The sequence below is a fragment of the Esox lucius genome, chromosome 21 (genome assembly GCF_011004845.1).
Source record: "Esox lucius isolate fEsoLuc1 chromosome 21, fEsoLuc1.pri, whole genome shotgun sequence".
Classification (NCBI taxonomy): domain Eukaryota; kingdom Metazoa; phylum Chordata; class Actinopteri; order Esociformes; family Esocidae; genus Esox; species Esox lucius.
This window is the reverse complement of record NC_047589.1, coordinates 14,938,931-15,497,445: the sequence shown is the minus strand read 5'-3', so window position 1 is coordinate 15,497,445 and position 558,515 is coordinate 14,938,931. Positions and strand designations below refer to the sequence as shown.

General features: G+C 43.6%; 7 protein-coding genes across 19 annotated transcripts; 4 read left to right on the top strand and 3 right to left on the bottom strand.

Annotated features, from left to right (window-relative positions):
• Nucleotides 1-97,309: 97,309 nt before the first annotated feature.
• On the top strand, nt 97,310-100,060 carry fzd8a (frizzled class receptor 8a). Its single transcript, XM_010885635.2, has one exon. It carries the CDS (start codon nt 97,747-97,749, stop codon nt 99,499-99,501), a length of 1,755 nt encoding a protein of 584 aa, XP_010883937.1. The 5' UTR covers nt 97,310-97,746; the 3' UTR covers nt 99,502-100,060.
• A 6,899-nt stretch (nt 100,061-106,959) lies between these two features.
• On the bottom strand, nt 106,960-108,750 carry LOC105019442 (gap junction delta-4 protein). The gene has a single exon (XM_020041771.2). It carries the CDS (start codon nt 108,394-108,396, stop codon nt 107,236-107,238), a length of 1,161 nt encoding a protein of 386 aa, XP_019897330.2. The 5' UTR covers nt 108,397-108,750; the 3' UTR covers nt 106,960-107,235.
• Nucleotides 108,751-115,246: 6,496 nt separating this feature from the next.
• ccny (cyclin Y) lies at nt 115,247-145,486 on the bottom strand. 2 transcript variants are annotated; one of them, XM_010885633.5, is made up of 11 exons: nt 144,811-145,486; nt 127,002-127,076; nt 124,470-124,504; nt 124,178-124,201; nt 123,470-123,567; nt 123,313-123,348; nt 122,726-122,783; nt 122,496-122,615; nt 121,176-121,342; nt 120,295-120,457; nt 115,247-118,835 (listed from the first exon to the last, which is right to left on the bottom strand). In XM_010885633.5, the coding sequence occupies exons 1-11, from the start codon at nt 144,962-144,964 to the stop codon at nt 118,719-118,721; spliced, it is 1,047 nt and encodes a 348-aa protein (XP_010883935.1). In that variant the 5' UTR covers nt 144,965-145,486; the 3' UTR covers nt 115,247-118,718. The 2 variants fall into 2 exon arrangements, with proteins under 2 accessions (XP_010883935.1, XP_010883936.1); XM_010885634.5 differs by lacking the exon at nt 124,178-124,201 and having other exon boundaries at nt 144,811-145,480.
• A 6,274-nt stretch (nt 145,487-151,760) lies between these two features.
• LOC106024841 (cAMP-responsive element modulator) lies at nt 151,761-164,834 on the bottom strand. 2 transcript variants are annotated; one of them, XM_034289370.1, is made up of 7 exons: nt 164,766-164,834; nt 161,753-161,828; nt 161,507-161,601; nt 161,292-161,416; nt 160,799-160,987; nt 156,532-156,688; nt 151,761-154,177 (listed from the first exon to the last, which is right to left on the bottom strand). In XM_034289370.1, the coding sequence occupies exons 1-7, from the start codon at nt 164,825-164,827 to the stop codon at nt 154,033-154,035; spliced, it is 849 nt and encodes a 282-aa protein (XP_034145261.1). In that variant the 5' UTR covers nt 164,828-164,834; the 3' UTR covers nt 151,761-154,032. The 2 variants fall into 2 exon arrangements, with proteins under 2 accessions (XP_034145261.1, XP_010883934.1); XM_010885632.5 differs by lacking the exons at nt 160,799-160,987; nt 161,292-161,416; nt 161,507-161,601; nt 161,753-161,828; nt 164,766-164,834 and adding an exon at nt 158,614-158,802.
• Nucleotides 161,335-186,749, top strand: cul2 (cullin 2). 6 transcript variants are annotated; one of them, XM_034289369.1, is made up of 22 exons: nt 161,335-161,422; nt 164,771-164,906; nt 165,160-165,262; nt 165,457-165,551; nt 173,007-173,112; nt 174,461-174,543; nt 174,820-174,916; nt 175,011-175,121; nt 179,296-179,482; nt 179,780-179,904; nt 180,411-180,518; nt 180,730-180,789; nt 180,998-181,126; nt 181,470-181,556; nt 181,854-182,006; nt 183,037-183,114; nt 183,322-183,388; nt 183,967-184,061; nt 184,179-184,355; nt 184,458-184,559; nt 184,660-184,776; nt 186,015-186,727. In XM_034289369.1, the coding sequence occupies exons 2-22, from the start codon at nt 164,788-164,790 to the stop codon at nt 186,144-186,146; spliced, it is 2,331 nt and encodes a 776-aa protein (XP_034145260.1). In that variant the 5' UTR covers nt 161,335-161,422; nt 164,771-164,787; the 3' UTR covers nt 186,147-186,727. The 6 variants fall into 6 exon arrangements, with proteins under 6 accessions (XP_034145260.1, XP_012995038.1, XP_012995039.1 ...); XM_013139584.3 differs by lacking the exon at nt 161,335-161,422 and adding an exon at nt 161,969-162,040; XM_013139585.4 differs by lacking the exon at nt 161,335-161,422 and adding an exon at nt 163,515-163,630 and having other exon boundaries at nt 186,015-186,749.
• A 1,174-nt stretch (nt 186,750-187,923) lies between these two features.
• On the top strand, nt 187,924-197,454 carry LOC109614868 (trichohyalin). Its single transcript, XM_020041753.2, has 8 exons — nt 187,924-187,975; nt 188,079-188,195; nt 188,320-188,449; nt 196,271-196,401; nt 196,482-196,601; nt 196,682-196,849; nt 196,977-197,127; nt 197,262-197,454. Exons 1-8 carry the CDS (start codon nt 187,964-187,966, stop codon nt 197,333-197,335), a joined length of 903 nt encoding a protein of 300 aa, XP_019897312.2. The 5' UTR covers nt 187,924-187,963; the 3' UTR covers nt 197,336-197,454.
• Nucleotides 197,455-200,944: 3,490 nt separating this feature from the next.
• Nucleotides 200,945-534,805, top strand: LOC105019433 (partitioning defective 3 homolog). Of its 6 annotated transcripts, none has more exons than XM_029116267.2 (24): nt 200,945-201,382; nt 233,961-234,062; nt 302,644-302,833; nt 325,225-325,421; nt 329,467-329,604; nt 347,940-348,055; nt 348,925-349,008; nt 353,636-353,761; nt 357,791-358,269; nt 361,697-361,836; nt 362,727-362,855; nt 378,510-378,698; nt 379,853-380,023; nt 388,724-388,883; nt 400,699-400,873; nt 412,918-413,072; nt 414,703-414,753; nt 420,912-421,139; nt 425,390-425,633; nt 445,381-445,497; nt 454,616-454,912; nt 517,405-517,525; nt 526,496-526,626; nt 532,340-534,805. In XM_029116267.2, exons 1-24 carry the CDS (start codon nt 201,263-201,265, stop codon nt 532,764-532,766), a joined length of 4,287 nt encoding a protein of 1,428 aa, XP_028972100.2. In that variant the 5' UTR covers nt 200,945-201,262; the 3' UTR covers nt 532,767-534,805. The 6 variants fall into 6 exon arrangements, with proteins under 6 accessions (XP_028972100.2, XP_028972103.2, XP_028972102.2 ...); XM_029116270.2 differs by having other exon boundaries at nt 414,706-414,753; nt 420,915-421,139; nt 532,340-532,766; XM_029116269.2 differs by having other exon boundaries at nt 414,706-414,753; nt 532,340-532,766.
• Nucleotides 534,806-558,515: the final 23,710 nt, after the last annotated feature.

The following is a 558,515-nucleotide window of genomic DNA, read 5'->3' as shown; positions in this document are numbered from 1 at the left end:
CCCTGTTAGCCTCCATTTCCACACACTGACTGGCATGAACCAATGTTTTATTTTAAATTTCCACCACACCCTGATAAACTATTCTCCTGAATGACCTGAATGAATTTGGATGATGTTGCTAAACACATACTTAATTGTAACAGAGCATCATTTCTTTAATGTTGTGGGCCCTGAATTATTAACTCTTCAGATTGAAGAAAATAAATAAATAATTGAGACTAAAGAGCGTAGTTTTGGTAAATGTGTTTTGGTTGGTCTGTCTGTCATTGAATTTCACGGTTTGTGTATGAAACTATTGGACCTAGCAGTGCAATGGGTATAGTCATAGTAAATGTGGGTTTGTGGTGAAATTCTGCTCGTCAGTGGCCTAGAGAGGTCCAGCTGTCTAAGTTGTTTCCTCCAGTGCACACTTACTGTTGCATCATGGGCTTGCTCCTGTCACTCCCCAGTGTCTCTGGTAATAATGTAGGAAGGCCCAAGAAAAGAATATATACAATTTTGCCCCCACTGTTAATACCAACCTATACATCTACATCAAATGCTAAAAAAAAAGCTGTCCTTATATTTATGGGGAATTTCCTGGATGTGTTTATACTGTAAATCCCCAATGGAAAATAAGAACTGGTAGAAATACTGCCATTAATAAAAACGTGATAGATGTCACCCAAGTGTCTGGAGACCCTAGTTTTGGTTGTTGATTCACTTGGAAACACATAGTATTTCTTACTGCCTATTTCATTTATACTGAATTACATTTGCCGTGTAGAGAGCATTGAATGAATTGGGATTAATTGCATCCACAGTGCCAGGCAGTAACTAGCTCCACTTGCAACTATGTGAGTGAGCAAGTATTCATCTGCCACCTCTTTCTTTCTCTCGCTCTTTAGACTTTATCCCTTGTCATTGCTACTCCGCTCACTGCTCGAGCCCTGCCTGTAATAACAGCAGTAATTAAATCTCCCCGCTCTCATTAAAAATACAGATGTCTGCCGGTGAGCTAAGCGCAGCGCTGCCAAGCTCCAGCTAAGTGAATGTAAATGTTCATTTCATGGTGAGAAGAGGGGAGCGAGGCGAGAGGCTGCTAGCTACACAGCAGCCAGCTATGCCTCAGCTCGGTCCGCAACGTCGTCCCTTTTCCTTTCCTTGTGCCCTATATATTTAAGCCCTGGTCAAATGTACTGCACAATACACTGTAGGAAATAGGATGGCTTTTGAGACGTGGAGCTTTTCTGCTAGTGCCAGCGCACATGTGCTGCAAAATAACTGCTGCTGCTCCCTGCTAAAATAATTGTCCTTTTGTTTCCTGAGAAAATTACATATGGAAATGGTGCGTTCGTTATATAAGTGGAGGAATATCTGCAGTCAGAAGTTAGCTCAGTAACCGGGGAGAACAGCACAGGGATTTCACCTCTAAAGGAAAAGGTTTACAGGGAAGGATTTAAGAAATCTGACTAACTCATTAATTGGCTTTTACCATTTAAATGCTCTGATATTCCTCCAAGATTAACTTGAGTGAAACTCGTGAAAGGTTAAATGCTAGTTGACATTCTGTACACATTTCCTCTACATTTGGAGAGAATAATGATTCTGCTGATTCATGCTGATTGTTATAAATTACTGCTATACAGTGTCTTCAGGAACTCAATGAAATGTGTGGTAGGTCTACATGTATTAGTGAGAGTGTTAGAATTATTGGGCTTGGTAAGAAAAACTCACACTTGGTCTCTTTTTGGCTAACCGATTCCATGCCTGCTGTTACCTTACGGAAGCTGAAAGGGGTGTCCCAAGTGACACACTGTCCCCTACGTAGCGCAACGTTTTGACAAGGGCCCATAGGACTCTGTTGTGCACTATGTAGGACATAAGGAGCTATTTGGCACACAAGAATAGTGTTGGTTTGGGTTGTAGATGTTGAGTTGCATTATATTGAATAAATCCAAGGTGACTGTTAATGGTCCTCCGCCTCAGACACCTTTCTGCCAGTCCCTGTGGCATGAGGAAATTACTATGACTTTCCTGGAAGACAACGTTTCTGGAACAAAATGAGTCACTAGTTTAGGTGCATATCCAAAACAAGTCCTAAATGTTAAAGGAAAAGGATAGGGACATGTTGTATAAGCCTAAGCATAGCCCAGGGGAAGTAGCAGGGCTGCCAGTTAGGGCCTATATCCCATCTCAGCACCCCCTGATAAAAACGAGATCTTTGCATAGGCCTGTGCACTTTGATCATGCCCTTTGATACGTCTCACTGTAGAGTGTACAGTGGCAACTTCTACATCTTCGCAAAGGCATTGCATTGTCAAACCGACTGCACTGGATTTAAAGTTATCAGTGTGTATCACATCTCATTGAGAGGTCAAATGTAGTCTTAAGTTTGCGCTCCAAATATCCCTGTATTCCTAGTGGACTCCTTTTTAGCAGAATTGTATGGGCCCGGTTCCAAAGTGGTGCACTACGAGACATAGGGTGCAATTTGGTACACAGCCCTACGTTCGGAGGAGATCAATTATTGCTGCCGCAGAGGACAAGCCCATCTGACAGCTCATATGAGATCCGAAAGTCTCTGAGTAAACGATACATTATGCTGCCTCCATCTGCAACTACTGCTAGGAACTATGGGAAAACTCCAAACTATGGGCTGTTATATCAATAGAAACAGTGTCAAAAGATAACAAAACAATAGATATCTATTGGGGGGGGGGGGCAACACGCATTACATCTCTCCCTCAGTGTGGGTGGGTGCTCTTCGTTAGGGATTAGGTGGGTGGGAAGTCAAGATGTCAGGAGCAATCACCTCTTGGCCTGCCCATGAAATTAAAGAGTTAATGCAACTGGGCAAAGTAAAAAGAGAATAACACTGGCCCCTGTGAATCGTATGAGCTGCCTAGCAGCTGAATTATGGATTGGTTTCAGTGTGTTAGCTGAATGATTGACGGGGAGGGCACATCATCAGACCCCACCATACCCCGCCGTACCCCTGCACTGAAAGTTAAATTAGAAACTCAAAATGTACAATATGAACTCCGTTCTCTCCTACTTTCTGTCAATCTGCTGCAGTAAAAAACGCAAGAGGAATCTACTTGTCTGACCATGACGATGTTGTCTACCAAACCCTACTGAATTCTCTTGTGAATTCTAGCACGCATGGGAAAATGTCCCATTGTGTTTCTTGTGTTCATAACTGTCATTCAGTGTTTTCTTTGTCTGTAGCCACATTGAATGGCCCAAGTTTATTCAAATGGGCATCGTGGCGTGGTATAGCATGCTTTTATAGCAACATTTCCATTCTATGGCTGTCAGTTTTTATTTTCTATTACTGATGCACTCCAGAGGTTTTGTATAATTAATGAAGTAGTTGTGAACGATGTGCTCATGAGCAAAAATGGGTCCCCTTTTCTGTTGTATTGCATTATCCAAATGAGTACTACATTATAGGTTCATATCATAAATTAATTTGGTGTGCCTAAGATCCCGGAATAAGCTTACTGATCGTTACATTGATTAGCATAACCTCTATATTTGTTACTGCTTCTAATTGTTACTAAATGTAATAATATGCCAAATACGTCTACTATACCATGGCTATCAGCCAATCAGAATTCAAACCACCTGGTTTGTAAGAGACTGTATACCAGTCTAGCTCTTAGCTGTGGTGTATTAGTAATTTGACACAACCTATAGTGCCTTATTGTTTACATATATTAGTGGTGTCCAATTATTTAAATAATGAATCATGATTAATCACAATCTTCTGTAGTCCTTGAGATGTATTCAATTATATGTTTAAAAAACCAGGTGGTATGTATACTATATTTTATTGTAGACTATGCCAGTGTTTGACTTGATATGTAATAAGTTAAGGAGATCTTTTTCCTAGGACTAATGTCAGGCCATTAGACCAGGGTATCATAAAACTTTCACAAACAAACAAATCACTGCAATAACTGGCAACATTTATATCTAGCCCATGTAAATGTAGATTAGGTACAATAACTTCTTTATGTTTCGCTACTGTATGAAACACATCAGCCACTCCCATGTGAAGAGCTGCTGGATGTGCAGGCATTTGATATTTTATGTTTTTATGTTTAGGCCGAAATGTGGTTAGAAATAGGTTCGAAACCAAATACTTCTCTTTATCGATGATGAATCCAAATTCAAACAAATTCATGAGCTATGTTACTTGGATTTTAGCCAAAGCCATTAGGTAGGCAAGGTGGATAGAGATGTTTGTCAAAAATTATCTATTTAATGTAATCATGTGATTTATGCATAGCATGGAAGTTGTTTATTCCGCTATTAGAATATGTGTTGGTGGAAACATGACTGAAGACTACATTATTGCTCTTTGGGCTAGCAAAACCATTACATATTGATAGCGTACAATGCTTCAAGTAAGGTCTTAGCGAGTTGGCTTCACGTGCACACAATGTCTCCGGACCATATGGAAAAGAGGGTCAGAGGGGAGGCACGCTTGGTCTTCTCATTTACTGGGCTTTTGGAAGGAGATGGGGATTGGTGACACAGTAGCGATATTTCAATTTCTACTGCTTTCAAAATCTGATAATAATGTGCTAATTCAAAACATAAATGCCTACCCTCCTTTGCTAAATTCAAAAAAGTACATGTGAAGAGCTCTGGACTCCTCCAACACATGTCAAGTGCGAACTGTAGATGGTTTCAGGTACTTAAAAAAAAATTGTGAACAGCAACAAAAAACATGAATAGCATTTGGCATTTAAAATCTCACACATTAACGTGTTAACTTTGACAACCTAATATACAGTATATAATGGAAGTACAGTGTATAATATGAATACACGGTATATTCAGATCATTGCTGCTCGTCCCTTTATACCTGGAGTTCACCCACATCAACTCAGTTTAGGCCACACTCCGAATAAGGCTTTTTTTTTTTACCTCACTCATGGAAGAAAAGCAGATCTCTCCCTTTTCTCGGCAAGGGCCAGAAGGCTTGTTCTGATATAGGTAATCTGAACGAAAGTTCAACTATTAAAGACGTTTGCATCTGACTGGAGGTATGAGGAAACTTTGTCCTACATTTCCAGTTGAACCTTTTGGTTTCCAGCACCTTCCCCTTTTAACTTTAAGTGTGAGCAGTACTCCACAATGTTCCTAACCTTGTTACCCCAGGGATTGTTAATGAAGATGCATACCCCATCTTACCTCATGCATACCCCATCTTACCTTAAGCATACCCCATCTTACCTCATGCATACCCCATCTTACCTCATGCATGCCCCATCTTACCTCATGCATGCCCCATCTTACCTCATGCATGCCCCATCTTACCTCATGCATACCCCATCTTACCTTAAGCATACCCCATCTTACCTCATGCATACCCCATCTTACCTCATGCATGCCCCATCTTACCTCATGCATGCCCCATCTTACCTCATGCATGCCCCATCTTACCTCATGCATGCCCCATCTTAATTAGTGAATTTTTTTGAAAAGTTACATTGGACATGCTATGTAGTTTTCCAGGGTCTAACATTTTACGTTCTTGGCTGCAGGGTAAATTCCTGATTTAAATCCAATTCAATATGGATTTGTGGACGTTTTGATTAGAGGCAAAATACCTAAAAACAAACACCTGAAGATGGCTGCAGTACAGGCCTGGCAGAGAGTCAACGGGGAAGGTACTCAGCGTGATGGGGTGGATTAATCGCATTATTAAGGCAATTACTGCTGGCAAAGGATTTGCTGCCCAAACAGTGTATGTATGTGTCTATATATATATATATATATATATATATATATATATATATACACACACAGTAAATGGTTAATTTGGGCATGTAGAATATGAATCTGTCCCAATACTTTTGGTGCCCTGAAATAGTATGAATACTACTTCTAAATGGTGAAACTCATATACACAATTGTCATATAAACGTTGTGTGTACTTTGGATTTCCAAACGTATGACATATAGCCAAAAATGATCTCATCCTGGGATATGTATGTGTATATCCCAGGGTGTTATGCCTTGGGTTGTGGTAAACCCCTATTTTGCGATGCTATGAACAATTGTCCTTTAATTTTCGTTGTAGGCGCATGCAGGCAAGATGTGATGGATGCATCATACGCCGGTGTGCCTCAATGCCCTGGCAGAGGATTGTTTGTATCAATGTTTTATGATGGCCCAATTTGATTAACCAGGTTTATGAGACAGGACAGCCAGCCCCTATCCTTCCCCCATAAAAGTAGCCAAGAGATCTTAAAGACTCGTGTTTTAAAGTAGCCACAAGAGATCTTGAAAGGGGATGTGGTTTCACAATGACTACCTCCAGTTTTAGTAAAAAAAAAAAAATAATAATAAAAGCAGGAGCACGCAATGAGCATTTGATCTCCTTTCATTGAGAGGAAAAAGCGAGTGAAAAAGAGAGGGAGAAAGAGCACTTCCGATTTGGGGCAGAAAAGAAACAGGTGCCAGGTGTTATGAAAGGCAGTCTAGTACAGACGTGATGCTACACAACGACCCCCCTGAACCTTTCCCTTATGAAAGCCATTATTACCATAGGGTAACAAAGACAGGTGAGGAATGAAGAGCTTTGAAGGTCTATGCGTCTGTCTGGTCTGCCATCATAGGGAGTAAGGGTAGTGTGCTTTGGAAATTATCTACTAATTCAAAACAGGACCATATTGAGAGGTAAGAGGTTATTGCTCAAGCTCAGGTTGTTGTTTAGCTGGTGTGTGCTTTAACGGTATTCAGGACAATCCACTTAGATTCCTGGAAGTAATACAAACACAAGCAGCCAACACTAGCATGAAATAGCCAAATACTGCTTGTGATAATAAATTACAGTGGGGAGAAGTATTTGATACACTGCCGATTTTGCAGGTTTTCTGTAATTTTTATAGGTACTGGGATCTCACCTCGTGGGTCATCAATGATCATGAGGAAGGTGAGGGATCAGTCCAGAACTACACGGCAGGACCTGGTCAATGAACTGAAGAGAGCTGGGTCCACAGTCTCAAAGAAAACCATTAGTAACACACTACGCCGTCATGGATTAAAATCCTGCAGCGCACACAAGCTCCCCAGCTCATGCCAGCGCATGTCCAGGCCCATCTGAAGCCAGTGACCATCTGGATGATCCAGAGGAGGAATGGGAGAAGGTCATGTGGTCTGATGAGACAAAAATAGAGCTTTTTGGTCTAAACTCCACTCGCCGTGTTTGGAGGAAGAAGAAGGATGAGTACAACCCCAAGAACACCATCCCAACCGTAAAGCATGGAGGTGGAAACGTAATTTTTTGGGGAGGCTTTTCTGACAAGGGGACAGGACGACTGCACCGTATTGAGGGGAGGATGAATGGGGCCATGTATCGCGAGATCTTGGCCAACAACCTCCTTCCCTCAGTAAGAGCATTGAAGGTGGGTCGTGGCTGGCTCTTCCAGCATGACAATGACCCAAAACACACAGCCAGGGCAACTAAGGAGTGGCTCCGTAAGAAGCATCTCAAGGTCCTGGAGTGGCCTAGCCAGTCTCCAGACCTGAACCCAATAGAAAATCTTTGGAAGGAGCTGAAAGTCCGTATTGCCCAGCGACAGCCCCGAAATCTGAAGGATCTGGAGAAGGTCTGTATGGAAGAGTGGGCCAAAATCCCTGCTGCAGTGTGTGCAAACCTGGTCAAGAACTACAGGAAACGTATAATCTCTGTAATTGAAAACAAAGGTTTCTGTACCAAATATTAAGTTCTGCTTTTCTGATGTATCAAATACCTATGGTCATGCAATAAAATCCTAATTAATTACTTAAAAATCATACAAGATTTTCTGGATTTTTGTTTTAGATTCCGTCACTCACAGTTGAAGAGTACCTATGATAAAAATTACAGACTTACTACATGCTTTGTAAGTGGGAAAACCTGCAAAATCGGCAGTGTATCAAATACTTGTTCTCCCCACTGTATAGCGCTATTTTGGTCAATTCTATGTTATGTTGCTCCTTGAACAAATTCAGCAGCTAATCCTTACAGCATTAAGGCAGTATATCATTGTCTAATGTGCAGATTTTCAACATGTGGTGACAGAGTTGGCGTGTCCTCCTTTTGGTTTGAGTGCAGCCCAACAGAGCCCTGAAAAAGAGAACAAGTGTATAAGTACAGAAAAATAAGAGGCAAACTGGCCATACTTTGGAAAACCACGTAATCCCAGAACACAATTATCCAAACAAAACATTCCCAATCCCGTCCCACCGCAGCTTCAAGATGGTTTCTGCATCATCCAATTCCATTCCGGCAACAACAGTCCAAGTCTCTCCGGGTTATTTTCATATTTCCCAGATTTTCTGGTGGGAAAATAACCAAACACTTAGTGGTTTAATTCAGGATAAACTATTCATCATTGTTACAAATTAGAATCTCCAATGTGCAAATCTACTGCTATAGGCTTGAATCTTCTGATAAATAGTTGATATTAGTTGTATTATTATTTTTTTACTTCCATGAGTGAGTCAATATGACAAATTCTGTGATATTCATAACCTTTTGCAATTGTCACTGATTATGCTCTGATTACAATGACATACCAGAAGTTTTACAGATCAACTTTTTTTACCGAACCACTATCCTAACTCATCACACTTTAAAACTGAAAGTAAATGTACACTTCCATGGCTGAAAGCACATCTTTACAAAGACATTTTGTAATGTTTTTTCCTCTTCAGTTGAGTTGCATCCACCTTCCATCCAAGCCACGTCAGTATACAAAGGAAACAAGAGCGTTCTTGCACTGCCAAGACTTCATCGCCCAGGTGTGGCAACAAAAGGCCTGAGCAGATCCATCCAGTGAACCTTGCGAGAGGTCAGATAAAACTCCAATCTACATTCCGTTCTGACAAGGGCCTTGACACGCTGCCTCACAATGGGGGAATGGTGGTCAATAGTTGAGTCTTTTCAATGAAACACTGTGAATCTGTTATTACTGACATATGGAGTTTTGAGGGTTAGAATGGGTGGTAGTACAGTTTAGAGTTTCAGACTAAATCAGGTTTTGACAAGAAATTGCTACTATGCTTTGAATAGAGTTGCAATGCTGTTAAGACTCCAAACCATGCATGTTGGTGAGCCCTTAAGAGAGGCAGTGATGTTTCAGTAGTGCATTGGTCTTCATACTGTGACAGAAAGACGTGCTGTGGTATCAGCACAAGGCAGACTCTCTTCATTGCCCTTTCCCTCTCTGACCCCTTACTCTCCTCTCGCTCTTCCTCATTCACTCAGTCTTACTTCCCTATCTCTCTCTCCCTCTCCTTTTCCCCACTTCACCCTCACTCGGCTCCCATTCTCTTTAGCAGTCTCCCCACATGCAGAATTGAGGAGTTTGCCCGAAGGTGTTTTTTGGACTCGAGCTCTTTCAGCCTTTTGACAACCATGGCTGTGCAAATTCGGAGCCAAGACCTTGACAGTTTCTGAGCCTCGTCCATTTCTAACTGGAGACTATATTAGGCTGGGCTGCCTGATATTCAGCAGGCCATTGCTGTTAGTGCTATCAGCACCTCACCTCTGCTTAGCCAATCGTTACAAAATCCTGATATTAAGTCTTTGACTGCTCACCAAAGTGTTTCACAAGCTCTGGGTTTTCTCAGGGGCATTAGCACGGTCGGTTGACCGGCAGTGAGAGAGGCAAGCAGGCAACTAAAGGTTTGCTAGTTTGAATACCGGGCCTGACCAGATGAATCTGTCAGGAGGTATGCTGGCAAATAGACCTCCCTGCCTGAACTGTTGCTGTCAGATCCTAGCTGCAAGTCCCATGTGGCTCAGTTGTTAGGACATAGGGCTTCCAGTTTGGATCCAATATGAAAATGTATGGACTCCCTACTATAAGCTGCTCTGGATAAGAGCAGCTGCTAAATTACTTCAATGAAAAAATGTCCTTGTGCTTCAGAGGTACTTTACCCCCTTCAACCACTTATCCCGAGGTGCCCAGTGTGATAGTCACCTGCTCCGACCTCTAAGAACATCATATGTGGGTCTTTTTTTGGAGGGGTCAATGTACAACAGATGTCCTATCACAGTTGGACCTGGCGTACGGTTGATGAATAGAGTGATGCTTTACTTAATATTTTCAAGTAGAGTGCTTAATAACAGAGGCATACAGTTCAGTGCAAATCCGTTACATCACGATTTATTCAAACCAGCAGCCCCCAGGTCACAGATGTGTTCTACCCAATAATTTCCTTCAGGAAATGCAAATAAGGAATTGAGAACGAAGAAACAGCCACGCTTGCCAGTAACCTTTTTACAGCCCAGGGAATCAGTTTGAGACTTAGCCATAGCACTCAACGACCTACAGTATCAATGGCCACTTACCCGCATTCAAAGAAAGATGGAACTGCTCCCTCTCTTACTGTCACCCCTCCCACACGCACGGACACGCGCGCGCACACACACACTCACGCCCCCTTCTCGATCTCTCTTTCCATCTCTTTCAGGTGTCTCTTTCCTGCTCTGTTAGAATAAGTTAAAGGGTGGAAACCATTCCCTCCTCAGTGTCTCACTGTTGCCCAGGACAGAATTGAGATGCACAGGAAAAAGCTAAACGACAAGTCTCAGTCTCTTTATTTCTCCTTTTTTCCTCTATTTTACTCGCTCTCTATTTCTCTCTCACTCTCGACTCTGTGGATAATCTTGACTCCACAGAAAAATCCTTAAGCAGCTGGCCACAAACCATTCGCTTGAGTGCAAAAGCATACAATATCTCACTCCGGCCCAAGGCCGTTTTTCTTCTTCTCCCCCTCTTTTTTTCGCCCGCTCCCTCACTCCTATGTCTTCTGTGTGTTTCAGAGCCAACTGGTCTGAAAAAAGGCAGGATTGGTAGGTAGGGAATGGGAAGGAGTGCCAAAATCAACACTAGTCCCTTTCCTTTGAGAGCGCTGCAGCAAATTGGTCTTCAGAAAGAGACAGCTTGGTTAGGTCTAGCCCATGAAACCAGAGAAGGTTGCGTCCGTTTTTTGTTTAACCTTAACGTACACAAGCCCAAAAGTGAGTGAATGTTATGGGAAGTTGTGTGCTAGCTTAAATTGATTGATTTCCTTTGTAAACAGCTAGCCCAGTGCAAGCTTGTTTTAGACTTGTAAACCTGTGAGGAGGTCATAGTAGTGATTAACCTCAGACTGGTATCCTGCTGAACTTGTATTGGTCCACCTCATCAAAGAACAAGGTGGCATTAAAATGTCAAATGTGGCAAAACATATTTCCAGATTTCATAATGCTTACAAACTCAAACAAGTATGTGTGGTCAATAATCAGTGGGTAGTAGGTCTACCCACTGATTATTGTTTTCTAATAAGCTGGAAAAGTGATGACATCATAAGACCTAAAATGTCAACAAATCAACCACTGCAGACAACACTTAACACTACTTAACCATGTTCTACAACAAGTTGAGTTTCACAGGTGTTCTCAATAATCTTGTCAGGGATTATAGAGAAATGCTGCAAGAGCTAAAGCTACAAGAAGAGGGCAAAAATGTTCTACATTGCTGCCTATATCAATATTTATAATTTTGCATCTGGAGTGATATTTGGGTGTGTGCAGGCTAGTATGATTTGTTTTGAGTTAAGTCAGCTAACCTTTTAATCTACATAAAATAGCTAGCTGTAATTTGTTGATTATTAATTTAAAAAAAATATGTGGGGGACAAACTGCAGATTATCAACCGTTTAAAAAATAACTAAAATTGAACCTACTGTTGTGTGATGGTCATCATATTCTCATTCTGTAGGCAATTACATGGCTGCCAAGTATGGTTTGCAACTAAGTACAGTATTTCATATATTCGGACTGAAATGCAAGTGCACAATCTGCTAGATAGTTTGTCCTATTTTCTTATGGTATACATTAAAAAGTGTTTTGGAATGTGTTGTAATGCTTAACTCACCAGCGTATTCTTTTATGAAATTTATTGACCTTGTTTAAAATACATCTCACCAGACCCTCCATTGTGAGGAACGTGCATCTGCTGTGCCTTTCCAAACACAGCTAAGGAAAGTGTTTAACTAATTAGGATCAGATAGGTTTGTTTTTTTGGCTGTTGTATGTCTAATGTATCTACAGTATAACATAATTATCTTGCTCACTTCAAATAACCTACCACAGGACAGCAGATGACAACTGGCTTGAAGTTCGGATGTTTGAACTGATCTGTTTGATGCTTGGTGGAATAAAAGAGTAACACCTTTCCTGTTTCAACTTCTAGTGAGGCGAAAGGTTTTGAAGTGTAGTCAGATTGTACGTGTCCAGTGTGGTGTGAGGGTCAGGGCAGGGTTTTTGCCTTAAAGATTATAGTGTAGGGCTCTGGGCTTCAATATTCAATAGGGTTTATTGAATAGATAAGGGTCTAAAACAATCCACCCAAAGTACAATATCATTGGTTGGTGACTTGGTGTGTTGATTTGTGTAATGAAGACTAACTAGTTTGAAACACAATATTAGAAAATGTGGACACAAAAATGTTACTAAGTTTTACTCCGTGAGTTGCCAATATCTCAACATCCCCATCACATGGAAGTGCAAGCTGGAGCACAGAGACAGAGATAAGATCATTGAAAAAGTCTGCCCGAGATGTAAATACTAGTTCTGATAAACCATACAAAGACAGGACCTCAACTCATTTTGAGTGGAATGAACCATTTTTCTTCTCACATGGTGTAAAGCATGTCAGATGAAAAGATGACAGAAACTCCAAGCACATCATAGATAAGGTATTGCCAAGGTTACACAGATATTTCAGCATGTTCATGCACATTATCAGATCAGGCAGATATCAACATTGCTGAATGATGAGTTAAGATGTCTACAGCCATACACAGCTCATGATTGTCCAGTTTGGGGAAGATAATTTTCACCATGTTAACTTTCAACCCTCTCTCGGGGACCCCCCATACATCTCACAATTTAGTTTCAGCCCTGAACAAGCTCACCTGATTCAACAGGTAAGGGCTTGTTGTTAAGTTGATTCAGGTGTGCTAGCTCTGGGATACATCTAATAGATGGAATGTCTGGGGGTCCCCAGGAGAGGGTTAATCTATAAAAATACATTACCTTGCCCTCAAGCTAATTAGCTTACACCATTTGCAGCTATAGCCTGTGCATCCGTTGAATGGACCAGGTCCAATCATGTCCAACAACGAAATGAACGACGAAATGAAATGATGACACCTTGCTACTATGCTACCGCTGGCATTTTTCTAGCCAGCTTTCCCAGTCGGCCGGTCGGTCGGTCATTCGGTCAGTCGGTCACTGTCACTCATTCAGTCAGACATTGCTGTTTGTTGGTGCCAAGATGGGATACTGCTGTTCGGTCAAATTCATAATTTTTATAAATAAAATTAAATATATATTTTTATATATATTTATTTTAATTCTCTTCACAGCGACGTCCATTTTCATTCCAAACAGTGTTTTCTCCCCATTGTATTTCAAAATATTACATCATTTTGTCAATGTAATTCTATTTAGTTTTGTAGAAGTGTACCGTAGCTTTCCTGCATAATACTGTAGACGTGCTTCCAATGTCTGATGCTGTCACTGAAGTCTTGATTTTATTTATTTGTCAGTGGCAAATTCAACCCAACCCAGGTGTTCAAAAGAATCCAAGCACAGTGCAAAAGGAGTGTGCAGATCACATGGACGATTCTTCACATCAAACTGAATTTCCTCTAGTTCTACTATGCCACCATTTGATACATAAGGCGCTGTATTTGGGATTTAAACTAACCTACACATGGTTCAGGGGAGGAGCATGGTAATTGCCAGGCACACACATGTATAAAAATATATATTTCATTTATATTAACTACAACAACTTGATGACAGTTCGTTCTCTTCTTTGTGTTCAACCCACTGTCAACAGACAAAGCTCAGGTCATTACTCCCGCCAGCCAGTACATAGTAAGGGGATATCCTGAGTGAAATGGACAAAGAGTTATATGGTTTAATACACCTTTTATTACCGCCCGACACATCCGGACGACACAGTATGACCAGGGGGAACACTGCAATAGTTCCGCCCTGTTACCTGTGTTTTTGTGTGCACGGGCATGCGTGTGTGTTTGCATGGGGAGATCGTTTTTGCAATTGATGAAATGACAGGTTTATGCAGGAAATGTGTTGGCTTAAGGGCTTCTTATTCCCGCCAAATACAGGGAGAGAGAAAGACTGAGAGTTTGAGAGAGAATACGAGAGAGAGAGAAGAGTGTTAGGAAACAGTTCTGTTTCTGGCCTTTATTTCCTGTTGTTTAGTTTTTTTTGTCCATGAATCATGATAAACATTGTTGAGTATATACATAGGAATTACAAAGTAAAATCACGCTTTTGCTGTGTTAGATAAAATGTAGTTTACTGTATTTGGAATTTTCCCATCTGTTGAAGCCGCAGTGCCAATGGCGTAGGTTTGGTTTGAACATTGGAGGGACACTGTCCCATCGATGCCCTGTCGCTAAAAGCATGAGTAGACGCAAGCCTTTGTGCAGACGCTCAAAACTCACTCTTATAATCACTATGAGATCTCACCTACGTCCCTTTTCCTTCACCGCTTGCTTCCTCTGCCCTTAAGACAGCATACTTGAATAATGGGCAAAGGCATAAGGCATGTAAAATGCAAAAGATGTTCATCTACAAACATTAATCAGGACAGATCTGCAATTTATAATAACATTAAATGTTATATTACATTTGTTATTTCCGGTAGCATAATATGGAAACGTCCCAACGTTACGACGTTAATGCTTAGCTTAGGCTAGCAAAACATTAAATAATGAGAATGTATCATGACACAAGCAAATATTTTTTTTTAGAGAGAGTGGGATGTAGGCCGCAAGGGGAGAGATTCCAATTTCCAACAATTTGGAAAATCACTTTAGTCTTGATTCGTAGTAAAAAATGGCAAGTAAAAACAATTCATGACCTGAGTGCTCACTCTCCACTGCTAGAGTGAGCATTCTCCAAAATAAAATATGCGTTACCGGCAATGGGGGAAAAAATGCTGTTTTGCATTTTCAATTAATCGCACCTGTTCTGACCTACGTGGACATTTAACCCACAACCCTGGTGTTGCAAGAACCATGCGTCTACCAAGTGTGCGGCATGGGACAGTAAACGAATGGTGATTTCTTAAACATACAGCCATCATTAAAATGTCAAACACTGTATGGGTAGGAGAAATATCTTTCTTAATGAGTAATCTTTGTGGTCAGAGGTTGTTGCAAACGTGCAAAATAAAACATAATACACTTGGACATGGCCCTTAACTTGCGGTCACCAGTTGTGGGTAGTGGATTTCAGTGTGTATGGAGTCAGATTTACCTTTACTTCCTGGCTGAGTCCGAGTGTGCTCTCTCTCCCCTCCCTCTACCCCTCCCTCTCCCTGGCTTCAAAGAGCAGGTATCCCACTACCCCCTGGGGGGCCTGTGATTGAATGCTCAGAAGGAGGATGGACAGAGTGTCAAAGTCTTATAAAGAATGTAACAGTGGATACATACATTATTCAGATTACGATTTGTATGCTGAGAATAGTATATGTCCACACAAATACAAGCAAAAGTAAAGTTTTTATTTCATGATTCCTTGTCGAGATAGAAAATGAATGGCTTTTAAAGTCATTAACTTTGGGGAGATGTAAATCGGTGGGACAGGAAAGGTAACTCTGATCACGGATCAAGTCTGATGAGTTTACCGCGTTCAGCACGCTAGCGTCAGAATTCCGCCCTTCATTTTAATGGATTTGATTTCCATAGGGATAGGTGTGACTAAAAAACTCTTGGAATCTGAAGTGTAGAAGACGTGCTATTTTTGCCTCAGACTGGGAGGTTTCCTGATGTCAAAGCACGGAGCAATTATCATGGCTGGGACATTCATGAGGATGGGACTTGGATACCAATATATTCATAAACTCCCCTAATTTCTCTCTCCGTCCTTCTCACATCGTCAAGCTGATAACAGGACGAGGACTCGCACCATTCCAAAGGGGCCACACTCGAGCGGAAGGCAAGGACGATTGACCAAAACATACTCATCAACAATGTACCTGGTGGACTGAAACCAGTTAAAGACAAAAAACGTATTGGGATTGTGGTTTTATCTATTAATTAAAAGATGGAAGGAATTAAACATAGAGAGAATGTTTTCCAGCCCCCTGCCGTGACCTAAAACTTGCCAAAGTTCTTTGTGAGGGGAACTGTGTTTTTCATGTCTCAGATGCTTTTTCCCAACACGGCAAGCCAGACTGCATACTTAATGATATTTTTCTGATTTGTTTGTGGAGCTGTAGTTTTACCCTGGTCCGTTGTCCCCGCTCCCCAGTGGACAGAAGGGGTGCAGCTGTGCTAAATTTATTTGTCATCAGGTTTAAAGGCTTTTTGGCAGGCAATGCCGAAGTCCCAAAGCCAGCCGTGCAGGCAGCCTCCTTGAAGTAGGAAAGGCTTTCCCGCTGCTTCGCTCCTCGTCTCCTCCGCCTCTCAGCAGGTCCAGGGATTAAATTTAGGGCTCCTGTCAAAGCCTCTGACAGGCCTTAAAGGGGGAGCAGCATTTTACTGTCTCCCCCTCATTATTCCCTCGTGGATCAGGGATAGGTCTTTTCCATTAACAGCTGTGAAACCCGGGATGCCACTGTGAGATGGCATAATGCACGGCGACTGGCAACACTGAGCTTATATAGATGCCTGCCACCTTAATGTCTCTGGCTGTAGTGGATTCCGTCTCTTTCTTCCTCTGTCATTCACACATTCGAACTCTTAAAACATCTTATCTTATAATTTCTAACAATACGACTTACTGTGTAAAGTGTGGGCAGGAATAACCATCACATTTTGTCAGTGAAGATGTATACCTGTACTCAAGGGCGTAGGGACAGGGGTGACGTGGCCCCCCCTCTTGTCAGAAGCAGATAATTGGTCCCGCCAGAATAATAACACCTTGCAGACATTTTAAAGGTTCCCCCCCTAATATGAACCTCACTGCTACGCCCTTGCTTGTACTTAATAATCATTAGGATAAGATCCAGCTGTAAGATCTTGGCTTTGCAGTCTCGCTTAATAACAAAGATATCTGAATGATTATTTGTAATATTTAGTTTGAGCGCCTATACTTGGCCCGTGAGGATCTAAATGTAAAAATGCAGATGCAGTTTTGACAATATTTTGATAGAAACCAATAAATTATAATTGATCTACATTTGTACAGTTTATTTATGGTATATGGGTTTTTGATAATCACTGTACTGAAAGCTACACAGTCAGGGAGCATTGAAATTCTGAAATGAAGACAATTCTTGCCAATTTTCATTGCGAGTCACTAGAGCAAATCTCTGAGAAACCACTGGACATTTTACATGACATTACATTTCAGTCATTTAACACTCTTATTTATAGTGACTTGCATACCATGTTTAATACATACATTTACTATAGTAATTATAATCCATTCATTGTTTTAGTTTGTTTCAGTGGAGGATTAGGGCTGTCACAATTATGACGTTTTAGTTGACGATTAATTGTCACATAAATAATTGCGATTAATGATTTAATTGTCTATATTGTTAACTTTATGACACTTAGTGTCTTAAGCCTAATAATATTGTAATAATACACAAGCCTTATGAAGAAGTAATTTATTTATAATGATTAATGGAACTGTATTTATGAATAAATATCATTTCTTTGTTCTTTTTAATCTTTGTAAACAAAAATTGCACAGGGCAGATATTACATAAATAATAACGTCTAACTGCTGTTTTTTCAACCGTATTGAACAGCATTATTCTTTTGGCTATATATCGTGTTACACAGTCTGTTAAAATGTGCGCCATCTGGCACTGTCGCATTTCTATTTAGTCACTCGCCTGAAAGCCTCCACAATAGCCAACTGCTGGGATGGAACTGCGGCTGCAGTTCTCTGTCCAAGTTCGGAGAATTGTATGGGATGGTGGATCCATAGATGGTTCTTCAGGTTTGTGGTGTTCCCGCTTTTGACTGCCACCTTTCTGGAGCAAATCTGGCAATTTGCCTTCTCCAAATTATTGGGCTCACCTCTTTCATTTGGCTTAAAACCAAAATGCACCCAGAGCAGTAACATTGTGTTCAGTTTTGGAACTAGGGATAGATCCATGTTTATAATGACTGCGCTCCTGTGAGCGCTTTGTGACATTTCGCATTATATCATTTTCTAATCTAAAGATCGTGCAAAAATCGTTGCCATAAAAGAAATTGCGATCAGGGTAAATAATCATAATCAGACGATTGTAATAATTGGAATTTTGGGGTGATTTGTGGATATGATATAAAGGGCAAATGGATCCTCAGTTTGTGACCACAGAAAGTCAGGACATTAATATAATGTCCCAAAAGAAGGCAATGTATGCAGTATCCACCTCGGGCAATGTCCCTTTCATGTGGGAATTTGATATTTAGACCAGAAGGAACAGTGCCCCCTAATGGCCCTCCAACACAACTTCCAGTGGAATCCGTGCCTTTGTCATCCAGGAACTGCCTACACACCCTGGCCACATGAGTCCGGGCATTGTCCTGCACCAGGAGGAACCCAGGGCCCACTGCACCAGTCTGATGATAGGACTGAGGATTTAATCCCGGTTCCTAACAGTACCGTTGGTTAGGACGTGGAGGTTCTTGGCCGATGGAGTTCATTTTGTAGGGCTCTGGCAGTGCTCCTCCTGTTCCTCCTCGCACAAAGGAGCAGATACTGGTCCTGTTGCTGTGTTGATGCCCTTCTAAAACCCTGCCCATCAATACTGTGATGATTACGTGTTCCCAAAATGTTTTTGAGCAGTGTAATACAATTCACTAGGGGACACATCCTATTTCATCTTAGTCATTACAGTAGAGCTCTTGAACATTTTAATTATTAGTTATTAACTTTCACCTGGCATTCCGCGTTTGAATCAGCCTCTTATTAAATTAAGTGTTTTAGCCCTCCAGGACAGTTAGTTGAGTAACAGTGGATTAAAATAAGCCAATTTGTGACGTAAATCTCCACTTGCCTGCCTCTCACCTTGAATAAAACCTCTTGGTTAGTGAAGGTGAGCTCTGAAGCCCTTCTAATGTAATTGTCCGAGTAGACCTGGTATTGATTTTAGTCCCCTCTGACTTAGTAACCCTCCAATTAGTGACCCTTCAACCCACACACACACACACACACACACACACACAGTGACAAACATCCCCTCCCCAACACGCACCAGACAAACACGCACATAAGGGATCAGCACGAGCTTGAGACAACCACTTGTTTAACACCAGGCGGTCCTGGATGGGAAAACCTTGGGAAACTGTTTGTGGGAGGGTTAATGAATTTAGATCAGTGTTTACCACAAATACTGCCGTGCCATAGACAAACAGCACCGTGCCAGAGACGGCCGTGGCTGCCTTGAAGTGGCGGTCTGGCTGGCCCCCAGGTCACAGTTGGGTCGTCACAGAGACAATGCGGCTGATTAGGATGGCAAACACCAACAGCGACCGCCGACTGGCTTTCGGATTCAAAGACAGGGCCTGAATTCATTAAGAATCTGAGATAGCGCTGATCCAGAATCAGGTCATGTCAACCCTGTAATCCTATTGATTATGATCTTAAAGGGCACACTGATACTGGATCTGCACTGCTACTTGAAGGTCAGCCATTTGCATGGGCCCTGCACTAGTTGCACGCAAAGCCACTCCTCACCGTGAAGAAGTAATTGGGCGATGATAGAATGGGGTCTTGGTGCTTGGATATGCATCTCTAACTCCGATAAATAATGAGAAAGATGTGGAATATTTTTGTTTTGGATATTTAAAAAGAAAGAAATGGGATGTGTTTGTTCTTTTTCTGACACGCACGCACGGGCACACACATTAAGAAAAAACTGTGAAATTGTTCACAGATCTAAGAATCTGATGATGAATACCATGAGCGAAGTCATGTCACTGTTATTTGAAACACATTGCAGTTCCAGTTCTTCTGGGAGTAAAACACTATCAGTGTCGCCTTGTATTACAGTATACAGCTGGGAGCAGATGTGGTTATTCAGTGCAGTATCCGGAGAGTATAGGATTCGGACAGAGAGAGGATTTAAAATGTATCATTTTATGATGAGGACAAAGGCCAAACATCACAATAGCATTCCTTTAGCATTTCTGGGACATAAGCGGATGGCACTTCTCTTTTCACTGTGATGGAAAAATGCCCCAGTGCCTTCTCGTCCACACCTCAGATGGTAAACAACACTTTCATTTAAAAAATAAAATAAAATCCCCAGTTACTCTCACTTAAAAGAGAGGGAGCGAGGATGTCTGCACTTCACACAGTCTGTAATTCATAATGACACCCCTGGAAAAGTAGGTCTTCATTTAATTTGCAATGCTAACTTTTCCCCGGTTGGCGCTAACTCAGCTCAACAGTCTGAGATGGAGGGGGCTAATTGCTGAGATGTGGCCCCTAGCAACATGAGTGCTTATAATTGGTGTGGAGGACACGCTCGAAGTGTGTGTGCTTCCGTGTTTGTGTGTGTTTGGTAGGTAGTGGATGCGCTCGGTGGGTGTGCTGGAAACAATTTGCATATAACTACCCACTGTTCCTGTGTTAGGCTGGAACTGCATTTACTGGAACCTACTCTGTAATGGAGTCTATGGTGTTTCTTTATTCCTCGCGATTTCTCTATGCCTGTCCGTCCGTATGTTTGTCCATCTGTCTATATCATTCTCTCTCTTCACTCTTTACTCAGTCTGTTAATATCGACAGAGTCAGGAAAATGCCTCTGTCAGCATATGGGCCTCTCCGGGACATATCAAAGTCGTCAACGCTCTCTTACACTTAACCAAATGTTGTGAGTAAACAGAATACAAAGGTGTGTGCATAAAATCATTCCATTGGCCTTCGATATCCGACAGGCTTTTAACAGAAAGTTTTCCAGGGTAGGCCCTGGATCTTTAAAAGCCTAAGGTATATTTTTAAACTGGGAAATATCTAGAACATTTAACCTCAACAGTGACCAAATTGACCACTATTGACTTGTTGAAAAGCTTAGAGAGCAGCAAGAAAAGCCTTCTGATTGGGTGGGGGTGGGGGGTGGGGGGGGTGCGGCATCAAAACTGAGCGGCCTCCTTAATTGGCTTTTAAATGGGGGGATAGGCTTTATACGTACCACTACCATTGGTCCTTCCCTAACTGCTCATGGGACGGTGAGGGAGACAATACAGCCTGGCTGCAGCAGCCTCCACCCTCAGTGACGGCCCGAACAATGGACCTGTTGTGAACCCCAATGGTGGAGAGTATGGTCCTGGCCCCTGGGAGAGGGCACTGGCAGCTGTGGTGAGATCTAGGGGAGGAGTGGGTCTGGGTGAGAGGAGGGGGGGTGGGGGGGTTAGAGGAGGGAAGAAGGAGTGCCAGTGCTGTGGGAACTAGCTCCTCTCTTCACAGTCGGCCTGCTGACTTCAGAAAGGCCACTGAACACTCCTGCCATTTGCAATTCAGATCATGTCCAAGGGAAAGAGGAATCAATGGTCCTGTATCAATCTGCTGACTGCTAATGCCATCTGCATTTTGATTCCTGACCCCCACTCTGCCGTCCCCCACACAACCACCATTGTTCCCCAGGGGCCACCATTGTCCCTCAGGGGCCACCCATCTCTCTGTTCCCTTGGACTGCCGGAGATCCCACATTAGGCAAGGAAAATCTACAACTTCACTTCCCTTTGAGGGGAGAAGCAGTAACTGTCATTTATAAATGTGTTTAGCAGGTCTGAGGCCTGTCAAATAAAGGAAAACAAAAGAGTGGACGGGATACCAGTCAGTGTTTGGACAACAAGACTTTTAACCCTTGTGGTCATTGTGGTAATATCCCAATTTGTGTCACGAATGTGGTTAGAATGACACGCTAAATCAGAACATAGTTGACAGTGTCACAGTGACTAATACAGAGACAAATAACAGAGACAAAGTAGAAAAACTTCAGGACGTGTAGAAAAAACAAACAAGAGAAAGTCACATTACATGGACGAAGTAAAAAAGTGAAACATTTTTATGAATGATAAATAGAACAAATTTTAAATCAAAGTCTTAACAAAAACACTAATTAGAGCTACCTAATAGGACAACCCATTAGATATTTTTCTATTTATCTATCTCATAAATTTGTGCGATGCATGATTTACTTTTCACTTCTCAGATGTTAATTTGTTATTTGAACTAATTAAAACTATATGTCTATCCAAGCCATTTGTCTAACTTAAGCGTTTAAATTTTTTAGGCCTTAATCAAATATTCTGTAAATATCACTGCAAAAGCACTTAAAAATAACTTGACTAATCTATAAATGTAATATTTTTTATTGTTATTGACAAACTTAATTTGTATGTTTGGTCCTTGTAGCTGTATTGAAATAGTTTGGGCTGCTGTGTGTATTTGCAGGAAGTTATTTGAAACTACTAGATACATATAGCTGATTTAGACAGATTAACCTTGGGGGTGAGTGAGCCTGCGTCTCAAATGGCACCCTACTCCAGATTTAATGCACTACCACAATATACACTCACCTAAAGGATTATTAGGAACACCTGTTCAATTTCTCATTAATGCAATTATCTAATCAACCAATCACATTGCAGTTGGTCCAATGCATTTAGGGGTGTGGTCCTGGTCAAGACAATCTCCTGAACTCCAAACTGAATGTCAGAATGGGAAAGAAAGGTGATTTAAGCAATTTTGAGCGTGGCATGGTTGTTGGTGCCAGACAGGCCGGTCTAAGTATTTCACAATCTGCTCAGTTACTGGGATTTTCACGCACAACCATTTCTAGGGTTTACAAAGAATGGTGTGAAAAGGGAAAAACATCCAGTATGCGGCAGTCCTGTGGGCGAAAATGCCTTGTTGATGCTAGAGGTCAGAGGAGAATGGGCCGACTGATTCAAGCTGATAGAAGAGCAAGTTTGACTGAAATAACCACTTGTTACAACCGAGGTATGCCGCAAAGCATTTGTGAAGCCACAACATGCACAACCTTGAGGCGGATGGGCTACAACAGCAGAAGACCCCACCGGGTACCACTCATCTCCACTACAAATAGGAAAAAGAGGCTACAATTTGGACGAGCTCACCAAAATTGGACAGTTGAAGACTGGAAGAATGTTGCCTGGTCTGATGAGTCTCGATTTCTGTTGAGACATTCAGATGGTAGAGTCAGAATTTGGCGAAAACAGAATGAGAACATGGTTCCATCATGCCTTGTTACCACTGTGCAGGCTGGTGGTGGTGGTGTAATGGTGTGGGGGATGTTTTCTTGGCACACTTTAGGCCCCTTAGTGCCAATTGGGCATTGTTTAAATTCCACGGCCTACCTGAGCATTGTTTCTGACCATGTCCATCCCATTATGACCACCATGTACCCATCCTCTGATGGTTACTTCCAGCAGGATAATGCACCATGTCACAAAAATCGAATCATTTCAAATTGGTTTCTTGAACATGACAATGAGTTCACTGTACAGAAATGGCCCCCACAGTCACCAGATCTCAACCCAATAGAGCATCTTTGGGATGTGGTGGAACGGGAGCTTCGTGCCCTGGATGTGCATCCCACAAATCTCCATCAACTGCAAGTCGTATCCTATCAATATGGGCCAACATTTCTAAAGAATGCTTTCAGCACCTTGTTGAATCAATGCCACGTAGAATTAAGGCAGTTCTGAAGGCGAAAGGGGGTCAAACACAGTATTTGTATGGTGTTCCTAATAATCCTTTAGGTGAGTGTATATGAGGTGTAATTTGTGACACAGTGTGATACACTGCAGGGTAGTTCTGGAGTCAGAAGTGTTGCAGGCAATCTTCCCATCTCCTCCTCTCTGGTTATTCTGTCAGATGGACATGGAGGGTCACCCCTGATGTCTAGGGAAAACTGAAGATGAAAAACCCTCTGGGTCCATTATCCCAGTGAAACCCATTTTGCAGTTGCTTGGTGGTCGTTAAACTAAATAATTTCAATATTGATAGTGTATTCAGTTGTTAATTTCTTTTTTCTCTTTCACATGTAGTGGCGTAGCTAAATATTGGTGCTGCACATGACTTTTTCTGCAGAAAAGAAAGGAAAGAATACTAATGAAGTAGGCAAGAATAAACTATTTTTTTGACATTGGTGTATTCTGACTTGAAACAGTTTTTGTGTTTGATAGGCAAAACTACACTTTATTTCATTATGACCCTAGAATGAACTGTTTCTTGCACTGCAATTTGCAGTCTGTGACTTTTCAGATTGAAATGGTAGCTTTGGTGTAGCTTAACTTCTTTCAGCGTAAATTAATTGGTAGACTTGTGATCTCTGAGCTTTCAAAACACTGATACAATGACCTGGCTTTTTTGTTTCACAGTTTTATTTTAATAATACATTATGATAGCACCGGCATTGCACATGTTTTATTTTGTCATGTTTTCGTTGTTTGTTTTTGATTTAACTGCTGGATTTTCATGATGATATGTCATTGACTAAGGCAAGAAGCGCTGATAGCAGAGGCTTCAACACAGATGCACACATAGATATTCTCTTCAGATTCTTGAAATCCAAGAAAGGGAAGTGGGCTGCGAGTGTATGTGTGTGTGTGTGTGTGTGTTATGGTGTGTCTCTGCTCTGCAGCGCCACTACAACTACAATGTAAATCCCCCTCCTCATCATCACTCCGGTTACCTCCAGTGAATTATATAATTTAGGGGTTCTTACCCTCTCAGTCATTCTGTTTTCTGTGTGTTTTGTTCAGCCATGAACTCTGTGTATATTTATCAGACGGTCCAGGGCCCAGCTTTTTAATCATTCATGAACCACCTTGGAAGGGGCCGCAAAGTCAGCTTTATTCTGGATCTCATCTTGACCAAAACTGAAAAACATTTTGCGTCATCTAACGTAACTGTATTTAAAATGACTGCCGGAACAAAATAAGTAATGACACAGTCAATAACGATCAGTTGTTTCATGGATTTTATTTGTTTTTCTTTGCTTTCCATAAAATAAAATACATCTGCATGATTGACATGACCTGCAGAGGACCCTGTGCTATATTTTTTTTCTTTGGTTCATGTTTTTTCCACCAATTATTAATCTATTCAGTGAATAACAGCTTAACCAGAATAACGCCATGGGTTCTGGCTTGATAACCCATCAAATTAACATGACCCATTACTTCAGCTGCCATTCTGCAATCGCCTGTGGCCCATTCAATGGTACACTTCCCAAAACCCCCATTATGATTATTAAGTAAAAACAAATTACAGGAAAGGCTAAATAAATTGAAATGTTCCTTGTATAGCAGAGCAGATAAAGGTCTGCTGCATTATAGAGTGGTGAAATTGTTGCTGTATCTGGAGTTGAAAAGTTCAAATTAAAACTGCTGACATATTTACTATTGAGGCCAAAGCCGTTCAGATTTTAGGAGAGGGAGAGAGAAAAAAAAATTAACAACTTGATTAGCAGGAAATCATGTTTTCTTTCTACGGACTAATGTGTTTGACCCCAATGCATGGATCTGGTCTGTGATGTGGGAGTTTGAGTCCAGCCCAAAACCAACACATAAGTAGGCTACGTCTCTAAGATGAGAGGACATTTTTGATTCTAGAGTAGGCCTATGAATAGCTTAGATGGGGAAATCAGTGTTAGGAGTTTCTGTACTAACGAGCGGGAACTCTGAGTCAAGCTCTGGCCTATTAATTACTTCATAAAGTAGAACTAGTGTTAGCTCAATGATTGGAAGTCTACAGGTACAGAAGCAATGTAACAAATACAGCCTGACACTCATTGCGCTAATGCTAGTTAGCGTTGTATTGCAAAACTACAGCAAATTTCATTTATGAACTTGTGGTATCTGTAAGTGAGCAGAACAAATGCTTGAATGACAGTTTCTGGAAATGTCCCTTTGAAGTCAAGCTCTCACAAATGTTCGTGCACAACTGCACTCAGAAGTGCTGTAGCAGAGTTTGGAATTATTTTCGATTCTGCTCTGCCATCCTCCGGGAGTTAAAACAAGGGGAAGACGGGTGTATTTCCAGAGAGAGTTAACATCTGTGTTTAGTAATGGCAAGCCTGGCATTATCTAACATGATATGGAGAGCTATGCTGAGGTCTATTACTGCTATTACACTTCTGAAATGGTTGAAAGTGCCTCGAAGGCAAACAAATGGATCTGGCAGCCTCGACTCAGTGAATATTTACTCAAACATTAAAGTGATTGGCTAGGCAAAGAGATTCCAAGACCAGGAAAATAACAAAAAGTAATGCAAAAGTAAACAAATTAATATATTAATATTTTGCAGAATCAGGTTGTACATAACTCCAAAATGTCCCCACTATGCCGAGCAGAGAAAGTGATTGAGAAAAGAAGAGATGGATAGTAGACTGTGAAGGTCAGCAGCATTTGTGTGTTTTGATTTTGGTGTTTGCAGGGAAGGGCCTCTTTTTTTACGATGCCACAGCAAGAATGTGCCTTATTGTTAGTATGTGCAGCCCCTTTAGTAAAGGATAGCTGTGTTGAGGTAGGTGTTAATGACAATGCTATTTTCACTTCCCACACTGTCTTTTCTTTCATGGTTTAAAGTTCTACTCCCCTCTGCCAAAGATAACAGACTGTAATGGACATTCTTCTGCCTGAGCAATTATGTGAAACGTAATTCAACTGGCCTCAGTGTTTTGTTTGAGATGGTTTTTGGCAGAGCGCTCAAATGCTGGACTGAGCAAAGTGCAAAAGTTCAGTCCGGTTGTCAGTGTGTTTCACGAGATCTAAATTTTCATAATATATCTCACTCAAAATGACAGGAACATTTCAACTAGAAAGACAATGTTATGACAGTTTAAACTCAGACAAAATACAAAGCAGTTCAGAAAGCCACTATATTGTGCAGTTGCAATGTTTTTCCTTGGCTTGTTGACAGCTCCAATGTGCCGTATTTTTCAGTCCTTGAGACAACCAGAAAATAAAGTTTTATAGCAGAGGTCTATTCCACAGTATATGATTTAGAATATTACATTTATTTACATTCCCAAGACTTCCCCACAGATTCTCTCCTGTGATTAATAATATGTCCTGTACAGCACAATAAGTTAAGATACTGATTCCTCTTCCAGTGTTTTGCCTTCTAAAACATACCACAGGCTCTGAGCAAACTTTTTATACCTTAAAGCCCAAACAGTGCATTCCCTGCTTATGTAGCTCTGCAGCTGCAGAATGTGCTAACTGTGCATCTTTCTCCCTTCCTAACACACTAAACTGTCATTCCCGCCAGTTAATCGCATCAGTTTCTGTTGTTGTTGTCGTGGTGAAGGTTGTTTTCCCGGCTTCTGAGCATGCCCAGAGGAGTGGTTTCTTGAGCAGCAGGGGAAGAAGAGGGGTCTTCTTGTTTTTGCCGGGGTTGGTTCAGGCAGCTCATTAGCCAACTTTCTACTTGTCTGCTTTCCAAAAGGCATCCTATTCCTCATTCAGTGCACATTTTCTTTAACAAAAAACCAGACCAAAAGTAGTGCACTGTCTCAGGTAATAAGGTGCCATTTGGGACTTGGCCATTGTCTCGTCCGCAAACAGCCTGGTTTGCATATTGAAGCAAATGAAAAGTGAAGGTGCTATAAGGAACGGGGGAAAATACAGCCCTAAAACCTGTGATTGGCATTTCTACCTCCTCATTTAGGGAAGAAAAATCAAAGTCTGTCTGTCTGTCCCCAAAAATAACACACCGTTCCTGCTTATAATAATGCTAAGGGCTTGGAGTTCTTTATAATTGATTCACATTCTCCGAACCAATTCTGTCAGCCTTGTTGCAACAGTAGTTTGTCATCATGACAACATGAAACCAATAAATTATCAACTATCTTACTTCTACATTTTAAGTCCGGGTGAGCTGTATGGTGTTACATTTCCATGATTGTCTTACGAATGTTGCCAGTAGAAAGTATTGTAAAAGTTACTGTATGCTATAGTTGTTATGCTCTTTTACAGAACTGAAGTTAGGACTTGGAGTTTATACATAGTATATATTTCCATTTAGCGGACACTTTCATCCAAAGGAACTTAGAGACGTGTGCATACATTATCCGTAACGGAGGCCCCAGCGGGAATTGAACCCATGACCCTTCCTCTGCCAACTGATCCACACAAGCCACAAAGTCAGTGTTTCTGCATGGGAAAGGGACCCAGACGTTGTGCTGAGCTCCACTGATATTAGCATGTGCAGTTTCATAAAGGTCGGAAGCAGTAAGGCTAGAGCAATTCATGTGAGGCAAAAGAGCAGAGCAGTATGTCTGGTGTGCAGAAAGGAAATGATGAGATCTCCTAGGCCATGGCTGGCTGCTGCCTGTCGTCTGTTGGGAGGAGAACAACGTAAAAGGGATGGAATTCCAGATTCGGGCCTGGAAAAAATAACTCCATATAACGACCGGCGTATTGACCTTATGGAACCTGGGAGGACCCCATCCAAAGAAAACAATGTCACTTTCAGACCATTTTGTCCCATTTTGGCAGAGCTTTCAAAAATGTCTAATCCAAATGTGTTCCTGTGTTAGAGAGGGAGGGTTATTTTGATATCTAGTGTTAACAAGAGATATGTATGTACACATTTTTTTGGTCTTTACTCCCCATGCGTTTTTAAACTAATTTGCCCGGACTTCTGTGTTGTGTGTGCATGTGTGCGTGCATGCATTTATTGTGACAAGGTTGTACCATGTCACTTTGGAATCAGACCTTTCAACTCACTTCAGAATCCACCATTTTTACAGGGGAATTAAATGTCTATGGAGGACTAAACTGTCAAACCGTGACTAAACTCTGGCAGTGATCTTAATGGTTTTAGGATTATGGTTACTGTTAGGATTAGCTATTAATTCTGATTAGTTAAAGGGGTGAATCCCCACAAAACCACACTCCTATGATAAACACTACCTTTCCAAAGTTTGGGGTCACTTAGAAATGTCCTTGTTTTCAAAAGAAAGGCATTTTTTGTCCATTTTAACTACATGAAATCGATACAGTGCAGAAGTACAGTGTACACACTTAATGTTGTGAATGACTGTTGTAGTTGGAAACAGCAGATTTTCAATGGAATATCTACTGTACAGAGGCCCGTTATCAGCAACCATCAGTCTTGTGTTCCAATGGCATTTTGTTTTTGCTAATCCAAGGTTGTCATTTTAAAAGGCTATGTGATCATTAGAAAACCCTTTTGCAATTATCTTAGCACATCTGAAAACTGTTGTGCTGATTAAAGAAGCAATAAAACTCTAGACTAGTTGAGTATCTGAAGCATCAGCAATTGTGGGTTAAATTACCAGCTCAAAATGGCCAAAAACCAATAACTTTCTTGTGAAATTCATCTGGCTATTCTTCTTCTTAGAAATGAAGGCTATTCCATGAGAGAAATTGCCAAGAAACTGGATATCTCGTAGAACGTTGTGTACTAACCCCTTCACATAATGGTGCAAACAAACCAGAATAAAAAGAAGATTGGGAGGCCCCAGAGCACAACTGAGCAGGAGGAGAAATAAATTTGAGTGTCTAGTTTGAGAAACGGACGCCTCACAGGTCCTCAACTGACAGCTTCATTTAATAGTAGCTGCAAAACCCCAGTCTCGACATCAACAGTGAAGAGGCGACTCCAAGATACTGGACTTCTAGGCAGAGTTGCAAAGAAAAAGCCATGTCTCAGACTGGCCAGTAAAAAGATACATATTACATGGGCAAAAGGACAAAGACAGTGAACAGAGGAAGATTGGAAAAAGGTGTTATGGACAGACAAATCTAGGTTTGAGGTGTTTGGATCACAAAGAACATTCATGAGACACAGACCAAATGAAATTATGCTGGAGGAGTGTTATATGGAATTACCATCACAGGAGTGTTTGACACCATCTGTTACAATGTAATGGTCTAGGGGTGCTTTGGTGGTGGTGTAGTGGGAGATTTGTGCAGGGTAAAAGGGATCTTGAAGAAGGAAGGCTATCATTTTGCTCCGTCATCCCAGACCCTGTGGATGGTGCTTGTTTGGAGCCTATTTCTTCCTACAATAGGACAATGCCCCAAAGCACAGCTCCCAACTATGCAAGAACTTTGAGCTGGTATTCTGTCTATATCCGGTGACTGTGCTGGTGTGGCCAGCACATTCACCGGATCTCAACGCTACTAAGCTGTTGAATCCAATTGAGAACCTCTGGGACGTTATGTATCAGTGCATCCAACGCCGCCCTGTAGCGCCACAGACTGTCCACAAGCTCACTGATGCCCTGATTCAGGTCTGGGAGGAGATCCCCCAGGACACCATCTGCCATCTCATCAGGAGCATGCCCAGATGTTGTCAGGACTGCATACAGGCACGTGGGGGCCTTACACACTACTGAGTCATATTATGAGTTGCCGTGATGAAATTCACGCAAGTTGGAACAGCCTGTTATTTCAATTGTTTACTTAAATTTTCTGTGTCAGTTTGAATCCAGCCCTCAATCGGGTTGGAAATTTTGGTTTCCATTCACTGTTGTTACGTTATTTTGTTCTCTACAAATTACACAATGTTCAGTAAAGATTTTGATCTTTAATATAATTTCCTTCATCGAGACCTTGTGTGATTTAAGTAAAATTTCACTGCTGGGACAAAAAAATGCCAGTAGTTGCAGAAACACTCACCCGTTCAGCCATAACATTATGACCCCCTGCCTAATATTGTGTAGGTCCCCCTTTGGCCGCCAAAACAGCCCTGACCGGTCGAGGCATGGACTCCACTAGAACTCTGAAGGTGTGCTGTGATGTCACCCAAAGTCTCATTGACTCCGCCGACTTGCCTCCTTCCCATAGTGCATCCTGGTGCCATGTGTTCTCCAGGTAAGCTATACCCATGCACCCGGCTATCCACGTGATGTAAAGGGAAACCAGGCCACTTTTTTTCCATTGCCCTGTGGTCCAGTTCTGATGCTCACATGCCCATTGTCGGCTCCTTTGGCAATGGTCACAGGTATGCATGGGCACCCAGACTGTGATGACTATCAGCACCAGCATTAACTTTTTCTGCAATTTGAGCTACAGTAGCTTGTCTGTTGGATTGGACCACATGGCCCAAGTGCATCAGTGAGCCTTGGCCCTGTCGCCGGTTCATCGCTTTAACTTCCTTGGAACACTTTTGATAGGTACTGACCACTGCAGACCGGGAACCCCCCACAAGGGCAGCAGTTTTGGCGACGCACTGACCCCGTCGTCTAGCCAACACAATTTGGCCCTTGTCAAAGTCGCTCAGATCCTTCCTGCTTCTTAAACATCAGCTTTGAGGACAGAAGTTCACTTGCTGCCTAATATATCCCAACCACTGACAGGTGCCATGATAACGAGATTATCAGTGTTATTCACTTCACTTGTCAGTGGTCATAGTGTTACGGCTGATCTGTGTACATTGTCAGTATATATGGGATTATATTACAGTATTGTTGAATATACTGATTGTCTAGAAGTGAGTTCTAGAATGCACATTATTTCATGATATACTAGACAGTCCGATGTCTTTGTGACAGATAAAAGGGACAACTAACTGTCATAAAAGGCCACAGTTTCATAATTAGTGTTTTTTCCAGGAGGGTTACCCCTTTGACACTTTAGGTTAGGAAAAGGCTAGATAAAGGCTGAAGACAATATTTATGGAAGGTGGCAACATTTATAGTGTTTCCTTCACTGCCCATCTACCATCCCCTTTCACAAGATTTTAGAAATGCCATCCAATCTAACTCAAACTAAGGTTCACCGTTGCCCTGTGGGCAGTTTTTTAAATTCTTTCCCCATTTGGAAAATGTTGAAGTCAATCTGTTGTGATAGCTCAGACTATTGTATTGGTCGTTTGCATGACTTACCCTCAAGCTCTCCCTCTGGCAATAGGTGACATGCTGGCTCTGATGGAGACACCAGAAGTGTGTGAGCGGCATGAAATCTAGGATCCATTTGTGAACATGCAATGTGAACCTCATGGATGCCGGAGATGCTTCCCAAATTGCCTTTGTATTGTAATACTTTCATCTAGGGCACATAGTGAATAAGTTGCCAGCTTATTGTAATATTGCTCTGCGTGTGCTTGCTAAATGACTCAAATTTTAAAAGAACTGTAAATTTGGGCGCAGTGCATGATATTACAGTCATGAATTCAGTTGTCTAGCCTGTGGGTAAGCTAACTGGCTGTAGTCTGTGGTTCTGACGTCTTAACCAATGGGGAATTGGTTATGAGATCAATAGTGTTGTAGGCTACTTTGTGTTCAATGCAAAGTTTGCTATGGATCTGAACCAAAAGGTTTGAAAGGCAGTGTTATTCACTTTTGCTCATTGACTGAGAGCTAATAACCTTGATATCGAGAATATCTTTTAAATGGATTTTCACTAAGCAAGTTTGGCCATTACAGCTCCTTGTCCAAAATCTCATTTTATTGATGCCGTCAAATGAGGAAATGCACAGCGTCAAGGAGGCAAAACATTCCAGTGTTTTCACAACCTTAATAAAGCCAAATGGGAATCTGAAATGGGTTGCTGCACCCAACCTACACCAAGAAACATCTTGTAATCTCTGTTTGGGACATGTAAACAATCGTTATGGTGGTGGGAACTCTGTTCAGCCTTTCAGAGAGTTTATAGATAAAGGACATGTTCCCAGTGTCTTCATGTACACACGAGGCTGTGCTGTCGGCTGAAAGCTTTCAATACACTGTTTGTGAGCTTGTGTATAGAGTTGCACAAACCAATTAATAAACACACACGCACGCGCTCACACACACACACACTCACACACTCACACACACACAAACACACTGCTAGCTTGTAAAACTGTGGATGCATGCATGGGAGGCATGAGTTTCTTAATTAGCGGGATGTTCTGAAAGGACCCGCGTCCCAGTTTGGCAGGTTGGCAGCACCTGATTAGTGAAGGAATGGGAGCGCTGCAAATCTCTGAAAAAGAAGCAGCCCAAACTCAAAAGTTTCCTAAAATAAAGACAGAAAAGGCACAAGTGCTCCTCTGCCTCTCTCTCTTGTGCCTCCCGGGGCCCATGTATTGGGCTTGTTGTATTGTTCACTCTGCATCTCACTCACTTCACCTGACAAATTGCGTTCACTGGAAGGAATGTAAACACTGAGGGGAGTACAATATGCTAGCCTGACAACAAGCCCTTTGAACAAGGAATGCTAAAAAGATCATTAGACGAACACATTGTTTTCATATTAACTCACAAGAAAAAGGATGCAAATAACTTGCATGATGAAGTGAAGTATGTGTGTATTTTGAACAGAGACATTCAGTCCTGGACATTTTTGTCTTATTATATTTCTTTCCAGTCTTCCTTTCCTCCTTCTCAAGTGTGTATTTTCCCGAACGTTCATTAGGGCCTTGCCTCATCACACTGACTCCCAGCTATCTTGGGAGAGTCTGATAGTTTTGGCTAGAAAGGAAGCTACTTTAGCACGTTCACTGTGCCCAGGTGTTGAAGTGCAACCATGTCTTGATTAGGTAAATTATCCAGGTGACATCCTAATGGTTATCACCAATTATACATGTTTTTGGTGCCCTGTCCCAAATAGAGCTGTCCCCAGAGATGTCCTTGGTTAACCCTAAAAAATAAAAATAAATATTCAAATTTTTGCTGGTATTTTAATATTAAAATTGTAAAATTTAATCTAATCAGAATTGCCTGTAATATGTAATACCAAATTTGCTTGTTTCAGTTTGATTGGTGACCTCGTAACCCCTGCGTAAACAACCACTTCCAGATAGTGTTGCATAGCTGTTAGACAAACAACATCGGCTTCCAAACGTGGGTGAATCTGAAATGACTAAATGTAGATTTTGGAACAAGAGAAATGTGTTTTTTATTTTAGAGATCTGGTCACCAGGTCACTATGATGAAAAACTAAGTAATTTATTGTGTTGGAGACTACAGTTTGGTCTGGAAATATTTGGATATTTGGCTCTGTTTGCCACCACAATGAATTTGAAATGAAACAACCGAGATGCAACCAAAGTGCAGACTTTCAGCTTTAATTCAAGGGGTTGAACTAAAATATTGTATGAAACATTTAGGAATTGCAACCATTTTCATACACAGTCCCCTTACCTCAGGGCTCAAATGTAATTGGACAAATTACACAATCATAAATAAAATGTTCATTTGCAGGCAATGACTACGCATGCACCAAATGCTGGATCAAACGCATGGACCAAACGCAGGTCTCCTTTGTGATGCTTTGCCAGGCCTTTACTGCAGCTGTCTTCAGTTGTTGTTTGTTCGTGGGTCTTTCTGCCTTCATTTTTGCCTTTAGCTAGTGAAATGCCTGCTCGATTGGGTTATTGACTCAGCCATTGCAGAATATTCCACTTCTTTGCCTGAAAAAGTTCCTGGGTGACTTTCGCAGTATGTTTTGGCTCATTATCCATCTTTAAAGTGAAGCGCCGTCCAATCATCTTCACTGAATTTGGCTGAATCTGAGCGGACGATATATCCCTACACACTTCAGAATTCATCCGGCTGCTTCTGTCTTCCGTCACATCATCAATAAACACTAGTGATCCAGTGCCATTGGAAGCCATGCATGCCCATGCCATCACACTGCCTCCACCGTGTTTTACAGATGATGTGGTGGCTCATGAGTCGTTCCAAGCCTTCTCCATACTTTTTTCTTCTCATCATTCTAGTACAGGTTGATCTTCATTTCATCTGTCCAAAGAATGCTTTTCCAGAACTGGGCTGGCTATTTTAGATGACTTGGACCTCCAAGTCTAATCTGGCCTTTCTTATTCTTGTGGCTTATGAATGGCTTGCACCTTGTAGTGAACCCTCTCTATTTGCTCTCAAAGTCTTTTCTTTATGGTAGACTTGGATAATGATAAGCCTACCTCCTGGAGAGTATTCTTCACTTGCGTGGATGTTGTGAAGAGGTTTTTCTTCAGTGTGGAAAGGATCCTACGATCATCTAACACTTTTGTCTTCTGTGGACGTCCAGGCCATTTTGTGTTGCAGAACTCTTTTGTGTGTTCTATTTTTCTCTGAATGTACCAAACTGTTGATTTGGCCACTCCTAAGGTTCCTGCTATCTCCCAGATCAATTTTTTTTGCAGCCTAAGGATGGCTGTTTAACTTGGATTGAGAACTCCTTTGACCGCATATTGTGGGTTCACAGTTCCAAATGTGAATGCCATGCCTGGAATCTACTCATGACCTTTTAACTGCTTAATTGATGAAGATATAACAAAGGAATAGCCCTCACCTGTCCATGAAACAGCTTGTGAGTGAATTGTCCAATTAGTTTTGGTCCCTTGAAAAGGGGGGGCTACATATTAAAGAGCTGTAATTCTTAAACACTTCCTCCAATTTGGATGTGAATACCCTCAAATTAAAGCTGAGAGGCTGCACTTTAAGCCTATATTCATTATTTAACTGTAACTTTAATATATTTTGGTTAACAACCAAAATAGCAAAACTTGTGTCAGTGTCCAATTATTTCCGGACCTAACTGTATCTTTTTTTTAAATAAGTCACTCTTGGAAGGAATCAAAATTTTAATGACCGCCTGTAGCATAATGATACAGCTGCCTCGCACAAAGCTCTGGTCACTGAAACCTTCTGCATCAACACTTCTAGGGAGCGCTCTCTTTCTAACATTCCCTCCAATCTGTGAGCTAATGGAACAAATACATTTGTCATATTTAATGATTAAATTCCTAAGCATGAATAAGAATTGTGTAGAAAAACAATTCAAGTGTAGAATTTATGCATTCAGAAGTGATTGAATGAATGTGTCACACATATGAGCACAGTTGCTGGAATCGGTTATATATTGCTTTCGATTCAGAGCGTGGTAAGAAAACCTATGCAGTACTATAAACATTGAAATGTGTAGTTTCTAGTTGGCTGGCGTGTTTCTCCCATCCCCTAGGCAGCATGGCTATGTCCCAAGCTTTCCACCTTAATTGGGGAAATCACTGATCATGGTAACCAAATGACCTAAAAAAATAAAACACCATAAGAATACTTTGTTGGGAAATCTAGCTAATGATTTGCAAAAATATAGAACCTATTTTTTTTTTTATGTCAACAGGGAGCCAACAGACATGCCAGTATGAAAATAAACAGTAAGTCCTGTACCAGTCAGAAATGTATTCTACCTTTAGCCCTGCCTACTTGTGTGGAGACAAACGTTTTATGGCTTATTTTTTGTTAAAATATGTCACCCTCATTTTTATTTTCAGGAATTCTGTTCAAACTGATTTTCTCACAGTCGTACAAAGAAAAAAGATATGCCAAGCGTGGTGAATGGCACACAAATATGCATAATTGGTTTGACATTTACAATACATATATAGTTTAAACAGGGGCTTGGGGGTGAGTACAGAAATAATAGGCTACAGAATGTAATACAATAATAAATAATTCCAAAATGGTGTTTTAATTTGTTTGGCTATATTAACTACATTAACAGGAAAGTATGTACTCTCCTTAAAAAATACATCAGGAGCAGCCATGACATCCTGAAGGGTTGAAGATCCAGAGACCCATTGGCCTTGACCTCTCCCATATGAAACACAAACCTACAGTCCTTACTGGCATTTCACCCATCCCAGGGAAGTAACATTAGCTACTTCGAATGTCCCTATGCCATCCAGATGGTGACTAATATACAGCAACAGGTTTTTGTCTCTCCTAGTGAAGTAAGTATAACCTTCTTTTCAATACCAGGCTGATGTTGCTACCTTGACAGATTACTAGCTAATTAGCTAGCTTAGTCGTTGAAAGTCTTGGTTTAGAGTAGGAGTGTGACACTTTGACATCAGTTGCACCTCTTCTAGCCACAACTGAGTGAAGATCATAGCATACCTCTTCTATGGTAGCTAAGTGGTTACAGCATCTGACCAGTCACTTGAAGGTTGGCTGATCAAATCCCAGAGCTTGACATTCCTCCTTAGGCTGTGTTGCTTGCCTGGTGAAATATATTTTTTGGGGAAGTGTTTTCCCACACACATGCTTCTGAGAACATTTCAGATGCCCTGTCAATGAAAGGTAAACTCCTGGTAGGTATACTTTTAATGTGAGAGAAACAGAACAGGGAACGTTATCTGAATGAGCAGAGATAGCCACCCACCGCTACCGTCACTTGGACCTCCATGCAGCAACATACTGCCCCCCAGACCGATGATGACCCAGCGTCCTGGGGAGTGACAGGTTACCAGGACCCCCCCTGATGTGGCCTGGAGCTCGGCTAATGGACATCTGTCATGGTCCCAAGACAGCTAGAGGCCAGGGAACATCCAGTCGCCCCAGATGAAATATGTATGAAACAAGGAGGGTACAGCTCATAGATGAGTGTTGCTAATCAATGGTTCAATCCACTGGCACACATGCAAATACACGCACACTCACACACCTACTCTCATACTTGGATTATATACAGTATATATTTAGTTAGTTAGTTTGAAGCGTTCTTATTCTTCCTCCAGTGGCATTTTCTGAAAATCAGGCATATTTTAAGAAATTATATGGAAAAGGTGTGATGGTCCCAGTGCCTTGAGCTAGTGTCTTTTTCCACAAAGCCTTATTCTGTATCGCTATCGCTATTAAACTGAATGCTAGCTGTCTGTATTTTATTTTATACCCTTGTCTGAAAAGTCTTTTTTAAGATTGCCGTGATAGGTACAGAAAATATCACTCAAATGAACTCTATAATACGCTAAACAACTATAATCCTATACTCAAACAAAGGTTTAGTGCCTAAATGAGGAAAAGGGTCTGAAGCAGCTTTCCACTAGGATAATTGACCTGAACGGGAGTTCACATGTGGAGCCGAGAGCCGAGGCAGACGACTAATGTAAACCAAATCCTGTACCTGGGGAAATTGCCTTATTCAGGGCTAATCCTGTGGCCTGGAGGCTGCTGCTGATTTAATGGGGATCTGTGGGGCCAGCCATTGTCCACACCACTCTAAGGCAATGCAACATGTGAGCCCCATGAAGCCACTAGACACCAGGGCTGTGTCCAACCTTACCTGAATATTTATCTGTGGAACGGTGGACAGAAGATGGGGTGAAGGGGAAGATAAACTGCAGAGGACCTGGATGGATGATGTCATTTCGGGACAGGGTTCTTCAGTAATCTCATATCAGTGATCTCAGATATGAGATTACTGAAGATATTCAAATTATGATTATTTTTGGTGGTGAGAGTCAATGCTAATATATTGTATGCTGCAGCTGAATGCTATTGTTTATGTCTTTATCAGTGTTGGAACAAGAGTGTGAAATCCAGATATCCAACCTTGCGTTGCCTAGAGTCCATCGCTTGTAGGCTTGCCTGGAGGATTTTGCATCATTTCTTGAAGTCTTGAACATGGCACCTATGAGGAAAGCGCCTGTATCTGTTGCATTTGGGTCCCAAAATCTAAATGTGCTAAAATTTTAAGTCTTGGTTTGGAAACATCCACTGAGCCTCTCCAGGAAAAGGATTGCCTAACTCTGACCTATGAAGTGTTAGTAACTGTCAACACAGGCTCTCTTTACATATCTCTCCTCCTAACCTGATGCATTACAATTCTTTGAATATATTCTACCTGAGGGGTTTTGTCAACCTTCCTTCCTGCCTGATTGTTACCGGCTCAGGGGGATGTGTGTGTGTTTGAGAACAGAGTATTTACACATATGTTTACACCCGCTACCATGGGAACAGGGTATGGCGCCATGGGCCATTGAGGTTGCAGGAAGCAGGCGAAGTGAAGACCTTTAAAGGAACCGTCTGACAGAATGATTATCTGCTTCATCCATTTTGAACACAGTGACCTTGCTCATTCTCTGCTAGTAGGAATCCATATTCCTGTTGATGTCTCGCGGGGCACAGGGAGGCCTTCAATTCCAGGAGAATTTGTTTCTTAATGCATTTCCCTATTGATAATATAATTAATGTTTGGTTATTGTTTGGATTGTGTTTGTCCTTGATGGCTAAGATGGGTTTTTTTTGTTTGTTTTTTATCAAACCCCCAGGAAAAACAGGAAAATTTTGTTAAAATAATACATTTAGATTAGATGTAATTTTAACCAGTGTATCGATACTTGATAAAGGCTGTAAGTCCAGGCCTAACTATGTAATGATGTAGTGAACCAATAACATTGCAGCCAATCATTTATGTAACTGCTTGCACATGAAGAAAACCCTAAAGATGCTTTAGGCATCCAGTAAGGTCATTTTGAAACTCTCTGTGGTGATTAAACAGCCAGTAATCATATGAACGTAAATTAGCATTTCCTTGGCTCCTTTGTTCTGCGATAACACCACAGGTCCGACATGTACGTCGATCCAGCCAAAGCTTTAGAAGGAATGTAAAGGACACTGTCATATTAACCTTTTACATGTGGCAGGGAGAAAGCATTTCCTAAACCTATCTCTTTGGAGGGAGGTTAGGTGTCCCAACAGGCTGACTGAAAAAGAGTTTGACTACGCAAATAAATGGACTTGCCCCTTCTTTACTCTCCCTCCATTTCAAGACATTATTACACCAGTTCTGTCCTCATTTTCTCTAATTCCCAATGAGGGAGAGATTAGATGTATTTGGCAGTATTACATTTCCCATACATGAGTGTATGTGTGCTGATTTTAGTAGCACACCATTGGATATAGTTCATCACCGGGTGAAGTATAACCACTAGAGGGGGGTGCCTTTCTAAATGATCATCCAGTGATTTAAATGTTTTGCATGACTATTCTAACAGGCTGCCTGTTAATCACTAGTTGCAGCACCAAGGTGAGTGGGTGCTTGCTGTGTCCTATGTCCTAGCTTTGTCATTACCACTCATCAGCATCAGAGCTCCGTCCCCCTTTGATGATGTCAGTCAACCGGCGAGTGCAGACAGTTCTGCCGCTAAGCTGAGTTCAGAGGTTAATTGTCAGTATTTTGGTTTGTTACTCCACGTGTAGCGCCTATCAACTTTGATTCCCATCCCAGTTTGACTGATGTGAAGTGGGCGTCTCAGTCTGTATTTCAGTCTCATTAATAGTCATAATCGAGGTGGGGGCAGCAGTCAGAGCCCAGCAACATGATTGAAGCACATGTGTCTTCAATCCAGAGCTGGGTTCAAATACAATTTGGAATCAATGATTTTTGTTTACATTTTTCACAATCAAGCACAGAGAGAGGATTTTACTGGATTTCTAATAGCATTTGAACCCACCTCAGGTTTCAGCCCGTAACCCATGGATCAGTGGAACTAGCGGCACAACACCCAGACAGAGCAAGACAGGCTGATGAAAATGCGTTCTCTGCTTCATTTAAGGTAGAGCTGTCATGTTCCACACAGACAGCCATGTGTAATTACTCCTGTCTGCCGGGCCAGAGTAAGCCTGTCAGCTACTGGCACTGCTGCCGGGGGTGAGAAGGGAGTGGGGGGTTAAGGGACTGGGAGTGAATTAGAGGGGTGGGGGGAAAAGAGAGAGAGAGAGGTTGGGCTTGGTCAGGATGTTTCACTGGAGGACTGTTGAAAAGGAAATGGTTAACCAATGTATTTTTCTTGCTGCTCCCATCTCTTTCTCTCTCACTTTCTCCCTGACTGTAAGTCTCACTCTATCCCCAGTCTTACCCTCTCTCCATTGCTGAAGGATAGAAAAACAGAGAAAGAAAAGAAGAGTAAATGCAGGTCCTGCTTTTCTGATAGCCGGGGCCTCTAAACATAGAGTGTTTGGTTCGACGGCAGCTGGCTCGATTTGGGAACTTCAGAGTATTTCGTTCCCCCTATATGGCAATTAGGATGTCAACTCAAACCCTGTAAGGCAAACAGCAGAGACACCAAGCCTTGCTTCTACTGCTATTTCTGTTTCCAGCCGTGACTGGTTGCTAGCTGCATGTCTCTTCAAGCCATTTCCTTTCACAGCTAGAACCAGCTCTATGTGGATTACCACACCAACACTGCTGAGTCCTTTTCTCTCACAACACAGTGGTATGGAAATGACCACAACCTCTAACAATGTTGTTGCCCTGACCCCTAGCCTGAGAGGACATCAATCTCCCGATTCCGTGACCCTCGACCACACCAGCTTGCTCCTTACTGTCAGTCACAGAACAGAGCGCTACCTCCCACTGACCTCAGGAGTTTACCCAGACACCACGATAACACCAACAACAAAGACCATGCCATCACGATGCGCTAACACATTTAGACACACAAAATGCAGCACTTAAAACAATGCTTACAGCAGTGCCAACATTATTTGACTACCTAACACAGTCAGATATTAGGATAACACCAGGCTTAACACCAATGTCTAACTTATTAGCTTGCTAAGTAACCGATTGGTTGAGGATCCAACCACAGAGATCACCACATACACTCACCAAAAGGATTATTAGGAACACCTTTTCAATTTCTCATTAATGCAATTATCTAATCAACCAATCACATGGCAGTTGCTTCAATGCGTTTAGGGGTGTGGTCCTGGTCAAGTCAATCTCCTGAACTCCAAACTGAATGTCAGAATGGGAAAGAAAGGTGATTTAAGTAATTTTGAGCGTAGCATGGTTGTTGGTGCCAGACAGGCCGGTCTGAGTATTTCACAATCTGCTCAGTTACTGGGATTTTCACGCACAACCATTTCTAGGGTTAACAAAGAATGGTGTGAAAAGGGAAAAACATCCAGTTTGCGGCAGTCCTGTGGGCGAAAATGCCTTGTTGATGCTAGAGGGCAGAGGAGAATGGGCCGACTGATTCAAGCTGATAGAAGAGCAACTTTGACTGAAATAACCACTCGTTACAACCGAGGTATGCAGCAAAGCATTTGTGAAGCCACAACACGCACAACCTTGAGGCGGGTGGGCTACAACAGCAGAAGACCCCACCGGGTACCACTCATCTCCACTACAAATAGGAAAAAGAGGCTACAATTTGCACAAGCTCACCAAAATTGGACAGTTGAAGACTGGAAGAATGTTGCCTGGTCTGATGAGTCTCGATTTCTGTTGAGACATTCAGATGTAGAGTCAGAATTTGGTGTAAACAGAATGAGAACATGGATTGTTACCATTATGCAGGCTGGTGGTGGTGGTGTAATGGTGTGGGGGATGTTTTCTTGGCACACTTTAGGCCCCTTAGTGCCAATTGGGCATCGTTTAAATGCCACGGCCTACCTGAGCATTGTTTCTGACCATGTCTATCCCTTTATGACCACCATGTTCCCATCCTCTGATGGCTACTTCCAGCAGGATTATGCACCATGTCACAAAGCTCGAATCATTTCAAATTGGTTTCTTGAACATGCCAATGAGTTCACTGTACTGAAATGGCCCCCACAGTCACCAGATCTCAACCCAATAGAGCATCTTTGGGATGTGGTGGAACGGGAGCTTCGTGCCCTGGATGTGCATCACACAAATCTCCATCAACTGCAATATGCTATCCTATCAATATGGGCCAACATTTCTAAAGAATGCTTTCAGCTCCTTGTTGAATCAATGCCATATTGATTCTTTTGGGAAGAAACTGAGAGAGGAGCCGAACACTGATGGGTGGCCAGTCCTCTTCTGGAAGTGCGGTAAAGATTAAAAAAGTATGTGACGCAAGTTCAGATGACCAGAGTCGTGGTGGGCTGTGTCTAGAGTCATGGTGGGAAGAATCCAGATCAGCTGCACAGGCAGCAACTAGATTGGCTGGATTACCAGGAGGTCTTGACAGGGACAGCTAGGAGTTGGTAGACTAGGTAGCCTCAAAACATCCTCCCAGTGGAGAGGGGAACCTACCAGGCAAAGACAGCTAGGATGGTTTGTAAATCCAGTGCCTTGCCTTTCACCGTCACAGCCCTGGGCCAGGCGGTTCGAATGTTATCATTGGATTGAATGGGCGTTATCAGTGGTTATCAGCCTCATAGATATGGGTCAGAAGGGGCCTGCTAGCCTACTGGTAGGCTCAGAAGGCTGTTATCATCCATTCGCATGGTTAATTTAGTATTTAGATAATTTAGTATTGACGAAATCATCACAGTTTAAAGGCTCTCATTTTAATGGTCTTACCTGTAGACTTACCCTAACCTTAACCCATTTTAATGGTCTTACCTGTAGACTTACCCTAACCTTAACCCATTTTAATGGTCTTACCTGTAGCAGCGACCTGAATTCGTCTGGGATTGGATCTGGAGTCTTCTCGTGTATTTATCCATGACTAACCATGCGAATGGATGATAACAGCCTTCTGAGCCTATCAGCAGGCGTAGCAGGCCCCTTCTGACCCATATCTATGAGGTTGATAACCACTGATAACGCCCATTCAATCCAATGATAACATTCGAACCGGGTGCCTGGGCCAGACTACACTTAATCATAGGCCCAACTGAAGAGAGGAGTCTTCTGTAAACACTTACATTTTGAGACTGAGTCTGTGTCTCACATCAATCGTCAATTTATTCCAAAATAATGGAGTTTTTTGATTGGAACCCTGACTCCACCTGTTTTGTTTAGAAATTCTAGGAGCAATAAGGAGGCCTCCATCTTGTGACAGTAGCGTATATATGGCTGGACAAATTCAGAGATATAAGTAGGAGCAGTACTACATATTGTTTAATTCGTTAACAGTAAGTCAGCCCTAGCCTTAACAGGCAGCCAGTGTAAAGAGGCTGAAACTGGAGTAATGTGATCTAATGTTTTCTTTCTAGATTAGATTCTAGAAGCTGTGGATAGCACTACTTGAATGTATTTATAAAAAATGTTTAATCAAAAGGGAGATCAGGGTTGAAGGTAGCACAGAGGTCACTCACAGTTTGTGGGTGACAACCACTGAAGTTCACAATTGGCATTTGAAAAAGTGCTGACTAGTTTAGACCACTCAGGTTATAAAGTCACAGCATTTCAAAATGGCTGGCGACACAGCCATGAAAATATCACGTATTGCTCCTATAAGAAGGTAGTTTATAAATTTTCCTGTCATCCTTGATTATTTTGGTTTGATGCCTGTAAAACAAGAATAACAGGTAACACCACGGCTTTGTTAAATGTAAACACTCAAACAGGTTTTGTGCCCGACTGTGTAATTTCAGGAAGGATGACTGAAAAGCAGTTTGAGATCAATACTTTATTTTCAAAAAGTATATCAAATATTTATAATTATGATCCATGGAAATGGTTTTCATGTCTCTTATGTTCTTTTAATCAAGAATATTCCAATCATCCATACTCATCCTGTGTAGTCGCTGTATTCGAACCTGCACATGCAGTCAGTTCCTTCACAGTTTGTTAGGCCTTTCCTCCTGATCTCTCATTAGTTTTCTTTCTCTCCACAGGTGAAGGGATATGAAAACCCTTTTACTTCAGAACAATGTTCTGGACACATCGCAGTCACAGTTGATCCGTGGATGATAACAGGAGGGAGGACCCGAGTACATAAGGTAGCTCACAATTTTTTATGGATTTCTAAGTCCCATTTCAAGAGGGGGAAAGAGTCATATGAAAATGTTCCCTGTCAATCGAGCAATTATTATTTAGAGCAAATGATTGGTAAATGTGTTTAATAAATCACATGCATGAGCATTCAAGACATGCATGCTGCAAACATTTCATTTTAAACCTCATTTGGATATCGCACTTTAGATTTGTAGGCAAAGCAAAATGTATTACATCCAATCCAAAAGAGCAAACTTGAGAAGACAAATATAAAAGCGCCAACAACACATTATAACACAGTAGTTAGCTAAGTTACTTGGGGAAGATCCCACCTTCAGTAGACATGCTGGCTGGATAAGCTCAGATCAGACCTCACCACACCTTTTAGATCCTGGGTCTTGAAAGCATAACCACATTAATGCAGCGCTGAACTGACTGCGTTTCTTTTGTCTTTTTAACTAGCATGCACCATAAAATATAATTGCGTTCATCTCATTGAACAAAATGTAATGACAAAACAGCAGTAAAATTACTACCTTCATGAATCTGTGACTTGCTTCAATACAACTGTTTGTAATTGGGTAAATATAATTTGATGTTGTGTCAAATATTCAGTTACACTTTAAAACGTATAAATGGCCGACATTACAGAAAAGTAGCCCTGCTGTTCAGCCCAGCTGTCAAAGGAGGGTTTTGATGGAGGTAGGGCAAGTGAGAAACATGACTTACTACATGGTCACTACCTTCCGAGGTTATCTGAAGGGCTGGCTATCTTTACTTCATTTCATCTGCGGCACATGCCGTACTCAGTGTTCTTCTTGTACGCACACACAAACACGAACCAGTGCCTAACAAAGACTCCCACTTTCCCCCCGAATAATAACTCCATAATCTGGGCCAGATAATGCGACACAAGCAATATTTCCCGTTACTATACATGCGCACACAACACGAACACACAAAGTACATTAGTGTCTTTTCCCTTTCGATTGGACACTTCGGCACAACACATTGTAGGGTATATTCTGTCAGCATGTCCACAACTTCCTATTAAATCACGCCTTTACAGGCTAAAGAGACCTTGAGTCTGACTAGAAGCCCTGCCTTTCAGGGGATATAATTACATCTTGGCCCTCCACACGCTGATCCTCCACCCTGCATTGCACCAAACAGAATGTTTCATGCTCTTGTAAAGGACAAACTTTAAACCTTGAAACACTTTTTGACCACCTAGTTTTTATAGTCAGTCTTACTTTCCAGTTAGGGTTTACTCACCCTGTGTTTGAAAACAATTATAGGAACATTTTCCTTTCTTTAAAAATATGTGATATTTGTTGTCAGACTAGTGCCAACAGGTTACGAAGTCTTAAGTTTTGTTCGCCCATGTCCGTTCTCATGTTGCTTCACTCACTCGCACAAATTGAGGTCTGTCTGTCTGTCTATGACCAATGACAGCTTCCATATGACCACTGACAACTTCCCTCTACAAACACAAAGTTACCAATGTGATTTATTTTATTAAGCCCCAACACGCTGACACACACCAAGATTAAATTGTTACACATAAACTGATTATACAAAAATATGCAGTAATTTCTGCATTTAAATAGCCCAATGCTTAATGCTTCAATCATATACATACAAGTATTGTACAATGAGTCTAGTTATATTTAGCATATTGCAGGCTAATATTAGTTTTGGTAACATTGTGTGTAGCCTAGCAACATATGCTCAATTTCATGGCAAATCTGTGATTTATTATTTGGTAAACATGACAGCTGATGAAGACAAATCCCAGTATGATCCTGTGTGCAAACGAACAATTATCCCTTTTCCCTTTCCCTTGTTCGGCCTGTATCTCTTGGATACCTTTTTCTCTGCATGGTGTCTTTGGGAACTGATGTTACATATTTTTCCAGTGTGTCAGCAACGCATTATTAAATCACTGTATGTCTCAAATTCATCATTATTAGGAGGCCTAGAGCTGTAAGTCATTATTGGCAGTTATTGGCAAAAAAAAAAAGCTGATTGCTAAAAAAACCTGTTGGGGAAAAAAATTATCTAAATTGCACTGCTTATGTGAACACAGTCTTAGAGTCTGAGCAGACAGTGTGTACTAATGGTGTGGTTGGTGGAGGTAGTCTGCATCCGCTGGGTACTCTGTGAAGCGCAGTGCATAGATGATTGGGTGAGCAGGCGTTGACGAGCTCAGTTGGGGGATATTATCCTCCTCTTTGCAGCTGCCTCCTGATGTGACGACAAGTTTTACAGCACAGCTGGAGATATCCAGGGACCCCAGACATGAGAAGCAGCATGTGCTCGTCATTGTGTCAATGCTTTCTCACTCGTTGTCTGTCCCTCCCATTCCATCTCGGTCTCGCTCACCCAACCGCCTAGAGAAAAACATTTTCATTGTAAATATTTGACTTGTTACAGTGCCTTTGGAAATTAGTCAGGCTGCTTGACTTTCTCCACATTTTGGGGCGCTATAGACTTCACTTACAATTGATTCAATTCATTTTAATACACACAATACCCCAGAATGAATGTGTTTAGGAATTGGTGACAAATTATAAAAAATAAATAAATAAATGAAATTATTAATATACATACGCATTCAGACCCTTTGCCATGACGATTCTAATTGAGCAAAATATTCAGGATGCGTCCTGTCTTGATTGTTCTTGATGTCTCTAGAAGTTGTTTTTAGTCCTGCTGGGAGATATTTATTGGACCTGATCACAAACTTTTCTACATGAATCCCATAATTTAGAGTGCATGTAAGACCAAAAAACCTGGCCTTGACGTCCAACAAACTCTATAGAACTCAAATATAATTGTGTCTAGGGAAGGTTATAAAAAAAATTTAAATCATTGAAAGTTCCTAAGAGCACAGTGGGCTCCAAAATTCTTAACAAAGTCACATTCAGTCTTCTCCTTATTTATTGGATTTGTGGAACATTGCAGAAGAGAACCTCCCCAGACATTTTCTCATCAAGACCATGAATGTGGAAACCCCTTTCAGGTGTTTCTTGTAACCTTTCTACGTTAGATAAGATTACACCAGACAAATATGGACAGTCATCGCATATCACATATGTGGACAGTCTTCACATAATTATGTCTGTGGAGGACAGCAGCAGCTATGTGACCAATGAATGGAGTGAATTCCACAAAAAAAAACTCAGGATCTTTTGTTTGGCAAAGCAAAGCTCAGGAAAAAGCAGGATCTGGTGCCATTCTGTGGTATTAATAACAAGAATCAGTCATCGTTACTCAATTTATAGTTGAGTGATTGCGGCAATTTGTTTGACATGCTTTATTAAATGGATTTGACGAGGCACATAGATTCTAATCCTCCTGAGCACATACTGATGTTGTCAGTTACGGGTTGTTTTTTCTTTTTTTCTCCTACTGTATGAGACGGAGCTTCACGCCTAGCCACGGTAACTCCCTTTAATTAGGGGTCACTCAGTGGGCTTTATAAAACACATACACACCAGCACTCTAAGTACCAAGAACAGAAGTCACTTATTCCACAGAATAATAACCCCCAAGTCTGAGCCAGACACTACAGAATCCACCCCGGAAACACTCAACGGCCCTTGGGGATCCTTAAGGAGGGCTTGTAAAAATCATGACGGATTTACATCCCCAGTGCATGAGTTTCTGCTGTCAGTGCTGTGGCGGCAGAGAGGCCCAGGCATTGAGAGGAAATGCAGTGGAGTGGGGCGGGGGGGGGGGGGTGGCTAGAGGGAGTGCGAGAGGAGAGAGGGAGGATGACAGAGGGAGGAAGAAGGTGAAAGGGCAGGGTAAGGCGCTTCCAATCAGCGCTATGTAAACAGCCCCCATCCTGGAGTGGACTGGTTGCAGGAGGAGTTCTCCACGGGCCACTGGGGCTGTCAGCAAAGCAGATAACTAATGGGGGGAATGTGCCTTTTTTTCTTAAAGAGAGGGGAAGGGGAGGGAGGGAGAGAGGGAGGGAGGGGTGTTAGGAAGGGGGAAGGAGGGGAGATTCAACTAGTGGGAGCAAGGCTCGCCAATTAACATCTACTTGATGCTGTGTTCATACAGCCGTGCCTCCTCAACTGAACTCTTCCCAGCTCAAGCTGTTGTTCTCTGGTTGTATCTCTATAGGCTGCAGCCCAGTGCTACTACAGCACACAGCTTGGCCCTTAGGTTGCCTTTCACTTAGCAGTTAAATGGGAAATATAGATGAATAGTTTGTAAATTATTGTTTCATATAATTTAACATTTGTACATCTGCACAACCAAACAAATGAATATTATTTTGAGGAGTAGTTTAGTTCAAATCATGAGGGTGATGCTTTATATAATCACACAATCTGCTGTTCTTTTGAAAGTCATACATTTCTTTCTATGCTAATAACTCTTGTGAACTACCATTAACTCAATGAATAATACCAATTACCTATGTAACTACAATGTTCATTTAATTCTTTATATCTATATTGTTTTGAAAGTTAACCACACAGAAATGTACTTTTAACTGCACTTTAATTGTTCACTTTTTTTTTTTGCATTGTATTTGATGTGTAGTATACTACAGTTATTGCTTTGTGAGTGGTTTGGTAATTAGGGCAAAGGACTGTAAATTGTTACACATTTGTTTACTGTTATGCTATTACACACTGTACATGAAATGTATTCTCATAAAATAACAGAAGCGTTTGTAAATTACTATAGTCCATTAAAAATGGCAGAAATAGATGCAGGTTTTTGTTCCAGCTCAGTGCGCTTGTCGACATCACTTTGCCTTGATGCAGCTTTGACTACACAAGATAATTACACCAAAAGAAGAGTCCTATTGTTTGGAATATACTGTGAATGACCAATTGTCATACTGTCATTCATTTTTTCCTTCCATCTAATCTCATCTCCCAGTTAGACTTAATCTGAGAAGGAGCCTTAATTTGCATATAATGGTGAATGGAAGATTGACATCAATTTAAGAGTTAAGCTGAAAAGTCTTGGATTAGTGGTGAGCAGCTAGCCTCACACAGCTCCCCCTGTGTCCCCCTGCGTGAAGCCTTGTCTGTGGGACTATGGAGGGTGGAACTCTACCCTCAGCCTTTTCAGGCGCTGGTTGCTTCCCAAATTGCAGCCATTCCTCTAGTGCATTACTTTTGACTGGGCCCATAGGGGTTTGGTCAAATGTAGTGTATAATAGGGAATAGGGGTCCATTTGCGAGCCACCCTGGCTTCAACCCCTCAATCAGCTAAGGGACCTATGATCCCTGATTCTGGCCCTCCCTCTCCCCACCCTTGGCTTGAGCCATTGAGTACCAGTGGGGTGGAAACAAATTCAATATACACAGCGTGGTGTAGAGCCCTGCATTAAGTTCCCACAAAGGAACCAAATCACCATTGCAATTATGACTTCTAAACGAACTGTTCAGTCAAAGTCCATGTTTGTTTAGGTAAATAGTTAGATTAATTAGATCTTGGCCGTAAGATGTGTCTGAACAGGCTTGGTTAGTGTTCAGACTCGAGACCACCTTCCAGGGGTACCCCCTGTGTACAGTCCTCACGTCAGGGCATGAAGAGAGCAATTTAAATCATACCACAGACTGCCTCTTTCTTGACAGTGTTTGTTAGGTTGAAAGGTCTGCAATTACTCATAGACTAGCTCTAGACGGTCTCTGCTGCGTCTGAAAGGATGTAAGGCCTGCCATAACTCATAGCCTAGCGCAACTCCCTTCACCATGGGTGAACACTGTCAAAAATCACCAGCAGCATCAGAACTTATGAACCAGCTCTTCTTCAATTTCTGACCAGCCATTACCAGTGCAATATTGTAGAATACACAACAGCAGTTTCTGTATCAGTAAAAACCTACAACGGCTCCTTTATGACAATTTTATTTCTCAAAAAACGTTCTGTATATAGTACATAATGTTTCTCAAACCCTGGTCCCTAAACCACCGTCAGTCCATGGGGGAATGCCTGCCTGTCCACGACAGCACCTCATGAAAAGTCCTATTGATTGCCCTGACACTTTCTTTATGGAGCTGGAGTTACGCTCGTACCTACCACAATGTCCAGCGTTGTGATGCATTTCATTAGCTACAAACCATAGATCGAAATCCTTCAGATTTCAATTTTGTTTAACTACTACAAAAATCCCAGCCACTTTGTACCAATATCTTTTTGTTACTTGCTAGATTGTGTTTTAGGCAGGGTGTATGTATAATCGCTGTGACAACTGGGAGTACCTTCCAGAAGAACTACCTACTTTGCCGCATTCCACCAATCATGCCGTCATAGTAAAATGGCCAGATGGAAGCCACTCGACTGCTTACATGGAGTTTGTCAAAAGGTACCTAAAGGATAAGATTCTCTGGTCTGATGACACCAGGATGGAACTCTTTGGCCTGAATGCAAGTGTCCCTTCTGGAGGAAACCAGGCACCTGGCTAATACCATCCGTACGGTGAAACGCGGTGGTGGCAGCGTAATGCTGTGAGAAGTACAGACAGATCCTTGATGAAAACCTGCTTCAGAGAGCTCAGGATCTCACTGCGGTGAGGTCACGGCAATGACCCTGAGCACACGCACAAGTGGCATTGGTCTGAATGTCCCTGAGTGGCCCAGCCAAAGCCCAGACTTGAACCCAAAAGAACACCTCTGCAGAGAACTGACAATGGCAGTACAGCCATGTTCCCCATCCAATCTGACACAGCTTGAAAGGATGTTCTGGAGAATGGAGCAAATATAATTTTGCCAAGCTTTTAGCCTCATATCCACAAAGATTCAATGGTGTAATGGCTGCTTCTAAAAAAGGCTATTTTTTTAGCTGAGTAATGGGGTCTAAATACCTGTTTTTGCTTGGGGTATTGTGTGTAGATTGATGAGGAAAAAAGTTAGTTTAATTTATTATAGAATACAGCTGTAGCGTCTTAACAGCATTGCGTGTGTGTGTGTATGTATATAGTGTATGTGTGTACATATATACATGTGTATATGTGTGTGTGTCTATATATACAAATATATATATGTGTGTGTGTATGTATGTATGTATGTATGTATAATATGTGTATATTTATGTACAGTACTGGTGTGACGAAGAGCATGCAGATGGTTACTTTGCTTGTGAAAACCCAGAGTTTCTTCAGCTGTCTGTTTGGATGGTCCCAGGCAATCCAACGCGTGAAGAAGCTGGATGTGGAGGCCCTGGACTGGCTCAGTTATATGGGGCCTGAGCTTGTGATGCCGGTTGGACGTACTGCCAAAATAACTGCCAAATTCTTTAAAGCGCCATTGGAGACGACTAATGGAAGGGAGATGAACATTTAATTCTCTGGCAGAAACATTGCTGGACATTCCTGCAGTCAGCATGCCAGTTTCACGCTCCCTCACAGCTGGAGACTTTGTTACACATTGGTTTGTGTAACAAAACCGCACTATTTAGACTGGTCTTTTATTGTCCCCAGCACAAGATGCACCAGTGTACTGATCTGCATATTGACATGCCACACCTGTCAGGTATATAATTTTGACTTCCACACGGGTTGCAACCCCAACTGTCAATACCCCTGCTCTCTTCCTGTTTAGTTTAGGAAACAATTACATTTGTACATACCTGGGAGAGCAGTAGGCTATCTGCTTCAGTCCAATGATGTTTGGACGTACTGATGTCATTGCCTTCAGATAGTCCACTGTGACACACTGACATACATCATTGCTAATATGCTGTCCAACCAGTTGGAATGAGCATGCTACCGCTTTGCTACAGTAGATTGTTTACAGGCATCCTTATTAAAAACTTAAGGTCAGAAATGACCTCATTCTGAACTCAAAGATAAAATTGGTTCCTGAGATATTTTTATTTGACGATTGCTTCCAAGATATCCTAAACATAACTGAAGCATATGTGGACAGGTGCGCTGTGGGCTAAAGTGTGTGAGTTGTTCATTAAGTCACGGCAAGGTAATTTAATTACAATATAATCAAGCAAAGGAATGTTCTAAATAGCCCTGGTCAAAGGTAGTGTCCTACCAAGGAAATACTGTGAGGTTAGGATGCAGACATAGACTGTACGGCAACGAAAGGAGAGAGCCAACACAGTTTAGGGAGTCTTGCAGTCCCCCCCCCATGAACCCATTCATTTTCATAGTATCGCAGCACATCCTGACGCTCAGCACAGTTACACGTTATGCTGTTGTTTCCTGATCTTGTCTTGCTTTGTCAGGTATTGCCCCAGTCTCTCCTTGCCCCAGTTAACCCTGCTGGAATCTAATGAGACATCCCAGGGTCTCATTAGACACAACTTCCTGACTTCCCGGCATCCATTACACAACTTCCAGATTTTCTGAGGATGTCCCAACAAAGAGTTTTGGTTTCAGTGGAAAGCGAGATGTGGGTTACTTCCAAATGGTACAAAATGCTCTAGTTTTTACCATGCCCAGTCATTGAGCCCATTTTAGAGAAGGTACATGGGGCAGAAGTATAGGTATACTGTAGTATACAGTATATGTATTTTTTACATTACTGGGCTAATCAGCAAGCATGATTTGAACCCCAGTCTCAAAACAATGCATCTAAATTTAAGGCAACAACTTTACCACTCTGCCATTCAGGGGCCTCCTCATGTTTTTATTTTAAATTATATTCTTATTCAGTGTCTTCTGTCAGTTTGAAAGAAAAGGGTCTTTGCTAAAGAATTTGGGAAAAAAAACAGCCAATCATAATTGTTCTTTGTTGGTCACTGTGTAGAGAAACCTAGCTGTCAATCTCAGCTATTGGATATTAAGTGTCTAGGAGCTGGACAGCAGCTAACAGCAGGAAACATTTTGTTTTCACAGTGTAATCCACCAATCCCATTTAAGGAAAAGGCAGGTCGTTCAAAAGTGGGCAGCAGTTTTCACAGCCTTTGCAAGCTTTTTTTGGTTAATTGGCAGCACCAACAGCAGCAGATGTTAATAAAGTGGATGGTGTTGTCGCTAGTTAGTTAGCTTCACCCTTTTCAGGATTATCTTTAAGCATAAAATATCTATAAATAACTAATAAAACTATCACCTGGTGAATGGAGATGTCTTTTCATTGCATCTTGCTTGCTGTTGTTAGTTGATCTTTGGAAAATAATTGGTTGGTTCTACAATAGGAAGTTACCAAATAGTAGTGATTTGTCCAATGCTTGTTTTTTTGCATTTTTATGATTGATTCTATCAGCTGTGTTGTTTTGCAAAGATCGCTCTCCTACATTGAGTGTGATGACAGTAGGTTACTATGCTATGGAAACGGTGTTGTCGGGAGCTGGGAGAAATAAGTGATTTTTTTTTCTACTTCTTTGATACAACATGTGGATGAGGTACAGCATTTCACACTGCTGGCCTAAGTCCAACAGCCACTGTGGCCTAGCACTATATACACAAGGAATAAGATGCCATTTGAGCACAGATTTTATATGTCTGCAGGCTTATTTCTCCCCACATATCAACTGTCTGGGGGTCTCAACTCAACTGACAGATGTGTCAACACAAAAAAGAAAACCAACAAGGCAAGACGTCTCGATTTGATTTGCTCTGTACGTAGAGGGATACAATCTGATGCCAAACCCATTATTAGGGTAGAGATCCAGAATCTGACTCTACAACTTCACGGTAAGTGCCTCAGATCCTTGTAAAAGCACAATGTAGCTAACGTTCGTTAACAAGAGAAGGGTGTCAGAATCCAGATCTAGGACCCATCTTTTCTCCAATCCTTGTCAACATGGTACATCATGTCTCTCTGTATGCCAATTAAACCAGGGAATTGACATGTAGATGGTTTCATTGTTTCATTCCACTACCCAGGTCTGTATTGGGTGCTGAGCATGTGACGACTGAAGTGGCATTTGTTGTGGTTTGTTGTATTATTCAAGTGATGTTCATCAATATTTTGCGTTTTACACAAATATCAGACGTGACAACGATGTTTGTTTGTCAGGAAATAGATGTCTCTTTATGAAAGATGTCAAACAACCACAATCATATCCCATTTACATTGACTGATTGGTCTGCGGTGATGTTCATTGTTGCCTTTGTTTTGCAAGCAATACACTTTGTGTTTTAAAAATACAGCAATATTAAATGTGTAATATATTAAATATTAAATGTTCTTTGTCTAATCATGTCTGGTCCCGTTGGGGTCAAAGACGATGGGCTAGAATCTCTAGAATACCCTTTTTATATAACTGATTAATTTGTTGTAAAATATTAAATAAGACATATTCCATTGATCTTTTTTGTATGACTACCTAAATCAGAAATTCTTCTTGAAATTAATAGCATAAGTGAAATGTTATAACTTTTGAAAATATGTTATGGAATGGATTACCATTCAGTTAAACAATATATTATTGGTTTGTATAGTTTTATGGGTCAGTATAAACACTGTCTAAAATGTTGTCATTGAGGCTAACACCATCAATACATTTACACAATTTTGATTAAAAACATGGTTGAATGTGAATTGTAAAAAAATATTATTCAGGATGCCAAGTAATAAACTCTTGAGTTCAAAAACTTTGCAGAAGTTTAATTTACAAATAAATTGGTAAATATAACGATTGTAATAGAATTTTGTTCAGGCTTATAAATAGTGTACTTAGTTAAGTTGGAGCAAGCAGAAAATGTCAAGGCATAGGTTTAAGCAGAGTCCCAAAATCCAGCTGCGGTCAGTATTTTTCTTTTCCTCATTAATGACTACAGTAACCTGGACGCCTATTTTAGGCACATACAACTGCATCTGATGGGTGAGGAAGATACACTTCTCAATAATGCATTGGTGGTTGTACTGTACTGTACCCTAGGGCTTCTCTGACTTTCCTCTACTACAATTCTACTGTACAGGAAGCAATGCTAGGCAGCACTACTCCCACATATGAAAGGCCTAGTGCACTGGAGGCTGAACCACGGCAGCTAATCACCTGAGTGTCGTTATGGGGATAGAAAGATGGATAGGAGGAATGGGGAAGAGGGGGAAGGAAGGCGAGAGAGTGAGAGACCGTGTCAGAGAGTGATTGTGTGGGGTGGGGGTTCAGTGAACCTTGTTCAGGATTTAGTGACGTCGCTCCGTGTTCCCCTGAAGACATGGAGTGGTTGAGGGAGGAAACATATCTGTGCTGCTGTGGGGGACCACTAAAGCTCATGATCCCTTTCCTCCATCCCTCTCTCTCCCCTCCTGTCTTCTGGAGAAACAAAGAATGGAAGGGCCAGAGGGAGAGGAGCGGTGATTAAAAAGCTGGACAGCCCCATGTCTCTTCTTCGGTCGTTCGGTTTCTTCTCTTCCCCCCGGTGTCTGTCTCCTCCTCAGCACAGAGCAGTGGCTCCCTGAGATGACTCCTTAATGTCTCTAGCACATTGCCTCATATCTCCCCGCTGCGCAACTAAAGGACACCGACCAGATGGCAAATTAGCAGCAATTGTTCAAAAACAATGCGGTCCGTTGATGACAAGCGCACAGGGAGGGAAAGGGAGAGTTGGGGAGGCAGGCCACACTAGGCCACTGTTTGGACAGCGTCTTTTTCCATTCAGCCGTGCAGGATTTCTTCCACCACTGTCTCATCCTGAGGAAGACTTTCTGGGAATAATTATTTCTGATTGCAGGGGTCAAGCCGTTTAACGCATCAGCTTGGTTCAATCTTTAATGCAGAGCTGCTTCTGCCCTCTTCTTGTTGTGGCGAGTGAGTAAATGTTCTCTCTTACTCTCTCTCACACACACACACACACACACACACACACACACACGTATTCACAGAAATCGCGCGAACTCACATGTCTGGTGGGGATATACAGTGTATGAACAAGACGTGTCTGGTGGGGATATACAGTGTATGAACAAGACGTGTCTGGTGGGGATATACAGTGTATGAATAAGACGTGTCTGGTGGGGATATACAGTGTATGAACAGGACGTGTCTGGTGGGGGATATACCGTGTATGAACAAGACGTGTCTGGTGGCCCTTTAACTGGGCAGAAGAGGATCATAGGAATGAATGGAACTGTACTGAACACATGGTTTGCATATATTTAAAATGGCTGTGACGGTAAATTAATAATTGTGTAACTAACCATTACAGATGAATAGTGTCATCAGTTTAAAAAAACACTCAAAATTGTAGAAATGGTGTTAACAAAAACGTAAGTAATCTTTAACTACCAGCAGGAGTCTCTTTGCAAGCATTTGTTTTACTAACCTTTTGTGACTATTAAAATGTCTGCATCCCAAGATTCCAACGCCATCAATTTTGCTGTGGCACAACAGTGTTAGTCTTGATCACCAGTGATGACAGGACAGCCTACGAGGAGGAGGTCGCTGACCCGGCAGTGTGGTGCCACAACAACAATCTCTCTCTGTGTCAGCAAGACAAAGGAGCTGATTGTGAACTACAGGAAACGGAGGGACAAGCACATCCCCATCCACATCAACAGTGGAGTTCATTGCTGAATATGGCAACGATCCCGCCATTCAAGACTAGCTTTAGTCTACGAATTAAGAAATATTAGGTTGTAGAGTACTGTCACTTTCTTATAGACTCTGCATTAATGTGGCCTCTCTCCAGAGTATACAATGGGAATAGCAGAAACAAATAGTTTCAGCTCTGGACAACCTTAGTTACTAACTATGCATTAACTTTCTACCTACAACGTTTGGTTTGGAATTTGTTTTTGTAACCTATACTGACTGTGGTACGATGATAAACAAAAAAATCATTGGGGAGATTCTGACTGGATGAGCGTGAGTATGCCAACAATACCAAATGGTTTGTGCTTCATTTCGAATAACATCTTTCCGCAATACCCTTTATATTATAATTGTTTTTATGGTGAAAGTCTTAAAATGGCATATTTTCTAACAGTGATCTACATTATACAATAGACTTTACAAGTCTGGCCTAAAGTATGAATTGAAGAGAGACAGCCATGCGATAGTAGAGGAAGTTGACAACAATTAAAATCAAATATATGAAACTTCAAAATCCAATCTAACTCAAATCCAATGGTATACGCTCAACTCTCAGTGCAAGGTTTGGTTATGAACCCTTTTACAAAAGTCTGTAAAAAATTGCAAAGAATAATGGACAACACAAATAAATACAAAAGAAAACCAGTATCATGGAATATGGAAAGAATTAATAATGGGAAACAATCAAAGACAGTAGCTGGGCTTTAAACAGGAGGTTCTGAGTCAAGGAGCAGGTGTGTGAGGTGCTGAGGTTTCATGTACAGTAGATATAGGGTGGAGTACGGTGAATAAACGAACAGTCGCATCAGTGTCTGGGGGGGACGAAAGGTATATCCTGACCCTGCTTTACGCATCGTTCATGGAGTTCATCCTGTCCACCACCAGATTAGGGTGGTCGCTGGCCTCCAGCCTTCCATTCAGGTCACATAACTCACATGCAAGGAAGTGTGGAGGCAAGAGCATTGCTAACCCCTCCGACCCCATCACCCACTGTTCCAAAATGTCTCCAATCCTGACAACAAATATCCTGCCACCTGAACACTTTCTATTCCCATGCTGTGTCCTTCGGCAACCCATAGAGATTAATAATAAGACTACGCTCACCACATCAAGGCACATACAAACTGAATACAGTAACTGCAGTATACTGCATTGAAAACCTTCCTAAATGTAGATATACTATACTGGAACTAGAAATGTGCTATAAATCTTTGTACACTGCTGTATATACCGTGTCACAAATGCCCCCCCATACCAAGGATCAGCATCTCGCCAAAGCGCCTGAATACTGGTAGCTTCCAGAGTCTTCCAGCCCCAATCCTACTCACCTGCCTACTATTGGGACCTATTCTGGGGAGTTATCTGAGTGCTCCCAGGAAGCAGCTTGGGGTCGAGGCTGCCAGAGGAGGAGGAAGACTGTGCATACTTCAAAAGGGCGGATGCCCTTCCAATATATCCCCAAGACCCACAATGAAAATATTACATCAGGCGAATGCCAACCTAAACATAATGTCCGGAGATCTGCAGACCTACATTAATGCATCTCCGGTTATTGTAATAATTCAACGGTAAGAAGAACACTGAATTGAAATGGCATCCATGGGAGGATTGCTAGGAGGAGCCTCCGCTGTCAAAAAAATAACCAAACTGCCTGGCTTAGCTTTGCCAGAGTCCATCTGGACAACCCTGAATCTTCCTAACCGTCAAGCATGTTGGTGGGAATGTCTAGATCTGGGGCTGCTTTTCCTCCTCTAGATTTGGTTGTCTGCCCATCGTCAAGGGAAACATGAATTCTGAGGTATAGCAGGGCATTCTTGAACAGAACATCAGGCCATCAGTCAAGGAGCTAAAGCTGGCCTGAAAAGATAGCATTCAACCAAGGAATTTCTTGGGAGAAAAAATATTTATTTTTTGGATTGGCCAAGGACCTGAAGCGAGCAGTACATGCCAGACAACCCTCAAATCTCACTCAAGACAGTTGTGTTCTGTAAGCAGGGCTGGGCAATAATCCCTCAAAAAATATGTCAGAGACTGATAAACCGAATACTGATTAGTATTAATTTAGTGCTGCTAATCGAGGTGCCACAAGCTATTGAATGAAGGGGTTCATTTATTTTTACACACAAAATCTGAGTTTATGTTAAATGAACCACTTTTGGTAAATGTATTAATTATATAGCACTACAGTATACATACCTACAGATATAAGTTAGCACAAATTGTAAATTAAGAGGAAATACTTTTGAGATAGACACACCTAAAATATTTCTACCCCTCACATCTGAGCTCAAGCATGCTGATATAATTGGTAAATGACCAATTATTGTGAAACTGTTTAAAAATAGCACAGGTTAAAAGCTAATGCCAGCACTTTCAAAATAATAGACAATAGAACCTGATCCCAGAGAAAAGATATAAAGCCCACAATGTCTAAAAGCCGTTTGACATTCAGACGTTTCCATGGGATTGATAGGGTTAATAGACTTCCCAGATGTGCTCTATCTTAGTTTGTATTTGGTTAAATGCATGTCATTCATGAAATCCACACATGAATAAAAGGAAGCAGGCAGAGCCAAAACAATCTAATGAATAAGACAACACGGGTTGATGGTGACAGATGTGAGTAGTTCTTTATTTCCACAACTCCCATTTTTTTCCCCTTTCTTCCTCACTTTCTTTCTTTCTCACTGGCATCATTTAATTCATGGGTTTCCTATGTAAAAAAAATATAGATATCCTTTGCTAGGTGCCACACACAGTATTCCTGTATGACATGCTGTAGAATATCTAAATTACCTCTGTCCTTACATACCGTTCTGAAACTACCAAAGTGTCATTTTAATGTCTCAAATGTGTGTGATATTTTTACCATCTTTAATATGGAATGTTTTCAGGAATTCTACACCTCTGTGGCGACTAACATTAGCAGGCTCTTCTTTCAGCTGTCAAGAAATATGGCAAAAAATGTGCCAGGTTAGACATATTGGGAAAAGTTTGCTGACAGTTGTATTTTTCCACTTAGAGCTCTGCCAAACCTGGCAACAGTGACACTTCCTTAAAACCCACATTCACAGTGTCCACCGTGGCAGAGTTTCTCATGTCTAACACACACAACACTTTACTAGCTCTCGTATCTGTCTGAGTGTATACATTTGGGAAGAGGAAGTTCATATATTTTCCAAAATAAACCAAATAAGGTTTGTCAACAACTCACTTGTGGTAATGATAACCCTTCAAGTCGAGAGGCGCTTTTCTACTATCTGGGCCTACACGTTAAAGCTGCTAGAGCTCACTGACTCATCTCGTGAAGGGTAATTATGCAAAACCCAGAAAGACGAGCTGTGAACCAGAAGGTGATGTGCAAACGCATCAGTCAAAGGTGTCTTCAGGACAGTTCAATTGCAGAGTAAGATTCCTTTGGTGATCCAGACATTAGGCACAGAGCTGAACCTAATTAAGCCAGTAAGACAGGCCATCCCACTCCCACACAGTGACCTATCTGACTCTAGTAAGTCTGAACCTTCACTCCCCTTACCTGTAATGTATGTCTCTCTTTTTTAAACATGCACACACACGCAAACATTTTCTCACTTAGTCCCTCTACACAATCTCCCCTACAGCGATGACAGGATTATGTCTGACATGTTTAAGGAAGTGGCTTTGGCAGCTACAGACAGAGCAGGTAGGCAATAAAACATATGTACGCAAACACGAACGGGCGCACACACTCACACACCTTCCCAGGCATCACTCACTAACCTTGTACCAGGCAGGTTTGGACTATGCATCTGTCTGTCAAGTCTGAGGTGAAATTAATCTCTGTGTAAAGTGAGGAGAGTCGAGGACGAGAGAGAGGGGAAGAGCGTTTTGGTATTAACCCTGTTATCGTTACAGCTGTCAGATAGGATGACAGAAGGGGGTTGTGCTGTTGGTAAACTGATTGCTGCTGTTTGATTTGGGTGTAGAATTAGCCATGCTTAGTTAAGGAAGAGTCATGACTGGACAGGTGCAGAAGCGGGACAGGAAGCTGCGCTTATGCTGCCTAGTGAGTGTGTGAGTGTGTGAGTGTGTGAGTGTGTGCAGCTCTGCAGTCTTTATATGTGTGTGTGTGTGCACTGTGAGATCTTCACTTGTCTGGTGTTCTAGCAATGACCCTTCCTGCCAAAAACATGACAAACGATTGTGCCATAGGGGAAATGAAACCTAACATACTATACACCCCTTGCTGTTCAGTTTAGCGCTGTTCAGAGCCACCTCATTCAATTTCACGACAATAAAGTATCTGATTTCCCCAAAATGACATAATTGCTGGTAAGTTTTCCAAATTGCAATGTTTTTTGTTGCAAAATGCATGTCAGGATAGACGAGGCAGAATTCTCAAATGTCTCTGGGGAAAAACACGCAGACAAGAACGATTACCACAGAGGCTAAAGAAGACGCATATACGGCTAGAGGAAGGGCGAGAGCAACCCTTCCATTGCAGAGAGATAATTGCAGACAAGCGGGCCCAAAAGAGGGGCGTTTCCTTCTCTCCTCTGTACATCCGACATCCTGTGTCTTCTGAAGGGGTTTTTTATCCCAGAGACACAGGGCAGATGTAGCAGAGGGATACGCTGAGAGCTTCATGGTATACCTGCTGCATTTCACTCTACCACAACTTGTCGCTACACGTTAGTCACTGCTAGCCCTGGAGGTCTGCTTTTATACAGCTGTGGCGTTGATTTAGGCAGCCCCCTACCACCGGCCCCATGCACCTTCTGAGGTTTTATAAGTCATGGAACTATACATCAAAGTAGACAGCACAACATATTTCCTTCAAAGTTCAGATGTCTTTTCAAATGTTTGCTGAGTCACAAACAGGTGTTTGGATTTATAAACTCTTGTATTATTAGAAACGGTATTGCTGTTAATGAAATAGTAGTCCAGCTCATTTTAGCTGTCAGTTATTTATTTGTGAATAAGCATTAGTATTCTAGGACACATAATAGAAAATGATATTCCAAACATTCACTGTCCTTTTCGGAGACATGTTTTCTGACATGCAATGCCTGTAGCAGAACATTGTGAACATCCCTTTGTGGATTTCACCATGTTACTTTTTAAAAAGGTTCCCAGCAAGCTCCTGGTTTAGTGCGGGATGATCTTTTTTCTTTTCTTGTATATTGACCGATTCATTCATCTTAGCTACACAAAGATGAACATATGTATTTTTCATAAACCAGTCCAATCAGATCACCATTCACAGGAGTAGAGTGCCATTTAGATTGCATCCATCCTCTACTGTTTGTCTGGCCTGATGTGAACCAGGCCGATGTTGATATCCTTTCTCTCTTTTAGCTGTTGTCCTTTCCATGTCCAGAGGATGAGATCATTTGGATCCAAATGTAACGTTGACAGACTTTGTTTAGTACGAATAGTACTAACCACTTATACTACAAATAGGTACACGGGTGTTATTTCTTACAGTGGTTATTCAAGTTCAGCTAGCATGATCTAATTGCATAGTTTGGAGCATTTTTGTAATAGAGGAACTGTATTTGCTGTTATTCTTGTCGTTGAATTATTTATTTTAATAGATTATGTTTCTGGGTAAATACCAAAGGCAACAGCAGGCTAAAATAAGGCCTGGTTTGTTATGACTGTGTGAGACCCAAACCTTGGTCTTTCTTGCTCTCGCTGTTCTGTGGTTTTGTGGAGCAATCCAGTTATGTTTAAATTTCAACTCCAAACACACTACCTCATCATCGGTCTGTTGCCATTAAACTTAGTTTAAAATGTTAAATGTTTTTCATTTTCTTGTAAAAACAAAAATATTTAAAGAAATGTTATGTTCAAAACTTAATTCATGTAATTTATGTATGGTACAGATCTGTTGAATTAAACACCTGTTCTTGTTATTTTAACTGGGGAAACAGCCGCGCACCGGAAGTAGATTGTAAATACTTCAATAACATTATTCAAAGGATTGTTCATATTCCTTGTATATCATTTCATCTGGATACTTCCTGGTTTGAACAGTGATATGTAAATCATGTGTGACGAAACTAAACTGGAACAACCATCTCAGTAAGAGGTGTAAACTGTGGATTAGTTGAAAATAAGTTACACTATTTGTTTAAAACCAGAAAGGGAACCAGGCAGGCCTAGTTCAGCTGGCCTGCAATTAAAAGTCATGATTGTTATTGCGTTTAATGGATTCGAACCCAGGTCACCCACAAGAGAGACTGTGTCTTTAACCACTATGCCCAGTTCTACACATTTGCCCTCTGTCGGTATAGCATCTCGACCTCAGATAATTTTGTTATGCTTTAACATAACACCACATATTAAGTTTACCTCCACCACAAATAGCATCTATGAACTGTATGGCTTTTGCCACTATGGCTTATTAGCCAGTAATAGGCTTACTAGTATCTACTAACTTACTAATTGGAATATTCATAAGAATTGAGCAGTTGCTTGCAAGACTGGAGATGCATTTTAAAATACCAAAGCAATTTCATTTCATGGCACAAAAACTTTCGTTTTTCTTTCAGTCGAGAATGACATAGATACAATAATTGTCAGTATAGGTGACGATAACTGACGTTTTCGTCAAGTGAAAAGGAGAGAATCATGGAAACCCCTACCCCTACTGCCCAAGGGGTTTTGATCTAACATATATTACCACAAAAAACATGCACCAGAAATAGTCACAGTATAACCATTAACAGTTTTTGTTCAAGCTTACTATGACATAGCTACTGATGGTTGTAGCCCGCAAAGTTTTTGTCTGTCCTGACCCAAAAAGCATGCACAGATGCGTACTTTGAAAATCCACCATAAATAGTCACAATATTAACGTAAACAGTTTTATTTTAGGCTAACTATAACGCAGATACTGAAGGTTGTCTATCCTGAACAAATCCTAATGCATAATGTGATTTGACTGTAACGAGATTCAAACACAGGACCTGTTGTTTGGAGGCCCGCGTCTCCCACCACTATGTTGTTTAACAAGGGGTAGTCAGTCACTCACTCAGTAAGAGACATTCGCTCTTCTTGGCCGTCTCCACTTACGCGGTCCGGCAAAAACTGTTCAAGTCAGACAGTCAATCACAAGAATGTATCGTACTTGTAGAAAAAGTTTCCAAAAGGTTCTAGGCAGCTTAGTATGATTTTCTGCCAATAACCATTTTGACATGAAGAAATCTATTCTGGAGTAATGAGTTATTTTTAAGGCAAAACATTTAACATCCTATGAACATTCTTTGGGAGAAATAATGCTTTAATGACTCTTTTGAAGGCAATAAGGCAAACCATAATAATTCATACACCCATAATATTTTCCAGCATGCCCTATTGCAGGGTGCTCAGAATGTTTTTGAATATCTGTGTTTTTTGCATGAATATTAATTGGTTTGTTAATGGCATGCTTCACAAAGATGTGTAACAGATATTTCTCACAGCCTGTTGCTTCAATGAAGTGGTGTGTGGATTTATTCAGTAAACTGCTGTCATGCTGTAACCAAGCACTCGCTTTAACGTCATTCCACATGAAGCTGGTGAGAAGAAGACCGTTAATGATATAGGCTGCAATAGAGTAAAAGGAATCTCTTGTGAGATTAATGGCGATTGGCAGGTCACTGACATAACCGTCTTGGCAGAGGTAGGCATGGGTGTCAAGCATTGGTTCGTATCAGACCGGCAAGGCATTTCTCTGCAAGGTCATTATCCCCTTTATAATATATTACTATCAGTAACATTTTTAAATTGTTAATGTTCAGGTTATTATTTCGAAATATTTGTCTGCAAATTTGGTAATTTTACGTTTGAAAGGATTGGCTTGTTTTCGTAATGACACGTTAATGCATATACAACTGATAAAAACACACAGCTTTTCTCTATTGTACAATTTCACTACAATTACTAGACCTAACATACCTAATTTAAATGTATGTTGCCTCATGCCTCATAATTTTATTTGTAGGCCAATTCCTACAAATAGAATGTTCCACATTTCCATTAAACCTTTACAACAGACTTTATGGACACACACACACACACACACACAGACACACACACACAAACAAACAAACATACGCACATTCAGACTATCCCTGGAATCATCACAATGTCTGAATTCCTCTGGTCACTTATTACATCATTACCAGTAACACATAAGAATGCATTGATAGGTGCCTCTGAGTCATGTCACAGTACAAGTAGGGAAATTAAATTAGGAATCTGTCTTACCATTTATTTATTTTTTATTGAATAGCATGTACAGTCGAGAGACGTGTTAATTGATGGAATCCCACCAAAGGGCCTGTCCTTCTGTTTCTGTGATGTAGTTTCCCTTCCACCACTACTGACAGGTTAATCTATTCAATAATGGAGCAATGCCTTCCTCCAACCTTTTAGCAAGGACTGTAGCTCTTTCTGGTCCAACAGTAACATCATATCCGTACCTTACATCATAACAGTATTCAGGCTAAATCCTGAGGTTTGAAATCTGTATTCTTTCCAAGTTCCAGAAGTAGCATCTGTCAATAAAGAATAAATGAACAGCTTGATTATACAGCTGGCTGGGCTGGAGCCAGGTCTCCAAAGAAAAGACAGAGTGAGAGACTGGTAGATAGAGAGTGTGAGAGAAAGAGTGAGAGAGAGGAAGAGAGAAAGTGAGAGAGGAAAGTATGCTTTGGTTAGTGGAAACCTGCTTCCCTGCCTCATCCAGGCTAGATAGTACCTACTGCAGCTGCTGACAAAATAGAAAAAACTAAGATTGAATACCAAAGGGTATTCTACTAGCTTCACACGGCCCTGTCCACCAACAAATATGAACACACACCTACTATATTGTCAGTGAAGTACAAATTATTTTATTTCAAATCTTAGTATGGTTCTATGGTTTTCATGGAATGAAGCATATTGATTATTACAGAATTTTGCCAGTTGCTAGAGAATGAACTGTCTCTGATTATCCAATTCAGGTCAAACCTTTTTCATGTGGATTCTACCAAAGATAGTCTGTGTCATGTTTGGTTAGACCTAGAGGATTCGTACAGCAGACCTTGGAGCTTAACCGCAAGGTGAAATCGAACAAAAAACGCTATAAAAAAGCCTCCCTGTGTTTTTTTTTTTCCTCATTTTAACTGCTGTGTCTGTAACAGCCTTGGTTGTTAAACAGTAAACTATGGACGTGCTTTATGATTAAACCAAGTGACCAAAGAAGCATTAATGCACCTCAAAGGAGGAGTCAGATTTGATGAGTTCACATACCAGAGAAGACCTGTAAAAATTTTGATAAATATATAAATATACTCAAACTGCTTCAGAGAGGATGTGACAGGTCTGATTTTTTTATGCTGGTACTGCTCTTCTTTTTTTTTCTTCTTTTTGTCCCAGGGGTTGAAGCTCGTTGTGAAGGCAGCCCAACTGGTGTTCACCTCAGAGATGGAGGGAGACACACATACACACATCTCTTCACCTGCTGTAGAAAGCTCCACAACCTCATGACCTTGTCCAATATCCCTCAGAGCAAAAATAAACCTGACCATAAAACACACCCTGCATACGGCAGCAGTTCACTACTCTGACTGAGGCTGCAACAAAACTTTTCCTCCAGCAATCCTCCTGGTCCGACCAATGCTTTTTCTCTCGCTCTCTCTCTCTCTTTTTTTTTTCTTTCTTTTTCACATGCTTTTACAGTGAGGTACGCTGAAAGCTCTCTTTGTTGCCACGGTCTACGGCATCTGAATGGTCCCAAACAAACCCCAAGTGCACTGAGCACCCAAGACCCCAAGTCTGAATAGAATTCTTCCCCTGACTTCTCCCTCTAAAGCCGACAATGAGAAACCACTCCTTTTTAGTCAGCTCACACTAATGGATAAGACAATATTTGCAGGAATGAGGGGGATTGAATTTGCATTCAGGCAGTCTCCATTTCTTTTCACTGGAACTTGGGCCTAGCTCAGTTCAACTGGGCCGCCAGACTCTTAAAATAAGCATTCTACCGATTTCTCTTTGATTTTTTTCCCTCTTTTTCTTCTTTGAAACAACATTTGCTGCCCTGTGCTGGGTTTCTCTAATTTAAAACGGAAAAACAAGAGTGAGGGGTGGAGAAGGGAGGAAAGAAAAGAAGGAAAAGAACAGGTGTATGATGGAAAACAATAGGCTCCAGAATTGATACTGCTGTGAAAAGGACAATTCACTTTTGTTGAATTCTTCCCTAAATATCATCTCTGTCAGTTTGTTTTCTATAACCAGTAATTGCACTGCTGAGAAGCTTTTCTTAGTGTAAAAAAACACATCTTTGTATAAGTTCCAGGAACCTAACTGCATTAAATAGATCTATGAATGTGTTGATTTAACATTCCTACAGATTAGGCAATACGCTTTTCCTAAACTAATATTCAAAAAGCTATTATTACATGGTCCAAATTACCTCCGGCTACGCAAATAATTATTTGGCTATTCACTGATTAAATTAAGTAATTAGTTAACTCGGTTTTAAAATGAACCATGTTTTAGATTACAAAGAGAAATACGACTGGCAAAACAGAATTAATGCTGACTGACAGCGGAAGAGTAGAGGGGTTCTCATGAAAGATGTCATCCCTCTGTAACACCAGCCAGTGGGGTTTATTTTTTATTTCCTAGGGGCTTTTTGAAGTCTTTCTTTAAACAGGTTCCTCACTACACAACTAATTATCACAGCAAAGTTTCGATTGATGCTGAAAATAAAAACAAATTAAATCAAAACGCTCCTGGTGGATTGTTGCCATATAAATGATTATATCAATTGTCCAGGACGTCATGCCCACCATGGCCATCGCGTCTATTTCCTCAATGCTGTAATTATGACTTTTTGTTTTTGACAGTCAATGCATTGCTTTAACAAAGAAACTGTGTGGTAGATTAGGGTATTCAAATGAGTAGGCCTGGAAGGCAGCCATTTGCCATCCATCTACTGGAAAGACAGAGGGATCGTTTGCATACTTAAAGATAATAATGAATCTATATTTGTGGGCGGTTTTTGAGCGTGCCAGGAAAACATGATTATATGGCTGTGTACTGTATCTATCTGCTAGACTTGTGAATGTCTCAGTCTGGTCTGAAGTCTGTCTTTGCCGGTCTGCCTGTCTGTTAAGGTATCTACCATCCTCATCCTCAGAAGTGAAACTGGTCTTTCTTAAGGTATTTTGTATCGACGACTCTTTGCACGCATTATGTCAGTATGTACTGAAAGACTGAAGGCTTGTGGGTCTTCATATATTACTGAACGAGCTGTCCAAACAACTTCTAGCTTTGAGAAACCAAGCAGGCAGAAACAAAAGGAGCAGTACTGAGCCGCTTAGGAGTTTGACCTGTAGCTGAAAGTTTGCCTTTTGGAAAACCAGACCCGGGATCTGGTAACTAGAAGTCTGCTGGGTTCATATCGATACAAAAAAAAAATGCCATTGGGCCACTGAGAAAGACCCTTAACCTCACAATATACTCCTCATCCATGGGCGTGACACCGTTGTCCTCTCAACTGTTAGTCTGTACAAAGTGTGTGTGCGCGTGTGTGCGCGTGTGTGTGTGTGTGTGTGTGTGTGTGTGTGTGTGTGTGCGAGGTTTGAGAGATAAGAATACACATTTCTGCTGCTCACTATAACTATGGAAAATGAAGTTGTATTGCAGAATTTATTATGTTTGTCAAATAGGTTGGGATTTCATGAGGTTCTCTGTTGCTCCTGATCTTTTCTTTTATTTACCTTCTGGTTGCACAGTTGACTGACTCCCAAGAGGCACAACCAAAAGGTAAACAGAAGTGGTTTCATAGTCAAATTAGCTTGTGCAAGGTGTTCTTTTTTAGTTTTTCCTGTTTGGCAAAGGAGCATACTTGTGAAATTATCACTCGGTTAAAGAGTCCCCCCCCCCAACTGTCTGTCTGTCAGCAAAGGTAGAGACAGACAGTAAAGATAGGAGGATCGAGGGAGTGTCCCAAAGAGAGATGCATCCCTCCGAGTGCATTATCTCATAAAGGCTGCCAGAGTCATATACTTCTAATTATTCCACCCAAATTGCTGTGATTGAAGTTACTGAATTGCACTGGCTCAGAATTAAATACTGCTCCAGAAGTTCCTTTTTTGGGGGTGAAAGCAGAGCGGTGATGTGCCTGATTTCCCAGTGGCCGCCCTCCCACTTTCTCCCCCCGCCTTCCCTGTATTGTTGCAAATGATTTGACATAATGCTTTGCAGGGTCAGCAGGGAGAAGAGTGTGTGTCTGCAGTCTCCCTGAATATCTGATCAGGGAAGACAGGATGCAACCCGCAATATTCAGCTGGAGTTCAGGAAAGGAACCGAGAGACTAAGACGGCAGTACAGAGAGACTGAAGAAATGGTGCAGAGGCAGTGAGTGGGGGTCAAAAGTGGAAGAGGAGAGAGAGATAGTGAGAGAGATAGGAGTGGTTAATGAGTGTTGCTGCTGGGTGGTGTTTCTGCAGAGTGAGGCCACTGATTGAGGGGGACCAGCTCCACCATATAGCCTCCAGTCATATTGACTCCAGCCAGGCTAGGCTGCTGGGACCGCAGGCTGAAATGACTGCAGGCTGCTGGGCCGCGGCTAAAATGACTGCAGGCTATGTGTTGGCCGCCTTGCCTGCCTCCCTGCTTGCCTTGGTCTCTATGTCTGCCTCCCTCCCTTCCTGCGTGCCCCTCCATCTGTCTGCGTACCTGCCTGCTTCGTGTAGAGTTGGGAGAAACCCCTGTGAATGTGCTTAGTTTTTCCACAGGGCAAATAACCAATCTCCCATCTACCGAATTAACGAGATGATTTCCAGGAGATACTGGCTTTGACAGCTTGTCTGTCTGTCCACACTCCGCTACAGCCTGCACTGTATGTCAGGCTGGATGTATTCTAATGACATCCGCAAGTACATCCCATGCCACCAGGCTGGTAAATAAATAGAATTATAAAGACTTAGTAAAATGTCAAACTGCCATGTGTCGCAGTGTCCAGAAATCCTTCAGAACTCTCCACAGCTCATTGATATCCAACACAATATGTAACCCTAATGAAACATGCTTTAACATACTTAAACAATTTAGTTTTTGCTTAGAGGAGTCATGACTTGCAATTCTAATTGAACATACACATCCTCCGAACAGACTCCCTTCTCACATTCTTTCCTTCCTGTTGTCATTATCTCAGGAGGCTTGGCCTCAGTGAAATACACCTGCCCACACCTCTGCTTAAGACAGGCATGATGACACCCACTCCATCATAAAACCAAACAATACTTTTTTTGCCCATAATCTGTTCATCTGTTTTGGTAACCAGTACACACATTCAGTATAACTCATTCTCAAGTCAAAGGTGTTTAACAACGCTTTTCTTTTTAAAGCTGTAATGCAAGTGTGTGTGTTTGTGTGTGTTTGTGTGTGTGTGTGTGTGTGTGTGTGTGTGTGTGTGTGTGCACACATTTTGTCCTTAAAACAACCTCCAAATCATCAGTCATACACACACTACCCGTTTTCGCAGCTTGCGAAGCAACATGGGGGAACGTAAACTGGGCTGTTTAGAATAGTTAATGGCGCGTCAGCCAATTTAAAGGCCTTCATGTTTCCTTATATCATGTTCCAAACGCAGAGACCGTCCAATCAGATATGGACTCCCCACTTGATCCCAAAGAGGAAACATCAGGGGAGTGAAATGCTATACAGTATTTCCCCGGGTACTTGGCGCCTTGCTGATAGGAAGCTAGTGATGACTTTAATCTTTCCTGCTGGATGTGGATTGGTGTAACCGCCCAGATCCTCCAGACTGTAGCCTCAGCCTTGTCATTAGTAGCCACAGATTGGATCATCAAGGTGGGGGAGATGTCAGCAGTGCCGGCCTTCATCTTCAAGAAAGGACCTATTTACATTACGAGAATTTCATTGAAATTGACTTGACTTTTCTCAAGATTTGCATTGGCAATAAAAAACCGATTTAGAAAATGTGCAAAATATCTAAATTGTCACATCTATAAGGGAATGTGCAACTCTTGTGGCAGTGATGCCCCCAACAATCACTGCAGTGTGAATGCATTGCATCATTCAATGTGTATTGTAGTCAAATGAGTAGTGACATATGAAATGTAGGTTCAGAAGAAACCGACAGACATTCACTGGAGGCGTTAATGACATTACTGACAGGGATTAACAACGTAGGTGAGCTAGCTAAGTCTACGTCTTCTGGTAGAGTGACTGTTATCAGAAATGAGTTTGTTTTCTCTGATTCATCTCGTTTTGCTCAGCCGTGCACAGTTTGCAACAGATGGCAAACAGCAGCTGCTGCCTGAAAACGCATGTTAGCTAGGTTTTTACTAACTCAGCAACAGAAGCTATAGCTAGCTAGCTTTTGGCGGAACATATTCAACTCTGAGTGGTGCACTGGCTATCAGCGTCCCTTTTCCCCTTCATGTTAAGTTTGACTGGCTGGTTCAGCTATGTTAGCTAACCTGAGAGAAGACAAGCTAGCTAATTCTGGACAAATCATTCTGTTTTTTTGGTCAAAGTTCTAAATTACTGCCAATTTGTGCAAAACACAGCTAGATGTAAAATGGTTCACAAAACATTCTTCATCAGAGAAAGCTTTCTGTGATTGTTTTTTGATCATAACAAATGAGTGGGAGACATTAATTCTGATTTCTTTGGAGATTTTGTTGAGGTCATGGTCCTGCATGTGAATTGTGTTGTGCCTGTCACCCAGCTGTATCGGCTCAATACGTTCCTGGAACTAATGTGAATAGAAAAGTGTATATACATGTTATTTAAATGTCATTAAAATTCAAACATCATCCCAATATTGTGAATAGGTTCAAATTCTATGGCACTGCTATAAAACCCAGTTAAACACCACACACAATGCTTGTAATGTAGAACTCAAAAGTTCTGGTTCTGGCTAATTATCTAGTCCAAACCGGTTGGATAGGGATGGCAGAAATAGTTATAGAGCACATAATTAAATCCGTCAGTGTGAATCTGTACGTGTGTCTGTCATTCATCGTAGTTCCATGCCAGAAGTAGAACCCCATGGCTACATTCGATACAGTTGCACTGCAATGAGCCGGACATAGCCTGGTCCTAGTCACCTACTGAAGAACCCCACAGACGGCACAGACCAAGGGAATAACAGGTCGGCACATCCTATCAACACGTAACCACACCAGTCCCGTACACAGGAGGTCTGATCAGTCTTCGTCAGTGCTAAGAGTGTGTCCCCAGTGACCCACAGGCAGAGCCCACGGACCACCTCGTCAGGGTCTATTGTGTATTTGACTGAGGGGTGATCAGGGTGGTCTGAGCCCTGAGACAATAGGCCATTCCTGGGGACATTGTGCTGGGATTCGGGTGGCTTTGTGGGAAGCTGGGAGTACAACTGGTTGAATTAGCCCCTGCCGTCAGTTCCCCTCTCCTCATGAGGAGAACTGACGGCTGTGGTGCTTCTCTGGTCAGATGAACACCGCTGAATAGATCAGCATTGTTGCCATGCATAATATAACATTCTGATTATTGTGTTATTGTTAAGGATTTCAGCCTTCCCTGAACTGGGTCCCTTTCTCTGTCTCTTTCACTTTCTATATCATATATATACTGTATGTGTGTATAAATACACTGCTCAAAAAAATGAAGGGAACACGTAAATCACACATCGGGTCTTGATGAACGAAAAATATAAAAAATCAAAATCTTTACTGTACATTCATTGAGAACAAAATGACGTAAAAACGATCCATCGGAACCAAAATGACCAAACGATTGAGGGCTGGATTCAAATTCGCAACGGAAATCTAATTAAACAATTGAAATCACAGGCTGTTCCAACTTGCATGAATTTCATCACGGCAACTCATATTGTGACTCAGTTGTGTGTATGGACCCCACATGCCTGTATTTACCCCGACAGCGTCTGGGAATTGTGCTGATGAGACGGCGGATTATGTCCTGGGGAATCTCTTCCCAGACCTGGCGGCTTCGGATGCACCGATACATACATGGAGGTCTGTGCGACCCTCCGAGGATATGCCTCCCCAGACCATCACTGACCCACCGCCAAATTGGTCATGCTGGATGATTGCACCAGGCAGCATAACGTTCACAAAGGCGTCTCCATACTCTTTCACGTCTGTCACGTGCTCAGTGTGAACCTGCTCTCATCTGTGAAGAGAACGGGGCGCCAATGGCAGATCTGCCAATTCTAGTGTTCTCTGGCAAATGCCAATTGAGCTGCACAGGGCTGGGCTGTGAGCACAGGTCCCACTAGAGGATGTTGGGCCCTCATGCCACCCTCATGGAATCTGTTTCTGACAGTTTGGCCCGCTGGAGGTCATTTCGTAGGGCTCTGGCAGTGCTCCTCCTGTTCCTCCTCACACAAAGGAGCAGATACTGGTCCTACTGCTGGGTTGATGCCCTTCTACGGCCCTGTCCGGCTCTCCTTGTGTAACAGCCCGTTTCCTGGTATCTCCTCCATGCTCTTGAGAGTGTACGGGGAGACACAGCAAACCTTCTTGCGACGGCACGTATGGATGTGCCATCCTGGAGGTGCTGGACTGCCTGTGCAACCTTGAATGGGCTGCAGGTACCGCCTCAAGCTAACAGTAGTGAAACGGACACTAAAAAAACGCAAAACTAGAGAAGAATCAATCAGGAAGGATAAGGAGAGAGCAATTGTCTGTGGCCACCACCTTCAAAACTATTCCCTTTTTTTAGGGTTGTCTTGCTGTTGCCTCTCCAGTGCACCTGTTGTCACTTTAATTTGCACCAAAACAGGTGACATTGATTCACAATCACTTATGCTTCCTAACTGGACAGATTGATATCCCTGAAGTTTAATTGACTTGGTGTTATACTGTGATGATTGTGTGTTCCCACATTTTTTTGAGCAGTTTATATGTACACTGACATTCAAAAGTTTGGCGTCACTTAGAAATGTCCTTGTTTTCGAAATGTATCAAAATCTAATTCATCAGAAATACAGTTTACACATTGTTAATGTTGTAAATGACTATTGTAGCTGGAAACTGCTAATTTTCTGTGGAATATCTACATACAGTAGGCATACAATAAAATACAAATTAATTATTTAAAAGTCATACTCTGGAATTTTTTTGATTCCGTCTCTCACAGTTGAAGTGCACCTATGATACAAATTACAGACCTCTACATGCTTTGTAAGTAGGAAAACGTGCAAAATCGGCAGTGTATCAAATACTTGTTCTCCCCACTGTGCCCCCATAATCAGAAACGATCACTCCTATGTTTCAATGGCACGTTGTGTTTGCTAATCCAAGTTTATAATTTTAAAAGGCTAACTGATCATTAGAAATCCCTTTTGCGATAATAATAGCACCGATGAAAACTGTTGTGCTGGTTAAAGATGCTGTGAAACTGTCCTTCTTTAGAAAGTTCATTATCTGGAGCATCAGTTTTGGTGGGTGTGTGTTTGTATGTGTGTATGTGTATATATATGTATGTACGTATGTAACCACTAATACAATTACACAGTTATGTTTTACACATAAAACTAACTACTAATACCATGACACACTCCTAATTAAATACAATACCCCCTCCCTAAATATCAACACACACCCCCCAATACAAAAACGTAACCACTAATACCATGACACACTCCTAATTAAATACAATACCCCCTACCTAAATATGAACGCACCCCCTGAATATGAAAACATAACCACTAGTACGATGACACTCCCAATTCAATACAATACCTCTTCCCCAATAGGAACGCACTCTCCCCTAATACAAAACTACGACATTAACAGATGATGTAAACTGTAGTTACAAGACTTTCGTTGCTGATTGGATGCACAATCTGTCATTCAGGGTGAACGGCAAATGACAGTCTAGCAGCAAGTTGTTTAGCTACAGTTTCAAAGTGGCAAAGGGAACTGACATAAAGACGCACAAACATATATTGCCCTTACTCATTTAACTGAACATACGTAATTTGTGGGAGGTGTGTCACTGTTTTAGTGGTTATGTTTTGCGGTCTATGGGGCCATGTTTGTATTGGCGATGTGTTATCATATTAATCATTATGTTTTTGTATTGGAGATGTGTAATCATATTAGTGGTTGTGTTTTGCACTTCTGGGCTACTGCAGTGTGTGTGTGGGTGTGTGTGTGTGTGTGCCTTTCTCTCCCCTCTTTGTCTCCCTCTACCTGGACAGAGGAAAGATGGGGTGTGAATCAGGGTCAGCACAGGTTACCTCTGATGACAGGTTTATCAGCCTCCAATTGCACCTAATTGCATTTGGTAGTGAAAACCTTAAATGTTGTACCTTAAATTAGGTTGCCTAATAGATTACCATCAGACAATTGTGTGTACGAATAATGAATAAAATAGTGTTGGCTTGCTGCTGTTTTGCACTCTGAGGAAACCTCTGCAGAAATCCCAATTAAGCTGAAATTCTGGCATCAGAGTAAACAGAAGACTTGCGAAAACAAAAACACAAACACCCACGCCCCCCCCCCACACACACACACACACACACACACACCCATACACACACACAACCACACACACACCCACACAACAGGCGACAAGGCGCAGCTAAAAGTAAAGGAACGGTCTGTTTGCTGAGATTGAATATTTAACAGAGTGTGTCGTTAAAAAGTAACATAATGTTCCAACATTGACAGCAGCATTAATTTTTAACCAGCCAAGTAGGAATTCCTTCAACTGAGCTCTCTTGAATTGCTGGTTTTGCATACCGAATTAGGACACAACATGAAAGCATGCAGGCAATTTAAAAATGGATCACAAAGTCCAAACGGACATGCTGATGTCTTGTCTGATGTCTTTTTGAGGCGACAACACCATTTATCAATAGTTCATTGTTGTGTTTTGGAGCCATTGTTGTCGTTATTTGTCACTAAATCATATAACCCAGCTGGCTGCACTGACTGAGAAAGAACAAATACCCAAATCTCAATGATGACATCTATGTTCCCTTAACATAACCTTTGAGATCATACACATAATTTCTGCACAATGGAGCCGATTTTCTGATTTAACAACCTCCAAAAATGGGTCTCATTAGTTGTTTTTTTATTTGTGAAAATTGTAAATAGTTTGGGGGATTTATTTGCTTAAGCTCTATCAAAATACATCCCAACCGCGAATGGGAAATAGCAAATACAAGATTTTCTGCAGAGAAATTGTTCCCGGTTGATGTGGTTTGAGGGGCCTAATAGCTTGAAGGCTATCAACGTGGGATGCAGGGCTTTGCCAACTACATTGTCTTGATGCCCCATGGCTGGAGATGTTGGCCTTTGGCACATCCTGTTAATGGCGTTCCAAGATTGAGATTACATTGCCATATACTGTACCCCATGTACCAGCAGAAAAAAGTCCTCTGTGGCTAAATTCAACTATAGTTAATCTGTTGTTCTGGGTTGTGTGTGATTCACATATTATTGAAGAGAATCAAGCAGTGGCATGCAAGTCGAAGAATCCTTTTAGTTATCTTTAATCGCTTGAGGGAACTGTTGGTATTGCCAGCCATACATACAATGCATATAGACAGAGAAACCACTTCAGTCTACAGTACAGTACAAACATACTACTTCTCCCATTACTGCAAATCCACCTAGGGTTTATTTTCCTCAGACTAGGCTGCACAATAGCACTTCCCAAATAATGTACCCAAATAATTTACAACAAAACACATGCAGTGACCTCAGTGTAGGAGAGCCTGACAGAGACCATCAGAGTTGTGAATGCTACACTATAGTGTGAACTTTTATTATCAACCTGAAACACGAGGCATTGAAAGTATTTTCTGATTCTTTAATACAAAATATGAGGAAGATGTTCTTGCTGTTGTAAGCAGCAACTCACCCTCCGTGTCCTTTTACATATGATAATGATTGTTTGACAAACAAATGATTAACAGGAGTGTTAACGAAGTGTCTTGTTTGACTCAGTAGACACCTCCTGTGGTTTTGCTAATGGTGGCTACAGTGTGAGCAGATTGCCTGACACATTTACAATCTATAAAGTTAATGTCCCAATTCCACTGAGTACACAACACCACACGCAGGCAATGGTACTGCCTTTTCCATTGTACACCTGTTTATAACATTATTTCCAGAATGACCTGGTAACTTGGTCGTGGTAAGCTGACCATATATCCTAAAACCTACAGAAGCTTAGTGCTACGTTAAATCTCGTACCAATGCAGTTAAAAAGAAAAGAAAAAGGGTTTTGAACCACCCAGTTTGTAATACAAAACAACCACCCACTTTCCAAACAACCAAAGCATAACAAGGAAAAGCCAAGCCACAGGTTCTCCAGATCTTGTGATGAGATGGATCTTTTTCAGAAGCTGTTAGAACCTGTTGAATGCACTGAATCAGGTCCAGGATATAACACATCAGGATGTGACTGCTTAATGATCCATAGACTCTTGGTTTCTACCAGGTTATGGAAACCTGGCTCTGTTCAACCACTGGAACTGTGAACAGGAAGCAAGCAGGAGAGACATATTTACTCAATGCATGAATACCAGCCCTATGCCTTTTGAATGGCCTGGATTTAGACGTGAACAACAACAAACTAGAAACACGGTGGCCTTTGACCTAGTGTTTACGTCCTCACTTAAGTTCAACTGACCTCACTTCCATAGGCAAACCCGCCCCCAGCCGCCGGAATTATCTAACCAAATAATTATTTCCCATTGTGTACAATTTGGTTTCCGGAGACAGATGGGGTGTGGTAGTTTCCCTCTTAGTGGTGTCTCTTCCTGCTATATACACCTATTGACAGATAGGAAAGAAATTAAGGGGCATGTCTTTCAGGTGCATGTAGTTGAAGCCTATGCAAAAATGTAAAACATTATATAATCTGGCGCTGTGATTTAATTTGACCCTTTTCTTCAACAATGTGCCTTATGGAAGGCAATTATGTCAATCCGTCAGGCTTTATTTAGGTTATATAGATTTAAACTTTTTTCTACATGGACAATTTACCCATAAAACTAGGTCATCCATTTAAAAACATTATCTCTATTTTTTTTTTTATTCAGGTGTGACTTCTTACCCCTTTTTTTTCAGTTCTCAGAGCACTAAATTCTATTCTGTCTCAGTCTCAGATTTCACCATCAAACTCTGGATAAATATACAGCAGCCTTATTCCACAGCATTAGGTTACTCCTAGCTAAACATAACAAATAATGTACACAGTAGTGGTTAATTGTGTAAATAATGTCAAGTCAATAAAGATGCTAATTTAGCATTAGCTTAAACAAAACAAGATAACTAGGAAAGAAAATTCAGAATTATATTTACTTAGGCTTAAAAAACAGCTTGTCACCCTCCTGATGTCCTCAAATTAAAAAGACCCCAAAAATGATTTTAGGCTACATGCCAACATTTTTTCTCTCACTGTTTAAATGTACTTTTTGCCATTTGTCACTGTAATTGGCACCTGCAGTGAAAGTGTGTATTTAGTATAATTCCCCTCAATAATACCCAGATGTTGACATGTTGTCATTTATTTATTGTGATTTGAGTGACAGAGGATAAAGAGAGAAACTGAAATAAGCAGAGTTTGGGTATGAAATTATAATGTGTAATATAATGAGGACTAAACAGATGAACATGATGAGAATAAATAAGGATACCACACACATATATGCTTGGTAATGGAGCACCTAAGTCTTAGTTATCTATGTGCATATTATTTAGCCTACATCTGCATAATCCACAACATAATCCAACGACAGTTCAGCTTTTCCCCTAACAAAGAAGCAGATAACGAGCTGTAGACAAAACATCACTCCTTATGGATCTTAAAACTAACCGATTAATCAGATGGAACCGAACAACCAAGGCCTCTATCTTGTTATTATGCGATAAATAGGATTTTCAAAATTAGGAGTTAGGAATTTCTGTCCCATTTCTACTTTTTTCTCATTTTGAAGACTACAACAATAAGACATATTATGATTCTGTCCTAAATGGCACCCCATTCCCTATACAGAACACTACTTTTAATCAGAGCCCTGTAGACCCTGTAGTGCACAACAAAGCATACATAGGGAATATGGTGCCATTCGGGACGCATGCAATCTGTCTCTGGTTCTCAGTGCACCGCAGGGGGAAAGTTTCCAGTGTCTTCCATATAAAGACAGGCTAATTACATGTCAATAATTCAATGGCAAATTTTAATGACCATGCAGGAGACTTGAGTTCATTTTCCTCTCCGCTGAACGAAGGCAGGAACAGGGCCCAGCTGACGATGTCATTAGCATGGATAAAGGGATGAAGGATAAAGATGCATGGAGGAACGGAGGAGAAGATAATGTTTGGCTATACTTTCTTTTTTTTTTTTTTCACCTTTCTGGGGTGGCAAAAGGTCTCGCAGACGGCTGAGTCGACAGGTTTGAGTGTGTGTGTGTGTGTGTGTGTGTGTGTGTGTGTGTGTGTGTGTGTGTGTGTGTGTGGGCCAGGGGGAAAATGGACGGTGGGGGAGGGGGGCGCGCTGCAGATGTTGTCTTCTGAGCAGTTGAACAGGAGAATGGAAACACTGAAATAAGCTATGCCAGTCATGTTCATTCAGGATGCGAACAAAGGACCGTTTTTTTTCTATCAATTTAGCCTACAGATCTAAAAAGGTAGGAACAAGGTTAAGTTGTTCTTCAAAATGCCTGTATTCCTTGGAGGTAATATAATATTTGTGTGTGTGGCAAAAGCCAAAGAATTCATGCCACCCTGAATCACAGCAAAACCTAAATGTTTGGTTTGGGTGGGGGGGGACACTCTCCTGGAGCTGTCCTATGAACGACCACTGAAAGATTCTCGGTAGGTTTTTCAGACAATGGCAACACTTCCTTTCGGCTGTAATGATGGCTGAGCCCCAGCCTTTGTCCCCTGATTATCCGGCCTATTCAGGGCTGAGCCTGCTAATTGTATAGCCTGTATAGCCAGCCTGCATTACACCGCATTACTGTAAGAATTAATGAGACACAATTACTGCTGCACCCAGGAAATCTCCTTCCTCTTCCTCTATCCGGCCTGGTCAGAAGTGGTGATGCCCCCTTGCACTGAATGTGAGCTTGCTTGTTCTCTCTCTCTCATTTTCCCTTTCTCTCTATTTCTCTATTGTTTTCTTTCTGTCTCTATATCTCTGAGAGTAGAATTAAGATTAATTCTGCCCACTGTTTTATTGTTGTAAACATAAATGTATTTATTTGATGCTGAGTCTCATAATTAGGCTTAGGAACATAGAACACTATGTTAGATAGAAAAATGAGCCCTATAATTGATTGTGTTCGGAAGTTGTTGAGAGGAAGATGTATGGGCGGCAGTGGTTAGTGTTCCCTCAGTATTAACAGGCAAAGTTGGTGACAGGTTTGAAGGACCTGTTAGATGAAGATGTCATGCTCTTCAAGAGCCATGTGGTTCCCGTGTGGGAAATACACATTCTTGCTCAGAGCAGAGAGGTGACTGGGATTGAACAACCGGGGCTGTAGGAAGAAGAATCAGCAAGCACTCGAGTCGTACGTACTACCGCTCTCCCTAATTCAGCATAAGCCTCCCCAGTGCAGAAATGATTAAATGGTATAGATTTCCCTCTTCATCTTTTTCTCTCTGGCGTGTAACTTGAAGAGGTTAGAGGGAATCCTATTGACATTTGCCTCGTCCTACACAGGGAATTGGCTGGATCCGGGCCTGTAACATGGGTAGACTTCTCAATCTCTGGTCTATTATGCATTTGTAGAAGTTGTGAATTTTCTCAAGCTAAGCCGCCGTAAGAAGGATTAGCGTCCCTGTATGGCATATTTTCAAGACTGGCCGTAATGCCCGGAATGTCTATGGGATTTAGCGTGTGTTTACTCTCCTGTCAATATGTTTTCCGCAAACAGACACACACACACACACACACACACACAAACACGAACAGACTTATGTGCACATACACGCATTCCGTTGCTAATGTGATACCTTTGCAAAGGCAATATAGTACATTAGCCACTACTCCGCTCAGTCTAATTCTTATCTCCATGGGAGCCCAGCCTGTCTCCAGGATCCTTCACCTGAAAGGCTTTTGTTTCCCATTGACCCTCTCTAGAGCAGGTCGCTGCCCCAAGCCATTCCACCCCAGATTTACACTCATCAGGTTTCAAGGGGAGAGGTAGGTGTGGGGGAGGGGAGAGAGGCAGAGACTGAGAAGGAGAAAGACATGGGTCAGAAGCTTAGGTGACTCCATCATGTTCTGTCAATCAAACATCAGTCACCGTGACAGTGGAAGAAGGCCCGCGTTACGATTTCTGTCCTTCAGGAGAACACGAGTTGTGACGCCATTTTTTACAGATTGGTTTTACTACAATAACACTGCACATAGAAAATAACCTGATTAAATATAAATCAAATTGGCAGTTTGTTCATTGTCTTTGAATGGTATTCATCTCCATGGCCTGTCTGCAAGAAACTTGAAACATTGCATTAACTTGAACAAGTTATTTATAGGCATGAACAAGCAAACTTGCAACATTTGCTGTATTTCAAAATGTTAAATGGCAAGTACATGAAGGTGAGCCAAACGTGTACTTGGAAGTTCTTGACCACAATGTAAGAATAGGACCATATGTTTTCCTGTGTTTGTATCCATTCTTTGCTTTTTTTTTTACTACCAAGGAAGATTGTTGTTGGTTGGTCACTTTTCGTCATTCATCATTTAAACCACACAAGTAGTCAGTATAAGCTAAACATTATTTTATTATTGACATTAGAGGCCATTTCATTTACCAAAGAGGCTAGCTAGTATATCAACAAACAAAGTGCCTTAAGCTAGCTGTCTGTCATTAATGACAACAGCTGCACCCGGCTATGCTGATGTTGCAGTTTCCTGTCCACACAAGTATAAGTACGTTCCAAACGTAATGCACTTTAAGCACTCAGCATTCCCCCTTGCTATACAGGTTCTCAGGTGTTCTTGGGAGTTGCCCCTTGAAAGAAACACTGCCATTTTATCAACTATGCAGGCCGTCTACGTTCTTCCACATTAGTAGTGAGCTTTCCATTGACACAGGTTTACTGGACAAAAGCGATGTAGCAAATAAATTATTGGTGACATTTATAATGGTAACTGAATAATTGCTGAATAGTAAGGTAACGCGAATGTAATGTTATCACTTACACGCTTCACATTTAATTCTAAATGCTAGGCTAATACTTGCAAAATCCATTAGACTAACCAACTATTTAAAATAGATGTGAAATTGCAAGGTCATGATTTTCTTTGATGATTTAGATTGTAATTTGAAGTTTTAATATTAAATGGGCTTGTTTCAGATCTTTAGGTCTATATAATTCTATATATGTTAGCTTAGCCAGGAATGTGGCAATAAGTAAGGATATTAATGGACATTAGGAAAATTCAGATATTGCAAATACTACTAAATATGGTAAAATTACAAATATGTGCTCAAAACCATGAATATCATTTCCCAGCATTCTTTATTGTATTTTGTATTTTCTGATTGATTGCAATACCATGTTTTGTTTGTTGTCCAATAACATGGATTTTACACTTTTCTGCTAGTGTTTTAAAATTGTTCTGAAATGGCTTTTCCAGTACATACAGTGAGGGAAAAAATTATTTGATCCCCTGCTGATTTCGTATGTTTGCCCACTGACAAAGAAATTATCAATCTATAATTTTAATGGTAGATTTATTTGAACAGTGAGAGACAGAATAACAAAAAAACTAACAAAAAAAAACTGATTTTTAAATGGATTTGCATTTTAATGAGTGAAAGACCAAAGAGCTGTCCAAGGATGTCAGGGACAAGATTGTAGACCTACACAAGGCTGGAATGGGCTACAAGACCATCGCCAAGCAGCTTGGTGAGAAGTTGACAACAGTTGGTGCGATTATTCACAAATGGAAGAAACACAAAAGAACTGTCAATCTCCCTTGGTCTGGGGCCAAGATCTCACCTCGTGGAGTTACAATGATCATGAGAACGGTGAGGAATCAGCCCAGAACTTCACGGGAGGATCTTGTCAATGATCTCAAGGCAGCTGGGACCATAGTCACCAAGAAAACATTTGGTAACACACTACGCCGTGAAGGACTGAAATCCTGCAGCGTCCACAAGGTCCCCCTGCTCAAGAAAGCACATGTACAGGCCTGTCTGAAGTTTGCCAATGAAATTCTGAATGATTCAGAGGAGAACTGGGTAAAAGTGTTCGGATGAGACCAAAATCGAGCTGTTTGGCATCAACTCAACTCGCCATGTTTGGAGGAGAAGGAATGCTGCCTATGACTCCAAAAACACCATCCCCATCATCAAACATGGAGGTGGAAACATTAAGCATTGGGGGTATTTTTCTGCTAAGTGGACAGGACAACTTCATCGCGTCAAAGGGACGATGGACAGGGCCATGTACCGTCAAATCTTGGGTGAGAACCTCCTTCCCTCAGCCAGGACATTGAAAATGGGTTGTGGATGAGTATTCCAGCATGACAATGACCCAAAACACAGAGCCAAGGCAAGAAAGGAGTGGCTCAAGAAGAAGCACATTAAGGTCCTGTAGTGGCCTAGCCAGTCTCCAGACCATAATCCCATAGAACATTTGTGGAGGGAGCTGAAGGTTCCAGTTGCCAAACGTCAGCCTCGAAACCTTAATGACTTGGAGAAGATCTGCAAAGAGGAGTGGGATAAAATCCCTCCTGAGATGTGTGAAAACCTGGTGGCCAACTACAAGAAACATCTGACCTCTGTGTTTGCCAACAAGGGTTTTGCCACCAAGTACTAAGTCATGTTTTGCAGAGGGGTCGAATACTTATTTCACTTATTAAAATGCAAATTAATTGATAAAAATTTTTACATGCGTTTTTCTGGATTTTGTTGTTATTCTGTCTCTCACTGTTCAAATAAACCTACCATTAAAATTATAGACTGATAATTTCTTTTGTCAGTGGGCATGATATAAAATCGGCAGGGGATCAAATACTTTTTTCCCTCACTGTATGTTTTGGTAGTCTTCGTAAGTGTTCCTCTGGGCAGATTAGGATTGTGAGTTTGCTCAACGAAATAGCCGAGATGTTGATTCATCGAGCAGCCGTCAATACATCACAGTTACCTTATTTACATTGAATCCACCACCTTTTGTTTGCAGTGAAGGTTGTGAGCATGGCAGACAGATCTTTGATGTACCAGTGCCATGCCATCATTTCTATGATCTGATCATTTTAACAACAATCATTTTAACGCATCCAACCGTACATTTGAGAAAAAAAAATAGAATACTGCATACAAAAATCCTCAGCATTTCGGGCATTGAACAGTTCTAGCTGTGTAGATCGGCCTCAAAGTAACAGTATAATTTAATAATCTCTTTCTGTACTGTTCAGGAACGGCTGTGGTCAACGGAGGCTGGGAGATGAAATCCATTAGGTTACCAGTGGACACCATGTGAGATAATGATGGATGGCTAGAAATGTTGTCGTCTGGTTCTGTCCATTTGGGTGGGGTGGAATAGGATGGTTGGGAGGACTGTGAAGAAAAGGAAGACAAGCTAAGCAGGTGGTGGGGTTTTATGGAGAGAAGAAAAGAGAAAGTTGTAGAAAAATAAATAAAAAAATGTATATATAATTCCAAAATGTTAAATATTGAAATAAATAATTGCACATTTTGACAGGAACAACGTGTAATTACTGCAAAATGATGTTTTAAATGCATGAACATGCTGTAAATTGCTGTAAAAACAAATAGTGAATTGAAGGTAAATTTCACCACTAGTGATATGGACAATGGAGAATTGACAGACTAAAACTCAAAGGGCAAATTTAGTACACAATAGTATGAAAAATGTAATGTGCAGGGCATGAATTGGCACCGTACCGGAGACACACCTTCTACACTCCTTTTCTTCTGAACAATTAAACTTTAATGAGAAGACACATACTCATACACATACTCTGGTGCAAACCAATAGCCACCCTGGGAAAACCAATGCAATTCAAAAACAAACTCAAATTCACTATTTTATATTATCAACATTCTTGGTATGCCAAGGCAAATACTGGCATGCATGCCACATCTCATCTCATCTTCATCCGCTTATCCGGTATCGGGGTTGCGGGGGTAGCAGCTCCAGCAGGGGACCCCAAACTTCCCTTTCCCGAGCCACATTTGCCAGCTCTGACTGGGGGATCCCGAGGCGTTCCCAGGCCAGTGTCGAAATATAATCTCTCCACCTAGTCCTGGGCCAACCCCGAGGTCTCCTCTCAGCTGGACGTGCCTGGAACACCTCCCTAGGGAGACGTCCTGGGGGCATCCTTACCAGATGCCCGAACCACCTTTCGATGCAAAGGAGCAGCGGCTCTCACCCTATCCCTAAGGGGGAAGCCAGCCACCCTTCTGAGAAAACCCATTTCAGCCGCTTGTACTCGCAATCTTGTTCTTTCGGTCATGACCCAGCCTTCATGACCATAGGTGAGGGTAGGAAGGAAAATTGACCGATATATATCGAGAGCTTTGCCTTCCGGCTCAGCTCTCTTTTCGTCACAACAGTGCGGTAAAGCGAATGCAATACCGCTCCCGCTGCTCTGATTCTCCAGCCAATCTCCCGCTCCATTGTCCCCTCGCTCACGAACAAGACCCCGAGATACTTGAACTCCTCTACTTGGGGTAACGCCTCATTCCCTACCCGGAGGAGGCACTCCATCGGTTTCCTGCTGAGAACCATGGCCTCAGATTTAGAGGTGCTTATCCTCATCCCAGGTAAATACCTGATCTGGAATAATATATTTTGTTCTAAGGACTTGGTTGGGTAACAGTATTGGTCTTTATTTTGAACTTTCTATGGTACAATGGTCCTCTGACCAAATCTATCATGTCTGGAGAGAGCTATCTTAATGGTGTCGCTGACAGATAAAGGCCACTGTGACTTTAAATAGTCCATATGTAGTATTTATACAGCCAGATAACATCTTCAACTATAAGTTAAATCTTTATTGTGTCTTACCTTATCTAGCTGATGCAATCAATCTCAGTAAAACAAATTGAAAATCTAAGAAGCTTAGCTCTGTCATCCATTAACCTAATATTAGCAACACAATGTGCCAGGCACCAAAAACAGAAACACTTAGTAATGTCATTGGTCCAATTATCATTGAGCTGAAATCACAGTGTGCTAATGGGAAAGTGTCATGGAGAAAGTAGATTTTATCATTATATATGTTGATCAAGAGCTGTAAAACAATAAGGGCTAACCTTTCCAAATTTTGTAATCCTATTTCTGCTGATTCTACAAATGAAATATGGTAAATATTAGATATTTAAAAATACTGTGGGCTCTCAAACGTATTAACCCCTATGGAATTTTCCACTTGTCATTGTGTTATAACATGGAATAAAAAAATATTTTATTAAGAGTTTTTGCCACGGATCAACACAAAGTCCATAAGTCCATACTTTGCTGCATCCATACCCTCTATATTTATAAGCTTTCCAGGCCCTGTTGCAGATAAGCATCCCCATAGCATGATGCTGCCACCACCATGTTTCTCAGGATGGTATCACGCTAGCACCAAACATGGCACTTCAATGAAAAGCTCTATTTTGGTGTCATAAGATCATATAATCTTTTTCCACTTGGTCCAGTCTCTCACGTCTTCTGGCAAACTGTGGCTGAGATTTGAGTTGTTTACTTATTGCTTCTCAGATTAAGGCCAATTTTGGAAGCATCCAGGCTGTTGTTGCAGTATACACAATGTCAGCCAGGGAAACTTTTAATTCCTTTATCTTACAATTACACATAGTAATGTTGGCTTATTTACATCAATTTAAACAGACTTGGCAAAAACACAAAAGTTGTTGGCAAACCCTTTTTGATTACCCTAGTATAATAAATGTACAGTCATTCTACATTTAAAAGGGATCAGTTTGAATCTGTCAAATGGGATTCAAACTAGTAGCAAACCTACAAGGCTTATTTAACTGTGAGCATTTAGAAGTACTGTAATGCCAGTAGAGTACAGTACAGTAGTGCCTTTTATTAGCACATGTATAATAATGTTATAGGTCTGAACCCTGAGCGTTGTCTACTAGAGTTGAAAGTTGGGTTTTAAGCCTTGACCAGATGAGTAAAACATTACATTTTTGAAAATCTATAGTCAAAAAGGATCAACATTGCTTAAGCAGAGGAAGGGCTTGGGAAACAAAGAAATATTCAGTTGCAGGTCAGTGGCACAGCCCTGGTCAAATCATGATATCAGTTATTATCAGGTCAGAGCTCTAATATGTTGCCTTAGTTTCCGACAATGAATCCTGAATCCTTTTTTCAGAGTTCCAAGTCTCAAATGCATTGGTCATAGGGCTGATATTTGTTTGTTCTCTGTCACCTTGAATGCATCATCAACTCCATAAGGTTGTTCACCTACCAGTTACAGTAATTAATCTCAGCTGTGTCTTTTATCAAAGGGCTGAACTGTAAATGTAACTGGATGGAAGAAGTTCAAATGTAGCATTGTACCATGGTCCAAGGTTATGGCACCTTTAACATTTAAGAATGGCATCACGCTCATTAACAACACAAACACTCCCTCTCCTTGGGAAAATACACCAGAAAACACACATTGACACAAACACAAACTTTCGGCGTCACTGCCTGTGTTCTGCTCACATTGAGAAGTTGGACACCCTTAATTAAGTCTGTGAAGGACCTAAGTGAAGAAGTTAGATTGTGCCACCAAAATGGATTCTGACACCCAATAGTCATGTGGGCTTCATGTCAAATGGCACCCTATTCCATTTTTAGTGCACTACTTTTGACCGAGGCCCAGCCGGAGACACATTTTAAAGGAGCATTTCACCCTGGCGAGGTGTAAACTACTCAGATCCTAAAAGATCAGTGCTTGGAGTACATTTGTCTACAGGTACTCCACTAGGCAAAAGGAGAAACAGTATGAAATTGTTTGTCAAATGGAAATTATCAGTGAAAAAAGTAATTCCTGCTGATAAATCTGTGTTAAAGTAATTGTTAGATAAACATGTCCATAAAAACCAGAACGTGCTGTAGCTTCAAATGGGTGCGTTGGGTGCTGGCACCAGGCAAACAAAACACGAAAGAACACTATCATTTTGTAATCAGTATGGGGCACATGGGCATGATGTTTAACAGTGTTTTAACAATAACTATTGTTTTAAAATGTCTAGTTTGGTCTTTTAAATACTATTACTAGTGTATTATCTGTTCTCTGTTTTGGAGGCGGTATCTAAGTTCACAATAAATGCTGTCTTATGAACATATGAATAGAGATAAAGTTGAATCTACCGCTAACTTCAAACTCACTTCTAGTTCTAGATTGCTGAGACTGTGTATTTCTACCACACCAATGTGTCATCGCTAACATTAGTAATTAATATATTAAGTTAGAGAGCTGTGGTGAAAATTCCCCTTCATATTGCAATTGTCACATTGTCTAATCTTTAGTAAAGTGTTATTTCTCCAGAGAGAATAAACTGGTCTGTTGTGCATGAACTTTTAGCTGAGTTATTATCTATCCCTGTGTCCCTGGCCTTAGTTTACCCTCCCAAATTCTAGAAAACTTGGGAGGGTAAACTCCCAAGAAGACACACTTTATTGACAAATTCCAATAGAGAGAACTCCCCTACGTGATGTTAATCCCACGCTTGATGTGCACTTTCTGTGCCTTAAATGTGTAACTGTCTACAGTAAATGTATAACATTGTATGTAGGAAAGTAAAAGACGGGTGACATTTTTGTGGTGGAGGTTGAATATGGATACAGCCAAATGGCGTTTTGGCAGGAGAACCCTGAGGGAGGTCAAGGTTTATCTATGTTTACTTCTGCTGTTCAAAGCTTGAAAACAACTACGTGAAGCTATCAACATGCACATACCCACACACGCACAGACAATATTAAAGTCTTTACAGTGCATCATCATCATCAATAGCCATCAATGGCACATTCTGAGAAAATAAAGAACACACCGGTCTAGCTCTTCAACACAAAAAGGCCTGGATGTCCACGGAAGACAACAGTGGTGGATGATCTTAGGATCCTTTCAATGGTAAATTAAATGTGAAGAACACGCTCCATAGGGTAGGCATATCATTATCCAAGTCTACCATAAAGAGAAGACTTCATGAGAGAGTTCACCACAAGGTGCACACCATTCATAAGCCTCAAGAATAGAAAGGCCAGATTTGCCCAAAAACTTCTAAAAAAGCCAGCCCAGTTCTGCAACAGCATTCATTGGAAAGCTGAAACTAAGATCAACCTGTTTCAGAATGATGGGAAGAAGTATAAATATGGCTTGGAACGACCCGAAGAATACCACATCATCTGTAAAACACGGTGGAGGCAGTGTGATGGCATGGGCATGAATTACTTCCAATGTCACTGGGTCACTAGTGTTTATTGATGATGTGACAGAATACAGAAGCAGCCGGATTAATACTGCTCAGATTCAGCCAAATTCAGTGTTGATTGGACGGTGCTTCACTTTACAGATGGACAATGACCCAAAACATTCTGTGAAAACAACCCAGGGGTTTTCTAAGGCAAAGAAGTGGAATATTCTGAAATGGCCAAGTCAGTCACCTGATTTCAACTTGATCGGGCATGCATAGATTAGATTCAACTTTATTGTCATTGAAGTACAAGTACAGTACAACAAAATGCATTGAGCATCTAACCATTAGTGCAAATAATATAGGGCAGAAAAAGTACAAGTATTTACAAGTATTAAGTATATGTACAGTTGTGTGTGTGTGTGTGTGTGTGTGTGTGTGTAAGTTTGTATACCCTGGCAGAAATTGTGAAATTTTGGCATTGATTTTGAAATTATGACTGATCTTATATTTAAGGATAGTGATCATATGAAGCCATTTATTATCACATAGTTGTTTGGCTCCTTTTTAAATCATAATGATAACAGAATTAACCCAAATGGCCCTGAATGTTTGGTCTTGTTACAGACACACAAGGTGACACACAGAGGTGAAAATGGCAATTAAAGGTGTATTTTCCACACCTGTGGCTTTTTAAATTGCAATTAGTGTCTGTGTATAAATAGTCAATGAGTTTGTTAGCTCTTACATGGATGCTCTGACCAGGGTAGATACTGAGCCATGGGTAGCAGAAAAGAACTGCGTAACATGGTAATGGAACTTTATATATAAGTCTTGCATATGCCAGTCAGTACTGTTCAATCACTTATTAAGAAGTGGAACATTCAGGGATCTCTTTATACCAAGCCAAGGTCAGGTAGACCAAGAAAGATTTCCGCCAAAATTGCCAGAAGAATTGTTTGGGATTCAAAGAAAAACCCACAGGTAACCTCAAGCTGCTCTGGAAAAAGATGATGTGGTTGTTTCAAGGAGCACAATATTATGATACTTGAACAAAAATGAGCTACATGGTCAAGTTGCCAGAAAGAAGCCTTTACTGTGCCAATGCCACAAAAATGCCTGGTTACAATATGCCCAACAAGACCTTGACACGCCTCTGTGAGCTCTAAAGGCACGGGGAATCTTGTGAACATTGATGGCAAGATGCAGCATGTTATCAGAAAAAACAGACAGACAATTTGCATTCTTCTGCATGAAAGCTGCACATGGGATGCTTTTGGACTGTACATCACAAAAATGAACCTAAGCACAAGGCCAGGTTGAACCTCCAGTGGTTACAGCAGAAAAAGGTGACGGTTCTGGAATGGCCATCACAGTCTCCTGACCTTAATATCATCGAGCCACTCTGGGGAGATCTCAAACGTGCGGTTCATGCAAGACGACCAAAGACTCTGCATGACCTGGAGGCATTTTGCCAAGACGAATGGGTGGCTATACCACCTGCAAGAATTCAGGGCCTCATAAACAACTATTACAAAAGACTGCACGCTATCATTTTAATGTATATTTTTTCTTTGTTGCCATGTTTTTGTTTTATGATTGTGCCATTCATTCTTTTGCCTGCTCATTCGTGTTTTACAAGTACATACAGTATATTATCAATTCTCCAAGGGAATGCAAACTTTTGAGCACAACTGTATATTACAAATGGCATTCTAGATGTGCAATCGAGGCAAATTGAAGGAGTAAGGTAGCATGTGCAACCAAGATGCAGTGATAGCAGCATTGAGGTCCCTGAGGTAGACATGTGTATGTTACAACTGTAAAAATGCAAGTACGATGGCAATTCTAAATGTGCAAAGATGCTAATTGAATGTGAAAGGTGCATGTGCCACTGAAATAAAGGGATAACTGCATTGAGGTTCCCGAGCTAGACACTTACCTGTAACAACTGAAAACTTCCATTATCATACTTTGCAAGGCAGTGTCAGAGTAGTACAAAGGGAGTAGTGCAACAAGGTCCCGGAGAGGCAAGGGGGTGTGGTTAGTAGGGGGTCACAGAGTTCATAGAGATCTCTAGTTCAGCAGGGTTACAGTAGATGGATAGAAACTGTTCCTGAGCCTGCTGGTCCGGGAACGAAGAGACCTGTACCACCTGCCTGATGGAGGGCAAACAGTTCTTGAGCATAGATGTGAAGGGTCCCTGATGATCCCACGCACCCTGCAGACACTGCTTGCACTGGAGGCCTACAATGGCAGGAAGCTGGACACCAGTGATGTGCTGGGCGGTTTTCACCACCCGTTCCAGGGCCTTCCGGTCGGCTACTGAGCAACCAATAAACCACACTGTGGCGCAGTTAGTCAGAATGCTCTCGATTATGCAGCGGGAAAAGTTCAGACAAAACTTAAGGCAGAAAGACCCACAAACAAACAAACAACTGAATATTGCTGCAGTAAAGGCCTGGCAAAGCATCACAAAGGAAGAAACCCAGCATTTGGTGACTTCAAGCAGTCGTTGCCTGAAAAGGATTCTCGACAAAGTATTAAAAATTAACGTTTTATTGTATTAAAAATGTACATTGATTTTTGTTCAACCCCTTGAATTAAAGTTGAAAGTGTGCATTTCAATTGCATTATCTTGCATTTCAATTCCATTCTGGTGGCGTACAGAGCCCAAATTATGAAAATTCTGTCCAAATATTTCCGGACCTAACTGTACATCATATTTGGACCGTCCATGCTCCATAATAAAATGGTAAACATATCCAAGCAATGTACAGACTTGTGGTATTAACAAGTCCATGATTAATTATTCAGTATGTTATCAACATCCCTGCCACGCTGAGTAGATGGATAAACCCCTTAAAAATGTGGGGCAGGTACCCATCCAAAGGTATATTACGTGTGTGTGTTTGTGCATGTTTGTATGAGAAACAGAGTGCAATATTTCAGGTCATACATGACCCTGTGACCATTTTCACTGTCTTCCTTTCTGTCTTCCTCTATATCTCTCTACCTCTCTCCTCTCTCTCTTTGCCTCTCTGTGTCTCTCTCTCAGAGTATTGCTCCCCCTGTCCCAAAACCAGCCATCTACCCATGAGTCTTTTCTTTACTACAGATGTTCTGCAGGAAAACTTCAAACACCGATCTCTGCTCGTCTGCAATTCCCCCCACTTCAATCTGTCAGGCACATGAACTGAATGTGAAGGCTAAATTGATAAATAAGCCCATGTTTACCCATACCGGTTTTCTATATTAATAAACATGTCTTAATCCTTGTGCTAATTAGCATTATAGGTGCCTTGGGTGGTTCACTTGCGGTGTCTGTCTGCCAGTGGTCTGTGTGGCGTGTGTGTGGCGTGTGTCTGGCGTGTGTGTGTACGAGGGGTTTGACGGCAGGAAGAGGGCAGCTCAGTCTGCTGAGAGCTGCAGCGTCTACAAGGTCGTTTGTGCTGTACATCTGCTCCCTCTCTCTCTCTCGCCCATTAGCTTGTTGAATTTTAGTTTCTCTCTTTCTGCCTCGACGTTGTCTCTCTCTCTAGTCTTCTTCCGTCTGGCGGTCATTCTTGCCCTCGCCATCTGTTCAGCTGTCGACACAGTGATAGAGAGAAAGAAAGACAGAGCGGTATACAGTAGCTCAGTCCATTAGCAAACAGTTGGGAGAGGAAACGGTGGGAGACAGGACATGATGGGATCCTCACATTTTTAAAAGTGTAGAGAGTGGGAGAGAGAAAGAGAGCATGGAATTTAGCACCTGTCAATCAACTGAGTCACACAGGTGAGTCAGCAGTGACCTTTGAACCTTTGAGAGACACTCAGCTAAAAAGCCTGTTAGAGATGTTGTATATCTACGGAGCACCCTGCAGGGACACCTGGGTCAGGACAACACCATGACCTCTGTCTCCCAGGTGACTGTATGATGTAGTGTAAAGAGAGACATACTTATAAGATATTCTATGTAATTACAACGTTCAACAGCCCACTCCTGACTCAACGACCTGGATGAACCACATCACACAGCCAGCAAGGTAACCCTGGTAACCTGGACAGCCAGACGAGGTTAGGGGTTGGTCATATATATATATAGATGCAGGATGTCTAATGATTACCGATGGTGTACATACATTTGGTATTAAAGAATTAAATAATGGGATGCCATTCTCTAGCTTTGTATTCCCTCCACGTGTTCTTTAACAGACATCTGCTTCTTTTTCCACCTGCTACACACTTTATGTTTCGGGTAAATCAAACGTCTTTGCTCAAATTACAGCCCAGGTAAAAAAAGGAATTGACTGTGCGGGCATGTTTCCTGGAGGGAGGGGGCTGGTTGGGTTTAATTATTTTCTGGACCAATAGAACCAGATGCATTCTGTTTTACAAGAGGGGCTTATGCACAAAAGCATCCAAATCCTTATAATTTTTTTCTACAAATTGGTCTTTTGACCAATCACATCAGATATATTTCTGAGTTGATCTGATTGGTCAAAAGACCAATTAGTGGGGGAAAAAACTATTAGAATTGGTCTGCCTGTCTGAAGGCAGTCAAACAGCAGCTCCTGCCACCCAGACACAGATGGCTGAATACATGTGGAAACGCCATATTCGCATAAATGGCGCACAGAACATCTCTTCTGTTAGGAATAATTGGTTTACTTTCCTGACGTTTTTTACAGTACGTGGTTGTAAATAATGAACTCTGTTGACAGTGTTTAATGGCCTGTGGTGTGAATGAATACAGTGGCTGCTGACAGAGGATTTCCTGGCCAGTCCCTTCCCAGCAGTAGTCTGATTGGAGGGGTTGGCTCTGTTTGTTAAGGTAATAGACTGAAGGTGAGGTAATTCACAGGGTACACACGCCAACACCTAAGGGTTCAGTGGGGGGAGGGGGAACCCAGCACAGCTCTGTACACTAGCTACCAGCCCCCAAGCCCTCAGCCTCAACACTAATCCCAACCCTAACCCCGTTCCCAAACCTAACACCAGCTCTATCACAAGCCCCCAGCTTTTTCCTTGACTCCCTTCCCACTCACCCCATGACCCACCTGAAACTGATTAGCAGGCCAACCCCTGAGCAAACAGACCCATTTGGGGAGTCTCCTAGCGTGGCTGAGACTTGGGGACAGTGAGGCCTCGAGCCACCTCCTCCATCTCTATAGAAAGGAGAAGCTGTGCAAACACGGCTAATTAAGACTCAACAAGCACTGCTGGTTTAGTGCTAGTGTGCTACATGCCTTGTTTGGGTTCTTAGAATTGTGTTTTCTAGATTGGGCAGAATTCTTTCTGAATGAGTGCTTAAATCTTTAGGATATTTGAATAGAGACACCCATTTATTGGTTGAAAGAATTAAATATTTTTGGGGGTGACACCAAATCTCCTGTGAACAGTCTCCATGACCTAGACATGAATGTGTTCCTGTGTTTAGGGAGGTACCCTATATCTCAAGGGTTACGTTCCCCTGGAACTATTGTAAAAACCATGATTACCTTCTATGCCAACATACCTAGTTGCCATTACGTCAGTCAAGAAGGTTATATATTTAGAAAAAGAAATCGATGTGTATGGTAATAATCCAAGAGTTTTGTAGGATATCGCCTATCCAAATAAGGCAATTCATGTAGACCCTCCCCCCTCAACATCCCCACTCAAGCCAAATCAGTTGTTTTTAAAAGAATAATACAAGACGAAAACCTGTATGGAGAGTGCCACGTGTGGCCATTCAAAATGTAGATTGATATATAACGTTCTTGGCCGACGTAATGGCAACTAGATATGTTGGCATAGAACGTAATTGCGGTTTTTACAATAGTACCCAAGGAACGTAATTCTTGAGATATACGGTAGGTTTAGGGTGACACTAAACGCAATCTAAGGTTAATTTCCACATGTGGACACAGAGTTACATTGGGTCACAATGGGTCTCCACCTCAGTTACAAATCTGAACTGACTGAGCTGAATTTCCGAATGGCCAATCATTCATTACCTGTGAGTGAAACGGTCGAAGCACAGGGAGCAATGCTCACTCTTTCACCTGGATATCACACTGGCCATCATTCTCTCATGGCTAGACGACCACATGCTCCTCCCTCCTTGCCTGCCACCCTCCTAATTAGGTGTTTATTTTATCTCAATAGTGGTTATTTGGGTGCTTGTAAAAGAATAATATATATGTCTCCTAAAAACACACACACCCATCTCGTTGATGTCCTGACTGACCCTAAAGGTAAACATTCAGTTAGTTCTTATCAAATATAGGGCATGAAATCAAATTACACTGTACAACTTACAAGTCTCACCACTCAAGCAGGCACACTCGTGAATTAAAGTGTGTTATTTTATTAGATTAGTGTTTCTGCCAAAACTGAAAGCTCCCTCACATGACAAAGGCCTGGCTCAAACCCAACCTTAACTCCACCAGTTTTCTCCTTAAATTCATTATTCTTAGACATGATAGTGGAAGGCTGAAATGTTTTGTTTCTAAAACAATTCACTTGGCATCACTGCCTAACATAAGCAGTGATCCGAACCACAAACTTTATACTGATCGCTACTTAAAATCAACGGTAAAAAGCATGTCCAATGTCAGTTAACCTGGCTTTAATATACCATAGTATATCAAAACATGTAGAGCTGTATGTAGGCTACTCAAACATGTTGTCAGTGCTTGTGTGTATGGGTATCAAAATGTATTGCAGATCCCGTTGGACAAGTGCTATGCTCTGCCAGCTCTCTAAACACAAATGAATGCATAAGGAAAGCACGTGTCACTCAGGAACCTAACCACAACACCCGAGAAGATCTCCAAAGTGAATTGAAAATAATTAAGTTCTGAACAGATGCAGTAATCTTATTTCTACCCTTTCAATATTGGAATGCTTGAGCTGTGCGTAACCTAACTCCGGATTTAGTCGGCAGATATGTATTAGGTCCCAAATGGAAGCCTATTTCCGGTAGTGTACTATTTTTGACCGAGGCATTGTTAAACGTAGTGCACTATCAGTAGTAATAGGGCGCCATTTGGAACGGAGCTATAGGCCAGAGGTTAGGGTCCAGTTGGTGTACAGAGACAGACCCTATCTCCCTGTTAATCAAAATGCGTTAAGCGGTAATATACACTCTCTAACAGTATGTGATGCTAATAGTAATCTGCTCGCTATGTGCTAGTTTCATAAACTTTCATAAACTGTCAGCATTCAATCATTCTGCATTAAAAGCAGTCATGAAGCATATAAGCTGTGTAACACAACATTGATTTATTCATTGTTTCTTATTTCGGCAGACTGTAAAATGCTTCATTTATGTTCTGTAAACACAGCCATTTATAGCATATCAGCGTATAATTATCATTAAAACAAAGTATGGTCGTTTCTACTGCAGCAGACGAAGGAAGTTATCCAATGTTTATATGAGCAAACTGCACTATCACTAATAGATAAGTAGACTGGATTTTAATAGAAGCAGGGGGTAGGTTGTACTCTGCCAGTGTTTTACAAACTGTGGTGCTTAGTTTACGCAATTACCGCCCTGCGTGAACCCCATGCAAGCGCTAAACGAAACATCAGCACCTCAATTAAAAAATAAATACCCCTTTCTCACAGACAGACAACCCCCTGGGCAGCCCTATCATGCACAAATTAACCTTCCATAGAACGAGCTCCTATTCCATTAACGGTGATTGCGGTGTTTTTAAGATTTCTAACACGGTCTCTTTTTTTTGGTTTTTCTGGATGTATCTTTCAGACTAAAAAATTACAAATGTAGGCATAGCCTATAAAATCACGTAAAAAGTGATTTGTATAATCCAGTGTAGCTATTGTGGGTTATTATCCTGCTGGAATTCTGGAGTTTTTATTATAAGTCTAAATCTGGTTGGCTTTTAAAGTTATAAAATGGCATTTATAGTTGTTAAACAAAAACGTAGACAACTGAAAAACAAACCAAAGCTATTAAACAAAACATTATTGACGTATCCAAAGTCCCGCCCCTGTTGCTTTTTGATTAGTCGATGGAGCATAGGGGAAGGACTTGACAGTCTCCAGTATAAATTCTGAACGCGGCGTCCGTGGCACCACGATTTGTATGGGAATTAGGACGCACAGTGCCCACAACGAATGTAGCCACCGTGTTTCGGGAGACAGCAGCCACGATTTTGAGACGTCTTCATTCATTTTTTTAAACGGAGCATGAGAACATACTGAGGGTCACGACGCTGTTTGAGGATACAGAACAACCATAGCACCCATTTACTAGGGAATCAAGCCGGGTGTTCTGAATCTATCGCCTCTTCTCAGTCCTCAGCCATCTTGACTGCCCCAGCTCGCCTGAAGGCTACTTCCCCCCCGCTCCTCCTCCAAAGGAAGTATACAGTTTGCAAATTGCTTGCAACTACGTGCCAAAAGAGTGAGCGAGATGGGTTCACTGTACGCGATCTAATTGGACTGAACTGGCTCTGGCAAGAGAAAGAAACAAGCAGAGGACTATAGTACCGCTGTTGTATCAACAGAGAACAGGTACACCATAAAGGATGGAGTACTACCTGTTGGGGATATACCTGCTTCTTGCACTTGCTATTTTACCAAGATCCAGTTGCACCACGGCTAAGGAGATCACCTGCCAGGAGATAGCCGTGCCTCTGTGCAAGGGGATCGGCTACAATTACACTTACATGCCCAACCAGTTCAACCACGACACCCAGGACGAGGCGGGCTTGGAGGTACACCAGTTCTGGCCTCTGGTTGAAATCCAATGTTCGCCGGACCTCAAGTTCTTTCTCTGCAGCATGTACACTCCTATATGCCTAGATGACTATAAGAAACCACTACCGCCGTGCAGGAGTGTCTGCGAGAGAGCGAAGGCAGGCTGCGCGCCTCTTATGAGACAGTATGGTTTTCCCTGGCCAGACAGAATGAAGTGTGACTTGCTACCAGTTCAAGGCAATCCGGACATGTTATGTATGGACTACAATAGGACGGACTCCACCACAGTTTCACCAATCCTTTCTAAACCCACCAATTATCCGGGTAAGGCGTTTAACCCTAATAAAAACAACAATGGACATAACCGACCAAGTGTACCGGGTAAATTTAAACCCCCGGTATCTCCCTGTGAGCCGCAGTGCAAATGCCTTTCCCCCATGGTCCCAGTAAACACTGACCGGCATCCTCTCTACAACCGGGTAAAGACCGGCCAGCTCCTGAACTGCGCCATGCCGTGCCATAACCCCTATTTTACGCAAGACGAGAGAACGTTTACTGCGTTCTGGATAGGACTGTGGTCGGTGTTATGTTTCGTATCTACATTCGCAACTGTTGCCACTTTTCTAATTGACATGGAGAGGTTCAAGTACCCAGAGAGACCAATAATTTTCCTCTCCGCTTGTTACATGTTTGTTTCCATCGGGTATATTGTTCGGCTAATCGCTGGACATGACAAGGTTGCCTGCAACCGGGAGTATGACGTGGAACACATACACTACGAGACCACCGGCCCCGCACTATGTACTGTTGTTTTTCTATTGATTTATTTTTTTGGCATGGCCAGTTCTATCTGGTGGGTAATTCTCTCCATGACATGGTTCCTGGCTGCAGGGATGAAATGGGGAAACGAGGCCATAGCTGGTTATTCCCAGTATTTCCACCTGGCTGCTTGGCTTATCCCCAGTATGAAATCTATTGCGGTTTTGGCCCTCAGCTCTGTGGACGGCGACTCAGTGGCTGGGATATGCTACGTTGGCAATCAAAACTTGGACAATCTGAGAGGGTTTGTGTTGACCCCCCTGGTCATCTATTTATTTATCGGCACTATGTTCCTCCTGGCCGGATTTGTGTCCTTGTTCAGGATACGCAGCGTCATCAAACAGGGTGGCACCAAAACGGACAAGTTGGAGAAGTTGATGATAAGGATAGGGATATTTACAGTGTTGTACACCGTCCCGGCCACGATTATAGTGGCGTGTTACTTCTACGAGCAGCACAACAGACAGAGTTGGGAGATAACGCACAACTGCTCCTGTCTATTGGAGCATGAACTGTACAAGCCGGACTACGCTGTCTTCATGTTGAAGTACTTTATGTGCCTTCTGGTAGGCATCACGTCCGGTGTGTGGATATGGTCGGGGAAGACCCTGGACTCATGGAGGACATTCTGCACACGCTGCTGTTGGGGTAGCAAAGGCACGAGTGGCTCAATGTATAGTGACGTGAGCACAGGACTAACCTGGAGATCGGGTACTGCCAGCTCTGTATCTTGTCCTAAACAAATGCCCCTGTCACAGGTTTGAAATGTAACCCATGGACTCCTAATTGTTCTTGAGAATTTCTATCTCTATTTTTATCCAAATTAGCGTTTTAACGCTAAGTGTTCAAGGCCTTTGTGGAGGGAAATGATGGAGAACTGGTTAAAACAATGAACTTGGCATTAACACGAGTTAATTCCTTCCCATTCATATGTATAGAATCTACTGCAGACGCTTCTGTGCTAATGAGTATTAGGTGTTGTTCTTTCTTTTCAAGCAAACATATTTCGTTCCTAACCCAAAATCTCGAAGAACTGTGGTTTGATAACTTTTGCATAGTGTCAGTCAGATATAATTATAATATAAATCACAACAATCTCAAAAATTGTTTAAATTAAGCCTTACTAGTGCCCAAATATGATAGGCTACGGGTCGATTTTTTTAATTGCAAAAAATGTATTTATATAATGGTTATGTATAAACTTGTAAATTCTGTATAAAAGATGATGTATAAGCTATTGTAAATGTGTATAAAGTGTAGATGTCTCTTTGTGAAAAAGCAAATATGACTTTTATTTTGACAATAAAAAATATTTTTGATTTATGTAAAAACATCTGCGTTGCTTTCTAAGGCTTTTTGAATCTGCCATACATAACTCGCTACTGGTACTCCGTACTTTGTGGTTACTTGCGGTCAGTCGTCATGTAAGACCACTGCAATAGAGGCTTTTGTGAATCTGAGCAGCAAAGGGAACCGTTTTAACCATCGGACTCGTAATTAGAGGCAGGGGTTGAGTTGGAGCATCCCCTCTATAATGGTTCAACCTCTTCACATGCTTGCCTAGGCCCGCTTCTTAATTTACTAAAAGAGGGCCAAGTTGAATAGAGTTTAAATGTAGGGAACGGGTTCTTTTCATCTGTCGGGGACTTTGATCTTTCTTTTTAATGGCAGAGAATAAAGGTGGCATGTAGTTAGAAGTGTCCGTCAGATGCGCTAAGGGTCCCCTAATGTCCAATTTGCGCAACCGTTCTGCTTTGATGGACGTTGTTATTGAATTAAAGGAAGGTTGGGGCGCCTCTCGATTTTTTTTTACAGCAGAACCTGTCTGTAGCCAAACTTTTGTAATTTTATAAAGTTTTTATCGAAACATCTCTTGTCACACTATAGGCTACTGTGAGACCTCATGGCTTTGACAGGAATTGTATTGAATGAATGCGCCCCAAATGTGTTTGGTTCACATCATGTAATTTATTGGGACACACAGGTCGAGACCAGTTTATTTTTAGGTGAACATGTAACTTTGTGTCAAAGCAAACTAATGCATTGGCATAAGATGATGCAATGTAACCCACTGAATGTTTCATTTTGAAAGCGACTATCAACTGTTCGCTCTCTGATATTTCAGTATTTTTTTCATGCTATTTAAATGTTTTTAGGCCAGTTCAGTGTTCCTTGCAATAAACAGAACGCTAGTCCTACCTCTCTTGTACTGGGTAGATAGGCTACTTAATTTGATTGAGTTAAGGCTGGATTGAATATAGTCGACAAACCAACGCGTTGATTATTAATATTAGCCTAATTGTGTGTACTTTTCATAGATATTATTGTAATCCGTATTTTTATCTTTATCTGAGTATTTTTTTAAAGTATTATCTTCTGTCCATATCAACTGTGCGATGTACATTTAGCCTAACGCGTGAGATAAACATCCACAAGCAGTAGCGTATAATCTGGATGTCGTTGATCAGACATGATTTTATACTCCCCCCTAGTGGTTAAAACAACACTGTGCATGTAGCACTTCTGTGTATCAAGGTGGTTCGGGGCTGGCCCTGGCTGGGTTGATTGCCACGCGATGTAATTATTAGAGAGGTGTCTGTTTCTTAACCGAGTCGTGACCCAAATCCGAGGACTTTATCTAATAAAGTAAAACCTGATCCCTGGGGCTCCTTTGGAGTGTCATTACAATTGACATCAGTAGGCCCACGTATGGTTTTGGTTGCTAAAAGACAATGTAACACCACTGTGGCTGCGCATGTCCTCTAAGCATCTGTAAGAGATTTACCTTTTTGGAATGATCAACCTCAATATCAAATGCGATCACAACGAGGTCGGGAACATCTGAAGATATAAATCCTTCAGCGGTGTTCAGTGGTGCGGGAAACAACCTCTCATTGCAATGCAGCGATTGACTTGTCTGATTTTCTAATCAGCGGCTGCTATGAAGCGAAGAGCTTGTTGCCTTTCCACTCTCCGTGCAGTGTTAAGAGATGCATTCTGACATGGCTATTTCATCAAATATTAATCACAAAGTTTGATGAGGGTGATAGCCAGGTCATGCTTATTAACACCATTGATCGTTCACACACAACCGTTTCATCTTTGAATGCGAGACCATGCCGTGCAGAAGGCCCATACACCGGTACAGGCCAGGACACAGCAACTGCGATTCCGACCTCAAATCATTGGCTGGTTAGAAATCAAAATTGATCTCTTGCCAATACTCTCCCCAAATGTCACCAACCCCAATCAAGAAGTACTAGAGCGTGAAAATCTCAAGAGTAAATGTAATTAGGTATTGGATAGTCCCAGCAATGTGATCTGTAATTATGCAACACTTTAGCTGAATACTCAATACTTGATTGGATTGAGTAAAGGCTAGATTGAGTAAATTGAGTTGACCCTCTCAGCTGTATGTATGGACTGCGAATGCTATACTCCACAGGCTCAGTAGTTCATGAATATGTCGGTAGAACAAAGCACATTGTGACTTAATGGGTCATCAGCAGCATTAAAAAGGCAATATTTGCCTCCTAGGTAACTAGGAAACCCCACAACCTCCACCAAATTTCTTGAAAGTTATCGTTTTAACAATGCTTTGAAGCGATATACAGGTTATGTAAACATTTATTTTGTTTGCAATTTTTTGAATAGAACAAGCATGATAGTTGAACTATATTATTAGGCTTTTATGTGTAATATTTAAGCAAAAGGGCACAAGGGGTTGTGGTAAATGGCAATATAGTTCTTATGCACAACTGAATGCAGAGTGCCTGGGTATTGTCAATAAGCATTCAGGGCTTGATCCACCGGCTTTATCATTTGAAATGGTAAATAAACATTTATTTATTTTTGCAAGTCCAAAAATGTATGTAGCAAATGTAGATTTCACCTTTAAGGCTATGTGACCTACTCAAGATTAATGTGAGGGTTCATGGCCCTTAGACTGGTTTTATGCTCATATTCCCAATGGGCCATTTAAAAACACAGATGTTGAGAAATACAGAGCTCTGCAAACTCTGTGTTCTGTCAGATGTAAGACTTGCACCACACGGGATGTACTATGTCAGATTGACACCAATGAGCCTGCAGAGGGAGAATGGTCTGTACAACGTCCTGCTTCTCAAGAGTTCCCATGCTAGCCCCCCATACAGCTTGGAGGAACACAACATTCCCCTCCATGGGTCCCCTGACTGAAACACACACACACACACAAAAGAAAAAGTTATCCTTTTATCTATCAGACAAAGCTCTAAACCAGACGTTGTACAACAAAAGACGGTTCACAGTCTGACCACTAGGGGGTAGAATGTTCTACGGGAGGATCACCAGTAGCAGGTCTTCTGTTGTATTCATTAGCAGCCTAGGCGGGTTCCAATGGGCTAATTCATTAGTACCCACCATATCAAAAAGTTTTGCTACAAAAAAAAAAGCTTTGCTGTGAAACGGAGGGGTTCTTATTCTTCTTGTTTGCTTCCAATACATTCCGAGTGAATACAACCTTGTTAGTTGACATTTTGATATGCCACTTACATCTTAAATAATAATAAATGATATATTTATATTTGAAGTGGAATTCCTAACTGTGAATCGAAAGTAGGGCTGTGTTGTTTTTTTCTTAAAATATTCTGAATCTGAACCTGAAAGCTGATGCTCTAAAAAGTCTTTGATCTTCAATCAGGGCAATAGGGCATATTTCATTGACTTTCATTCACTGTGACTGAACTCGCAGTATTCATAGAGTGAAACGTGTGTTGTCCTATTAGGCTGCAGCAGCCAAAAAAGAAATACAAGGTAGGAATTTCTTTATTTAGATTAAATAACTGGATATATACAGCTCTGGAAAAAATGATGAGACCACTGCACTTTTTTCTTTCCTTTCCAAAAAAGTCGAAAAGGAAGGTTTTGAGTGAGGAAGTGTTAAAATTAAGAGACCACTGCAAATTCAACGCTTCTGTTACTCACTCAAAACGTTTTTGGAAAGGAAAGGAAAAGGCGCAGTGGTCTCTTCATTTTTTCCGGAGCTGTAAATTCATATAACTGCACTTGGTCATAGAGACTGTTGACGCAGATTTGTAGTTAACAGTTTCAAACTCATTTTCATGCATCATTTATTCAGATGTTCCTATATCAGAAGCATACAGATTACCTTCATACATGTTGAAAATGAATAATTACAAAGCATTTAGATAAACATTGCTAATATGTCATCATAAAGAATTTATGAATCTGCTCTGACTCAGTGATTTATTGCACTGGGCACTGTGTGTTATCCACAAAACATCCATAAATCAAACAAATTCTGTGTACAATGTGTTCTGTAAAAAAGCAATGTTTTTTTATAAAGGGGAAAACATTACTCTTTATCAGAATGACCACATGCAGAATCTTTTTTACCTCATTATTGCATATTTTAAATCTACTTTTAGTGTAAACACAACAAAACACAGAATTAGCTAGGGCAAATATAGTTCTTAAACAAACCATGTCTAACAGATAAAACTAGAATAGAAATAACGAGGCTATAGAATAAAGTAGTCATAACACAGCAATGTGTGGTCATTTCTATTGAACTGATATCACTGGCAGTACTTCCGTCACAGTGTCTTAATGGCATTGACGCGTTTCCCCACACCAATAACACAGAGGTTTTATGTATTTTTACTTGTTAATACAGAATTGTTGATATTCCACAGAAGTCAGTTATCTGCAGCAACCCCCTAAAATGAAAATAAATTGAGCCAAAAGCCCTATGGCAGTAATAGTATGTCAGTAACTCACATTATAATGTCGTCAGTGACTCCAGGGGTTGGTAGCTTTTTTGATGTTACCTTCAAAGGGACCATAAGAGGAAACATAATGGCAAATCAAGATCAAGAGAGCTATCCCCTTACACAGAATGCCTCCCCATGGCCACAACCCATCCCACCTAAATCTAAGCGTATCATTTAGTATTACTGGACTATTTTCCCCCTAAGGATTGCGGTTGTACACAGTGAAGTCCTTTGTCATTCACGTGTTCAATTCATGTTTAAATCACTAACGTGTTTATTAAGCTGTGATTGACAGCGCCACAGTAATGACGACTGATTGAACAATGAAATACACCTTTAAAACACAGTGCTCTCATCGACACGCGTCTCACCAAAACCCAAGGCGTGAAACTAATGTACAGATTCATCCGTAAAAAAGTATTCACAGTGTAAGAAAGATTTTGAATGCTTCTTGCATTTTCCTTCTCATTTTATTATTCAGGCTGTTTTCCCCACTTCCCCAATTTCATCATATCCAGTTGTATCTATCCACCCATCCAACTGTAACAACTCCCAACTGATTCAAGAGAGTTGAAGATGGCGGCAAACTTTCCTCACAGCCATCAGCGCCAAGCCCTTCGGTCTTATCCCCCCAGAAGGCCCTTCCAACCAGGAAGTCCCATGGGTCAACAGCTGTGGGTGCACAGTCACCGGACAACGTTAGTTATCTTTGCGGGGATAGAGCCACTCGAGTGAGTCGCTAGAGTGCGATGCTGTGCGAAAGCCATTTCCGTCCTCCCCGAGCAATGCAGACATTTGCGTGCCAATCCTCAGCCAGATCGAACCTGGACTGTGGTGGGCAGCTGTGCACCACCTCTGATCTGAAACTGACAGTCAGTGTACTGTACCCAGCACACTCTGACAACAATCTATCTGACCGTTGCGGCAAAACAAATGGCCCAGCGAGCGCATGTGGGTGCTACTGAATCATGCTCCACATCCTAGCTGACATCCCACACAGCACCCTGTTCTCTATTTTATGCACTTCTTTTAACCTTGTCCGCAGGCTGCGGCAAACTGCACGTAAAAGCCGGGTACATCCAGGATTCACAGATGGCCTTAGGTTTGGTCATTTTAATCGTCATTGGCGAATCATGTGACCGTGCTTGGATGGCTTAGGGGTAGGGTGTTTTGAGAGATGACTGGTTGTTAGACACTTAATGAGCCAACTAATGTCTATGTGTTTCTCACAGAAGGGTTAAAGAAGGCTAGGTTTGATGCTTTGGTGGGGTTGGCTTCAGGGTCTGGTCAAATGTAGTGGACTATGTAGGGAACGGTGTGCCATTTGGGACGTAGTCCTTAGTAGTGTCCAGTTGCACCCTGCGTCACGTCGCTCTATTTGCAGATACTGTCTGAAGCTCCTACTCCAAAGCCCACTGAGGCCTTGACAAGTGACAAGCCATCTAGCTAAATACAGATCCTGACCATGGCAGTAATTGCTTAGGGTTCCCATGCCGTCCTGAGGGCCAAATGCCTGTCCTTCATATCTGAGGGAAGTATGTACAATTATTACACAAAATCAAATCCTTTGAGCATTTGTTCCCCTCTGCCTGGTATCTGTGAGGTAGGGCTAGGTTGTTTTAATTCTTCTCATGATTTTATTGATTCCATAATCCCAGGAAAGCTCAATCAAACATGGATAATGTTTTTGAAATGTTGTCAAACATTTGATCCGAGGTTTGGTATATTCTCCCCTATTGTACTCCAAGGCTCAAAGGCGTGAAACCTTACAGGGTTACTATCTAAGTCAACCTGACCACCTGACTTCATGTCCATTAAGGCATCAAAACACAACATTGTCTTCTGGAGAGCATTCACACATCCACCTTAACCTCCCTGACCCTAGAACAATGTCCGACCCATCCCTTCAGTGATTTTTGACTTTTGGCCTATGACTAGGGGCAGGGCCAGGACGGGTCAAGGCATGTCTTTGTTTACTGGCAGTGAGAGGAGAGATTACACAAACAGAGAGAACAGGTGTGCTGAACAATTATAGCTTTTTACTGAAGGTGGGGCTTCACTGAAGGACACTTGGCTATAGTTCCAGTTGCTGAAGCAGCTTGCCCCTGGCAGAAAGACAGTATGCCTGACTAAGTTATCTTCCATCTACATCATTCCTAAAGTGACACCACATCCACTTCATACAATAGGTGCTGATGATCCTGTGTAAAAGGGCCAAAACCAACCCTGTACAGACTTCAGTTGAACATTAATGTAGAAGCAATCACAGTTATAAAATCTGTTTTGGGCCCGGGTTGTGGTCTGTTTACGGTGTACAAATATTGTATTAATACTTTTTATCTTCAGCCCCCCCCGCCCCCCCCCCCGCACCCGACACAATATGCTCCGGCGGCTAAATGTAGTAGCCTGCCCTATGATGTCTAATAACCATTTGGCTAAACACTCGGCATGTTGTCTAATACGTGAGTGACAGAATCACATGTCATTTAACTATCCTGGTGTGAAACTGCTGCCTCAGAATAAGAATGAACTTGGAAGTGTTACAGCACTGTGTAGTATTTCACTCCTGTTACAGTTGCTTCTGTGTTAGGCACACAAGAATAACTCTCCACAGCCGTCCACGACACCACCTCAGAGACAGGTGGGCTTGATCCGGAACTTTCCATCTGGAAATACAGAAATGTGTCCCCGGAGAGCTCCAGCCCTGTGGTCAACCCGGTCCCGTCATACCCACTCAGACCTCTTATCTTGGCTCTCCTCGGTGTTGGACTGCTGGTCTGAGGCTGTCATCTCCACCACGGTGTATTGGCCCACTTTTCTGGTGCACACTGATGCTCGTGAAGCGGCGGCCGCATCGAGGGAGCACAGGACCCGTCGGGGGGGTGGCGGGGGCGGCTTGAGGCGGTTGCGTTTGTTAACCAGTATGGACCTGGGTGTCCCCGGGGGCTCCGGAGGGCACAGAGCCACCTCGCTACCTTCCCCGTCTTGTCCCTCCTCCAGCGGCGCGTGATAGAGGTTTCCGTCATTAACGTTGAAGCCCGGAGGCCCCGGGGAGAAACTAGAGTCACAGCAAGGGGTCAAAGGGCTCCGTCCGTCCCCCGGGCGGCCCACAACATTGGGCTTACTAACGTCTCTCTTGCGGAAGGATCCAGGTTCCGCCCCCAGGACCCGGGGGAGTAGAGGGAGGTTGGCCTCCATGCATGTGCTCCCCCCGCTGGGCGACAGACAGTACTGCTCCTCTTTGTACGCCTTGTCCTCCAGCAGGTTTTCTTTGGTCTTCTTTCTCGCCGCGCTCTTGATGGCGCAAATGAGGTCTGCCACGTTGAGTAGTGACGACACGGCACCCGCCCCAAACATGAAGTTCAGCATGACGGTCTTCTCCGTGGGTCTCGAGATGTAGCAGTCTACCTGGGTTGTGCAGGGTGACTGCTGACACAGGAACCTCCTGGGGATGTAGAACCCAAACAGGTAGTAGTGGGCCGCGGCAAACCCGGCCTCCAGCAGGATCCTGAGCAACAGGTGCAGAACGTACGATCCCGTAAAACGCTGAGTATCGCCGAGCTCCGGCTCGAGAGAGGTCGCGGTCAGGGTCGTCTTCCTGAACGACTCACGGTAGAGCAGTCCAGCCCCGACTGAGTTGTGAGTAGTATCGATAGCGAGGTGCGTCGTCACCTCGTGGACGACATAGGCAACGAAGACGGAGAACGGGAGGCAGAGGAGGACGAGCTGAACCAGATAGAACCGGAACAGAGAGACGGGAGCGAAGATGTCGTAGCAGACGTTGGCACAGCCAGGCTGGATTGTGTTGCAGACAAAACGCTCCTGCTCGTCCTGGTACAGAGGGTACCCAGCAAACAGCAGCACCAAGACCCTCAGTGAGATCATGACGATCAGCCAGATCTTCCCTGGAAGACAGTAAAAGGGAAGTAAAGGATGTAGGACATATTCACATGGAGTAACGCCGTTTGAATTGTAATCAGTATTACAAATGTTTTATAATTGTTTTGAAAAATTTCAGCATGGGTTTGAGTCCAACCTACTGTTTTAGCTAATGCTCTCCTCTGTCTTGCATGAAAAAAAATATTTTCAAAAAACAGAAGTCAAATGTTTTGGTTATCCTGAAACTGTAATTATAAAACCCAATTACTCCTGATTACACAGTATAGTCTTCATTCTGCTCCATGTTTTTTTATTTATTAGGAAGTAAAATTGACATGGAACAAATTACAGTATATGCGTCTTCAATAATAATAATAATAATAATACATGGGATTTATATAGCGCTTTTCAATGACCCAAAGACGCTTTACAAAAACAAGCAAAACAAAGAACACTGAGAAATAAAATATACAACAACAAAGGGGCTATGGGAAGGCTTGTTTAAACAGAAATGGCTTAAGGCGTAGTCGGAAGGTGTTAAGAGAGTCAGAGTCAAGGATGGATTGTGGCAGTGAGTTCCAGAGCCGGGGAGCAACCCTGGAAAATGCCCTATCACCAAAGCTCCGTAGCTTGGATCTGGGGATGATGAGGTGGCCTGCTGTACAAGAGCGGAGTGAGCGTGAAGGTTGATAGTGTTGAAGAAGGTCCGAGAGGTAGGGGGGAGCAAGTTTGTGGAGGGCTTTGTAAGTCAGGAGGAGTATTTTGTATTCAATGCGCTGTTTGACAGGGAGCCAGTGAAGCTCACAGAGGATGGGGGTGATGTGCTGCCAGGACTTTGAATGAGTAAGAAGCCTCGCAGCAGAGTTTTGAACCATTTGGAGCTTATGGAGGTATGAGGAGTTGATGCCGGACAAGAGGGAGTTACAATAGTCAAGACGGGAGGAGATGAATGCATGAATCAGAGTTTCAGCTGCAGGTGGGGGGAGGGAGGATTTGAGTTTTGCAATGTTACGAAGATGAAAGAAAGATGATTTGACAGTATGTTTAATGTGTTGCTCGAAACAGAGGGTGGAGTCAAGGATGACCCCAAGGTTGCGAGCACAGGGGGAAGGAGAAACTACAGTGTTGTCAATGGTGAGAGAGAATGTGCCAGTTTTACTAAGGGTGGATTCTTCAAGTCAAAGGTCATCAAGGTACTCACCTACTAGTGTTATGTTGTGGTTTAAAGAGATGAAGACCACCTCCGAGACACTTTGTCTCCCCATGTTAGTGGAGGATGATGACAATGAAGCCTATGTCTTCTCTTTTCATTTATCAGAACACACACCTGCCTCCAAGTCACAGAAACACTTGTTCCACAGAACCAAGTCACCTCCAGGTGATCAGGAAAAAGGAACTAGAGGGATGCCCGTTCAGATCTGACCGTAATCTCTCCAAGTAGGATAACAGTATCCCTCATTTGGAATCAAAAGCAGCCAGCCAATTACATTTTATGAAACGAGAGTCTTGGCGAAAAGTCTTGGCCAGACAATAAAATCTCTTTCCTTTAAGAATTTCTCTTCTAAAATCTCCTAGTAGAAATCTGAATGTCCTTGGAGGGCCATGAGCCAATATCCTTGAGTCTCAGGAGTCAGAGGCCTCCAGAGTATGAGTCCACCCTGCCAACAACCCTGCTGAACACCACTATGCCTGACTGCCTTTAGGCCCTGCCCTGTCTGCACGGTCCACCCTGTCCCAGCAACAACTGTTCTCAGACAACAGAAGTGAAGACGGTAGATGTGTTGAGAGTTAGCCCCATTGTAAGGGCTATTCTTACCCACCAGTAACAGGGCCACGTCCACCGCCCGGGCATTGCTGAGATATTTTGGTGCCTGGCTGGTTGTCCTTCCAGGAGAATACAAAGCCAGAGGATTACTCATTAAATTGCTGTATTAAGTTCTTAAGCAAGTCCCATATCCCTACCAAGGATATAGGAGAGGGCCGGCCAAAATACATCCCTCAGGAAGTTTTAGTGGGGGGAGATGTATGCATATTAATAAAATGTTTTCATTTTTTACATAAAACAATGCTCCAGGCTATTGAATGATCTAAAATTTGTCTTAAAATGTTTTTGTTTAACACAAACCGACGGTTTAATATTTTTACAAAAAATGTATAATAATTTTTACGAACAAAATGTACCGCCCCTCATACTGTACATATGTGGGGCCATTGTGACTGATTTTTCTTGTTGTCATGTTGTCAGGACACAATGTCGAATGAAGACTGTTGAATCATGATCAAACTGTGCCTGGGAAGAGATTTGTACTGTACTGTACTGTAATGTTTTAGTGCTTGTACTTATAACATTAGAAACACTTTGATATTACAATTTCTGCTATCCTTACAACCAAAACATGGTCTATAAATCAATTTCATTCTCATTTTTAGGACACATATGTAATAAAATATGTATTTGTAGGATATGCCACAGACCAGCTGGCATTCCTCTACAGACCAGCATCAGTTTGCAAACCTGGGGTTAAAAAAAAGAGTATTTAAATATAATTTGATATTAGAAACTGACAATTTCAAACCGTAAATTCTGATTTGCTAAAAGCTGTCTCAGACTTTCGGTTCCAATTTTTTAGGTTTTGGGATTATTACAGCAATAAGTCACCTCTTTGGTTTATGAAATATGGCTAATACACCACGGCTAAGGGCTATATCTGAGTACTCCATATTGCGGTGTGGCCTGAAACCAGCCCTTTGCTGTGGTATATTGGGCCACACATGACATCCTATGGGTCCTTATTGCTTAATTACCTAATAAACAAGAGAACAGATTAAAATGATCTAACAGTTGCCAGGGTGACTTTGTCCCACATTCGTATTCACTGAAAGGTGACCTTGGTGTTACAAAGCCTTGTATCTCCTCAGAAAAGGACATCTTTACAGGACACATGGACTGCCAACTGGGCTTGCCCCCGTAAGGACCGGAGATTAACAATGAGTTAGTATTGGCAGATGCCAGGCAGTAAGCAGATATAAAGACCTCCCGTCATTAACATGCAATTGTGTGAAAATGTTTCAGTGTGGAGGCTGCTTTGTAGGGCCTGAGTTATGGTGTGCGGTGAGTACCTAGGGGGATTTAGACTGAACGTGAGAGGCCCTTGCACAAGTGTTGTGCGTACGTAGGGGTGTTCATGAAACCTGGGAATGGACTTCATCGGGAATGCTTAAATGACTCCACTCAATTTACACGTTAAGGTTTAGGCTGTACAATGTCAGCGCTGAATTCACCCTAAAGGCAGAAGGATTGGGTCAACTTTGTAGTGGGCATTGCCAAGAACGAACTGTATTGTTTGGTTCTTTTTTCGAGCTTACTGTCGTGCAGTAAATGTGTTACTGGGTTTAGGGTTGACTAATGAATCCCTCGTGCCAATACACAACATGCATTGGGTGGCACAGTATTCGTGGATTGTTGTGCATCGAGATCCCCGTTTGGTGACTCGGTTGTGTGTGTGTGTGTGTGTGTGTGTGTGTGTGTGTGTGTGTGTGTGTGTGTGTGTGTGTGTGTGTGTGTGTGTGTGTGTGTGTGTGTGCGCGCGCGCGCGCACGTGAGCATGTGAATCTTCTGCCTGCTCATAGGAGATGTGACCCTCTGTTTATCATTAGCCTACAGCACTCCCTCAGTAAATGTCACGGCAGAGAATCAATTCACTATCACAGCACTTAACACTCAGTATGTGAAATGTAAGTCTGGGGTCATTTGGGGGATAACACATGGTCCTTAGTGACAATGTGTCTGTGTGAGTGTAAACACTGGGTTTCCCTGGTGTTTAAGCCTTTTCCATGTTTGTTCATGACTGAACCAAAAACAACCATCAGAAAAAACATCCCAACAGAATTGTTACATACCTTTATTGTGGGCAGTAATCATGTGTAGAAAAGTAGGGCTTCAACATCCATCTTTTGAAATTGGCACTGCAGAAAATCCATGTATGAATGTTGTGAGTGACGATCTTTGAATGGCATATACAGTGGGGCAAAAAAGTATTTATTCAGCCACCAATTGTGCAAGTTCTCCCACTTAAAAAGATGAGAGAGGCCTGTAATTTTCATCATAGGTACACTTCAACTATGAGACAAAATGAGAAAAAGAAAATCCAGAAAATCATATTGTAGGATGTTTTATGAATTTATTGGTAAATTCCTCTGTTAAGTAAGTATTTGGTCACCTACAAACAAGCAAGATTTCTGGCTCTCACAGACCTGTAACTTCTTTAAGAGGCTCCTCTGTCCTCCACTCATAACCTGTATTAATGGCACATGTTTGAACTTGTTATCAGTATAAAAGACACCTGTCCACAAACTCAAACAGTCACACTCCAAACTCCACTATGGCCAAGACCAAAGAGCTATCAAAGGACACCAGAAACTGTAGACCTGCACCAGGCTGGGAAGACTGAATCTGCAATAGGTAAGCAGCTGGGTGTGAAGAAATCAACTGTGGGAGCAATTATAAGAAAATGGAAGACATACAATCTCCCTCGATCCGGGGCTCCATGCAAGATCTCACCCCGTGGGGTCAAAATGATATCAAGATCTCAAAAATCCCAGAACCACACAGGGGGACCTAGTGAATGACCTGCAGAGAGCTGGGACCAAAGTAACAAAGGCTACCATCAGTAACACACTACGCCGCAAGGGACTCAAATCCTGCAGTGCCAGATGTGTCCCCCTGCTTAAGCCAGTACATGTCCAGGCCCGTCTGAGGTTTGCTAGAGAGGATTTGGATGGTCCAGAAGAGGATTGGGAGAATGTCAGATGAAACCAAAACAGAACTTTTTGGTAAAAACTCAACTCGTCATGTTTGGAGGAGAAAGAATGCGGAGTTGCATCCAAAGAACACCATACCTACTGTGAAGCATGGGGGTGGAAACATCATGCTTTGGGGCTGTTTTTCTGTAAAGGGACCAGGACGACTGATCCGTGTAAAAGACAGAATGAATGGGGCCATGTATCGTAAGATTTTGAGTGAAAACCTCCTTCCATCAGCAAGGGCATTGAAGATGAAACGTGGCTGGGTCTTTCAGCATGACAATGATCCCAAACACACCGCCCGGGCAACAAAGGAGTGGGCTTCGTAAGAAGCATTTCAAGGTCCTGGGGTCGCCTAGCCAATCACCAGATCTCAACCCCATAGAAAATCTTTGGAGGGAGTTGAAAGTCCGTGTTGCCCAGCTACAGCCCCAAAACATCACTGCTCTAGAGGAGATCTGCATGGAGGAATGAACCAAAATACCAGCAACAGTGTGTGAAAACCTTGTGAAGTCTTACAGAAAACGCTTGACCTCTGTCATTGCCAACAAAGGGTATATAACAAAGTATTGAGATTAACTTTTGTTATTGACCAAATACTTATTACCAATAAATTCATTAAAAATCCTACAATGTGATTTCCTGGATTTTTCTTTCTCATTTTGTCTCTCATAGTTGAAGTGTACCTATGATGAAAAGTACAGTCCTCTCATCTTTTTAAGTGGGAGAACTTGCACAATTGGTGGCCGACTAAATACTTTTTTGCCCCACTGTAAATATCATGATATATTCCGTAGCAGCTAGCTAATTTAATTTAACATTCATATTTTGCTTACAAGTAGTAGACAACACTGACCCTGGCCCGGTCCTTAATACCCCGTCCTTTATAGTAGACAACACTGACCCCGGCCCGGTCCTTTATAGTAGACAACATTAACATTGAGACTGTACCCCAGTGAGGGGGAGGACCCCAAACTAGGCCCCAGGCAGTTTTTTTGTCAGAGTGGATGGTCAGTGAGCTGGAACATGTTTATAATTTTGCAAATGCGAAATTAACACAACTAAGGTCCAAAATACATTGCATTTGGAAATAGTTTTATAGCTTGATTACTATGAGACACAATCCTTTTTTCATTCATTTATTTTTGTCATATTTGACCTTCCCAACTATATTCATTTGAACCCAAAACATGTTTTTTTTTTGTTTTTTTGGGGGGGCACTTGCCTAGTGCAGACCCCTGCCATACCATGTACCTGAAAGGACACCAATTGAATACGAAACCAGTTTTCTCACCAACTTCTACAGGTGTACCATTAAAAGCATGCTCTCAGGCTGCATTTCTGCCATGTACAGCAGCTGCTCCGCTGCACACAGCAAGTCCCTCCAGAGGGTGGTAAAGTCTGTGGAGCGCATCATCGGCTGCAATCTGCCCTCCGTGCAAGGCATCTACCATACACAATACCAAGGGACATCAAAGATCACAGCCACCCAGGCTATGGCCTATTCACACTGCTGCCGTCTGGTAGACGCTACTGGAGCATCGGAACACGCACTTATAGACTCAAAAACAGTTTATTCCCTCAGACCATAAGGCTCCTCAATCATAACACTGATCCATGATCACACACGAACATTCCAAATACTCTGATGCCCATTGAGGTACTTTAATGGACTTTAGAATATTAAAACTTGATGCTAGTTTACATTTCTTTTTCAATGTATAGTACTGCCATACTTACAATAATGGATACTACTACCAATATCTACAGTACTCTTTTTAAACTGCTGCTATGTAGTGTTATGTATATGATTGCATTATCCTCTTGATATATTTAAAGCTGTGTGCAAATTTTCTTCTTAATTCTTCTCTAACGACGTAGTTTGTCGGGTACAAAGTCATACGAATTTCATTGTACAGGATGACGCTGTGTTGTTCGGTGCATGACAAACCTTGAAACTTCAGCAAACATAAGGGCTGGTTAACGTTGTCATTGATAGAAAGGCTATAAGAATTCTACATTTTCACCACTAAGTAAAGTGAATCCACCGTAGTTGTTTGTTATTGCAAGGTTTAAAAGTTTATTTCTTGTGCAGGTTTTTAAACATTGCTTCTGAATTGGAAGTATTAGTGAAAATAAAATAAAATCCTAGAACATTTAAAATATATAAAATGTAATCCAAGAGAACCAGAGACAGACAGAGACTGCATGCGTCTTAATTATCATCCAGTTCCTAAGGGTTCTTGGTACTGTGATCACTTTACTAAATAGAACGTAGGCTACAATCCACTACCGTAAGAGGGTAGTACCCAAAAAGATAAAGATCATCTGCGTTTGGCAAACTGAGAACAGAACCACTGAGGAAAATGAACAACAACAGAATCATGGAAATAAACAAAATGTAAAAAAAAAAAAGTTCACAATTACAGCAGTTTCTCACATTAGCACAGGAAATCATCAAGAGACTTGAAAGTTGAATTTGTAAATCCTAAAATTGGCAGAGAAGAGAGAGAACATGATAGAAGTAGTAAAAACTCTATGTAGAGGTAGAGTTTAGTGCCCAAGGCCTTAACACCAGTCCCTAGCCTATTATACCACAGGCCCGGCCCATAGGGCATTAGTTCACTTTAGGTTTTTACAAATCAATACCAGACTGTATGCGCACACATACAATAAATACGATATACAATCTAAGAACGCCTCCACTGTTTCATCACAACAACCCCTGGTTCTCCCTCTACTCATTCCCTCGCCTTCTAGTCTTTATATGTGCCCTCACACACAAATTCCATTTGGGTCCCTCTTTCATTGTGACCCCATTCCGATGATCAAATTATTTTCAGGGTTCCTAAATCATTTTGACAGTTTTGTTTCAAAGTCTCTACTAATCTTAACAGTTCTGTTTCATAGTTCTTATACCATTCAGAGCATGCGCAACAGGGGGACTATTTCATTACAGCAACATATTCAAAGGATCATCTTTCAATATTTGATACTTTGGTACAACTCCATCCCTTTTTACATATGAATGTAATACATTCACCCATGGTTGGTCCTGATGAAAGTTTGGAACCACAGAGTTACCTAATATGACCATAAACCATCTCATGAAATTGCTTCTTAAGAAACTGAAATCTTTTGAATAGAATGCTTAAATGGGGAAAACACAGTTTCCATAAACTAAATGTTAAACTAATTTCAAAACTAAGGAATGTTTCACACACCTGATTTGGCAACAGGGAAATCATAAAACCATGTAGAATTTCAACCATAATTAATGTAACAGAAAAAAGAAGGTATTAATGGTCTCATTTTGATAGGGTGGCAACAACACAGTCCCCTACATTATTTTAGTTTATGTGACCTATGCGAATTTGATGGTACATGATAGGAAAACCCCAGACAAATATTGCTTTTCTACTGTAGATTTTTACTATTCCAGTTAATGAATTTGGTAGAGGCAAAGGAACTTGACCAAAACAATTGAAATGTCATGGAAACGCATGGGGGAAAGATCCCATTGATAGGTTCAAATCCTGTTTACCGCCAGCAAAAAAAGACTACATTCAGGCTCTTATTTATATGCATTTTACACACTATGTTGAGGTAAAACTCCTTGTATGAATGTCAATCCTATTATGTGCATGTCATCTCACCATTCAACTGTATTACAGCAAAAAGAACCGACTTTCACCACTAATCTCTGTATGCTAACAGCTCATACAAACAGGAGGTAGCATATAGCAGTTGCTTTCTCTAAATCTGAAAAGAACAAATTCTTAATGTTATAAAGCAAAACCAACTCAATATATCCAAATTGGACCATCACAGACTTGACGAATATACATTAGGTGAGTTTAACTGGGCGGCAATGACAGCATCTTTCTATCCCCCAAGGCCTGCATTTCATTGATCACTTTACTCCAACTTTCAACTTCCATATATTCCATAGTTCTAAACTCTCATATCTGATATAACAATGACGATCTCCATTCATCCTTCTACTGATTATGTATTTATACATATTTCAACATAATTCTCTCTCTGTACAACATCTAAAATACATTACAAAATCCATACTTTTTCTAAATATGCGTATTTTCTAAGATTTTAATGCTTTTGTGAACAGTGTTTGTATAAACACACTTTATACACAGTTGTATTTGTTTTTTAGAAATACATATCCAATATATTGAAGAAACTTGCAAAGTGGCTTTTATTACAAACTATGTTTGTGCTGTTTCTTTACAAGTTGGAAGAGCTGTAATTCAAAGATAAAATGAACCTTCAAGAAACAAAACATTAAAAAAGGAAATGTTTGTAATATTAAGCTAGTGTGTTACAGGCACCACAGTTTAGAACAGTGATTCCAGAAAAATGGTTCAAACTTAAATTTTTTCTTACACTTCCAGCTGTTCTTGATATATGCTTTTCTACTCTCTATTCAAGTGCTTGTCATTGACAGTCATTCCTCCATGTTGTTCCAGGCCTTACATGCAGTGCGGTGACACATGGACATGGAGTGTGCATGCACATCTCAGAACGTTCACTGGAATGTCTGACCTGCATTCCAAATGGCAACCTATTGGAAGTGTGTCATTGAGGATGCAGACTGTAACACATTGCCTTGAAGAATAGAGACACTCACGTGGGAAAGTCTAAGATACTTAGCACTCAAGAGCAAATTGCTATAGCTAGAGTTGAAATGAAATGATTGACATCCTTGGAGATCATTATTCACCCTCAACTGTATTACAAGTCTTCAAATATCTGTGTCCTTCCTTCTTTACTGTATAACCTCTCCCTTCACTATTCCTTTTTTTTCAAATATCTGTGTCCTTCTTTCTTTACTGTATAACCTCTCCCTACACTATTCCTTTAAGTCCCTATGTAAATGTGGGTAAAAAAATTAAATAAAAGTTGTAACTCTTTTCAGGGTGAAAATAACCATTGAGGTTTGTTACTTGGCAGTTTGATTTCTTTGCAAATCAAACAGTGACATCAACACCAACTTTTATCCACCTCAAAAGGACATTTTAGACATTTTTAAATGTCAGGAATGTGTACAAATTGACCTGTGGAATTCACTGGTGCTTCAAGAGGAATTTTTCCAAGAAAAGAAAATCAAAGGAATGTACAAAGTATACATAAAAGACAGGCTATCGGAATGCCGTTATGTGTCAAATCAGGTTATTCTTCTAGGACCTTCTCCTGTCTTGTCACCAACCTTCAGCCAGTGTAAACGTCTTCCCCACCTAGCCATGGATATGTTTGCAGTTCAACTTCCTACAAGCAGGGGGGGCAATCTTGTATGTACAGTACAAAGATCGACCATCAGAGCAACGATGAAACTAACTATCCAGGTAAGTTCCAGATGGTCCATTCTGCGTGACAAACACGCAGACGCGACAGGACGAGCACCGGAGTGTCCGCTGAAGTTCTGACGCCCTAACGCGTGCCCCCACGGGGACGTCACCTGTCCATCGCGGAAGAGGCTGTCCTACCCTTGGCGTTCTCCGCCGTTGCTAGGATATGATGGCCGGATTCCATCGCACCACTGTCAGATTGTCTGCACTCACAGAACGCTTCTTGGCCGCTTTCCTCAACTCCTTATAGCTGTCATCACATAACCGGGAGATGGCCTGAGGAAGGAAATGCACAGAACATGAAAACAAATGATGTTCGCCTTATAATAAGTATCTTTAAAAAAGCTACATAAACCACACTGGAGGCCATATAACAGGGATGTTTCGTTGTTACTCAAAAACAGGACAAGATCAGGTAATTCTAAATGAACACTACACAACTTTCAAAATCCTTACATCACTGAGCATCTATTTCTTTGTCTTGCCAACATGGCGGTATGTTACGCTACACTATAGGATGTGGCGCAGATGGGGGCCACATGATAAAAGGTTCTTTGCTTAGATGGTTGTGAGGATTCTCTGTACCAGGCAGTGGTCTCGCGAAAACAATGACTTCATTATACGGTTCACATTGCTTTAATGAGCTTGGCTCAAAGCAGCCGCTGCAACAAACTTAAGTCGGATATTCACATTTGCCAGAGAGAGTTGAAATATCTAGACGACGCATTTTGAATTTAATAACGTTGCTTGTGAACTTGAGAGGTGGAGCGATTTCACACTACTTGTCATCGGTCGCGCCAAAGTCGTCACCATCTGTACACATTCTGGGCGATGCGCTACAGTCATTTCCCAGCTTTTTCCTTAGAGAGGTTTAATTGGGTGCAGTGTTTGCGCTGTTTAAAAATCAGACACGTTTGAAAACTTCAGGGTGTCTGGGATGTCACACAAACACCCAATCAGTACAGCAGCCCAGAGATTGTGACTCTGACACGTTCACATAAAATCAGCATCGGCGACAAACGCGCCGCCACAGGACTCTTTCTGCCGTCTCAGAAAGTGCTAAATCGGGAGCTTAAAGCATGTAGTGTACACCCAGCTTAAGTCCTCTTCATCTTCGGCGGTGTCTCTTTAACAAGTTCGATCAATAGTGAAGGCAAGGCTAAACTGTTCCAGTTCAGAGATCAAAGTATCAGCATCGGTGTCAGAACTCCACAGAGAGGGAACAGAGAATGCCACAAAACAACGCCTCAGCCAGCATCATTACCACTAGGGCTCGATTCAGGCCGTAATTGCCCAGCAGAGAGGCAGGGGGATGGTGGGAATGAGGATGGAAGGGGGGGGGGGGGGTTTCTGGTGCTGCTGCCGGGATAATTGCGTGGCAGTGAATGCGGTCTCATGTTCACCATCTCATACAAACACACAAGCAACAACACCCCTGCTTTTAGATGCACACTGTTCCCACAGCCCACTAATTATCAGGCTACTTCTTCCCATTGTGTCGGCGAATCCTCAAGCCAGAGTTAATAGCTTGATGAAAGAGGAAGGAGAAATGCCCTTGAAGGGTCACTGTGGGATGTCGTGCAGGCTAAACGGATATAGGAAGAATCCCTGCACAGTGTTCTCCTACAAATAACAATTAGCTGCTGGCAACGGTAGTGTGAACCGGTATCAAACGAGGAATCATCTCCACCACAGCTGACCAGAATGCACCAGCGACGGTATTGGATGTCCTCACCTCCAGTTTCTGAGCCTTGTCTCTGCTCAGGGGCTCCAGAGGGAAGCTGAGGTTGTTCGCCTCAGCCATGGAACGCAGGTCAAAGTAGTACTTGGCGTAAACACTGGACGGAACGTTGATGTTGAACTGCAGCAGTTCCAGAAACTGACGCTCCAGCTCATTCCTTCATACAAAGAGATAGACGAAAAAAGACAGAAATGATTACCGTCAACAGTCTTTTGTCATATTTTGAAGAACTAAACAACAAAGAGAGGAAACTATAATTTGTATGTGCTAAGATTTTAGAAATGAGATGAACCAGGCAAATGATATGAACCAGGTATTAGGTCAATTAACTGTGGTTTTAGCTTTACTTTTATCCATTTCATCGATCCGTTTCCCCAGGCACACTGTTTCTCAGCAGTCTTTCCCCTGGTCAGTCAGGCAAACCCCCCCATCTTTGAATCACAAGGTTAAAGAGCTTTGCTATGCCAACCATAAGGATTTTCTTTCCGCCTACACATATTCTAATTCGTGCAGCAACAGTCAAGCTAAATTTAGCCAGCCATGAAGCTGTGGGTACTACCCAATAAAACCCCTCCTCTCTTGCTCCTAGTTTCCACAGAGAAAGATGGAGAGAATTTTTTGTGGTCCAGGGTTTCGGGGGAGTGGGGAATGTAGTCCAAAGTTAGATCAGTAGGGTTGGTCGTCGGAACACGTTTGAGGTGTCATATAGCACCTTTTATTAACGTCAATACGTGATTGATCCTGGGCAGGGATGTACATGCCTCATTGGCCTATGGCCTTGGTTCATTATCTAAGAGGCAATAGTTGAAAATAATAGTCATTAGTCAAGTGGGAACAGAGGCTATGTGCAAATGCTGATTGATTGCTGATCTCACATGTCCTCCACGGTGATGTCCTTGAGGATCTGGCAGTAGTCTACGTTCCACACAGCCTGGTCGTCCCACACCTTGGAGGCCAACAGGATGGCTCCCAGGACGATGCGCTTCCAGTTCACCGGGCAGATGTCTATCTCTGCATACGTTAACAGCCTCTCCAGATAGACCTGCACAAAAAACACATGTTATAAAGGAACATCAAATTAATGGACATGTGACACTATTAATGCAGACTTTTTCACTTTGGATTAAACCAAAGATCAAAACGAAAATGTTCACAACCAAGACATCTTCAATGAGATTGAGATGTTTCATATTAGAAGAAATGCTCTACGTAAAAAGGGTGTTGACTGAGGGCCCAGATAACATTAAAGCCCAGTGAGAAACCAGACCCAGAAAAAGACATTTCTGACCAATGCACACTAAACACTATGTACAATGTATGATACAAGACATACTGAGGCCTTATGTATGTTCTTCCTGGCCTTTGCATTGCAACTTAAAAATGGCTGATGTTAAATACATTTCTAAATGCTAATCCGCCCTGGTGTGTAGAAAAACCTGCATCTTTAGTTCAATACAACAAAAAAAGAACTCTGTGAATAATTCAAATAAACTAAGGTCAAAACAACAAACCATATGAAAGCCTTATTAAATGCATTACCCTGGACTTTCTCATAAAATATACATTGTTATCCATTAAGTCTCCATTATGTATGTGAATCACAGAATGCATTGAGCCTCCAGGCAACATTTGCTGTACTGCATTATTCTGTCCTCTCTTCATCATAATGATCATCATTTAGTTGCTTCCTACTGGAAGTGTTTGGTGTGCAGGTGGGTGATGGATATAGAGGCGTATACCAGTGTGTCCTGGTTGCTAAAACAACACTTCAGTTTTTTTTCCTATCCAACAATCTCCAAGGACTGTGCTCTGTTTTTCTCTCCACAGATTAATTTCTCGCCTACAGCCTTAGATTCAAAATACATGTTTCACAGATTGTCTGGGTATGAGTTCTGACCTAGGATTCATTCCTCATTATGGGTGATGCTGAAAGGACAGGGAGGGCCTGATCCCAGATTAGCACTCATCTGAAACACAGGACCACCTCTGTACTGACACCAGCTGAAATAGTGGATGAATGAAGCAAGCTGAGTGTCAGAATACACAAACTGTTTCTATATAGAATTGGCCGAAACCATCAGATCTCTTGCCAGTAAAATTACTTTACTAACCATCAGTCCCATCTGTGTGTGTGTGTGTGTGTGTGTGTGTTTGTGTTTTGGGTGGCAGCCTGTGATGATGACGATGTCACTCACCAGTGTGACGATAGCACACTCTGCAGTCAGCTGGGCTGCGCTGAACAGTGTCCTGACAAAACGATAAATCTGTTTTTGCTCTGGGTCGTGTTTTTCGTAATCGGCAGGAATCTCTGATTTCTGTTGAAAACAGGCGAGGAGACTCATTATTCAGTAATACAACAAAGGGAACACGGACACACACATCACACAGACATAATAAAGAAATCACAGCGCCAAAACATTCCTACCGAAAGTGGATGAAGCTTTTCATCAAAAATGTCCAGTAACATTCTGCTATCGATGTCTCTGGAATGGAAGAGAAATAACAAAGGCAGCTTGCTGAAACACAGAGACTAACCAGTCAGCAGTTTCCAGAATGAAGGCTTCTTCACTGTGCCTTTGACTGTGTTGAACAGGAAAGGGGGACGAGGCGGTACTCAACGGGGGAGAAGAACCTCGGTGACCGCTCGACTCCCTTAGAGTGACACATTGATCCGCCCGGCCACGGAACATGGCATGAATCCCAAATGATGCCCTATTCTAGGTGTAATGAGCTACTTCTCACTAGGACTCTAAGGCCCTTCTCAAAGCAGTGCTGTTTAAAGACATTTCGGAGAGGTGCCAGAAAGACTACAGGGTTCCGTCAGTGTGGTTAAGGGCTGACTTGTGTGGAACCCCCTTCTCTTATTATTGATGCCAGAGCGTGATGATCCTCAGTGACTTTAATGGAACAAGTTTGGTTGTTTGACATATACTGTATGAAATGGACAAGCACTGCATTACAGCCATTCCTCCTTCTTAGCACTGTTCTGTATTAGGCGAAGGCAATTCTTACCGGTTCTTTATGTGATAGTATATGGCCAGGGCTACACTGTGGAGACAAAACATTACAATTTAAATCCACTCCTTTTAGTCCCAACAAAGCCATTCATCATTGGCTACATACAGACATGCAGACAAACACCGCTGAGTCTGACTGATTGAGGGATTACCACTTGATGGTGTACTTGAGGTTGGGTTGACTGACTGTGCTGTCGTCCAGGAAGATGGTAGAACAGGAGCTGTACTTTCGTCTGACCGGAGCCACGTGCTGTGGGAACACGCATGTTACAGTCACATCAGCAGTCCGAATGGACACGCACAGGCATGCACGCACACACACACAGGCAAGCAAAATAAAATTGAGCACACATGCGCAGACAGACAGATCAAACGCAAGTGGAACGGCGTTCATTAAAAACTTTCATTAAAAGACTAACAGAGTAGCTACTAACATGGCATTTCAGTTAGAGGCACTTTGGGGACACATGAGGCCATTGACCCCTTTTACTAGTACATGTCGTCAACCGAGTGCAGGTTATCGAACTCAGCATGCATAGCACAGGTGACACAGACAGAAACATACACGTCGCTTCGGCACTGAGCTGGGAAACATACACGTCGCTTCGGGCATTGAGCTGGGAAACATACACGTCGCTTCGGGCATTGAGCTGGGAAACATACACGTCGCTTCGGGCACTGAGCTGGGAAACATACACGTCGCTTCGGGCACTGAGCTGGGAAACATACACGTCGTTTCGGGCACTGAGCTGGGAAACATACACGTCGTTTCGGGCACTGAGCTGGGAATGCAAGCACATCCAGGCTATGTGGAAATCTACATTTAGACAGTCAAATGCCAAGAATGCATAGTACTTTACCTTGTTCTCCGAAATATGTGATAACTTGCAAAATAATAAAGTTGGTTAAAATCTTCTTCGACAAAAGAACAAGTATATATGCCCTAATAAATCAATCTGCAGTTGAACAATTGACAGAGGCATGGTAGAGAAGAGCTTCAGCCTCTGGGTTTATTGCTGCTGTACGAAAGCATATAATATTTCCAGGCAAATGCCAGAAAACAACATTATCACCATTATCATCTGTGGAAATAAAACCAACAAACTGTCTCATATGTTATATTCAAAATGGCATTCTGGGGCTGATACTCACATGATTGATGTAGAGGCTCTTCCGTTTATCTCGCACTGCAAATCAAGAGAAAGGTGAAATCAGTCAGTGACGTCACCGTTAACAGATCACCCATTCCTGTCCGTCATGGATAAGGCATGCACGATATCGCTGCGGAGTGTTGGGCGAGTAACCAAAATGCTACCGTGCCAACAAGGTGAAAAAGTCTGCCTCAAGTGATTTCTCTGGGTTAATGTCAATAGTGTCTGTGAATTATGAAACCGTTCTCCATGCGTGTGAAATAGGACATACATAAGCTACCTGGCCAATAATGATGTTAAGAAGGTAGAGCAGAGCTTTATGAATTTAACCCCCACACCCTGATAGAGTCCTAAACAGGATGCAGTACGGCACCCTGACTGACAGGGGGCAGTCTTTCCCAAGGTGGTCCAGCACCATGTACAGACCTGGGGAGTGTAGTATGATGAAAGGAACATAAAGGAAGAGTTATATTGGCTGCGTTTATAACGACAAATCAACTTTGATCATAAAAGGTCTTGTGATCTGTAGGAAAATATCATGATTAGATAAATGTAATTTAGCATTTTTCAGTAGGAGCTTTGTGGGAACTTCATCACGCTGCTTAAAGGTTTATTCCTGCTAATAATCTCTCCTACAACTCTGTCATTTTTATTGGACTTATGCTAATGTTCTACGTGAATATATCTGAGGTAATCAAAATTATTTTAATTCCTAAAAGGCTTTATATTAATCATGTTTGGCACTCATAAATGCGTGAAAACAGAGATAATTACTGAAGTAATTCTTTTCTGTTTTTCCCTAGACCAGGAGTAGGCAACTCCATTCAGCCGCAGGGTGATTTTTGTCAGATGGTCACACAGGGTGGAACATCATTACGGAAAAAAATATGTAACACACTGCAAATTGACCACAGCGAAGCATAGAAAATGTACCTCATATTCTGCTGAATTCCAGATGATTTACATTTTTCATGTACATTTCTTTTGTATGTACACAGTATATACACATACTAATAATATATAGAATCAGGCGAACATTGTAGAACGTACTACAGCTTCCCCATTGACACCATGTCATAACGTGCTTCTATGAGACGCTCAGCCCTTACAGCAAGTCTTATCTTTGTGCCGTCTGACGTGAAACTGTAGCTACACTTGTCTCTTTCCTTTCATCCATCTCCTTCTATTCCTGTGGGGCATTCAGACTGTGAAGATACTGTCCAGGAGTATGGTAATGACTTCACGAAACATGCTGCTTTGATGTCAACAGATTGGGCCTTGGTTCCCTCCCAGGATGGCAGCCGCTGAAATTGGCAGACAGGGCTGGAGGGTGGCAGGTAGCCTGGCAGTTAGAAACCGTGTGTGTGCGCGTGTTGGAGAGAGACATAGAAGCATAGAAGAGTGCTACTGAAGGAAGCCGGGACAGAAACAGAGGCACAGTGCCAACACAGTATCTGACACCTCGAGGCACGCTCAACACACAGACACACACAGACACACACAGACACACACAGACACACACAGACACACACAGACACACACAGACACACACAGACACACTGAGGAACCATGGCTGCACACATTCTAAAATAATCCACGGTAGCAAGTGTTTACGTCATAGCGCTTAACACATTTTGACAGTTTCAAATAGTCATCTAGGTGGAATGGAGATCTCCGCTTTCGCTTCTTAAAGGCACAGATATGAGCATCTCACCCTTAAAACACCAGTTCCAGCAGTATGAACAAATATCATGCAGCGGCAAGCTCACGTGTAACCGAGCACAGCAGAGGAAATCACATAGTGAATATCTGCAGTGAAGGCATACTGCGATCTTCTGTCAGAAGTGCACGTGTCAAGACAACTGTACAGGCCGACAACACCAATCACATCTGAATAGGAATCCACGTACCTTTATTAGCGGGGACACAAAATGAAAGCTGTCTATGTTTATTCAACTGGCAACGTAAAAGGGACAAGAACACAGTTGTTTCCACTGTCTCATTGCTGCTTCCTAGATGACATCACATGGTTTTTGATTGGAACCCAGCCTCAGTGAGGTAAATTCCCTAATGTTACATTGGGACTATGGGGTCTGGTCAAAATGAATCCCTGTGGGTGGAATAGGGAGTCGTTACAGTATACTGTTGTGTAACAACAACAAAAAAAAACTGCCTCACCAACTTAGAATCAAGTAGAGAGTGTTTCGCTACAGCATCAAATGCCGGGTTGACTACACACCACTTGAACACCGCTGAACGTTGATGCTGCATGGCCTGAGACAATGGAAACCTCCTTTGATGAACCTGTTATCGCTGTAGAGTGACCGTTGTGTCCAGCCGTGGTGGCAGTTTGAATAATATCTGGATAGTGTTACCTCAGGCGATTTCTTCTCACACTGTAGTGTTTTTATGAAAAGGCTCCATGACAAAGGTGCGGAGGTAGTGACAAAGGTGCGGAGGTAGTGACAAAGGTGCGGCGGTAGTGAGACGGGGATGAGGGGGGGGGAGAGAGAGAGAAAGAAACAGCTCTCACCATCGGTCTGAGATTTGCTGAAGAATATAGTGCTGGCCCTAGGATGGTCTGAAGGGTTGTACTCCAGGTTCGGATCTGAGGAAGAAGGAAACAGTCATCAGTTGTGGGGTTTAGTGTTGGGAGCACTGTGCTTCACGATTCTATCGTATCGATCCAGTCAGCAAACAAACCCACAACGAGGTAGCAATCGGATATGAACAGAACACAATAAATGCTGATGAGAAATAGGCAAAGTGGACAGACAGAAATGTACATTTACTTCACTTAACAGACAGACAAGGGAGACCCATTAACAGAAGTGGGCTCCTGTCTGTCTAGAGATACATGTTCAGTAGGATGTGTAACAGATAGGACCCTATTACAGATGTAGTGTACTGAACACAATGGGCTCATAGTAACAGGAGGGTGCCAAGTGAGAGGGAAGCAACCCAAACCTTCCAACTGAAAGGTCAATGAGATGTGCACTTACACATATCAGCCACCAGGTGGCCTAAGGCTGAGGGAGCTGTGCTTGGGCTGTAGGAAGATTGAAACCGCAATTAAAATGTCTCATTTGATCAATGGCCTGTCTATGTGACACTTTCACACACACCGGGTCTTAACGTGATAACACATACATCAGGACAAATCGCAGAATATTTTAGACGTAACCATGGCAGGCAAAACCGTTGATAATATTTATTTCCCGGCCCACCGTCATCCTGTCCTAACTAGGAACCAAAAAAGGCATGGAGAGAAACGTGTCAAGTGATATGTCTTCAGAACATTCTTGGATCATTTCATCACTGTTGCGGTGAACCCTGTGGCATTCTGAGCCTCTGAACTGAAACGATATGCATTTCCACTGATTTCCATCCACACAATGTTGCCTTCTGTAATCCCGACCCATCCCCACTCTGGCTGCAGTCTCTGGTAGACCTGACAATACTCCCAGGAACCCCCCTCCCCCATTTCACTAGGCACCCTTTTGGTTCCCTGTCTAGTCCCACTATGGTGATCGCCCAGATCTCCACCCTGACACCCAGCCCCTCGGTCTCCCGGTCCCGCCCCTCGGTCTCCCGGTCCCGCCCCTCGGTCTCCCGGTCCCGCCCCTCGGTCTCCCGGTCCCGCCCCTCGGTCTCCCGGTCCCGCCCCTCGGTCTCCCGGTCCCGCCCCTCGGTCTCCCGGTCCCGCCCCTCGGTCTCCCGGTCCCGCCCCTCAGTCTCACGGTCCCGCCCCTCGGTCTCCCGGTCCCGCCCCTCGGTCTCCCGGTCCCGCCCCTCGGTCTCCCGGTCCAGCCAGCAGCTGTCTTTGTCGGTCTTGACATCTCACTGTTCAGCCCCTTTCCCTGGCCGGGTATCTGGCTTGACATCCCAACAGACCCCCCACGCCCGCCCGACTCAGTCACCCAGCAGACCCCCGTGACAGCCTGACATCTCCGACCGACCCCCATGAGTGCAGCTCCGTTCCAGCCCCGGGTCCTGACCCTGTCAGCAGCCCCAGGCATCCAGGCATGACGTCATCCCGGCAGGAAAGGCCAGAAAGGGGCTCCACCCAGCTGGCCAGCTGCAGCCCAGCAGAGAGATGAGATCCACTGCCCAAAAAACAGCTCACTCAACATGAGCAGGGTGTGTGTGGGTGCGTGTGTGTGTGTGGGGTGGGTAAGTGTGGAGGACTTGGTTTGTGCACCAGCTCACAGACCAAAAGCCTTAGAAATGTGAGTCGCCCCCAAAAAAACCAAATCTGCTGCTTCCTTTCCATGGCAACTTAACTAAAGCCTTATCAGAACACAGATGAATCAGGTCCTACTCCAATCCTAACAGTGACTCGTAGCTCGTTACCATATATGAGTTAATTCCATGTGTACTGATGACACACGCTAGTAAGGAGGCCCGGGCTAGCCTGGGAAAACAACCAATCCGTTAGTGGTCATGTAAGCAATGCAGCTGCTATTGTGCTCCGGGTCTTAAGAACTGGAGTGGGTCATGAGAGGCACTTCAAAAGACTGTGGGTACGGCACGGCCATAAATAAAAGACGCCAGAGTTTATCGTCGTCTGGGAAAGAACTACAAGACATGAGAGCCAGACCAAAACTAGGTTTATTAGTCCATGTACTTTGGAAAGTGTTTCTCAACACCCACCCCCCCCCCCAAACCCCCCGCAGGTTTTAGATTTCTCCCTGCTCTGTCACGCCTAATTTCAAATGATCAGCTCATTATCAAGTCCTTCATGAGCTACATCAGGTATGTTAGGGCAGGGAGAGATCTAAAACATGCAGGGCAGGGGGGCGTCCAGGAGCAGGGTTGAGAAACACTGACTTAGGGTTTTCTGAAGTCTGTCTTTCAGAAAGAGTTTCACATCAGACACAATATGGTGGTCTTTGTTTTAGGGCAGTTTTATGGGTGCGGCCCTGTCGTAGCCTATATGACGGTCCAGGCCTCTCTCCCATCTCTGCCCATCGACGTAAGTGGCCTCAGCTTCCAGTTCAGGAAACTGGGCAGGAAGTCACACAGGGCCTGGCCACACAAAACTAACCAGCTCCATTGTAGTGGGTTGTGTATTACCGGTCTTGTTCTAGTGAAATGAAGTCAGTCAATTACACTAGATTGTACACACACACACACACACACACACACACACACACACACACACACACACACACACACACACACACACACACACACACACACACACACACACACACACACACACACACACACACACAGTACCAAAGTAGGTCAGTCCTGCTCCTGTGCAGCTTAACTTTCATCCACGGTAACAGTCACCAAAAAAATAAAATCACAAATACAATCTCCGCAGCGTCACAAAAATCCAAGTGGGGGTTTTCAGGGAAAATGGAAAGAGCAAGCCTGTGAAACACCTGCCACTTTTGAACACTAACAATTTACACGCCATCTTTACTCCTCTACATTTAACTGGATTGGTTGAACAGTGCAGAAGACAACCTCCGGACTGTTTTTCCCTCCTTCTTGTCAAGGCCGTGAACACCCCTGTCAGGTGTCTGACAAGTTAGGTACTTTTAAATGAATCGTACTTGAACAAATTGGACATGCAGCTTTGGACATGCAGCTCTTTTCTGAGATGGAGAAAACATCTCAAATGCCAGTCGTTACACTCCCGCAGTTAACCCAGTGCGCCTGGCCATACTCCTCACCTGAGACCTGCCATACCAATGTGGCCCAGCAGAAGCCTTACATGGACAGCGGACACAGCTCATCTGAAATCCTCCTTGGGGCAGCGTGAGGTGGGCAGGCTGCTCTTCTTCTGGCCCAGTGGAACGGCAGAAAGGTCCTCCAGAGGAGGCAGGGGGAGGAAAGGAAAACAGAATAGGCCACATTTAAGTGCCGAGGGACCTAAACGCCCGGATACAATCCCAAGGTTGACTGATTCTCAAGTCCACTTTTCAAACCGATCCTTTCAAGCATGGTTTCATCACAGCTGCAGGACACTAGCCATCTGGTTTTCTAGACTTGAGCATTACAGGAGACCAGGGTCCCAAACGGCACCTGTCCTGGTCAGAACAAGGGCACTATGAAGGGAATAGGGTGCTTTTCGAGAGGCCACCTGGTTTAGGACAGTTCATTTACAGCACCCCCCCTGGTAAAAACCCATCCCTCTCCCTTGACTTAGTTCATTGAGGTGAAATAGCCACTTTAAAGGAGATTAGCGTTGTGAACCAACCAACTTATCATGCCTGCGGCAGCTTTCGCCTTGGACTGGTGGTCAGGTCAGGGAAAGAAACATCTATTTCTCCTGAGCCCGGTCCATGGTGGCACTTTCAGGAAATGACAGTGGGGGATTCGTTCATGCCGCTAAGCCTTCTTCCCACATTAACGGCAGGAGAACCGAGACCGCCGTCTGCTGTGAACGTTCCACAAGACCGGAGGGCTATGGTCCGGCACTCTCCTGAACCATGCCACTCTGTTTATGGGGTTACGGTAGCCATGAATGGTGATGGGGACCAGTGGAGGGAGGTCATTCAGCAGCTAATGGTGGTGGAGGTGGCTGATATAACCCAGGGTCCTCAACAGTACTCCAGTAAGCCTGGGGTGGGCCTGGTTGAGTCATCAACAGTTTCACCACTATCCCATAGACTCTAATAAGCCAGCCGGAGCCTGTGGCTATCTCCCACCGAGCCTGGCTACATCAAAGCATTGGGTATCACCGGGCTGAAATCCCTCATAGGAAACAGAGTAGCACGCACACACACGCACGCGCACAGTCCACAATGTAAGAACAGATTAAAAGACATCGAAGTGATTTGCTCTAAAAGATGAAGAAAGCTTACCGCAGTTTCCCGAACCGACTAAACTCTCTGGGAGTTATCTCCTCTACTAACGCCAGAGAGTGCGTGGACCCCTCTGATGGCGATTAAAATATTCTCTTTTCTCTGTCTTGGTCTCAGTTTGACACACGTCTGTTAATCACCATAACAATGGCCTCTCATTGGTCCTCTCAGGCGACCCCTTTTTACGAGCCTCGACAGCTTTTAAAAGGAGCATCTGTTCAGCTGACGACGTACTTTGCACGGTTTATAAAGCGGTTGAATCGCTAATGGCTCCTGACCCACCTGGTATGCTATAGGCCAGGGGGCTCTATGATGCTGACCAGGTCCAAAGTAGTGCAACGTGGTAAGAGCGCCACGGTCGCAGGTTCAATCCCCATGAAGGGCCATGATGGAAACAATGGAAATGTTTCACAGCACCGTCAGCCTTTCAGCTCATCTGTGAAATAACAGTTGTGGAAAATATTAGCTGAGGATCAGAGGAAATCAGTGGAAAACCAAATCCAGTAGCTTTACGTGGCCAGGCTCCCAGGTGGGGAATTATGCACTGCCATGTTCCACACAGAACAATAGTGTTCAGGCACGGAGTACTCTTGAGGTGTTTGGCACTGAGCACTGGAGGGGAGCGAGAGACGGAGGAACACCTGAGGTCACAAACTATGCTACGCATGCACGCGCACACACTTTTCCTCTATTATTCATGATGCTGTCCTAGAAGGATCGGTCCTGCTCCTCACAGGTCTGTTGACACTGATCAGACAGTCACTCCCTTCATCGAGAAACAACACCCGGTAGGAAATTGTCTACAGACAAATGAGGCCAAGTCGGTTTCATTCATGATTCACTCGGTTTTATCTTCTCTTTCAAGTGGCTTTATTCTGCTACACTGAAAGACTGATTACAGTGTTTTAATGTAGCTTTTAACATTTACTTTGTGTAATTTGAACTTGATGCAACTTGATTTTGAACTTAGAACTTGATGAAAGTCAACAAGACATATTTTGATTCTGATTAGAAATCTAAGATTCAGAACAATGAACAGCCAGGTAAGAAAGCACTGTTTATCAGACCAACAAGGTCATTACTTAATGTTCTGACAAAGAGAGGCTAAGTGTCTCAGCTGGCCGTTCAGTGAAGAGGAAATATCCCTGAAATAAAAGGAACTCAATAGTTACTGAATAGGAGAGGACATGACTAACTGATCTCGCACCCACCGCCTCCTGAGGAAAAGCAGATGGAGGCACTGCTAAAATAAGCTCACCATTTCCCTCTCTAGCCATTCTTATTATTGCCCTGATCACATCCACCAGACAGGGCTAGGGCCTACTTTCCCACCAAGACAGAGGAGAGGTGATGGGCCTCCCTCCCATGGCTTGGCTGTGGAGCAATATAATGGCTTACGGTGCTATTTATGCTGTCAGTGCTAAATGATGACAGACAGGCTAGTGTCAGCAGCAAGAACAGCCAAGCACAGTGCCTCGCCACAGCCTTCAATTACTCCAACATACTGCAAGCCATAACCAGTCAGACTCATTTCTATTATTCTACTCTTCTATTATTAAAAACATTTAATACAAAACTATAGCTGCCAAGTAAACGTATTATATATATCAATCTTATTTATACATCATTCCTTGGTAACTTTTCTGAGCCAACTGAATTAGATGCCAATGTTGCTGGCATCAAATTCAAAGTGGCCATATACTTTTCCAGAAACAATAACATTTCTCATTTTCAACATTAGATGGGTTGTCTTTTTCGGAAACAGGGTCGTACAAAAATAACATTTCTAAATTCAAAATGAAACTGCGTTCTTTATTCATGTTATTATGGTTTACTCAGAGATAATTAGCTGCCCCTCTTGTTCATTATAAGGTGTTAAAGTGTTTCCGAAACTTGAACATTAACTATACTGTGGGGATCTTGTTTTCAGACGTATACTTCAGACTTTTATAATGCGGTACCTGGCAATTTATACATCAGGAGGAGGCTGCTGCCGACCTTAGCTGGAAGAGCACACCCCACCCACCCTGAGCTGAAGGTCAGTACACAGCAGGACTCAGCCCACAATGAAGCATTAATCCCAAAAACAAACAGCCTGGCCACCAAACCCTGGTCAGTGTTTACATGTGTTCACCCAGCCCTGAACGCCTGCCCTGAACACCAGCTCTGAGGTTGGTTATTATGGCTGGTAGTGTTGACTGTGGTCATGGGAATCAATACACACACCAGGCACAGTGGCAAAGCCTTTCATGCTATCTGGAAAGATAGACAGGCCAGACCGGTTGACAGTCTTACAGACTGGAATGCTGACTGACCAAAGGGCTGGCTTGCTGACTGGACTGGCTGACTGGACTGGCTTAACCTTTGAAAGTATGTGCACGCCAGGAGATGGTCATCCTCGTATGAGAAAAAGGTTAAACAAAGAAATCCAATGTGGAATCTGAGATGTGGAGTTTCAATAAAAACATTTGACCTCTAACAATGTAATTAGACGGTCCTAACAGCGATCTATGGGGCGACACATTCAGCCACAGCTGATATTTCCTGTCCAGAGGGCTGGTCACTTCCTAATGACTAGCAGAGGCAACTGATAAGGTGACAGTTCTGAATGAGGCACCCATTAATATTTATATGGAAAGATGGTAACTAAGTGAACACACTACCTAGTAGTGGCCCAAACACTAAAAGTCACCCTTCCACTTACGCATCAGAACCACATCCACTCTGAAGTAAAAAGACATGGTTCTGTCAACCCATCTACCCTGGATATTTACACAGTCTTCCAGCTCTAGAGCAGCATCCCCCCCAAACCCTAAACACTCGCCCTGTTAAATTCTAAATTACATCTAAATCAAAGTTCCCTTTGTGTGTGGTTTCAACATGAAGGGAAACCTATTGTGTTAAAAATACCAGGCAGCCTGGCTCAGCAAGAGACAGAGTGAGGTCACCTCAGACAGATTCATCCGAGGCCTATGAGGAGAAATCAGACACTCTCTTCCTCAAAAAGAAAGTCATTCAGTGAGATAAAACCAAACCTATTTATGAAAATCTACAATGAAAGTCCAAGCACATTCAAATCCTGGGCCCAAATGTCCCTGGATGTGTGTAATATTTCTCAACCCTCCCTGTGGCATAGGTCTTGTCATGCATACCGATTGGGTTAGTTAGCGTTGTGCTGCCTGGCATTTTAGCACCGGGGATGAATCGTTTAGAGGAGACGGATGGCTGCAATTAGCCGAGAGTTGAAGCAGCGCAGAAGCCCGGAGGTCACAGTGGGTATCACGCTCTGTCAGGCTCCAACCAGCCCCAGTTCCATCCGCAGTGCTCCCAAGCAATGGAAGATGAGTAGCTTGAGGCCTAGGCATCGTTTGGAGTCCGGAAACGACATGGACTCAAGTTAATGGTTCCTCTTTTGAGCAGGGACAGGAAGAACACCAGCTCTCAAAAACCCACAGGCACACAGAGTTGAGTATGTTAAACTGTCCGCGACAAATCCCTTTTGGTAGGACGTCCTCCTTATTTCATCTAATGTCTTGAGATAAGTCATCACTTTCGTATTGGTATACATTCCAAGCTGACACTACGCATAAATGATCAGCCATCTTCCAGGTGAAAGTTGTTCTACAGAGTCACACGGATCAGTGTCATCAGTAGCTTCCAAAGCCACAAACCACAAAGAAACAGCCACAAAGTCGACATCCATGAATTCAAGGTTAGTTGTGAGGGGAGCGGAGTGGTTAGGTTACATTTAAACACACTTTGTGCCACAGGCAGGGTTTATGAGTTTGTGGCCAGTATTATTTTGGGACCGGCTGAGCTGTGAGTGGGTGAAGGGGGGTCCTGAAGATCCTTAGGAGGACTGGGATTCCAGGATAGGCAGAGGAGAGTGTGGGGGGGGGGGGGGTCAACACTATGCTTCCCACAGACACTCCCCTCCTGCTACCCTCCCTGTAACTAAGCAACAGAGGCTGAAGAGGACTTCTACTGAGCCATCCTACAGTCTACAAAAGCTGTCCTCAAAAAGAAAGACATATAGAAAGAGAAAGACAGAGCGAAAGAGAATCATTTCGATGTAAAGGAACCCAAAATCATTCAAAGAGGTGTTTTTTGCAGCACGTGCTGACCGCCACAGTCCAAGTTGAAGCCGTGCCACTATCTAACGAGTGTCCAGGAAACCTGAAGGGTGATGGAAATTGCCCAGCGTCACCCGGGATCAGTAGAGTTTTCTCTGCACTTTGATAAATCCCCTGACGAAGGAACTTCGTCAAACACTCAGTTACAAAACAATATGCTAAAAAATCTAAGACAACCAAAAACATTACGTACAATGGATTAAGCAAGAGGTCAAAAAGTTACACTGAATGAGGTGGTACGGATGGATTAGGTGCCTAACTGATCACCATATGAATTCATGTTTATGAATACAACTGAAACAAGGGGCTTGGTAGCTCACCATGAGGTGACAGATGGATAAGGTGCTTAGAAGGTGCAGTAACCCGATAGCAGTTCAGACATTTTGAGTCTGAACAAATAAGGGGTGATGAAAGTGTAAAGCTCAAGAATCTTTTGCAAGATTCATTTTAGTCACTGGCAGACAAGAACTGAAAAGAATGATGGCTGAAGAAAGGTGCTGACTGTAGGGATGAGAGAGATCTACCAGATCACAGGGACTTGATGGTTTTGAGAAGCAGTGTGGCAAAAAAGTAGAATGGATTGATGTGTATGCGCAGGCGATGTGAACTAAATTACAGAACGAAGGAGAAAAAAGGGGATTCAAATTGATATGGACAAGAAAGGTACCCAAAAACTATAATGTTAACGACGAAGTTCACCCATTTTTACATGGGATCTTAATTTCACCCTTTCCATGCTCTTAATTGATCCACCAAACTATGTTGGTTAACTTCTTTTTTTTTTCTCGAAACAAAGACAATAAACTGAATAATGTCTCGACACTATTCGGTGAAACCATGTTTAAAAAATGCTATTTACCACAATAACTAATTCTGGATATATGGGTATATAGATTCGGAATCAATTCAGTATAGAGACGTTAACCAGAATGTGAATTGATTTTGAATGTTTTGAAGCATTTTACAACATTCTTAGATTTTTTTAGATTGCAGTAAAGACCATGGAATTCACCAGACAGAGAGAAAGAGAGAGAGACAGAGAGATAGAAAGAGAGAAACAAAGACCTATTGAGACGCTATTTTTCAACATGACCATTCATCAAGGCCTTACTGGGCAGCCTGGGTGTGTCTCACCATGGGTGTTGTTGCATGAGTAAAGCCTCTCAACAATGTAGACAACAACAATTATCCCAGGAGTTCCATACGCAAAACGCTACATTCAATTTGCAGCCAAATAGACAATTTGAAGCTCTACTCTATTACATAGTTCAATAGAGAAGGGTCTAATCTGTCTAAGTGACGTAAGACCTTTACAAGGCTGTGACGTAAGACCTTTACAAGGCTGTGACGTAAGACCTTTACGAGGCTGTGACGTAAGACCTTTACAAGGCTGTGACGTAAGACCTTTACAAGGCTGTGACGTAAGAACTTTACAAGGCTGTGACGTAAGACCTTTACAAGGCTGTGACGTAAGAACTTTACAAGGCTGTGACGTAAGAACTTTACAAGGCTGTGACGTAAGAACTTTACAAGGCTGTGACGTAAGAACTTTACAAGGCTGTGACGTAAGAACTTTACAAGGCTGTGACATAAGAACTTTACAAGGCTGTGACATAAGAACTTTACAAGGCTGTGACATAAGAACTTTACGGTGACGGTCCGCGGGGCGTACGTGACCGCAGTTAAAGACTTCACTGTTGCCGTTGCTCCACAGGCATGGCCCGGGGGACATGCTCGCACCGGTATCTGCGAGGTCATCAAGGGTCTGCCAGGTGCCGACGTGTACGAGAGCTGGCCAGGCTCCAGAGGGACAACAGGCCGGGGAGAATGGGAGGCCAGGAAACCGATGCTCCGGCCCAGAGCCCAGCAGCCAAGCACCTGTCGAGGATACAGCACTGAAGGGGCAAACCCAGCAGACATGGTCCATGTCAAAATTAGCACACAATGGGTGTAAGAGGCCACTTGAGGCGGACACAAGGCTAGCCAGTGGGGTGTTGAAATTAACCCTCATTGGCTTGGTAACTGGTGGCTTAGACACAACAAGCTATTCACTAGAGGACCTTTCTCTCTCAGGAATCCATGCAGGCAGGGACCTGTGCCAAGTAACCAAAAACCATGACAGACAGGCAGTAGAAGCCTTTCTGGATGTCTTTCCACATCTACTGAGTGAACTGAGTGTTGATTCCCATCATGCAGGGTTGGTTGGTTGTTCTGGCTCATCCACTACAGATCTGGCAAACTTGGCTGTAGGGAGGAGTCACCACGAGAGATAACTATCTACATACCTGGTGTTATAGCTGCAGTTGAAATAGGATTGACTGACTGACTAACTGACAAACAGCATGGTGAATTAACACTGCATTTGTCGAGTCAAGCCCTACACCTCACAAGTTAACATCTCTTTCAGTGCCTCCAGTCCACTCACTCATCATTAATCAATCGGAAACTGAAGAAATAGCCTAGCCTAGCGTTCCGTTGTTTTCTTTAAAAATGTTAGGTTTTGAGGTGTCCCTTATGGAAAACAAAGACACTTTTCATCACGTGGCATTACGATCTAACCTGGCCTCTTCATAGGCAGCTGTGGGTCTGATGTCATCATGGGAATTGCCTTTTTCCCAGCAGGTTTCATCTGCTTCAACATACAGACCGTTCATTCACTGAGAATATAGATTTTTTTTTTGGGTTCTTCACATTCTGCTACAAGGAATTTACAGCAGTCAGCTAAGTAATTAAATCTTCAGAGTGGCTTTGTACAGGGCTAATTAGAGTCATGGTTCCTCTGTACCCCGTTCAGTTGGAATATTGAATAGGCCTTTTAAATACCGGGGATAATGACTCCTACTGAGTAACTAAAAATGAGACAAGGCTACAGAGCAATCAGGGCTACAAAAGAACAATGAAATCCAATGTGAAAAAGTACCTACGGTAGTTACTATTTTCCCATTAGAATGATTTGGTGGCTGACAAGTTCTCTCTCACCCATCCTGAGTAAAGACAATGTATGACGGCCAGAAAGAGCGAGACAGCCACAGAGGGAGGAGACCTGGCCGGTGTCCAGACGGGGCCGTTCACACCCCAATCTATTCGCGGCCCCTTGAAAAGGCTGCCGGGAGATATTCACGCACGACTCCAAAACATAGCCAGCTCCAACTCCTACACCTCCAAACAATGGCTGAAGAGGAGCTCTGACAAAGCGTTTGATGCTGCCGACTGCTAATGGATGCATTCATCCCCTTCAATCCGGCATTACGTCAGCTACCCTGAAAAAACATAAAAAAGACACTAAGACCACAGAAAGAGTACAGGGCTGTACAGGTCCTGAGGGTGGGACATCTGTCTGGATAGAAACAGCTTATTAGTCTGTATGTAGGCTATCTTTATACTAATCACTCACTATATGTAGCAGGGGTTTTGCTGACCTGCCAAATGACAGGTTGAGCCCCGCCATCATAGTTCAGTCCAAGAGAAACATAAACCAATAATACCATATCACTTCCCATGACCTACAGAAGACCTCCAGAGTGTGGTAACCCCTGACCTGCAGTATTCTAAAGAGGCTGGATGCACAATACAATTAAGCAATTAACATCCCATCATGCTCTGTGGCATGTATAGAAAACACTGAGCAGGCCGATTTGACCACGATTTTGGATGGTGATGGTAAGAGGACAAGATTACTTTGAAATTGGTTTCATTATCATGTCTCTTCCAGGAGGACAATAACCCCCCATCCACAGGGCACAAACGGTCTCTGAATGGTTTTATCAGTATGAAAACTATGCGAATCATTTGCTATGACTTTGGCCTATGGGAGATTTTGGACCAACATGGTAGACAGCATTCTCCAACACCATCATCAAAAAAAGAGGGAATATCTTTTGAAGGAGTGCGTTCCATCCCACCAGTAGAGTTCCAAAGACTTGTAGAACCCAATTTCCCAAAAAGGTGGGAGGCGATGTAAAATGCAAATAAAAACAGAACGCAATGACGTGCAAATTGTTTAGCCCTAAATTTAAATGAAAATAGTACAAAGCCAACATATCCAATGATGAAACTGAGAAATTGTATTGTTTTTGGAAAAATACATGCCCATTTTGAATTTGATGCCAGCAACACGTTTCAAATACGTTGGGACCGGGACATGTTTACCACTGTGTGGCATCACCTCTTCTTTTAACAATACTCTGTAAGTGTTTGGGAACGGAGGAGACCAATTGCTGTGGTTTTGAAAGTGAAATGTATTTCCAGTTTCAACATCTGATATGTTGTATTCATAATATTTTCTATTGAATATACGTTTTAAATTATTTGCACATTATGGAATTCTGTTTTTCTTGACATTTTACGCTGCATCCCGACTTTTTTGGAAGCGGGGTTGTAGAATCTATGTCAAGACACATTGGAGCTGTTCTGGTGGCCCAGTACCTTACTGAAACACTTTACGTTGGCTTTCCCTTCAATTTGCCACCTGTGTGTGTGTGTCATACACCTATTTCACCCTACTGACAACAAACAAAATGAATGAGAATTGAGTCATGTGACATGTTAATGAGCCCTAGCATACAATCACCAAATATCCAAACTACATGCATTTGAATTACTTTCAAACAGAGATTTGAATTCTAGAGATGCCTAAAAATATATACAACATTGATTCACACTAAACTGCAACACCACTCTTAAATGGGACATGCTTGTTTTTTCTTTATGACCACATGAACGCTTCATGCTATGGGGGCCTACATATGCCTTAGAAGAGGAGCTGATTCCCAACCAACAACACATGGGGACCTAGTCCATTTTCAGGAAGAACAACAGGGGAACCCTTTAACTTAGGGCACACTGAACCCAGACTTCAAACACGTCAGTAAAAGTCTGAGAATGATCAAAACTTCCTCACCCTTCCCAGAATCCTTAGCCCTCTTTGAACCCTTGAGTTTTTACTGATATACCCATCCTGTGCAAAGTTTTCTAACATGACCCTGCACCTACACTGACCATGTGCAGTAAAGATTTAACAGGAATTTAAGGTTAGAGCTTGTTTCTCCGGCCCGCGACACTGCAGACTTGAACCGAACAGGCAGGGCTGGGCGACATCAACAGAAAAGTGGATCCAATTACCTCTAACAATATATATCGCAATAACTTTGTGTTCAAAATGCTGAGTGCAATTGTGCCATATTCCAACGCAGTTTAGACATCCTGCTAACTATTGGGTGCACTTATCGCGGTACTGATTTTTGTTGTTATCGCCCAGCCCTACTAACAGCTCATTTAGGATTGAGTAATAACGCTTCTTTCCTGTCCTGAAAAAGGATGAATAGTGTCTACCCACGGACTGTGGAACATTAACCATTAAACTGGTGGAAAAGCAGTACACACCAAGAGGAGGACACTGACAATTTGCTATACCCTCTTCGGGATCCCCAGGGCCACTCAGAACGCTTAAACTAACATTCAAACTCCGGGCCACAAATGTCTAGCGGCTGAACTATGAGGAAGTTTAATTTCCGTTTTTGACCCACATTTAAACAACCCATATAAACTGTGCAGTATTATATGACAACATTTATTCAGACATTTTCTTTCAACAATGTCTCAACAGTTGGTGGCAGTATCCAGGGTCCAGACATTGGAGGTCAGGAGATATTTGAGGTATGTGAAGTCTATTGCAAGGCAACCTTACCCTGAGGTTTTATTCATAGAGAGAAGGAAAAAGTTAGTGTTTCATAAATGTTCTCAAAACGGACAGGGACATTCCTGTCAAAACTTTGAACGGAAGCTGGTTCCACCATTAAGGTGCTAACATTGAGAATAACTTTGATTGGACAGAGCAGAAAAACCAGTGGTGACAGAACAAATACCTTGGGTATTGATGAAGGGTTTGAGCATTGCCTGAAAGTAGAGATGGGTAGTTTCCTTTGTTACACCATAGGTGAGCTACATAGACTTGTCTAGAAGCTTGTAGAAGAGCTGAAGTTCACCAAGAAATAGATAACTTTGGAAAAGTACATGCCTAAAATACAGGCTGAGCAATTTCTCCCATAAGTGTTTCAAGATTAAAATTCCTATCCCTCAAAAAGCATATATATTGTACTGATGCACAACTAAGCAGGATAAACTTTTGAACTTGGCCTTTTGAGATAGTATATTATTAAGCCTGCTAATTTAGTCAGCTACACCTCCATGACCAGTCATCGCTACAATGGCACTATTAACTGCTAAAGAAATAACCATTTTAAAAGACACTTGAGTAAGCAGTATTGCGCCATCATCACCAGAACCAATAGGTGTACAGGATACTGCAGAGTCGCCATCTTTTCCACGAGATGCACAGTGTTCTCTTCATAGAAAATGTCAAATCCACATCCGCCGACTAAACACGCCTCATTGTACAGCAACGTGAATACAGAAGCGCACAATGTCGACTGCTTCGCAATTGACAGGAGATTAACTGATTGTAGCGCAGGCATCAGAGATCCCACCCTGGAGTCCCCCACTGAGTGGAGCTACATGAGATTGTTACGGGCAACGGGATTCGCATTAGTGCTTCAGAAATCAACTTGTCTTGAAATGGAATCTTTTCCGTATTGTTCCTCTGTGAAACTGGAAATGGTACAGGACTAAATCCTCCTGAGAGATTAATTTTACACTATATTGTTTCTGCTGCGCTAACACAGAATTCAAAACACATTTTCCCATCAAAATCATTTCTTTCCATTCACCATTTCCCAAGAGATACTTTTTAGGTAACAGCAGTCACTCCGCCTAAGTCTTTTTCTTTTAAAACCAAACTGAGCAAACCCTGCTCTGACCGTAAATGACACCCACAACAGCAACATTGAAATAGTGAGGCCCTTACGCTGTGCTCATTTTGTAGGTTAAGGAGGATAGGATGCCCTAACTGCCATACCCTGACACCCAGAGGGAGAGTTGGAGTCAGAAAGCCATACACTGCAATGCAATTAATTCCATCGGGCCTAAAGACAACCAACAACAGAGATTCACCTAATGCAACATATCATTAGTAGTTCAATTAGAGTTTCCAGCCTGGTCAGTGAGGTTACCTGACATGCATTATTATTCAATTGGCACATAGGAATTACTAGAGATTGAAGTGCGCCACAAACCAATTGAATTGGTGATTAACAGACTGCCTGAGAACATTAACACACTAGATGACATCCTTACCTTACACATTTTTTACCACATGCCTTACAAAGTCTGCTTCAATAATCTAAGATCAGAGGAGATAAAAATAGTAAATTATTCATTCAGTTTGAAAAGGCAGTTTTGTGTCTTTCTTCCTTACTCCTAGGCACCGATCCAAAAGGTTATTATTTTTTATTTATTTTTATTTGCCTAAGCCCTTAAGGGGACTAGTAAACAACTCTATTCACTTTAGGTGTTAAAATCAGCCATGGCTGCAAGTGTAAAATCTAATCAACATGACGGCATTTTTCTAAATGTGAACAAACTAGCGATGATACAAGCCAAATATAGATATATGTATGACAATCACTGTACAGGGTGCACATTTTATTTCAGTCATTGCAGACTGCTGACAGTGAAAAGTGGTCAAACCACACACCCCTCAGGATGTGCCAATAAAACATAGGTGCCATATCAATCTATTTTATATACTTTGGAGTAAATTACAAAGTATAAAGAAATATCTTGGTTAATGCAACACATACCTTTAGTCTGAAGCCCTTTCAATCAACATATAAACGCAAAAATTGCATGACCCCATTCCCCAGCCCATTCCTTGTTAACTGTGCATCCATACAAGACCCCCTAAGCAAAGTTAATGTCTCCTGATGACAGGATAGTACACACACACATACCCGCATACATTCTGAGAAAGGTTCATTTAGCTAATGTAATGTGTCACCTGACCTAGGAATGTCATTGGTAGACACTCGGAGGGCTAAATGGCTGGCCCCAATGAGTACAGTAAACACTGGTCCAAAACAAACAGTCCATGTTCTACAGCGTCCACAAACATTGCAGAGCAGAAGCTACCAGCCACTCATGCCCTGGAGCCAAATCTGGCCCAACAACATCTTTAGATTTTTTACACTCACTCAGCATATGGTTAGAGTTCTCTGCTACATAACATCATATTGTTTTCATATATGTACATCTGGGTGAAAATTAGGTAGGGCATTGTTGTCATTTCACTAAAAGGATATGGGAGAAAGTCACTACATGATCCAGAGACTGGACGGGGTAGATAGAAGACGAAATCAGCAGATGATACAAAAGATAAATCCTATTTGAGTTGTAACTGTGTCTGCCTGCTTCGCGCATGGGCTCTCCTGGAGGACTAGGGTGAGAAAGAACAGTCTGCGGCTTTTCTGAGCCTACATAGGGTGGGGAATCCCACTCAGATATGGAGGTAGAAATCTGGAACGACCCCAAAATAAGATAGATCCGTAGGGCAATGGTGGTTGTATCTGGAATATCCTGCCAAGCTAAACTCACCATGTCACTGCCTTACTTTGTCTCACATCTTCCTTTTATTTCATCCATGTCGTTTTAGAAGAACACACTGCATTAGTAGAGGGAGGCTGTCGGAGTGGTTGCATTACAAAACTGAACAGCTGTAGAGCACACTCGCTGCATTAAACTCCCACCAGATTAGGGACGTGTTCTGGCCAGCTAGCAAATAAATACATCCTGGTGCTGGATAAACAGAGGGGGTTTGATTATCTTGCACTGCTTGCCCTGATTAGGGGAGTTTGTATGGGTAAAAGGTGATTACATTCACTTTGGAACCATGCTGCCTCCGGGGCACGAGCCAGGTGCCCTACTCAGGCAGACAGATTAGTTGGCACAAAACAAGTGCCGTGGGTTTAGTACATGAAGTAATTACCAGGATTCCGTGTTTTCACATACAAAAGTGATTGCTTCTGATAAAAACAAAAGTCGGAACTCTATTGAAAATGTAAACATTCCAAGCATAAGAAATGTTCCTGAAAGATACATCATGCTGCCTTTCATTTCTTGAGAGGAAAACAACTGGTGCCCTGACAAAAAGAACCCACAGTGGTGATCATGGACAACAGACGTATTTTAACTGCCACAAAACACCCATTGTATGGAGGGGCACTTTGGAGTGGCACACTACCTAGTCCCAGCCAACACACATGCAGATCAATCCAGAACCATATGTAGCCTGCTCTGGGAATCGGTTACCATTTCTGATTTATGCATAGACCTCCTCATGGGTATTCCCAGGTTTTTCTTTCCTTTGAAGCGTACGGGTATCAGGAAAATAACTGCATTACAAAAACATCGTTTCGGTAACACAGTATGTGCATTGCCAAACGGTCAGCACCAAAACATCAAATTAGTGTGCGAAAAGAAACTCATGATGTCCTACCGTCGATGTTCTCTCTGTCGCTTATGTGTTGTAGGTTGCAGCCTGTATCTTCTCTACTCAACTCCTGTTCGGCGCGGTAGGGTTCTAACCTCGAATGGGCATTTCTTCTGATCTTGGGGCTCGACGATACGCAGCAGGAGGTCGTATTCCCCATCGTTAGTTCTCAGTAGTACTGAAAAAACACAAATACAGGCGATTCCGTCGTCGTCGTCTTCCTAGTCAATCACGAAACGGACGGATGAGAGTGATGGGGCGTAAACGCGGACACTTGGTCAGAGCGCGAGTAGAAAAAAACTGAAAAAATACAGGTTCAGTTACACAACCATGTCCGGTCCTAAATTGTCCCTAATGTAACATAAAACGCAGATGAATCAGATGGTAAATAATGCCTCTAAATTATAGCACAAATGGTGCTTCGCCAAATCCCCCGTCGGACGCAGAAATCCGCTATGCCCACGCTATCTTTAGATTTAGGATAGCCTACTGCTGTTTACTGTTGAGCTTACAATTCGACTAAAACCTGCAGCTTCGTTTTAATAACTGTACAACTAAAATAAAACCCTGCTACCGTGAAAAATAAAGCGATACATGTTTGCAACCGACGCATCCGCTTATCAGTGTGTCAACACTGTAGCCATTTGATGGAAAAGGTTCCGGTTCAAGTGGGTGGTTACTAACCATGCTTGCTGTGAGTAACGAAGTAGCCTACCAAATACCAGCATGGGCAGGCCTACTCTGAAACGGTATTAAAGTATCTAAGAGAAAAATGAAAAGTTCTGGAATTGTAATTTACATATACAAAGTAATATATATAAAAAAATATGTAATAGTAAAATACAACCACATATTTAGGCCTACTATGAGATATGTTTTCCATGCCCATTATCTAAAAACAAAAGCATTGCACGTGCACATAATTTAGAGTAGTTCGCATAAAACTTCTTTTTTTTTTTTTACCATATTGCAAAATGGGAATTTCCCATCAACTGACTGAAAACAGGACACCCCTTAGGTTCCGCATCTGAGATTATCAATTATTTCAAAAACGGAATGGATTCCGGTAGTATAATCCATTATTATGAGCCACTTAAGGCTCCGTTTGAGATTTCACATGGTCAATGTCCTTAGATGCCTTTTTGTTGAGCCAACAGTGTTCATGACAATGTAGACATTGTACGTGCAGTATTCGAGTTAATCAGCGAGGGCTATATGTAGGCATATCAATTGTCTATTGTAGTGCTTTAGTGCATCCTACTGGTGCAGACATGTCATTACATTAAAACGTGCTCAGGAAAAGAAGAGGAAACCGAGACGTTTGCCATGTTTTCCGTGCATAGCAGAGTAGGCATGGAAGGATTGTTTTACATGCTCTGGGACAGTGGTAATGCTACAAGCATCTAAAGCAAATCTGCAAATCTGCAAGTACAAGTGGCAGAGGAGTTGTAAGAGATATGATACATATTGCACAGTCTAGGAGAATGTATATGGGTAAAGGCTTGTAGGGCCCAAAATCTCATTTTAGCATTGACATCAATCAAATCAATCAAATGTATTTATAAAGCCCTTTTTACAACAGCAGTTGTTACAAAGTGCTTTACAGAGACACCTGGCCTTAAACCCCAAGGAGCAAACAACAGTAGTGTTGAATTTCAGTGGCTAGGAAAAACTCCCTAAGAAGGTTGAATATTAGGAAGAAACCTAGAGAGGACCCAGGCTCAGAGGGGTGACCAGTCCTCTTCTGGCTGTGCCGGGTGAGATACTAAGAGTCCAATTGGAATAATAAATACATTTCTCTGGGCTAAATCCAGAGTCTATTTGATTTTAGACTAGGTCAGAAGTATGACATCCATTGAGGACTGGCCATTTCTAAGCAGTTTCCCTTTACAGTGCCTGTGAGCGCACTGGCAGTGACATTGGGGCCATTAACAAGTAACTCTGAATAAGATTGTCTTCTAAATAACTTCAATATCAATTGTTACGCATGCAGGTACCGTGTATGTGCATTTGTGTTTTTCCCCCTCCTGCCGTTTCCCCAGGTGTCCTTAATGTTCCTGCTTGTGCTCGTTGCTGTTTCCCACCTGGCAGTCATGAGTGCATCGCCTGACTGCTGTGGTGGATCAATCAGTGGACACCCCTACTAATTGCACCACCCGTTCCTTTTTCCATTACCCAATCGCATCACACATCCCTGGTTTATAAACCCAGTCAGTTGGTTCTCCCAGAGAGACTTTTTTGCTTTACTCCACATGGACATAGACATTCTTGAGATACATACCCTTTTTGATAGACCGACACATCCTTCTTTCATACATCACTTAGTTTAGCACATACAGGTGCTGGTCATAAAATTTGAATATAATCAAAAAGTTGATTTATTTCAGTAATTCCATTCAAAAAGTGAAACTTGTATAATGTATACATTCATTCCACACAGACTGATATATTTCAAGTTTTTATTTCTTTTAATTTTGATGATTATAACTGACAACTAATGAAAAACCCAAATTCTGTATCTCAGAAAATTTGAATATTATGAAAAGGTTCAATATTAAAGACACCTGGTGCCACACTCTAATCAGCTAATTAACCCAAAACACCTGCAAAGGCCTTTAAATGGTCTCTCAGTCTAGTTCTGTAGGCAACACAATCATGGGGAAGACTGCTGACTTGACAGCTATCTAAAAGATGACCATTGACACCTTGCACAAGGAGGGCAAGACACAAAAGGTAATTGCTAAAGAGGCTGGCTGTTCACAGAGCTCTGTGTCCAAGCACATTAATAGAGAGGCGAAGGGAAGGAAAAGATGTGATAAGAAAAAGTGTACAAGCAATAGGAATAAACGCACCCTGGAGAGGATTGTGAAACAAAACCCATTCAAAAATGTGGGGGAGATTCACAAAGAGTGGACTGCAGCTGGAGTCAGTGCTTCAAGAACCACCACGCACAAACGTATGCAAGACATGGGTTTCAGCTGTCAAATTCCTTGTTTCAAGCCACTCTTGAACAAGACACAGCATCAGAAGCATCTCACCTGGGCTAAAGACATAAAGGACTGGACTGCTGCTGAGTTATGTTCTCTGATGAAAGTAAATTCTGCATTTCCTTTGGATATCAAGGTCCCACAGTCTGGAGGAAGAGAGGAGAGGCACAGAATCCACTTTGCTTGAAGTCCAGTGTAAAGTTTCCACAGTCAGTGATGGTTTGGGGTGCCATGTCATCTGCTGGTGTTGGTCCACTGTGTTTTCTGAGGTCCAAGGTCAACGCAGCCATCGACCAGGAAGTTTTAGAGCACTTCATGCTTCCTGCTGCTGATCAACTTTATGGAGATGCAGATTTCAGTTTCCAACAGGACTTGGTACCTGCACACAGTGCCAAAGCTACCAGTACCTGGTTTAAGGACCATGGTATCCCTGTTCTTAATTGGCCAGCAAACTCGCCTGACCTTAACCCTATAGAAAATCTATGGGGTATTGTGAAGAGGAAGATGCGATACGCCAGACCCAACAATGCAGAAGAGCTGAAGGCCACTATCAGAGCAACCTGGGCTCTCATAACACCTGAGCAGTGCCACAGACTGATCGACTCCATGCCACACCGCATTGCTGCAGTAATTCAAAAGGAGCCCCAACTAAGTATTAAGTGCTGTACATGCTCATACTTTTCATGTTTATACTTTTCAGTTGGCCAACATTTCTAAAAATAATTTTTTTGTATTGGTCTTAAGTAATATTCTAATTTTCTGAGATACTGAATTTGGGATTTTCAGTAGTTGTCAGTTATAATCATCACAATTAAAAGAAATAAACATTTGAAATATATCAGTCTGTGTGCAATGAATGACTATAATATACAAGTTTCACTTTTTGAATGGAATTACTGAAATAAATAAACGTTTTGATGATATTCTAATTTTATGACCAGCACTTGTACGTCTCACTTTGTCCTGTTTCATGTATGTTTTGCTGTGGTGTTTTGTTAGGTGTTGTATAGTCAGTTGTTTGCTGTTTACTCCTTGTTCAACCTGTGTTTTGTTTGTCCCTGTGTTTAGCAATTCGCCCTTGGGCATACACAACCCATAGGAAAACTTTGTCTAAAAACACTAGTTAGAACTGAGCGGACCACCCACTATTTTTGTATTGGTTAGTAGTTAGCTAAGTGATTCTTGAGGCAGGCAAGTTCAGTTTAGGGGTGTTTGACCATAGTTATTTCATTTCTTGGGTCCAGCTCAGCCCTTTTTCTGTAACCCCTTTACTGTGTGTTTATAATAAATGTTTTATGTTTGACAGTAACTTTGGTTGTCTGTGTCGTTTGTTCTCACTGTGCCTTTACATTACACTAATTTGCATAAGTTTTATGTTACGGGTCTCTGTACCATCCACCCTAGACATGTCCCACTGCTGACCATAAAATAAAATGGTGTAAGCAAAAAAAATTCTAAAACAGACTTTTAGCTGTTGGAGTTTTCGATCATTCTCTGTGAACTGTCCATGCTCTCACAGTGGCCATAATGGGAATGACACAATGATGAAAGGTCAAAGTCTGTTTATAATAAATCAAAACATTCAATCTTGTGATGAATGAGACAGTGCAGTGACTATGTGAACTGACTGACCACTAGGGAGAGCAAGCCTAACATGGAAAATTCCACATGAGCGAGGGACTAGTCTCAAATTATCCTCTAGTCCTGCAATGGGAAACTACAACCGTCCGTTCTTTCTGACTAAACTAATGACATTTTAAACATATAAATATAGGGTTGAAAAAATGAATCTAGCGTTAGGGTTGAAACAGGATATGGACATGAATCTAAGATTACGAGTTGAAACAGATTATGGACATTAAACTAGGGTTAGATTTGAAACAGGATATGGACATGAATGTAGGGTTAGGGCTGAAACAGGATATGGACATGAATGTAGGGTTAGGGCTGAAACAGGATATGGACATGAATCTAGGATTAGGGCTGAAACAGGTTTCAGATTGGTGTTTTTTTAAGGCTCAACTGGGATGTAAACATGAAGCTTGAGGATTGCATGAATGTGTTATAAAATTGATAAACACTTTTCTATGTTAAATGGCAAATTTTTAGATTTGTGAAAATGTATTAACGTCCAGCACTCAAATCTAACACAATGATCTTTTAGAAAAATTCTCTTTCCCCACTGTCTCTATCAATCCCTGCTCTATCTAGCCTTTTCAAGGCCCTAAGCACTGTTTGACTCCCAACTCAGGCAATTATTTTTAGTGACCTCCCACTTGACAACAGCGAATAACATGTAAGTTCTACTACACATGCAGCACAGAAAATATTTGGCGGTTTGTACAATTCTTCAAAACCTATTTTCTGACCATTTCGTGCATGATTCACTGTCTCTATAAAGCATACACAGGTTTACAAATAGAAGGTACAGGTGGTCAGAACCTCAAAAATATTAGGAGCTCTGAATAGTGTACAGGATTACCAAAATAAATACTACATCATACCTGTCCTAACCTTGTAGCAGAGAGAACAAATTGAAAAACGTAGCTTTCTCCTATTGCAAAACTATAATTTGGGCATTTAATATAATGTCTGGGTGAATAACTTTGTAGGCGCACTGGCGCCTACAAATTATTGCAAATCTGCAGTCTAACAGAAATGTTATTGTGTTGAGAGGTTTGTAGGCGTAAGCCTACATTGGGTAATTGACAGGAGCAAGTCTGACTACTTCATTGCCGGGTCACTGCAGCCTTGAGGACAGTACAATCAGTCAGTCCCATTTAAAAATACAGCACATCATGTTCTACAAAGAAAACCCAGCCAAGGATGACAATCCACAGAACAAGGTGATAAAACATCCTACTCTTCCAACAAATTGGAGTCCTAAGTTACACAAAACAGACATTGGATAAGATGTAAATAATCTGATTAAAGGTAATATGACTGTCAGGCATATATAAAACTCTTCTGTTACAGTGGATATAAAAAGTCTACAAACCGCTGTTAAAATGCCAGGTTTTTGTGATGTAAAAGAATGAGACAAAGATAAATCATGTCAGAACTTTTCACACTTTTAATGTGACCTATAATGTGAACAATTCAATTAAAAAACAAACTGAAATCTTCGAGGGGGAAAAATAAAAACCTTACAATAACCTGGTTGCATAAGTGTGCACACCCTCTTATAACTGGGGATGTGGCTGTGTTCAGAATTAACCAATCACATTCAAACTCATGTTAAATAGAAGTAATTACACACCTGCCATCATTTAAAGTGACTCAGATTAATCACAAATAAAGTTAAACTGTTCTAGTAGCACTTTCCTGACATTTTCTTAGTTGTATCTCAGAGCAAAAGCCATGGTCTGCAGAGTTTCCAAAGCATCAGAGGGATTTCATTGTTGAGGCAATGGTGGTTTCAGCATCATGCTTTGGGGCTGTTTTTCTTCAGCTGGAACCGGGGCCTTAGTCAGGGTGGAGGGAATTATGAACAGTTCCAAAAAAGCTGAAGATGAAGTTCACCTTTTAGCATGCCAACGACCCAAAGCACACATCCAAATCTACAAAAGAATGGCTTCACCAGAAGATTAATATTTTGGAATGGCCCAGCCAAAGCCCAGACCTGAATCCAATTAAACATCTGTGGGGTGATCTGAAGAGGGCTGTGCACCGGAGATGTCCTTGCAATCTGACAAATTTGGAGCGCTTTTGCAAAGAAAAATGGGAAAATATTGCCACGTCAAGATGTGCCATGCTAATAGACACCTACCCAAATAGATTAAGTGCTGTAATAAAATAAAAAGGTGCTTCAACAAAGTATTAGTTTATGGGTGTGCACACTTATGCAACCAGGTTATTGTGAGTTTTTTATTTTTCCCCCTTGAAGATTTCTGTTTGTTTTTCAATTGAATTGTTCACGTTATAGATCACATAAAAGGTTGAAAAAGTTCTGACCTGATTTATCTTTGTCTCATTCTTTTACATCACAATAACCTGGCATTTTAACAGGGGTGTGTAGACTTTTTATATCCACTGTAGTTATCCAACAGCCTCTTAATTGATGCTGCAAGTAAATGGCAGCTGATTATTATTATTATTATTTTACATAACAGGTACAATTTTTAGGTAATGTACCAAATAATGTAAAGAATGAACATTGTAATTAATGTTTATAAATAAACCCTACATGCCATTGGCCAAAACATTCAGTCCTGCCTAAAGAGGACAGAGGCTACCTTGCGACATGCGGAAACACTTGATTGTAACATCATTTTTGGCACCCAAATGTCTGACTTTGTGGGAAAAGGGCTCTTTCTCTTAGGCTAACATGTTTTCATAACACTTTTTGAGTAAATAATTTAACAGCGAGGCAAGAGCACCCACTTGGCAGAGCACCTTAGGGGAGCCATCACCTTAAGCCTGCAGGGAGGATAGTGAAGAGTGAATAGAGCTCCCACTCCCTCCCTAAATTTCATCCTAGATGCATTTCACCTCACCCTCTTTTCAGAGGAAGCCCACAGGAAGACAGGTACTCTTCACTTTACACTTGTTAAGGAAACTGGTCAAAGAAAAACGGAAGGGGGGAGTCCGCAGGCATCCTTTGCGGGAAACATGGACATCAACCTGTGTTTAGAGAGTAACTGGCCACAGTCAATGAAAGTTAGCACATGTACTGCAGATTGGCTAACTTTCGTGAGGATTAGTACAGCTTGGTGCTTGCCATGACAGGGTGGTGTGTTTGATGACCAAAAAAATGTATGGACTAATGTATGCACTACTTACTGCAAGTCAGTCTGGACAGCAGTGACTGCTAAATTAAATTAGGTCATAAATGCAAATCCGAATTAAAAGACTGTTTTTTCAGATTGGAAAGGCTATGTTCTGTCTTTCAACAAGGTCATTAAACCTAATTGCTCCTAGGTTGGTGCTAAAAATTACAGTGTTTTAAGTCATACAAGGTAAAATAAAAGTAAAAAATAATGTTTGACGGGTCTATTCATTTAAAAAAAATAAACACCCAATTGCACATTATTGTAAGAGTTGGTAGTAACCCTCTGACATATTTTCAGTGTAGATCACAAACATTTATTCAAACAAAACCAAAAGTAAAATATAGACTATTCATACAGGAAAATGCTTTTCAATGCTCGGTAAAACATTTCATTTCAGAATCAAATTGATTTCCAAGCATTATATGTTTTTCTTTCCACACATACTTGAAACAAATAGTGCAGATTAGAGAAATCAAAAGGGTTATTTTGGATGAATAGATTTTTTAAACTTTTACAAATATTACAAACAAATTATGAAGAAAGGCTAATATGGCCTTAAAAGGTTTGTGCTTTCTGAAATATTTTTTATCCACCACACAGATACAAATATATTTACATTTACCAAATGCAACAAAACTCTTAAAAAATATGACATTCAGAAATGTAACACAAAACAGCAATGTGCATGTACAGATTAAGCTACGTACAATACATCTTTTGTATTATCCCTCATGTATATACACAATTAATATGCTGGTTGGTGTCTTCAGAAAGAGCCCTATACATTGCTGTGTGTGCAAACTTGGGCCCACATCTTATTCAGGAGAAACCTCTGGGAGACGTTTTTTAGATGCATCTTTAACTTAAATAGTAATTTTAATAAAATGTAAAGATTAATGCATTACAACCATAGGCATTATGTTCTGACATAGGTCCTTTTTCAACTGAAAATAAGCATTTCAGACAGGCATCACATTCATGGGTCTACAGGCTGTATATGACCAGTATTCTGTACTCGTCCTACTGATTTGTGTTCATTCCATTAACTTCCTTATAGTAGTTGAGCTCATCCAAGAGCCTCTTGTTTTGGGCCTCCAGCGTGGTGAGTTGAGCCTCCAGACAGCGAATATAGTCTCTCTTCCTTCGCCGGCACTCTTTTGCTGCCTCCCTGCAAGAAGCACAAGCAACAGGGGTACCTCATACTACTCAGTCTACTCGCTCCACAACTTGCATGTGGATAGGTTAAATGGTAGGCCTACTGTATATGACGACAGTCACAAACATGGACATGATTGTCTTTTAAACACGTGGAATGGAAAGGACAATGTTTCTTTGTATGCTTTCGGTGTGCAATAGCACATGCGGGACATCGAGTGAAATCGGCTTCTCTGAGAGACAGGGAACTGTAAACCGCACAACCTCAAGCCTCTAGCAGTCAATCTGTTAAGTCCCACATGACTGACCCATGGTCATTCAGGTTTGCGGCAATAGATGTCTTTAAGAGCTTTTAGTTCCTCAATGAGAGTCCTGTTTTGATTCTCAAGCACAGCCACCCGATTCTCAAGACATTTGACATATTCCTTCTTCTTCCGTCGACATTCGCGGGCAGCCTCCCTGGAACAACACAGTCTCGGTTTAAAGACTGACAGCAACAGACACAGAGTCCATTACAACACCACACCCTTTAAGTAATATTCAAATCAAAAAGAAAGAAAGAAACAGACACACCATCCGCACGTCAATAACAACACAACATCCATTGAGTATCACGAAAATTGAGACAATGACAAATTTATCCATGTCAAAAGCATCATGCAAAAGATTCATCAATGCAATAAAGACATTAAACATGAATTCAGTGCAAAAAACTATATAGAACCTACAATGGTTATTTAGCTGTCTCCAAAGGAGAACAATTTCAGAAACCTTTTTTGGTTCCAAATAGACATGAAACACAAAGCCATTCTTCAATGGAAGTCTGATAATGTACGTTTTCAGTAGTTACAGGTACGCGGAAGCTGCTATCCCTGCATTTAAGTTGCACATGCACCTTGCACATTCAATTTGCCTTCATTGCACGTTTAAAGTTGCCATTGTACTTGTATTTTTCAGTTGTTACATTAACACCGATCAGCCATAACATTATGACCAACTGCCTAATATTGTGTAGGTGCCCCTTTTGCCACCAAAACAGCCCTGACCTGTCAAGGTATGGACTCCACTAGACCTCTGAAGGTGTGCTGTTGTATCTGGCACCAAGGCATTAGCAGCAGATCCTTTAAGTCTTGTAATATGCGAGGTGAGGCCTCCATGGATCGGACCAGTTTGTCCAGCACATCCCACAGATGCTCAATTGGATTGAGATCTGGGGAATTTGGAGGCCAAGTCAACACCTTGAACTCATTGTCCTCAAACCATTCCTTAACCATTTTTACTCTGTGGCAGGGCGCATTATCCTGCTGAAAGAGGCCAAGAGGCACATGGTCTGCAACAATGCTTAGGTAGGTGGTACGTGTCAAAGTAACATCCACATGAATGGCAGGACCCAAGGTTTCCCAGCAGAACATTTCCCAAAGCATCACACTGCCTCCGCCAGCTTGCTTTTTTCCCATAGTGCATCCTGGTGCCATGTGTTCTCCACGTAAGCGACAAACGTGATTCATCAGACCAGGCCACCTTCTTCCATTGCTCCATGGTCCAGTCCTTACGCTCATGTGCCCATTGTAGGTGCTTTCAGCAGTTGACAGGGGTCAGCATGGGCACCCTGACTGGTCTGTGGCCACGCAGCCCCATACGCAACAAACCGGGATGCACTGTGTGTTCTGACACCTTTCTGTCAGTACCAGCATTAACTCTTTCAGCAATCTTAGCTACAGTAGCTCGTCTGTTGGACCACAAGGGCCAGCCTTCGCTCCCCACGTGTATAAATGAGCCTTGGCCACCCATGACCCTGTCGCCAGTTCACCGGTTTCCCCTTCCTTGGACCACCTTTTGATAGGTACTAACCACTGCAAACCAGGAACACAGTTTGGAGTTGCTCTGACCCAGTCATCTAAACATTACATTTTGGCCCTTGTCAAAGTCGCTCAGGTCCTTACGCTTGCCCATTTTTCCTGCTTCTAACACATCAACTTTGAGGACAGAATGTTCACTTGCTGCCTAATATATAACAGCCACTGACAGGTGCCATGATAACGAGATTATCAGTGTTATTCACTTCAACTGTCAGTGGTCATAATGTTATGGCTGATTGGTGTAAGTCTACCTTGGGGACCTCATTCCTGCTATCTCTGCATCCCAGTTGCACATGCTACTTTCAATTTGCCTCGACTGCACATCTTGAATTAGCAATTCGTATCCGCACAACTACTTATCACACTTGTAACATACACTATACTTAATACTTGTACACTTTTCTGCCCTCCTCTAGTTGCCTTAAATGCACATTTAGTATTGCCATTTGTACTGCATTTGCCGTCATTGCACATCTATACATTCCACTTGTAATATACATATACTTATGTATATTACAAGTAGAATGTATACTTTATTTCAAGTGCAAATAGAAGAGGAGCATTTCTGCCCTCTTCTATTTGCACTTCTGGATAGATGCCAACAGCATTTCATTGTATTGCACTTGTTCAATGACATTAAAGTTGAATCTAATCTAATCTACCCTCCATGCTCATAGCCTATTTCAAAGTGTTGCTATTAAAATGGCTTTATTTAGAGCATCAAGAAAATTAAGTGTCTGGAGTTTGCTACACAACACTGGAACTTGGATTAGAGAGCTCTCTGGCCACTTATGAAGGAATGGATTAAGATGATTTTATACAGCCCTTTTGGTCATCTACCAAGTCCTTTCTCCTCGCCTCGTCTCATTTTTATTATTATTACTTGGTTTTGTAAGATTACTCAGTATCAAGAAAATCACTTCACAAATGTAAGACCTTATACAATTAGTATACCTGTTCTTCATGAGGCGGAGCTCTCTCTTGCGTGTGGCCTCCTCAGCCATTTGCTGGGGGCTGTGCATGGACCCTGGAGACTCAACCATCACTACACCCTGAGGCAGGCTGGAGGTGGGTGTGCAGATCTGGTAGCCGGACATTTCACCAGTGGCAGCTGGGAGAAACACAGACAGTAATGTAGGCAGTGAGTCAGCCTGATTTGGAACTCACGGTAGGCCACTACAATACACTGGCTGCTAAATTGCTGAATAGAAGGCCTCCACAACTTAAAATACGTTTTGAAAAGGCGGCCAAGAATAACTACAGTAAAGTAATCCCAAATATAACTACAGTAAGTACAAACTCTATAAGGTAATAATAACAAACAATTAATTTAAATAGGGGACACTACTTAATTTAAGACACTACTGCAAACATCAAGGAGTTGAGCTGATGGGAATCATCTGCCTTCCTCCTTGCTTCAGGTACAATAGAGCAGCTACACAAAACAGAAGGCCCAATACCTCACTTGACTTACCTGGACCACCTGTTGAGACATTTTGTCAAGTAAATCAGGGGAAAAGGGGACTAGAATGCTATTTTAAATATTCAGAAACTCATAGTAGTCTAAGAGCCATTACACATAAAAAAGACAATGCGACATACACTGCCATTCCAAAAATGGTAGCACCCAAAGTATGGATACCTACGTGGGAAAAGAGTAGTCAAGCTGATCACTACAACACTGAAAGTGAAGTTATCTGACAAGTGGCTGCAAAGCCCAATGGGCGATGCAAACTGGTTTCGTCACTGCAAACTAAAAAAATACCAACATGATCTGGGGAGCCCAACTATGCATTAATATGTACTAATATTGGCAAAACTGTAGTAATTGGAGGATAGCTGTTATCCAGGATCAAATATGTTCTTTTCAAGCTATGAAAGTACAGTACATCATAATGAAAGACTAAAGAAATGCAAATAACATATACAGTGGATTGTATGCTAAAGAGACCGATACCAGGCTGTGTATAACCAAAAAATAGTTTGGAGCCAACAAGGCACAAACCAGCCCTGCTCAGATGTGTGGAATAGCAGGGTGACCACTGGTAATCATTGCTGACCTAATTGACAACATGCAAAATGATATATATATACATAAAAATATTCTGCAGGTGGTCCTCGACTAGGTGTCCGCGATATTTGGGAATACTTGACATTAAAAAGAATGAAAATCTCTAATGCAATTCATTCAGTCACTAAAAGATGAGTATTCACGGGAGGATTAAGAAATAAGGTCCTCATGTCATCCAAGTACTTCTGTGTATAACTCAATCCAAACTCAGAAAAGGTTCCTCTGTAGTAGAAAGTCTGATAAAGCACTGACAGAGAAATAGATTTTGTTTCTCCTATCTAGGCTACAGTAGCATACTTATTTTTACATTTACTTTCTCAGTAGTACGGCTCCCAGCATATCATCTAATATGGTGATTAATTTGCTTTCGCAAAAGGAACTGACTGTAATCACAGCACGACTGAGACTGACGTCAATGTCCATCTTATTCGCTGATTAGCATTTACATTTCCCTGCTGGGGTCCTGTTCCAGGAAAACTAGTGACGTCAGCCAGTGTGTGTTTGTGTCTCTGTGTGTGCTTTGAGTGGGTAGAGCATTGAAGCATTTCACAGAGGGAGAGTGAGGGGGGAGGGCGAGACGGACAGGCAGAGCAGAGCGAAAGGAAACAGAAAATGTTTCAATACTATTCAGCTTGTTGCATTAAGCCTTTCGCAAGAAGACTGATCTTTCTCGTGATATTTTCCATTTTGACTATATGGATTATCAATACATGACATGTAATTATAATTTCTTAAAATCTATTACCAATAAAACAACATATGATATCTGGAAGGCTCATCTCTTAGGACATTTTCAATACCTTTATGACATAGTAAGTGTTCTCTTCGTGTTATTGTATTACACTCATAAAGAGGTCAAAACAAACTGAAAATAATTTCAATATTAATGTCTCTGTAGAAAGCTGAAATTATATCATGCAGTAAAAATATTTCCATTTTCAATTAAATTATTAAAGTGAACATACCAGACTCTGTCTCATCCCCAGTAACAGCCATGTCTGTTCTTCAGGAGATCCAGAAGAAACCTTCTCTCTCAGCTCTCTAACTCAAATGTTTCACCAGCTATGTGTGCAATCACAATTAAGAGCACTGACATCACTATGACATAATTGGCCTCCTGATGTCAATGATGACATGCATTGCTCTGTGAGCCCTCCCCCTACACTGGTATGTACCTGTTTCTTGTGTGTATTTTTTCTACAAAAGGTTTGAGTTTCTTCTCAAATCTTCAAATATATTTTATTTAAGATTATTGTCCTGATTGCTTTTTATAATATTACTCTCAGGCTTTGTGTCACTTTGTGACAACTGCTGATATAAAAAGGGCTTAAAAAATAAATGTGATTGTTTGTTGGGAAATGTATCCCAAAGAAAAGGCAAATATGCCATGCATATTATTCAAGTAAACATAAAAAATTCCAAGAGACATTATACTTGTGGTACTAGAGCTCCTTCTTTTGGCAGCAGCTACTTATATTTGATTTTGGGATGCATAGGAGGTAGGCTTGCTTTGATGTTTATCTCTCCAGAAGCTGAAGGGAGTTGCTGTTATGAGACAGGGTAGTTGATACAACTGGATATGAAGATAGGAGCAAAAGGGGAGCAAAATGGGGTAAAAAGGAATAGCAGCATGTATTTAGAGGACTTCCACTCTTTAGCAAATTGACAGACTGTTTAAGTCTGAACAAACTAAAAAAAAAAACACCAACGTGTTCTGCAAAGAGAGAACAATTATAGAGTTCTAATATTTGCATAATCCTTCCGGTTGGATAGCGGTCGATGTTAACCAGAATCAAATCTGTTCTTCTGAAGCTCATTAACGATGATTAATTCTGTTCTTCTTAAGCTCATTAATGAAAGTACGTTCATATTTAAAGACTGAAGAAAGGCACATAACAGAACAAGAAGTAGGATGTAAGCTAAAGGGACTGATCCCCAAGTCCGGTTGTCAGATCCCCAACCAAAACATACGTTGGGCTTACATTACACTACATTTTTTTAGGTTTACAAGTGCAATTGTTTAGGAACTATACCTAGGGCTTGTTTGCATAATAATTTCAATTGTGTTTGAATCTACACCGGAATGTTCTAGACATACAACGTATTGTAGCCGTCAAACGCAGGAAAATCGAGCGATATGCGTGTGCACGGCAAAGAAACTTGATACAGTTCCCGAAAGAATCGTCTTACACTTGCCACTCCAGGGGGGCTCTATCGAAATAGCAGCACACTACCTCGGAAGGTGGCGTCTCCAGTAAACAATACCTTTACAAACAAAATAATCTAGCCACTTGAGTGTTGTCCTATACGTCTCGGAAAATGTAGCGTAATGTTAATAACCGCCATGTTTCTGTGCAGTGCACAACCATATCGTTCGACGGATGGCCACAATCCTACTTGGAAGGTTTTGAACATGCCGGTGTAGTTTCAAACGCTATGGAAATTATTTAGGCAAGTCTAGCTAGTGTTTTATTTTCTCTATCGTAATGATAAGTATTAGGGTTAATATTAAGGTTATTAGGGTTCATTGGCTGGCCTCTCTGGAGTTCAGCCCACTCCGAAGCCAGACCTACATATTTCAATCTTGGGACCGAGGGTGCAAGACCTGGCCACGGTCTTGGGACAGCAGGTCCTCGCAAACACAGCAGTTGCCATGGAGACCCGTTCAACAAAGGAAGGACATCTGGAAACCAAGGTTTCTTGGGCTAGCCATGAGCCCCAATAACCAATGACAGACCCTCCACATGCATGGTGTCCAGTGTAGGCTGGACAAGATCCACTGGGGCAGGATCAGTGGCCACTGCTCCACCAATGTGTCCCCACCTAGAATGGCACTCCTATCAAGAGGACATTTTCTTTTTATGTTTAAAGATTCTGTGTAAAGCTGGACTACTTCTGCATGTGGATAAACTGTGTTTTCTGTACTAGAGGGCCAAGAACAGATGGAACAGCTCCAACAAATTCAATCTGAAACCCAGAGTATGAACATGAAAAACTTGTATGGTAGGGTTTGCTGCCACCTGCTGGCAACAAGCCAATCGCCCACATTGTTGTATTTATTTCAACTTTATTTAATCAGTTAAGCAAAATGTCAAATTAAATTTCAATTTAAAATGACAACCTGGCCAAAGGCATAACACATTACATTACCTTGTACCAACACATTATTGCCTTGCATAAAGAATTGCTGACTGACATCCCCTGTCTCCTGGGAGTACTGGACGATGGCTGCAGCCGACTGGGGCTTCACAGAGTTGGACAAGGGAAGGGGCTGCAGGCCCTGTAGACCCCCAGGAAATGCACTGCTTATCTGGATGGCACCATCCTGAGTGAAGGCAACTAAGGAAAGCACAGTCAGTAAATACCACACAGTGCCTGTCTCCATTAAATTACCAAAACTACTATAGATTTTCACAAACACTAATATACATTAGGATGTTCAAAGAAGCATTTATTTATCTACTAGTCCAATGTAACTCAGTTTTTAGAACATTAATTTACAACGCCTAGTTTGTGAGTTCAATTCCCACTTAGAGTAATGCAAAATAATATGAAAATGTATGGACTTAAGTTGCTCTGAAGTGTCTGTTAAATTACTTAAATGTACATTTAATTTTGGAAGACATCTCTTCCAGAAACTTACTGAACTGGCCGTGGTTTGTCTGATATACAGAGGCTGGCCTAATGGGCGCTGGGGTGACATTGCAAGGTGCAACCTCTTCTTGTATTTCTTCAACTTTAGTAACGACGGTATCTGGAGACACTTCTCTGAAGGTAATACAATTTGCAAAAGTAACTGTGAAATATACATAATTGCTGATAATCTACACTTTAATACAACGTTGTTAAATAGGCTACCTGCATGTCTGTCTCCTGGAAAGGCGCTCTCTCCTTTTGTGTATGTTAGAAACATCTTCGTTTTTGGCCTCTAAGTTTGCTCTCCTTCTTGCTACCTAATAAAAAAAATAATCCATTAAGTAAAAGAAGAATCAGACAGTAATACAGATGTGCACTGCACCTATGTAGCTGATAACAGCATCACAGAAATCTACTACACAACATGCCAACTATATTGAGAGATATCTATTTTTACAATTAAATTACCTGTGCCAGAGCTGATAATACACCACTGCTAGCCTGCTCCTGCACCTGAGAGTCAATACTTGCCATGATTGTTGTCCTATAGAGAATAAAACTGCCGACAAATGAATTGGTTGATTGGTTGTCATTTTACTCCATTACTGTTAGAACTAACACCGGACACTGAATAAAGGCGTCAAAAGAGTAATGCTAACTACTGATTGTGACAGGTGGTAGCAAGGTTTGCGAGGTTGCGTATTGCTACTGACTACTCATAACGATGCAGTGCTGTACTTTTGTCCGTTGGCATGGGTAAGCAAAGTGGTGGCAGTAACGTTTACTAAAGTACTACTTTAGTATCTACTAAACCACTACATTTTACATATCATAGCAGCTAGCTCGGTAATAAGCAATATCTACATAAGTTAGCCAATTTAGGTACTGTGGGTAGCTACCTGTACTATGTTTTATAAACTTACAAGTGTGTGCTCTACAGTTATTTTGTGCCGTGTAGATAGCTAGCTAGCTTTGTATAAATATTTCGTTTGTTCCATGGTTGACTCATCACTGATTACCACGCGACTGGGTTGTTAGCTAGCATGCATAACGTAACACTGCAACTAAGATGCTGTTGAAAACTGTCAGACTTTTCTCTTCCAAATTCCCACATAGACAAGAACTCCAAACATTATTTGGCTAGTTAGCTCAAAATACTTACTACTATATTGCTAGTTGTCGATGACAGTTAAGTTCTATGGTAAGGTTAACGTATTTATTTAAAAATCACAATCCGATCATACGCGCGCGACACCAAAATCATCCAGTTGTTTTTGATTGGACGGGAACAGAGAGCTAACTTCAAACTCCCGCCAACAATTACCCAACCAGGTCTAATTTTTTTTAATCAAAGCCCACAGGGAACAATGAAAAATGTTTCCGATTTATTTGATCTGGAACGTTCATCTTTTACGTGTTTTACTTTGTTACCACTTGCCCTTAGCTACAACATCAATCAAAACGTAAATTACTAAAACGTGAGAATTATGCGTAACGCCTGGAACGGAATCCAGCGTTTGGAATTTGTGCACGCGCAATCTCCCGAGCCTCGCACATCAGCTGTGCAAGAAAAGCGTGTAATACTGTCAAATTGTAAATTTGTATGAACGTTCTAAATCTTTTTTTTCCCTTTTTGTTATTTTCAACATTTTAGGTTTGTCTTCTTTATGTAGACCCATATGTGACTGCACCAAGAACAATAACATTTGACAAGTATCCAAATTGAATTGCCTGTGTTGTGGGAACTACATTGCCATTTCGTTTTTGTGACAAAAAATAAAATCAAAGTAAATGTGAACTTAATGACTTACATTGATTTAATACAAATTGTGTAACACCCAATATTCAATCCACTTGAAAGACACACCGGCTACTTATATAGATTGGTTTGTAGTCCTTCATAATAATAATGCATTTTCATAGATAACTACTTCACTTTAGAAATTGTTTATTCTACATTTTATGCACAATCCATAAATGACTTTCTTTTTGCGATACCAGCTAAACAGGCATCCGTAGTTCTTAGCGATACCATAACAAAATAGGTTTGTTTTTAATTTAGTCTGGTTTAAATTAGTGTTTGAATGCACGTTATCTCTATATTATACTTTTATTGGGATATTCATATTTAATTTTGCACGGGGCACATTTATTTGTTCTGCTATTATTATTTTAGACCCTGACAATCCCTACATTCATAACTACTCCAATATGTATACCCTACAGCTGATACAATGGTATATCCCCATAAGGTAGTCGTAATGGTAGACCTGTAAGCTGAGAGATCAAGCCTGACAGCGGAGAAACTTGACTTTTTAATAACACGTAGATATATATTGACCAGAGGTATGTATATTTTTGAAATCTCAATTAAACATTGTAAAGGTGCTATTGCAAACAATGATACAGAGCTATAGCTTGTGGCCAATGTAATGTATGAAAGTAGCAGCTGGCTAGCTAGCTAAATCAGTAACGTTAGCACAGTAACGTTAGCGCTAGCACAGCTAGTGTAACCGAAATCGGTCGTAAGCTAAAGTGTTTGTGTTCTAACAGATTGTATTTCAAACCTACGAGTTAGTTTGCTATACTGCTAGTTAGTGAATGTCAGTAAACAGTTTGTGACTTCGTTAATAAGCGAAACATGTATTAAGCATGTTTTTATCTCTGAAATTACACTAGGCTAGCTAGCTATCTGGCTTGTTGAATGACGAATTAAATGCATAGCTGCTAGGTAGCTAGCCAGGCCTTCTCTAAAAATATTGCGAGATATCTAACGTGAGCATTACACACACCTTAATACCTATGACAGTTCAATTAACGTCACAAAAGACTCAATATTGTTGGCAAATCTTCTACCTAGCTAGGCACATTTGTATAGAATGACTGATATTCTGGCGATTGTGATGTTTACACACTGTCAATTACCATAGCTTGCTAGCGACATACCGTGAACTTGGTGGGACAGTTCATTTTATTGAAATTAATAGGACATTTCATTGATTGTTTTGATGTTGAGCTGTCATTGTATGCATGACTAAATATCAAATGTAATTTGATAGCTACGTTTGGTTTGTCACTAATTGAGCAGGAGATACAGAAATGTGTCAGTCATTCATCCCTTTCACATTTGTACATGAAATATTTTCTCATATGGCTTCACTTAAGGTTTATTCTGTGAACCCATTAATGTCTAGTAATAAATAATAACCTTGTTATTACAATATTGAACAGCCTTATAATTAGATATATCGTTATTATTCTAAAGGGAGATCAGTCAGTTTAATTAGTATTGTTACAATTATTTTGTCTATATGTCTATTGACCCAGTAGAGGAAAGACCTTTCTGATTATATTGTAGGATTTATTTCACTTGGCTGTGTGTATAAAGTTATTTGATATTCATGTTTAATTTGCTAACATCATTTTAATATTTTAGTACTTTTTAATCCCACCAATAACCCTGTTAGTTTTCACTATTTACCTTAGCCTGAAGAAGCCATACGATGTCCTTGAAGCCGCGGGTGGTGGACTTTGATGAAACATGGAACAAACTACTGACGACAATCAAAGCTGTGGTGATGCTTGATTATGTAGAGAGGGCCACATGGAATGACAGATTCTCGTATCCTTTCAATTTCACTGCTACTGGAAAAATGAGTTTGTGACCATTGCTAATTTACCAAGGAGGTTTGCATTTTATCTGGCTTTAATAAATTGGCTAAAATGGCACTGAACTTTAGTTCAGTCAAGCCACTAATACCACAGTCAAGCCAGTAATGTCCAACTTCAGGAAATGACATTCAGAAGAAAATGTCAGCGTGGTTTTGACTCTGTGTTACGGATGAATGTGTGTGACTCCTTTACTTCACATCCAGTGACATCTATGCCTTGTGTGTTGCATACCCGGAGCCTCTGGGTGAAAGGTTATACACAGAGACCAAGGTGTTCCTGGAGAACCATGTCAGACAGTTATACAAGGTAAATATAGTTCATAACTTTGGGCAACTGTTGGATATTTTATCAACTATATGTTTGTTAATAATGCCTTTAACCCGATTCAGACTAATTTCCCATTGCTCAAAATTTGACAACCTCAAAACGATTTTTTGTTGTTTTCTTACATTGCGGTGCCATGGTAACAGCCTGATATTTCTTCACTACTATAATTTCAGAAAGTTCTTGAGTCAGAAGAGAAGGTTTTAGTGATGTACCACAGATATTGGGAGGAATACAGCAAGGGAGCAGACTACATGGATTGCTTGTACAGGTAATATCCAGCAGCTTATTGCTGAGCATTTTTATGGTTCCTGGGTAATGGAAGAACTCATATGTCACACTTGACTAAATCAGAAATACTATGTCATTCACTTTAAATAGCATTTTCCTAAGAGGGAGCTTTTACCAATGGTGACTTGACACAACACAAACACCACTGAACACAAAAACATTTACAGTGTAATAGATAAGGTAATGAACTGGCACAGACTTTTCGTTTGAAAACCAATATCCTATAGAGATGTGTTTGATCTATTTTTACATCTGTTCTCTGGCAGGCAATGTGTTTTCTGTGTGGTATCAGATAGTGCTGCAGTAAGTGGCCTTGCTCAAGCCTTAGCTGGTGCCATCCAATGTAGAGATACCATGTTTATGTTGGGGCTGGCAATTATCACTCAGGTCTGATTAGGCTGCAGTTGAATTGACTATCTTTTTGTGTCCATACAACAGCATCTCCCCTGAGGTGCTGCAATGATACATGATTGACCAACATTAAAGAGGAAGGGGAAAAAACATTTGATGCTACATTCTTTGGTGCTCTTACAATCTGCATTGTTCTCTTGTAATGTGTTAATAGTCTACGTACCACGTGTGTGTGTGTCTGTGTGTGTGTGTCTATATATATATATATCATGTTATCATGTTGGATTACTGCCCTGCGGCCCAGTGTCCGAAGGGAGGGGATCATGCTCTGCTTCAGTATGTCACAGTAAATATTGGCATTCCCTCAATGCCGGCAGTACTCTTGCAGCCCCAGACCATGACACTCCCACCACCATGCTTGACTGTAGGCAAGACACACTTGTCTTTGTACTCCTCACCTGGTTGCCACCACACACGCTTGACACCATCTGAACCAAATAAGTTTATCTTGGTCTCATCAGACCACAGGACATGGTTCCAGTAATCCATGTGCTTAGTCTGCTGGTCTTCAGCAAACTGCGGGCTTTCTTGTGCATTATCTTTAGAAGAGGCTTCCTTCTGGGACGACAGCCATGCAGACCAATTTGATGCAGTGTGCGGCGTATGGTCTGAGCACTGACAGGCTGGCCCCCACGCCTTCAACCTCTGCAGCACTCATACGTCTATTTCCCAAAGACAACCAACCTCTGGATATGACACTGAGCATGTGCACTCAACTTCTTTGGTCGACCATGGCGAGGCCTGTTCTGAGTGGAACATGTCCTGTTAATCCGCTGTATGGTCTGCAGCTCAGTTTCAGGGTCTTGGCAATCTTCTTATGGAGTATGCCTTCTTTATGTAGAGCAACAATTATTTTTTCAGATCCTGAGAGAGTTCTTTGCCATGAGGCTCCATGTAGAACTTCCAGTGACCAGTATGGGGGAGCGTGAGAGTGATAACACCAAACTTAACACACCTGAGACCGTGTAACACTAACGAGTCACATGTCACCGGGGAGGGAAAATGGCTAATTGGGCCCAATTTGGACATTTTCACTTAGGGGTGTACTCACTTTTATTGCCAGCGGTTTAGACATTAATGGCTGTGTGTTGAGTTATTTTGAGGGGCCAGCAAATTTACACTTATACAAGCTGTACACTCACTACTTTACATTATAGCAAAGTGTAATTTCTTCAATGTTGTCACATGAAAAGATATGATCAAATATTTATATATGGACACACACACACACACACATACAGTATCTCACAAAAGTGTATGTGTGTGTGTGCTCGTCATGTATCACCATTAGGGAATAGTCTGTTTACTGTGTTTTGCCTTTCTAGTCTACTCTCACTGCTCTGGACGTTTGCACTGCCAGACTTTTCTACAAAAAATTCTAAATACAATAAAATGTTGTGATGTTGACACCATCCATTATGGATGTCACCCGTCATATTATTTACCCAATCCTACAACAATCTGTTCCAGACTACAATTTAGCACGTTGTCATTGCATAATGTTTTGTAGTTGAACATGGTTTTAGATCTTATCTCGTCATTGTCCTTCCTGCTGTAAAAACTGCTAAAGAATGTAAATAAAGCCAAGCGATAATTCGAACGAAAACCTGTCATCTCCATGACTGCTGCAGGATCTCTCTGTTTCTGACTGCTGCAGGATCTCTCTGACTGTTTCTGACTGCTGCAGGATCTCTCTGTTTCTGACTGCTGCAGGATCTCTCTGACTGTTTCTGACTGCTGCAGGATCTCTCTGTTTCTGACTGCTGCAGGATCTCTCTGACTGTTTCTGACTGCTGCAGGATCTCTCTGACTGTTTCTTACTGCTGCAGGATCTCTCTGACTGTTTCTGACTGCTGCAGGATCTCTCTGACTGTTTCTGACTGCTGCAGGATCTCTCTGACTGTTTCTGACTGCTGCAGGATCTCTCTGTTTCTGACTGCTGCAGGATCTCTCTGACTGTTTCTGACTGCTGCAGGATCTCTCTGTTTCTGACTGCTGCAGGATCTCTCTGTTTCTGACTGCTGCAGGATCTCTCTGACTGTTTCTGACTGCTGCAGGATCTCTCTGACTGTTTCTGACTGCTGCAGGATCTCTCTGTTTCTGACTGCTGCAGGATCTCTCTGACTGTTTCTTACTGCTGCAGGATCTCTCTGACTGTTTCTGACTGCTGCAGGATCTCTCTGACTGTTTCTGACTGCTGCAGGATCTCTCTGACTGTTTCTGACTGCTGCAGGATCTCTCTGACTGTTTCTGACTGCTGCAGGATCTCTCTGACTGTTTCTTACTGCTGCAGGATCTCTCTGACTGTTTCTTACTGCTGCAGGATCTCTCTGACTGTTTCTTACTGCTGCAGGATCTCTCTGACTGTTTCTTACTGCTGCAGGATCTCTCCGACTGTTTCTGACTGCTGCAGGATCTCTCTGACTGTTTCTGACTGCTGCAGGATCTCTCTGTTTCTGACTGCTGCAGGATCTCTCTGACTGTTTCTGACTGCTGCAGGATCTCTCTGTTTCTGACTGCTGCAGGATCTCTCTGACTGTTTCTTACTGCTGCAGGATCTCTCCGACTGTTTCTGACTGCTGCAGGATCTCTCTGACTGTTTCTGACTGCTGCAGGATCTTTCTGTTTCTGACTGCTGCAGGATCTCTCTGACTGTTTCTTACTGATGCAGGATCTCTCTGACTGTTTCTGACTGCTGCAGGATCTCTCTGACTGTTTCTGACTGCTGCAGGATCTCTCTGACTGTTTCTGACTTCTGCAGGATCTCTCTGACTGTTTCTGACTGCTGCAGGATCTCTCTGACTGTTTCTGACTGCTGCAGGATCTCTCTGACTGTTTCTGACTGCTGCAGGATCTCTCTGACTGTTTCTGACTGCTGCAGGATCTCTCTGACTGTTTCTGACTGCTGCAGGATCTCTCTGACTGTTTCTGACTGCTGCAGGATCTCTCTGTTTCTGACTGCTGCAGGATCTCTCTGTTTCTGACTGCTGCAGGATCTCTCTGTTTCTGACTGCTGCAGGATCTCTCTGTTTCTGACTGCTGCAGGATCTCTCTGTTTCTGACTGCTGCAGGATCTCTCTGACTGTTTCTGACTGCTGCAGGATCTCTCTGTTTCTGACTGCTGCAGGATCTCTCTGACTGTTTCTTACTGCTGCAGGATCTCTCTGACTGTTTCTGACTGCTGCAGGATCTCTCTGTTTCTGACTGCTGCAGGATCTCTCTGTTTCTGACTGCTGCAGGATCTCTCTGACTGTTTCTTACTGCTGCAGGATCTCTCTGACTGTTTCTTACTGCTGCAGGATCTCTCCGACTGTTTCTGACTGCTGCAGGATCTCTCTGACTGTTTCTGACTGCTGCAGGATCTCTCTGGCTGTTTCTTACTGCTGCAGGATCTCTCCGACTGTTTCTTACTGCTGCAGGATCTCTCTGACTGTTTCTTACTGCTGCAGGATCTCTCTGACTGTTTCTGACTGCTGCAGGATCTCTCTGACTGTTTCTGACTGCTGCAGGATCTCTCTGTTTCTGACTGCTGCAGGATCTCTCTGACTGTTTCTGACTGCTGCAGGATCTCTCTGACTGTTTCTGACTGCTGCAGGATCTCTCTGACTGTTTCTGACTGCTGCAGGATCTCTCTGACTGTTTCTGACTGCTGCAGGATCTCTCTGTTTCTGACTGCTGCAGGATCTCTCTGACTGTTTCTTACTGCTGCAGGATCTCTCTGACTGTTTCTGACTGCTGCAGGATCTCTCCGACTGTTTCTGACTGCTGCAGGATCTCTCTGACTGTTTCTGACTGCTGCAGGATCTCTCTGGCTGTTTCTGACTGCTGCAGGATCTCTCCGACTGTTTCTTACTGCTGCAGGATCTCTCTGACTGTTTCTTACTGCTGCAGGATCTCTCTGACTGTTTCTGACTGCTGCAGGATCTCTCTGACTGTTTCTGACTGCTGCAGGATCTCTCTGACTGTTTCTGACTGCTGCAGGATCTCTCTGACTGTTTCTGACTGCTGCAGGATCTCTCTGACTGTTTCTGACTGCTGCAGGATCTCTCTGTTTCTGACTGCTGCAGGATCTCTCTGACTGTTTCTGACTGCTGCAGGATCTCTCTGTTTCTGACTGCTGCAGGATCTCTCTGACTGTTTCTTACTGCTGCAGGATCTCTCTGACTGTTTCTGACTGCTGCAGGATCTCTCTGACTGTTTCTGACTGCTGCAGGATCTCTCTGACTGTTTCTGACTGCTGCAGGATCTCTCTGACTGTTTCTTACTGCTGCAGGATCTCTCTGACTGTTTCTTACTGCTGCAGGATCTCTCCGACTGTTTCTGACTGCTGCAGGATCTCTCTGACTGTTTCTGACTGCTGCAGGATCTCTCTGTTTCTGACTGCTGCAGGATCTCTCTGACTGTTTCTGACTGCTGCAGGATCTCTCTGACTGTTTCTGACTGCTGCAGGATCTCTCTGACTGTTTCTGACTGCTGCAGGATCTCTCTGACTGTTTCTTACTGCTGCAGGATCTCTCCGACTGTTTCTGACTGCTGCAGGATCTCTCTGACTGTTTCTGACTGCTGCAGGATCTTTCTGTTTCTGACTGCTGCAGGATCTCTCTGACTGTTTCTTACTGATGCAGGATCTCTCTGACTGTTTCTGACTGCTGCAGGATCTCTCTGACTGTTTCTGACTGCTGCAGGATCTCTCTGACTGTTTCTGACTGCTGCAGGATCTCTCTGACTGTTTCTGACTGCTGCAGGATCTCTCTGACTGTTTCTGACTGCTGCAGGATCTCTCTGACTGTTTCTGACTGCTGCAGGATCTCTCTGTTTCTGACTGCTGCAGGATCTCTCTGTTTCTGACTGCTGCAGGATCTCTCTGTTTCTGACTGCTGCAGGATCTCTCTGTTTCTGACTGCTGCAGGATCTCTCTGACTGTTTCTGACTGCTGCAGGATCTCTCTGTTTCTGACTGCTGCAGGATCTCTCTGACTGTTTCTTACTGCTGCAGGATCTCTCTGACTGTTTCTGACTGCTGCAGGATCTCTCTGTTTCTGACTGCTGCAGGATCTCTCTGACTGTTTCTTACTGCTGCAGGATCTCTCTGACTGTTTCTTACTGCTGCAGGATCTCTCCGACTGTTTCTGACTGCTGCAGGATCTCTCTGACTGTTTCTGACTGCTGCAGGATCTCTCTGACTGTTTCTGACTGCTGCAGGATCTCTCTGACTGTTTCTGACTGCTGCAGGATCTCTCTGACTGTTTCTGACTGCTGCAGGATCTCTCTGTTTCTGACTGCTGCAGGATCTCTCTGACTGTTTCTGACTGCTGCAGGATCTCTCTGACTGTTTCTGACTGCTGCAGGATCTCTCTGACTGTTTCTGACTGCTGCAGGATCTCTCTGTTTCTGACTGCTGCAGGATCTCTCTGACTGTTTCTTACTGCTGCAGGATCTCTCTGACTGTTTCTTACTGCTGCAGGATCTCTCCGACTGTTTCTGACTGCTGCAGGATCTCTCTGACTGTTTCTGACTGCTGCAGGATCTCTCTGGCTGTTTCTTACTGCTGCAGGATCTCTCCGACTGTTTCTTACTGCTGCAGGATCTCTCTGACTGTTTCTGACTGCTGCAGGATCTCTCTGACTGTTTCTGACTGCTGCAGGATCTCTCTGACTGTTTCTGACTGCTGCAGGATCTCTCTGACTGTTTCTGACTGCTGCAGGATCTCTCTGACTGTTTCTGACTGCTGCAGGATCTCTCTGACTGTTTCTGACTGCTGCAGGATCTCTCTGACTGTTTCTGACTGCTGCAGGATCTCTCTGTTTCTGACTGCTGCAGGATCTCTCTGACTGTTTCTGACTGCTGCAGGATCTCTCTGACTGTTTCTGACTGCTGCAGGATCTCTCTGTTTCTGACTGCTGCAGGATCTCTCTGACTGTTTCTTACTGCTGCAGGATCTCTCTGACTGTTTCTGACTGCTGCAGGATCTCTCTGACTGTTTCTGACTGCTGCAGGATCTCTCTGACTGTTTCTGACTGCTGCAGGATCTCTCTGACTGTTTCTTACTGCTGCAGGATCTCTCTGACTGTTTCTTACTGCTGCAGGATCTCTCTGACTGTTTCTTACTGCTGCAGGATCTCTCTGACTGTTTCTTACTGCTGCAGGATCTCTCCGACTGTTTCTGACTGCTGCAGGATCTCTCTGACTGTTTCTGACTGCTGCAGGATCTCTCTGTTTCTGACTGCTGCAGGATCTCTCTGACTGTTTCTGACTGCTGCAGGATCTCTCTGACTGTTTCTGACTGCTGCAGGATCTCTCTGACTGTTTCTTACTGCTGCAGGATCTCTCCGACTGTTTCTGACTGCTGCAGGATCTCTCCGACTGTTTCTGACTGCTGCAGGATCTCTCTGACTGTTTCTGACTGCTGCAGGATCTCTCTGACTGTTTCTGACTGCTGCAGGATCTCTCTGACTGTTTCTGACTGCTGCAGGATCTCTCTGACTGTTTCTGACTGCTGCAGGATCTCTCAGACTGTTTCTGACTGCTGCAGGATCTCTCTGACTGTTTCTGACTGCTGCAGGATCTCTCTGACTGTTTCTGACTGCTGCAGGATCTCTCTGACTGTTTCTTACTGCCGCAGGATCTCTCTCTGTGGGCTGATTAACCCAGTGGTGCTGGCCTTTCATTCACTAGTGAATCTGTAGTGAGTTTGGCCTTTTACTCAGCAGTGAATTGGTAGTGAGTTGTGAGGTATCAACAGCTAGGGAAGCATCCCAAGAATTTTGTACTGTATTAGTCTGATTTAGAGTAGAAGGTCTAAAAGAAACTGTCAAACTAGATCTCCGACAAACTGGTCTTCACAATAATAAAAAATTAACCATAATTTGGTTTTTGACACTGCTCAACCAATCCAGGAAATGCTGTGTTGCCTTGTTACTTACGAAAATATAAGTATCCTCCTTTTCCATTTGCCTAGAGAATTGTTATCAAGTGTTATTTTCATAGTATTTTGTAATGTTAGTTCTGTACTCCCTCTAATGTAGGTACCTCAACACACAATTCATCAAGAAGAACAAACTGACAGAAGCGGACTTGCAGTATGGCTATGGAGGGGCTGACATGAATGAACCACTTATGGAAATAGGAGAGGTAAGGTCTCATTCATTGTCATTACTTACAGTCCCTAGTTATCCAGCACAAATGTCTAAATATACGCTCATTGGCCTGTTTATAAGGGACACCCAGGACCTAAACTGATCCGTTATCCACCTAATGCTGGAAAATCTTGGTTTTTTGCCTCATAGAATGTTTATTTCACTAGCTTAGTTCAGCGGTGATCAAATTGCAGGACTTATTGGTTGACTCTATTTTTGTAACAAAACAATGATCATTATCAGTGTATGCCAGCTGTGGTTTATATAACATCTATAGAAAAAGATCACAAAAAACCTAGCTATTTTCAGTAATCAGCTGTGTTGGTGCGCACTGACTCCGCTCTGACTTATTAGTCTGATTAATATGAGATGTGGAAAAATGTCTTAGAATTTGACCTGTAATTTAACAATATAATGCCTCTTTACTAAAATATTTAAATTATAAAGGAACAAATTATAGCCTTTCATTGTTGGCCTATATCATGTAGCCTATTGCCCCGGTATTGGACAAGGATAGGCTAAATAATAAGTGTGGTTACATACTGGGAACTTTCCACCGGCATATCAGCAAACTCACAGAGTAGGCCTACTTTATCTATTTAGCTGTAGAGAAATATATGCTGCCAGGATATATGTCTCTATAGGCACATGCTTCTCTTTGTAATTGAAAATGATTAAAAAAATATATAGTTTATAGACGTGCATACAGTGAGTGAATGTTTCGGCTATGTTATTTTTTTAGGACGTTTAACACAGTAACTTCATTTTGCCAATATTACCTATTACTTAAATACTGATACCTATTGATGGAGCTGGCTGGGTGCTGCACGATTTTGAGGCTCCTTTCTGTTTCTACTGTTGGTACTGAAGGCGTCTTTCGGATCTGAACTGGCATGGGTCTGTTTTTCTTTTTGTCTTCTGTACTTTTCGGAAACCAATCTGTTTTTCTTCGGATCCATTCAGAATGGGTCTAACTTTTTATTTTTTATTTTATGCAAATCAGGTCAAGTGGGAAAGACGATGGTTTATTTCAGAACAGATCCAACTTTTTGGACCCATGAAGACCTGTTGTTGGTACTCCCAGTTATTGAATGCACTTCTTCACAGGACAACATTGGGTTTTCTTATATTTGTTCAATAAGTTAAGTGCTACATCGTGATTTTGTTAATTCACTGTGGTTGTCTTTATTTAATATTTTGGCCTCGACGAAGACGTGATAACATAAAATATCCAAAATGTTAAAATCAGAAGATCAGCAACGGGGTGAGATACCTTTTCATTACACTGTATATGCCTGCTGACCTGACCTACTCATACAGCTGTTTGGTCTTTGTCATTACAGTTAGCCCTAGACATGTGGAGGAAGCTTATGATCGAGCCCCTGCAGGCTGTCCTCATCCGGATGCTGCTCAACGAAATCAAAAAGTTGGTTCATGATTTATGTGTCAAGTTGGATTCAGCAGGACTGTCATGATAGATGTTCTTGAAAGCCTAAAATAGTTACCCATTTTTCTGTAATTTCTGTGAAGGTATCCGAAGAAGCGTTTCTTCTGTTTTCACATGCAGTATTTATTGTGTTTGCAGGTTAATCCAGTCCAGGTTTTTACTGTTAGGTTAAAATGGCCTTTTAAACCATAACACTCCTTTTCCTTTCACGTTTAGATGCTTGTAAATGCTTAGTATTGAATCTTCCTCTTCTAGTGACCGGTGTGGTGAGGATCCAAATCAGAAAGTAATCCATGGGGTTATCAACTCCTTTGTTCATGTTGAACAGTACAAGAAAAAGTGTCCTCTAAAGGTAGGAACACAAAATGTGTTTTTATAATCCTCTGTCTGTGCCTGGCTGAATATTTGCACAAAACTTACTGTGTGGGTCTTTACCTGTGTTTCAGTTTTATCAGGACATCTTCGAAGGGCCATTTCTGATAAAAACCGGAGAGTATTACAAACAAGAAGCCTCTAATTTTCTGCAAGAGTCCAACTGCTCACAGTATATGGAAAAGGTAAATATTTCTGTGGCTCCTGCACCTTGTTTCAACGCTCTTAACTTTGTTTCATTTGTATTTCTTCTGTCTCCTCTGTGATGTAGCTGCGTAATGGGTCATTGCAATTCCCCAGAGGTGGACTTTGTTGGATGGCTTATTGTTTTACATTTGTCTTGAATTTGACATTTTGGGCTAGGCATAGCTTAGGGTGTTCTTTTATCACTGATCATCAAACAAATATCTAAAGGCAGAATTGTGGTTGGAGCGAATTACAATTACCCAGCTGAAATTACAAGGCTTACTAAATATGTTAGGTAGGCTAATAACTGACTTGTAGAGTTTTTATTTAGGCTAAGACAATACAGTGGGGAGAACAAGTATTTGATACACTGCCGATTTTTCAAGTTTTCCCACTTACAAAGCATGTAGAAGTCTGTCATTTTTATCATAGTTACTCTTCAACTGAGTGACGGAATCTAAAACAAAAATCCAGATAATCACATTGTAAGATTTTTAAGTAATTAATTAGAATTTTTTTGCATGACATAAGTATTTGATACATCAGAAAAGGAGAACTTAATATTTGGTACAGAAACCTTTGTTTGCAATTACAGAGATCATACGTTTCCTGTAGTTCTTGACCAGGTTTGCACACACTGCAGCAGGGATTTTGGCCCACTCCTCCATACAGACCTTCTCCAGATCCTTCAGGTTTTGGGGCTATCCCTGTGCAATACGGACTTTCAGCTCCCTCCAAAGATTTTCTATTGGGTTCAGGTCTGGAGACTGGCTAGGCCACTCCAGGACCTTGAGATGCTTCTTACGGAGCCACTCCTTAGTTGCCCTGGCTGTGTGTTTTGGGTCATTGTCATCCTGGAAGACCCAGCCATGACCCATCTTCAATGCTCTTACTGAGGGAAGGAGGTTGTTGGCCAAGATCTTGTGATACATGGCCCGCAGTCGTCCTGTCCCCTTTGCAGAAAAGCATCCCCAAAGAATGATGTTTCCACCTTCATGCTTCAAGGTTGGGATGGTGTTCTTGGGGTTGTACTCATCCTTCTTCTTCCTCCAAACACGGTGAGTGGAGTATAGACCAAAAAGCTCTATTTTTGTCTCATCAGACCACATGACCTTCTCCCATTCCTCCTCTGGATCATCCAGATGGTCATTGGCAAATTTCAGACGGGCCTGGACATGCGCTGGCTTGAGCAGGGGGACCTTGCGTGCGCTGCAGGATTTTGATCCATGACGGCGTAGTGTGTTACTAATGGTTTTCTTTGAGACTTTGGTCCCAGCTCTCTTTAGGTCATTGACCAGGTCTTGCCGTGTAGTTCTGGGGTGATCCCTCCTCTTCCTCATGATCATTGATGCCCAACGAGGTGAGATCTTGCATGGAGCCCCAGACCAAGGGAGATTAACTGTCATCTTGAACTTCTTCCATTTTCTAATAATTGCGCCAACAGTTGTTGCCTTCTCACCAAGCTACTTGCCTATTGTCCTGTAGTCCATCCCAGCCATGTGCAGGTCTACAATTTTATCCCTGATGTCCTTACACAGCTCTCTGGCATTGGCCATTGTGGAGATGTTGGAGTCTGTTTGATTGAGTGTGTGGACAGGTGTCTTTTATACAGGTAACGAGTTCTAACAGGTGCAGTTAATACAGGTAATGAGTGGAGAACAGGAGGGCTTCTTAAAGAATAATTTACAGGTCTGTGAGAGCCGGAATTCTTACTGGTTGGTAGGTAATCAAATACTTATGTCATGCAATAAAATGCACATTAATTATTTAAAAATAATACAATGTGATTTTCTGGATTTTTTATTCCGTCTCTCACAGTTCAAGTGTACCTATGATAAAAATTACAGACGTCTACATGCTTTGTAAGTAGGAAACACTGCTGATTTTGCAGGTTATCAAGTACTTCTTCTCCCCACTGTACATAGACTTTATTCTACAGGGCTTGTCAAAAAATAACCAAGGAGAACAGTTTTTAAGCCTCATTGTTTCAAATATTATTTGTAACAGTTTGTTAACCAGTGTGTGTAACAGTCAGTTATAATGCGTTATTCCCACAAATTGACCCCTCAATCTGCACCATGCAGTTCGTCTTACGGTTACAGGTTCTGACCAGTAGCCAGAAGGTTGCTGGATCAAGTCCCTGAGCAGGCAAGGTGAAAAATCAGTACTTCTGTCCCTGAGCAAGGCAGGTAACCCATATGCTCCCAGGTTGTTGATGCAAATTAGAAAGTGATCTGTCAAATTATCTGGTGAAATGTCTACTGCTCAATAAATTGAAGGGAACAATTAAATCACATCAGGTCTAGATGAATGAAATATATTAAAGATCAACATTTTTACTGTACATTGTGTAATTCATTGAGAACAAAATGATGTAACAACAGTCAATGGAAACCAAAATCACCAACCGATTGAGGGCTGGATTCAAACTCATCCCAGTCCCTAACAGCAGTCAGGGTACCGTTGGTTAGCATGTGGAGGTCTATGCGACCCTCCGAGGATATGCCTCCCCAGACCAACACTGACCCACCACCAAACCAATCATGCTGGATGATGTTGCAGGCAGCATAACGTTCACCACGGCGTCTCCAGGCTCTTTCATGTCTGTCACGTGCTCAGTGTGAACCTGCTCTCATCTGTGAAGAGAACGGGGCACCAATGGCAGACCTGCCAATTCTGGTGTTTTCTGACGAATGCAAATCAAGCTGCACAGTGCTGGGCTGTGAGCACAGGCCCCACTAGAGAACGTCGGGCCCTCTTGCCACCCTCATGGAGTCTGTTTCTGACAGTTTGGTCAGAATCATGCACACCAGTAGTTCGCTGGAGGTCATTTTGTAGGGCTCTGGCAGGGCTCCTCCTGATCCTCCTTGCACAAAGGAGCAGATACTGGTCCTGCTGCTGTGTTGATGCCCTTCTACAGCCCTGTCCAGATCTCCTCGTGTAACAGCCCATCTCCTGGTATCTCCTCCATGCTCTTGAGACTGTTCTGGGAGTCTCAAAACCATTCCCTTATAGGGGGTTGTCTTGCTGTTGCCGCCAGTGCACCTGTTGTCACTTTCATTTACATCAAGACAGGTGACATTGATTCACAATCGCTTATGCTTCTGGACAGATTGAGATCCCTGAAGTTTAATTGACTTGGTGTTATCCTGTGATGATTACGTGTTCCCCAACCTTTTTTGAGCAGTGTATTATGTTGTTTCTGGGTCTGAATGGAAGCTGTCCTCCCTGGTTCTGCCCCAGACAATGTCAATGTTGTGAGAGGATTTGTCGATGTAAAGAGAATAATCTTTGCATTATTGCATGATTATTGTGCAGAGAGAGTTCAGACAGTTGCCCACATTAGGGGGTTACCTCACATATAAGGTAGGGGAAAGGCTGAAACTGAGCACAGTTGGTACTGTGGGTAATGTGTATTGGCTATATAGGGGAAAGGCTGAAACTGAGTACAGTTGGTACTGTGGGTAATGTGTATTGGCTATATAGGGGAAAGGCTGAAACTGAGTACAGTTGGTACTGTGGGTAATGTGTATTGGCTATATAGGGGAAAGGCTGAAACTGAGTACAGTTGGTACTGTGGGTAATGTGTATTGGCTATATAGGGGAAAGGCTGAAACTGAGTACAGTTGGTACTGTGGGTAATGTGTATTGGCTATATAGGGGAAAGGCTGAAACTGAGTACAGTTGGTACTGTGGGTAATGTGTATTGGCTATATAGGGGAAAGGCTGAAACTGAGCACAGTTGGTACTGTGGGTAATGTGTATTGGCTATATAGGGGAAAGGCTGAAACTGAGTACAGTTGGTACTGTGGGTAATGTGTATTGGCTATATAGGGGAAAGGCTGAAACTGAGTACAGTTGGTACTGTGGGTAATGTGTATTGGCTATATAGGGGAAAGGCTGAAACTGAGTACAGTTGGTACTGTGGGTAATGTGTATTGGCTATATAGGGGAAAGGCTGAAACTGAGTACAGTTGGTACTGTGGGTAATGTGTATTGGCTATATAGGGGAAAGGCTGAAACTGAGTACAGTTGGCACTGTGGGTAATGTGTATTGGCTATATAGAAGCTATAAAGCCACCAGTCAGCCACTCATAACAAAAAAGCACATTAATAAATACATTTATTTACACAATGTGTTTCTTTCCTGCTCTCTTCCTTGGCTCTATCTAGGTTTTAGGACGATTGAAAGATGAGGAGGTGCGATGTCGGAAATACCTTCACCCCAGTTCCTACGCTAAAGTCATCCACGAATGCCAGCAGAGGATGGTGGCAGACCACCTGCAGTTTCTCCACGGAGAGTGTCAGAATATCATCCGCCAGGAGAAGAGAGACGGTCAGTCTGGTTACAGGAGTGACGGTCAGTTTGTTTGTTACTAATAGAGACAGGGGCTGGCTTAGATGGTCAGTCTGTAACTAGATGGTCAGTCTGTCATTATGTGGTCTGTTTGTCATTAGGTGGCCAGTCTGTACTCTTCTTTGGTTCATTTTGTCAGTCTGTACCGAGGTTAAGCCATACGATATAGCTGTCCGATTTGAAACAGAACAGAGAAGCTCCATATGTGATTGACTAGTGATCTCCCTGGCTCCATCTCTCTCTCTTCCCTGTTCTTCATTTCTTTCTCCTCTGTTCCTCACCTCCCACCCCCCTCCACAGACATGGCTAACATGTACACCCTGCTGAGAGCCGTGTCCAGTGGCTTACCTCACATGATCCAGGAACTTCAGATCCATATCCACGACGAAGGCCTGCGAGCCACCAGTAACCTCTCTCAGGAAAACGTATGTCCCATCTCCACTTCCATATGTTGTTATAATCACTACCATCAACATGATGTAAGAACAAACACCCAGTTGTCTTTCAGGAAAACATCTGTAACACATGGCCTGTTATTAACACACTGCTAAACCTCAATTTTAACTTTTATAGCAGGCATTATAAAATCATCTATCACAACAAAAACTATATGCATTATCCCTGCATTGCTATGATGTTGTGCTGTTACATTGTGGATGTGATACAACTAAGCATTAAGGCACAAGGGGTTTTGATATATGGCTGATATATGGCTAATATACCACAGCTAAGAGCTGTTTCCAGGCACAGCACATTGGCAGTATACCACAAATTCCCAAGATACCTTCTTTCCACTGTAAACCAGTTACCAGCTCATTTAGAACAGTATAAGCCAATCAGTTTTCAAGATTCAAACCATGTTGTTTATTAACTTATAGGTGTGGTACATGGTCAATATATCAGTTATCCTGCTATTTGGTTCCCTCTACAGATGCCAACCTTGTTTGTAGAGTCCGTGTTGGAGGTTCACAGTAAATTCGTTCAGCTCATTAACACAGTCCTAAACGGGGATCAACACTTCATGAGCGCGCTTGATAAGGTACATTGGTTTTGTCTCACTGGCATTGGGGATCAGAATGTGGGCGCAACTAGAGACATGTCCAACCTCTAGGTGGCATCATTGAGTGCTGTTTGTGTTCTGTATATGATGTGACAACATTCATTTTAAGTATGTTTCATGAATTGGTGTCTTAGCTTTGGTTATATTGAAACTGATGACGAAAAATGTCGTTTTGCGTGGTCCCACTCAGGCGTTGACTTCAGTGGTTAACTACAGGGAGCCCAAATCCATTTGCAAAGCACCTGAACTGGTGAGTTTGAGACTCATTTATAACATCCGAGGGATAGTGTTGTGTTGGTGTGCACCTCCCCATCTTCTCTATTTCCAACACTGTTCTATCTCTGTCTTAAAAAAAGACCTTTACAAATGAAGAATGCAATGTGTGGGAGTATCAAATAAAACCATAGTAATAAACCAAGGTAACGTCTGATCCGTTTTTTATGCCCTAACTCATGTAGCTCGCCAAGTATTGTGACAATCTCTTGAAGAAATCTGCAAAGGGAATGACAGAGAACGAGGTGGAAGATAAGTTGACAAGCTTCATCACAGTTTTCAAGTACATAGACGACAAGGATGTTTTTCAAAAGGTATTGGTTCTATCACCCGCTACTAATTCTAAAGGCTATTTCTGAACGTACTGTGAGCTCACGCCACAGCTAGCTTGAAATGTCGCCGATGGGACGATCCAGTTTGTACCTTTGGTATAGTTCAAACATTTGGAATGTTATCAAGGAGGGCGGTGACGTGTGACAAGAAGCCAAGGACCCAGGTTTCTGCCCAGTGTGGGGCCGGGGGTCCCATTAGCAGATGAAGCTTGACTCTTAGCAACGGCGTGTTTGGCGTCTGTGACCCTGGTATATCTACTGCTTATTGGTGTCTTGTGTTTTCTTACCCCTGTGTTGCCCCCACCTGGCTCTCTCTTTCATACAGTTTTATGCAAGAATGTTAGCAAAGAGGTTAATACACGGGCTGTCCTTGTCCATGGACTCCGAAGAAGCCATGATCAACAAACTAAAGGTGAAAAAAGACTTTGTGCAACTCCATTCAATGCTGTAATTTTCCCCCATGCTGGAGTGGTCTGTCTCCTGTTTCTGAGGCAGCTTGAAAACAGACAATGACTCACTGAGCATCCCTCTCTAAAACACTACTTTTCTCATATTATTCCGTCTAATTTTAAGAAACAGCCTGTATTGCATGTGATTTAACCGACAGTACAGGATGTTTGGTGGTTTATGATGGACATATCTTTGGCCCTCTCTCTTTCACTCTCCCTCCCCGTGGGTCGACCTCTGAACTCTGTCTCCCCCCCTGCAGCAAGCATGCGGCTACGAGTTCACGAGCAAGCTTCACAGAATGTACACAGACATGAGTGTCAGCGCGGACCTGAACAACAAATTCAACAACTTTATTAAGACCCAGGAATCTCCGGTCGACCTAGGAATCAGCTTCCAGATCTACGTATTACAGGTGAGACAAGTGTAAATTAGACATTTACCTGTGGTACACAGAGGAGATGCTCACACATCATATAAACAGACCACATGGAAAACACAGCAGGAAAAAAACCTGGTGATAGTCAGACATAAAATACTACTCAGGCCCACGCCAATAGAAGCTAAGGTAGTTTGTTAGCAAAGTTAGTTAGATGTTAGTGTCACATCTATTGGATATTAGAAGGGTTAAAGGTCTGTTCACATTTATGTCAACTGTGCTGAGGACTGAGGTGGTAGGTCTTCAAATCTGTAATTACATTTCACAAGCTTGTACTTTTAGGTTTAAGCTTGCAAGCTTGCGCAATGAAATGTGAACACATTCTACGTGGGTGCAATTGGGTAATATTTCTATGAATTCAACTTGAATTGCAAGGATGTTTTATTTTCAGGATTCCAATGTAGAGTTGTCACAGCTAGGAATGTTCTGTGGAGGCTAAGATGAACATTGGGGTGCTAGTCTCTATGCTCTTGGACTCTTGGACAGGTTTACTACCTGACAGGGTTTTATATTTCCGGTGTTGTAAGTAAGAATGTATTCTGCAAGCAGGAAAGGGCTGGACCTTCTTCTGTTGAACAATGAGTTATCAAATTCATTTTTGCTTTATAGAATTGCAGTTTTGTCAATAGATTCAATAGAAAGGGAATTCACACTTCATTGTACAAGCTTGTGAAATGTAGCATGCAAGCAGACTAAAAAATTTACAAGCTTGCGAAATGTTATTACGCTTTTGAAGTTTAGATATGCGCCCACGGCCTTGTACAACTACGCGAGTTGCATTATAAATGTGCAGACTTGACTTGTTTAATATCTCAAAACACATCAAAGAAGTATTTCATGTGGTAATTTTTTATTAAACAAAAGCTGTGACAGCGTGGTAATCTAATGGTTTTATAAGTAGTTTCTGAAGGTTATGCCACTTGACGCAATATCATTGTGAGAAGCTCAGGGCGGTGGTGGTGTGTTATTTATTCATTTTTTTTAAGAGTGTGCATGTTTGTTGCAGGCAGGAGCCTGGCCTCTCACACACGTCCCGTCGTCCACCTTTGCCATCCCACAGGAGCTAGAGAAGAGTGTTCAGATGGTGAGTAGTTCTTTGATGTGGTTGTTTGAAGAGGGCGTACCCATCGCCATTAGACAATAAATGTGGTTAGCCCGAGGTTACACACAGCAGCTGTTCAACAAAACTACAGCTATTAATCTTACCTTTCCAATATTTATAATGTAATAACGATTAAACATGTCAAACAGTAATTAGACAGGTCTAACATGAGGATGCTCTTCTCTCCAGTTTGAATTATTCTATAATCAACACTTCAGCGGTAGGAAGTTGACCTGGCTGCACTATCTTTGCACAGGTAAGTGCGCGCACACACACACACACACACACACACACACACACGATGTGCAGCAGAAGAACATGTTTTTAGTCACCCACTACCTTGTTTTTTTTTTACTGAAACTGCTACTACATGGTTAAAATGATATCTTTAGCACAACAGTAACTGGTTAGAAATGTTCCATAGTCTTTTCCCATAGAATGGGTTCTCTTTGCACTGCAGGGTGTTTAATCCCTAATCAAAGGTTGTGATTCTAGGCAACACTAGCACTGAGCTGCAGTTTTCACTACTATTACTACTACCACTACTACTATGTCATCTGAAATCACACTGTATTAAGACTGTATCATTACTCCCTCCAACCTGAAACCAGGAAACGTGTGCATGTGTGCGCGTGTGCGTGCGTGGATGTGTGTGTGTGTGTGTGTGTGTATTTGGCCAGAGAACAATACATTAGGATTACCTACTCTCTGATTTCCCAAGTGCATGTTTCCTATGTAGAAAGAACCCTGTGAAGATGGGTGACGTGCCTTGGTAATATCCAGGATTTCTGGGGAGGATGACCATGATGTTATGTTGATCTGTCTTTTTCTCAGGCGAGGTGAAGATGAACTATCTCTCCAAGCCCTATGTTGCCATGGTGACCACCTACCAGATGGCCGTGCTCCTGGCGTTCAACAACAGCGAGACGGTGTGTTTCGTGGGGATTTTGTGAAAACCTCGGAACTGTGCCAATAACTGTACTTTAAACACTCATTTAGCTCCAGAACTGCCCTAGAACTCAGCTAGTCTTGTAACGTCATAACAGGTGGGTTACAAGGAGCTCCAGGACTCCACCCAGATGAACGAGAAGGAGCTTCAGAAGACCATCAAGTCCCTGTTGGATGTCAAGATGCTCAACCACGACTCCCAAAAGGTCAGGGGTCAGGGTTCAACAGCCACTGAGTCATCCACAGACCCGGAGTCAGCCGTGTCTTCTTTAGTGGTTAGGAGGATTTCAAAGTAGCTAATATTGGCATTTTAATTATTGTCAAATGTCATGGTGGGAAACTTTCCATCAAACAATTAACTTTTTTCTTGTCTTCAGGAGGAAATCGAGACAGAGTCTACATTTTCGCTAAATATGAATTTCGCTAGTAAAAGAACGAAGTTCAAGATCACTACATCCATGCAGAAAGACACACCACAGGTACAATACTGTACCACCATGAGAGCTGTCTCTCTCTGTGTGATGACAGGGTCAAGATGTTTGCCTGGTTACAACCGCGCATCTGTGTGCTTTTCTGTAGGAGATGGAGCAGACGAGGAGTGCAGTAGACGAGGATCGCAAAATGTATTTACAAGCTGCTATAGTGAGAATCATGAAGGCACGCAAAGTGCTCCGACACAATGCCCTCATACAGGAGGTAAGTTTAACTGGTGTTAGTGGTGCATTGTTGGACACCTTTGTCAAACTACGTACAAGTTATTGTTTGACCACTAGGATAGAACCTACGGGTCTGCTTGACCACTAGGATAGAACCTATGGGTCTGCTTGACCACTAGGACAGGACCTACAGGTCTGCTTGACCACTAGCACAGCGCTTACAGATTTATTGTCCTGCTGGGACAGCATATAAATGTATTTTACTACAACACCTCCAGATCTGGGACCAGGCGTGGACGGTACAGGTTTAGACATGGTGGGAATGAAGAAATGTAAATGTCTACCTGAGGGCACAGCTCTGTCTTTCACCTGCCAGAGGAAGTACACAATTTGGCCCGTTACACAAGTCTCGTATTCTTTTATGATGTTTGGGTTTGTTGTGTCAGGGAGGTGAATTCCTTCCTTGATAATTAATACACCACTGAGTCACAAAACTAAGGTTGCAAAATCCTGTGAACTTTCCTGGATGGAGGATACCATAATAGATTTTGTTTAAACTCGGATGTTTAAACAAAACTGATGCTTTCATTGTCCAATATGTTGGCTAGATGAAATGTGCATGATAGAAGCCTACAGGTACCCATAGGCAGCTGTTGTGATAGATGTTTCTTGACAAGTTGGACATATAGCCTGATTTCACAGTTGTTATATTGCCAGTGTTTATTGTTGTGCAGTGGGCATAAAAGCCTGCTAGCGGCACTTTCAATAAAGTGAAACAAAGAATGAATGATGTCTCACAGACAGCTATTTAGAACACACGTGATAAAGCTGAACCTGTTAAATTACTAAACCTACTAAAAAAGGTGAATTGCATTATTCTAGCAAATTTTAAAGGTCACCCAACCATATATCTTAATAATTTAGTGGATTACCTTCTCAAGTAAAGGTTTGAGAACTAACTGGTCTTTTTGATTGAATTCTAATTTAGGGAGCTAATTGAAGGAACATTGCATTTAGTGTTGTACAATATTAGCTGGATAGCTTGTCGTATTATGAGGTGGTTGGCTCTGTCTAAAATGGTAGTCAGGGAAAAGTGTTAGTATGTTTGACCAGATGTCTGAAATGCAAAAAGTACTTAGTGAGGTCGCTGCGATAGAATGATTCGGTCGCTCCCTCGAAGTTCAACTCTGAATGTATGTTGTGCCAGGCTCTTTGGCGCTGTGTGCAACAGAGTAACAGAGCTTGTAATTGTCTCTCTCTGTCCATTTCTCCCCACAGGTCATCAACCAGTCCAAAGCCAGATTTAACCCCAGTATCAGCATGATCAAGAAGTGCATCGAGGTGCTCATTGACAAGCAGTACATTGAGCGGAGCCAGAGCTCTGCAGATGAGTACAGCTATGTGGCATAGTGGAGCAGGAGTGTTAGAGAATAAGGCCTCTACCCCAACCGACCGCAGGTTAAGCAAAGAATGATGGAGACCATTCTTCATATATTTTGGGGATGTCGCTGTCTGGCGTGTTCCCATATGGAGGGAGGAGTGAAACAGGACTGTGTGCCTCCATAAATGAAATAAATGAGTCACCCCAGACAGCCACTGAGTCACAACCCCTTCTGGCCCCAATCTCCCCCCAACCCACCTCTTCTGATTTTATGCTGTTTACAACATCACCAGTGCCACGCACTCGTTGCGTCAATGGAAAATGCCTATAGCTATCGGAGCGCAAAGCTGATAATACATTTTTAGTCGACTTAACCGGAAACAAAAATAAGAATGGGAAAAGAGTGAGCTGTGACATGAAAATGTTGGAGAATAGATGAGGAAAACCATGCTTTCTCACGTTTGCAGTTGTTGTGTGTTTTTTTCTTTTTTTAAATGTATCGAAGTTAGAAACAACTATTGTAATAAAACAGGTGTTCTGATAATTGTATCTACTTTCAAATGTAAAAAAAAACAAATTGAAGTGACAAACATGACCCTGCTGCTTGTCCAATAAATAAATAAAAACACAGAGTTTTTTTTGAAATATTTCAAAGGATTATTATGTGTCAGTGTGATGAAGTGTGTGCATTGATTGTCTATGAATCACAATTACCAAAGCCTACCTGCAGGGGGAGTGCAAGGACTCATGACTTGTGGAGTCAAACACAAAACCTTGTTTACAATTCTGCAATCTATTATTACCATCATGTAGATTTCTATTTTTTGTTCAAGCATGAGACCAAAACGGTCTATACAAGTTAGTCAAAACTACCAATTTGGAGGAAGTCATTATGAATATAAAGCTTCTAAAATGTAATTCCATGCAGAAGTGAAAATGTTTTATAACCTTACAATCTGATTAACAATGGATGTACAGTACATATAACCGTTTGAATGCATGTAACATATTTTAAAGTTCTTGACAGAATTGCCCATCTAAACTGGACATGCTGGTCTAGTCGCTAGTGTAGTGTAATCTTGTTTTATAGAAGCACTGTATTTACCTCTTATGCAACCTGTATAAAACCACACTAAGCAACAAAGTCTGTTATTGTTATTATTATCATCGTTACTACGGTGTGGCTGACAACCACTCAGTTGACAGTTCAACGCACATGCACGTATGCACAACTAGCTCATACGGGTGTGAGGTATCAAAATCAATGACACAAATGTATGGCTGATGTTATTATGAATCAAATTACATTTCAGACTGACAGAAATAGGAAACATTTCAAATGCTACCCAACTCTGAATGCACACACAGAGGACTGGCCCGAAGAATTTCTGTGACACTGTCTGTCCTGTTTATACATGTCGGTTACTGAGTGCTGTGTGGACAGTAAGGACATTGCTTAACTCACCTGTGAGTTATGTTGGTGTGCTCAAGTGTGGTTGTCATTTTTCCCTTTTTAGGTGGACTGAATTCTCTTCTTATTCTTTTCTCATGGTGACAGTTATTAAGGAATACATTTCAATTGCCAACTATCCACTACTGCAATTAAGTAGTATATTTCACATACTAAATTGTGTTCATGGTTCAGAAAGATTACAGTCATAACAAATAGAAAGCTTTACTGGACCAATCTAGAAGTAATAAACTCATACCCAAGTCCTGAGTAAACATAAACCCCAAATAAAGAGACCAGTGAAAGTCGAAGCGGACCCATCAATATTTTAGACCAGTGTAATCAAACCAGATGAACATGCAGCACACGTGGGTGCTATGGCTTTAGACTGAGGACATGAACACACCTGTGAGTACCTACAATATAACGCAAGTGTTTTGAGACTTGATATAAAGTTTGGGTTAATGATCCATCTCTTTCATTCTGTTGTGTTTCATGATTATGTTGGAAGTTAACTGAGCGGGAGATCCGAAACAGTATTCAGGAGCTTCGTCTCAAAATTATGTCACAAGGAGACCACAGAGACGAGGATGTCCGTTGGTTGGAAGAACTAACCCGGAATCTGAAGGTCAGAATAAGTCTCTGTGTTCAAAAGAACAATATATCACAAACCTAACTAACCAATCTGAAACAACTAATAAAAAATGCCTTGATATCAGCTGTAACTATTTTCAGTTGTGTTGATTTGGCAGGGACTTCATTCCACAAAAACAGCAAAATCCCTTGATAACAGTGTGCAGAATCCCGACCGCAGAAAGACCGTAGAGAGGAGGAAAGACCTGCTGGACCAGCTAAGAAAGGAGTTAGATGAACACATCAAAGGTAATGTGTATGCAATAAGCACACTAGGAGTCTGTAGGGAGCTGTATTTCTAAATACTTTACGACAAGCTCTTGTTTTGTATGATCACCAAACTACACAACATGAAGACTTGACACAACAAGTCACTGTGATTGCATATTGATTGGCGTTACCAAATCCCTTTTGCCCTCACTAGCGTTTGATGTCTATGCGATGTGAACCACTGCAATATTCTACGTCACGACTCATCTGGGTCAAGGGCTGCAATGACCAATACCAGTTTGCGTTTTTGAATACTAATTTAATAAAAGTAAGGAATTAAGAGTGGTATATACATAGGTGTGGTGCGTAAAGTACATACGCGTGCGGGTATATAAAGGAGGGCAATGGCCTTGTTTTCTCATTCTGTCCAACTCATTTGTGGCGTCTGAAAATCTGAGAGTGGAAAGAAATAGTAAAGTAATTTCTTCAAATGCTTTGTAAACAAGGGATGTAAACAAACAGTGAAATCCTTATTTTTCTACTTTTTCCAACTTTGCAAAGTAAGAAACGAGACTAAAGTATGCGAAATATGAAACTTATTGTATCACAAAGAATAAGTATACAAATAATTAATAATTATCACTAATGAAATATACACTCACCTAAAGGATTATTAGGAACACCTGTTCAATTACTCATTAATGCAATTATCTAATCAACCAATCACATGGCAGTTGCTTCAATGCATTTAGGGGTGTGGTCCTGGTCAAGACAATATCCTGAACTCCAAACTGAATGTCAGAATGGGAAAGAAAGGTGATTTAAGCAATTTTGAGCGTGGCATGGTTGTTGGTGCCAAACGGGCCGGTCTGAGTATTTTATAATCTGCTCAGTTACTGGGATTTTCACGCACAACCATTTCTAGGGTTTACAAAGAATGGTGTGAAAAGGGAAAAACCAAGGTATGCAGCAAAGCATTTGTGAAGCCACAACACGCACAACCTTGAGGCGGATGGGCTACAACAGCAGAAGACCCCACCGGGTACCACTCATCTCCACTACAAATAGGAAAAAGAGGCTACAATTTGCATGAGCTCACCAAAATGGGACAGTTGAAGACTGGAAGAATGTTGCGTGGTCTGATGAGTCTCGATTTCTGTTGAGACATTCAGATGGTAGAGTCAGAATTTGGCGTAAACAGAATGAGAACATGGATCCATCATGCCTTGTTACCACTGTGCAGGCTGGTGGTGGTGGTGTAATGGTGTGGGGGATGTTTTCTTGGCACACTTTAGGCTCACTTAGTGCCAATTGGGCATCGTTTAAATGCCACGGCCTACCTGAGCATTGTTTCTGACCATGTCCATCCCTTTATGACCACCATGTACCCATCCTCTGATGGCTACTTCCAGCAGGATAATGCACTATGTTACAAAGCTCGAATCATTTCAAATTGGTTTCTTGAACATGACAATAAGTTCACTGTACTGAAATGGCCCCCTCAGTCACCAGATCTCAACCCAATAGAGCATCTTTGGGATGTGGTGGAACAGGAGCTTCGTGCCCTGGATGTGCATCCCACAAATCTCCATCAACTGCAAGATGCTTTCCTATCAATATGGGCCAACATTTCTAAAGAATGCTTTCAGCACCTTGTTGAATCAATGCCACGTAGAATTAAGGCAGTTCTGAAGGCGAAAGGGGGTCAAACACAGTATTAGTATGGTGTTCCTAATAATCCTTTAGGTGAGTGTATATATATATATATATATATATATATATATATATATATATATATATATGTATATATATACCAGTACTGAGTCCATGTGTAGGGGAACAAGGTAGTAGTTGAAGTAGAAATAATACATGGAAATATAATGTATGTACGGAATGTATGTATTAAATAAATGGACTTTATTCCTCACACAATTCACATTTTAATTGTGTTAAAATCTATCTCCATGTAAGGTTGTGCTCAAACATTTGCATAACCTTGGAGAATTGTTAAGAAAGAAAACATGAGTGAGCAGGCAAAACGTATTTTATTTCTTATGGAATTCATATTCAGCACTAGGTTATAACAGAATGGCAAGACAAAACATGTCAACAAAGAAAAAAATGAACTGACCCCTGTTCAAATGTCTTCATTCCCTTAGTTCTTAATACTGTGTATTGCCCCCTTTAGCATCAATGACAGCATGCAGTCTTTTGTAATCCAGTCGGGAGAACAAGTATTTGATACACTGCCGATTTAGCAGGTTTTCCCACTTACAAAGCATGTAGAAGTCTGTAATTTTTTATCATAGTTACTCTTCAACTGTGAGTGACTGAATCTAAAACAAAAATCCAGAAAATCACATTGTATGATTTTTAAGTAATTAATTTTCATTTCATTGCATGACATAAGTATTTAATAAATCAGAAAAGCAGTACTTTTTGTTTGGTACAGAAACCTTTGTTTGCAATTACAGAGATCATACGTTTCCTGTAGTTCTACATGCTCTACCTACGTTTCCTACTTACAAAGCCTCTACATGCTTTGTATGTAGGAAAACCTGCAAAATCGGCAGTGTATCAAATACTTGTTCTCCCCTCTGTAGTTGTCTATGAGGCCCCGAATTCTTGCAGGTGGTATAGCCGTCCATTCGACTTCACGAAATGCCTCCAGGTTGTGCAAAGTCTTTGGTCGTCTTGGATGAACTGCACGTTTGAGATCTCTCCAGGGTGGCTCAATGATATTAAGGTCAGGAGACTTTTTCTACTGTAACCACTGGAGTGTCAATTTGGCCTTGTGCTTAGGGTCATTGCCATGCTGGAAAGTCCAAGAGCGTCCCATGCGCAGCTTTCATGCAGAAGAATGCAAATTGTCTGCCAGTATTTTCTGCTAACATGCCACATTCATTTTTCCATCAGTTTTCACAAGATTCCCAGTGCCTTTAGAGTTAACACCCCCCCAAACATCAGTGAGCCACCACCATGCTTCACAGTGGGGATGGTATTCTGTTCATTATAGGCCTTGTTGACCCCTCTCCAAAAATAGCGCATATGGTTGTGACCATAAAGTTATATTTTGGTTTCGTCAGTTAACCCACACAATCTCTCTGACACCACTGACCTGATTTTGTGAAAGATGTGTCATGCCATAAAGTATTGACAAAATGACATATATTGGTCCAAGGGGCTTTATTGACAATGAGGCGTGTCAAGATGTTGTTGGGCATACTGTAACCAGGCTTTTTTGTGGCATTGGCACAGTAAAGGCTTCTTTCTGGCAACTCGGCCATGCAGCTCATTTCTGTTCAAGTATCGTCATATTGTGCTCCTTGAAACAACCACGCTATATTTTTCCAGAGCCTGTTTTTCTCCTGAGGTTACCTGTGGGTTTTTCTTTCTCTGGCAGTTTTGGCTGAAATCCTTCTTGGTCTTCTTGATCTTGGCTTGGTATCAAGAGATCCCCGAATTTTCCACTTCTTAATAAGTGATTGAACAGTACTGACTGTCATTTGCAAGGCTTTGAATATCTTTGAATATCCTTTTCCATCTTTATAAAGTTCCATTACCTTGTTACGTAGGTCTTTTGACAGTTCTTTTCTGCTCCCCATGGCTCAGTATCTTGCCTGCTCAGTGCATCCACGTGAGAGTTAACAAACTCATTGACTATTTATACACAGACACTAATTGCAATTTCAAAAGCCAGAGGTGTAGGAAATTCACCTTTGCCATGTTACCTGTCTGTAACAAGGCCAACTATTCAAGGGTGTGTAAACTTTTGATCAGGGCCATTTGGGTGATTTCTGTTATCATTATGATTTAAAAAGGAGCCAGACAACTATGTGATAATAAATTAGTTCATTTGATCACTATCCTTAAATAAAATAGTTTTTTGCATGATCATATTGTCAGAATCAATGCAATAATTTCATAATATCTGCCAGTGTATGCAAACCTATGAGCACAGCTGTATTATTTTTGTGCAAGGTTTATAGGTAGGGGTAAGGTTACCAGGCTACAGGATAAACATTATCAGTCATGTGTGAGGGTATGTGAGCATGTGACATCGGTTGGTATTTATGTGTTATTTGAAAATGAGTGTTTGTGTGTGGGCAAAGTCTGTACTAAAGTATAAGAGCATTATAAAGACATAAACATTGAGTATTCATTTTGCAGTCATGCTTTAAAACTTTATGCCTTGGTGATAGAAGCTGTACAGGACACTGGTAACATCTGCTTTGTCTGCCATGTGGTAGTGCACAGAACTGTCTGTGACTTCTGTTTTTATAGTATTAACGTCATTACTTTTAGGTGGTTAATGCATGACCTAGGCTGGGTCCTCATGATGACCTTAGTGAATAGTTTCTCTGTTCTTATGTTAGTGAAAATGTTCTTAGGTCTAATGTTAATGAATAGTGTCTCAGTTCTTATTTTAATGAATAGTTTCCCAGGTCTAATGTTAATGAATAGTGTCTCAGGTCTAATGTTAGTGAATAGTTTCTCTGTTCTAATGTTAATGAATAGTTTCTTAGGTGTAATGTTAATGAATAGTCTATCTGTTCTAAAGTTAATGAATAGTGTTTCAGGACTAATGTTAATGAATAGTGTCTCAGGTTTAATGTTAATGAATAGTCTCAGGTCTTATGTTAGTGAATAGTGTCTCAGATCTGATGTTAATGAATAGTGTTTCAGGTCTGATGTTAATGAATAGTGTTTCAGGACTAGTGCTAATGAATAGTGTCTCAGATCTAATGTTAATGAATAGTGTATCAGGTCTAATGTTAATGAATAGTGTCTCAGGTCTAATGTTAGTGAATAGTGTCTCAGGTCTAATGTTATTGAATAGTGTTTCAGGTCTAGTGTTAGCAAATAGTGTCTCATGTCTGATGTTACATTGGCTGTTGCCATAGATACGCTACTGTGGCTGTCGGAATAGATACAGCTACCTGTACTGCATAATAATAATACATTTAATGTGGCTTTTCATTAATCCCAAAGTAGATAAATAACAAGTAATATGAAAAACAAATGAATGAAATAAATACAATCTATATATGGATTTACATAGACAATAGGTTTCTTCTATTCATAGGTGTGCATCTCAGTTACTCCTCCTGCATACATAAGGAAAACTTGTGTTTAGGTTTTTTAAATGACCTTTGTCTATATGTACAATCTCTGTACCTTGACTTTTTACCACATTTTCATGAATCACTATCATTTGCTTCAAATTCCTTTTTTCTGTTTCCTTTCATTTCCATTTGGTTGTTTTCCTTTTCATTCATGTGCTTCTCCATCATGGTTTTCTCTAACTCGTCCTGTTTGAGCTCCTCAAGATCCATCTTGATCTTTTTAATTTCCTCCGTTTGTGTTTTGGTCAATTTCCCTCTTTTTCTGTATTTCCTTGTCATCCACATCCAGATTAAATTGGTTCAGCACCTCACTGAATATGACTCTTATTTTCTTCAATTCCTTGTTCATTTCCATCTTAATTTTCTCCATCTTGATCTTTGCAATGTCCTCCATGTGTATTTGCTCAATTTCCAAGTTTTGCTCTCTTCCCTCCTTCATATCCTCTAGTTCTTCACCTCATTGAAAAGCACTGTCACTGTAACCAATTCCTTGTTCATTTCCATTCAATTTTTTCCCTTTTCTTTCATGTGCTTCTGCTCAATCTCCATCTTGGTTTTTAAAATCCATTTTAAATCTTTCCATTTCCTTCAGGTGTCTTTGCTCCTTTTTCCACAGATCCTGTTTTCTGTTCTCCTCCATCTCATTCTCTTTGACAGTTCCTGCCCTGTTCATCTTCTTCCTCATCCCCTCCATATCTTATTTTTAACCTTTCCACTAACTCCCTCTTCTTCTCCGACATATTGCTCTCCTTTTCAAAGTCTTTCGGTGTCATTTCCAGCACGGATCCATTATTCTTCAGCTTTATCCTTTGCCTTTGCAGATTCTCTTGCATTTTCTGCCGCTCCTCCGCCCTCTTCTTCTCCACCTCTTGAATCCTGCTTCCTCACTCTCTGGCTCTCCTTTTCCACACTTTCTCTCAAGCTCAAGTTTGCCTGTTTGCCTTTTACTTCTTTCTGCAACTTTTCCTTTTGTTTTTGGAACTTGTACAAAAGATTGAATTGCATTACCCTGGTGTCTTCAACAGACACAGCCAGGTATATTCTCTCTACCTCCTTCTCTAGCTCTGCCCATCAACTATGTTGATCCATTTTGAGATGATGTCTGGAAAGGATTAATGGGTGTAATAGATGTTCTGGTTTGGGTGGTACACATGATGACAGTGTGTTAGAAGCGTTAGAAGCAGGTAACCACCCCCACCACCACCAATAAAGACAAATTGGTCCCCCCCAATATCAAACTCACTCCTATGTCCTTGAAAATAGGATAAATAGAATGGAAATACCGAGACTTCTGGCAATATTATTGGGTGAATTATATAACATTTCTATAAAAAAATAAAACTTGAATTGCTATTGGAATGTTTAATTATGGGATGCTAATGTTCGGTGGTGTTCAGTAATTGAGGGACAAGCATTCTGACATAACGAATATGGTGTGACCTGCTATAGTGATATTTCGTTTCTGTGGTAATTGATTGCTACATCCAAATAATTTGATTTGTATTTCTATTAAGAACATTGTTATTGTAGAATAGTTACCATGCCAATTAATAAACATTCCAAAAGAGCCTACCTACACAAATATGGCCAAATAAAGATACACTAACGCCAGAGGCACCTCATGTGAATGTCTAGGTATTCTTAGATTTTCCATCTCAGATAGTCAGGTCTAAACATTCAAGAAACTATTTCATACTCAAAAATAAAGTTACTGGTAGCTATAACATGAGTTTATCAAAGAAATAACTTAAAATGTCAAGACAAATACAACTACCACAACCGCATGCAGCTGCATGAAAATGAGCAATTTGAGCGGCAGTACCAAGAAGCCCTCACACAACACCAGACTGTACCCATTAATTCAGGCTTTTCTTTTTGTGTGGTATTAAGGACAGTCACAGAATGTAATTAATTACACGTTATGTTGTGTGTAGCACATCTTTTTTCTTTAATTTAATTGCAGTTATACATAGAATATCGCAAAGAATAAGGAAATAAGAGTGGTACCGCCAAATGCTACAGTATGCTAAGAGTGGTAACGTCAAACCCTCCACCGCCAAATGCTACAGTATGTTAAATGTGTCATGAAAAATAGTAGGCTACTAGGCCAGTGGTTCCCAACTCTGGTCCCCGAGTACCCCCAACAGCACACATTTCTGTTGAAGCCCTGGACAAGCACATCCAATTCAACTCAATGAGAGCCTGATAATTAGTTGACAAGTTGAATCAGCTGTGCTTGGCTGGGACTACTTTGAATATGTGTACTGTTGGGGGTACTTGAGGGCCGTAGTTGGGAACCACTGTACTTGGCCAATGGAGATAATTAGCTTCTCTCAGAGGCGTCACCGGACCCAAAGTCTCTGGGCTCAAGCCCCTGATGTTACTTCGTTAACCCAGAATTATTTGCAAGCTGACATTAACGGCGCTGGGGAAGTGTTACAGTGCATGAAGTGAAAATGGAGCAGATGACCCCTCTCGCTGCCAGCATTTCTTGTCCAGGACTGTATGACATATCAGCGGAGCACCCAGGGGATATTTTAAGTTTACACTATAGGCATACAGTCAAATAAACTACACTAAACCAGCATTGGTCAGAATATGTATCTAATTCTTCTTATATAATTGATTGATTTTGATCAGTTACTATATTAGTGTTAGGGCTACAGATCAAACAGAATAAAATGTGGCAATTAGGGGCCTAACTGCCACTGTGTGTTTCTTTCCTTTTTCACAGGGGGTAGAATAAGTTTGGAGAGGATGCAGGAGAAGGTGGATACAATCCTGAAGCTTAAAGAGGTCCTGAAAGAGGAGAAACAGGGGGACAGACAGAAGGAGAGCAGTGAGACATCTGATAACACAGAACAGGTACCAGGAACACATACCGTGCTGTGGGTTTGAGCTGAACAAAGTGCACTGACCCTAAGGTATCTTCCTCTTTTAATTAGAACTGGTGCGAGGCAGAGTACAGCATAGCTCAGGAGCGCAGAATGAAGATCAAGGAGGATCATAGGAGAGTCATAAAGGAGGAGGTGGAGAAGATGGAGAGAGAACTGGGCCAGGAGCAGGTGACTGAATGAAACACCAGAGAATGATTTAATCAACATATTCCGAAATGACCTGCCCATGTAACTCTCCCCGTGGTCAGGCTGAGGGCCCCCAGAGGGAGCTGCAGGTCCTGCTCAGAGAGAGACAGATCCTTGCTCTACAGATGGAAGCATTGCGCACAGAGGCCCTGGAGGCCGAGAGAGACCTGGAGACCCAGTACCTCGGACATCAGCATGAGATGCAGTCTCTTAGGGAGGAGAGCCTTCAGGTGTGGCCATATTTGTTGCTAGTTTCAGCACCCATTTCATTACATCAAACGTGCCTATACTCCCTTATATCAACACTTTTAATCCCCTTGGTAATAGCCTGTCTCCCCACCCTCCATTCCATAACAGGTGTTCAGGGTGTTCCGCCAGGTGAGTGAGGAGCAGAGGAGGACTTCAGAAGACAGGTACAGGACTCTACTTCTAGAGGCCATACACGACGCAGTCCACATGTCTGATCAGAACCAACAGTTAAAGGCAGAAAACAAACACCTCCGCAAAGGTGAGTTAGTCACCTGGAAAACACAATGGTTACAAATCTTTTGTTTCGTTAGAGACGTCCTTGATACTATATTGTAAAGCACACTTGAAATACTTGTCATATAAAACATTGTTTTTCTTTTTTTCCACCTGTAGCACTAGCTGAGATAAAGGACAACCTGTGCATACACAGTGACCTCAATGGACAGGGGGTATCCCAACAACTGTAAGAGAAAATTAATATAATTGATTTATCTCATTAATGTACAGGGTGGCATAATACTGAGGGCAGACCTGATGACATAAGCAATGAAACAGAAATATTTCACTTTATTTCAGAATTTATTGAACAAAAATGTTCTGTAGCATATTGTATTTTTAATGTTCGGTAAAAGAATGAAAATAACCAAACTTACTGTCATAGCAGGACTCTTACGATGTGTTGTTGTTTAATCAAGAAACCCAACAATTTAATGAGTCAATCCACTATACATTGAATAAAAGACATAATTAAATGTGGTTGAATTCAATTGAGCTAGAATACAAGCTAAGTGATTGGCAGCTGCATTTTGGGTAACAGATAAACTAATGTGACGAAGGGATCCATGCCTCACCTTAAATGCAGCTTCTGTTGCATAACCATTGATAACCATTGATAATTTTAAATGTCAAACCTAATAATTCAAAATAAATGTAACATTTGTAACATTAAATGAAAAATATTTAAAAGGAATCACAAATATTAAAACCTTAATATCAATCTACACTGAACAAAATTATAAACGCAACACTTTTGTTTTTGCCCCCATTTATCATGAGCTGAACTCAAAGATCTAAGACTTTTTCTATGTACACAAAAGGCCTATTTCTCTCAAATATTAGTAGGCACTTCTCCTTTGTCGAGATAATCCATCTACCTCACAGGTGTGACATATCAAGATGCTGATTAGACAGCATGATTATTGCACTGGTGTGCCTTAGGCTGGCCACAACAAAAGGCCACTTTAAAATGTGCAGTTTCACTGTATTGGGGGGGTTCGGGGGGGTCCGAAAATCAGTCAGTATCTGGTCTGACCATCTTTTGCCTCACGCAGTGCAACACATCTCCTTCACATAGAGATGATCAGGTTGTTGATTGTGGCCTGTGGATTGTTTGTCCACTCCTCTTCAATGGCTGTGCCAAGTTGCTGGATATTGGCATGACCTGGAACACGCTGTCGTATACGCCGATCCAGAGCATCCCAAACATGCTCAATGGGTGACACGTCCGGTGAGTATGCTGGCCATGCAAGAACGGGGATGTTTTCAGCTTTCAGGAATTGTGTACAGATCCTTGCAACATGGGGGTGTGCATTATCATGTTGCAACCTGAGGTGATGGTCGTGAATGAATGGCACAACAATGGGACTCAGGATCTCGTCACTGTATCTCTGTGCATTCAAAATACCATCAATAAAATGCACCTGTGTTCATTGTCCATAACACACACCTGCCCATACCATAACGCCACCGCCACCATGGGCCACTCGATCCACAACGTTGACATCAGCAAACCGCCCACCCACACGATGCCATACATGCTGCCATCTGCCCTGTACAGTGAAAACTGGGATTCATGCATAAAGAGAACACCTCTCCAAAGTGCCAGACGCCATCGAATGTGAGCATTTGCCCACTCAAGTCGGTTACGACGACGTACTGCAGTCAGGTTGAGACCCCAATGAGGATGACGAGCATGCAGATGGGCTTCCCTGAGATGGTTTCTGACAGTTTGAGCAGCAATTCTTTGGTTATGCAAACAGATTGTTGCAGCAGCTGTCCGGGTGGCTGGTCTCAGATGATCTTGGAGGTGAAGATGCTGGATGTGGAGGTCCTGGGCTGGGGTGGTTACACGTGATCTGTGGTTGTGAGGTCGGTTGGATGTACTGCCAAATCCTCTGAAACGCCTTTGGAGACGGCTTATGGTAGAGAAATGAACATTCAATTCACGGGCAACAACTCTGGTGGACATTCCTGCAGTCAGCATGCCAACTGCACGCTCCCTCAAAACTTGTGACATCTGTGAACTTCCAGTGACCAGTATGAGGGAGTGTGAGAGTGATAACACCAAATTTAAAACACCTGCTCCCCATTCACACCTGAGACCTTGTAATACTAACGAGTCACATGACACCGGGGAGGGAAAATGGCTAATTGGGCCCAATTGGACAATTTCACTTAGGGGTGTACTCACTTAGCGGTTTAGACATTAATGGCTGTGTTTTGAGTTATTTTGAGGGGACAGCAAATTTACACTGTTATGCAAGCTGTACACTCACTACTTTACATTGTAGCAAAGTGTCATTTCTTCACTGTTGTCACATAAAAAGATATAATCAAATATTAGCAAAAATGTGAGGGGTGTACTCACTTTTGTGAGATACTGTAAATACATGATCTGGTAAAAAGTGCTGCCAGAGATCAACTTGGGTGGTGAATTGAGAGTTAGCAGAGTTCCACTGTCCCAAACTCGTAGGCTGCTAGGCCAATCATAGTACAGGTAGGCTGCTAGGCCAATCATAGTACAGGTAGGCTGCTAGGCCAATCATAGAGGTGGGTATGACAAAGAGGCGGGTCAGCTGCAGACTCAGGAGGGGAGGGGGTTGACCAGCTTAGAACTGGAGATGACAAACAGCCTGGGGATCCCACTGCCACAGTGGCCCATTAGCTGTCCCACCACAATGACCGGTACCACCACTGAGTTACCCTCCAGGAAAACCTGCTCTTCCCAAATGGTGAAGATCTAAGTGCACAAATACTGCTGCATGTGGGTACAGTAGATTTACATCAATAAACGGTGTTGATAGATGGTCCATGGACAGAGCACATCTGGATAGATGGTCAAGGGACAGAGCACATCTGGTTAAATGGTACAGGGTCAGAGCACATCTGGAAAGATGGTCCAGGGACAGAGCACATCTGTATAAATGGTCCTGGGACAGAGCACATCTGGATAGATGGTCCAGGGACAGAGCACATCTGGATAGATGGTCCAGGGACAGAGCGCATCTGGATAGATGGTCCAGGGACAGAGCACATCCGGATAAATGGTCCAGGACTGCTCTGTTTCTCTCTCATATATATGTACTATTTTGGCTCCATTGAAATTGCATTTTAACAGAGCACCTGGCTAGACTACTGCATATTTAATATATTGTTTAAGGTTGAGAGCGGCCTCAACTGGTGCAATCTGGGAAAACGTGCATAAAACTAAACGAGGTACAGTAGATATAAAAGTCTACACACCCCTGTTAAAATTCCAGATTCTTGCGATGTAAAAGAATAAGACAAAGATAAATCATGTCAGAACTTTTTCCACCTTTAACGTGACCTATGACGTGAGCAATTCAATTTAAAAAACAAACTGGAATCTTTGAGGGGGAAACATTTAAAATAAAATAAGAAAATCATGGATTATTTAATTAACCTGAGATAAATACGAATATATAAGTGACTAATGTCACTATGGGATTATTATGATGAATGGAGGGTTAACCTGAAGGCTTTTGTAGTCAAATAAATCTCAAACGTTTCAATTTATAGGCTTTTTTCAATAGCCTGATTATTCCCCCAACAGGGTATTAATTAGAGTGTAACAACAGAAAAAGCATAAAAAATAACATATTGTACTAGAACAAAATAAAAGAAATGCATGCAGCTTAAAAGAAAAACTATTCCTACCGTGTGTCAGAAATAAACTTCCCAGTCATGACAGCTCCTGCCGCTGGCTGTGCTAGTCCTACTACTATGTTCTAATGGAATTCGTTAAAAAAGACTTGGGAAGTTTCGGTTCAGGGTGAGTCACCACGTACTCGTGGTCACCAGCGCGGGGAGTGAGACGCCACCTTCCCTACGCTATGTTTTGTGTGCAGTGCTCGCTCAGATGCAGGCGGGCAACCCGTCGGAGGAATAGGATCGTAAATAGAAACACTTCAGAGAACAGGTGGTCTAATAAACGTTAACGTTTAGACGGTACGAGGAGACGATGAAGATCATTGCTGTTTGCTTGTTTGGAATAAAATCATTTTGACTCCAAAGAAAATTAATGATTCGAGCACCTGGAAAGTAGCGTAGCGAGGAAAAGGCTACAAGTCAACGGAGGCACATCGGGAACTAATATGAAAGTGACAGTGTGTTTTGGAAGGACCAGAGTGGTCGTTCCTTGTGGCAATGGAAATATTAAAGTTCACAGTCTTATCGAACAAGCCGCCATGAGATATAAAAAAGCTATTGCGAAGGTAAGAAATGTTTCATGCATTTTTGCAGAGGTTGTTTTTGCACTTCTAGGATAATATTGTAGCAACCCGTGTACAGATTGCTCACAATGGCGATTTTCTTGGACGAAAATGACTTATGTTTATATATATAAACAAGTCATATAAACATATATATTCTGTGTTGACTAATTTTTGTTTGATTGACATGGTGTGACGCTAAAAAGAACTTGCTTGAGCCACGAAGGTGGAGTAGACTAGCTTATGCCACATCAAATCTTTTTAGCCCAAACTTGTTGCAGCTGTGACAACAGCGCTATAACAATATTTGGTGCGAGTGATACGCATGTTTATTAAACCTCGATCGCAATATAAATTTCTCATGCCTGTACTGAGGATTTCAAAAAGCATCGGTGGTGTGCTTTTCAGTCATTCGTTTACAGCGGACCTGGACATGAGGCACATTGAGAAATTGTGCTTTGGACGGTAGGCTATCAGAAGTTGATAAACGCCTAAATACCCGTGTCAGTATTCGCGCCACAAAGCAAAGTTATCGACGCTCTAGAATCTTTTCCTGGATTGCAGAGATGGAAGCCAACCTACGACTGGCCCTACAACTCCACTGGATTCCTCTGCAACGGTTCTAATCAACGCATTTTGGAATATGTTTTTACATAACCTAGGCTACTGTTGACTTTCATGTTTGACAATTTGTCACAGACCTATACATAATAGCCCAGGCCTATGATGTATTACCATATCCTTGAATTATCGCTAATCACTAATCACATTTAGTTTTCCATATCATTTACACATCTTTGGAACCTTGACTCTCTTATGGTCTTACAGACACATAGGTTATATGGACTTGAGTACAATAGTTTATAAACTTTGAATCTTAGTTCACATTTCACCGATTGACCAAACTGATCATTTTGACCTTTTTTCAGCGCACAACTATGGCTGCAGTCCATTCTGTTAGTATTGTTGTAAGAAAGGGATGATCATTCTCTTTTTGCAAATGTGTTATATCCTAAGCAATTTGTTAGCAATCCTGGTAAAGGGTTTGTTGTGTTAAATGCAGGTGTCGCAGGCTGCCAGTCATGTTTTGAATAGTACTGTTGCTCTGGCCCGCTGGTTCTGCTACTGTCCCTTGAACAATGTCTGACAAAATTTCTACTGGAGTCACTGGAACCTTGGTTTCATGGTGCTGCCAAGATATTTTGTGAAAATGTTCCGTTCTACATTCCAGAGAGAAAGAGAGCTTGGTGGATGGAAGATTCGTGTTTAGGATGGAAGAATGGTTGGGAGGGCAAGAGGGAGCTGAGCAAATATTTAGTCTTCTTTAGATTGGAGGATGTTATATTATGTTCGATTTCATTATGGAAATTCTTCTCAGAGGGGGACAGAAAGACAATCTCCGATATGGTCATCCAGCCAGGCTTCCAACCTAAGATGTTACCTGTAATTTAACCAGTGTGTGCCCACTATTCACTTGGAGCAAGCCCATGTCTTTTAAATAACTGCCCTTCATGCGAATACAAAATTTCACATTGTGACACCATTCTACATCCCTTCTGTTCAGCTAGCTGTGCAGTATGAAGTCAAGCCATTACTTCCGTGTTAGAAATACGAAGCCCCGCCCTCTCCTACGGACGTAACACAAACCGCAACACCGTCCCTGGGTCGGGCATGGTTGCTTGTTTTCCATGCTTCAGTAGAATGGAGGCCACTGCTCCATTGATCCAGTAGGGGTAGGTTTCCCACTGCTCTATCCACACGAGACTAAAGCCGCCAGGTCTGCCAACGAAACGGTCCTTATCTTTGGCCCCATGCTTATTGAAACCGAAGGGGAACACATCACCCCGCTCGATCTGTTTTCTGCCACTGACTGGAATTTACAGAAATGATGCAAAAACAGTGAATCTGCCTGTCGTCGAATTTCAGTGATGGTGGCAACGCTGCACGGGGAATATGGTCTGTTCATCATGAACCGTGTAACTCAAATCAAGCATGTTGTTTTCACATGAACTTTTGATTGCTTGTATGCCTCTGCTGAAACCTCTTTTTATGTGAATGCCAAGGTATCGGCTGTTTCTTTAAATTCTCCTGTGAGAACTCCTTTGTAAAGTTGTCATTTTAGTCACTCCTGATTATGTTTTCAAAGACCATAACAAGCTGGTCTGTCTGAAATGTGAAGCCCCTGCTGCTGATGGTCTTACTGCATCCCCACACGGCACCCTGTCTCCTGTACAGTATGCTAAATGAGAGCACTAAATAGGAAACAAATAAAATGCCCTTTGGTGAACACTGACTGATTGCTTTTGGCAGGCAGACGCTGTCTCCTCTCCTGAACCAGAGCCTGATTGCGTCCATCAGAAGTGAATCTAATTAAATCGAGTCGCAGAGTCTCTCACTGTCTGTCACAGACACAGAGGGTTGAGGGGAGCCATGTTGGATTCAGGACAGACCCCTTTGGCTTCCCTATTTTCAGTGTTTCCTCTAGGCTGTGTGAATCACAGACTCAAGGCCTCTTTACCTCAGCCAGACATGTTATAAAGCATTGGATTTTAATTGATTCACAATGTGGCTTTCAGGGAGCGCTTGGTGTCATTTGTGCAGGTGGGAAGATGTCCTTTTACTGTTGTAGTGGTTAGTCTACTTGAAATTACTAAGTTATGAAATACTTAATTCCTTTCTGGGGCAATACATTAGATGTTGTTCTGTAAAAGAATGTGCTAATTATGTTTTAATGTTTAGAAAACGCTTTGGACAAAACAAAAATAACTCTGTTGGTCTATTTTAGATGTCTGTCAAAAACTGTTGATGATCACCAACCTGTTAGACTAATTTAAAATGTTGCCATAATCCATGCCCTTTCCATGAAATTACATAATAAACATTCTTATGAAATTTTCAGGAGTCAGGGCAAGTTAGGACAAGAATAGCTGATGACGTGAGAATTTTTAGGGAAAAACACTGATGCTACGTAATAACCCAGGTTTCGGTGCTGTCGTGTGAAGTTGAAGATTGAACATGTGAGGAGAATTTGGATGGTCCTAAAATAATGGAGGTTTAACTGATGATTCATCACTCTGTGATAATTTTTTTTTAAATAGCTTTACAAGCTCTGTGTGTCAAGTGTTTGACCCCAATTTCAATCCATAATTTACGGTATCATTTTATGGCTACTACTAAAAAATTGGCATTTCGAAACTAAAGCATGGTGTTACCCCAATATTACCACTCTTCCCCAACCTTCCCAAAGGTAGTCAGTGACCCCTGACCTCTATATCCCTGGCATTCTGGCTCCTGGAGGTACACTTGGACTTCCATGAGTTAAAGTACCAAAAAGGCAAGGGGAAGTGTTCCATTCTATTTCAGAAATTCTATTTTAACTGAATGACTCCTGAGGGAAACTGGAATATCAGTTCACTTACTGAATTTAAATTGGATTGACCCCAAGCCTGTACTGTATTGAACTTTCCATTGTTGTTCACTTGCGATTTCGCTGAAACCACCATACATAGGCCTCCCTAGAGTGGTGATGTTTCCTGTCTGATAGAAAGTCTCCCTGAGGACATTTATTATGCAGTGGTGGAAAAGTCATGTACACGCCCCAGTGCCGCACAGAAGGGACGTTGTCCATCAGCTGTTAGACCACACCTGGTCTCTACAAGTTCATCAGTATATTCCATCACTGTTATGTAAGACCATTTGACCCCTTCTTTCAACTTTGCCTCTTTCTGCTCAGAGAGGTTGACCTTCTCCATCTTCAGAGGGCGCGGCATTCCATGTCTTGGCCTCAGGTCAACGATCAGATATACATTCCTGGTGTTTTTTTTTTTTCTCTTGAATATCTAGTGCCAAATTGCAAATGACTAAACGTACCTTATACTACTTTATGGCAGCGAAATACGCTGTGGCACATTTGAAATCAACTGTAGTTGTCTGAAACCCTCCAGTTTCCCTCCACTACAGTAAAAAGGTGGTACTTTACTACTGTGTATTTAAACCAGTGTTTTCTAAATTAAATCTGATCTCATTACAGTCCTAAGGACGTGTTTTCCCAGCCAATGTCTGTAACATATTTTGGGAAAGTTGTTCATCTTTGGGTGTATGTGGGTCAGTGTAGGGGATTAGAGTCATGCAGGAATTATATTGGAAGGCAGCAGACGTTATCTGGCCCTGTGTCTCTACCAGACCGGCTCCATGGCCCCAGTCACACTAGGGTCCAGAACCTTCTTTGGCTGATACACAAGACACACATTTAGACTGGCATGTTGTATGTTCCATTACAAAGCGTAGGCTTTCAGATCATGCTGTGTTTGAACATTGCTGAAGGGTGACTTTGTTGTTTCTCTGTTCATTTACATTACCTCATTAATCATTGATTTCAGTAACCTGCTAAGTCGCTTTGATGGTGTGTGTGTGTGTGTGTGTGTGTGTGTGTGTGTGTGTGTGTGTGTGTGTGGATGCTAATACATCCTAATGCTCTGAACTGTACAATTTACCTGTTTCTCTAAATACAAACATATAACCTGCCCTTTGAAAAGCCTGAACAGGGCCTGTTCTTATCTTATTGTTATCTGGTTTGTCACATAAGCAAACACTGGTTGCATTTAACGTTTGGTATTGATTTATTTTTTGTCGTTTCTTTTTATTTTCCGACCCTGGACCCAGAATGAAAAATGTATGTATTGAGCATTCAGAAAGGTGGCCTTGACAGAGAATGACAACCAATCTATCTTCCCTCAAGGTTTGAGCTTGTCTTCAATGAGTTATATTAAGCATACAGTGGCTCCAGGGAAGCCTTTAGAGAGGAATGACACAGTAGGGGTTTGGTCCATCCCAACTGAGGCCTTGTATGGAGGCATTCTGATCTTGTTGTGTCAGTTGATGGGGGGGGGGCACAAGTAATACTTACCTTAAGCTGTTCATGAACGCTGCATACCCAAATGCAACACGCAGTCATGAACACACACACACACACAGTGAAAGGAAAACCTATGCTAAACAGCCCAGCTAATGTTTACAGTTACAGTGGGAAAATGGCGTACATTATAAGGTAATGTTCTTACCGACTGAGCCTTTAATTTTCCAGTGAAACGCTGTTTGTTAGAGCGGGATGGTTGATTGATATGACAACTGTTAGACATGCCGACATTCCCGGGTTTACCCCCTGTGCCGTTGCCCAGGTGACGCGCTCTTGAGATCTGGAAGGCAGGAGCTCCCTAATCCTTATGGCTATCAAGAGCTCTCACACACAAACACACACACACACACACACACACACACACACACACACACACCGGCATCCTTTCTCTCTCTTTCTTATCTGTTCCACTGGCATTTCTGAGCGTTTTCCTGTGTGGTCACAGGTGAGTCACAGAGTGCGTTTGTTTGGAAAGGGACGTGCAGTACTACTGGTTTCATGTAACGCCGAAGCTAAGCACACATCCAAAATGACAGCGCGGTCGGACTGAATCACTGTGGGAAATGGCAAGGCTCTCGGACCACATTTACGCCTCGCGTTGAAGGTCCAGACCGTATGCACATTTTCATGATCAGAAACACGCCTGGTCCGATTGCGTAGTGATCTAAAGTGGGTTTGACCAAACACTTTCAAGGGTGGGTAAGAAGGCTGGCATGGGCGCTAACGGGCAGGCAGTGTCATCACAGCTACACAGTCGTTTTGAGAGCTCTGTTGTAATTCAGGCAAGCAGAAACAGAGAAGGAAAATGGTAGAGGTTTCAGAGAACAATGAATTTTTCAAGTGATTGTTTGTCCCGTGTTGTGCTGTCTATAGCATGAATCCAAGACACTCTTAGGGTTCTTCACTCATAGTTTGACCTTTTAGACAATTACCAGTATTATGTTTATTTGTGCCGCTAAGATGGAAAAGCACTTGTAACGTTCCTCACATGTTCTGATAGCTCTGTTGTTTTGACAGCCCTTACTGTATTCTTTGCATGGAATAAGTCTTAACTTGGAAGGCTTCTATTCTGCCCTTAAATATACACACATTCCTTTTCCATTGAATAATGGCAAGGTCTGAAGCTCTCTTTAGCTATTCATGGGCAGCACACTGCACATCCATCTGTTCAGGTGTCTCTATAAGGGAGAGTTATTCATAATTGCTTCCTGAGAACTTGATCGTGTTGAGGATATATACACTTTACTGATCTCCAAGGGGAGATATCACGTTTCAGATCAATCTATTGTTACAGCTAAAAGAAAACATTCCTGCTGCTATTTTAATCTCTCAGTTAGGTGCACTGCAAAAGGGACGGTTAGTTCACTTGTTTTTGATTCCAGCTCAAATTCACTGTATCTAGTCAATCACTCTGTTTTGTTTAGGATTTCTTTCACCTGTAGGAGTCTATTTGTTGGACTTGTTTTTCTGATCTTTAGCTTCCCTAAGATGGTGATTTGTCTACAGCTGGAAACACCGTGAACAAGTTGTAGCCAAGGCCAACTATGTGGTCGGTGGTGTTTCAACATGTTACAGCCAGGCCCCTGTGTCGTGGGCGTGCTGTTTTGTCAACAGCTTATTTTTGCCCTCAGGAGAAGTTTGAAAGCTTTCAAAAGGGTGTTCGACTGTGTGAACTTTGATTGTCAAGTACAGCGTGGAAAAGATTTGCTTTGAGGGTCTCAGACGCTTGTTGTCCCAAGGTCATCCGTCATTGTGGACAGCAGGTTTATGTACAGTAATCACAGACATTCGGCCCTCAGGATCATCAGCATGAATGTCAGTTATCGCGAGATCACTATCTGGTCTCCACTATCTGATTTTCTGTACAATCATAACAGTATTAGAATTTCATCTGACCTACACTGTCTTCAGAGAGAATACTGAGTCACAGGCAATCTTGTGTCTGCTTTTAAAAAAACGTTTTATCTGAAGATTCATGTTGCTTGAAACAATGTCATATTTTCAATATGGAGGCTGTATTTTGTCACCTTTATTAGGAACGGACAGCAGACGTTATGCGGTCAACCTTGCTGTTGCGGTTTCCTAGTTATAACAGCAGCATACTTGCCACACCTAGATCATAGGTTATTCACCCAGAGCCACTGGGAAGCATAGGAATAGTATAGGGATAAAGGTTGATGGCGGGTGAGACTTCCTGACTGTACTTCCTTTATATGACTGTGGGAATGTCCCTCTGTTGGTTTCATTCAACTCCCTGTCATCGAATCACTGAAACTCTGATGGTAGTTCCATAGGAGGATTAGTGTAGACAAACCGCGCTGTGTAAATCATGCAAAATATGCCCCAAGGTTTTATCAAACAAGACTTCAGACCTTTAGAGCTGGCATCACTGTCTCATAGTTTTTACTTATTTTCCTCTTTTTTTTTTTTTTTTCTGTTCCTATAGTGCGCTACTTTTGGGCTGCCATTTGGTACGCAGACGTCCTCTGTCATTATTATCATACAGCAGATGGAATTCTTCCTGGACTGAGCACAAAGGAGACATGACAGGAGCGCTCTGCTACTACTGCAGTCGAAGTAACCTCAGGAATTGTAGAAACACTAGGATCCAAATGGGATGTTTTCAGACATTAGTCCTAGCTGGCATTCATGATCTTGCATTAGAAGACACATCTCCTATCACTTGGGCAGTGTTACATGCTAATGATCAACAGAATCCACTTTATTCCATGAGGCACTGTGTGTGTACATAATTCATCACAGCATCAACGTGAATAGAATTCATTAGAGCTCAAACAGAAATGTTCCATATTTCTGTCAAAAAACTCCTTTGCATGACATCTTAGACATTTAGCCCACAATGTTATTTATAGCATGGTTTCCTTTGTACCTGTAAGCAGTGAGAATCAAACTCACAAGCCCAGTGTTGTCAGCGCCATATTCTACCAGCTGAGGCACACATGTGACCTGCTAGGTCCAAATAAAGGGAGTTTATCTCCAACCAATCAGAGCCAATAATACTTTTTTGAAAATGCGCTCAACCCAAGGATTCCTGGGACCAATTGGATGGAACCCATCGATTCTTGAGACCAATAAGATGGTTTGGTTGTTTTTGCGAACGGGGGAGTTGTCAGGGAGTTTTTCTGATTCTAACGTCTGTGGGTGTGGTGCAGTGTTTGGCTGCAATAGGCAGTTTGTGAAGTTTGGAAGAACTACTTGGCATGGGGATGCTTTTTTTTCTTGTTCTCCTTCATGTCGCATGTTAGAACACAGTTGACTTATATTGCCATCACTGCACAAGGAGCAAGCTAGCTATTTAAGAATCTTCTCTGGATTACTGTTTTGCTTTATGTTGGCAATGCTTTCACAAGAAGGTATTTTGTGTTACAACAGCCCCTCATTCTGAAATAGATTACTCGGATCCAGATGAGTAATGGGCTAACAGCTTGAAGTGGCCTCTGTTCATCAGCCCTAATTGTTTTTGTGAATAATTCTTCCCCTGGTCTGGACTCCATCATGTTAAATCATTGTTATTCTGTCAAGCAGAAAGCACAGTGCTTTCCTTTGCCAAATATTTGAATAGTAATTATTCCCTTGATGTATGTCATGCTAGCCCTTTGATTTCAAGTGTTTCTGTGCATATCATTGGTTTACGTTGTTATTATGTAAAAGCTACATTGACTCCAGAAGCAGAAGTTGAGGCAGAGAAAGAAGTTGGCACAAGATGATACAGTTCATACTCTATTGTTCCTTTATAGTAGCTATCTGACCATCCATAGCTAATGTGTTTCTTTCTAATGAACTTGAGCTAGTGGGACAGACTGAGGGATACTTACTGGGCTCTGTTGAGTCCCAAATTGCACCTGATTCCTGACATCGTGTACTGCTTTAAACCAGAGCTTCAGTCAGAAGAAGTGCACCATCTAGGGAAGAGAGGAGATTTACTCCTGAATGAGTCTACACTACAGTGTTGGAGTGGATTTGTCTGTGTGTTTTACAGCTTAAACTACAGTACAAGTGAAGTTTGGGCAGCTTTGGGCCTCAGTTATTAAAGGCTTAATGAAATGGGGCTTCCCTCGATGGGTATTAACACGGCATGTTTTTTGGGGGGCTGGGTTTAAACCTCTTTTTAAGGACTTATTGGGAGAAAGGTTTATAAACCCATACCTGCTAATGACCGGTCTTACAACACATTATAGCTAGATCTTAATGTATTATTACCGTAGCTTCAGGCTGTGTTAATGTGTCAAAATGATTCAGGGCCCAGAATGATCTGGCATTAGTTGATGTGATGGATGTGGCGTACAGTTGTCGCCTGTTACTTTGGAAAAGGACAAATGTCTCCATTTGCTTACTCAGGGTCACAGGTCCAGGGTCACAGGTCCAGACTGGCAGTAATGGTCAGGTAGAAATGATCTAGATCAGGAGTGTCCAACTTTAGTTCCAACACTAATCTAATCACCTCTTTCTGATTTGACTAATTAGCTCATTATCAGGAGCTTGATTAGCCTCATCAGGTGCCATGTTGCTGTGCTGTAGGTTTGGAGATAACGTTGACATACCCAGGAGTTTCCTAGGAGGAGTTCTGGCCTCAGCTGATCTAGAGGACCACTGCAATGCATTGGGAAACCTTGTGAATCAGAGGAACTGAGTCACTGTACTGGAGACCATCAAAGATCTGACGTTTCGTGATGCCTTAAGGGAGACAGGCAGTGTTGTTGGTAAATATTTCTCACTGAAGAATGCAAACATTTAATCTATTTTGGAAACAGTTTCCTAATCATTTTTTTCCTTTATGTAATCAAATAGAAGTAATCTATTTAATAGGGATGTTAAGGTATGCAAAATCCACGGTTTTGTGCGTACTGAAAATGTTAAGTCACGGTTCGGTACCGATTTCTGTACCGTGGAAAAAGACATGCCAAACATAACAACATTTCTTTTAATTTATTACAAAGTTGTAAACTTTGCTTATTTCTGTAGTTAAAGCTACACTAGGTAGGATTTTCTTTCAGTAAAAAAAACAATTACAGCATTTTGCAATTACTCCCCAGTCAGAAAGCGGTTCCGCACCAATGTCTGTTAGAGAATGACGTTCCGAATAATAATAAGAAAAAAAAGCTCTAACTCAGAGTTCTATGTTATTGTTAGCCTTGAACGGTTGTGGTTAAAACTAGACTATATGCATTCGGATCACAACGCGTACCGAACCAAAGTCCTGTCCCGAACGGTACGTTATGGATACGTGTACCGTTACAAACCTACTATTTAGAGACTTTGGTACCAATGGTACATCTCCATTTCAGGCTGTCCCAAACAACGGCTTCCTGCTTTGTCTCCTCTTGCCTTGGCATAGTTCATATTCCCTGAAGTGAGAATCCAATTATATGCTTACTGGTCTCCCAAATGTCTAACTCCCTGCAAAATCCAGTGTGGGATTGATGGCCGTTCGAGAGCCTGGAGTCAGGCTTATTGCTGGGTGGAGTTCCCTGGGTGTGCCATTTTGTAGGGTTGGAGGGGTTATCCAAATCACATAATGGAGCGGGCAGGGTGGGACTTAGACATCCCTTCTTCTACCTACCATGTCTGTTTATTCCCTTGGTATAGTACTGAGACCTAGTGAGAATGCGTTTCGTAGTGACCGCAGAGTGATTTGACTTTCTTTGTGCTTAACGATTCGTTGTTGATGCCACCACCTTGTTCTGCTCTGTTGGTTGAACAACAGCTTCGCAGCCATGTGACGAATATGTACTAGAGTTACGTCTGAGCTGTTCTTCTCATGGATTCCTCTCAATGACTGAATAAATCATGGCGCCAAACACTTTCAATCTCTGTCATGGCCGAACATGTTAGGTTGGAACCGTTTACTGACTGACTGGTTAATAGATTATGTTGTGGGCCTAGGACATTTATCAGGTAAATGATTTCCAGACTGCTGTTTTAAAACATCTTCTACATACTGATTGTAACACATGATTTATTTGCTTCTGTATGTTAAATTGGGTCAAGTAGTGAAGTTTATACAGAAAACAGGCTGCAGAGAGACTGACTGCTACTCATCTGAAATCAAGCCAGGCCTGTTTCTTTCTTTTTTTTTTAGGAGCGATGCAGATTTGAAGCAACATGTTTGGTGCTTTCCGACATTACAGAGCCTTAATCGCAGGGTTTGAGAAGATTTGTCCTGACTTACGTCTGGGAAGCGTCAAATGAGCCTGTCCAGGGAGAATGTTTTGTTAATGGACTGTATCCCTCTCCCTGAATACACTGATCCCCCATTAGACCAATGAGTGTTTCTTGTCCCAATATCATAGCTTTTCAGTGGTTGCAAAGGGAAGTTAGCAAGCTGACCCCACTGGCTTACCCTAGATTTAAAACACAAGGGGACCCAACTCATTAGGTGAGAAACCATTTTCTGGTCCTGGTATTTGTCCTCTAACTACACACCTTACTCACAAACAAACATCTTCTTTCTTCAGTTTCTTGTCTCTGTGGCTAAACAAATTGTGTTAATTTCAAGAAAAAATATAGTTTTATCTGGAACCTTCAATGTAATGCTATATTTTAAATGTGCAGTACAATTTAAACCCATTCTATAATAGTAGCTATACAATACCCCTTGTGTATGCTTTCTTGTTTATCCATTACAGGGCGAAGTTCACAATAACCCCAGCTTCAAAATATAGTTAACATGTATTTATCTCTTGCTCTCGGCACACTGTTATTTCCCAGGAGCATGGAAAGTATGGCATTGAAAGCCTGCAGAAACCCTGGTACAATTTTGCTGTAAGGATATGTCCTAACCCTCATAAATAACATTCCCATGTTCTCTGAGCATCTGTGAAATTCAAATTTTTGTCTCGTCAATTACTGGTGTTCATTTTTTTCCTATGCGTTGACACTTTGGCAGACTGTCAAAAGGTGGTGTCTCTTGTCCTGGTAACATTGCGTTTCAGCCCAGTGCCGGGGGAAGGTTGACTTCTTTCGGACACTTCAAAGGTGTGTGTGTGTGTGTGTGTGTGTGTGTGTGCGACTCCCTGAGAGCTCACTGAGAGCAGATGTGAGGGGTACAGCTCAGTGAAAAACATGGTTATTTACTAACATATCTTACCGTGTGTAACTGCAGAAATGGTATGATTACATTTTTCACAATTTTGGTGTGTGTTTGTGTGCGTGCCTGTGCACACATGCGTGTATTTCCAGTCCACACATGACCTGTGTTGAATTTGTAGTCCATGTAAACATGTCCCGTAACCTGGGTGTTCTGCAGGGAGCAGAGATGCGTTATGAAGTGTTTAGAATGGGAGCACATTTAGTTATTCTACAATCATTTGACTACTGAAGTACTTGTTCAGCCAGTTTTGTGTTGTAACCTTCCAAATGCATGTGAATAAATCCCAGATAGTTCTCAAACTTTGTCTTTAGAAGAACTGCCTCGGTCACTATGAGGTGTTAATTCTCGGTGTAGGCCTGACCCGGAAAGACACTATTAAACAGTCTGGATCTCCCAGTCTATGTCGTGCTGTTCCTTCCCCAACAAGCACTGGTGAAACATACAGCGCGGTCCTTAACTATATGGACAATTAGCTTCACAGCTGTCTCTTGTTACGCAGGTGTCCAAATACTTTAAATTGGGGGACTATATACAAAATGTGCTCTTATTTCAAAATGGTTCATCCGATTTGGATGAAAAACACTTAAAGCCCACCTTAACCCACCTTACAGGCATTGTCATTATATAATTTAAAATCCAAACTGCTGGAGTACAGAGCCAAAACTTGCCAAACTTGTGTCACTGTCCAAACACATGAATTACACTGTATGCTAGGCTACATCATGCCAAGGAAGACATCAAACCATTTACCTTTAGAAAAATTCAGGTCTTGCAATTGACAGGTATAAGTCAACATTCAGCACACAGGATTTTCCTTGGCAATGGTACAAACTATACAATCCCCCAGGGTGTGGTTTGCTGGCCTCGAACTCTGACCTGGCCCTTCTTCCGGCTAACAGCCTGGTCTTAACACCCAGACGTAGACAATTGTCAAAGCCCTACCCTGTGGCTGCCAGGACGAGATCCATAAGGTTGGAGGAGCACGGTTAGCGGAGCCAACCCGAGTCAGGCCCACACACACGGGCTGGAGAGGCTTTGGAAGGAACCCAGGGACACAGCTGTGAGTTTGTAGCCTGTGTGGGCGCTTCTTCATTTGGCCATATTGACAGGATGGCATGGTGCCCTGACCCCATGGTTGTGGTGCTAAATGGAGGCTAGTCATATACTTCCAAAATCACTGTAGTTGTCAGGCCTAGTTCTGGGCCATTTTAAATGAGCCAAAATGGTTTGAATGGGCTACTGGTCGTAGAACCCTCCTTACGCGCCTTTTGAGGCTGCGTGTCGTTGATGACTGCAGTTTGCACTGGATACAGATACTGGATTAATGAACAATATCCTGTTCCTCCTCACACCTTATTGCACCTACTGCACTAATGTAGTGTGAGGTTTATTAGCATACGCCCAATTAAGGCATTTGATTGGTTTGTTTTCTTGGGAGGCGTCACTGATTCAGGTTCCCACCCCTATTTAGGTATGTTTCTCCCATCATATTTGGGGAAGCAGTGTTTAAACAAGGCTAAATGGAGACTAACAATGTGGTCATGGGTGGGGGGTGGGTGGGTGGGGGGGGGGTTGCTCTCCCTTTTCCACTCATCTTTCTCCCCTTTATGTTTCCCTCACCTCCTTCTCATTAATTCACTCCTTCCCCACTCCCTGGTCCTGGATGGGAGTGCTTCTGTAAGCTCCGATCTTCAGCCCAGTCTCCTTTAGATGCAGCCAAAAATCACAAGAGAATCGAGAAGAATAGGTGAGACTTTCAGCCCAGTCTTTTCTCTCCCGCTGCCTCCCACAGTCATTACACACTGGTGGTCCTGAAGGGAGATTGATGATGGGTGTCTTCCATCACACACTGACTTTAATGGGGCCAGCGGCCACCATAGAGGGGCCAGTGGCTGGACGGCACCAGGACAGATACTAGTTGATGGTTTTTTTTGTCTGGGCCTGACTGGCGTTGCCTAGGCTGGCATTAGATTGTGGTGAATTTGGTTTTGTCGGAAACTGACTTTCTAAATGGCACCCTATTCCCTACTTGTGTTCGTCCTCTGACCATGGTGTTCTACGACCCTTGTAAAAGATAGCTGACAACATAGGCAAAGGGGTGCCATTTGGACAGCCTACTCTGTGATTCTGCAATTGCCAAGTTTCCCAGGGGTAAAGACGTGGTTGTATGTGCTAATTGGACTAGTATTTCACTAGTGTTCTCACTTCCATCACTGACAGGCATGCTCCTTATAAAATGATACAAGTGAGGAACAGACCCAACACCTGATTCTTTTCTGACATATCTGATGCTAGTCGTTATAGAAATGTCATGGGCAAAGGCAAGAAAAAACACTTAGATTTCTGACTGCTATGTTACACAGTACACTGCCAGATTGTTATGGGAATCTTGGAAAAGTTCCACCTCCTCGATGCTACAACACATATTTTTGGAATGTGGGGCTATTACTGATGAAAAGGATATTGTTGATGGCTTTATATTGCCATTGTTTTGCAGCATACTGTCTCTTTAAGAATATGTCCATGCCTACCCCAGGTTATAGTGGAATAGATCTTTTAAAATGCAGTTTGTTGGGAAACTTAAGATTAAAGTTTTTGTATAAAATAAAATGCTAGCCACTGTTGAGTTGGTGCAATAAATCATGGTGATGTGCTATATGTGCATTTTTCATTGTCAGTTTTGAAACCTCTGGATTCAGCCTACCGTGTAGCCTTGTGTCTTATTACTGTTGCAAACTTTCACACACATCATTGTCTTCTGTACAGTTTGGTTGGCATGGACTCCATGACTTCCAGAAGGGCCAGACGTTGGTTGATATTTGTATATAAGGTTGTCCTGCCAGAGAATTAAGTGAAACAACAGCAGTTTTCAGATGTGCTCACAGCTCTTTATTCAGAGTTTTGTAAAACTTTGCCCCCATTCATGGAATGTTTTGCCGAGTGACCTTCATTGAAAAACGCTAGTGCACCCTAGTTCAATTGTCTGATGAACTACAGTTGTACAGTCATTTGGGGTTTGCTCTTATGTGTTTCATTGTCTGTGCAGTTTATATTTGTTTATTGCTGTAAAACAGGGTTAACAATGAGAGACCCAGGCCTCAGTTTTATTCCCCTGTAGGAATAAAGGTTAAATAAATATCAAATATTTTCTTGTCCCTGACTGATGAGAAAAAATTGGGGTGAGAGAGAAAGGAAGAATTTGATGGCTGGGACCATGGTCAGTGAGGCATGTGTGTTTCAACGTTCAACCTTATGGAAGGATCAGTGACTTTGTATGTTAGTTTTAGGTAATGTTATGTTTTGTGATTGTGTTTGCATGCGTGCATGTGTGTGCGTGCGCGCGTGTGTGCATGGGTTAAAGATTTCAGCATGGTCTGTTGTTTTGATTACATGGATCCCCACCTCATTGGTGTGTGCATGTATCATGACAACATTGTGTGGGTAATTGGGTCGATTCATGTCTTTTCCCCTGGTGTCTGTCTGTGTACCCCACATTCTTTCCTAGAGGCAACCCCTCCAGTACCGGAGTTCTGAGGCAACTCCTTTCCATATATTGTAATGGTGTTCATAGCCACACATTAGAGCCATGTCAACCTGGTAGCTACTAAGGTGAGACGGGTGCACTCACAGACGGCACGCATTTACAAGCCTAGTGCCCCTAAGAGCGTGGTTTAACGCTGATGATAGTGTTACCGTGTGCGGGGGGCCGCCGGGGACGCTTGACTGGTAGGAGGCTGCCCACTGGACCCCTACACGGAGCAGTCCTTTGCTGATTTACTCCTAAAATGCAGGCCCGCGTGTCACAGCAGCCGTAACTATCGGTGGAGTAGTTCTGGTATTTGGGAGGCGCAGGCTGACAACGTGTGGCCTTCTGGCTGTAAGCCTGTCTGAAACCAAGGCGAAAGGCGACTTATGAGCTGCTGCTTTGTATCGGTGGTCATGGACTGTCTGGCGCTGCGGAGTCCAGGTGCTTCCCTCACCCAGAAGTGTCTAGATATCCATGACCTTTACATTGTTTGGATTGTGATGCGATTTATGTATTTAAACAAAGTATTTGAAGTGTGTGTGTTTCTGAAGATAATGTTTTCTACTGTTACAGCTGAAAATGGGCCTGCAAATTCAGAAGTCAGTGCACAGTCTCCTGATAGGATTGAACCTTGTGCAGTCTCTGGCTTGTTCTTTTACTGCCCCCCCCCCCCCCCGACTATATTTTAAACTCTCCCTCTTTCTCCCCTGGCTTTGTACACACAGCTACGTACATTATTTGTGCCTTTGCATAAACATGTAAGAGGAGCTGTTGAAACAGCTCTTAAGTTCTTGGCCTATGTCCAAAGGTATTGTTTGTTTGAATGCCAATCTTTTGTTTGCATTCATGTATGCATTTCTGTGGGCATTGACATTGTATAGCCCAGTAGAAGAGAGACTAAATCTGTTTAGTTTTTTCTCCTGATGTCGTTCAGGCCTGTGTTTTGTGTGTATTGGACTGTCTGATATGCTTTTATTAAATTCAGTAATTATTTACCCAAAGCACTCCCATTGTACTTAGCAGGTGTGATTTATATAAAACTCATTTCAAATTGAAATCAGTCATGTCAGAAAATTAAAGAGCTTAACAGAAGTGGGACTTCTGGAACAATTGTGTGTTAGGTCTACTGGTCCTGTTTCTTGTATGGTTCTTCCATTAAAGAACCCTGCCAGGTTCTGGTTGGAAACCAGAACATATTGTAAGGCCCTATAAAATCTGCGTTGTGGAAAGCGTAGTCAGTCACAGAATCCAGACATGGAAACAAAATTCAATATGCGAAAATAGGGTTATTTGTATCTCTCTGAAGAAAGTTAACTTTCTAAAGAAAGTTATTCTGATTTATTTGTATCAATACAGTGGGTATTAACCGGGTGTTATGAGATTACTGCTTAACAACATTACTCGTCTTGAGTGCGCAGTTGAATTAAAGGGTGAATACACTTTGATATAGACATCTTACATTGGTTGATGTGGTTAAGTATTGTCGTGGACCTAAAACAACTGTTGTTTTCATATAAAAAAATCGTGATTTTTAAAGCAACGACCTGCAAACACGTAATAATAATGCTGATCTGGGGCAAACATGAAGCAGATTGTATAGGGTCCTACTCATTGCACCTGAGTGACATGATGCAAATTCCACGCAGTTCATAGCTTCCAAAGTTTATTGTTTGGTCCTGAATAGTTGGCCTTGCTATGGGACCGGCCTTTTTACCGTGGCTTTCTATTTCCAGCCTATCCACATAGGAGAGGTATATGGACGGACAGCCGAACAGACAGACAAACAGGAAGACAGGCTTTTCTGGTGGGGTAATAAGCAGGTTCTGTAATAAGATGGTGCTGGCAGTTAGACTATGCCTTCCATCACATTTGCTCAACAGTCACTTCACTGTGATTCATTCTTTTCTCTCTGCGTTTTTTGGGCATGATGACAAGTCATGTTGCCAAGCACCTGTCACAGACCTTTCAAGTGCATAGAAGCCCTGTGGCAGTTCACGTTTTATCCCAACGCCGGAGCTCCCCAATAGAGGTGGACTACCGTAGAGCCAGGGGAAACATTGCTCCGCAGAATTCAAGATGGCTCTGCTTAGCACACTTGCACAACATTCCACTCTCCTCGGTCTCTCTCTGTCTCTGTCTCTCTTCCACAGTTTCTTTCACCTCACTGTCTACTAATATTCACTATCTTCTGCTTGTTTCCCCTTTGAAGTATACTTCCATAAGAGATACACGTCGTGTACAGGAGGAGTTATCCAGTACTTCCTGTACTGAGCAACCCCCCCCCCCCCCCCCCCAGCTCTTAGCTTTATGAGTCTTTAGGGGGAGCACCGGACTAAAATAATGCTAAATATACCCATGATCTCTGTTATTGTTACTGCATCCAAGTAGACTATGCCTGTTTCTGTTCCCCGTGCCGCTACAACATGTCGCTCCAGCCCACTCAAATTAAAACACATTTTAACAGCCATGCATGAATTCCTGCATTATGTGTCCGAAATATCACTCTATGTCCCGTGTTTGGTACTTATTAGCTGGTGCTGGATTGCTGCAACTGCGTACAATTTTGGGAGAATCAATGATCAGGAAGATGCGTCCTCCGAGACATGCCCCTCCCATCCCAAACTGCTTCTTTCAGTCTGCCCTATGATGGGCCCTGGTCGACAGTTCATTATGTGTACATGGTGTCTGTTTATATTGTGCACCAGTAACCATTATGTTGTGGTACCGATCAATATTCATTCACTGTTACCTTGTACTGCACAATGAGCCATGCGATGAATAGGCTTAAGTTGTCAGCGTGTACTTCATTTTGAGCTTTGAGTTGTGGGAGAACTGCTGAGGTTACAACACATACCTCCGTGTGCAGTTCAAGGAGCAGGATGTAGGGAAGTTCTCATGTTACAAGGAGCTTGGTCAGGCTTTTTTTTTTTTCGGGTAATAAAAACAACAGGTTCAACTGGATTAAGGTAGGTCCTATGTCTGAATGAATACAGAGGCACATGCCAGCATGCACGCGCACGCACACTCACACAGACACCACTAAAGACTCATCACCATGTTTATTCCATGAAGGTAAATCTGTTGAAGTATGATGTCATGGCTTGCGCTCCCTCCCCTCTACTTCAGTATCCTGCTGAGTGGTCAGCTCTTAACAGTGGGCCTTTATTTCACCCATAATCATAATGGGAAATAGGATAGGCTAAGCACAAGGTAACATAAGGTATTAAGTGGTTTTTTCCCCCAGTCCTACCGTGCCAAATGTTGAGTTTTTCTCAACAGGTACAGCATATCATATAAGCACAGGGCTTAGTCTGCAGTGGCCAAGGCATAAACACACCTTACAATAAACTTGGTAACAGTCCCAGTTAAGGAAATAGAAACAGATGCTTTGAACATCTGGGCTTTTCTTTTTCACACTCATCATCCTGTTTTAGAATGAGTCTAAACTGTTATATTCCACTTTTGTGTTAGGATTCTGTTATTTTACTGTTACTGCTCTACTCACTTTCTCTCTTCTCTTTCTCTCTTTGAACTTTTTGAGATATCTTAACATGGTGCTGAGAGGATGCTGGTCTGCTGATGTACAATATCTATAGACTCTCATCATTTGCCATGTTTACTCGTTTACATTTTGAGTATTTATATATATGTTATAAATGTACATTCCAGCTCTTGACACGATGCAGGATTTTTAAAGTACTGCAACGTAACAGGAGAAGTATGATGTCTCTGCTATAGAAACTGGGCCCCTTTTTGTGAGATTGCCTGTGTTGTTATGTGGTCGATTTATTATCAAAATACCTGTAGGACGGTGTCTGATAGCATCAATGCTGGTTAGACTGATACTGTATATTGGCGCCAACATTGGTAAGGTATGCTGCCAAAATGTTCAAGGGTTCTCCCTAATATCTTTTGACAGTTAAGATTAGGCATTCTTTCTGACTGGTTAGGTTTGGGGCAAAGTTCTGGGATAAGAAATAAGAAGAATTTCAACGATTCTCAGAGTAGAGGGGGCGGCATGATCGCAGGACGCTCCGACAGTTCATTGCTGTGTTGTCTGTATTTTTTTAGGTTGTGAGTATTACCCAGCCAACAACCCTGATCGAGCTTGCTAGCACCCAACCTACCACAAGGAGTCGCTACAGGGTGATGAGCCAAAATGACCCTGTCCATCCATCTGACCAACCCCCAAAGTATTGAGACAATTTGCATCGCCCTGTTTGACTCCCAGACACTGTTGGGGTTCTACTAGTCTAGTTGAGTCTGAGAGTCAGGCAGTGGGGACTGGGGTCCTACTGGTCTAGTTGAGTCTGAGAGTCAGGCAGTGGGGACTGGGGTCCTACTGGTCTAGTTGAGTCTGAGAGTCAGGCAGCGGGTACAGGGGTTCTACTAGTCTAGTTGCAAAATTATTCTGTGGTTCATGCTTCTAAGTCAAGCCTACAGGATGGTAGCACTCACCATTTAAGTGTGACATTTGGACTGAAAATTACAGCTTTGTTTCTAGTTCTATGGTTTCAATGGCCATAGGATTGCAAGTTGTTGAAATGTTTTGTTGGCCGAGTATGTATTTCTTTAGGTAGTGTATTAAACACTTAGTTTATGATTTTTGATTTGTTTAATTGACTTTCCTAGTAAAGCTGTCAAGACAAATCCTGCAGTTTTTGGAGAAATTAATACATTTTGCAATTGTCCTGGCATGTCACTTAACCTTTTTTTCTCAGGGGACTTGTAACCACAGCTAAATCCAGATTTTGACAGATGTAAAAGCTCAGACTTACTTTGCTGTGTCAATAAATGATGTAACTGAATGGATAAGGATTGTGTCTGTCTGTTTCTGTGTGTGTTACTGTGTTTGTCTCTGTTGGTCTGTGTGTTTCTTTGTGTTTCTTTGTGTGTCTCTGTATTTCTTGGTGTGTGTGTGTGTCTGTGTTAGTCTCAATTTCATCATCTGCCCAATTCCACCTAATTTCAGTATGATGAATCTCATGCATTATTATTGAAGTTTTTAGAACAAATGCATGCTGCAAGTCTGTTACTTTGTTTCACTTTTCTTTTAGCTTTTAATTCAAACAATCTGTTGTATGCTCTCATTCACGTTCATTTGTGGTGTCTCAGCCCTGGATGTGGGCGGTTCTTAGATAGTTAATGATTCAGTCGGAGTCACGCTGATGTTGCTTTTGGCTCGTTAAGAGTTACCATATGGCTTAATATGCTTATGAAATAATAAACCAGTGTGTTTAGAATTGTGCTGACTCGCGTCTGGAAGAAGTTGGGATTTGTATCTGGCCATGAATGTGTCTCAACTTGTCTTGAGGGGTTAGCATGTAACAACCTCTAATAAGCATGCTAGTAAATTGGCATCTGATTTGCTGTGTAGTACTGCTACACTGTATAATATATAAAATTACATACTGAACTACTTTGACTTTTCAGTTGTTGTCCTCAGTAGAGTCATTATCTTGTTTGTAAGGTTTAGGAGTATCTGTTCCCTTGATTTTAATATGGAAAGTGGCTGTTGACGAGGCTCATCAAATAGTACTACTAATTAGGTAACGCAACACAAAGATGTTATACTTCCCTGTAACTGTAATAAGAAGTATAGATGTGCTAGTATTATTGACATATTACAACCAAATTTCCAAAAAAGTTGGGAACACTGCAAATAAAAATAGAATGCAATGATGTGCAAATCATTTATCCCTGTATTTAATTGAAAATAGTACAAAGACAACATATCAAATGTTGAAACTGAGATGTTATTCTTTTTGGAAATATATTAAACCATTTTGAATTTGATGCCAGCAACACATTTCAAAAAAGTTGGGCCTTCATAGATGTGCAAGTGACCCATCCCATGTGCACTAATGCACCCCTGTACCATTGCATATGCTGGCTTTTGAACTGTACGCTGATAAAAAGCTGGATGGTCCCTCTCCTTTTCAGCCCGGAAGATGCGGCGTCCATGATTCCCAAAAATAATTGTCAGACCACAGGACAGTTTTCCACTTTGCTGTAGTCCATCTTAAATGAGCTTTTTAATGTAGTGCCACCTTAGGTCCTGAAGATATTGGTTTTTGGCCTTGTCTCTTGTGTACAGAGATTTCTCCGGATTCTTTGAATCTTTTAATGATTGTATGTACCATAGATGGTGAGATCCCCAAACTTTACCAAACTTTGTAATTTTATTTTGAGAAACGTTCTTAAATTGTTGCGCTATTTGCCTGCACACTCTTTCACAGAGTGGTGAACCCCTCCCCATCTTTACTTCCAAAAGATTAATCCTGTTTGGGTTTCTCTTTTTATACCCAATCAAGTAACTGACCTGTTGCCAATTAACCTAATTAGTTGTGAGATGTTCCACCTGTTGTTTTTTTTTTTTGCATTACACAACTTTTCTAGTATTTTGTTGCCCCTGTCCCAGCTTTTTTGAAACCTGTTGCTGGTGTCACATTCAAAGTGGGCATATATGTTTCAAGAAACAATCACATTTCTCAGTTTCAACATTTGATATGTGTTCTTTGTACTATTTTCTGTTGAATATAAGTTTTAACTGATTTGCACATCATTGCATTCTGTTTATCTTTACATTTTACACAGCATCCCAATGTTTTTGGAAAAGGGGTTGTATAAACTGTTTACAATATTGCTTAGTATCAAAATAATCCTGGCTGCCTGCCCATTATATTAATACAATACTTTGCTGTCCTACTTGTTTCTTCTTCTCTGCAATAAGAAATTAACAATGTGGGGATTAGTGAAAGTTATTGTGGTCAACTGACTCATTTTCCATATGATCTCCAAATGTCTGTCTTTCTTTCTCTCTCTCTCTGTCTCTCTCTCTGTCTCTCTCTCTGTCTCTCTCTCTGTCTCTCTCTCTGTCTCTGTCTCGCTCACTCGCTCACTCGCTCACTCGCTCTCTCTCGATCACTCGCTCTCTGTATCTCATACACGCGCACACACACACACACACACACACACACTCGCTGGCTTTCTTTATTTCTCGCTATTCCAAGCCCAAGGTTGAGAGGACTGGCGCCTCAGTTTAGGGGGTTGGAATACCTCAGACGATTTTCAGGCTAAAGTATTCAACTGGTAGCTAATGCATTTTGTTACATCCATGTCTACTTGTCATTGCTAAATCATACAATCCTGCCTTCATCCTGTGGGTTCTGAGTAGTTTGTCTTGCTACTCTACGTAGGAGTTGTGTGTCAAGTGTAGGAAGCTCCCTGCTGCTTTCCCTTCCCTGATAATAACCAAGGATTTAAAATGAGGTGATTCTGGCTCACTTCCGACTCGGTTATACGCCACTAAAAAAGCTAACGCTCTGAGCCAATGCAAATAAACAGGACGTCGCTATGTGAACCTAGCCTCAAGATTCTAGTTGTAGTTAGGATATTTTCTGCGGCTGTAAGCTGTCTAGGCCGGCTATGTAACGTAGTAGCCTCAGGATGCTTGCCTTGGCTTGGCTGCTTTGGCCACAGGCTATTCATGACCATTCGCTATGTCAACATAGCCTCAGGGAGCTATCTCAGTACACTGTGATATCTTTGGGTCACTGAATAAATGTAAACATCTAACCATGAGTGACGGTTTGGTGTAGATGGTGTTCCCACACATAGAATCATGGGTATGAGTACTCGTGCACTCAGATTGATGACAACTTCCTCAGATATAGCATGTACACACACACAATTGTTCTTCTAAAATTCTGGGCACCTAAAAAACTCCACTGCGTAACCCTATTCCTTAATTCCTAAATCTAACCACTGTACTAACACTAACTCCAAATGTAAGTTTTACCCTAAACCTGAAATAGCCTTTTTCCTTATGGGGACCTTCTGGCCACCACATGTACAGTAAAATGTAAATAGTAAATCTATAGAAGATCCAGGATCACACCCACATACACTGGGTCCCAGGAGACTGTGTAAGCTGCCCTTGGCTGGCCTGGCCTGGCCTGCTTGTTTAAGAAGTGGTTTATGGTCTATCACAGCTGGACCCTCTTCTCATCACATTCCTTCACACTGGGTACATAGCTAGTACTCCATTCACACCCGACCCACATTTACGAATGCACATGTAAACACACACACACAGTGTGTAGTCACACAGTGGATGTCTTTCTATAAGTAGAGCTTTGTGCTTTCTTACACGCTTACTGCAACTGCATGTAAATCCCTGGCAGAGCTTATCTGCACCCTACAGGAAGTGACTTTAATTATGTATCGTTATGGATCTGTAAGATGGAATGCTGATGTGTTGTTAATGTGCTACTGAGCCCTTCATCCCAGCATCCTCTTCCCATCCGGGGTCGCGGTATGATTCCTGCCTCTGTGTGGTAAAGCCTGAGACCAGATGGTTAGCTTGGTATGCGTCTGTCTGTTCTGCATCGTGGGGATGTGCCGAGTTGTATTTGTGAAGACACACAACTTGGAATTACTGGATGTACTAATCCCCTACATACAAAGTGGGGATCCAAGTATGTAACTATGGGAAGAAATGTGTATGTGTTTGTTTGACTGTGTGTGTGTGTGTGTTCCGTTCTACATCTCTAAGCATACGTGTGTGGCTGTAGCAGGGGGATTTTTACTATGGCTCTATCTTCTCTGAGTAGCAACGACTTGAGTAAATCTGCAGTACTGTGTCTTGGCACTGTGCTAACAGGCCTTTGGTTTGGAGAGGCTTCATGTAAATTGCCTGTAGGATTTGGAGTGGCACGTCATGCGCTGGGCCGTATTAACACAGGAGTCGTTTCCCAAATGGCACCCTATTCCTTATGGGTCCAGGTCAAATGTAGCGTGCAGTGAGGGAGGTATGAGGCCATTTGGACCCATGTGATGGTGATCCTCACTGATCATGTCAGACTAGAGCCCCGGCTGGCCCATAACACAGGGCTGGAGAGATTTAGAGGAAACCTCAGAGTTATGGCTGACCTCACTGACTCTTAAGCACCCCCCCCCCTTTCCAAACCCCTCAGTTTTTCTCAATCACTCCCTCTCCCCTTGGGTCGTTCACTCCCTCCTCCCTTTCTACCTCTCCCTCCTCATCTTTCTTGGGTTCAGCAAGGTTAATTTCAATTTCTTCTCCAAAAATCCTCTTAACTCTCCCAGACACGATGCATTTGGCCCCCTATTTTCTCTCCAATGTCATAGCAGATTTGGTTCAACATGTTGTTACTGTGATCAGATAAAGGCATTTATAATGGAAGGACAGTGGACTGTGTATAGCACACTCCACACCGGGGAATAAAGCTTCATAGGATAAGATCTATCACTAACACTGTTTGTTGTCCGGTTCCCTTCAGGAGGTATTCAGAACATGCATTCTTAACTATACAGTAATGTCAAGGATTCTGCATAAGGTCAGAGGTCGGGAGAGATATAGTCACCTTCAAAATAAATTTAGCCAACAATGCTGAAACAACTTTATAGGGCTGCTTTGCTTCCAGTATTTGGCTGCTTTAGTCCCAGGGGCCCTTGTTAAGGTCAGTGGCATCTTAAACTCAAAAGTTTTTATGCAAAAAACCTGGATCCTCAGACACATGGCTGAAACTTCTCAATTTCTCAAGGACCTGGAAATATTTTGTATGGAAGACTGATCAAAGATTCATTCCAGCGTGTTGTTCAGTCTTGATAGAAAATCCCTGCTACTGTTATCCTGGCATTGAGAGGATGCACAAGGAATTATAGGCTGCTAGTTCACTGTGTTTGTGTGTGGGTGTGTACTGTACAGTACCACTCAATAGTTTGGACACACCTACTCATTCAAGGGTACTTCATTTTAATACTGTCCGCATTGTAGAATAATAGTTCAAAGCTATGAAATAACACATGGAGTCAAAAAGGGTTAAACAGATCTAAATCCATTTCATATTGTAGATACTTCACAGTAGTTTACCTTAACCTTGATGGCAGCTTTGCACTCACATTGCATTCGAACCACTACAATGACAAGAAACCTGTCGATCTTGTCTCTCATACACCTCTGTTTCCCGTGTGTTTGTGTGTGTGTGTGTGTGTGTGTGCGTTAAGCAATCATGACATCATTTTGTGAATCAGTTCTTTGTGTCTCATGCAGGCAGCACTCCACTGGTCCCAGCCCTCAAGGCTCACTGTGCTGAACATTATGTGGAAATGAAGCTGCACTCCTTATTCTCCTGCCAAATGTATGACCACATTAGAGACGGACCCAAAAAAATATTGTTGCCATATCTGTTAGGTGTAATACCAAAATGCGCAATCACAGCCTGCTGCTGTGAGAAAAGCCCAGACAGACAGTGAGAGGGAGAGAGACAGACAGACAGACAGAGGGAGAGAGACAGACGGACAGACAGAGGGAGAGAGACAGACGGACAGACAGAGGGAGAGAGACAGACGGACAGACAGAGGGAGAGAGACAGACGGACAGACAGAGGGAGAGAGACAGACGGACAGACAGAGGGAGAGAGACAGACAGAGGTGGGAGGGGTGGGGAGAGAGCGGGAGAGAGAGGCAGAGGGAAAGAACGCAGCCCCCTCACTCAGTTGAGGATGTGACCAGCCTATGCATCACACTATATTGAGACAGAGTGACCCAGAGACCACAGAGGTGGAAGAATACTCCTGTGTTACACGTGCACTGAGCGATCTGACTGAGTGGAAACAACTGGCGAGAACCTTCACTGCACAGCCTGGAATACTGATCATAGTAAAGCTCCTAACTTTACCATGCTAATATAAATAAAAAAGTTGACCATTCCCAATTGATTTTTCTATGCATGGCTTGTGGTGTCTTGATTTTACCATGTGTAAGTTCCAATGCCTTTTCCAGGACGTATCGAGGAAGCATTGAGGTGATGGATTATTTTGTTGTGTACACTTGCAGAAATTGATAGCTTGAGATGGTATCTTCAAAGGTAGTGTGCGCCACCTGTCCAATCAAGTGTGCAAGTGTGAAAACAATTGTTGGACCTGTATCGAGTTATTGTGCAGTCCGCACAGATATCGCTTCATTTTGTCTTGATTGGCGGTGCTATCCTCTATTTTCACGCGATTGACACCCACAATCCTGCTTGAAACACCTCGAACATGCTAGCGGTTCATTCAAATGTGATGGAAATGATTATGCAAGTTTTCATAGTGTTTTATTCTCTCTCTCGTAATGTAAGCCCTAAAACCACCCTTTAACATCCATTTATATAGCAGCTTTATTAGACCGTGTGTATAGACTGTAACTAGCACATCCATAGACTGTAATCCTTATCATTTCCCAGTCTGAATGAAAAACGTGTCTGTGCAAGCTTATGGATACACAATGAATGAATGTTTTGATCTTTTTGTACATAAAGGCATCAACACCTTGTTTTGTCCCTGCTTCTTCCCATGCCAATTCCCATGGCAATGCTGTTAGCTGACAGAGCAGCCATTGTCTGTCTGACGTTCCAGGTGTTTGAAGACCCTGAACATGTTAATCAATTACCTCTGACTGCTCTGTGCTGCATGGTTTGGTGTGGCTTGGGAAGTCCCACTTGAGTGTCCCACTTCAATGAAGTCCTCTGCTTTTACTGAAACAGGATTACGGTTAGATGACCAGTACCTTTGTAAAATGTACATAAACATTTTTGGTTTCTAAATGTCTATATTCTAATTATATTTTATAAGTTATTTTATGACTTTCCCTGAGGAGAGGTTTAAAAACCAGTGATCTAGACTCATTTTACTCCTAAAACAAGGAACCTGTCGATCTTGTCTCTCGGACACCTCTGTTTCCCCTCTATCTCCTGTCTGCGGTTAAGCAATCGTGACATCATTTTGTGAATCAGTTCTTTGTGTCTCAGGCAGGAAGCACACCATTGCCCCCCCCTTATAGGCTGTATGCAGAAGACTTTGTGTGGTCCCGCAATGCAAACAGCCCCTATGAGTACACAGAAACTGATAATGAGGTGAAATGACTGGGCCGTTGTCTGCTGAGATGTTGTTAGAGCGTGCTGATCTGCGTGAGCCTCCTTATGGACAGATGAAGATAATCTTGCCCTGTGGTGACGCGGGTGGCCAGTGGTGACGATGGCGGTTGTGATGGCAGAAGAATGGGCTGTCTGACTGACACAGTGGGTCACAGTCAACACATGGAATCAGAGGTTTCAGGTTTTTCTTCTCTTGAGGAGACCGTCTTTCTCTTGACATACTTTGTCACGGGAGTCATTGTTCAGCCTAATTACTAGATTGAATATGGGGGTGGATGGCTTTGTAAAGGTTTTTCATGGCCCAGGAAAGGTAAAGCTCTCTGTCATCTTAGTTAACTGCTTACACCTCAGAGGTTTACTGGCAGGGTAACAATGACGGTATTGAAAAACATTGAGGAGTTCCTCATTGGTATGTTTCAACTTGAGAACAGAGACTGTGATTAGTTGTCTAGACTGGGGGTCAAATACAGAAACCGGCTGGACATTGGCCCGTTTCTCCTCTGAAGAATCATATTAACTTTGAAGAATGGGAGCCCATTCATTGTGTTGAATTCTTCCTTATTGTATATCCTTTAACACACCCTCGGTCTCATCCCTTTATTGTGCACAACTTAAGGGAACGTTACTTAAGTAATAGTGTGCCATTCAGGACACGCGGACAAGGATAGATTAACCTTGGGGTTTTGGGGTGCTATCCTGTAGTTGTATTGTGGAGTCCTTGTTAGTAAGTGCTGGTGGGCTTTTAAGATGATCCATCGTCATCACTGTCACGCTGATGGTATGCTTATTGTGGTTCACTATTCCTAGCCCTTAGCGCCAATGCACATGTACTGCTGCAGCATTTGGTTTTGAATCCAGCGTGCTGCTCTCTCATCAATAAAGTATGAAAATGCCTTTGAAATATGTAAGAATATACAGCTCCGGAAATAATTAAGAGACCACTGCACCTTTTTCTTTGCTTTCCAAAAAAGTGGAAAAGGAAGGTTTTGAGTGAGGAACACAAAGGTTAAAATTAAGAGGCCACTGCGAATTTAACACTTCTGCTCCTCACTCAAAACTTTCCTTTTTCGCCTTTTTTGAAAGGAAAGAAAAAGGTGCAGTGGTCTCTCAATTCTTCCCGGAGCTGTAGATAGACCATTTGAAAGTCAAGCATGTCCAACTAGGGTTCTTTCACTGGTACTTGTGAAGAAGTACCCATAAAATCAAACACATTTTAGTTCATGTCAGCCTTTCCACAGTGCTTCTGCTCTGTTGTTTTGTATTAAAGGGATGGTTTGTCTCTTGTTTGAGTGTTCAGTCAGTGTTTATACTTTTGTACATCTGACTCAGCGTGTGTGCTTGATCTCTGCTCAGCTGATGTGTCCAGCTGTTAATGCCTGGAGAGCAGGTCAGATTGGGCCATTACGGAGGAGAAGGGGGGTGTTGGAAGAGCTGGACAGAGCCGAGAGTTCCATCTCCATCTGTGTCTCGGACTCATACAGTATCTGTATCTCCTAGCGGCACAGGGAAAGAGTGATACACCACATAAGGAATGGGGTTCCACTTGGGAGGTTGCCCTAATCCCAGAGGGTTATTGAGGGAGCATGATAATGAATAGGTAGATAATTGACTGTCTGGTCTGACGGTGTCCCTGTCTCTGTCTCAGTTGATACCCCTTTCTGACCTGTAACCCTCCTGAGCAAGATGGAGGGCCTAGTCTGCTTTCCTGTAATCTGGCTGGGCTGGACAATTCTTCAGGGTCATGGAGTTCTACGGGGTCATGGGGCTATACGGGGTCATGGGGCTATACGGGGTCATGGGGCTATACAGGGTCATGGGGCTATACGGGGTCATGGGGCTATACGGGGTCATGGGGCTATACGGGGTCATGGGGCTATACGGGGTCACGGGGCTATACAGGGTCACGGGGCGATACGGGTTCACGGGGCTATACAGGGTCATGGAGTTCTACTGGGTCATGGGGCTATACAGGGTCATGGAGTTCTACTGGGTCATGGGGCTATACAGGGTCATGGAGCTATACAGGGTCATGGAGCTATACAGGGTCATGGGGCTATACAGGGTCATGGGGCTATACAGGGTCATGGGGCTATACAGGGTCATGGAGCTATACAGGGTCATGGAGCTATACAGGGTCATGGAGCTATACAGGGTCATGGGGCTATACAGGGTCATGGAGTTCTACTGGATCATGGGGCGATACAGGGTCTACTGGACTGTGGTCAAAAGTATTGCAACGCATTGGAGACTGTGCCATTCAGGGCTCAAGCTAAGCTTTTGATCCATTTTGGGGTTTATTGATCTCAAATCCCTGTAACTTGGCTGCATGTCTGATTTCACTGAGGGAGATGATGTGTAAGTTGTTCATGTCTCAATTTGGAACTAGACCATGTCAGACATTTTGTCTGATATTTGCTGTTTCTTATAGTGGGTTTGTGGGCTGAAACAACTTTCAGATTATATACAGTACTAAATTCTTTCCATCCGTGATTTCTTCTGCTGGATTTTGGTGTAATTGTACCACTTTTCGTCATTAGGACTTGTACCGCTCTATGAAAATCAACATTAACTTAATATACAGTGGGGAGAACAAGTATTTGATACACAGCCGATTTTGCAGGTTTTACCACTTACAAAGCATGTAGAAGTCTGTAGTTTGTCATAGGTACTCTTCAACTGTGAGTGACGGAATCTAAAACAAAAATCCAGAAAATCACATTGTATGATTTTTAAGTAATTAATTAGCATTTTATTGCATGACATAATAATTTGATACATCAGAAAAGTAGAACTTAATATTTGCCACAGAAACCTTTGTTTGCAATTACAGAGATCATACATTTCCTGTAGTTCTTGACCAGGTTTGCACACACTGCAGCAGGGATTTTGTTTCGGGTAGTTGTCATGCTGGAAGACCCAGCCACGACCCATTTTCAATGCTCTTACTGAGGGAAGGAGGTTGTTGGCCAAGATCTCGCGATACATGGCCCATCCATCCTCCCCTCAATACGGTGCAGTCGTCCTGTCCCCTTTGCAGAAAAGCCTCCCCAAAGAATGATGCTTCCACCTCCATGCTTCACGGTTGGGATGGTGTTCTTGGGGTCATCCTTCCTCTTCCTCCAAACATGGCGAGTGGAGTTTAGACCAAAAAGCTCTATTTTTGTCTCATCAGACCACATGACCTTCTCCCATTCCTCCTCTGGATAATCCAGATGGTCATTGGCCTGGACATGCCCTGGCTTGAGCAGGGGGACCTTGCGTGCGCTGCAGGATTTTAATCCATGACGGCGTAGTGTGTTACTAATGGTTTTCTTTGAGACTGTGGTCTCAGCTCTCTTCAGGTCATTGACCAGGTCATGCCGTGTAGTTCTGGGCTTATCCCTCACCTTTCTCATGATCATTGATGCCCCACAGGTGAGATCTTGCATGGAGCCCCAGACCGAGGGAGATTGACCGTCATCATGAACTTCTTCCATTTTCTAATAATTGCGCCAACAGTTGTTGCCTTCTCACCATGCCTGTTATCCTGTAGCCCATCCCAGCCTTGAGCAGGTCTACAATTTTATCCCTGATGTCCTTACACAGCTCTCTGGTCTTGTGGATATGTTGGAGTCTGTTTGATTGAGGGTGTGGACAGGTGTCTTTTATACAGGTAACAAGTTCTAACAGGTGCAGTTAATACAGGTAATGAGTGGAGAACAGGAGGGCTTCTTAAAGAAAAACTAACAGGTCTGTGAGAGCCGGAATTCTTACTGGTTGGTAGGTGATCAAATACTTATGTCATGCAATCAAATGCTAATTAATTATTAAAAAATCATACAATGTGATTGTACTCACAGTTGAAGTGTACCTATGATAGAAAATTACAGGCCTCTACATGCTTTGTAAGTGGGAAAACCTGCAAAATCAGCAGTGTATCAAATACTTGTTCTCCCCACTGTAAATACACATTTTATCATGTATAATCTTTTGTCTAACAACTGCCATCTTTTTTTCTGGTGGTGTCAGCCCTACAGTGGGCATTCTTGTCTAATGTCCTTGTAATTACCACAAAGGGAAGGAAAATTCCAAACTATTACTCCCCTTAAAGCTTTCTGCCTAGTTGAGTTACCACTCAGTTACACTTTCACAAATATGGGCATGAAGGCATCTAATCATGGACTCTGTTCTGTATTGTGGAGGGGAGAACTTCTGGGAAGGCCAGCTCCTGTGTGTGTGTTTGTGAGAGAGACAGAGTGAGGCATATATAGTACTTGACCTTCACTTTATCCCAAAGCTTGAAAACCCACACTCCTCATCAGATTAATGTTCAATCCAAAACATCACCAGGAGAGGAAGTTAACTTACACACATGGTGTTTGGATGTGATGGTTGTGTTAGCATGTGAAAAAAAAGCATCTCCACATGAAATCAACTGATTTGGCCATTCACATACCCCTATCACTTCCATAGATTTCAACAAAATAAAGATCAATAAACAGTGTCCCATGGACTTCCTTAAGAGTCAAGAACGTCTAGCAACTATTTGTGAAATTGTCCTTCGATGTTTAGACAGAGTATTGTGGTTAAACTCCCTTGGAGTCAACACACTGTGTCTTTATTTAAACACAATAAGCAAGTTATCATCTACAGAATGGGTGGATGCAGATGTAGCTTCTCAAACGTACACATTCGTAGGATTGTTAACTGATTTGTTATATGAATGGACATGATCATCATCATGCTTCTTGCTAGTAGAAGATACATGGTATTATTTATACCTACCCCAAAAAAATAAATAAGATACATCAAAGCTTTAGTCTCAAGCTACTTTTGATTTAGATTTGTTACAATAGTTAATTTGAGGCATATTTCTGTTTTTCCAAATGTTTTGCAACTTTAAAGATTTGTATGCCAGAATGAATACACCCAAACTCTCTTCCTGTAAAAACTGTCACAGTCCACTCCAGACAGGAGGTGGACTGGATGATGACCAAACCAAATCACCATCCATTCCAATTCTCACATTCCTCCTCCGACCCTCCATTTTCCCTCTGTTGTGCTCCACACTCTGGCCTGAGGTAAAATACCTGTGTTTTCTGTGTTTAGGACCCTGGCTACTGGCTTCGGGTTCAGAGGCTGGAGCATGGGGACGGGGGTATACTGGACCTGGACGACAGGCTGTGTGACGTGGCGGATGACAAAGACCGGGTGAGTCTGAATTTGTTGTTTGCTGGATGTGCTCTCCACACCTTCAGGAAGCTATTTTAGTGAAAAAAAAACTATTGAGGTGTGCACAGCTTTTCGTTTACCTTTAGCACGTCTGTCATTATTTAAGACATTTGTAAGGATATTTTCACAGGGAATTGTCAGAAAAAGAGAGGTACACAGGCAGGGAGGAGAACACGGCAGGAACAAGGATGAGAGCTTGCTGGGATTGAATTCAGGTGTTGGGTGGGTCTTTAGATGGGGAGTGTTGCAACTACATCACTGCTCTGATGCCCACACAGCCCAAACCCATGACGGATTTTTACCACGCTGAAATGCATTTCAAACCATGTGCAATACACACAGTGAAATCACGTGTGTAGGCGATATGCAGATTCCTTCCATGACCATCCGATGTTTAGTACAGATTCCAGGGGCAGTAGTATACACATTTGGCAGTAAATGAACTAACGTTTGATCAGCACTGGTGGCCGGGGATGGTCGTGTTTGTAAATGCGTTTACCCGAGTGTTTGCGAGTTGAATCACGACCGTCTTAACCCTGACCAGACTGGAGCATTATCAAACCTTAAATGCTGTTTTCAATACAGCGCTTCCCTTCAGATACATAGGAATTTTGGCGTCTATGTCACCAAAGTAAATTACCAACACTTCTCAGAAAAAAAGTGAACTAGAACTAAACTCCAGAAAGTGTATATTTGCCATTATAAAAATGTACTCCACCATTTTCCTGGTAATGAATGTACAACCCTGTAACTGAAGAAATACAGAGTTGGTTACAGTTCTTATTCTGTCCTTAAGAAGGGCAGAACAGATATTCTGGCAAATAATATGGTTGACTAACTCAAATGTACTGACAAAGGATATGAAAAATGATAAGAAAGGTATTATGTTTCTTAATTATATTGTGAAGGCCAACAGTTGATTACATTTCCGTCACATAAGCAGTTAATTGAGTTGTATGGAGATGTTTGCTCAATCCATAACTATAGTTAAATTATTCAAGCTTTTGTGCATATATGCAGGTGGTAATTGCTAAGAAGAGAAAGGAAAGACTCACAGTTAGGTCCGGAAATAATTGGACACTGACACAAGTTATTTGTCTGTTTACCAAAATATATTCAGGTTACAGTTAAATAATGAATATGGGCTTAAAGTGCAGTCTCTCAGCTTTAATTTGAGCGTTTCACATCCTAATTGGAGGAAGGGTTTAGGAATTACAGCTCTAAAATATGTAGCCCCCTCTTTTTCAGGGGACCATAAGTTATTGGACAATTGACTCAGAAGGTATTTCATGAACAGGTGTGGGCTCTTCTTTCGTTGTTTTGTCATCAGTTAAGCAGGTAAAAGGTCTGGAGTTGATTCCAGGTGTGGCATTTGCATACATTTTGGAAGCTGTTGCTGTAAACCCACAACATGCTGTCAAAGGAGCTCTCAATGCAAGTGAAACAGGCTGCAAAATAGAAAAAAAAATCCATCAGAGAGATGGCAGGAACATTAGGAGTGGCCTAATCCTGCCAAGTGAAGAACACTCTCCAGAAGGTAGGCATATCATTATCCAAATCTACCATAATGAGAAGACTTCACGAGAGCAAATAAAGAGCGTTCACCACAAGGTGCAAACCATTCATAAGTCTCAATAATCGAAAGGCCAGATTAGACATTGCCAAAAAACATCTAAAAAAGCCAGTCCAGTTCTGGTACAGCATTCTTTGGAGAGATGAAACTAAGATCAACCTGTACCAAAATGATGGGAAGAAAAAGTGTGGAGAAGACTTGGAACGGCTCATGATCCAAAGCATACCACATCATCTGTAAAACTCGGTGGAGGCAGTGTGATGGCATGGGCATGCATGGCTTCCAATGGCACTGGGTCACTAGTGTTCACTTATGATGTGACGCAAGACAGAAGCAGATGGATGAATTCCCAAGTGTATAGGATATATTGTCTGCTCAGATTAAGACAAAGATTAAGCCAAAGTTGATTGGATGGCACTTCACTTTACAGATGCACAATGACCCAAAACAATGCAAAAGCAATCCAGGAGATTATTAACGCAAATAAGAGGAATATTCTGCAATGGCCGAGTCAGTCACCTGATCTCAACCTCATTGAGCTCACTGAAGACAGCTGCAGTAAAGGCCTGGCAAAGCATCACAAAGGAGGAAACCCAGCGTTTGGTAATGTCCATGCGTTCCCAAATTCAAGCAGTCCTTGCCTGCAAAGTACAAAAATTTTTAATTTGTCCAATTACATTTGAGGGGACTGTGTATGAAAATGGTTGCAATTCCTAAACGTTTCATATGATATTTTTGTTCAACTCTTTGAATTAAACCTGATAGTCTGCACTTCAATTGTATCTCAGTTGTTTCATTTCAAATATATTGTGTTGGCGTACAGAGACAAAATAAGGAAAATTGTGTCAATGTCCAAATATTCCCGGATCTAACTGTAGCTTGTTTTCCATCAATTTAAAATCACAAACAGCTGAAAAGGACTAGTACAAACGTTTACCATGTACCATTCCATACATCTGCCCTCATCTCTCCTATCAACACAGCTTTGTATTCCAGTCCTGGGTATCGTGCCTTGCTATTCCCATAACCTGCTCATAAATCTCCTCTGCACATGGCCAGGAAATGGCACTAGAAACAATGAGTCGCTATCTCCTTTAGCCTAAATTACATTGCATACTAACTTTTATATGACTGTAACTACAGAACACCTAGGTTGAGTTGCCCCTTTTAAATTTTTCTATTTACAAATGGATTATTCATTCATATATTTTTTTTAAATATTATACATTTCTAACTGCATTGAGAAATTTGACTGACACATACAGTCCAAAAATATATATATACATATATCCTTCACATTGAAACTGGAGTAGAACCCCTATAAATTCTTCAGATTAAGCCATTTGCAACTCCTTTGAATTGTTCCTCAAAGAACCATTTAATAAAAAATCTGACCCTTTCCAAAATCTAGCCAAAATGTTATTCTTTGAGGAGTAGTTAATTATTATTTTTTTATAGCCTTTTTGTTATAAATATTTTTAATTAACCAAACACATTGCGTGAATAACCCATACATGATCCTCAAATAAACTTTTCTTTAAGAGTGCATTTCTACAAAGCCTAACATCTGGTGACAGAAGTGGTTGTACATTTATCTACAGTGCTGTATTCCTTTGCCAAGATGCCAGTACTGCCTGAGCTGCAACTTGCAGCCCATTCCCATGGTATACTACTTCTCACCAGAATCATGAGCCATAGCGTCATTTGGGAAACCAACTCGGTTGTAGAGCCAGTTAATCTAGTCTTACACAGCTCACTGCTGGTTTGGCTACTTGACCGGGTGCCAGCTTTTTCCCGCTTTTAATCACACACTTATTTGTGACTTCAGACAAACCAGTTTGGTAGGTTGAAAAAAACACTGCTGCCTGTTTACGCTAGGAGGATGCTGTGTGAAGAAACACACCTTTCATGTTACTTTCTACGAGTGTACTGGCGTACTGCTTATAAATGTTTTTACTCGTAAAACCACCCTTAACACAATCCACATTATCGAAAAACCCCATCTGTGAGCATGTAAGATGGTTATGTCATATTACATATTAAGTTATGTTGCACATTGACCCTACTCTTCAATGCCAGTGGTTCCCATTAACCAGCACGTGCCAACTGCTTCAATATGGTTCAATATTATATATATATAAAAGCTATTTCTCACCCATCAAAGTAAAATGTACTTTATTTTACCGTTGTTAGTGCCCTGTTGAGTGTTATATGAAGCTTCAGTTAGCTAGCAGTGGCTGTATCCCTTAGCTATAGCACTGCCCACTCAACTTAGTGAGAGACTGGGGAATCTTGGTATTTGTAGGAATTGACTGAAACAGACAGTTGAGGACGTCAGGACAATCAAAGCTCGATATCTTGACTGACGCATTGTTTTTGTGATTTGTGGCTACTATCCATTTTTTAGTCAAAACAACCAAACTTCTGTGTAAAAATATCGATGGGTGAAGTTGAAATTGGGCTTTAACTGGGTAGTTTCATCTTGATTTTCCACGGTCAGTGCTACCAACCGCAGCCTCTCCAGTTCTCACAGGAAGTGTGAGTTTAGTGGTAGCAGGAAACAAACGCCAGTGGCGCGTGGCAGTGAATGGCTGGTAGCCCCTCCAACATAGTGTTGGTGTGTACTTGCGTGCGTGCGTGCGTGCGTGCGTGCGTGCGTGCGTGCGTGTGCATGCATTTGTGTGCAGAGATTCAAGTGAATTATAGATGCGCCGCCTGGAACATGGGTCTGTTGAGAATGCCGTGGCCCATAATGCATCAACACCGCTGCTTAACGGGAGGCAAGGAGAGAGTCAAACAACCATGACAAGGATGAGAACAGGACATACCCTGTCAAAGCTAGCCTTTATATATAGCCTTTCTGTATACTGGTGGTTGATTTGCAGCGTGTAATCCAGTCAGGTAGTCTTGAGTGGGCTGGGTTAGGGCTGTAATGAGAGAAGTTAATGACAGGCGAACTTTGTTGACTCAGTGTAACAGTTTGTAGACAGACCATTTCTGTGTTTATATACACTCTGTGCAGCCCACGGTGTGGATGTTCATAGCCGGCAGCATGGCCCCCAGCACCCCACCGCTGCAGGACCGGTCCTAGTCTGTCCCTGGGTGGGTGACCAGATGCTGCTGGAGGTGGTGCTGGGGAGTCCAGCAGGGATCGCTATTCACTCTGGTCTAAAGATCAAATCCCAGTTGTCCCACAGGATTCTGCTTTTAAAAAGGGAAATGGGGACTGAGGCCGCGGCAAGGGGAAATCTCCTTGTATAAATGTTCCTTCTCCTCACTTATGTCTTCAGTCCAAGGACGTTTACGGTGGTGCATCTCAAAATAATAAATCGTTTGCGTGTTTTCCTCATCTGTTTTCCTCATCGTTTGCGTGTTTTCCTCCACAAAAGCTGAATCAAAGGGGCTGTGTGCCAACTTCTAAGTTCTTGCAGTAGGACTCTTACATATCTTTGATGAACGGTTGCATCCACATTGGCCTACTAATGAACTGGCACCCCCTCCACCAGTTATCTGGGCCGCAGGAGAAGGACAGACTTTTGCACGAATGGGAAATAGTCATCGATCTTCTCTCTTTTTATCCACACGGTCCATTCCTACACTGACCACAGCACTCCTCTCTCTTTGTCTGTGTTTCCTCTCTCTTTGTCTCTCTCTCTCTCTGGGTAGGGAATGGGTTGATGACCTCATTTGTTCCACGTTGATGCTGTGTCTTCTTGTCTCTACTCTCCACTGTCTAATAGAAGCAGTATGCCAGCCCGAAGACCGAGGCCCTGTCAGGCTGACACACCTGCACAGACGTTCTTTAGCGTGTGTCCCAAACCCCTCAACTGAGCGCTACTCATGACCCAGACCACAAAAAGCTCCAGGAGATTTAGGAGAGTCATCACATTGATTGAAGAACACTTCCAGTGATTAAAACAGGAGTGATGCGTGGCATTGGCTTAGTGTTATGTGAGGCCGTGGTCGGTAGTAGTTTTACAGTACATTAAGGGAAAATAATGGGGTTTGATCTTCATAAGCCTTGTAGTTAAATTGCGTTGCTAATACTGGTGTAATCTGACCTGCCTCAGATGTGTGCAGGTCCTTTCTCTCTCTCTCTCTCACTCTGTCTATTTCATATTTTTAGGCTGCAGTAGTATGGCATCAGGAATGTAGGAACTGCCTGTGTGTGTGTGTGTGTGTGTGTGTGTGTGTTTGATTCCTTAGGACTCAATCTTGTGCTCTTTGTACTCTGTCAAGTCTATTTCCCAAATGCACTTTGTAGCAGACAGGCTGTGCCATATTATGAGACAAATCCTTTCAACAGGAATTTCTCTAACCTTGAGTTAAACAACCAAGAACTTTTTGGACTTTGTCACCATGGGAACCAGGGAGAAACACTGAGCACTGTGAATGCAGATATTTTCAGTGTGCCTGTCTGTCCTAAACAGCACCCTATTCCCTTTTTAAAAATATCTATGGTGATGTTGACCCACAGGGCTCTGGTCAAAGGGAGTGGCCTTTGTAGGGAATTGGGTGCCGTTTGGGATGGAGGACACAGTGAATAGGCAGTGGCACAAAGCTGTCATTTGCAAGGCCGTTGCTGCATGTGGAATCAGAGTGGAATGACAGAGGAGTGCAGGAGTGTTTCACTGTGGAGTCCACACCCTGCCAATACATTTGAATAGGAGGAGGGTAATACTGTGTCCAGAATCTCAGCCGTGATTGACAGGCTGTTAGAAATGCACATGCTGGAACACGCCCATCTGGCTGTGGATCAGTCCCATTTGCTACCCGACCAGACCAGATAGACAGTCCATTCACTGTGTTTAGTTTATGGACATGGTTCAGTTTGGTTGATTACAGTAAGTAATGTGCACAAAGCTCTGCCAGTGTTAGCCAGCTGCCTTTCACTCACACAACCCCCCCCCCCACACTTATTGCTTATCTTTACTTTTTTTTACCAGCGTCTTACTCGGGGTAGTCAGATTGCACAATAACAAGTTTTGAAGATCTCACTTCAGAGTGCAGGAGGTGAGCGAGATTTCATTTTTCAACGCCATTGCCTGAAGAAGCTCTCATGGTAAGCGGAGGTGCTTCTCTGCTCTGTCTCAAGCACCAGTAAATCTCCAGTACAATGCCGAGATGATTGCTAGACCAAGTAGCCTCATTGCTGCTGATTGCAACTGGCGCCTTTTATAGATTGCTTTTGACCAGGGTCTGTTGAACTCCAGTATATAGTAGGGAATAGTTCCATTTGGGAGTATTTCAGTATGTCTTTGTAGCAGGTTGTCAGTGAGTATACATACAGAAAGGAGCCATTTCTACTGTCTGAGTGTAATCTTCACAAAAAACACAGATGTGGAGGAAATACTGGAGCATAAAGTGTGTCTGGAGTTGGGTTTAGAGGATGTGTGGATCAGGTCTGTTGCTGACATCATCCATCTGCTGGTCTTCCACTCTGAACCACGTAGCTACTGACGATGGCTGTTGGTAGAACATTCCAGGCCAGGCTGTTGTCCTTCACTACTGTGATGCAAATGCAGAAATAACATAGATTTTATTTTGGGTTTGTATTATTCTTTATTTATTTAGAATAAATATTACAAGCTGATTTCCCCCCTGTTAGAAGTGGTGTGCCTCTGCCCTCTGGTGGTCGTATGTGTAGGTGCTGCTAAAAGTGTTTCTAGCATCTGTTGTTTTTACTGTCAGCGTGTGCGAGAATTGCTTAACAGTTGCTAATGTCCCCTTAATGCTGTGAAAGAAAAACAGAACAGAGTGTTTTAAGCCCATTTTGGTGTTGGAATTTACAGGCTTAGTAGTCATTAAATAGAATTCCTCTAAGTCTTATTTTATTCCATTTTGACCGACTGGACATTTTACTTGTCAGTTTGCTTACTTAATGTAATAATGGAATTCAGTGGAATCACTTTGTTTACAGGCCACTTGTGTGTCCAGCTGGCGGTCCCCGTCGGTAGCCCACAGGTTGATGTTTGGTGTGCGTCTGTGTTTGCGTGTGGGTGTCCTGTGTGTGTGTGTGTTGGTGTACATAGTTGATATTACATTTCTGTTCAATATTTGAAAAATAAATTGTGATGAAAATATTCAAAACGTTTTCACAGCGCTGTTGACGGCTGAAAAGGAGATCTGTAGATGAGAGCGGGGCTGGCCTGCTGCTACTAAATGTTCATGATTCGTCGATTGTCTGAGTTTTTGGCTGTCATGAGGGGTCACTGTATATCGACTTCATGCTGCAGGTGGAGGCGTCTGCAATCATAAGGCTGTTGGCCAGAGAATGTGCTCTAAGGGGAGGCATGGCAAAAAAATACATCAAGGTGTGTGTGTGTGTGTGTGTGTGTGGCATTTCGGGGCATCCCTGGTGTTAGGTGGTCCTCTGAGGCCGTCACACGGTGTTACCAAAGTCAAGCAGGAGACCCGGGGGCTGTGGAGTTTACAGCAGCAGCTGCTTTATCATCAGCATCATCTGGAACATTGAGTTGTGTCACTGCAGGTGTTAGTGCGGGAAGTGTGCAAGCTGACACACACACACACACACACACACAGAGTGTAGACCGTTCTGTGTGTTCACGGGGCCTCGGTGGGGTTTGAAATAACTGTTGATGGAGTGAAAGGTAACCAGCATTGTTCTGTCTTCCTTTCTGTCTTTCTGCCGGTTTCTGTCTTAAAAGAGGGTGACTGACACACACGCTTCCATGCGGACACACACACACACACACACACAGGCCACAGACCTTCAGGAGGACAGGGTCTCTGGAACTATTTTCAGAATGTAATTACTGCAGATTGTGCTGGGTGAGATGTTCTGTGTGATGGTGTGTTATACAATATGTCTGGTGCATATTTGGCTGATGATTGTGGGATCCCGTGAAAACCCAGATAGCCACGCCGGTTTGCTTGCTTGTGGGTTTGCCAGGAGGGTTTCCAGTGTTTCTTCAATATAGTCTTCGATGTGACACGGTTGTAAGAAGAAAGGTTTGGCTGTTAAATAACTGGAAGGTTTTTGCAGTTAAGAAATTACTGACATTTTTATTTTAGTAATAATAAAAATCATAGTTTGTTTTATTGTTTTTTTTTCCCATGTACTAATTGGGAAAATTGGTCAAAATTATGTCAATAAAATATACTGTATAATTTGAAAAAACGTTTTTGTCAGATTATGAATTACCTGCGTGTCTCTGTCTTATTGTTGGAGGAAAAGTATCTCGTTATAAATGAGTTATTATCGCCTAATCATCATTAATCAAAAACTGAAATTGCATGAGTAATGGTATAAAGCTCATAGAAACCCATCAGTGTCCAATTTTCTAGTTTATGCTGCATTTTTTTAGGTTATTAACTTTAGTGGGTAGATTTTTATCCATGGAACCAACACATAGTGATTTGATGATACAACACTGTAGACATTCTCACAGGAAACCCCTGATTGATCAGAACCTTGCGAGGTTTTGAAAAGCCAGATTAAATAAGCAGAAGAGGAGACGGTTGGAAACACATTGGTCTATTAATATTGGCACGTATTGCTAGTCTGCTAGCAGACGGTCAACCAACCACGTTCAGGTTGCCATGCTCCGTCACTCCGTTGCTAAACTCCTCCCATGAAACAACGTTGAGCACGTACGTGTGGTTTCCCATCTTTCCAACATTAACTGACCAGTTCCTTCGCTTACTGCCCCATGATCTCATTGCCAACCAGTCCTCCCGTCCACGTTGCTTCCCTACATTGAAAGTGAAACGTCTTTTTTGAGACTGCAGAGCTTGCGTCTTGTCTGGCCCTGTACTGAAGTAGCATTTGCTGACCACTAGGTGGCACTCAAGTCCATATTTGTCCCGAATGCGGCATCCAATACACCTGTTAGCTCGTGTTCGTTAATGATGATGATCTGTGCATCCCTGGATCCCAGCAGGCTGAATGCCTTGGACAAGGCACCTCACCAGAGGATGTCTCCATGGTAACAGTGAAACGGTGCCAAGGCAGCACCTGCGTTGGGCAAAGATCAAACTGGGAGGTAAATGAGGTGATTTTTAAGTAAGGTTCCCAGCATCTGCCCAATACAGTACGGTTGTAGACTGGATTGTACTACTCTACACTACACTGCGCAGGACTGGCACACTAAATGACAGGCAGGGACGGACCTAGCGGGCAGGGGAAAGCACAGACACACAGCGCTGATGGGCACCCTGTGAATATGTGTGTGTGTAAGCAATTTCCCTCTTTGGCAAAGGTTAAAAGCTGCCCTATTGTCTCCAGGTGTCTCGTCTCTCTCTTCTCCCTCTAATCTCTCTCCCTCTCTCCCTCTCGTACATTCGTCACATCCATTTTGTCTCTCCAGTCCTTGGATCTTAGTGTTGACTTTCCTTCAGCGCCAATCCCTAACACAGCTAGACCTGTTCCCATTCAGTGGCTGTGTCAGCCTGTCAACCAGGAGATGGAGATGAGAGGAGGCATAAATGGCACTCTGTTCCCTGCTTTCTTTAGTGCATGGGCCTAGGTAAAAGTAGTACAATTTATAGGGAATAGGGTGCCTTTGGGACAGTCCCAGGGAGATCTGTCCTCTCGGGGGGGTAGGGAGGTCTAGGAGAAGTTAACTTCATTTGTCATCTAATCAATGACTCACTGACTTCAATCACTAATGAGACTGAAGCTCCAGAAAGAGTCAATACATGACCTCACATAAATCCCCCATCCCTCATTTCGTCTTTCCTCTCTGTGGGAGAATGTTTGTGTGTGTCTGTGTACCACAGCACTCTGAAGCTAGTCTGACATAATAACTTTCCCCTTTGGCCAACTCCTCTGAATGTTTCTCCCATCCAGATCTGATCTTATTGTGTGTCTGTTTTCTGTGGGTAGTGGCTGAAGCATGGTGGGGGCTGTCTGAAGCATGGTGGGGGCTGTCTGAAGCATGGTGGGGGCTGTCTGAAGCATGGTGGGGGCTGTCTGAAGCATGGTGGGGGCTGTCTGAAGCATGGTGGGGGCTGTCTGAAGCATGGTGGGGGCTGTCTGAAGCATTGTGGGGGCTGTCTGAAGCATTGTGGGGGCTGTCTGAAGCATTGTGGGGGCTGTCTGAAATATGGTGGGGGCTGCCTGGCGCATGGTGTGGGGGCTGCCTGACGCATGGTGTGGGGGCTGCCTGACGCATGGTGTGGGGGCTGCCTGACGCATGGTGTGGGGGCTGCCTGACGCATGGTGTGGGGGCTGCCTGGCGCATGGTGTGGGGGCTGATTTCAAGTCCCAGCTGATTTCAACGATGGCGTTAACCCTTGCTCCATCACGGAACCGAAGAGGGATTGGAGACTAGGAAGAGGGGGATGGAGTAGGATTGGAGAGAGAGAGAGGAGGATATAGAGACTCAGGTAGGGAGAGAGAGAGGAAAAGGAAGAGGAGGGGTAGACATCACTCTTCTCAGCTATCAGCCAAATGCACCTGTTTGTCCTGGGAGGAAATCCACTGGGGTTGACACTCATCCTGAGCCTGAGACAGTAATGAATGGAAGCCTGAGGAAGAAGGACCGGGAGCCCTGGGTGTCTGCGGGAGAGTGTGTGTGCATGTGTGTGGATTCATTTGTATGTGTGTGTGTGTTTCTCTGTGTGTGTGTTTCTCTGTGTGTGCGTGTTTCTCTGTGTGTGTGTGTGTTTCTCTGTGTGTGTGTGTGTTTCTCTGTGTGTGTGTGTGTTTCTCTGTGTGTGTGTGTTTCTCTGTGTGTGTGTGTTTCTCTGTGTGTGTGTGTTTCTCTGTGTGTGTGTTTCTCTGTGTGTGTGTGTGTGTTTCTCTGTGTGTGTGTGTGTGTTTCTCTGTGTGTGTGTGTGTGTGTTTCTCTGTGTGTGTGTGTGTGTGTGTGTGTGTTTCTCTGTGTGTGTGTGTGTGTGTGTTTCTCTGTGTGTGTGTGTGTGTGTGTGTGTTTCTCTGTGTGTGTGTGTGTGTGTGTGTGTTTCTCTGTGTGTGTGTGTGTGTGTTTCTCTGTGTGTGTGTGTGTGTGTGTGTGTGTTTCTCTGTGTGTGTGTGTGTGTGTTTCTCTGTGTGTGTGTGTTTCTCTGTGTGTGTGTGTGTATGTTTCTCTGTGTGTGTGTGTGTGTATGTTTCTCTGTGTGTGTGTGTGTGTATGTTTCTCTGTGTGTGTGTGTATGTTTCTCTGTGTGTGTGTGTGTGTATGTTTCTCTGTGTGTGTGTGTATGTTTCTCTGTGTGTGTGTGTGTGTTTCTCTGTGTGTGTGTGTGTGTGTTTCTCTGTGTGTGTGTGTGTGTGTGTGTTTCTCTGTGTGTGTGTGTGTGTGTGTGTTTCTCTGTGTGTGCGTGTGTGTGTGTTTCTCTGTGTGTGCGTGTGTGTGTGTTTCTCTGTGGGTGTATCAGAGATTTGGTAGGTGTCTTGCGTGGGGAAACACCCTTCGCTTTGTCTGGCTTGTGCTATCAGCAGCTCCAGAGAGCCGGGGGAGGACTACCCCAGGGCTCAGCCCAAATTGGCACCCTATTCCCTTTATAGTGCCCTACTTCTGATGACAGCACACAGACGAAAGGGGGCCATTTGGGACATCACCTCTGCAGCTCAGGAATGAGAAGAGACCAGAGCCACCGTTTGACAAAGCACTGTTAACTGAGATGACAGGACCAGCATCACCATGAGACAGAACACAGTTCTTTGTCCGTCTTAAAAGCAGTATCTCTAATTTGGTTCCATCTTGTGGGCGGTAGATGAATTACAGCAACAATCCATTTACAGCCAACTCTGCTCTTGTGCAAATTTTACTTTCACGTTTGGTTCACGAGCTTATGAAAGCTGTAAAAACAGTTTCCCTTGTTCACAGAAGTGAAGCTCATCCAAATTAAATTTCCTTTGCAGGAGTCACTGAAACAACCTATTTGGTTGATAAACCTACAGATAAAGTCGCTAACTAGACCACATTGTCTTGGCATTGTCCTTGTTTCAGAACTACTCTGTGGAGGGGCCGTATGAGATCCCTTCATCTTTTAGGGTGTGCTGCAGAAACAGGCTGATACCCCAGCAGAGGGGTGCGGGGGGAGTCTGGTTGTTTCTGAACATCGTTTGGAATTCAGGTCAAGCCACCAGGCTTCTCTGCTTTACTCAGTTGATTTGGTCACATAGGTGTTTTGGATTTTGCCTAACATGACAGTTTGCTTTGACTTTGCCATTTCACCAAATTATTCCTGACAACATGTCTGCCTGCCTCGCTGTGCTCAGTGTCTCTTCCAATAGTGCTTACAACCAGACCTAGAATTCGGTGCCACCAAAACACACACACACACACACACGCGCAAAACACGTCCGTGTACACGCCATCCGACCACACCAGTCCTCTGTTTGTCAGACCGGGATGTTTGTCTCTGTTGACAGCTGTCATGGCTAGTCTGGCTCCAGTGTCTAAACACTTTGCCAAACGGCCTACTGGCTGCCACCGTGGACTCATTGGGATGGCCCTGCATAGCTTAAAGGCTGATTTAGGTCAGGCACAGTGCATGGGGACCTAAACAGAGGTGACAGACTGAGGCCCCCTGCTGAGATATGGCTCCCCTTCACCCCCCTTTGCCCCGGGAGTTCCAGGACCCGCTAAGATAACAAAGGCCCTGTCTCCCACTGTGGGCATATGGGACAGATATGGGAGTCAGTTTAGACCCCAGGCCCGATGTCTTACTCACACAGACGAATGCAGAGGCTGGATTGTCTTCCGGCCCTGAATCACTTTTAATTAATCTTTTAAAATGTTTTTATTTCACTCGCTCTCTGATTGTATGGATGTCGTGCGTACTATTTTGATTGTATTTGCTTCAGTCAGAGATGAACTAAGCTTCCAAATGAGCGTAGTCATCTCACGTTATGATCTGATATGACCTCTCCTTTGGTGGGCAACGTAGGATTTTGTAATAGACGTTATTTGGTCAAATGTGGGATATTCACACTTCTCATCCTTCTGCTGCTATCTTTGCATTCCGGTTGTACATGCTACTTCACGCCTTCAGTTTGCCTCGATCTGGAATGCCTTTTAGGCTTGCCATTGGTACCCGCCCAACTGTTTATCCCACTTGTAAAATACTATACTTAATACTTGTAAATGTAGTATTGCCATTTATACCGCGTTTGCCTTCATTGCACGTCTGTACATTCCACTTGTAGCATACATATACTTAATACTTGTACATTTTCTTCCCTTCTATATGCACTTGTGGTTAGATGCTAAATGCATTTTGTTGTACTGTACTTGTACTTGTTCAGTGACAAAGTTTAATCTAATATTAAAAGGGAAAGTTGGGCTTTCGGGAGATTTTTGCAACCAGGAATGTAGAAACCCCAATGTTACTATTCTACTCTGCACCTAACCTTGTTTCATTTGTAGCCTACACATGTAGAAAGCAAATCGGGAATGAACAATTTTTGCATGCTAAATAGCCCTACTGTGCTAGCCGTAGGTCTCGAGTGGCCATGCGCTGTGAAACACTCTGCCTCTTCCCACTTCAATGGTTTTCTGAAACCTTCTTCGGGTAATTACTCCCTCCCTCTGCGTCAAAGTCACTCCAAGGTCGGCGCTTCAAATTACCTCAGAGATTGACCGAGGAGCAGAGCCTTATTAATGTGTTAGATCTGATATGACGCGGGACTGTCCACGCTGCGTGTGCCGGGCGATGTCCGGGGTGGCTCTCCGGGAGGCTTTCTGATGCGGAGGACACAAGCCAGACAGTTAGCTAGCAATGGACGTCCGTTGCCATGGCACCAGTCACAACAAGGTGGTACAAGAGTATAAGCCACGCCGGGCGGGATGCCTGTGGGAGTGGGTCAGTGCCAAGGTGGAGTTGACTCTGTCTCACACACACACACACACACACACACACTCACGCTGGCACTGGCCTTGTTTGTCTAGTCTTTACAGACTGAGGATCGCAGTCAGTTAGACATTGTCTTCTGCGAGGCTTCGTTCCAAATCACCCAACCCCCTCCACCTCCTGTCCCCCCTTTGCATGTTCTCATTTGACAAAAAGGGAGTGAAAATGACTAGAGGGTGTAGGGGCTAATTAGAACCACCCCCCCCGTGCCGCCGTTCGGCACTTTGACGGAATCTGCTTAGGATGGATGATGCGTCCGTGCCATTTCCATGGATTTTCAATTCAGTATGTGATTTCTAAGACTAGTGTGGGAAATATCTCCTAAACTAAACTGTCATTCAAATGCGCTGAGGTTTACGGTTTTCTATTTGAATCGTGTGTTTGTTTTATTGTCATCACCCTGCATTTGGATGGCTAGGGTTAAGATCCAGCATACTGTAACCCTGCTACATACACATGCATACAGTGTACATGGCATTGGTTCTATTTGGAGTCTGGCTTTGACTGACCTCTAATCCGAGACGTGCTACCAGAACTTAATCACGCTGCTGACTAGGAGAAACTCATTTTCCCATGCGATTGAACTGTAGCGCTTACTCCGAACTTTGTCTCTGTTTGACCTAGTTTGTTAGTGGCTTGTCCAGGTTGAGGGGCTCTGTTTGTTTCCAACAGTCAGGCGCGATCGTCCGTACTGAGTGAGTAATCAGAGGAAATGCAGGTCAGGGGGGCCGATTTAACACCGTCTAACCTGAGCGTGCAGACAGCACTTTGCACCGGAGGGTTTCTGCACACGGGGACGACCATCGCCTGCCTCCTCCCTTCTAAATCTCACACGCGGACAGGCATTCCGTGACTGTTCTACGTGAAAGCCGATTGGATAGTCGCGGAGCCTGCAGTCATTCCGCGCTCACTTTCTCGTTAAAGGAGACCTCTGTTCTCCCCTCTCTTTCCTTGACCTTTCTCTCCACATGTCACGCTCCCCTTCTCTCCCTAGTCTCCGCCCCTCCCCTCCCCTCCCCACTCCCTGTTGGATGTATAATACATGTCTGCTTCAGACTAACTGGTTTATATATATATAAATATATACAGAATATCAAGGTTTAAATATAGGCACTGAGCAAATGAAGCTCCGCTTATGCTCTGTGCGTGTGTGTGTGTGTGTTTGGTGTTATTAAGATATTCCTGGGACTTCCTGCTTGAATGCTTCTTGCCTCTTTAATAACAGATGTGGCGTCCACAGCCTAGGGCCTCTGACGTGCAGTGTGTGTGTGTGTGTGTGTGAAAGGCAGCGGTCTGCATGGTAATCCCATGTGATAGTCATCAGGACCCTCTCTGCAGAGCAGATTAAAACACAATCATTAGATGTAAAGAGCACAATCCATCAAAAAACCAGCACGCGCTCCGTGTGAAGTCTCTGCTCCGGGAGGATGTTGCCCTGCTTTTTGTATCCTGCATCTCTTATGGGGACCACGTGGTGCTGTATAGGACCCACTCCACCCGGCTCTAGAATGCATTCCAGTTCTATGCTCTTACTATTGCGTGTGAAGAGGCCCAGACAAACACTGTGCCTTTCTAATGGAACTTGGTTGTAATGCTATGTCTGCCAATGAGCTCCAGCATGACCCGTCTGCTGTCAACTCCCCAAGGAGACTCCGGCCATGACAGAACCGCTAGGGCCTGTTAGGGACTCTGAAGGGAATACACGTGTGTGTGTGTGTGTCTCAGTCGATCCTCTCATCGAAGGACCCAGCCATGAGAAAGACCTTCGTCCACCCCAGCTATAAAGGAAATCTCTACAGATAATGATGCATAATCAATCCACTGTTTCTGTCTTTGTTCTTCTCGTGACTCATTCCATATTCACTTGGAGTTCTGACCTTCTGGAGACATGGAGACACCACAATTCCGATAAACCTGCCAAGTCTTCTGCATGTTGATCCCGTCCTATACACACACACATGCGCGTATAAACACACGCACGAGCAAGCATCAGTGTCGAATATGTAAATGTCATTTCGCTATTCTGGGACAAACGGTAGATGAAATTTCCTCTGAACAAAATGGCTGGTGGCCCAGTTATGATGTTGAGTTGCAGTTCTGATCCGTCACGCCGTCCCCAACACCAAATGTCATGTGATCATTTTCACGTCAGGCCGCGACAGGGCCGTTAATAATTCATGGTAAAACCAACATCCTGCTAACAGGGTTCCGTTTGTTATTCACGCCACGCCTCCTGAAATTGGAGCGGCGTCTTCCGTGCATCATGTGCGTGGCGCCATATCCAGCGCCGAGTCTAAACACGGAACCTGTTGTTCTTTTCCGTGCACAGTATTTTCTATCTTTCATTTGGGAGGATCACTGCCCCACTCCCCCCCCCCCCCCGATCCAAAGTCAGACGTTGTGAGGGGCTGTCAAGCTTACACCCCTTGAAATCAAGACAGTGATCGGCGATGGGTGGGTGGGTGGCAGGGGTGCGGGTGCTGCCTGGCTGCTAGGCTGTGTACGAGGTGGGGGGGGCCTGTATTTTTAACCAGTGATGTTTTTCGTCAGTCGATGTTGTTTGTGTAGTCTTGGTGCCAAGGATGTGTGTGTGTGTGTGCGTGTGTGTGTGTGTGCGCCCCATCTACCTTTAGGAGAGAGTGAGAGGAGCTGACTTTGGGAGCGAGGAGTTTTTTTGATCTGTCAGAGGTGTGTTATCCAACCCCTGACTCACACCCATGTAGACACTTCTATGGGTTCAAATATGGGCTGCTTTTATTGGTCCTGTTCCACACAGACGTGCAGTGCAGGTGTGTTGATGTCAAACTGGGTGTTTGTTCTTTAGAGGATCCTAACTGTGGGATCACAGTCAGACAGGTTGACATGTCAGGTCAGTGATTCAGACCAGCAACCTTTCAGTTACCGGTCAAATGCTCCACTCTACCTGCCACACACACACACACACACACCTTAATGTGCTGCTGAGCACGGACCGACAGGATCACTAAATGACACTAATAGGCTGTTGTAGTCAGTCTGATGTTTTTATTCTTTATTCTTGATAACTACTTCTGAAACCAGAGAAACATGAGAGGGAGGGAGAGGGAGAGAGAGAGAGAAGGAATCGAGATTATCCACATAATACTACAATGCTGCTTGTGCTGTTGTCAAGGAGTGTTACTTGGAATCTTAGTTTGTACCATTATTTTTATATTTTTATATTTGGATCCTCATTAGTTCCTGTCAAAGCAGCAGCTGTTGTTCCTGAGGTCTTCCCAGAATACAATACCACGACATATTACTAAACACCACAAATGTGGAATAAAACGCAGTGCGTTCATGTTTATTACTTCAACACGCACACCATCCTGTCCACGGGTCATGATGTCGATCTTGAGGTGTGTGTGTGTGTCTGAGCTGTACGCCATTTGACAATGTCTACACTTTCTGCCGTTTCTCATTGTCATTCAGCGCTTTCGGTGCTTTAGCCTGTCCCCTGGTAACCTCTTAACGTCTCCCATGTTGGTGTGGGTGTGAGGCTGAGGAGACACAGTCCTTGGTCCTCGGTGAGCCTTACCATGGTGTGCTGAGGGGCGTTCCTTGGGGACAGCCAGGCAGGTGTTAGCTGTCTAAGCCCAGTGGTCTCATTAACGAGCCTGTTGGTACAGGTTTGGCACCTCCTTCGCTGTGTGTGTGTGTGTGTTTTCTCTACGTCCGCTAGATGCAGGTCACTCCAGCATAATCAGCGCCTCTTATTAGATGGAGCGACTCACCATTTCAAGCCTCTATTAATTCAATCAGGTTTTTCACTGTGTGGCCAAGCCTTTGCATTATAATTAAAACAGCCACTACCCAATACACTGGGTACATTTACATCCCCTATGGAAGAACAGTACTTTATAATCCCGTATGGAAAAACCTCACATAAAAATCCTATATGGAAAGATCTCACATTAAAATCCTATATGGAAAGACCTCACATCCATATAGCTGGATAATATTTTATATATATCTGCTGTATTCTTTAGGGAGGGCGTATCATTCTCTGTCTAATCCCCTTCTCCAACCCTCTGTGTGTCGTCATTGTGTTTTTCGCTGTTCAGAGCCTAATTACCCCTCTAGTTAAATAGTGGAAATAAACACATCGGATGTGTGGGATGTTGTTCAGTTGCTGTGACTCTGTGCGTCCTTATGGGGGGAAATGTCTGAATGAGCTTATTGTTGGAATGATACAGGGTTCATGTGGGGAGACTTGACAGTGCAGTGATCCCAGGGTTACAGTAGTGGACACATGATCCCACAGCCCAGCTCCATATAATACTGCCTCAGAGAGAAAGGGAGCCTTTTAAGGACGGCTTTTTGAGGCAGCCCATTTGCACTCACTGTCCAATTGTTTTGTTCATTGATCTTTTATGTGCCCCCTCACACACACACACACACACACTCTCTCTCTCCCCCCTTTTTACTATCTCTCTCTCTGTCTTGTGTACCCCTATTTATGTGTGCCCCATGTGTCTTGAGGGGAGATGAAAACCCTTTCTGCCCTCCATCCTTTCTTCCCTCCATCCTTTGTGTCCTTCATCTTTTTTCCTGCCATCTTTGTTCCATCCGCACTTTAAGAGCAGAGAGTCTCCCTTTGCCTCCAGTCAGAGAAGCAGAGTCCTCCCACTGTGTTGAGAAGGGCCAGCTGTTTCCATCGCCAGCTGCTTCAGAATGGCACAGCATCTTAGAGGCAGTAAAATAGTAGCACACTTTAGACAGCCATCATTTCTGCTCCCTGGGAGCCTGTAAGCCCCTGAACAAGTATTAACCCTCTGGCTTCTCCCTGGGGTCTGTTGGTTTTTTTAGCATGATGTTGGTGTTTTCTGCTGAACCAGGGACTCAGAAAAAGTTTGACACCTTTTGCAGTTCTACGGTTCCGCTGTCGTGGGCGTGTCCTGTAAATGCACCCAAATGCAGGAACCCAATTGGGCCAACTCTCTACATGGGACTTTATACGGGGGATGATGTGGCTGGCAAAACAACTGGTCCCTTCTCCTTTCTCCCCTCCCTTTCACTTTATAGTGGACCAGCTGGGCCCTGGTTCTCGCTGTGCCACGGGGCCTCCGAACCCTGGAGGCTGACTTGGCTGGGCAGAGCCCCATTAGTGAGGCTCAGACCCTGGCTATTAACCGCCTCTGGATGGACAGGGACGGGGCCTTGACATAGACACGCCTAACATCCTCTTGTGACGTCCTTGACCTCCTCACCAACTTTCCCTACGGTCTGAGAAGTGTGTGTGTGTGTGTGTGTGTGTGTGTGAATGTCTCTCTCTATCATTCTTGTGATTTGTTTTTCTTTTGGCCCCTTTAAAAAGTTTGCTATTACCATTAGACTAACTAACCATTCTGCTCAGCCATTCAAGCATATATGTTTGTTCAGACCATAATTTGTTCATTTCATGTATGTTTCATAGTGTGTCTGCCTATGGCGCTCGCTCACACACTTCATTTTTCTCTTGCCGGTTTACGCCTCTGTCACAACAGCACACTTTATTCAGATCAAACCCAACCCACCTGGGCCACTGTGTTTTGCACAGTTTTAATGTTCAATAATTTGTTTTGCGTTCAGGTTTCAAATGGTGAAAGAGAGATACAAAAGAGAGAGGTGCAGAGTGGAGGGTAGTGGGTGGATAGAGAGAGACGGAGAGCGATATAAACCCAGTCACGTTTGATATCTGTGTCTGTCTCCCTCTCTCTTTGGCACCGAGGCTTGATTTGAATATCAAAGCTTTCTCCCCTCTGAGCAGGTGACGCTGCCCGTGGCGCCCTACACTCTCTGACAGGTGGTCTCCACTGGCGTGTGTTTGTTTGCATGTTGAGAGAACGCTGTATGTGTTTGGGTGCGGGTGCGTGCGTGCGTGCGCGCCTGCGCATGTGTTAGTGTTTGTGTGTCTGTCGTGGCTCCTGTCTCTCAGATAGGACGCCCTCTCCCCTCACGGTCTTATTTAACACTTGTAAAGTTCCATACATTAACCCCCTGGAGTGGCGCTGCATGGAGGTTGTGTTAGCTCCTGGCGCCGAGTGGAAAACCAAGCGTGGCTGGTTATATTTCTATTTACCACTGATGGGCTCAGCCAGGCAGAATGCAGCTAGGATGTATTGAAGTATGCAGAATAAGTGCTTCTCTTCCTGTCTATTTTGTGGCCTGTGTATTTCTGTCTACCCGTGTGTGTGTGTGTGTGTGTGTGTGTGTGTGTGTGTGTGTGTGTGTGTGTGTGTGTGTGTGTGTGTGTGTGCTTGCCAGTACCTTGAACAGCAGGGAGGTGTAGACCGAGCCATCAGCAGAAATAACTGGTTTGACCTCTTGTGACCTCTATGATGAGAATGAAGGCTGTGCAGCAGCGGAGTTGGACCGAAGCCATGCTGAGTCAATTTTACCGCTCCGCTGTGTGTGTGTGTGTGTTTGCGTGTTTGTGTACACGTGTGCGGTTGATTGCGAGCGTGCGCCCGTGTTGTTTCTAACCTGTTTACAGACAAAGGGCCGTAATGGAGCTCTTGGGGAAATACTTGTTGTTCTTCAGGCCGTCACATTTCTCTCCTCTGAATGCTGTCATTATATACGGATAATTGCACGGGTCGTCTTGTGACAAAAACACACGTTCAGTCACACGCACACAAAACCGTCCGAATCCCAGGGGATGAGTGTCTTAGGTGGTTTTCTCTTGTCTGATAACACCTGTTGTGGAGGGTGTGTGATCCATGGGGGATGGTAGTGTTGCCCACTGGGATGTTTAACCGTTAGCGTGTGTGTGTGTGTGTGTGTGTGTGTGTGTGTGTGTGTGCTCGCACGCGCCGTTTGAGTACCTTCCAGTGGAAATCAACAGTGCCGAGATGTGAAATGTTATTTGTTAATCGTGAAATTGTCTGCCGTATTGTCTGAAAATAAACTCCACTGTTCTCTTAAATCAGTGGCGGCGTGGTGCTCCTGTAGCGGTGCTCCTGTAGCGGTGCTCCTGTAGCGGTGCTCCTGTAGCGGTGCTCCTGTAGCGGTGATCCTGTAGCGGTGCTCCTGTAGCGGTGCTCCTGTAGCGATGCTCCTGTAGCGGTGATCCTGTAGAGCTACAGCAGGGGGCACTGTGGTGTCACTGTTCATGGTGGGGTGCTGGCAGAGTGGCAGGGAAGAAAGTGACGTTAAACCAAACACACTGATTAAACCCACGGCCGGCCTCCACTGGCTGACATTGTCTCAGACACACACACACACACACAGACATATAGATATACATACATGGTTGTACTATATGAGCTCTGTCAGCTAGTTATTGATGATGGGATGATAGTAGGCTGTATGTATCTACTGTATAGTGTCAGTGATACGGGACCCCAAGACAGCGACAAGAGCCCTCCCTCCTCACAGTAGGGGCTGGAGCCATGAGGACCGCTTAGAACTACTGCCAGTCTGTCTTCACCTCAACTACGTTTCCCAGAGGCAGTGAGGGAGGGGAGGCATAGGGAAGGGAAGGAGGGAAAGACAGGAGGAGAGAGAGAGTCCCATGTGTTACTCCTCCTATGTGGGTTGTCATCACCATCTGTTAATATCTCCAAATGGAAGGCTTTGTCTTTCTTCTTCTGACTGTATGCTTCACTTTGTGTGTGTGTGTGTTTGTATATGTTTAGGGTGTGTGTATTTTACTCAGGGTCTGTGTTAGTTTGTGTATTTTTCTCAGGGCATGTTAGTTTGTGTATTTTTCTCAGGGCGTGTTAGTGTGTGTACTTTACTTGGGGTGTGTACATGTGTATACCTTACTCAGGGTGTGTGTTAGTGTTTGTACTTTACTCAGGGTGTGTGTTAGTGTGTATACTTTACTCAGGGTATTTTTGTTAGTGTGTGCACTTTACTCAAGTTGTGTGTGTGTGTGTGCTTTGCATTAGCCCAAAGAGCTCCCTGCTCCTAAACACCTCACACCACATAATAATCCAGCACTCTTCACTGTGACCGATTTGGACTTTCTTCTGTGTGTGTTGGGTACAGGATGTTACTGGGCTGTTATTGCTTTTCCAGAGTTATGTCTCGTGGAATCTTTTCACCACCCTTGAGCAGTTTCAGCCTAACTGATCAGCCCTGCAGACCACTTGTGCACAAGGCACTCCTGGCTTTATGAAGTCTCTGAAGAGGACACGGATGAAACAAATCACTTTTATCAGACAGAGAAACGTGCTGCAGATGTTTAAGACGTTAGCCCGACTCCTTCCCGCTCATCCAGAGTACTTTTTCCTATCTGTAAGAACGTTTCCACTTTCAGTGCACCTAACACGTGTCTTACTTTCACTTTGGGATGATCTCAGCCTTGTCTTCTCGGCGATTGCACTTCTGAATCATCATCCGTCGGTGGCGTGCGGCTCAGCATCAAAATCGTTCTGGCCTATCGGTGGTTAAGTTGAGGGTTTACCAGTCTTTAACGCCTCTCCCCATCTCCAGCTGCCAGCTGAGTTTAAACCCGCATTGTGTTTGGTGCTTGACGTTTAAGCCGAGACGTTCCGTGCGGCGCGTGAGATGGTAATGGACGAGGGATTCGACGCGATTGCCGAACGGAAGAACGGGAAGAAGTGAGCGCGGATGGAGGAGAGGGAGGATTGCGTGGAGTTTGGTCAATCTAAAAGTCTACTAAGCGCCAGCTCAAGTGCCTGGATCACATGTCAAATGTGAGCGGAGCGTTCAAGCTGCCACGGCTGAGGCATGGCGTTTTTCTAAAGAGATTTTCCATAACCTACACAGACACAGTGGATTGAACTTCCAGAATGTCAGTCACAGGGGCACATCAAGGCAGCATTAAAACCCCTTGACTTCTCTGAAATTAAGATGCAGTTCTCTGTCAGTAACACTTTTTGAAAGTTTCAGTCTTTATGTTATTTCATGCTAAACCAGTAATGGTGATCTAGTTAACTTCAAAGCAAATCTTCAAATTGACGTGGTTATGAAATCTGAAAAAAGATACATTTAACAAAACACGCCAGTCAGGTATTTATATTTGCTCTTCGTTTTTTCCGACTTAATGTAAAATATGTTTGTAATCCCAAGTGAAAAGTGTGACATAGAGTCATGCTGAACCTGTAATGGTTATCCCATACAGTTAAAGCAGATGAGAGCATTCTCTCTTTCTTTTACAGATCTCTTTTTTTATCCTTCTCTGTCTCGCGCTCTCTCACACTTTCTCCTCTCTTTCTGCTCGCCTTTGTTCTGTCTTCCTCCCTCTCTGTTAACCACCCATAAATGCCTGTAGCCCTTGATATTATGTGGGTCAGCTGATGACGCAACCTCTCTAATGTAATGTTGACCCCTGACCTTTAAGATGGTATTATCCAAGTCCCTCTGTCTCCAACATAATGCTGACCCCCTGACCTTTTCAATAGTGGTAAGCGAACTCCCTCTGACACTATTCCAGCTGCTCCCTTAGTGCCAATACTGTAACCTCGGGTCTTTAGAACCACCATACGTCACATGATCTCAGTGCCGTAGCAGAGTGTGAAGGTGCGTGTGCGTGCATGCGCGTGTGTGTGTGTGTGCATTCTTATGGTCTTCGGTGACTCTGCTGGTGTGCCATCAAAGTGTCTCTCTGTCTATTATTTATTGCGGGTCCACTGCGTTGATACCAGCCGGCTGGCTGTAGTAGCTGCTGACAAGTGAGGATATTTACTGATCTGCCTGCCAGCTTTGCTTTACGGCGCTGATTTCATCTCCCAGGTGGTGGCGTCTGACCGTCCTCAGTGTCCTGTCCTGAAGTGGAATGAAAGGATTGGCTTTTAAAAGGGTTCCCTCTCGTGTAACGGTGATGGCCGAATCTAAGTTGACAGAGGAGAAAGCGGAGGTTTTCCACCTGGAGTGGTTGATTTGACGGCCTTCCAAATGGCAGCCTATTCCCTGGGTTCGTGTTGGCCAGGGCCCGTGGTGAAGGCTTGTGCACTGTTTGGGGTGCAGCCTGGCTCCGGAATGGCGGGTTTATTGGATGCTGCTTTAGTGAGAGTATTATTTTACAGACCGTTGCTCATAGTGGAGCAGTCATAAAGGAAAATAGGACATCTCTTTATGATCTGCCCCTAAGTGCTTCTACTGAGCGCCAATATTCTTGCAGGCGTCAGAAATGTAGGTGTGCGTGTGTGCGTGTGCGTGTGTGTGTGGATGTGCGCGTGTGTGTGCATATTTGCGCGCGTGCATGATCCGAACAGTGGTAATAATATCGGCTCTTTTCTCTCTCTGTGCTGATAACGTCCTGGATCCATTCTTGTCTCCGCAGGTGGTGGGAAATGTCACTTTCTGTTTTCTGTCTCTCTCTCTGTCCTCTCAGTCCGTCTGTGGTCTTCCCCGTCACCCGCGTCGGTAGTTTGTTGTATTGGGTGTGACAGTGCTTGGAGTCCAGTCGGTAGGCTAATGGTCTGGGTGTTGGCAGCGGTTCTGAATGGTGGGATACTTTACACCTAATGTCTCTGCCCACACAATGATAAGGAACTCATTACACATCTAATGTGCATAAATGGACTCAGTCCCCTAAATCCTGCAGTGTTATCTGGATGAGTAACTTCCTGTGTGTGTATGCGTGCGTGTACGTGTGTGTACGTGTGTGTATGCGTGCGTGTACGTGTGTGTATGCGTGCGTGCACGTGTGTGAATGCGTGCGTGCACGTGTGTGAATGCGTGCGTGCGTGTACGCGTGCGTGCGTGTACGCGTGCGTGCGTGTACGCGTGTGAATGTGTGCGTGCGTGCGTGTGTGAGATTGCGTGCGCCTGCGTTTCATAGGTTCCACAGCCAGGCTGCAGCGAGAACACCGATAGAGAGCTGTGATACCCTCTATCAGATCAAACTACGGTGGAAGAGGGACAGACAGAGACAGACGATCCGTGCTGCTGTGGCCCTCCCTCCCCCTCCCCACGTTAAACCAATGAACAGTAATTACCAGGCCACCCCAGGCAGAGGGAGCCCCACTTGCGCGTGGTTTACCATTTCCCTCTGTACCCAGAGCACACAGAGCAATCTAATAGGAGTCACTTTGGGACCCGGGAGGGAATGTGTTCTTCCTACTTCGTAGGGCTGTCTGTCATTTAACCCAGGGTGGATATTAGATGTGGGTTATTTGGCTTGGGTGCAGTTAGTCCTACAGGGAGGGTGTGGCGGGGGTCAGACCTCCTCATTCTCCTCCTCCTCAGACTGTCTCCCTCTTGTGTCCAGACAGAGCCGTTTCCTCTCAGCACCTCAGGCACTTGGTTTTATAGGTCACAGACACAGGGACCCACTGAGAGAATAAGATGTGTGACATCTGCTGAGGTCCTTTGTCCTTGTTCTCCAGTCATGTACCCAGGACCGAAATAGCTTCCTTTGTATTCAGGTTTTTGTTCAGTTGAGAAGATGCCATTATGTTTGAGATGTAACAGTCCTTTTATAAATGCTTGTGTGCTTGGGTAAATATTTAAATGATCTATCATGTGTGGCTACGAGACAATCCATTGTGTACAGCTTGAACATTATCTAAACAAAGACATGCCATCCATCATGCTTTGCCAAGCTTCTAACCTGTAATCAGTGGATATGCTGATGCCTCAAGTTTATATGAATACCAATGAGTCCTCCACCTCCCCTTTATACACGCGCACGAACACACACACGCACGCACACACGCACACACGGCAGCTCATTATGAGACGAAGGTGAGACCCCCCAGACGCCGTCTCAAACGCCTTTCATTAGCGTAGCTGTGCTGAAAGGTACGCACGTGACTGTGTTTTGGCTGCGTGCATCTGTGTGTGTTTGTTGGTTTTTAATGAAGCCAGGCATGTCTCCTGATCTGTGCTGGCAGCCCTCCGTACATGCCCTGTGCCTCCTGTACCCTCCACAGGACCCATGACCTCATCATTACGAGACGGCCCGGAGGGGCACCACTCACTGAATAATTGAACAGCTTTTATTTTGGAGTTGATTTTGGTGAATGAAAGTCCCACTTGCACTTTCTCCCTCTCTTAATTCTTGTTTCTCTCGCACACGCGCACGGACACACTCTCTCCTTTCTCCTAGTGTTGACGCCTCCTGTGAATGTTGTCTTTAATAATAGATGTGTAGGCCGAAGGGATTGGGCTCCAGCTCCCCTTAACAGAGAGAGTGAAATGGGGGGCAGACATGGCATCAAATGATACCTGATCCTACTGTATGTGCAACAAAAGTTTGTGTGTGTGTGTGTGTGTGCACGTGCGTGCTCGTGTGTGTGCGCATGTGAGTGTCTGTCTGTCTGTCTGTGTCCCAGTCCACTGGGCAAGGTTTCAGACAACACCATGAGCTGTGATGCCCAGCTCCTCTTACCTCTCTATCTCACGGACACACACACGCGCACAGAGCTTTCCTTTCACTTGTCTGAAGATGAGTGTGACAGCCCTTAACACACTCCATGACTGCCACACTCGCCACGCCGTATTGCAAATGCCCACTCCTGTCGGCCCAGCGTGCGCCATCTAGTAGTCTGTGTGTGTGTGTGTGTCTGTGTGTGTGTGTGTGTGTGTTTGGCTGAGTGTCTCAGTGCAGGTTTAAGTGTGTCTATGTCACCGGTTGACTTGTGCCTGTGGCTGTAGGGAAAGCGGCGACCTGTGAAATCCACATGAAGTACACGCACTCCAACGAATCCATAATTCAACCGGACAGGCAGCTCTGGCACAGTGGTGAACATCTGTCTGGAGCTATCACAAGATTCACCGCCAGACAGCCAATCATGGCCCTCACTGGATCCACAGGCAGGCCAGGCAGCCAATCGTTGCAGTCCCTCACAGGATGTCTTAGGATGGACTGTTTATCATCATCTTCAGCGTTTGCTGTTTAACCCGCCCACCCCTTTCCCCTCCCCCACATCCCTTCTGGGTGAAGGCAGGGACCTGGTGGACATTGAAACGTAGTCAGATGGTCCCTCTTCTCTAATTGGCCGATCTTTTTAATATCTCTGGGTTTGATGGTGGAGGAGGGGAGGCAGGCGGAGGAAGACAGGATCATGTTACCTTCCTTCAGTTTTTATCAGTCCCTGCTGCTCCTCATAATGATATCTTTCTGGACTGGGAGAAGGAAGATGTAGGAGAGGAGGCTGAGAACAAGAGAGGAGCTTAGAGGGCGGAGGAGACAGTGAGGAGAAGACGTCTCCACTGATTCCAACTACGATGCAGTCATCCATGAGAGGGAAGGACCAGAGCAGATGAGAGAACCTGGGGATGGGGCCTCCCGACCTTCCCTAGTCCCAGGGTGCACTATGCTATGTTTCCTCTTTCCTTCCTGTGGGCAGATTGGCCAGAGTCTGGCTAGTATGGGGTCGCATTGATTCAGCACTGAGGAGGGTTGAGTGAGTGGCAGGGCTCTGGAGTGATCAACTGGTGAGGCTTTATCAATATTAGTCGTCTTGTTCTGACCATGGCCCCTCGTTCGTTTAATAGGTATAACGTACAAATTACAGGCTAGATGATGGACACTGGACTGGTTATTACAGGTCAGATGATGGACACTGGACTGGTTATTACAGGTTAGATGATGAGCGCTGGACTGGTTATTACTGGTTAGATGATGGACACTGGACTGGTTATTACAGGTCAGATGATGAGCGCTGGACTGGTTATTACAGGTCAGGTGATGGACACTGAACTGGTAGTTACTGGTCATATGATGTATGCTGGACTGGTAATTACTTATCATGTGATGGACACTGGACTGGTAATTACTTTTCATATGATGGACACTGGGCTGGTTATTACAGGTCAGATGATGAGCGCTGGACTGGTTATTACAGGTCAGATGATGAGCGCTGGACTGGTTATTACAGGTCAGATGATTGACACTGGACTGGTTATTACAGGTCAGGTGATGCACACTGGACTGGTTATTACAGGTCAGGTGATGCACACTGGACTGGTTATTACAGGTCAGGTGATGGACACTGGGCTGGTTATTGCAGGTCATAAGATGGTCTCTGGACTGGTAATTACAGGTTAGATGATAGACACTGGGCTGGTTATTACAGGTCATAAGATGGTCTCTGGACTGGTAATTACAGGTTAGATGATAGACACTGGGCTGGTTATTACGTGTTAGATTAATTATTTTACAATTATTTTCAATAACAACATTTCACCTAAAATTAAAAAGGTATCGGTTCTGATTTAGGGTGTGTTTTGCGAACTCAGCTTAGTGTAGGACCAAAAAAAATAATCTGTAACCTGAGAAAGAGCAGGAGAGAGAGAGAAGAGGAAAGGCATTATATACTGAATTGAATTACTGGATAGATGTGGATTGAGTCTAAACCCATAGTGCGTTGCACAGCATTAACAACCCATCCATATACTTCATCACCACACACCTCATGCCTTATATTCTGTACATGTATCTGTTGTGCATTGGCCTTATGCAACAACCACCAAGGTTCCTTATGGATGTTATGAATCTGTTCACAAAGCAATTAGTAGAATGGAAGGTTTGTTGTCGTACCTGTGGAATATCGTAATTGAGCACGGCTTTCTTTCAATCAAGCATTCAGGTTTCGATCCATCCCAAGGGCTGAATCCAGGCACTCACATTACATTGTGCCTAGGAACAGCCCTTAACAATGGTATATTGGTTTATATATTGGTTATGTACAACACAGCCCCTCACTTATTGCTTATCTACATCTATATAATACATTTACCATCTAGCTTGTATTGGGTGCCCCTAGAATGAATTGAACCCACAAACCTTAGCGTTGACAGCACCATGCTTCTACCGACTGAACCATATAACACATTGCAGGTCCTTTCTATCTCTCGGTCCCTTGCTCCCTCGCTCTCTGTCTCATTGACTTTGCTGGGCCTGGCTGGGTTGATGGATAGAGAGCGACTCAGTGATCTTCCCACCCTCCACCAATGCTGGCTGGCTGAGGGAGTCCATTGATCCTGGCCTGTAGATAGACTCCCCTGCTATCTCTTATGTGACAATGGTTCTTTTCAACACTCTTAATCGCCAAGCCTGGACTAATTGAATTCATTAAGCGGCTCTCCTCAGTTGGTCTCTGTTGCCTCAGCTATTTAGAGCTCCAATAGAGAGCCAAATATCACATTAGTGTATATGACATTATACAGTTCTGTGTTTGTGCTTGTGTGTGTGTGTGTGTGTGTGTGTAATGACATTATATAATATAATAGTGGATATGGGTGTGTCTGTCTTTAAGGGTTGACCAACCATATTGCTTATCCTCCCAGAATCATTGTGTGTGTGTGTGTGTGTGTGTGTGTGTGTGTGTGTGTGTATGATTTACAGTGGGAAGTATTCTGTGCTAATAGGACCAGAGGAAAAGGCTCCGATATTATCACTGTCAGACTTTGCTTTATTAGTGGATGATGACAATTAAATGAACAGCCTACATAAGCTTTAGTGTTTGCATGCATTCATCAGTCTTCAGACAGCCTATAGGAAAGAACACCCTTGAGTACATATCTTTAGTTCCAATGAAAATACAATCATATATCAACTTGGTTATTTCTCCCCACAGCCCACTTCAGAAAATATAAAGGCCCGGGACACCGGATACAGTGAGATTTTCAGTTCTGGCAATTGACTTGTTATTATCATAGTGACTAATAACTGTTTTTAACATGTCATATAATATGCTTTTCTTGCGGTCTCATTATTTAGACTGCCGAGTTAATTAATTATAACAGCGATGTAAAATGAAAGAAAAACAGTGGTATAATTGGTTTATTACTCTTGTTTTCAGACCCTCTTTGTTGGGCACTCACATCTAATATTGGTTGATATATACATATGTACATGTAGTTTATGTTGTAGAGCATATTGATCATGCCTGATGTTGGTAGAAAGTACAGTGTATACACCGATCAGCCATAACATTATGGCCACCTGCCTATTATTGTGTAGGTCATCCTTTGGCTGCCAAAACAGCCCTGAACAGCCCTGACCCGTCGAGGCCCCCCTTGATGGACCCCCTTAGGTCTCTGAAGGTGTGCTGTGGTATCTGGCACCAAGAGTTCAGCAGCAGGTCCTTTAAGTCCTGCAAGGTGCGAGGTGGGGCCTCCGTGGATCGGACTTGTTTGTCCAGAACATCCCACGTATGTTGAATTGGATTGAGATCTGGGGAATTTGGAGGTAAACACCTTGAACGCATTGTTGGGTTCCTCAAACCATTCCTGAACCATTTTTGGTTTGTGGCAGGGCGCATTATCCCACTGAAAGAAGCCAATGCCATCAGGGAATACCGTTGCCATGAAAGGGTGCACATGGTCTGCAACAATGCTTAGGCAGGTGGTACGTGTCAAAGTAACATCCACATGAATGGCAGGACCCAAGGTTTCCCAGCAGAACATTGCCCAAATCATCACAATGCCTCGGCCGGCTTGCCTCCTTCCCGTAGTGTATCCTGGTGCCATGTGTTCTCCAGGTAAGCGATGCACACACATCCACGTGATGTAAAAGGAAACATGATTCACCACCTTCTTCCATTGCTCCGTGGTCCAGTTCTGATGTTCATATGCCCATTGTAGGCACTTTCGGCAGTGGACTGGGGTCAGCATGGGCACCCTGACCGGTCTGCTGCTACACAGCCCCATACGCAACAAACTGATACACTGTGTGTTCTGACACCTTTCTGTCAGTACCATCATTCACTTTTTCTGCAATTTGAGCTACAGTAGCTCGTCTGTTGGATTGGACCACACAGGCCAGCCATCGATGAGTCTTGGCTGCCCATGAACTCATGTGGGGGAGCACCCCACAAGAGCTGTAGTTTTGGAGATGCTCTGACCCAGTCGTCTAGCCATCTCAGTTTGGCCCTTGTCCAAGTCGCTCAGATTCTTACGCTTGCCCATTTTTCCTGCTTTTAACACATCTACTTTGAGGAATGCAATGTTCACTTTCTGCCTAATATATAACAACCACTGACAGGTGCCATTATAACGAGATTATCATTGTTATTCACTTCACCTGTGAGTGGTCATAATGTTATGGCTGATCTGTGTATATATACTGTACTTTCTACCAACATCAGTCATATGTTGGTACCAGTCATATACATACTGAAATTATTATATCATTATGCTCTATAACATATTATTGTATAAACAAGCTCTTCAATAACATGGCATATGTATGTCAATCAATCAATCAAATGTATTTATAAAGCCCTTTTTGCAACAGCAGTTGTCACAGTGATTTACAGAGACACACGGCCTTAAAGCCCAAGGAGCAAACAACAGTAGTGTTGAATTTCAGTTTGTATATGTATATGCAAACTTTTGAGTCAAAAGTATGCCTTGTAGATTAGATTCAACTTTATTGTCATTGATCAGTATGAGTACAGGAGCATCTAACCAGATGTGCAAATTGTGGAGGGCAGAAAATTATTTCGAAGTTTTCAGTGTGTTTATATTACAGTTGGAATGTGCAGATGTGCATTGAAGGCAAATGCAGGACAAGTGGCAATACTAATTGTGCAATTAAGGCAAATAGTGGGCAGATCATTTGCAAGTATTAAGTGTAGTGTTACAAGTGGGATGGATAGTTGTGTGGGTATAAATGGCAATTCTAAATGGCATTCTGAATGAGCAATCGAGGAAAACTGAAGGATGCATCCAGATGCAATGTTATTGAAGAGTTTGATAATGCAATAACATGTTATAGAGCATAATGAAATCATTACAGTAGAAGGTGTGCACTCATTCAGCACCCACAGATCCCCAATTGAAATGAGACTCCCATGATGCTGTTCTGCTGGGGACCTCACCAGGCAGCGCTTGGCCTGGATGTCATGTGGGGGTGTAGTCCAACCAGCCTGTGAAATAACCCGAGCATAGTTGATGGATGTTTTGCTAGAGACCAAATTACTGTTCAGTAAAAACAGAACCCTTCAACTGGGCCTCCAGTAGCCTCTCCCATACCCCTGTATTAGAGACAGGCTGCTGACAGGCGGTGTGTGTGTCTGTGTGATTCCAGTGTTTATTAGAGAGGATGATCGCAAACCTGTGTGGGTGCGCGCGCTCGTGCGCATTATAGAGAGGCGGCTATTGACACATTCTTGTATGGTGTATTCCCTTTCAGTCCTTTCAGCAAGACACTTTTTCAGAGTGGGACGGCAGGAAGTGATTTAAGAGGTCAAAGGTTCTAGGGTCATGGTAATAGCATTAAAGCACAGGGTGGGGTGTGTGTGTGTGTGTGTGTGTGTGTGTGTGTGTGTGTGAGAGAGAGAGAGAGAGAGAGGTAAAGGGACACATCTCATCTTTCTAGGGTCCTGAACCCTTGTGTGTCTGTGTGTGTCTGTGTGTGTGTGTCTGTGTGTGTGTGTCTGTGTGTGTGTGTGTCTGTGTGTGTGTGTGTCTGTGTGTGTGTGTCTGTGTGTCACGTCCGCCATGTCCTATGCGCCACTGAATGGCCACAGAGGAACCAAACCCTTGTATCACTTAGGAGGAAGAGAAGGAGGAAGAGAGTAAGGGAGAGTGGGAGGTGTGGTGGACATACCAGCCCCTTGTCAGACTCAATTAGCAGTAAATATGGGAAGTGGGGTATTTGAGACATAGCCCACCTCTTAGCTTGTCTGTAGAGAATATGAGGAGGAAGCTACATGCACACTAATCATGTTTATACAGGTTAGTCTAGCTCCTGTAACTGAATCACTGTGTCCCAATAATCTCCTTCCTCCTGACATTTGCAGTAGTTCACCACTGTGTTTGCTATGTTAAAACATTGGATCGTTGAATATGTGCTGTTGTACTGTATTTACTTTGTCAGCTGGTATTTTGGTTAGTGAAACCATATCTTTTAGCCTGGAATGTTAATGATTGTCTGCTAAAAACACTTAAAAGCTGGCGCTAGAAATCTTAGGCTGATCAGGTTTTTTTTAAAGTGAGGCCTGGATTCTATTTGGAAGCATGTAATAGACAATTTGAAAACAATTTCTAACTGTGCCGACATTACAGAATTCACTGTGAATGGGGGAACTCTCTGAACATTGGCTTCAATAAGCTTCAATGGTTATAACTGCATTAAGATCTACTAAAAAAATGTGTAGATGTCATTCAACCTTTTTGTCTTTTACTCAATTTATTTATTGAATTGGTGTGTGAGGTGTGTGCTGTGGGAAAGAACAAAGACCGCTTTGCTTGTTCCTCAGAAAGAGTGTGTCTGTGTGTGTGCGTGTCTGTGTGCGTGTCTGTGTGCGTGTGTGTGTGCGTGTGTGTGTGCGTGTGTGTGTGCGTGTCTGTGTGCGTGTCTGTGTGCGTGTCTGTGTGCGTGTCTGTGTGCGTGTCTGTGGGTGTGTGTGCGTGTCTGTGTGTGTGTGTCTGTGTGTGCGTGTCTGTGTGTGTGTGTCTGTGTGTGCGTGTCTGTGTGTGCGTGCGCGTGTCTGTGTGTGTGTGTGTCTGTGCGTGCGCGTGTCTGTGTGTGTGTGTGTCTGTGTGTGTGCGTGCGTGTCTGTGTGCGCGCGTGTCTGTGTGCGCGCGCGTCTGTGTGCGCGCGCGTCTGTGCGTGCGCGTGCGTGCATGTTTGTGCATGATCACCCTGCAACTGAGTCACTGAGGCATACAGTGGAAGGATGTCTCTGAAAAGCAGAGGAGCAGTTAGTGTGGGCCACCTGCTCCTCTGCTTTTCAGAGACCTCCTTCCACCTCCTCCTGCCTCCTCATCAAGCCAGCTTATTAGCTCTCAGGTCGCCCTAACAATGGAGCATTCGACTGCCCATCCATGGGTCTTCCGGTGGCGGCGGACAATTTCCGATCGGCCCCTGGGAATGTGTTCGGCCTGGCGCTCTTTAATCCAGTCTGGCCCCATTTGGCTGCCTGTCATTTTCTTTCTCTCATTCACTCTTTCACCGTATATTTTTCTCTTCCCTCCAGTCCCTCCTTCTCTCACCGTCTCATTCTCTCCGTATCGCTCCCTCTCTTCCCCGTCTGTCTACCTCGGGATGGCTATAATGATGCGTTAAATACCTGTGTCAGCACTTTGCATTTGGCTGCTGTTATCTCTTAATGGGCCGTTTGGCTTGGTGCTTTCAAGTGTTCTATGTTCTGTTGAAGCAGCACAGGGTATTGTGATAAGAGACTCTTGTATCAGGTGCTCTGTGCCACACCATACCAGAGGTGCAACGCTAATATAATCTCCATAGCAACTGTTTTCCTCAGCCCTCCGTGTATTTACCGTAGTCTATGGAACTATGTTACCTATTGTGATTGTCCCGTCTCTTGATCTGTCTCTTTTCGTCTGAGGGCTTGTCTCACTTTCCCCCAAAATGGGTTTAGTTTAGATTGAACATGTTGTTGCTCTGTCACATCACCATAGGGTTTGAATGGCAGTGATTGGAGCTGTGTAATAGCCTTCTGAATAGCAACGTTTTCACAATATTGGTCAGATCCAGACCTGGTTTGATCCAAACCTTGTTGCTTTAGTTAGCCTAGCTTTGTGCTGGTTAATTTGCCCAATTGTGAACTATTTTTAAAGCAGTCAAGACAGTTAATTTCAAATCCAGGGATGCTACTGTACTATGTACTCTTAGCAGCAAGCTATATAACAACTATCTACTCACAATATTTGGTTTTAAATGACTGTCATGCATGTGGTGTCATAGAGGAGTAGTTGAGAACTAGATAACAGCTAGCTATCTTTGCATTTTAGCTTGTTGTTGTTAGCTGTTGTACTTAACTCCCAATTGTGTAGCCTATCCTGCCGATACCATAGTTATCCTTGAGGAAACAAACTTTTCCCAGGCTTGTGGTGCCAGACAGAAAAATATAGGTTTCTTAATACTGGTACTAGGTACAATAGCTAGTTTGCTACTTATGGTGAGCTTATTTGGAGAAATATGGCAGATTTCTTAGGGCCATATCAGCCTGTGCATTCTTCCTTCACTTGAAAGTGATGCCCATGTTTGAGTTGTCTCCGGGGCTTTATCCCAATTCCTTTGAGACTGGCAATGCAAAAAGACTGCACAAAAATAAACAAGAGAAAATCATTGTGACGACGTCGACTCGACATTATACAAATGGCCCCTTTAAGTAGTAGCTTACCTGTTGGCTTTTGATTATTGTAGCATATTCTTCTCAGTTCACTTTTAATTTCATCAGTTCGTTACCATCTTCCATTGACCACATGTCATCGGACTTGCTTCGCCACGTGGGGACTCTGTATCTAGATGAACGTCATGGAGCTGTGAAGACAGCGCCAAGCTAAAACACGGCAAAAGCACGAGGCGCAACATTATCTAACATCCTCTCTATCGCTACTGCTACAGTGGCGCCTGCGTCTGGACTTTTGTAAACGTTTATGGCGGTTATTTTATTATCCATAACCATTGGTTACACTCTCTTGTAAAGTAATTGGGCCATCATTTATCATCACCCCCCGGCCCCCTCCGTCAATCTTCTGACAGCGGATAAATAGACCCTGCCCCACAGAGCGTCTAATCTTGATGAGCTCCAGAGAATAAATTTGACCAGTATGAACCTCCCCCTCTGTAACAAATGATCCCGCCTCCCGAGGAGGCCATCTAAATCCCCATCAGGGCTCTTATTGTCTTAATGTCAGGTATAGAGGGTGATTTGCCGGGTAAATTGAGTTTCGAGCGGCATTTGTCAACGTCCATTGTGATCTCTGCCTCGGACTGTCTGGGTAATTGGCGCAGAAATTATGCAGACGGTTTACCTTTTGAAAGGCCTCGTACACTGGATTGATTACCACTAAACCAAGTATTGTGGAGCGGTTGGGACAGGGGGATGAGAGGTGGGGTAGGGGTTGGGATGAGAGGTGGGGTAGGGTAGGGTAGGGTAGGGGTTGGGATGAGAGGTGGGGTAGGGTAGGGTAGGGTAGGGGTTGGGATTAGAGGTGGGGTAGGGTAGGGTAGGGGTTGGGATGAGGGGTGGGGTAGGGTAGGGTAGGGGTTGGGATTAGAGGTGGGGTAGGGTAGGGTAGGGGTTGGGATGAGAGGTGGGGTAGGGTAGGGTAAGGGTTGGGATGAGAGGTGGGGTAGGGTAGGGTAGGGGTTGGGATGAGAGGTGGGGTAGAGTAGGGTAGGGGTTGGGATGAGAGGTGGGGTAGGGTAGGGTAGGGGTTGGGATGAGAGGTGGGGTAGGGTAGGGTAGGGGTTGGGATGAGAGGTGGGGTAGGGGTTGGGATTCAGAATGGGGGGAGAGGTGGGAGAGACCCCGCGCTCTGACAGTTATATACGTTTGTGTCTTTCAGTGTTCATATCAGCACTCCTTTTCCTTTCAGTGTGTGTGTGTGTGTGGGTGTGTGTGTGTCTGTGTTTGTTTGTCTGTGAAACCACAAATTTAATTAAGATGTTGCCAAGATGGTCCTCATTCCCCCTGCCTCCAAATCAAACTTTCGTTGGCCTAGGGGGCATTGATTTGAAACAACACATAACACACACACACACACGCACTCACGCACTCACGCAGAGAACCTGTGATCAATACCATCAGTACAAAGGCCTGCTTTATAAAACAGTTCCTGTGCCTGAGGAAGCCAGATGTCTCTGTACAGAGTGAGCAGTCTGGCTGAATTACCTTCTCTCAGTCCTACTACAACTACCCAGAGGTCCGCATCCTAAACATGCACCCTATTCCCTACCTCAAGCCCTGGTATTGACCAGAGCCCCGCCGGCTTTAACAGGACCTAGGGTGCCGTTTTGTTTCCGCAGACGCACCACTAACCCGTGATAAATCCCTCCACCCCCCGCAGCTACTCGTTGTTCACCTTGTTATGGACGCCATGTCTTTACCCAATCTCCATCTGTCTCATGGGGGAAGTCGCCGGGAAAATAGGGACTGCGTAAAACTAACCGGAGGAAGGAGTTGACCTACAGGCCCTGTCAGACATCACTCCCCACCACACACCAGGCTGTCCCGACCCTGGGGCAGCCAAGCGTCTAGTCGGCCAGGTATCGATCAGTCCTCCTGAGCTGGTTCTCATTCACCTCAGTGATTTACTCATGAGCGGGCCGACCCGTCACTCTGGGTTTGTCCCTGTGGAAACACATATGCTGGGATGTGCCTTGTCTCTGGTAACTATAGCTCCCCTCCCCAACAAGGCAGAATGCCCTCCCTTCCTCAGTGGTTCGTAACCCCCGTCCCCCGCCGTATTGGTTTGTGCCTGCTGGTCTCTAATTGCGGCCTCCCTCTCTGACCCTATAATGGGGGCCAATGAATTTTGCTGGTTGGGAGCCTCTGCTCGGCCCCCTATGTCTCTATTTGGGGCTCAGCGGGAACTGAGCTGAAACACTTGAATTCTCCATATCTAGCTGGCCACACCAGCCACCAGCAATAGGGACTAATACACACTCATTGTGTGGGGGGAGGAACACAATGCATCTAACCCAATTACACCTGAACTCGTCTAGTGGGATCTGCATTTCCTAATGTGACTCATCTAGTGTTGCCTCTCTGTGCCTATGAGGCTATGCCTAGAAATCTACACCGCAGCCATTTCCTCGGTTGGTTGGGCAATATAACGGCACTTTTAAGCTCATCTAAACATGGTGTTAATTTTTCTTTTATCTCTTTTTCATTGTTGTAATAAGCCTTGAGGGGAGAAACAGAGAACAAATATTTTAAAATGAGCTCTGCTCTTCTGTGGAGGTTTTAGCACCTTGACTGCTGGAGACAACCCAGTTATCCCGGCAGAGCAGGTGTATGTGCTTGTTTGTGTGTGGACTGCAGACCGCAGGAGTGATGAAGTGATCTGGCGCTTTAGATGTTTTGAGTTTTGTGGAAAAAAGTGAATGCCTGTGTTTGAACAAGGTTATTTACTTTTTCTGCCTGTATTTGATGTCTGCACACAATTGTTAATTATCTTGAATGACAGAGTGAAAGCGCTTACTACATGTGCTCAGTGTCCCCTGTAGTGAAGGAGTTCCATTGACATTTCCATTATACTCCATTGTGGTAATTCAGCGCTGTGAAGGATGGAGCTGTCACATGCTAGTTCTGAGATTGGCACCTTAATCCTCCTGCAAAACAATGAAAGCATTAAAATGGCCTCCAGGGACGAACCAGGCACAAAGCGGACCAGAGTGTCACTCGCTATTGGCACATTGTTTCAAGCTTCCACGCACGTAGCGGAGTAGGGGCACCGATGGGCTTCGTATTCTGCATATTATGACCCAAGAGGGCAAATAAAATAACTCTCTGTTTACTGTCTTTTTAAGCTTCTTATTAATGCCCTCACCATGTTAGCTCTAAAATGATTCCCCCATTCTAAGTATAGTCAAAGATGAAGCCGGGTCTCGCTCTCTTTCGCTCCTTTTCGTTTTTCATCTGAGGGGGTTGGGTAAACTTAGCGCGGGCACAGTGAAATGAAAACCCATCTTCTGTTGCTGGTATTATCTTTTGTGCCGCTCTCACTCACATGCAAATGCCTGAGCCCTCAAGACAAATTCAAGCCCCATTACGGAATTAGCATAATTTCCAATTCTACATGTAAATTTGTTTTTGTTTTAAAATGTGTTTACCCGGAATTATAAATCCACAGGAATATAGCAATTACAGAGTATGAAAGAAGCGGCATCTCATTGCAGGATGTAAGGATTCTCTGGTACATCTTGGGCTCCTGGGCAGGGCGTAGTTCTAGTTCTTCACTCACTACGATGTCGGAGTCTTTCTCCGTGCATGTTCTCTTGAATTTTGCTTGGTTAACAAAGCCGTATGCTCACTTCAATCCACTTATTGAGAAGCGTATCAGCTGTGTTCCCTGTTTGAGTTATTTTTAAGTATATTTGTGTTTTATGTACTAGATAAATGGCCTACTAAAGTGAAAGGCCTACTAAAGCCCCTACCTCTCTCTCAGTTTCTCTTGCTTTACTTTCGCTCACCTGGTTGGCTACAGGAGCATTTCCTGCATTTGTATCTCATTCATATGCTCTGTTCTGTCTCCCCTTCTCACATACCCATCTCCCCTCTCGTCTCCTCTCCTTCAGCCCTCTGCTGTTTTAACCCCCCCCCTTCTGACACACGAGACGATGAACCAGGGTTGCCTGGAAACACACATTTGTTCCCTTCTGGATGGGTTGAAGAAGGGGTAGGGAAGAAGAGTGGACGGAATGAGATGGGAAGCACAGTCATTTTAGGGGTGCTGGATTATTGAGCCCCTTGTCTCCGTTCTGAACAGATGAATAGAGATTGAGGAAAGGGGGGCTGTTTCGTTATTCATGTCTTCAATTGATCAGCAGCACTCTGCAGTTCGCTGATCCATCTTTCCTTCTTCACTCTCCCCTCTCATCCCTCTGTCTTTCCTTCTTCACTCTCCCCACTCATCCCTCTGTCTTTCCTTCTTCACTCTCCCCTCTTATCCCTCTGTCTTTCCTTCTTCACTCTCCCCTCTCATCCCTCCGTCTTTCCTTCTTCACTCTCCTCTCTCATCCTTCTGTCTTTCCTTCTTCACTCTCCCCTCTCATCCCTCTGTCTTTCCTTCTTCACTCTCCCATCTCATCCCTCTGTCTTTCCTTCTTCACTCTCCCCTCTCATCCCTCTGTCTTTCCTTCTTCACTCTCCCCTCTCATCCCTTTGTCTTTCCTTCTTCACTCTCCCCTCTCATCCCTCTGTCTTTCCTTCTTCACTCTCCCCTCTCATCCCTCTGTCTTTCCTTCTTCACTCTCCCCTCTCATCCCTCTGTCTTTCCTTCTTCACTCTCCCCTCTCATCCCTCTGTCTTTCCTTCTGTACTCTCCCCTCTCACCCCTCTGTCTTTCCTTCTGTACTCTCCCCTCTCATCAGTCTCTATCTGTGCCCCTCCATCTCCTTCAAACACAGCCATTAGAATATTTCAAGTGCTTTTGATCTATTTATTTGCTGTGATTTCAATTATTTATCCATGTATCAAGCATTTTCATAGCAGCACTAACCTGAATGCAGAGAGAGGAGCAAGGCCTGGTTTGCCTCTGTGAAGGGGGGTACCCGACATCTCTCTCTGCTGTTAAACCTCCTCTTCTGCTAATCACAAACCCTTCTTAATCGCTCTCCCTTCCTCTCTATTTCTTTCCCTCTCTCTCTCCCTCTCTCTGGTCCTGGCTCACGGCCTCACTGCAGATGTTGGTATCGTCTCCTTCGCCCCCTTCACTCATTACAGCATGTGCCAGTCTCTGTTACCAAGACAACGATTACATGCTCTCTCCCTGCCTGTGTTTCTCTCAATAGAGTATGTTGACGCTACCTAGTATGGCGGTGTTGTTTTGCTACTATTTTTAAGGCCTATTCAACCCAGCAGTGTGTACAATTAAATGTTATTTGAAGACAGTCGTAAATATAACAGCTATTGTAGATGTATGCATTTTGTGGATGAAAGCTAGGTGAATGTTAACGGGTGTGTCTGTCTCTGTTCTGTCCCTTTCTCTGGTACTGATGCTGCCCCGTCTCCCTCCCTGGTCTGATCATGCAGGTAAGTCATGACTCTTTCATCAGCGGTTCTCTGGGCCATGCAAAGGGCCTAGCGGTGCCACAGCCGGCACTCCTTTCTTAATCACACACACACACCTACACGGCGAGGTCAGACACCAAACAATATACCCCAATGCGTTATCCGCTTACTTCAAACAGGAAGATAAACGCTTGATCGTAAAGCCCTTCCTTCAGCCAAACGCTGTTGTTGTTTTTAGCTGGCGCGCTCGTCTATGCTCGGTGCCAATATGATTCCATTCATTTCGCCTGGTCGTGTCTGTCTGCATTATGGTGGGACGCTGAGTCCCTCTCCACACCCCCACGCTTGAGTCGTCAGTCTGAGTGTGGACTGCGAGACCGACAGCTCTGATGAATGAGCATGTCAAGCCCCAGCCCCTCAGCCCAACATGAAATTCACCATTTTAATTTGATTCCATGAGAAGATGTCCCGTGGGGAAGAGTGGCCGGTTGGTGGAATTTCTCACGGCCCATTCCATATTTGAAACAATCTGCTTAAACGGCTTAAGGGATGACTGGATTTATGTTTTCAATGGCACCTCATTGACTTTTCAGTGTGTTATTTCTGACCAGGTGCTGTGTTCAAAAGTAGTGCGGGAGAGGATATATTGCCATTTGATATGCACACTCATTACATAACTAAGGGTGTGGTGTTTACGGAGCTCAACAGAAATTCATACTTATTCATCAAGCTTTTACATTGACATTTTCTCATTACAGCCAAACGTTATTACGCACAACTAAATTAATAACGTTAGCTCATTTGCATGACAAATGAGCATGGCATTTGGAGCCAATTTATCATGCAAAATGTCCGTCCTGCAAGCATCAGTGGAATTTGGTTTATGGACTTAATGGTATTTGATTAGCTTGTTAGTTAGCTATCGGTGTTTGCTTAACAGGACATATTCCAAGTTGTTCCCCAGCCGATGTTGTCTGCTAGCGTGTCTGTCAGTGTTTACAGTATTACCAACTGGACCTCACACAGGCTGTTCACTGTGGCTCACAAGACAGGACCGAGCGTGTTAGCATTGAGCTAGCGACACTCTCACAGCCCTAAGAGCTTAAAACATTTCTTTCACACTCTAATGCTCATGAACAATATATGTCAATACTGTTGCCAGGCTGTATATCTCTTTTCTGGCTTCTAAAACAGTTTCTCTAAAAATATAACAGTTACGACTCTCAGCTTGGATTCTAGTCCCCACACAAACTAGTTGAGGAACAGTATACTTGGAATTTGGCACAGTTTTCATACACTGTAGAGAAGATTTTTCTTTGTACCTTCTTTATCAAAAACCAACTGGTGTGTGTCTCCAATTCCACGTTGCCTCTATGTCATCCCCTTTGTTAAACCTTCCCGCCCCCACACACCTTGTCACTAGTTTCCTCCGATCTATCGTTCTGTTCTTTTGATTCCTTCCGTCTGATAAGAGGCAGTGTGTAGTTTCGGGTTGCTCACTCTGTTTGCTAGGCCTTTCCATTATTGGCAACCCAACCTCCCCGTTGGGGAGCATTTCTGGCTTTCATCTTTCTCTCTCTCTTGCACGCTACGCTACGCCGTCTCCCTTCTCTCCATCTTGTTCCACTCATTAACGCTGTCTTCCCCATCAGTCTGTTTTACTGGGATGTTTTTAGAGTGCTTTAGTAGGGGCAGTGAGAGGGGGAGAAACTCTTTTTCTTTACTCCTCTCCTCTTCCAAACGAGCATACAGTGGGTCCCTTCAAGACCATTTTGTGTGTGTGTGTGTTTGTGTGAGTGTTGGCATTTCCTGTTAACGGTACAGCTATTGAAGTGTGTTTAATAGGCCAGTCCTTCCTGCTGTTTGTGTCGTATGGGGAGCGCTTTCCTCTGAACTGCACCGCTGGCTGATGGGCAAACTACAGAGAGCGCCACAGTAGAAAGACCTAACACATACAGCAAGAGTCTGTTCAGACATACTTTTCACCCATATTTTCTGTGCATGACATTAGATTTGAGAAAACAGCTTCTGTAAACCCCCCCTACTCTATTTTGAGAAGCTTTTGTTTGCCACCAATTCATTTTGCAAAGCGTCCTGCTTGCGTGAGCCCGCTTCTCTGCTGAGGTGATCAAAAGAGGCAGAACCAATCGACCGATTGGGATGAGTTGGTACAGCTGGGGAGATGAGAGCGAGCTTTATTAAACCTTTTTCCTCTGTCACATATTCCTTCAGAGACTGCTGTAATACCAGTTGCACTTAGTGTGCAAATATTTGAGTCTTTGTCTATCTGCCTCCTAATCCTCAATTGCGCAGATCAATATGAGTTATATTACTAGTCAACAAACCCGGCACGAAAACATGTGAACTTTGACATTTCCAGGGATTTCTCCTCAGGGGTAGAAGGAAATTAAAGGCTTTTAATATCTGGGAAATATTCTCTGGATTGAAGTATATGGGTTGACAGAGGGTCGATTCCTCAGAATTTATTAAAGCCATCACCATTTTAATCTCCCTGACTGGCAAAGAGTTATTCTATCACATTTCAACCTTCTCCTGATGCACAGAACCACATTTTTCAGATCACTCTACAGTTGACAAGGACCGAAAACTGAAACGAATTACGTTGATACCCGCCCTGAAATGACACCTCGTAATTGAGGATAGAAAATCCCAAAATCTGTTGTTGGATGTGAAGCTTGTCTGGCTTGTGTTGCATCAGCACTAATTAGTGAGTGAAGCCATGCTGCATTAGTTCTGTCCCAAATACACTCTGATATAGTGCACTACATTTAACCAAGGCCCATAGCGCTCTGGTCAAATTAGTGCACTATATAGGAAATAGGGTGCTATTTGGGACAGTGTCCTAATGAGCTAATTTCCATTTTTGTCTGGTCTGCATGGTGGGATCAACCAGCCACTTCTAATGGCCACATAAATTCTAATTTATAGGTCATAATCCGTCATCTATTTATCCAGGCCCCAATCAGGCCACAATTAAATCCCGGTCCCATGCCTCTCTGGGGATTCACAACTCTGGCCACTGCCTCTTTCAGGGCGCCATTAAATCACAATTTGGGGGCCTGCCACTCTGGGACCCCCATTAGCAACACTACTGACCTTTTGACCAGTGAGATCCAGGGGTCTGTAGGGCCCATTAGAACCATAGAATGGTTCCAGATGCTTGTTGTCACGGACCCTGTCTGTGTGTGTGTGTCTGTCCGCCCGACTGCTGACTGACTGACCGACGGCTGGATGGACAAATGTGGGCCGGAGAGGAGGGGGGTATCTTGAATTAACCATCTCGGTCCCTCAGGGGAGTGTCCCTGCCTCTCCCAACCAAGTCTGCCTGGGAGCAATCCACCTCGTCGCTCTGAGGCGGTTGCATTTTTCATGGTCCCGCCACCCACACACTTTCAGTCCAACCGTAAAAACAACTAAGCTGTTTGTGTAGCTCATACTAGACATGAGAGAGCAGCGCTGTCACTGATTGATGTCCTCCTCTTCCGCTTCTTTGACTTCTGGACTTCTGGACTTGGTCCAGTAAGAACGTAAGGGGTCCAGAGTCAGGTCAGAGAGGGTTCATTCGTCCCTGAAAGTCAACTGAAGTAGCTTACACACCAGTATTATGTTTTTAGAGCGTCTTTAACAGTGCTCACAGCAGAATCTAACACTTCTTTTTAAAGCATCGTAGCGTGGATGCCCTGCGGAAAGCATCCCACATTTATCTGGCTAACGTCACTCTGTGTTTTCTAATGAGTCAAAGTGCGTGGAGCTATTTCTTTTATTTGGCAGAAATTCGTAAACATTTTAATTACTGTAAACTATAATTACACTGAGTTGCGACTGATGAAGCCATTGTGTGTAGGCGTGAAGACATTTTGAGTGTTAGACTGACCTTAATTTCCGGTAGCTTTGGCTTGGTTTGTTATTTATTCAAGCAGAAAAATTTAACTTGACACAGTTTCAGGCTTTTTCCTGTTAGTCGCTTCTTAATGGATTTCTGTACACTTAACATGGGATAACTTCACCCCTACTCTCTTTCACAGTAATAATTGAAGGTCACATTTTGGAACTCTAGTAGTACCTACGTATATAGGATAAACAAGTGGTGTTCAACCCCTGGTTGTACAGCCTCAGAGTGGCCACAGAGAGCTTTGAGGGGTCAGTACTCAACACTTGGTGTTGTAAGTGAGGTCAGTGTTGCCTCAAGTCCCTGTTAATGGGAGATGAAGGGAATGTACAGATGTCAGAGCTGACCATATACATTTTTACTTAAGAATTTTTTTTCTATGGAGGTGACAAACCCACAGTGACTTGACCTCGCTGTGACATTTTGTATGTTAGCCCCCCATTGGTAAATTCCCATAGTGTTATCTGTTCCTTTTCCAGAACGTCAACCTAAATGCTTTCTGGTCGGCTGCTTCTCTCTGGAGGGTTACTTTACTCTCAGCAGTGTGTCATCATGACCACCGCTTACTCTTTCACTCCCCCACTCCCCCCCTCCCCCCTCTGCACTCTCTCTGGCTCTCATTGTCAATGTCCCTGTCTCTCTTATACACTGCAATGAGACAGCATCTAAAAGGCAGAGAAGAGTGCACCCTTCAACATCCTTCATCCTCCATCTCTGTCAAATGGTCATTGACCTTTCGTTTACTTTAGAAGCCTCATAGTCTTATAGAGCCACAGAAAAGTGAACGTGGGCAGCCGTTTGATCCAGCAGCCGTCATTCTGTGGTCACTCCCCTTCAAGTATTCCACTGCTGCCAGTGGCTTTACGGTAAAACATGAGTACCACTGCATTGCCAAGGTTCCTCTCTTCAAACATCTGTGTTGGACGGATACTAAGCCCAATACATCTTTCCAATGGGACGGACGCTTTCCAACTACAATATGCTGCTACTCGAAGTTCAGACAGGCAAGCCAGAAACCAAGGCATAGCGGATCAGTGAGAGTGTGGGTGTCTCTTGATTCAGTGTGTTGTTGGGAAATGTGTCCATGTAATGTTTTCATGGCTAGGTCAGTATCTCAAGCCAAGGCCTGGTAACATGACTCAGTATTGTTTAACTCAATCTCTTTTGGGATGCTGATGGAGTAAATGTTCTCTCTGTGTGATGCCTTTCCAGCTGACACAGTACACAACAAACACTGCTCTTGAAAGCTAAAACAAGGCCACTGGTCTCTGCCTGTGTTTGATATTCTCCTGTTATATCCTCTTGGATACAACCAGTTTGCCGTGTAGTATCTGAGGAAATCAGCATATTAAGACGAGCAAATAAATCACATTTGCAAGGTCAACCAGTAGATGATTCGGTTTTGAATCAAACACGGTAAGAAAATGACCCACAGTTTTAATACTTTACTTGTAGCTACTAACATTTTCATGAAAGTAGCGGATACTGTCATGGCCTCGCCAGCTTGCAAACATTTCACATACATTTCTTGGATGCCTAATTTCTGGGATGCTGGGTTCAATACTGCTGGTAAGATATATAAATAATGCACGCTAAGTAATGAGCTCCCCGGATGGCTCACCAGTCATTTAGGCCCTGCATTAATCAATCAATTACTTCATCAATACTGCTCATCATAACAGGACATAGTTAAGCACTATGTTTGGACCTCATCATGTGAAGGATGTGAATAATTCAGACATGGGTTGGTTTGTCTTGGTCTCTGCTTACCACGACCATCCAAACAGTCAGTCCATTGTAAAGACCATCGTATCAGTGGGTTATAGTCTTACTCATGGCATTGCTTACTGTTTACAGGCCCCCCCGCCCCCTGGTCTGGTAGTACGGGCTGTTAGTATACAGAGCTGGTCTGGCTGTTATCCCGTTGGACCTTTGTCTGGGAATTTCGTTCAACTGTACTGTATGGTAGAACGCTTCCTGTTGACTAGCCTTTGTTGCACATGTGCGACGAATTCGAGAACCTGCTCTTCAAAAGCTTCGTTGTGAGAGGAATCGTGCTGTTCCGGAAACAATCCGAAAGTTCCCCCTGCAACGATATTTTAGATCTGCGTCGGCGGTTTGCTGCTTAACAGTGGCGGTTGGCTTTATAGTTTTCTTAATGAGTGCCGTGGCGCACGCCAAACGCCTCCGCGCTGTATGTGGCAACTGTGGGAACCGCCGACCGACCAGGGACCCGGGCCAAACCGCTGGCGCCGGCCTCACAGGCCGACCATCTAGGCGGGGCGATGGCGAATCCGAGCGAAGCTTTAGTCACTGCCTCCGCTTTACCGTTCCCCATGGGACCCTTAAACACCAAAACACAAGCTAACGACCGAACAGGATGGACATAAAGCGAACATCCACAACTAAGCCCTTGTTAAAAAATCGGGACGCCAGTTACCAAGGTTTTTCCGTCATCGATCAAACTAACAGAGAGATTTGCCGCTATATCCTCCCTAATAAGTGAAAAAGTCCTCTAAAGAGGACCTCAGGGTTCGATGACAATCCCTTGCAGACCATTTTTAGCTCGTATATATTTGCCTCCAATGCTCCTACCCTTCTTGATTCCCATTGATTGGGTTTGATTAGCCGTGGGACATGGTGACTGGGCCCTCAAAACTCTTCCTGCCGACGTTTCCTCCCTTTAATTGCAAACACACATTGTGAATCAGACTTGAATGGCTGCTTAGGTGTTAATTGGTTCGAGAGACTGCTAATAGGAGAGAAACGGGAGAAAGCGGCATTAGTTCGGCGCATGTGGCCCATAAATTGGGTGTGTCCCGGTGTGCCTTGTCAAGGCTTGTTTAGGGTGGGTCTGGGTAATGTTGTCCATTAGGTGGGTGCATGGACATGCAAACCAACACAAGTGTTTAGGAGTGTTCTGTCAAAACGCTGTCCATTACTTGTTCTTAATGGTGCCTCCTCTCAATCCTCTGTAGAGGGGAACTTCCCCCCACCAACACCAAATGAGTCCAGGTCTTACTTAACCCTAGTGTTAAGGAAATGGTTTGGATAGTTACACAGACTGCTGCACACGATTGATTTAGAACATGTTCATGAATAAAACATGAATTCATGGAGAAATTGCACCTACTCCTCTTGCTGTTGTCATTTAAATGGTTTTTGAACTTTTGTTGCACCGTTATTTAGACAGTGGTTGATTTATATACAAAAACAATGGGTCTAATGAATTTTGGAGTGCTTAGTGGTGAGAGTGTAAGGTGTGTGGATGGTATTTCCCTAAATAGCACCATGATGGGGGATATGGGGTTCAAACCACTGTTCCAGAGAGGGGAATGTAAAGATGTGTTAGGGGAGAGGCATGGCTTCTAGTCTGGTTGTTTTCTGTCCTGAGGGGGAGGTCATGGCTTCTGGTCTGGATGTTCTCTTTCCAGGGGGGAGTGGCAAGACTTCTGGTCTTTGTGTTCTCTGTCCAGGGGTGGGAGGCAGAGCTTCTGGTCTGTATGTTCTCTGTCCAAGGGGCGAGAGGCAAAGCTTCTGGTCTGCATGTTCTCTTTCAAGAGGGGGAGGTTTGGGTTTAATTAGGATCCCCGTTGGCTGTGGCAAAAGCAGCAGCTACTCTTACTGGGTTTCCTGGGCTTTCTGGTTTGGCTCCGTGTCAGTGGAGGTGACAGCTGGTAGGTTGTCTTGAGACACTCGCTGACACACTCACCCCCTCACCAGGTTGGGTACATGTCACATGGACGTGCAGAGTTAAAACGGGGGCTGTTAGCTCAGTATCTAGACCAGAGGTGGGCACAGTGACATCACTTTCAAAGTCATTTTAATCAAGTTATACCGCATGATACAAAGACCTGATCCTCTTCATACTCCTCTTCTTCTTAGTACTCACCCTCCTCCTCCCCCCGTTCGCTTTCTCCTTTCTCCTCTTCCTTGACCTCCTCCCTCAACAGGGTTTTTACTGCAGTTCGGCGTCATTACCGACTTCAGAGGGCACGTGTTCAGTTTCAGTGTCTTATCGCGAACGGATCCCGGGCTCCGCTGTGCTGGGAAGATGGCGGAAAGCGTCGGGTGTGACGCTGTGAGTGGTTTGCCGATGACCACCGTGTGAACCGGGGGCCGGACGGGGGGGGTGGGGTGATGTATGGGCAGGCTGCGGACAACAAACCACGACTGCATTTCATCGTCTGCAATTTGAATGCACAGAAATATCACGAGGGGTTTGTGAGGCCCATTGCCGTGTCATTTTGCCGTGTCATTTTGCCGTGTCTGCGCCATCACACCATCATGTTTCAGCATGATTCTGCACGGCCCCATGTCTGTACACAATTCCTGGAAGCTGAGAATGTCCCAGTCCTTCCGTGGCCTGCGTACACACCAGACATATAATCCATTGAACATGTTTGTCTTGCTCTGGGTCAATGTTTTTCCTGCCAATATCCAGCAACGTCCCACTGAAGACGAGTGGGAACACATTTCAAGGGCCACAAACAACAGCCTGATCATCTCTATGGGAAGGAGATCTCACGTTGCACGAGGTAAATAGTGGACTGATTTTCTGGCATTTTTGTATTGAAATCCACATGGGATATAATGAATTAATTGCCATTCACAGATTTATTTTTATTTTTAGGAATTTAAACTGGTGCATGTTACCTTTATTTGTCTTTAGCTTGTATTTCCAACATCCATGTTATATTTTGCCCTGCGTTCCAAATCACACACTAATGCCTATAGTGCACTCTTTGATCGAAGCCTAATGAGTCCCGGTTCAAAAGTAGTGTACTACATAGTGAGTCAGGTGCCATTGCGGAGCGTGTCTGGATGGACAATGTGATATTTCTGAATTAAAACTGTCATACCTGTCCACAGGAAAAAATGGGCTCGTGTTTAACTATGTAGAAAACCTCAGATGATGTTTCCTGAGAATGCAGGCTTACATCCTACACGCCTTTTAACGGAGATTAGGTCTCTCAGGAGCCTGTGTTGCGCGCGCACACACACACACACACACATACACACACACACTACAACCACACCACCCAGAACCCCAGTACGCCGCCCTGCCTGCCAAGGCCTTTTTAAAACGCAGATCAGCTGTCCACCTGCTGGGAGGAGCTGCCATTTTGGCTCTCGTGGCGCGCTCCAGTTTCCAGCGAGAGCCATTGAGAACTGGAGTGGGGGTTGCAGCTGTGTAGGATGAGGGATACCCACGCCTTAGTCCCCCGCTGGTCTTGGCAGGGCCTAGCGTCAATCGGGTTAGCTCTGTTTGGAAAACATAGAGGAAGGCCTCTCCGGTATGGACAGTTCGCGTGGGAGATGACTCTCCTCTCTCTACCTCCCCATTCAGCTAATTTCAGCTGGGCTTTATTGGCATGGGAAGTATTTGTTTACATTGCCAAAGTGGAAAATATAAATATTTATCTCTATCTTCATCTCTCTGATTCCCTCCATCAATCTCTCTTTCACTCTCTCTGTCATCTTTCTACTTTCTTTCTCACATCTCTCCTCTCTCCCGCCCCCTCTCTTTCTCACTCATCTACCACTTTTTGACATTTATACCACTGTCTGTCTCTCACTCCAACTCCCTCTTTCTGTTTCTCCCTCACTTCCTCTTTCATTGTCTCTCTTTCTCTCTTGTTTCACACACCCCTGGTTGCTAACCCATGCCAGCTTAATAGCATGGGAAATGAACTGTAAGGCTTCAATGGAGAACCTCATTAAGCCTTGATATTCATACATTGAACTCTGCCATGTCGTGCTACAAAGTTGAGATTAACATTCAGATGGAGTTTCCGGAGGTTGGTCCCCCGAGAACAGGGCAGAGCCGTGAAGTAGGCCGCCCAAAGACAGCTACGGCAAGAGAGACAGTCTGCAGGTGTCCTGTGAGTAAGAGGCAAGGACGGAGACGACGAAAGAAAGTGTGAGCAATCCATTTCCTGTCCTCCTCACAGCGTGGACGTAGGTACAGCGCCACACTCTGTTGAGGTGTTCTCCATCAGTGTCCTCCATCTGCTTTTTATTTATCATGCTTATGGAGTGTCTGGTGGATTTGAGCATTTTCTAAGAAGGGGAATATCCTGTTCTGTCTTTTTTTCAATTTGAGTCTGGAAAGGATGTTTTATATTTATTTATTATTTTTCAAGTTGAGTTCCTCTGCATCGCCAAAGTCAAGGAATCTCACCTTGAGGTTTTAACTTTATAACTGGCCTGTAATTCACCATTTAGTATGATGTGTTATAGTAATTAATTTACGTTTGACTTACTGTGTTGACTGAGAAACTGAGGCAGTGCAAACGCGTTACCACATCACCGTTCTAGAATCCAGGTATGAACACGTGCACTTGCCCACGACACATCCCACACGCACCTTTCCTCAGGAAGAGAGAGAACAGGTTTTTGTGAGCAGCTCCACTGCGGGCGACTGAGGTTGAACCTTGCCCTGGAGACGCCAGTAAACTCTCTCTGTGGTCGGCTCAGGCCCAAGCCTGTCATCGCAACTGCCAATTAGTGCTGATTAGGAGGCGTAGTGGAGCTGCACGCTGCCAAGCCCTCCCAGCCCTCCCCGAACCTGTTCCGCCGTGGGCTAGGCACTCGTCTGTCTGCCTCTCAGCCTGTCTGCCTCTCAGCCTGTCTGCCTCTCAGCCTGTCTGCCTCTCAGCCTGTCTGCCTCTCAGCCTGTCTGCCTCTCAGCCTGTCTGCCTCTCAGCCTGTCTGCCTCTCAGCCTGTCTGCCTCTCAGCCTGTCCTTTCCGCTTCTTGCACCTTGCTCCCTGAAGCAACATGGGGGGATGGATGTTGTCCAAGGTGTCTCTTTGGCCCTGTCTAAATCTGTCTTGGCATCTGAGGGAAGGCGTTCAGTTTCTTTATTCTTTCTCCTAAATGTTGCTACATTACATTGAAAGATAAGGCAGTCTCTTGTTGACGCACTTTGTTTTTCTCTCATGCAGCTGATGTAAGAGAGGGCTTGCATGCCTGTTTTCTTTTCCGAGGTTTGTGTTGTGTTTGGCTGAGGTCAGCGTGGGCACAGCAATGGCAGGCACCCAGAATAGAGTCTCCCTGAGAACCTGGGCCCCTTCCCCACTCCTGAAACATTAATTACCCATATCCTCAAGCAATTAGTCCCATAGCCTACGTATACATATCTGACAGCTGCGGTGTTTCACTTTTAAAGAAAAACAACGCGCTAATATTCCTCCTTTTTTATTTTATTTTTTACCAGGACTTAGTCGTGGGAACCCTGCTGCCTCTAATTGGTTGTGTCACATGAGCACCCTCAAACACTATGACCTCTTACCAAGGTTGTAAGGTCACGCTAAGGTCACACTAACATGCCGGAGCCTTAAAAGTTGGTCACTACCGTTAATGTTTCGCTGTTTTGGAAGCGTACGATCTGAGCTCAAAGGCTTTAATTTTTTATGACTCTGATGGTCAATAGGGACTTAATCTTGATTAGATATGTACAGTATCTCTTTCCGAAGGTTAAATGTTCCCTCTGATAGACTTCCATCCTATTCTTTCTCACTTTTAAACATCACAAATACAGAGCCAGGAGAAAGCAAGCAGTCACCAGCCACCCCAGGCCCCATATTTTCGAAGCAGGAGCTCAGTAAGTCGATACAACAGTAAATCAATAATGAATAATTGAAGTTAGGGGAGTGCAGTCAGAATCCCAGTCCCTACGGACCCTCCGGACAGAACTACGCTAATGTGTCCTTCTTCACTCCCTCTGAACCCTTTACAAATATGTATTTACACATTTTCCAACCTTATGTGACTGGATTGGCTGAACACATGCCCTGCTGAATTTTACCAGTGTTTCACGTATTAGTCTAAGGAACAAAAAGGTGACGGAGCGAGTGGAGCGGGTGAGGGTGGAGCGGGTGAGGGTGGAGCGGGTGAGGGTGGAGCGGGTGAGAGAGGAGCGGGTGAGAGAGGAGCGGGTGAGGGTGGAGCGGGTGAGGGTGGAGTGGGTGAGGGAGAGGGAGGGGGAAAGAGACAGAGCATTAGAGGTGTAGACACAGGTTGAGAGGGGTTGAGGGAGAGACATTGAGAGGGATTTTGTGTAGGAGATTCACTAGAGGGCACAAGCTGCATGTCTAAGACTTATTTTGCAGTGTGCTAGGAAAATGAGCAGTGCATGAACAGAACACCAGATTCAGTCCCAGACTGCCTCAAACTGAGTGGAAACGGCAAAAAATAAATAAAGCTATGCGATCTGGGCCTTCTTGGTCTTTTGTTTTTTCGATTTCAGACGAATCCTAACTTCTAAGATGTGGGCACCAAACTATGCAGTGACGTGCCTTTCTGTTGCGGAAGGCTAGACTAGAACATGTTATGTGGTTTTGAGCTATGTCACCGTAAAAAGACACAAAGGCCGGCCAACAGACGCGTACTTCAGTCCGCAAGGCTTGACGGTTGTTCAACTTGGACTTGTGATGAGTGTGTGTGTACGATTGTGTGTGTCTGAAACTCCCCATGTTTTTTTCAGCCTCTGGCAGTAGCACTGCCATACTTTTATGTCACTGGCTGCTAGATTAGAAAGCAGCCGTGGGTCTCGAGGGTTGCCGTCACACAGGGGTTCTCCTTCCCTACTCACGGAAAGTTTGGGTAAATGTGTGTCTAGAAACCCATGGTCCCTTGCACCCGTGGCGTTTGTTGGGCCTCCTGAGCTGCTGAAGTGTTTCTGTTTGACTACTAGCGTGTCAGGATAGCGGAGCAACAAAAAAAACGACGGAAGCAACAAACGGCTAAACAGCATGTTACTAAGTCGCTACCTCACCTGTTCCTCTTCGTCCTCCTAGCAAGGTGCTGTTTTGCTGTGTTGTCAGGTTTAAAGCTACTTTTCCGCGCAAAGCTGCTCGTGTGTCTTCATGCTGTTTCACGCCCCAACAACGCTGTAGGCAAAGTTCCCATGAACACATCCCTTGGCTCCCCTCAAACCGCCGCTAAAAATAATCGGTTTCCCAACCCAGAAAAATTACAGTAAATCAGACTTCTGAAAACCTTCACATGCTGTGTAGTTGTTATTGCTGATGATTTGTGTGTGTCAGTCCTGAGAACTACCTGTGTTCATTTTTCTTTGCTACGTTTTGGTACATTTTGTTGGAAAGCCCGTCAGAGCTCTAATGACCATCATGTACACTTTAGCCCCATGGTTTCGCTCTGCTTCGTCACAAAGCAATGCTTAATCGGGCCTTTTCTTGTTTTCCATAACTTCTTGGGACAAGGGAGAGTTGTTATTTTGGTGCAGAATAGGCATATTCTTTTGACAAAATAAGAATATCTATGTTTGATAGATAACAATCTAAAGTTGTTGTGAACTTTATATTGGTCTGGAGCTGCACCAGCAGACAAAGCATGATTTAAAGAGGTGAGTGTAACAGTGTAGTGGATAATTCAACCATTGTGATATAAGATGATGTCCATAATATCTGCAGTATGTGGAATGATTGTTTTATAACCTTTCCACTCCAGAAATATGTTGGGTACAGGTCTTCCTCCCTCTCTTGCATCAGGTTCACTGAGACAATCTGAGACAAACATGCAGTGGCAGACGGTGCAAGTGAAAACCCCTCTGCCATTTCCTAGTTGTGAAAACCAACACTGGATAGTGTATGGAATCATTGTGGCATATACATTGCTTTTATGTTTTATCCAAAGCTAAATGCTAGTTTGAAAGTTCTATTGCTTTAATTCAGCATTTTTTTACAAAGTGGGAGCAAATCGGGGATAACGCCTTCCATAGCTAGCAGTCAGTAGAGGGGAGGCATGACTGTTAGCATGTTGATGCTGGTCTGACCAGCTAGCTAGCGCTAACTAGATGTCCAGCTAGGAGGATACATTTAGAAGTCATGCTAACATTAGATGGAGCCTGGCCTCAGCCTAAGCATTTGACCACATTTTTGTAAGATACCAATAGTCTTAAAAACATGTAGATTACAGAAAACTTGTTTTTTACAGAGCAGTAAAATCGGGAGCTCAGCATACTTAACTTTTTCTTGTTTTTGTTATGGTTTTTGTTTTATGATATCGAGTTTAGTTTAACTTATATTCTATTGACATAACTGATGGCCGTATTTGAAATGAAATGTATGAATTTGATCCTTTATCCATCCGTCCCTCCCTCCTGTCTGTATCCTACATTCCTCCCTGTATCTCATATCCCCCGATCCTTCCCTCCCTCCTCCAGCCTCAATCTCTCTCCCCTTCGGTGAGGACAACTCACGCCTGCAGATGGCAGATAATGACAGCAGTGTCCCCTGTGGCTCTCTGTGTCTCAGTCCACCCTGCCAGACCAGGGCTGAGTGTGTGTGTGCGCGTGTGTGCGCGTGTGTGCGCGTGTGTGCGCGTGTGTGCGCGTGTGTGCGCGTGCGTGCGCGTGCGTGTGCGTGCGTGTGCGTGCCCGTGTGAGCGTGTGCGTACACGCATGTGTGTACGTTTGTGTGTGTGTGTGTGTGTGTGTGTGTGTGTGAACTTGCATAGCCTGCCAGAGCTGTGTGTTTACTGCTGTTGCCTCCTTTCCCACTTCTCTGAGTGGACTGGCATTGACTTTTATTCCCCACTGAACGCTGAGGCAGAGTGGACCGTAGCCCAGACTAGTAGCTATACAGCTGAAGGTATGGACTCGGAGTGTGGGTAAATAGACATGCCTTTGGGTGTCAGTCTTTGTGTGTGTGTGTGTGTGTGTGTAGGATGTGTGTGTATGTATGTTTTAGGACCACAGGTGATGTTAAAGAGGCCTCTCGGAACCCCCACTGTACCGTCTCACAGTCCAAAACTTAAAAAGGGAGTAATGGCCAACCAGGCATTTCACAAAGTCCTGCCCTGCAACCACTGTGCTGTTTCACCTGTGTTTGTCAGAGCTGGAGCACTGCTGTTCTCCCCAACACATCTGTTCTTTATGGACATTAGACTTTTAAATATTATGTCGAGAACCCCAGTTCCCTGAAGGAAGGTACCACCCAAAACGGGGACACACCTTTGCCCCACCCCAAACGGACTGATGGAAATATACTTATGGCTAGTAGTCCATTACTCTGATCCATCAGCCATGTCTTCAGGGCAAGTTATAGGCTGCACCCTGCTGGCTGGGCTGTGTGGATTGAAAATGGCAGCTTAGCCCTATTTCGACCTACAGCATGTCTGTGTTCCAATTTTCATATCGCAAGCTACATGGCATGTCTGCTGTGTTGGCGGGGACCTAACAGAAGAAACCTAGCCCTCTGTAGGCTGATATGTGGCCGGCTTTATCCCTTCTGCGACCCGTTGGGAACACAAGCTTAGGATGCTCTGGGCAGGGTAACCAGACTGCCCTGATGGATGTAAAAGGTGCCAGCCTTCTGAAAGGTGCCATCGTCCTGGAAACAGCCCCTGTCAGACTGTTTTGCCCCCCCCCCCCCCCGACGCTCCAACACTGCTTTTACAGTGGATGAACCACGGCCATGTCAAGGGCAAACAACTCTATCTCTCTCTCTCAATCACTCCATCTCTCTCAATCACTTCATCTCTCTCACTCACTCTCCAATCAATAGCACAGTCGCCCGGGAGACCCGGTATTGTTTGAAGTGTTTCCTTTTCTTTCCTCTTCTCAGTAGCTGAGACAGAGAGGTCCCTGGACCCAGCCTTTATGACCTTCCTCTGGCTCTACGCACAGCCAATGAAATGCCCAATGAGCCTGTGACCAGTACACTCTTCTGGTGTGATATGGGTATTTTGAATGTGCACGTTGTGAAGGCAGGAAGGATTAATAATGTCAGGCAATGGAGGATTGTGCGTGCGTGCGTGCGTGCACGTGCATGCACGCAAACTAACTGCAGATAGACGCGTTCGCCGCCGTTTGCATGCGAAGCAGGTCTGTGAAAAATGCATGATTAAATTGGTGTATGTGTGGGATGGGGAAACAGGCAGGTTGTTGGGCAGAGGAGTGTATGAGTTTAGCAGGTACCGACAGGCTAATTCAATTGATTTGTTTCTCTAAAGGCTGTTCTGATGGGAATGACACCTCAAGGTGATTTCTGAACTATATTTAGACGAGAAGAGAAATGGAGAGCACCCGATGGAGATCAATAGAGAATATCATAAACTATAGGTTAGATATCAGAAACAATAGATTAGCTGGCACTTGCACTCACTATGAGTGCTTTCTATTCAAACGCTTGCATGGCTGGGATACAATTTTAGAACCACGTTTGCTGTGGGAGGAGTCAATAACATGAGCAATGCAGTAAGGCAGGTAGGGTAGCCAGGTCCTATTATTCTAAGTAGAGGGATTTATACTGAACATTTACATTTGACTTCTACACAACCGGCTCTACAGGGAGTAGAAAGCCCTTTTGGGGAATAGAGCTTATGGGGATTGGAGAGTACTAAGAGCAATGGAAAGCCCTTTGGGGAATAGAGAGTACTATGAGCAATATGAAGCCCCATGGGAAACAGGGAGCCATATGGCGCATAGAGAGTACTATGAGGAATAGAAAGCCCTGTGGGGAACAAAAGTCACATGGGTAATGGAGAGTACTAAGAGGAATCGAAAGCCCTGTGGAGAACATAAAGCCATATAGGGAATAGAGAGTACTAAGAGGAATAGAATGGCCTGTGTGGAATATAAAGCCATATAGGGAATAGAGAGTACTAAGAGGAATAGAATGCCCTGTGTGGAACATAAAGCCATATAGGGAACAGAGAGTACTAAGAGGAATTGAAATCCCTGTGGAGAACAAAGCCATAAAGGGAATAGAGAGTACTATGAGGAATAAAAAGCACCCCCAGTTTTCAATGTTGTTGAAATGTCCAGTGGCCTGAGTGGCCATTTAGTTTCCTGAACTGTTGAGGCGGTAGGGCAGGTAAGTCCTATATCTCAGAATGCACTGCCAATCTGTACAAACCATTGTATATGAATGCATACAACCTTTGGTTAAAGGTTTTGGTTAATTGCTTTTTATTCAACATCCTCTTTTTCTCACATTCTCTCTTTTTCCCCAGACTCCTATTCTTTGTCTTTCTCTCTCCCTCTTTCTCAATTCCTATACCTTTCCCCCTTTCTGCTTTTCTCTCTTTTCACTGTTCTTCAATGCAGCAAAGGTTTAGCTTAACATCGCCTGAAAGTCTTATTTATTTCACAGCTGAATGGGATTGAAATCATACCGATGACCAGCGGTTTAATGCATTTAATATAGAAGGCAAAGGGGCTTTTTAGAATTTCCATTTTGTCAGCAGTGTGTAGGTATGTAGCCTAGCTAACGTTACACACGGCAGATCCTAATACGTGTGAATTAATTTCCCTCAGGAGAGCAGTACACACACACACACACACACACACACACACACACACACTTCCAGAGAGCAGTGCTACTCAGGAGAAACATCAAAGGGAAGGACCATAACTTGGCCAAGTGGATTTGAAAAGGATGAGCCTCTAATCTGGTTCAACCTTGCTTGCTCCGTATATTTTCTCACTCAAAGCCTCATTTGCTCCCCCACCCCCTTTTCCCCCTTCCAGCAGTGAAACTACCTGCTTGGATGCGGCTTTCTCCGAGAACTTCAGACAGGATGATGATCAGAAAAGAATGATGACTTAATGTTTTTGGAAGAAAAGGACCTAAGCACTCTAAACTGGAGTGTGCTTGTTTGAGTTTTTTTTTTAACACCACTTATTTTGATCACCAATCCTGATTGCTCATGCAGTGTTACATATTGGGGGAACCAATTGTATTTATTGTCCTTGGTTAAACCGAACCCAACACCCTCTGTTTATGTTATCAGCCTTGGCACAGGTCCTCGCTCTCTCAGCTGGACCTAGTGGACTCCCTGGTCCAAAGAGTCCAGAGGTCTGTGTTTAAATCTGGTGCACAACTGGATGTGGATAATTAGCAAAACGCAATTGAAGCATCCATTTGGCTCTGAACACAGTTTATATTGGAATTTAGAGCGCCTGTATCAGCAGCCGGAGTGCAGCCAGCCTTCCTATTCTATTGTCTGCATATTTGATGATGTTAATGAGGAAAAAGAGGGGAAAAAACCCCATCACTAAGCACTTTGTTCTCTTCCGCTTTCTGCCCCCGAGTTAACTTACGTAGGCAGGCAGGAGAATGACCACGCCGGCCGGCACCGGCACCCTGGAAATAATAGATGGAAGAAGTAATGAAATATTCACAGCGTGGTATGTGATGACCGAGGGCACGCTGACAGGCGGAAGCCTCCAATGAGTGGAAGGCAGCTACTGTCACAGGGCTTCAGGAAGGGCCAAGGGAATGGGGTTCCACTCGTTTTGGGCGACTTTGCACTGCAGGAGGGAAGCGTCTCGTTGGGTTCATGCATCCCATTATACCTATGAGGAGAAACATGATGGGCTCATTCGCTTGTTCACTGGCCTAGCACGACTTTTTGATGGATGGATGGGTGGACACATTGATAAAGGAATGGATGGTGTGAGGCCAAGGACTATTGCCTTAAAAATCTGTTTTGCTGGACACTGGCTTTGACATTTTCTTGCATTTAGCTCTGAAAGTAATTTAAAAATAAAATGTATACGGGGAGTACCATGTTGAGTGTTACAGAGAGATAAACAGCGGAAGACATAGAGTAAGACAGACTGTGAGAAAGGAGACAGACTGAGTGAGAAACAGAGAGACAGAGAAAGACTGCATTAAAACCGAATGGGGGAGTGAGAGAAGAGACTCTTGTTTTCACTTTTACTGAAAGTCCACTTCAATGCTATTTGTCTCTAAACAGACAGAATACTGAGGAGAAAGTAAATGACAATGTACAAACTCAGTCTGCAGAGTCTGGCCATCTGCAAGAAAAGGTTTTGAGAATCCTTCACGTTGAAACTGCGGGGGAACCCCTATACATTCTTCAAGGAAACGTGTTAATAGAACGGCTTAAGTGTTCCTCAAAGAAACATTTGAAATACCTTCCCCTTCAGATATCATCCATAAAAGGTTATTTAAACCTTTGAAGAACCATTAAAAGGGTTCTTTGAATTTCGTTTCTGTTTGAAGTATTTTCTATTAAATACATACGATACAGGAGTTGTTGCCAAAAATAGTGACAGGGAGAGGCGGAAAGACAGAGGGAGCGAAAAAGACAGACTGGAAGACACAGGGGGAGAGACCAATGAGACAGGGAGACACATGCAGCGAGACAAATAGAGGCAGAGTAAGAGAAACACTCTTTAAGGGACAAAGTGAGCAAAGAGTGTTGCATGCCCTCGGTATGTTCATACCATGCAGACCAGTGCCACTGTTGACTCAGGTCCCATCTTCCAGTTAAACAAGGCTGAAACATTGGAGGCCCACGCCATTCTCTCCTCCCACACACTTCCCAGGATGAAACATTCATGAAACCTCTGTGTGGCCACTGCACTCATCCTGGGACAGACACGGTGCCTTTTAAGATCCTCTGATGCTCTCTTCGGGTAGACCACGTGTCTGTAAACTCTCCACTCACACGCTTTGTCGGCATTAACGGACAGTTCCCACTATTGCCAAAGCAACCATACCTGTATTTCGTCAGCAGTAAAAAGAAAGTACAAAGAAATCCCTAAGACAATTACTATTTCCTAGTGAAACTGTCGTTGCTAATAATTTGGATGTTTAAATGGGGATTGTTGGGAAGAAGTAGGTAGAGGGGAGGGAGGGAGGGACTGACTGACACAGAGAGAGACTTGGAGACTGAGTGTTTTAAGAATTCTTTCTACTCAATAGAAGCCTGACCTCTACTAACCTGTCGCATTGTGCTGTGGTCGAGCCACTGGCGTCAGGTTATTACCCATGAGCGGCACGTAAAATGTTCTCTGAAGACACCGCACTCCGATTGGTCCAGAAATTCCCACAGCAGCCCTATGGATTTCTTTGGGCCATCAAATCGATTGCCTGTGGTAACCCAGCAGGTGGAATACTCAACCCTGATTTGTTGTAGACCCTTGAATATGGATGAAATGCCTTGTGTTCATTTCCAGTGTGTTTAAATTCAATTGTAATCCGCCCTCTTGGCCTCGGTCAGAAATACAGGCGTTTGGATGGAAAAAGAAGTGTATCCAAATGCAATTCTGCCTAAAAACAAGACGCTTGACTGAGGGATTTAATTATCCAAAAACATTCCCTACTCCAGGACCTTTTGACTAGTGGCTAACCAGAAAAGAAAGAAGAAAAGGAGCAGAAGTTCATTGACGGGGCATGTTGATAGGTTTCCATGTTGATCAATGCAGTTTTCCTGAGGCAGTAGGTTGTCATTTGGGACGTAGTCCACTTGGATGGGGCTAGAGGTACAGAGTTCCTCCCAGGTGTTGGAGACGTGGTTAATCTGTCAAAGCTTACAAGCAGGGCAGTTTGTTAACTGTTTAGTGCACCACTTTTGAGCGGTTCTCTCTGGAAGCCCTCAAAGTCGGGCAGTAACAGGACACCGTGGGCTATTTGCTGGACACAATGCAATAGCCACTTCAAAACAGACAAGAAGAAACCTTGTGTTACGACGGATACAGCTTCGTTCAGTTACTGGATCCTGTTCTCTTAGCTGCTGCCAGAAACTAAACAGGGACCTGTGTAGCTCAGTCGGTAGAGCGTGCCATGGGTTTGATCCCCATGGGAGGGAGTGAAAATGTATAAAATATGTATGCACTCACTACTGTAAGTCACTGTGGATAAGAGTCTGCTGAATTACTTAAATGTAAATTTAGTTACCAGATCCTGTTGTCCTAGTTAGTGCCTGACACGCAACAGTTGGATATTGGATAAAGTCTTTAAATAAACTGTTTGATGTTTTCTCTCAACTTTTGCCCTCTTTGGTTCGATTGTTCTTTCAAAGAGAATATAAATACAAAACTGAATCAATGTTTGAAGTGTCAGGTCTTTATTCCCAAGAAGATTGTAATTTCCTATCTGAAAAAGTTTTTGAAAAGAATCCTTTCTTGGAAGAGATTATTGTGTTGAAAAAGTAATCAAATGTTAGTGGAACAAGCCAGCCAAATAACAGTATTCACCCGAATTATAAAATGATTTATTCATTTTAATGCAAGTACAGTATACAGTAATTTTTATCATAGGTACTACTGACGGAATCTAAAAAAAAATCCAGAAAATCACACTGTATGGTTTTTAAGTAATTAATTTGCATTTTATTGCATGACATAAGTATTTGATACATCAGAAAAGCAGAACTTAATATTTGTTACAGAAACCTTTGTTTGCAATTACAGAGATCATACATTTTCTGTAGTTCTTGAACAGGTTTGCACACACTGCAGCAGGGATTTTGGCCCACTCCTCCATACAGACCTTCTCCAGACCCTTCAGATTTCGGGGCTGTCGATCGGCAATACAGACTTTCAGCTCCCTCCAAAGATTTTCTATTGGGTTCAGGTCTGGAGACTGGCTAGGCCACTCCAGGACCTTGAGATGCTTCTTACGGAGCCACTCCTTAGTTGCCCTGGCTGTGTGTTTTGGGTCGTTGTCATGCTGGAAGAGCCAGCCACGACCCATCTTCAATGCTCTTACTGAGGGAAGGAGGTTGTTGGCCAAGATCTCGCGATACATGGCCCCATCCATCCTCCCCTCAATACGGTGCAGTCGTCCTGTCTCCTTTGCAGAAAAGCATCCCCAAAGAATGATGTTTCCACCTCCATGCTTCACGGCTGGGATGGTGTTCTTGGGGTTGTACTCATCCTTCTTCTTCCTCCAAACACGGCGAGTGGAGTTTAGACCAAAAAGCTCTATTTTTGTCTCATCAGACCACATGACCTTCTCCCATTCCTCCTCTGGATCATCCAGATGGTCATTGGCAAACTTCAGATGGGCCTGGACATGCGCTGGCTTGAGCAGGGGGACCTTGCGTGCGCTGCAGGATTTTGATCCATGACGGCGTAGTGTGTTACTAATGGTTTTCTTTGAGACTCTTCAGGTCATTGACCAGGTCATTGACCAGGATCGTCCCAGATCAGTTCTGGGCTGATCCCTCACCTTCATGATCATTGATGCCCAACGAGGTGAGATCTTGCATGGAGCCCCAGACCAAGGGAGATTGACCATCATCTTGAACTTCTTCCATTTTCTAATAATTGCACCAACAGTTGTTGCCTTCTCACCAAGCTGCTTGCCTCTTGTCTTGTAGCCCATCCCAGCCTTGTGCAGGTCTACAATTTTATCCCTGATGTCCTTACACAGCTCTCTGGTCTTGGCCATTGTGGATAGGTTGGAGTCTGTTTTATTGAGTGTGTGGACAGGTGTCTTTTATACAGGTAACGAGTTCAAACAGGTGCAGTTAAAACAGGTAATGAGTGGAGAATGGAATGGCTTCTTAAAGAAAAACTAACAGGTCTGTAATGATGTCATGCTATAAAATGCAAATTAATTATTTAAAAATCATAGAATGTGATTTTCTTAATTTTTGTTTTAGATTCCGTCTTTCACAGTTGAAGTGTACCTATGATAAAAATGACAGACCTCTACATGCTTTACATGCTAGGAAACCCTGCAAAGTCAGCAGTGTATCAAATACTTGTTCTCCCCACTGTATGTATGTATGTATGTATGTATGTATGTATGTATGTATGTATGTGTGTGTGTGTGTGTGTGTGTGTGTGTGTGTGTGTGTGTGTGTGTGTGTGTGTGTGTGTGTGTGTGTGTGTGTGTGTGTGTGTGTGTGTGTGTGTGTGTGTGTGTGTGTGTGTGTGTGTGTGTGTGTGTGTGTGTGTGTGTGTGTGTGTGTGTGTGTGTATATGTATGTATGTATGTGTGTGTATGTATGTATGTATGTGTGTGTGTGTGTGTGTCTGTATGTGTATATATATATAATAGAAAACATAATAAAAATGTATGGAAACAGGATGTAACATTTTATTATTGTTTGCTCCGCATGGCGGAATGTTTTTGGACAACATACTGTTTAGCCGGGTACAGATAAGCTAGGATGATTTTGACCGGGTGGTATAAACTTGATGCTCCTTTTCAAGATGTTTGGAGGTGTTATTCTGGTGACATCATGATTGATGCTTGGATATGCACGCTGTATTTGAAAGCACAGGTTTCTAGACCACATCTCGGATATTTTACTTTTAAACTCAACATGCTTTGTAAGAAAACTTGCGATGGATTTATCAAACTTTAGATTTTTGTTTGGAAGAGGTCCGCCTGAAGCATACCAAGTCATCACTCCAAACACTTGGCAAAATGCCAATTTTCCAGAATATTTGCTTGAAAATCTGTTTCTAATTAGCATCTAGAAATGATTGTCTCCTATAGGCCTAAATGCTGAACCTATTTAGTTACTGTCTTCTCCTGATTAAATACGATGCTGTCCATTCCTCTTCTGGCAACCAGAGGCATTAGGAGAAGGTGGTTCCCATATCCATAAACACCACAGATATGGATTTAAATGATGTGTTTAATGTGTGTATGTGGGTGTGTGGGTGTGTGACTTGAGAGGTTTGTCTCTACAGAGTTGTTTTGGCCCAGAGCAGTGTAGAAAACAGGCTTTAGACGGAACAGGGATTCACTTCAATTAAATACCAACTGGATCAATTTGTCCCTAAAATCTAATGGGGACAGCCGGAAAGTTTGACTGCCCGTTTGCCAAGGCAATTAGATATTTCTCTGGCTACGAGTGTGTCTAATTCACTGCCTCAAGTCTAGGCTGAGGGTAGGTGAACTAAATGTGAGGGAGAGAGTGAGAGGAAGAAAAAAAAAAGTTTATGATTGCACAATTTTGCCATGCCACAATCATATATCATTAGTCACCCTTCAATTGACATTTGGTTTTGGTAAGGTAAAAAAAAAGAAAAGAGTTATCTTGCCTGTGAGCAATGGGTATTTCTTTTCGGTTTTACTAAATCTTTAAAGCAGGCCAAAACCCTGATAGTCCTCTTTTAGTTCTGCTGTGGAATTGGAGGTGGAGGCTACATTTAACTCTCCTTTATCCTGTTTGCTGTCCTTCCCATTGTGGTGACAATTAAAGGAGAATTACCACACGGATGGAACTGATATTAGTCCAGTAGTCTAGTTCCTGTTGGGGCATTTATGCACTGGTATTGTGTGTGTGTGTGTGTGTGTCGGGCCTTTTTATTGTTGTCATTACACACCTGTAGTGGCGACAGGGCCATTGTTTCATTCTGTCAGTCAGTATCCAGACACAGAGAATACGTCTGGCTGGTTTCTGCAGGTGCCCGTCTATATGCCCAGACTCTGGCTACATCACAGGGATGTTTGGAGTGTCGCATTGCTGGGTGCTTAACAGGAGGAAAGTGTAGCCAGTTTTCAAACCATCTCTCTGCTCAAATACAGCTACCCCCCCACCCTTCCTGAGATCAAAGGGGAAGAACATGAAAGTCACCCTCTCTCCCATTCTCAATCTCTCCTCTCGCTCTCTCTGCCTTGTCTATTTCTCTTTCCCGTTCTCTCTCCATCTCTTTTACTATCTCCCCCTACGTTTTATCTCTCCCTGTACTCTCTGTGCCTCCTCTGAGCGTCTGAGGCCCTGTTGAGATAGCAGGTGAGGGGCAGATGTAGAGTGGGGGAGAGGGTGAGGTTGTTGGTGAGACAGACTCTGGGGCTTACAGCTCCATTGATGTGGCTCTCTGCAGAAAACGTAGGCATTAATTATTTCAAAGGAGACGGAAGCTCAATTTCCCTGGTCTCTTTCATAACACCCGGGTGAGGCTGCACACGCGGCTCTGCGCCTAAGAAGCTTTCTGACCTCACTTTCAGTCAAGACACTTCCCTGCTCTAGGAACGGTCATGGAGCGGGGACACCTTTTCACACTTAGCGAACCTCTGGCACCCCTGAATGCTTTTATGATGCTTTATTAAACTTTCTGAACTTGTTTTGAAGGCCAGGGAGTTGCATTGTGAAATCTGCCCAGCTCCAAAGGGCTTGATCGTATTGTCAGATGGGGAGACGGATTTTGTCGGTCGCACTCTGAGACATGGGTGGTTGACAAGAAAGACATTGCTCTGTCCTCTCCCCAGCTAGTTTCTTATACTGATACTAGGAGACAGAGAGGGAGAGAGAGATAGAAGATTGATGCATTCATAGACCGGGCATACTGATTGCGATTTCTCAGCTTTTTCTCGCACGTTGGCGTCCCTACAGCACTTTTGAGATTCTCGAAAATACTTTTTAGACACACCGAGCTCCAATATGTGATTTAATGCGCCTGATAACAGCATTTGGACATCTTTTGTCATTCTTTTAGTTTACTTCTTTCCTACTTCCTTCCTCCTTTCTTTCTTTCCTTCCATCCTTCCGTCCTCTCCTTTCCCACGGCTCCCGTGGATTTGGGGTGAAATGTATCTAAATTGACTGGAGCGCATACATTTTTAATGATTGACAAACGCTGGTCCATTTGATTATGAGCGTGGTGGTGTTTACTTGTGGGGGTGGGGTGGGGGGGGTGGGGGGGGGTTGCTGGCGTGTGCCGTGCCGTGAGCCGGAGACTGGGAGAGGGCTCTGGAGTGGGAGGAGAGGAGGCAGTGTCCCGCTAAGTGTGCCTCATTAGCGGATGGGGGGGAGGCTATTTAAAAATGAATCACGTTTAGCGGAGGAAGGCCCCACAACATGCGCTCTCCGCTCCCTCCAAATGCCTCGGAATGGCCAGCTGGCAGGCTGTTTTCAAGACTACTGCTAATTGCTCGGGCCCAGATACAGCATAGAGGTGGTTTGATTACTTTGTCATTTGATTCTTTCCACTCCAGCGGATTGGGTTTGTAAGTCTCCAACTGGTCCTAAGAAAGGAAAGTATGTTAGGCTATATGGAAGAGAGGGCCTTATAAGGCCTGTCCCCTTTTGCTCCTTCTGTAAGTGGTTTTGAATCGTATCAATCCCACTGCATAGCGTTTGTAAGATCAAGGCGGAATAACCCAGCTAGCTCTTCAAATGGCTAAGAAAAGAAAATCGCTCGGGAGCGTGTACTTACCGATACTCTGTTGTTAGCTTGTTTAATATGTGCATTTTGAACACAAAAAGCAAACTGTGTGCTGCCTTAATGTTGCATCCTGAAGCATGGCAATAAACGGAATGTCACATGAATTCCACTTCAACGTGTCTGATTTTAATATAAAGAGGATTTTCATTTTGTAACATGGTGCCCCCCCTCTGTGTGTGTGTGTGTGTGTGTGTGTGTGTGTGTGTACAGCAAATGTATGAATGTACAATAAGCCTGCATAACTCTTTGGGTGTAATTTCTGCATCTGAGAGGAAAAGCAATTCCAGTGAACTGAGCGACGCCTCAATAACATTAGTGTGAACCCAGTTGTGAAGGGGTTCTGTGGTGGTCGGCGTGTCTGGCAACACTGAGGCTTTGGGAATGTACGGAATCTGCTTTAATTCCACATAGAGAACAGGAAAACAATACACACACACACACATACAAGAATACTGTATCTCACACTCTGGAACTAATCAATTTCAATGAGGTGCAGAACTTGTTTGTATGTAGATTATCTTGCAAGCAGGTTTTGAAAATAAGTGCATGCAAAAATGCCATAGCTGTTTGTAAATGGAGCATGGGCATACCCTAGCATTTACAAAGGCTGTTGTGATTTGACTGCCTCTCAAGCTTACTTTGTTAAAGCTTTTCACATGCTTGCACTATAGAAAATACATATTTCTTGGCTAAAGCGAGGAGAGATTGTTCATTGGTCTAGTGTAGATGCCATTGTTTTATGGCAGAAGGATTGACATGAGCTCTTAGCTACAGCCCTCAGAGTCTATGCTAAGTATAATAGGTGGGAGTGGGGTGGCTAATCTTCTTGTAACAGTTGTTTGATTAGCTGTAGTTCTGGAAGAACAGCAGCTTCACACATCCCGTAGAAAACACTGTTGGCAGGGGAACCTTTTCTCTGTCCTCCCTTTTCTTTCTCTCATTTCAAATCTCCTTCTGCCCTCTTCCCTCTTTTTATTTGTGTCCTGTCCTCATTCTCTACTCCTCTTTATTTTCTCCTGTCCCTCGCTCCTCTTTTCATCGCTCCTCTCACTTCTGTCTCTCCCTCTTCGGTTCTCTCTAGCTCCAACAGACCAGCGCTGACTGGCAGGAAGTCAGGCATCTCTGACCATGCCAGCTTTCCTTTCTTATCCCTAAAGCCAAATCTGTGTGTGTTGTGTGTGTGTGTGACATGTGTGGGTGTGTGATGTTTGTGTGTGTGTGTGTGTACTTCTCTGACTGTGTGACAGAGACAGGAGAAACAAGGGACAAACAGAGAGCAATGAGTGATAATCTATTCCCTCTCAGCATAAGCCATGTTTGTGAGTGGCGAGCCTTGTTGTAGCGGGCGTGCTGTGTTGGCATGGTCACCGTGGCGATGGTCTCTGTGTGAAGATCCAGTAATTATGGGATGTAGATGAGAAGCTCTTGATGCTCTGCCGGTCTGCCCAGGAACCAGGGAAACATGGCAACACAGAACCTTTACGGAGATTGGACAGCCGCTAACTCAATGGCGACCAGTCACCTGGCAGTACTGCAGGTGGAAGTGTGTGTGTGTGTGTGTGTGTGTGTGTGTGTGGTAAGAGAACATGGATGGATTATGTTATGAATACTGTTTATTGGGATACTATGGAAACCAGGGGTATGTCTTTGCATTGGATTGACTGACTGACAGATGAGACTCTCAACCAAGGAGAAATCTGACCTTCCTCTGATTGGTGCATTTTACCTGGCACACTTGACTAAAACCAAAGCCATAGCATTGGTATTAGTCGATAGCATTAAATTCCGCACATATTTACATGCTCGTTTGGATAGCTGTTTGGCTGGAGCTTTGCATTGGTTCCTCTCTCCCCCTCTTCCTGTTAAAACGTCTCTTCAGCTCTCTTTTCCTGTGTTTAACTGGTCCGCGTCTCCCCCTCTTCCTGTTAAAACGTCTCTTCAGCTCTCTTTTCCTGTGGTTAACTGGTCCACGTCTCTCCCCAGCTGGTGGCGGTGTTTGAGGAGCAGGATCCTCACCACGGTGGTGACGGCACCAGTGCCAGCTCTACGGGCACCCAGAGCCCCGACCCCTTCGCTGTCCCCATCATAGAACTCAACAGTGGCAACGTGTCCGCCTTCCAGCCTTACCAGGCGCCCGGCGAAATAGAAGTCACTCCCACCGCCCTGCGAACCAGTAAGTGGCGCACTTTTAAAGTGCCTAAGTGCCCCTGACTTAAGTCACAGTATGTCACTGCGCAGGTAAGTGCTCTGGTGAATCACAGATATTAAGGGAAAACGCAGCTGGATAAAAGTAGTCCAACTACTACAGAGGTGAAGACTGTCAGGTTAACAACGCGTATGTACGTCGCTCTCCAACTCTTAAAAGTGTCACTCCAAAAGCTGCCGTAAACCCTTCAGGAAATCGATGTATAACTCCATTCATAAAGATGTCAAGTGTCTTTTGACCTGTTTGTAAATGTTTCACCCCCCCCCAGTTTGTTGAGACTGCGTTAGTTGTGTCCAGGGAGTGACCTTGGTGAGCAACACAGGCAGGCGGTAGCATGCAGGGGAATGGGTCTGCAGCTTTGACACTGACAGCTCAACCAGGGAGTCCACACACACACACACACCTGCTTTGGCCTTTAGAGGACACCCAGTCCCTCAACATTATCAATGGACCAATGAACAGTATGCTGTACTTGAGTTTGATGTAGGAATTCATCTTAGTCACTGCGTCTTATTTATTACACCTACGAAGATTTATGGAAATTGCAACAGAGACTAGTGCAGTGAACATATGAAAAGATATCTTGGGAAATACATGCTCTGTCTGCTTCCATCCTTTCATCCATCCATCAATCCATCCACCCTCATTCTTTTATTCAAAGACAAACGGACCTCAAGCAGACTTAGACCCCGTCCATAACTCTGAGACCGGTGTCCCCGTTTACAGGGCCGTTCTTTAGAACCGGCGGTGTGATCTGGTGGTTGCTTCCACTGTGCTGTCTCCCTGGGATGTATAGTACTAAAGTCTGCTTCTTCCTCCCGGCCCTGCCTGTCACTCACATTTTAATGAGATTGCCTCACCAACTCCAAATCAAGGCTCCAAGACTAAATTACAGTTTGCCTTCGATTGCGAAGTTGTTTCCCGGCTAAGGCTGCCCCCTTCCTCCTCTGTCCTGGGTTCTATTGGGAACTCTAGGTGATCTACAGCACACTACAATTAGACTCTACGGATTGTTTGTCATTTGTGTTTCTGTTTGCGTGTGCGCATACTCTTCCCACAGCATGGAAAATACTCCTTGGTATCAGACTGATGAAGCTAGGCCAGAACTGGACTGGCCTCAGGCTAGATGGGAAACGGGCTTATCTGGAGGGTGCTGACCTCTGTCTCCCACTCCTGTATAAGTTGCGGCCAGATTTGAGAAATCCTCCCTCTTCCTTTTTAGACGACGTATCAGGATGTAGCAAAAAAGTATGATCTAGCACTCTGATACCCTGGGTGCCACAAAACGTTTGGTATTTGAAACCCTGAGCTAACTGTCGTGGAATATTTTGCAGTTGTTACTGACTTCTGCGTTGACATGACTATCTTGTCAGCAACGTGGCGTCTGCTGTGAGACAGGCAGTCTCACCATCGGCCGGCACAAATTCCCAAAACCTTAGTCTGTGAAAGGTTGGTGTGAAATGATAATAACACAGTGTTTTCTTACCTGCCCAACCGAAAGGTAGCCGGTTCAATTCCCGGGCACAGCAGGCTGAAAAATGTGTTTGTGCCTTTGAGGAAGACGCTCAACTCCAAGTCGATCTGCATTAGAGGATCAGCTTAATGACCAAACAGTTTTTTAAGTGTAGTCACGTGTCGGCTGCTGGCTTGGATATTTGTCAGTGTGGGTCAGGTACACCAGCATGCAGTGCGTGGCCTCCAGTTTGCAGGGTTGTCCAGAGGTTCAGTGCGGCAGCTGGCCAGATCCTGCTCTGGTTGGCCTGTTGGGGCAGCATGGCTATATGGTGCAGAAGGTGCTTTGCATGTGTGTATTGATAACATTGAAATGTGCAAATTCTTTACGATAGAATGGTTTGCAGATGGAAGTGATTTTTTTGTGTGGGTATAGTTGGGCTTGTGTGTGATGGGCTGTACAGACAGAAGGATTGACAAATGCAAATATATCCCCTAAGAGGTGCGAAGCCACAAATTACCGGTGGCGATAACACCCATCAGACATCAGATGAGCGGTGTTGGGCAGGCAGACTCACACAGCTGTGCTATGAAGCATGGAGTTATGGATATCTAAAATAATCATCAGAATCATATTGATTGTTTTTTCCCTCTTTGCTCTCCCACCTCGGCAGCTTATTTTAGATTCCCAAGCCGAAGCAAGCCGCGGAGGTCAGACTGTTAATAATTGGCTTGGAGATGAGATGTAAATTGCAATAATGAATGTAATTTGGCTGGTAATTATATGGATGGAGGTCTATTTCACTTGCTTAGGATGAAAGTACAATCTTGCTGTGGAAAAAATTAAAATATAGCAAAATGTCATAAAATCTAGCTTGGAATCTTAATGACATTTCTTATTTTTTACTTCAGAGTTACATTGGTCTTGTTCTTACTTGCATCCACTTCGAGTACCATAAACCGTATTTATACAATTTAATTAAAAGTGATACTGAGGCAAATGCTTTGCAGCTATGGTATATTATTAAGAAATATATATCAAATCAACATTAACCTAAAGATAATCCATGATGTGGGGTAAGGCGTTGCTTATTGATAGGCTAATGCTGTTTATTGCATGATAAATATAGCTAACATAATGTGTGATGTCTGGATTTACACGTCGTCTGCACAGTGTGAGTAATAGGGAAAAAAATGAGTCAAGTTCACTGTAGTAAAACATTGTTATTTCACATTGAGTTGTCGTCGTTCGCTGATGAGTGTGTAACGTCTTTGATAGGTGATTATGTCGCTAGCTATTTATTCATCACGCTGCTAGCACAGAGACTAGCCATCTAGCATGTACAGGGAGGATGTCATTGGAAGAGTGGATGAGTGAGCATTTTGTGCTCCCTGTGACGTTTGTGAATGTTTTGTAACCATCTAAAGTTGCATTGTTGCTCCTGTCTGTAAAAACACAATTCAGTCATAAACATGAATATTGAGTCCTTTATTGCCACAGGCTGGTTGGTCTACCGCAACACTAAATAGCTATGGTGCAGCACTCTGTGGAGAATCTGTCGGGGACGATACTGACACATTCTTCTTAACTGCAGTGTCTTTTTTTCTGGTCCAAATGCATGACTGCATTCCCACTCTATATTGCCACAGATTTCCCCTTACTCGCCATTATCCCCAAAAGTTATACATAAAGTAGAGACTGCGTTAGTTGTCCCGGACAAGCCAAAGGATCTCACAGAGGCGGTGCTACTGGCCAGCACTGTCTAGGTTTTGGGGTTAGTAGTTCAATTCTGCGACTTCTTCTGGTGATAGTATCTTCAATATTGGTTGACTCTGAAGTAACATCTCAACTTCTGTAATCTACTTCTTGGTCCAGTGGTGATACAAATGATGGCCATATAAACAAACCCACGATCTACCAGGTGGTGCTTTACTTGCAGCTGTATGCTCAACTAACACAAACCATCGTTTAAAAGGAAGCTATGTTGAAGTACAACACCATGGTCAACAATAACACGCTCAGCAGACTGAAAAGATCATGATTGCCCCCCTGCTTTCTTCTCTCTCCTGATGGGTGGAAGATTGAACCCTCTGAGCCAACTTCTTTTTGGCCACCCGTTGGGCAATCAGCTGTGGGGAGGTTTCATGGTTTCAGTCTGGTTGGTTGGCGGATGACAGGTGTGCTCTATCTCTGAATCTCATTGGCCAGGTGAAATCAATGCATTGAGATATAGGCTGCTTGACCTGCCCCCACCGAATCACTGTTGTAAAACTGACATGGGATGTCTCGAGCCATTAGTAGATTGCCTTCCTGACCACTTTCCTGTCTTCCTTTCTGCCTGCACTTCTTTCTTTCTTCCTTCCTGACTTGTCGTGCCTGCCTTCCTGTCTGACGTCCTTCCTGCTTTCCATCCTATCTGACTTCCTTTCTTCCTGACTTTGTAATTGTCTAGAATTCAGATATGAGGATATTATGTGCCTCACAAATGACATCCTTGCACTACTGTTTGTGCACTGCTTCTCTCTAGGTATCGGGGCTCAGTTGTTTTATACGGGAGTATTCATCAGTCTCTGTGTTCGTTGATACAGTTGAAAAAAATATTGAATTCAAAAAGTAATACACTAAGAAAGTGTTTCAAAGATTTTCAATTATTGACTCTAACTTTTTGAGTTTATTTCTTTGGTTCCTCCCTCAGTACTCTGGCTGCTTGATGTCCAGAAGCAGTGATTGGCCATTATAGATAACTCACAGCATTTGGTTTTGAACTGCAAGCAGGTAGGCCTGATAAAGGCCCCTCTCTGATGCCCATCTCTCCTGCCCACTGTTCTCTCTCCTTCTCTCTCTATCGCTAGCTTATCTTTGGTCTTCTCTCCATCTCTTTCTATCTTGGTCTCATCAACTGTCCTCTCCAGCTCTCTCATCCACTGTCCTCTCTCCATCTGTCTCTCTCATCCACTGTCCTCTCTCCATCTGTCTCTCTCATCCACTGTCCTCTCTCCATCTTTCTCTCTCATCCACTGTCCTCTCTCCATCTGTCTCTCTCATCTGTTTTCTTCCCTTTATCTCTGTTATCCGCAGTCCACTCTTCTCCATCTACCCTCTCTCCATCTACCCTCTCTCCATCTACCCTCTCTCCATCTATTCTCTCTCCATTTATTCTCTCTCCATCTATTCTCTCTCCATCTATTCTCTCTCCATCTATTCTCTCTCCATCTATTCTCTCTCCATCTATTCTCTCTCCATCTATTCTCTCTCCATCTATTTTCTCTCCATCTATTTTCTCTATATCTATTCTCCCTCCATCTATTCTCTCTCCATCTATTCTCTCTACATCTATCTTTTCTTCATCTGTCCTCTCTACATCTGTCTTTGTCACTTGCCTTTCTCTCCTTTGTTCTGGTCCAAAGGTTCTCCTTTTCAATCTCAGCTTTTGTGACAGGTTTCATGACACAATTTGCTAACATTGGTTTCAGAGAGATCAGACTGAATATCTCTGACAGTAGTTTGTATCTGATTACTCTGGTGTATGTGTGTCTGTGTGTGTGTGTGTCCATCTATCTTACTTGAATTAACAGTCATTCCAAACTCCTGGGACCAAAGTGTGTATCCTCTCCCAGAAATTGCTTATAAAATATATTTCATTAATAGTACTTCAAAGCAATTTATTTTGCATTTTGTTTTGCAGCTAGTAGCACATAGAATTACATTTCAATTCAGTTTCTGCCTTATTTTAAATTAGAGGTCTGATGCATAGGTGATGTTAGCCAACAACCAGAATTGTCTCCACCAATGGATTTCCACGGCTTACATTATTTAAACAGTAAGGCAAGAGTGGGTGTAGTACATGGACAATATATCACAGCTAAGAGCTCTTCTTAGGCCTGGATACCGCACTTTGCCGTGGTATGTTGGCAATATACCACAAACCTCTGAGATGCTTCACTGCTATTATAAACCAGTTACCAGCACAACTAAAATTGAAAAAGTTACGTGATGTCATACCCATGCTATTTCCTTGCAGTGCCTTTGTATATTGTCCAGACCCATTCACTTTCTTAATTCATAATTGATTAAATAATTTGTTTGACATCAATCTACATGCTATACCCTATAACGAGAAAGCAAAAACAGGTTTTTGCGAATCTTTGGAAATGAAAAACGGAAATATGTCAGCCACAAAAGCGTTCAGACCCTGCCAATACTTTCCAATTTGATCTTTGAATTATCCGGTTCCTTTCCATTGTCCGTAAGACATTTGCTCAACTTGATTGGAGTCCACCTGTTGCAAATTCCATTGAATGCACCTGATTTAGAGAAGCACACGGTTGTCCCACACATCATACTGCATGGCAGAGCAAAAACCAATCCGCAAAGTCAAAGGAACTTGCCATATTTCTCCGGATAAAATTGGGTTAAGGCATAGATCTGCCAAGAGGTTATAAAAAGATTGCTCAAGTGCTGAAAATTCCCAGGAGCACAGTGGGCTCCACTTTTGCTGAATGGAGGAAGTTTGGAACCACCAAGACCTCCTAGAGCTGAAAGGACCTTTGACAGGGTTGTGATTAAGAACCCAGGGCCACTCTAACAGATCATCATAAAGTAACTGGCTATTTTGCTTGCTGGGCCTCAGTCCCTCAGATGATGGGTGATGACCCCTTAGGTGGCCTTGCCCCAAAAATCATGAAATTCCGTCCCTGCTGTGAATGTTATGGAGTGGCCCAGCTAAAGCCTGTACTTGAACCCGACTGAACATCTGTGGAAAGACCTGAAGATCGCAGTTCACCAAAGCTCCACATCCAATCTGACAGAGCTTGATAGAATCTACAGGGAAGAATGGTAGAAACTCCCCAAATCCAGATGTGGGAAGCTGCTGGAGTCAAACCCAAGAAGACTTGAAGCTGTGATTCCTTCCAAAGCGCTTCTAAAAAGTACAGAATAAAGGGTCTTGAAACATACAGTTGTGCTCAAACGTTTGCATACCCTTGGAGAATTGGTGAGATATTTACCGTTTGTAAAGAAAACATGAGTGAGCAGACAAAATACATGCCTTTTATTTCTTATGGGATTCACATTCAACTGTAGGTCATAACAGAATGGCACAATCATAAAACAACACATGGCAACAAAGAATAAAATGAACTGTCCCCTGTTCAAATCTCTGCATACCCTTAGTTCTTAATACTGTGTATTGTCCCATTAGCATAAATGACAGCATGTAGTCTTTTGTAATAGTTGTCTATGAGGCCCCACATTCTTGCTGGTGGTATAGCTGACCATGTGTCTTGGCAAACTGCCTCCAGGTCATGCAAAGTATTTGGTCTTCTTTTGATCTCCACAGAGTGGCTCAATGATTTTAAGGTCAGGAGACTGTCATGGCCGCTCCAGAACCTTCACCTTTTTCTGCTGTAACCACTGGAGAGTCAACTTGGCATTGTGTTTAGGGTCATTGTTGTGCTGGAAAGTCCAAGAGCATCCAGAAGTGTGCCAGAAGCTGTGAGGCATGTCAGGGTGTTATCAGGCATATTGTAAGCAGGCTTTTTTTGGCATTGGCACTGTAAAGGCTTCTTTCTGGCAACTCGACCATGCAGCTCATTTCTGTTCAAGTATCATCATATTGTTCTCCTTGAAACAACCACACTGTCTTTTTCCAGAGCAGCCTGTATTTCTCCTGAGGTTACCTGTGGGGTTTTCTTCTGGCAGTTTTTGGCTGAAATCTTTCTTGGTCTGACCTTTGCTTGGTATCAAGAGGTACCCAAATTGTCCACTTCTTAATAAGTGATTGAACAGTACTGACTGGCATTTGCAAGGCTTTGTATATCCTTTTTCATATTTCAAAACTTCCATTACCTTGTTACGCAGGTCTTTTGACAGTTCTTTTCTGCTCCCTATGGCTCAGTATCTGTGCATCCACCTGAGAGCTAACAAACACATTGACTATTTATACACATACACTAATTGCTATTTAAAAAGCCACAGGTGTGGGAAATTCACCTTTAATTGCCATTTTCACCTGTGTGTGTCACCTTGTGTGTCTGTAACAAGGCCAAACATTCAAGGGTATGTAAACTTTTGATCAGGGCCATTTGGGTGATATGTTATCATTGTGATTAAAAAAGGAGCCAAACAATGGGGATATAACGTGATAATAAATGGCTTCATATGATCACAATCCTTAAGCATGATCAATCATATTTTCAAAATCAATGCCAAAATTTCAGAATTTCTGCCAGGGTATGCAGACTTATGAGTACAATTGTACAGTTATACTGATAAGTTGGCATACCCTGACCGAAATTGTGAAATGTTGGCAATTCCAACCCTGAATGCTGTGGTATATCCGACTGTAAAACACAGATATTACAGCATAGAAACCTTTCTCTTTTTTGACTGCGTTGGTAACTGCATTATAAAGGTAAAAAGGCATCTAATGGATTTACGATATATTGACCAAATTTAGCACACTTAATGCTTAAACAGAGGTGTAACTAGCCAAGATGGATCTGAGGCAGAGAGCAAATTGGCTTCACAAAGCACACACTAGAGATGAGTGGAATATAAGATGCAGTATTCTAGAAATGACACTCATCTTACATGACACTGTCAACTAACCCTATTCTCTCTCCCAGCCCACTCACCTCCAACCTGCCAACACTTGAACACAAAAGGCCACTATCTCAATCGTTCTCTCTCTCCCCCCCCTCTTTTCTCTCTACTGTTTCAATTCTCCCTCTCTTCTTCTGCTCTTCCTTTTTCCTTTCTCCACCTAATTTCTCCCTCGGCTCTTTCTACTCTCTTTCCCTCTTTTTGTTGCTCTCACTGCACTCTCTTTGACTTTGAAGTGTCTTTGTCTGCCTGGGTGAGAGTGGAGTTGTTAGTTGTGTCAACTCTTAATCACCCAGCGGGCTACATTAAAACCTCCCATGGAAAATGAGTGAGGAGAGGAGGGATAGTTGGCCTTTCAACACACCACTGCTATCACAGTAGAGGGGGCGTCGGGAGTCTTTGTAATGCAGGGCTATTAGTCATAAAACTATAAAACTGCCAACAATTTAATCTAGAGCTTATTATAGCTAATTATTGTAACCGTTGATACTGTTAAATGGTTAAGAAACTGATTTTGTAATGAACTATGAAGCGTTCTTCCAGACTGGTAAGTCCCCAATCAGCGTGTGTGTATGCGTGTGTGTGTGTGTGTGTGTTGCTGGGATGTCGTTCCTCAGCTCTCCCATGGCTTTGAGAAAGAGGCTGATCTTAGCTGTTTCTTCCCACGCTCCAATAACCTACACCAACACTCAGCTCCAATAGAAGTGTACAGTGATCTGTGGCCTTGTGTAGACATCTTTATTTCTTCCCGGTCAGACGGGGATGGACAGTGCTCTGCTGTTTGTTAGTGTCAGTGCTAATGATAACCAGGAGCTGTACAGACTCTAACGGGATAACTCTTCACACAAACACTACTCCCATACCCCAGTAAGTGTATTCTGGGATGTTCCTTTAACCCCGGTGGACCATAGGAAGTTTGCCCTGGTCTGTTATGGTTGAGATTTCTTGGTTTTGTTTAACAATGTGTTAGTGTTTAACAAGCTGTGGTTTGGTAACATCCCAGCGCTCAGTTGATAGTACACGAAGCCTTAACCACTTAGGAGAATCATATGCCTGCCTGCTCCTCCCGATTTTGACCTCTGAGGACACTTGATTTATACTTGTATAAGTCTGTGTTGCTTAAAGATAAAATTCGACGGGTAGTTAAGATTGGTTAATGGTTTAATGGTTAAGATCATTTCAATACAGAGCTCAAGATAAGGACTCGTAAACACTGATTGACATCGCTGATAAAGTACTGATGGTTTAATAGCTAAGAAAATAATCCAGAACAAATCCTGTGATCTCACAAGGTAAACAACTCTGACATCGCAGTGCCTCTTCTGAGTACGGGCTATTTGACAAGTTTTTATTTGGGTCGATTGTTGTCCATAGTGAATGCAAGCCAATTCCTTTGGGTTGTATTTCTGTTTTTACTACAAAGAATTCCAATGTCATCATACCACACCAGGCCTACTGACAGAAGCAAATGCATTCAACATTCACTGAATTTAAAATTACACTGATAAATAAAGGCCTAGTATGTTTGGCCCCCCTTCATGCATTTGGCTTCACCCCAAATAACATCCTATGCACTATGTAGTGCACTACTTTTGACCTGTTGGTTTCAGTTAAGACAGTGCACTTAATCGAGACTGTGGTGCTATTTGGGAAGCGCTCTATCATAAAAGATGTTATGCTATCATTAGCAATGTCACCAGGACCTCTGTACGAGTAGGGTTGATGTTTTTCAACCCCCTTCATTCAAGGAATGACTACAAAGCACGCAGGCTTTTTCATGTTCTAGTGCTTTGTGAAGGCAAACGAAGAGCCGATAAAATCTAAATCTAAAATCCCTGTGGTTTATCACACCTAAATTCTCACACACGCGCGCGCAAATGCACCCGCACAAACTTAGATAGTCGCTGAGATCACAGAACCCCTAACACAATATATTACACTGTTGATTTCTGTCACTTGTAACCTTTAACTTCTTTTAAAGTTTGCTCTTTATTCATGTTCATCTCCATCGGTCTGGCAGATCATTTAAACTAGGGATTACAGTTCGCAGACCTTTCATTAGAACCACAATGAACAGTGATTAGATTGTTCCAACCTCCATCTTATTTCCCATCTGGTAGTGTTGTAATGGGCCCTGTAGGAAATTAGCCTCCTGCTCTGGGCCCAGTGTCTCAGAACACACACACACTGACACGCACGCGCAAACAGGCACGCACGCACAGTCCTTTCTGCTTGTTTGCCTCTCATCCTAAGACAATATAGTGGGCTGAAAACCCTATTAAAATGACTTATTAGCCCTTAAGTTCTCTCTGACATGAATCGAAATGGGTCTCATTTGCATATTATGTGGTGTGTGCTTCATCTTCAGACAGGGGATCTCTCTCTCTCTCTCTCTCTCTCTCTCTCTCTCTCTCTCTCTGTGTGAACGATTGGCTGCGGCAGTGCAGTAAAGTGCACTAATTTGTCAGAGGTGAGATGTGCTCAGGTGATGGGCCACTCAGCCCCAATGAAGCACCATCCACTTGGCACGCACGGGCCTCCTCCCCTCCATCTCCCCTAGTGTCAGGGTGACCTCTGTGGGGTTCATTTACATCCAGGGCGAGGATGGGTCCCTGCTTGCTCGAGGGCATTGGGATTTCTCAGTAGGCTTAGAGACGGGATTTAGGAGCTTTGTGTCTCGTGACTCTCTCTCCACCCTCAATCTCCCCTTAGCACCCCTCCATTTGTCTCCCTCATTGAGTTCCAGGAACATTGATGTGCCTGTGAGAGAAAAAAAAAAGGATAATACTAAATAAATAGAATGAACGACCGAAAGAAAGGTTGATGGAGATATTGTGATGGTATAGATTAGGATTATTTGAGAGTACATATGAACAGTGTATATATATAAATAATATACAGGTGCTGGTCATAAAATTTGAATGTCATCAAGTTGATTTATTTCTGTAATTCCATTCAAAAAGTGAAACTTGTATATAACAAACCCGATTCCAAAAAAGTTGGGACACCGTACAATTGTGAATAAAAACAGAATGCAATGATGTGGACGTTTCAAATTTCAATATTTTATTCAGAATACAACATAGATGACATATCAAATGTTTAAACTGAGAAAATATATCACTTTAAGGGAAAAATGAGTTGATTTTAAATTTCATGGCATCAACACATCTCAAAAGAGTTGGGACAAGGCCATGTTTACCACTGTGTGGCATCCCCTCTTCTTTTCATAACAGACTGCAAACGTCTGGGGACTGAGGAGACAATTTGCTCAAGTTTATGAATAGGAATGTTCTTGTCTAATACAGGCTTTTAGTTGCTCAACTGTCGTAGGTCTTCTTTGTCACACCTTCCTCTTTATGTTTTCTATGGGTGAAAGATCTGGACTGTAGGCTGGCCATCTCAGTACCCTGATCCTTCTTCTATGCATCCATGACATTGTAATTGATGCAGTATGTGGTCTGGCATTGTCATGTTGGAAAATGCAAAGTCTTCCCTGAAAGAGACAACGTCTGGATGGGAGCTTATGTTGTTCTAGAACTTGGATATAAATGTCAGCATTGATGGTGCCTTTCCAGATGTGTAGGCTGCCCATGCCAAACGCACTCATGCAACCCCATACCATCAGAGATGCAGGCTTCTGAACTGAGCGCTGATAACAACTTGGGTTGTCCTTGTCCTCTTTAGTCCGGATGACATGGCGTCCCAGTTTTCCAAAGTGAACTTCAAATTTTGATTTATCTGACCACAGAACACTTTGCCACACTCCTTGGCCCAGAGAAAACGCCTGCGCTTCTGGATCCTGTTTAGATACGGCTTCTTTTTTGACCTATAGAGTTTTAGCCGGCAACGGCGAATGGCACAGTGGATTGTGTTCAACGACAATGTTTTCTGGAAGTATTCCTGAGCCCATGTTGGGATTTCCATTACAGTATAATTCCTGTATGTGATGCAGTGCCGTCTGAGGGCCCGAAGATCACGGGTATCCAGTATGGTTTTCCAGCCTTGACCCTTACGCACAGAGATTGTTCCAGATTCTCTGAATCTTTGGATGATATTATGCACTGTAGATGATAACTTCAAACTCTTTGCAATTTTTCTCTGAGTAACTCCTTTCTGATATTGCGCCACAATTTTTCGCCGCAGCGTTGGGGGAATTGGTGATCCTCTGCCCATCTTGACTTCTGAGAGACACTGCCACTCCGAGAGGCTCTTTTTAACCCAATCATGTTGCCATTTGACATAAGTTGCAAATTGGTCCTCCAGCTGTTCCTTATCTGTACATTTAACTTTTCCGGCCTCTTATTGCTACCTGTCCCAACTTTTTTGGAATGAAATCCAAAATGAGCCAATATTTGGCATGACATTAAAAAATGTCTCACTTTCGACATTCAATATGTTATCTATATTATATTGTGAATTAAATATAAGTTTATGAGATTTTTAAATTATTCCATTCCTTTTTTACTCACAATTTGTACAGTGTCCCAACTTTTTTGGAATCGGGTTTGTATATTCATTCATTACACACATACTGATATATTTCAAATGTTTATTTCTTTTGTGATGATTATAACTGACAACTAATGAAAATCCCAAATTCAGTATCTCAGAAAATATTACTTAAGACCAATCCAAAAAAAATATTTTTTGAAATGTTGGCCAACTGAAAAGTATGAACATGAAAAGTATGAGAATGTGCAGCACTCAATACTTAGTTGGGGCTCCTTTTGCCTGAATTACTGCAGCAAAGTGACGTGGCATGGAGTCGATCAGTCTGTGGTACTGCTCAGGTGTTATGAGAGCCCAGGTTGCTCTGATAGTGGCCTTCAGCTCTTCTGCATTGTTGGGTCTGGCGTATCGCATCTTCCTCTTCACAATACCCCATAGATTTTCTATAGGGTTAAGGTCAGGCAAGTTTGCTGGCCAATTAAGAACAGGGATGCCATGGTCCTTAAACAAGGTACTGGTAGCTTTGGCACTGTGTGCAGGTGCCAAGTCCTGTTGGAAAATGAAATCTGCATCTCCATAAATTGGTCAGCAGCAGGAAGCATGATGTGCTCTAAAACTTCCTGTTAGTCGGCTGCGTTGACCTTGGACCTCAGAAAACACAGTGGACCAACACTAGCAGATGACATGGCACCTCAAACCATCACTGACTGTGGAAACTTTACACTGGACTTCAACGTGGGTTCTGTGCCTCTCCTCTCTTCCTGTGACCTTGATTTCCAAAGGAAACTCAAAATGTACTTTCATCAGAGAACATAATTCAGCAGCAGTCCAGTCCTTTTTGTCTTTAGCCCAGGCGAGACGCTTCTGACGCTATGTCTTGTTCAAGAGTGGCTTGACACAAGGAATGCGACAGCTGAAACCCCTGTCTTGCATATGTCTGTGCGTGGTGGTTCTTGAAGCACTGACTCCAGCTGCAGTCCACTCTTTGTGAATCTCCCCCACATTTTTGAATGGATTTTATTTCACAATCCTCTCCAGTGTGCAGTTATCCCTATTGCTTGTACACTTTTCTACCACATCTTTTCCTTCCCTTTGCCTCTCTATTAATGTGCTTGGACCCAGAGATCTGTGAACAGCCAGCCTCTTTAGCTATGACCTTTTGTGTCTTGCCCTCCTTGTGCAAGGTGTCAATGGTCATCTTTTGGACAGCTGTCAAGTCAGCAGTTTTCCCCATGATTGTGTTGCCTACAGAACTAGACTGAGAGACCATTTAAAGGCCTTTGCAGGTGTTTTGGGTTAATTAGCTGATTGGAGTGTTGCACCAGGTGTCTTCAATATTGAACCTTTTCACAATATTCTAATTTTCTGAGATTCTGAATTTGGGGTTTTCATTAGCTTTTTGAATGGAATTTCTGATATAAATTTTTGCACAAATTTGGCACTCTCTAAGTTAGTGAGGTGAATTAGTATCTTGGCTTAGGTTTGGTAAACACTTGCTTCCGGGCTCTGGTCTGGACTGACTGGCCCATCCGCTCTGTAGGAAAGCCGGTTATTTTCCACTCCATACACAGATCTGCAGAGATATAATCAGCCCCATAGAGCTGGAAACTGGACTAACACACCGGTTGTATAGTTGCTTTCTTTGGCCAGGAATCACGCGTTTCATGTTGAGAAAACAGTTGTAGATAATCTGTGAATGTTATGATTCTATTCCAGGCCAGTCACTAAGCCTGCAGACATGAGTTCTGCAACCAATCTAGACATTAAAGGCTAATTTGTTTGACGATGTGCAGGGCTGTAACGAACAGAGCTCCCCGTGTTAGTCGTGTATACGAATGTTTTGAAAAACCACACATCATTCCTTTGACATTGAAGTTATTTCTGGAATGCATTGGTATAGAAACTCATACAGAATCTGCAGTGCTTCGGAGAATGTGTGTTTATGAATAATGTTGTCACATTTGTTCACATTCAGATGATTGGATTTCCTGCAGACATCAACTGAGTTAATGGAGTCCTATCACATTCAGTTCTTTAATAATGCTGGAAAGCCGAGGATTAGCAAGCACAGCTAACACTCTACTGACACTGAATGACTCACATCACAGACCCTGTCATATCCTGTTCCTGGGTCAGTTTGTTTTCAGAAATGATCAAACACAATAGGAGTTGTCTCTAACAGATCTGGAACCAGTCTATCTTTACATGGCCTTTTGTTGATGTATTGATGCAAATCAGATAGTTCCGCTTATGTTACTGGATCTAGGCATTCATGTCCAGATGGGACAGCTACAGAATTTTTAAGGAGCATATTTAGCCGCACAAAAGCCTTGAAGTGCCAAATGAAAAAGACACAGCATTTTCTTATAGCACGCCATGACGGATCGAGGTGATGTCTCTATCCAAAACATAATGTCCAGAGATCATAATAACAGCTGGTTCTGTTGCAAACCATAGCATATCCCCTACAGCTGACCCATGCTGCGCCCTAGTTTTAATCCTCTCCTGTTTTCTATTAAAGCATTGAAGTCTTATCTTCTTCAATTTTCAGTTTTCCATCACCCCAACTTCCTCTAACCTCTATTTCATCATCATATTGTGTGCACGAGAGAGTGAGAGACAAAGGCAGACGAAGACCAAGAAGGACTGAGACGGAGAGGGACAGATTGAGAGATTAAGAACAAGAGTGTATTTCCACAGCCGGGGCTAGCTGGGGCCAGATACTGTAGTTCCATACAGATAGCTTCAGTCAGACGTGAAGCAGACAGTTCAATAGCTAATTTAGGCCTTGGAATAAGACCCCGTCATCTTAGTCAACCAACGATTGCATTCCAAGCAACACCCTATTCCCTGTATAATGCACAACTTTTGAGCCTAATCGTGGACTACATAGGGTGCCATTTGGGATGTAAACCCTGTCATCTCAGCACAGGGAGCCCTCTTATCTGCTCAAGATTACAGGCAAAACATTATTTTCTTTCCCCTCTCTGTAAATATGTTTAGTCAAAAAGAGAGACATTTGCCTTGAATTTTCTGTTCTGTTCTGGTACCGGAAAGGAGAGACTTGAAATAGAGATTACAAAGTCCTTCTTGGTCATGTGTGTGATGTGATATTTGTGGGCCGTCTGGCTTTATTAGCCACAGCATTGAGATTATAACAAATGGATCCGGAATGCGCCTTCATTGGTGCGTTGAAATGACTGCGTTATGAGTCATGACACTGCTGCATGATCAACCTTAGACTTCATGTCAGCTTGAAGTGGATGTTCTAATGCCCACCAACCTGCTTGAACTGGATGTGCTAATGCCAACCAACCTGCTTGAACTGGATGTTCTAATGCCCACCAACCTGCTTGAACTGGATGTGCTAATGCCAACCAACCTGCTTGAACTGGATTTTAATGCCAACCAACCAGCTTGAACTGGATACGCTAATGCCAACCAACCTGCTTGAACTGGATGTGCTAACCTCCTTGAGCTGGGACTGAGACATGTTCTGTTGGGTTGTGACGTTGCTGAACTCTGACCTTCTAGTTCATGTATCAGAGATTTAAATGTATATATAATTTTGAATGACACTGTGCCGTGTAGCACACTGATGGAGATTTATTACTGTTATTTCCATAGGCTTGTTGCTTCAGACCAGAACTAATGGAGAAACGGCTTTATGGTATATTTACTTTGAAGGTGCTTTGCCAATTTCAGCCCTGCAGATCTGTTTGTTTTGTTGATTAGCAGCTCTCTGAGGAGCAAGGAGGGAGATTCTTGTTTACAAAAAGTCTGGCTAGGTGTGTTCTGGTCTGGTTTTGACATGGAGGGTGGATGCTATGGGGTGTTTCTGTCACGTGTCAGACCTACACTCACGTTTCTCTCCTGGGTCGTCCTTCCAGTGTGCCAAATGTTGACCCAGATGAGTCATGTTTCATTTGGGATGGGGGATCCATGTTCCTTTCTTGCAGTTTTCTACCCGGGCCTTGGGTGCTTACTGAGGACTAAAACAACAGAAGCGGGGGAGAGAGTACAGCTTCATAGTTTGTTTGCTTGTTTTTGTCTGGTTGTCTAGGTTTATGTCTGCTCCCTCTCTTAATGAATGCTCTGTCTCAGTCAGTTGAGGAAAGCCATCTGTTTGTTGGATGGGATTTGTTTTTAGTGCTACAGCTTTGTGATCTAAAGTGAATTAAGCTCTTTCCCTTTTCTTACCTAAACATTGTCTAGAAACAGTGACTACCTTTGAAAGGTTAATGAAGAATTCTAATAAATGCAAATGAAGATGCATTCAACGTTTTAAATTATGTTTGAGCAAACTGGCAGCCACAAACAGCACCACTTATTTGGAGATAAGCAAGACTCCAGACGTTGCTCTCACAGTCTCACAGTATCTGCATGAGGAAGGGTTGCCCTCATGATGGAACGCCGTAGTCGTCACTGGTCAATGCCAGATGCAAAGTTGTGCATTGCTTTTCAAAGAGCCGAACTTGACTCTTCTTTTTACACTTAAAAACAAATAGAAAGTGTGCAACAATTATACTGGAAATAAACATTTTCAAATAAATGGTACCTATCTGTTTAATGAGCCCTGAGAAAAAGGAATCTGTATCAGTCCTGAGGTGACCCTCAGTCCCAAAGCCACGGCTGTTCTACAAACTTGTTCTCACACAGGGCCTAATAATGTTGTCATATTGAAGCCAGCCTCAGAAAAATGGGTATATACATATTTTTGCCCAAGTGTCCCAGGTTGGACTATAAGAAAAGCTAGCAACTTGTTGTTTTTGTTGAATAGTTTAAAACAACGTTTTTGTGAAATAGTATGTTCCCTTCTGGGTTTCATCCTTTCCTGTTAAATTATGAACTTCTGCATACCCGAGACACTATTTGAGTGCAATTAACTACCAGATAAAACCAAAAAGTTAGTGTTTCCTCTTCCAGAACTTCAACAGGAATGTTCCTTCTTCTTCGTCCGCCCGTTCCCTCCTCCAATCTGACCTGAAGGGCCAAAGGCATCTGGTTATCCATGGTCAACATTTTGTACAAATCTGTCGTCATGGAACTACAGACTAAACATTTATCCCCCTTTTAGACCTCTATCTATATATCTGTCATAAGAGGCAGCAGTTCTATTTTCAAACCTCCATCTTCACTCTGTGTGTCTCTCTAGTCTGACTTGGTTCCCACCGCTTTGGGGATGCTCCCTAAACCGCCACTTATTCCCTAGATGGTGCTCTACGTTGGAGTCCAGGTCAACAGTATTGTACTACTCAGGGAGTATGGTGCGATCGGGGTAAGCAACTTGGAGGTCCATCTCAGTCCCATGTGACCCCCCGTGGTAGATGTAAATTCAGGTCGTGCCGATATATTCTGCGGAGGGTCCCCTCTTCTAACACTGAGCGCATCAATATGGGTTATGTGGCAGAGAAGACTGTGGCATTAAAAACAGCATGCTGTCTGCCTGACATCTTTTATTCATTCCTTCAAATAATTCAAGCTCAAATCTCTCTTTGGGGAAAAAAAAAGAAAAAGCAGAAGAAAAACCCAGAGGGGGTTTTGAGAAACACACGGGCACTCAGTGCTTTTCAGAATCTCTGTCACACCGCTTTTCATCTTCATTAGTATTCCAATGATGATTATGAGCATCTAGAAAGAGAGAGACCGAGAGAAGGCAAGTTGCCAAAGTAAAATGGCTCCTCTCACCTGACTGTCAGCCATCCTACCATCTCGTCCTTTTCAGTGTCCTCTCCATAACTTTGTCAGTATTCTGCGTTAGACCCAACCTGTCTCCATTACCCTGCATTGGCAGCCAGTCAGGGCCACTCTGTCTCTGGCCGCATGTTGGGTGGCAGGACACCAAGGACATGCTGTTCTCTACCTCCCTGCCATTTAAATGATTGGAAACTAGAGAGCAATACATTAAAGTGGCCCAGCTACACAAGTCCTAGTTGATTGTGCCATGCTGTGTTATAGGAGCAGGTTGAGGGAGCTATCAGACACAAGGTTAATAGAGAGATGATGTCCTCTACTCACAGTAATGGTGACTGGGCAATTTAATAGACAATAAAATGGAAACATCTAGATAAACCTGATGCTCTTATTTGTGTTACAGCTCCTGCACACCATTAGGAGTTAATTGATTTAGATTTTACTGTGCCTTCGGGCACATGAGCTACAGGGAGAAGATTAGTCAAGTAAATATTATCATTCATATTTACAGACACACAGATAGATGGGGGATATTCCCCTGGAGAATTGACCAGTCCATATGCTAATACCTGCTTGTTAACAGAGTCCTGTCCGCCATGTACCCTGCCCCTCATTTTTTCACTAAAGGGCCCAATTACACCTTTGTCTTGTTAAGGGCCCCGTCTGAATCACTGAATCTGTACCTATGTGTAAGTTCTAATAAATCTGCATGTGCGTTTGTGCAATCCCTGGTCCATTGTGAAGCTAAGATCGATGGTTGTTTAAAATGGGACCATCCCACTTCCTGGTCTACATTACTAATCCAATCAGTCAGTGTTTTACTGACGTATGGTATCATATTATTGGGGCTGGAGAGGAGAGATCTGAGAATATGCCCTTTACACACACAGAAAGAGATATCCCCTTGGGATGGCATCCTGAATATTGGCCACAATCCACCATTAGTACCTACATAGAGAACATTGAAATTAATGTGTGTGTGTGGAGCAATTTGTTTGTGAGTCTGAAAAAAAAAAAAGGTTCCATAAAAGTATTACTTTAAGGGTTAGGTATGTCCAATCTGTCTTCTAATCGGTTTGCCAGCTCTGACTTGTCCTGGATGGTTTCCTCACAAACCCATGTCATCATATCTCAGGCTTCAGAGTGTCACAGGTTATGGTGTGTTTGAGAGACGTATTTCTAAGCAGCCAAGTCAAATTCTTGTTTCAGTGTTTGTCTTAAGGTCTGCTTCTTAAAATGAAGATATTTGGCTGTTGGTTTTTCTTTTCAACTGTACTGTCGATACCTTTTAAACCCATTACTTAAATATACAGAATATATATATTTTTTTATTTCACTACAAAGTTTTGAGCTGAGCTCTTCTCTCTTTTTTGTAATAAAGCTGCTCCTCCCCAGAGCTTCTGTCAGTTGCTGTTTGGAAGCCATGACGAGTTGACGTTAAGATGGATGTGGGAGAGTTTGTGGGAGAGTTTGTGGGAGAGTTTATGGGAGAGTTTGTGGGAGAGTTTGTGGGAGAGTTTGTGGGAGAGTTTGTGGGAGAGTTTGTGGGAGAGTTTGTGAATTCTCTGGAGGGTGGCGAAGGTCCTTTGTTAATAATGACCATATAACAAAACCCTGGTATGTCTACAGATATGTATCTGGGACCAAAAGAGCTTGACATGAACACATTAAAAGTGTAGTATCCAAACGATTAGTGCTTTCAAATGGTTCTGATGGTGAACATTCGAACAAAGGGAGAGGGAGTGTCGGTTTACAAGCCACCCATCCAGGTCTTTCTCTGTAGGTACACACAGCCTATTCTGTTATTTTATTTATTATTTCTACATCTTCATGTGGGCCTGGTTGTGATGATAGTTAAGGGTCTATTTATATTTTTACCCCTGTCCTGTGTTCACTCATTGGTCCCCTGTTTTCCCTACCCTTAACATCTGGTCAATATTTGAACGTGTCACACTCTCCCATCCCTCCCCCCTCTCCCCCATCCTCTCTGGGATGAATTCCAGGTCTTGCTCCATCTTGGTCTGCTCCTGGATACAAGGATTATATATTCCTTTTTTATTCGTACAGTACAGAATCGTTCAGAAGCGAATGATAGGCCCAGCCCTAACAATCGGCTCTGATTACCATTATAGTCTAGATGAAGGCTTTCTGGGTGTAGAACAATATTCCTCACTACATCCAAGAACTATTATGGATGTGCTTGTATAATAAATATGTCATAACTCACTAAAATGACTCTGGGACGCAGCAATTTGTAACATGATTTATTGAGGCCAGTGCAATTGCATGCAGATGCCATCCCAACCATCCTCTCTTTCTCACTCTCTCTTTCCCTGTTTCTCTCTCTCTCTGTGTGTTTCCTTCCTCATCCCCCTTCGTTCTTTTCCTGTGTCATGTCGAGCTTCGTCAAGCCCTGGTGGTAATAATCATCTAATATAATCCTGGACGGACATTCAACGGGGGGGGGGGGGTGGGGGTTATACAATTACAATCCTTTAGAGTAGTAGGCTGGTCATTAGAACCCTGAACTCGACGTGAACTGACCACAGGCAGGGAGGGAAGTGTATTAAAATCATTCTTGAATTCCTTGGGCCCTAATTTAAGAATAACACTGCTGAAGCCCATCTGCCTCTACTGCCTCCAGTTGTAATGACACACGCACAGACTTTGACTCCTACTCCTGCCTGTTGGCTTTGAATAGCACGTCTCCACAGTCACAGTGTCTCTCCCTTTGCTCCCACGGAAAACAGGTCTCTGCGTCTTTAAACGCCAGGGCCTCCGTGCCATCGAGCATGAGGCACCAGACGCTACGCTCACTGTCAACGCGGACAGTCTGCTGTGGAGATGTGAAAACGCACACGTACACCGACGCACACTGGGATGCTTGTGCACGTGCAGGGAAACAAGTAGCAGGCGTGTATACACGTAGCACGCGCAGGGAAACTCGTAGCACGCACAGGGTTAACACACGTGTGCGGCGAGTGCAGCTATCAGATGGTAGGCAGAACCTGGGCATATGCTGCCTGAGTATCTGTTGAAAGACGACAGGTGGTTGCCGCGGTATTTGCATAATTATGGATGTTGCGAGCAGGACTCGTATCAAGCCGTAAACAAATCCATATGGCCTCTGGAGGTCCAAAGCACTTCACCTCACAACTACTTACAACTAACAGCCCAGGACGCCCGGTGCGGTTCGCCGTACCTGGCGATACGCCCTCTTCATGGCCGCTAATTGAGTGGTGCTTCCATTGCAGTTGGCAACGTTGGCTGCGTCTACACCTGCAGAATAATCTGATCCTTTTCCTTATGGGTGCTTTGACCTATCAGATCAGATTATAAAAAAAACGAAAAAATATATATTAAAAATTGCACAATTGTGGAGGAAATATTCAATTCTGGTAGCCTGTGTCAACAGCCACTGTGTCCCCTTCATTCAGACTACTCTGGCTGCTTGTTTGGGCACTTGTTGTGTCTGCTTGATAGGCCCAGTGCAGTGGGGTCAGAGGTTACACAGAGTCATGGGCCATTATCACTGTGGAGATCATGTACTTTTCCCTCTCCCGTCCCCTGGTCTTTATAAATGAAAGAGTAGAGTGCTTCGGAGCGACCTCTCCCCCAGCACACAGTTTCAGATGGCTGGCCTCGGATCAGTCTACAGTTGTCCACATGCCCTGTATTTCAATTCCGTTACAGCTCAGGAACAGACGGGGAACGCTGCAGTGCCATCTGTGAACTCACTATCCGCAGCCAGAGTTAAGTGTGAAGTTTCGTTGGGGCTCCTAGGACCCAGATCTGGCGCTTGACGGAAATACTCAGTCATTTCCCTAGTCGATTACTGTTCCAGAATAGCCTTCCCTACAGGTAGTGCGTGGGATGTTGTTGGCTGGTATTCTGATGGAACAGGAGCCTGACACATTCAGTGCATATGTCCCTATTCTGTAGACACATGCAGTCAAGGAGTAAGTCAATATTTATTACGAAGTAATGACGGCAAGGTTTTTTTTTTTAGGTCTACTGTACAATAATGTGTTACCGGTATGCTAACCTCTCTCTCTGTATCTCTGCCTCCCTTTCTCTCTTTTTTTCTCCCTCCCTTCATACTTCTCTCTCTGTCACTCTGCCATTTCCCACTCCGCTCTACTCCCTCTCTATCCAGACATGCCTCTACATGTCCGGCGCAGTAGTGACCCCTCTCTGGCAGGCCTTCCCCTGGCTGACCCCCAGGCAGCTCCAGATGAACCTTCCCGTAAGAACCCCACCCGCTGGTCCACCACAGCCGGTTTCCGCCAGCACAACCACCAACACAGCCACAGCAACAACCACAACACTGGGACCAACAGCCTGGAACGCAAGGTACGGTAACCTGAAAATGACCCCTTAATCCTGACCTCGACACAGCCAAAACGCTGGGACCTCGACACAGCCAAAACACTGGGACCTCGACACAGCCAAAAGGCTGGGACCTTGACTTGTACGTTAAAGCAAAATGTCCCCACCTCCTGTCCCCTGGATGGTGTCTGTTGGGGACGTAACATTTTTCTTGTCATTTTGGTACAGTTTACCTTCACTGAACAGGATCCTGGTAGTCCCACACTCCACAACATGTCATTGAACCTCAAGGATTGAATTCCTGACCCACACCTTTTAGTAAGCAAACCTCCATTCTTTATTGGAGACAATGAAGTACACGGATTTGGGCACTTTCATTTGGTCCGGATTCAGTTTCAAAGGGTCATCTGAGGTAAACCAGTTGTGAATGTAAAATGCTTAGTTTCCGGTTCCTCCTCCTTACTGCTTCAAATAGAAAAGCTAGGTCTATTAACTTTATCAAAATGGCCGCCGACAAGCCTTCAGTGCTTTGGAAATAACCGATATTCCAAATATAGATTGAGAGAAGTAGGAAGGGAGAAATGAGTGCTCAGAATGTGACATGGCAACCCTCGACGAGATTAGTGCGTCTCGGAGCGTTGTTTTATAATCCTATTTAAAAGCACTTTAGTTGTCACCACTGGCATAATCTCACTGCATGCCCAGAGTCACTTCGGAAGAAAAACAGAGCCAGAAGAAATAAAGCCATATTGTACCTTTCATTTGGTGGCAGAATGGAGTCTTTTTGATTGAATGTCGTAGGTATGAAGAGAGAAAGAGTCAGTGGCATTGTTGGTACTGAGAGATGAATGTTACAGATGAGGAAATTGGACAATATTGCATGGCTTTCTTTTGGGAATTCATGTTCAGGTTTTCAGATGAACAAATTGTAATTCCTTTCTCTTTGTCAGTCGTCTATATGTTTTATTACATATGTCTTGCACGTGTACTTCCTGACTAAATGCCTCTGTCTATTTTCATCTGCTGCTGTAACTAACAGATGTTAAATGTCTTTAGGTTACTCAGGCAGGATAATTTTGAATCTTGGCAGAACAAAAATTCTTATAGAAAATTCATCATTTCTGAGGTACGTGTGCTTAAGCCAATCAGTCAGGATTGGGTGTGGTATATGGCCAGTATACAAGAGGATATTGTATATGGACAATATACAAGGGTGTCTACTTTATCAGCAATATTCAAAATGGTAAGGGCAGTCCGTATTGCTGGTTTAAGTATTAAGGTTTCGAACACCTGGTTTATAAATGAATATACACCACATTTTTTGTCAAAGGCCATTTGCTTACTTTATTTGCATTCCATCTGCATCAGCTTTATCTCAAAACATCCATATATAGCCAATGGGCCCCTGATTTGTCTTGCTGTCATAAAATCTGCATGTTCCTCAGTGACTTCAATAACTTTGCAATGCATCTGTGGGCTCTCTCTTTAGACTAGCTAAGTGTCATTTTTAGAGTTGAGCAGGACCCAAGCATGCATATGACGTGCAAAGAAAAGGCTATTAATGAGGGAACGGAGGCAATAAAAAAAAAAGAAAACTACAAGGAACGGTCAGGCAGGCCAAACCACGGACTGGTGGCGGGGATGGTCATAAACAAAGCATACAACACAATGACAGAAAAGGCTAACGGAAGCGGGCAAACTATATAGGGAGCTAACGAGAACTAAACGACAAACAGGTGAAAACGATCAGGAAAAAAGGGACAGGGCCCGTTCAGAAACAAAAGAAAAAAAACAGGCTACATACATAAACAGAAGGACAAAACGAAAAGGAACCAAACACAAATCTACCACTAAGCCTTTGTACTTAGTAGACCTTAGCTCTTCTAAACAGGTTTAGAAGAACAAGCAGTAAATATGTGTCAGATGGTTTACAGCCTCTCTAGGTTGTTGTTCTCCACATCTTTTTTTTTGTAAGTCATAAACATTTAAGAGTGGACTTTTGTGCTGCTGTGCCGTCTGAGTGTGAGGCTGTGTTTGGCGACTGTGATGGTCACTGAGAGCAGGAGTCTCAATGGGAATCTCACTGGAGCTTTACGACCCTGTCTAGAGCCTTTCCTCCTTTCCTCCCTCTCCGGTCTCCTTTCCTCCCTCTCCGGTCTCCTTTCCTCCCTCTCCGGTCTCCTTTTCTTCCTCAGCTGTTGGACCTTTGGTCACGCCACATTCTGCTCTTGTATCCCATTCAAGGGAAGTGCAGGCTCTCTTTCCCTCGGGTGTTGCTGGGCAGAACCCTTGTAAAGCATCAGTGCATGTTGCCCTGATAGACATGCTGAGGGAACAGCTGTGGCTTGGCCGGCCCGGACAGTCTGTATAGCCACTAGCCACCAGTAGTAACACACCAGGCAAACAGCAGCCTCGGTCTGTAGGTTTTCTAGGCCAAACCTAGCCTGTGGCTCGCCTGACTGTCTGGACATTAACCGGCTGCTTCTCTCTCTCTCTCTCTTTGTCTCTCTATCTATTATACTTTATTTTCTCTGTTTATTTCTGAATCTCTGTATCTTGAACACTTTGTCTCTCTCCCTGTCTACTGTATGTCCTCTTCCCTCCTAGTTTTCCTTATTTTTTTCCTTTGTTTGCTCTATAAACTCTGTGGGTGTGAGGAAGATGACTTTACCTTCGAAGGAAATGTTTTTGAGAGGTTCTTCATTCTCTGTCTGCCTCCCAAATGGCGCCCTACCCTCCCTAAATAGTAGTTGCCATTCAAATGTAGTGCAAATGCCTTTCAAATGTAGGGAATAGTTGCCATTTATTACTCACTGTCTGTGTAATCGCGGAGCTCAGCTGTGGTCTGTGACAGAACCCTGCCATGTGGCCGGGCTATTAGCTACAAGGAATTAGCATCTGTGTATAGTGAGATAGCCACACACTGATACAGTTAATTCCTAAGGTCTAACATAGGCTAGACAACCTGCCAATCATATTATGACGCCTTAACGGGATTTCATCCATACGTCAAGTTGGCATTAAATTGTTCTGTGAAATGTTAGCCAATAATATGTGAACAGCTTACTCGTTAAACATCTCCTTCAAAAATCATGGCGATAAAAATGGACTTGGTCCCCTCTCTGCTGCTGTAACTGCCTCCACTCTTCTGGCTTTCCATTAGACATTGGAACATTGTTGCAGGGATTTGCTTTGTGAGGTTGGGAACGGTTGATGGGTGATTAGGCCTGGCTCGCTGTTGGTGTCCCAATTCATCCTAGAGGTTTTTGATGGCATTGAGGGTCAAGGCAGGCCAGTCAAGTTCTTCCAAAATAGTCTTGGCAAACCATTTCTATGAGCTCACTCTGTGCACTGGGGCACTGTCATGCTGAAACAGGAAAGGGCATAAAGTTTGTAGCACCGACTTGCCTATAATGTATGCTGTAGCATTGAGATTTCCCTTCACTGGAACTCAGGGCCCTATCCTGAGCCATGGAAAACCGCTCCAGACCATTTTTCTTCCTCCACCAAACTTTCCAGTTGACAATATGCATTTGGGCAGGTAGCGTTCTCCTGGCATCCGCCAAACACATATTCGTCTGTCGGACTGCCAGATGGGGAGCTGTGATTCATCTCTCCAGAGTCCAATGGCGATGTGCTTTTCACCACTCTAGTGATCTTAGGCTAGTGTGCGGCAGCTCGGCCATGGGAACTCATTCTGTAAAGCTCCCGACAAACTGTTTGTGCTGACATTGCTTCCAGCGGCAGTTTGGAACGCGGTAGCGAGGACAGACGAGTTTTATGCACTAAGCAATTCTGCACTCGGTGGTCCTGTTCTTTGAGCTTGCGTGGCCCACCACTTTACGGCTGAGCTGTTGTTGCTCCTAGACAGTAGTTTTGGTGATGCGTGGTCTACTTTGGATGTGTAATAGAGTTTTCTGTTTGTTTGCGTGTAGCTAAACGCTAGCACATTACTTTAAAGTGACTTGGTGTGTTAAATTGTGTCTCACTCATGTCTCAAGGCTCTGCTGGTTAAGTGCACTATTGTGTACGTGGTAGGAAGCATTTCATGACTCGTCCTTGTCTTTAGGGTAAAGCAGTGGACCCATATCGGAGTCTTCCTCGTGATACAGCAGCCTGGGCTACCCAGTTCCAGAGAGAGGCGGCCCGCTCCTCCCTCAGTGCCAACCACCCCATGGTAGACCGCTGGCTGGACAGACAGGAACAGGTACGACCTGTTTTTAAAGGGTTCTCCTATGGGGGTGGCTGAAGAACTCTTTTAGGTTGTAGACAGTACATTTCTTTCTAAGAGTACCCTAAACCATCTACTTGTTTCATCTGCCAGCCAACTCAGTGTTAAACCTGTACCTCAGCCCAGGCATTTATTTTTTTGTCCGGGTGCAGACGTTAAGTTTCAATTGAGCTTTCTTTCACGAACGGCAGTATTCCTTTTCTACAGTACATGTGTCTGTTGCTTCTCTTGTTGACTGGCTGGATTCCTTCAAGGCTTACAGGAAAAGGAAAAGAGCCCCTTAAAAAGTAGAAGTTATGTACGGTGACAGACTCTGTGACGCTCATAAACGACCTTGGATGTGTGGGCTAAATAAGGGTCGCTCTTCACTCAATGTTAAGGGACTTCTTCAAATCTCCATATCTGTCTTTCACACCTCCCTGCTGCCAGTATCTCCCTCCCTGACTCTGTCTGTCAATACAGCCTGCTGGCTAGGACCATGTGGAATGGGTTCAAATGGTCTAACTTCACACACTGTGTAGATGGCAAGAGTGGGATAGACAGGTGAGAAGGGAGTGTAGCAGAGACAGACAGGTGGAGAGACCAGGATAGAGACCAGAAGATAAGTGGGGACAGGGAGAGGAATGTTCAGGAAGAGAGAAGAGTGGGAAAGAGACCAAAAGGGAGGGAAAAGTAGAGAGAGAGAGACAGAGAGGGATGAAACAGGCAATTCAATTATTAATTTTCACCATCGATTTTTCCGAACAACTTTATTTTGTCTGTCTAACTGGTATTCCCCGTTGAGGTGGCGGGATGCTATTTTAGGTGGTCTCCGTCAGGCAAGCCAGTCTCTCCTGCTCCGCTCCCAGATTAAGTGGGTGTGTCTCAAAAAGAAAACCTACTCCTTAAACACTCCACTATGTTTGGCAGTGGCCCCGTACAGCTCTGGTTTAGTGAAGTGCACTTTGTAGTCAGGCAAGGAGTGCCATTTGGGACACCAGCTCAGATAGAGTAGCCTAGCCTGCCTTCCCGGGTCCAATCCCTCCCTGTGTCGTGCATCATCATTAAGGAAAGCCATCTTGCATGGAGAAGCCAATCAGCTCACTCGGTAGGTGCTGTTTTTCTGGAGCTCTCTGAGCGTATCCGGCGGAGCAGTCCGTCAGGCAGGGCCCCAGCCCCCGCCAGCCCAGGCACAGCTGACAGAGTCATCCATTTGAAGTCCACACCACCATTACAGCTGGAGTGTGACCCGCGGCTGGGCTGTCACAGGCAAGGACCTCCTGCGGCACTCCAATTTTCAGGCCCTCTGACTCCCAATTCCGGCGGGCCTGTTCTCATCACCTGCGCTAAGCCCAGTCCAGCTCTCCTGAACCTCCATCAGCGTGGGGATGTTGGCCTGGGCTGATGGGTGAAACCACATTACAATATAGACCCCCTGTTCTTTTCCCCCTCTTTAAACCTCCTCTTCTCCTTCTCCACTCCTTCGTGCCGCCGGCAGGGTGATTTGGAATGATGCTTTACTACGTTAGACCACAAGGTAGCCTAGCTTTTGAGTGCATTTGGCCAGTTAGCAAAAGGGGCCAAGTTGTCAAATCTGTCTTTTAGCCCTGGAGCATGGCATTTAGCCCACTGTTGCTCCAGGGTGGCAGTCCTCTGGATGCGATCCGCTGGCCGTGACTCCCTGTCCTTGAAACGCTTTCAGGGTCATTCATGGGGAGTGGGATATGAGAAAAAAAACGTTTCCAATTCACTCATGCGTGTAGTGCGTTTTACACATGGTATATCGGACACATTTTGGACCTCGCCTAATTAATATTGTTAATATTTTCCTCCTTCCACCACACTCCGTACTAGTCCCTCCAAGCACCCACACAACTAGTCAGGCAGGCACGCCGTCAGGCTCACTCGAGTCCATTTCAACCCTACCATTGGGCTCCGCTCCCTGGTTTATCTAGAGGCCGTAGCAGCTCGGGAGTTGTGGAGCTTTCTAAGCGTAGAGCAGGTCGACTGCTGTAAAATGTAGGGCCTTGTTTCAACAGTTTGCGACTATTGATTCATGCATTATGTTTTAATGCATATTCGCATCGCAACTTCAATGTTTTTTTATAAGGCCTGAGAAAACAACTCACTTAAGGCCATAACTCTCGCATCACTTAAAGGATTTGCGTGTTTTAATGAAACCATACAGTGAGCTTACATTGAGTTAACACTGTAGCATAGACACTATAGCAGACAGTGTCAATGTCAGGATGTTTGTCTGTAGTATTTAGTGCATCTTTCTGTCTTTCATCAGGTCTTGTTTCTCAGGTATGTGGGGGCTGGTATCACTGTACACACACTGTCAATGGCCTGAGCTAAAAATACACTTTGCAGGTTAATGAAACCATCACACTTCCATGATCGACAAAGCTGAGTGGAAATAATGAACCCCCACACACACGTTTGGAATGAAAGACAAGTGCTCTTGGAAATGATATGAAAGCGGTGCATTTCTACTTGTTTGTTATGACGTACTATATATGTGAATGGAACTGATTCTCTCTTCAAGATAATCAACTGTTTTTTTTTTTTAAACCATATTCAATGACAGTAGATCAGTGATTATGCTGTTACAAAAAAATATATATATATATAATTTAATTGCTGTATTTTAAGGCATCCTTTAGTCACATCCTGACATTTTCCTCCCTGGCTGAGTCCTGAATTGCACCATACTTCTTCAAAGTTCCCTACTCTTGACGATGGATTATTTAGGGAACAGGGTGCCAGTATGTACTCCACCTCAGTCTGTTGAAAGTGTTTGATGTCCTGAACTGTTGGGTGCCAGTAGGTACTCCACCTGAGTCTGTTGAAAGTGTTTGGTGTCCTGAACTGTTGGGTGCCAGTAGGTACTCCACCTCAGTCTGTTGAAAGTGTTTGGTGTCCTGAACTGTTGGGTGCCAGTAGGTACTCCACCTCAGTCTGTTGAAAGTGTTTGATGTCCTGAACTGTTGGGTGCCAGTAGGTACTCCACCTCAGTCTGTTGAAAGTGTTTGATGTCCTGAACTGTTGGGTGCCAGTAGGTACTCCACCTCAGTCTGTTGAAAGTGTTTGGTGTCCTGAACTGTTGGGTGCCAGTAGGTACTCCACCTCAGTCTGTTGAAAGTGTTTGATGTCCTGAACTGTTGGGTGCCAGTAGGTACTCCACCTCAGTCTGTTGAAAGTGTTTGATGTCCTGAACTGTTGGGTGCCAGTAGGTACTCCACCTCAGTCTGTTGAAAGTGTTCGGTGTCCTGAACTGTTAGGTGCCTTCAAAGTGCCACTTTGTAATGCATTTTTAATCAGGCAATCCTTTCCCCACTTATAATGAATTAGAGATGCTGTTCCCCAGTTCCGTTTTGTCTGACACGAAACACAAATGCGTTGTGTGCCTTGCTCTCCCTTTAACGTGATGAAGAAGCAACAGATTGTCCCTTTGAAATTGTGAAGAGGTCATTTTGAACTAATGGAGTCCTGTTCAGAAACATTGTACTTTAGTAATGCTATAGCTCACGTTGTGATTTGTTTGTGTCTGTCTGTGAACTGTACATTTTCCCACATATGTTTTTGCCTGTACAGTAAAGCAGTGCCAAATTCCTCCATGAGTGCCCCTGGGAAGCACATTATACAGAGCTTATTGTAAATAGCATCTCTTTATCAAGCCATAAACGCCAAGGCCTTATGAGTTATTCTTTAAATAAACAGTGGTCGTTAACGCTGGCCTATTATCCTGCTGATGAATGCTAATGGATATACTGCTCATGTTGAGTGGATAGAGACAGGAAGACTGGGAGGGGGAGAGAGGAACCGGGAGGGGATGGAGACAGAGAGAGAGAGAGAGAGAGAGAGAGAGAGAGAAAGAAAGAGAGACAAAGACCTTGGCTGAGTGCTTCTTCCGCACAGTAGCTAAAGCTATGGATTAAATGGGCCAGATCAGAGCAGCTCAACGTACACAGTGGCTCAGATGATCTGACAGCCTTCATCAGCTCTACACAGGGTGGGACTAACGCACACTGTCAGCCTTTAGTGCAATCGCATCTTCTTTTGGCCCTCTCCAAAGTCGTAGGAGGTTGGCCTTAAATGTTTGTGTAGACAATCTGGCTCCTGTTTATCTGGTAGGAGTATGGAAGACAGTAACAGTGTCCAGCCTCAGGAGGAGGTGAACAGGAGGACAGAAAGCCGCTTTGATCAGAGAAGGAGAATGTTCCTGTGCTTTGTTCTTGAATGGAGCGGCACCACCTTGTCTGACTGTTTAACTCATCCTAAATAAAACAAAATGCTTCCCAGCCCCGCTGCCTTTCAGCCTACATTTAGCTGTTAACAGGACTTATCTTCCTGGCATCTTCAAAGCAGAACAGGAACAGAGGAGAGAAAAGTGTCTCAGATCATGGTTGTTTCATTCATATCCGCGGTAGATCAAAAATGCTTAATTGAATGAAATTCATCTATATTTTAGTCCAGGTATTTGAAGTCAGTATTGTTTTGACTCTATTAATGGTTCATACTGGCTCTTGCTCTGTGCTTTCACTTTTACAAAGTGGAAACACACCCAGAACCGAATATTTGAATATGGCCCTTTAATGTTCATGGCCATATAATCAATTTCATTTTAATGGAGAATGTTACAGGAACAGCATTTGGTGAATTATTAAATTCTTTCCCCCTCAAACCCACACAACCTGAGAACATTCTGGCATGCTGTAGGCACAGTTAACTCCGCCAGGTGGAAGCAACCAGAGCAGATAAAATACATCACACAGGAAAGGAAGTACAGCCGAATGGCCCATTTTCCTGGATACCATGGAAACAGGTGAATCACGTAGTCCTCCTTCTCCTTGGTCTGCACTCATCTTCATCTCCCTTTTCCCTTCCTTTGTCCATACCCGGCCCACTCCTTAGCGTACCAAAAGGTTTCTCTGTTTAGCTGAGTGGAACCTTTTTGTGGACCCACAGATGTAAGTGTTGCATAATGAATAGTAATTACTGTTTGTGTGTGTGTGAGTGTGCGCGTGCACACGCGTGCTTGTGCATGTGTGTGTGCGTGCGACGGCCAGCAGGTCAATGGGTAGTGCAGTGTACGGATATTGGGAGTGAATAGGGAGTATGGGTCCACATTCCAAACCCTCAAAATCAATCACCGGTTGATATCCAGTGTTTACAAAGCAGGCCTTGCACTTGTCTGACAGTCCTCTCTTAATTTACCGTGGCGCAGGGTTCTCTGATGTGTTCTGCCTCACAACTGCCTTTAGCCATGCTTTTTTGACCGAATACCTCACCCTCTCATGTGTTATTGTGCATATAAATCAACCCCTTGTGCCTTATTGATTAAGTATAGCATAGTTGAAGGATGGGGTAGATGGGGCTGCGGGCATGTCTGTCTGTCTGAGAATTCAATTGAAATCATTATATTAGCTTTGAAGATATTGGTTTACATTGTAATAATAAGAATGCTAAAATTATTGCATTTTAAAATATTGTAGAGTGTTGAAATTATATGCAAATAGTTTAAGGATTAATGACAAGGTAAAATGAATAAAAAAATACATTTGGTTGGTTACAGTATGCAGTCTGTGCTCCTCTGGTTGCCAGGTTCTCATGGAAATTCTCAGAAATCCTGCTCCTGTTGCTTGCACATTTCACCTAACAGATTGAGAATTCATCATTGTTTGATTTGCTTGTAAATTCTTTGTCACTTACATTTGGCAGGAGGTTGGAAAGTGCAGCTCTGTTTCCACTATTTCTGGTCAGTATACATGAAACCTGTCATATTTTGAGTGCCTGGTCTACCTATGCCAGCCTGTTTTAATAGTGAGATCATGCACACTGAGTCTGGAAATAAAAATGTTTTCTTACTTTTGGGTCCTGTCACAGTGCGTACTGTCTGTTACAGGCCAGGCAGGATTCTATTTGCGTTTGGTTGATTCTTTCCAGTTTGTCAAAGAGATCCCTTTTTTTTTCTCATGATTTGGTCGGGTCTGGCTGTTTCGCTTCCCATGGCTCTGTGGCCGCTGGCTCAGGAGGCTCTTCTCGAGGTTCATCCCTCTGTAGATGAAGGCTTCGTTATGGATTTTGGTAATTAGTTGGCATATTTCACATTCTGCTCTGCATACACTGTTTGGGGTTTTGTGTTGAATTCTGTGTGCAGTTCAACTTTTGTGAATTATCGGTTTAGTAAGTGGACCACAGAGGACAATGGTTTATATCACTGATTGGAGAGTATTTCAATACATTGTCCTTCTGAGACTTACTGATCAGGCCCAATTATGATCTTCTGTAAACAAAGTAGACTTTTGATTTCTCCAGTCCGGTCGAATAAGACCAGGCGCCGTGGACTTGTCTACTGCCTCTGCCAATTCATTGATAGAAATGTTGAAAAGAGTTTCTCTCTGTCCCTCCTTCCCACTGTCTGTCTCTCTCCCTACCTCTCCATTGGTCAGTTTAAACCCAGCTACGGACCTGACCAGTAGGGGCTGCTGTGTGTTCAGAGTTGGGCTCAGTCTAAACATAGTGTTAACCTCTCTTCTCCGTATTCTTTTCAGTCTTTCGCCCTCTTTTTCAGTCTCTCTCTTGCTCTTTTTGGTCTGTCTGTCTCTCCCTACATGTACTGTACAGGTTCATGTGTTACAGGCCTGGCCATGTTCTACAGGAGCTTATCTTGCCTAGACTTTTCCAGAGATAAACTATGCTAGCCTACTAGGTTAGCGCAGCTCACACTCTCCTATAGATAACCTGGTGGGCTAACTTAGTATAGCTCACCCACTATACCTAGACCCAGATGGGACGATACTAGCGTGTGCTATAAGTCAGAGCACATGTTGATCAAGCAGGCGTGGTTTGTTTTCTTCTCCTCGCCCAACAGGCGTAGTTGCGGAGACAGTTATTGAAATGAGAGATTTTGTGGTATTGACCCTGACTGTATGTAGGTAGGTTGGTACGCACTCAAGGTACTGTCGTTCAGAGCTGCTCAAGGGGAAGGGAATGTGCCTGGGTGACGTGTCGTTCTCTATGCGAGCCTTGGGGTCCCCCTCTCACCTCTTTTACCACCATTCCCTTCCGCCCCAGGCCTTGTGTTTCACCTCCTTAACATACCTTTGGCTCCCTCCATCTTGTCGTTCTTTTTCTCTGCTTCCTCTTTCCCATAGGCCACTGCCCCTTTCGTCCCTTTATCTCTCTGTCATCTGTCCGCCCTCCGCCCCAGCAGCTGTCACAGGAGGACTAGCTATCTATCTGTGTTCAAAGAGCCCCAGTGTGTCCCTCCTCTCCTCTCATGTGAAGACCATGCAGCGAGTTGGAACTGTTCTAGCCCATTAACCTGCCGTCACAGTGGAGGACTGGCACCCCCTGCCTCGCGCTGACTCACTCCTGAGAGGGACGGGGAGAGGGAGGCAGGGAGGGAGGGAAGGAGAGGTGGAGGGAGGGAGGGAGAAGGAGAGCGAGAGACGGGGAGGGAGAGGGAGGGAGGGATAGGGAGGGGAAGGGAGACAGAGGAAGAGAGAGGTTAGGGGGAGGGAGTGAGGAGGAGGGAGTGAGGGGGAGGGAGGGAGGGAGCGGGAGAGAGAATTGGGATGAGGAAAGCAGACATTTGATGTGATACACTGGGTTATTTTAACTGCAAACAGGAAGTATTTCGGACCATGTGGTCTGACCACACAAAGTCCAGGCCTCTCTAATAAAGGTTTGGAGTTATTCATGTTCAAATAAATACTCCCGAACCGCTTCATGAGGCCGCACAAACTGCCCACCGGGATAAGCCCATGAGCCTAAAGCATTAGGTTCCAATGACCTTGGGTTGAACTGGTTGTCAGGGACACCCAGGAAAGGGTCAAACAATTGCTTTGTGGCTTTGGCCAGGGGTTCCGCTGCAGCTTCCCCCCTGAGATGACGGATATGTCCCACACCTCCGTGTTCATCCTTTAATGCTGCTCACCTTTTGGGTCATTGTGTGGTGGTGACCAACAGGTCAAATGTGACATGAGACATATGCAGTTGACACTGTGACGGAGGCCCTAAATGTCCCTCTATTTCCTATGTAGCGCTCTATTTTGACCACCGTCTAATATGCTGAAATCATATGTTCAGTTTAATACAGAGATGAATAATCGTCTCGCAACTATTTCCTTGTGTTTTTACATGCAGAAAGATAATTTTGTCCTGACACTGTGGTTCTGATCATCAAATTATACAATTCTTTAACCAGGAGACTGCACTCCTTTTCTGTAAATAATGTATTTTCTGCCCTAAAATGATTCAGAATTGGTCTCTTTTCTGGTGCTCATTGAGGAAAGTTCAGTATGAATTTGACAACTAAATAGGCATGAGAACCCAGACAATCAGTGCATACTGTTGTCTTCTGTCTAAAAGGGCCTTTGGCAGGGACTGTATAATAAAAGCATACCCAATTGTCAGTCTGTAAATGGGAACAGTACTGGAAGAAGGACAATTAAAGTCCCATGCTCTCAGATCTCCCCTCACACATTTTCCTTCTTTGGCCTTTCCCTCCACCTTGAAAGAGTTTCTGTGTGGCCTGTTCTCTGTCCTCCCCCCCTCATTCCCTCTATCTCTCCAGTCCCTCTCTCTCTGTCTCTGTCCCTAACTCAAAGGGAACTCTGCTGAAAGTTGAGGAAGCGCTCTTTTTCTTATCTCATTTTGCACAGGAGAAAAAGTTCAAATATGTTACTCATTTCTGGCTACTCATTTCTAAGTTCTAAAACTGGACTTGTTTACAGCAGATAGCCTGATAGTCTGTTCTGTGGATGGGAGGGAGGGAGGGAGGGAGGGTGTGTGGGTGGGCCAAGGGTTAGGGAGACAGTGAGTGAGGAAGGGAGACCTGCGGGTTCAGAAAGCGGTACACCTTACATTTTTGTTACAGAAGTCATTAACAATCAATTGGCTGTTTTGCTCTCAAAGCCCTGCCCTCCCTTTCTGTATCCCTTTCACACGTGAAAGTACACGCACACGCGGACACACACACACACACACACACACACACACACCTGTCCAGCATCTTTGTCGGTTGTTCTCTCCTCCTTCATCGTCCCATCCCTCTCTCCACGCATGATTACCTCAGATTTTCCTCCCTCCCCCATTCCTCCCTTCTGAATGATTACACAGCAGCTGTCTCTGTCCATCTTTCTCTCACACCTCTGGTGGAGTGCGGAGGGGAGGCATTTTTTGCGTGGCACATTAAGGCTGACGACATCAAGCGGCGCTATGCAGAGTTTGTGTCTTGACAGGTCATTGTGTTTGTTTCCCTCTTCTTCTTCTCTCTCTCTCTCTCCTCCCGTGTGTCAGCCGGTCCCAGCGCGTTTGCGCGTCGCCTTATTTACGGGACGTTTCTTTTCCGCATGGCCGATTGTGAACATGTTAATTCCTGATTAGAATTAGTGAGTGCATTTTGCGATCTGCTCCGTGGAGTGCAAAATCACTTTCTCAATGAGAATAATTGAACACGGGCCGGGGTGCCAGCTCATTAGCTACAATTCATAGGGAACAGGAGCACCTTAGCACTACAGCATAATGACCTATGGGAGTTAAAGGCCCCGATGTGGCTCATACCGGCAAGAGTTGGACCAAGCAACAGCATCTCGCAAAATCTAGGAAAGCACTGTTAAACACTAAAAAGAATGTATTCAATGTTGTGTACAATCACAGAAGCAATTGACAACGGGAGGCTTTTCTAGTTTTGATATGATATCGGCACAGAGGAGGGCAGTGGGATGTTCAGAGGGAGCTAGGGGTCTCGTTCCTTTGTTTCAGTGTGAAGGTAAGGATTGTATAGTGTGAACATTCCCACTCTTACTTTTATACTTCACTGCTGAAAATGTTCCGAGCGGTCTGCTATTCACAGTGTGAAGCAGTTGAAGATATTGAGGGGTGAGCATCCAATATCTGCTCCCAATACGAAGGTTTTTAACAAATGTAGCCCGACTTTGTCCGGGGCAGCTAATCTCAACAGCCTCTGAGAATTAGCTACGCTCCAGAAGGCTTTGCAATACATCAAATATTTCACATTTCGGGCGGAGGCGTTACTTTGGGGAGCCACTCTGGCGTTAGGCCGTTTCTCTGCCTCTCCAAGCCGAATGATCAACACCTGGGGCTGTTAGGTAGTCAAATCAGCGGAAACTCAACGATTGACTGAACGCAGAGATGGGGCCCCAACTGAGTGCATCCCAAATAGAGCCATGTTCCTTAGTGCAGACATAGAGTCTGACAACCAAGTACTGAATGTAAGAGCTAATAAGAGGCACATTCTGCCACACCTATTACACTAACCAGTTAAACATCATTCACATCCTGCAAGGGGGCTGCAGTGAGGCGGAAGATGGACTTTCTGTGATTGACAGGATCCGATATCCCTAAGAGCTGAATAATTCAAGACTATTTATTTGATTTGCCTTTCCTCTCTCTCTCGCCTTCCTTTCTCTCTGCTCAATTTTTTGCTTCTCCACTCCCTGTGATCCAGTGAGGCCACTTTGGCACGGCGAGGTCCATTGTCACAATGAGCTTTTCTCACTGTTTTATTGGTTCCTGTAAGAGGCCCAATGCTTTTAAGTTGCTATAGGAATGTTATTTGCCCATGGGCGACACTAAACATCTCAGACCCTGTTAGGTGTGTGTTTCAATGCGGTGTGTGTGTATGTGTGTGTTTGTGTTTGTGTGTGTGTGTGTGTGTAAAGGCTGTCGGTAATGGTCCTCTCTCCATTTCCACCAGAAATTGGCGATGTGATGGCCGAATGGCCAGATTTGCTCTCTTTCTGTCTGGTTATCTGTGGCTGGCCCGTAGCATGCAGGAGGTTTATTAAAGCGTCTATAGACACCGGACACTCTTTCCATAAAAACCTATTGAATCATTACAGGGTAGTCACCATTAATGGAGGATGTTCTTAGACCGAGGGAATGGTTTGAATGATTTTAGATTTCTTTGGTCACTCTGACTACAAAAGGTTTATTAAAATACAGCATTCAGGAAGATTGTGTCCATGTGATGCTTTTCTCTTTTGTCTTTTCTTGCCCTTACATGTGTCTGGTCTTCTGTGTCTTTCACCTTGTCACCTGTACATGCTTACAAGTGTATTGTTGTCTTCCACTGGTCTGTCAAATAAATCTAAAGATTTCTCAAAGTAAGTAAAATGTTTAGCACTTTTCTATTTATTGAACACATTGTCCTTGTTCTTTTGTTCTATATTGATGTCTTTTTCTTTTTCTTGATGCTCTAAAATAGCATCAGATATTGTCAATGTTTAGGAAAATGTACATTTCTTTAGCCTATTCCTGCTTTAAATGTATTTATACATTTTTTGCAGATACATCAGATTTAGATATTTTGAACCACTCTTGTCTCCTCCTCATCTTCCAGAAACTCTCCAGTTCCCCCGGTCCTGGTAGCAGTTTAGTCAGACAGCAGGTCCCCTGAGGTCTTCTTTCATTACTGGCTGAGGTGGAGTCCCTGGCTGCTCGTTGTCCCTCGTCCCCATCAGCCCACTTCATTTACCCATCAACAGAGAGAATGGATGCGAACAAATAAATCCCTACTCACAGAATCCCAGACTCCAATTAAAAATAAATGAACAAAGTGCTGCTCCCACTTCCATAGCCAAGCGCCCCTGCTAGCCGTCTTTAAAATGAGGCTCTCGGACAAGACGGCAAACAATAGTTAATCTGAGGGAAGGACTGGCTGCCCAGTAATGACTAGCTCTGGTGTGTACCGAGGACTCAGCTGCTGTTCAATAATTCATAGGACCACGTCAATCATCCTCCTTCAGACTCAGCTCATTCAGGTGGCCATGATGAGACAGGAAACGACCAATAGCATGCTAATCATAGCTGTCTGGCCATAGGAACATAGTCGTGGGAGCAGAGCTTACATCTCATCATGGACACGGTGCTGTTCTAGAGTGGTAATTCTAACAGTATGATTGTCGAAAGATATTTCGCTCCCTTATGATACTGTTTCTGGTGGCTTTACTTAGTTCCAGTTCAGATGTTTGAAACTTGACCGTCCTCTATCTTGTTTATTCCACTTCATTGAAATGCAGACGGACATTTGATTGTCGCCGTCTGTCTGACAGTGTTTAACGGGAGACACGCTCGCTGACCTTCACAGACACTCTGAGAGATGGATTAGGTGTTCAGAGCAGAAAAGACCAGGCTGTCCTCCCTCTTAATCAGCTCAAAATGATGATTAATTCTGCTAAAAGTACCGCCAAGCTCGGTTAACGTGAAATGGGACACATTGTTTAGAGGATTTAGCGCTTAGTTCAAACCGTAGAACGGTGTTCATGTTAAAGGTGCCATAGTGCCAGCGGGTTTAATGCTACAAGTACCACATAGCTCAGTTAAAGCCCAGTTCAACACCAGCCTTGACACTCATCCTTCCTGCTTCCCAGTTTATAGTGAAGCTAAGGATTATGAGGAGAGACCCCAACACACCTCGCCTTGCAAGATGGCCACGGACGGTACAGTCCGAGCGGCACTCTATTCCCTGTGTAGAGCACAGCTGTTGACCCTTCGAGGACAGGCTGCTGTTCGTAATAGTCTCAGATGCGTGAGGACAGTGTTTCTTTTCAAGTTGGCCCCTTCACCATGAGGCCGTGCGCTCCAGCTTTAAGTGGAGTATATGTTGCGGATCTGGTTGACCTGCTCATAACCCAGTCAGACGACTAAAGCACATGTCACCCGTCCCTCAGAGCTAATTGTCCGATCTCCAAATTAGACTCTGAAACATCTGTGATATTTCCTCCGTCACCCGTCCTTAACCCCCTCTCCCTCTAAGCCATCAGGTCATTTGAATGGGCCATCTTAACTACCCTATTAACACAGCCTATGAATCAACCTGGCCTGACAGACATCAGACAGTTATTTACATTTATGTTGGGTTAAAGGAATTTTAAAAGGACAGAAACCAGAGATAATGTCATTATGTGGACACTGAGACCACCCTGATAATGTAATTCACATTGTGACTTGCTTTTTCTCTGTGACAGTAATGGTGGGCGAATAAGAAAGCATAAAGCAAATAGTCTACGACCATCCCATAGAATTATCATCAACGTAATATGATCATTTCAGTATGTGATAATAATCCACGCTTGTTTCAGACCACTGATTATTCAGTGATTTGATGAACTACTAAGAAGGGATTTCAAGAGCGAACTCACTAGCAATTTCCATTCATGTCGAGACGTTTTTTATTCGAGGGACAGAAAATGCAGCCATTGCCTTTAAGAAGGCTTCTTATTTGAGCTACCGCATTGAGACCTCTTTAGAGGGGCCAGCAACAGTGTATACATCCATAATGATGAAATGGGATTCTTCCTTCACGTTGAAGTGAGAGCTGAGGTGTACATCCAAGAGAATAGTAGGGGCGCCAGGGAGGAAGCGGAATTTATGCTCCCCAAAACTCTACTGTACAGCCTCTATATCCTATCTAGCACACCATCTTGTGAGGCAATTATTAGATTCCAGTTTCGAACAGAGAGCTTCATACACGCGCACACTGGCTAGAAATGAAAGGAGTGACCCTGTGTCGGCCGGCTGTCCGAGGGGGAGAATCCCTGATTGTCTGATGAAGGCATGTGTCCTACTCTTTTATTCTGCTGAAACATAGCCCATAGGCTCAGTACTGGGGCCGTGTTCAAAGGATAGGACTGACCGACTCTCTATTCTCAAGAATTGGATCATGATGTACTATTCCTTTTGATACTGTACAAAAATATCCAAGATTTACAATCAGACTAAGGATAACAGGACTAATTCTTTTGATCAACGGTGTCTAAGACAAGTGCTCGAGTAAAGAAGAGTTTAACTTTATTGGATGACATTGTTTCACTGTCCACTGTCAGTTTTCTGTGGTGTCTTATGGGAGAAAGAAAAGTGTTCTGCCCATGACTAAGAAAGTTAACCCTAATTACTATTATCAAGGAGAGTGCGATATGCACAAACAACATCTCCAATTCACGATATGGGTATAAAATGTATTGTATTGTGCGTGTGTGAATTAGGACAAATATAAGCACCCGACCAATGGTTATTATAATGACAGATATACGTCACATTTGTCCCTGCTTCTATTTCTAGTCAAAGCTTGAAGTTGTTTTCAAGCCTTTTATATCAGTAAATACACAAAACCTTTATATCTCCCCGTTTGCGCTTGGTTTTAAGTTGCGTGGCTAATGGCTTATAAAAGGTTGGGGCACCTTATCGCGTGGATTTACTTGAAGCTAATTAAACCGCTAACGGGTTTTCCGAATGCTATTAAGCAAATGAAACGGTGGCCGACCTGGGTTGCGTTCGTCCGCGTCATCGGAGGAGCGCAGTCTCGTGTGTCGTAGTCCAGACTGGCATTTAGAGAACTGGACCAGTGGGGCTGGTTACCTTTTCCCTCCCTCTGAAAGTGGATTGAATCAGAGTTGGGATACATCGTCTGCCAAGCAGGACCTCAAACGAGTCTAGGAGGATCTATCAATGACACAGCCTCCCCTCTGCCTGCGCTGCTGTATCGTTAAATTGCACTTTAATTCAATTAGGGCCGGCTAATTATGAGGACTTAAATCAATCACAGAATCAATAACAAAATCTACAGCGGACAGAGACAGAAGTGTCCGTCCCTCTCTCGTCAATAACGGTCAAGTTAGGATGGAATACCCTCTGATCAGATCCTGAGCTTTAAAAGGGTATGAATTATTGAAAGTCAAGTTATCACGATTTTCTTTAGTCCAGGGAGGGCACTCCTACATGGTCTGTATGGAGTTATACAGTACAGTAGTCTGGTATTTAAAATAGGACTGGGTGAAATCCAGTTGTAACACCATTTCAGTAAGTGGTTTGATGTGAAAGTTCTAATCTGGAAATCCTTTTGGAATGAATAGCTTGTCCTTTCTAAATCTTTTTCAGCAATCCTTGAAAGCATATTCAGTTATTAAAATGGAATTTTAAAGATTTACATTTCTGTCCTGACTTAAAGGCTTTATGACGCTATTCTACTTTATCTGTGTCCTGGGGGTGGCTGGAGAAGCCGTGTCCACTCCATCATGTTGAGATGACTCCATCCATGAGGCCATTTTGTGGCGTGGTCTCATCGGTCTCTGTCTCGAGGTCTGGACTATAACCACATTAACTCAGTCCTGTAATGAGGATGTAATTATTGGTCTTGACCTTTGTGAATGAGATGAAAACCTCCCCCTTCCCTGTCTCTTAAAGTCAGGATTTTCCCATCTTAATATGGATTTTTTTTGTAGCACGTTGAAGCGTTTGTTGCATTTGGGCGTTTTTTTTTTTTTTTTATTGGGTGTTTCTTTTTTATTTCTCACAGTGTTCTTGGGAATATTTTTAGACATGGGATATGAAATCTTGTGTAAATATTTCAACAATCATTGTGCATAATAGCGGCACTAAATTGCTTGCTTCCTTATATTTTCCCGGGCGCCTTTAACGTTGGCTTGTTACATGATATTTATGTAGGATGTTCTTTGGTTTCCATTGTGCCATACATACCCCTTCAATGTGACATTGTTAAAAAAAAAATGTTGTTGAAACGATTAACCTGTCACACGTGCACTCCCTAACTCTTTCACTCAACCACACATACACACACACACATGCGCACACACACACCTGATTAGTTATGATGGAAGGTGACAAGTACTGCAGGCTCACCCTCGCACTCTCCTGTGAGGAGACAATGTGTGTGTGTGTCAAAGACTATGGACTAGCCCCTCCCCTTGTACTCCTCATTGCCCCGTCTGCTCTCTCTCCTCTCTGTCTGTCAAAGAAAACAGCGCTCTGCACTTTACAGTCCCGCCCTCCCTCCCTGTCTGCCTGCCAAGCTTTCATATCTGCTTGAATAATCTAATGCACTGGCTGTCTAAATGCCAGGCTCCTAACCCTGTGCTTCCTATCATTGTTGGCGAGGGGCGGTTGGCCGTGGCCCAGCCCCACGCGCTCACAGTCACCGCCGTGTTGAGAGATGTGCTCTCTGGCTAGCACGTCTGACTGCACTCATGACAGAATCCGGATCGAGAGCGAGGGGCAGCGAGAGGTTGTATGAAACTCGTCCCCCTGCTCACCTTCCGGGAACCTGGTAACGCCGCAAGGTCGTGTCCCCACTGGCCAGGGAGGAAGGGATCATCAGACCACAATGAGAGAGAGAGAGAGAGAATGGGAGAGGTTAGCTAGCGGCTCACAAGACAGAGATGGCAACGAGACGGAGATGGACAGTCGAGCAGTGCTGGCAGCAAGCGTCAGGCTCTCTTTCTGCCCTTGGTGACAAGAGGAGTGACACACTGATTCTCATTCAGTTCAGTCAGTCATCCACTCTGTCAGTCAGTCCAGTCAGTCAGTCTCCCTCCACCTCGTTCACTCTCTGTTCTTTCATTTTCTGTCTCCCCTACTCCTTCTGCCTTTCTGTTTTTTGCTGATATTATATGCACCTACTATTTTCTGGATAAGAATGTCTAGACACGTGAAAAACGAAAATCCAAAGAAAAGTTCAATATAGACTCATCTCCTCACCTTTGTTCATGATTAAGCTATAAACACTGATTTCTCCTCACCTTGTGCACTTCTCCTCCTCCACCTCTCAGCTCAGTCTCAGACAGATACGTCTTCAATATTTCCACTGAATAGAGATTCTGGGGAGCAGAGACGCATTCATGTCATGCAGGATGTCACTCAGTAGACAACAAGACTGGAGATTGTTATCGGAGTTAATCAGTGTCAGTGTCAGCAATGATAATAACCACCTGGTCCTCTGCTTCAACCCAGCCATATAAAACGGATCGTGAAAGGCAACAAGCGAAGAGCGCGTCACCATTCACCTTTTTCCTGAATACACTATGTAAATGATCTTTTTTTTTTTTTTGTGTATTTTTGGAATGTTTTTTGCCTTTTTCTCGGCTCTCAATGTATTCCAGTCTTGGAAATCTGATTGTATTTACTTCCCATTATCATATAATTCCCTTCTTTTGCGTTCATCCCCCAAATTCATTTATCCTCCGGTCTTCTTTGTTCGCCATTCAGCGGGTTGCCAGGTGTCTTTGGGTTGCCAGGTCTATTGTAGCACAGCTTTAAAGTAGGCTAGTATTCACCCTGGTTTCACAATACAAAGCATTTGAATAGAAACCATGAGGCACCTGAGACCTGCCATGACATATATCATTAAAACCAGCATAGCTGAGGCCTCACGTTGGGGACAAAGGTTATTGACTCATTTTCATAGAAGCACCTAATAGAAGAAACAGCTGCAGCCTGGCAGCAGTACTGGTAGGCATTCTGATTAAATTTCCGTGACCCTGTGTCAGTCTCTGTTCACCTTCCCAGATATAAAATAAGAATAAGAGCCTCCAGAGAGGCCCCTCCCATGTTGCTGGGGCTCAGTGTGAAAAGGCTGAATGCGTTTCCGTAAAGAGAGAGCGAGAAAAGGAGACGAGTGTAGATGTTCTTGACATTTCAGCGAGCTGAGGTGTGGGGTGAGGCAGTCATTAATATCAACGGCTAACAAACTCTTTCAGATCCTTCTTCTGTTCAGCCTTAGCCTAAAGTCTAGACACCCTAACCTAACCTCCCAGAATTGGCTAATTTGAGCCCAAGCCCTTAGTGTTGTGACGAATTTCCCGTCTGGCATGTCTATTGCCCGTGTAAATGAGCTGTGAATAAATGTGATTCACCACTGTTTGTGCTGCTGTATCCTGAAGGCGTGCGTAACCTCTCTCTTTCTTTGATGAGGCATAAGAACGCCCTGTTTCTCACATGGGATAGTGAGGCCCGAGCCATGTCATATTGGGTATCTGTAAACAGAGAGACAGACGAACAGCTAGAATGGCTAAGTACCCCTGAAGAGGGAGGGGGGTAAATGACATGAAGAGGGAGAGAGTGAAGAAACATCCTTTCCCTTCATGGGATTACTGTAAGAACTTGGCAAGCCCTCACCTCCCACCCCCAAAACCTGATTTATTGAGTATGAGTTATCGATTACGGCCACTTCAGGGTTGCTTGGCTTTGCTCTGTCTCATATTGTGGTGGTTGGGTGGGACATGTTTTTCCCAACACTAAAACAGAGACCATTACTCCTTCTCAGGGAATTGGATTAAAAAGAAGGGAGGAAACAGCTGAGACTCGGCAATGGGCAGTAGGACAACGTTAGACATTAGGACAGTAGGACCACTTAGGAAACCATAGGACAGAAAGTGAGTTTAGGCAAGTAGGATAGCTTAAGACACCAACAGATTTGTGCATTCCAACTGTCAATGAGTTTTCTCTCTTTCTCTCCTGTTCAGCTTTTTTCTTACCTTTTGTCTCTGTTGTTATCTCTCTTTTAGGAAGAGGAGGAGGAGGATGAGGCGGAGCGAGTGAAGGAAGAAGAGAGGAATGGCCGTATCGAGCCAGTGGGGAGAGCAGACTCCTGTGTTGAACACTCCCCTGTGCTATATCTGGAGTAAGCTGCCTGAACACCCCCAACCTCCCCCAATGGACTCAAGAACCTCCTGTTAAATACCAACCCATAAAGTTCACTCAGTACTCAATAACATTGATGGGTCAGATATTTTATAGCCTCCTCAAAGTGTACTTGATTATGACAGTGTCAGTTCACTATAGCCTTATTTTAATGAGCATTATGATGTCAGTATTATAGCCACCCTCATCTTCATCGTCGCGATCAACGACAACACAATATTTACCGCTTTATTATTTGTCAATTATTTATTTTACTTAGCCTTGCAGCTTTATTTGCAGGCCTGAAGCATCCCTCCACATTTCCAATTCATCTGGGCTAGTTTACTGCAGAACCCACCAGGACCTGATCTTAATCACTTAATTGGAGTCTCCATTTGGGTCTCTAATCGACCTCTGGGTCCTTAGCCTGACTCAATAATGGATGGCTTCATGAGAGAAGGTTCCTCGCTGCTCCAAAGACAATCTTTACTGAGAATGTGTCCCAAATGGCAACCTATTTCTTTCTATATATATATATAAATACAATATATATAAAATTATTTTGAGGAGGGCCTGTAGGCTTCCGGTCAAACATAGTGCACTATCAAGGGAACAGGTTGCCGTTTGGGATGGAGGAAGTAACATACCACCGTAACACATGCCTAGCTTCTTGAGAGAAGCTCTATTCCCAGATCTGTCATGTTATCCTGTGGTTTTGTATTCAGTGCCTGTTCTGCTTTATGCTTTGTCATTGTGGAATTATTTCCTTTTCGGGGGTGGGGGGGGGTCCTTTTTTTATTTATTTCATGCATGCGTTCCCCCCTCCCTCGGTCCCTCTCACCCCCTGCCTCATCCATCATTGTCCCACAGTGACATGCTCAAGCCGGTAGAGGTGTCCAATGTCGGCGGGCCTCTGGGGATCCACGTTGTGCCTTTCAGTGCCTTGGACAGAAGGTAAAACCGAGTGCTGATCCAGGATCCGGTCCCACCTGTCTGTATTCATAATTTTAACAATTTACTGGATCAAAGATAAGCAGTTTACTTTGAGGTGCTTTATAAATGTGAGCCTAGGACTGCGGTTAGCCACTCACCTTTGTTTGCGCCTCGATTCCCTATCCCTACGCTGTGTTAAAACAGTACAGATCTTCTACTAGGCTAGTTCTCTGTCACAGTTAAACAGTACAGATATTCTGCTAGGCTAGCTCTCTGTCACAGTTAAACAGTACAGATCTTCTGCTAGGCTAGCTCTCTGTCACAGTTAAACAGTACAGATCTTCTACTAGACTAGCTCTCTGTCACAGTTAAACAGTACAGATCTTCTGCTAGACTAGCTCTCTCTCACGGTTAAACAGTACAGATGTTCTGCTAGGCTAGCTCTATGTCCTAGTTAAAACAGTACAGATCTTCTACTAGACTAGCTCTCTGTCACAGTTAAACAGTACAGATCTTCTGCTAGACTAGCTCTCTCTTACGGTTAAACAGTACAGATGTTCTGCTAGGCTAGCTCTCTGTCACAGTTAAACAGTACAGATCTTCTGCTAGGCTAGCTCTTTGTCCCAGTTAAAACAGTACAGATCTTCTACTAGACTAGCTCTCTTTCCCACTTAAAACAGTACAGATCTTCTACTAGACTAGCTCTCTGTCCCAGTTAAAACAGTACAGATCTTCTACTAGACTAGCTCTCTGTCAAAGTTATAACAATACAGATCTTCTACTAGACTAGCTCTCTGTGCCAGTTAAAACAGTACAAGTCTTTTGCTAGGCTAGCTCTTTGTCCCAGTTAAAACAGTACATATTCTGGTAGGTTAGCTCCATGTGCTAAAGTGAAAACAGTCAGTCCTACTCGGCCGGCTCCCGTTGATTTTGTCCTCTGCATCTTTTTATTTATTTAGTTTGATCTCTGAAATATCTCTCCGTCCTTTCACTCGATCTATATCTCTCCGTCTTTGTCAGCTGTCATTGTGATTGGTTTCTTGGCCTCTTTTTTCTGTCTTCTCTGTCTTCTGTTTTTTTCGAAAACAATTGTCCCGAACCAAAGTGAGTGGAATTTTACAGCTCCAAGGAGCCAGTGAAAAAGAAAGGGTTGAAAGTAATTTGTTCCTGTCTGGAGGCAGTGTAGTCTATGTTCTAGATGTTCTTTTTATTCTGAGTTCTATGTTCTGAGTCTAATGCACAGGACACCATGGATTTCAGAAATGCTCTGGTTTGAACGTGACTTCTTGGGGAGAAGGACAATGTTCCACCATATCTACTCCGGCTGTGATTCCACCTGGCTAACAATGGTGATGACAAGAGCATGATGCTGAATACATCAGAGTTGCATAGTTATTCACAACAAGCAGGAACCAGCCAATTTAATCAGTCTAAAAGCTCATTTACAACACGGGTCCCTCCTATACCAGTGGTTTGGCACAGTGCAAATCTCCAAGGTCAAGGGAACTGGCGTGATATATCCAAAAATGGCACCCATATGGTGCCCTTTTTTAACAGGGCCTGTATGGCTGTGCTCTAAAGTAGTGCATTATCTTGAGAGTAGGGTGTTATTTGGGAATCCATCATACAGTGGTAGCAACACTAAGAGAAGAGGTTCAAACACTGATGACATGAAATGGGATACCGTGTGTGACAGTTTCATTGAAGGTTACTGTCATTCCTTTGAGATACCCGACTTATGACATGATTCTGTTGCTATTCCTGAGACTAGGAGGATTCTGGTGAAGTACAGTTTGAATTGGTTTGACCTTTTTCGAAATACCAAAAGCATTAGCTGCTGCTGATAACAGAAAGACTTAAGGATTACTACAGCCCCAAAACGGAACAAACCCAAAAAAATAATATTTTTGAACTTCAATGATTTTGATATTAGATAAAGCGTCCTGATAAACCATCTCGCTTGAACCCTCCCTAGCCACACACACACAAAGACGTTACCAGAACATGATCAGAGAAGGCCATTTTTTGACGTGTCACTCCGCATGGTTCCATCTGTCCACTGTCTTCATCAGATCACCCATCTGATCCTTCAGTTAACCTCCAAAACTAGATAATGCAACAGACCAAGATGCTGGCTAATCATCAGACTTTAATGGCCGCATCAGCTCTTTCTCCAGGACGTCAGTCATTAGCCTCAGAGGGCTGTCCCATTACCGTCTGGGTCAGGCGTCCGGTCCCGGCAGGAAAACGTGGCGCGCCTGCTGCTGCCAAGGGGGGCGGATCTAACGCGTCAAGCGGCGGCTTCCTGCGGCTGCAGGTGAGAGAGGGATTGGGGAAGGAGAGACTAAAGGACCGAGAGGTGGGACACACTCATTCCCCCGTGGATGTGTCTCTGCCACCGTTTCAGTGAGTTCTCCTCCCGTGAACCACTGTGAACTGTAAACAGGGCACAGACATAATTTCGCTACGCAAATGGATCCTGATTGGGTTATTTATTCAATTAAAACCAGGGGATGGAAACAGGTGGTCTCTGTCACTCAGCGCTCCGTCTTTTCTGCTCAACTGCTTAATGGAGGATTTCACTTCTTGTTTTAGTTGGTTCCTCAGCCTGGAATGAGTCTATAAGCCAAGAGGTTGTGTATTGTGCTAAAATGATATTATTGCGCGTTAGACCAGAGGTAATGGACAGCTATTTATTAAAATGATTTAGGGTTAGAATGTGGAAGACAATGTGCCAATGCATTAATCACTGAGGCTGAGGCACAATTATTTATTGCGATGAAAATCTTAAGAATAAAAATGTTATTACTAATTATTAGACACTGCACCGTATACAGATTGGTCATAACTAACAGCTCCATCTGGGTTCAATATAAGCTGCTGAAGGCCAAAGCAATACAAACCTTAGATCATAGGCTATAGCCTGAATCTCAAACTCCACCCTATCCCCTACACAGTGTACTGCTTTTGACCAACGCCCCGCTGGAACAGGGAGCCATTGATGATGCACCCACTGTCTGGCTTCTCTAATCTCCGTAAACCCTGTTGAGTCTGTCAATATTATGAAGATAAAGCACAGCGCTACGCCATCGCCTTGCCTCCGCGCAGCCTAGCTGGTATATAATTACGTTTTGCTCCTCTCCCCACCGTCCCATCCAGCCAGCTGACGAAGCTTCAGTCGGCTCGGTCGTGTGGTGGACCCGGGCCTTTTGTACCACTTAATTCCAACTTAGTAATGTGTCATTTACCCCCATTGTGGAGGGAGATGAGTTTGTGGTGGCGATTGAGCATGTCCATGTTATGCAGTCAATTAAACTAATGATCTGAGGCGTCTAGTGCCCTTTTAAACCATTCCCATATTTCCTCAGCAGCGCCGACGCGTCCTGTTTGGCTAAAACGCTAAATAGCTACTTGTGTTGGGCCGAGGCGAGTCTCGCTTGGAGGAAATTACCTGGTTGTTGTTTTCATTCAGCGTATAATAAAATGCTGAGGAAGTAGGCCGCCTGTCACTAGCTACTGTCCTTTTGCGCTGAGTTAACCAACGTCACTCTACGGGTGTTATCAGAAATCCCTTTCAAAATGTCAATAACTAATGAATCCCACCTAATATACCAGTCTCTTTTTCATTCCCTGAAGAAGTTTCTCCCTCACGCGGGTCTCAGGAGCCTTAAAGTCTTACAAACTTTGTATCAGATGTGTCAAGGACAACAACAGGCTCTGTCAGTACACCCGTAGCTGCTCTGGGTGCTTTGAAACAGGAGTTCTAGTTTGGCTGTCTCTGCGTCTGTCAGATCTCTCTGCATGTCTGAGGCAGAGCGGTGATCCTGAGGGCGAGAGAGAGCTAAAACCCCAAGCTGCTTTCTAATGTATTTATTTACTGCAGCTGGTTTTGAAGGTAAAGGTTGCGGAGCTTGGAAGGGATTGCTGAGAAAGCTGTGCGCGTGTGTGTGCGTGCGCGTGCGTGCGTGCTTGCGCATATGTGTGTACTTATAACAATGCTGCCTGCTCACTTTTTAAACCCTGGCTAAGGTAGAGAAGTCGACAGATATACAGACAGCAGGCTGATCACTAGTCTGTAGACACGGATTACCACTCAGATGTCCTTCACAGGGGAGTGCAGGGGACACGGCTCAATAGTACCCAGCACAGCACTTCTAGGAAAGGAGGAAGTGGCATACATGAACTTGTCTTGTCAAGTTTAAGAAGTTTGTTGTGGTGTCAGTCATCCAGCTTATGTAGGCTATTGATTTGGAGAGAGGTTTTTGATGGAGATACCTGACACAGTTATTAGGGTAGTGTTTCTATAGTAACTTGCTGGTTCTGGGCATATCTTTGCGGATCATCTTTCTACTTTTCTATTGATTCTCTTTCTGTCTGCTTTCTGTCTACCTGGTGTTTTTCACGAAGGGACTGTCTTCCTAATGAATTTCACGGTCTCACTTAAAGGGATGCAGAGGACAGTTAGTTGGCTGTTTTAGTAATTATGATGTTTGTTGTGTGAACAGTGTAATGTCTGTTTTGAGTGTGTGTGTGTTTGGGGTGTGTGTGTGTGTGTGTGTTGATCCATTATGTGTGTGTGTTTGGGGGGGGGGGGTTGATCCATTGTGTGTGTGTGTGTGTGTGTGTAACATGTGGCCTGCTGTTCTAGGACCCTAGGGTTATTAGTGAAACGCCTGGAGAGCGGCGGCAAAGCTGAGCAGGAGGGTTTGTTCCAGGAGAACGACTGTATCGTCCGGATTAACAACAGTGATCTGAGGAACATCCGGTTTGAACAGTAAGCTCCTCGCAACTCGGCTCCGTCTTGCCCCCAGACATTCCGTCTTTTGTCGGTCTTCAGTAACCTGCCTTTCCTAAACATCTGTTGAAGTAGTGCTGCACTCGGCCTGTGTCCGTTTGTTGCGCCCTCTTTCCCGGTGTGCCGCGTAATGCAGTGGGAATGGTCACATGACCATCCATCTGAAACCTCCTTCCGTCTTTCGCAAGTCCCTGCTTGCAAAAACGGAAAACAAAAATGACAACTGATTGAAACTTGCACAGCAGTGGTCCCTTTCCCCAGGGCAAGGTCACATTTAGACAAGATGTGATCACTTGAGAAGTGTATTTTTGGAGTAGCTGCTGATTTGAATCGACCGACGTGGCTGTTGGTCCCTTGCGAAAACGCATTGACAGTCAGTGTGATACAGTAGAATGACTACTTGAAAGATCTGAGCCTCTGTGTTTCTCCATAAAGTCACCCCGATGACCCATAGTCCTTGATAAGTGCTTCTCTCCCTTTAAGCCAAATGAGCCAACATACCTTAATATACCTCAGCACTGGAGCCTCGCCTTCCCTTGTTCTATTGATTTATTTCTTCTCTTCATTTCCTAAAGTGGAATGAAGCTATAAGGCCATCACAACTGGCTCTTTTTCCCATTTAACCAAAGCCGCTCAGAGTAGGAGTTAGGAGTGTGGGTTTAAAAGTGTGCTCGCTCACAAACACACACACACGCACATGTGCGTGCACACACACACACACACACACATACCTATGGAGTCATATCGGGGCTGTCTGTGCCTGGGATGAGGAATAGATTGCATTTTGTTCAGGCCCTGGTACAGAGCCAGCATGTGAAGAGAGGAAGGTTGCCCTGTTCTTATCCATCCCATTAGTAAGAGCTCATTTCTGCCTTGCTCGAGCAAATGGCTGGGTTCTGGTACCGGTGGGAGAGACCTCAGGGATAAGATGAAGCTTGGGTGACATGTGAGATGATAGGTCCTGTGGGGCGAAATAAAAGGAATACAGCTGTATAGGTTGTAGAAGAGTATCAACATACTGGTCATCTAACAAAACTTTGCCTGCATCTTACGGGCCTAGCTTAGTGTGCACATGTTCTGTAGGATAGGATATTTCATAAAGAATAGTCACATTTTCTAAATCCATGGTCGGTGCTATTTCTAACCAATCTGGTTTGGTCATTATCACTCAGTGATTTTACCTTAAAAGTAGCCGCATTATGTTCATCTCCTGTAGCAGGCCTCTGAAGTCTTGGGGAATGGTAAATAATGTGCAAGGCCTGTCATTAGTAAACATTCCTTACAATGTCCCAGGCCTCTCCACTGTAAAATAGGCTTACGCGTGCTTTTGCAAACCAAATCGACAAGGGAGCAATGTTTTGTATCGCTCCACATAGACGGCTCCCAGCTCTCAGCGGAATCCACAAGCATAGTCGCACTGCAAGACGACATGATCTGAAAGGAAATGAGTGGTGGAAGAAATACGTCTCTCTCTCTGTGTGTATGTATATATATATATATATATATATATATATATATATATATATATATATATATATATATATATAATATAACTTTGTCTTTCTCCTTGATTGTTCACTGCACCGTACAGAGATAATTCGAAGTGATATTCTAATCTCATTGGATTGTTTTGCATGGATAAATATTTAGAAGTGGTTAATCAAACTAAATGTAATGTTGCATTGATGGGGTAATTTATTATTCAATCAGAACTGAATCTCGTGCCTCTCCTCACCGTTTGATTAGTGGAGTGTCACTGTTGCTCTCATCACCCAGCATAGTGGCCTTGCCGTTTTCCATGATTTGGTAAGAAATTAACATAAGAATAACGTACCAAATCCCAAAGAAGTCTCTTGGCACGCTCCGCGCGAAGGTGAAACGGCCCCAAATGAAGTGATGTTGATAATGGCGGAAGAGGCTTAGTGATTGTCAATAACTCATTTGGATGGGTTCAATGCAGTAGCGTGGGCGTGACAATGGAGAGGCAGGGAACACGAAGTGGAATTGTTGTTTATCACATCATCCTCCGCTCCACTTTTGCTCACATACACACCTGTGTAAACTAAAACACACACACACACACGCAAACACCAACCCCGCCGCAAGCCCTCATCCTCTTTAGCTGTGGGACCGATAGGTCGCTCGGGGCGAGGCTATCTATATGCTAAGTGGCGTCTGAGCTCAGGACAAAACAATGCCGCCTCAGAAAGACAAATAAAAAAAAAAAGTATTATTAGTTTCTAAACTAATAAAAGAGTTGTCCATTCTGTATAATGCACAGTGCCTTTGGATGTGTGGTGGGTAGTCTGTTTTATGTGTTCATTGCAAGTCTCCCATCATCTTCAATGTTGTTTTATAATTTTACTGTCTAGTGAACACTGATCTCATCCATCACTCCATACCACGCACGCGTACACATCTAACGTGGCTATATAAAGGCACAGAGTCTTTTCCCTTAATAGTCTGATGTTTACTAAGCCTAACACCAAAACCAGATACTAAACCTTAATCCTAACTCCTACTCCTTAATCTAACCCTTTATGCCTAACCCAAACTCTCGCCCAGATTGTAAAGTTTTCCAAAACACTTCATCCAAAAAGTAGGTAATGGAACAGTGAAGATTGTATGTGCGTTTTATGTGTGTTTCTGTGCTCCAAAAGTTTGGATTTGAAATCAAACAACTATTATGAGGGTAGATTCTCAGCTTTTATTTGAAGGGCTTTTGTGTACACATTGTTTTTATCATTTCAAAATGGCAACGCTTTTAATTCATTGTTCCCTTATTTCAGGAGTAGGCACTCATTCCATGCGATAGCTGCCTGACATCTGACACTCACTGACCCCACCAGAAGCTAGACATCTCGGTGATGTGGTGTACTGTGTTCTTTAATTTAAGTCTAATCTTGAGCAAATGAAGGGCAAGTTGAACATAATTCAGATCAGGTAGTTTTCCTAGCCAGCTGTAAGGCTCCCTAGCTGCAGTACATTGGGTGTTGTTTTTATGGCAAAGCACCGCCCGGTGAGTTTGGAGCCATTTGCTTGTACAGTACTTCAATGGAAAATGTTTCTGTAAACTTTTGAATATGTTCCTGCTCTTCCAGTCAGTGGTTCTGTCGTCATTAAAGTGACGAAGTTTCAGAGGTAGCTGTGCATACACCAGCCACAACAGATGAGGAGACCAGTACACTGAGAATCTCTTTCGTGTCCTCGCTGTCTTCTTTCCATCACTCTGGTAACATACTGTAACACCAAGCCTGGAGCCAAATGAGACATTGTCAGCACTGTTATGCCAGCACAAATGATGCGACTAAACACACCTGACTAGTAGAAACACCTGTCAAGTGACTTGACAGGTGTCCCAATGCCTTTGGTAGAAATATGTATAAAAAATATTGTCATTTCCAAGTAAAGAAAACAATATCTACACAAATACCCTTTAATAATAGCTATGACTGTATAATTTCATTTTTATTTTTTTAAATATAGCCCCAAAAGTGGAATAATTTATCTACCGTCCCTTTAAGGAGGCCACCAAATATAGTAAAAAAAACACATTTGACTGTGTGAATGTCATCGTTGTTCAGCACCAATGCTATCTGTTTCTCCACTCGGGGCTATGCTATCACTGAGACGGCAGATATCTAGCTAATGTAATTAGCCTGGTCTCCATGTAGCTTCAGTACTGTTAGTGCCTAAATATCCACAGTGCCCTTTGATCTTGCCTTTTTACCCCTCAGTAGCCTGTATCCATAACAGGAAGCTACCATAACACAATCATATATAACCTCATCAAGGTATTGCGAAAAGAATGATTTGTGTTGCTGACTTTTCGTCCACATGGCCCCTCTGTATAGGTGCACTAATATCATTTCATGACCTCATATGTTATCAAGTTATGATGTGATGCTGTTTGTTGGTGACTCCTGTCTGCCACAAGGACCAGAACATGTTCAGGTTGTATCGATGTTATGCAGTGTTTGTTAACTCCTGTCCTCCTCTCTGCTCCAGGGCCCAGGACATGTTCAGACAAGCCATGCGTTCTCCTTTCATTCTGTTCCACGTCGTCCCAGCCTCTATGAAGAGCCAGTATGAGCAGCTATCCCAGGGGGAGCTCAGCCCTTCGTCTTCCACAGGGGGGAGGGGGAGCAGGGGGAGCTTCAGCCCCAGCCATGCCTCAGACCTCCAGGGCCAGCAGCCCTCGGCCAGGGGTAGCCTGGCGGCGCAGGGGGCGACTGGCCAGAGGACCTCCTCTCGGTCAGGAACGAACCCTATTCCCGTACCCGACGTCAGCCGCCTGAACCACGTTCCGCCACAGCTGGTACCTGACCACCGCCACTCCGCGTCGCTACCCCATGGCGGGGGTCCGACGGCAGGCAACCACCTGTCCTCGGCCACGTCTCCATCCCTGCAGAGGAGAGTCAGCGCCAACACTACCGCAGGCTTTCTCAAGAAGACCGGCCGGAGACTGAACATCGTGCTGCAGAAAGGTAGCCGAAGCACAACGCCAGCTCGTTCATGTGACACTGTAGTCTATTCATAGGCGTACGTTTTTAGATTCTTCTGTTTATCAAGTTCCATTGATTCGCTTCAATAAGAGATGACATCTCTCAAGCCTTATCCTGCCTGCAGTGAAGATGAGTGTTGTGTAACTAATGCTGTTAGAGACTTCAAAGAGTTTATGTTTCATTGTGAAGGACTGTCTATCCGGCGCTCCCACTATCTTACATTCAGGCCCAAATCTCATTTGTTCTGCATCACAGCAGCCTCCTAGCTGCACACAACACACTTTGGGCAGAAGAACACACAATATCACCAGACCACACACTTGCTCACGCACGTGCACACACACACACACACACACACTTTAAGATCTGTTTCTCCCTTTTCCGTTATGTCTTTGAGCTCTGAGTGTGACTGTCTTCAAAAGGTGGAAATCTGAACGAGGTGGGCTGAATGCTGCTTAGGGACAAACTGCAAACATGGCTTTCCCTCTGTGTTTCTGCTCTCTCTCCATCTTCCGTTTCTCCATATATCTGTCTTTGTTTCAGTGTGTTGTTCTTCCTTGGTGCCGTAATCACACTTTCTGTAGTGTGTTAAAAGGGTAAAATAAGCCCTAGTCGGTGCATGCGTTCCTTCGTTTCTTTTAGCTTTCACAGTTGGAGACGTGAGCCGTAAAGACACCAATTAACTCAGCAACTAAATCCAGGCAGGGTTGCACACACAGTGAGTGAGATATTCACAGGCCTCTGCAGAAGACACACACGCAGGCACCAAAACTCACACACACGTACTTTGTTTCGCTCCTCCGCTTTTAATTGAAAAGGCTACCGCTGGAAAGGCTGAAAGGAAGTCTGTTAACTCCACCAGCAACCTTTTATACATTACATACGTTGTGTTTTATTTTGTGTGTATGTGGGTTTGTGTGTGCGTTTGTCATTTATCCCGCAAAATGCGCACACACGTTTTGAGAATCCCCATCTTGCTTAACCTAACCCTGATAACATAACCTTAAACCCAACCACTGACTCTTTTCCTCAATATGAACATTTACCCTGACGCTCGTGTTTGCCTTTTCCCGTCTTGGGACTGGCGGGTTAGTAAAACACACGTTCCCATGCGGGACTGTCTTATGAAACAGATGTTGACTTCTGAAAGTTGGCACGGGGCACAGAAAGAGCTTCAAGGGGTTGGTAACGCATGGCGAGGGCAGCGGGTGGCATGAGCTAAAAGCAACACGCTCTCTGGGAGCCGCCGTCTCATATCGCTGCAATATGTTCACACAAACCCCCAGTGTAAACAGCCAGTCTGAAGGCTCTCCTACGTGGCCATGCTGAGCATTTAATGCCTTGCTTATTATTGCGAGGGTTACATGATGAATTCGACCTGCAGTTGCACCCTCTACGCACATAAATATGCATGCTCGCCCCAACACACACACTCACACACACATCTCAACATTCAGGCCTTGCCAGATCCCCATTGGTTCATGTCCAGGGAAAGCTGAGTGCCAGAAGTTTGCTTTATTTGCACTAGGCAGACGGGTTTATGTTTAAACTCAACACCAAAACCATAATTCTTAAAGTATGCCATTTTATGTGTCAATTTATTTCTTTGACTATTTTACTGGATTTAATGCCTATTTCAGTTTGTACGATTACATGAGCTTTTGAGCTCGTGAGATTCGTGCGGAGACAAAAAACAACCATCAAAGGAAGTATGCCCTTGACGGTTTCTATGTCCGCTCTGTGTAACCATGTCCAGTTGTTTTTGGATTTGTGAGAGTGATGGAAAAAAAGAGAGTGGGAAGAGAGGGAGAGTGGGAGAGGACGATAGAAAGAAAGAGATGAATGATGGAGAGAGACCTTTCTGGCAAAAGTATGAGCCTGGAGTTAATGTGTGTTCCTGGCTGTGAAATTAGCAGAAGTGCTTTAATATAATAATACTGCTGAAAGACAGACAGACTGACGGATCAAGCCCATTAGGACTCTAATGTGATGCTCTCCTCTACTTCTCCTCGTGTTTGCTACTTCATTTTTTCATGGATCCAGAAATCCAACTTAATCCAAAAAGGGATACAATTGCTTTTATCCCCCATCTATAAACCAAAAATAAAGACGCCAGCATGTTCGTTAATTACTGCCAGGGCTATTAGAGAGATGCATTCTGCTAATTGCCTGATTGGAGGCCCTGAACGATTAAATCTTAGAATGTAGAGGAGTTTGATTTGGCTAATTAGACCATTTTTATTTTTATTTTTTTGGTTTGCAGAAAATAAGTGACTAGGATGTTGTTCACAGAACGGATTGATTCAGTCTATCGTTCTGACTAGCAGTGTATGTCCAGGTGATAAGGCGCCATTTTGCAACAACATGTGACCTGGGGTTTAAGCTGAGTTTCACAGGCAGCTGTGCCAAAGAGGCCCGGTGTCTCCAGACACAGGCTACTAATGCAGACAGGAGCGTTCTTCAACTGGGAAGGGCCTATTCCTTTTTAGACTTGGGCGAAGGCATGACCACTTGGCAAAGCGGTTGTTATTCCGCTGTGCTGTTAGGGAATGCATAATCCCAATGTAGCCGACGACTCAACCCTGTTGACACCTTTCTGTCAGCAACGTTTCCTTATTACCATGTCCACCCCTCTTTTGTCTTAGATCGCCTGGTCCATTCCAACAGCTTGCTTCCTGAATCGAGAATAGACCCAAAGTTGCTGTTGAGTGGGGTTTTTTTTCCCACCGTCCTAGTGCTTTCTCAGGCAGATACAATATACGCACGCACACGCGCGCGCACACACACACACAGTCGTTAAAAAAGACAGTGCAAAACAGGTCATGATGAGTGATCAGACAGTGAATGACAGGCCAGCAAAATGAACAACCTCGTCAACCAGAATACTAATCACTCTACTGTCAGGAAGGCTGCTGCTCACTATGTGCCCGCCAAGGGTTGAGCAGACATGTTCCTGGGTTGCCTGTCTACCTGTGAGACGCTTGTCTCTCTGGCTGAAGGCAGCTGTTGTTGTTAATGCTCCGCTGTCTAAAAAAACACGCAATGTTTCTCCTTTCCTGCTTTGGATGGCAGCGGCTTATACCAGTGGACCAGCCTGGGACCCCCTCAACACATCATTTGACTTAACGCAGAGTCAGTACAGACTGAAACGACATTATGAATTGGGTGCTGCTTTTTCTCGTCGACCAGTTTTATATTGCAGTATTTCCGGTTGCGTTTCTCTGTCCATTCAAACGTGTGTGCAGCGCATGTCGGTAACATTTTCCTTAATGGTTCTGGTGTTTTGACATTCCTGACCACACCCTACGGCTTAATTCAAAGTTGTCCTGTCATTGCTTCGAGATGCATTAGACAAAGGGAGCATTCCTGTGGTCCTGCTTGTAACTGGCGTTCTGTTGTCCCCCTTCAGGTCCAGAAGGTCTTGGCTTCAGCATCACGTCACGTGATGTCCCCATTGGAGGCTCCGCCCCTATCCATGTCAAGAACATCCTGCCTCGGGGTGCCGCTATCCAAGATGGCCGTCTGAAGGCTGGGGACCGGCTGCAGGAGGTGAGACTCGGCATTAAGGCAGCTCTTTCTTCTCACTCTTCCAACTAGCAATTTCCTTTATCCTTGTCCTGCTACCACCCTTGCTTTCTCCTCCTCTTTACGTTATTTTGTCTTGTGTGACATTCAAGAAACAAAGACCATCTTATGTCATGTGGAATTTAACACTAACATGGTTTCATGTTCACTGTCATTTATGAACGTTGTATCTAGTCCATTGCCATTGCCCATTATGCTTTTAAGACACAATGGCTGATTGAATTGGTTTTACTAACAATGTGATCATCACAGAGTATCTATAGGGCCGTTCACCTTGGGCACTGAGTGGCAAACAAAAGGGGACTGAAAGTAATAATCTTGTCAACAGGCCAATCATAATGACATGAAAATCATACTCTATGTAATTGGAAAATGTCCCCTCTTGAAAACACCCCACATTTCTGGTTGTCAGGCAGTCACCGGTTCTCTGTGCAAACACAGAAGGATGGTGTCGAATGAAATTAGTAATTGTTTCACATGTGTAATTACAAGACAAGAACAAGGCTGTAGCGAGTATTACAAAAGGAGGTAGCATGCTTTTATAAGTCTGCTGTCTGCCTAACCTTTGAACGGTTGCTGTGCTATTCTCGCAAACACCTGTACATTTCTAGAAATGCTACTCTTTTTTTCGTTAGGTGTAGCCACTTTTTAATGGCAGGGCTACATAAGTCAAGGGCAAAGCAGCTAGCGAGCTACCGCTAAGAGTCAGCGGTCAAGGGCGGCGTGGTGGTGAGAAGCAGGTGTTATCTCTCCTTCGGGGTGCCCTCGCGCCCCGTCAACCGCTTTGAATCCTTTTTGTACCTATCACGTGTGAGTTTAAAAAAATTTGTTTGTGTGTGCATTTCCACCCCCAGGTCAACGGAAACGATCTGAACGGGAAGACTCAGGAGGAGGTGGTTGGCCTCCTCAGGGCCACACCCATGGGAGGGACCGTCACCCTGCTGGTCCTACGGCAAGAGGACTCTCATCTTCCCAGAGAAGTGGCAAGTCGTTACAGTGTGTCAATCAAATGCCTGGCTGTATTGTCTGTCCGCCCCCATCACAGATCAACGCCCCTCCCTGCCCTGTCCGACAGTCCCTCATTGCTCATGGCTGACTCTGTCTGTAAAGGAGACAGCTTTGTCTGTCTGTCTGTGTGGGAAGTGTTATCCTACTCGCTGCTGACCGTCCGCTGATATTGGGGCCACTAACCACAGCAGACGGGCCCCGTCGTAATTGGCACCCTATTCCCTCCGCTGCGTGGCCTAGGGGCCGTGGTCAGGCCTAGTGCGATGTGGTGAGACGCGGGGGTCATTAGGGACCGTGGTCAGGCCTAGTGCGGTGTGGTGAGACGCGGGGGTCATTTGGGACCGTGGTCAGGCCTAGTGCGGTCTGGTGAGACGCGGGGGTCATTGGGGACCGTGGTCAGGCCTAGTGCGGTCTGGTGAGACGCGGGGGTCATTGGGGACCGTGGTCAGGCCTAGTGCGGTCTGGTGAGACGCGGGGGTCATTGGGGACCGTGGTCAGGCCTAGTGCGGTCTGGTGAGACGCGGGGGTCATTGGGGACCGTGGTCAGGCCTAGTGCGGTGTGGTGAGACGCGGGGGTCATTGGGGACCGTGGTCAGGCCTAGTGCGGTGTGGTGAGACGCGGGGGTCATTAGGGACTGTGGTCAGGCCTAGTGCGGTGTGGTGAGACGCGGGGGTCATTAGGGACCCTGGTCAGGCCTAGTGCGGTCTGGTGAGACGCGGGGGTCATTAGGGACCGTGGTCAGGCCTAGTGCGGTGTGGTGAGACGCGGGGGTCATTAGGGACCGTGGTCAGGCCTAGTGCGGTGTGGTGAGACGCGGGGGTCATTAGGGACCCTGGTCAGGCCTAGTGCGGTGTGGTGAGACGCGGGGGTCATTAGGGACCGTGGTCAGGCCTAGTGCGGTGTGGTGAGATGCGGGGGTCATTAGGGACCGTGGTCAGGCCTAGTGCGGTGTGGTGAGACGCGGGGGTCATTGGGGACCGTGGTCAGGCCTAGTGCGGTGTGGTGAGACGCGGGGGTCATTAGGGACCGTGGTCAGGCCTAGTGCGGTCTGGTGAGACGCGGGGGTCATTAGGGACCGTGGTCAGGCCTAGTGCGGTGTGGTGAGACGCGGGGGTCATTGGGGACCGTGGTCAGGCCTAGTGCGGTGTGGTGAGACGCGGGGGTCATTGGGGACCGTGGTCAGGCCTAGTGCGGTGTGGTGAGACGCGGGGGTCATTAGGGACCGTGGTCAGGCCTAGTGCGGTCTGGTGAGACGCGGGGGTCATTAGGGACCGTAGATATTGACGGGGCTGCACTGACCGTCTCTCCATCAACAGAGGCCTTCTCCGATGCGGGGCCGTTCTGCTGTGGGGACACTTCACACAGACACACGCCAGAGAGCGTGCACACACATGCGCACACATACCGGTGTGTGAGCAGTTGTGGGGTGACTTTCCCTGTCTGGCAACAGATGGTGAGGATAGTGATTATAATGTCCTGCCCTCCTCTAGCCGGCATTCAGCAGGTTTGACAGGCCCCCTGTCATCTACGTGGCCAGGCAAACAAGCCCTAAATCTCTATCCACAAGCTAGGTTAGCAGGACAGCCGGGCTTCTCAGACAGAGGGGGTTTAACCTCGTAGGACTCAGTCTGTCGGTGTCAACCGTGGCGTTGCTGTACCCCCGTCTCGCCGAGACATCCTGGGACCTGGACGGACCTCTCATGGTCACCCCAAAACGGTGGACATCAATTTTCATGACTGGAAGAGAAATCTTTTCAGTTATAGGAAAAAATGTCAGTCCACAGATCAGGGGACTAGGCTGTCTGGTAAAGCTGCAGGAAGAATGGAATCTCTATAACATACAGTACAGTAGGCTAACTGTGCTACAGATGTTTCTGTTTAATTGAAAAACCTATCGACGAGTGAAAACTTATTCTCCAGTGATTAATTGAGCCCCACAAGCAGTTGAATAAAGATTCAGCATTAGTCTATAATGCAATATGACCATTTTATTTATAATCAATAGTTATTATATGACAAAGTCTTGGGTGTATCTTTTATAATTACAATTTCTAAAAGGATCCTAGATGCTGCCTACAGCTTCTTTCACCTCAGTCGATAGGAGCCCTGATATTCTACAACTCGTTGCGTAAACTAGGATAAAAAATTCTAGCTTGTTTAGTTTCAAGTAAAAAAAAAGCAGTTCCCTCACGCCCCATCTTCCATCTCGGAACTGAGTTGAGCTGTTCACTCATTACAGCTGCTTTAATGTGCAGTCACCCAAAACATACAGACTTCCTGCCCTCTTCAAGGAGTACGCATGGTCTAAAATGTGCCTTTTGGAGTTGTTTTAGTAGCTCATTTAAAATGACTGGTTTTGGCCTTTCCTTGTACATAATCCTTATTGATATATGTAAAATAAAAAATTGTAATATGTAATTATAAAATATCGCTGTAAAAACACACCATGCACAACAGCAAATACACACGTTCATCCAAGAAAAGCACACCACCCTGACAACAACATTAGCAGGACGTTCACAAGGCACTCCCTTTGGACTGGGAATAAAAAGAGAATGTGTTGATCTGCCAAAGGGCCAGCCGTGTTGGACAAACATAATGCGTGATAATTAACATGTAACAGCTCGCTGCTGTTGACATACCTGACATGGTTCTTTCAGAACGGTCGGAGGAAAACTGACCAGTTGCATTCCCAACAACATTTTTGTCACTAGAAAATTGCTCACATGTGTGGTGTGCTATTTGAAAGGTTTTCCCACCAGATGTATTTTTCAGTACTTGCACGAAGTCAACAGCTCTGTGCACATCTGTGCACTTTGGATTTAAAGAAATGATAGTCCATCAACATTTTAAGCCGAATAAAGAAGCAATTATATAGTAAAACCTGCTAAATGATCAATGTAAACAAGGAAGGATATGAAAACACATAAAAGGAAAAACCGTAACCATCTTCAGAACACTCCTGCATCAAACCCCAAGTTCCCATTAGTGTGTGTGTTGACGGAACAATGCTAGCTAGCACACAAACGCTGTGCCTGTCACATTAGCATTCAGGAACTCTGCCACACACACAAACCAACACCCACAAATAGAAACACACAAACAAACACACAAAGACTGGAGCTTTAATGGATCTTAATAATCCACACACAATTCAGTGAGGGCAAAGCTCCACCATTGGCAGCTTCTGTGAATGTGTCCTCGTCTGTCTCCATAACCGCATCTTCCAGGCCCTCCTTCAAACAACAAAGTGTTAAATCATGGCCCTAAAAAAAAACTATGCAGTATTTAGGAAAGACAAATCTCACTGTGAGTGACGCAGCACATTACTGCTGGCATGCTGCTGTCAGAGAAGGATAGAGATATATGACATTTCCGACACTGACAGGAAACAGTCATATAAATCATCATGGAGAGGATTCGTGGTTGTCTTGTTGACATTTGCTTCGCGGTGTTTAATGTCAGTGGTAAAGCCAGCGTCTCTTTTACTGGTATATTGTGGAAAGGCCCTGTGTTTTTCAAGGGAATTAATTCACGGTGCCTTGTGTTTTCCTAAAACCACTTTAATTGCCAAATGTCAGGTTTTATGACATGTTTCCAATAAAAGTATGTTTTCCTACAACAGAACAGAAAAGGTTAACGGCAATAGTTCAGGGTTTATCATTATTTTCCCTTTGTCTGTCCATTTAATTACATTTGCCTCAGCTGCGCCCCCCCCCCCTTCCGTGTTGTGGGGAAAACAGAATACATTTCTAAAGACCAGTGAGCAAATGACAGAGGGACTGGTTTCGACAGATGGACTGACTTATTGATAAGGCTGTCATTGCTAACCTTTACCCAGTGCTGTCCAAACCACTGGGCAGAGGAGGAACATTTGCCCTGAAGCACCGCCCCGTCCCTCGCTGAACTGAGCAGAAGACCACGAATACGAAGAGTGGGTGACTATGAACTGAGGGTTTATTGAACTGTGAAGAAATGGGGCCTCTTGACGAATAAGTGCTACGCTGACTGCTAGGCCCTTGGTGGCTTTTATAATCCAGGAACTGATGCTCATGGGGAGTGGAGGAGTGGTGGGCGGATCGGTGTGTTGTGGTTAGAAGGAAGATGATGATGACAGATAATGTGAGTTCTGTGGGGACTGCCCCCTGGTGGGTGGAGGGTAAAATGCAGACTTGCTCCTCAGGAGGCCTTATCAGTAGCCTGGCAGGGTGGCACACTGGCCTGGGGCTATGTGTCAAATGGCTCCCTATTATTTATGTAGCGGACCACCTTTGTGAGGCATTTTCATGAATTTAATACCTAATGGTTAGCATTGAGGTGTTAAGTTAAAGGAAGGCAGAGGGAGACAGATATTGAGAGACGCAGGTTGAAAAGAGAGAGAAAGAAAGGGAGAAAGAGAGAAAATATGTAGTAGAGAGTACGAGTGAAACAGTAGAAAAGGCTATCACACAATATGATAAGTATCTCCGACATGAAGACATTGAAAACCAATAGTAATGGTAATAATATCAGCAGGGGGAATCCTCGTAGAGCCAGCCTGTATTTGATGAAAACCCTTTTTGAACTCAACCACATAGTGCTACAATACTAGTTTAGCCAGCCCCCTGTCAACATGCGATTACTTTAGATCCAAATATATATAACATTACATCAGTAAAGGCTCAAATATGATCTCCTCCACACGGCCGGCCTGCAGAGCGGAGACCGATCAGGAGCTAGCCAGCTAACCTAGTTCAGTCTTGCATGCTGGAGACCGTACGGTCATGATGTGTGTGGTCAAGACTGTCAAATATGACCGCCATAAACCTATGTCGGTATCTAAGGCTGTCTAGGCAGGAAGGGTTAAGCACACACACTGAAACGCACTTGTACACCAATACACACACACATCAAGTCCCCGGTCTTCTCATCTGCTTCTGAATAATTCATTTCTGCAGACACAATTACCCGGTACACTAATACAGGGAGCGGCAGGAGCCACGGTACGTGGCGTCGTGAGAACAACAGAACAGCAAACACACACACACACACACACTTCCCAACATGCAAACACAGAGGCTGACGACGGGCCCCCCCCACCCTCCCAACCACGGCTCCTACGCGCCATAGGCTAGTGTATTTATCGATGCGTTTATCTACCCAGAGTGCACCGCCGCTGCGTTTGCTTACAGCCGAGAGCGACATGTCGTCGCCGTGGCGCCGCGAGCCAAGATTGCATTTCACCTTCCTCTCGTGTGATAAATAAGTCAATGTCACGCGTCAGTAGCCACGCCGGCCGACCACACCGGGGAGAGAAATGAGTCGCTGCGCTACCTACTGCTGAGCAGACCGGGCCGACAAACGGAGATAGCGCCCTGATGATGCCACCGTCCTCAGTCCCACTGTGTCCCAGTGGTAGCCCACTTCGTTGTCATGGCGAAACTTGTGTGTGTGTGTGTGTGTGTTTGCATTCCCCTTTGTGTTCTCACGTAACGTTCATTCATTTGAATCGCCCTTAAAAATGAAGATCTCCTTGGACCCCTAAATGTTGATCTGTTTTATTTCCGTTCCCTCTTAAACGGACACGGACGCGAAGGGATTCGGTGAGAGACCCATGCGTAGGAGTACAATCTGTTATACTATTCTGTGGCCAAGGCACTCCTTGTTTTACCTGTGGCATATTTTCTATGACCTGGGGGCAATTAGCGCCAACTGCCTTGCTCAGGGACAGAACAACAGATTATTCTTCTCTCCGGCAAAGGGATTTGATCTTTTAGGTGCTGGTCATGTGCTTTATGGTGACCTGCCACCTTGTACTCTCATTAGTGTGGCAGTATAGACATTGTGCCTTGATCGTCACAATAGGCTATGATAGGCTCGATTACAGCCTTGTTCTTTTAGAGCCTCATCATAAACCATGTTTTAGATTAATAGGATCAACCAAACACACAGCCCATTGACCCCAAGTGCATTCTTCCACAGTTTGGCCCTATAGAACTATAGAGTCCGCTTCCCAAATGGGCCCCTGTTCCCTACATAGTGCACTCATTTTGGCCAGATGTGTTTAAAAGTAGTGTGCATTATTGGGAATAAGGTGCCGTTTGGACCGCACGGCAAGTGTTATACGAAGAACAAGTGTTAAATGAAAATTATGTTTTTATGATTCTCTATGGCGACAGTTCTGTTCTGTACTTCTGGATCATCATAGTGTAATTAAGCAGTACATTAAAACCCGCCTGTATGATCATATCACTGTTGTCACTGATCCATTAGGAGCCGTATCTGTCAAGCATTGAGAATCTATAATTGCACGATTAATTACATTACAGAATGATGTGACAGTGGGATTGATGGTTTGCTCAGTGAAAAAGAGTGAAAGCCAGAGAGAATGGGTGAGAGAGAACACAGGGACAGAACAACAGAGAGAGAGAGAAAGGGAAACAGAGACAATGACATGGACAGACGGTATCACATGCTATTTTATTGGACTAATAAGTCCCCTTTAACCCAAACCCGCATCTGCAGTTTAGATTAGCTGCTCCATATCAAAGTGGCCCCCACAATGTTTTCCACCACTGAACTCCTATACTATTAAACTCTAATTGCCGCAATCAGAATCGGCCCATTTGAGATTGTTCTGAACGAGTAAAATATTGTATTTTGATAGTGAGTCCCTTTAAATGCATATTGAAATAACAGACTGCTGGATTGGTTCCCTGAAATGGCTCTGTAAGCAAAACAAACATGCCATTGTTTTCACTTCGCCAAACCATGCAGTGAACCTTTATTTCACATTCCAGTTAGAATGGGCCCAATTATCCTCAGCAGATGAAATCTGTCTCTTTTTGTATCACCCCGCCCTCTGCATGAAGACCTCTTCTGTTGTGGTTCCAGTGTTCTGTGTTAAGAGTATAGTGCAGAAGAAATAGAGACGTCCATACGCAGCCAAAGCACATGGATTTGGTTTCCAGAAGACTCCTTTTCCTGAGTGGATCCACAGCAAAATAATTTGGTCCAATACAAAGGAAGTGATCAAATGTTACAAGATACCGTGTATATCTGCTTGTTTATAGGTCACGGTATGTGTGATTCTGGGCTCCCAGCACTGACCCACCAGCTAATTCACTACAGTCTTAATTCACTACATTCCTTTCACCACCAGGTTACTCACTATAATCCCTTCACCACCAGGTTACTCACTATAATCCCTTCACCACCGGATAATTCCCTTCACACCTAGCTACGCTGTATCTGGTTCCTCCCACAAAAGGAGTAGCATTAGCCCCAACCCTGAGTCACCTTCAAAACAACCGTATACAAAAGCCCTTGAGACCCATCTTCCCAAGCCGCTCTGCACTCATCAACATGCTCAATACACCAACTGTTTGCCAGAACATACTTGCCTGGAGTAGAGTGTATTCTTCACCCAAGAACCATGTTTCAGCTTGCAAACACCTAACCCACCACTGATAGCCGCTGGAGCAAAGTGACAGAACCCTGTTCGACATTCCCGCTAAACTGTGACTGCATTAATTTACTGCTGTTCTATTCGGGAGTGCCCCAGTGTGTTTGTTTGGATTGTTTGAAACAGTAGCGCCTGTTTAGCATTCAGCCGGGCCACAGAAGTGTCATCTTCGGTGTTAATATAATTAGATGTCTCGTAGAGTTATGCTTTCGCCTTACTGCGGCAATGAGGTAATGTGCTGCAACTCCTGCTAACAATGTGCCAAAACTTTGTTGTTGACTTTATTTCCTACAAAGACTTGAGAAAATATGCTTCTTTGAATGAGCATACAGAAATCAACCAACCAATTGTGTTGCTAAATGATGAGTATTTTTTTTTAATCTCTGAATGGTAGATAGCACTTAAGGTGTTGTCTCTGAGGATCGCGCTCCTGTTTCTTTTGCAGAAAATAAATTAGCACTTTCACTGAGTTTCTTACTGATTCAACTCATTGTAAAACAAAAAAAAGACCAGTTGTACAAGTATAATTTCTCAGATGAAGCTAAGAGACTAAAGTTAATATGCTGGATGTAATCAACCCCAGGCCTAACTTATGATTTTTTTTGCAAAAACTGTAAAGTTCAGGTTACTTACAAACACAGAACAAATTTAAAAGCACTTTCAAAGAAGTGATGTCAAATTACATATACCACATGGTGTGACTGACAAACCTCAATTTTATTTAAGTGCAGTCATTATTCTGTGGTTATTCTGTTGTTGGTTGTGTTGACACGGTACTCTCTCATCATGCTAGGGAAAATAGCTGCTAAATGTGCAGTGGCTAATGGGATTCTTCTAAATAAATGAATACATTGTTATCATAGGCATCAGGAATACTTGATGGAGGAGCACAGAAAGGATTTCAATTTCTCTCTCTATATATCTCTTGCTTTCTCCCTCTCTCTCTCCATCTGTTTCTCTCCCTTCCTCTGGATGTATTTTGCCCTTACCTCAGGGTATATTTATATACAGTGCCTTTGCACACTCTTTGCATTCTCTCAACCGGATTTATGGGGAAGCCACCTGGAATGCATTTCAATTAACAGGTGTGCCATGTTGATTTGTGGAATTTCTAATTTATTTTCCGTTTGAGCCAATAAGTTGAGTTGTGCCACTGTAGAGTTGGTAGACAGAAGACCATCATTATGAGAAACGACAGTCGATCTATACTTTAACATGCGAAAGTCAGTAAATACCAGACAGTTCAAGAACTTTGAGGGTTACTTCAAGTGAAGTAAACCACCGGAAATGAAAACACATTTAATTTGCACTTGGTAAGTTAGACATACCAAACTAAAAATTTGCCAATAAATAGTAACCAAAATAAATGAGTCCAAGTAACACATCTCAATATCAACTGTTCAGAGGAGACTGCTTGAAACCGGCATTCATGGTGTAACTGCTGTTAAGAAATTACTACTGAAGGACCCCAATTACACGAGACGCACGAGAAATGGGAATTAGAAGTGCAAATGTGTGATTTTTGGTTCCGATTGCTCTGTCTTTGTGAGACTCATAGTGGAAACGGATGATCTCTGCATGTGTGGTTCCCACGATGACACTGGACCAGCATGTCTACCACAGCATACCACAGTCATACACCATCCCATCTGGACCAGCATGTCTACCACAGCATACCGCAGTCATACACCATCCCATCTGGACCTGCATGTCTACCACAGCATACCGCAGTCATACACCATCCCATCTGGATCAGCATGTCTACCACAGCATACCACAGTCATACACCATCCCATCTGGATCAGCATGTCTACCACAGCATACCACAGTCATACACCATCCCATCTGGACCTGCATGTCTACCACAGCATACCGCAGTGATACACCATCCCATCTGGACCAGTATGTCTACCACAGCATACCACAGTCATACACCATCCCATCTGTACCAGTATGTCTACCACAGCATACTGCAGTCATACACCATCCCATCTGGACCAGTATGTCTACCACAGCATACCGCAGTCATACACCATCCCATCTGGACCAGTATGTCTACCACAGCATACCACAGTCATACACCATCCCATCTGGACCAGTATGTCTACCACAGCATACCGCAGTGATACACCATCCCATCTGGACCAGCATGTCAACCACAGAAAACCGCAGTGATACACCATCCCATCTGGACCAGCATGTCTACCACAGCATACCGCAGTGATACACCATCCCATCTGGACCAGCATGTCTACCACAGCATACTGCAGTCATACACCATCCCATCTGGACCAGTATGTCTACCACAGCATACTGCAGTCATACACCATCCCATCTGGACCAGTATGTCTACCACAGCATACTGCAGTCATACACCATCCCATCTGGACCAGTATGTCTACCACAGCATACTGCAGTCATACACCATCCCATCTGGACCTGCATGTCAACCACATGCCTTTTTTCAAGATGGAAAGTGATGGAGTGATCAGCTGCGTCAGATGATTGGACTACCACATTCACCCAACCCAATTGAAATGGTTTGGTATAAGTTGGACCATGAGAGTAAAGAAATACCCTTGAAAGAGTTGGAATGTCCAATCTCTTGACAGTTACTGTAAATACAATCAAATGAAAGCAAAAATGTGTCACAAGCAGTCTGTTAGAGCTCCATGGATTTACACTGTGGTTTTGCTTGAACTGTAAGCTTTACTCTCTTGCTGGGACCAGTGTGTTCTACCTTAGTGGCCCACAAACGTTGTGTTTGAACCCACGTCTTTTCTTCACCTTTCTTCCACTTGATTGTTGTTGTCATGAGAAGCTTTTGTCTTTATTTGCTGGGGTTTGTAATGGTAGCTTTTTCATGTTTGTTTTTGCAACCTTGGTGCCAATAAATGTTCAATGCCCAAACAAACACAATTTAGTACAAAGTGTAGCAGAAGACACACTTAATGACACTCAAACTGTTTCGAAGCTCACCACCTGTTTTCATTTAGTCGTTTTCAACAGCTGTTCTACAGCCTGTGAAAGTGAGGTTTTGTCATCATATGCGTGAGGCCCATTGTTTAGCTACGACCACAGAAAACCTCAACAGATTACCCGTGCGGTACTGTAGCAGTGTGATTACACATTTTGACCATGCTGTGCATCCCAATTACAATTTCATGTGATGTTAATTTCCTTATTATTGCTATGTTGGCTCACCGCAACATCTCTGCAGAAGGTGCGGGAGAGTCGAAGATTGACGCACATGCGGCTCTGGCCACGGTTTCTTTTATAGTAAGACTGGCTGGTTGAAAATGTTGTTCAAAGGGCCATTACGAAATCAGAGGGCACGTTCAGCCTCACAAAATTAGTATCCAAACAAGTACCCGGTCTGACAGTGACGCACACTAGTCAAACATAAGTGTTTTTCAGACCGTCATTACATGGGAAGTGGCACCCTATTTGGTTCACTGGTTTTGACCGGGACCATGTGGAACATGGCCAGAAGTAGTGCGCTACATAGGGCTTTGGGAACCATTTTGGATGCGAGCTGCTGTGCGCCTTCTGTGTTTGTAACCCGTCGGAGAGATTTTTAATGTAGGGCTTAGTTACAGTAAGACGTACCACAGCTAGCGTGTGGCACAGAAACATGTTTCCATTGTTTGTCGCACACCCTTTCTTTGTGGGTAAATAACATCAGCCATCCCACTCAGTTGAAATAAAGGGCAACGCTCAGGGAATGACGGCAGCAAGCAGAAGCTCTATAGTAACGGTCGTCTGCAGTGTGAACCGATGCCGCCGTGCCGTTTTGTGCGAAACTACGCAGGCACACACACACACACACACACACACACACAATGTGCACACAAATGCACAACGGCGCGGACGCTCGCTTTCAACACCTCGTCATTTGTCGTGTGAAACTATTTAGACAGACACATTGACTGAGTTTCCTCGGACTACGTCAGCCTCCTGATCCCCTTTCATTAAGGCTGGATTACACAAAGCCTCCTGGAATAATAGGCCCATAGGTCCAACACTTCTAAACCCGGCCAAGATATTAAGCGTGGGAATTGCTTTTTATATTATCATTTTTTTTTTTACTGTTATTATTATAAATCATAATACATATTCATGCATGCACACTCTTTCCCTGTTGGGGTCCTAAGCTGCTCATTCTAGGTGACTAAGTCAATTCATCTGGTCCTAGTGTGCATCTGTCTCTGTCTGTCTCTCTCTGGACCTCCCCCAGTGTGAACTTCTGTTTTGCGTGGAGTCTAGCACAGCCGTCACACTTGAAGTGTGTCCCGTTTAACACCCTGTTCCCAGCGCAGTACCCTACTTTGACTTGAGCGAGTAGGGATGCAATTCTGTAGTTCTCTTTGTGTTTTAGGTTTTTATTTCACCCGAATAATCCTAATCCGCATGAAGTCAAACGTGTTTAATAGTCACCTATTATCAGCGGGCAGACGTCAGGGAGACAAAGAAACAGATCAAAAGGAATTTCATGTTACCATACTACTTATCATGCATGGACCCTCTTTGCAATTACATCCTTGACTGATTTCTTTTTGGGCTTTTAAATTCATTTCCAGTGACCTTTATGTCGCCAAATTCAGGAGTGTGGGGGAGAAAAAGTTTCCAGTGCTGCTAATTGTTTCAAGCGCTGATGTGCAGAGAAGTCTTTGAGGTGTGTGAGAGGAGACGGCGATGGCGTTTCTCTCTGCGGTTCTCCCCCGTCTCCCTCCGTTTTGGTACTATGTGTGGCGACTCCACACACGTGCACACTTGGAAAAAGTGTTGATGAACGCAAACATGCGCGTGTGCACACGCAAACAGACGCGCACACACCCTCCCACAATCAACCAGTATGCAGGTAACATGCGGTGGCAGAAGAAAGACCAAACTCCTACTTTGTATGTAGGGGGCTTTGGTATGGTAGACTGCTTCCGCCTTTGTCTCTCTTCAGACAATGTAATTCACCCTCTCCTCTAGGACAATGGGTCTTAATGAATGCATGCCACCCAAGCAGACTGTTAATTAACAAAGGACCCACTGGATGGGATTGACTGGGGTTCGGTGAGTCCTTCGGAAAAGGTATCGGTGTCAGCCAGGAAAGTCCCGGCTCCTGCTTGACGGAATGGCTGAATGTGGGACTAGGCAGCTGCTTGGGGACCCAGCCTAGCAACTGGTGGAGCTGGAGGAGAGAGGAGTACTGAATACATTGTATTAACTGGTGGAGCTGGAGGAGAGAGGAGTACTGAATTCATTGTATTAACTGGTGGAGCTGGAGAAGAGAGGAGTACTGTGAATACATTGTATTAACTGGTGGAGCTGGAGGAGAGAGGAGTACTGAATACATTGTATTAACTGGTGGAGCTGGAGGAGAGAGGAGTACTGAATACATTGTATTAACTGGTGGAGCTGGAGGAGAGAGGAGTACTGAATACATTGTATTAACTGGTGGAGCTGGAAGAGGGAGGAGTACTGAATACATTGTATTAACTGGTGGAGCTGGAAGAGGGAGGAGTACTGAATACATTGTATTAACTGGTGGAGCTGGAGGAGAGAGGAGTACTGAATACATTGTATTAACTGTAAGATACCTGAGGTGTCTGTTTGTTCACCTGTACGTCCAGTTAAAATCATTGTGGAATAATGATTCTATAGCGTATCTTTCAACTGAGCCGTGTTCCCTTCGTCATAATCAGAGAAAGGAAGCAATCTTCACAGAAATTATGATTCCAGTAATTGTATTCCAGTATCCGAGCACAGCTAGGGGGGACCTTGGACTGGTTTTAGAGCTTTCACTTCCCTCATATCAGCTGTGTCGTGTCACTTAGGGAACTCCGTTGGCCTCTAGCACTTGTCTTTATCTTATGGAAATGGATCCGTGCCCTTCCTCTCGATCACGGACAGCCACGGCTTCCTCCTGCAGGAATACGGGGCAGGACAACGCCGGGAGGGCTGTTGCCTTGTCATTTTGTCGTGGACACGAGACGCGGTGCACCGGCCAGTAATGGCCGACTTAATTTGTGGCATCTAGTGTACCGTAGCCCTCAACAGCCGAGCCAAAAGCCTCTCCACAGACATCATTCCTATTAAGATGTATTTGTATCTTTTATGGTAGAAGTCCTAGTGTCTTTCTGACTCATGTTGCCGATTCATGTCGTTGTCAGTGTTTTGGAAGCGTTTTTGGAAGTGTTTTTTATTCATTTTTGGTTGCCGTGGTCACATTTGCAGGCCACATTGCAAGGACACGATCGTAACAGTTTTTAAAGACCATCCAAGAGTTCAACTGATACCTGACACCTTCCTGATGAGTTACGAAACATTCCAAAAGGCTAATAGCTATGTTGTGCTGGTTCGCATCCAACTGAAGCCTTATGGCTACGTTTCTGTCGGATGCTAAATGCTTACTATCCTGTAGCATTGTGTCATATCGCCAGCACAAACTAGTGAGTGACAAAGAACTCTCATAATCTGATGATTTGACTATTTGACACATGTAAAGATGCCGCACCCTCCTTGGGTGATACTAAGCATCATCAAAACAAGAAGGCTTGTTTTGAGGATGGTCCTTGGTGGCGCCTCCCACTCGCTAGGCTGCGGGATTTGAACGCTGATCCCCTGGCGTGCCTCCTTATCAGACCTGTGTAATGAGAGGGCTATGTGTTGACGCCACCGTTAGAAGGATCCATGGGTTTACCGAAGGCCCAGTCATCCAGTCTGACTGCAGGCCAAGGGTTTGGAGACTGGGCTATTGTGAAGGCCACAGGGACTGCTGGGGATGTCATGGGAATAGGGGCTCACACACACACACACACACAGGGGAAGGCTGATGAATAGGGGCTCCTGCCGAGGTAGGTGTTGAAAAAAAGGCTCCTGCACCTGAATGCACCGCTGCATCATAATGACTCCTCAGTCTCTGAAAACATGCTCTGTTCTCACTCAGCAGCTGGATTCCACAGACACCTGGCAGTCCTGTGGAGGTGTGTGTGTGTGTGTGTGTGTCTGTGTGTGTGTGTCTGTGTGTGTGTCTGTGTGTTTGTCTGTGTGTGTGTCTGTGTGGGGTGTGTGTGTGTGTTTGCAGAGCCAGACTTTCATCAGTGGTGTTATTGAGGTCTTAGAGCGGGGGTCCCAGGGTTGATTGCTCCTGCTGTTTGAATTAGCTCTCTTAATACTGCACTCAGGGCTATATCTAAAACACACACACACACACGTCCTCCATGACCGTGTATTTACACACAGCACTGAATCGTACGCTTCGTTGTGCATTCAGGAACACACCACACGTACCATCATTGTGCCTTGTAGATAAAGAACCGCTAGTCTTTTCGTTTCTTTTCATCCTTCCCAAACTGTCTTATTACTATTGTCTTAATATTAAGTTATTATAAAGCAAAAAAGTATTTCATTTATCAGGGATACCACAAGCAGTAAGGAACAATAGGAGTGTCTGCACAGTCTTCTGAGCAGAGTAATGATTTGGATGCATGACAGGTTATGATAGGCTGTTCAGTTTCTACATTCGGGACACGTTCTACCCCCTGTCCGTCACAATGAACCAGCATCTGTCATGCACACAGAAATACCATGACTGTCTTTTTTGATGTCGCTGTTTTCTCCCCCACCTCTACTCCCCCTAACTAAGCTGCCTGAAGGAATGGGAAGAGTAAAATTGCATTTTAAATGACCTACGTCAGGAAGCCCTGGGGATTTGTAAGCCCATCCATTGAAATCCTCTGCATCGGGAGAATGTATGGAATACTGACACGTTTCATTGAGCGTATTCCTTTCTCAGGGGTTTTAAATAGGTTTCACAGAGAAGGGTGGACTCTTTTCTTTCCCTCTTTCTGTTCATGTACAAATTAACTTGAACAAATCATCCAATAGAACACTTAAATGTCCCGGGTCAAACATGTGACAAGAAATGCATTATGGAGATGAGAATTTGGTTCTTTGAGCATTAAATTGCTACCAGGAGTTTTCCAAGTTGTTTTGGTCCTATGTCTGGCACAGGGAGAGCGTCTGACTGTGACAGAGAATTAGCGGTGCTCTGCTAGACATCAAGGCAAAGTGACAATGACAGCCACACTAAGATGACACACTCATCTTTATCCCTCTGCTTTTTTCCCCCTTCATTCCCATTTCGTCTCCCATTCTCGCTCCACTTCCTCCCTTAACTCCCCCCTACAGAAGTCCGAAGAAGATGACCTGGTGTTGACTCCGGACGGCACCAGGGAGTTCCTGACCTTTGAAATCCCCCTGAGTGACTCTGGGTCAGCTGGCTTGGGGGTCAGTGTGAAGGGCAACCGCTCCAAGGAGAACCACGCCGACCTTGGCATCTTTGTCAAATCCATCATCAATGGAGGGGCTGCCTGCAAGGTGAGGAACCAACTGATCGCTGTCCACCAGCTGGTCTGTTCTGCTCTGTTACATGTTCTGTTGCGTCCCCTGACGATTTGCAATGTGTATGTATGTGGCTTATGGTGCAGAGAAGGTTCATATGGAGCAGCGAGTGAACAAAGGTGATTGTAGGCCTGTTTTCTGTATTGTACCACAGCATAGTAGCCAGTGTCCCACATTGACTGTAAGCAGGGTGGATCCTGGTCGCTCATCGGTTGTGGTGAAAGGTAGCCAGTAGGGGGCCCTCTTTCCTCTGGTCTAAAGATCCAACCCTAATGACTCATTAATTTCGCAAATGCGTTCTCGTCTGATTGAGGGAAACGTTATACACTTTTCCAGGACTCTATTTGAAATATGAAATTCTAATATTTTATTCAAAAGATTGCTGTCATTCGAATTTCCTCTGATGAGTTCAAATTACCACTTTGAATGTGCATGTTGTATGCAGTGTTAATGTCCATCAGTATGTTGGACGTACAGTTCCGGGCTGACATGGTGTCTGCGTTGTACTGAACATAACAAGGCAGTTTTTGTTCATTGTGTGGAGAAAATGCACCGAGGACTCCTTTAATTGTGCACCCAAATTTAGATCTGTTTCTGTAAATTGCTTTGTAATAGCCTAACCCTGTATTACGGTGTTTCATAACTTAGCTGGAATGTTATAATGTTTCCAATAGTACAACCTTTTAAATTACTCCCACCTGATTCACTTTCTAGTTATAATGGGCCATTTTTGAATTGTTGTTACGACAGCGAAGGGATTTATTCGGATAAAAACAGCTAGAAGTGTGTTTGCTCTGATTTCTTAAAACCTAAATAAGCTGCTTTAAAAGACATAGTGGCGTAAATGTAAAAAGCACATAGAACCAACTGTGAAATGTGAACTACTGCCCATAGTGTAATGAATCCCTCATCATCTCCAAACACTTTGCCATTTCTTTTTAACACAGTATCTCCATATCTCTGGGCATACGATTTTCCTTGTTTTTCCTCTAGAAGAAAAATTGCAACCTTAAACACACATTCCGACTAGTGGACGATGTTTAAATGATACTGTATGTTATAGTAATTATATTTCATGGGGTCAGATACTGTTCATGTATATTAACCCTTCTTTCCGTGTGGGTCATCAGGACGGCCGACTGAGGGTTAACGATCAGCTGATTGCTGTCAACGGCGAGTCGTTGCTAGAGACGCCCAACCAAGACGCCATGGAAACACTGCGGCTGTCCATGTCGACGGAAGGCAATAAGCGGGGGATGATCCAACTGATTGTCGCCAGGAGTGTTGCCAAGAGCAACGAGGTGATGAAGAGGAAACTGCGAAAAGTTGTACTAGCGTAATACCTGTGTGTGTGTGTGTGTGAGTGAGAGAATTAATGGTTAACTGTTGAATCGCTAATATATGTATCAAAGAATGGTTGTTTAAAACAACTTGTTTAGTTGGTTGGCCTTAGCTGAGCTCAATAGCTTGATAGGTGTTTTCTGAGCAGAACTGTGGATCTCTTCTCTGTCTTTTCTACTGGACACTGAGTATGACCGAGGGTTGTTCCACATTAGAGTGTGCGAGATAACAAGAGAGGGAGGGACTACTTGTCAGCTTTAAATGATAAATGGGGGCTTAATGATTAGGACTTTTACCATGCCACCAGCCTCTGTCCATCGGCCTCCTGTACTGGGTCTTTGAGATAGAGGGACACCTTCTGGAGCTTTACTGCCATGCAAATCTTCCCTGCAAAGATCCCATTTTGATAGTAACTCTTCTCGGCTTTCTGCATATGTCTGACTTGACAATGTGCTGCTCCGTGATACGTTGAGAGCCACTTGAATGGTGGATGATTGGCAGACACAGTCCACCGCAATAAGCAGATAGGGAGGTTGGACTGTAAGAAAGCGAATTAAAGAGAGGAGTTGTTATCAGGCTATTACAGAGGTGGCAGGATCGAAAGTAATGGAGCTTGCGGAAGTTCACTAGCCCAGATAGGGTTCTGATAGGTGCTGCTGGCTTTTCTTACGATTCGAGAAAAGATCAAGTCCCATCAAATCCACTCAGGCTCCATTCATGTTAATCTTTTAACCAGTTGGGCTGCTCTCATAACGTTTTATAAACCTGGGGTTGTCTTTTAAATACCTCTAAAACTTTATTGGCTTTGAAGTGGCAAAGCAAATATCCTTTTGGTATCTCCCCATGGATCGATGGGGAGTGGATAATTATGGAGATGACTTGGTTTCATTCAGTGGAGCACTCGTGTCTGAAGTGGAGGCTGTGCTTGCATGTGTTTTGTGTGTGTGAGTGCCGTTCCCCTTCAGTCGCTCCTCCTACATCACCGTTGATCCTTTTTGGTGTGATGATGATTGGTGTCTCTCCTATGGCCCTTGGGTAGACCTCCTGCTGGGTCGCTCTCTCTAGTCACCCCCACCCACCCCACCCCGCCCAGACACACACACACACACACACACAATACTAACCCTCACAGCCAACCCTTTCTCACCCCCCCCCCCCCCCCCCCTCCGTGTCCCTGGGCAAGGGCACCTGTCCCTTCAAGGCCTTCCAAGATCCCTCGTATCAGCCCAGCCAGTCTCTCCATAAGCCCCTTACACTGAGTAGCCTGGAGGGTTCACACTACTCAGACAGAGACAGATAGGGAGAAACACACTTTTGGTCTGTTTTAGACTCCATTTTGGCTCAGAGAGATCTATTACAAAAAACAATATATATTGTGTGTATGTGTGTGTGTATATATATATATATATATATATATACATATATAGTTTATTTTTTTCCTTGGTGATTTCTATCCCACCAGCCATTCAGTCAGCCAGCCAGTCAGTCAGTCATGATATTGAGTGGCAGTTTACTATTGTCAAAGAGCAAAGTAGATGTGAGTACTGAATGCATCCAAGGACATGGAGCCTTCTCTGTCTGAGGGGAGGGAGGCCACGGCAATATGCTACTAATGCTTTAAAAAGAGGTTACTGGCTTAATAGTAATAATGACAACAATAGTAATAATATGCATATTAACATGATTGAGAGGTTTGATGTTGATAGTGAACATTCACAGTCTAAACTAAAATATCGGCATTCTCCCTGAAAAAAACCTAGTGGTCTTTCTAGACAAGCTGTGGGGCTTTCGCAAGCTCCACTGATAATAATTGATTGGACTTTTATTGTGATGGACACCTAAAGCTCTTTACATATTAAGTGGGAAGCTCACCTCATCCACCACCATGTGAAGTACCCACTTGGGTGAGGCACTGTGACCAGTGTGGGCCACTCACCGCACATCAGCTTTGAGGCGGGTAGAGGTGAGGAGTGATATGTGCCAATTAGGGGGATGATTAGCTGGCCATGTCCTGTAGAATGAGCCCATCCTACTTCCTGGATTTGCTTGTTATGGAGGTTATAATGGGCTTATAAGGGTGTGAATCTAGCCACTGGTTACAAAGAAAGCTTTCATGGTTAATCCTTACACAGTTGTGTTTTCTGTTCCTTACTAATTTGACACCCACTGTTCTGTTGCATTCATGAGTCGTTTTTTAAGCCTCCAGCTTTCTGGATGGAGCCTTGGATGAGTTGTGGCCGAGAGAGAGGCTCTTTGCTCTCTGCTATGTTCAAGGCCTACCCCCTCGTTCCCACAACCCAAAACCCGTCTGAGAGACAACTAATGGACAAAAGAAGCATACGGATGAGAGGAATTGTCCTGACAGGCATTTCATCTCATTATTATGGGAGAGGGCGAGTGACTGTATGCAGAGTGCTTCTTTTTTTGTCCTTATGACCACAGTGTTCATCTTTCTCTGAGAAGGAAGAATATTTTCAGAGTAGCCTACTTAACAAAGTGACAAGAGGCCATGGGTTAAGACTAACTCTTAATGAGAGACTTTTCAGCCTGTCTGGCTTTTGATCTTCTAATCAAGGTTTTAGATATACCATTCTATAAGAATATGTTGAAGGCATATGTTTTAACATACTGTATGGATAGTTGTATTCAACCATCATCAGAGTAGAAATATTGTAGTCCTTCCTGGCTTTGGCTTACATAGCATTACCATGTGGACAGTTTGCGATCATTATTCTAAAGTAGAACTTCGTCTTGTCATTAAATGATTCTGACTGATAAGTAGGGCATGCAAATGTTTGAGGAAGTGTATTTCTGACCCACATAGTAAATGAATGTGATTGGTCATTGGGAATTTATGTTCAAAGCATTAGAATGTAATCAATGCTTTCGAGACTTTGGCTGAATCCCAAATGCCAGCTTTTTCTGCATTTAGTGCACTACTTTTTTACCAGGATCATGTTTCCCTTGGTCCAAAGAAGTGTCCTACATAAGAAATGGGGTGGCGTTTGGGACACATGTTGTAATTTCTCAGACTCATCTGCCTTCTATTAATATCATTGCCACGTGTTAATTTCAATTCAATTCTTGGAAAGTCATTTAAATGCTATTCATTTTTATCACCACAGTTCTCGGCCTATTTGTGTTCCACTTTAATTATTTCCGGCACGTCACCAAATCAAAACACATTAATTGAACACTTTGTGACCTTTGTTAAAAGCTACAAATGGAAGTTAACATTCAAAAGTTCAGAAGTTGTGAGTAGTTTATTTCACATGAACTCACACATTCTGTTTTGTTTTTATTTTCATGATTTAATCATCAGTTTACACACCAGGACACACTGCCGCAATGTTGTATTAGCGTGCGCATGTGTGTGTTTGAGTTTATTTGATCAAAAGCAGTTGCTTAGCAAAGAACCCTGCGCGTGGCTCTGTTAGTGTACGTTAATGAATGCATTTAGGCACACAGCATTCTGTCCAATTATCCTTCCCCACCTCCTCCTCCTGAAGCAGCGGCCGTTTCAGCTGATAACGGCTGACGTCTTTGTTGTTGTTGTTGTTATTGTTGTTGTTTAGTGCATGGGATGAAGAGGCTTGTGGGAGTCACATTCCACAGTCTGCAGCACTGTATCAGCCTGTTGACTGTAGGACGGCACAACCACGCTCCTGTCTCCTCTGTGTGTGCGCATATATATATAAAATGCACATTGCTATGTGCAGTGAGGAATGTTCTCACCCCATCTCCATCTGATACACCAAATGGGTGTGGGTGGAGCAACTTCTGCCTAAGGGTGGAATTAACTTACAACAAAAGTTTTGACGAAGGCCATTTGGCCGATAAGTAAGGTTTAATAACAGTGATCGTAGTAAGCGACAGCAGGTCTCTCGTTTCTTCAAAGTCATCTTGCGGTTACCTAGCCCCTTCAATCAGTCTTTAGGTCTGTGTGAGTGCCTTTTCAATTGTGAACCTACAACACCCTATCTTTTATTTCTTTATTCTAAGTCAGCATTCTTTTGCTGTGGTCTCGTTTGAAATCAGCCTGGAACTCCAGCAGCCACCAGGGCACTTTTAATAGTTTTAGTCTACCATCATATTAGGTTATGAAGACCTCATCTGTTCTGCTCTGTGCTACATTTTGCTTAGCATTCATATTGTATGTAGCATAGGCTGGCTTATAGTATGGAATGTGCTGTTAATGTAAATTCATGAATATAACAGCCTTAGGACGCTACTGTGATCCCTGACGCACCTTCTGGTTTCACTAACCCCTTTCCATTTGTTTCATTTCATTTATTGAAACAAAGATATTTCTATTCCCACCTTCCACCTTCTTAAGTTTCTGTGTGTCTCAGCAGAGTGCGATGTCCCCGGAGGCAGAACAGAAGCGTTTTATGTAAAACATTTCCTTAACTTGACCACATGAAAGCCTTTTGGAAACACTAGTCTTTCTCTCAATTATGTAAATATCATACGGCAGAATAAAGTGCTACACTGGCCTATTCTCTTGAAACACCTGACTGATGCATTGTGGGTAATTGGTAAGCTATAGTCCGACCTCTGGCTCTGTAAGCTGGCTCAAGTTGAGTAAGCACAAAACAAGAGAAATAACACATTTTGAAATGGAAGTACAGGCTTTCTTCAGTTGTTCAGTTCTGTTGTTGTCAATACCATATGTTTCTACAACATATACACAAAGCATTGGTAACTTACTGTCTGCACGCCATGCCTTTAACAGTGCTGGGGTTAGTAAGACAAGATGAGGACACAAATTAGTAGGAGTTCACAGCCTTCCTCCCTTCGCAGGCTCCGAGGGGAACTTCACTTACTGGACAAGAGCAACAAGGTCCGCTGGGAAGTGCTGTGCTATGGTCTGGTAATGGAAGATTCAGATACCATCTGCATTATAGATGAACTACAGTTTTGTAGTCGTGGGTCCCAAATGGCTTGATAATGCACTTTATATTGCACTACGTCTGACCTGGGCCAACAGGGTTCAAAGAAAAAGTAGTGCCCCTTCGAAGTGAGTATGGCGTCATTTGGGAAGGTAGTCCCAATCCATCAAGGTGGGATGGGTAGAGAGGTCCGGAGAGGAATCAAACAACGGACCTAGCTGCTCCCCTCATATCCTGTTGCTGCACGTTAAAGATGGTGGTTAGAAGACCGAATACCCTGTTGCTGTGGATTATGAAGACCGAACTAAACACACATTACTTTACATTGAAGAAATAACCTAATGGAGTAGAAAAACGCCCTTACATAACAGTACAACTGTCCCTTTATGCATAGCAATGATGGATGTCTGAATGGGATTCAGCTCGACAACATTGATGGGAGTTGACAGTGGGAAGGAAGTGCCTTGGCTAACAAAAGAACCAGGGCCCTGCAGACGAGGGGAGAGTAACCCTGATCAATAGGGCCTTGAGAGAGCTATCAATCAGCCTGGCCCTGTAAATTATGCTTTTATTAGTATTGAGTTGACCGACCGTCTGTCTGCTGTGGACAGGGATGGCGACACAGTCTTGCGACATGCATTTAGATGTGTTCCCCACAGAAGTGGAGGGAGGGAGGGAGGGAAAGGGAGAGGAGAGAGCGAGAGAAAGAGATTTGTGTCTGACCTTTCCCGGAACGCTGTAATGTGTGTTATGGGGAGACATTGAGGTCCCATTAGATCATGCGTGTGGTGTCATGATGACGGCTTGGCATGATGTCATAGCAGATCCGAATGATTCATGGTGGAGGTTTAGAAGGGGAGAGAGGGGAAGTATTGCATGATGGGAGGTTGAGTTGTATTATCAGCTGGGTGAACATGGTGAAGTGGATTGTGGAATCAGAGAAGCACAACTCTCCACTCCACTACAGGCCAGGGTCAGTCAGCCGCAGCTGGTTTCAGCAGACTAACTCATTTAGGACCAGCTAAGAAACTACATTTGTCCAATTTAGATGATAACATATTGAATCAGGCGGTTTAGTGGCGTGCTTGAGTGCTACAGGGGATTTCAGGGGTAACGTCTTATGTCAGCTCTGTTCAGTCCAGTTCTGTTCTTTACATTCAGGCACACAAAAACACACTCACACAAACACAGACCTGTATGTGTTTGAGTGTGATGACGTGTGCACAGCATTTCGTTCCACTAGGACACAATGTATTTTCCTTCCACTAGTTATCACAGCATGCCGCCCAGCTATAGTTTCACCAGTCTAAATGGCCTGGCACCGGGCTAATGCATACTGAACGGAGAGAATGGCTATCTACCAGGAAGGTGTTGATCCGTGCACCTTGTAACGCCGCCGATGGGGTTTGAAACCAGTAGACACAGAGACGGAAAGAAAAATGGAGAGAAAGCGGTAGAGATGGAGAGAGGAGACTGAGAACGCCTGGGGAGGAGAGTGTGTGTGTGTGTGTGTGTGTGTGGGGGGGGGGGGGGGTACTGAAGTGTCCAGTGGACAGGTCTGACAGGGTGGTCAGGTTAGTCGCTCCCACTGTGGACAGCATCGGGCAGCTTAAGGAATGTAATTACTGACCGCATTATGGGAAACGTTGGCTGGATTACAACAACACACAGCGCCCAAGACGAGTGTTATGCCCGGAAAGCAAACACACTGCCGGGTCATCAAGAGAAACTTTTTGAGTGTGTCTGGTGTGTGTGTTTGTTAGTCATCTAGTGAGAATTTGAGGAACTCCTGACGAGGCTCTCCTTGGGTGAATCAGTGGGCCTTCTTCGCTTGGCGGGATAATCCAGTCTGAAGATGTCTAGATTAAGAGATTAGGAGATGATGATAGCCTCTTGTAATAGCACTGAAAAGTAGTCGCTTATTCACCCAGACTCAAACTCATATGCAAACACTTATGCAAGGATACACTGTATGCATACATGCTCGCGCCGACACCTTTCAAAACGTGAATACTTACGCTCGCACACAAACACACACACACACACTAAGACAACATGTGGCTCCAGTTGGCATTTCAGTGTAAGTAAATAGCTGTTGTTAGGGAATTGCATCACATGACCGTTTTATTAGATTTTGATAATGTCACTTTTTATGTCTTTATGTTAGATGGTTCTTCACATTGAACATCTCCAAGTGACACCAAGTATAGGTGGTGATTTCAGTTGATTTGGGGATTATGAAATGGTATACCAGATACTTATGAAGTTTTATCAGTTGACATTCTTTACCTCCTCTCTGAGATCGGTCCATAATTACTCTGACTGTCAGACAGTGACAATGTTTTTATAAGCCTTCCAATCCACACTCTCACAAGATGATAAAGAAAATAACTGAGAAAAACCAATAAAATGTACCCTCTGTTTTACAACTGAAACCCTACTGAGTGCGCTCCATCCTGGCCCGGGCTTTATTAGAACTCGGAGTGCGGACGTGGTTCTAATTGTAATTGTGTCCACCTCGTCCTTTGTGTGCCACCGCCAATCCTTTCCGTTTCGCTCTGCTCTTATCAAACCTGGACTAGATCAGGTCCTCTGCTCCCAACTTCATTAAACCTCTCATTTGTATTAAACAGACAGGCCATGATAAGTCATTGTAGACCCACAGCAGATGGCCGACACCATGGCACCGGTCTGGTCCTTCAGACAGCATGGGCCGTTCCTTCTCCATGCTCCAAACCCGTTTGCCTCACTGTTTGTTTTCCTAAAGAATCTCCCCCTCACCTCTTCTTCTCTCCTGTCCTCCTCTTCTTTCTGTGTTATTACTCTAGCTTTGGTTACTGTTGCTATTGGCTGGTGGCCAGGTAGGTCTGAGTTGCTCAAGGTCTGGGGTCAAGCTCTGTCTTTCACTCTCCTGCTTTACCCTTGTCTCTCTTCTTTCTCTGACTGAATCGTCTTTAACACATGATGTAGGGGTAACTACTCCTCTGTGTGGTTGTGTGTGTGTGTGTGTGTGTGTGTGTGTGTGTGTGTGTGTGAGAGAGAGAGAGAGAGAAATACAGAGTGTGAATGAGAGAGTGGGTGTGTGAAAAATTGCCTCCACGGCACCAGCTCTCTCAGCTCCCTTCTGAAGACTGTTACAGGTGACTGCCAAACGATGCTGTATTTTCTTCCATCTTCTCAATCTGTCGGTGGGAAATGTTCTGTTCTTCTCTGGATCCCGTGATGCTCTTTCATCAGAGAACACCACCGCCATAAACTATCCAGTATTCCACTGTTGTCTTGTTCTGAATTACACCCCGGTCCCTACATAGTGAACTACTTTTGGCCAGAGCTCTGCTGGTTGTTGGATCCTGGTCTAAGGTACAGGAGTGTACTCCGTAAGGAACAAGGAACCTCTGGGGACACTGGATGTTCACTGAGACCGAATGGTTGTACTGCTCATGGACTCGAGTGGGTCTCATTAGTCTGAAGCTCTGTAAAGCCCTTTCTTCCAGATCACTCAGGCAGAGTGTTGTGTTAAAAGTGACATGTTCATTGAGTGGCTGGTTCGTCCAATAATCATTGCTGTGATACATTGACCGCTGATGACTGCTGGCCATTTACCAATGCTTGTTGTACAGTATGAGGCTGTTTTTACAGCTGTGGGAAATCCATGCTACTTTAAATTGTTGTTGTTGGATTAACGTAGTCAGGGGACAGTATTTCTCTTTTGACTTTTGAGTCATGCAACGGAATGCCCACCTGACACTCACCGTCCTCTGTCCCCAGGAGGCCCCCGGGAGCCCCCCGGTACAGAAGCAGCCACTGACCGGCCCCCTGGATAACCACGAGCGCCGCGTCTCCCAGTCCACGTACCAGGCCACGGATGGTCTGGACAGTCCGCCTCCGATGCCGCCGCACAACTCCATGATGGGACCTCGCATGATGGGTGAGTCGGCTCGGGTTTCACCGTTCGCCCCCCTACTCCCCCCTCAGGCGTCCCCCCCCCCCGCTGGATCTATAATCAGCCCGTCCATGTCAACTCATCCCTCCTTCCCTCTCTCCCTGCGTGGTTTCAGTCAGTTTAATTCTCATTCCATTCCAAGTCCAGATTAGCTCCCTATCCGCCGGTTGGAATTGATATCAGCATTTCAAACCTTAAGCCATGACGTCCTGTCATCCCTCTATCGACCTCTCTGCCATGGAGCCATATTAAGATGCTTCCAACCCTCATTTTACCTGACACCCCCCCCCCCCGCCCCCACCCACCAATCCCCAGCAAAATCCTTATCTCTTTCTCGCTCTACTTTCTCCTGCCCTATACAGTAGTCTCTCTCCCTCCCTATCTCACTGAAATCAAATATATTTTGTCACATGCCTCGTAAACAACCGTGAAAAGCTTGACAGAAATGTACAATAAAGAAATTGCAGTGACAGAAAAGCAGTAACACACACTAAGGAGTATGAATCATCAACAAACAATAGTGATTGACAGTATTTTGGCTATAAACCGGTTCTGAGGCGAAGCATGGGTATGAGGTAGTTGACACTGGTGTAACTATCGGGATGCAGTGGTTGTGGCTACACCAGGGCCCTCGTTGGGTGGGGGGCCCATGTTGGGTTGCGTGCCCGCGGTGGGTGGGGGGCCCCCACCCTGGCATATGTTAGCATAGGGAACAGACCTGTCATATGATAGCGTAGAGAACAGCCAATGGTTGGGTGGCTAAAATCTTTCACTGTAATATGGGCCTTTCTTTGACACCGCCTGGTGTTGAGGTCTGGGATGGCAGGGAGCTCCGCCACACAACCAGGTACCCATCTGCCATAAGTCAGTGTGGCGGATGTGTTGGAACTCAGGAAGTCTAGAGGCGTTCATTCCCAGGGTCCTGATCTTAGGGATGAGCTTGGAGGGCCATAATGGCGGGTCATGTTTTCTCTTAGACCCCGTTACAAACCCCATCCCTCCACTCAGAGTCTCTCCGTGTTTTCTACCATAGCGCGGCTGTCCTCCCACATCCCCGTGTTTTCCCGTCGTAGCGCGGCTGTGCCAAAGATCCCACGTCTCGCTGGAGATCACACAAGCTGTCAGAGTCATCTGATGGCTAATTAAACCTCCAGATCAATAGGCTCTGCTCCTCTCTCCTCCTCGCCTCTTCCGTCTCCCACTCCAACCTCTTTCTCTCTCTCTCTCAATCGCTTTCCGCGCCGCTCACGCTGGCGTTGCGGTTGCCACAGATGGCTTATTATCAGGCAGACACTGACACAGCCTTTCTGACTGCCACTGTGATCACAAACACTTTCTGGAAGTAGAATTCAAAAAGTCCCCCGTGCCTAACACATCAAGGGAGGCTTTGCACCAAAAAAAAAGTTTGTGGAAGTTAAAGAGGGAGTGATTTGGGGACAGTTTCATTGGAATGCACGATCGACAAACCTTCAGATCTAATGCTCGTCGGTGCCAGGTATTCAGTTTTTTTCCATTTTGTTTGTTTGAAGAGAGTCGTTCTACTGTAGTGTCCATTTATCGACCTGCGTGTTAGTAAATTGTGTCCGCGGTCACTGTAGACAAACCTATTCGGGAAGAAAAGGGTTTAATGATGCAAGTGATTGTAAAATCATGAAAGCAGCTTTTATTCTGACGGGAATGCGTCCCAAATTGCAGCTGATATTGGAACACCTCTATGTCCAGACCTGTTTGGGTCCTGATCAAAGGTAGTGTACTACAAAGGGCATTGTCTTGTTGCTAAATGTACCTGCTTGGTGTTTACTTGTTTGCTTGGATTGAAACTGAGATCGATAATCAACCAAGTCTGATAGTCTGTATTGACAACCATGGTCATGTCCATTTGAAACCGGTTGGACTGGACAAATTAGCTTGGCATTGTGTACTTTTCCCCACTTGTGTGTCCTGATGAACAAGAGATTCCTGACTCCTAGTGTTGAGGACATGTTAGACATGGCTTCATTCAAATATAAATGTATTTATGAATGCATGTCTACAGTATGAAGATCAAATACAAACATTCATCCTTTACCAGAGTGAAATAGAGGGACACTCTCTTCCATCATTTTCTTTACCGCTTAGAGGGATATAAAGTCAACTGGAAGTGGTCCAGAAATGGAAACAACCATGCCTATTAAACAAATCAAATGATTAGTGACAAACCTTTCCCATTCCAGGCCCTAAAGTACCTCAGAGGAGAGCCCTATAACTGAATCAGCTCTCTAAGTTACTGTGTACTTAAGCTACGGCTGTTCTACTGTTTCTCTGTGTGTATCAATTATTCTCGATGCTACCATAGAAAGACAGGACCAGACTGAGGTAAATGAAATAAAACTGTTCTTCAGGGGAATTAAGAACTGACTTTGATTGTAATTTACTACTGACGGTGGCAAATCGATAGGGCGAAGTAGAGCGAACAGTTCATGTATTTCTGCCAGCCTTCACGTCCAGTTGGTTTTCCCGTGTTTGAACTGTGTAACTGATCCAAACTTAAGTTTACTGAGAATTTTTGGAGTAAAATGAATGAATCAGACACAGGACTCCTCCAGGTACCGGTTTCTAATAAGTATATCTTTGGACTTCGAAGGTGAAATAAACACCACTGTTGGCGTCATACTGAATGAAGTGAGTCACCATAGCAACGGCGGTGCCGTACTAGTGAGATCTGCAGGTGTGATGTTGGGGGGATGGGGGGGGGGGTCATTAATCTGACTGGCTGGGATAGTGCCATCACATTGATTGGGCAAGGAGAGGCGCGGAGCAATGAGGCTCCTGTCCATGCATCGATCCCCCACAGTGTTAGAATGCTGTCAGTCGGAACGGAGCGTGTCAGTTAAGGGCTGGGGAGATGGAGGGATAGAGCCTATGGATTGGCGGCAGTAATTCCAGGGTTGTCTGCTTCACTAACTCATTGGTGCGGTGACATTGTCAGCTGCCTTTACACATCCACACATGCCATGTCCCAAATGTACACTAGACATATATAGTGCCCTGCTCGTCACCAGAGCTGTTCGAACGACGTGTACCATATAAGGAATGGTCTGCCGTTTGGGACGCCACTCTAACTGTAGCAGGGGCCATGAGACTGGGTGAAATAGCAGGTAGAATTTGACCTGTAACTTTTGGCTGTCTTTAAAAAAAAAATACTGCATATATAAATCCCCACCTTCATTGCCCTTGAGGTGTAGAGGAATCTTCTTGTCAGACTCTTCCGACCAATATTTGCGGAAGGTCTGTGGGAACAGTTTCAAACTGGTCTTTTTTAGCAATTAAGAAAGTCTTGAGAAAATCCTGCTGTGATGAGAATTGATTTAATTGGCTTAGGCTTCTGGCCAATCATCACATGCCTGGTGAAGCACCAATCCTCTTTGTTGTAGTGTTGTTGTGGGACAACTGAGCCCACAGTGCTGCTGAGCTGTCTTAATACAGCACTGACTTGGGAGATAACAGGTCTGTCCTTACTTTATTGAAACTTGTTTGTTGTGATTAAATAAAAGTGTTGTAGGAAGCTATTAGCTGGTTAGCTTTTTATGTTTTAAAGTTGGCTGGCTCAGGCTAGAGTGGATGCAATCAAAGTGTTTTTATGACATCAAACTTCAGAAATCCTGCTCCATTTGGAACGATATGTCTCAGTAGTTTGATTCAGTAAAAGATTAGATTAGGTTCAACTTTATTGTCATTGAACATGTACAATACTATGAAATGCAGTATGAAATATAAGACTCCAAAAATGTTACGCACTTCACTCTGTTAGAATGTTTCGGTCACTCCCTAAAACCTGAATAGATGTGCTAGGCTCATATGCGCTGTGCCTAGAAGTATGGGGGTGAGGTTTGATGGAGAGAAACACGAGTCAAAAAAAGTGAAAGAAACAGAATTCAAGGCTACAAGAGTCGCTTGCCTCTCCCGTGACATTAGAACCAAGAAGCGGCCTGATTGAATCTGATGTCGTTAGCGTCCTCTCTGGCTGTGTGTTCCATTTCCCTAATTGAAAAGTCCAGCTAGGAGCAGGAAGTCACACTGTGGTGAAAATGGAGGCCCTGCGGACCGGTGCTGGTCGTGCTGTTTGGCTGAGTGCACGACTGAAATGTCCGTCACCGAAGGAATAAGGAATCGAAAGAGGGAGGGAACTGGTGTGTCTATCTGTGTGCGTGAGCATATCTATATAGTGTGTGTGTGTGTGTGTGTATGTGCATGTACTTGCATAAGTGTCATCAGCATCCTCCCATGTTCATCAAGGCTGTAACAGACACTACAAACCATTTAATAAGTGACACCCAAAAAACAAATGCTCACTATCACAAATTGACAATTCTCCAAGTCTCTGCTGTGGCGGTTTGTCTACTCAAGCCACAACACTCTAACACAACACAAAGACATGCGCACACACACACACATATATACATGAACAAACATCCACATATACAGGAACACACATCTTTCTAAAACAACACACAGACATGCGCGCACTCACACACATATATACAGGAACAAACATCCAGGGCATCTTTCCATGGCCCGACCCTGTTGGACTCTTACTGTGCTGGGGCTTTAAATAGCTCTACCAGTGTCATCCCCTTCACACTCTCTGAGAACATTCATCAAGCCAGGAAATGGCAGGATATGATGACCTTCTGTTAATCCGGCGTAGAGACATTCCGGGTCGTGCTAATAATATAGTTACGTAGCGTACTTGAGAAACAAAAAGGTGACTGTTTCAATCAGTGTATGGATGCAGTGTTTGTACTGCACATGATTTAATTTCACACTGATTTTATCTCAAGAAAGTAAGTGTGTAAATCACAAATTTCACTCCGCAGCACAAGCTGCGTATTCATACACTCACTTAGTTCAAACAGTAAGCAATAATTGATTTCCTACAAGGAAGTGCTAATTGTTTACTGCTTTATTACCAAGAAACTCTCTCTGCTACATTGTTTTGTGCGTGTGTCTTCCCATATTTATTGGTCTTGTTATACAGGTGATGTTGTTATGTACTACAAAGGTACGGGCTCTACCAGCGAGCAGACAGATGTTTGATGGACAATAACGGGAGTGCTACCATCGTCCAAGATGATTCAGAATCAGTCACCAGTAACCAGTTACAAGAGTAGGTCTCCACAGACCTGTAGTCACAAGTAGTACACTTAAGGGTATGGAATGTCATTTTGGACAGGAACCTAGACAGATGGGGTCCCTGACCCAGGCAGATGACCCACCTTGGAAACTAAGTCACTGGTCCATTTGTTCAGCTCCACTTGATGTGGTGAGTGTACTGTGGGAGTGTGACATGAAGGAGTTGCGACACGCCTACACGTTTTGAGTCTTTATGGAACACGGACGCTCACAAAGCACTTATGCTCATGTTTTTTTTTATGATCTGGACTAATTTACAGCGTTTAGTAATAAACTTTTGTTCATTTCTTTTGTGACCAACCGTGAGAGTATATTTGATTGATGTAGAAGTTTCACCTTTCTCTGTTCACTGTGTTTCTTGTTAGCACTCTGCCTGTGCGCGGAGGGTGTTAACTAGCTCCCTTCGGCCTGTTTGGCTGTGTGAAGGTCTCGGTGTATTCAAATGACACTTAGTTAGTGTGGCATTTAAAGGATATGCTTAGCTGGCTGGATTTTGAGGAAGAATTGACTGCCCTAACCACTTTAAATAGCCTGACCTCTCCTTTACAGAAACCTTTTGGTTTAGCCTACATGATTATATAATGCTTCCAAGGATTATAGATTTAATTGGCGCGTAGACCCTTTGTTAGTGTTCTGTTAAACATGAACCTTAACTGCATGCGTGCTAGAAATGTTTACGTTTGTAATTAAGCAGTATTTCAGTCTATACCATATACGTCCAGCTTGGGCAGAAATTGAGCAAAAACAGAGTGGCAGGGATCGTACGACAACATCACCAACGTCCATCGAATCACAACAAATAATCTATTCAGTTGACCAAGTGGGACTGAGTGGAAAACCCCAGAAAACAGGACAAGATGAGGTCTCGTTTTCAGGAGTGTGTACTTAAGGTGATTACCTGCTCCAGTCTGTATATCGGCGTGTATTGGCCCTGATATTGTTAGCTGTATAGATCTGTTAATGGCCCGGCCAGATCAATAGAGCCTGTTTGCCAGATAGACTTTCTCGCTCTGAAACCAGAGGACAGGAGAGATACTCATGTGACCTCTCACCTCAGAATCAATGATTTGGGGCAGGAAGGGAGGTCTCTGCCTGTTCATTGCTGTCTGACGGACGACTCTGTGCTCCCTCTTAGCTGTTAGAGCTCATCTTTTTCAGTCTCAACCCACTTGTCTCTCAGTAGGCCCTGATTCTGGAGGTAGCCTCATAACTTGTCTCTGGGTTTAATACTTTGAGGTGTACTTACAGGCCGGCTGTTTCTAGGGAAGACTAAGAACCCGGTCCCCCGACTCTCTTCTCTATTCCCTTGGCTGAAGTACCGCCCCCCCCTCCACATCGCATCCAGGAACTTACATTGCCTCGCTCAATTTGCCCAACAACTTCCATGGCAACTGGTTTTCAATGTATTGCATCCGGGGACTTGAGGTTCAAAGCCGCGTCCTGCTGTGCTTCCGAATCCCGGTTGCGTCGTTCGTCGTTATTTGTCCGAGTTCCGCAGAGAGGGGGTTCGTGGCTGAGTACAGTAATAGGCGGCGTGGGGTCCAGATCCACTGGGTCCACAAATGTGCCAGCACTCAACCGGCTTCCCCCCATTTACTGTAGCACGGCTGTGTTTGTTATTGTGGGGGCCGTTCAGGCTGGCCGCCGGACTACCGAGCTCGCTGATCTCCCCCATGAGGCTAGATTGCAATGGTGGATGTGGAGGGGTCGGCCTAATCCTGATGTTGCCGCAGGCGACTAGATGCTGTGCGTTATCGTATGGGGGTGGTGGAATTCTCCAGTGGTTCGTTACCGTATGCAGGGAGGGGAGTCGTGTAGTTGTTTGTTACTGTATGCAGGGAGGGGAGTCGTGTAGTTGTTTGTTACTGTATGCAGGGAGGGGAGTCGTCAGTTGTTTGTTACTGTATGCAGGGAGGGGAGTCGTGTAGTTGTTTGTTACTGTATGCAGGGAGGGGAGTCGTGTAGTTGTTTGTTACTGTATGCAGGGAGGGGAGTCGTGTAATTGTTTGTTACTGTATGCAGGGAGGGGAGTCGTGTAGTTGTTTGTTACTGTATGCAGGGAGGGGAGTCGTATAATTGTTTGTTACTGTATGCAGGGAGGGGAGTCGTGTAGTTGTTTGTTACTGTATGCAGGGAGGGGAGTCGTATAATTGTTTGTTACTGTATGCAGGGAGGGGAGTCAAATCATTGTTTATTGCTGTATGGAGGGAGGGGAGTCGTGTAGTTGTTTGTTGCTGTATGCAGGGAGGGGAGTCATATAATTGTTTGTTACTGTATGCAGGGAGGGGAGTCGTATCATTGTTTGTTACTGTATGCAGGGAGAGGAGTCGTATTGTTGTTTGTTACTGTATGCAGGGAGGGGAGTTGTGTAGTTGTTTGTTGCTGTATGCAGGGAGGGGAGTCGTATCATTGTTTGTTACTGTATGCAGGGAGGGGAGTCGTACAGTTGTTTGTTACTGTTTGCAGGGAGGAGAGTTGTGTAGTTGTTTGTTGCTGTATGCAGGGAGGGGAGTCGTATCGTTGTTTGTTACTGTATGTAGGGAGGGGAGTTGTGTAGTTGTTTGTTGCTGTATGCAGGGAGGGGAGTCGTACAGTTGTTTGTTACTGTTTGCAGGGAGGGGAGGCAGTGGGTTAGAATGATTACTGCTGTTTGATAAAAGCTACAGTAATGTAGTTGACGCATCACACCTCGCTGCCAGCAAACGGATGGAAACTACTGGTTGTGTGTGTGCATGTTCTGGGATTCCAAAAATGTGTTACTTTCCTATACAAACAAACCCTTGTTACTAATATTAAAACCACAGTATGGAAAACATTAAATGTAATGGAGGCACTATTTTGCCTTTATTTTATACCCCAGTGACCTTGATTACATTTCTCCAGGATATGAGCATGATCAGCTGGACTGGCTAATTTTTAGGCACTATGCTTTGCGATATTACTGACTACTTTCCTCTTCCTGAACTCCCTAAACAAAAACATGCTGTGTTTGGTTAGCTAGTTGAGGTTCTTTGTTCTGTGAGTCTTGTGAACATTGTTTTGGCTCAAATACAAAGTTGGAGCCTGGAGTTTCTTGGCCAGAACTGTAAAGTCAATATTTTATGCATTTGTGTATCATTAAATACCATATAATTGTGGCGAGGAACACTGCCAATTAATAAAATGGATAATGATAATAACATTATATAAACAATTTCTTATCGTAGTAGGTTAACTGGCAAATATAAAACTGGAAATTAAATGTTGTTTTTTTTCTTCTCCAAATAAAATGTCATTTGGCATCGAAGGATACTTTGGAGTTTAGGGATTTTAGATAATTCTACCTATACGGAGTGAAATAAACTCATGCATGTTTTTCCATGTCTCTGTGTGAAGTTTTAAAAGCTGGGAAATAAAATGTCTAAATACCCCAAAGCTGGCTGGGTGGTTTTTCATTCAGAGCATATTTAACACATTTTATACATCTGCTAATGCCGCTGATTGTCACAACGAACAAGATTCCACACACTTCCCAATTTCCCCCCACATAAGTGCTTGGAAAACTACAGAGAATGTTCCGTTTTCCGTTTCATTGCTACATGTTTTCAAAGGCGCCCTTAACGTAACAGCCTCTACACATAATGTAGATATGTCACAGCGTGGAAAGAATGAGATACTGGATCCACTTAAAATCATCAGTTAAATTCATTCACATTGTGCCTTGGGTGTTTTGATTGTCTAAGCCAGAAATACCACAGATGCATGGGATCTTCCAGACACATTTATGGAATGACAACACCTTCTCTACTCAGGAGCACTTATCCTCTGTTGCTATATCCACTGCGAGGTGGATGCTTTTTCTTTTTCTCATTGCGAACGTAGTCACTGTCATTTTCCACAACCACGGCCCTTGTCGCTGCAACAGCCGTTAAAGGGAGTGTCATTTGTATTTTTCGTCTAATGCTAATTATCCGGACGGTGGCAAGCACAAAAATGCTGTCGCTGCGTTTCCCTGTTAATCATGCTCACCTTTCAGTCGGTGTTTAACGGGGGGAAGCGTAACGCCATTAAATACTCTCCGCTCAAAATACTCTCTTGTCAGCGCTCATGTCCAGAGACGCATCCAATTAGAACTGTTTCGATGTGCACTTCGCTGCCCGGACAAGTATTGTCTGAAAGGTAACAGTAGCCACATGAGTGAGTGGAGGTCTGTCTGTTCCTATTCCTTCTGCATTTGGACTCTCATGTCCGCGCGTGTTTGTGGTTACATGTGTGGGACTTAGTGTGTGTGTGTGTCTCTGACTGTTTGTGTGTGAGTTTGTTGGACGAAATGGCCTAAAAATCATATTACGTCATATTTAAAATGCCCACTTCTTACTAAATGATTGACTGTGAACGGGCCGTCCACTTCCACCTGGTCATCCCTCTTCTTTTCTCCACTCATCATACAGAACATATGTGTGGCGCGTTTGTTTACTGTGAATCAGAAAGAAAACGTGCTAGCTTTGGAAGACATGTGCTAGCTTTTGAAGACATGTGCTAGCTTTGGAATGCATGGATCGGCTGGAGCTTCCCTGTAGAGGTCTAAAGGACCACTTCTCTAGCCAAGCCGTACTGTGACACATTTATACTGACATACAGTTTTTACTGTCCATACCAACTACACCTAGCTGTAGTGTTTTTGTTTGTGAGTGTATGTGTGGTGTGTGTAAGAGACAGAGTAATTTGATCAAGGCCTTCGCAGTACACCCTCCATCCACTCCAGACATGTGTCTGTTCTGGTTATAAATAGTGGATTTTTGAAGAGGTGATGCAAGACAGTGGTAACTAAGTAGAGCCCAATGCTCGTTCCGCTGTGACTGTGCGTCCATGGGAGAACTGTGGCGGTGCATTGTTGGGCAGGTGTAACATGAGGAGCGGTGTTGTGATGGTGTAACACGAGGAGGCGTGGCATGAGGAGCACAGAGGGAAGAGTTTAGGGGGAAAAAAATAGCTGCACCTGTTTTGTGTCGTTTTTTCATTTGGATGCTCAGTGAAGCAGGTTCTGTGTGTCACCACTGATCTATAGGACTGTGAACCCGATCATACACCATACCATTATAAGCAACACATTTAGAAAGATTCATTCCCTGAAGCGCTTTGCATCCTTACACAATTGACGCGAACACACACACGCACACAGACACACACACACTCTTCTGTCCGTGCATCGAAAGGGCTGTTGAGTGTAGTTCTAATCACTTTGGCATTCATTCCAGGGCTGACGTGATTAGCTCTTGTTAAGTCTAACTAACTTCCCGTATCTGAGGGCCAGGCACTGACTCCGAGGACCGTGAATTACCCAGAGGATTCAATTATACCTGTCCACCTGGTACAGTGAGCTGTGGTTCCTGGTAGCGGGTGGGTGCCCTCCTTAACAGGGGACACGGATATACGGTGCGTCTGGGTTATATTAAAAACAGCTAAACTTGTTAAAACTAGTTCCACTTTTCAGTGTAGTATTAGCGCTGGGATTAAAAGAGGCTTGAGAAATGAGGCAACTGAGAAGCAATCCCCCATGTACACATCAGTAGGATAGGTATTATACATTAATCTGGCATATTCTTCAGAACTCACTTCTAGCCAAATGAGATTCAGTCAACATAATTTAAACCGTCATTGGAAGTTGTAATTCATTTTTATGAAATCCATTTGTCATTTGTTGAGGCACGATGGAGTAAAACACATTTCAGGTTATTGTTGGGTATGGGCCAGGGTAAATATTTTATTTTTCTCCCCCGCCTGTAATTACCTGCAATTGCTCTTAAGCTGCTACGTTTGCAATATGACTTGGTGATAATGGATACAAATGTACTGTCAGCAGAATACATAGCAGATAGTCCTGTGCTTTGTTTTCTCCCCCCCCCCCCAAATGCTTTATTATAATGGTGAGCGTTTCAGTTCTACCCTTCCATGTGTGCGTGTTTGTAATGGTGGCGTCTGACTGAAATATAATCTGTTTACTAGTGAAGTGATTTAGGCCACGGCCTCACGATAAAATGAAAATGCTTTGTAGGGAAAAGGGGTTCCATGTCGTACCTGCGCTGTATTGTTGAATTGGGATGGCTCTTCCTCAGTGAACGAATGACCTCCCGCTTTGTGACTGGGAATCGCTTACCCAGACTCTGAGATGAAATGATAAGTAGCCCCCTCGCCTCTGCTTTCTCTCCCCTTTCCCATCTCCCCTCTCTCCTCTTTCCTCTCTTGTGGCATTGAAAGTCTCAGCCTTGGAGAATGCAGATGTGTGTGTGTGTGTGTGTGTGTGTTGGTGTGTGTGTGTGTGTTGGTGTGTGTGTGTGTGTGTGCGCACTGTCCCCTGACTCTCTCTGTCCTTGGACTGGAGCAGGGGACTGGGGGATAATGGCACCCTGGAGGAATATGGTTTCAGCCAACAGCCAGTGGCTCCTCCTGAGAGCTGGACTACTGAGAAGCAGAGAGCTAACCCAGGATGTTCAAAATGTCTGCTTGTCCGGCACTGCCCTATAACCATTCCCTAACGTGAACCCAAACCTCCTGTTCCCTGTCGGCGCGGCATCAGATTTTTTTTTTCTCTCCGAGCCGAACGCGTGGCTAATGTGTTCCCTCCTCTCCCCTCCCTGGTCACGCGCAGGTAAATACCAGCTATCGCCCACTGTCAACATGCCCCAGGATGACACGGTGATGATCGAAGACGATAGGCCGCCCGTGCTCCCCACCCACCTGTCGGACCAGTCGTCGTCCAGCTCCCACGACGACGCGGAGAACCCGGGGACCTGGACCCAGGACGTGCCGAAAGAGAACGAATGGTGAGAGAGAGACGTGTCACACTCCTTCAGGGACGTCCTTCCGGTTGTGTCCTGGAGCCCCCACAGGCGGGTTGAATTATTGATACTGTGGTGCTCTGTGAAGACGCCCTTTATGATTTGACTGTGTGGTCGTTATGGACCATGTAATATGTGGGAAGCCGGGGCGTGAGAAAATCATTTCTGTCCCCGTTCTTTTAGCGTACTGTGTGAGCGCGCATGGCCGCGTGCCAGTGTTGGGCCCGTGCGCGCACGTGTGAGTGTGTGCGTGCGCACGTGCATGCTTCGGCCTGTGTATGTGTTTAATAATGGATTTGACCTAGGAGGGATTTGGAAGATGGTTCCGTTAAAAAGCTCTCTGGGGTCCCTGCCGGTCCTGCTCCCTCCCTGGGGTGTTTCACACTACCCCCTCATTTGGCCTTGTAGAAAATACAGAGCCAGGAGCTCAGCAGTCCGCTGACCGAGCCGCTCTCCTCTGGGAGAGCCCTCTCACTGTATGTCAGGTAAAAGTGCCCATACATCAGGCCATAACAAGTGGGTCTACACTGTTCCCTGGCAGGGCAGGACTTCAGTCTGTATGTTCTATTCAATTTCCGTCTGTAGGTGTTCCCAGCCCGCTGTAGACACCTTAGGCATTGGCATGGCGTCTCCGTAGAAACCAGCCTCTAAAAGCCAACGTTTTCCTTTCGATCGATCTGGTCCCGTACACCGGGAGAGGAAGTCCGGGCACATTGAACCTCCTCCCGGACTTGCCGTTGCTAAGGTTTGGTTTCGGTTCGACCCACTTCGACTCACGTCCGTCCTGTCACAGGGAAGTTAGGCCTGGTGTCTTCCCCTCCGTGTGGCCGGGTTGCAGCAGGAGCTAGTTAGTGTCCCATAATACTCAGGGATTCCATTCAGATGGATATGGAAGCGTGGTCCATCTCTCTCCCACTTTTATTTGGATCCCCCTGGAGACATTTCCCTCAGCCATCTCTCCGTCTTGCCCTCCCACTCTGATTCGTTATGAATGAGTAGCTTTAGTTTACAAGTTGGTTGTTCGTGTGCTGTCAAAAGTTTGTCTCGGTGGATTATCGCCATAACACGTCGTTACGACACTGAAGCTTTCTCGCACGCTCTCGCTTTCTCTCTTAACTCTCTCTCACACACACACACACAAGGACCATATGTGTGCAGTGCGGCGCTGCCTTGGTTTATTCTGAATTATTCATTTCGGAAGCCCAGTACTCACACCACACACGTTCTCACACGCTTTCTCCGCATTACTACAGCTGCTCAAATAAACACACGCACTCTCTCTCTCTCTCTGTCTCTCTCACACGCGCACACGTGCACACACACACACACACTCACACTCTGACTGGTTGGCTGTCTGAACACACTAACTGACACACACTCCATGTCGTGGGAAGAGCCAAGTTGAGTCTGTTGAATGTGAGTCAGCCAAGACTCCAGAGTGTTTGGGAATGTTCCTTTTTAACGCACGCCACCACCAGCCAGACATTCAGTATTCAATGAATACGCATTGTTTGGAGCTGTAAAAGTCTCACCTAAGTATTCAACATGTCCCCCCTTTGCCCCTGAGGAGGTCAGAACGCACCACACCGACACCCCGTCACATCCCTTGTATATGTTCAACGGCCACAGCAGGAAAAACGTGTGAACGTTATTTTGTTTTTCCTTCTCCTTTTGTCTTGCTCCGACAGGTTCTTGTTACGGGACGTGTTCAGTACCGCGTGTTAGTGTGCTTCTATCCTAGTTGGCCAAATGAAAAAAATATTTTCTGCATGCGAAGAAACATCCATTTCACACCAGACACTAATACCGTGTCCAAGTTGTCCAAAAGTCTGGTTTTGTGTGTTTGTGTTTGTTTTGCAGCAACAGATGACGAATCCCTCATGAACAGATTCCCACGGACAGACTAAATGTCAAGAATATGTCGTGGCCCATGGAGAGTTTTGTCATTTCAAACAGCAGTAATTCCTGTTTGTTTGTTTTTTTTGTAGGCGATTATTTAGAGAGCGCAAGATTATTTGGAGGCTGTGGTTATTGAGGGCGATTTTAACAGATGCTGAATAGTTTTCACTAGTCTCCATCAGCAACATGCTCTGAATCAAACATTCATAACAACAACATATCTTCTTGACCGTGACCAGCATGTATACACAAGGACGTTGTTTGCCAGAGTTTTCTTTTGCAACGGAGACTTTCTTGCGTTGCTCAACGGTAATGGGAACTATTTACATTTCATGTGAAAAACCTAACTTTCACGAGGCAGTTTAACTTCTGAGTTACTATGACTACTTTTCAACTGAAAACAGGAAATGCCAATTGTACCACCCAGAAAAACACGGGGGAAAATGGAGTAGAAGAAGATCTGGGACCGACAGTCTCCACCCCTCTTCTTATCTCCCTCCTCCTCGATCACAATATCAAAAGCCAAACAGGGCGCTAGACGTGTAATGATTTAAAACAACACATTCTGTAACGCTCGCTGACTCTCTCAAAGTGATTTACAGTGCAGAGTATGGAGCTAGTATCAACATCAATCTACTATGATACTATCGTACAGCCTTGCTAATGTGAATGGACCGTGTGCTTTCGGGAAGGTACAGGATCGGAGGCCGGCATGAACTGTAAATTATAGGGGACGTGTTTTAGCCGACACGAGTTCGAGGTGATGCATACGTTTGGTATCCCTTCTAATCTCCTACACATAAACTGTGATAAGCTGTGTCGGGGAGCAGTTTTGGGGCCGTCCCCAATCCCTCTTAATGTGCTTATATAGTGGCTGTTGAAATGAACCATGTGTGCTTGGCCTGTTATTCCATGCGTTTCGTTCTCTTAGCAGATATCAATGGAGATTGATGCCTGCTATTTTCTTTCAAGATTAGCCACTTTGCCACTCTGTTTCTGGAACCAAAGTGGTGTGTTTTAGGCCACCTGCAGAGGCTTAGGTTGAACCCCAAAAGGAGCAGGCTTTCCTGTGTGGTGTCCTACTTGTGACTGAAGCACTATGGCCCCTGCTTGGAAGTAGGACACTTTGGTGAGAGTAGGGCGCTGTTTGGGACGGATCCTCCAGGTGTTGGGAGTGTAGGTGTGTGCATGTTTGTCAGGGACGGCACTGTGCTGCCATTTTACTCATTTCCATTCACTACCGTGCCGCCTTGGCTCAACTGTGGCGAGCGACCTTCTTACCCACCGGCACAAATACCATGAAAAGGCCAACTGAAACGCTCCCAGAGTTCGCACTGAAAAGGCAAAATGAAACCCTCACAGTGTGTAAAGCGACGGCTGTAGAGAGAACGCGTATCGCACCTTCCTCAGGGTTCAGCTTGAGAACTTCTGACCTTTTCGGAAGCCGACATTTATGGATGTCTTTTTTTCAGGGCGGCCTGAATCGTGGGATGAAAACGTTTCCATTGAGGAAAGAGATTCAAATGGCAACACCGCCCTGACTCAGAAGACGTGTGCTTTTGCTGTTTCAATAATGGCCCACAGTTATGAAATGACTGAGTGGGGAAATCTCCACGGCCAGAGAACTCTTGGTGGAAAGCCGTTAATGTGATCACTTCAGTCCTAATAAGGAGAGAGGAACCGACTGCACATGAAGCAGCTGTCCTGATTCCACCTTGACTTCCTAACGACACTTAATACCTTCAACTTAATTATAAAAAGGTATACATCTCCTTTGATTGTCACTGCTGTCCAACATCAATATTTCTCTTTCATCATAGAAATTACCTCGTCTTTTGGCGTCTATTTCTTCTAGCTATTAGAAGTGTTCTCTCTGTCGCACCACATCTTAGCACGAGCCAGGAACCCCCCTTTTGTGCGAGGGAACAAAGTTGGTCGCAGCGTCAGCGAAAACAGGAACTGAAAATTGCTTGCATACAAAGTGCCGAAACAAGAGTGTGTTCCTTTGAAGCCGCGTCTCTGTTCTGAGTCAAGGCTTTGGGTCTCTCTGTTTCTGTCTAGGTCTCTCACTGTCTCTCTCTCCCGCGACGTTGCCCTCCTTTTTTCTATGGAACGACCTTCTTCAGCTGGAAAGAAAGTGTCCATAATTGCACTGTATTTAACCAGAGTTTGAGTGGGGTGTAATAGAGCTGAGCTCGCAGGACGGAGAGTACGGAGTCCATTGTGAGCTGTCCGGTAACTACTTTGTGTGTGTGTGTGTGTGTTGTCAATGGGCTCAGGTCCGGTTGCATTACGGGCTCGGAGCCACGGACAGCTGAACAGGGATCGGGTTGTGGTCTGGCCTGTGTTACACAACAGTGGAGGGAGACTATCAGTTACTACTCAGCCTGAAGAGCCGAGGCTCCCGGTGAGATCACTACGGTGGAGACCACCTGACTCCAGCGTCTTTCACCGTAACTTGCCTGTTACTGGCGGTACTGGCAAGCGGTATTCCCCACAGGTAGCACCTGATGTAAACCCTGTCCACTGCCAAATTTGAACAAGTAACAACCACAAAGAGGGTTCTCCCCAAACCGTCGCTCCCCTGACGTCCGAATCAATACCAGCGTGTTCGGGATCATACGTATCCTTCCACAGAGGAAGCTCCCCGTGGCAGGCCTTGATGTCTGTGTGGTGAGAAACCGCGGACCGAGGGAAGATTATAGAGTGGTGTGCGGGCTGGATGTAGATCTGAATGGCTTCTCTCTACGTGACCGTGTGCCGGGCTCGCCGCTTTGATGTGGCGCGAGGCCCACAGTCCTTGAAGGGCTAATCACTCGTCTCTTTGAACAGCCAGAAGACGGAGACAGAGAGAGACTGAGAAGGGGCAGTACCCACCGAGACAGGTGAACGGAGACACGGGGGGTGGGGTGGGGGGGGGGTGAAGGAGGGAGACGAGGGAGTTACGATCTTGCGGGGGACCGTATTTGGCGAGCGAGGCTGAGAGGGACATGAATCAATTTATTTCTGCGTGTTTGCTTTGGTAACACTCCACTTTACATGTCAATAAAGACCGTCAAATTGAATGAATAGAAAATGACCAGGCAAGAGAATGTGAGAGTGGGAGCTGGAAGATGGAGAGAGAGACACTCTGTCATCGTACAATCAGTTCCTCTGTTTCACCACTAGGAGCGCTCTGAGCAGCTGGGTTGGGGTTTGGCCTGTCTCCATGCAGTGGTGGATTTAATTGACAGGGTGCAGGAGAACAGTCAGCTCTGATTAACTCCTGGCTCTGTACTCAGCTGAGAGAGAGAAAGAGGAATAGAGAGGCTAGACTTTTTTTTACCTTTGCCCGTCTCTGTGAGATGTCACAGGTGGAGACATAATTCCTGGGACAGCTCTGACAGTCTGTCAAGTGGCAGAGCAGGAGATGGACTAGGAGACGCTTACTGACAAACACACGCAAGCACACAATTCCGTCCACGTATTTGTAGGTACACATAGCCCATATTAACATACAAAGTGAAAATCCACGGACTGGATAGAAAGCTGAACCACAGAATACAGGAACAACCTCTGTTACACAAACAGCCCTTGAATCAAAGCCTAGAATACCCTCTAGTTGAAATGGTTTGGCAGGGGACGTCTAACCCCCGTGAACGGTACATGATTCGCCCTCTAAATGCAACCACAGTGAAACGTCTCTGTGTCACGGTCACTTAATGACTTCTGAAATGCAGCTTTTGCATGTTTTTTATTAGACTGGTTAATATTGGAATCAAACTAGACCTCACCTGTCTGTTGACCATGTAATTCATTGTCGATGTCGGTACTTGTGAAATGCTTGATTGCTGCAAGGCGACAGTGATTAACACAATATCATTAGCTACCTTCTCTTCTTCGTCTCAAACCAAAACCTGGCTGTTGGGAACAGATATCTAATTCTTACCTTAATATGTATCCATTGCTGAATTGCAAACCCTCAGTGATGCTGTGCAAGACATTCTAAGTGTCCCTGTATTGCTCATTGCTTTCACATATGAGCATTTACCTTTTTCATGTCTCCGGTAAAATGTTGTCTCCCCTCTGGACACTGATCCAATACTGTTCAAGTAAGGGTTAGGGAATACATTAGGGAATTTGACTGGGAATCCATTTCTGTTCTGGAAAAGTCCCCACAAGTATAGTAAAGCAAGTGTATTTGTGCGTGAGTGTGTGTGTGTGCCTTAATTACAGTGTAACTCTTCTTTTAATGCTAATATCCCCCCTCTGAATGTGAATATTAATCAGGAGTGAGTGGTGTGATGTACATAGTGTCATACATGATGTAGTTTACAACTCTTCCAGTTGTGGCTCGTTCTTAATTACTGCCTTATCTCTTACACGAATGCTAATAGTCCCCTCTTGGTTGAGTAATATTAACCCGTTAGTTCCCGTTTTTCCCTGACATACAACTATTCATTTGTTATTTATTAGCAACCCTGATGTAATATATATTACATCAAATGTTTTGTTTATTTAGAAAAGCATCTTCTATTCTCCACACAACTGTCAACCGAAATGTACCCATATTCCATATTCCAACCCATATAACTTGCAATATCTGTATATCTTAGCCTACCTACCCATGCTCCTAAACTCTTTTACCCACGTACCCCTGCCCCAGCCAATTCTTCTTCCATCTCAGCCCACTTTCCTCAGATCTGTTCTCCCCAGGTCACAGTAACCTATATCCAGCAACATATGTTCAGCCAATCACTGCACAACCCCATCCCTGTCATTTTTTGTCTTTTAATATTAATCATGTGACCTCTGACCTGTATGTTCAACTAAGTGATTGATTGATTAATTGATATTCATCTGAGAAACTCATATTATACTGTAGTGGAATGAAGCATCTACCCCAGTCCTGTTCACATTTCCCTACGCACACACACATTGCCACGAAGGAGACACCGACCGTTACCTGTCTGATCCTTCTGTATCCTACAACCCATAATTAGTCATAAAAAACGGGAAAGTTAAACCATGGTCATACTCATATAAATACCCCAGTATCCAAAATGCATTCAAGCCAGGTCTACACAGTGCTAATATCCATAGAGACCAGTCGGCATCCCATAATGCTAATAAACAGATCCACTGCTGCATGTTAGTCCTGACTGTCATAAACATGACTGCACTTCCGAATCCCTTTTAACAATGTTCATAAAAACCTGGTCCACACCTGCACTATAATGTGAGTGTTTGTGTGTGTGTGTGTGTGTGTGTTCCTAGTGAATCTCTGTGCCATGCATAGACACACAAGCCCACACACTTCAACCCCCCACTGTTTCCACCATTAACCACAGTGGTTATGTAGCTCAATTAAAGCGCACAAACACAAAACAAAGAGGGAGACGTTGGGAGAGGAACAGAACGAGAGAGCAAATCGTCAGACAAACAGACAAAGACGTCATAATTGCTCCACTCTGCACCTCCCTGGTTTCATTATAAGTAGAAGAGATTGCTGCAAATCACAGGTTCTCCAGCTAGCTGATCGTCTGTGATTGTTGTTGCTGAAATATTGTGTGCCGCCGGAGAGAACAAACACACAGGTCGGGAAGGGGGGGGGGGGGGGGTTGAATAGGAGCCAGAGGAGCCCCTCGAGTTACAACAGAAGTCGTCTGACTGTTTTATGTCTGGACCACGCTGAGCAACATTATATGGCTCGTAGCCGGGCCACATCTCACAGTACCCATATAGGACGATAAAATGGAAGCACCGTTCAAACAATTACAAATTGTCCGGAAAAATTTTTAAATACTCCACACACTGTTTTCGACTTATCTTACAAACAAAACATACAAAGTAGTGGCGATACAAATGGCTGACTTAAAGATTCTCTGCCCATGTTTTATACATTTTTTCTACTTTTGGAAAACCCAGGTGACAATCTAATGAGCATGAGGTCCAGGTTCCATCCAGTGGAGAAGTGGCGTTCAGTAGTTGTCTGGTCGGCTGTGCGGGGGCCGGTGTCGTGCAGTGTGTGAAGAGCCGTCGGCGCGCCGGCAGTGTTTTAAAGCAACTAGGGGCTGCCTGACGCGGTGACTTCATGCAGTGAACTGTAATGTTCGGCCCCTGAAGTAGTGAGGGGATCAGCAAGCTTTAGGCTGTCAACATCACACACACACACACACACACACGTCACACAGGGCATCAGTTGTCACCTCTCCCCACGTTTGATACACACACAGCATCCAGATGTCCAAACTCGGGCTCTGCATCGCCTGGCACAGGAGATACATGTCTTTGCAGTCTACCAGTGAAAATGACAGTTTTCAGATGAGGAAGAACCAAGAGACACAGACAGATAGAACAAAAAGAGAGAGACACAACAAAGAGAGAGACAGACAAGACAGACAGACCAGAGAGAGACAGGCAGACGCACCAGAGACAGACAGATAGACAGGAGGAAAGCGGGAGAGAGAATATAAAGGAGAGCCACAGGGGTAAATGGTGATGGCTTTAACAAGCAGCCGACGTGTAGTTTGACACATTAAACTTCATGTGAAAGGCAAAAGGACGAGATGTAAAATGCAAGTTAAGGACTTAGGTTTGCCTCTAAGCAATCCTCTGTGCTAGTTAATTTTGAATGAGGAGACTTTGAACAGCAAGGCAAGCCAGCTGCTCAGAGTGGGAGAAATAGCTTTTAAATGATGCTTCTTTAGAACAGGAGAGTGTGCTGTATTATCCAAATGAAATGGGCAGAATGCTAGAACTAGGACGCTGGCACATCCCAAATGACACCATATTCCCTATACAATGCACTTATACAATTAACAAAAAGATAGCATTTTTTGACTGCATAAAAATAACTACTACGGCAATATAGAGAATTGGATGCCATTTGGGACACGCAGAGTTTAAAAAGAATAGAAATAAACCCAAACGAGCATATCACACCTAGTTACAGAATTTCACTAGTCTATTTTAGTCAGATAATAATAATAATTAGTACATTTAATAAAAATGTTCATGTGCACCTCTTTATTTGTTCATCCCATAACCTATTGTAGTGACACAGTGGTGTATTCAGTTTTTTTCATTAGAACATGCCAAATCGGGTATGGTCCAGATCTCCATGTTCTCATCATAGTATTACATGTAATTGGATTATTGGGTGGGATTTAGTGGTTGTCTCACCTAGCTATTTTCAAATGAATGCGCTTAACTGTAAGTCGCTCCGGATAAGAGCGTCCGCTAAGTGTCTCAAATGTGATAGGTGCAAAAATGGATTATATGCCCCTGCGAAGTTCATTGATTGAGTGTGCCAGTATCTCATGCCGCACATAGAAACGCCTGGAGCAGCAGAGACCAAGAAAAGTCCTATCACTCGTCACTGCCGTTAACATGGGACGTTCGCGGAGGGTTCGCATGCGCCGCTGCCGGACGACGGGAGACTGAACAGCCGTCGTCTTTAGTTAGATACAGCACGGGCTAGAAGCGTCACGGTGCTTTCCGTCCCGTCAGAAAAAGAACACACGGCGGTTGGTTTTACGGCCCGCCATCGTCTTCACGTCGGCCAGTGGTTGCGGCCGGCTGCTCCGCTGCTCCCTCCCTCCTCCAGGCCCACGTTGGTGGGGGCGCCCACGCAGTGTCAGTAGGGTTGCTGGTTCTGTCTTGCTGTGGCGTCACCGGCTCGCGATGCGTCCTGTACCTTGCGGCGGACGTCTTCCCGGGGCTGCGGGAGCGTACCTCCCCCTACCGTTGCCCGGGCGTTCCCTCTGGGTGTGTTTAATCAGCCCGGGCAACGCACAGCTCCGGTCGCGCTGGAGTGGACGAAATCCAAATTCATCGTGAAAACGTATCCTTCCTTCTCCCAGAGCCGCCGCTGGAGCAGTTGACATTCGGGGAGGGTTTTTCTCTGGTAATGAGAGGAGACGGGAGAAAAGTGAAAGCTGGTAAATTAATAATACATTGTCCCACATTTCCTCATCTTCTCCACTTCCTCCTCTGTATCCTCTTCCTCCTCCCCCCTCTCCTCAGTGATTGGGGGGTGGGGGGGTCCCTGTTGGGCGCCGGGCGTCGCTGTCAATTGCTCCACTGTTGAGGGAACGCTGTAATAATGTCCGTGTTGTGTTGCGTCCAAATTCTTTGAAGAATCGCCCAAGGTTTGATACTTAATATCTGATGTGCACACTGAGTCTTCTGAATAGAGACAACAAGAAACGTGTCTTTTGACGTGAAGGTCTTTTGCTTATGATTCTGGTGTGGGAAATGGAACGTCACGTTCTCACAAAGCTAATGGAAGAGCGACGTACCTAATGTAGCCGAAGTGCTAAGCTCATAAACAAATCTACATTTGTTTATCCACAAATACAACAGACGAAAGCCACCGGGAGTCACTATACAGTGGAAATAATTTCATAAAGTCCTCGGGAGGGGACAGAGAGGCACAGTGGGGAGGAGGGAGAAGAGGCAGGCGTGAGAGAAAAGGGTGGAAGCCAGTACCACTGATAAAATAGGAAAAGATGTTTGACCCATTGCCAAGGGAGAAGGGCAAACCCTGGAGCACAAACATTGTAAACATCCATGGTTATATCTTTATTTCCCTGTTTCATTCCTTCTTCAACTGTTACAACAATGTGCATACTCAATAATCTAACATTTGAAGCCTAGGTTTTTTTATTTTATTTGCTGTGCATAATGTTGCCCACGCAAAATTATGTTTCCTATGTTTCCTATGCCAATAAAGCCCTTTAAATGAATTGACTTAGAGGGAGAGAGGGGGAGAAAAAGGAAAACAGGAAGCGTGGGGGGGTAGGGGGGAAGAGAGAAAGGGGGAGGCAAAGCCGACAGTACTGTGGTGTGGTAACAGTGGGCCTAGCAGCAGGGAGTTTTTTATTTACAGAGGAGCGAGGATAAGGTGAACCATCGTGCTGTATCAGTGAGACCTCTGTAGACTGGGGTCATAGGTCAACCATCCACTGGCTGGTCATTGCAAATCCATCTCCACAATAACGAGCTGCAATGAAACAATGTGATTAATGTCAGTCTTTGTTTACAGGTTTTTGTGTGCGTGCATGCGTGCGACAATGAGGGAGGATTGGGAGAGAGAGAGAGCGTATTTCGCTCCCTCATTTGTCTAAGCATCCTTGTTCGTGTCTTTCCTTCCTCTATCTCTGCTCATATTGGAAATGTTTCTCATCTTAATTGCAGCGATCTCCTTGGCATGCAAATGGTGCTCTCCTCTCACCCGGCCTGCCCCCCACTCTGCTGCTCTCCTCTTTTCAATTAAGATCCAGACAGAGATACGGCTGCTCAAAGGGAACATGCCACGGAGGGCCGGGCCCACCAGTGCCCCAGACAGGGGGATATTGAGCGGTTGTAACCCCAGCCAAGCCCCACCACACTGGGCATCACACCCATGCCATCTCCCCTTGTGAACTCAGTGGAGGTGGAAGTGTCCTTGATGAGAGCGGTCACTACATTGCAGTGCCTGCTGTGGTCTGTTGGTGTTTGTGTGTGTGTGTGTGTGTGTGTGTGTGTGTGGACGTAGGTGTGCATTAGTGCGTGGGTGTGTGTGCCGGAGTGGAATTTGGGGCACTGGCACCGTAAAGCTCTTTATATGCGTCTCAGATCCTCCACTAGCATGGTTAAAGAGGACAATGTAGAAGGCAGAAGAAAGTGAGTGCCTCAGTGTTGTCATTCATTCAGAGGTTTCATCATCCGTTTTATGCTTTTGTCCGTTCTTCTCAGAGTTTTACGTATCTATTACACACACGAGCTCTCATGGTGGTCTGGACTTTTTATCTCGGTCGGAACACTATCTAGGAAACTACGTCCCTAGACAAGATTGCGGTTTCGCTGGTTAGCCAGGTATTATTCAGTGACACTAGTGTTGCCCTTCTGCAGCTAACAGGCGCTGGAGGAGAGCGGCACGGTGCACCATGCACGCGCACATGCGCTGAATTTAGTTTTTCAGTGGGCGTGTCTACAAAGCAAGGCTTTTTCAATAACCTAATATTTGTTTGCATTATTTGAATCAGATGTAGTAGTTTTTTTTCTATATTTATTTACTGAATGCTTTTGAATTGCTAACTGGATGATAGCAAAAACACATTTCAACAACTTCTACCCCTCCCTCCCTCACCCCCCCCCTTCCCCAGCTCTCTCAGTCCAGACACTGAGGATCCAGAAGACTCGTTCCAGAGGGAGGGGTTTGGACGGCAGAGCATGTCGGAGAAACGCACCAAACAGTATGGTGACAGTGCCAATCAGCTGGAGATTATCAAGACGCGCAAGTCAAAGAGCATGGACCTGGGTAACTACAGTCACTACGCCTCGGGTCAACCCTTTAACCAAGGGTGTCACAGGAAACCACTGACAACTCTCCATCCCTTTTCCCTGTTATCTATTTTAATATCGGCCCTCCCTTGGGAATAAAACTCTTCCAGCTGAGCTTAACATGGGTCCCCATGCACTATTGTCTCAAGGGTGAAACATTATCCTCTACACTAACCCCTTTTTAGTCTTCTCCATTGGATAGTAACGTCTCGGAACAAGGTCAGCAGTGGCAGGCTGGGGTTGCAGTGTTTTTCTGACAAGAAACATGGCGGGTAACGCTTTGAACCACTCCCGAGTGGACCACCCGGCTCTGTACCTCGGATCACTGACTAATCGTGACAGATAAGAGACATTTCTATCAACGCCAATGTCGAGGGACAAGATATCCAGAGACACGACCTGACTGCTATCGCGCTGTCCTCCAGAGACTGGCCCAGACATTTCACTCAAACTTTGAAAAGGTCTCAAAGTTCGCCACAAATTCAGAATGCCACTAAGATGTCCCAGTGTTTTTCTGTCAGACACGATAAACTGAAAGATGATAGGCTTGACGCTAGACCTGATTGGCCATTAAGTCCATTAGGTTTCGAATATCAATGAGAGGAAGGAGGAAGAGACAGTTAAGGTCTAGGGAGAAGTCCATCTCGGGGAATAGGAAGCTCCCATATCTTCGTAGCTAGAGATCTCATCAATGCAAAAGCACACTTTATCATTGCAGCTCATCAAAAACCTTCTTAATTGTGCTCTAAAGTGCAGGCAGGAAATTATGTTTGTGTTATTTATTTATTTTCCGAGGAGAGTTTGATGAGCGAGGAGAAAGTGTTATCACTTATAAACATGACGATGCTGTTGAATAGGCAGTTTTCGGAGCGTTAAGATTAGACTTGACAGTGACAGATTATTGGGAACTCAGAAACCCACCAATCACATCGTGGGAAAATCAGATGAGGCTCAGGGATGTGACCGGGCGTAACCGCATGTCGTAACGGAGTGGGTCGCAACCTCGCCATCAGGATTTCACGTCTTCAACCCGTCAAGTCACTCTCATATTCACTGCCGATAAGCATAAACAAAACCATTTCTCTGTTGTGACGGTTCTCTTTTTTTCTGTATTTTTCTTTCAAAAACGTTAAATATGCTAAACAATAAACTGCCCAGACACCATATGGATTGATTCCATGTAGATGTTGGGCAAGATTTTGAACAAAACGTTTCTCTGTAAGGGCCTAATATGCTAATGCATTACTCTGTACCTATTCTGACTGTCAATCAGCCAGTGATTCACAGCATCGTATGCTGTTTGAATGTCTTTCCACTTCCGATTATTTCTCTAAAAGCTCTTAAATTGCCTGTCATTCTCTTCTTTCCTCATGACATTGATAATATGTATGTTGGCTGACTAGGATATTGGGCAATGGCCACATAACACAAAGACTAATGTAAACCCTTTTCACACTGGTTGCTGGATCCACTTCAAATCTGCTCCGTGCGGATCAGGTTGCCACGGTAGTGTAAAAAAGGGCTCTAGAGATGCTTGGGGATGCTGTTTTGATGTGGAATGCGGGAACTAACTCACCAATCCCACTTCTTTATGCCTCTTTAAACAGTAGCAGACGAGGTTAACCCCCAGCTCACCACCAGCACAGAGAACACAGAAGGTAAGCACTAACCAACCAATCAGAGCTTATTGTGGATCACCACTGTCACTAAACTAGACAATCACACGTTGACATAAGGTGTTGAGACGGGATTTGGAACAGGGGCGCATTCTCATTGACCCGTTTGGGAATTTCATCAACTTTTTTCTCTTCGCTTCTTGTCTGATTAATCTGCGGCCAGAAAAATTAAGCCACTTCTATGCAGCCATTTGAGATAATCGCAATGAGTTCAGAGGATTTTTCATTTTTTGGGAGGGCAAATTAAAAATAAAATAAAAGCGTGGCCTGGTGTTGAATGGAGGTTTGGCAGCGGTTGGCTGAAACCCCGCCACCCTGCTCGTTCTGTGGTGGATATGACGGCAGAGAATATTCATTATGCTGAAAGGGGTGGGGTGGGGTGGAGGGGGACGGGAGGACAGAGGCATTGTGGTTCAATCTGAAATAGAGATGTCCACTGCCAGTTGGCCCCTTTGGTTGAACGCAATTAATCCATCAGTGTCGAGCCGGGGTGTTCTCAGCTCACATTGCACTGGCTGTATTACAATGCATGTGTTCACCAGGTGCAGAATGTGTTGAGAGCTGAACAATGCCAACAGTACTGTTACTAAACAGCAGCCAGAGTCTCCTTCTGCAGCTCTGTGGGCCTCCTTTCGCGCGGCACTCACAGATCCAGCGGAAGAGCAGGGCTGGATCTGTGACTCGGCATATTCATATTTCACGCGACGTGTTGCTTCCCACGTCTGGGTAGATGGAATGCATTCTGGTTTGGTGCTCGTGGCTCCGTCACCCACAGCACCACCGATGTCAGGGGAACCTAGCCGAGTGATGACAGTTGAGATGTACCGTCGCTGGGATGATAGTGGGTAAGCCTGTAGTTACCTAATGACAAATGTTAAACAGTGCGGTTGGAGGACATAAAACGCCCTTTGCTCCTCCTAATGAATCTGCCGCGTGTCCTGAATAACACCCTATCCCCTATATAGCGTGCCGCCACTTTTACGAGTGCAGAATATACAATGAGTCGGGTGCCATTCGGACCGCAGTATGGGCGTTGGCAGAAACAAGGAGCAGGGTCAACCCGGGCCCGACACGTCCCCAGGGGTGCCTGGACTTGGCCTCGCCACCTCGTCCTGGGGCTATTTTTAGCTTAATTACCCTTTTAACGCGACACTTTAAACCTTCCACGCACCGAATACATTAAATGTAATGGAGCCCAGTCCCCTAGTCGCCCCCCCCCCCCTTTTTCCTCACACGAGTCTTTACATGAAAGAAACAGGCGGCTGTGAACGATGCCGGTCAGACGCTCGCTTAAGCTCATTGGCTGTGAACGAAGCCACACCTCTATTCCCTGCGTTAGGCCTTAGTGCACTCAATAGGGCACCGGTTTGAACGCACACCTTGTGATTATACCGCGGGCCTGCTACGGCTACTAGCGTAATAACTGCTAGTGATTTATTCATGGAGTTTGCTATACCTCCCATCACAGTTTAATGATAATCGCTCTTTGCCAATTAAGCGTCCTCCTGCTTGCCATTGGTTTCATCTTGTTATTGTAAGAGTATTGGCCATTCATCTTGGGCGTTAATATTTGCAGGTGCGTTGTATATTTATTTATTTTTATGCGTGTGTCGGTCGCATCTCCTTGCCTCCCCCTGGCTTCTTCTCCAAACGTGCGTTGAGTTTCAAACCTGCGTCTGTTTGCGCTGGGGAGTGCGTGTGATATCTTCCCCTTCGATGAAAGGGGTGGGGGGCAGACGAGCGCGGGACGTCGAGGCACGGATTGGCTGTGTGATAGGAATCATATAATGGACCTGGCATATTGAGAGCTGTCAGTCAGCACCTCCCCGGAGAGGCTGGGAGGCATATTCTCTTGAAAACAAAGGCAAAAGAACGCGCCAATCAGAGGGCCTCTGTGGCGCTCCCCGATGGCAGCACCACACACGGCTGTAGACCGGGGACAATGGCGGGCGTGCGTGACTCAGAACACGGAACGGTCTGCATTTTGCGGGGTGATCACTGCCTGACCCTGTGAACGGCGGAGGAGAAAGACGTCAGAAAAGGGAGGAAGAGGGAGCGAGAGCAGCAGATGCCGTTCGTGTTTTTCCTCAAACTGTTGTATCCTTTGGTGGGTTTATCCCCCCGCAATCCTATTGTGTCAGACGTGCACCTGCCTGCCTTTAGCGTGTTTCCTCTTCTGTTTGTCAGGATTTATGTGAAAAGCCTCCAAAGCCTCACATTTACATGGCATTTGTAGTATGTTGATTAAGGCATATGGAGAGCGATACCAGGTCCCTACCCGGGACCGCCATTTCATTTCATGTTATCGTCATTTGAATTGTGTCCACGTGTCCCCCTATGTCCTTCGTCTGACGGGATTGGTGCTTATTTTGAAATGAATCTCCACTTGAACCCAGGTGGTGAGATGAGACGGACAGATATCCTTCATTCTCATATAAAAGGAACGCCGCCGCCGGAGTCGTGTTTTCCGAGCGGCAGCCCAGTTAAATGGTTGTCCTGTTCCCAGTTATGCGTCACAAAGGTGTCTGTTAACCCGGTGACATTTGAAGCACACTGGGAACCTTGGTTTTACTGTGTCCCTCAGATGGGCGGGGCTAGCGTGGATCCACTTACTGGCCGTTGCATCACGGGTGGGCTATTCCTTTTAGCATTAGTCTGAGTGTTTTGTAAGCCCTCTGGAGAACCTGGGAGTCCTGATTAAAAGCAGTGCACTACATAGTGCATGAAGGACCATTTGGGACACAGACCGTGTATCTGTGGGATTTGTGGTCCTCTGTGGGCCTTCTGGGAACAAGAGTCTTTGTTTGCTGGGACCGGGTTAAGATGGAGAGCTGAGCACAGGCCTCAGCTTACCGCCTAGGAAATTCAAAACCACCAGCCCACAGATAGCGGCTGACCCTAGTACAGCCAGGTGGGAGAGTGTTAACCCCTGTCACAAATTGACCTACAGATCAGAGCAGCGTTGAGAGACAGGAAACTCACATCTCTGTCAGACTGAGGTCAGAGGTTAGTGCCATGGATAGCCAGGCTACCTGGGGCTCTGCGTGAAATGTCATCGCACGGTCTCAAAGTCTATAATACGTCCCAAATGGCATCTAGTTCTTTACATATGGTAGACACTTTTATTTGGTTGAAACTGAACGGTAAAAGTGGAAAGCTGTGCACTAAATCGAGAATACTTTTCTGTTAGAGACACCGCCGTGGAGAGAGCCATCACTGACCGACACGTTTTCTGTTTCGCACAGTCGTTCTTCTTGGGTAAGATGCCGATTGCGATGCCACTTTGATTTGGAAGTGCCTGGCACGGTTCCCTGCTAATCACAGACATAGACGCTGCAGGTTTGCTTGGCTGAAGGATCAAGGAGAGATTAGTAGACTGCTGCTTTTAGCCAGTTCGAAGACTGGCATCAGAAGCTGCTGCGGTTTGTGAAATGATGATAACAGAAGCAGGCAACATGTATGGATTACTGTACCGAGTTGGCATGTGGTCTTCTAAATCAACTGGCCTCTCCCACTTAAATCGCCGGTAATTACTCAACAACCAGCCACTCTAGTTCTCTAACTTACTAACCCACACGCCTTTCAGACAGGGTATTCATTCTGTTCATTCAACAAGAGGGAGAAGGTAATAGATTTGTAATTGTTTTCTTTTGGCAATGGGGGTTTATTTTCTTAGCCTTAATCTGTGTTTGGCTTCGTGTCTGTCCGTCCACAGATGTGCCGTGTGAGCTCAGCAGCAATAGGCCACGCTCCATTTAAGGCCCTCTAAACAAGTCAGGGGCGTTATTGATGACTGAGGGGGAACTGGGGGGGGTGGGACCACATGCTACCTACACATGTCTATGTAGTCAGTAGAGAGGGACAGTGTGAAGACAGGGAGTTAGAGTTTTATAAAACCCTTTATACTTATTTTTTATAAATGTACATATAACAGCAAACTCGGAAATCAGAAGAATCTTAGAGGGAGAGCGAGAAAGACTGAGGCAGAGAGAACTAGAAACTAAAGAGAAAGATGGAGAGAGTGGCAGGCAGTGAGGGAAGGCGGGAGGGAGGCCGGCCTAGTGTTTCGACGAAGTGTAGTTGCACGGAAGATTGCAACACATGCTACGTGCCTGGTGGACCGGAATGTTCTGAAAAGTCAATGCCAGTGGGCCCATACATAGTCCTTGGAGAGTCTTCGGCTTCCAGTGAACAGTGGTCAGAACCCATGCCGGAGTAATTCAATCACCAGTTTATCAACTATCTAATAACACCACCCGTGTTCAAAGGTTCTGCTTAACACGGCTGGTTAGTAGCAGATCTAAAAATCCATCCCGTTTTGTGGAGGGCGGTACAATGAAGAATACGTGAATAGACGGGGACAGAAAATCAAAATGCCGTCTTGTTTAGCGTGGCTGTCTGCTGAGGGCACTGCTCTTGGGAACTGACTGATGCTGTCTGACAAAATGAAATACCAATACCCTTCGTCTCGATCCACTTCCAAAACCTAAACAAACGCACAGCAGCCATTGGAAAAATAATCACAGCTGTCCAAAGCCTCACTCCAGAGGTAAAGGCAAGAGGTTGCTGTCCGACACTTATCTATCTACGTCTCAGGCATAATAAGATTGTATCTGTCGGTAAAGCCTAGTGCTAATGTCAGCGTACGTTTGAGTATAATCCTTACTGACAAGAATAGCAAACAAAAGATGCTTTAAATAGGGTGTTATACCTGCAATACCGTTTTGGAGTTCCTTTCATCGTGCTGTCCCATCTTTTGGTTGCTTCAGTGGTTGTCTGTGCAATGTGCAGGCACACTGCATTGACCTAGCCGGATGGGTTTTCATTGCTTCGATGATAGGATCTGAACGCTTTTTTTGCCATGGGCTGTGACGTCATACTCTGCTCGTGTTCATCAGCATGTTGTCGTGTGTGTGTGTGTTAACATACATGTTTATCTCCAGATCTAACCTGGTTGAGGTACCTGGTGTTGGCAACTGAATCTTTGAGTTTCTAAAGGCCCACCTGGCTTTAGCTTACAACATTCTCTGCGCAGATGCAGTGTGGTTTAAGGTATGGCGCGGTGTGTGGGACCCTGCCCTCGTATTCTTTCATTATCTCCCATCTCCCCATCTGCGCACCTTTAATCTCCTCTTTGATGTGAGGCTGTTTGTGTCCCCATAAAAGCATCGCCGCGTAGCACTTTAAACATTCTTAAAAAGAAATGGCCGGATTAGGCGCATGAGAGGCCATTCCGCGGGGGGTTTCAGATCAGTGACAACAAGAAGGGACACGGCAGTAGGAAATGAATGGGTAGAGCGCTGCGTGTTTAGTCTACAAGACGTTTGTATTTTCCTTGGTGTCTCCGACAGCAGGTGGTGGAAGACAGATTTATTTGAGTTTTGTATCATTCCTTTTGGTGTAAATGGCACTTTTGGGAATAAACTGTTCATATAAACCCCTGGAAGCTGTGTTTGAAAGGGTAGTCATAGCACACACACTTCAAACAGTCTGAAAAATTGTGTCACGGCTGAAATGAGACCATATCTTTGTCTTTCTCCTGAAAAGATAAATAGATATGAACATAATGTTTCAAACACTCCATTAGATATCCAATGGCATTGCTTATTTTCCTAATTAATTCCCGAAGACCATTGCCCATCACTCGTCGCTTGTAGCGAATTACACGCCAAGTGGAGTATTTTGCTAGAATTTTCGTTCTCTTTTAAGTAACTCGGGAAAATGTATATGATTTAAAGCATTAAGAGACCGGCAATGATCAATGTATTGGCCACATTTTCAGGGAACGAAGATGACACATTGAGGCTGTCACCGTACACCACTCTATCCCCTACACCGTCTTTGACCAGGACACGCAGGATGTGTGGGTTGTGTAGGATGTGTGGGTTGTGTAGGTTGTGTAGGTTGTGTAGGATGTGTGGGTTGTGTGGGATGTGTGGGTTGTGTAGGATGTGTGGGTTGTGTAGGATGTGTGGGTTGTGTAGGATGTGTGGGTTGTGTAGGATGTGTAGGATGTGTAGGATGTGTGGGTTGTGTGGGATGTGTAGGATTTGTGGGTTGTGTGGGATGTGTAGGATGTGTGGGTTGTGTAGGATGTGACCTAACTCAACACTTCTCTCGTCTGCATTTGGTCTTCTCAGTAGGACCCTCTCTGGGTCTCAAAAAATCCAGCTCCCTTGAAAGCCTCCAAACTGCTGTTGCAGAGGTAACACTCAGCGGAGAAATGAACCTCCACCGGCCACGCCCAAGAATCATCCGGGGGCGGGGCTGCAACGAGAGCTTCAGGGCAGCCATCGACAAATCATACAACAACCCGGGAGGGATTGTTACTACTCACCATGAAGATAACCTGAATGAAATGGAGACATGTGAGTGTTAGGCGTTCATACTATAAGACTTGGGACTTCTACAAACATACACAATGTATATTTCAATATAGACCGGTGTTATATTATTTAAAACCCATTTTAGTTTTTTATTGATGTTTTTCTTAAAGTAGAACTATAAAGTAAACATGTATTTTGATAGGATCAATCATGATTTACCCTTCAGGTTATTCTGGATTTCCATTATACATCACTTAGAGGCATGTGGAAGAAATATGCATCCAACCCTAATCTGCATCACTTTTCTAATTATATTCATATGGTTGCGTGGATGGGAACTATCAAAGACTGCTTCTCTATGTCTTCCCTGAGGGCTCACAGACATTTTAAGTGCATTACTGTTTATTGAAGCTAGTAGCAAACAAAGCCAGCAACGCTTTTTCGTTGAAATGGTAAAGAGGTCAAAACACCTCAACCAAAACAATGCAAATGCCATGGAAACATAATGAAAATATGCTGTGAGGGATAGATCCTGGACCTCCTGTTTGTCCCCGGCAGGCATTCATTTATGCGATTGTTTGTAATGTGTTTTTTAGACTACTGGTTTAAAAATCAGAGTAGGATATTGGTGTGGATGTCAACACCAATGTTTGTTAATGTTATCTCTCCAATCACTGCGTTAAAGCTAAAGGTGACTGACGACTACCAGAATATCTGCTAGCAGCCCATTCTGAACGCTTATGCATCGTTGATCTAGGCAAACTATTCAAAATAGCGTGGAAGTGAACTTCAGCATTTTCCAATTAATTACTGATTATAATTGTTTATTAGTATTCACCCCGTGTCATTACATGAGCCTTAATATGTTCAGGAGTCAATTTTAGCTTGACAAATGTACGTGTTATTGCACATGTACGTACTACGTAAGAAATATTAAGGATTACTATTCCTCTTTAAACAATATATTCAGCAACTTTAAAATCCCTCAGTCATGAAATTCATTTCAAGCATAGATTAATCCACAAAGACTTGGGAAACCCTTTCACAGTTGTTGGTAGATGTTACGTTGACAAATCAGATATTGAGAATCTTTGACCATGGTCAAGTTAATTATTTATGTCATGAACTAACCAAGACACATCAAGACATTCATAAAAATTTTGTGCAACTACTTAACAAGTGACCGGCTTGTGTATTCATTATGACTGGGAATTAATGTTACCAGCACTAAATATAGATATTAACACAATCGTAATAGATTCCAACAAACTATTCCATGAAAACATAATATCTGCTTTAATGTGAATCAGTTCTAACTGAACATCCCAACCACTGGCATGTTTTCTAGCATTCCACGTTCCGTTGTCTTCTTACACTTCCAAGTAGAATCTCAAGTTGTCTTAACTTTTTATTGTTGAACCTAGAGAAAACTACATTGTACTGAAAATAATAGGAATATATATAGAATTTTGAATATTCCACAGAATACATCCTGCAGACCCCTTACTGAAAACATTGCTGTATGAAGGCGTAATACGAAGTTCCCCAAGTACTGGCAAAGAAGCCTCCATGTACCTGTCGCTTGTCACCGCATTTCACACCTTTTTAATTAGAATTCAATCTCCACAGAAGGTGCTTACCAAGAAGGTGTTTCCAGTAAATGTTCCTGAGTGGCCAACTTAAATCTGTGTAAATTCTTGAGAATCGCTGGCCAGCCATGATCTTCAGCACCTTGACAAATCATGAAGTGTTTTGGAAAGAGTAATGGAAAACACACACAATCCAGATGTGCAAAGCTTTTCGATTCTTATCCAAGACTCCGAGATGTATCCACTGCCAAAGGTGTTTCTAACATCACAATTAAATAAACCTCAACACTTTGCACTGCAACCGAAAAATAAATGTATAAAAAAACACTGGATTATATATTATGTAAATACTTATTTATAGTCTAACAGGATGAATATTTATATAATCCACTGTATTATTTTTAACCTTCTCATTTGTGCCAAAACACATCGGTCGAATTCAAGTTAGCAGCGCACGTACACCACTGGTTTTGTGAATTGTTTACAGATTATTTACAGACTCTGTCTTGACTAGAATGGATACCCTAAAAAAGGCCCTTTCCTAAGTATTACATTTGGCTGAACATGTCAGTTGCAGCGGTTTCATGACACAAAGACAGACGTTGAAGATGAAGGCAGGGACGTGTTACATTACAGGACAGGTAGAGACCTGCCACACCACCATAATAATCACCAGATATATTTTTCATTCATTCTCCATTAAAGGATTCTATTAAACCTGCCGGGCAAATTTGAAAGAGGAAGGGAATTATTTGCCTGAATCGCTTTGTTCTCATAAGCTCTGTCTGCAAACCACTAAATGCTGTCTTATCTTGCCTAAGAAGAAAAATGGGAAAAGCTGCATGATTTCCTCTTTCCTGTCCTCTGCTACCAAGCTGTATTGCGTTCTTTTCCCCATGATATTCAAATAACAATATTTCAATTTAGATAAAAGTGGCCAGACATCCAGTGTTCATCGCAGGGGTTAATAGTCAAAAAGTTGATAGATAAGCTGCTCGTTTTTTTTTTTCTTCTAAACCAATACTTTATTTACATAAAAGGAGAAAGGTAGCATCACCCAGGGAAAATGTGTCCTCACAAGATATCCTACCAAGCTGGAATATTCTCTTGTACGCTACCAGGTGTTTTAGGTTTTTAACCCAGCATTACAAGTTTGTAATCTCCTTCTATTATTTCATAATCTGTTGAAATGATCCTAGCAATTTTACCTTTCAGTCAGGACTCATTTCAACACACACACTGACACCAATGAATAGCACATTTCACTACTGAAATTGATGGATTTAATGGTACACTTTGATATCAATGTCAAAACATTTGCTGTGTGCCGGCGACTGCTAACATTTTAATTGCCCCCTATTCAATTCTGTTCTGTGGATATGTGCAATCTGAGCTTGGCATGCAGATACACTTTTATAGAGGTCTTTTTCTTTGAATCACCATTGATTTTTCTTGTTGCCGTTTTACCTCAACTCATAGCTGTCAGCCATTGTGCGGCTAATGAATGAAGATGGTGAAAGTGTTTACTCGTGTGTAAACCTTCGTCCATGTTTATTTCTCTCTGTCCTTTGGCAACAGAACGTTTTAGTAGGCTGCTTGATCATAACAATCCAAGCACTTGCCAAATATTCACACACACACACACACAAACACAGTGTACCATTCCTCAGAAGGGCCAGTGGGATTACAATCTTTAATGTGTTATCAGGGACAGCTTCGTTAAGAGCCTCTGAAATTAGCACTGTTGCTAATCTCAGCCATTTTAATTGCCAAGATCCAGTTCAGTTTTGAGATATGCCGCCTCTGCACTTAACAAGATGATAAGCAGGCTGCAAAATAAGTGATAGCAGTGGTATCTGTCCAGACCCTGTTAGTCTTATCATATCCCAAACTGGAGAAAGGAAAGGGTATAAAAAAAGCATAATTGAATAGAGTTTAAGATAGTAGATTCAGCTTGCTATTCTTGTCATACACAGACTCACGGTGAGATTTCAATTTTAGTCATTTCCTTTAAGATGGACTCAGAATGGAACTGCTGATTACTCAATGGAGCGGGGAGCAAACAAATCCGGCCTCTTTTGAAATGTGAACCCATTCTGTTGTCCAAAAATGGCACCCTATTCCCTAAAATGTACACTACTTAAGACTTTAGAGTAGTGTATTACATACCATTTAGGACATCAACCAGGATGGCTCCCGCTCGCGCCGCTGAACAGTCAGTCTCATCTCATCTGTTGTAGCTCCACCCTCTACTCCTCAGTTCCAGTCTAAGTCACTTTGTCTTTTCCCATCCGAGCCAGCTGCTCAGGCAGTAATGTGGGAGACATTAATAAGGCCTAATCTTAGGGATCTCTACCTGCCATCTCGTTTCGACACAAACAGCACTGTATGCATATGCAACCGATAGGAGAAGAGCTATTTGCAATTAACATCCCCAGGCCTTCTCTGAGATTATTTAAATGTACAATTAGTAACGGATTAATTAAGGACATGCGGCAGTGTGGTGTAATCAACTCGATTTGACTGAAGAGTGTTCCTTTCAATATCAATATGGAGGTTTTTGGTTAATGGATATTTGACAACGTTGTGGTATTCTGTATTATCTGTTGAATATGCTGCATGTGTCACTTGATATATTTGGCTCAGGCTAATATATATTTTTTTGGCTTCTTCATCCCTCTCCTCCCTCTTACCATCTCTCAGTGGAGGAGGACACAGAGGTGAGTTTGCGATCTGGTCGCGACTCTATATCCTCCGCCACCGACCTGAACCTGCCTCCTGGCAACGGCTTAAGCATGGAGAAGCAAGTGAACGGCAACGCCGCTAAGGATGAAAAAAAGAGGGAGAAGAGTGTGAGGGACAAGAAAAAGCCTGAGAGAGATAAAGAGAAGGAGAAAAACAAAGCCAAGAAAGGGTTGCTGCTGAAGGGCCTGGGAGATATGTTCAGGTGAGGACTAATTCAACTCTACTAGCCTTCTTCCTCCAGAGCCAATCAGAACACTTCTTCTTTTTAATATATTCAGGGAGCATGACTGGAGCACTCCGGAACATTCTGGAATCAGAACATAATGGGGGTGACCCTCACCTTAAAACCCTGCTGAGGTGACTGGCCAGGCAGCCAGGCTTCTGGCACATTTCAAGACGATAATTTTTTAATAAGGAGAGAATGTTTTATTCATCAGGTGCAGTATCATACCCACCTTAACACATTCTCCATTTGTTAGACCAGTGGAGAATGTGCCATACCCAGCCTGAGTACTAATGGGAATCTGTGATTGGGTCTTATTAGAACACAGCATAAAAAGCTTGAGAAGATTATGAAGTTGATTTAATTAGAATGACTTTGCATGTATTTCGGATGCCCATGGGTGTTGCGTTGTGAGTCATCTGTTACCGTGCCGTCCCGGTTTGGGGCCCACAGCCTGGCTGACTGACAGAGCTCGTTGTGCCCATTGATGGTTTTCTTGTCACCAATAAACTTCCCTTCAGAAGTGCGGGAGGTGGAGGTGGATGGCTTTAAGAGGCTTCTTGCACCGAACCCAGTGGCTTTGGAAATCATTGCTTCAGTGTACAAGTGCTAACGTGGAATCGTTATTAAAAAAAGATCAGTTAGATCCTAGATCTGAGATGGTTGACAGGTCCAACCAGGTGAAGCGTATGCTAATGAATAATACTGAATAAGCAGTGTTATTCAACCCTTGATGGAATTGCGGTACTGATGGTAACGCGTGGAAACGTTGAAAATCTGGAAATTGAGGCCAGTTATCGTTTTGTTGTTGCCGCTATTATCTGTCTGGTGGAACAGAAAGCATGTGAAGGTGAGGGTGCACTCCAAGCCCCCGGGGGTCTCAGGCACCAGGGCACCCGGGCGTGAATAGTGGGGGGGGGGGGGGGGGGGGGTACAGCTAGAGCCACCGCCATGAGGCTAATCAAACAGCGTCCACAAAACAATGTTAAATGTGACGCTCATTTGAATCCGACACGAACGAGCGCGCGGAGTGCGAGCGATGCGCACACACACACGCACACACATGCGTCTGTTATCGTACAATAAGTTGTTTTCCCGTGGATTATCTTAATAGGATTAGCCAGCATATCGCGGCAACACAGCTCCATAAGCTTCATAATTAACAATAAAAGACGACAAGAGTTAAGGTCATGATTCAGAAAACTCGAAAGGTCGCTTATCTGTCATCGCTCGTGCTTTGGTGCTTTCTTTACGTCCTGCGGGGGGGGGTGGAATAGTAAATACAAATACTTGTACGATCACGCGCGCGCACAAACCCACACACACACACACAAACACACAGGTACAAACACACGCAGATACACAGGTGGACATGGACGTCTGCCTTTACAAGTTTTTCTTGAAGGTGAGTTTGATTATTAAAGGAGGTTTTAAGTGTTGAGTCAGTGCCATGTCACTCGCTACTCAATCAGCAGGGTTGTTCCTCTTCAGTTTCTCCAGTGGTCCTAAAGAGGTGTCCACTGTCTCCATTGGTCCTAAAGAGGTGTCCACTGTCTCCATTGGTCCTAAAGAGGTGTCCACGGTCTCCAGTGGTCCTAAAGAGGTGTCCACGGTCTCCAGTGGTCCTAAAGAGGTGTCCACGGTCTCCAGTGGTCCTAAAGAGGTGTCCACGGTCTCCAGTGGTCCTAAAGAGGTGTCCACGGTCTCCAGTGGTCCTAAAGAGGTGTCCACGGTCTCCAGTGGTCCTAAAGAGGTGTCCTCTGTTTCCAGGGCTTGGACCTTGCAGTGCCCTTCCCGGGCACGACATTTTTTTTCATTATCTGAGTGCCACTGCCACTTAGGAGTTGGCAGGCAGCAGCCCTTCCTGACATCTTCCCCCGCACCCTGTGTTTAACTCCATAACCCTGTCTTATATATGCAGACACAGCTCACCAAAACCTCTACTTCACCCTCTCACTCACTATCTCTATGGCCGAATCCCAAACCACATCCTATTACCGTTGGCCAGAGCTGTATGGGCTCTAGGCTAAATTAGAGCTCTATATAAGTCATAAGGTGTGGTTTGGGAACCCTCTTTTGGCTGGCTGACTCCCTCCTTGCCCTCACTTAAAAGCATACATGACAAATAGAGAAAGTTAGTGTTCTCTAGTGAGTTAAGGTGAAACAGTGTTCTCTAGAAAGTTAAGGTGAAACCGTGTTCTGCGGTAGGTTAAGTTACAAAAGTATTCTGTTGTGAGTTAAAATGTGAGTGTTTTATGTAGTTAAGTTTAGACAGAGGGTTCTGTAGCAATTTATAGGGGTAGTGTGTTCTGTAGCCATATGTTCTCGTTCACGTAAGCTACGCACACACATCCATGTGATGTTAAAGGAAATGTGATTCATCAGACCAGGCCACCTTTTTTTATTGCTCCGTTGTCCAATTCTGATGCTCACGTGCCCATTGTATGCGCTTTCAGTGGACAGGGGTGAGCATGGGTTTTGGAGATGCTCTCACCCAGTCATCTAGCCATCACAATTTGGCCCTTGTCAATGTCGCTCAGATCCTTGCGCTTGCCCATTTTTCCTGCTCCTAACACGTCAACTTTGAGGACAGAATGTTTACTTGCTGCCTAATATAACCCACCCACTGACAGGTGCCATGTTAGTGCCACGAGATAATCAGTTCTTATTCACTTCACCTGTCAGTGTTCATAATGTTATGGCTGATTGGTGTGTATGTCGAGAGAGAGAGATAAATATGCAGATATGTGATTTAAATTTGTTCAGGCAAAGATGTGTAAAGAGATATAGATGGAAATACAAAGAAATGGTGTATGATAGATTTGTGTGTATATGAAACACCTATGAAACACCTCACTCACTGAAGCGTTCCATATACAAAGAAACTGACAGCAAAACACAGAGAGATTCAGAGAGAGAGAATGTCCACTGAGTGCACAAACCCACTGAGCAATATTCTTTTTTGCATACAAAACAGCTTAATCACCATCAGCCAGTGGCACGACCATGAACTTCCCCATTGTTATCACACATGTAACCTGATTGGCTTTAGCCTTTATCTCCCTTCATGTTCATTTGCATGAAACAGGCCTTCAGCACATCGTAAAATAAGTCTCCCCAACACACGCAGACATAACACGTTGACACACACACAAGAAGACACACATTTTGCGCACACACACACACAGGTCTATCTGCTTTCCTTAAGGAGTTTGCAATACACTGCAATTTGAGCTCATCTGCATGCAAGGCTCAAGACGTGCAGCCTGATGAACATGCCGTGCACACACTTAATTGACATGCTGATTGGTAGTGCATTAAAGCCAGGGGACGGGGACAGCGAGAGGAAGAGAGAGAGTGAGTGAGGGAGAACTCCGGGGATAGAAAGAAGGAGGGCAGAGAGAGAACGCTGACTGCTTAAGCCTAAAGCCAAGAACTCTCATAACATAACCACTTTGAATGTGCAATGACCCTCTATGGTACGTATGTGATGGGCTAATTTACAGATGATCCTCCCCGACGGCTGGAAATCCCCTGACAAAGAGACTGGGCTGTTTCCTTGTCATTGTAGCTCTACCAGGACTTCATCGTCCGGCAGTCATACGTCCGCACCATGATTACTGGCAGAACCGTGGCGTGTCTCGTGTCCTTCCAGTAAGAGTTAGGGTGAAACCGCGCCCTGTCCCCTGCCTAGTGCCCTCCTTTGGATCAGAGCCCTGGAACACTGTTCCGGGGGATAGGGTTTCGTTTGGAACGTGTTGCTTGGTGTTATTATCGGGTTTTGTTGCCACGCCCACTGGTTCACCCGGGGCTATGGTAACATGGTATTGCACCATATCGCCACGCCGCCGGGCCACAGCATCCAGCGTCTAGGCCCATAGATCTAGTCCTGTCTGAGGTGAATGGCTCAACAGCTCCATTTCCAACTTTAATGAGGTGTTGTTTATCTTCCCTGTGACTGGCTGACCGAGTGCCCATCTTCCAACTCATCTCTCTCTTCTGTGTGTGTGTGTGTGTGTGTGTGTGTGTGTGCCTAGCACTGTATTGTACGGTACTGTGGGCGCTAAGCTTGGGTATTGCTTTGTGGACTGGGGGGTGGTCTATACCCAAAGGGTTTAGTGGCAGAAGTAGTAGGGTGTGTGTGTGTGTGTGTGTGTCTGTGTGTGCACAGTAGTTGCTTCTTTAATGGGCGCAGAGGCAATGCATCCTGGGTTGTGGTAAAATGAGCAGGCGGGCGATGGGCGGGTGTCGTATGCGGAGCGGAGAGAGACTGTAAAAGAGACTGACTGACAGAGAGAGAGAGAGAGACACACACACACATGAATGGAGAGTGTGCACTGGAGTGAACTGGGGCATCACAAAATGGAGGGAGGAGAAGGAGACCAAGTAGGAGGGAGAGACAGATTAACACGCATGGTCACGACACCACTGGAGGGAGGGAAGGAAAGAGGGAGGGAGGGAGGGAGGGAGGGATGGAGGGAGGGATGGAGTGCCTAGGCACACACACACATGCACACATAAAGGCTGGAAAGTGACACGCCTGCTGTGTCACTTCACAACGACGCCGGTACAATACAATATACTTTACAGTACATTTTAAAGGACGGCGGCAGACGGGTGCATAAACATCATAAGAGCATATATTGCATGCAGTGCAGGAAATAAGGAACATTATTTTACATGTCATGGATTTACAGTACATGTCCACCTATTCAAATGCTCTGCCTCCTACCGTCCAACGGTAATGACCCTGTGTCTGTCCAGTGGCCCTCTTTTCAGCAGCCTGGTGCCTATTGGAATTGCCTTGTCCCCATTCCAGCTGAACACTGGGGTCTTACATCGGTTTCTGGAGGGCAGAAGCTCAAATCATTGGGCTTTCCATGGTGTTTTATGATGTCCTTCTCCTTTGCCAGTCTGTCGTAGAGGCTCTGAATCCCCCTGCATTCCAAGCCACAGAGCTTGGAGCCCAGTTTCACGGACTCCTGGAGGATTCTCTCTAGGCTTCTGTCAGCCCACCGTTCCAGGCCAGGAAACTGAAAGTCAGTACTATCACTACATGTGTAGTTGTAGTACCTGGGTGTTAACATTCCGTTTTTCGCTGTGAGTGTGTGCGCACGTGTGCTTGTCTGCGCAGCCAGATACTCAAGGCTCAGAGGGCGGAGGATGAATGTGTGTGTGTGTGTGTGTTTTCCATCACTCTCTGGGGAGGAGGGTGGATGGTGGATTTGTGTGGGTCCCATGCCAGGGAGGGGTGATATTACATATTCCTGGCATTATGTGTATACATTCTATAAGATATCTCAGCTTTACACACACACACACATAAACATCGCAATTAGGCATCCCTGTAAGCAGGCAGTGACATCTGTGGAGTCTCATCTCGGATAAATAATGATGCGCTAAGTGTCCTCTGGCTCACATATTATAATGTCCCATAAAAGAAAGCCCAAGGTATTAAACCCAGAACAGTTCACTTAGGATTAAGTTTTACAACCCACCCCTCTTCTGTATCGAGTGTTACCCATTTGGAAGAATGTTATGTTGGAGAAAAACATTTGAACCTTTAACTAAGCACCAACATCACTAAAAGCTGTTGAGTGCAACATATGGATGTGATCTGATTACAACACACGATTTGATATGATTTAAATTCTGTTTTTGGATATTTTAGATTTAAAAATCTTTAATGGTTGTTGAGGATGGATATATAATGATCATATTTTCTACCGCAGGTAAGCATTTGTCTTGGTAATCCCAAAAGACTGCAGATGTCCTACCTGGCCAGGGTCATCAATTGGAGTAATGCGAATTCACATCTTTTTTCACCCTGTCAAAAACATATTTGAGAATAGCTCCCCTTTCACTTCCATTTTCCTGGAAGCCGATTGATCGTTGAGCTTTAAAGGGGGTCATTTTGGGGTGAAGTCGGTCCTTGAAAACCTTGAAAATAGACTAAATATGTCCATTGTGTGTGACATCCTATTATCCCCCTGCCAATCACAGAGCAGAGGCCCAGCAGGCGGGCGGGACAAAGAACATGATTCACCACCACAGCAGATTACCAACCACTGTCACAATGACAAAAAAAAATTCAACATTATGGGAGGTGTGTGTGTACTTGCTTGTGTGTATGGTCTTTTTTGTCATGAGAAGGGTCTTATGGTCGATAGCCGGACATGCTTTTAGACACTATCCAGGATTGGATTAAGGAGAAAGGGGGTACAGTTTTGTGACTCAAGCCATTAAGAGAGCTAGAAACCTGAGGGACATGTCCAGCTCCTCTGTCATAAGACCACTCAATGTAAATGTGATCTGGCACAACTGAATTTCCATCAGACCGCCACTCCATGATTGGGTTTGAAATGATCACACAGGGGGTCTGTGTTGTTGCCCTTCAGGCCTAGAGGAGTGTGTGTGTGTGTGTGTGTGTGTAAAGGTGGAGTATAAGGAGAGATCATGGACCCTAATTGAATCAGAAATCTTGTTGAAATGAAATGGGATCCACCAGTATCTCTGGCACAGCACTGTCTCAAGGAAAGAGGCTTTCTACACGGATGCATTCATGAAGGTTCTTATTAGGGTCTTATTGAATGTACCAGCGTCCTTTATTAGAGCAGTTCCTGGGAACCCAAGATGTCCGATGGGGCTCCATCAACAGCAATGGTTGTTGGTTTGATTCCTGCTGGGGTCAAACATAGGCCTTTTCCCCAAATCAACACATGATCTGCTGTGAAGAAAATAAGAAAATACTAGGAATGGGTGTTTAAAATAATTGTAATATTCAAATATACAGTACTTTCACCCAACCTAATCAATTCATTAGGAAGCCATTTGGCAGTAAAATACATTGTCTTTTTAGTGTGAATCTTTAAGTTTTGCAAGCATGTGTTCAATGTAACATTCTGTGTTAAAATAGGGCTATATGTATTTAATATCATTATCCACTGAGATTTTCAATATTCTAATATCTGTGTCGATCCATTGAAAATACCCCAGCCAACTCGTTACTTGACAACATTCCCACATTGACTTGCATGTTCTGCTAACCTTTTTTTCCACTCATTTGCTTATTTGATTTAAATTTGAATCATTATTTGTGTACTCAACACGATTGCTTTGATCAATCAGAGATAAATACTATTGTGTACTATATATATTCTCAAAGGTAGATAGATAAATACTAAGTAATGAGAACTCAATTATCTGTAAAGATCTAAAGTCATCATGATTCTACTGTTTTATTAAGTAGAACAAATGTACAAATATTTCCACAACCAGAACACAAGTTACAAATGCAGTATGCTGTAAAACACAGAGATAATTCAGAATACCATTGTTTTCTTCTTTTTCCTCCCACGTATGGTAAGTAAATGTCTTACACTACTGTATGTAGGACTGGTGCTTTTTAATAGTCAGACCAACCATGCTAAGCATGTTGTGAGAAAATGAATTGACCTTTTCCAGCAAGTGACTTCTCCATTGAAGTGAAGTGTGTGTTTGTGTGCAAACTCAAGCCCCGTTTGTTGATGTGCACATGCTCATTCAACACACGCCTCACTACCTGAAGGCTTGAAAGGAAGGCAGAATGTTAGAGGAGGTGGGATATTTACATGAGGTAATGGGCTCTATAAAAAAAATAAAAAATCAATAGGAAAACTGTGTTTAATATTTTACTTCAGTTATTACGTGGTTAGTTACATAGCAATGTGGGCAAGTCGTTTGATGACTAGTCATTGAACAACAGTTTTTAAATAGCAGTGTACTTGCTTTGGCAGGTAAAAGGTAAATAAAAACATATCTTTGACCTTAGAGACACCTCAACAGAAGCCTAAAATAAAACCCATTATCTGTCATACTCTCTTTAATTCCATGTTAAAGCCAACCCAGTTGGCTTCTGTTACTGTTCCCTCACCTTGTGTTCTCATTGTTAGATTAAATCTCTCTCTCTCTGATCAGTTTATCCTTTCCGTGAGTATGTTTTTTTTTTGCCATATATACGCATGATTTGTTCCGATTCATATAGGAGTATGGCATGAGGAATACTTACTGGGTTGTTTTTCTCTTGGTAAGGTGACTTGATGTCTGAAGGGTTAAAGAGTAAATGACTGGACACAGTTGCTAATCCCTCCCATCTGAAGAACCTCCACTAACACTGTACTTGCGCTACACTGCCTCTGACATTACCTCTAACACCACCACTACTTATCATCTGGCTAATACTTTACAGTGATGCATTGTGGTGGGAACATTAGGCTGTGGGGATGCTTCTCAGCAGCTGGGTCTGGCAGATTGGTTGGGTTTGAAAGAAGGATGAATGGAACAAATTACAGAGGTCCTTGAAGAAAAACCTGATCAGAGTGGGATGAAGATTAATTTTTCAGCATGACAACAACTTAAAGCAAACAGCCAAGACATCGTTGGAGTGGCTTCGGGACAAGTCTGTGAATGTCCTTGAGTGGCCCAGGCAAAGAACTGGCCCAGCTGAAGATCAGTTCATAGACACACCCCATTAAATGTGACAGAGCTCGAGGGATCAAGGAGGATTGAAAGGAACTGCCCAAATCCAGATGTGCAAAGCTACCAAGAATACTTTGAGCAAGTATTCAGAAAAGGTTCTGAATACTTATGTATAACATTACAAAATGGAGTCTATTCAACTTCCAGCAATGCTTTACCTCCAGTACTACACTAATCTACCACTAGAATAATGCTAACACTACAATTACTACTACCACTAGATTAATGTTAACACTACCACCATTACTACATAGAGATTAATGCTAACACTGCCACTATTTCTAACACTAGATTAATGCTAAAACTGCTAACACTGTATTAATGTTACCACTACTTCCAAAAGAATAATGTTAACACTACCACAATTATTACCAATAGATTAATACTAACTCTGCCACCATTGGAGAAATGCTAACACTACTACCACTAGGTTAATGCTATTACTACCGTACTACCACTAGATTAATATTAACACTACCACCATTACTACCACTAGATTAATGTTAATACTACCAGCATTACTATCACTAGATTAATGTTAACACTACCCGCATTACTACCACTAGATTAATGTTAACACTACCACCATTACTACCAACAGATTAATGTAAACACTACCACCATTACTTACACTACATTAATTTAAACTCTACAGTACTCCCATTGCTTCCACTAGAGTAATGCTAACACTGCCACCAGTACTACCAATAGATCCATGCTAACACTTGTACCATTGGATTAATACTAACAATACTTTGACTAGATTAATATTAGAACTATCACCATTATAACCGCCGGATTAGTGCTAACGTGTGCCTATTTTGCCTTATCTCTCTATTTCCTGCTGTTGATGGATTCAGCTTTGCATTGACAGAAACACCTCTCTTGTCTCCCTTAGCAATCTGGGAGGTTGTGTGTCACAGATCAGTGGTTCAGGTGTCTTTTCCCTGATGGCTTGCATGGTTTGATGTTGGCGTCAGTCTTGCTATCTAATGTTGGGGGCTGTAAATAGTATAGGCCTGACTCAGCCACACCCTAGCAACTGTACATGGTGTCTGATTTCGCTGCACGTTAACCCCCCACCCAGGTGTGTGCATCCACCTGTGTGTTGCGTGTGTATTCTACGTCCCATATTGGCCACAGTTGCCCGATCGCATTACAAAGGATAAGGAACAGGGCTACACGATTGTCTTTAATGGTGCACATAAATCACAACGTTGGAGGGGTGGCAGTGTGAGTGTGCGAGCTGTGTGTTTATAGTGTGTTCATATACACTACACACCAGTCAGCTTCTCTGACTCTTCTGATTAAACCCACTTAACTGTCCAAACTGACTGCATTATATGTGATCTGAATGTGCTGAGAGAACAGTTGTTCATGAGAGGGTGGTGAAGGAATATGGTTTTGAAGGACAGGCAATCCCAAACATTCACACTCTCACAACTGGGGCCAGAATCGTATTCATGGTTGTCAAATATATTAGCGGTTAAGGCCATTCATTTTCTCCAACAGGTAGATTTTCTTTGTGACTGTCCTTTAAGGCTCAGTCTTCAGTAATAAATGACAAGAGGACCAGGTGAAGGGAGTGATGGACTGAGGGAGCTGGAGACATGGAAAGAGATGACAGAAGGGACATGTGCGCGTGGATTTGCAGTTATTGTTCACCCTTTTGGCAGGTGTATCTGGTTATTAGTGACAGCATAATGAGTGTGAACCTGTAATACTACATACATAAGAGGCCGTTCTGAACATCAGGTGGACTGTTACTCTGGGAACCTGAGCTGTGCCTTCATACAGAACCTCTGCCTGCCTTCTTCCCTTGCTTTCCTGCCCACCTGCTAGCCCAAATGCCTTTTTCTGCCTCCCTGCCCCATGCCTCCCTGCCCCCTGCCTCCCTGCCCCCTTCCCTCCATGCCTCCCTGCCCCTTCCCTCCATGCCTCCCTGCCCCTTCCCTCCATGCCTCCCTGCCCCTTCCCTCCATGCCTCCCTGCCCCCTTCCCTCCATGCCTCCCTGCCCCTTCCCTCCATGCCTCCCTGCCCCCTTCCCTCCATGCCTCCCTGCCCCTTCCCTCCATGCCTCCCAGCCCCCTTCCCTCCATGCCTCCCTGCCCCCTTCCCTCCATGCCTCCCTGCCCCCTTCCCTCCATGCCTCCCTGCCCCCTTCCCTCCATGCCTCCCTGCCCCCTTCCTTCCACGCCTCCCTGCCTGCTCCCTACTTCCTCCCTGTCTTGCCCCCTGCCTGCCTGTCTTACTCCCTGCCTGCCTACATGTGACTGCCTGCCTGCAGGGGAGAGAACGGCAAGGTCTGTTTACCTCACAATCACATTTTAATGATGACACCCAAACCCCAGGAAGCCTGGATGGATATGGGAGGTAGAAACACGGCTGGAAACTCAACTGGAAGTAGTCTCAAATAAAACAATAGATAAATGGTGAGCAGGCCATCCCATCTCTGTTCAAATGCTTCAGCGGAAGATTCTTTGACATTTTGGTTCTCTCCAGACTGTGCATTCAAATGAGTGGTTATCTATTGTTGGATTGGATGTTTTCATTGCTACGCCGCCCCTCTGGGGAATGCAGCATGATGCTGAGTACGACGTATGCATTTCAAATTGCACCATATTCCCTGTAGTGGCCAACTTTTGACCAGGCCTGTAGGGCCTTCCTGGGAGGCTGAGTCTGGTAATCTGTTGGAGCCAGGGGCCCGTAGCCCCACCACCCAGCCACAGCCCCAGGGCCCCTTCACGGCTGATCACTCTCCTCAATCAGCAACCCTACTCTGGGCTCCACACTTTCATTTATTTGTTTTAAACTCTCCACACTGATCTCCAGAGTGGGACTGAGACTCAAGTAGCTACGGGTTCTGTTTGTGTCTCTATGGTAACCGGGAGAATGGAGAGGGGGGGGGCCGTGATGTTGTTGCCATAATGTTCTCTGGTGAGGGAGGCAGGGGGGTAGGGGTGTCTGACACAGGGCCACCAGGGTTGTGTGTCCCCGGGCTAAAGCCAGGCCAGGCATGGCCTTGTTTGCTGTACCATCCTTTGGGTAATGTCGACAGGCAGACAGACAGACGAGCTGAGCGAAAGACAGACTGGGAGGGAATTCAGAGTCATTCACAGAGACACAGTCGTCTCGGCAGAATGACGTCCTGGAGAGTGCATCTACAGGCCTCATCAGCATTCCAGTCATTTCCATAGAATATTCTGTTTATGGTAAACAGGGGAGATGGTGACAGGAGCAGAGAAACCCCCCCCACCACCACCACCCCACTTTTCCTCAGTTTCTCATCCACCATTTGAATGTTATCATCTCAAATGGCCCTCATTTGATATTCCTTTTAAATTGCATGTTTTTCTGCTGGAGGTATACAGTAGGAGACCCGGTGGCGTGCTCGTATCTAGGGCCAGTGACGGCCCCGTAATGGGCCGGCTTTTATGCTCAACTGTGAGATGAAATGGACGTGGAGACTTGTGATGGGAAACACTCTCCTGCCCATGGAAATCCCCCACAGAGTCGAGAGCGAAACAGTCAAGGCCTAATGTCATGAATAAATGCATGTCATGGAGCCGTGTTGTACCGGGGACGTGTTTCCTGTCGTCCCTCTGCATAAACCATATCATCTTTCTCTTCGTGTCTTTCTGTCTATATTTCACCTCGATATTGGCCTCATTGCTGAAAGGATATGTTTGTGCTCGCGAGCATGCAGGTCCTCTTGCATCTTCTTGTGGAAGCCGTGTGATCTTCCAGGTGGTTTAGAGGGTTCTTAAAGGTGAGGCGAGACTTGGAAACAGCTGACTGACATTAGCTGTGGGGTGGTAATGAGATCCACGGGGAGAGGGTGAATCGGCGGGCGGCACCAGGGGAACACGAGGGGAGCGTCCCGATTGACATCCTAGGCAGTGAAAATCACGTCTCGCCTAGTCCCTGGTCGCCAAAAGAGGTTGCATCACAACACAGGCCCTGCTAATGACAACGAGGTCCCCATTAACGGGTGTTAACAATCAACAGGTCACAGTGAATGGTTGCAAAAAAACTCCCGGTTAGCATTTACCAAGATGCTTGCTCTCTCGCCACGCTTCTGTCTGTCTTTGTCTCTTCATCCCCAACTCTGTCTCTCTCACCGTCTCCAAGCTTCTCTCTGTCTCCAGTTCTGTCTCTCTGTTTCTGTCTCATTAGGATTTATAAGGCAGACATCTCTCTTGTTGATGTTTCTACCTAGCAGCACAACGTGTGCTATGCAGCCAGAACCAATGTGAGTTTGAGCGAGGAGGAGTACACATCCAAAAGTGGCCCAAATAACACACTATTCCCTTTATAGTGAACTACTCTTGACCAGAGCCTGTGTATAGGGTGCAATTTGGAAGGTACAGCCTTTCTCCTCCTAACAAGATGTTATTAAATGTACATGCTGCTGTCTGGGATTGGCCCGAGGTATCCACTGCTATCACAGACTGACTGGCTGAATGACTGGCTGGCTGACTGGCTGAATGACTGACCGGTTTTCATTAAACACAGAAGGAGGAACAGGGAATCAGTTGGATGCAGACAATTCTTTTTGATACCTACAATGAGAATGGTAAATGTTTTCTTCTGATTCGCATCCAAGAAAACAAATGGTAATGTTAAGACTAATTAGTAGATCTTTACTACGAATGGGTGGCGAGGGGGAGGGAGAGAGAGAAAGGGAGGAATAGAGGGACATGTTATTTATTTCCTCCCCGGCTGTGACAGACTGTACAGGAGAGCAAATACGAGAGCCTCAACACTGTCCTGTGGAGATGGTGGTTAACGTTCAGATCGGCCGAGGAGAAACCATGGTGATTCTTCAAATGATCCTACTTCTCACAAGTTACTCAAATTGATAATGTTCTGTTTTTTTAAACCATTCTTCCTGCCCTGCTCCATTCACTGTGTCAAGCCAGCCCATAATTATCCTCAGCATAGCAACAGTGGGTCTTAAATGAGGTCACAAAAGGGGACTAGACAATCATCTAACATTACTTTTTTTCAATGGGGATGACGAAAATATGCCTTAGCTGCCATTTCTACCCATTGTGTACACGTATTATCTTCCCTTCAATCTTCCTGCCATTTAAAAGATTGCAAATCCTAATTACATTAATTAACGCTTGGCATAATTTAGTTATTATCTATTCATTTTTGAGAAACTCTTCAGGTTTACTTAGACTGGCCAGAAAAACTTGGAGAATGCCACTGTTCCCTGCACAGTCTCCAGTATTAAGTATTCATTTCACAGACACCTGTGGCAGCAATATGTTATGAGGCTTTTATCTAATGTAGAGGATATATGGTGCATGGAGTTGTAAACTCAACAGCATATAATTCATGCGGATGCATGGTATTACGTTAATACCTATAGAATCATACATGTAACATAATGTCTTGTGTACAGAGAAAATATTGTTCAAGTCTCATGTATGGAGAGGCAATGAAAACTGTTTCATTCCATGGAAATGGTGCAATTATGATTTCTTTGTTTGACGATTGTCTTTTATGACAAGCGTCGCCAGGCACTACAGACATGGCATCATCATAGTTGCTGTCGCAGTACTGAATATTATATCAATCTGCATTCAAAATTACCTCTTTTGCCACAAAATCTCAGTCACACTTTTCTCGATTCACAGATGTTCTGTCTGCATCTCCTGTGTGTGTGTGTGTGTGTGTGTGTGTGTGTGGTTTTGTGAGTGTGTGTTTATGTTTATGAGTGTGATTGACAGTTTCTGAGTGAGTAGGTCACAGGTAGTCTGTTCTAAACTATTCCTCTCCATACTGCACCTTGCCAGGCTTTTGTTTGAGGGCCGGTAGGTGTTTATACATTCATTAGTCATACCTGTCATTGGATAGCGACCAGGAGATGGACCATTACACAATGTGGTCTCTGGAGGAGGAGAATGAGGAACGCTGCTTCGTAATGATGGGAATGGCATATTAACATGGCGTCTACCCAAACAGGAGTGGAGGTGCGGCAGCCATTACAGAGCAAGGTGTCAACCGCTCCTCATCAATGCCACATTCGTCTGAAATTGAAACTCTGCCCCTATGTTGTACCTTAAGTTCTTTTGTCAAATATAGAATGCAATGTTGGACACTATAGTCAAGGGTATAGGTTTGGTTTGAACATTTTTTATTTATTTTACCAGTCCTATTGATATACGGTCTCTAAAAGCATGAGCAGATGTGTGCTTACATACAGACGCTCACATACTGTACACAAGCTATTATGTTGTATAGGGCAGACATTTCCAAAAGACATTTAGGCTTACTCAGAGTGCAGTTACAGTAAGTGTTTTGCTTTTGAGATCTGTAGTGAACAAAAACATGATTTTCCCAACTTATCATGAGCTTGCTTACTGGCTACATTGACTGGCTGTTAAACTCTGTGTAACACTTTTAGAGTTATAATCGCTAGCTAAACCATTATTAGACTTCATCTGTAACTCTGTTCTTCCATCTCGTCCTTTGTCTGTACTTCTGCTTTGAGCAACTTCTGCGTCATTTGCCTAACAAATAATAGAAGGACACATGCTGTTCTCCAGATATACTGTGTGACTGCTAAATCTGTCAATCATTTCCACATTTTCTATGAGTCATCATCAGCTGTGTGTTGACTAGCTAGCTAACAATTTAAAGCCAGGCATGTGATGATGCTGAAATATGTTCAGACGCAATTATTGGTTTCACCCTCAATCTGAGCCCAATCCTAATGCGTCGTCCTTGGGTTTACAGCCTAAGATGGAGCGAGTGGACGTGGCCAAAAAGCCACCCTGCTCACTAGATAGTGTGCCACGTTGTGACAAGGGTGCTGTTTGGAACAGGGCCATGGTCATCTTCCTCTACTGTCATTGTTGCCACCCAGCAGTGCTCAGTGAATGGACTGTTATCAGAGGGCCTCATCAGTCCTCCAGCACCTGTCAGCACCACAGCTCCAAGTGCCAACCTTCTTCTGGCTCTGTGCCATGGTGCCGAACCTGTCTGTGGCTCTGTGCTTTCCACTTAAAGGACGCTGATCAGGGTCAGCTAGTTTCTATCTGCCTAATTGCCTGTTTATTAATGGAAATTTTATTTTTTTAAGACTAGCTGAAGAGGGACTTGTGCTTCTGAGGATCGTTAACATCAGTATGATCTTGTCTACAAATGAGGAAAGCAGCAGGGATTTCTAATTTCTTACTGAAACATATTGACTTCAAAAAAACATTGTGTGCCCTAGCAACAAACGGCGAGTCTGTCAACTCCTGTTTGTTTTGCTAATCCTGTGTTTCGCTCTGTTCCCGCTGGCTAACATCACGGCTGTTCCATCCATGGACTGAGCCACGCCGTATTTGTCCATTAACCAGTAACCATGCTGATAGCCTTCTAATAGCTCTGGTAATATGGCAGTTCCCTCCGCCCCTGCTTTGATGTCTGTGTGCTCATGGCCTCTCTCTCTCTCTCTCTCTCTCTCTCTGTCTCTCTCTCTCTGTCCACAGGCTATGGGAAATAGCCTTTCATATTGGGTATTTCTTGTTCTCATTGCTCCTAGGTTTGATATGAGTTTAATCCTGAATATGATTCACTCTATCTTACACTGTGACAAATCCTTTACTTTATTGATATTGATTTGCCCCCAAAAACTTGAAAAAGTTGAACTCCTCTCTGGTCTAATTTCTTAATGTTACTTGGAAAAGATTTTGGTTTTATCAGCCTTTTTTCCTCCAGTCTCCTGGTTCATCTATAGTATAAAAAAATGTTTTACAAAAAAGGAAAATATAAACTGTAGAGAACGAAGAAAGTTAAATATTTGTCAGGGTGAGCGATAATGAAAGCTGTCATAGTGTGCAGACCAGGAGGCTCTCACCTGCTCCATTGACAGATATCGGTATTCCCTATGTAGAGTTTCATGGCTTCACTTGAGCCTTTTATTGATAAATTAATCAGGTAATGCAGGCCATCTCTGGGACTAAACACATCAGTAGGAGCCCTTGGCTTTAAGGCAACATCAGGTACAAACCATGTGTCCCATGAACTAAGGTTTACATACCAAATGGCACCCTATGTCCTATTTAATGTCCTGTTTTTTTACCAGGGCCTATTTAAAGTAGTGGACTGTATAGGGAATAGGGTGGCATTTGGGGTGAGCTACACTCCATTCGAAAGATTGCAGTCCCAGCAGTGAGGGTTGCAACAAGCCAAGGGAAGCCATTCCATTTGCAGAGTGGGCCTGTTTTAAATGTAAAGCAGAATAATAAAGAACTGAAGGGAAATGGGTTTCCCATTTCATGAATATATTTAATTTAGCAGCCCTAAGTCAACTGAAGTAATTCTTTCATTTTCCGGAGAAAGTTTTTAAACTGTCAAACTCACTGTGTGGGCCAGATGAATGAAAGTCAAAATAAACTAAACGAACGGACTCTAATTATGTTCAACGTGACACGGACCAAGAGATCTGCATGCAAAACTTTCTACCTAATACAATTTCAGCAGGAATCCTTTCAGTCAGAAAATGGAACGGGATCTTTATCTGCAATCAATGTGTATTTTCATAATCAATCTATGTGTGTACAATGCGAGAATTGAGTCATCATGTTGAAAGGCAAAGTGAATGGAAATCCAATCCTTTTGTGTAATTACATATATTGAATTCTCTCATACATTGAGTCACAAGTAGATCCATACACATTCTGTTATTGCCTTGTCTTATTTTGCGCATCAATAATTCTCTATTGTTGAACATGCCTGTGGACTTGCATGCTCACGTATGTGGACTTGCATGCTCACGTACTCATGCACACATACACACTGTGTGTGCGGACACACTCATACCCACAGGCAGGCCACAGTCTATATAACCAATGATATAACCTGCTTAACGTGTGTGTGTATATATATATATATATATATATAAATATATATATAATATATATATATAATATATAATATATATATATATATATATAATATATATATATAATATATATAATATATAATGTGTGTGTGTGTGTATATATATATATATATATATATATATATATATATATATATATATTATTAATAGTATTAATGCTATTAGTAATATTAGGTTTCAAACTGACCACCGCCCGGTCTCATAATTCCGCCCCACTGGCAGCATTATAAGAAAATGACATCAGTCAGACCAAAACCGTAAGGCAACTCAAAGATGACATCTTGCAAATGTGTTACATACTATTGGAGAATTTCGCTAATTATTTATCACATTTATCAATCACATGTATTCGCAGTTGTCACAAAGTGCTTATACAGATACCTAGCCTGACACCCCTAAGAGCAAGCAACAACAACAAATGGATGCACATGTCAGCATCTTCACTGAGCACCTGTCCTTTTTCAACGTCTATCCTCAACGTCTATCCTCAACGTCTATCCTCAACGTCTAACCTCTACGTCTAACCTCTACGTCTAACCTCTACGTCTAACCTCTACGTCTAACCTCTACGTCTAACCTCTACGTCTAACCTCTACGTCTAACCTCAAAATATATCCTCAACTATCAACAACAACTATCAACAACATTTATTCTCAAAATCTGTCCTTAACACCTGTTCTCGACATTTGACCTTATCATCTATCCTTATGAAATATCATATCGGTTTCCTGCTCCCCTCTGACCTTTATCATGTTCTCCCACCTCAGTGGAGGGCAGGACACTGTAGGCAGGCAGATGGACTGATGGGTAGATAAGGCAGGTGTATCCTATGTGTCTCTACAGAGGTAGCAGGAGAATGTAGCATCATCACCTGTGGATGTTCTCACCCCTCTATTAAACCTGAGGATTTCCTGTCTTCTCCATGTCATCTGCATCATTAAAAACGACTGTATTTTCCGTTACTGTACTATACTACACCCAGATGTAAGTGTGTGTGTGTGATCCAGACCTAACAATACAAGTGACAACCAGAAGTCCCCACAAGGCGGTGGGTGGATGCATGTGCCCCAGGCTAGATCACAAGCTGTCACACTCAGTAAACCATTCAGGAGAAACTACATGTATGTTTAATAGGGCATTAGCAATTCTATCTATATATACACTCACCTAAAGGATTATTAGGAACACCATACTAATACTGTGTTTGACCTCCTTTCGCCTTCAGAACTGCCTAAGTTCTACGTGGCATTGATTCAACAAGGTGCTGAAAGCATTCTTTAGAAATGTTGGCCCATATTGATAGGATAGCATCTTGCAGTTGATGGAGATTTGTGGGATGCACATCCAGGGCACAAAGATCCCGTTCCACCACATCCCAAAGATGCTCTATTGGGTTGAGATCTGGTGACTGTGGGGGCCATTTCAGTACAGTGAACTCATTGTCATGTTCAAGAAACCAATTTGAAATGATTCGAGCTTTGTAACATAGTGCATTATCCTGCTGGAAGTAGCCATCAGAGGATGGGTACATGGTGGTCATAATTTTGGTCAACTGTCCAATTTTGGTGATCTCGTGCAAATTGTAGCCTCTTTTTCCTATTTGTAGTGGAGATGAGTGGTACCCAGTGGGGTCTTCTGCTGTTGTAGCCCACCCGCCTCAAGGTTGTGCGTGTTGTGGCTTCACAAATGCTTTGCTGCATACCTCGGTTGTAACGAGTGGTTATTTCAGTCAAAGTTGCTCTTCTATCAGCTTGAATCAGTCGGCCCATTCTCCTCTGACCTCTAGCATCTACAAGGCATTTTCGCCCACAGGACTGCCGCATACTGGATGTTTTTCCCTTTTCACACCATTCTTTGTAAACCCTAGAAATGGTTGTGCGTGAAAATCCCAGTAACTGAGCAGATTGTGAAATACTCAGACCGGCCCGTCTGGCACCAACAACCATGCCACGCTCAAAATTGCTTAAATCACCTTTCTTTCCCATTCTGACATTCAGTTTGGAATTCAGGAGATTGTCTTGACCAGGACCACACCCCTAAATGCATTGAAGCAACTGCCATGTGATTGGTTGATTAGATAATTGCATTAATGAGAAATTAAACAGGTGTTCCTAATAATCCTTTAGGTGAGTGTATATAAATGTACTTTTAACTTTCCTTAACAATTTTTTATTAAAGTATCCTTCATTCACAATATTTGATCCAATCCTATCCGAGATGGAGGAGCATGAGACAAGCCACGGCCTAAACTTAAACTAAGCATAGACCTCAGTTCATTACATACCCCTTTATTGTGTCACCAGGTTTGGGAAGCAACGCAACGGTGAAAAGATGGAGCGAAAAGGCTCAAGTAAATCAAAGATGGAAGACACACAGGTGTCGGAGGAGGAGATGCTACGGATGAAACTGGAGCAGGAAAGGTGAGCGTGTGTGTGTGTGTGTGTGTGCGTGCAAATGCTAGGCTTGGTAAAAGCCTTGCAATTTACTATGAGAGCAGAACCCACAGGACTGTTGTATGCTGCTGGGGAAAATTAGCAAACTGGCCAATTAACTAAATGGGGAGTTGAGAGAGGACATTTCTGGGAAAGCATTCAGATGTCAATTTGTAAATGTCCAGGCCTTTTTATAACAGTACATTAAATTGATTATTTATAGATTATTTTTTTTTTTTTGTGTGCCAATGAATGGATCTGACCTGTTAACGGATCTAGTACGCTCCTTCTGCTTTGAATTATTTCAACTGTCAAATCTATGATGTAGGTTCAATGTAGGTAATTTCTCTTTTAGTATTGGCAGGAAAAGGTTGTTCATCGTTCAGGAATTTGGCATCCAGTTCAGTTTCCTCATCCTGCCCCTCAGTTTATGTTTTAGGGGATGTTTAGGCCTGTGTCTACAAATGACACCCTGCAGAGTGCACTACTATGAGCCAGAGCCCAAAAGGACCTAGTCCAAAGGCTGTCATAGAGGGACTAGGGTGTCATTTGTAAAACAGTATGTATGTATGCTACGCCTAATTCCTTCCTTTTAGACAAAATCTTTTTTTTTTTTTTTTTTTACTTGACTAAAGGAGACTATATCGGTGGCCGTTAATGAAACATCGGGCTGGCTGCATCCATTGTGCTCTGCAACCCAAATTAACTCAGTTATCAAACTACAGTTGGCAATGAGGCCTTATTAACAAAGAAACAATGGGGATGATATTGCTCCCAGTGGAAACAGACGCAGAGAGAGAAAAGAAACAGGAAGTGGAGGGTAGTCAAGACACACACACACACAAACACAGTCCCTCCCTCCCTCACACACAGACACACACACTCACAGTGAAGACCACAATGGTGTTCCTTTTCAATTGAACATCTGCAGCCTGCAGTCTTCAAAGAGGCCATCTAGTTCCGTCTCAGACTGCGACAGGCAGGGTATGTCTTGTCTTCTTCTCCGAAAGCCTCTGTGGTCCTCCTGGCTGCTGGCCCAACACATTGCCAGCACACCCCAGATCCTATCCAGATCTTTCCAGAGCCTCCGTCTCCCTCCGAGCCTCACCCAAACGCCATGCAAAGCCAGTAGGAGACAACAGTGAGACAGACACTCGCCGGACCTAAGCCACATTACATTCCCTCACCCGGCCCGCTCCTCCACACTGTTTTCGCCCCGGGGCTTTTCTTGCAGAACTTTCTGCCTCTCCGTCTTGTCGGCCCGCTCTCTGTCGTGCGTGTCTAAGCCCTGTTGTGGCAGAGCAGCGGTGCGCTGGAGCGTCGTACAACGGGCCCCCCCCCCCCCCCCCTCCCCAATCTACCATCACTCATCCAGGCTGGAATTCTGAGCCGACTCTCAGATAATGGAAATGGAATCTGGGAATCCTCTGGGAAATCGTGATAATACAGTAACCCTCCGTCACGGGACGGTAGCGGCACCACACATGACAGTTCACAGGGGTGGGGGGAGCGGGCCGAAATCTATTACCGCTGTGTCTCAGGTTGTGTGACGCCTCTCGGAGGGGCACATTTGATAGGGGTGTTCTTAGATTGGGTTCATCTCAAGGCACCGAGTGATTACAGGTTGTTTCCATTGCTATATATATATATATATATATATATATATATATATATATATATATATATATATATATATACAGTAGATACAGGTTATTTTAGGCGCTTTGTGTTAAAGTTTAAGGGGGAAGATGGTGACTGGGTTTCTAAAAAAGACCATAGATAGAAGCCCCAGCAGGAGACACGTCAGAGATGTCCAGATGTCAGTCTGCCAAACACACAGTCCAGCCCGGCCGACACAACATTAATCATTAATTCAAGCGGACACTTTGACTGGAGCTTTTAGGGATTGGAAAAAGACGCTGAACATTTTAGGCAGGATTAATGTGATGTGGTGTAACTTTCTGTACAGCCTTAAACCCTGGACTGGCCTGGCAAACATCCCGACACAAGTCATCGGGCGTGTGGCAGATCTAGGAATCTGACCTTGTTGATAAATGTTTCATTTATTAGACCAATTTAATGGTGCTTAAACCTCCAGTTAGTGGACTTGTGTGGTCCAGTGGTCAAATCCTCTGCCTCCAGGGCTATAGCAGCGTGGCTTTGAATACGCCACACTGCTCCTTTGTCTGTTTCCGCTGTCCTGTCTGCCTCCGCTGTCATGTCTGCCTCTACGCTGTCCTGTCTGCCTCTACGCTGTCCTGTCTGCCTCTACGCTGTCCTGTCTGCCTCTACGCTGTCCTGTCTGCCTCTACGCTGTCCTGTCTGCCTCTACGCTGTCCTGTCTGCCTCTCCGCTGTCCTGTCTGCCTCTCCGCTGCCCTGTCTGCCTCTCCGCTGTCCCTATCTCAGAAAAAGAAAATCCCCCACTTGTGATTCTGTGATTTTTACATACACATTGTATTTTTTTAGTTAGCGGGAACTCATTTGCAGTGCAACTCACAGTAGCCAGTTTATTTTTTTTGTCTGATGTTTTTCGTACTGGTTCCCTGGCAATTGAACCGGCAACGCTGAGATTTGGCATTAGCCATGCTGATAGAAACAGAGGAGGGCCGATGCGTAAGAAGGAATATCCGTGGCCCAGAAACCACCATCAGCGGTGCGGTGATGAACCATTCTGAAGCTGATGGAGAGTTGTCATCAGCACCGTTTGTTTTGACAGAATCTCGCAAATTGTCGGCAGCTGCTTGTGCCTGTTCAGCAAACCCTCACATTCCTCATCAAGAGCTATGTTACGGCCTAGCTGGAGAGGCCCTCCGTAGACGAGCCATAACACACACGCGCGTGCTCGGAGACACACACACACACACACACACACACACACACCGCCTTCAGCGCAACAACCATTACACCTCTTGTTTACGCCGGCGGACAACCGCTGGCTACTCTACCTGATTGCACCGCACAGAGAGGGGACTCTTTGATTGGTATCGTGCCGTGTGGATGGGATGGGAGTAGTGCAGATGTCGGCGTCTTTCAGCGGACCCCTGTCAGTTACTCATCTCTATAATGAGTCGTTATTTGGGACGCGAGGGGGCTTCCCAGATGACTTCCCGAGGGCCGGTTCTCTTGAACACATTGACTCATCGGCTCTCCGAGCCCCCGGGAGCCAGTGGCCCCGCCGCCAGTCAGTCAGAGACACAGGGGGACTCCGGGAGCTACTGAATACATTGTTCCTTTTCATATCTCCTGGCGCGCTGAGATTGGGACTGTCCCATTGTCTCCTGGTCTGTCTGAACCCAGATCTAAACCCACCGCAGAGCCAACCCACGGACGACCGCTCCGGTTAAACCGTTGGAAAACTGCAATCCAAACCCTGCTCTCCCTCCCTCTCTTTATCTCTCTCTTGCTCTTGCTTTGTGACTCTGGCAGGAGATTATGATGTCCACTGTCTTATGTGCTTGGCTCTGCTGAGCTCCTAATCAGTGGCTCACACTCCTCCATCCCTCCATCTTGCTCTCTGTTCCTGGCCCCCTATACCAAACTCCCTGTATTGCATATTTGGCTGTTTCCTGCAGATGCCATCCAAATTGACCAGCTGTACTTTTTCTGTAGCTGGTCTGTCAGCAGGCGACCGTCATCGAAGAGTGGTGGGTTGGATGTTTTGCTCTGAGGAACTATGAGCTGTGAAAGTGTCTAGCCGTCAGTTTATCTGTTTCAGAATGCAGACGGGCAGGAGTTGGGCGAATCAGTGGCTCATTTAAATTATGGCTGAAGTCGGAGGTATGTCAGTTGTGAAACTTTGCTCTGTTAGAGTGACACAAGATATTAAACGTAATGTCTTATTAATTACAGTGTCTGCAATTACACAGCAGGTACTTCATAAGTTGTTTCTGCACTAAGTTAATGTGTGTTAGTCATTATCTCCGCGGATCTCTTCCACCTTCCTTTGTCACTGTAATTGTGTTACCAAATAATTAGCTACCGTTCAAACAGTAGCTACGTTCAAACAGCATTGTTATTTGAGCCATTTGTAACGGTTCGTGTCTGTCTTGTGTAGTCATTAGCATATTGGGTTCTACTGATTGCAAGCTTGATTATACTTGCAATTATTTTATACTCAATCAAGTTAAAAATAAATACTCTGCATTCAAGCTAGGTAAATTACATTTTTACAGAATTTAAGTGTTGTGAGGCAAGTGCTATAAATACTTGTGCCTTAATGACAGAACATTGCTTTTAACACGATGGGTTAATTATACTTTGACAGTCATATTGAGGAGACTGCTTTGGCTTTGTCTCTCCAGAATTAAAGGTAGACTGATAAATTGTGGAGCCAAGAGCAACACTGCAGGTATTGAGATGATGAGATGCAAGAGTTTTCTCTGATCCAGTTAGCCACAAGTGTTCTCTTCTCACTTAGTTTGGTTGCCAAGGGAACCAACCAGCAGAGGAATTGAACATTGTGCTTTAGTTTTTAGGGAAGTTGACCCACTGTGACATTTTCTTTACACATATACGTAATTTTTCTGAGTCGACCTTTAAAGGGTGTTGTTTGATCAACACTGATTTATTTAGCGCATAGAAGAAGGACCTCAGGCAAGAGCTGTCTTGTCGCTATTCAACTCCAACTCCCTCTTAACTTTGTCTTTGAATATAAAACAAACCAGCTGGATTCTTCTCAACTTAATGCGGCGACACACTCTTCTGAAGTTGTTTACCGGTGCGATAAAGCTTGTTTCATTTAGCACATTATGTACGTGTGCTTAGAGCTCTCTGCTCAGAGCAACAAAGAAAACCAATTGAGGAGGCCTGCAAGAACAAGGAAAGAAACCTTCTGGCACACACGTGTAGATTTTGTTTAAGAGACGGTCAGTCACAACCTGAAGGATGACCTCTTGACTCTCCATAATCTTGGGCTGAATGGAATTTCTGGTCCGCTGGCATTGTTTAAAAGCAAGACATCCTAAGTCGGGAAAACATCCTTTCGAGCAAGTTTGTTTTGGCTTTTGTCTCCCTTCGTGCCCTGTAAAAAAAAAAAAAAAGGAGGGAGGGAAAGGAGACGAAAAGAAGAGAGAGAAAATAATTATTTGAGTCTGGTAAAGGAAGTATTTTTTTTTTGCAGGGAAAAGAAGGGGGAGACATGAGGGTGGAGAAAAGGGGGAGACGAAAGTGGTGGGAAAGAAGACTGAGTTAACAGAGACAGGTGAGAGGGAGCAGACAGACACAAGGAGACATTGAAGACAGAGGAGAAATGAACGATGGGGGAGAGTGAAGAAACAGGAGAGGGAGCGAGGAGAGAGGAACAGACAGGTCCTAGTTAATTAAGGGTGGTACATTAATGAAGTGGTTGGTGTGGGTAGTGCTCTCCTTCATATTAACACCATGCTGGCTCGTTAATTGTGTAATGGAGTTAGGGCTGGGTAATGGTGCGGTGGGGGGGGTGGGAGGTTTGCCTACCACGGAAGGCCGAGCAAGCAAATGGATCTGGACCGCCGCATGGCACAGACGATGGGTTAGGGGGGGGTGCGCTATGGAAATGTGTGTGGCACATTATAGCGGATGGGCTGAATATGAGATAATTGTCTGGGTGGCACGGCGGCACTGAAGCCCTCATGTTACACTGGCTGTGTAGGCAAACTGGGCACTGTTGGTTGGCTAACAGCTAGAGGTGCTTCACTAAGCCATCTGATCTGATACTGACGCTCCCTTTTTCTGTCTTCTCTCTGTCTCGGTTTCAGTTCAATTTCAGTTTAAAGGGCTTTTTTGGCATGGGAGACCTTGGTTTACATTTTCTGTGGAATTAGGACAGGAACGATAAATAACAAACAGAAAAATATAACAGAAAATCTCAAAGTGAGCATTGCACATGCATTTCGAAAGGTTTCTTATAATTACTTAGGAGCCTGTTCTGTAGGTTCATCTCTCTGTAGACGAGGGCTTTGTTATGGAAGGTTTGAGAAATGCTTTTAAGTGGGTGTGAGATGGGGTGGGGGGGGATAATTAGTGAGTAAGTACTAATTCAGCTCTATGCATTAGAGCCTTTTTAGAACACTTCAGCTGTCATGAAAACAATGATTGACAATGTTGTTAACCTGGTAACTAGCACGGCGCTCTCCGTCAAACAGGTGCTGTTGATGGTGGACGTTTGCCAGTGTGAGAGGTTTTTAGTCACTTCCCCACATTCTTTTTTTAATTCATTTTTAATGGCGCTGGAAGGACTTACAGAACCAGACTTGCACGTTATCGTTCATTCCACTCTGTACACACTGAGTGACACATCACGCTTAGGTCCTCTGCAGCCGTGGGGTGAATCAGTCTGAAAAAGTCTTCCACGTTACAACTGACATTATCACCCGTTTATACTTCAACCGTTGTTTTTTCTAATTTTTTTTTTCTCCACAAATCTGCCGTCAGGTCTCGTTTATCTGAATAAAACAATTGTTGTGTAAAAAACGCTCCTATTTGGGGTTTTCTGAGAAACCTCGTCTCATTTAGATGTTTATCCTGACCATTAATTACTGGTTGGTAAGTGGACCCCAGACTTCTCAACCATAGAAGATGGGTTCTAAATGGGAGTAGTTTAAGACCTATTTTGAATGTGTTATTGAGTTTATGTTCTTCTTGATAGCGTGGAAGGCCCTTCTTGCCTTTTTTCTCAGGCCATTCACAGCCTAATTGAAGTTACCTGTGGTGTTGATGTTTAGACCAAAGCGAGGGTCATTATTTGTTGTAGGGCAATGGCATCTAAGGAAGATTTTATGTCTGTATCCCTGGCATCCGGAACATTTTGGAATATCCTTATTTTGGTCTTACAGAGACTCAGTTTTAGGGGCCAGCTGTAATTGGAATTGTGCAGAAGAACCTCCCTGGCTTGAGACAGGAGCACCAGATTATCTATAGGAGACGTTTATCTTTCTATCTCACTGTCTCTCTTTGCCTCTTCCATTTGTCATATTACCCCCTTATAATCAGGCTTCAGGGCCTTTGGCTGTAAACACTAACCATTTCCAGCCACAAACTAAGGCCCAAATGGCGCTCTATTCCCTACACAATGTACTGCCCTAAATTGGTACCCTACGTTATAGTGAACCACGTAGGGAATAAGATGCCTTTTGGGATATGGACTGGATCAGATGTGACGATCTCTCCGTCCACTAGAGTATGCCTAATAGGCCTGATTGGATGTTGAAAGGCTCATATTAGTGGGGTTTTTTTAGGATCCAGATCCTCGATCTGTTGTTTGTCTGAGCCTTGAATTCTGGCATGGCCATGTCTAGCCGTTCCGCCATTAGCCCATTTGACCACCGATATTTTGTCTGTGTAGAAATGTGATTAGTTTGTGAAACGCCAGAGGCTTCGAATTCCCAGTGGGTTTCGGTAAAACCTGTCGTAACATCATTGTCTGGCCTTACTGGCAGCAATGTGACATCAGTTTGGGCAGGTGCCGAGACGACACTGGCGGGAACTAATCTATATAACTCTGTTTGACACTGCTGGGTTTTGTCAGAGGCTGGGGCCCAAATGAAACCCTACACTGCATGTAGTGCACTACCTCACACCAGGGACCATAGGGTGCCAACCGAGACTAATGGATTCAAATCATGATGTTGTTCTTGTTCTGACAAATACATGACTGAGGTTATAAATGTGGATGGGACTCATCGAGTGAGCACAAAACCATGCAAATCCCATCCTTCAGAGAAAATGATCCATGGTTAGAAATGAGCAAATATTATTGTGTTTTGGTATTGGGTTAGTGGGGCATAGATGAATGTTGATTGTGTAGAACGTGATTATACTGATATTAGAATGTGGTGTATACAGACCCATCAAAACTCACAAGGTGGGGTTCCCGCCTTGCTAACATGCCAAGGCTGTCAATCATCTGTGGGGGGGGGTGGGGGGGGGTGGGGGGGGGGCACCGTCGCTGGGGTTCAAAGGTGAGCTATGACCTGAGGTAATGGGGGATGTGGGGAATATCCTTCTGAATGGGAGGTGAGGTGACCTCTGTACGGGGCCACCTGGAATCGTGCTGGGATAAATTATGGTTGGTGGTTGTGTATGCATGTGAGGATAGGGTGACGTGTGTGTTTAAATATTGCCGCGTGCGCTTGTGTGTGTGTGTGTGTGCTTGACACTATGTTGTACGTGTTTGTATTATGCTTCTGGCGGGGCATCGCATCTGGTTCCACTAACCTAGCTGGTGACTGCTGCAATGCTTCAATGTGGGGTCACCTGGCAGGGGTCACCCCTCTGTCCTCACCAGTTCTCCCCAGTTACACCACTACGGCCGCTTCCCATCCTCTTCCCCCTCCTCTCTCCCACTGGTGTGCGCCTGGGCCCGGTTATCCGCGGAAAGAGACCCAAGCATTCATGGCAGCCAAGCCCCACCTTATGAGTCTGAAGAGACCCTGAAAGGCCCTGTTGTGTGGAAGGGAAGGAGGTCCCAGGGTGCTGGGGGTCAGGGGAAGAGGAGTTGGAGGCGAGATCAGAACGCCTCTGTTTTCTCTCTGATTCGGATGACCCCCGGAGTGTTCCAGACCCTCTCCTCAGGAAGAATCCCTGCTGGGGGGGCCACTCCCCTTCTGCATACCAAACGCTTCCCGGTACCCGACGTATAACCATATGGCTGAGGTCCAAAGTAGCTCGCTGTCAAGGGAGTAGGCTGCCATTTGGAATGCACCCAGTACTCCACCAATCTGAATAACTGGTGTCCGTCCTTCATTATACTTATCTTCCATTTTCTCGTCGAAGACCAACAGGCTGAAGATATTAGCAATGGCCCAGTGAGATGGATGAAGGGCTCTCTTCCAGTGAAACTGAAAAGGCTAAGCTGTGTATGACCCTCTATCCCTGCCGGGTCTGTTCTTAACAGGGCACAGGACTAGGTTTAAACAGTATGCACCCCCTAAGAGCCAGAGCGTGAAGCTTCCTGACCTCTGTCCCTAGTCACTACCTTCCGCTAGAATGCCCCATTTTCAAAAATCAAAAAAAAAAAAACAAATCAGGAAGTGCTTACAATGGCTTGTGTTTATTCCCTAAACAGAGTGACATATTGAGTTATAGCACAGCTGACCTTTTCCCTCCCCACTCCCGAATGTCTCCAGGATCCAGGCAAAGACGAGGGAGTTCAGAGAACGCCAAGCTTCGGTGGCGAAGGAGAGGGAGTATGCCGAGATCCAGGACATCAACCCCGACTTCAACCGCACCCTGAGCTCCGCTGAGGAAGACGAACACCCTTATGCAGGCATCGGCTCTCTGGACGGGTCATCCATCGACAGTAGTCAGGGGACCCAGCAACGTGCCCAGTCCCCCAGGGACAGCGGTCCAGGCCAACCCGACCTGGAGGCCCTCTACGCCCAAGTCAACAAACCCCGCAACGGACGCGCTCCCGCAGATGACAGGTAGGGGGCAGCACCACCGACCACCAACGATACGAACATCAGCGTCAACAGGCATTTTCAAATAAACCCCTCCCCTACATCACCACCAACGCAGAATTCCACCTTGCTTTATGAACACCATGACCAAAAATCCACTACAACAAAATGATCCACAAACTCTTCCAACACAAACCTCAAACTCTACCATTTAAACCTACATGATAAAAGACGATATGTGTTGTTCTTTCTTCCTTTCTTTTTTTTTACCCCTTCCATTATTTATTGTATGTCTCACCAGTCACACCATTATAAAATAATCAGTTTTAATACTGCAAGATACACTCTCCAGGTATGTTGCAGATTGTACAGCATGGGCAAATCCATCAATAATTGTTTTTAGGGTGTGAAAATGAAATTTTAGAACAGCTTTCTTCTTTTTATATCGTGTTTATCATGTCTAATCCACACACCTTGTCTTGGAAGCAAGCCACATTAACACACACACACACACACCAAATGAATGCTTGTAAAGCTCCCTTTGGTACAGAGGTACAATTTGTTTCATGAAGATGGGTGTCAACAGGAATATCATGCGATTAAAATACATCTTGATATTATCACAGTATTTTGCAATGCTGATTAAAGTGGTTGAGGGATCAGTTTTCTTTAGAACTATGCTGAAGATATTGCAATGCCTTCTTGGGCTTTTGTAATGACTTGTTTTGACTCTTGAGTTTCATCTGTAGGACATCGGTTATATTCCCAATGCAGCCCTATTCCCTCTGCAGTGCTTTGGTTTTGGCCGGGGACCATAGAACTCTGGTGAAAAGTAGTGCACTATGCAGGAACTATGGAGCCTTTTGGGACACCTCCATTGTATTGCTGACACTTGGCAGTGATTTGTTAAAAACAACCAATGCCGGGATGTTTCTGTTTGGCAGAAATACAGTTTTAGTTCCTCACTGTTTCAGTTCTCATGAGCTTAGGATGGAAACCGATTTATTTTCCCAAGCAAAAAAAGAAAGGAAAATATTTGTCACAAACAGAAGTTTCATAAATACCTAATGCCAAGGGACCCACAGTTTAAAGAATCATTCCCTATAACCTGCTATCAAGTCAAGAGTCGTATAACTTTACAAGACACATTAGGGAATAGTTTCTCAGTGCTTGACTGACACACACACGCATGCACGCTCGCCCATGCAAACACACGCACACACTCGCACAGATGCTTTTAACTTCCCGTGGTTGTTGTTAACAGGTTCTAAATATGCCTGCTGATGATTGACAGCTGTCATGGTGACAGCTTATGACCTTTCAGTGGCATCAATCGAAGTCTGTGCATGGACGTTGTCCCAGTAGGATTGTGTGTGCGCATGTGTGAGCATGTGGGCGAGTGTGCATGCGTGTGTGTCAGTCTAGCACCGAGACACTATTGCCTGATGCCATGTTATTACAGTCCAGTAGATATGACAACATTATCCAGTCCTCCAACGGCCTGCTAAATCCGTGTGCCAATACTTCCTGGGCTTAGGAAAGGCTATCAGTCCATATGTCTGATGTGAAGGTCAGGGTGGCTAGCATATGTTTTCTAAGGATAGCTACATCTTAGAGTGGCTAGTGAAATGAAGCTAGTTTTGTGGCTTATAGATAAGACTCACGGTTGGCTTGCAAATTAATTTCATCTTTTTTGGCTGTAATTACTGAAGGCAAAATTAGGGAAGTTGTATGCTGAAAGGCATTTGTTTTGACACTAAAATACTGCCAATGAGAATCTTGTCATATTTTTTGATTTATTATTAACAGTCTGCTGGAATAACTGCTGGTAAGTTTGTGGTGAAAGCCCAATAAATTCTCAACAGTGACAGTGTGACTAGTAAAAGCAACACTTTCCCAGGTGATGCTTGGTGCTCTTTCACGGCACCAAGCTTACCACTGTAGTGTATGTCCAAGCCTGATCTCATCGTGCTACTGGTAGCTTGGGTGCACGCAAAGCTATATGAGGTCCCCAGATGGGTGAGCTTGTCCTCAGATGCGTTGAAAAGTGACTTTCTGGTTGGTAGAGGAGTGAGGGGGAAAAAAATCCCTATGGCTTAGCGTATGATGAAGTCCTGCAGCAATCTCAAACTGTCCCGAATCCATTAGCGGCATTTGCAATGAGATAGAACTGGATATAATGAATTTAGGGTAGGGAGAAAATGAGGGTATGATAGAGAGGGCATTGAAATATAATTTTAGAAAGAATACTAAAACCTACTTTCAACTGTTTCAACTTATTGCAATTTCTCAGGAAGGGAAGACAGTTTTTGAAATTCTTGCCACATGAGGGAACTAATTGCGAGCAGATGCACGATTAACTCTCTCTCTCCCTCTTACAGTATATAGTATACGACTCTGAAAATGATTTTCTCTAGTTCACCAGCTAAATGGCTGCGTGTTATTACTCAGAGCCAAATCTTGACTTTGCGGCTTGGAAGGTGTGTGTGTGTTGTGTGTGAGAGCTCCATGTTTCACGGGAACACTGTTTCTTCCCTCCTTGTACAAATTGGTGTGATGTCTCTTGGAATCGAGTATGAATACATTAGCCCTGGTGTTAGCTATATACTGTAGATCTTTCTAGAGTTGAGACTTTGTTTCAAAGTTGGCCTCTTGTTTCAGAGGGTTATGCTAAATACCCTCCAAAAAACCACCTTCATATAGGCTTAGTTCAGTATAATGAGATTAGAGCTGAAACATAAGCACTTTACAGTATGAAGACCGGTGTCTGAGCTGGAATAGCTACCAGTATTATAGCTGTATCTGCTATGGGTGTTTTGTTAGGATTTGATATACAGTATGCACCCCATGTTAAATGTGAGTTTTTGTTTTTGCACCTCTGGCTGCTTTGCATATCTTCTGAATGCCAGCCTCAGTGGAATGTCTGTAATATTTGTCTGGGCGCCTGCGAGATTACATAATATGCATTCATTTTTTACTTAGCTCAAAGGCTCAGTATTTATAAGACTATGGTAAAGCAGCTTGAAATCCATTCAAATTCAAGACTGACATCATTTTCTTTGGCAAACAAACGTAAACATTAATTTCCATTTCCAAATTAAAGTTAATGGAACTTTGGTAAGCTCAGATAAAAAGACGGAACACCGATGAATGTTAAATTGGATTTGACTGTTGATCAAATGCAAGTTGAATTATTGTTTTAAATACATTTTCAGGTGAAATTTCCATACAGGTAAAAAAAAATATCCCTCTACTGAAGTTTTTGTTTGACATGCAGAATTCAACCAAAACAAACATGTTTTGTAGAAATACCAGGGAGGACACATTTCTGGTTTGATGGACATCAAGAAGTGAAAGAAGGATTGCCCAGGAAGAGAATGTGCTATTGTGCTGTCAGTGACTTTGAGTGAATGAAAGACAAGGGCAACTAGGTATTTAACCTGGGGTTGAATACAATTACAAACTGGTGGCCTCTCATGGTGACAATGTTTAGCGACAATGGGTAATATTTAGCAGCTTTAATGTTGAGGGAAGGAACAATAAAAAATTTATGATTCAAAATAAAATAAAGATGTTATCACAGGATGTGCTGATACACTTGCGCACACACATCAACACACATACTGTACACATTTTTTTTTTCTTTTTTTCAGGTACCGTTAGTGATCAAGGAGACAAGTGACCAATATTTGGGGGCAATATACCTTAACATTTACTGTTTACAAACAATTTGGAAGGTTTTAAAAATAAATAACGTTATCATATACTTTTCTCTCCAAGTCTCCATCTCCAATAACACCTTAGTACTCCCAGTTCAAAACCAGATTGGCATAAGTGCAGCAGGGATGAACAAACAACAGCAGCCAAGGCTGGTCACACTATGTAAGATGGAGCAATTGCAGAAATACTCAGACAAACATAAGGTTGTTTGGAATTACAGGTTATCAAGTTAATACAAGTTTTATCAGAACAGATAGTTACTCAGGTTATGTTACTCCAGTTCTATGAGTGGAGCAGAGCCCCATAGGGGAGCTGGATGAAGTGACGTGCAAGAATGAATTTTGTCAAATTTTTTTGCATGCAAGTTGGCAAACAGATTATAGCAAGTCAAGAAGCAAAATGTCAGGATTGTCATCTTCGGGGCTTGGGCACTGAGGGCTTTTGGGCGGGTCTTATGCATACACTCAAGGCCTAGAGATACATGCACAAAGGATGTAGAAGTCTGTAAATTTTATCATAGGTACTCTTCAACTGTGAGTGACGGAATCTAAAACAAAAATCCAGAAAATCACATTGCATGATTTTTAAGTAATTAATTAGCATTTTATTGCATGACATAAGTATTTGATACATCAGAAAAGCAGAAATTAATATTTGGTACAGAAACCTTTTTTGCAAATACAGAGATCATATGTTTCCTCTAGTTCTTGACTAGGCTTGCACACACTGCAGCAGGGATTTTGGCCCACTCCTCCATACAAACCTTCTCCAGATGCTTTCAGGTTCCGGGCCTGTTGCTGGGCAATACGCACTTTGAGCTCCCTCCAAAGATTTTCTATTGGGTTCAGGCTAGACCACTCCAGGATCTTGAGATGCTTCTTAGGGAGCCAATCCTTATTTGCCCTGGCTGTGTGCTTCGGGTCGTTGTAACGACCCATCTTCAATGCTCTTACTGAGGGAAGGAGGTTGTTGGCCAAGATCTCGCGATACACGGCCCCATCCATCCTCCCCTCAATATTGTGCAGTCGTCCTGTCCCCTTTGCAGAAAAGCATCCCCAAAGAATGATGTTTCCACCTCCATGCTTCACGGTTGGGATGGTGTTCTTGGGGTTGTACTCATCCTTCTTCTTCCTCAAAACACGGCGAGTGGAGTTTAGACCAAAAAACTCTATTTTAGTCTCATCAGACCACATGACCTTCTCCCATTCCCCCTCTGGATCATCCAAATGGTCATTGGCAAACTTCAGACAGGCCTGGACATGCACTGGCTTGAGCAGGTGGACCTTGCATGTGCTGCAGGATTTTAATCCATGACGGCGTAGTGTGTTACTAATGGTTTTCTTTGAGTCTGTGGTCCCAGCTCTCTTCAGGTCATTGACCAGGTCCTGCTGTGTAGTTCTGGGCTGATCCCTCACCTTCCTCATGATCATTGATGCCCCACGCGGAGAGATCTTGCCCTAGACCGAGGAAGATTGACCGTCATCTTGAACTTCTTCCATTTTCTAATAATTGCGCCAACAGTTGTTGCCTTCTCACCAAGCTGCTTGCCTATTGTCCTGTAGTCCATCCCAGCCATGTGCAGGTCTACAATTTGATCCCTGATGTCCTTACACAACTCTCTGGTCTTGGCCATTGTGGAGAGGTTGGAGTCTGTTTGATTGAGTGTGTGGACAGGTGTTTTTTATACAGGTAACAAGTTCAAACAGGTGCAGTTAATACAGGTAATGAGTGGAGAAGAGGAGGGCTTCTCAAAGAAAAACTAACAGGTCTGTGAGAGCCGGAATTCTTACTGGTTGGTAGGTGATCGAATACTTATGTCATGCAATAAAATGCTAATTCATTATTTAAAAATCATACAATGTTATTTTCAGGATTTTTGTTGAAGTGTACCTATGATAAAAATGACAGTCCTCTACATTTGTAAGTAGGAAAACCTGCAATATCGGCAGTGTATCAAATACTTGTTCTCCCCACTGTATGTGCACACACAGAAACACTTCTTTTTTTTTTTTCAGCGGCTTGCTTCAGCCTCTTTGACCAAACCACAATGGATAAACAAGATTTAAAATCATGGATGACTTAATAAAATGGATGCCTTTATAACAACGTGAGTGCCAACACTCAAGGCACGCATTTTAGGTGCAAACATATTTGTTGGTAGTATTGGAAAGTCACCCTCTAAGCCTGGATATATTCACATTAAGTTTTCTCCCTATTTACCCATATTCAGTCTATTCATCTTATTATCACTATAGGTCAGCAATCTTCGAAAACAAACAAATCCCTTTAAGATTTTCTTTTTGGCATCAGTTGAAGTCCAGATTAGTTAATAACGGTGTTAACGTTCATATGCCAATTTTTCGAGACTTGACTGAATCTGTATGTGCGTGTATGAGGATTAGGCTTGGATTTGGACAATGTCCGTTTACTAACATGTAAGGAGTTGCAGAGCTGTCCAATGGCACGGGCAAAGACACATTCACAGCAGTTCAAACGTTGTTTACATAAGACAACACCTGTAAAACATCTAAAAATCATTATTATTTCATTTCGTGATGAATTTCTTTCCTTTTTCACTGTAGATATGGTCTTGATTTAAGTAAATCATGTCTTTGTAAAAGCTAGATGATACTCTTTCTGAACTGTTCGTGTTTTTCCACAATGATTCCTGGTTATTTATAAGAAAGTGAGCTCTTTCAAAGGGTATACTGCTAGATTTATACATTATTCTTATTTTCCCCTCTAAAAGTTCTGGTGTTTCTGAAGATATGAAACATGACCTCTTTTAAGACAGACAGCTGACAAGTCAGGCCTGGCTCAATCCACCCAGCCATCACCCCAGGGATTTTAGGTAGTTGGAGTCGGCTTTTGCCTTTGGAGCGACAACCTGACAGGTGCCAGGCTCGATGGGATTTGGGAGGAGAGGTGAGGCGCGTGAAACAACGCGTCACCTTTAGACGCGCCGATTTGATTGACTGCTGCTCCCATTACAGCTACAGTCTCTAAGGCCTTAAAGCCAGGGTGAGAGTCGAGGAGAGGGGAAGACAGACAGGCAGACAGGGCAAGTGTGAAGTAAGATGGGGGGCAAGGCTTTTGTGGGAGAAATCTCTTGAAAAATTCTATGGCTCCAGAGAGACCTGCAAAGCAGAAAGTGAGAGAGAGAGGGAGAGATCGTGCATCTGCTGAAGAAGAAAGAAGATACCCATATTGTATTTTACCAATCTCCGTTTCTATGCTCTTGTCATAGTGCTGTACATTTCATTATAAGGCAATTTTAAAAAACAATATGTAAGATTAATAAAAGGTCAAAGGCAACACCTTGTAAGTTATTTCTGGGTGATTCTGGAGATGGAGAGTTGGGATTTTGTGTTGGGCAAAAGGGAAGCGAGGCTGCTAAATCCCCTGTAAGAGACACTCCTCACACCTCAGACACAGCTCTTTCACAGCTGTCCAGCAGTGTTAATGTCAGGCCCCCTGCCGAGCCGAGCTACAGGTTGGCTGCTAATGCAGGTCCCACACCAGGGATCATCTTTCTCTTCCTCACCCTCCTCTTCATCCGTCCACATGGACTCCTTCTTCATCGTCTTCCTTAATGTCAGGCCCCCTGGTGTGCGGACCTCACGCCAAGGCTTATCCTCAGGGACGCCCATGCTCCTTCGTCATCGTTGTCCTCGCTAATGTCAGCCCCGCCCATACCCCGCTCTGCAGAGCTACAGTCTTGACACAAGAGCTTCCTATTCCTCCTGATCTAGTCATTTTCCCTCATTATCCCGGTCATCGTTATCCTCATTGTTAGTGTCAAGTTGCCCATCATTGTCCTACCAAAGTCCTCCTCACGTCAGAGGCTGTTTTGATGTCTGCGAAATGTGTCGATAGCGTTGCGTTTACTGGTTGCTTTTCCTTTGTGTCTTTCTCAGTCACACACAGCCACACTCCCGAGCCCCTAGAGCAACAACACCCTCCGTCACAACTTCAGCATTTTCAAATAAAAACAATGATAGGTTTCAACCACCCAGGAAAAACAGCATCCAATGAATCAGCTCAGCGTCTTGAGAAAACACTCAATTTCCAACGGTCTCCTGTCCAGACCAGTGTGGAACATCTTTCCCTGCGCAATAACGCAGGCTATCATCTAACTCGTGTCTAGACAAACAGTCCTTCACCCAGATGGATCGGCAACCGGGGCTTAAAACTAAGGTGTCTGTCTTCTGCCCAGAGGGGTTGGAATGCCAGGTGGGGTGTCAGACATTTTGAAGCATAAAGTGCTAACTGGCGGCACCTACAGACATGGTAGAGTGCACAAATGTGGACTTAACATCACAACGACAAATGTGCAGAAGGCAGGTCCTGTTGTAATATGGATATTTTGGTCGCATAAAACTCCCTACCTTTTTATTCATCAGCAACGGTCTCGTCAGTCACCAGATGTTTTGACATTATGTTACCCGTTCTTTCCTTGGCACCCTATGCTCCTCAAATAGAGAATACATGTTATCATGCACTTTCATATGCATTATACAGAGCTAGCAAGCAAACATCAAAAAACTGTTGGCTATAGATCACATAATATATTTACATGCTAGCTAGTTAGCTAATCCAGCATCCAACAGGCCAACCAAGTGTATTCTCTCTCAAACTTGGGAGTACATTTGTGTCAGTGAAAGTGTATTGTATATTGACGATAATGCAATTGTATTGCTTCAATGCCTTTATAGTGTTACGTATATGCATGCATAATTGTCATTCTACAATCATTAAATAATTTACTTGAGATAATCAAGTCCTTGTAATGTACGTTGATTGTTTTGTTTTTGTGTACGCTTGTCTTAATTAGATCCAAATCAACAATCAATCTCATTTGCATTTTTATAGTTTATGTAGCATTTAATATGCACTCAAAGCTGTTTTCCTATCGCACTGAAGATAGCATCTTGAGTGCTTTTTTTCTTTATTAAAGAAGCTTTTCTCTTAATAATTCATATGTGAATAAATGAACGTGTGGAGATCATTGCGTCTGTTTAAAGGACATGCCTAAGTGTTTAATAACCTCCATCCCTCTACGGGATTAAACATTTTTGTGTGTGGTGTTGTGTGTGTGACAGCTAATAGATATGTTCTGTTATTGGACGGATGCTCTTCCATGTTAATTGCTCATTGCAGCAGCAACATATTGCTTCTTGGTGGGTACATAACTCCTGGTTGTCTGTTCTAACCCGTCTTGTTACCCCAAGGTCCTCTGTGATGGTGTTTACTTCCCTCTTTTTCAGTCCCACATGCCAGCCCGTTTCCTGTATAGCAACAGCGTCTGTCCAAGTCTCATAGGGCTCTTGTCAAAAGTAGTACCCTATATAGGGAATAGTGCGCCTTTCGGGGAGCATCTCGCTCTGCCTCGCTACGTTTGCTGAACTGTCCATACAAGACGTACGGTAGAGGGCTTCATTGCATCATCTACTCATACTTTTTTATTTTTTACCCACCTTTTCAGAGGCGCCTATTTCCCAAGCGTTTCGTTTTGCCCCCGTCATCTGGTAATGGTTGTCGTTACTCCTCGCGGGTGTCCCTGAAAGGCCAGAGAACCCGGTGTCACTGCATTCCTCTCCTCCGGGAAGGCATTTGATCTCCTTCGTAGTACGGGGCGTTGAGCCAAACGGGCTGGGAGACCGAGGTGGTGCTCCGGTTGCAACCTGTGAGTCAGGCTGACCGGCGGAGAGTGGTGTTGTGAATGGATGAATGGATTCGGTTGTGCTGTTAGGCGTGAGACGTTATGGCCGTAACGCTGAAAGGTGTTTATTTAATTTTTTCCCCCAGGTACACACAGCCGTACGTGGCTTGCATACACACGCCATGTCCTCCTTTCATGCTCCCCCTGTCTGCGCTCCAGCGATAGCGCCATGGCCACTAATGCAGCGAATGTACATCGGCCTTATCGGCCGGCTTATGCCCAGATAGCGACTTGTATCTCCGAGGCAGAGCAAGTGAATTATCGCGTGTGTTTGCATTCATTTCTTCCCCCTGCTTCGGAGAGCAGAGGCCCCTCTGGGATGAGGACGACGGGACTGAACGCCGAAAGGCGTTGTATCCTTCCGTTTGTGCCATTACGCTCATTTAAGAAAGCAAACAGCCTGAAAGGAACAAGACTTCCACTTTCTGCGGCTTCGACACAGCTCACGCGTCGAAAATGGAGCACTACTCCCTTTAGAGTGCACTGCTTTTGGGATGTCCTCCGTCTGTGCCCTGGTTGAAAGTGTCGTTTGGGATACGACAAGTGGTTTTGAATGTGTAACGGATCGAGCTGATTATAATGCATAGGAGGGTAGCGGGCCTTCTGTTTGTTATCAACATGGTCCTTAAGACGCCTCACGTCTCTGAGATAGGATGAATGCCTCAGAAATAGGATGTGTTTTCAGCAGTAACATGAAAGGAGTGCTCTCATCTGTCCACTGGATGATGTAGGGGAGATAAATGTGTGCCGAGGCCAGTCGGTTCTCATCATGTGCAGTAAATAGAACGTTTGTAAATATAAAACCCATGTAGCACTGCTAAAGAATTTAGAACAGGACCTCACCTGATATTGATGTATTTAGAACATGACCTCACCTGATATTGATGTATTTAGAACATGACCTCATGCCATTTTGGTGGATTTAGAACATGACTCAGTATTTTTCATTGGTGGTGTGGGGATTATAAGAATGAGATAAACAATAGAACTATATGAACGTGATAGGACATTGTTTGTTGTCTGGTCATCCTAATGGATGTGCTATAAAATCCATGTGTAAACACTCTTCAAATAAAGGGTTACGAATATTTATTGTTTATTCCCGATTTCAAAATCAGAACATTGTTTCTGTTCGATCTTTTTCCAGTCTGCAGACATTACTGTGGAGTGCATCTTTGCATTCTCTTTTCAGTTATTTAAGCTTTGATTATTTCAAACACTAGCAATGTTAACGGAGCCCCTTTATTTAAAATATGCATCCTAGCCCTGATACTTGCCCTGCCAACACTGTGAGGTATGCCAGAGGTTTTAGGCTTTTATACTAACTAAAATCAGCATGGGATTTAATTTGTCTTTTGGAAAAAGAGCTACTTCATAAATACTGCAAGGCAAGTTGGATTGATTTGTGTCCAAGGTCATTAATTCACGGGTTCCGACACATTACACAAACTGAATATACAAACTACCTAGAGAGGCATTCTTGGTTCCCCTTCTTCAGTTTTTTTTTTATTGATTACTTTGACTCTGTGGATTCTGGGGTCACCGTGGTTCGGGGGGAACCCCTAATAGGACTGCTAGCTATCTTCTGCATTATGTCCTCAACTATTATAATGTCATGGACGCATCAAGCGATGGCTAACACGATTTCATAAATATGCCTCCCATCGCTATCATAGAATCCCCATTTTAACTGCTATACTGACTTACAGCGGCCAAAAATAGACCAGGTGATGAATGCGTTTGAAAAGCAGGTGATCGAGGAGGAGAGGAAATTAAGAGAAAATGAGAAGAATAGGAGACTGGGGGAGCACATCACAGCATACAATAGATGACTCCCTCATTCTGGTTCTCATTCTCTCACATACATTATTCCCTCTCCTTTTAATAGTTTTCTCTTTGTCTCTCCTGTTTAGTTGTTCTTCCCATTCCCACATCTCTGTGGAAATCCTGTCCTCCTGATATGAATGTAATATGTTATAGCCCATACTATCTACAGTATTCCCTATTACTTGTTCTAACGTGTCAGTAGAGACTGTCTTTTTAGGTCCTGCTGGACCAGCTCACGTTTACTAGTGGATCTATTCTGGGTATGGAAGACATTGTTGATTTAGGATCTAATTGGCAGCACCAATAACCAGGCCTGTCTTTGAACTTTAATGTTGCTGCATATGATCTTCAAGATTCTACCATTGTTGGCCGGTGGTTGTAAAATTGGCGACGTCAATCCAAAATGGGTCCACAAAAAATGGCCAAAACCATCATTTTCTAATTTGGAATTTCATGGCCTACTGCAGTATGATATTTATTCTACTTTTATATCATGTACATGTAAACGACATGTTCCACTTCCAGCCTTACATTGGAAGGAAAATAAATAGATTTTCTAATTCACAAAAGTCCTGGACTGCATCTTTAACTTGTCCTTTAACCCTCTTCATTAATGCATCCTACAGTAGGCCGGTGGGATCCTCAGGTCCATGTTCAGAAAACCGTGTGTGTGCATATGTGTCTTTGGCTGCGTAAGCCAGATAAGGTTTAGTTTGTTCTAATCCAAACCCAGTCACTGTATGTACAGGAACATGATTAAATGTCCTTTACCCACATCACTAGTCCAAGAACCTTTGCATGTAATGCTCGTCGTCCAATAGAATGGCATGAGTTCCTCTGTTATAAAAGCAGTATCAGTATTCCTTTGTCAGCCCTACTATTGTTGTTCCATTTCCCCGCGTTGAACGTTCTCCTACCTAGCAGCAAATCGGATCTCTTGGAGAGACGCTGTGATTACGGAGAGCTGAACGTGAATATGCTCAAATCCACAAAGACTGACACGTCTGTCTTAAGCCTCGTTAGCTAAATTGGTGAAGTCTGCATGTGATGTGTTTCCGTGTGTTCATTGTTTATGACTGTATGTATGTGTGTGCTGTTGCTTGCGTTTAGGTGCAGGTGTGTGTTACAGCTCATGACAGCACGCTACGCTGGGGACGTATGGTCCTCATTTCCTGTGTGCGTGACCTCTCCTTTCCTGGCAGGTACAGTAAGGCCTGGTGACAGGTCCCGTGACGCCTGGAGTGTGGAAGACAGGCCCCGTTCACCTCAGGGGCCTGGAGGGAGCATTAACAGCCGCTCCATGGAGCCTCAGTGGAGGCAGCAGAACTGGATTAACAGGCAACTGGAGGCTGTACTTGGGGAACTGGCCATCTCACTAGAGAGATCTAATAGAGCTAATAAAACCAGCAGCTTGCCTTAATGCCTTCAGATAGGTTTGTAAAAACCATGTGAAGTTAGGGCTCAGCGGAGGAATAATCAATCAAAAGTTATTTGTAAAGGCTTTTATACATCAGCAGCTGTCACCAAGTGCTCTTACGGATACCCGGATTAAAACCCAGAAGTGTAAGCAATAATATGTGGCTTGGAAGAAAACACTAGAAAGGAAGATAAATGGAGAGGCTCCATGCTGCTGGTCCATTCTTGCCTGTCTGGCTGTCCAGGGTGGAGTCTATTAAAGTGCAATGCCAAATCTTTCAACGAAGCTATTCAAACAGTCAGATGACCACCTGGTCCAAGGAAGGGAGGAGTGGGTTAATGATAGCCCCACCTTCCCTCACTGACTGTCTGGATGGTACAGGGATGTCGTAAGTGGTCTTCCTGCTCTGCTGCTGACGTCTGGGCTGTGTTACAAATCTAGTCCCTTATGTTGTTCACTACTTTTTACCAGAACTCATTCTACATAGGGAATAGGGTGCCATTGCAGACACAGGCATCTAGTTCCTGGTGTTGGAGGTTGCTGGCCTGCTTTCTTCATGTTTTTCAAGAGGACTCCCCAATTGCATTCTTGGTTGGTGACATTTTGTTTATGCCAGTATAAAATGAAGGGGCAGTTAGTAACAGTGGCTTAAGATAATCTGTCTTATTGATTTGGTTGGACTGATTGACCCAAACCTCATGCAGATCTACGGTCTTTTCAATACTTTCTGCTCGCTTGTAATTTAGCAGACGCTCTTATCCAGACCTACGTCCTGAAGCAATTAGGGTTAAATGTCTTGCTAAAGTAATGAACGACAGGTCTTTCAGGTCCCTGGCTCTGAGAGTCCATCCAGCAACCTTTCAGTTACTAGTCAGATGCTGTGACTGCCAGTATGTTGACATTTCTTGTGGTTTAACTAATGGCCTTTATCCAGAGCAACTTACACACTTTATGATTTTGTACACTTTAGTAACACTAACACTTAACTATTAGTGTGTGTGTGTGTGTGTGTGGGGGGGGGGGGGGGGGGGGGGGAGACAGACTAGGGCCGACCCAGTTTAGGTTTAGAAGGAAGCAATCATTTGGATGCAGGGTACCCTTCTTTCTTTCCATCCACCCCTCTTTTCATTTTGAGTGTCCTCTCGCTCTCTCTCTGTCACTCCCTCTAATGCCTCCCTCCCTCTCTCTGTCACTCACTCAGTTCCTCTTTCCCTCTCGCTCTCACTCATTGGTGTTTGACATGCAATTGTGAGGACATATGTGTGGGTGGCTCTCTGCCCCTCTCCTGTACGTCAGTTTAACTGCTGTGCGTCCAGGTGAGGGAAGCGGCGGTTAATGGGCTGTAAGTGTCCCAGAGAGAGAGACACCTCGGAGCCACTCCTCCCCGTTGCCCTGATTAAACACAACGAACCACACTGACCTGCTCGTTATGGCGCTCGTTAAAGACATCAAACATGGCCGCGTGGTTCTTCTTACTGGGTTAATGGTCATGTTTTAATGTTAGTCAGGGTATCAATTAAAACCCACATCGCTTGTATGACCTGTTCTAGGAAATGTGTGTGTAGTTCAGTCTTTTACGGTAACACCGTAATGTTACCGTAATGTTTTTTCGTTTTTTTTTTTTCTCCTTCCCTGTACAAATTGGTGTGATGTGTCTTGAATAAGAGTGTCCATTCATCAGCTCTGGTGTATGCCTGTGTTTTTACTGTGTTAGCGAAAGGGAATATGAAGTGATAAAAACTGTATTTTGGAAAGGTTTTACATAAGTGACATTACTGCTGTTGAAAGACTTTGCGAAGCCCGCATACTGCAGGCACAAAGCAGTAAATTAACAATGCAAGACAATTGGATTGGAGGGCAAGCTATGTGGCGGCGGGCTGAGCTGAATAGAGTGCTAAGATTTGGGGTGTGGGACTTTTTGCTGCCAAATCAATGTTTCCAGCGAAGATCATTTGGCACCGCAGCCATTTGATTCTTAGCAGAGAAAGGCTGTGTTTTGTAGATTGGCCTTGATTGTAACATTGAGGATGAAGCAGACTTTAAAGCATGAGACCTGCTGAGGGGAGACCTGCTGAGGGGAGACCTGCTGAGGGGAGACCAGCTGAGAAAACCTTTCATATAATCGAATGGCGTTGTTAAAACATGTAGAATTAGGTTGAAAAAGATGGAGCTTCTTCTCTGGAAGTCGAAAGAGGTAAAGCCCCAGATTTAGAACTGGAATGAGATGGTGCGTGGTGGCAGTAATGAGTTCTTTCTCCCACTTAAGCCTTCAGGTCTGAATGAAACGCCCTCGCTCTCATAAAAAAAATATATATGTTTTTGCTTTTGTTACCAAGTACCATGGAATATACCTTGGTTGGAATTCTATGTGATTCAACTGTGTGGTTGGTAGTACTATTCATCTTCTAAGTGACTGGCCTGATGATGAGTGGGACACTCCCTCGCAAAGTCTGCAGGTGCCTTCCACCCGTTCAAAGGCTCCGGTGAAGGTGAACTGGGCCGAAAAGTAAGAATCATTGGGTAAAACCGTGAACAATGAATGCATGGGATGATGTGATCCTCATGCGTTTTTTTTCTTCAGCGGTGTCTTCAGTATAGATGTGTTCTGGCCAGAGTTTTTTTCTTCAACAAAACATTCATGGTTTAGTCAGGGCTTGAAAGTGACTAAGGCTCCAGCTCTGTAACAGGGAATTTCACCAGGCAGCGTGCACAAGGTCTCCTGATTCATGAGCTCATTGTGTGTGTGTGTGTGTGTGTGTGTGTGTGTGTGTGTGTGTGTGTGTGTGTGTGTGTGTGTGTGTGTGTGTGTGTGTGTGTGTGTGTGTGTGTGTGTGTGTGTGTGAAACAAGGAAAACCATGCTAAGTGAATTTGTTGGTCCTCACTTTCTGACTTGCGGTTCAGGTTAGGGTTCATATTAAGTTTAGAGTTAGGGTGCAGTTAGGCATCAAGTTTAGGTTTACGTTAGGTTAGGGTTAAGGTTAGTGGGTGGGTAAGTGAAGACTTGCTAAATTGCAAGTCTTCACTTGGTTGCAAAACCTGTGTGTGCACGCATCGGTGTGTGTATATGTTTGGAAACGATGGATTTACAAAGAATACGTCCTTTCTTAATGTAGGAACAAGCACTAATCTATTTTTCTTTCAATTCAACGGGTTTCTGTGGGTATGGGAAACATTTAGATTGCCAAAGCTAGTGAAATAAACATTAAACTCAAGTGAAATAAACAATCAGAAATTGATGGTAAACAGACCATTTTAGTGCTCGCTGCCTTCTCAGTTTTCTGTTCTCCCAAACCACTACCAAAGATCCTGAACCAACTGAGCGTTTTCAATAAAGCACTGATTCAAGTAGAGTGAAAGAAAGAAAGAAAGGATGAAAGAAAGAAATGTTCTAGGGTTGAATAGCTGCATATTGTAGATGGTAGCTGCTGTATTCTCTGTTTTAATGGCCTTGTGGCTATTTTGGGGTCTTTTCGGGGGCCTGTTGTCTAGGCCCCATGGAGGCAGTGAATAAGTACTCCAGCACGCAGCGGGGGTTCATCTCTTTCTACTACTGCCCATGAAGGGGGGGGGGGGGTGGGGTGGGGGGGGGTGGAAAGCTCTCTGCCACACGCACACACTCCTGCCTCCCTCCTCCCTCCGCCACAAAACCCTGTTAAATGAAAAGCTCCAAAGCTGATTAGTCAAACTTGTGATTTCCAATTTCAAACTCCAGACACAAATCCCTGCACTTAATATTCATGGTTGGAGTAGTTCAGGGCCAGCTTCTGCCTCTGTTTATGTCTCGGCCTCCTCCTGCACCCCGTTGCTGCCCGTCTCAGTGTTGCTACTCTTGCCTCAGTCTTCCTCTGTCTCCTTCCGCCTCTGCCTTCGAGCTGGCTGGCGATGAACAGGGGATTGAGGTGTAGTTGGGGGTAAACTCGCCTTAACTCTGTTAACGCACCTTTGTGTTAGTGAAATAGTGTTCACGCCCTTTTCTTTATCGCTTGACTCATTTTATAGCATTCCCAGCATTGATCAACAGAACTCTGAGCTCCCTGTGAACTAGTTGAGTCGTGATTTATGTACCCCATGGTTGTTGGCCTCCGCTGCCCCGCGGGTTAGGCATGGTTAGCAGCTCATTCATTCACCGCTCTATACAAACCACCCACGACACAGGCCAAGGCATAAAACTACCTCAGCATAGACCGTTGCTGGTCTGACTGTAGACGCGTCTGTTAGCAGGATATCGGGAGGAAGGATATCGGGCAATAATATAAGGTCCCTAGACTCTTACCCTGTAAACAGACACCCCCAACAACAACAGAAAACAGAACCTGTTAGAATCTGGACAAAAGGCCTAAATGGTTGCTGATATTTCAGTCAGGTGACTAGCTTTTTAGCTCTGCCTACTGATGACTAAGCTGACTACCTGAAATGACAACCTCAGAAGGTGTATGTTTTTATCCTGAATGACATTAAGATAGCTATAATCTTAACAACAATATATTTCTACAGAGAACAGCATGGCAGACTGGAATGCCTGCAGGCAAAAGTCACAGATAAAGGAAGCAAGCAGAGAGAGAGGGGGTTTGTATGGTAGTACAGTGTGGGGTCCCCTGAGAGAATTTCTAATCTTTTCAAACATGTTAATAACTGGATTCTGTTAAAGAAGGTACAAAATAATTTTTTTAAGTAAACTACGCCCCCCCACCACCCACTGTTAGAAAGCACTTTCATGCTTCAGCATTGTTGGGATTAAATTGAATTTAAAGACAAATGTATATAATGTACAGTATATAATAATCTATTTTTGAACTATGACTACTAAGACACACCCTAGTTCCTGGCGTCAAGCAGTACAGTCCTTAAAGATATATATGTTGTTTACTGTCCCGGTCAAGGACAGTGGGATTCAATTTAACAACCTTTCGGTTACTGGCTACTGCTAGCCAGTAACTGCTAGAGTATCTTCTAAAAATGTGTATACGTTTTAGTTTATAGCAGTGGTTGTTAGTCTTATCTCAATCAACCACCGCAGTATTTTTCGTCTTAGCTTGATCGCCGGCGCCATTACTCAATCCCCTACTGGATTTTATAGTTTACCCATTAGTTTGTACTTTTTGACCACTCCTGGCGACGGAGCGTAAAGTCCTCTGTAATCAGCTTATTCAGAGAGGATAAGGATGAGGACATAACATAAATATAAGAGAGAAAAGGTGATGTTTACAGCATAGTGAAGTTCATGTCTTGCCCCTCATCATGCTCTGTTTAATATTTCTGCATTCCTTCGTGTTACAGTCTTTTATTCGATTTTTGCCTCTCGTCAGGTTCTCCTATGGTGTAAGCCAGCGGCATGCAGAGTAGCACTGGGCCTTTGAAAAGCTATGTTTTGCAAGACATGAGAGAATCCAGACACAAACACCGAAATTGTTCATAGAACTCCAACAGTTTGAGCAACAAAATGGTTACATATAACAAAACTACAAAAACTAGCCAACTGTTTCAAACTACAAAAACCAATGTTTACTGTTTCAAAGTAAAAATGAATAGAGACGGAGACTGAGGAGGACAGAGAGGGAGAAGGAAAGAAATGTACCGGGGGCCATCATGAAATGGGGAGGGGGATGCACAGTCCCAACAAGCCCAGGGAAGTGTCCTCCTCCGTGGTGGAGACGGCAGAAGTCCTCACCTTTACCTCCCGATGAGGAGCAGCTGTAAAAGCCAAACCCATCAGTCATCTCCCTCTCCAGGCTGAGGAGGAAAGGGAGCTCTGATCTCCAACGTGCTCCGTAACTCACCCCCTCCCCCATAACTCTCCGCTCTCCCCACAAGGGGTTTTGAACATAACCATTGAGAAGTGAAGGCTGGATGAGTTCCCCCTGGACCGTAACTCTCCATACATCTACAAGTTGATCTCCCCAGTATGTTTTTGCCATGGAGGGCACATTTGGGCCATGTTATCACAGTATTCCCCTGGGAGAGGTAAAGGGAAACCGCAGACGATGAAGCCTGTACGGGTCATCATTCTACGCCAGACTACACCTGTATGACTCATAATTCAGTGCCAGCAGACTTTGTTTAGGGTGAGCCATAACTCATGAAATGTATGTACTGACGCTGTCACCACAGCCTTCCCACCGCTGGCTTTGAGTGTTGTGGCCTTTTTAAGGCCACCATACATGTTGAAAAATCTTCAGGAATTTGGGGAAATGCATTCAGTATAAGCATAAACACGTTTCCTTCCTTCCATTACTCATCAATATAATAAAACAATAAATGATATTAGATATTGCTGTTTCTTTACTAGGTGCTGACTAGCTGTTTATTTAATACGTGACATTTTCTGAATGACAGTCAAGTGGTAGCATATTTAATACCACACACAATTTGAACCTGAGCCAAGGAGTAGGAATTAATGTTATGAGGATTATAGATTATTAACATGCTGTTTGTTGTAAATCAAGATTTCGGAATTGCCTAATTGTGCGCTTACGCTTTAGCTAATTTCTTTCAGTGGTTGCACAACTTAACCACCTGGACTAAAGAGACAGTGTAAATAACAGACAGGTAAATGCATCCATTCACTGTTCATAGCAGGTATCCAGCTAGCCTGATGATCCTGTCAGGGGGTCAAGGGCAGAACCGCCCCGCCCTAAAGCCCGGATTACATCGGGGCATTGACAACGGCAGCATCCCCTGATATCCACTGATAAGCAGCGTCCTCTTTTTGACCGACGGGCGCCAAACATTTAGCTCGTCCATGCCCAGCGCAGGGTCCAGAATAGTAGACGGTGTCCGAATGAAATGTGCAACGTGGAATGATGTTAGGCTACTCACGTTTTTTAAACTGCCCAAAGTATTAGTCCCTAAGCCTGTCAGAAATGTACTAAAGCCAACTCGACTGCATCTTTTACTGACTGTGGGGTACCTTTTGGATTGCAGTTTATCCCCGCAACAATGTGTTCTATTTTTGTGTTCTGGCAGAACCTGTCCTGGTCAGGTTATACCTGTGTGTGTGGAATGAAACATCCAAGTAAGTTTTGTGCTGAAGGTCCGTCACACTCTTAAAGGTCTTACGGGTTCTTATCCAATAATTTACCCCTTGGCTCTTATGTATGTCTGTGAGGATTGGAAAGGTATAAGCAATACCACCAAATATCCACCAAACTTATTTGAGGGTAAGACTTCTTAACATGTTACCTGCGCCTGTTTGTCAATCAGCCTCTAAAATTGTTCATGTCTGAAACTCACTTCCGTCCTTGTCTTCTCAAAACTCCTCAGACACCCCGTCCCTCTCACCTTTTTATCAAAAGGGTTTTGAGAAATAGACGAGGCTAGAGAACATAACAAATCAAGGTAATGCAAATGAGACTGTCACCTTGTTTTCCTCAGCCTCTCAAATCCCCCTCAAAGCACCCTGATGTAGAGGCCTGAAGAGATCTCCACTTGGGTTATAGTACACCTTCAAAAAGGCAAGGAGTGGTGGAAACAAGGGCAGAGAAGGCAAGCTTTCGACCTCTAGTTTTCAAAAGCAGCTCATTCAAAATAATGAAATCCGGAGTACACATGCATACACAAACGCTCAGGCGTGCACACGCTCAGGCGTGCACACGCTCAGGCGTGCACACGCTCCAAAAGGTTTTGAGTTACCACGTCTGGCAAACACTTTCCGAGCTTCAGAACATTTCAGACGTTTGAACCTCATTTCTAATTGGCTTTTCACTCAATTGCTGGCAATTACCATTCTAGTCCTTCTTCCGCATTTTAGTTACCTTACGTCGTCTTTTGTCCTCCGTGCATTTAGAGCAGGTGGGGGTTAGAACCCCGAGAAGCTGTCAGTCATGCCTCAGAATCCCAGGTCAATTTACCATGCTGCCAAATGTGTCACATCACCTCCTCCCCTGTGTCAGGGGTGCTCATTAGAGGTCAAAGGGTAAACCAAGGAAGTGAAGGAGCTTTCCTTGTCATTAATGGAGTCCCCCGTGACCTCCTCCCCTCCACCCACCACCCCGAGGAGCCCTGTAGAGGTCCCCCCCCCCCCCCAACCTCCCACCTGAGTTAACACCCCCCCCCCCCCCCCCCCCCCCCCCCCCATCCTGACATGCCCCCTCACTCCCTCAGGCTACCTCGCTACTCCAAAATAATTCCTTCGTATTCTTTCACTCGCTCTCTCTCTTTCTCTCCCGCTCTGTCCTTCTGCCTCTCACCTCCCCCTCTGTTCCCTGACAGTTAGAAGCTGTGAAAGGAAAAGTGCTTCATAGGAAGGTTTAGAAAGTTAGTTTTTTTTTCCAACAGTGTGCACTGTGGCCTCTCCTTCCCTCCTGTCTAAAGTGGGCTGACAGTGAGAAGTAGCCAGTCATTCATTTGTAATGGACGTCCACACAACGGTGGGGCAGTGACCCACTAGGCCCCCTTAGTAGTGGGGGGGGGCGGGATTTGGGAGTGTTGCTGTTCAGTATGGTCAGATGTCTTGGAATTGGTGGACCGATTCAAACTTCTGACGTTATACAAACGCTTCTTTAAATAAGGTGACATCTTACATTTGTGCCCTTTAGATGCAGGAGTAAACATTTTGTCCTATAGTGATTTATTACATTTTGGTGTCTCTTCCAGCGTCGGCAGTTATTGTTCTTGATTTGTCATTTATCTTGATTTGTTTTCTTTTGGCTAATGGTTATTTGTTGGATTACCTTTTTGTAAAACTCATTTCTCACTTTAATCCAACCTCAGAATGACCTCTGGAGGAAGTTTCTTTAATAAAGTCTAGGAATAAATCATCAATTTACAGACAAGGACTTCAGAGCTGCCTTCACTCTACAGCCCCCCCAGAAAAATCACTTTGAAACATTGTGATTGTTTTTTTTCTCTACTTTTTGAGAACCATAGCATAGGGAGTTGTTTATCTCGTTGGTGGAATCTCATTCTGGAGACATTTCTGAAGGCTGTGATCTCCATCCTCCAGATAAACATGGAATCTAGGTCACAGAGGAATGGCTGGGGGAGACGGTTTGATGTGCGGCGTGGGTTGGGGGACTCAGAGAGGAGTGGAAGGCAGCAGACGGATGAGGGGAGATATGTGTAGAGGGGGTAGATGAGGGGGTTGATGCGTGGGTAGGGTGGGTAGGGTGTGGGGTGTGGGATCTATCCAGCCCAATAAACAAGTGAGAGGAGAACCTGTCCCCTCGCTAAAGCGAACAACAACACAGGACGCTGCTCACCTGGAACCCAACAGAACCCTTGATCAGAAGACGGTGCTGCCGACACACCCGGGAGACGTCTAGACGGCGGGCACTTTGGGCAGACGGCGGGGAGAGGGAGCGGAGCTGAGGGGAGGCAGGAGGAGAAGGGGCTGTTTGAAGCTCCCGTCTGGCTGACCTCCTCCAGCTCTGGCTGCGTGTGATAGATAGCTGCAGATCCCTGGAGGGGATGGGGGTTAGCGTTCCGGGGAGGGGCAGAAAGGCACAATCCTCCGCCCGTGTCCTCCTCACTGAGCCTCATCTAAACTGTCACGGCTGCTGTTGTGTTGTTGAGGGCTCGAGGCCCACACGCCGTCCTATTCCTTACACGCCGTCCTATCCCTTACACGCCGTCCTATCCCTTACACGCCGTCCTATCCCTGTGTCCTATTCCTTACACGCCGTCCTATCCCTGTGTCCTATCCCTTACACGCCGTCCTATCCCTGTGTCCTATTCCTTACACGCCGTCCTATCCCTGTGTCCTATTCCTTACACGGCGTCCTATCCCTTACACGCCGTCCTATCCTTGTGTCCTATCCCTTACACGCCGTCCTATCCCTTACACGCCGTCCTATCCCTGTGTCCTATTCCTTACACGCCGTCCTATCCCTGTGTCCTATCCCTTACACGCCGTCCTATCCCTTACACGCCGTCCTATCCCTTACACGCCGTCCTATCCCTGTGTCCTATCCCTTACACGCCGTCCTATCCCTTACACGCCGTCCTATCCCTTACACGCCGTCCTATCCCTGTGTCCTATCCCTTACACGCCGTCCTATCCCTGTGTCCTATTCCTTACACGCCGTCCTATCCCTGTGTCCTATTCCTTACACGCCGTCCTATCCCTGTGTCCTATCCCTTACACGCCGTCCTATCCCTTACACGCCGTCCTATCCCTTACACGCCGTCCTATCCCTTACACGCCGTCCTATCCCTGTGTCCTATCCCTTACACGCCGTCCTATCCCTTACACGCCGTCCTATCCCTTACACGCCGTCCTATCCCTGTGTCCTATCCCTTACACGCCGTCCTATCCCTGTGTCCTATCCCTTACACGCCGTCCTATCCCTGTGTCCTATCCCTTACACGCCGTCCTATCCCTTACACGCCGTCCTATCCCTGTGTCCTATTCCTTACACGCCGTCCTATCCCTGTGTCCTATTCCTTACACGCCGTCCTATCCCTGTGTCCTATCCCTGTGTAAGGAACTGTTGTAGACCTGGGCCGAGCTTTTGTGTTGTGGCTTTTATTGATTCGACAGCCTGGTAATGATATGCCTTGTCTAGTCGTGGTCAGGTAACTGTGACCAAAGCAGCGGATTCATTTCAGCTTGATTATCAATTCAGAAATCAATTAGCCATTGTAAATGTACGTGTCTTACTGTTTGTGTGTTTGTGTTTGTGATGAATGTGGGTTCATTAGCTGGTCGTTGTTGCAGCGTGGCTGTACTCTCTGTTATCAGCCTGATGTGAGTTTAGATGGCTCCCACACATTAGGCTAACACAATTACGCTAATTATTGATCTTAGTTCCCCTCATATGCCAGAATCTTCTGTTGTCCTCCTTTGTCTTGTTCTCTCTCTTACTTTCTTTCGTTAGTGCCCTCTCTCCAATGTGTTTGGTGGAGTTTGGCTTTGTAAAAGGCAGCGCTGGGTTCTGAGGACAGAGAATAGGTTTTCACACACGTGACACTAGAAAGTATCCCAATGATGTGGAATGAAACACAGAATGAAAACTTTTAGAATGAGAATAAGATCAAAGGGCAGTGGTGAAGGCAAGTGAAACACTGGTGTGAGAGACTGCGCGCGCGCGCGCGCATGTGCGTGTTGGTCTGCTGCAGCAGCCAGTGGGGTCATCTCTTAGCCCTCAGACACAGATCACTCGGCAGGCCCCTAAGCTGGGGTCACACCCGACATGGTCACTTTCATTGAGCTGGCTCTCTGGCCGGCCCCTCGCGGCTGTCACACTGGGGCCTCTGACAGCTACCATCAGCAAGCCACTAATCCCTACTTAGTCCTGGGTAAACAGTGAGTTTCCCCCTCCCTAGTCACTCCATCCCTCCCTGTACTCTCTACGTCCCGGGCCTGCCTGCTGCATACACACACTGCTCACACACACACACAGACTTCTCACACATCCCACCCCAGCTTAGCTCCTCCAGATTCCACATGGACCATACAGGACAGAGGGGAATTCCAGCCATTTCCATTGTTTCTCAGGTTATCCCTTCTGTCAGCGCCTGGAGAGGAGGGGGATTAGTAACACATGGACCCTACTCCCTGGCCCCATACTGGCTCCTCCCTGACCCCTTACTGGCCCCTCCTCCCAGGCCCCTTACTGGCCCCTCCTCCCAGGTCCCGTACTGGCTCCTCCCTGGCCCCTCCTCCCTGTCCTCTTACTGGCCCCTCCTCCCTGGTCCCTGGTCCCTCCTCCCTGACTCCTTACTGGCCCCTCCTCCCTGGACCCACCTGGTTTACCCCTTACCCAACCTCAATGCCTGAACTCTCACTGGATTCTCACAGAAATGCACTCAAATTCCCCATGCTTTGGATGATTAAGTGATTCAGGCTTATCTTATGGGGTCTGGGTTTATGTGAAGTCTGGTTCTGTGTGGGTGTTTGTGTAACAAAGGAAGATAAATGGATCATACCCAGGAGTGTTCAGCTACTTGACACTTCCAGTCATTAGGTCAGTAGGTGAGCTAGTTCCCTGTTCTCGGCTAGTTACGTGTTTATGATATGGCCGTCTGGAGAGTCAGCCCTGGACATAGCTGAGTTTGACCCAAGTTAAAAAGGTCATAGGTTATGTTTACAGTTGGTCGTGACGGGTTGAAAACTCAACTCTAGGACTATAAACGTTCATGGCATGAAGCACATTTACCTGATGTTTTCCAGATATGGTGCAGTTCAATTTATGTTTTGTATCTCAGAGGTTTATCTCTAAGCCTAAATGACACCGAACACCAAATTGTACACCTAGCAGATAGCAATACTGACTACTTTGTTGTATACTAAAACTTATGTTGTTAACTGCAGTAGATAGTTAAATGTCTTCTGCTCTCACGGAGACAAATATCCCACCTATATGTTCCCCCTCTTTCATCTCCATCTGTCAAATATCTGGAGCTATTACCTGCACTGTAGCCTAGTTAAACACTGAAGGGAGAGAGGGAGGAAAAGAGAGGGGAGAAAAATGGAGGGACCTAGAAAGAAAAAAGTAGAGGGTAGAGATGGTTTGATGTTATTCTGATAAGAGAGGTTGTTTATCATGAGCTTTTCTCTTTCAGAGAGAGAGAGAGAGAGGGAGGTGTAGATGTGGCGATAAAGCGATAGAAAAGATAGGACATGACACATAGTTTGCCGCGGAATAGCTTTTAGCTTTTCACCCCTCAGAGGCTTCAGCGTGTAGCCGGGCAGGCGTGTATACCATACACTACCCTTCTTAGATGTTTTTCAACAGCACACACCGTCAATCAGGACCCTGGCAGAATGCCGCAAAGAGATATGATCTGGATTGTATGGTACCGTCAGGCCAACACCTTGTCCAAGACACCTGCAGAATAAGAACCCTTCCATTCAGAAACATGTGTTCAGGGATCGTCTGTAAATTGCGTGGTGGCGATGGCAGGGAGAAACACCTCAGACAGGTGAAACTGATGGCAGTGTGTTGGGCATGGTCTGTCTTGGGGGTGGAAGCCAACACCTACTCTGTTCTGCATGGCCTCCATGATTGGTTGTATTATTGGCTCTGCAACTGACTGTTTTGCTGTACCTCAGACCAGACCTGAGTTGTTTGTGTCATTAGGTTGTACCCCCCCCCCCCCCCAAGAAAGATCCTTCCAGTGCTATATTTACACCCCAGAACCCCCCTCCCCCAGGTCCAATCTCAATAACTGCCTCTGGATGATGACAATTTGGAACAAAACAATGGCCCTCTTGTAGGGCAACTGTGGGAAGAGCCTCCACAAGTCCGTAGCTCTGAGGCTTACTTGTGTATTTTTTTTTTATAGGTAGCCAGCCAAACCCCAGATACCAGACTACATGTGCCTCTGCACAATGTGGTGCGCTTAGATTTCCAGAGACAACAGGCCTTATTGCATCTCAGACTGGGTAAAATGAAATTGTTGGTCTGAAAGTGCAGTGCATGACCCAGGATACAGTAACGTCTGAGGTAAAATTCTGACGCAACCGCCTGTAAGGACCCGGCTCTGTCCAAGGAAAGCAGGGTGTTGTTGCAGGACATGTTGGCATGGTACATTACTTAGCACAAGCATCAAATTCTACAGCTTGCGTTTCTCCCCGCTGCATAACACTCTCAATCACCTCAGCATTCAATCAACAGTTCACAGTACAGTACTGTAATTAATGACCCACTGTACAGTGTATTGCTGTTTTGACAGTTTTAATGTTTTCAGTTTCATTACAAAGAGTAATTGGCAAATTGACTTTTTTTTATTCGTGAGGTCGGCTGTATTTCTTTCAGGCACAGAACGCGTTTTCATTTGAACTGCCAGTTGTAGCATGGCTAGGCCTTGTTATACTGACAAAGTCAGCCTTCATTCATAAATATTTATATTGTAACTTTTTAGCATCTCATCAGGCTGTATGTTCGTTCTCCTCCGCTTGTCGGTTCTTTTATTCTTAGGATTCTAAATCCAGAAGCCAACTGATTATGCAGAATATAGCAAGATGTTCCTTCAGAACCCCTGGAAGATTTTACCACCATTCCAAAGATTCTCTACCATCTCTTTTTACTTCCACTCTAGTACGGCTGTTATGATGTTGTGAGACAAGAATTGCGTTCTTTTGCAGACACATGGAGTAGCGCAGGGTAGAGAAGACGCTTTGATAGTTACATTTAATGAGACAGAGGCTGCATTCCAAATGGCCCCCCTTTGCCTACGTAGAGCAAAGCGCACAAAGGCCTCTTGTCTAAATTATAGCAGAATATAGGGAATATGCTGTAATTAAGGTCAGAGCCAGGTTGTACTTGGCTTTTTTCATAATGCTAATGCTTAGAGTAACACATACTGTAGAATAACAAAAAAGTAGTGAAACAGTAAGGTAACTCCCGGGGCGGTAACACCCAGACTGGTAATCTATAGAAATATAATAACAGAGTAGATTAACACATCAATTTGTAACACAGCGAGTAGTTACCGAGAAGGAGCACATTGAGTAGTACAGATTTGTAAAACAGAAGTAATATTGTGGTAACACAGAGTGGTGACCAGTGGCGGTTATAGCAAGTTTTACCTGGGGTGGTAAAAGGGTGGCATGAGGTTCCACTTGGGGGGGGGGCCTTATTTCCCCCAGATAAATTAGAATTTAAGATATTTTGTTTCCTGCATTCTGGTGGTTTTAATTTTTATGCATGTGAATCACAATAATGAGACCACTTAAAACTTTCATGTTGTCCACAACCTAGTCCTATTGATTTCTAAAAGAACTTAAGCAACTATCAGAGATAATATTTGTGTTTTCAATGTTGCGTTTTCTATAAAGACTCCAAATTACATTTATTTTTTGTGTTTTTTTGCCAAAACACTTTCATTTTGTCTTACTTAACCTACATGATTCATGAGCTAAGGCTAAGCTAGCAGGCTATGAGCTGGACCTAGGTTATGAGCTAGCTATGAACAGTCAACCATTCCTGTTGTCAATTTCTATTTCACACACAATTTTGTCATTTAACATTTACAATTTGTTATGACCATGAAGTTGGTAACAACAAAATACTTTATTAACTTTAGCTAGCTACTGAGTTTAGCTACTTACTTAGCATAATCTATACCAGTTACCATAGAGTGGGAATCAACCACATACATGGCACATTTAAAACTGGCTAATCATTCTAAGACTTCCATTATGGTAATAATTACTATGAATGGCTGTAATATCCTTTATTTTCCACTACTTCAGTGACAGTGACATGTGATGAGGCTAGGCTAACGTTACGTTGTGTTTGTATGTGCTGAAATGGTCAATGTAGCTAGTACTTGGTTGTAAACATCCTACCTGTCAGTGGCAGCACAGCAGCATCAGTGGACTATCAGTGGCAGCAACATCGATTGATAGCTTTTCCCGGCTGGGTGGGGTGGCAGGCGCAACCATTTGTTTCTTTATTCTGGGGGTCAGGGTGAATTCTAGACTGATTTTTTTCACCCCATGCAGCCGTGCTAACACAGAGTGCTAACACAGAGTGCTAACACAGAGTGCTAACACAGGGTGCTAACACAGGGTGCTAACACAGGGTGCTAACACAGGGTGCTAACACAGGGTGCTAACACAGGGTGCTAACACAGGGTGCTAACACAGGGTGCTAACACAGAGTGCTAACACAAGGATTTCATAGTGCTTGATAATCTTCTTCGTAGTATGTTCCTGTGTGTCTCCTAATTTAGCAGCTATGTAGACTACCACAACTGTTCAAAAATAAATAACATGAACATAATATGTAAATAGAATTTACGATTCGCCCTGTCAATGAGAAACTCTAGCTTTGCCATAAGACAAAACACATGCTCGCAAGGCACATACCTCTGACCTAGAAGGCATATCTACTCACTGGCAATGTGGTTTACTAGCATGATGCTGTCAGTCAAATGAAAGTGCTGTTGCTGATCGTGGTAGCATTGTGTGTGATGTTTTTAATTTCTTCCCACCAATGAAATAATTGGTTTCTGATTCGGTTTATGGAGCTGGAATGACTTACAGAGCCAGACTTCCTACATCATCACTCATTACACTTCAAGCCACATTAAACAAGACACAACATTTTTGGTCGGATAAATCCACCCATTTCCATTATAAAAAGAATGCGTCAGCGACGCAGATCTGGCAAAAAAAGTCTTGTTCATCTAAATCAGACTAGCGTACCATTAAAAAACGACCTGTTAAGCGCGTCTTTCTCTTTAGCCTCTTTCTTCTCTCAGTCCCTTACTTTTCCTGCCTCTTTGTTTTTCTAGGTTATTTCTCTCCTCCTGTGTCTGGGGTAGATAATATAATCAGCAGTGTGTAGTGAGAACAATGACAGCCCCGTGCTGCTGATGCGAAGCAGACACCACTTCTAAAAAGACACCTCATATCATCTACACTATATGTGACGCTGCCTGACTGACTAGGAAATAGTGGCATGCAGACAGGGGAGGGGTGGAGACTGGGTGGCATGGCTAAAAATGAACTTCTTGTCAGAGGAGACCACGTGTCAGAGGTTGTGGTTGAGGCAATGAGGGGTTGTTTAGTGGTCTGATAAGGCAAACATCTGTTTTCGCTGCCCTTATCTTTGGCAGAGCTACTGGTACACAGGAGCTAGGGTACGGAGACCATCTAATCAGACCAGGCATATGGAGAGGGAGTGTGAGAGAGATAGCGAGAGAGACGGTCAGACCGGCAAGAGAGAGAACGACTGCCAGCTCAATCGTCTGTCTGTTGACTAGCATTGTGACTCCTGCAGTCTTTTCCACCAGGGCAACATTACATACCACATCTATGTAAGATTCAGTGGCACCGCATTTTTTCTCTGCTTCCCTCCCCGTGACAAGTTGTAATGGAAGCCAGAACAGGGCCCCGGGTTTTGCGTGCTCAGGCCCAGTCGGTCCCTGTGGGTTTTCCAACAGAGATGGGTGTCCCCTCGTCTCGACACACTCACCGAGGACGTGACACATGACTAGAGTGACGTTGACCGATGGACGTCTCTTGGGGTAGGACTACTCACATCCTCTGATTGCAATGAGTGCACTTCTCAGGGAATAGGGTTCCACCTGGGACACCCACAATTCACTGTAACGTGAGTTGCCTCTGTGGCTCCGTTGGGGTAACCAGCTGTGACAGTCTATCTGGTCCCCGCCCAGGGTTAATGAATCTAGGTGGGCGGTGGCAGTGGGTGTCTCTGTATTTCACTATCTTGCTTCATGAGACCTGACACATATTCAGTTGCTGCATGGAGACTTGAGGGTAAAGGAGTGCAGCACACTATCTCTCTCACCGTGTGTCAGGATGCCCTTCATTATTGCTAGCCCAGAGTTTCTCAGGACTTCCAGGCAGCATGTGGGCATGACCCAGACTTTAATGATAGGCTCTGGTGTATCTTTCCAGTGGGGAAGAGAGAATGGATGTCCATCCTGAAAAATTACTGTTTCTTCCGGGCTCCCGTTTCAAGTGTGAAAAGATCAGTGGACAAAAAGGTCCTGAATGACAATGAGAATCCTTTATATCGCAGAGGATACTTTCCTGAGCTCTGGTTTCAAACAATAGAGGGAGTACAATACGCAGACTGGTTTTATCAGGTCTCTTTGTCTAATGCCAGACCAAGTTAGTCTTTATTGTTGTTGCTCCAATGCTTTATTTCATTTGACAGATTAGGATTCCTTTTCTTTGACAGATTACCAGTCATTGGTGTTGAGAGGTACACATATTATGTAGCGAGACGTGATGTCTAGAGAACAAAAAAGTATAAATGTTGGTTTCATTAGTTTAGTTTTTCTGCCCTTTCTTTTGGTGATTATCAGTTGCTATGTTGTACCACTGGCTATGATTTTGTCTCTATTCAGAGATGAGGCACAGTAGCATTCATTTAAATATGTTATACCTGTGAATAAATATTGGTCTCCGAGATATCATCCTTTCTTTTATTATCAACTCAAACATAAAAAAATACTTCACATTCTTCTCCAAGCTCAACATACTCCCACTGGGTTTTAATTGGCATTTTACTGAATAAAAAGGCAAAGGCCATCATTTATTATTTCATATAATGAAGAATGTAGTTACAAACATTTTTAAAAGCAATAGGATTTGTACTGCTACCTTGGTGGTCATTTCACTTCATATATTTGTATGTTGACATATTTTAGATTGTCCCTTTTGTGGTGTTAAGTCTTTGAAAGCTTTCAACCTTGAAAACTCCCATATAAGTACACCATTTATAATGAAGAGAACTCTTATTTTAGGATTTACTTTAACAGGATTACACCCTATTTATAGTCTATATTATTGTCTATATAATATTATAATCAGTTATTTAAATAGCTTACAACTGTGAAAACAACTCTCCCCTTTAGTATTTCAAGGTTTACTAAGGTTTAGACTACTAAACCACAAGTCAAACCCTTCAATTACTTAATTAATGCAATTTACTTTATAATCTGTTGCATGTTGACTTCACGGTCAGAGTCCTCCAACATGAAAAGCTTTTCACCTCCCTGTCCTCTCTCTGTAGGTAAATCTTAACATGTGTTATTTTCACTGCTGTAGCGGTGCTATTCCCATGGGCCTATTAAGATAAATGTCAATTTCAGTCCACGTTGTCAGGAGGAATTATTGTGACGCTGGAGAAAAGCCAGAATCATCGTCTTGTTTGCTCAACTGTCATTTAACCCCAAACCTCCTTAGACAACACCCAGGGACTTCAAAACTAGCCGAAGAAAAAAAGGGGAGACATTTTTTTACGTTTTAGAAAGTGTATTGTTCGGGGCCTTTCCTTATAGAGATTTATTAGATTGTTCACTACATAGGAATAGAAAGGTAACTCCACAGGTGTGTGTTTCTGTGTGTGCGCCTGTGTGTGTTGTGTCAAATGAGATTAGGCAGCTTAATATTGATATGTCTATTGATCACTGTTCAACTTGTACCCTCCCTCTGCCCGGGCAACCGGGTCTCTGGGAAATGCTACAGTATTGCTCCAGCTACCAGGTGTTACCCCAACCTAGACCTGACAAAACCCCAGGTGGCTGATTACTGCAGGATGGAACATTGGCATGGGATAGATAAGACTAAGCCTCTCTCATTCCAGCCCCCCCCCACTCACTCCGCCTCTTGCTTTTTCTCTCTCTCGCCCAATTCACTTTTTTTCAATTGAACAGGCTCTTTTGGCATGGGATACAATAGTTGGTGGAAAGTTAGAGATAAAATAAATGACAAAAGTGAAGATGAAAAACTGAAAAAACAAATCTGTACACACACTACAAACAATAGGATTAAGGCATTTCAAATATATTATTATTTATGTGTTGTAACAATATGAAAGGGGTTGAAAGTATGACTGACAAGGGAAAATAAATGCGACGATAAATATTTGTTATGTTTGCAGTGTTGTTGTGCTCAGTCGTTTGCCTTCTTGTAGGAACGGGTTCTACATTTTGTAAAAAAAAAAATGGTGTTGTGAATACATTTTTGATTTAATGTCTGAATTCTTTGTCGGCCTGTATGATCTTAGGGAAATATTTGTCTAATGTGGTCAGGAGGTCAGAAAGTGCAACTTTCTACCTCATTTTGTGGGCAACGTGTGTATAACTGCCTATGGCAGCCTCTCTAGATAACAAGGCCATGCTCACATTCAAGGCTTTTCTTAATGTTGTGTCACAGTGGTCAGGTATTCTGCCAGTGTGTACTCTCTGTCTGGGGCAAGGTAGCATTCCCATTTGCTCTGTTTTCTTGGTTGATTCTTTCCAGTGTCGAACAGTTGTCTTTTTGGTTTCTGGTGATTAGGTCAGGTTGAACTGCTTCGCTCTCCTGGGCTCTGTGGGGTCTATTCGGGTTTGTGAACAGCGGCTTTTCTCTTGGTTCATATCTCTTTAGATAAAGGGTTTGTAATGGAAGGTTTGAGAAGCAGTCTGGGACTTTTTCAAAGAACAATAGGTTTTTTCTTTTTATCTCTTATTTTGGCCAGGATATGTAATACATTGTTAATATGAGCATAATATATATGTACAGTCTCAGTCATAACTCAGTAGCCATGAAATGCCAAGTTTGAAAACAAATCAGCAGATAACTTATGACATAACACACAATTTTCAGGGACTCGTTTTGGCTCAAAATCGGCACTTATACAACCAGTAGCCAAAACCACCCAAAATGCATTCTTAAGTGGTTGTGAAATGTATCACTGCTTGCTTCGTGCATTTTCTTCATGAGTGGTTATTTTCCTAACACAGCTCTGCATTTGGGCAAATGCTTAGTGCAGTCTCAACTGGGTGTTTATCACATTCTGTGAAAAGTGGACCCCAGACCCCAAAATCATGGAGTGAGTTGTGTAAACAGATTTTAATTGGGGTGTCACCTTTTATTTGACTTTTGATGGCATGGAGTGCTCTTCTCGCCTTGTCTCTCAAGTCATTCTCAGTTATGGAAGTTACCGGTGGTGTTGATGTTATGGCCGATGTAGGGCTAATCCGTTTTTTGCTCCACGGCATCTGTGTTTTAATAGAACTTGCTTTCTTGGCCCTGGCATGTTGGAGAGAGATTTTCTTTGTATTACTGACAATTTGTGCAGTAGGTTCTCTCGCTCGCTCGCATGTACTTTTTCTTTTACTTTTTTCTTTTACCAAACAACAACAGTTCATCTTGGCTCCACCTGTCACCACACCGCGCCTCATGCCGTCTCTGTCTGGCTGTGCTGGCGGTGTGCCAGGGTGATGTCACAGCCGGAGACTGCACCATGTTTGTTCTTTCCGGCTGAGCACACGGGGAGGCAACTGGCCCTAATATGTCAGCTCCCGGCAGGCACTTAAGAACCATGGTGAGGAGGGGACCCCCACGAAACACCTCACAGCCTGTGCCCACTGCCAGCCCGTGCTGCTCTCAGGCGGGGGTGCGGGGTAGGACGGATGCCCTTTGCTCCCTGGAATGCTTCCTAACCCCTACACCCCCCATGTTTCCCCCGTTCTGTCGGACATGAATTAACGGTGCCTGTTGAGGACACAGAAGTGGGAAGATGACAATGCCTCCACTCGTCCAACGTGGTCTTCAGCCTTAAGAAAAGAGGCTCACTTCAAATCAAACCTTGATTCATTATGTGTGTCACTGTTGTTTCTATGGCTAGGTCCACATTGTCTTGACACACTGCAGTTTGTCTCCCTGTAGTGTTGATTGTGAGTTGGATTGGGTATAATCATGTGTTATTGTGTAGTGGTGGGGCCCGGTGTGTGTGTGTGTGTGTGTGTGTGTGTGTGTCAGGTTAATTGCTCGGGGGTTGTCCGTGACCCCATGCTAAGATCCTGCTGACATTTATTTCCACCTCCTCGTTGCTGGAACAGGACAGTGTCTTCACCACCTGAGACCGACAGCGGGGGACCTGGAGTCTTACAGGGCACACAATTGCATTCATGGGGGGTACACAAACACACAGAGATGTGCTTCCATAAACACACACACACTTGAAGACAAAGAACATGAGAAATATATTGTTTTATTTGTTTACAGTGTATTTGGATTCTTATTAACATCTGCTGAAGCAGCAGCTACTCTTCCCACGGTCCACAGAATACACTCAACATAACAAATAACACAGTGCCGAGACACTGACAAGACCCGAGCAATACCGCGAATGCACTAAAATAGCACAAAATACAATATAGTACATTGTGAAACGCACACACACTCATGTGTGTAATAGCACACACACACACACACACACGCATTGAACAAGCGCCTATATCTGTATTGAAATCATGAGACCCATGAACACACATAAGCAACTGAATGCGCACGCACACATGCATGCACTCGCACGATCGTTGATAGGTGTCGGTTTTCACAGTGCCAAGTGGCTTCCTAACCTGGGATTTTACTGCCACCTCCCCTCCTGATGTTTCAGTCTTGGTGCTTGAATTACAGACTGAATCCCAAATGGAACCGTATTTTCTTTTATTGCACTACTTGTGACCAGACCCGTATGGTTTCTCTTCCCTATATACTAAACTACTTAAGAAATAGGCCGCCACTTGGGCTGCAGCCACAGCAGTCTGTCCCAGATACAGCTCCAAGAACCAGACTTGAATCATTGCAACAATTTAGTCTATCAACTCATAATGGTGGAAGACACTGCCTTTGTGTCCTGTGTGAGGGAAGGTAGCTTTAGATCTGCCTTGTAGGCCTGGGTTAATGTGTTTAGAAAAGGTATACATTTGTCAAGATTGACTGAGAGAAAGGCATTTTTCTTTGGTTGTTTGTACATTTGGTGGTTGAAAGCATTTTGACTTAATTGGAAATAAGGCAACGGAAAAAAAGGGTGGGCAGAGACTGTTCTTTAGAATGTTTTGTTTCTTCACCTTCTCTCCCACATTTTTTATCTGAAACAGTTTGTAAATTATGAATTCAGTTTTAAATGTGTCACTGAATTGTTTGCTTGAAGAGACCATTTGTAAGATTCCCACCACACAAAAGCAGAAAAAAAAGCATTTATTTTTCTTGGTTCTAGTTACCAATGGGAGGATAGGCTATGAAAATGTGAATCCAAACCAAATGTAGTATAACATTAGCTCAATTGCTAAGCTTGCTAGCTGTTACATAGTTAGCATCTACGTTAAAGCTTAGTAAGTCAAGTTGCTGTCCAGTGACACTAGGCAAGGACATATTTACACAAAGGTTTTCCTCAGTGTGGCAAAATTAGGATATAAAATACTAATTCCAAACCACACATTGCCCAATGTGAGCTAGACTGCCAAACATAGCGAGCTGCTAAGACTATGTGGAGTTGTAAATACATTGTTTCTTTTATTCCCCTTGTAGATGCTAGAGGGCAAAACTTACAAATGTCTCCAACAAAATTAATTACAATTTCAGTGTGTAGTGGAGTACCAATGACTTTTGACAGATTGATCTAACTCTGATCAAACTTGGTTTCATTGATTTATCAGTCTAATACATTATATGTCACTCAAATCCAATCCAAAAGCCAATATTGAAAGTGACTGTTGTTGTTTGGATGCCATCTGTACCAGCGGTGGTTTATTTACCAGAGAGTCATGTTCAATTTGGTCTTCAAAGAAGTAATGGAGATCTGAGTCATCTTTTAATGGAACATCTCTATGTTCATCTACAATGATGTCACCCAGACCACCATGGGAATAATTGTGGTAAATTGCCCTTAAATTACTCCTAATAATTACAGTTGTTCAATCTATGCTATTACATCATTACCTAAACCATCTGCTATTTCTCATTCTATGATAAATAAAATAAATATGTAGGCAGGTGCGTACGCACATACGCACACACTCAGTTTTGAAGTTAGAAATGTGTGTAGAGATGTTGTGGCAAAAAGGAGACGAGAAAGCAATCAGAAAAAGAGACCGTCACCATGGCCCTTGGTCAAAACACTGTTATTATTATGTAGCTGTCCGGGTCGTCTGATGAGCAGGCGAATGATGGTCTGGGTTGGAGCTTTGTAACGTTAGCACACACACAGACGGCTCCTAACATCCTGCCTAATAACCACCAAGAGAAGAAGACAAAGAATGGCCCTGTTTTTTTCCCCTCTTTTTTAAAGCATGATTATTCCAGGCCACATTGATCCAGTCTATTCTTCATCTATTCTCACACAGGTAATGGATGGCATTGTCCCTCCTCGGCTCTGTTAGTACAAATAATTATTCATCAATATGCACTCTAGTCTTAGTTCGGAATATCATTTCAACACATGATTTATTCGCCCACATGCTCGCTGGCCCGTCGGCGTCTGGGACCCGGCTGCTTCTAGCCGGACAATCAATCGGACCAATCTGCTAAAGACCCTCCATTAGAACTGCTGATTAGGACTGATATGGAATGATAATGGCGTTTTGTACGGCGGTGGACTTCCTGTGGCTTCCTCACTTGTTGCGACGCTAACAGTATTGAAACCAGCAGCACTGTTGACCTGTTGGTGTTAAAGCTTTAGTCCTGTAGACTTCAAGTGGTTGAAGAGTGGTTCAAATAAATACATGTACTGTATGTGTTTGCTTGATCATTCATATTTTCTCGGCGCCGTGATGGTTTTGATTCACAGAATTTAGCGTCATTTTTGTATTCTTAACTTTGTGTGCTTGGTAAGATATCGCTTCGGGGATGACAACGTCTTTATTATAAGTGTGTTGTAGCTTAACACAGATTTTAGAGGGTGGTGTCGGAGTTGTTCGTGTTTACTGCTTTGAAAGGTAGTTCAATCTCATCCGACAGGCCAAGAAAACACACCAGGTCCGCTTTGATGAAAAACTGTACAAACCTTTGAACAGCTGCAAAAAGGTTTTAAGTTGCTGTCTTAAGCCATCAGCCCAAGGTCGTAACACGAGTTGGCATAGAGTTAATATCAAACTCATCCTGTCTGCCACACCAGTGTGTCAAACGCAGACGTGCGGTCACACACCCACATTCACACAGAGGAGTAATCTCCTGGCTCTTTGCCCTGCCGAGACCTTGTGGTGGAATGTCACGGAGAGTTCCTCTACGGAGTGTGTGTGTAGGTTGACATTTGCAGAGGAATAAGCCCTTCTTGGAGTCACTTTGAATCAAAGTGTGTTGGTTCCACCTGCCTGAACCCTGACTGTACAGACATCCTGTGTCGCTGTCACACCTGTCACGGGGGGGGTGAAAGGTCACTGGATCCTAAAGGCCGGGTCACAAACTGCACCCTATTCCCTTCATAGTGAGCTACTTCCGACGATGGCTCATATGCCCTCGTCAAAATGTGCCGTTTGGGACATGAAGTCCCACTTGCTTTCTCCTCTCAGAGCCACGAAACTATACAAAGGGTATATTTAGGAAATACGTATAACATTTATTCAGAGTCAGAGACGATGTGAAATGGTATTGAACATATGTGTGAGATGGCTAGGACAGAACTGTTATGTCTGACATGGCTAGTACTGAACTGTTTTGTCTGAAATGGCTAGTACTGATCTGTTATATCTGAGATGGCTAGTAGTGTCAAGTCTGACACAGAGGGTCTGCTAAAACTTAATATCTGAAATGCACTGGCTGGCTGAATTGTCTGCACACCTGATTAAAGTCTTCCCACCTGGGTCTGATTCCAGGAAAAGGCCTTGAAAATAAAGACCGCTGAATGTACTCCCGTTCGCTCAGACAGAGCCTGGGGTTAATGTGGCAGGTGAAGTCTACACCTGGGTTCAAACAGTTTTAATGTGTCTGGTAAGGTTCAGACCTGAGTTCAAACTGTATTTGTGTGACTAGTGAGTGCCAGACCTGGGTTCAAACAGTATCAGTGTGGCTGGTGGGAGCCGGACCTGGGTCCAAACAGTATTAGTGTGGCTGGTGGGGTCCAGACCTGGGTTCAAACAGTATTAGTGTGGCTGGTGTGGACCAGACCTGGGTTCAAACATTATTCCATGTATTGTGGATACTAGCTGTGTGAGCTTGCATTGCACAATGCAAACAACTGAATAGTAATTATTCTCCATGTGTAGGTTTGAGCTAATCTGCAACTATCTGAGTTGTGAATAATGGGGATCTCACTGTCGAAGAAAGGCAGCAGGCTGGGATGTGGATCTGAGAAGTGGGACAGCCAGCTGGCTCAGGTCAGGTCTGCTCATAGCTACAGGATCAGGCCTTTCATAGATTACACACCTCTAAGTTGGCACCAGCCATGCCTTTTCATCCCACTCTCTGACACACACACACACACTAAAGCAAAATGTGAAGGTCTCACCAGAAGAGAAAGATGAGTGGGTTTTGGGATTCCCTTTGATAACAGAGTCCACCCGTACTGAGAAACCACATCACACCTCTTAACACTCTCTCATCCTCTCTGTGTTCCTCTGTCTTCCTTTTTCTATCCCTCCCTATGTCTCTCTTCATCTCTCTCTCCTCCCTCTTCATCTGCCTCTCTCCTGTCCAACTCACTGCTGCCCTCTACTCTTTAGTGTGGAATCCTTTCATGTCCTCTCTGTTTGTCCCACAGCTAGGACCATGCCCGTGTGTCTGCATTGGAGACCTGGAAAATACACTTCTGCTGTACTGGGCTCTTTTTGTCTTAGGCCTCATTCTTTTTCTTTTTATCATGGAAACAGCTTTGTTTTTAGTTTTTTTGTATTGAAAAATCAAAAGATCGGTCAAGAATAGTTTTGTCTTACCCATAATGAACTGGAGGTCGAGGCAGTCAATCTGGTATTGCACCTTCCCCTATTGAAACCAGCACGCACCAAGGATTTGAATAACTCACAGAGAGCTAATCCTCTCCCTCACACTAATCATAATGTGTTTTTCTTCCTGTTCTACGTCTTAACATTTCTTATGCGATGGCTTTAGAAAGTGAACAGAGTGAGTGTGGGCTGATGAATTGAGAGAGTATTTAAATCAAGAGCCGGCTGGGGTTAATCTCTCTAAATCCAACCTTTGTCTACTTCCATTACTCCACTCAGGTGTGCATTGTTTTCCCTCTTTTTTTTTTATCTCGCTCCACTTGCCCTTCTTTTTGAAATTCGAGGCAGTAAAGTAATTTCATTCAGTGGTAAAGCTAACATTGTCTCCATTTTCTCTACCAAAATGGCGTACAAAGTACTTTGGGCTTTACATTACAGTATATCAGTAAGCTGACAGGAGCATTTGCAGTATACCACATTAAACATTACAGATAGTACCAGCAGTGACAGCTACTAGAGGAATGTGCTATATTAGGTACATTGGTATTTTACAGATCTCTGTAATTGCCTTCTTCAACTGTAATATTTTTCCAATCATGGCTTATTTTATTTTATTCTATATATATATATATATATATATATATATATATATATATATATATATATATATATATATATATATATATATTTGACTGAAACTTTATTACTAAGATCCCGGGCTTAGATTACAGTGGGGATTATTTTTTGGCATGGATATGATATTTCTCGCTCTCCTTCTTTCTGACATTGGAGCCCTAAAGCAAAACAGCCCAATAAAAAGAAAGACAGCTTTATAAACTAATTTCTCCACAACACCCTGAAGCTTCGCTCGGCTCAATAAGGGATACCATCTTTGGGGGAAAAGAATCGGAAATATCCCCAGCTAGCACCACCAGTCTCTTGCTGGATCTCAAATGGCACCTAATTCCCCAAATAGTGCACTACCCTATGGGCCCTGGTCGAACATTGTGCGCTAAACAGGGAGAAGGGTGTGATTTGGGATGCATCCTCTCATGTGATCTACCACAGGGACAGAAAGCAATAACAGGAGATGAGGCAGAATAAAGATTGTGATTCTGGACCCAATTCTGGCACTCGTGGCATCGGTGAGGTTTTTTGTCATTTGTTTTGTATCCCCACTATCTTCTCAAAAGTGACGCTAAAGAGCTACGCTCTACTCAGAGCATGCGGTTTGTTTTGTTTGTATTTCGTATGAAATAACCCATGTCAGCTGCATCGCTCTCCCGCAGTTCCCATCAACCCCACCATCAATCCTGTCCATGTCTCCGTCCACCCCACCCGTCAATGTCTCAGTCCGCCCCACCCGTCAATGTCTCCGTCCGCCCCACCCGTCAATGTCTCCGTCCGCCCCACCCGTCAATGTCTCCGTCCGCCCCACCCGTCAATGTCTCCGTCCGCCCCACCCGTCAATGTCTCCGTCCGCCCCACCCGTCAATGTCTCCGTCCGCCCCACCCGTCAATGTCTCCGTCCGCCCCACCCGTCAATGTCTCCGTCCGCCCCACCCGTCAATGTCTCCGTCCGCCCCACCCGTCAATGTCTCCGTCCACCCCACCCGTCAATGTCTCCGTCCGCCCCACCCGTCAATGTCTCCGTCCGCCCCACCCGTCAATGTCTCCGTCCACCCCACCCGTCAATGTCTCCGTCCGCCCCTCCCGTCAATGTCTCCGTCCACCCCACCTGTCAATGTCTTTATTCGAGGTACCACCCCAGATTTTATTACAGATCCCTGTTCCTGTTTCAACTCCTGAGATTCTTGCCAAGAAACTCACAGGAAAATACATCTCTCTCTTCCTTGTTATCTCTCTCTCTCTCTTTGTCTCTGGGGACTTTTCTATATTTCCAAATCTGGTGAACATGCTTATTGTGGGGTGCGAATCCTCCTGCCATTTCCTCTGTTCTTGTCAGCACTTTGATGCTCTGCACTTGTCCTGCATCTGTCTGTCTGACAGAGTTTATGGGACAGATGCTTCACTCGCCAGAGGACTGAAAGAACATCTGTGGATCGTATTTACTTAGAAACTCCTCAGAAACTCAAGTCTTCTCCCTCAAATATGCTCAGACTAAAGTTTATTGCGTTTGATTTATATTGTCTCAAGTGGTTTCCCAAATGTAATTTTTAGAGTATTATGAAAGAAGGCTGGTTTTAAAATGGAAATGTAGGAGTTTTTCATATTGTAATGGGCAGTGCCGTCTAATGCGTAGGCCTAGACTGTATTGTACAACTTCGAAAATATTTGAACAACTTGGACGTGTACCCAGTTACCTTCATTAGGTCCATCTGCGACCCCAGGACTTGAATGCTCACATTACATTATGATTCCCCAGTTGATCCCGTTCTGCGTTTCTCACTTGTCCTAGGAAAAAGAAAAGCTCTTTGCCATCATTGTTTTGTTCTCACACGCTGACAACTGAGTGCCCATTAGCTTTTGGCTGTAACCCAAATCGCCTTGAAGGCCCCTCACACTACATAAGCCATGACCAATATTTCTGACATGTCAGAACATAATTGGCCCCTCCAAAGCGGGTGGGAAGAACGGAACGGCAGTTAACGGTACGTCTTTGACCCACTCACTCCGTGGCCCCAGTCTCATGGACTAATATGTCGACAGATGGCTTGGTTTGAACCCATATTTGAGGTTCTGTCATATGTAGTTTAATTCTCAGTTGGGTCATGTCCCTGTCAAGCTGTGGAGGTAGGAAGTCAGTGCAGACAGCATACCCCAAACCAGATACAGGAGCTCCTCCCTCCTTGGGGTACAAGTGTCTAAAGCAAAACTACTTATTTCTAGACGCAGGTGAGGCTCACAGTCCAAGCAACATCCAGACATCATACATCATCCCTTCTCTCTACTTTATCTTCCCCTGCTTGGTTGGGGTTACTATGGGTTAGGGTGTTGGGAGGTGAATGGTGGTGGACAAGGAAGGGGAGTGCTGCTTTAGTCTAGCAGCACATTTTATTCTTTGTACAGATCTGGGGACTATACAATGTAATTCATGTCAGCTCTGGGTCTATGACATGGCGAGATACTTTAAAATGAGTCACAGCGTAATATAGTAGGCTCCATGACCCTGTCTCAGTCAGTAGCTCTTTTGTATGAGTCCCTTCCTCCCTCGTTTGGCGTCTCCTCAGCCTGCAGAAACAAGCCACACAAAAGAGGAGCAAGTTTCAGTGGGTAATTGGGATAATAATTATTGGGAGGTTAGTGCCAGCTGGGTGACTAAGAAGGTCAGGAAGCTGCATGCGGTCAGGCTTATCTCTGTGTAGGAGCCGGAGCTGGCCTCCATATGGAGGCAGACAATGCTCAGTCCTGCCCCAGGATGCCCCACACAACACTGGGCACAGACAACCATTCCTCCCCTGGCGCTACACGGGCTGGATGCACCGGAATGGGGGTTGGGTGGGGTTGAAGGAATAGCGGGAGAGAAGGAGAAAGGAAGGTTCTGGGGGAGCGAGAGAAAGAGGGAATGAGGTGGAAGGTGAGAGAGGAAAAAGGAGAGCCAGAACGACAGAGGAGCTGTTTTATGGAAGTGTCAACCCCCGAGGGTGTACCTTCATGATGGTCCCCATACATTCAGGAAGTCTGTACACCTACACCTGGCTAGAACGGAAACATCAATATCTATATAGCACTGGACCTTTTTTCAGCTAAGCTAAGCTACCTTCATACACACAGGGGTAACGCGGAGGCAGGCAACGACTGTTTAAATTGTCTTTTGTTGGTTAGCCTCTCCGTCCCCCCCTTCCCCCCTTCATCATGCTCACTTATGACCTTACTGCTTACTTTGTTGCCATGGCACCAGGGCCCCCATAGCAACCCGCTTTGAGCTTCATAACTCTGACTTTTACTGTGTCAGACTCCTTTTAATCTCTATTTCACTGAAGGTTTTATTTGATTCAGGCCCTTTGGATGGCTATCAATGGCCAGTTCAGCAGTAGAAGAATGCTGGCTGTGTGCGTTCAGAGGTCTGAAGGTGAAAAAGGGCTGCCAGCACAATGTTAGTCCCACGGCCCCTTTACATTTTCCCTTCACAGAGCTGTTAAGCCAAAGTTACAAAGTGCCCCTTTTCCCTTTCTGTTCTCCACTGACATTGAGACAGGGATTGTGTGAAAGTCATCTTTTTTAACGATGGTCGTTAATCCCAAAGGGGGAAGCTGTAATCATACCTCACTATCATGTCTCACTGAAGAAGAGGGGCCTGTTTTTCTCTCTCATATCCTTTTTAATGTGTTTTAATTTAATTAAAAGGGAAGTTGGCACCGTGTGGCCGATCCATTACTTATTCATAAAATGACTTTGTTTTCTTCCTGTGACCGACCTGTTAATCAGACGCTAAGCCTGTGGTAGCCAAGCTGTAAAGTACACAGGCCAACAAAGCCCTCTGTGACATCCAACTTTAATGTCTGTGTTAAAAGAGGTCACCACTTCAAGCTTCGTGAAAACAAACAAGGTGATAGGAGGAACATTAAAAGCCCTGAAGAAGGAAAAGTAGTTGAACGAAATTGAGTCGTGGCTTCAAATCCTATCATTCAGTTTTTATGCTAAATTTGCAAACCATTAGAGTAGAGTCAGGCAATATCGACTAAAATCTCTACTGCAATAAATGTACTGAATTGAAGCGATAACATAAATTGAACGATACATTTCCCATGAACAATCACCCATATTAGATGATTTATTTAATTTCAAACGTCACATTTATCCAGAATAGGCAGACATTTTAGCTATCTGTGATAGGTGGTTGGTATGGTTGATGGCATTATCATTCTAATGGACAAGAGGTCTGTTTTGAGACCTCCAGTTCATGAGTTGGTAAATGGGTCTGTAATAGATAAGAACTGATTATTTGTGGTAGATCCCAGCCTCTCTCCTCAAAGGCACTGGCTTCTCTCTGAAATGTGTTTGTGTGGTGACCACGCCAAAGTATCTCCAGCAGCACTGTCTTTGGTCAACAGCCGATGCCCTGGTTACAACTTGCTGTCTGACCATACGCTAAATGGAACACGTCGTTACAGACTTCTGTGTGTGTTCAATGGGGGTGGGTGGGTGGTTGTGTGTGTGTGTGTGTGTGTTTGTGCGCATCTTGGGGGTTGAGACTCCATTATCACACGGTTTCCTCTTGAAGAAGCATGGTGACAGAGCGTGTCTCTATCACTCATTATGACAATGTCCCTTTATCTCGCCCTAGTTTTCCCAGGGAAAGGGTTAATGACCGACCTTGTCTCCAGCCACAGTGTTTGAGTGTGTCCCAACCGGTACCCTCTTCCCATAAAGTTTTGGTCTGAAGCTGTGGGTGCACTGTGGGTGCCAGGTGGGTTTAACCAGGGTGTACATTTTTGGGGCATTTTTGCAGTCCGCCTCATTCAACTGGAATGTTTCTGGAGGAACCAGCAGCCTGTTACTGTTGGACTATACAATTTGACCCATTAACACGTGCCTGTGAATTGCCTTTATTAAAATGTTCTTAGCTCAGAAATCTTGCAGTCATATTAGAGGGGTGGCTATTTACGCTACATAAGCTTTCAGATGTCTCTGTGGGGAAATATCATAATGGCCTAGTGCAAATATGGACATATGTTAGTAAAAATCCGCTCTTGGCAGGAATGAAATTACTGGCTTTCAGTTCTTCAATGGTCAGGGGAAATATAACGATAATCTTTAACAGCCTGTATAAGTGCTGCAAAGTCCTCGCTTCATCTGTGTCTCATAAGGATAATAGAGAAATCTACACACACACGCGCGCGCACACAACATGCACACGCATCCCAGCTAGCTCGCCATAGACTGAGACTAAAATGTGTGCCATGTATCAGTTTTACTGTCAGTTTTTCTCCACTTTAATTGAATTTGTAGAATATAATTGATTCTTCTGTAAAAGTGGACATTTGCACTACGGTCGAAAAACCGTCCATATTGGATAAATCGTTTAGAAATGACAGCATCTTTTCTATGTAGCCCCCCCCCCCCACCATTTTACAGTGCCAAAAGTATTTAGACATTTGGATTCACGGTTGTTTAAATACTGTGAACAGACAGGCAGATGTCTGTTCACAGTATTAAAGCATGTTTAGTCTGGTGCTGGTGTCTGACAACATGAGGACCAAGTGTTGAGGCAAAAATGTGCCCCATTGACCCATAGTGCACTACTGAACAGATACCTTCTGACCAAAGGTAATACACTATATAGGGAATGTGATACAATTTGGGACACATCCTTGTACAATGATGCCCGTTGTCATGTATCTAAGTTGGGGGTAGCAAATGTTCTTTCACATCCTGTTTTCTTTATTAGCCCATTATCATATTCCGCTGGATAATTTGTGGGCTTTTGCCGATTTATTTGCCGGTCTGATATGTATAAAAACTTTATACAAACTTTATACCCCCCCGTTGCTTGGAAATGAATGGTCTTTACCACTAACAAAACCGCTACATCTGTTGCCGGCATGCCCAGTGCCCCAGGCAAAGTTTGCTCATTTTAGAGCCCAGTCTTTCAGGGCAGGACAAAGTTTTTCAGTCCCTGTTTGTGAATATTTCTTAGCAGCCTGTGTCAGTCTATGGAGGTGAAACCTAAACAATTTCCATCTTGGGCAGGAATAACTTCATAGGGCTGAATTGCCCTATGATGGATGCCTTTAATCTCTGAAATGCTTGATCTCTGATTCAAAGACAAAGTCTCCCTCATGGTTACAGAATCAATACAACTTTCATATTCAAAATGAATTTGTTTGGTCCTTCTTGGCATGGATACAACAACCCAGCTTTAAGATCAACATTCCGAGAGGGCAAGCCAATTGGCAAAGAGCGTTCACGGTTTCCAGCTGCTGGTGAGCTGCCCCATTGAAGTTGTTGTCCTTTTTTAATTTTCCGTTCTCATAAATTTTTAAAAGATCAGCAAGTACATACGATATACGATTCATGATTGTTTTATTAGTCTGCCAATTAATATTTATTTTTGCATTTTGTTGGTATAAAGTTTAGTTTGATCACAAAAGCAAAAACCCAATTTTTTTTGTCTATTTGAATGTTCAAAAAACCTTCCTTAAGATGATGGATTTGACGTGGGCGGGGACATCCGTTAAAACTGACAGGATTAAATCTGCTCTACTGTAATGATTCCCAAATGGCACCCTATTCCCTGCAGGGTTCTAGTCTGACGTAGTGCACTACATAGGGAATAGTGTGCCATTTAGCACCGGACCTGCAGTATGAGTCAGGAGTGTTAAATGGAAGTTTCACCATCTCTGTCACTGTGTGGACTCTCCATACTGAATCCCGTTTTTACGACTCGTCTGAACAAAAGTAAGCCTTTTAACGGCGTGACCCAGTGTCGCGCCGCAGACACAGTTATATCATCTAGAAGTTTCAGGCCTTTTATGCCCTCCTCTGAGAAGTTCACCTTGGTGGTTGGTTGGGAAATGGAGGGCAGAGCTGTTTTAAGATGATAATGGTCTTTAATCTGAGCCAATGATGATTTATCTGCACCTGGCCAGCCTCCCAAGCTCCGACTTTAAAGCATGAAATGGAAAATATTACCTTGGAAGTCATCAGTCACTTTGAATTTCTGAAGGTGGAAAAGGGTGAGAGAGAGAGTGAGAGAGAGACAGAGAGGTAGATGGGGGAAGGAATCCTTTCCCTTGCCTTCTATAAACCTTCTTTGCAGCTCCAATCCAATTTGGCAGGAGTGTGGAGTTATCCTTAAGCCTGTCAAATATACTGACAAGCTGAGCTGTCACTTCTCATACGGTCCGAATCGTTGCTATTAATAGGCCCCTGTCACGCTGATGCATAATGACATCACAGATACAACTAACAATATAAAATGCACAATTTTGCCACAATATTCCAATGAAGAGTAGAAGAGTTGTCAAAAACAATTAGGTCACTTTTCCTAAATCTACCTGAAGAGGAATTATCCATTTAGCGAATGTAAAATGAAATATCTCTTAAGACTTTGGACTGTTCATTTGTCATACAGATCACAATCAGCAGCTCAATTACCTGCCAGTGGACATTAATATGATCTCAGTGTGACACAGCTTTTTGGGGCCTCCGCTGGCCCCCACTCCTCAACACTTGTCTCAGGCTTGGTCCCAGCCTTACCTGGGGGAGATCAGGTAACAGAGAGGTTTTAGTTTTACCAAGGCCGACATTGTTCTCCGGCTCCATAGAGTTAGACAAACAAAAGGCCCAGTAATTGAGGCACTCCCACAAATGCCTTTGTTCCCATGGCCTCACACAAGCTAGGCGGAGACAGAGTTAATGAGGGATTTTGGGGGTGAGGAGTTTGTGTGTGTGGAGGGGGTCTGTCGGTCTTGATTCTTGAGGAGTTCAAATACAGGCAGCCAGCTACCATCTGTGTCAGAACCCAGGGTCTTTGTATTCAGGAGTCAGTGTTTAGTTGGCTAATCCACTAACGCTTGTCAGAGAGCTTGGGAGAGAGTGTCTTGGCTTCCCCTTGATAACCAAACTCAGTTACCAGCCAGCCATTCTGCCCAACTCCTGAAGGGGACAGTGTTCCATGCCAGGCCCCAGTTTCAACCCCACTCCAACTGCTCCATTTTGACTAAGTAAAAAAAAAAAAGGCTCTAAGAATTGTGTCCAACCAGGCATAGCCATACGTATTTCATTTGGAAGTTAAAATGCATTTGTTGCTGGCTTTTCATTCATACTTTCATAAGTTTGACCATATGGTCCGTCTGTAACAAAACCAAAATGCTACTAAGGGTTGAAGCCGAAATTTGAAGAGACTGCAATGATTTTACCCCCCCCCCCCCAGTGCAGTTACGACAGTTTGGCAGCGTAGCTTCTTGTTGCCATGTCATCCTTATTAGTTCTGTGGTGAAATGTCCTGAGAAACTCAATCTCTCTGTGTGGATCTCGCTAACAGCCAAAGCCTGTCTAGAGTTACTCTGCTGGTTGCTAAAATTCTCTCAAGGATCAGTAGAAACAACTGTCATGGGCTGAATGGGTTAAGAAAGGCCGGAGTAGGTATATAAATGACTGTGCACTCAGAGCCACTCTCACAAACACTCAAACACACACACCCAGACATACACACCGAGAGAGAGAGAGACACACTCATTTGTCCAGAGCAGGTTTATAATTGACCGGTGAGACCTTCAGTACGGCTTTAAACGCACACACTCGGGCACATACTTTGTGTTGTATGTACACACACACACTCACTATTCAGGCCGAAGCAGGTATATAAATGACCATTGAGACCTTGAGTCCTGGCTTAACTGCTGCCTTGCTGAGGGTCATCTGTTATGAGCTAGGCGGCTGGGTGTTGGGAACTCTGCCCCCCCCACCCACCCCACCCACCTACACTCTGTTATTCTAAAAGCTCGTCTGGAAGCTGACAGAGCTGACCTCAGTGCTTTCTCTTTGAATGTTCTGACAGTTCCGGCTCCTCTTCATCTTACTGTAAGAGCACAAGACAAATAGAATACCTTCTTAGCATAGCCTTGCTGCAATGTCACACGGCTCATTTGAATAAAATATGAAAAGAAAGTTAATATGCATGAGGCTTTATTTAAAGTGACTGGTATATACTGTATAAAGTACCATACGCACACATACAGTATATACTGAATGTTAACGATAATTAGACATTTATTTTAAATCACTTTTTTATTATCTGTCCAGCCTCAGCAATCCTAGTCAATTGGAAAAAATTAAACATTGAATTCCAGACATTTACTCCTGAGGTTGATGGCCTTTCCATGGCAATATTATTGAGTGTGAATGAGGCTGATTTGGATGACAGTCACATTTAGCTCGCGGTCATGATAATTGAGATATTTATAGTAGTGGCTGTAGTCTAGAGGTCCTGTCTGTCACTCCCAAAGTGATTGATTGCTGATGTGAGATGAAGGATGTGCACCCGCATTAACGCTAGTAACTGTCTGAGTCAGTCCCAGCCATAGCTCATTGTCTCTTAACCATGGCATGTATCCCAAACCGCTTCCTTTACCCTATAAGTAGTGCATTACATTCTACCTGGGTCTATAAGTGTAATGCGCTATATAGGGAATAGGGGGGCATTTGTGTTGCAGATTATCCCTGGGATTTTAAAGACGTCTATAGGACTTCATTATGGCAGAAAGCAGCTGAAAGCCACAGTGGCAATTGATCAACGGCTTTGACAGCAGAACATTATGTCACTGTGGTTTGATAATGACGGCTTGAATGCAGAGGTCAGGGGTAAAAATGTATTAACATATGTAAGGCACAGAGGTCGAAGAAAGATGGGGGTAATATATAAACGCTCTGTTTTATTTTTACGATTGACAAGTCAAACTAAATTGAATTAGCTCACATTATACTTTGGCTTGCAGAAAAAAGACAGAGCCTGTATTCCCTTAGTTTTTTTTTATCTAAATGCAGTAGGCCTCATAATTTACTTGTCAGCTAGCATATTATGTCACATCTAGTCTTGGTTGACTTTTTTCTTTGGTAATAGCTTTGTTCAGAACAAATGTTTCCAACTGACTTTATTCTCCTTTTTTCCTTTGTTTATTCCCCTGTTTTTATGGGACCTCCATCTGTCTGTATCTGTCAACCTTCTGACCTGCCCATTGATTATTATACAACATTGATAATGTAATTGAAATGAAGCCTCTGGCTAGGAGGCTTTTTTTATCCAGACCCTCATCAGGGGTCATAACCTTTGACCCCTCCCTCTTCCCCGGTCCCATAAGAAGGCTCTGGGCCCTAATTCAATAATGGAAGAACTGGCAACAGAGGCGACACCCCACCACGTCCTCTTCTCCCCTCCTGCCTGCTGAACTCCTACCCCCCGCTCCCCCTCTCCTTCACTCCTTTTCTCGTTCCTTCTCTCCACGGAACCCTCAACACCCACCCTCCTCACCCCTCCCCTACTCAGGGCACTTAGGACCAGAGACCAGCTGTGCCCGGAACAAAATCATTTGGATCCATTGTTTTTTCATTCTGCTGTAGTACTTCCACTGTCAATATTGTTATTGTTTAAAGTGCCCTATGCTTTCACAGACCTGATTGACTGGCAAGTCCTGGTGGGGTGCCGCTCTTCAATATACAGTCAGGTCCAGAAATATTCAGACACGGTCACAATTTTCATAACTTTGTCTCTCTACGCCTCCACAATGGATTTGAAATGAAACAAGCAAGATGCAATTGAAGTGGAGACGGGGTTAGCAAAAGAAGGGGTTGAACAAAAAGTGTTTAGGAATTGCAACCATTTTTATACATTTCTTTTAATCATTTTTAATACTTTGTAGGCAGTGACTCTTTGAAGTCTGGAACACATGGACATCTTTACGCTGGGTTTCTTCTGTGATGCTTTGCCAGGCCATTACTGAAGCTGTCTTCAGTTGTTTGTTCGTGGTCTTTCTGCCTTAAGTTTGGTCTTAAGCAAGTGAAATGCATGCTCAATCGGGTTGAGATCAGGTGATTGACTTGGCCATTGCAGAATATTCCAGTTCTTTGCCTTACCAAACTCCTGGGTTGCTTTCACAGTATATTTTGTGTCATTGTCCATCTGTAAAGTGAAGCGCCATCCGATCAACTTTGCTGAATATGAGAAGACAATATATCACTATACCCTTGGGAATTCAACCGGCCGCTGCTGTCTTGCGTCACATCATAAGTAAACACTAGTGACCCAGTGCCATTGGAAGCCATGCATGGCCATGCCATCACACTGCCTCCACCGTGTTTTACAGATGATGTGGTATGCTTCGGAGCATAAGCCGTTCCATGTCTTCTCCATACTTTTTCCCCATCATTTTGGTACAGGTTGATCTTAGTTTCATATGTCCAAAGAATGCTGTTCCAGAAATGGGCTGGCTTTTTTTGACAAAGATTAATCTGGCCTTTCTATTCTTGAGGCTTATGAATGGTTTGCACCTTGTGGTGAACCCTCTTTATTTGCTCTTGTGAAATGGTAGACTTGGATAATGATATGCCTACCTCCTGCAGAGTGTTCTTCACTTGGCTGGATGTTTTGAAGGGGTTTTACTTTACTATGAAAAGGATCCTAAGATCATCCACCACTCTTGTCTTCCGTGGACGTCCAGGCCTTTTTGTGCTGCAGTGCCCACCAGGGTGTTTTTCTCAGAATGTACCAAACTGTTGATTTGGCCACTCTTTCCTGCTATCTCTCTGATGGACTTGTTTCACTTGCATTGAGAGCTCCTTTGACCGCATGTTGTCGGTTCACAGCAACAGCTTCCAAATGCGAATGCCACACCTGGAATCAAATCCAGACCTTTTACCTGCTTAATTGATGAAGACATAACGAAGGAATAGCCTTGAAACTGCTTTTGAGTCAATTGTCCAATTACTTCTGGTCCCTTGAAAAAGAGGGTGCTGTAATTCCTAAACAGTTCCTCCAAATTACAGCCCATATTCAATATTTAACTGTATCTTGAATATATTTTGGTGAACAGTCAAAATAACAAAACTTGTGTCCAATTATTTCCGGACCTAACTACGTGTGTGTGTGTGTGTCTGTAGATGTAACAATGGTGGAGGTTGGCTAGCGGGGGTTGACATTTGGCAAATGAATGTCTGCACTGTATAATGTCGTGGTTGGGTAAATGAGATACTTCGCAGGTACAGACCTTGGTCAGCAGAGTTTCCAGTCAGGCAGGGAGACCGGTGACATATTCGCTACACTAACAGACGGCAGGATATCTGTTTAGCTTATTAGGTCTGGTAATGGCTGTTTAAATGAACTATGCACACCTTATTGCCTAGTACACTACTTTTGAGCAGAACGTCTAGTTAAAAGTAGTGTACTATATAGAGAATAGGGTGCCATTTGGGTGCATCCAGGTCACCTGGCTAGAAAATACACAATGGTGGATTGTCCATACTAAAATAGCCAGCAGTCTTCCCCCAGGAAATCATACACCAGATGTCAAATTATAACACTACATTCCTCTATAAGTGATGTATTGCAATATACCATCAATAAGGTCCATTTGACATTCAAAAGTTTTATTTCCGCTGGTAGGACCATAGTGAATGTTGGACTTTTCCTCTGGTAGTTCAGGAGAGTGTGCCAGAGAGCCATTGAGTGTGAGGTCAAATGCATCCATGCTCTCGTTGCTGGAGTGGACCCGTCCATCCATTCACATGCAAATCTCCCATCTGACCTATTTCAATTAAGTGCACCATAATTGCTTCGCCAGCCTGATTATTCTAGGCTTTGTCCCAAATGGCACGCATTCCCGTCCACGTGCCCTTCCTTTGAGTGCCCTTCTGTGGTAAAAAGTTAGTCCACTACATGGGGAGCAGGGTACCAGTTAGGCTGCATCTCTAGTCTGATTATGTGGCCCTGGCAATGAAAGATGGCTTCTCATATACTCTAGAGGACCGGTTTCAGTCAATCTAAATCTCATTCCCAATTCGCCGGTCTGAGTCAGAAGGTAAAATTGCAAGCCTCTTGAAATGTGACATGAGAATAAAGAGAGACTGGCATGTATTTAATATGCTGCCTGGCACCATTGAGGAGAAAACCAGCGCATTCTACATGAGTGCAGAAAGGAAAGTATGACTGTATTACAACTGCCCTGGTCCTGGTATTCCTGTTAGTCGGTAACTCACCTCAAGGCCATATACTGTCTTCTGAAACAGTTCCTCAGTCTGTCGCCTGTCTCTGCTTTCCTCCTGTAACCGTGGCCCTGCCCTACTGGATCCAGCACATTTGTGCCTCTTAAACAAGCTGCCAGCCGGCAGTTGGCCGTTCCGGAGTTCTGGGAAGGAGAGAGGAACCACTGAAGGATGAGAGTGAAGAGCGGGCACGGCACAGCGGCTGCTGTCGAGGGAGAGCTCCACTGCCTGGCACGGTGGTTGGTTTATAGAGGACCCGGCAGCTGTGTGGTGAGCCGAGCGCAGCCCGACCTGGCGCGACCCGAGGCGTGCTGGAGGTAGACACTCCTGGGTTGGGAACATGTGCTTCCACATATAAAAACGATTGAACTTAGAACAAAATCCTTTCAGGAAAACCAAAAAAAACTTGAAGGAAATGCTGAACCAACTTCACCTTCTCTCCCCTGTCTCCTCAACCCATTCCTGCCCTTCCTCCATCTCGTTATAGCTAACTAAATCCATCAGCCCCGTTCCCTCTATTCTCGTTACAGCTAGCTAATGCCCGCTCCCTCTTTCTCCTGTGTAGGATCTCTCATATAGCAGCCAGTTAAAACTCCAGACATGGCATCCTGTTTCGTTCAGCACTCATGGCATTCACACACACGCACACACACTCCAGGCATCCACACTTGGCCGACTGAGGCTTGGGCTCATCTCTCGATCCTCCACGGCTCCTGGTTGTCTAAGTGCTTACGTTTGTCTAGCTCACCTTCCGGCAACTTTTCCTTCAGTCTCCAGTGTTCTGCTGAGTGGTATTTAGCTTAACCTGGGAGGGCGGTGAATATTAATGTCACCATCTTAAGACCTCTGGGTACCGTTGCCAGTGTATGGCCAGATAATTTGCACAAAAAAAAATACTGTTACGAACTACATATTTCCTGGCGCTAACAGATACTTGGAGCAGGTTGTCCGGTAGTCATTTGTGTAAACAATTTTAATGGAGGCTAAGGTTATACAGAAGGCCTATGCAGAATCCTACACAGGCCAACATTCCCTCGTTGCCTTTGGACTGTCAGGTAAGCTGATATCTCATAAAACCAGTCATAAAAGCCTGATGGCCTCGTAAAAGCTGAGCTGGGGCCTGTTTAGTAGAACACATCACGCAGATGCCTTCACACCTTACGCATTTGCAGCTGCACCCTAAGCCCCCATATTGGAAGCATTTGTTTTCCAAATGCCTAACTACCACTCCCCATACAGCAATTATGGACAGTTATGAATAGCAAATATTATGTAGCTGACAAGTGGAATTATTACTTCATTTTTCTCTTCCTCGTGTGTCCGCTGCTTATTCCTGTGCATGCAGCCCCTCTGGATTTTGGTGGGATTAGGAGGTCCTAATCATGTGCATTCACTGAGAAAGCTGCATCCCCAAGCCGAACGGCATTGGCATCGGAGCGTAAACAGCATCGGGGCGTAAACAGCATCGGGGCGTAAACACCATCGGAGCGTTGGTAGCATCGGAGCGTTGGTAGCATTGGTAGCATCGGAGCGTTGGTAGCATCGGAGCGTTGGTAGCATCGGAGCGTTGGTAGCATCGGAGCGTTGGCAGCAGCGGAGCGTTGGCAGCAGCGGTGCATTAACAGCATCGGAGCATTGGCAGCATCTGAGCGTTGGCAGCAGGGTTGCGTTGGCAGCAGCAGTGCATTAACAGCAGCGGTGCATTAGCAGCAGCGGAGGGGCCCATATATGATGCCATGAATACATTACACAGACCTGACACAGACTCAGATATTCTCTCAGAGTTAAGAGCGCCTCACAATCAATAGGCTGGGATTACACTGCTTAACATCAAAGTTCATCTTTCTCCTTCTGGAGGACTGAGCTGTCAGTCACAGGCCCTAGTTAATGTTCTATATGCTCTCTCTGTGTGACTCATTTCCTTTCCCAGTTAAATAAAGTTACATAAAGGTTAATGGTTTGGGCTGTTCAGAAAGTTTGTTTTCAAGAAGCAAGGTCATCCATTTTAATTTCTTGCTTTGCAGACATTTTGTAGATGTGATCTTTTCAAGCAACATTTAGAAAAACAATTAGATTGACATGGTGTAGCCCGTGGGGTTAACTAAGTGAATTTCAGGGAATGCATTTTTTTACATATATAAATGCTGTCAAATATAACACATTTCTGAAAGTCTTACCTTTTGGCCTGAAGGCTAATAACACTACTTAACAGTAGTTCATCCTCTGTGGTTGGCCAGAGTTTAAAACATTGACGTTCTATATTTGGTAACCTCCAGTACCTAATTAGACTGCTTTACATGGACAGTTTCTATGGCGATACACCGCTTAGATTAACAATTCACCTCTGTAATCGAACAAAATATTTTTCTAGTACGTTTTTCTGAAACATTCCAAGGAGGCTTCTACATCAAGTGAATATTAGTCAAGTGAATATGACTATTAACACTTTTTTACATTTTGTCAAGACACGCTTTCAGTGTCTGAATGACAAGTTGCACATGTACTCCATATTATCATCAGATGTCCTGAGAAACCGCTACGGTAACTAACTAGCTAGTGTATAACTGGTAATGGCTTTGAGATCAATACATTCAATTAAACTGCCGAAATTGTCAAGATGAGTAAAAAAAACTAAAACATGTAATTTGGAACAGTATGTCCTTCACCTTTGCTACCTCTGTAACTGCTGATTAACCAATTGCTAGGTGAAACACTGAATATAATCCTTTATGCTATTCAGGCTGAATCATATAGCAATGTGGCCAGACGTTGGTAGGATTAGTTCAGTAACTGATAAAGATCTGACTGGAAGTGCTGTGAGCGTCTGATTGATGGTCTTACCGTAATTAACTGCCTGGCCAACGTTCTCTGTCCATGCACTACAGACACTATCCAGAGAAAACCATTTTGTTTTATTAGTGTTTTGAACGTATGCTGTGTACAAGCATCGCATGGCCTCTTGCTGTAAGCGTTCTTTTTACGTGGTTAATGTAATTTTTCAGCCTCCTTGGTGTTGAAAGCTGCCACAACATACACTCACTTGGAGACAACAGCCCCAAAGCTCTTTATGTTCGGTTTAGTCTGCCTTCCTTTACAAGGAACACATGGATTTACTACATGCCAGAGTGTGACAAGAGGACATTGTAGATTTTCTCATCCCAACAAGACAGCTGCACCTGTTCCCTCATATGATTTCACAGACTAACAGTCTCCCTTCAGAGAGAAAGAGAGAGAGGGTAGTAGAGGAAGATAGAGAGGAAGACCGACTGGTAGAGGAAGATAAAAAGACAGAGTATTTGATGAAAATAGAGTGAAAGACAGAGTATTAAAGGAAAATAGAGTGAAAGACAGTAGTAGAGGAAGAGAGGGAGAAAGAAAGATCACTTGGTAAGAGCACTTGGAACACCAGTGTTGTGTGTTTAATTCCCAAGGAGGGGACAATTCATAAAAGTGTGACAGTGTGTGGTAGTCGGGAGTGGGGGAAATATGTGGCTTTGGGGGGGTCCGGGTGGAGTGTGTGGTGAGCTAGGCCCTGCCCCCGCTTGTCTATATACTTTCCGATCTTTATTCTCCACGACCACCCTCCAACCCTCCACCGAATCCCCCAGGGCAAGGCGTTTGTTCTGCCCTCACAATAGTGGCCAAGTCACCTCCCACACCCCTGCTGAAGAACCTCACTAATCAGACCGCCACGCTCGCTGGTCACGCTGCTTCCCCATGCAGCCACTTCTGCGAACAGCCTCGTCAGTGCCTCTCCGTATGGGCTACCGTGGAGCGTGGAAGAAAGGGTGCTAAGCCCCCCGCCACCAACGAGCCCTCGCCCCGTAGCAAGCACCCGCCCCACCCAGTCACATACCCACTGTGGGTCCTGAATCGCACACTATTCCACGGTAATTCAAGACCTCTCGATGGCGTTAAGACCCTGAAGCACACTAACATTTCATAAGGAAAGGGTGACATTTGGGATACAGGCTGGTGACGATCGAGGATGTGTGTGTGTGTGTGTGTGTGTGTGTGTGTGTGGTGGGGTGAACCGTGTCGGCACATCAGGGAGATGGGTACATGGGTGAAGTCACTGTTTCACAAATCCAGGGTATTAACGCCTCTAATAACCCATTGTCTGTGTAGGCAGGCTGCAGCTGTCACTCACTGACCCGGCTGGCCAGCCAGGCCAGGGCACCAAGAGAGTAGCACGTCAGGGCTATTAATGGACGGGGAGAGAGGAGGAGGAACGAGCTTCAGAGGGAGACAAGAATTGAGATGGGTGGGGGTGAGAGAGATGGGTGAGTAGGGAGAGCCGGTAGTCGGACAGGGTCAGTCACATGACATTGGATTGCTGCCAAATTCGGACGGATGTGGCGGCTGATATGCATAGTTTTTCCTGTGAAGATTATAAAAAAGGCAAAAACTTGATTTAATCATTCCCTCCAACGTTTCTCTAGATTGGCCATCTAACCAAATGCCTGCCCTGTCTTCACAACTAATACAGCTGCTTTGAAAAGGAATGAAAGTCTGTGGGGATGTGGAATAAATATGAGTTAATCTTTGGAGTTGATGCCATACGGCTGGGGGCTAACTCAAGCCTTCGCCTCGTCTCATCTGTTCTATGAAGATATTGAGGACAGCGCCTGAAATCAGATCAGTGTGATATTATACTTAGCCATTCAATGGTCCTGGGGATCGGATAAGACATAACAGCCTCTGTGATTTATAGTCGCACTGCTTCACACCAACCAGTCTGGTATGTTTTCTTATCAAACAGGCATCTTTCAGGACTTCTACATTTCTATGCCAGTTCAATTTAGGACCCCTTATGACCCATTAAACTCTCTCGCACTCTTCCCAACTGTCGTTTTGATTGACTGAGCTTCTCTTCTGATCCCCAGGGAGTTGTTTGACTCTATAACGGTGACCCCTAAACTCACCTGTCAGCCTGTCTCTGATTGCATTACCCTTTCGCTAGCCGGCTGGCCGCTGACGGCATTTACTGGCAGGCTGGCATGCCATGGGTCTTTGATCCTGTGGCAGGGATTTATGGGATATTTGCATCCAACCTAAACCTACCGTTCTAGGTAAGTGGCCAGCGAGTGATCAAAGGATGACCGTTGCATGCCATAACAGTACTTAGCAGTGTCCATGGAGAAGGGCATGGACACTGATGAACTCACAGGAAAGCAGTGACACTTGATGTGGATGGCAGGTGGAATCTCTCTTGCTCTTCTTCTCTCCGTGTCTTCATCTCTTATTCCATCTCTTTGAAACACGGGATAAACTACAGTGTTCCGACTCTTTAGTGTTAATGAGTGCGTGTATGTATGTCGGTGTTTGGTTTCTCATGTGTAATGATAGTTGTTGTAGCACTATGTGAACAGTCCCCGTATAGGTGAAGTGGTTCACACTGACATCTGAGTGTTGACTCTTCCTGAGCCCCACTGTGAGTTCATCAGACACAACGCCGGAGCCTGCTGAGAAAAGGCTTTTGCATGATGTAGACAGCTGAGAGACATTATCGAACTGCCAGAATGGGAGTAACAGCAAGAGTGAGATAGTTGGGCTGTGTGTGTTGTGTGTGTGTGTGTGTGTGTGTCTGTCTATTTGCACATTTCTGTGTGTCTCATTTCTTCAATACGGCCAAAGAGAGAGAGAGAGAGAGAGAGAGAGAGAGAGAGAGGGAGTTTGGCCTCGGTCTCACGCTGACCTTTCAGTAAAAGAAACTCACAGACAGATATTGAGTGACTTTCATTGTGCTGCAGAAAATGAGTGTGTAGGTAGGGTAAACGGCGTGGCATATGGATATTCATTTGATCTCCCTTATGCTGTTTTATAAAGCAGTTGGCCTACTTTTCACTGAGATATTAATTCAATAGCAGAAGACCTTAGAAACAGACAGCGACGCTTGAGTTGTGCCTTGTCAAGTCTAAGTGCGCGCGCGCACACACACACACACACACAATGCAGAGCAGCAGCTATCCTTAACCAGGAGCTTACATAGTCTGTAACATTTTCCCCAGTGCAACAATCTTCTGGTAACCCACGCCACCCTCCCGCCTCATTCATATTCCTCCTTGCAGCTCTTCTGACCACCGGACGTTCATACACATTCATCCTAATTGCCGGGACAGCCTATCGACGCAAATTGCTGGCTGGTTATTCATTGTGAGAACTTTGAGAAAGCGGACATGGAGGGCATCCCAAATGGAATCCTGCTGCCTACATGGAGCACTACATGGGACCAAAGCCACGTAGAGCTCTTTGAAGGGAATAGGGTGCCATTTGGGAGTGTAGTTGTTGATGTATGTTGGGGGGAGGGGGGAGGCAGTATTTTGAAAAGCAGTGACACTTGATGTGGATTGCAGGGTACAGCTACGATCATAGTGACTAATTGACTGTGGAGTTGCTTAAGCGTTTAGAGACTGGGGCCTGGCCGACGGCTGAATCCATCTTCTTTATATATGAGGAAAGGGCATACACACCTACGCATAGATGCATCAGCATGCGCTGTTTTTGGCTGCCGCTGTAGACATTAGCTAACCTGTCCACTGATAACTGTGGACATTAGCTAACCTGTCCCCAGATAACTTTGGACATTAGCTAACCTGTCCCCAGATAACTGTGGACATTAGCTAACCTGTCCTCTGTTAACTGTGGACGTTAGCTCACCTGTCCTCTGATAAATGTGGAGGTTAGCTAACTTGTCCTCTGATAACTGTAGACGTTAGCTAACCTGTCCTCTGATAACTGTGGAGCTTAGCTAACTTGTCCTCTGATAACTGTGGACGTTAGCTCACCTGTCCTCTCATAACAGTGGAGCTTAGCTAATCTGTCCTCTGATAACTGTGGACGTTAGCTAATCTGTCCTTTGATAACTGTGGACGTTAGCTAACCTGTCCTCTGATAACTGTGGACGTTAGCTAATCTGTCCACTAATAACTGTGGACGTTAGCAAACTTGTCCACTGATAACTGCTTACCAAGTGCTTCATTCACTCCACCTGCCTGCTTACCAATTCGAAATAACTTGCAATAACTGTGAGTTACTCATGCAATTGACTGTCTTTTTACTAAAGATTCACATATTGTGTCCTCCAAGAAAGTCATTGACTGACACGTGGATGTTAGAAATATGATGATGGAGGCTTGTGGATCTGGGTGGGGGATGAGGAGAGAAGCCCTCAAGATAATCTAGATAGCATATAATGTAGACCCTTTGAACTGCCATGACAAATTCACCCCTCATTTCACCCCTCCAATACTAGCTGCAGCTTCCTCCATGCCTCCCGATTTCCATTTCTCAACGCTTTGAAATGTTTTGAAGTTAATTTCTTTTTCTATTTGCCTGGTGATCTTGTCTCAACTCAGCCCGGCTCCTCTCTCCCTCCCCTTCATCAGCCCTCAGACCCTCGACTGCCTCCCTGAAGTCGGTAATAATAAAAGGGCAGATTTTTCTTTGTTTTCACTGAATTGAAACTGTGGAAGGGCGAGGGAGTTGAGAAGGTCTGACTCATGGACGCTCCTCCTTATGGCTGATGGACCATGTTGTGGCCCAGTTGCCTCCTTAAAGACTAGATGTCTTTCTCCATCTTTACCAAATTTTCACAGGAGGCGGTGAGAAAAGGCATATGGGATGGTGTGTGGTTTATGGCTTAGCTTGTGGCCCCAATGCTGTCCCTCAGGTGGCTGTCAGAGCCCCATCACCATGACCTGCCATGGGTTAAGGAGGCACTGACCTCCATGGAAATGATGTCATTCATGACTTGGGTGGTTTGGTTTGAATGTCTTGGCCCCATATGACTATGTAGAAGGGCTAAGCAAATAGCAACACGTTTGCTTCCAGATCTGGGTTTAAATAGTAGATTTATTGTAAATACTATATTTGATTGAAACTGCCAGGTGAACTACTTTCCCTTTGTTCACGTGTCTGCTTGTATTGTGTTTTATGCTAGTGTTTATTAGTTATGACGTTTATCATAACTAATAAAGTTATGATAAACTTGCACTGCCAAGAGTTGAACCCTGAAGTGTGGATTTCATTGCACCGAGGAATGTACCTCCTGCAGACCATGACAGACAAACTTCAACTTGAGATGGGTTGGCTTTACACTCATAGAGAATATTCCATTGGTTCTATTCTGCTTGGCAGTGTGAACGGAGTGCAGCTGAAGAGGCTGGAAGAAAACCAATTCTTATTGAACCCAGGTCTGCTTGGCGGCTAACTACGCATGTCAACACCCAGATGATGTGTCATCACAGACCTTTACCGGAACTAAATGGTGAAATTCATTTCACGCTGTTAACCAGGTGTGTCTGAGCTGCTGCCGGTGGTGTCACCAAAATGCCAGGCCTTGGTGGGAGGTGTGTATGGAGGTTACTGTTTTTTGAAAGTATTGTCTGTGTAGAATACACAGAAAATTTTGAATCTAATTAATGCTTTCTTGGCATATCTATGCAGCGATTTAACATCTACTTTTTAGTTATTCAGCAGATGCGCCCATCCAGAGGGTAAAGCAGTGAGAACCTTCCTTTTTTTTTACTAGCCCCCCATCTAAACCACAAACCCTGATGTTGGAAGTGCCATGTGACAGCTGGAAGATATTGTGAAATGAATGGTAATGTAGTGACAATGCTTTAGATACTGGCAGGTGGTAAATACAGAGGCCCAGTCATAAAAGTTGACGCTGACACTTGGAATGGACACATTCTTCAAACAATGGCAATAATAATTTGTCGATTCAGTATGATGTAGCCTAGAATAAGACAATTAGAAACTGTTCTTTGAGCTGAGTTCAGTTGACCAATGACACGTCACCTTAACGTAACAGGTTCTACGTGTACTGTAGGCCAATCTTTAAGTGGTTGTGGAAATGGGGAGGAAGGGTAGGTTAACAGCCTTGTAACCCAGCCTAAAGACATTAAAAAAACTCACTGGACAATTATCCATTTAATACCGCTCTCCATACAGATGAACGTAAAGGCACGGATGTTCACACCGCCACTTGTATACATAAAGCCATGAGAATCAAATGAGGCATAACTAATACAATTGATTTGAATGGTGGCGTGGAACAACATGGGGAGAGATTGATGGCGTCTCAGAACGGCAGCTCTTTCAGGCCAGGTGTGCACACGCTTCGGTCTCACTGAATTTGTCCTTTCACGAGGTGCTTTTTAGCAATGTTTTAATGAAGGTTGATTGGCACTGCGTCCTAGTGGCCATTATCATCAGAAGGATGTGCTCGCTGTAATCTGCAATTATGGGCCTAATTGCGCTTCAGGATACTCTGGGTTTAAATGAGCAATCAGGTCTGCTGCTGGTCTGCCACCTGTAAGTGCCACCTTGGAACAGAGTGGAGACGACAGCTTGACAGCTAGTGTCAAACCAACATGCATTTTAAGTGCCACTCGCTTCTCTGCTCGGGGGTTTACTTCCTCCAGGTTTTGCCTCTTCTCCCTTTGTTTGATCTCTCTCTCCTTTTCCATCTCCTCTCTTTCATGCCCTCCTCGCTCCATGTCTCCCTCTCCCTTTCTCCCTCTAATCCCTCTCCCATCACAAACCTCAGCCTCAGTGGAATGTATACATTGGGTCCTATTTTCGGTCTGGTTGTCTTATCATAATTCCGCTTTGAGTCAGACCTGGCCTCTGTTGGCGGTGATAAAAGGGGAGGCTGATTAACAGTTGAGGGACTATTGATTCTTATTGACAGCCCTCTCAGAGCCACGAGTGAAAGGGATGCAAATGAGTGTTCAAAAGCAGCAGTGTTTGATAACGATGCCATGCAGGCGTCGCTCCTAGTCTAAAAGGAATGGATCACACTCAGTGGTTCACAGGGGACTGTTTCTGTACTGTATGTATGAAGGGATGTCATTAGGGGAAAAGGTTTGGGGGGTTGACAAGGTATTAGTTAACTCAATTTTCATCAAAGCGGTTTCATTGTAAAATGATTTTTTCTTTTGTAGAATGGGTTTTCTTCTCTTCTCCAGTGAACGCTGATGATGTCAGTACAGTTGACTATGGTATGTCACTTGTTCTGGCATCACGTAAAAAAAACGAGATAAAACTGCTCCATGCTCATCCGCCCTCTCTTTCCTCTGGTTGTGCAGCAACCAACTGGCGCCTAGCAACCATGACCGGATACGGCGTCTGAGGGTTGAGTTCCAGCAGGCCAGAGGAGAGGAGGATCCTGATGACCGGCGGCGCACCTACAGCTTCGAACAGCCCTGGGTGAGTGTCTGACACCCTGCCCTACGGACCAGCGCTTTACCCCCGAATACCAGCCCCGCCCCACCCTGCTGCACGGACCTCACTAACATTAACAACATAACCATCCTAACTTAAATTCCCAAAGCTGGACTTCAACAATTACCGCACCTGCCAGCCCAACCCAACCTTCCATAATCTGCCAGTCTACCTGCCTACTTACCCGCCTGCCTGCCAGTCTACCTAACTACTTGCCTGTCTGCCCACATTGATATGAACCACAGCCTACTAAATTACACTAGAACATGGCTGTAGTTTCCAATCTGGTGGTGGACAACTATCTTCAGCCTTCTCCTATCAAACTTTACAGACCATTACTTCAAATCGACTCCTGTGGCTTTTGACCTTGAACTAATTGCTAATTATTAAAGTGCCCATCTTTCTCAGCATTTTATGACTTTGGATATACTGCATGAAACAGGATGAAATGAAAGAAGATGAGTTTACACTGACAGTGAACACAGCCATTTAGAGATGTTAAAATGGCTTTCTTTCCCTCTTCATCAAAGTTAATTAAGAATACTTTTTAATAACTTTTTAATTCTATGGGACATTTTCTTGTTTTTCTCTCTCTCTTTGATCTTAAACTGAAATGGGATTTATTTATGTTTTAATTAGCTAAATGTAATCAACGTCATTCCTGTGGTTATTTAGATATGGCTTATCTTCTATTTCTCCTGCTGAGTGTGAAACCTTGAACTGTTTCTATTTCTAGTTGCTGATTGTTGCTGAAATGTAGTTAGTTTGATTTCTATATAGTAGAAAAACTGTTAATCAGTGTTATTTTTGTGCTGATACATAATTCATGCTACCATCCTTGCCCTTCACTAATCAAATATTCAAAATTTTTATTGTGAATGTGTTTATTAGTTCATACAATGTTTACCTTGCCAGTCAGTAATTCATATCCAGAGGTTAAAGTTACATGATTATTTCTTGATCTAGGAATACTGTGTTCCAAATGACAATCTTATCCTCAGGCTATATACTGTAGCTACTGGGTCCTGGTTGAAATTAATACAGGGAATAGGGTGCCATTCGGGAATCTCAGAAAGAATAATACACCCTGTCTAAATTGCTGGGAACTGAGTCACCAGGTCAGAGGTCAAATAGCTGTGTGTATTTGCGATGCAATGGTTTGAGACAGACATGGCGGCTTTTCCTCTGACTTCCTGTGAAAGAAATGACAGGCTAATCATGGTGTGGAATACAACAATTTTCTCAATTACAGGTCAGGGTGTTGAACCCTGGTTAATATATTTGGCCTCATTTTCTGTACCCTCTGCCTCTCATGAGACATTTTTCATCAGAGATTTTCAATCTTACTATCTCTAATTTGTGACAAAATCGATTTGAGACAAAGCACCGCTATGACGACATCCCAGTCTAATGGACTTGGCATAAGACTGCTGCACCCATTTAATCCTGAGTCAAGCACTGATCATGTACACTGTGATACTTTTTATTGAAAAAGGGAGTAATGCACAGCAATGTGTATTACATACCGCAAAACATTCCAAATAAGGCACCTGTGCATCTGGTAAATAGAATATTTATGCACATTTGCCTTTTAACGCCAGTCTGCACATACAGTGGGGAGAACAAGTATTTGATACACTGCCGATTTTGCAGGTTTTCCTACTTACAAAGTATTTAGTGGTCTGTCATTTTTATCATAGGTTCTCTTCAACTGTGAGAGACGGAATCTAAAACAAATATCCAGAAAATCACATTGTATGATTTTTAAATAATTAATTTGCATTTTATTGCATGACATAAGTATTTGATCACCTACCAACCAGTAAGAATTCCGGCTTCTGGGATCAGTCCAGAACTACACGGCAGGACCTGGTCAATGACCTGAAGAGAGCTGGGACCAAAGTCTCAAAGAAAACCATTAGTAACACACTACGCCTTCATGGATTAAAATCCTGCAGCGTACGCATGGTCCCCCTGCTCAAGCCAGCGCATGTCCAGGCCAATGACCATCTGGATTATCCAGAGGAGGAATGGGAGAAGGTCATGTGGTCTGATGAGACAAAAATAGAGCTTTTTGGTCTAAACTCCACTCGCCGTGTTTGGAGGAAGAAGAAGTATGAGTACAACCCCAAGAACACCATCCCAACCGTGAATCATGAAGGTGGAAACATCATTCTTTGGGGATGCTTTTCTGCAAAGGGGACAGGACGACTGCACCGTATTGAGGGGAGGATGGATGGGGCCATGTATCACGAGATCTTGGCCAACAACCTCCTTCCCTCAGTAAGAGCATTGAAGATTGGTCGTGGCTGGGTCTTCCAGCATGACAACGACCCGAAACACACAGTCAGGGCAACTAAGGAGTGGCTCCGTAAGAAGCATCTCAAGGTCCTGGAGTGGCCTAGCCAGTCTCCAGACCTGAACCCAATAGAAAATCTTTGGAGGGAGCTGAAAGTCTGTATTGCCCTGTGACAGCCCCGAAACCTGAAGGATCTGGAGAAGGTCTGTATGGAGGAGTGGGTCAAAATCCCTGCTGCAGTGTGTGCAAACCTGGTCAAGAACTACAGGAAACGTATGATCTCTGTACTTATGTCATGCAATAAAATGCAAATTAATTACTTAAAAATCATACAATGTGATTTTCAGGATTTTTGTTTTAGATTCCGTCACTCACAGTTGAAGAGTACCTATGATAAAAAATTACAGACTTCTACATGCTTTGTAAGTGGGAAAACCTGCAAAATCGGCAGTGTATCAAATATTTCTCCCCACTGTACCCCCTAAAATACCTATAGAGAAGTCAAACAGACTTTATTTACTACACCTTTACAATAGTTTAGCCATGTTTTTTATTTTATTTTTTATTAATGCCTTAGGCTATCTATAGCATAGCTTACCGTAGGTTATCCTCAGTGTTTGAGAAACACTGGCAAAACCCTCTAGCTTCTTTTAACTGTCACACTGTCTTCACTTTGATGTGAGGCAAAAGGAACTGTTTCATTCACTATTTGCTCGGTCTGAGAGATTGTCTATGAAGAGCCTAATTGCTCCTGATTGTTAACGTTGTTGAGAGGCTCCTGCTATTCTGTTGTAATAAGACACTATACAGATGGTCTCCGGAGTATTCATTTTCTTTTGTCATAAAGACATGGATTCACTCTGACAGAACTGTTTAAGGGAGATGCAAGGAAAATGTGGACTTTGGTGAGAGAATAACTTAAATTGTGTAATCTTCAAAGGCCACCTATAAAAATATTTTTACTGACATGTGAATAATGATGTACCACCCCTGGAAAGTTGGCTTTGTTTGTACATATTTGGATATTTGGACACTTCCACACTATTGAGAGAGAAAGGTAATCTAACATGACAAAATACATTGCATGATTATACTTTGCAGTCATTTATTCAGAAATAAACAGAATTGCAGAAAAATAAAGTACACCCCTTGCTACAATACCTGGTTTTACCCCCTTTTGCTGAAATAACTTCATGTAGACGTTTCTTGTAACTGTCTACAAATATACTGGAAGTAATTTTTGCCCACCGTTCTCTAAAGTATTACTTCAGTGTCATGTTCGAAGGCTTTCTTGAATACACGTCGCGATTCAAGTATCCTCACAGCATTTCAATAGGATTGAGGTCTGGGTATATCTCTGCCATTCCATGAATCTCTATTTCTTCTTTTTGGGCCATTCTGTTGTAGCTTTGCTTGTGTGCTTTAGATAATTGTTCTCTTGCAAGATCCACATTTGGATCAAAAAGTTTCATATTTAATTGTTTGTGGTACAATGTTGAATACAATGATGGCAAATTGGCCAGGCCCTGAGGCAGCAAAGCAGCTCCAAACCATAATGCCACCTCTGGAATTGCAGCTTAACAACTCCTTTGATTCATTGTTCTTAACCCAGGTGTTATCCAGCGAACATCAGTAGTCTTAATAGTCTTTTTTTTTTTAAACAGAGCCTTCCTGACCTCCCATGTAGGCCTAGTTTTGGCAGTCTCTGACAGTTGACTCATGCACTTTGACACTGATTGTGGCAAGACTCCTGTTGGATCCCTTGATTTTACCCTGGGGTTCAAAAAGACTTTCGGTCAGCTCTTGGGTTGAATTTACTGGGATGACATATACTATGTATATTGCAAATGGTCTATAATTTTCAATTTTTTTTATAATCTGTTGAATAGTAGAATGATGGACTTTGAATTCCTTAGAAATGGCTTTGAAATCTCTTCCAGATTCATGGACACTAATAATCTTTCTTTTGAGGGCCTCAGATATTTCATTTGATCTTTGCATGATGTGTTACCACACATCCACATGGTTAAGACAAAACCAGACCAAGTTTCTAATCTTTATGGAAGGCCTAACCCTCCCAAGGAACTCTTAGATCATTTGCAACCTCTTTTGGTTTGCCTCATTATATTTCTTGTCAATTTTATTTGATGTTAAATGTAGGGGTATAGCAAGTTTTCCACATATGGAAATTGTATTTTTGTTTGTTTTAACTGAGAAAATGGTTCCAAAGTGTGATGTGTTTTGGGTTACTTTTATCAATGAATGTTGTTGGAATTTAACAGTTTTTCTCCTGACTGTAGATGAATAATTAAAGCTAAACGGGATATTGTGATGACATAAATAACATTAACTTATGATGACAAGTATTCTTTTCCATTCATATCCCACATGTTTAACATTAAAGCTGCATGGTGTAGATAGAAGCTGGTGAAATATTGACACCATGTACACACAGATGTTTATATACATAATTGGTTGTAACTTAAATAGCGTGTGTTGTGGCCAGGGCATAACGCTCCCTTTGGCTCACAAAACCATCATGAGGATCTAATCAGCAAAGGGCCTTACATCAGGGTATCACCTTAGCACCCTTGTTCAACCGTCCATTCCTGCTAAAACAAACAGGTTGTGTAATGCTAACTTGCAAATGTAACTGTTTGTTTTGTGGTGGATTTTGCTTACTGGGAAAGGCCCTAGTCAATCATCGCATCAGGCTCTGATTTGCATGCGTCATAGCAATGAGACTGAGTGTTTTCAAGTTAGCGAGGGTTTAGTCCCAGCTGCCTACTCAGACTAGTGTAAGCCAAGTAGTGTTGAGACGACTGCCTCTGGCCAGAAGTCGACTCCTCCCCCCGGTCGTCTGGAATGTTGTTATTGATGGTAATGCGCGGCCTGTGTCCCGGCCGTCTGGCTGTCACACAACCTCAGCCCCGTCAGACAATTAGCCCCAGTGTTGTTGTCTCTACCTCCCACGACCACGTCCCAACGTGCACATCACTTCTGGAAGGGGATTTCCAGATGTTCATCATAATAAACCGCATGGATTTTTCCAGAGGGTTGCCTCTGTCTTAAGCAATAAAATCTATCTGTGTGGCTGGGTGGGAGAGCCTGGGTGTGTCCCACATGATGCCTTATTCCTGGCATTGTGCACTGTTTTGACCAGAGCCCTATGGGTACTGTCCACTACAGGGAATAGGGTTTGATTTAAGACCCGGGCCATTGACAAGGGAGACGCCTGTTGATCGTGAGGACGACCTTCCCGAAGAGTTCTATTATTATACTGGTGCTTGGATTAAAACACCACTGGCTCCTAATAAAACCCTTATTTATGTGAATTCCTTTGATTTGCTATCCATCGACCCATACCTACAGGGCAAAGACTCAGCCAGCATAAAGCTGTAGAGACATGACGAAGCTGGGAAAAGATTTGCAGGAGGGACAAACGGCGTGTCTGTGTGTGAGCGTGCGTGTTGAACTTGTTCTCACGCAATCATGTGAAGCGTAAGCCCTTTATAAGTGCAGTCAGTTGACTTGGTAGAGGACGGGGTCAGGGGTAAGACGGTTTCTAGTCATAATAGTGTTCTGTGTTACGTGCCAGAGGATCAGCTAAACGGCTGCATTAGCCCAAGCTCCACTGCAGCCAGACTCTACGGCGGGCAGCGACGGGCGGGCAGCGACGGATTCAGATGTGAAGGAGGAGGGGGGCGTTTGTGGTGTGCGGTTGTGTGATAATGGCTATCCCCAGATAACACGGACAGGCACGACTATTCAGAGGACTACAGTGGTTACTTAGATACAGAATTGTGTTTCTGTTCCCAGATAAGATTTGATGCAGAGGGAGAGGGTCTGGGAACTTGAGGGGGGAACACTGAATGATGCCTTGCCATTATTCTCTGTGTAATAACATTCGTCACCCATATTTTCAGGTACCAACAGCACTCCACTACTAGGCACACAAAGGTAGATTTAGAGAGAGATACTGTATATAATTACAGAATGCACATATTGTGTATTGCGTACGTCATTATGCGGAGATGACTGTCTGCTAAACCTAATAGGAGGCTCCACATGTTAAGGACATCACCGTTTAGCTAGTACCTCTTTCTCCATGTTTCGACTAACCCATATGGACCTCTAACATGTGTCCGCTGTCTGCCTAGTGAATGCATACATTTCCAGGTTTACTTTATTAACCCAAGAGGGTTCTGCCTGCAACTATACCTTAAACCGAAAACGGTTCTCAATGGAACCAACAAACAAACTTCCCACAGGGACGGTCGAATGGTGTGCACGAAGTCTTGAGATGCTGCGATAGAGAATCCACTTCCTGTTTCTGTGGGTCTGGTTCTGGGGCTGAGTAGAGGAAGTGGTGGACCACACGGAGGTCTTTGCGGACTGGGAGGTAGCCTGCGGCTGAATACCCCTCCTCACCGCAAATGGACTAGACCCTCTGTTAATAAATTGGAAGGAATTGGATCTGTGTGAAACAATTTAAAATGTGAGTTGTTATCCATTATCCAACTAAGCTTTTAGTACAGCCCGACCCGGCCTTTTGATACTGTCGGTCTTTGGCAACTTCCCAAATGGCGTTCTCCATTTAGTGCACTTATTTTGACCAGACCTCTATGGGCTTTGATTAAATCCAGGGAACTTCATAGGGGAGAGTGTGCCTTTTGGTACAACAACTCCATCCGCCTTTATATGAAGCAGTCAAGTACATTAGCAGAGAAATGTCTTCCATATGTGTGTTCGTGTAAGGTGGAGCTGTGCTGAGCTCTGGAAGACATTGTCTCTAACCTGTGGGGTAAACGGTCCGCGAAGGCACCCTATTCCCTATATTTGACCATTAGTTCTGGTCTAAATTAGCGGACTAAGTAGGGAGCGTGGGGCCATTTGGGACCACAGCCAATGTTGAGGAGGAAGTCCTTCATGTGGACCCAGGCCTCTCTTTGGCCTGTGTTGATAGGTTGGCTGGGGAGGGGTTATGGTTGGGTTAGTCGAACTATTAGATTCTGGCTTTGTTTTTTACGTCACAGGTCCAAGACTCACCCTTTTCTATCCATCTGTTTGTCATGGTTCTTTGTTTTTGATTGCTGCACATCATTTTCATAATTATGTCTCAATCGTTCTCATGTTTTAACAGGTGCTCTACCCCCACCCCGACATGTTCAGGATAGGATTGGAAATGCGGGGGGGGGGGGGGGGGTTGACATTGTTTACAGTCATTAGTAAAAAAAAAAAAAAACGATTGCAACAAATGTTGTGTTTCATAAGGACTTGTATTCCAATGAAGCAGTGGCAAATCAGATTCTCCTTCCTGGCCAACGGCATTACTCTGACTGGTTGTGTTTAATCTGTGTCCTTGTCCTACATGGCGTCATAGACTAATCCCAAATAGAACCATGTTCCCTACATTGAAGTGCTTGGGCCCTGGTATAAAATACTGCATTAATATGGAATAGGGTGGTTTTTAGGACTCCGCTGTCTTATACGCTTAGACCTGAATTTCCATTGAAAAGAAACCTGGATTCACTAACCTGCCTTGGGCTGAATTCCATCCCACTGCAGCAATTACATTAAAAGTTTCTTTCTTTCCGTGTGCCTAATTATTTTCTCACCCTCCGCTTTTAGGCCTAATAAAATAATTTCACGTTTCCCTTGCAGTTAATCTGATATTAGTTTATGTGCCTGAGCGTTTTTGAGTGGAGGGAGATGTGTTATTTCAGGGAAACGTGAAACATTGAGCTCAATTCATTTGATACACGTGTAATAGCATTATTTCTTACCTCCGAGGGCTTGGGGGAGCGGTTGACGTGATTTCAGACTGAGTGTAATTGGCCTGTTAGGCTGTTATTGCAGCTGTCCACTTGGAAATCTGCAGCAGCCATGAGACATTTGAAACACACAACGTTCTCTTGATGATCAGTACATTGACTGACAAGAGTATTCTCCCTTCGTCACATATCCCTCAAAGCCCTTTATATAGAAAGAAATACTCACTCAAGTCAACAGTTCTTCTGACACATCCTCCGAAGGTACAAGCACTTACACGACTCCACTGCTAATTAGGTTGTCATGTTTTTAATCAGCTTACTCATTAGTGATTTGGTTAGCGCTGCGTTCGTGCGTGCGTGCGTGCACATACAATGATTATTCTTTGTCAACCACTCTAAAGACTGCACACAACAAAACCATAGCACAAGTTCCTCGTCTAGATCAGGAAGTGCCGGCCAAGGTCACCAGCTAAAGCATGTAAATAATGGTAACCGCTAACGGCGGGGCTATTAAGGATTTCCACTCCAGGTCAAGAACAAGTGGGCTAAACTAATGACAGTATTAGCATCCTGCTGGGTCAGAGGGCAGGTGTTTACTTCATTAATACCTTCTAACATCCACTAACATCCCCCGCAAACAACCTCATGAGAAATCCAGCTTACCCCTGGACTTGATAAACCCCAACTACACAGTGCATTTTCTTTGGGGTTTCAGCTGTTTAACTGGGTATGCACACTTAAATAAACACATTTGTGTGTGTGTGTGTGTGTGTGTGTGTGTGTGTGTGTGTGTGTGTGTGTGTGTGTGTGTGTGTGTGTGTGTGCATATACATATACATGTAAGCACTGCGTGTTAGTGTTTAACCAGAATGTGTATTTCAGACAAACATGGGGACATACACCCCATCCGGACGACACTCTGTGTCTGTGGAGTCAGAGGCTCAGAGACCAAGACACGGCGAGAGACGGGACTCATTCACACAGGCCCAAAGACAATACAGCTCTCTCCCACGGTAAGACACCCCATCACTACCTGTACCATGGTAAGACACCCCATCACTACCTGTACCATGGTAAGACACCCTATCACTACCTGTACCATGGTAAGACACCCTATCACTACCTGTACCATGGTAAGACACCCTATCACTACCTGTACCATGGTAAGACACCCTATCACTACCTGTACCATGGTAAGACACCCTATCACTACCTGTACCATGGTAAGACACCCCATCACTACCTGTACCATGGTAAGACACCCTATCACTACCTGTACCATGGTAAGACACCCTATCACTACCTGTACCATGGTAAGACACCCTATCACTACCTGTACCATGGTAAGACCTCTCTACCTCGCTCTCTTTGTCTCTCTCCCTACTAGAAAGTCAAGCTATTGCTATAATTCTCTATCTCTCTCCTCGTATCTCTCTCTAACCCACCACGATAAGACAAGCTCTGTCTTTTTCCTTGTTGTTTTCCCGTTGTGTTTCTTGTTATCTCTGTATTTTTCTCCTTCAAAATCAAACATGCAAAGCCACACTAAGTTATCTCTAGGCTGTTAAACGATTTTGGGCGACTGACATTTAATACATTCAAGTAATGTTCTAATTTCACTTTAGTCAGTGTTGACCAGATTTATTTGAGTTTATCACATTGAAATTGAAACCTCCTACCATGCTTTGCACCTAAAAATAGGCATTTTCAAAGAGATGTTTATCTTAGCAGTCTTTGCATTTCTTTTTCATGTCTTTAGTCATTACAGCCCTCAGACCAGTACTTCAGAGTTTTAGGTTTTGCATATTTGTCAAAAACGTCAATAAGTATCTTACAGTATCTGGGATGACCTGGCAGCCCCAGGGCCCTCTTTGATACCAGTGTTTGCCTTCCCAGCTGTCTCTTTGTGAGGAGTTTAATATCAAACCCCCCAACCCATTTCATCACACACAGACACACCCTTCTTTAATCGCTCTCAGTCAGTAAAAATCTACAGCCAATGGAGGGAGAAGGAACTCTGGTTAGAGGGAAAGCTTCCTCGTCTTAGGCTTGACATACTTTCAGAAAAAATCTCAACTAAAGGCAACTACTGATTTAGTTTGACTGACTATTGGTGGAAGTAAAACGTTTTCCTCTCCCCACATCCTTGTAGTTTCTGTGCTGAAGCCACGGGGGAAAAAAACTCAGTGAGGATGTATCATGGCATCACTTTGAAACATAGAAAAGTTAAAAAGTGAAAGTTGATTTAGTAGTCCTCTAATTAATTACCACCTGGCCAAGTTGTAGCTTCTAGAGCAAGCTGGTTGGAAAACTAGTTTTAGGGGTCTAAAAAAACTACTCTCATTTAAACACACTGCTGTGGTCTTAAATGGCCTTCTTAGGCAGTCAACTTGGGGTCGATTGAAAACGTATCCCCGTCCACGGATATGGATTTGTGGTCCACACACAGACTCGCCAATCAATATGTGCAATAGCATGATGACCAATCCATACATTTCCATCACAGTTGTTTTAAAAGAGAAATGTGACTTTACTTTTGGTAACAGCGCTGGGATTTCTTTTGCGATCACTTTTTCCCCATAACTACATGGACCAATCCATATGGGTTTTACATCGCAGTACTTTTAAACCAGAGATTGTGTTTGACGTGACCATTCCTTTTCCCACACCGGCGTTGTACGTGGTTTCTCTAGGGAAAGTATTTATTCTCCTGAGGAAGATCATCAGACCATGTCCTTTGATATGCATTCCTCCTATAATCTTATAATGACCTTTGACCCTGAGTTCGATCATCATAGCAAATGTCAGGACACACACACATCCTCATTAGGGGATCTCAAGTCCCCATAATATCCGCAGTCCTCCCCTCCGTTCTCCTCTTCCCTGTGTAATGACTTAAAACGGGAAGCGAGTGCAGTCATCCGTACAACCGAAAGGACATTCCCAAAAGACCTCCTGAGAATCCATGCTATCTGATTACTGATAGGCTTAGTGGTAGTCTAGGATGTGAGGATTGGAGGGTTGGATGTTTCTCTAATGAACTCTTGTTATTGGAACAGGATTAGCTAACCCAGACAGGGGGAGGGAGGAATGAAAGATGCTGATAGCCATTCAGAAGGCTGCTCAGCTTGGGCAAGTAGTAGATGGAATACGTTAGGTTCAGTTGCCTGTGTGAAGCTGCCAAGCCCACATAAAGACAAACACTAATACCTAATGTAAACAAAAATAACTAGATTTGCTGAAAGACAAGAAAATACGAGGACTTTACACACATACATGCACATATACTGTATGTATAGAATACACTGCCATTCAACCATTTGGGGTTGCTTTGTCATTTCCTTGTTTTTGAAAGAAAGGCACATTTTTGGCCCATTGAGATAACGTCAAATTGATCAGAAATATAGTGTAGACTTTGTCAATGTTGTTAATGACTATTGTAGCTGGAAATTGCGGTTTTTATTTTCATAGAATACCTACATAGGCGTACAGAGGCCCGTTATCAGCAACCATCTGTCCTGATGTGTCTGTTAATCCACGTTTATCATTAGAAAGCCATTTTGGCATGCGGGTGTTTGAAAACTGTACTGATTAAAGAAGAAATAAAACTGGCCTTCTTTAGACTAGTTCAGTATCTGGAGCATCAGTGTTTGCGGGTTTGTTTACAGCCTCAAAATGCCCAGAAACAAAGAACTGTCCTCTGAAAATCATCAGTCTATTCATCTGAGAAATGATGGCAATTACATGTGAGAAATTGCCAAGAAACTGAAGTTCTCATACAACGCTGTGTACTACTTCCTTCACAGAACAGCACAAACTGGCTCTTCCTAGAATAGAAAGAGGAGTGGGAGGCCCCAATGCACAGCTGAACCAGAGGACAAATACGAGTGTCTAGTTTTAGAAACCGATGCCTCACAGGTTCTCAACTGGCAGCTTCCTTAAATACGGTAGTACCCACAAAACACCAGTCTCAACGTCAACAGGGAAGACGCAACTCTGGGATGCTGGTCGATTGTTGCCGATAATCGGCTTCTGTATGCCTATGTAGATATTCTATTAGAAATCAGCCACTTCTAGCTACAATAAACAATTAAAACCTCATCTTTGTCTACACTGTATTTCTGATCACTTTGATGTCATTTTAATTGACAAAAAATTGCTTATCTTTCAAAAACAAGGACTCTATTGAGTGACTCCAAACTTTTGAATGGTAGTGTATATACCGGTACCCATATGAACTAATTATACATAGTTTTGTTAAACAATATTGTAAGTGTAATGTACAGTGCATTTTTTTTTTCTCTACGTCACAGTTTGTGTGTACAAGTGTTTGATTGTGTGCGGTGTGTGTGTGTGTGTATACGTGAGCATATGTGTGTCAGTGTTTTGATCGATCCTGATCAGTACCAGCTGCAGTTGCAGAAACAAACCTATATACCAGCCAGCCACATATTCCTCTTGAAGCCAACTTCCTGGCTTTGTTTGTTCTATTCTGTCCTAAATTTAACACACACGTTTGTCATGATGATGTATCTTATGCTTTCAATTACCCTCTACATTCACTCTAAGCAATCATTTTCATTTCGTTTTTTTTGGAGAAGAGTAGGAGAATCAGGCAGCAATACCAATCCAGATTGCATGCCTCTTGAAAAGTATTTCATCAGATTTCTGTCCTCGTGATTGTATCCATGTCAACCTTTTTAACTCTCATAATGATATAGTGTTGGGAATACTGGTCACTGACACCTAAATGTAGTATCACATGTTTTCTAAACACACTCCTCTCACACGAGCTGTGACTGTTGTTGAGATGGTAGCCTCATTGAGAACCAGGCTCCTAGAAAATCAATTTGACATGAAGGTATGGCTATGAAAGACTATTTAGAGGGAGTGCTATCCCTCGGTCTCTCTCTATCCCTCTCTCTCAGAACCCGAGCATGTGGTAAGACTCTCTGTTCAGTCTGTCCCCACATCTGCTATAGTTTTGATTCCCATTCACACAGACACAGATCTGTTTCTGAACAGCGCCATGTGTTTCAGCTCATCCTCACTCCTCAACTAGAAATGGAGTGCAATAGTAGAGATGAGTGGTTCTCATTAAAAAACGGGAAGGGATAAACCGTCAATCATATGAAGAGAAGGGCTGTAACTGGTTTAGATAGAGGGAGGCATGGATGGGGAGACCCATGGAAGAACAGCATATGATAATTAGGACTTTGTTCTGCTGTTATCATTGTCTAAAACAAAGGCAGATGTGTGACATGTCTCCCTGTGATTGTATTTTTGGGGTATTATTTGGAAGGACTTTTATTTTTAAACAGCTACATGAGGAACTTAAGAAATATAAATGGTGGGAAGACCCTATCAGTCGGTTTGTTTACTAACGAAAGCAAACCATCAGCTAAGTGTGTCTACAATCGGTGAGGTAAAACCCAGGTTCCTAAGTCTAGTTTAACCAAATGTCATTATGTCTGGTTTCACCAAGCTACATTATGTCTTGTTTCACCCAGCTTTATTATCTAGTTTCATTAAGATTCTTGTCTCATTCTAGTTTCACCAAGCTTCATTAAGTCTGGATTCATGAAGCTTCATTAAGCCTAGTTTTACCCAGCTTCCTTAAGTCTGGATTCGCCAGTTTCATTAAATCTAGATTCACCCAGCTTCCTTAAGTCTGGTCACACCCAGCTTGAATTAGCATGTTGCACTCTACACCTCAGCCTCACGACAGACCGTTTTAAAGATAAGAGACAGGCCAGGCACAAAAATTCCTCTCCCCCCTCTAGAGCACTATTGGCCCTGGTCCTGCGTCAAACTGTGTAGGGAATAGTCTGTCGTATGGGACGTGAGCTTGGAGTACCTAGTCTAAAAGCTTGTCTCACCTCGGCTCTCAGCTCCAGCCTTCCTCAGTTGTGGTGTGACGTGAACTTTAAACCCTTTTAAAGTGTGTGAGTTCAGTGAGGTGTGAATGGGACCTCTCTCTCTCTTTACACCCTGAATGTACAGTAAAGGAAGACACTGACTGTGTATCAAATGGCACCCTATCCCCTACAGATGCACTACCTTGGTAGGGGAAAAGTAGCCAGGAGGAGGGTGCCATTTAGGAGGCGGCCTACTGCCACAGGTCTCCCACATCACGTCCCATCTCTTCCTTAATGGATCCTGGTAATGGAGACAAGCCTGGCACACAGGCGTTAGCCAGAGCGGAGACATCTTCAAATGATGGCTTTTAGACACATTTAACGGGTTGGAGGGGTCATGTGTTTGTGTGTGTGGGCGGGCACTGGGGGGGTGGCATGTGTCTAGTCGGGCGGGGGCTGGCAGAAGATGGCTCGACTGAGGCAGATTGCGTGGCGGCAAGACCTGCCATTACCGTGTCTCAACGGGTAAATGTGCCCGCCTGCTCTCCGAAAGCGACATAAATGGATGAAAGCTGCGGTCTTGTGTGGACGTATTAACGTCTCCGGGTGTTTACCGCCGTAGGTGTTATAGTGCCTCGGACGTTAAACTCCCCCGTTCTTCTTCCCCCCTCTCTCTCGTCACGTCTTCATGTGTTTTGTGTCACCAAGCAGAAAGATTACCTTGAATATCCTTCGGCCTCTTGTCTCCTTCCATGTTTCTGGCCCGTTATGCCACTTGCCATTGCAAAACACGTTTATATATAATGCCGTGTCTCGAAGATAGAGACCGAGCCTGTAGCTCATGAAACATTGTTCTTGTGTCTCCCAGGCAACCTCGCAAGACCCTCAGCGCGGTGGCACAGGAGTCGTGGGACAAAGCCTACCCGCTGGGGGAGGGCTTCCAGACGGCCAAGGAGAACCCACGCTACTCCAGCTACCAGGGTTCCAGGAACGGCTACCTGCACGGCGGGGCCAGCGGTTTCAACGCCCGCGTGATGATGGAGACCCAGGAGCTGCTCAGGCAGGAGCAGAGACGCAGGGAGCAGTCTGAGGCTAAGATTAAGCTGCCGCCGCCACAGGAGGCGGGCTACGAGGACTTCCACCCGGCCCTGCCCCAGGCTCCTGTCCCAGACCCTCCCCAGCCCCCAGCCCCAACCAAGGGCCCGTATCGCCAGGATGTCCCCCCCTCTCCATCTCAGCTGCCTAGGCTCAACCGGCTGCCGGGCTCAGAGAAAGGACGGCCATTTTACTCCTGAGTGGGAAAGAGGAACCCGGGGGAACTGATGATGATGATCAAAAGCAATAATATTCATTTCGATTGATTTCATTTTGTACATTGGTGTTTTCACGAACGACTTTTGCGGTCAGAACCCTGTTCGTCCCAATCACCACTTGGTCTGTGTCTGTGTCTGCCGTGGAGATTGTCCCACTAAGTGCCAGGTGGTTGGTGTCCTACCTAAAGAGCCGTGTCCTCACTGGGACTTGCGTGTATTTGGACCCTGTTCCTACACTGTTGCCATGTACAAAACATTCTGACAATCAGTATTTCTACACACATATCAGGTGCAGCCTTTGACTCAAGACGTCAAGTGGAATCCCCAAGTATTTTGTTGTCTGTGTTTTGCCTGAACAGTGGTTTCTGGGTGTGTGTTTCTGTAGGGATCTGTGCACTGTCATCAGCACTTGCTGTGAATAGCACAGGGTTAACCATGTCTGAACTCTGAGGAAAGGGCAGAGCTGGGCAAGACAATACAGTCACTAGCTACACTGCAGAGGAAATCCCCCTGGCCTCTGACACTACTTATTTAAACTCATGCTCTCTCTATCTCTCTCTCTCTGTAAACCCTGTCTTCCTTACTCTCCCCCTCTCTCCATCTTTTGCCTTCTCGTTCTTTCACTTTCTTCTTCCACATACATCCTGTCTCCCTCGATCTCCTTCTCTCGTGTCCTCCCCCTCCACCTCTTCAGCCTCCTCTCCCCCTCTCTGTTCCCAGAGATACAGCGTTAGATCTCTTTTCACTGAACTCCTGTCGTCTGGGGGATTAATCAGTATAAATGGGGTCATGGTTGGGTTATTAATTAATCTTGCTCATCAAACATGGATCTGTGTGTTGTCTCGGCGGAGACAGAGGTTGGTGGGTGTGGGAGGGAGGGGTGAGAGAGTTACTGTGTGTATGCGTTTATTTCCCCCTGACTCGACCTTGGCCTTGCCTGAGGGACACGAACCAGCTTGTCCTGACCTGACTGAGTGCAGCTCTACAATACATTTTACATCAAGCTGGTTTCCAGGAAATCCTACAGCATCACTGCATGTCAATTCTGAGGCCATTCACTACCGTCTCTGTTTCGGTTTAATTTTTCCTTCTACTTTTTCACTACCCAGATTTCTCCAGACTGCTGCCTCTGTGCATCTGGGTGTGTAGGGGCACTTGTGTGCGTGCGTGCGTGCGTGCTGTGTATATACACATCATAAGTATGGGCACTTGTGTGGGTACATGTTTGTAAGAGCACTTGAGCGTTTGTTATATTTTTTCCGTGCCAGTAACAGTGCCAGTAATGTGATATCTCCCATGTCTTCTATAACTTGGCAAAAGTTGAAATACTTCAGGTGAATAAAACAGCATTAGTAGAGATGTGGGAGTGACTGGGATAAAGATGGGAGTCTAATGGTAGATTGGCCCTAATAGTAATTTATTAAATTACTTGCTCAGAAGTATTCCACTGAGCCGCTAGAACAGAACAGGGCAGAAAATGGCACATGGGCATTCCTACACATGGGCACTTCTCTGATATTTACACTTCCTCCCAGTATTATAACGCTGTAATTAAATCCCTCCCTTTTACTTTCTCTTCCTCGGTCACTCTCTCTCACTTTGTCTCTCTCTCGCTTTCTCCAAATAGACTATGAACATGCTTTTTAAGAGGAAATTCCTTCCTTTCCAAACCATGTAAACATCTGACTCCACTTTCTTGATGATTCCACAGCGTTCCACGCTTTGAACTTGAGGTGGGTCCAATGGCCGCAATATTCACCAATCTTGTTGTTTTGTAATATTATGTCATGCAAATTTTATTTTATACAATTAAGATCCTTGTTTCTGTCATCAGTTATAGTGACATCCTTGATTGCATTGTTTTTCCTTTGCCATAAAGCTATTGTTTTAATCATGAGAGAAATAAAAATCCTGCACAATGTATTTTTTATGACTGTTCCTCCTCATCTTTTATAACTGGTAATTAGGTACTATATGGTGATTTTCCCACTGACTAATGGAATAAAAAATGTGCAATTGTTTTTTTAAAGTGTACATGGTGTATTAAAAAAACTGTATACAGCCTCTTTCTCTGTACTGTACATAATCACATTTTACAATAAAACATTATGTAAGGCTGCTTTCATCTTGCACAAAACTATCAGTAACTTGGTTTGTGGAACAAACAACAACAGAAGTGGTATAAAGGAGTCCCAAATGTCTGTACTCCCAATTTCATCTCTCTTCAGACGTTGTAACTTCTAACAGATCCACAAAGTATTTTTGGGTTTCTGACTGCAGCTTCATTGACTGTGTTATTGGAAGTGAGAAGGTGGCCAACACATTTGGACAACTTAATAGAATGAAAAGGAATAGGAAGACGTATCCATCCTTGATGATACCCCAAATGGAGCCCTGTTTCCCTGGGTTGTAACCAGGGCTCATAAGGCTCTGGTCAGACGTAGTGCGCTACATATTGGGTTGTGTACTACATAGGGTGGCATTTTGGGTGTATCCAATGTCTTTAATCCTCAAGCTGATATATCACTTTAATGTTGGCTAAGAAAAAATCACATCATAAGGCTGGCCAGTAATGACTCAGACAGCCATAAAGACTATTGTCATATTTATGAAGTTCAAATCTCTCTCAGTAAACCAAGAGCAGGTTTTTAGTGAAGCTGGCACTGTCCCCATTTATAGTTCTTGAGGAATCTGCCAGAAGTAGTTGGGTAAATTATTTTCCTGGAGGAAACGGGAGATATGTTGAGGGGATCCATCTGTTCTAAATGGAGAGGAGTTGCTCTGTCTGAGAAAAATAATCTACCTTAGCATGGATATAGATATCTTCCAGGAGGAAACAGGAGATACGTTGAAGGGATATTACCACACAGTCCCTTCAAATTATTGGCGTCCTCGATGAGTGCAGAAAAATGCTATATAAAATAAACATGTAATTTCTGCAAAACAAATATGAAGAATTTATACTTGCAACTAATATCATTGATTGGAAAATAAATGTACAGTATCTTTAAAGAATACTGTCTTCTCACAAAGATAGGTGTCAAATTGGCATCCTTTAAGAATTCTTAATAAAAGAACTCTGCATTAAAATTAAGTCTGCATTTAAAATTCACAGTTAGGAAGCATACGCGATTTTGAATCAGTGTCACCTGTTTTGGTGTGAATAAAAGTGACATCAGGTGCACTGGAGAGGCAACAGCAAAACAACCCTGAAATAGGGAATGGTTTTGCAGATGGTGGCCACAGACAATTGCTTTCTCCGTATCCTTCCTGACTTATTGTTCTCTAGTTTAGCATTTTTTTTGTGTGTACTTGTCACTACTGGTAGCATGAGGCGGTACCTGCAGCCCATTCAGGTTGTGCAGGTAGTCCAGCTCCCCCAGGATGACACATCCATACATGCCGGCGCAAAAATGTTTGTTATGTCTCCCAGTACACTCTCAAGAGCATGGAGGAGATACCAGGAGATGGGCCATTACATGAGGAGAGCTGGACAGGGCCGTAGAAGGGCATCAACCCAGCAGCAGGACTGGTATCTGCTCCTTTGTGCAAGGAGGAACAGGAAGAGCACTGCCAGAGCCCTACAGAATGACCTCCAGCAGGCTACTGGTGTGCATGTTTCTGTCATGTTACTGTCAGAAACAGACTCCATGAGGGTGGCATGACGGGCCTGACGTCCTCTAGTGGGACCTGTGTTCTCAGCCCAGCACTGTGCAGTTTTATTGGCATTTGCCAGAGAACACCAGAATTGGCTGGTCCGCCATTGGTGCCCTGTTATCATCAAAGATGTGAGCAGGTTCTCACAGACGTGAAAGAGCCTGCAGACGCCATGGTGATCGTTATGTCGCCTGCAACATCATCCAATATGACCGGTTTGGCAATGGGTCAGTGATGGTCTGGGGAGGCATATCCTTGGAGGGCCACACAGACCTCCACTTGCTAGCCAACAGTACCCTGACTGTTATGTACCGGGATGAAATCCTCAGACCCAACGTCAGACCTTACGCTGGCCACACGGTGCAGGACAATGCCTGGCCTCATGTGGCCAAAGTGTGTAGGCAGTTCCTGGATGATGAAGGCATTAATGCCATTGATTGGCCCCCAGACCTGAATCCAAATGAGAACCTGTGGGACATTATGTATCAGTGCTTCCGACACCGCCAAGAAGTGCCACAGACTGTCCAGGATCTGAGAGGAAATCCCCAGGACACTATTCGCCGTCTCATCAGGAGCATGCCCAGACGTTGTCGGGAGTGCATACAGGCACCTGGGGGCCATAGACACTACTGAGTCACATTATGAGTTGCTGTGGTGAAATTCAAGCAAGTTGGAACGGCCTGTGGTTTCAATTGTTTACTTTGATTTTTGGTGTGTTTGAATCCAGCCCTCAATTGATTGGTGATTTGGGTCTCCATTGATATTGTCATTTTGTTCTCAACAATTTACAGAATGTGCAGTAAAGATTTTGATCTTTACAATATTTCCATCATCGAGACCTGATGTGTGATTTAAGTGTTCCCTTACTTTTTTTGAGCAATGTGTGTGTATATATACACGAATCAGCCATAACATTACGACCACTGACAGGTGAAGTGAATAACACTGATAATCTCGTCATCATGGAACCTGTTAGTGGGTGGGATATATTAAGCAGCAAGTGAACATTCTGTCCCCACATCTGATGTGTTAGTAGCAGGAAAATGGGCAAACATATTGATCTGAGAGACTTTGACACAAACCAAATTTTGATGGCTAGACGACTGGGTCAGAGCATCTCCAAAATTGCAGCTCTTACGGGATTTTCCTGGTCTGCAGTGGTCAGTACCTATCAAAAGTGGTCCAAGGAAGGAAAAGTGGTGAATCGGTGACATGGTCATGGACGAACAAGGTTCATTGATGTACGTGGGGAGTGAAGGCTGGCCCGTGTGGTCCAATCCAACAGACGAGCTACTGTAGCTGCCATTCATGTGGATGTTACTTTTACACGTACCACCTACCTGAGCATTGTTGCAGACCATGAGTACCCTTTCATGGCAACAGTAATCCCTTATGGCATTGGCCTCTTTCAGCAGGATAATGTGCCCTGACACAAAGCAAAAATGGTTCCTCAAACCAGAAACACAACAACGAGTTCAAGTTGTTGACTTGGCCTCCAAATTCCTAAGAGCTCAATCCAATCGAACATCTGTGGGATGTGCTGGACAAACAAGTAACTTACAGGACTTAAAGGATCTACCACAGTACACCTTCAGAGGTCTAGTGGAGTCCATGGTTTGAGCGTGGCATGGTTGTTGGTGTCAGACGGGCCAGTCTGAGTATTTCACAATCTGCTCAGTTACTGGGATTTTCACGCACAACCATTTCTAGGGTTTACAAAGAACGGTGTGAAAAGGGAAAAACATCCAGTATGCGGCAGTCCTGTCGGCGAAAATGCCTTGTTGATGCTAGAGGTCAGAGGAGAGTGGGCAGACTGATTCAACCTGATAGAAGAGCAACTTTGACTGAAATAACCACTAGTTACAACCGAGGTATGCAGCAAAGCATTTGTGAAGCCACAACACGCACAACCTTGAGGCGGGTGGGCTACAACAGCAGAAGATCCCACCGGGTACCACTCATCTCCACTACAAATAGGAAAAAGAGGCTACAATTTGCACAAGATCACCAAAATTGGACAATTGAAGACTGGAAGAATGTTGCCTGGTCTGATGAGTCTTGACTTCTGTTGAGACATTCAGATGGTAGAGTCAGAATTTGGCGTAAACAGAATGAGAACATGGATCCATCATGCCTTGTTACCACTGTGCAGGCTGGTGGTGGTGATGTAATGGTGTGGGGGATGTTTTCTTGGCACACTTTAGGCCCCTTCATGTCAATTGGGCATTGTTTAAATGCCACGGCCTACCTGAGCATTGTTTCTGACCATGTCCATGCCTTTATGACCACCATGTACCCATCCTCTGATGGCTACTTCCAGCAGGATAAGGCACCATGTCACAAAGCTTGAATCATTTCAAATTGGCTTCTTGAACATGACAATGAGTTCACTGTACTGAAATGGCCCCCACAGTCACCAGATCTCAACCCAATAGAGCATCTTTGGGATGTGGTGGAACGGGATCTTCGTGCCCTGGATGTGCATCCCACAAATCTCCATCAACTGCAAGATGCTATCCTATCAATATGGGCCAACATTTCTAAAGAATGCTTTCAGCACCTTGTTGAATCAATGCCACGTAGAATTAAGGCCTTTCTGAAGGCGAAAGGGGGTCAAACACAGTATTAGTATGGTGTTCCTAATAATCCTTTAGGTGAGTGTGTATTCCATGTACCTGTGTGGGCCTTTAATCAAGCCTAAATCTACTTTATGCCTCACCACATCTCCTGTTTGAGGAACACCTCCTTCAGCCTGAGGGCTGACTGACTGGCCCAACTATGTGACCCTCCCTGTATGGCTCTACTGTGGGAACCAGGACCAGCCTCAAAATTGGTTGAGGTTAAAATTTTACTTAATATATTTAAATAGTTATTTACATACATACATACACACGCGCGTATACACACACACACAGACAGACACACACATGTATATAAAATACAATTAACACTTCAACCAATTCAGTCTATTATGAAACACAAAACACAAAAAAACACTTTGGTGGTTCAAATACAAATACAGTGAAAATAATAAATATATAGTAACATTCTCTCAGGGGAGGAACCAGCTGAAGTGGAAGTCAGAGGGGTCAACCTCTGTAAAATCTCCCTTGTCGGTATAGCTCTGATCCTCACTCTATAGCCGGGAATAGAACCTCATAGAGGAAACGGTAAAGACTAACCTCGGAATGAACCCTGCTTTGTGCTCCAGGGAGACAGTCCTGCCAGTACTGCATTTGATGGAGTACAGTATCACTAAACCCAACAGAACCAGACAACATCCACCTGGGTGTTTGAACTAACACCCAGGTGGATCTTCTCTGGTTTTGTTGGGTTCAGCCATAATTCTAGGTTATGCAAATTCAAATAAAAAATAAACTACAAAATCTGCTAATTTACAAATCTGTGCCAAAGTACTCCCAGAAATAAAAAAGGAGACATGCAAACCCATTTATCAATATAATCCAGTTGTATAGGATTTCTATTTAATTGTTGAATCTATTTGTCTACTGCTTCTTTAGTCCATCGTAGGCAGTGCTGGGGAACCTCTTCCATGGACAGTGATGTCAGCCTGCCCACTGACTGGCCCCAGTAAAAAGACGAAATTAGTGGCATCACAGAGCATTAAACAATGACGAATAGTCACGAGTGTACCATATACAATAACTTCACGTGACATGAACATGAATGGATTTCCGAATGTACAGTATGGAAGGACTGTATGTTATTACGTCCACTCTATCTGCCATACTGGATAAATGTATCTAATTCGCTGCTGGATCAGTTTTCACCCTAATGCATGATGGCCTGAGGGAACCGTAAAGCTGTCAGTGCTCCGGCGTTTCTCTATCATTACTCATTCTCTAACACCTACTGAGTATTTAAAGCCCCATTCACTTCCCAACACATTCCTAATAATGCTGTGTGAAAATCAATAACAATCCTATGTTCAACAGCAAATTCTGAACTCACCTTGGGTGGACGGCAACTCCCAACCGCCAGTTTGATTTTATTAGTAAACTCTGTCCTCCTAACCTGTAAGCCATTTCCACAGACCCTGGCGCTCTTGGGTGTTGATTCGAGAAGCAGATGCCTTCCATTACTTTGAGCTGTGTGGGGCAGGAGGCTCAGAGATAAAACACTAATGACCAAGGTTTTAGGACAGTTTTTTTTTTCTGTCTAGCTGTGCATGGTGAGGCAACCCCCGCCCCCCTCCCCCCCGCACCTTCCTCCCACCAGTCAGACGAGGCCAGACAGATTCTTAGTCACCTGTTTTAGGCTATGCAACCTGTTGCTCTTCTCTGTTCTTTTACCCAAAGAGGCATGGCGAGAATTCCAGGGAGGAAGCCATGCCTGTCATTGAGAAAAATACGGTCATAAATCTTAGCGGAAGTGAGAGAAAACTAATTGCGGGGAGTCAAAACATCTTTTATCAACCCCACCCCCATCAGCTGAAGGCTCTTCCCCATAGCGTTGTGAGAACCATCTGGCAATTGTGTTTCAGAGGAAAGGGGTAGGTTTTACTAGAATGTCCGTGGTGAGAGGGAGGCTCTCTCTCGCTGAACCGTAATTCGTAGAGAGGGCTGTGTGAAGGCTTTGGTGAGTGCCCAGACAGAGAGACAGAGACAGCACGTGTGGACCAGAAAGCCATCTGACTCCTGTATCTCAAAGATATGGATTTTAACTGGATCTCCAAACCACTTCCGCCGGGCAAATACCCCATGAAATTGGAGGGAAATGTCTGTTTGGCTAACCTGGTCGACCTCTTAGCGGCACACCCAACATGAATCTGGACTGCCCGGTCTCTCTGGTGCCGATAAGGCCCTAAGCTGATTGGAATCACAGGATGGCTGTCTTCCTGGGCCAATAGCCTGGAGGCCCTGGAGGCTGGTCCTGGTTCCCACAGTGGAGCCCTACAGGGAGGGTCACATAGTAGGGCCAGTCAGTCAGCCCTCAGGCTGAAGGAGGCTTTCCTCAAAGGGGAGATGTGGTGAGGCGTACAGTAGATGTAGGCTTGATAAAAGACCCGCACAGGCACACCAAACCCAGTCTCGTGCTACGCCACCCTCTGACTTTCTGCTCACATCATTTATTGGGAAAAGTAGGTTTGCGTCGAAATGGTCAACAAAATGACATATTTAAGGAATGTAAAACAGGGTAACATTTTAAAAAATTTCAGCTGAATGAGCCATTACTAACTATTCCAACACTGATGCAAAGGTACGTTTGGTTCTAATTCCGCAAAGACAGCCAGCCCCAGAGTTGTTAAGATGATAGCTGTGGCTCAGAGTGGCAGATTTAATGGCAGTCTATGAATCAAGGTGGTGTGTGGGAGGGAGGCCCAACATCAGGCTACTATTAGCACCCTCTCCCTGTGAAAGGAGAGGGCAAGCAGGCAGTCATTCAAAACACACAGGATATCTCCTGGTGGGCCTGGATGATGGCAATGAAACCCGTCATATTCAAAGCCCCCTAAAAATACAGGCATCATTTCAGACGCCTCTCACTCAAGAAGCCCGTCAAAGAGCCTGATTGGAAACAGAGGTGTTGTCTTGGATAGCTGATGTATCACACATGTTGAAGGACTGCTCTGTTTAAATTCTCCCAAGTTTTTTTTTGTGTTTTGATTCTTTAAATATGTATTTAAGGGGCCCGTCCTACATGAAACACTTATGTTGAGATGGATTATCCGGCAGCAAGTTACGGCAGTATGATATTTACCAGCCATATTTTACATTATGCATGGAAGTTTAATGTGGCCAATGGCCCACTGAGTTCATCTGGCTGCCAGTTTGGATTGTTCAGCTGGCATCAACTCTTTGTGGTAGTTGAGAAACACAATTTCATCTTGTTTTCATGTTTGGACAAGGAAGTACACAGATTTGAACTTCTTTTGAAATGGTAATTATATTTGTTTGAAGTATGGCTGGTAAACAAAGTAAAGAAAAAAATGCAAATGTGGTGCTATGTTGTGTTTTGATCTCATAATAATCTCCTTTGTAGATTCAGGACATTTCTCATTTTGGCTTTGTGCAACATCAAATAGATGGGTATTACTCCTGAAATTATGGTATTTTGTTTGATATCATCGATTATAACGATTCCCACCCCTTTATTGTTTTGAAAATACACACCTCAAATCTGAAGAAAAGTACACAACTAATAATAATCTTCTGTTATGGGATTTGTAGTACAGAAACAAATAGCATACCGATTTTTTTTATGTTGAATGCGTCCTTGGGCCTGATACATTAGAATATCCAATATGTATTTTAGGTCTTATTTCCATACAACATTAATATAAACTGTGAACTGCATTGAAAGACAAAAGGCTACCACATTGACAAATACTATTGAAAATTTTATCTCCTGCCCTGCTGAGTATTTGCTTTGTCGTAATGCATGTAGCCATCCTTACTTATGCATGTTGAGCAGAAAGGCTCCACCAACCAGTGCATTACAGCAGACATCTACCCAGGAATACATCCTATAATCTCTAGCAGTTTGCACAGTCGAATGACTGAGCAATTACTCTAACAAAGAAAATGTCATTTTTATTTTTCAATCCTCGCCTGCTACAACTTTTTCTCTCTGCCTTGATCGAGCCACATTAATCCTTCCTAAAGATATCAATTTCCTGAGCAGTGAGAATGTACCCCCCCCCCCCCCACCCCCCCATGGCAGAGACATGAGTACAAACGCACTGACACTGGAAGTCTAGAAGAATTCCCAGTGCTTTCCCATGTGTTTTTATCCTTCTGCCATCTGATTCATCGGCCCACTGTCTGAAAAACACACAACCGCCATTGAGGAGTTTCTCTTATTGGGCGTACTGGGAAGCACACAGGTGTTGTTGGGGAAGGAGTGCCGTTGTGACAGAATGAAAGGGCGGGGAGGGCTGTGAAGAATTAGGGCAGATTAAAGGCTGGGAGACTGCTGTGCCACTATGGAGGGTGGAGCGGTGGGGGTCATTATTTCCCCATTGGAATCGGGGGTGGGACCCAGACACCTGCAGGAGAGTACCCAGGGAGAGGTGATCTGAGAGGGGCCATCTGTGTGACTGACCAGGCTGTGAAGAGGAGAGGTACCATGGAGCCTTCAACACATGCCAGATATGGTAATGGTGTCGCTGATGCACATCAAACACGCAGGCATCAGCAGGGAGGATTTTCTGTCTCGAAACACCACAAATCATGCCAACCTCAGTTGTTAGGACTTTATTCCTGCTCAGAATATGAATGCGCCTTATTTCAGTGAGAGAATTTATTTTCCATATAAACATATATTATTTTGTTTTACTCTCATTCAGATTTTTGTAATTGCAGAGATCATTAATAACTGGCAATTAAATTTGCTATCTCCCCAAGGTAAAAGGTTACAGAGTTAAGGGTTTAGCAAATTAAAAACGGTCAGACTTTTTTTCTTCTTTAAAAAAAAAAAAAAGGGAACAAATAAAGTGAACAAGGGACACATTGCTCGGACATCAAATACGTTCTCCGTCCCATTCCTCTGCAGCCTCTAACTAGCAGGAAACAGTATTTACACTATTAGGGTTTGACATACTAGAAACTGTGTACTTTAACACAAATACCTGAATCACACAGCAATGATGAAATGTATCCTACAAACCAGCCAAGTCAAAACATTTGTGAACACAAACAAACGATGGGAGGAGAATTGAGAGCTTGAGTACAGCATGGCAATGATAGATGTATAAACTAAACTTGTCAGCTATTTACATCCATTCTTATGTTTGTTGGTTGAATAATTTGGCTTTAAAATAATGCCGACAGTATATTTATTTGAGTACTTGATTGTGCTGGGCACAGAACGCCGGCTTTAACTGAATGTTGTCAACTTAATAGCTCAATTATGGCAATATGGTGTGAAAGTGAGCATGAACGATTCATCAATGATTCACATGTAATGCTTTTACTGGACTATTCTGTCAAGTGGAATAGGCCTCAACTGATGAATCTTCAGTCAATGGTTTGAACATGTTGGCTAGCGTGTATTGTGTATCATTCTCATGTATAGATTTTATGGTGGAAGTGTGCTGTTTGTGACTGAACATATGGAACCCAGAAATTTCAGGCTCATGGTATTTTTCACTCTGACCTCAGATGGTCTTGGCGGTATGTATGCCAATCAAAAGTCAGCCAGTGGCTCTCAGTTCTCCCAGCTGCGTGGCCTCAGGCTTTGGAGATGGCGAGGGGGGCTTGCAGACTCCATGTTCTCATTCAGACTGACCCCCAGCACTGTTCATTTCCCATTACTCACAAGCCCCTCTGAGCCTAATACCCTCTGCAGCACGCCACGATACAGGTCAGAGGTCACTTATGATTTAAGTCTTTGTTACTGTGTTCTTCACCTCTGTTCAGCAATGGGATGTTATTGTGTTGGAGTGTAGGTCAATTCACTCCCTATGGTTCATTTAAGCAACACGTGTGGTGTACTAGTTGGTAAATCCCTCACTCTCTTACAAATACACACAGACAGACAATAACACTTCTCAGACAAACAACTACCAATACTACCTGGGCCCACTAGGCGTTCAGTTCTAATACTATCTGGGCCCGCCTGGTGTCCGGTTCTATTACTATCTGGGCTCGCCAGACGTCTGGTTCTAATACTATCTGGGCCTGCCAAGCGTCGGGTTCTAATACTATCTGGGCCCACCAGGCCTCCAGTTATAATAATATCTGGGCCCACCAGACGTCTGGTTCTAATACTATCTGGGCCCGCCTGGCGTCGGTTTCTAATACTATTTGGGCCCGCCAGACGTCTGGTTCTAATACTATCTGGGCCCGCCAGACGTCTGGTTCTAATACTATCTGGGCCCGCCAGATGTCTGGTTCTAATACTATCTGGGCCCGCCAGATGTCTGGTTCTAATACTATCTGGGCCTGCCAGGCGTCAGGTTCTAATACTATCTGGGCCCGCCAGGCCTCCAGTTTTAATACTATCTGGGCCCACCAGATGTCTGGTTCTAATACTATCTGGGCCCGCCTGGCGTCTGGTTCTAATACTATCTGGACCCGCCAGATGTCTGGTTCTAATACTATCTGGGCCCGCCAGACGTCTGGTTCTAAAACTATCTGGGCCCGCCAGACGTCTGGTTCTAATACTATCTGGGCCTGCCAGGCGTCGGGTTCTAATACTATCTGGGCCCACTAGGCAGCCAGTTCTAACAGTATCTGGACCCGCTAGGCAGCCAGTTCTAACAGTATCTGGGCCCGCTAGGCAGCCAGTTCTAACAGTATCTGGGCCTGCTAGGCATCACTACTGGAGGTAAAATCAACAAAGGGGTTGGGTATGTGCAATTTTTTCTAAGTGACTGCAACAGAATGGAACAGAGTACAATAGTCACAGCTTATGAGCAAGGAGAGGAGGCTTGAAGTTGACCATTCCTCTGAGGGCAGAACGCCCTCTTCTCTCTCCACCTCATCCCCCCAGCAGCTGTTCCTACAGATGTAAGGTGACAGTAATCAATACTGATTATTAAACTAGGAACACCATCTCAGCAATGTGATTAATCTCCATTTGTCCAATTGTTTACAGAACCAGTCTGGCCTTGTTTAGCTGTGGGGGAGGTGACTCCAATACTCCCTGAGACAACAACAAAACACTGTCACTGTTAACATACACGCTGTCACAATGTAACACTGTCACTGTTAAGATACACACTGTCACCATGTAACACTGACACTGTTAAGATGCACACTGTCACCATGTAACACTGACACTGTTAAGATGCACACTGTCACCATGTAACACTGACACTGTTAAGACACACACTGTCACCATGTAACACTGACACTGTTAAGATACACGCTGTCACAATGTAACACTGTCACTGTTAAGATACACACTGTCACCATGTAACACTGACACTGTTAAGATACACACTGTCACCATGTAACACTGACACTGTTAAGACACACACTGTCACCATGTAACACTGACACTGTTAAGATACACACTGTCACCATGTAACACTGACACTGTTAAGATACACACCGTCACCATGTAACACTGACACTGTTAAGATACACACCATCACCATGTGACACTGTTAAGATACACACTGTCACCATGTAACACTGACACTGTTAAGATACACACTGTCACCATGTAACACTGACACTGTTAACACAAGGACTGCCAAATACCTATGGGAATTGGTGTTTGAGTTTGTAATTAAAATAAAACCATTTTGAAAGCTCCTCCTTCCATGACCTTTCCTAAATAGGCGTATATTACATTGCTCCGTTGTCGGAATTCTACACTCACAGACAGAAAACTATTTGGAGATTTTTACCTGTTTTTTCACCCTGTTTTCCGACTTAATCGCCAATAGCCCACAGCACTTAACGTTAGTACCCAAATGGAACCCAGGCGCTAATCAGCCCTCACTGAATATATGACGTCAATGGATGAATGCGCAATACTCACTGATGAATGATAGTCTTGGTTGAATTTGAATGAACTTACAAATGAAATACAAGATTTCCATGAACATTCAAAAACGTAATTAGGCTATTATTGAAACATAACACAAACTATATACGCTGCTTGACAATTCAACTAATATATCACACTTTACAATAATTCATCAAATGTAAATCTAAATTGTAAATCTAAATAATTATTCACGAAACGAAATACCAGATTCTTTAGCAATTACCAATTCAACAAACCTATCACACCATTAATTTTTATAAGGAGAGAAAAACAAAATTGCATATAATCTATCATCTCTCTTTGAAATTTCTCTGCTTGTTTTACTGAAGAGTAAGATTCTACAAATGTATTAGGCAAAATAATTATTCACGAAACGAAATACCAACGTTCAACAATTAAAAATTCAACAAACTTATTACACCATTACTGTTTTTATTTGGAGAGAAAAACAATATTGCATACCGTTTTTCATCAACAAATTCGACAATTTACTTTTCTATATTTTCACGTAGGCAACTGTAAATAATTCTTTAAAATTGTGTACATGTTGTTTACATTCTTTTTTCAGTTGTTACATGGACATGTTGACCTCTGGAACCTCATTGCTGTTATCCCTGCATTTCAGTTGCAGATTGTAAATAATCTGAACTCTGTGAGCAAGTCAGACACAACTCAGACAATTCACAGCATTTAGTTCACAATGGCAAACCGAACCCGACAATTCGACGTCCCGACAGCATTGCAGATGCTGAAAGATTTAGATGAGATGGAGTCAGATGGACGTCACGTGTCTTCATTGGATTCTGATAATGAGCAGCCAACCTCCAATGCCTGAGCTTCCTCGCAAAAAAAAAGAAACAAACTAACGATGACCCCAAAAATTCATTGAATATGCCGCAATGTTTTAACTTCAGGAGAAGACCGTGAAGGGCGGTTAAAAACTGCAGTAATGAGGATCTGGTGTGCACGAGAGTGGAGAGTCCGGGATGTTCCGTGAATGCAGAGCTAGCAGCCGGAGGCTGGCGTGATCACAGGAGGCACCGTGACAGTGAAGGCTACTGTAAATCATCCTTTCCTTTATTTATTAAATGTACCATGTTCATCAAGCAACCATGCTTAATGCCTATGTACGGCTATTCTTTGATTGTCGCAAACTGGTCGATAATGTCTTATTTTACTTTGTACATCCTCAAAATGAAAACTGAATGGATTCTAATATATACATTTTTGAATAATTGAAGTGTTGTGTAATTTTCATTTTGTAAATTTGTAGGGCCTAATAAATGAAGTGAAAATACTATAGCCTGTGTTCTTAAAAATAATCGTTCTATGTAGGGATGCACCGATACCGATAGCAGTATCGGGAATCAGGCCGATACTGGGCTCATGTACTTGTACTCATAGAAGTATTCCGATACCATGCGCCGATACCATGTTGTGGAAACTAAGTAAAACTCGATGGTTGTGTCGCCTATGGACGCATAAGTATAGAATATGGAACTCTGATTGGTAGAGCGGGAAGACGGTGGTGTCAGCAATGACAAAAGTAGAGTGCAAGCTCTGCTCTTCTAAATTGTCAAGAGGAGGAAAGGAAAAACAATAATTGAACACAAGCAATTTGATCAAACACCGTTAGACACAACACAGCGCAGAGTTCAATGAGTATGCTAATGCTAGCAGCGCAGAACCACAACAACAGTTAACTCCAACACTGGAGAAGCAAAATAAAATGTCCAGAGACAGCCCACCGGCAGAATAAAATGAAAGAGCAGAGTATGAATAGATTCATTGAATCATGCACAGTTTACTATCGCACCAGCATCAGAGAAGCAACGTCCTGCACGTTCAGAGTATCAACCTAGCTAGTGAGGTCAGGGAATAGTAACTGTCTTATTGTTGGCGGCATCAATAAGATTTAAGATTTTCGTATTTTTGCCTGTTGCCACTGGGCGTTTTAATAGCTTATTAGCCTGAAATAGGCCTACTAGTATCTTACTATTTGGAAAATTGAGCAATTGCTAGCGAGACTGAAGACAAACTTTACACTGACAAAGATATTTCATTTCATACGGCTTGTGTGGTGTTCCCCGGTCAGCAGTGGTGAGTACCTATCGACAATGGTCCGAGGAGGGATAAACCACAATCCGGCGAGAGGGTGTTGGGTGCCCAAGACTCATCTATGTACGAGGGCAATATAAGCAATTCTGTGACTTGTACTACTGCTCTACTGTAGCACAAGTCACAGAAAAGTTGAATGATGGTTACAGGAGGAATGTGTCAAGACACAGTGCATCAGCCCCTGCTGCATGTGGAGCTGCGTAGCCGCAGACTGGTGAGAGTGCCCATGATGACCCCTGTACCAACGTGGAAAGCGCCTACAATGGGCAGGTGAGCGTCAGAACTGGTAAATGAAATAAGGTTGCCCGGTCCAATAAGTCCCGTTTTCTTTTACATCACATGGACGGCTGTGTACGTGTGCGCCGTTTACTTGGGGAAGTGATAGCACTGGGATGCATTGTGGGAACACAACATGCCAGTGGAGGGAGTGTGATGCTGTGGGCAATGCTCTGCTGGGAAACCCTAGGCCCGGGCATTCATTTGGATGTCTATTTGACACGTGCCACCTACATAAACATCATTACAGACCAGGCACACCCCTTCATGGCTAATGGCTTGGTGCCAGATACCACAGGACACATTCTGGGGTCTTGTAGAGTCCATATGTTAGACAGGTGGTCATTATGTTTTGGCTCATCAGTGCTTTTCCCCTTCAAATGTTCTTTTCTCATTCACTTAGACTTGCAGAATTAGAGTGGTCTGCCCCACCTCTGGATATTAATGCCTAATAATAGGAAACCTGCATTGATAATATTCAATATATTTCAATATAACTGCTATTGGCTCTGTTTTCTTTTTCGCAGCAGCAGACGACTACATATTCACAAGTCACTTCACCAAGAAGTATGACTTACCTGCCAATTACCCTTATATGGAAAAGTATGTCTGATTTCTGGTTAGTATCCCCTTCACATGGTAATTTTCTGATAGAATTCAGAGGTGTGAAATGCTAGATGATTGCTTTCAAAACTGGGACATATGTATGAAAGATAGAGATAAAAGAGTAGTTGGTGTGTCATATATCGTTGAACTTATCAGACTGACTCTCCCTCTCTCTTTTAATATTCTATCCACTGTGAGATTTTCATTATTCCTGCCACATACTTTAGAAAACAAGCAAGAAAAGGACATTTACAGTAAATGTATAGTCTTTAGAAGTCTTAAACTACATATGGCTGTGAAATAACAATAGTTGCTGTAGATGTAGTGATGGCAGAATTAATGTTACTAGTAGAAATAGTAATGTTTTAAAAGGCAAGGTTATTGAGTAGCAATTTATTTTCTGGTGATTGGTGACTATAGTGAGTTTTAGTGGACTAGCACAGCTGGCTGGATTTGCACTAAAAATCATGTAATGTGTTTTTCAGCTCAATGTTTTAAGTTTAACATTCTGTATGTTTAGTGCAGAAAGCATGTTTTTATGGTTATAGTTAAAAATTTTAAAATGGTATTAACAATCTTTTGACACGCTATCTATGTTGAGTCATCCTGTAACATGTCAAAGTTGGATTAGTGTTTTAATCGCTCAAGGGCAGTGGTGTATCCAAATACTTCTGTCAAGCTTCAAAATTAACTCCAAATGTATTTGGAATGTAACACAGTTTTTGTTTTGTCTCTGTATTCCAGCACTTTGATGTAATATAATGTATTTGGGTTAAAAGCAGAATGTCAGCAAATGTATGAACATTTAAAAATTACATCACATTTTGTACATGGTCCCCCAACTTTTAGGGTACCAAATGTATTTGGACTGATTAACATTTGATCCAATAAAGTAGTTATGTTTCGTGCAGCATTAACACATTGATCAATGCAAATAAACTAACCTTAAACGAAAGAAGTCTAAGTACTTCTGGTATCCTAAAATAGTTAATCTGACAATCTGTACTACAACTCTATATTCATTGCATCATTTAAAATCAAAAGTGCTGGAGCTAAATATATTTTTTTTGGGGGGTTATTCAAATGTGTATACATTTTTTCCATACAATGAAACGCTTCCAGGACAGTCTTTGCAATTCAAAGTTAGAATTGTGTTTCCTGCTTAAACATTACAAGAATAGTTACTACCTAGTGTTTCTACTTGTACAAAATGTTTTTGCTTTTGGTAGATGTGAGTGTTGGCCCTACAGGTGGTAACAGAAAGCATATAATAACTATGAATGATTTCTAAAGTAGTGCTTTGCTTTCAGCAAGCACACCTTGTAAGTAATTGATCTTTAGAAAATGACTCAATTTTATCTCGCAAAAGAGTAATAATCCTGTCTATCCGTGGCAGCTGCAAGTAGGGTAAAATGACATGGCGCAATATTCCCTATAAAGTGGGTTACTTTCTCACCAGTGTCCTATATGACACCTGGCCAAAGTAGTGCACTACGTAGGAAATAGGGGTTCCATTTGGGATGAAGTCATGAAGGACGATAAGAAGAGGCTAATGGAACTAGCAGGGCAGAGTAGAGTAGTAATTGGACTAGCAGGGCAGAGTGGAGTAGTTAGTCTGGGTCTGGGTAGCAGCGGAGTGCTGACGCAGTGGAGGTCGAAGCAGAACCATTACTGACTGATTCTGTTTCAATGAGACAGTTACAAACATTCAATAAGGAAATTACACCAGCCTTCACCCGGGGTCTTAAATGAAAAATGATAAAGAGTCCCAGTGTCCTCTATGGGACTGGCTTAGTGGACCCCCCACGTCATCATGTCATACTTTTTTTTCCAATATAGATAATTCAGTTGGAATCATTTTAATTGGACAGACGCGGAATAAATAACACTGATGAGTACACAAAACATACAGAATATCAAGTAGATGCGTTGGTAGATGTGCCCTATTTCTTTTCCCTGAAGATGTTCATGCAAACGTACTTTCTAAAACAAAAGAAAAGCAAACCAAAAAAGAATCACATAAGAACCCCTCCCCCCATACACACACACACTGATACCACCAGAGGTACAACCACTTTCCATTCCTCCCCCCAACATGCATCCCACCCCTGTTCACACACCCGCCCCACCAAACTTCCCTCCAAACTGGTCAGCCCCTCCTCTTCCTAGAGGAGTGCATTGAAGGAATCATCTAGAATGTTAAATATTACAGATGTTCTGCCAGGCTGCCAGATCTTCACAAATTTGATTAAATTGTCTTTCAGGATATAACTCAAAATGTGGGCTGAGCAATAATTTCATTTTTGTGTGGCCTTTCTAAGCCTCCTCATATAATTGTTTGTATTTCTATTTGTATTTCTATTGAATATCTAATATTCTGAGTGTGTAGACGTTTTCTTATTTCAGTATTGTCTGTTTTCAACTGCTGCACCTGCAACACTTCTAGTTTACTATTTAAACATATAAAATGGAGAGTGAACAGTGAAAGATTTGTCATAACTGGGATTGCTACATGGATTGCTGATTTGAGTTGAGCAGTGTCATATTGTTGATTGAAATTAAATATGCAGCAATTAGAGGCATTGCCATTTAATTCTACTTAGTTAACAGAGACAACCCAGCCATTGACTATACCACACATAACTGGACTGTATCATGTAAGTAAATAGAAAGGTTTTATTCACTGCAGTTTCTATCCAAGCTTAAAGCTACATTATAGAAAATGTTGCATTTATCATTTCCTTGGTCGCCTATTTGAAATTATTTTATGTGGATATGCACTCCTCACTTCAATACTATTGACAGATATTAAAAGTCTACACACCCCTGTTAAAATGCCAGGTTTTAGTGATGTAAAAGAATGATAAATCATGTCAGAACTATTTCCACCTTTAATGTGACCTATAACATGAACAATTCAATTGAAAAACAAAAAATAAAAAACTCACAATAACCTGGTCTGGCAAACGTCTTTTGTGTCTTGATATTCTTTGAGAGCAGAGGCTTCTTCAATCTCGACTTTCCATGTAGGTAAAGTTTGTGAAGTCTTGTTCTGACAGTTCAGTCATATACTGTCAGAAACAGATCAAAAACAGATCCCTTGATGTTAGCCTGGTGCAAAAAAAATCTGCATAGGGAATTGCATTTCTGTTTATTTTAAACATAAATGTTTTCAAAGTTTAATAGCCTTGTGTGATTTGAGTGACCGTAATCAGTGAAGGTTGTTGGAATTTAGCACAAATGTGCAAGCATCAAAACTTTCCATGGGGTGTATTTACTTCACATGAACTGTAGATTTTAATTGAACAGTATATTTAGGCCTACTGGAATTGTGTTCACTGCAGTCTGCTAGAGTGGCAATGCTGGGTACATTTTCTATTTTTTTGTGGTGGGGAGCAAAGAAATTGTGCAAAGTCAGCACATGCTAAAACACTGGGAATTAAATCCTGAAACAAAATAACGGGGTATACAAATATAAAAAGGACACGATTAACACTTTCCCCCTTCCTGACAAAGAGAGAGAGAGATAAATTGAAGGGGCTCATTAGGTTCATCTTTAACTGACTAATCTATTAGGGTTCACCTTCATGTGATTTGGCATTAAATTGGATGACAATTCATTAGATGAGTACGATGTCTGCTGGTTCTCCAGTGTTCAGGCTAATTTTGATGCAATTACGGTTCCGATGAGGCGCCTGACCCCTGGGTAGGGCTGCATTCAGGAGCCCCTGGTTCTAATGGAAGTGGAGAGCTAGGAATCTGAGTGACAGAGTAGATGTAGAACATTACCATTACACCCAGACCTCTATAAATCTGAATTTATAGAGGTCTGGGAGAGGTGTGTTCACATTACTCGGAAGAATCTCAAGGTGAAACCTGAGCGGTGGAAGGTGTTAGAATGCACGTCCAATTACACGGTTGCATTCTAGGCAGTATGTCAGCGCCAAGGTAAAAACAGGACCATGTTAATTTCAGCTCAGCTGCAGGGGAATCACGCTTCCACACTGTAATGTGGAGATGTTATTGTCATTGGTGGTGAATATGATACGGTAAACATCTTTACCGCATGAACGTGGAACAGGGCAGACTTTGGCACATCTGAGGGGCCAATAAGGGGCCAAACCCCGTCCAAAACTCCCCTGACCACCAGGGCATGCATGTGAAAGTGGTCTGGTTTTCAGAAGCAAGCGTTTGGCAAGTACGGTATGGCTTCCAGTCCAAGCGTCCAACATTTCAACATGGTTCTGGCATCATAGTCCCCTCGTGTTGCACCGAACAGCTGCCTGACATTTTAGCCTTCGGAAAATAACAGCTTAAAACCGAACCACCGTTTCTTTTCCTTTCACATTGTCAATCTGTAATCAGAATTCACACCTCTGCACAAAAGAATTAAGGTCACTATTGGATGGAAAGAAATGTTTACAAATTGTTCACAAAGCAAGGAATTGTATTTGTCATTGAAATCAATAAACACTGAAAGGTTTATTCTAAAGGATTAGACACAGCACTGTGACCCTGCAGTGGAACATTTCTACAATTCTAGCTGGTTTTGGTCTTGTATTTTATTTGTATGTTAATAATATATGTGATTTATTTATGGGGCGGAATCCCTGAAGAGGTAAGATCTCCTCCGCAAAAGATGTCATCCAGGGCAGGATCAGCATTAAGCCGCTCATACATTTCATGGGAAAAACTACAGTACTGTGCAAAGGTCTTAGGCACCTGAAAGTCGAACTAAGGCCATGAATATAACATATTTAATTTTATTTATTTACAAATAAACACATACTATTGAAATTAATTAATTAATTTAGACTTTCAGGTACAACCCTGTTTCCCCCCAAAAAATGCAAATGCAAACAGAATGCAATGATGGGCAAATCGTTCATCCCTGTATTTAATTGAAAATAGTACGAAGACAACATATCAAATGTTGAAACTGAGAAATGTTATCGTTTTTGGAAAAATGCATGCCCATTTTGAATTTGATGCCAGCAACACGTTTCAAAAAAGTTGGGACAGGGACATGTTAACCACTGTGTTGCATCACCTCTTTTTTTAACAATACTCTGTAAGCATTTCGGAACTGAGGAGACCAATTGCTTTAGTTCTGAAAGTGAAATGTCTTCTCATTTTTGTTTGATAAAGGATTTTAGCTGCTCAAAAGTTCAGGGTCTCCCATGTCATATTTTTTGTTTCATAATACGCCAACAGTTTTCAGTGGGTGACAGGTCTGGACTGCAGGTAGGCCTGTTTAGCACCCAGACTCTTACTATGGAGCCATGCTGTTGTAATACGTGCAGAATCTGGTTTGGCATTGTCTTACTGAAATAAGAAAGGCCTTCCCTGAAAAAGACGTAATCTGGATGGCAGCATATGTTGCTCCAAAACCTGTATATTTTGTTCAGCATTAATGGTGCCTTCACAGATGTGCAAGTCACCCATGCCATGGGCACTAATGAACCCCTATACCATCACGGATGTTGGCTTTTGAACTGTGCACTGATCAGAAGCAGGATGGTCCCTCTCTAATTTTGCCTGGATAACGCAGCATTCCATGATTCCCAAAAATATTTTCCGTCAGACCACAGGAGCGTTTTACACTTCGACTTAGTCCTTCTTAAATTAGCTTGGGACCAGAGAAGGCGCTGCATTTCTGGATCTTGTTCATGTAGGGTTTCTACTTTGCATGGTAGAGGTTTAACTTACATTTGTGGATGCATGGATATACTGTGTTCACAGACAGTGATTTTTAGAAGTGTTCCTGAACCCATGCAGTGATTTCCACTAGAAAATCGTGTCTGTTTGTAATACAGTGCTTTCTGAGGGACCGAAAATCACGGCCATCCCATATTGGTTTTCGGCCTTGTCTCTGGAGTGCAGAGATTTCTCCAGATTCTCAGAATCTTTTAATGAAATTATGTACCGTAGAAGATGAGATCCCCAAACTCTTTGCAATTTTATGTTGAGAAACTTTGTTCTTAAATTGGTGCACTATTTGCCTGCGCAGTCTTGAACCCCTCTCCATCTTTACTTCTGAAAGACTCTTTATCTCTTTTTGCTCTTTTTATCCCCAAGCATGTTTTCTGATCTGTTGCCAATTAGCCTAGTTAGTTGTGAGATGTTCCACCAGGTTTCTTTAGCATTACACAACACTTTTCCAGTCTTTTGATGCCCCTGTCCCAGCTTTTTTGAAACGTTTCACTGGCATCAAATTAAAAGTGGGCATATTTCTTTCAAGAAACAATAACATTTCAATTGAAAATAGTGTTTAAACGATTTGCACATCATTGCATTTTGTTTTTCTTAACATTCTTAACATGTTTTTGGAAACGGGGTTGTACATAAGACCTTTGCAAAGTACTGTAGATAATGGAGTAAGGACACCAGCCAGAACAAAAGCTATTTGATTTGTAATAACAAGCCACATGACCAGACTCGAAGTAAGTGGCATGTGGGTGCCTATGAGATACATGGGTACTCTTTGCAAGATAAAAATATACATATCTCATCACAAGCAAATATAGTTTCAACCTACCAAAAAATGAATAAACATTCTCTATATTGTGGTGAAGTGGAAATATGCAAAATTGAGCTTTCACGCCTTCCAAATTTGTAAATGTTTTCTAATGGCAGATATGTAAATTTGAAAGTGTATAATTACCCAAATAATTGTATCGTACAATGTTTTGTGGGCGAGTAGATACTCCCAGCCAGGTTAGAATGAAAAGAAAGTGCGCCCAATCACTCAACCTGATATTCTCCATTACTTCCCAAACACACCTCAGTCAGCTAACAGAGACCAGAAAGACAGACACTTTAGGAGCGAGGATTTGCCTGGAAATGGGCTGAGAGTGGACGACTTCCACATTCATTCAGCCACAGGATTGTTGGGGATTAGTGACCGGTGATGGGATGGAAAGTAATGTGTCCGATCCAGCCCTCTGGCTCTAGTCAGTCTACAGTCCACAGCCTCCATCAGAAACAGTCAGTAGACAGGCTGAGAGAGAGATAGGAAACCAGAAAACAAAATGGACAAAGAGCCACAGAGGGAAAGAGAGGAACGCAAGCAAGCCAAAGCATTTAACAGAGAAAGACTGTAACAAGTAACCACTGATGAAAATGATAGCAACTACTGAGACACTGTAACCAGTGAACCTTTCAAACCCTCTGTGTAATCCCTACTTAAAATTGTAGACATGTTTATCTTGGTTTTCTCTTTTGTTATTTACATGTTTTTTTTTAATGATAATTATATTATTTTCCACTTGCTTTGGCGCTGTAACCAAATGTTTTTCATGCCAGTTAAAGCCCTTAAAATGAACAAGAGTCAGGTAACTAGTGACTGAGATACAATAACCACTACCAAGTGAAAGAGTCTGACCACAGAACTGAAACTTCTCTGAGCCTAAAGATGCAGAGCCTGCACTTTGTCCAGAGAAAGAAGCATGAAGGGCTTAGGGCTAGCTGCAGAGCATCCCACTGCTACTGCCCACTGCTGTGGACTTCTGGGTCTGTCTCAGCACAGCGCCGTCAGACAGCCAGCGAGGAGAGGCAGAGATTAGGGAGATGGATTTGGAAACTGGGGGGGAGGGGGGGGGGGAGGGGGGGGGGAGGGGGGGGAGGGGGGGGGGGGGGAGGGGGGGCATCCAAATGGTTGGAATTAAGGGAAAAACAGTAAGCAGTAAAGCTTACAAAAGAGGAGAAGATTCATCGAGCCATGAAAACTGTCTTCTAAGGGAGGTGAAACCGACTGAAGACACTCTGTAGGGAGAAACAAGGCTCCACGGTCCAGGGACGGAGCTGGGTGAAAAGGACCAGGAATGGATGTGGCAGGTTCTAACTGATCAGGTCAATAATCAAGGCACTCCCTTAATGTAAGTGACAATCTATTCATTACACAGCAGAGTATTTTATAATAATAGGGAAACATGCCGCAGTGCTATTTGCCACACCTAGTAGATTCATGCCAGTACAGTCTGAGGAGAGGAGTGGCAACACGCAGCTGTAAATGATTTATCCTCCCTGCGGTTATTCGTTATGAAAGTACCTACATGTAGTCCCCAGTGTGTCAGGCATCTGTGGTAAAAAAAAAAAAAAAAAACCTGGGCCTGGAGCGGAGTGCTGCCTGGCAAGGCTCTTTGGACTGTGTCCAGAATAGCCCAATATGCCTGGTCAGAATGTGTGCACTTTTTAGGGGGTAGGGGGCCATTTGGGAGGCTGCCGCTGAGATGCTGAAGAGACACTAGCTGCTCTGGGCCTGTTGTCTCCAGGGCTTATCAAAGATGAGAGAAAGAGAAGAAACCTCAGCTCATCTACCTACAAACATCCTCACATCCACTGACTCATGTCAGGATGGACTAGGAGATTCTAATAAGGCGTTGGCAGTTTGCTGTCTGTCATAAGTCACATTCTGCAGTGTACGGTACCTCAATACTGCATTAAGATCTCTTAAGAAAGAGGTTCATGAAAAGGAATTGACAACTGATTTTGACACTTCAAACAGAAACAATTCTCTGACTAGAGAACAATCTTCAAAGGCAATCATCAGACTGCCATCCACTGGTGTCTTAAGGTTTAGAGTTAACAAAGTAACCTCTCCCCTGTCTG

Excerpts from the sequence above, each read along its gene's own strand:
- fzd8a (XM_010885635.2), top strand. The coding sequence starts at position 97,747 with ATGGAGTACTACCTGTTGGGGATATACCTGCTTCTTGCACTTGCTATT.
- LOC105019442 (XM_020041771.2), bottom strand. The coding sequence starts at position 108,396 with ATGATCTCACTGAGGGTCTTGGTGCTGCTGTTTGCTGGGTACCCTCTG.
- ccny (XM_010885633.5), bottom strand. The coding sequence starts at position 144,964 with ATGGGGAATACGACCTCCTGCTGCGTATCGTCGAGCCCCAAGATCAGA. Across the intron at positions 124,202-124,469 it reads AGAGCCTCTACATCAATCAT|TTATCACATATTTCGGAGAA; the intron begins GTGAGTATCAGC and ends TTATTTTGCAAG. Across the intron at positions 123,349-123,469 it reads CTCAAGTACACCATCAAGTG|TGTAGCCCTGGCCATATACT; the intron begins GTAATCCCTCAA and ends TTGTCTCCACAG.
- cul2 (XM_013139585.4), top strand. The coding sequence starts at position 164,788 with ATGTCCTTGAAGCCGCGGGTGGTGGACTTTGATGAAACATGGAACAAA. Across the intron at positions 164,907-165,159 it reads ACATGGAATGACAGATTCTC|TGACATCTATGCCTTGTGTG; the intron begins GTATCCTTTCAA and ends CTTCACATCCAG. Across the intron at positions 179,483-179,779 it reads GTCTGGTTACAGGAGTGACG|ACATGGCTAACATGTACACC; the intron begins GTCAGTTTGTTT and ends CCCCCTCCACAG.
- LOC106024841 (XM_034289370.1), bottom strand. The coding sequence starts at position 164,827 with ATGTTTCATCAAAGTCCACCACCCGCGGCTTCAAGGACATCGTATGGC. Across the intron at positions 161,417-161,506 it reads TCCAGGAGACAGACATGCAG|AGAAGTGTCTCCAGATACCG; the intron begins GTAGCCTATTTA and ends TATTACCTTCAG. Across the intron at positions 160,988-161,291 it reads GACAAACCACGGCCAGTTCA|TTGCCTTCACTCAGGATGGT; the intron begins GTAAGTTTCTGG and ends TGCTTTCCTTAG.
- LOC109614868 (XM_020041753.2), top strand. Across the intron at positions 188,196-188,319 it reads AACTAACCCGGAATCTGAAG|GGACTTCATTCCACAAAAAC; the intron begins GTCAGAATAAGT and ends TTGATTTGGCAG. Across the intron at positions 196,602-196,681 it reads GAGAACTGGGCCAGGAGCAG|GCTGAGGGCCCCCAGAGGGA; the intron begins GTGACTGAATGA and ends CCCCGTGGTCAG.
- LOC105019433 (XM_029116267.2), top strand. The coding sequence starts at position 201,263 with ATGAAAGTGACAGTGTGTTTTGGAAGGACCAGAGTGGTCGTTCCTTGT. Across the intron at positions 413,073-414,702 it reads GTCAAAGAGCATGGACCTGG|TAGCAGACGAGGTTAACCCC; the intron begins GTAACTACAGTC and ends CTCTTTAAACAG. Across the intron at positions 425,634-445,380 it reads GGCCTGGGAGATATGTTCAG|GTTTGGGAAGCAACGCAACG; the intron begins GTGAGGACTAAT and ends TTGTGTCACCAG.